General features: G+C 33.4%; 2 protein-coding genes across 4 annotated transcripts; one reads left to right on the top strand and one right to left on the bottom strand.

Moving 5' to 3' along the window:
• Positions 1-147,416: 147,416 nt before the first annotated feature.
• DYNC2H1 (dynein cytoplasmic 2 heavy chain 1) lies at positions 147,417-503,001 on the bottom strand. 2 transcript variants are annotated; one of them, XM_031961078.1, is made up of 90 exons: positions 502,622-503,001; positions 492,006-492,176; positions 490,184-490,319; positions 488,834-488,952; positions 484,728-484,872; positions 484,191-484,423; positions 479,524-479,658; positions 479,292-479,405; positions 479,059-479,170; positions 478,757-478,881; positions 477,446-477,621; positions 474,706-474,901; positions 469,715-469,810; positions 459,975-460,127; positions 459,800-459,898; positions 450,103-450,242; positions 446,655-446,883; positions 443,784-443,911; positions 435,421-435,536; positions 434,579-434,706; positions 432,343-432,492; positions 431,695-431,900; positions 430,940-431,095; positions 430,742-430,856; positions 430,077-430,247; positions 427,889-428,271; positions 427,471-427,603; positions 427,257-427,374; positions 426,657-426,769; positions 425,490-425,609; positions 421,255-421,405; positions 411,505-411,710; positions 409,636-409,818; positions 408,417-408,599; positions 407,933-408,156; positions 406,473-406,588; positions 404,558-404,757; positions 403,045-403,309; positions 401,638-401,845; positions 397,808-397,937; positions 394,761-394,916; positions 393,940-394,199; positions 392,085-392,331; positions 390,791-390,942; positions 386,205-386,349; positions 384,626-384,728; positions 383,635-383,802; positions 381,328-381,458; positions 379,614-379,862; positions 377,729-377,837; positions 374,313-374,426; positions 372,815-372,957; positions 368,614-368,698; positions 362,437-362,591; positions 361,541-361,678; positions 359,506-359,619; positions 355,756-355,916; positions 354,893-355,016; positions 353,378-353,499; positions 352,506-352,592; positions 350,433-350,559; positions 348,103-348,244; positions 340,824-340,933; positions 338,651-338,671; positions 338,100-338,198; positions 335,702-335,825; positions 333,132-333,295; positions 331,702-331,821; positions 330,993-331,127; positions 323,457-323,600; positions 320,453-320,542; positions 296,750-296,815; positions 295,891-295,941; positions 295,002-295,079; positions 293,972-294,103; positions 293,064-293,136; positions 285,114-285,274; positions 283,488-283,613; positions 279,438-279,548; positions 277,072-277,227; positions 272,647-272,722; positions 268,662-268,870; positions 265,878-265,982; positions 236,969-237,085; positions 225,329-225,538; positions 214,617-214,706; positions 183,146-183,255; positions 182,383-182,464; positions 170,357-170,473; positions 147,417-147,640 (listed from the first exon to the last, which is right to left on the bottom strand). In XM_031961078.1, the coding sequence occupies exons 1-90, from the start codon at positions 502,814-502,816 to the stop codon at positions 147,482-147,484; spliced, it is 12,945 nt and encodes a 4,314-aa protein (XP_031816938.1). In that variant the 5' UTR covers positions 502,817-503,001; the 3' UTR covers positions 147,417-147,481. The 2 variants fall into 2 exon arrangements, with proteins under 2 accessions (XP_031816938.1, XP_031816939.1); XM_031961079.1 differs by lacking the exon at positions 338,651-338,671 and having other exon boundaries at positions 502,622-502,816.
• Positions 503,002-548,749: 45,748 nt separating this feature from the next.
• On the top strand, positions 548,750-569,943 carry DCUN1D5 (defective in cullin neddylation 1 domain containing 5). 2 transcript variants are annotated; one of them, XM_003764281.4, is made up of 8 exons: positions 548,750-549,147; positions 551,678-551,769; positions 558,213-558,283; positions 558,753-558,844; positions 563,438-563,546; positions 563,641-563,745; positions 564,937-565,039; positions 567,266-569,943. In XM_003764281.4, the coding sequence occupies exons 1-8, from the start codon at positions 549,062-549,064 to the stop codon at positions 567,319-567,321; spliced, it is 714 nt and encodes a 237-aa protein (XP_003764329.1). In that variant the 5' UTR covers positions 548,750-549,061; the 3' UTR covers positions 567,322-569,943. The 2 variants fall into 2 exon arrangements, with proteins under 2 accessions (XP_003764329.1, XP_023355256.1); XM_023499488.2 differs by lacking the exons at positions 548,750-549,147; positions 551,678-551,769; positions 558,753-558,844.
• The last annotated feature ends 6,773 nt before the right edge of the window (positions 569,944-576,716 follow it).

The following is a 576,716-nucleotide window of genomic DNA, read 5'->3' as shown; positions in this document are numbered from 1 at the left end:
AAAAATTTAGAAATCAAAATGTTCTAAAAATGAATGCCAGAAAATTGTATTTACATGGAATTAGAAAAATACTAAAAAAAAAAAAAAAGAAGAAGAAAGAAAAAAAAAAAAAAGAAAGAAAAAGTCTTGGTTGCTTTTGCTGAAATTTTTTTTATTTCTTTTCATTTTAAAAATTCTTTGTTATGATGGATGACTTCAGAAGAAGAAAGGTAGATATTGTTTTTAAAAAAAGATAGCAATGGATTTGAAAAAACAATACGAATGAAGAAAAGGAAAATATACAAACCTCCCCCACTAAAGCTAGCTCTGTCAATCACAGAATATAACAGTTTAATTTGCTCTAATTAATTTGGCACCACCCGGTAGATGGCACATCCCAACCTGTGATGCTGTGAACAAATTCAGCAGCTGCCTCTGTTTGCATACTGTGTACACATAGTCAGATGGAAAGATTCTAAAAGAGCTGTAAATGGCAATCCACATGGATAATGAACTGGATTAATGTAGCAATTAGAGTTCATTAAGATGAATTATTGCCCTTAGAGGAAACCTGGAGATGACATCAAAGCTGAAAATTCTAGGATATCAATTAAAGTTAGTAAAGTAAGTTTGAGAAATTCCCAGGAGTTTGGAGCTTTCTTGTCCTTTAGAAAATATAAGTGAAGGTAAAGAGAATGTCCTCCATAATTATGACTAGCAATACTGGTCAAAATCCTATTTTTAAAATAATTTCTGGAGAAGGGATATTAGTTTAAAAGTGAGAGTAATTACATATTCCATATCAGTAAGTTTCCATTAGATGAAATGTCAAAAAAATTTTTAAACTAATGAAAGGTCCCTTTGGGCTTCTGCTTTGTCTTATCTATCTTGAAAAGAGGGCATGAGAATTCATGAATGTCTTACCTGAAATGCAAAGACAAAGAAGAAGGAAGAAAGGTGGGATTTGGTATTAAATTATTTAAGGAGAGTTTAAAAAAAATGTGAGAATGCATGATAAATTTAGGCCTGCAGGAAAGAAAACGGGAACATCTCTGTTTAAGCGGTATTTTATATCACTAATACAATCTTTAATTCCTTCTAAAACTTTTGAAACTACATTATGTAGAGTTTTCCTAGTTTCTCCATATTAAAATAGTTCTAGAACCTGTAATTACAGCATGAAGGATGTTATTTGCCATCTGGGTAATGTTGAGTAAATCCCCTCACTTCTCAAGTTTTCTCATCTATGAAATGAGGATGAAATCTTTTCTCCAATACCTACCAGCTTTAACATTGTACCTATAATTCTGTGATTCCTTCCTTTAAATCTTATTTCCTTGGCTTTGCAGGTCTTCTTTTAAAATGCAAATACTTCAGGGAAGAATCATTGACTTTTAGCATAAATGAATTCATCATATAGACTTTCCTCTGGGTAGAAGCAGTTGGGTTGCTAGAAAGGTTGGGATTGGGAGTGGAAAGGTTGGAGAGCTTTTATGAACAGGGACCTACGGTACAGGTGGGAGCAGAGAGGAAAAGATCACAAAAACTAGGGAGACAGGAGCTTCCGGAGACAAATAATATGAATGTCACAATGTACTTCAAGCAACACCCACCTCCAACTATCCTTAGAAATGACCTCTGGAGACTCCAGCTTTTCTTCAGTTATTCAAGATATTGGACTGAAGTCAGTAAATCCAGGATTGCCTCTGTGCCATTCATTTGTTGCATAGTTAATTTACTGTAAGTATTTCAGCTTCCTTCTTTATAAAAGGAAGGGGCTATTCTAGATTTGTTTTCCACTCCACTTTCAGTAATCTATGGCCCAGCTCTCCAAGATCTGGGGTTTTATGTACTTGATTCCATATGAAGAGTAGCTCCAGAAATTCCTTCTCTCTGGCTTGTTTTTCTCTCTACTCAGAATTGCTTCTAGGAAATCTATGGATACTTTTAGTCCCTAAATTGCTATAATCTAATCTTTCATCACATGTATACAAACATTCTAACTCCCATATAAGCACTCCAGGTAGCATTGCTTATTAAGTACAAGACAATGCTTCACTCCAAAGAATACATAAAAGAATTATAGTAACCCATAAATAATATAATTTTTCTCCTTCTCCGTGGGTCCTACTTTTCCAGTTAGCACCCTTACAGTACCCTAGATTCTTAGAATGACTATCAGAGCTACACTATTCCCCATACACACACATACATTTTATATATATATACACACACACACACACACATTCTTTGGGAAAAGGAGACAGTCTGGGATTTCCCTTTCTCTCTCAATAGAAAACTGGATCCCCAAACTGTCAATCTTAGGGCATTCTTAGAGAAGCAACTCTAATGAGAGCTATCCAGAAATATCTGACACATAATAGGGGTTTAATCAATATTGATTAATCATTGATGATAAGATTGTTGTTGTTCAGTTGTGTCTGACTTTTTTGTGACTTCATTTGGAATATTTTTGACAAAAATAGAGGAACAGTTTTCCATTTCCTTCTCCAGCTCATTTTATAGATGAGGAAACTGAGGCAAACAAGACAAAATGATTTGCCCAGGCTCACACAGCTGGTATGTGGCTAGTAAGGCCAAATCTGAACTCAGATCTTCCTGACTCCAGACCCATGTCTCTTATCTACTGGACCAGCTAGCTGTCCCAATCAGTGGGATACAAATTCCAAACAAAGGTTTTGATAAGGATGCTTCTCTATTTCCATCAACTTCCTAGATATTGTATGATTTCAAGATCTAAATGCAAAGGAGAATTTGAGAAATAATTATGCCTTTGTCTGCTTTATAGATTAAAATGTGGCTCCAGAAATATTTTCCAAAGGAATGCAGACGTCTGATCTCCTGGTGCAAAAGTAGGCAATAACTCAGATGGAACTAAATGCAGAAACAAGAGTTGGCTGCTGATGAAATAATGGGTAATGGAAGAAACCAACGAAGGCCTAAGTCCTTTTTGAGATAAGCAGGTGGTATAATGTGCAGTTTTTGTTGAACTTCAATATGCACGATTACTTTTCAAAGATTCACAAAGCGACTACTAAAAAGTATTGTCCCTGAACAGACTCATCAAACTTGTTTTTTTTTTTTTTAGATAAAAGAAAAATTTAGTAAGTAGACATACCAGGCAGTCTTCTGTAACAGGCATTCGCATTTTGAATATTTACTTAATATGAGCCTAGAAAAAAGACTTTTTAGTCATTCCCTTAAGAACTATTACCCTTGGGATCTTGCTGCATAAACTCAGGACTCTGCTCTTCCAAAAGCTTAGAATAACACCCTTCCAAGGGTCAACCAAAATGCCATTCCTTCCATTTGGGCTTTCCCAGTAGCCCTACCTGGGAGTGATTTCTCCCTCCGGGTAAATTCCTTATGTGATTGTATTTTATTTAATTTCATCTCTGTCATGACTCCACTACTGCCAAAAAGCAAACTAGGGAGATGTCAGGAAGCAAAGATTGATCAGCAACTTATAGCCAAGGAAATATTGAATATGCAAAGTGGCCATCTGAGCCTGCATTCTGCATTTTCCACCCCTCTGAAAGTGACTCCCTGGCTTTGGACATTTCTTGGTTCCTCATAGTCTTCAGCTCCTCCCTGGCCCAAATTCAGATTTCTTGCAAGGCCAGATTTCTTTCATCCTTTTTCTGCTTCTGAGCATCCTTGGAATGGGTTCCAAAAACATTTTAGATGAACTGTCCTTTATTGAAATGTCTTCTCACTATTCTATAATTTCAGGAGAGAGATCTCTGCTTGATTCCATGCCTCACTGGACTTTTTTTGTCTAGCAAAGGTTCTACCCCTAGTGAACCATTACAGTAGCTCTGTAGTCTAAGATGAGGCCTACCACACAGTAAGTAGGCTCTTTATAAATACTTGCTGAATTAATAAACAGGTGAATAGATGGATGGCCTATATGAGGACCTAGTTCTGTGAACTAGGAAAGTATCATCTGTGATTTTACTAAAGTGAAGGAAAATATGGAGCTGGTATAATTTTTCCTTTCAAAAAATTTTCTTATTTCCAAATAGCTCCTTTCCATTCCTCTTTCTAGAAAGCAATCCCCTATCAAAAAAAAAAAAAAAAGAATTAAAAAAGGAGGAAAAGACAATCAGTTCAGTAAAATAAGCTATATATTAATTGAGTTTAATAATATATATGATGCTTTGTATCTCCAATCTCTCTCCAATGCAAAATATGGAGGGGGGTAATATTTTTCCCCATTTATTTTATGTGCTAAAACTTGGTTACTTTCTTTACCTAGCAGTGGAGTTTTGTTATTCTTGTTTTTCTTTCCATTAGCATTGTTATAGTCATTGTATATATATATTTTTTTTTCTTTTTCTTTTTCTTTCTTTTTTTTTCCTGAGGCAATTGGGTTTAAGTGATTTATCCAGGGTCATACAGCTAAAAAGTGTTAAGTGTCTGAGGCCAGATTTGAACTCAGGTCCTCCTGACTACAGGGCTACTGGTCTATTCACTGTATCACCTAGCTGCCCCCATTGTATATATTCTTTTCCTTATTCTGAAATAATTACTTAATACAATTCTTTTCACATCATTCTATTCTTTGCAGTCTTTATATCAAGATGTAGTGATATTCTAATACAATCATTTGTTTCATCATCCTTAATAGTGCTTAGACAGTGCTTGTTCATTGATTCAAAAAAAAAAAAAAAAAAAAAAAGAACTGACAGTAATTTGCCAGCTCTTTTAATTTAAGGCAGGCTGTCTTATACTTTTTCTATTTATGACCTTTTTTCACTAAAGAAATTTTTACATGACCCTGAGTATATAGATATATAAAATAAGTGTACATATCAAACATTTACTGATAATAAATCACAATTTCACCTCCATTTTCACTTATGAGACGCCATATGGGGTTGTGACCCACAGTTTAGAAAGATGAGAATTAAGGGACTGTCCCAGGGTCACACAGCTAGTGCCCAAGGCAGGATTTTAAGACAATTTTAAGACAACCTAGATTCCAGAGCCAGTACTCTACATACCATGCTACTTAGCTGTCTACTATCAAGTACAATGAACAGGGGATACAAAGAAGGAAAAAAAGTAAAAGTCAGGCTCTGCTCTTAAAGAAGTCATGATATGATAGGAGAAACAACATATATACAACTCTGTATGAACAAGATAAATTCAGGATAAATTGAAGGAACTCAACAGCGGGAAGATATTCATAGTTAAGAAGAATGAGGAAAGGCTTCTTGTAGAGGTGGGCTTTTAGCTGGAATAGGAAAAATGGAAAAGAAATAATATTAGTAATAGCATTATGTAATACCTACTATGTGCCAAATATTGTGCTGAGAACTTTATGAATATTATCTCATTTGATATAAGGATGGAGAGAATCTAGATATAGGGGATGGTCAGGAGATGGAGAATAAGGTTTAAGGTTTACAAAGTATTTTACAAATATCTTACTTTCTCCTAACATTAATCCTGGAAGGTAAATGCTGTTATTACTCCCAATATACATATGAAACTGAAGCAAACTGATCATGTGACTCACCAAGTAAGTGTAAGAGACAGGATGCGATTTTCTTTTTTCTTTTGTTTTAGTTTTATTTATCTTATTCTGAACTAAAGAAATAAAACAAATATTTTCATAGCAGTGGAATGGGGGAAAAGATTGCATGTGAATTGCTGTTGTTCCTTTTAAAACCATAATAAAATTATTTAATTTTATTTTTAAAAATTTAATTTTCTTTTTCCTTTTACTCATTCCCCGCCCTAGATATGTCTACCATTACATATGTATATGTATATAAAATCATTTTATACATACCTCTGTCAGTTTTTATTCTGGATGCAGATGGCATCTTTCTTCATCTGTCCTTCATAGTTAATCTGGGTACTAATAATAGTAAAAATGACTTAGTCATTCAAAATTGTTCTTAAAACAATATTGTTATTATATACAATATTTTCTTGGTTCAGCTCATTTTGCTCTTCATTATTTTGTGCAAGTCTGTTTATATTTTTCTAATATTATTGAGCTCATCATTTGAATCCATATCTAAGTTCTCCAAATCCAATGCCTTTTCTATGATACCATGTTGGAATTTAGAATTCTCTTTTTAAAAAATTTAACTTTGTCTGCTACCAATAATTCTCCCAGGCCCGAGTACTTAGAAAAACCTTTTTTTTTGTTATCCCAAATGATGTAGAAATTTCATATGCAATATATATTTGACCTAAAGCTGAACCATCCTACATACTGGCAGAGAAAGATACTGCAGATATTTTTCCTTTACCATAAGAAAAGGTGGGAATTAAACAGTTAAACTAGAAAAAGAAGTTACAGAGAGCCTGACTATGCTAAAATATTAGAGCAGAGAGAAAGCTCACAGTTCCTGCCAAAAAGGGATAAGAAGACTTGGAGGTGGGAGGCCACTTTAGTGCTCTAGGGGGATGCAGTTAAAACCACAAAGACCTTGCTAGAAAGAAAATATACATCCTAGTTCCTCAGACTTCTGGGTGCCTGGAGAGCACCCACAGGACAATGATATCATGATATATTCTTTGGGGAAAACACATATCTGTACTTTACTAGGAAATGGAAATAAAAATGTCCAAAGTGGAACATTTTTCTTCCCAGAATGTTATTCTTTCTCTCCCCTCCCATCACCCCACCACCAAAGACAGCATTGTAAACCTGAGAAATCTTCATTCCGGAGAGGAGGTGCTTTTTATAAGATTCTGGTCAAGGAGGTGCTCTTTGCCAATTGTCCCCACCCCAGAACTCACTCTGCTCAGAAAAACTTTTTTTTGTTATCCCAAGGGATGCAGGAACTCCATATACAATATGTATTGGACCCACGGCTGAATCATCCTACATACTGACAGTTCTTGACAAGTAAGAAACCATATGGTGCAACATGATTGGGGACACTGAAAGGAAAAGCCTTCATATTTATGTATAATCCAGCTCACAAGGTCCTGAGATGAATGAATTAGTGATTCTCTATTTGGATACAAGTCGCTCTTCCTTGTGAGAATATTTTCTGTGATTTTGTAATTGAATTGATTAGCAAATCTGTAATGTACAAGAATAGCATCCCTTCCCTTACATTTCAGCTCTGGGTTGAGTTTCTTGCCCATTGCACCCTAGGTCCTTGATTAGACTTGAATCTGTTGTGTGGTCTGTGCATTGCATTCTGGATAAATAGAGCCACATCTAATTCCCAAGGGCACTGAAAATGGCAACAATGATTATGTGGTTTAAATAAACACAGCAACAGTGGTGGCAATGCAATCTATTCCCACAGTGAAAGTAATTTAACATCCCTGCTCAGACATCTCCTGTTATCCATCAATTACTAGATCAGCAAGCAGTACCATATTCCAGCTGTGGCACCTGTATAATTGTAGAAGGTGCCTCTGCTTGTTTTGCCCAGGACCACTTGAGAGGAAAGCTAAAAATGGACATGTTGCCACAGCAGCCCTGCTATTTGGTTTTCTGTTGCTACCTGATGTGGAGGACAGGAGGAATGACCTTTGTGTTTTCGTTAAAATGCCTCCAAATGACAAGAAAATAAGAATCTGAGAATTCCCCCTTAAAGGAGTAAAAGTATAAGATGGTTTCCTTAGTGCCAGTTTGAGAAGGTTACTGTGTGGAACTTCACCGGAGACCTTAACCCTGCCCTCACAAAGCCTCCCCCATTCAGGTGGAAGCTTAGACAAGGTTGGGAAAGAGTCAAGAGTAGAAACCAGCAGTTACAGCAGATGGACCTGGGTCAGGCTTCTTGGGGAAAAATTGGCCTGAAGCCTCAGGATGGAAAAAGGGAAATGCAGGGGAAGAAGATCAAGACATAAAATGCAGAGGAGTGGCAGGAGCATAAAGCCTCAGGGAATTTGATGGCTTAGGACACCAAGAGAAAGAGAGCAGGATTTCTGTAAGGTGGCTGTTTCTACACATCTGGTACCAACTACTTATTTATGGCTACCATGTTTTTTTAAAGCTTTTTATTTTTCAAAACATATGCGTGGACAATTCTTCAACATCAGCCCTTGCAAAACCCTGTGTTCCAATTTCCCCTCTTTCCCCCACTCCCTCTCCTAGATGGCAAGTAGTCCAATATATGTTAAACATGGTAGAAATATAGGTTAAATCCAATATATTTATACAATTATCATGCTGCACAAGAAAAAGAGAAGCAAAACAAAATGCAAGCAAGCAAGCAATAACAAAAAGAGTGAGAACATTATGTTGTGGTCCACTCTCAGTTCCCACAGTCCTTTCTCTTCATCAATGAACAAGTGCAACTGGTTTAAATCATCTCGGTATTGAAGAGAGCCACTTCCATCAGAACTGATCATCATTTAATCTTTTTGCTGCTGTGTATAATGATCTCCTGATTCTGCTCATTTTACTTAGCATCAGTTCATTTAAGTCTCTCCAGGCCTCTCTGAAATCACCCTGCTGGTTGTTTCTTACAGAACAATAATATTCTATAACATTCCTATACCATAACTTATTCAGCCATTCTCCAATTGATGGCCATCCACTCAATGTCCAGTTTCTTCTACTACAAAAAGGGCTGCCACAAACATTTTTGCACATGTGGGTCCCTTTCCCTTCTTTAATATCTCTTTGGGATATAAGCCCACTGGAAACAGTTTGATAACTTTTTGAGCACAGTTCCAAATAGCTCTCCAGAATGACTGGATATATTCACAATTCCACCAACAATGTAACAATGTCCCAGTTTTCCCACATCCCCTCCAACATTTGTCATTCTTTTCCTGTCACCTTAGCCAATCTGAGAGGTGTGTAGTGGTATCTCAGGGTTGTCTTAATTTGCATTTCTCTGCTCAATATTGATTTAGAGCACCTTTTCATGTGACTAGAAATAGTTTCAATTTCTTCATCTGAAAATTGTTCATATCCTTTGACCATTTATCAATTGGAGAATGACTTGATTTCTTATCAATTGGAGTCAATTATATATTTTAGAAATTAGGCCTTTACAATTGTTAATGCTGTAAAGTTACCCATACATATAACCTGTAAATAAAAGGCTATTAAATAAAAAATAAAATAAAATAAAATAAAAAAAGAAAAGAAATTAGGCCTTTATCAGCAAAAATGTTTTCCCAATTTATTGCTTCCCTTCTAATCTTGTCTGCAATAGTTTTGTTTATATAAAAATGTTTAACTTAATATAATCAAAATTATCTATTTGGTATTCAATAATGATCTCCAGTTCTTCTTTGGTTATAAATTCCTTCCTTTTCCACAGCTCTGAGAAGTAAACTCTCCCATGTTCTTTTAATTTGTTTATAATATCATTCTTTATGTCTAGATCATGAACCCATTTTGATCTTATCTTAATATATGATGTTAGATGTGGGTCAATGCCGAGTTTCTGCCATACTAGTTTCCAATTTTCCCATCAGTTTTTGTCAAATAGTGAGTTCTTATCCAAAGCCAGGGTCTTTGAGTTTCTCAAACACTATATTACTATAGTCATCGACTATTTTGTCCTGTGAACCTAACCTATTCCACTGACTGACTATTCTATTTCTTAGCCAGTAGCAAATAGTTTTGATGACAGCTACTTTATAATATAATTTTAGATCTGGTACAGCTGGGCATGTTTTAAGAAGTTGGGTGGAACAAATGAATAAGGCACTAATCTTGGAGTCAATCTAGTTTTGGACACTTCTTAGCTGTGCGACCCTGGACTCTGTCTCATTTCCTCATATGCAAAACAGCAATAATAATAGCACCTATTCCACAGTGTTATTGTGAAGAGAATAGGAGATATTTATAAGCACTTTATAAACCCCAAATCCCCAAATTTCAATTATTATTACTTTTACATTATTATTAGAAAAAAAAGTATCAATAAGATAGAAAACATCCAGTCAGGACCATTGGAATAGCAAAGGCTTTTGAGACCAAGTCATATGAAGATCAGCTGAGGATGTTTAACCTAGAGAAGATAAAACTCAGACAAAACAAGATCCATATGTATTTTAAGAGTCATCATTTGGGAGAGAGCTCATACCTTTTTTGTCTGTTCTGGCAAGTAGTACTAGGAGATGGGTAGCAATTGAAGAAGCAGGTTTATTTTCAATTTTAGTAATTATACTTCCTAGCAATTAGAGCTGTGCAACAGTGGAATGGGTGACTTCTGGAGTCATCAGAGTTCCTTCACAGAGTCCCTTCCAGCAGAGGAAAAGATGGCCATTTGTTGTGGGATATCATGAAGAGACAGTTTTCAATAAGGTATAAGATATAAGGAATAAGAGAGAATTTTCAGTAAGGTATAAGGGTGAACCAGAAGGCTTTTGAAGTCCCTGGGATTCTGTGATTCTGTGACATATTGCATGATATAAGAGAACCAACATGAAAAAAATCAAGAGATGAAACCATGAAGAAGCCCAGAAGGCACAGAGCTAGGTCATGGTGGAAGTGATCTGTCTTTCCTAAGGAGGAAGACCTGCATCTGATGTAGTGTACAGGGAGGGTAGAGAGACTAACCTTGGATCTTTGAGGGGACTCTATGAGGAAAATACAGATACGAGCCAACCAGAAAGCATTTGGGTCAAGTTCAAATGATCACAGATATGTGAATTCTTCAAGAGCAGGGACTATGTCTTTCTTCCAATGCCTGTGTAACTCCCTGTAGTGTCAAGTATGATCTCTTGCATACAGGCTGTACCCAATAAATGTCATCATTTCTCAGAGTTACATTTATTTTCCTGATTTTCTTTCTTTCAGCTGATTCTTCTCATTAGCATGAAGAGTAGAGCCAAGAACATGAAAGGAAAAAGCAAAGATTGTCAAAAGGAATGATCCCATAGGTTCCCTCTCTACTTTTTTGTTGACCCCAAAAATAGATTCTTTTTTTCTCCTTGTTGAAGATAAGGAAAACTAAGGATCTGGAACAAAGCAGAAAAGATAAAATCCTGAAGCCTCTAAATTCTGCATGAGACTGTGGAATTTAATCATTTTATACTAACACAAAAGCCTCATAAATTATTATCTCCATTTTATAGATATGATACTTTGACTCTCATTACCAATGGAAATAGGGATGTATAGTGTAAAGAGTATTAGATTTGGAGTCAGAGAGGACCTGAATTCAAATTCTGTCCTTGTTTTATATTATGTTATGTTGGGCAGGTCCCTTCAGTTTTCATGGCCTCAATTTTTCCATGTATAAAATGGAAGTATCTCTGATTTAAATTCTCAACCACGTGAATAATATAGAGTTGATAGTAGTTATTATCCCTTTATGTACTATTGCCTAAAATAAAAGTGAGAGACGAGAAACCATCACCATTTCCCTTATTAAGGATGTTAAGAGGATCTATAAATGGTAATGAATCTCTTGTTCTTGAATCTTTGGCTTATCCTCAGAGAGCTTTTTTTTTCCCCATCTAGGGGCATTTCATTAACTTTAGGTTATGAATCACTCCTTGTCTAAAATGTCTTTTTCTTATCATGTTGAGAAGGTTTAGGAATACTAATGTCTCTGAAGTGTTTGTCGTTCCCTCAGAGAAAGAACACTATATCTGCCACTAATAGGTACCTAAGAATGAAACAAAATCTGTTTCTGTCTGTCTGTATCTGTCTCTCTGTCTCTGTCTCTGTCTCTGTCTCTGTCTCTGTCTCTGTCCATCTCCATCTGTGTCTGTCTCTATGTCTCTCTCTCTCTTCCTATCTCTCTATGTGTCTCTCTCTCTGTCTCTGTGTCTCTGTCTCTCTGTGTGTCTCTGTCTTTGTGTGTGTCTCTGTCTCTCTCACTGTGTGTCTCTATCTTTCTCTGTGTCTGTCTCTGTCTCTTTGGCTCTCTCCCTGTCTGTTCGCTCTGTCATGTCTCTCTGTCTGTCGCTGTCTCTGTCTGTCTCTGTTTCTATGTCTCTCTCTCTCTCTCTGTGTCTCTCTCTGTCTTTCTCTCTGTGTCTCTGTCTCTCCTTGAGTCTCTGTCTCTGTCTCTCTGTATGTCTGTCTGTCTCTGTATCTGTCTCTCACAGTATGTCTCTATCTCTTTCTGTGTGTTTGTCTCTGTGTGTGTATCTGTCTCTCTGTGTGTCTCTCTGTCTCTTTGGCTCTCTCCCTTTCTGTTCTCTCTGTCATGTCTCGCTGTCTGTCTCTGTCTCTGTTTGCTATTATCATCCATGCAACAAGCCAGCAAATAAACATATATTAAGCACTTCCTATGTGCCAGAAACTATGCTAAGTGCCAGGGAAGCAAATATTTTTAGTGGCTTGCTTTTTTTTTCCTTTTTATAAGGATAAATAAATAGCAAATGTAAGAACAGAAAGCACAAGGGGTGGACTAAATTTCACTGGCTATTTGCAGAAGCAGAACAACTACTTTCTACTTTCAACTTCCTCTCCTTTCTGGAAAAGATAAAGAAACCTTTGTGAAAATGGGGCCATTAATGAGAATTGTTTTTAGGGCTGATGCAGAAGCAGGGGGATTGTGGAAATATTTTACTCACTGACTGTCTCAGTTCAAGGTAGTTTCTTGAGACAGCAATGACTTCGTTTCATGACTTATAATAGCTTCTATACAAGTTGGGAAGCAAAGCACTAGATTTTCTTTCCTGGCATGGTCTGAGATTCTTTGGTCATGAATTCATGAATTATTGACTGGAAATTCCTTCTGGATTCATTTTGGCAGAAATCTTCACTAGGTAGCCCCAGAAGTTCTAATTTCCAATCATCATTTGTTGATAGATTCTAGAATAGCATATCTCATTTCCATGGCAACACAGGGTTCTATTCCTTTTATTTCCCAAATCTTATCATGCAATGATTTTACTTCCTCAAACTTGCCTAGCATTTAGTCCCTTTAGTTTGCACTTTTGTACAATACAATTTCTTGGCAACATATCTACTGTTCTAATCTAATATACTATAAACTCTCAAGATTTCAGGGCAAGGACAATATCTTATTAGTTTTCAATTTCTCTATAAACATCATAGAATCTTAGAGTTAAAGGGGCATCAGAAATTCTAAAGTCCAATCTCTCTAGCTGAAACATAAATCCCTTTGTAAACCATACCTAACAGGCAGAAGTGAGCTGCTAAATACCAGTTCTTTAAGAAGAAAATGTACATGTAAGTACATTTAAGTTTATCTGTATTATCAAAATTTTCTCCATCACTTAAGTCAAAATAGTTTTAAAAAATCAATCAATCCTGATTTGTAATATTTGCTCATTTCTGAGCTACCAATACTTACAATGAAATTTTAAAATTTAACAATAGATTCTTATAAGCTGATTTAAGCTGGTTTCCACACAGTCAGGTATGACTCAGCTGCTATTCCTTTTTTTTTTTTTTTTTTTTTTTTTGTAAAGCCTTTTATTTTCAAAACATATGCATGGATAATTTCTCAACATTAACCCTTGCAAAACCTTGTGTTCCAATTTTCCCCCTTTCCCCTAAATGGCAAGTAATCCAATATATATTAAACATGGTAAAAAAAAATACATGTTAAATCCAATATATGCATACATATTTCCACAATAATCCTGCTTCTGCAGCTATTCCTTGAAACATTCCATTTTTAGGAAACATTCCACATTTCAATTTGGGGCAGTTCTTGTTGTTAGAAGGTTTTACTTTAAAGTGAGCTAAAACTTTTTTGTGATGACAAAGAATTAGAAATTAAGGGAACACCTTCATTCCACATTAATTGGGGAATAGTGGGACAAGTTGTGGTATATAGATATAATAAAATGCTATTATGCTACAAAAAATAATAAGCAGGAAGATTTCTGAAAAAACCTGGAAAGACTTACATGAATTGAAGCTGAATGAAGCAAGGAGAACCAGGAGAAAAATGTACACAATAACAGCAAGATTATATGACGATCAGCTATGATTTTTAGCTCTTTTCAGCATTACAATGATCTTACAAAATTCCAAAAGATTCATGATGGACAATGTTATTCATATCCAGAGAAATAACTCGAGTCTGAATGCAAATCAAAGCACACTATTTTCTTTGTTTTTCCATAGTTTTTCCCTTTGTTCTGTTTCTTCTCTCACATGACCAATATAGAAATGTTTAACATACTTGTACATGTATCACTTTTATCAGATTGCTTGCTGTCTTGGAGAGGGAAGGAGAAAAAAAATTTGGAATTCAAAATCTTAAAGAAAAAATGAATGTTGAAAACTATCTTTACATGTAATTAGGGAAAATAAAATACTATTTAGTTTGGCTTTTTTTTTTTTTTTTTTGAGGCAATTGGAATTAAGTGACTTGCCCAGAGTTAAACAGCTGGGAAGTATGAAGTGTTTGAGATTGGATTTGAACTCAGGTCCTCCTTAATTCAGGGTCAGCATGCCCTCTATTGAACCTTCTAACTGCCCTTAAAATAGTAGTTAGTGAACTAAAATTGGCCTTCCTATAACTTTTACACTTTCTTAATTTTTTCCTTCTGGAATCCAATAGAATAAATCTAATCTCTCTTCCATGTTGTTTTTCAAATATCTGAAGACATTAATCTTGTCTTGCTCTGACTGTCCAAATTTTTCCTTCTGAGTTAAATAGCCCTACTACATTCCTGTAGCTGTATCCTTAATTGTTCTCCCACGACTCTGAAAACCCTACTTTTTCAATTTAAAGGTCTTCAAAGTAATTCCTATCAATTGAACTAAATCATAGTATCAGTCAAAGGAAGGCTTCTTAAACTTTTTCCATTTGTGACCCCTTTTCACCTGAGAAATTTTACATAACTCTTGGTAAAGATATACAATGTATATACAAAGCAAACATTTACTGATAATAACTCATAATTTCATGACTTCCACATCCAATTATTTAACCCCACATTTCCACATCCAATTATATAACCCCACATAAGATTGCAAATACAATTTAAGAAGCTTGGAATTATAGAACCTTTTTAGAAATGTATTTCAGAGAGTTTCTTCAAATGACTAATGATTCCCAATCCTAAGTAATATGGGAAATGAAATCATGAGGATACCTCCTCAGGTAGGGCAGTAGAAGCAAAACAAGATTAGTGTCTTCAGATATTTGAAAAACAATATGGAAGAGAGATTATATTTATTTTATTGGATTCCAGCAGGAAAAATTAGGAAAGCTTAAAAGCTATAGGAAGGCCAATATGGCAGAAACTAGGAATTGATCCATACTTAACACCGTACACCAAGATAAGGTCAAAATGGGTTCATGACCTAGGCATAAAGAATGAAATTATTAATAAATTAGAGGAACATAGGATAGTTTACCTCTCAGACCTGTGGAAGGGGAAGGTCTTTATGACCAAAGCAGAACTAGAGATCATTACTGATCACAAAATAGAAAATTTCCATTATACCAAACTGAAAAGTTTTTGTACAAACAAAACTAATGCAGACAAGATTAGAAGGGAAGCAATAAACTGGGAAAATATTTTTACAGTCAAAGGTTCTGATAAAGGCCTCATTTCCAAAATGTATAGAGAATTAACTCTAATTTATAAAAAATCAAGCCATTCTCCAATTGAAAAATGGTCAAAGGATATGAACAGACAATTCTCAGATGAAGAAATTGAAACTATTTCTAGTCATATGAAAAGATGCTCCAAGTCATTATTAATCAGAGAAATGCAAATTAAGACAACTCTAAGATACCACTACACACCTGTCAGATTGGCTAAGATGACAGGAAAAAATAATGATGATTGTTGGAGGGGATGCGGGAAAACTGGGACATTGATGCATTGTTGGTGGAGTTGTGAACGAATCCAACCATTTTGGAGAGTAGTTTGGAACTATGCTCAAAAAGTTATCAAACTGTGCATACCCTTTGATCCAGCAGTGTTACTACTGGGATTATATCCCAAAGAGATTATAAAGAAGGGAAAGGGACCTGTATGTGCACGAATGTTTGTGGCAGCCCTTTTTGTAGTGGCTAGAAACTGGAAACTGAATGGATGTCCATCAGTTGGAGAATGGCTGAATAAATTGTGGTATATGAAAATTATGGAATATTACTGTTCTGTAAGAAATGACCAACAGGATGATTTCAGAAAGGCCTGGAGAGACTTACACGAACTGATGCTGAGTGAAATGAGCAGGACCAGGAGATCATTATATACTTCAACAACAATACTATATGATGACCAGTTCTGATGGACCAGGCCATCCTCAGCAACGAGATCAACCAAATCATTTCTAGGAGCAGTAATGAACTGAACTAGCTATGCCCAGAAAAAGAACTCTGGGAGATGACTAAAAACCATTACATTAAATTCCCAATCCCTATATTTATGCACACATGCATTTTTGATTTCCTTCACAAGCTAATTGTACAATAATTCAGAGTCTGATTCTTTTTGTACAGCAAAATAATGTTTTGGTCATGTATACTTATTGTGTATCTAAGTTATATCTTAATATATTTAACATCTACTGGTCATCCTGCCATCTAGGGGAGGGGGTGGGGGAGGGGTAAGAGGTGAAAAATTGGAACAAGAGGTTTGGCAATTGTTAATGCTGTAAAGTTACCCATGTATATATCCTGTAAATAAAAGGCTATTAAATAAAATAAAAAAAAATAGAAAAAAAAAGCTATAGGAAGGCCAAGATAATCTTTACTGAATTGTTGGATAATTCCCTTAAGGTCATAAAAGTATTAAATGACAGAATCAGGACATGACTTCAAATTCATACCTTAGAGCCTGCCCATAGTTATAATAGAAAGACAATAGTGCAACAATGTGTGAAACTGATTCTTTAGGGATTTATGAGCATTGTGACCATCATTAATATTTGGCTTTAGAAATCATGTGAAAAGTCTAGAAATGCAGCTTTTTTCCCCATGAATAGAAAGATTGTACATGAATCCCTATAACCATTAGAGAACTTAAGCTGTGTAAATAAGTAGATGATGATTTTTATGTCAATAAACATCTTTTAAATGATTTCCATGTGCTAGATAGTATTAAACACTGCTATAAAACAATATTACTCAAGTCACATTTTAACTTATAATCATTAGTACCATCTTATAATTTGGCAATAGAGGAATGTAATTTTTTTAACAATTAACTTTCATGTTAATCATTAATTTGGCAAAACAGAACCCATAGTAGCCTTATACTACCTCATAGACAAATCAGATTCCTTCCTTTACGTTTCTTGATTGTGTGATCATATGAATTCCATTCCTTCTCTCTAGAACTTATTTTCCTCATTTATACAATGGAGGAATAAAGACTAAAGAAGCCCGAGTTTTAATCTTTCCCAAGAAATAGCTGTGTAACTATAAGCAAGTTCATTATCATATCCATGCCTCAGTTTCCTCAGATAGAAAATATTTATAATACTTTCAGGGTTATTGGGAATATCAAATGAGATAATGCATATTACCTCATATTATCTAATAAAGGTTTACAAACCTTTAGAAGCCATATAAATATTAACTATATTATTATCCATGTTCTCTCTTACTTTCTGGGCATCAATATTGATATGAATTATTGTATAAAACTTCTATTTTTGGTGGGCTGTCCTGCAGGGAACAGGGAGGGTTTGAAACAAAGGTCACAAGGTTCAGGACAAGCCCCTAATCCTGATCTAAGTTAAGACAACAGGAGGTTATCCCATATTCCCAGTCCTGGCCTTTTACAGACTGTAAGATGAATCTTGGGCAGGTACACAGGAATTTTAGATCCTTTGACCAGAGTTTATAAACTTGAAGAGTCCTGTGTCAGGTTGGTACACCTCTGATAGAAAGTAGAACCAGATACTTGGTCATATAATAATCTTACCTAGGTCCTTAAAAAGGAATTGAGGTGATCCATTATTTTCCCAGTCCTTAGTCCAGTGATAAGGCAAGCCCAGGGCTTGTTGCCAAATCAGCCTGACCCAGACATAAGTGGAAGCAGTCACAGAATAAGTAATAATAATAATAATAATAATAATAACAATAATGTTCCTACTTATTATGTGTCAAGGAATGTGCTAAGCACTTTATAATTATATCTGGCTTAATCTTCACAACTGTGAAGATGTGGGAAGGTGGAGGGGAGGAAACGAAGGTGCTATTATTATCCCCATTTTACAGATGAGAAAACCAATTAAGGGAGAATCTGGTCCTCCTGACTCCAGGTTCTGGGCTACCTCCAGGTAGTTTTGTTGTCAATCATTTCAGTCACCTCCAACTCTTGGTGACTTCATTTGGGTTTTGTTTTGCTGTGGTTTAGTAGTTTTTGCAAAGATCCTGGCAGTAGGTTTCCATTTACTTCTCCAGCTTATTTTATAGATGAGGAAACTGAGGCAAATGGGCTTAAAAAACTCCCAGGGCCACATATTTGGTAAGTGTCTCAGGCAGATTTGACCTCAAAAAGATGAGTCTTACTAACTCCAAGTTCATACTTTATTCTCTGGACAACCTAGCCATAGTCTCATATAATAAATCACACTAAAGATCAATAGACTGCTTTTCTTACAAGGAACCTGTGGGGAAAGTTAAAGTAAGCATAATTATTCCCATTTCATAGGGAGAAAAACTGATGTTCAGAGAAGTCAAAATAAGTTGGCCATAGCTGCGCAACTTTAGAGCTTATACTTAGTCTCTTAATTTAAATCTTTTGGCTTTTCTAAATTGAATGCTTACATTTCAATCTAAACCTTTTGGCTCTGGTATAGATCCTTTCAGAGTTTGTGAAGTCTGCTCTATAACTCAGTAGAGTATTTGAAAGTCCCTCATGTACCTTAAGAGGGCATTAGACTGTTAAATGTTCTGGTTGCTTATGAGGTGGTCAGCAAACTTTCAGAGAGAATGAATTTATATCCCAGCCTTTCTCCACCTACTCATTTTCTTGATGTGAAAGTAGAGGACTAGGAGCTTAAAATAAAAGGAACCAAGCCTGCAAAATAATCAAACTGAAGAGTCAGCTTCCTTCAAGATGCCTCTCCCCAAGACATCTCTTGATGAATTCATCCCTAGCCTGGGCTATCATTTCTTGAAGTGCCCCAGCTGTGCTCACTTCACTCCCAGCTGGAGTTGTTCATCTCACTGATTATCTCCTCACCAGTAGACTCCAATCTTCCCACAAATCTTTCAAGACAAAGAAAAATTTTAAAAAAGATGTAATATTTGACATTTAAAACTAAAATTAAATTACAAAATCATGTCTAAAGTAATAATGACTAAGAAAGACCAATAAATCCTCAGGACCATAGCTGAATTATCCCAGTCTGAGGAAAATATATTCCATTAAAATGTAATATTTATTTATATGTATGTATATTTTATTTATTTTTTTCTTCACAAATATATACACACATACACACACACACACACACACACATATATATATATATATATATATATATACACATTATATTTATAATTTATACATGTAATATATATATATAGTATATAATTAATGTAATTATATATATATATATAAATGCTGTATTCCCAGTATTTAACACAATACCTGGCTTGCAGTAAGCTCTCAATACTGCATCCATACAAATATATATGTGTTTATCTACCCATATCTGATCTATAGATTCAGAGATAGAGATCTAAAGATAAAGGTTATTAAAGATAAAGTCATTTATATAAGAGAAATTAATTTAGCACTATAATATGATTAATAAAAATTTTTAATATTCCTCTCTGTCAAAAGACTACCTTAAAGAGAAGCTCCTCCTCAGTTAAAGAACACCATAATCATGTACTCTTCAAGGCTTCTGCTTAAACAATCTGGGCTGACCTCTACACAAGTGAGAATCTGATTTCTGTCCAAGACATAAACAGGATCTAGTTTAAGTTGGGTCCTTCCCCAGGGGAAAAAGCTTCTATCCACTTGTCAGAGTTTAGGGTGACTCAGCTCATGAAAAAGAAATCAAAACAGACAAAAACTTGTACTCACTTGGGGTACCCAGATAGCTGACGGCAGCTCAAATTTCAAGGCCAGGCCTCATTATCAATTGATCTCCTCCACTTCTATGATGAAGTAACTGAGAGGAATTGAAGGCTCTTGTTCTACCTCCTCATTAAATGTTCACCAATCAAAGTTGAGTTTCATTTGTCAGGGGACTTCCTTGTCAGAAGAAATATACCTGATTTGAGGTATTTCAGAGGCTTTCTTGGGAGATCTTTGATTATTGAAACAAATAATTGACTATTAATTTATTATTGGTTGGTCTAGTTAATAAATTAATTTTTATTATCCAAAACTTAGTCTTTTGAAATTTTACATGTGACATATCTATAGATATATATAGAGAAAGATGTGGATAAAAGTTTTATATATATATATGTATTTACTATGTCATCTATATTAATTAAATTATTGTTTGTACTGGTGGATTTACCCTTTAATAGTCAGTTGGTACAATTAATTCAGAGCAAGAGGATTTATTGAAGTGACATAACATGAAAAGTTGCAATAAAACATTCACCCTTGTAAACTCAGGACATATTCTCCCATACATAAACAAAGTTATCAATAGGAAGAATGAATGAACTCAAATAGAGGACACTAATAGAAAATCTAAGTTATAAGAAACATATATGGCTAAGGCAACTCCCAGTGCTGGTATGTCAGGACCCTACTATCTTTTGCAACAAAAGCCCTGTTGCAAACATGTATAGTCAAGCAAAACAAATTCCCCCCAAAATTTCACAATCTGCTCTCTGAGCCTATTGCCTATGTAGAAGGAGGCAACATATTTTATCAGGAGTGTTCTAGAATTGCAGAGTATATCCTTTTTATTTTGTGTCTTCTTTAGAGCCTTTACCCATAGTAAGAACTGAAATCAGATTGACAGAAGGAAGGGGCTATAGGGATCATCCAGGCTGGCCATTTCATTTTTTAGGGAAGGAAACTGAGGCCCTGAGACATTAAATGATTTGACCAGAACACAAAGTAAGCTGAAGAATCAGAATTAAATTTTATGTCCTCGTACCCCATATTTTATTTTCTCCTCATGATCTTACATGCCATTTGTTGAATGTAGAATAAATTGATTAACTTTGGAAGTTAGTTTGCATCTTGCATACTTAATGTTTTTAATCATTAAAGAAGGATTAATTTGATCACTTTAGGACAGGTTGCATGCTGTGTTGTGGGTTTTTTTTTTTTTAAATTCATTATATTTGCAATTCTTGTCCAGGCTCCAGCAAAGGGAAGGCTGATGCTTGTTAGAGAGCTTTCTGGTTCTACCCTTTGTGGTTTGGGTTGCTATAGAAAGTGGGTCAAGAATCTCTAAACTTAAAATCTCAAAGCTTAGGCCTGATTCTCAGACATAGCCTTCACATGACATTTCTAATACATAGAATTCTGCCAGTGATTTAGACATGACTACATCTACTTAGCCTAGTTCTTCCTTCCTCTCAGATCATAAAAGAATCTTGGGGGAAAAATATCCTTTAGTTGATAAGCCTTTGACGATTCTGAAAAGATGAATAAATCAGGAAGTCGAATGACTACTGACCAAATCTCCTTTCTCAAAAGAAAAGAACAGATGAATGCTCTATTGAATAAAGTTCCAAGTCCTCAGTCTGACATTCAGGATCATCCCCAATATAGCCCCTATTTACTTTTTTAACTTTACTTCCACTAGTCTTCTAAATAAATTCTCCACTTATTGTTTTTTAATGTTGAAAGGATCTCAGCAGCCATTAGGCTCCACATTTCGCTTTGGGAAAGTGTTGGGAAGATTTTTCTATATCAGGCCCAAACTTGCTCCTTGGCACCTTCCACCTGTTTGTCCTGGTTCTTTCTTTGAGGGTATAAACAGAAGATGTTCAATTTCTTTTCCTTATGAAAACCTGTCAAATATTCAAAACAAGCAATTCTATTTCCTCCCGAGTTTTCTCAACTACAGAAAAAAGAACACCAATTCTTTCACCCAGTTTTCTTCTTATGTGACCCCAAGGCCCTTCATCTTGATTGCTCTTCGCTGGATACTCTAATTTATCAGTGTTCTCCTTTAAGAATAGCACTCATAATGTAAACTATTTGCATTTGTTTTTCTTTTTGGGTTATTTCTACCTTCTGAATTCAATTCTCCTTGTGCAACAAGAGAACTGTTCGGTTCTGCACACATATATTGTATCTAGGATATACTGCAACATATTTGACATTTATAGGACTGCTTGCCATCTAGGGGAGGGAGTGGAGGAAGGGAGGGGAAAAGTCAGAACAGAAGTGAGTGTAAGGGATAATGTTGTAAAAAATTACCCTGGCATGAGTTCTATTAATAAAAAGTTATTATAATAAAAAAAAGAATAGCACTCATAATACTTCAGTCAAGGTCTGATGAGAGCAGGATATAATGGGATTATCACTTCCTTATTTTGGAAATTATTTGCTTTTCTTCATGAAATACAAGATTGCCTTAGCTTTTTGACTGCCACACTATACTATTAAGTCAAATTGGTCTGTCATTGTCTTCAAACAGCACTGAGCTTTCTGGCTTCCTTACCTTGGTTCACACTATGCCTTTTGCTACAATAATCTGCCCATTTGCTTTACCTAGGCAAACCCTATTCCAACTCAAATCTTCCTCTTTTTTGTGGAAGTTTTCCCTATCCTCCAGTGTCCTATTCCTCCTCCAAACTCCCTAGCAGTGATTAATACCATTCATTTGGTAATTACTCAAGCACAATCTTGTAGCATTTATTATAATTGTATTGGCCATCCTAAGGAATGCTGACTCTATACCCTGGCTGCTTCCAGAAGGCCAGATGTAGTCATTCAGCACTGATGGACTGGATGCTTTAAGAGTTATCCAGCAAACACTGGGGGGAAAGGTCTTTTGGTCCCCATACCTCCCCAGAAGCCATCCACAGGGAGTGAGACACTGACTACTAAATCAAAGTTACATCAGAGAAAACAGGCTATTGAAGCAACAAAAGAGCACGACTCTGAAAGGAGTAACTTCTCCCTTTGGCCCCTTTCTTGTTCAGCTTTCTCCAAAATATGTTCCCAAGTAACTAATTCTTCTTTCCTCAAGATTTTCTTAAAATTTTAAGATTTAAGATTTGGGAGAACATGAGTTGCCTTCCTTTACCCTAGGAGAAATCACCACATGAACACTAAAGCAGGGCTCAATTAAGCAAGAGAAATAGAGCTTAATCCATCTTTCTAAAGGTCTATGTTTCTCCTAAGATTGAACCAGGTCCTTTATATGCAAGGAGGGGTCCACAGTGAGAGGTCTCTTAAGGGGGAAAGGGCTAGTGTTCTAGCCATTCTGGAATCAGCAATTAATTATGTGTTATGGTGAAGTTTTGGACTGCATTGTCCTTCCTGTTGTTCCTCACTTAACATCCTCTCTCCCGATTCTGTGCCTTTACACTGTCCCTGTGCTTCCTTTAAGAATCAGCACAAATTGTATTCTCTATAGGAATTTTTCTCTTTCCTCCATCCAATTCAAGTGTCTTCCTTCTGAGATTATCTTTTATTTATATTGTATATATTTATTTATATATTTTTTTAATTGCATCCTATCTGGACTATTAGAATATGAGTTTCTTGAGGGCAAAGACCATGGTTTCTCTTTTCTTTGTATACCCAGAAGTTAGAAGAACAGAATAAATACTGATTTTGACTCCACAAATTTCTGCCTTAGTTTCTCAACCAGTTTCTTTCATCTTTTTCCTTTCCTGATGCCTTTAGAATAGAGGCTCAAGCTTTGTGTCATTGACCCTCTTAGCAGTCTGATGAATCCTATAGATCCTTATCAAGTCATGTGTTAATGCTTACAATAAAAATGCTTACCAAAGAATGCTTACAAAGGAAACAAAAGGTTATTTTTTTAATGTAATTTCCCCCATCTATGGGGATCCACAGACCCCAGGTTAAGAACCCCAACTCTAGAAGCATGTGACACAGGACTTTGCACAAAGAAAATCCTCAATAACTGCTTGCCTTGCACAAATCAGGTGTTCAATAAATTTTTGTTTAATTGATAGTTAATTGTTTGCATACACAGCTCTTCTTTGGAGGAGGTGGGATTCCTGGCTATGAAATATGGACAAGATTTGATTAAGTAGGAGAGAGAGGGGGATGGAATCCTGAAAAGAACAATCAACAAAAGCACAGAAATATTAATGAGAAAAGACAATAGCCCAGGCGGACTAACTTATAATGGTTAGTGAAAAAAGAGATCATACAGATGACTTTGAACAAATCATTTTTCCTTTCTGGTTCTCTATATAATGAAAAGTGGGATGATCAATTCTGCTCAACATGCTTTTATTAAGTCCCTACTTTTGAGCCAGACATAGTATTATGCCCTGGGAATACAAAGAAAAAGTGAAACAGTCCTTGATCTCAGGAAACTTACATCTCACAAGGGGGAAATAACATGTTCACAGATAAGCAAAGGGAAAAAAATATTTAAAATCAACACAAAATAACCCAACATGGAGAACCCTAAGTTGAGCAGACCAGGATAGCTTTTGTTCAGGACAGCTGCGTCTTGAAAGGACCTATAATTAGACAAGATATCTAGAAGATATTTGCCTGCTCTAGCTTTCCATGATTCCCCAAACTGAGGAAATTTTGCCTAAGAGTGCGTGGCTTTTTGTGGGAACACATAGGCCTTGACACACAGTGAAACCATGGCCACTGTTTCACATTTCTCCCTATATTTTCTTTGCAATCAATCAAGCAAGGGAATTATTAGCTGTTATCTGTCTGCTTCACTTGACTGAAAGACTGAGCTTTCCTTAGATACATAAGACACTGAATTTCGATTTGTTATTCTGTTGTTCAGTTATTTTAGTCATGTCTAACTCTTTGTGACTCTCCTTGGGGTTTTCCTGAAAAGATATTGGAATGGCTTGCCATTTCCTTCTCCAGTTCATTTTGCAAATGAGGAACTGAGGCAATGAGGGTTTACCTAAATTGACCAAGGTCACACAGCTAGTAAGTCTCTGACGACAGGTTTGAATCAGGAAGATGAGTCTTCCTGACTCCAGGTCTGCATTTCTATCCACTGACCCACCTGGCAAGGTCTTTTTGGTGACCTTAAGCTTGTTCCTGACCTTGAAGCTGCATATTCTTTCCCACTGATGCTGTTTTCTTTTTTGCATCTCTGTTACCATGTAATAATTCCCCTCATCTAAGCAATACTGCCCTCTGGTAACAAATAAGCATAAATCACCCAACCCATTGGCATTCTCTGTTACACATATCTCAAACTACCTTTCAAACAGTCCATCTTCTCTCTAAGACAAGAGGGAAGCTTGATCAGCGGTTCTAGGGAATCATTAGTGATTTCTGCATTGATCGGTGTTCTGAAGTTTTTCAATGTTGTTTTGCCTTGGTTCTCTGTTAGGAATGTGCTTGCCACTATCTCCTACCACAGTGCATTTCTTCCTTCTTCCTTCAAGCTATTAAGGTGACAAGGAGTTGTTGTTAGGGCTCCCAATCTGCTGCGCTCTGTGTGCTCAGCTCAAATTCAGCTTTAAGGAGTTGCAAGTCATTACCATGCAGCTCATCACCTGGAGTGCCATTATGCAAATACACATATGGCTCTGCTGCACAGCTCAGACAAATATTTATCATCTTTTAAAGCCTGACTCACAAAGAGATAACAGGCAAAATGGTGTTCTAGCACATTACACTCTGAGTTTTCAACTGGAAAAGAACAGGTCTATGTGGATCTTGGATCCTGGCAGTCTCTCAGTGGGCAGCTAAGTGGTGCAGTGGATATGGCACTGAGCCTGGATTCAGGAAGACTCATCTTCCTGAGTTCAAATCTGCCCTCACACACTTCCTAGCTGTGGGACAAGCCATGTAGATCATGATTCCCTCAAATCTTCAACTATAAAATGAACTGGAGAAGAAAATGGTAAACTGTTCCAGTACCTTTGCCAAGAAAACCCTAAATGGAGTCACAAAGAGACAGACGTGACTAAAAAATTACTCAACAACACTAATCTCTCAAACCAGAGGCAGTATGATACAACAGGGAATGTATAGAATTTGGAGTCAGTGTGATGTCTCCACCTAACTCCACCTAACTCCACCATGCTTCTCAATCCCACTTCTCTTTCTTGCAGCTAACTCTTTTAGGGTGCTAATTCCCTTTCAGGATTTAGCCTGCCAGCTAAGGGCATGCCCCAGCCTCATGAGGAGTTTCCTTCCATTGAGTAATTATGAATTCCAATGAGAAACTTGTCTTTCATAAACTCTTCCACTCTATTTTATATTTACCATTCCTAGTCACAGGGGTCCTCAAAGTACAGCCGGCAAGCCAGATGTGGCAGCTGAGGATGTTTATCCCCTTCACCCAGGGCTATGAAGTTTATTTAAAGACCCACAAAACAAAGTTCTTGTTTTTACTATAGTCCGGCCCTCCAACAGTCTGAGGGACAGTGTACTGGCCCCCTATTTAAAAAGTTTGAGGACCCCTGATATCCCTTCATTTTGTCTGTTATCCTTTCCTCCAAATAAATCTACCTTTTGTCAAAAAAAAAAAAAAAAAAAAAAAAAAAAAAAAAAGGAAAAAATGGAGTCAGAAAGATCTGGCTTCAAAACCTGCCTCAGATATTTATTGATTGGGTAATAATGTACAAATCACTACACTTCTTAAACCTCAATTTCTTCATGCGTAAAATGGAGAAATAACAACTGTAGCACTTGCCTCACTATGTTGGAAACTATATAAATCTAAGTTATTAATATTATTCTTTCTTGATGAAAGAAGGAATTTCATGGTAATTTTGATTACCTTGGAGAAGAGCAGACACAGAGAAGATATGATTGCTCTCTTCTAGTATTTGAAAACTTGTCAAATGGAAGAGACATTAAAAGCATTGTATGGGACCCCCAAAAAATAGAACTAGGAGTGATGTGAAAGATACAAGGAACCAGAAGTGAGGCTTGGCTCAAAAAAAAGCAAAGCTTTTTTTTCTTTTCTTTTCTTTATTTTTTAAATTTTTCAATATCATTTAAGTTCCAAATACAGGCAAAGATAGCCTTCAAGATTCATTTTTGTAAAACTTTGTGTTTCAAATTTTTCTCCTCTTCTCACTTACCTACCTTCTCCCCAAGACAGCAAACAATCTGATATAGGTTAAATATGTGCAATCCTTTTAAACATATTTCCATATCTGTCATGTTATGCAAGGAAAATCAGAACAAAGGGGAAAACATGATAAAAACCAAACAATAATTTAAATTCTAGGTTTCCATCTATATTCAGTCTCCATAATTGTCTCTCTGGATGCATATGGCACTTTTGATCCCAAGGCTATTGGAATTGCTTTGAATCACCCCATTGTTGAAAAGAACCAAGTCCATCAAAATTAAACATCACATATTTTATTGTTACTGTGTACAATGTTCTCCTGGTTCTGCTTGCTTCTCTCAACATCAGTACATGTAACTCATTCCAGACTTTTTTGAAATAAGCCTACTCATCATTTCTTACGGAACAATAATATTACATTATATTCATAAGCCATAACTTATTCGGTCATTCCTCAACTGATGGGCATTCACTCAATTTCCAGTTCCTTGCCACTACAAAAAGGGCTGCTACAAACATTTTGCACATGTAAGTCCTTCTTCCTCTTTTATGATCTCTTTGAGGTATAGGCCCAGTAGAGACACTGCTATATCAAAAGGTATATGTAGTTTTAATAGCCCTTTGGGTATAGTTCCAAATTGTTCTTCAGAAAGACTGGATTATTTCACAACACTATATAATAAACAATAATAAGCAAAGATTTTATGGCAATTAGAGCTATACAACAATGGAAGTAGTTGAGGGGCTAAATTTAATGATTTCCAAGGTCCCTTAGAGCCCTAGAATTCTATTACTCTATTGGCTGTGTACTGCCTATGGAGATTATGTGTATCCACATGGGTTATCTGAATGTAGATTGATGGAAAGTACAAATAGATATCTCTGATAGCAAGATGAGGAGCCATAAGTTGCCTGTTCTGTTCTCTAAGAAATGGGGTACCAGATTATAATTATATCTATATGTCCTTTTAAATATTACTATTCTAGGGGCACTATGTTTTAGACTCAAAAGCAAAAATAGCTATTAGCTTTATTGATTGTTATATCTTAAATAAGGATGGTATTCCAAGCTTATACCTTTAGGGTTGACTCCTTCCCATCAAATATTACATACACAAAAGATCATCAAAATTAGTGAATAGTGAACAAATCCATTTATCCAAGCAAACAGGAATCAGAAAAGTTACATTAATTAGACTATACCAGAAAATACATTATGAATGAGGTCTCCCACTGGGAATGAGATACCTCAGCACAAATAATAGAAACATTTTCTTCCCACCTAAAGGAAAATTTTCCAGAGTTTCTAGGGAGAGACAAGCTAAAAATCAGGGACATGTTGAAGAACTGGTTTCCTCTAATGTTTACCACTTACAACATCTTTTTGTTTTCTCTCTTTCCTGACATCAATCCCAAAGAGAGTCTATTGCCTTAGATATTCTCTATCAAAGAAGCAAGAATCACTCCTCTCCAAAGTTTTCATCCTTATTCTCCTTTCTTGCAATTAAACAGGATTGCATGATCATTCTTTCTACAAATTCAGAATTGCATTTGTAGGCAGCATGCAATACAAGGTTTTTGATCCCCTACCTGGCTTTATTTGGAATCAGATTACAATTCCATAGTTCCTCAAAGAAACCTTTTTGTACTGTGCATATTCTTTGATCCAGCAGTGTCTCTACTGGGTCTGTATCCTAAAGAGATCATAAAAGAGGGGAAAAGACCCATATGTACAAAAAATGTTTGTAGCAACTCTTTATAGTAGAAAAGAATTGGAAATTGAGTGGATACCCATCAGCTGGGGAATGGCTCAATAAAGTATGGTATGTGAATGTAATTTAATATTATTGCAATATAAGAAATGATTAGCAGGCTGATTTCAGAAAAGCCTGGAGAGGCTTACATGAACTGGTGCTGAATGAAGTAAACAATATTCAGACAACATTGTATACAGTAACAATAAGATTGTGTGATGATCATCAGATAATCTTAAATCTTCTCAGCAATGCAGTGATGAAGGACAATTCCAATAAACTTAGAATGGAAAATTCCATCTATATGCAGAGAAAGAACTATGGAGACTAAAAGTGGATCAAAACATAGTATTTTCACCTTTTGTTTTGTTTGTTCTTTCTCATGTTTTTTTTTCCCTTTTGATCTGATTTTTTTTGCATAACATGATAAATATGGAAATATATTTAGAAGGATCACACATTTTTAATTTATATCAAATTGCTTGTTATTTTGGGAAGGGGAAAGGAGGCAAAGAGGGAGAAAAAATTGGAGCACAAAATCCTACAGAAATGAATATTAAAAACTCTATATGTATTTGGAAAAACAAAATGGTATTGATGGAATGAGGGACTTTTGAGGGCTCTGCTTCTTATATTAACCTTTTCTCTGAATTTCTTGTCATCCATAGATGTCATAAGTAGATTGGGAGAGAAGTTACTCCTACTTCATTGGCCCCATTGGCAGTGGACAACAGTTTAGATCTAGGTGCCATAGCCCTATTTATGGGAACAGCAGAATGGCACAAACCCCAACAAGTGGGGGCTTTAACACTGTTTAATATAATATGGAATTGATAAGCCACTCCTCATTGTTGCCCATATAGTTTTTCATCAGCAGAAAATTCCTGTCCAGGGAGAGCTTGAGCTATCCAAAGAATGGAATGTTTGAGATGTTTCTTATTTTTAATGATGGCAAGGGCAGAGGAATGAAACTATCTATCCAGCCCCAGTGAGAAAAGGTCTCCCTCAGAAAAGATCTTTAGAGGGGCAGAGGATTTGGTGTTCCCACCACTGATGGGACTCTGAAAGAGAAGAAGAGCTTAGTTGATGATCAGAGGAAAGAACAGAGAGTTTTAGTATTTATTCTGATATTGGGATTGGCTATAAGTAAGAATATAGAGGTTTCTTTGCTACCTTATCACAAATGATCCTAATCCTTGATGATGATTTTAACCATCATCAACAACACAAAGTATCATCTTTTACATTATGACCAAAGATTTGCTATCATCTATCAATTGGAAGATATTATTAATATCTAGTACTTTATCCTTTGGTGGAAGGGAAGGACCTGGGCCTTTTGATCTTCATATTCCTCCATTCTGTCTTTACTTCCTGGAGTTGTTTAATCATTACCTATTATTTTTTTCTATTATCTTTTTTGCTTTTGCTTCTGTCACAAATCTGTTGGATTTGTCCAATATTGACTAAAAAGTCATTTACTGGGTGGAAAATCCTCTAAAAAATTTTTAGGAATTTTCTACTAAGGTTCACAGTGTGATAGAGATAACATCTACCCCATAAAGGCTAAATTAGTTTTTCTTAACATAAAATGAAACTATCCTTCCAACTTAATTAATCTATCTAAGGTGTTATAACTTGAGCCATTAATATAGTTTCTTCTTGTTTTAAATATAAAAATCAGGATAGGAGGAGCCAGATTTTTCTGGGAATTGACACAATACTTCTTAACAAAGGGCATGGCAAATAGGAAAGCAGGGAAACTGTATCTAACTGAATCAATGCTGTGTACTTCCTGAGTATATTTTTCCATGCTACTGTTAAGTAAATTTATTTGTATTAAATGTTAGTTTATCAGTATCTCATTTCATCCCCAAACCAAATCTAAATCACAATATTAAAAGCAGTAAAGACTGTCCCATGATACAACTTGTTTCTTTCTTCATTAAAGTCTCTGGCAAGATATGGGTCAGAAATAGTCCAATTATAATTTTGTTGATTAGTCATTCAAACTATATAGTGTTCATACATACATGTAGCATGGGTGTGGTCTAGCCATTGCTTGAGGTTTTATTTTTGGACTGGACCTCTGATTTCATTGTTATAGGAAACTCCTTACAACAACATGGAAGTTTCCTCTATCAATGAAGACCGGAACATATTCTGTAACTAATATTTATTGAGTTTCCTGGGTCTGGACAGGTTAATTGACTTGCTGAGGTTCCCACAGTCGAGGGGTGTCAGGGGTAAGATTTGAATTTAGGTCTTTTTTTTTAATAAGAGTTTTGCTCTCTATTTGCTGTCCCACAGCTGATTCTTTTGGCATTTTTAATAGGTTTTTAATAAAGCATGAAATTTCCTTGACAAGGTTAATTCTGTGATAAGGAATGAATTAGTAGACTTGTTCTGGACATTTGTTGCTCCACTGAGATCCCATCAGTGTTGAGTGACTCATGGTCAGTTCATACATATTAACTATATCCTTGATTTTGGTTTTTAGAGAGAGAATAAGAATTTGTAGGGTTGGGAGGGAGGGAAGAATCTAGCAAAGAGAAGCAAGTTAAGACACAGGGAAGCATTTGGTTTCTTGCAAAAAGGCCACATGGTACAATAGGAAGCATATTAAACTTCAGATTCACAAGACCTCAGTTTGAAACCCATTTCTGCAACTTATACTAGTGAGATTTCCAGCAAGTTATTTCACTTATCTGGGTCTCAGTGTCTTCATCTATGAAATAAGGGAGTTGGACTAAATGGCTTCTTAGTTCCCTTTTAGATCTAGAGCTATGAGCCTATGATCAAAGCCTTTGTTGCCTAGTGGAACAATGTGTTTCAAGGAGCCATATATAACTACACTGAATGAAGGGAGAGGAGTGCAATGAGAATTGGTCTATATGAATCTATATTACTGCAAGCAAGAAACCTTTTTCAGTAGAGCAGCAGGTACTCAGAACAAAACCTGGACACATTACATTGATGCATATTTATACATTAAACATGTCTATATTTATGTACTAATATGTACATATTAGACATACATATTTATGTATTTACATGTGTGCTATATACGTGTGTGTATGTTGATTAGATAGATAGATAAATGTTAAACTTATGAATTCAAGTCATCTCGACTTGTTTTATGGAAATTCTCAGGCGAAAATTATTTCCACCAATGCAGGCCAACATTTCTCTTTAATTTAAATTTGTAGTGATTTCTCTAAGCACTGCAAGGAAAGTTAAGTAATCTCATAGCAAATATGTCTCAGAGATGAGACTTGAAATATTGTCTTCCTGGCTCTGCAACTAACTCTTTATTCATTAAGACACACTGCTTCTCATGTGAAAACACATGGCACAAAAGAGCTACCTTGTCATCTGAGTAAAACTCTAAAAAAGGAATAAAAAAACGAACCCATAGAATACATATATATTTGTCCATAAATATGTAAGTACTCATAGATGTTATATGGACATATATAGGTATATACATATATAATAATACAAGTATTTTATATGTAGATATAATATACATGTGTGTATCTAACTACATAATGTTGATGAGACCCACTTTAGTTATGCTGAGTGACATCCCTACAACCCATTTGCTTCTAAGTCTTTTTCCCTTAACAGTATCTATCAGAATTTGTACTAATCTATACAGTCTTTTAAGAGGTAAAGGTCATCTTGGATCTGTCAGAAAAATACTTCAACAGAGAATCACTGTGGATGTGTGTGTGTGTCTACACATGCATATGTACAAATATATATATATATATATATATATATATATATGAAAATCACCCACTCACAAATGAGTAATTTTAACCAAAAAATACTTTGTACCACCAGACACTCCAATAAGCCTGTATATTTTTGGCTTATCCCCAAACACCTAAAGGAAATTATATCCCACATGTACAAATATTTATAACAATACACACCAAGAAAATGCAAAAGTTCTTTCATTTTGTGGGATCTCCAGGGAATATCTTTCATTTTAAATCTGTGTTGCAGAGAGGACACCAGAAAGTTGCTAGTCCCTCAAATCAGAGATTTCATCTGACTAATCTCAACTCCAAAGGTCTGACCACAGTGCAAGAACAGAGATAAAGAATAAAGGATATTTGGTCTCTAGAAGAGAATTTAAAATATAAACTGCCCAGATTGCTGATAAGATTTAAATAACATTCTTTTAATCCAAATAAAGACAGTAAAAGGCATGATGACTCAATTTCAAAAGGAAAAAAAAAAAAAAAAAAACCTCGGGTGTATTTGCTGTAAGAAGCTAGGAACTGTTTTTAAAACAAAAGGTGAGGGAGTTATCACCTGGGAAAAGAAGGAAGAAAGCAAAATGTATTTTCTTGCATTTTAATGCATCCCAACCCCTATTGTCATCTTTGTTTTACAAAATTTATAGTGTCAACTGAATCAGAACATGTTGGTAGGTTGTTAATGAGTTACATAAATCAGGTAAATTAGTCCATTTTTTTAAAATAGCTCTCTTCTCAAGAGATTTTAAAATCAATTCTTTGCTCCCTCCAGTCTGAGGAAACTGGCTTCTGCTCCACCTTCTCTATTCAGAACCAGGACTGATAATGAGCCAAAAGGTCTTGATCTTGTGAGGGGGCTCTGGGTCTTGCTAAGCTTCATAACTCACTCAGGCTTTTGCAGTTTTTGGTGAGATCTATAAATAGCCTAGATAGCATGGAGGCAAATTGTACCCATTGCCTGCATTCTAAGGTGAAACTTTGTACAGATAGTATGACTGCCAGACTTAGGACAGGTCAGAAGAAGCCCAAGAAGAGCATTTCTTGTCTCTGTACCTTGTCTGGGTCTACTGAGGAACCTCACTGATGCTAACCCACAGGGACACAAAGCAGCTACTTGTCACCTAAGCAAAGGTCTCCAAAAACAAGTATTTAGGTATTAAAGTAGTGGGAAGGAGATATTCGTTTTGGAAAATTATAATGGAGACACAGAATAAAATGGGTAATCATACTCTTTCCAGTGCAATGGCAGCATTAATTTAATTGTAGTTTTAGTACTAGAAGAAGGAAGGACATCAAGTATGTTGTCAACATGATTGGCAATAAGGTGACCTGGGAGTAGAATGAAGTAAAGCTAGAGCCAGTCTAGATAGAGAACACCACATAAGCCCCCATTTGTAAAATGGGCATATTAATAACACTTCCCAGGGTTGTTGTAAGGATCAAATAAATCCTTTTATTGTCATTGTTGCTGATCATTTTTAATAATAGCTTTTGATTTTTCAAAATACATGCAAAGATCGTTTTCAACATTTGCCCTTGTAAAACCTTGTATTCCAAATTTTCTTTCATCCTAGACAGCTAGACAGCAAGCAATATAGTTTAAACATGTTCAATTTTTCTAAACATATTTCCACAATAATCATGCTACACAAGAAAAATAAGATCAAGAGGAGGGGAATGAGAAAGAACAAGCAAGCAAATAACAACAAAAAAAGTGAAAATACACATTCAGTCCCCATTGTCCTCTCTCTGCAGCAGATGGCTTCTCCATTACAAATGTTTTGGAATTGGCCTGAATTGCAGAGCTTAGTCCATCACAGTAGATCATCATTTAATCTTGATATTATGTATAAATTTTTCTTGGTTTTACTCACTTTACTTAGCATCAGTTCATGTAAGTTTCTCTAGATTTTTCTGAAATCAGCCTGTTCATCATAGAACAATATTCTATTATATTTATATACCACAACTTATTCAGTCATCCCCAATTGATGGGGATCTGCTCATTTTCCAATTCTTTGCTACCACAAAAAGAGCTGCTACAAATATTTTTGCACATACAGATCTTTTTTTCCCTTTTTTAATAATCTTTTTGGGATACAGGCCCAGGAGAGACACTGCTGGATCAAAGGGTATTCACAGTTTGATAACCCTTTGGGCATAGTTCCACATTGCTCTCCAGAATGGTTGGATCAATTCACAACTCTACCAACAATGCATCAGTGTCCCAGTTTTCCCACATCTCCTCCAAAATTCATATTATCTTTTCCTGTCATCTTAGTCAATCTGAGAGGTGTGAAGTAGTACCTCAGAGTGATCTTAATTTTAATTTCTCTAATCAATAGTGATTTAGAGCATTTTTTCATATGACTAGAAATTGATTCTTCATTCTTGAAGAGAATCAATGACATCATGAAGGTGAAGTCGTAATTTACAATTGAATTGGATTTAAGGGAGGGATAACTGCACAGTTTTTAGCCCTACTCTCTCCTCCAGAGTTATCAAAGTTCAGTGGTAAAACAAAAGTCAAGATGACTGCTGGTGGCCCAGGAGATAGTAGGTGAGGGTGAAATGAAATATTTGCAAATATTACCTAGCACAGTATTTGGAAGATTGTAGATATTCTTTCTATAAATGTTAGCTATCATTATCATTATTAGATACTTGACAATTAAGATAGTAGGATCATATAGTATGTGTTTCAGTACTGAGATTATATTTTTCAGGGTATGGTCTGTGGGCAGGAATAAGGTAGCTGGTGAGAAGACTTGTATCAATAAAAATTTGAAAGATTACAGGCTCTCTGCTAGCATCATAAAAATCCAGGATAGGTCACTTCCAAGTGGAGCATTTTAGAGATTAATAGTTTCTCTCAACATCCCCTCATGTCACCTAGTCTCTACACACTATGTGTTGCCCAGATTCTGATAAATGAAGCCAAAAATCCTCACCTTTACTTTAAAAGTCTCAGAGAAGACAGAGGTATTTCTATGTATATTTAACTGGAGTAGCCTTCTGTGGTTTACGTCTTTTTATCATTTTTTTCAACTTTGTTTTAATATTGATCACCAGAAGATCTTGGGGAATATATGCAAACATCATCCTCGTTATAATCATTATTAATAGTACTTAAAAGTTTATAATATACTTTCCATCATCTCAATCTATCCTCATTACAGAGTAGGTTCTAGTATTCTCCCCATTTTATAGATAAAGAAGTTGAGCATTTGAACTAGGCTATTCCTGACTCCAGGTCTGTAAACCTATAAATAGAGCAACATGAAAAATGGTACATTTTTGAAGATCCTCTCTTGCTTCCCAGGAATTCCAAACAATTCTGATAAGTGACTGGGAGGAGGGGGATTTTGCTATGGAATGGCAGCTATAGCCTTCTCTGAGAGGCTGACTTCAAGTATTTAAACTTGTCTATAGAATCATAGATCTGGAATTAGTGTTAGCTGTAAAAAGAGATCTCTTTAGATACAAGGTCATTTTCATTTTTTTTAAAAACCAAACCTGTGATTCTGTGATTTCATTCATCTGGAGAATTCTTGTTTAAAAAACTCCCACTGCCAGAGACTGCCAACTGTTATGTAACTTCTAGCTTTAGAGAGTTGCCTAGGAAATCAAGAATTGTCCGGAATCACAAAGCCATAATGAATCCAAGGCAGAACCTGAACCCGGCTCTTCTTGGATGCACATATTGCTCCTCTCAGGCTCACATTAAGCAAATTCAAGTCCTGTAATTACTAAAAGTGCAACGAAGCAATTCTCTAGCAGTATGCCCTTGAACTTGCAATCAAACATCCTTGGAGACTAACTGATATGCCACTTGGAATCTGTAAAGGGACTTCCTGCCAATCATCTCCCCCTCCTTTCTTCTCCAGCTAGAAGGTAATAAATATAGCTCCAGTGTAGGAGATCCTGCTGGGGGAGTATCCAACAGGATGTACAATTGATGTATATTAGGAAAGGAAGTGTTGGGCAGGATTTTACAACCAAAAATAATTTGGGAGGCCCTTGCCATCTCTTTGACAGGAGATCTTCCTACTGCCGTGGGAACTGAATACCAACAGCAGGACCATTTCTCTCCAAGGAATGTTAATCAGCTGCATTATCTTATTATTTTTAAACCATTGCACGGATCACTTTGCTGGGCCTGATTTTTCCAGCCTGGATTTGTCAGGCAGGTCCTCTGAAGCCTTGAGTGAGACAGAGATTTTGACTAAAAGTAAGACCTTGGACAGAATTTCACCAGGAGGCCTCCCATAGCTGAAAAGGTCAAAAGTCTCATTTGTCCCTCCAGGGAAGCAAATGAATATGAGACTGAATATGAGATAATAGTCCTAAATTATTAGCACAAATGATGAATGTGTCCACTATAATATTTCTACCCTAGGAGACCTTTTAGAAACCCAGGGAAGCTATGAGAAGCTCTACGGATGAGTTAGCACCAGCTTGAAAACTCTGTTCTCATATGCCCGCATTGAGTGAGACCCACTGTGCTAAGAGCAGAGGTGATCTTATGGATGAGACTTAAAGCCAAGGCCCAAATATTCAGGTTAGGCCAAGTGGTTGTTTTAAAAATACTTTATAAATGACATTTTCCCTACCTTCATTACCCTGGGACTTCAGGTAGGATAGTGGTGAAGCTAAATTAAGGTAACATTCCACTTTTTTCAATATGAACGACTCTGTGGTTCATAATTGCTGTTCATTCACTCTGAAATGGCTATATTTCTGAATTAGTTCATATGGGATCCTATTTGTTGGGAAGAAAGAAGATAGGGAGGGGAAATTGAAGGAAAGGGAAAAGATGGGTAAGGAAAGGAAAAGAGGAAAAAAGGGGAGGGAAAGGGAAGATAGAAGGAAAAGAAGAAGAAAGTAAATGCTTCCTTCCTTCTTCTTCATCCTAAGTGCTATGTACTAAGAACTGTGCTAAGCACTGGAAATACAAATAAAAAAGCTTTCCTCAAGGAGCTTACATTCTTTTTTTATTTTTAATTTCATAGCTTTTTATTTACAGGTTATATGTAGGGGTAATTTTACAACATTGACAATTGCCAAACCTTTTGTTCCAATTTTTTCCCTCCTTCCCCCATCCCCTCCCCTAGATGGCTGGATGACCAGTAGATGTTAAATATATTAGAGTATAAATTAGATACACAATAAGTATACATGACCAAACCGTTATTTTGCTGTACAAAAAGAATCAGACTCTGAAATATTGTACAATTAGCCAGTGAAGGAAATCCAAAATTCAGGTGGGCAAAAATATAGGGAATGGGAATTCAACATAATGATTCTTAGTCATCTCCCAGAGTTCTTTCGCTGGGCATAGCTGGTTCAGTTCATTTGTGCTCCATTGGAACTGATTTGGTTAATCTCATTGCTGAGGATGGCCAAGTCCATTAGAATTGGTCATCATATAATATTGTTGTTGAAGTATATAATGATCTCCTGGTCCTGCTCATTTCACTCAGCATCAGTTCGTGTAAGTCTCTCCAGGCCTTTCTGAAATCATCCTGTTGGTCATTTCTTATCGAACAATAATATTACATAATATTAATATACCACAATTTATTCAGCCATTCTCCAATTGATGGGCATCCATTCAGTTTCTGGAGCTTACATTCTAATAGGGGGACATACTACATTTATTTCTATAATGACAAGAAAAGAATATTTTGCAGTGAGGAATCACAGAAATGACTGACGAATGCAACAACTGGCACTCCCTTTCCAGAGGCAAAAAGAATGCTGAATAGATTACAGTTTTTAAAGGAAGAGATGAAATGTGATCAGGAAAGGAAAAGAAAAAACAACAACAACACATGGAAGTACTCAAGGCTGTGTTGAAAATGAGAACTCAAGGTCCTTGGGAATTCAAAACTGGTTCTCTTAGCTGCTCCTAGGTAGAGCTCTGGAGTTCTGGTTTGGAAAGACATTCTTATCTGTAGAATAAGATACTATTTATATAAGATACTAAAATAAGATATAATAAGATAACACTGGAGATGCATTAACAAATATAAATTGACATTAATAAGCACGAAAATAACTGACATTACTTCTAGTTTTACATTGTCTGTTTGCTCCTCTCCCTTCCCATACCACCCCCACATCCCTCTCCAGAGAAATATATGGGGAATATGGGGGGAGAAATGTATGATGTTTTAAAATCTGCCAATTACATCTCATTTGAACCTAATTACAAGCCTATAAGATAAGATCTCAAGGTACTATAAAACACATCAGGATAAGCATTATGAAGTGGGCCTATATTGGAGGAAAATGAGTTTAGGTTGGCACTGTATAAGAGGGAGATAGAAATCTGAACCACATAAGACTCATACTAAGAAGTCTACCTGAAATGTGAGGAAATCTAGAGTTCAGAAGACCATGAGATTAGGCACTACTGGACTTTGAGTCAGGAAGAACTGAATTAAAATGCTGCCTCAGACACTTACTACCCAGGACAAGACACTTAAGTTTGCCTCTATCAATTTCCTGATCTGCAGAATGAGGATAATAATAGTATTTACCTCCAAAGATGGTAGGATAAAACAAGATACTTGTAAAATGCTTTGCAAACTTTAAAATACCACATAAATGTTAGCTAGTGTTATTACTATTAGAAGGCACTTATCCTACCCTCATGGGTAGCTTTCCATTTAAATTAATCTTGCTAAGCAAATGTTATTATTGTTTCTTCCCTGGTGAAAGTCTACAAGTGATGTCAGGCCCAATCAAGTTTTGCCATTCCATAAAGCTGGTGTCTTGGGGAAAAGAGGAGCTTCCCCTGCTAAGGCTCCAAGTTGTGCAAAAGTCATTACTCTCTACTCCACACCCTACTCCCTCATTTTACAGATGGGTAAACTGAGTTTCAGAAAGGCCAAGTAATTTGCCAATGGCAAAATAGCTAGTAAATATCCTAGGTAGGACTGGAGTCCAGGTGTGCCAAACTCCAAATTCTACACCCAATGCAATATGCCAGGCTACCTCTCAAATACAAATAAGGATTCCAAAAAGAATCCCATTCTCAATCTGTTTTTAGTGATTTTAAGTGATTTTGATGTAAACTTTACAAATTCTTTTCAAAAATAAAGAAACAGCCAAATTCCACTGAACTTACTAATGTGCATTGACCATCTCACTTCTTAGTGTTTCCTCCTCTGACTGTCCAATCCCATTTCCTTTTAGCCAGAGTTGGATTCTGCTCCCACCTCCGTGATAATGGAAAAGCTCTGATGACCATTTAAATCTTATTTGTTGGACAAATTGATCTGAGTAGGTGTCAGAATTGATTGCTGCATGATACAGCAGGGAAAGTATGAGGCTTCCAAACCCAGCTCTGACTTGTACCCATTTTGATTCTGGGCAAATCATTTACCTCTTTGGACCTCAGATTCTTCTTCTGTAAAATGAAGGAATTGTTCTCAGAGGCACCTTTTAACATTAGAACAATGATACTCTGAGGATGGAAACATAGCCTGAATGAAAATAACTATAAGAAGAGTTCATGTGATCCTTTTGAAACAAAAAAGGAATTGAAAGGCCAATTAGTCCAACATCATTATTTAATAATTTAGGAAACTTAGGCCTAGGCAGATTAAGTAACTAACCTAATATCACCCAGGTAGTAAGCAGCAAAGTCAGACCATGAATAATGTGTCCTCTAACTTCCAATCCAGTGATTTTTTTCACTGCACTGCTTAATTCCTGAAATTATTCCATCCTTTCTATGCCCATAGAAATACAGGTTACAGAGCTTCATAACAGGAACATTCATTTTAATAAATGTTTCCATGAAAACCAAAGAAAAGAGAAAAATAAAGGATAAATTAAATTAAAATCCCTCTTACATCTAGTAACTGAGCTTCATTAAATCAGTACTGGTATCTTTCAGGCAACATGGTCTAGTGGATAGAGCACTGGATTTTGGATCCATATCTTTCCTCAGATACATTCACTCATCTCTAAAAGGAGAAGATTGGAATTTAGGATCTTCAAGTTCCTTCTAGTTTTATATCTAAAGTTATTTGAAATCCAGAGCAATTAAATTAGTATAGGAAAGGGGGAAAGGGGAGAGGGAAAGAAGGGGGAAGAGAGTCAATCAACAAGTACTTACTAAACACAAACTATGTACCAGGTATTGTGCTAAGTAATAAGGAACTTTAAATATCATCCTATAAGTCATAAAAAGCTATGTAAGTGGCTGAATGGTGCAGGGAATAGGGAATGACATGTCATACCTGTGCTTTAGGAAGATAAATTTCACTGCTGAAATACTGGAGACGGGAGAACCAACCAAAACGCTGGCATAATAGCCAGGTATGAAGTAATGGATGCCTACATGAGGTAATGAGGTGCTGTCAGTGACAGAAGAAAGGATTGGGCTTATAAGAAAGATATTGCAAAGGTAGCATCAAAACATATTTGTTAATCATCTAATTCATATTTATAAATCATCATTTGTGAATACAAAGAAACAGATGAAATTATCAAATGAAATAGCATAGAGGGAAAAGAGAAGAAATCCAAGGGCAGAGCATTGGAAGATATAAAGGATAGTGTTTGAAACCTAGGTAGCCAAGGAGACTGAAAAGAAATGATCAGACAGATAGCAGTACTAAAAGAGAGAGTCCCATGAAAATCTAGAAAGACAACATCAAGGAGAAGAGTATGAGTGACAATTTCAAAGAATACAAAGAGGTTAGGGAGAATGATGGTTGTGAAAAGGTTATTAGTTTCAACAATGAAGAGATCATTGAGAACTTTGAAAGTAGTTTCAGTTGAATGATGAAGTCAGAGGCCAGACTGCAGAAAGTTGAGAAGAAAATGAAAGAAAGGGAAGTAGAAACATCTATTATAGATGACCTTATGGGAGAATAGCTAACAGGGATGTATGTATAAGGTGAAGGGTTTTGAGGAAGGTGAAGATATATGGGCATATTTGTAAGTAAGCAAACAGTAAGCAGGGAGAAATTAAAGATATGTGAGAAAGTAGAGATGATAGAGGAAACAATCTGCTAAAGAATATTAGAGAGAATTGAATTTTATGCTTCTGAAGAGGTTAATTTTGGCAATGAGAAGGTTTACCTCTTCATGTGAGTCATTTGAGTAACGTGAAGATGAGAAGGTAATAAGGAGTTATTACCAAATTTCTATCGTTGTTTTGTTTTGATTTGGATTTTTTCCCAGGGAAATACATGGTAAGATTCTTCTTAACTAACAGGATAAGGGGAGAAAAAATCATCATGGGAAATTTGAAGAGAAATAAAAAGGTTTGGCAAAATTACTATGAAAAATGAAATAGTGAATCAAATAGGGAAGTATAAAAGAATTGTCTCACCAAAATGAGGGCTCAATTGAGATTTCGTAACAAACTTAGAGTGGTTTGTTCATGAGAATTTCGTGATTTTCTGGTCAAAATATATGAACAGAAAATTTTCAGATGAAAAAATTAAAGCCATTTCTAGTCATATAAAAATGCACTAAATCACTATTGTTTAAAGTAATTCAAATGAAGACAACTCTGAGGTACCACTTCATATCTCTCAGATTGACTGAAATGAGAGAAAAAGAAAATGATAAATGTTGGAGGGAATGTGGGAAAACATGGACGCTAAGTCATTGATGGTGAAGTTATAAAATGAGCCAACCATTGTGGAGAGCATTTTGGAACTTTGCCCAAAGGGCTATCAAACTGTACATACCCTTTGATCCAGCAGTATCCCTCCCAGGTCAGTATCCCAGAGGTCCAAAAAAGAAAGAGGGAAAAGGATCCACATGTATAAAAATCTTTGTAGAAGACCTTTTTGAAGTGGAAACTGGACACTGAGTGGATATCTATCAGCTGAGGAATGATCGAATAAGTTATGGTATGTGAATGTTATGGAATATTATTGTTCTATAAGACTGATCAGCAGAATGATTTCAGAGAGGCCTGGGGAGACTTACATGAACTGATGCTAAGTGAAGTGAGTAGAACCAGGAAAGAATTGTACACAGCAACAACAATATCATATGATGAATAATTCTTATGGATGTGATTCTTTTCAATAAAGAGGTGATTCAGGCCAATTCCAATAGATTTGTGATGGAGGGAGCCAGCTGCATCCACAGAGAGGACTGTAGGACTGAATGTGTCTCACAACATAGTTTTTTCACCTTTTGGTTGTTTACTTTCTTTTTTGTTTTCTCATTTTTTTCCTCTTGGATCTGATTTTTCTTGTGCAGCATGATAAATGTAGAAATATGTACAGAAAAATTGTATATGTTTAATATACATTGGATTACTTGTCTGGGAAAAAAAGTCAGGAAAGGGTGGGAGAAAAATTTGGAACACGAGGTTTTACAAGGGTGAATGTTTAAAACTATCTTTGCATACATTTTGAAAATAAAAAGCTATTATTTAAAAAAAACTGGCGATCTAGTCAGTGTATGGCTGAGATATGTCAATCCAATAAACTTGAAAACACTACCAAAAAAAAGAAATGATGAGAAGACTGAAAAGTCTAGAAAAGGCTCAAATGAACTGATGCTGAGTTAAGCAAGCAAAACTAAGCGAACATTATACACAGTAACAAGAAGATTATGTGATGATTGACTGTGATGGACTTGGCTCTTTTCAACAATGACGTGAGATTCAAAGTAATTCCAATGGACTTATGATGTAAACTGCCAATCTGCATCCAGAGAGAAAACTATGGAGACTGAATATGGATCAAAGCATAGTATTTTCACCTTTTTTGTTGTCTGTTTCTTTGCTTAGTTTTTCTCTCTTGTTTTTTCCCTTTTGATCTGATTTATCTTACATAGCATGATAAATACAGAAATATATTTAGAACTGCATGTGTTTAATTTTTAATGGATTGCTTCGGAGAAAAATTTGGAGCATGAGGTTTTGCAAAGGTGAACATTAAAAACTCTCTCTACATGTATTTGGAAAAATAAAAATCCTGTTGAAAGAATTAAAAAATATTAAAATGGAGAATTTCATGATTTTCTTCTACTTTGTTCAGAAGTATGTTAATAGACATGAAGGAAAGGAATGATGAGAGCAATACAAGGCTAAGGCTTGACATTTTAAGATTCATTACAGGATTAAGACAAGAGAGCTGAGAAAAGAGGACAGGGGAGATTTGACTTGTTCACCAAGAGAACAAGATGAAAAAGGGAAGGAAATAGAGTTGGTGAGAAGAAGATAATCTGGGAAAGAACTATAGAAAAGCACAGTGAGAATGAAGAACAGGCTTTTGATTACAGTGCAGAAGGATAAGTGAAATGATAATTGGTTATGATAAGATAAAGGAATTTCAGAGTTCATGAACATGGAAGTGGAATATTTGTGGGCAATAGCAAGATTTAAGAGTATGACCATCACTATATGTAAAACTGAGGTGAAGAAGTAAGTCATGGGAAATGAGATAGTTGGGGTCCTGGGAAGTTTAGGGAAGCTTCATACATACATATACATACCTACACACACACACACACACACACACACACACACACATATATATATATATATATATAAAAAGAGAGAGAGAGAGAGTGAGAGAGAGAGAGAGAGAGAGAGAGAGAGAGAGAGAGAGCGCTATCTCCTAATATGAAGGTAAGAGTTGGAGAAGAGAAAAAGACTGTGAACCAGTTACATATCTTTTTGAGGAGTCAGTGGACAGGTGATATAGTGGTAAATATGTGATGAGTGAAGCTCAACACAGAAAATATTACTAATAAATAGAGATAGAGAGAAAGCTTCAAAGTATCAATGAGGAACAAAGAGTCCTTCAATTCCCATACCACAAGTGGAGATGTGAGTAAAAGGACAACCCATGCTGGAAATGGTAGTCAAGAAAACTGTATCAAAAGGGAGCCAGCTTGCAAAGTGTACAAAAAGATGAGAGCAATCAAAAAGTAAAATATTTAAGATGAAAGTAGTTACTGTAAGTATTGAAAGTACTTATTGTCACTAATGGAACAGACACTCTAGAGAGCACAGTGGAAAGGGTAAATAGTTTAGAGTTGGAGATTTGGGGTGGATTTTGAATGGAAAACTTTGGGAATAAGAGAATAGTCAGTAGGGAGAATGGCTTAAATAATGATAGCCAGGGGTTCAAAATCATTAGGATTGGGGAAAATATGACCAGGTAGGAATTTGTTTCTCACTGAGGATGGATTGCAGGTATGATCTCATCATCTGTAAGGATATGATTTCAGAGTGGATACTGGAATACTTATAGGGCATTAGGCAATAGTGTGCAGTTGAAAAGTTAGATGATAGAGAAGTACCCAGGTTGAGAGAGATCAGGCAGGTATCTGATGGAGCTAACTTAACAGAATGCATGTTATTCCCAGTCCCAGGCAGGAGATTGGTAGGGACAATCAAATGATGGAATAGTGTGTCCTACTAACAGTGACCCTGAGTTAGTAGATACTACAGATTGCAGATGAAGCATCTGAGGTTCATAGAGTTTAAGTTACTTAAATTAAGTACAACAGGCAAGAATCAAGGCCAAGTCTTTCCCAACTCCAATTCCAGTACTTCTTCCAAGACATCACACTGTCTCTCATTATCATCAGAATAACGTCTTGTGCACTATTTATACCCAGGTTAGTCTTTGCAAGTTGTGATTGCAAGATTCCTCTTGCTTCCCAGAAACCTCTAATAGGAAAGAATGTTTTCATCTTTCCTGCAAAGTTCATGCAAGAAATATTTGTGGGTTTTTTGTCAGTGGTATTTTGATAAAATTCATTTTCAGCAGCTGTCTTAAAACTACAGGCTTCTCCCTAACTTTGAGGTGATTACTGGCCACCATTCCAGCTATTTCTCTGGAATTTGTTTGGACAGTGGTGTCCACAGTTCATAAATATATTCAACATTCTTAGATCAAAGACAATGGGAAGAACTCTGATGAAGTGAAAAGAGAAAACAAATCTCATGAAGATGGCAGGATCTCATGCAAGAATACTAGCTAGCTCATATTGTTCTGATCAACCACAGTAGAACACACTATAGCTTGACTCCAACATAGTGATGTCATTTTGGTCATTTTTGAGAATTAAGGACAATAATACATACACACACACACACACACACACACACACACAGTGAGACTTTCTCTAAGGAGCTTCCTTTGTATTTATCTTCTCCAGTAGAATATAAGCTTCTTGAGAGTGAGGGATGTTCTAGCTTTTTATCTTTTTATACTAGTTTAGTGCCTCGCATATAGCTGCTGTTTAGTAAATGGTAATTGAATGAATGAATGAATGGAAAAAATGGCTTTCCAAGCACCATGCCAGGTCAATAAGTGTGAATTCCTCCTTTCTAATACTGTGTCAACAATTCTCACAGTTCTCAATTGGGACATATACACAAATATGTGAGGCTGGTCATTATACCAATCTGCACTAATGTAAGAATAATTCACTTTTTTTTTTACTTCACTACACTCCTGTGAGTATAAATATTCATATCTCCAAATTAGTATCCCCACTAATATAAGTATTAATTTCAGAGGTGGGACTCCAACCCAGGTTTCTAAAGCAAAAGGTGCTTTTCAGTATATCCTGTAATTTATTATTTTGCTATACTTTGGACCTTGGTCATAATAATAAGAACAGATATCAAGGTTATTCTACTATATTTGACTAATCCACTCTATTGTGGGAGGGAATACTTTGTAATCAAAGTGTTCACTAATAAGTTTGTATAAATGTGTATATACCATCCCCCCCCTCTTTTTTTTTCCCCTCTCTTTCTTCCTGCTCCACAATATTCAACCATGAACAATAAATGAAGATCACAGATATAACCAAGAAGAAGAAAAAACTGGTCTTTGCCTCCTTTGCCTCTGCTGTGGCTTTCCTAATGACCTAGTTCATCTTTCCGGAATGATTGATTACTGCAGTGTTTTTGAGTAGCTTCTCTCTCCCTAGGGCTTTCCTCCAAGATTGCTATAATGACACTGAACATTCCTTGAACATGCTGATTCTAATTTCATTTTTGGTGTTTTCCCAGCAGTGTAGGGGAAAAAATGAATCAATATTGGAAACCATGTGGTCTTCTTCCCCCTCTTTACAAGAAAGTGTTTTACTTATCATTCATTTCTTTCTTTTAAAGCCTTAATCATATGACATTCTTCTATCTAGCCTTCTCAGATAACTAAAGCCAAAAGCAATCCTTCTCTTCCTATAAACCCCTGGCTCTGGAGTCAAGAGGATCTGGGTTCAAATCAGAGGTGTTTCAGTAAAAATGCTCAATAATCAGGTCTACAAGGAAAAAATTGTAAATAAAACATTTAGATTTAGTCTGCATTGGGATTTTCCCCATTGCTTTCTTGAGTCAAGAAAAATCAATAATACTATAAATAAACCTGAATTTGGTTACATTGAAAAATTAATGATTGGTTCTCTGGAATTGGGACGAACCAGCTCTAGCACATAATTGATTCAAATCCCTTCTCTGGAACCTACTTTCTATATGACTTTGGGCAAACCACCAAGCATCCCTGGGCTTTAGTTTCAATTCAGTTCAGTAGGTGATATAGTGGGTGGAGTGTTCAACTTGGATTTAGGAAGACCTGAATTTGAATACTGCTATGACCCTAAACAAATCACTTAAAATCTGCCTGCCTCATTTTCCTCATTTGTAAAATGTAAAATGTAAAATTGTAAAATGTACTATTAGCACCTACTTCTGGGGATTGTTGTGAAGGACAAATGAGATAACTATGAAATGCTCTGCATATCTTAAAATTTTATATAAAATCTAGCTATTATTATTGTTGTTATCTTATTGTATGTATGTTGCATGTAGCACACAATGGATTCCAACCTTTTTAAATACCAAGGTTACTTTGTAAGGTCCAAAAAAAAAGGTACACAGAATAATGGTTATCCTTCATATCATCTGAGATTCAATAGTTCAAACAATTCACTCTATGAAGAGCATTTCTGCAATCAAAAAGGTCATAAGTCTTAAAGGAAAGTGGGAAATGTCCCAAATGCAACATAAAATCACAAACACAAAGCCCCGTTATTCATACCATATATTTTATTGGTATCAAATGAAGATGAAAATGAATTGTTGGATTAATAAACCCTTCACTCTAACACTTTACACTCCATACTACCCTAGGGGTTCAAGATCCAAAGGTTAAGAACCACTGGTTTAGTACTTCTTCTTGTTGCATCCTGCATGCAATTTGGGGGCATGTTTATTGGGTCCTATGCAAGTTGAACTGACCTGGAGAAATTGGAAATAACAATGACTGTTTCATATAAACCTCTCCTTAGTCATGGGATCAAAGAAATAGAACCCAGTAATTCAGGTACTCAGGAAAACAACTGAGAGGATGGAGTAAGAACTCAGACCTCCTCAGTACATCTTGGCAAATGAGGTCTATTTTCCAATAGACCTTAGGCCACAAACTATGGAGGAGATCTAGAAACTTCAGCACAATCCAAGTTTTGGGAGGCTGCTCCCATGGTATGGGAGGGATTGTTCAGGGGATAGCTCTCTTTGGGTACCACAGCCTCTCCTGGAGTATATTGTAACGTGAGAAGTAGCTTTTACATCTTTATCGGATGCAGTTGTCCCTCAGAGAAGTCTTTCCCTTGCTTCCATATTATGAACGAAGACTTTCTCTATTAAGTTACTCCAAGAAAAATGGGGTAATATCCGGGAAATAAACAAAGGCATAGCAGTGGTCGGCTTCCTTAATTCTGAGCTGTGGTTACAATATTACTGGTATATATCAGACTAGCCAGTATCCAGAATACTGACATAATTCCAATATATTGTTATGCCACAATACAGAGAGGAGTTGCAAAATAATAATTTTTAATTGGAGAATTTATTGGAAGTCGACTGACCACGTGGGATTAGCAACCAGAGCGTGTGGTAGTAAATAAAAAGGACATGTAGTTTCAGTGGAAGCAGCATTGACAGAAACCAGACAACAGGTTAACCTGCTCCTTATCTGACATCTTTGAAATATTTCCTTAAGAACAGCTGCAAAGGCAAGGGCAGGGAGACAGGGGTCTTGCATGAGATTTTCATTGCTATTCTTATGCCAAAGAAGGTTCTGACAGAAAAGGAGGCAAGGGTCTTATTAGATATACAAAAGCGGTTTGGGATTGCTGGGTTATTTTAAGTTCTCAAACCCAGTTTTCCTTGGGGGGGAAAGGGGGGGAGAGGATTTGGTCTATAATCCAGGTTTTATCAGTATCATCAGGAATTTAGATGAAAGAGCAAAGCAGGAGTCAGAAAAATAGGACCTTAGTTCAGATCTGGTAGAATACCTCAAATCATAAGAGAACTGAAGAAGAAGAATCATTTTTCTCCATAGCTGGTACCCTTAGGCAAAGCCCTCATTGCCCAGCCTTCTACAAAGAATCAGCATTGCAATGTGTCTAATCATTTGGTCAGAATATGCTGGTTGCTCCCTAACTAGATATCAAGTATCCTCAAATTGTCTACTTCCTTTAATATAGTATGATTTTTGCAATGCACTTTGTTAGCATTTATAATCTCCTTGAACAAGGCATTTGTTCTCACTGATTTCATTGGATCATCCTTCTTTATGTAAGGTAATTGGCTTCTACCAGTAATTTCACTATATGGTTTCACTACTTGGTGAATTAGTTTGTCTTTTGGAAAATTGTGATAAAATTCACTGAGTCATCTATCTTCTCCAGGTGTCTTTCTGCTCTTTGAACCTCTAATAGTTTCCATTATTTTTCCCCTGGTGATACACCTCTCTAATTCTCCTTTATTGCTTTATGGTTACTGGTGCATTGATATTTTAGCAAAAAAAAATTATGAGGATCACTGTCCCTTACAAGTTTTTATTCTGATTTATATTAATTTTTATGAAATGTTGCTAAAATCAAATTAATCTGAAATTGGCCAATTTGAATCCTTTCTCATATCACCTTCTGAAATTGAATTGGCACAGTCATTTTCTCTATTAGAAAAGTTTTACCAGAAATTTCCATAGTTCATTCATGAAAAAATAAAATCAAAGCTTTTCCTAAAATGTAAAATGCAGCTTCTGTGGCTGTTCAGTCTGTGAAACATGAATCACTTATTAGAATCATAAGATGGCTATGCAATTATGTTAGTCTTTGCTCTGATATTACTGAGCCCCTGTGCAATGTACATGTCACAATTCTGTACCAAGGTGGTTGTTTTTTATTTAAATATCAGAATTATCTTTTCTATAGTTTGTAGCTAAAAATAGTTTCTTAATTATAATTACTTGCCTTTACTTTTTTCCTTTTTAAAACTCTGCACTTGGCTTTAGAGAAACACTTTGGTTTCTTTCATTCATCTTAATTGTCTGTCGAAAGTTCCTCCCAGCAACTTGTCACTTAGCCCTCACTATAGGGACTTGTCTAGAAGAGTCATCTCTCTGACAGTTCTGAGAAAGGCGACTTTTCTCCAGTCAGGAGTCTCATCTCTCTAGACTTCTAATCGCTCCTATTTTCTAAGAGATTAAAAAAAAACAAACACACACACACACACTACATTCCAAGTCTCTTTTCTATTACTTTAAGAAGTCAGTGTAGCAAAAGGAAAACAAGTTTCTCTCACTTCCTTTGGCTTAATGTGTCCTGAATGCTGGACACTACTATTTTTGCTGGTTTCTACTTCAGGTCTCTCCCCATTCCAGTTCATTATCATGATACAAAGCTGTTAAACTGATCCCTAAAACACAGGTCTAACCATGTCACTGCTTAATTCTCAAATTAGCCTCCAATTTATCTTCCTTATATCTTCTTTGAATTCAGTCATTTACATGTTGTGACTCCTTGAATGCAGGGACTATTTTTGCCTTTATTTGCACTGTCATTGACACAAAGTAGGTGCTTACCAGGGGCAATTAGGTGGTGCACTGGACAGAACACAAAACCTGGAATCAGGAAGAGGAGTTCAAATCATCCCTGAGACACTACCTCTGTGTCACTTAGCCTTGTCTGTCTCACTTGTAAAATGAGCTGGAGAAAAATGACAAACCATTTCAATATCTTTATCAAGAAAACCCCAGATGGGGTCACCAAGTGTCGGTCTTGCCTGAACAACAACCAAAAGTACTTAATAAATACTTGACTTTGTTTGACTTCCCTTTAGCAAAAAGCATTTTACTTTTGCTTTAATTAGTCAGCTCAAGGAATGAGTAACCCACCAAAAAACAGAACATTTTGTTTTTGTTATATTCTGTCCTGCTAACTTTTGTTTTTATATTACCTTCATTTCCAAAAATATGCCTTCTCCCTCTACTCCTTAGGGAGTCTTTCCTCATTACAAGTAATTTTTAAAAGAAAGAGGGGCAAAAAATGTTCAATAAAAAATCAGATCAATTGAGTGACAGCGTATACAATATTCTATAGTCATGGTCTTCTCCCTCCACAAATAAGGAATGAGATTGTCTCTACTCTTCTACAAGGCTATAATCTTCTTTATTATTAAAATTTTACATAGTTCAGAGTGTTATTTTTGGAAAGGGTTTTGATTATTCATTCCTTTAACTGCTATATATATATATCATATTTTTATTGGTTCATGTGTACCTTTTATTATCTGAATTCTTGATATTCATCATTTCTTATACTATAGTCATAATTTTTTACATTCATTTGGAACAATTTCTTTAGCCATCCCCTAACTGATGAGATACCACCTTTATCTAACCCCAAGTGCAACTTTTAATGATCCCATTGCAATCACACCTTTATTTTGTTGCCTACTTTGTTCTTTGCTACCACAAATTGTGGAGGGTATTTTGAATGGAAAATGAATACAATATAAATTGATTTTACCACATATATTCCTTGTTCTTTCTTCTCATTTTCCCCTCCTTTTCACAGCTTCACATATTTTGGGAATAGAATGAAATAATAAAGAAGAGACTTATCCAATGAATTCCACATCCAGAAACATGAAATATAAAGTTGAGAAGGACCTCAGTGCCCATTTAATTCAACTTCATGCCTCTGGCCATTCCTGATCTCAAACTTGTAGAATTGTAGAAGCTCAAAAATAGAGATAACTTCAGAGGAAATTCAGTCTCTCTTCAGTAAAGTAATCTCTAGCTACTATCCTATATTGGGACACTACCAGTAAAAGGGGGAACTTTGTTGGGGGGGCAAGTCAATTTTATTTGAAATCCATTTTCACAACATTTTCATAATATTCAACAAATATTTTAAAGTATCTACTATATGCAAAGCACAATATTAGGTAATAAAGCCACAAAAGACAAAAAATTTAAAAAAAAAAGGTAGGTCCTGACCTGACCTCAGGGAATTTACATCCAATTCAATTAAATAAACATTTACTAAGTGCTTGCTATATACTAGGCAATATGCTAAGTAATGACAAAATAATTAATAAAAACATCTCCTGCCCTCAAGAAACTTATAGTTTAAAAGGGAAGACACCAGAAAAAAGGAGATAGAAAAGGGAGTGTGGGAGAAAACAAGGAGATACCTGGCTTGGGGACATCATGTTCTGTGAAGTTGAAATTACCCAGAGCAGTAAGTGCAAAATGTAGTGTAGTTTCTGCTCTCTATTGATGAAGGCATTAGGCAGAATTTGGCACTCTTATCTTTGGGTCCTACAATCAGAAGGGAGAGGACGCTGTGAGAGGTGATATTAATCAAGACTTAAATTTGCAGCATTGTGGTGATTTTAAAAATAGTGAACTGATTTTGACAGATATCTGAGATGAAACTAAACAGAGTTGCACATTCATAGTAAAGTTCATTCTTACATTCTACCATAGAGACATATACAGAAAGTAAATACTGAATTTATACAAAATTATACATTATTTTTGTATTGCCTTCCTATACCTAGCATTGGAAAAAAAGTTTTGTGTTAGAGGCATGGAATGGTTTCATGTTAGATTATTTAATTGCTGGAGAGCTCTTTATGTTGAACTGAAATCAGCCTCTCTTTGATTTTTATTATTTTCTTTTAATTTGTAAGTTTTTGGTCTTTAAAGAATAAAATCAATCTCTCTTCTACATGACAGATTTTTGAGTTTTTTGAAGAATGCTATCATGTAGAACTTTTAAATCCTCTCTAGCCTTTCTAGCTTTTGTTCCTTCAGTCATTCCTCACATGACATAGCTTTTATTCAGTTTATCATTGCCCCTCTCAAAACATACCAGATAGGATTTAGTTATTTCAGCTATTGTCTGAATAAAATAGTAATTAGACACTAACCTATTTTCCTTGATCTACACGTTCAATTTCTAATAACAGACCCTAAAATGGAATGTTTTGGTGTTGTCTTGCTTCACATAGCACCACAGTAAATGAAGCCATCTAAATATCCTCTGTTCTTTTTCACAAAAATTGATATAAAGCCAGGTTTTCCCATATTATAATTCACTCTTGATAATTTTTTTTAACCTAAATACAAAGTTTAAATTCATTACATTATGGACTTTAAAGCGACTTAGTTCACATAATTTAAGCCACACCTGAAGCATGGTCATCTATCTTGATGAATATTTATCTGTCTATAATCAATCTTTGTTAAATTTTAGCTCTTTCCAGACTGTTTAGATCATTCTAATCCTAAAGCTGTCATCTAATATATTAGTCACCCTTGACAATTTTGTGTCATATGTAATTTTAGTAAGCATGTGTATTTTTATAGGTTGTTAAACATTTGAACAGGAAATACTGAATGCAGGGTCTTATGGAATGTCACTGGAGACCTTTATCCAAATTGATATTGATTCATTAATCATAATTTTAAGTTCATTTAGCCATGAATTCACCATCAATGAACCCCATGTGGTTTCTTTCTTATCAACAAGGGTGCCATTAGAGATGCTATCAAATACTTTTTTGAAATCAAGACTTGCTGTGTTTGAAGCATTCCATTGATTTAATAACTATCAAAGAAGGAAATGTGGTGAGTGTAGCATGACAAGTTCTTGTCATGGTAGTTCTTGGTGATTTCTACTATAATTTTTAGTACTCACAAACTATCTATTCTTCTAGAAATTGACATAAAACTCAGTGGTCTGTAGTCTGAAATCTATTATTTTTCTATTTTGAAAATTGAAATATTTGCCCATCTTTAATATTCTGTCACTTCCATTCTCTATCATTTATAAAATATTACTCAATACTAACAGCAGTCCCATTATTTAAAAAGATATTATAGCTACTGCTTAAACCTGCTACTTATATATCTTTAATCTAACAAATATATTTAACCAATATTTTTTATCAATTATCACTACATGCAAAGAACTATGCTAAAGACTGAAGATATTTGCTATTTGTGAAGATCATTATAGTAGGCATCCTAAAGTCAGATGCTATTTTGATTTTTATCTTTGTTTATCTGCTGCTTAGTTTGGGTTTTATGTATAGTAGGTACTTTAAAATATTAGTGGAATTGAATAAAAGAGACGACATTCCCAGATCAATTCATTCTTCTGACTTCAACTAATCATCAGCCTTCTAATTCCAGAAAAATCTATATTCTCTTCATCAGTAATTTCCTAATCCTGACCACCATTTCTTGAAAGGATCCAGCCAGTTCATTTCATTCCATCTATTTATTCTCTGGACTTCTATCTCTACCCCTATCCTGATTCCTGCTTTTTAGATTCCCTTTTTGTGTGTGTGTGTGTGTGTGTGTGTGTGTGTGTGTGTGTGTGTGTGTTTGTTCTCTCCCTCTCTCTCCTTCTCTCTCCCGATCCCCCTTGCTCCTTTTCTCTCCTACTCTCTCCCTCTTTCTCTCATGATGTGTGTGTATGTGTATCCATATCTCTTTATTTCCATCTTTGTTTTTGTATTTCTAAGTCATTTTTTATCATCCTCTGACATATCTTGAGCTTAATTACTGTCTTAACTATTTTATCCTACATTTCTTAGTTAGAAATCATTCTTATTGCTGAGTTGTTAAAACAACTCTAGGACATGGAAAGGTAAAGATTAATATTTCCTCTAATTTCTACTATATTGATTTTTACAATGAAATGGATTTTATGCTGTATTGATCTTTATAATGGTTAGCATCTGTCTGAACTCACCCCACTCAAAATTGCAGTCTCTCCCATTTTGAGTTGGTTTACAGGCAGGTTAAAGGAGAATAATCTCTTGTCCCTTCTCCTGACATTAAGGAAGGCTGGATCCCTCCTTTGTGGAGATCAGACTGAGTAGTTCTGGTCTCCTAGCCAAGATTACAAAAGGCAGCTGAGGTCCAAGAAGAAATTAATATTCATTAACTGTCAGAGGTGGATATGATCAGCCACACCTGAAGACCAACCACTTTCCTGAGCTGCAATCAGTCATAAGGCTCCTCATTTACCTCATCCCTCATTTTTCAATTAAAATGGTCTTTTTCTTCTGACAGAGATCACTGGTTTTAGTCTGACCCACTTTGTTAACAGCTATATATGTTACTGTTAATGAAATTATTTTCCTCAGAGAAACAGATCTCAGTTTCCCCTTGTCTCATTTACTCACATTATACTATCTACCCCAAGTAATGATCCTCTTCTTTCCTAATTTTTCTTCTTGTGTAGACCTCAGCTTTTAAAGGCCTTTTTTTGCTCATCATATTTTACAAGTCTTAGCTTCCTCTAGATCTGCATAAAAATTTTTAGAGACTCACACTGTTCTGTACCTGTTATGTAAAACATGCCTCTCTTCTCATAAGTTGCATATTACCTATTCAATATATAGGCTCAGAAGATAGTTCCCTATGTAAGCACATTGATTTCCTCATATATGTTCTTCATTTTTTCTCCATTAGGTTATCTTATGAGCTTATAATCATTATTTAAAGTCTGCCATCTATCCTGAATTATATTAAATGTGAGGTTTCTGGGCATTGGATCATACATGTCTTCCTTGATATTTTTGTGTTCTGATTTCACAAAGTTTAGTATACATGTCTTATGCCAGTTCAGATACAGTCTGAATTCACCTTAAGATCACATTTCCTTTTTGACTAACACATCATATTGCTGCCTCATATTGAGTTTATAATCCCTAGAGACCCCTGACATCTTCTTAATCCTTTATCTGAATGGTTAATTTTTTCAAACCCAAATTCAAGTTTGCATTTATGTCTATTAAATTTCATCTTTTAAACTTCATCTTACTTTTATAGTCTATTGAGATTTCTCTTTTTTACTTTTATTCTGTCATCAAATGTATTAACTGTCTTTCTTCCACCTGTATTGTCTGAATCAGATCAAATTAGATCCAAATTGACCAAAAAGAAAAAAAAAGCCTCTGGATTTCTTTTTTGGGGAGAGGGGTGCAAGGGGTGAGACAGAAGGAAAGGGGAAGCAATAGTTTAGATCATTTAAATAAATAGTAGCTGCTAAGGAAACGTCAGATATTATACAAAAAGGTAGTCTGGATCTCTCAAGGAAGGAGATTAAGACAATTAGTAAGGTAAAGTAAAGCAAAAGGTTTGAATGTCACCAGGACTTTTAAGCTAATGACTAATAAATCAAAAGACCATTTTAATTAAATTTAATTAATTAATTGTGTTAATGAATAAATTATTCCAATATACACATCTAAAGCTTTGAGAATTTTATGGCATAATAAAGTTGTTTTCGGAAATAAAACTTAATTTGAATTTAGATAGGCAAGTTATTTCCCAGAGAAAAAGAAAGCCTATGTCTAAACTACTTTAGAGTGTCAGAACTCAATCCAAATCAACAAATATGCATTAACCATCTACAAAAGGCAAAGGAGTGTTCTAGGTACTGAAGATTCAATGAAAAAAAAATAACATAATCCCTACTCCAAAGAACTTATAGTTGAATAAGAGTGGGGAATGGATATTATCTTTCCACAAATAAGTGTGGTTCCAAGGTAAAATGTGATGCTGGCTAAGGAGAGGTTCAGATAAAGTGGAAAAGTTTAGGAAAAGGAATGATTTATACTGGAGAGAACAGGGAAGGCTTCAAGGAGAAAGCAGAGTCAAGATTTAAATCTAAGTCTTCAGATGTCCACTCTGTATTTTCTAGAACCTGAGTTCTAGACCAATAGTTTAGATTATATTCTCTGACCCAGAGGATTTGTTAAAAAAAAATATTTTCTCCACAAAATGAGATTGACTAGATAACTTCAAAAATTGGCAAAGATGGGGCGTTCCAGGGGTGGGGTCAAGATGATAGAGTAAAGTCAGGAAGCTGCTTGAGCTCTCCCAGTTTCCTTCAAAACCACATGAAACCAAGCCACTAAACAGAGTCTGACAGAATGAAACCAGTCCAGCTCAAGAAAGACTGAAAAAGTTTCAAGAAAGGTCAGTCCCACTGGGGTAAAAAAAAGGTATTCAGCCCTACTCAGATTAGACTCCGGGAAAGCCAGTGAGAGGATTTTAATCACAGCTAATCAGCAACTAAGATCCTCAGTCCTGGCTCAATAGAGTAGCAAATCAGTGGGGCAGCTTCCAGTTCTAGCTCAGAAGGCAAACTCTGGGATACTGGGCTGTTTCCTAAAAACAGCAAGCACAGCCACCCCATGCAAACACAAGAGGCCCCTGAGCACAAAGCCAAGCTAGGCTTGCTTGGAATAGGAATTGCATAGGAAGTCTGGAACAGTGCCCTCTTTACCCTAGGAACAGAGATAAACTATTAAAGTAAAAACAAAGAGGAAACAGAAGAGAAGGAAAGAAGATGAACAAGAAATATAAAAGAACCTTAACATAGAAAGCAACTATGATGACAGGGCAGCCCAAAATGCAAACTAAATCTAGGATAAAATATCCACAGAAGAAATCTCAAAAGAGTGAGATAAATTGGCCTCAGGTCCAAAGAAGCTTCTTGGAAATGCTCAAAAAAGATGTTAAAAGGCAACTAAGAAAGGTAGAAGAAAAAATGAGAAAGGATATGAGAGGTATGCATGAAAGAGTCCTTTGGAAAAGGAAGGAAAAAAATGTCTGAAGAAAACAATTCCTTAAACATATGGAACCAAATGAAAAAGAAATACAAAAGATAACTGAAGAAAATTACACATTAAAAACTACAACAGAGTAAATGGAAGCTAGTGACTTTGTGAGAGAGCAAGAATCTTTCAAACAAACTAAAAAGAATGAAAAAATGGAAGAAAATATGAAACACTTCATTGGCAAAATATCTGACCTAGAAAATAGATCCAGAAGAGACAATTTAAAAATTATTGGCCTACCTGAAGGCCATGATCAAAAAAAGAGCCTGGATAGCATTCTACAAGAGGTCATTAAGGAAAACTGCCCCAGTGTTCTAGAAACAGAAAGGGAAATACTCATTGAAAGAATCCATCAATCATCTCTACAAAGAGATTCCACAAGAAAAACCCTAAGAACATTGTTGTGAAACTACAAAACTATAATCTCAAAGACCATCAAGCTTGGTGTGCCTTCATCAGAGAAGGTGCTATATTCTGTGAGAAATACAGAATTGAATTCGTTCAGAAGAAATACAAGATGCACAAAGTTAGAGAATTCACATCAATTATTCATAGAGATTACTTGTTTCTGACTGTATAAGAGCACTCAAGCTTATATTGGTCTGAAGAGCCACAGTTGGACACACTGTAACTCAGCTCAAACAGTGATGTCATTTTGGTCCTCTGAAAATGAAAGACAACAAGTTATCAACATTTTATAATTTAGTCTGTGTGTATGTGTGGGTGTCTTTCTCCATCTCTCTCTCTCTCTCTCTCTCTCTCTCTCTCTCTCTCTTATATACACACACACACACTCTTTCTCTCTCTCTCTCTCTCTCTCTCACACACACACACACACACTGATACATTGATTCACTAGAAGATGAGGTATCTTGAAATTCTGTCCATTATGCCTCAGGTCCATCTTTCCACTATTACCTTCACCTGGCTTCAGATCTAGTTCTCTTCATAGAATGTTTCTAATGTCTACACTGAAACACTCTAATCATTAAAACAACTTGGTACTGGGTAAGAAATAGAGAAATTAAATAGTGAAACAGATTAATTACACAACAGAGAGAAGCAAAAAAGCATAGTACCTTAGTGTTTAGAAACCCAAAGATCACAAGTACAAGAACAAGAATTCACTATTTGACAAAAATTCTTTGTAAAACAGGAAAGCAATTTGGCAGAAACTAAGCATATACAGATATTTCATCCTGTATAAGTTCCAAAGCCATTCTCCAAATGATAAATGGTCAAAGGATATGAACAATTTTCAGATGAAGAAATTGAAACCATTTCTAGTCATATAAAAAGGTGCTCTAAATCACTATTGATCAGAGAAATGCAAATTAAAACCAATCTGATTGGCTCTCAGATTGGCTAAAATGACAGAAAAAATAACAACGAATGTTGGAGGGGATGTGGGAAAACTGGGACACTAATAGATTGTTGGTGGAATTGTGAATACATCCAGCCATTCTGGAGAACAGTTTGGAACTGTGCCCAAAGAGTTATCAAACTGTGCATACCCTTTGATCCAGCAGTGTCTCTACTGGGTTTATATCCCAAAGAGATCTTAAAAGAGGCAAAGGGATCCACATGTGCAAAGATGTTTGTGGCAGCCCTTTTTGTAGTGGAAAGAAACTGGAAATTGAGTGGATGCCCATCAGCTGGAGAATGGCTGAATTAGTTGTGGTATATGAATGTTATGGAATATTATTGTTCTATAAGAAATGAACAGCAGGATGAATACAGAGAGGCCTGGAGAGACTTACAAGAACTGATGCTAAGTAAAGTGAGCAGAACCAGAAGATGATTATACATGGCAACAACAAGAATATATGAAGATCAATTCTGATGGACGTGGCTCGTTTCAACCATGAGATGATTCAGAGCAGTTCTAATGATCTTGCGATGATGAGAGCCATCTACCCTCAGAGAGAGGTCTATGAGAACTGAGGGTGATCACAACATAGTATTTTCACTCTTTTTGTTGTGGTTTGCTTGAATTTTATTTTCTTACACATTTTTTCTTTGTTGATCTGATTTTTCTTGTGCAGCAAGATAGTTGTATAAATATGTATGTCTATGTTGGATTTAACACATATTTTTATCAATATTGTTGAATTACTTGCTACATGGGGAGATGGAACACAAGGTTTTTCAAGGATCAATATTGAACAATCATCCTTGCATATGTTTTAAAAATAAAAACTTCAATTTTAAAAGTTGATAAGCTTCAAATGGGCACATGATTGTGATATCATAAACATATTAGAGAAGCATGGAAGAAATTACTTATTAGAACTTTGAGTAGCAGAAGAGTTCATAACTAAACAAGATATAGACTCACAGAAATTAAAATGGAAAATTTTGATAGCATAAAATTAAGAAGTTTCTGCCCAAATAAAAACCAGTACAGCCAAAATTAAAAGAGGGTCAGGAAATAGCAAAGATGAAGGGTGGTCAGAATTCTTTACAACAAGTTTCTCTGATAAAGGTTTCATTTACATACATATAAATATACATGCACAAAAATATATTCAACTGAATCAAATTTATTAGAAAAAGAACCATTCCCTAATAGACAAAGTCTAGGATATGAGTAGACAGATTTTAAAGGAAATAAATGTATTTTGAAATATTTTAACCTATCAATAGCCATATAAAAATGTTCTAGATCCCTAATAGAGAAATATAAATTAAAATAACTCTGAGTGATACTTCTACCCATAAAATTGGCAAAGTTGGACCCCAAAAAAAGAAAATAACAAAATTCTGGGGAGCTATGAGAAAACAAGAAGAGTCAATTGATAGAGCAAACTTGATTCTTTTTTTTTAAGAAATTACCTACAGCATAATTGGCTATATCAATAACCAAGTGAACAAAAATTATATGATTATTTCAATAGATGCAGAAAGAACATTTGACAAAATACAACAGCCATTCCTATTAAAATTACTGGAGAGCATAGAAATAAGTGGTGTTTTCCTTAAAATGATAAGTAGCATCTACCTAAAACCATCAGCAATCACTATATGTAATAGGGAAAAGGTAGAAGCATTTCCAATAAAAATGGGAATGAAACAAGATTGCCCATTATTACCACTGTTATTCAAAATTGTACTAGAAATGTTAGCTATAGTAACAAGAGAAGAAAAAGAAATTTAAGGAATTAAAGAAGGTAATGAGGAAACAAGGCTATCACATTTTGCAAATGATATGATGGTATGTTTAAAGAATCCTAGATAATCAATTAAAAAACCAGTAGTAAGAATTAACAACTTTAGCAAAGTTGCAGGATATAAGTAAACACACATAAATCACTGGCATTCCTATGTGTTACCAACAAAACCCAGCAGCAAGAGATAGAAAAAGAAATCCCATTTAAAATAAGAAAAGATAATTAAGTATTTGGGAATCTACCTGTCAAGACCAAGTCAGGAACTATATGAGCATAATTCCAAAAATACTTTTTACACAAATAAAGTTAGATCTAAACAACTGGAAGAATATCAAGGGCTCATGGATAGCTGATCACTATATATATATATATATATATATATATATATATATATATACACACACACACACACATACAATTCTACCTAAATTAATCTACTTATTTAGTGCCATACCAATCAAACTGACAAGGAATTTTTATAGAGCTAAAAAAAAATCATCTGGAAGAACAGAAGATGAAGAACTTCAAAGTAATTCTGAAAAATAAATGCAAAGAAAGGTGGCTGAGCTATACCAAACTGAAAACTATATTAAATGATGGTCATCAAAACCATTTGGTATTGGCTAAGAAACAGAGTAATGGATCAGTAGAATAGATTAGGTTCACAAGATACAATAGTCAATGACTATAGTAACCTACTGTTTGATAAACCCCAAAGATTTTAGCTTGTGATAACAACTCATTATTTGACAAAAATTACTGGAAAATCTGTAAAATAGTATGGCAGAAACCAGGCATTGACCAATATCTAACATCCTATGCCAAGAAAAGGTTGAACTGGGTTCATGATTTAGACATAAAAGTTGATACTATAAGCAAATTAGGAGAATATGGGGTCTGTGGAGAAGGAGGAATTTATGACCAAAGAAAAACTGGAAAACTTTATAAAATATAAAACAGATAATTTTGATTACATTAAAGTTCTTGTACAAACAAAAGCAATGCAGCTAAGATTAGAAGGGAAGCAGAAAGTTGGGGAGAGGGGAATTTTATAATTAATTTTTAAAAAGAACCTGTAGCAGCCCTTTTTGTGATGGCAATTAAAAGTTTGTTAGTAACTTTGGAGAAAGCAGTTTCTGAACAATAAGGAAAGAAGCCAGATTATAAGGGGTTAAGAAAAGAATTACAGAAAAGAGAGTGGAGTAGCCTATTGTAGACAGCCTTTTCAAGGAATTTAGCTACAAACAGAAGAGATGTAAGTTGATGATGAAGACAAAAGAGCTAAGTGAGGGTTGTTTCTGGGTTGTTGTTTTTTTCTGGATGAGGGAGACATGTATATTTGCAGGCAGTAGGAAAAGACCTAATAGAGAGGAAGAGAAGGAAAATAAATGGAAAACAAGAATCTGTTGGAATAGACAAGATGGAATGGAAGATTTGAGGAAGATCAAAAGATTTGGAAGAGCCACTGTGGAAAGTGGTGTAGTGAGATGATGAGAGAAGTAATGTAGGATTACATAATATCAATAAGGACCCAGTTGAGGTTGTATAGCATAAATTATGGTGGACCTAATCATGATTGTATGATTTTCTTCACCTTCATTCTGTAATACAATAAACCAGTATTGAAAGTAATGCAAGACTGAGGTGATGTGATAAAGAGATCAGGACAAATAAAAAAAAAAAAGCAAAAGAAAGACATTGGAGAATTGAATTGCTTCCCCAAGGTATTAAAATGAGGAGAAGAGAGAGTAGCTAGCTAGTGCAGGGGAGATAGTCTGAGAGAGAAATGGTAGGTCACAGGATTAGAGATCATAGTGCAAATGAAGAGTAATGTGAAAGAAGGCAGAGGGAGAGTAAAAAGTCAATAAATTATGGTCAGATAAAGAGGTTTAAGAATTCTGAAGGGCTACATTTATTAGATCAAGGATATGACCATCTCTGTGTGTGGCACTAAGCATCCACATTGTCTCAGAAAAGGGATATGTCCCTATATCATTTGTTTTGTTTTGTGTAAAATGCATTGAGATAACACAAGAGTAATTAGATTTGTAGTACCTGAAGTTCTTATGAAGATCAAGGAAGATCTTCATCTTACAAGGAATTTTTGTAAAAAATGCTTTGCAAATCTTAAAGGTGCCCATTTTGATTAATGCAAAATTAAAGTCAAAAACTTTTTTTGATAATAGGTCATGATTATTAGTGGTTTTGTTACTATTGTATTATTATTGTTTCCCCTTCTCCATAAGAGTTACATTTTTAAAATTTTATATTTAAAAGCTTTATTCCTCTTTCTGCAATTCTCCCCTTTATATACACACACGCACGCACACTCACCTGAAAGGAATTTTAGACATCAACATAAATAAAGGATTTATTAAAGAATTTTCCTCTAGGAAGGGTACTTCCCATTGTCCCTAGAAAATCATAACACAAAGCTGTTCCTTTATCTGCATATTCCTAAGAGCAAGCCAAGCAAGGAAGAAAAGTGTGGTTGTTCAGTCAGCTCAAATACAAATAAGGGAGACTCAAGCACGATATGTTTTGTTGTCTATCTTGTATAATGTTACCCAGTCCCATGTTTGGTCCTATTTCTGCCCACTGTGAGGCTTTAATTGAGTCATATATATCCATTCTGCCTACTGGCTTGGCTTCTTTTAAGCCCCAACTAAAATCCTTTGTTTTACCAGAAGCTTTTCCTAACCATTCTTTATTTCAGTGCTTTTCTTCTGTTAACTATATCCTATTTATCCTGTATTGGGTTTCCTTGAATATATTTATCTGCATGTTATCCCACAAGAAGGTTGTGAGCTTCTTAAGAACAAGACTGTCTTTTCCCTCTTTTTATCCCCAACCCTTAAGACAGTGTTTGGCACACTGTGGACACTTGATAAATGTTTATTGATTGATGATTAAAAACAAAATACTACCTCCCATTCAGCAGCATAGATTTCCTTTCTTTCTCAAAGTTGATACAGAATATTTAGAAACATGTAAAAAATCTTTTTGGTTTTAATTTTTCGTCTTGGAAAATGTGAAATATTATTCTATCCTATGGGAGAAAAAGGATTCTGCTATTATACTATTCAGAATGTTGGTGAGGGAATTATGTTAATTAAGAGTTGACAACTACACTTGCACAGAAGGCAACACTAGATCCAAAGTTCCATTTCTGTAAGCATTGTAGAGATCCCTCTTGACTCAATTAGAACAAGGCAGGCTGTATAATTAGAAGAAAACCTTCAGACAAGGATGTTTTATCTTATTGGAATCTATTTGATGTAAGGAATGGATTCTGAAAATTAACCAAATCTAGTAAAGGGAAAATTAATTCCTATTAGCCTCTACTTTCAATGTTTTATTATAATTAACAGAATATTTCAAGTGACCTTTAAATTTTCCCAAGCAAGAAAAGAATATGAATTTGTTCCTCTGTCTGAAATTATAAAAAGACATTTGCTTTTAAATGAGTAATACCATTAGTATTGGTTTATTCCATTCAGTCAAAAATATTTGTTAATTTCCAAACTATGTGTAAGATTCCATTAACACAAAAATAAAAAAAAGAAATGGTTTGTCCTCACCAAACTTGTTATAATCGAATAGAGAAATAAGGATGCATAGAATACATACATAATATGATCTAGAAAAAAATGATTAATTTTGTTGGTAGTGTCAAAAATAGTGTTCTGAAAGATTCGAGGAGAAAGGTAATAGGTAGAATCTAATTGGTAGAATCACAGAAGGCATCATGAAGAAGGTCAATACCTTTTCCTCTAACCCTTGAAAAAGGTAAAAGTTATTGAGAGGCAGAGGACATAGAGGAGTGCGTCCATATGAAGTGGAAGATAGAGAACAGGAAAATGAATAAGAAACTATGAGTAAGCCAGAATGACTAAAGAAGAAGGCCATGAAATAAAGTTGTAAAAGTAGGTTGCAGAGAGATTGTGGAGGGTCTTAAGTATCAGACTAAAATAGACATATAGTCTTTTCCATGAAGTGGGGAGCCACTGAAACTTTTTGAAGAAGAGAGTATTATAATCAAGTGGATTTTCTAATCTGATTAGATTACTTTATCAGCTATGTGAAGCATGCATGTAAGAGAGGAAAGATTAGAAGCAAAAAGATCCATTAGAAAACCATTGTAATTGTCAGATGATTAGTAGATGTCACTGGTTGTTGTGTGGAGAAGAGGAAAAAGCTGAGAAATATTGCAAAAGTAAAGACAAGAGAACTTGGTAATGGATTATTCAGATGTATGAGGTGCGTGTGTGCGTGTGTGTATGTGTGTGTGTGTGTGTGTGTGAAAATAACAGCTTAAGAATGAGGAAAAGTGAAAAATAAAGGATGACCACGAAGATACAAGCTGAATTGGGGAAGAAGTGGCCAAGAACATAACAGAAATATGATAGCAAACAGGTTTTGAAGAGAATGTACAAAAAAAAATTATAATATATAATCTGAAAAACCTGGATTTACATTAACTGATGCAAAGTGAAATGAATAGAACCAGGAAAAAGTTGTACACAGTAACAATGATATTGTTCAATTAAGAACTGTGAATAACTTAGCCATTCTCAGCAATATGATGATCCAAGAAAATCCCAAAGGACTCATAATAAAGCATACTATCTGTCTCCAAAGAAAGAACTGATAATATTTAAATATAGACTGAAGCATACTATTTTTCACTTTCTTTGTCCTTATATTATTTGAGTTTTCTTGTGCATAATGACTAAATTGGAAAATTTTTACATGATTACACATGTATAACATATCTAATTTCTTACTGTCTTGGGGAGGGAAAGAAAGGGATAAAATTCACAACTCAAAACTTTTTTTAATGTTAAAATTTGTCTTAATGTGTAATTGTGAAAATTTATATATATATAATCTGTTCATATCTTTTTCTTCAACATTTCCAATCTGTAATTTCAAAAAGACTAGGGTTTAGGTAGAGACAAAAACATAATTCAATTAGGGCAGAGAGCTGAACCTCTTTTCAAATTTGGGGGATTTTCCTAATCAGGGCCTCTAAGCTATTATGATTTTGTTAATCACTTTTCTTTTGATAGAAACTCCCAAAAAGCATAAGCAAAAGGAACCCACATGGACCCAGAGGTTCATTATTAACTTCCTCATGAGATAAAAAAAAATGAACTGACTATTAAACAGGATCTGTTGGGGATGACAATCTCCAAAAGCAAAAAAAAGTGTTAGGGAAGATATGGTCATGATTAGTAACAATTTGACAATGGTGTCAATCCACTAAAATTCCTAATCAATAGTGTTATACAATCATAGGGGAAAACTGGGTGAGAAAGAGAAATGAGGAAGGTAAGAAAGAAAGAAAGGAAAAAGAAACTCAAGAATGAGTTGCTCTAGACATTTTAGAAGCTATATAAAACAAACTATGAAACTATTTTAGAAAGTCACAGATTTTTCAAGTTTGGTTTATCTGGAAATAATTTCGTCTTTATCTTTCAAGACATTTTGTCCCAAGAGGATCAATGTGAAGTAAAAATTGTTTTTTTGTTTTTTGTTTTCCTTCTTCATTCCATCTTTTCCTGACCAAGAAAGGCCTGGAGCACAGATAATTATCAACGCAATAATCTCATATGAATAACACACATAATAAAGCTATCAATTGATTCCCTTAGGACCTAGCAGAGTCAGCATAGCTTCCCAGGTATATAACTTTCTCCCAGGGAGGAGCTAATTAATGGGGAGAATATAGCATGTTGGAGTTCCACTTTGTTACATGACTTTGCTTAATGAACTGTTACTAGAATCCTCCCTGCTGCCCTTTCACCCCAAGGACCAAACCAAATTTCATTGCTCATTAAATTATACACTCCTTTACTCCCAGGATGAGTTTGTTAGGCCTGAAACTAGATGGCCTGGGTCTGACTTGGCATAATAATAAGATCTCAACCCATGTCTCCCTCCCTAGGGAGATCAGAAATTTCACCTCTTGGGCTCCAGATGTGCTCTTCTTGCTGTTAAAGTGAAGTTGAGATGCCGATTGCTGACACCATGCCTCTGACACATACGTTTGAAACTCAAATCTCCATAACTGGAAGGGATGATTGGATGCACTGTTTATTTTCAGGCCACGAGTTAAAATTCATCAAAAGAGATGAGAAAAGATTGGGTTGTTCTCAAAGCACAATCACAAGACAAGGTGGCATTTGTCCAGAGAAATTTTGGATGTTCTTCTTGTTTTCCAAAACGTCAAGGATTTTTTTTTTTTTAGCATTCTTTGCTTACCGCAAAGAGTCTCATTAAACATTCTGTGCAGAGAAAGTTATAAATCAAATATAGGGAAATTGGCTGTTTGAAGCCTGGCATGCTGTCCATGACCTCATTAAGGGAAACACTGAGTGGCTTTAACTTTTGCCTCTAAAAGTCCTCAGATTCCATCTTGCTTGGGTGAGACCCTAATTCCCCAGGAAATGAACTTTTCAAAGGTCAGCAATCATACCTTCTTATGTGATGCTCTGTATGAAGACTTGGCTCTTAATTCATCACGAATAATTATGTGAGCAAAATAGAAATCCTTAATGTTTTTTTTAAAAAAAAAAAGAACCTGGCAATTTTTAATCTGCTCCGATTCAGTACTCAAGCTGATGATGTACAGAGAGAAGTGATTTTTAAGAAGTATGTTTACTCGGTTTACAAGTGGAAAGTTTAATAACTAAAATGTGTTTATGAGAATTTTAATATATTGAAGGAACAACAAAGTGACTAAATATAAATTATGTTTTTGAAGTGCAAGGCAGAGCATGTCCTTTGAATTTGGATTGCTACTGTTTTCATTAATGAATATGATTTTAATGAATTCAATAAACTGAAAGACCACTAGTCTTCATAGTAAAGGCTTAAGGTCCAGGAAGTATATTTGTATTAGATCCATGATTCTAACAGGGCTATATGTAGCAGAAATGATCAACATGCCCAAGTTTCCTGAAAAGGAAACTATGACACACTTGGGACAAAGATGATAAGCCCTTGATCTATGTCTATCATCCTGCTTTCACTATGGCTCACACAGCTTTGAAAACTTCTGGTTCCTTCTCTTGCTTTTCTTCTTTTTTGGCTTTATTATTTTATTTTGAGTCTCTTCATATCTCTCTTGTTTTTATCTAGCTGTGCATAAAATCTCTTGCTTCTGGCCACTTCTCATGTTTTCCTCTGCCACTCCTATGGTACAAGCCCTTATTATTATTATGCTAAATGGACTTCCCACTTCCACTTTCTCCCATTTCAATCTATTTTTTGTATTACTATCAAATGTCAATGGCCATGTCATTTCCTTCCCAAAATATTTCTAGTGGTGACCAACTTTCTATGTAGTAAAGTTCAAATTCTTGCTCTGGTCTGCTTTCCCAAAAGCGAAAAAGCTATGTCTCCTTTAAGGTTCTAGGATATCCTGAGTGATTTGAAGGGATCTCTCCTTTTCTGCAATCAGCACAAGCTCCTACTAGCTGTACTTCTCCCATTGTTAGAAGCCAACAAGTAGAACCTCAGTTCCCTTTATGTACTTAACATAAATTAATTTTTATAAAATGATATTTGCAAAGTTATTAAAAGAAAAAAGGAGCAAACATTTTCTCCAATACCTGAAGGGCATTCTTTCTTCCATAATATGTTAGTCTCTAAGGAGCATGGACTCAACTCAGCTCAATTTCAACATAGCATTGATCCTACTAAGTTCATATCCAAAAGCAGCAGGATTGCAGAATGAATATGTATTTTACTTTCCACTGGTCTGGATGCAGAGGGTCACTCCTGAAGGCTACTTTTTAATTCTTGGGACATCAGTTCTGGGCTAGTTACAAACCTGCACTTTAAAACACCAGGATCCTGAGATATATTCTGAACTTTTTTTACCTCAGAGACACTACTCCCTTTAGTTAAAATGGAAAAAGATAAACACAAAGATCAAAGAGTGAAGCCGATTTCTCAGGACTTTAGAGTCCTAAAGGGGAGAAGACCCAAAGGCCTTTCCATTTACCACTTTATATCTCACTCAATATTTGAAGCAAAGGGGGCATACCCCTGTAGTGTAACAGAAGCAAGATGACCAAAAAATCTCGATCAAAGCTGATGGGTTCTTTTAAATATACCTGTTGCCAATCAAAGAGCCTCTTGGTTCATAATCACCATATGGTTAATAAATCAAAAATAGTTACAGAATGTCTATATGTTCCAAATCTCTCTAAGGAATTTCCTATTCACATTAATGCTACCCTACTAGATGCAAAATTTTTCAGATAGAGACTTTATATTAGCCAAGCAAATTAATAGAGTCTGTATGTGTGTCAAAACCCCTTTACATCATCATTTAAAGCTCTTTATAACTTGTCATTATTTTAACTCTCCAGTTTTAGTTCATAGTCCTTATTATTAGCTCAATCTGGAATGGTTCTTCTTTCTGAATACACTCTAAACTACAGAGCCTTGGTGTTTTGGCTTATGCTATTCATCATTTTCTCACTGTCTTTTTACTGAATCCCTATCCATCCTTTAAAGTTCATCTTAAATGCTACTTCTTTTATGAAGTTTTTCTTGATGTCCTAGTCAATAACAATCTGTTGGTTAGAACAAGGTGCTATCATTCAAGTCTTAGATTTGATCCCCCTGGATACCTCTTTTGTATTACCATTAAAAACAGCCCTTTTAGTCAGAACCAACCCTAAAATAAATGTATATTTTGTATCTCTAAGGAGAATGAGCAAAAGAATATAGAAACTTCTCTAAACCCATCACAAGCATTGGGCAAACAACACAAATTATGTCTTATTTATATGTAAAGGGAAAAACATAATGTTAGGATGATTTGTCTTGGGTCTTCTCTTTCTCTTTAAAATATCTCACGTGGTCATCTCATCAACCCCCATTTACTTATCATCTATATTATACCCAGATCTATATATCTAGTCTTTGTCTCTTTCTGAGCTTCTATTCTACATCAGCTGTCTAAAAGGCATTTTGAAGTGGATGTCCAAGAAGCATTTTAAATTCAATTTGGTGAAAACTGAACTCTGCCTTTCCCATTAAACATCTCTCTCTCTCTCATATTTTCTTATTTTTGTCAAGGACACTTTCAATCTTCCAAGTCACTTATGTTTGCTTTGTTGGTATCATCTTTGACTCTTCATTTTTAATCATTCCATCTATCTTATCTTTTCTAACTCTACAATATCTCTTAAATACATTCCCTTCTCTCTACCTACACAGCCACTGACTCATTACCTCTTGTCTCCTAACTAGTCTTCTTTCATCAAGCCACTCCCTATCATTTACATTGGTGATTTTTTTTTCTGAGGCAATTGGGGTTAAGTGACTTGCTCAGGATCATGCAACTGGGAAATGTTAAGTGTCTGAGACCAGATTTGAACTCAGGTCCTCCTGACTTCAGGCCTGGTGCTCTATCCACTGCACCAACTAGCTGCCCCTACACAGGTTATTTTTGGAAAGTGCAAGACTAAATCATCTGTCTCCTACCCCACTCAGTAAAGTCACTCCAGTAGTTTTCCATTACTTCTAAGATCAAATATAAACTTCTCTGTTTGGTTGGCATGTAATGCTCTTTATAACCTGGTCCCATTCATTTTTTTTCCATTTTCTTATACATTACTTCTGAGGGAAATTATTATTAATAGCCACTGATCGGGGTATCCAAAATTATCTCCCCTTTTCCCCCTAAAGTCCTCATTTCAAGGTTCATCCTCTGAAGGACTGAACTGATGATAGCAAATAGGATTAACATTCTCTTCAATCCAGGTGTTGGATTGCCCTACCCAATCTTGCAATGAATTTAAAGTGAAACTCAGTTCCATTGTGTTCTACTCAGACTTGGATAAAATATGGATCTTTTGTTTAGATTTCTTGGATTGGAGTCAGGGATACTCTGGGGGTGAAGTTACATAATCAAAGTCACATCCGCCTATCCCCTCATTAGAATGCCTCTTAGAACTCTAGCTTCAAGAATCAACTCAAATGCTACCTTTTTCGAGAAATGTTTCCCAGTCCCACTCAGCTGCTAGGGTCCTTCTGACTGGGTTATCTTCCATCTCTGAGGCAGCTTTGTGTTGCTAACAGATAGAAATCTTCTTGTCTCAAAACTGATTTATTGCTTAAAATGGAGCCCAATGCCCCTAAGTCAATTTTAGAGGTTGAAATACAAAGTATATAAGTTCACACAATTATCTTTCATACCCAAGTAGATAGTTTTATAAATTGAATATTATACAAATAATTTTGCTTTTAAAATATCCAATACATAGAAAAATCTCAAATTGAATATTATCCATAACAGAAACATTTTCGAAAGGAAAAATACTATTATTCTCAGAGGCCCTTTAAATAATGGGCATAACGTCAGGATAGCTCAATACAATCAATTAAAACTTATATAGAATATGCTATACAGAATATCTCAATTCCACATAAAAGAATCCAAGAAGTTCTTTAAAAAATTAATTAAACCTTTAGAAATAACCCTACCAAATTATAGATCACATTTGTGACCATATTTCTTAACCAAGGAAACCATTACTTATCTAAAGGAACAAATATTCAATCAATTAACTTACTATAGTAGAAGTAGGCTGTCCTTTCAAATCACAATTCAAATCATAAGCTGCCAAGCCACAGCTTAAAGAAACAGCTATACCAGGCTTAATTGGGGGAAAGGGATTTCACATGGCCACCCTTTCCCCAAAAAGGCAGCCACAGGCATCGAGCAGGGAAGAAGGGAAGACCAGCTAAATCTGTATCCCGGAAGACAAAACAAATTTCCTCCCATTCCCCACTCAATTTTTCCCACACAGATATCCTTTTCATGTATGTGCACGAATGTTTGTGACAGCCCTTTTTGTAGTGGCTAGAAACTGGAAACTGAATGGATGTCCATCAGTTGGAGAATGGCTGAATAAATCGTGGTATATGAATATTATGGAATATTACTGTTCTATAAGAAATGACCAACAGGATGATTTCAGAAAGGCCTGGAGAGACTTACACGAACTGATGCTGAGTGAAATGAGCAGGACCAGGAGATCATTATATACTTCAACAATAATACTATATGATGACCACTTCTGATGGACCTGGCCATCCTCAGCAACGAGATCAACCAAATCATTTCCAATGGAGCAGTAATGAACTGAACCAGCTACGCCCAGAGAAAGAACTCTGGGAAATGACTAAAAACCATTACATTGAATTCCCAATCCCTATATTTATGCCCACCTGCATTTTTTATTTCCTTCACAAGCTAATTGTACAATATTTCAGAGGCTGATTCTTTTTGTACAGCAAAATAACGTTTTGGTCATGTATACTTATTGTGTATCTAATTTATATTTTAATGTACTTAACATCTAATGGTCATCTTGCCATCTGGGGGAGGGGGTGGGGGGGTAAGAGGTGAAAAATTGGAACAAGAGGTTTGGCAATTGTTAATGCTGTAAAGTTACCCATGTATATATCCTGTAAATAAAAGGCTATTAAAATGAAAGAAAGAAAGAAAGAAAGAAAGAAAGAAAGAAAGAAAGAAAGAAATCCTTTTCAGGATTTAGCCAGACAGTTTATTTTCTCCCAATGGCAAGTTTCTTCCCAAATCTACCATGCTCCCCAACCTTCTCTGACATACTTTAAACAAACTCCCAAACCAACAACCCTTCTAACTAGATACTCCATAGCTAAAGTAGCAGAAGGCAGTGGGGGAAAGGGAAGAAGGTGAGTTAAATCTTCACCTTTGAAAACAAAAGATCCTTTCCTGTTTCTCCCTCCCCCACCCAACTTCTCTCTCCCCCACCCAACTTCTCTCTCCCCCACCCAACTTCTCTCTCCTCCCTGAAATCATTTAAACCTTCAATTGCTCTTACCAATCAATCTTTCTTATCCAAGTTCCTCAAAATCCCTGTTCTTTACCCTTTCCTTTCCTTTTAAAACTTCTAAGATTCACAATATAGTGAATAGCTAAATAACTCCATAAAATCTACACATGTCCAGCAGAACTGAAAAAATTTAAAGCATAATTTATGTTAACAAATTACTCAATATGTTTCAGAAGGTAACATACATTATGTAATTAGAGGCATGAGATCCTTTTCAGGCAAGTTATCAGAACTTTGCTTTAACAAGTCATTGTTAAAATGAATTCAATCAAATACAGCTTTTAAAAAAGTTTTTCCCTTCATTATCAAATGTTTCAATATTCAAACAAATTCTTAAGATCTTATACTCAAGATAAACAAATCCATCATGTTCAGGCAATAGCAAAATTATTTCCCACAATTTCAGAATCATAGTATTATTTTAAGATGCCCAAAAGGATATTTTTTTTTCTTTTCTCACTTAAGTAAATTTTAAACCAGCTTTCCAAGTTTTCAAGGCAATTAGCATAAACCCCTTTGCCCTCTAGAGGTTTTACCTGCCCAACCCAGACCAAACTTGACTTTGATTCAGGTAAGATTTTATTGGTCATTTCCCTTTACTTTCTAACTACTTACTAACTAACTAGACTTAGTTAGAAAGTTTAACTGCTTTTTCTGCCAGAGTTTTAAAAGTCCTTTTCCTTTTACTTACAAATTAATGCAACAGATTAAGAAATTAGAAATCACCCAGTTCCTAAAACTTAACAGAGCTCTTTAATCAACAAAACAGACAATTCACACAGAACACTAATCACACAAACAATTACAACATTGAACAAGACATTTAACATAACCAGATGGTGCCAGAGCACCCAGAATCTCAGAGTTATGACCCTGGCATACAGAACCAGATAGTGTTCTATAAATACTCTGAACCAGAACCCAGTGGTACCAACAGCCATGTCTGGTGGTACCTCCCAGAGTAAAGGTTTGTCAGCTTTATTTTTCTGGGGACCTGAAGCTCTAGCCACAGACAGACAGACAGAAAACCACTTACCCTGCAGGAATTTTAAAACAGACTCTCCTTTGGCCAGATGGAGGCATTCACAAGGAGTCTTGCTGTGGCTGAAAAACTGTTCTCTTCCCAGAAACTCTGAAGCAATCCAGAGGGCCAGCTTTTCCAAACAAAGAGCCCAGACCTCAGCAGCCCCAAGGCCCAAGGTGGAGACCTAAAGGCTCTAATATCTCACTGGGGCCTCCAAATGTAATGCTGAAGAAACTGAGGCGAGATAGAGATAGAGATAGAGACTTTTTAATACTTTATTTGGATTTTTGAGAGTGGGAGATTTTCTGGGACCAAAGATCCATTTTGGTCCCAGGGCTGATGTCTCAAAGCATTGTCAGCTTCAGCAGCAGCCTCCAATGTGAAGTTCCAGTGAAATATATATGTTTCCATAGATCAGGGTAGACAAAGGCAGGGGTGGAGTCCAAACACTAAGAGTGGGAATTTCCAAGAAGGGCCGTCAATCCGGTTCTGACAGGGTGGGGAGGTAGGACCATAAATTCTTGATAACTTAGGAGCCAGAATGTCTCAACTTAGAGATAGAGGATGCTGATTAAGTATCTGAGGTAGGACCTCTGGAGTTTTATCTTTTGGAATGCCAGATCACTACAATCCTAATTAACTCAGTCCTAATGGTCAGGAAGGGGGGTTGCAATCAGGGGGATTGAGGCAGAACAACTTAGGGAAACTGAGGCAGGACAATTAGGGAAACTGAGACAGGACAATTTAAGGAAACTGAGGCAGGACCATTAGGGAAACTGAGGCAGGATTTACATAAATAACTATTTCTAGTCCCACTACTACTACCTATGTCTTCCTTATAGAGATTAACTAATACAATTTGCTTCCCAATACACGCTTTTTTTCTTCAACATCTCAATAACTTGCTTTGAACATGTCTCACAATAGGTCTGTTATCTTTCTACACAGCTTACATTTCATGGTGGACAGCTCTAACTGTCCTTTATGTTAAAGGAGTTCTTTATATTAAATGAAAAATCTGGCTTTTATCTACACATTTTATTCAGTTGTAAAAATTTAAAATATGGTCTAAAATAGGATATCACTTTTGGCAGTCCAACTACTTACTCTCTTAAGACAATAATGGTTAATTTTATACAATATTTTAAGGTTTGGAGGGGCACTAAATGACATAGTGTATAGAGCATTGGACACATAGTAAGACTCATCACCCAGAGTTCAGATTTGATAACAAAACAATTTATTAGCTGTATTACTCTGAGAAAATTACTTAATTGTATTTGCCTACTTTCCTCACTCATAAAATGAGCTGCAAAAGGAAATGTCAATCTGCTCCAGTATTTTTTCCAAAAAAACAAAACAAACAAAACCCAAATACAGTCATGAAGAGATCAACATGACTGAAAAAAATTGAACAATAACAATATTTGCAAAGTATAATAAATATTCTCTCATATAAAATGTCTCTTTATCCCATTAGGTCATTTGCATATTCTTGAGGTAAACAAGGTTTTCAGCTCTACAATGTTGCCGATTCTGATTCTTCTTTCTTCCCCTCCTTGAGCTCACTCTCATGTTTTTTTCAGGGATGCAACCTTGGGAGAAAGGTGCCATTATTGTTGTCATTTTATAGATGGGGAAACTGAGGCTAAGAGATTCATTAATTTGCCCAGGGTCCAAGAGCTAGAAAGAATGTGAGAGAGGAACTAATCTTCTCAATTTTAGATCCGGTGCCCTATCCACTATACTGTATAGCAGAAGCTGCCAATGCTTTCATCAAGGATGCTTTCAGTGTTTATATGTGATATTTTCATACATACTTAGTAAAAATGGGAAAGTGTTCAAGTTTCTTGATTATTATTGAAATTCTCTTTAATTTTTTTGTTGTTTTGCTATAAAAAGATAATTCATTACAATAAAGTTAACATTGTTCTCTACTCTTGATTTTTCTTCTGCATGGAGAATTAGATATATTCTGTACTGGAGTTCTTAAGATCAAATGTGGCCACTTGGTTTTTAGTTATCATTCTGCAATCAGCAAGCACCATGCAGATCCCTGATAATCATACTTGTCCTCTCTGATATTTGCAGAGAATAGAGTACAGGTTAATATTCCCTTTGCATTCATTTGAATTTATTCTTTCCCACTAGTGTAAGTTGTTCCTTGGTTATTATTCTATGTGATTTTTTTCTGATACCATTAATGATTTCAGCCTCAGCAGAGCTCCTTTGAACAACAGGGCATGGGTGAGAATGAAGATAGACAAATGATCTGATTAGATTCTTAAAAAAAATAAGAAAGAAAGAAAGAAAGAAAAGAAAAGAAAAAGAAATCATTAAAGCTGCTTCAAAATTACTCCCACATTATGAATATAAAATGAATTTTTGAAATTAGCAAGCATTTTTGAATCCCCTATAACTCCCACCAGAAGTTAGCATTATAGTTAAAATACTTCTTCCTCCAGCACGGCAATGCTGGACTTGGTATGAGTTTGTACACTCCATCTGCTTTGTAATCCATCTGCTTTGCTTCCCTTTGCTTCCCATCTCTTAAAGAATGAAAGTTATATAATAATTACCCGGCATCTCCAGAAGCTGAAGGTCACTTTAGTGGGTCTTGCAGATCAAAAGGGAGGATGCTACTTGTCATCTGTCATCAAGTCATCCCACCAAGTGGGAGTGTTCACCTTTCATTCTATAGAGGTACATCTGCATTTCTGCAAGGAAGGGAATGTTCAAACTCGTCATTTCCTGACCTAGAGCATGAAACACACAAAGTTGAGCTGTCCCTTGGGTGCCTTGAACTAGTCATTACAGAATGTCTCTTTATCCCAGTGGGCCAGTTGCACATTTCTGTGGTGAACAGGGTTTTTAATCCCCCTATATTGTTGATTCTGATTCCACTTTCATCTCCATCTTGAGCTCACACTCGTGTTTTCCTCTGAGGTGCAATATCTAATAGGTACTACCATAAATTCTTAACAGGCACTTCTTTTTTATCGTGTCAGCTTTTTGGTGCTGAGGTAAAGAAAGAAGATCTGAAAGGGTGAGGGCTATGATCTTCATATTTGCCCAATGAGTTGAATACTCAGCATTTTTTCTGTTTTGAATAAATCATACTGAATATGAGCAGATCAAACAGCTATTGAAAGATGCTACAGATTAATACTGCTCAGTTTTGCCTTATTTGCGGAATATATGTGCTCAAAGAAACAAGTAGTGTTTAATATAGCTTTACTGCAGCCTAGGCTCAATTATATCGGAAAAGCCAGAATGGAAAGATAGTGCTAGTGTAATCTGTGATGAGCAGAGCTTGAATCCCATTGAGAGGAAAGGTAAGGAAAATGCTAATGTAATTACTTTTTGGAACAATACCATCTAAGTGAAAACTCATATCTTTATTTTCAGCACTGCTTCACTATACAATAACTAAGAATGTGAGAAAAGACCACGTGGAGATGTCTGGAGGAGGCAATTTCCTCCTAGTCAAGTAAGAGAAAACCCTAAATGCTGCTGCTTCCAGCCCGCGTAAATCTGTTTTGATGTTGTAGCTTTGAGTTTATGAGCTGTTCTTTTCAGCTGAAAGAGAATTGCCTTCCAATTGTAGTTTTACTCTTTTCATGGGAACACAATTCTGGGCCTTCTTTTTTCCTGGGAGAAAAGGGATGCAAAACTCCCAGAACTGGAAGACACCTGGTGGAAAGATGCTGCCAGGAAGAGATTTTGAGAAGAGGAAATCCAGAAATAGTGAAGTGATAGCCCTGGGGGTTGTCTTCAAGCTTTTGCAGCAAGCAATGAATTAGAAATTGACTATGAATAGGCATTTCACCTTATCCAGGAAGTCATTTAAGGTTAGGTAGGTTCTAACTGGTCACTATACATATTAAAGACTGCAATGCAACCAGGAACTTCCTTAGGCAGAAAGAAGAAAATGAACTTTCCTCCTAAATTTAGCTTTTTTTTTTTTCCCACAGTTACTTTCCCCTTCAATTTATTTGAGGAGTTTAGAGAAATCCTTAATTCAAGAAAACCCTTGAAAAGTAGCCTTCAAATAGTTGGTAATTAAATGCAATTTAGCAAATAGAAAATAGTCTGGGAGCTCAGGAACTCACTAGCTGCTACATGTCAATGGACCAATCATTTAACAGCTGTCTGCCTCATTTTCCTCATCTATAAAATAAAAATAATAATAGCACCTTCCTTGCAAAAGATTAAATAAAATAATAATTGTAAAGTGCTTAGTGCAACAATTGGCACTTAATAAGCAATATATAAATGTTAGTCATTATCTATATTCTAACCCTAAATCAGAGTGAAGCATCTCATGGGCACATTGTTCTTGGTGACCATAAAGCTGAGATTAAAAAATAGCCTTAATCCAGAAGGTAGTATTTAGCTGAGGTAATTCTGTGTTCTAAAGAACTTGGTATCTGAGTGAAAAAAATCTCTTTTTGGAACATTGGTTGCCAAGACTGTGAGAAAATGCCTTATCCCTCTGTCCCTCAACCTCACTTAGTGGGGAAATGCTATTAAGTATCTCCCCTTCTTGGGGAAGTCATAGCAAAATAGTAATAATAATAAATTTCAGGAATTTTAAGTTAAAGGGCATCTCAGACTCTCCTCTCTCTTCTGAGGAAACAATAACACCTCAGGTCCAAAACCCAGAACTAGGGAGAAGCCCTTCATTCTCATGCCCAGTGCAGAAACTGATGGGGAAAACCCTGAAATTGTTGTCTGACTGTGGGGGGATCTCTTGAGAAACTCTCCTTGAACTCTGAGAAACTCTCCAGTGGGAGAGGCCTGCCTCAGAGAATCAAGATAAAGTGGCTTCATTCTGTTACCTGGTGGGACTAGATACACCCTCTATTGAGTTGAGTCCTGGACCACTCCTACTTAGCCCGAACTTAAGTGGTCTCATTTAGCTGGAGATCTAGAAAAGTTAGACTGGCAAAAAGAAGTTCATTAGAACTGAGAAGTCAGCATTTGCCAGGAGGCTGACTTCCTCAGTGGCAAGGTCCTGACAGAGAAGTAAAGATCTAGCAGAGGAATCCTGGCAGAAAGATATAGTGGGATTAACATGAAAAAGAGAATGTCTTCTCAGTGGGCAGAGGGTCCTCACAGGCAGCTATGCCAAGGAGAGGTCCCTTGGCTGGCATGGTTCTGCTTTTGGGCCTCTGCAAAGAAATGAGCCCCAAATTTTTCGGGTTCGTGAATTCTTTCACGTTGGACCTGTGCTGACCAGAAGGGGTTCCCACAACTCTCTGTCCTGTGCCAAACCTAATCAAAATGAATATCAGTAACATCAGGACCTGCAGAGAAAGGACAAGAAGTGGTCATGAATGGCTAGGAGACACAATGGATAGGAGAGAATACTTTCCCCCTACACACACACACACACACACACACACATACACACACAGTAACATGATCCTTTACTAGAGTTTCCTTAGAGGTTCAAGGCATGAGTTGCCCATTCACACAATCATACAATTCACACATGTTCCCAATATGTGTCTGTTCTATGTGTATTCTAGTCATATATGTTCCCTACATGTGTGCTTTTCTATGTGTACTCTTATGGAAGTTAGATTGTGCAGCAGGTAAAAGTTGGACTTGGAATTTAATCTAAGCTATTTGAGACAGTTTTGTTTGCACTTTGGATCCCTATCCCAGAGCTTGAGAAGAAGCCTGGCAAAGTCCACAGAGCTCTAACTTCAAAGTCAAAAAGACCTGGTCTTCCTCTGAAACATTCTAGAGAGGTGACCTTCCAGAAGTCACAACCACTAAGTGCTCTCAGCAATTCTAATATTACAAGGAGCTGACTTGCTGTGGTAGAATGAATTCCCTTACTTTGATGTTCTGCATACTAATGCAAGCATAAGACTTTGTTCCTACCTCTATTTGGGATCTAATTTATTTAATACTTTAATGATCTCTGATCACCGATTTCATCACCACACTCCAATCCCATTTCAAATTAGGAAGTGGTCTTTGAGAGTTACTAGAGCTGAAAAAATTTATCATTTAGTTGCCAGGCCCACTTTTTCTCACAACACAATGAATTTTAAGTCTAATAGAATAAAAACTTAACAAATACTTTACTTGTGAATTGATTAATGAATGGCAGGATAAATAGTTCATGTGTTGGCAAACCACAGAAGCTATTCATTTTTAAAATGTAAAAACTATATTTGGCTCCTGGCCAACAAAAAAAATCAATGAGTTGCATATGATCCTTGGGCTTTACAAGCCCTGGATTTCCTTCCCTGCTTCTGACTCACTTTGACTGCAGGATGCTGGACTAATCAACAACTTCTCAGTGTTCTAGATAACTCTTTAAGGTTCCAAAGGTGCCAATCTACTTAAGGAGGAGTTTTCCTTACAAGAGAGTTTCCCATGCTAATGAAATGCCAGATCTGGATCCTCTTTCTAATGAATACATCCCCATCATTTTATAGTATAGAAAATTGAGTTGCAGAGAGAAGAGGGAAATTCTTCACTGCTGTTTCTTGGTTCACCTTTTGTCTTACCATTCCTTCTCAGGTTCTTTTACAGGATCATCAATGATATCCTACTCCTTTTCAGTTGTTGTGTATCATTTTGTCCTAAGTTTCACCTTCTCTAGTCTCATTGAACTTATCTGTTTCATGGATTTTTTGTTTTGTTTTGTTTTGTTTTTGTGTTTTTTTTAATTTAATAGCCTTTTATTTACAGGTTATATGTATGGGTAACTTTACAGCATTAACAATTGCCAAACCTCTTGTTCAATTTTTCACCTCTTACCCCCCACCCCCTCCCCCAGATGGCAGGATGACCAGTAGATGTTAAATATATTAAAATATAAATTAGATACACAATAAGTATACACATGGATTTTTTTTAATGACTCCCAAATCTATATATCTAGTCGCTTTCTTAAATTCCAACTTCACATCACCAACTGCCTGAGGGCATTTTAAACTGGATCTCCTATAATCATCTCAGATTCAATATATCCCAAACATAATTTATTATCTTTCCAGTAAAACCCATCTCTGTCTCAACTGAGAGTATTAACATCCTTCTAGTCATGGAGGTTCACAATCTATCAGGATTTGTTCTTAGTTCCTTTGAGGAAAGCTATAAAAACAGCTTAGAGAGAGATACAGCAAGACACATCGTGGCTTGAGGTAAGAAAAATCTTCCAAAAGATTAGAATTATTTCTAAAAGGTCTACAAAAGAAAGTAGTTTGTTCCTTCTTAGTGGAAGTTTTCAAATGAAAATTCAATGGCCTGTTGGTGGGTTTTCAGAAAGGATTGTACATCAAATAAAGTTTGGAGAAAGTAACAAAGAAAGGATGTGATATCTTCATAGAAAAAAAAACAAAACCTGTTTCAGTTCAAGCTAGAAGATAAAAAGCACAAAAAAGAGCACAATTATGAAAAGAAACTTAGTAGATGTTTTAGAGGTACAGTTGAAGCAGATGAAGAGGAACACAGATTAGAGACTGTCACAAAGAAATAATTTTTACCTGAAAAAGAAATGGTGGATGAAAATTTGCTCACCATGGGGTGAGAAGTTGCATGGTAGGGTTGATATTAAAGTTAGGAAAGAAGTGGGACACGTAGGCAGGAGCTCGTAGAAGAAATTATCTCCAGGGCAGCTAGGTAGCACAGAGGATGGAGCCCTAAAGTCAGGAGGATCTGAGTTCAAATTTGGTCTTAGACACTTAACACTTCCTAGCTGTGTGTCCCTGGGCAAATCATTTAACTCCAATTGCCTAAGCAAATATATATATATATATATATATATATATATATATATATATATATTCAATTTGAATTGCATATTGCAAATATATATATATTCAAATTGAATTGCAATTGAATATATATATTCAATTGAATATATATAGATAGATAGATATAGATATATATATATATTCAAAGTTCTAATTAGAATGTTGGAATAATAAGACTGTTGACCTTGCTCAGATATTTGAACTTAAAGGAGGAAAGGGGGTAAAGGGGGAAGGAAAGGGAAGAAAATAAGTATTTATGCAACACCTTCTATAGAGGGGAGGGTCAAAAATGATAGCAATGAAGATCTGAGAACTATTTGCCTTTATATCTCCCTCAACACAGTGCATTACACAAAGAAAATGCATGCTTGTTCAGTGAAGTAATGAACTACATAATCCTAGAGTATAACTGAAGAGTTCTGTCATTTCATTTTTTCCTGTACTTAAAAAAAGCATTTGGAAGATTTTTATTTCTCTAGTGATTTGAATATTAGGACTGTCCTAAGGATATTTTCCATTATCCCATTATTGTGGAAGTCTTTTGTGAGCAATAAAGGATTGTGTCAGAATATTTATAGGAAAAGAGATTGGTTACTGTGATTGTTTTCCCCTTCTCTAACTCTACTGCCCACTTAATATGTATTCAGCTTGCATTTAATTGAAAATAATTAATTTTACCCTTGACAATCAATCACTGCAAAGACACATTAAGAAACTGCGAGGTCATCAAATTCTTAAATATTAGCAATTCTCCTGTCTCTCATAGGACAACATTTCCATAGTCTGGTATTTGAGTTAATTTTCATGAGGGCCAAAACTATGTCATTCTTTTAATTAAAAGTCAGTCAATATTTTTGCATCATCCAAAGAACAAAGAGCTATACAAATAGCCAATTTATGAGTCCTGAAACTTTCTTCAATTTCCTTCATGTCTGATTAGAGTTGGTGAGTGATTGAAGTATAACTGGGCTTCCAACCAAGTCTGGGGCATTTGGGGGGCTCTTTTGATTACAGGACTTCTAATTGGTGAAAATAATGCCAGAGTGACCCTGTACATCTGGATAAGGAGCAAAGTTGAATCCAGAGCCTTTTTGGGGAAAGATACTTGCAGTTCCCCACGATTTCCAGGAGAGATGTATGAAAAAATAGAGAAATATTTTGGAAGTTGAAGACATGTAAAGGAAATAAGTTCTATATCATGTACCTGGTTTCCAGATTGCCTCCCTAGAAATTTCAGTGACTTTCTTTTTGGTAAGATTGGGTCTTTGCTTTTGTTTTGAATTGAGATTTTATTTTGCTCTCCACTAAGGAGCTCATTCACTTGTATATTTTCTAGTATATGAAAACAACTATTTGCAGTTTGTTTAGAAATATGATTTTATTCACTATTTGTGAAAGCCTTTTGTGTAACCAGCTTCTGGAGAGAAACAAGACTCCACAGGATAGGCTAAGGAAGGGTAATCACAGAAATACTTTTGTTCCAAATTATCTGGAAGTATCCTGGGGAAGGAAGACAATCGTTGTCTTTTGAGGGGGGGTGGGAGGTTGGAGATAAGCAAAGGAAAGAGCCAGCACCCATGGTTCTTCTCTTTTTTTCCTCAAATCAAAAATCACAGTCAGTCTCCTTTGAAAAGAGATAGATTAGATTTCAGAAATGTCAATTATGCCTGATTGTCATTTGGACAACAGACATTTGCTATAAGGAAAACTGTGCAGATTATGATAAAATATATTAGCTCCTTTTTGAAGGATTAGATGGTGAGATAAACCAGAAGTCAGGCCTCCACTGCTTGTTACAATCTTTATAGGAATTACTGAAACATTTGATTGTGGCCTTCTTTAGGACAGCAACTGTCTTTTTACCTCTTTTTGTATTTCCAGCACTTAGAGCAGTGTCTGGCACATCATAGGCACAATAAATATATATTGATTGAAACAGATTAGTAAGGAAGATCAGCCTCGCTTGGAAAAATGGAATAATTAATCAGTATCCTTTGGGGGTTGCTGGGATTTGATGCTTATAAAATTAAATTTAAGCAGTTTATAAAACATGAGTCCTTACAGCAAATTATACATAATTGTGCTCTGGTAGAATAAGAAAGGACCTTCAGTTTGTATCAAAAGGTTCATTGCAGCTTCTCATTATTTTATATCAGTAAATGATCCGTTTTTTTATTTTTTTTTTTTTTAGTTTAGCTTAATATAGAGCTAATCAAACCTGAAAAAAAGTCTGTAATTCATCCAGGAGAGCCAATGAGCTCGGGCTATATTATTATGGAACTAGAAACCACACCAGAAAATCTTATTATATTCAAAAAATATTTGGGAAAGAGCAGAATCACCTGCAGCAGCAGCTAGGTAGCTCAATAAGTAGAGAGCTGGACCTGAAGTCAGAAATATTCATCCTCCTTAAGTTAAATATTACCTCAGACAATTTACTGTGTGACCCTGGACTAGTCCCTTCACCTGTTTGTCTTAGTTTCTTTATCTATAAAATGAACTGGAGAAGGAAATGGCAAACTATGCCAGTATGTCTGCTATTAAAAAAAAAAAAAAAAAGCAAAAGAATGAGACACAAATAAACAATAATAAAAGAAATCCTTTTCTTCAAGAAGTTTTCAATTTATTGAGGAGAGAAGACTTAAACACTTGAAATAATCAGAGGATGGGATTGGGCAACATAGATAAAATCAAAAATTTTTCTCTACTCTTTTTCCTTCAGTTAAGGATGCAATATTTTGAGAACAAACCACTCTGCTGTCTTTTAAGATCTAAGGTAAAACTCCCTCTTTTTTTCCCTAATATTCTCAGTTTTGAGACATGTGACAATTTATTTCTTCTCTTAATTAGAATTTTGTTTTTACTTTTTTTTTTTGGCAGAATTTTACCACATGCCTTGAAATAATTATAGCTACCCTGAGGAGATCCTGGGGATGAAAATTATTAATTTAGACACTGTAGCTTGAAGCCTTTTATTCTCATGTGGAAATCACTTTCAAGGTGTGATGAGTCCACATTAGCCAATTTTTGCTCTCACTATGAATAGGCCAGGCACTGCTACTCTTCTGCCAGAGAAAAAGAGCATTTTACAACCCATCCGAAAAAGTCTTAGATTTGTTAGAAGACAATTAAATGATGAATCGTGTTATGAAATCTTAAATTTTCATAATGGCATGCATTTGAGTGTAAGGAGAAACTGAGGACTTCTCAGAATAATCACTTGATAATTCCAGACCCCAATTCCAAAGGTCTGTTAATCCTTACGGCTCTGGGAAGGAGAACAAAAGACTGCTTTTCTAGCAAAATATCTAAGGTAATCTCATATACCTTTACTTAATGGTTTAGAGAAGAATCTAACTATTTAATGGCCTGGAGATATGCTGAGAGGTCTATAAACTGGCTAATCTGTATTTGTTGATTCAGGAGACCTGAGGTAAACTAAATCTCCTTGGTTATTCTAATTTAATGGATTACTTACATCTAAATAAATCTCCTTATTATAAGGGATTATATGGTTTCTCATAAAATTATTAACTAAGGTAGATTGAACCTATAACCTGAATTTGGTTTATGAAGATCCTATGGGTTTGGAAAATGGAATTCTCTGTACAAACCTTATAATAGAATGCTCATACCAGCTCAAGTTAACAGTTGTCAACCTTGTGAAACTGACCACCATAAACCCATAAATTTAGGAAAACACACCTGCAAATAGTAAAACTGGCCACCATAAGTTTAGGTCAACTATATGGACCTGATACTGATGACTATTTTTAAGACAAATGGTGGGAATCAGTGGAAGCAGAATCTGATTGTTTTACTTTAGCAAACTCATGCTGCTTCCATGCGCTAAAGAGAATTGATAACCCTCTTCACCTTCTGTGACTGGTTGAAGGGAGGGGGGTGTCATGGACTCTTGTGCTTTGTGACTATATAACCCTCTTTAACCTCTGTGAAAACTGACCTCCGTTCTCTGTGATTACAGTAAGTGGACTATCCACTTCTCATGAAATTCTAATAAACACTTCTATTCTTCACCTGAGATATCTCTGAGTATTTTTGAATTGGATTTGTGGTTCCACACACACTGATTTTAGGCCTGTCAAAAAATATGGTAGTCAGACTAGACTTCATATTCAACACTAATTTATTAAGTCCTGTCTCCACAACCCCAAATTTAGAACCCCACATCAATGAAAGAGTTAAGAGCAAAGATTTTCATATCTTCTATGCAAATATCTTCATTAATCTCCAAGATTATTTTGGAAAATCCTGACTTCAGTGAAGATTTTATTATACCTGACATTGGGTTGTGTCTGAGATTACTTTCCTGACACTCAGATATTGTGGATCTCAATGTCTGAATGACAAATGGGTGGTGCATCAGACCTAGAGTCAGGAAGACATGATTTCAAATCATTTACTAGCTGTGTGATCCTGGGCAAGTCATTTAACCTCTATATGTCTCAGTTTTCTCTTCTGTAAAATGGACCTATCCTTCAGAGTTTTTGTGAGGATTGAGTGAGATAATAATTTTAAAGCACTTAGCTTTAGCATAGTAAGCACTATATAAATTTTAGTTGTTAATATTCCCTGAATTTTGTAGAATTTCTTGAATCTCTTCCTTGAAATAAGGCCAGTGGCTATTTTTATGACAGAGGTTCTTACCTGGGGGAATCTCTCTCCCTTGGCAGTCTATGGCTAGATTTTAGATGGATAAGGAAAAATACCTCTAATATTCCTTCCTTACTTCCTTAGCTTAAAAAGGCCAAAGTCTCCAACTGCATCAGAGCCATATCCAGTCATCCTGATCTTTATCTTGCCACTGGACCCAGATGGCTGAGGAGGAGAGAGTGAAAGTGGTGACTTTGAATAGCACTGGCTTACTTAAATCTAATTTACTTGCAAGTCATGATATCATCTTGCTTGTCTCACGATACTCTTCTAGGATGAAAGACAAAGAACAAATGAGTGAACAAACCTATAGTTAATAGGATAGTGTCATAAAGAGGCTGACCATTTAATACAATGATAATTTCAGGAAGGTATTCTGCCTTGTCAGGAAAATGAAAGACAACTTTAGAAGGGTATAAAGCCTTCTTAAACAGTTTTAGAAAAGTTTAAATTACAATTTAAATCTCCATCTAATTATGACACAAACTGCCTCCTTCTGAGCTTTTTGCAATGGAAAGTCCACTACTGATCTCTGCAAATATATCAGTTTTCTAGGTGCAGTGACTCTGAGTGGAGTGTCAATAAAACTATTACTTAAGAATAATTACACTTGATTTGTGTGGCAAACATACTATTAACAAAATAGCCAGTGGGGTTGTGTCTTCCCAAGAATATCGTCAGAGTCCTAGTTTGAGTGGCCAGAAGCCAGCCCAGAGGTCCAAAATCCATTTTCCTTTGTTTTATTTAGCCTTTAGCCAACATCAGTGCTTAGCAGGGATTCTCAGGGTCAAGTAAGGCAAGATGAAATTTCTAGTCAATCATTCTAAATTATTAATTAGGAAGGCAATTAGTGTATGTTTCCCTTAAATTTTTCTTGGTTCCTTCTGAATTGAGAGACCATAGTTGTGTCCCAACAATCTCACATTTGAAACTTCCAATTCATTTTAAGAAAATTGTGCCCTAGTTTCCACATTCTGCAATAGCACTAAATTTGCAGCAGGTAGAATTGTTCCCCTAGTTATCCAGTAATCAAAAGGGATGGGAAACTGTGCTGACCTGTCACAGTTCATGTCTTCTTGGTCAAACAACTGGGAAAGGTATGATCCAAAATCACACTTGAACTTTCCATTGTATTTATCATATTTTGACTTAACAAACTTTTGATTCAGTAAAGCAAAACACCACTTCTAAGACTTACCTCAAAAAAATATAGATAGATAGATAGATAGATAGATAGATATCAAATTGTACAAGTTTCCTTGAAAGATTTAACAACAGAGATAACAGATTTGATTATCAAAGTTAAATGAAGTACAACAAAGGGAAATGTAAACTTACTGATGTTATCTGCCACAATCAAGGAAGATTTCCAATTAATAATCAGTCAACAGACATTTACTAAGCACCTGCTATGTGTCATCTACTGTCCAATTCAATCCAAAAATCACAGAGCATTTATTAAGTGTATGTCAGTTGCCTGGCATTGTGGTAAGGAGTAGGGATATGCAAAGGCAAAACCAAAACACAAAACAGTCTCTGATATCAATGAAATAGATGTTTTCTTTAAAATAGTGAGATCCTCAGTCACTGGTTCCTCAGTCAGTAAATAAGTATTTATTAAGTGCCTATTACATTCCAGGTATTCAGCTAAGCTCCTATTCCTAAGGAGCTCCTAAGCTCCTAAAATTCATTGTTGTTCTTCAGTCATTTAATTACATTCAACTCTTCATGACCCCTAGACCATGCTACTTGTGGGGATATTCTTGACTGGAGGATCACATGACTATTAAGTGTCTAAAGCTAGATTTGAACTCAGATTTTTCCTGACAGGAGGCAAATTGCTCTATTCACTGAGTAATTTACCTGCCTCCTAAACAAATAAAGATTAAGTGATTTGCCCAGGGTCACATAGCTATTAAATTGTTTAGTCTCCAAAGACTCCAGTCTTTGGGCTCCTATCTACCTGTTTCTATTATTAGCAGATAAAATTGCAATAATTTCACCTAGCCCCAGGATACTGCAAAGGCTCTTAAATGAAATCAATGATCACTTAGAAGAGCTTTAACTAATTACTAACTAATTAGCCAAACCAGTAAAGCCAAGTGTTTATAAAAAATGCTTACTTATATGTTTGGATAGACAAACCAGAAATTCCGCCCATTAGTACAAATATCTTCAATAAGCAGGGGGGAATGGCCAAGAAACTGGCCCAGAACTGAACGAGGACAGTTTGAACAATTGTTGTTTTTTGAAAACTGTTTTCTGAGAAGTTTCATGGAGCTTTTGTTAGTTTTTGTTTTATTATTTCTCCAAAATAAAAAGCTCACCCTTTTAACATTAATACTCTTCTAGTAATATTGTACACATGACAACAAGGTATGGAACACCTCAATCTCTGAAGAATAAAAGTTGTGCGTCATCCAAAGGGCTATGTATAGACATATGGTAGGCATGAATATGTGGCAACATATTACCGATGAAGAATTACATAAAATTATTGGCAAGAAGATCATTAATAGTTACAAATATGAGCCAAAAAACAGTGTATAGAGTATGTAGCGAGAGCAAGAAAGAGCCAATTTGCCGTGTATGTGAATACCATTGGTAGTTAGTCATATTAGGTCAAGAAATCTAGGGAAAAAACCTTAGCTTGTTAGGTAAAACTTACATGGAGGAAATATGAGAGAATATGGACAAGAAACTCACAAATGAGAGGGCAAGTGTGACTTGATCTGTGACATTGAAAGAATTGTTCATATCAGTGAAATCACAGATCTATTGCAGTTTGCAAATATCCAAAATTCATTTGTAGCCTGGATGCAAATAACACCAGCATTTCTTTAATTTAAATAGTCCATACTAGGTACAGTGTGGCAGGTTTGGATATATGCAAACATGTCATAGAAGACAATATTACATTCTAATATGTCTGTTTATACTTAAATTATCAAAGATATATCCACTATACTATTGATACATATGTTAAATCTCCCTGGCAAAGGCAATAAGCCAATATTTCTTGCCTTTGACAGGGGGATTTAACATATAAATCAACATATGCCAATATTTTTATGCCAAGCATAGTGTTAAACACTGGGGATATGAAGACAAGTAAAAAACAAAAATAGTCTTCTCTCATTATATTGAAGACAAGACATACATGTGTGTGGGTGGGTATGTGGGAGGACATGTGGGAGGATGGGGGTATACAGAAAGAGATCATGTGGCGGCATGGCATTGATATTTGGAGAGTCAGAAATAGTTCTGGGAGAGGAATGAAGTATGACTGATCTGCATCACTTCTCAAAATAGAGACTCCAGGAGGAATTCACAAATATGAGAAGGGAGAACCACGAAGTACTGTCCCTGATGAGGTGAGATAAAATAGTTTAAACACAAACATAATAGACAAAATAGAATAGACCCAGTCTTAATCATATCAAAATCCAGATTCCATCCTCATTTTGACAATCCTCTATAAACATAGCATTTGCATATACAAAAAAAGAGCAGAAAAAATTATTATACATAAATCCATGAATCTCCATCATATGCAGCTTGCATTTTTTTAAAAATACAAAACAAATTTAACAGTTTGAAAAGCTGTCCTTGCTTAAGTAACCATCTGAATTTTTTTTTGTTTTTTTGCTTCCCTTTTATTTATATTTTAATAGTATTTATTTTTCCCCAGTTACATGTCAAGAAAATTTTTACCTTTAATTTTTACAAGTTTGTGAATTTCAAATTTTTCCCCTCCTTCCCTCCATCACCTTCCTTTTGCAGAAGATAGTAGGCAGAATGATATAGTTTATACACATGCTATCATGTAAAACATATTTCCTTACTAATCATAGTTGTAAAAGAAGAAACATCAAAAGGAAAAAATGAGAAAGAATAAAGTAAATGAAAAAAATATGTTTTGATCTATATTCAGACTCTATCAGTTCTTTATCTGGATGTGGATAGCATTTTCCTTATGAGTCCTTTGTATTTGTTTTGTGTTTCCAGGTTTTTCTGAAATCTACCTGTTTGACATTTCTTATAGCACAATAGTATTCTATTACATTCATATACCATGACTCATTCAGCCATTCCTCAATTGATAGGTCTCCCCTCAATTTTCAATATTTTGCCACCATGAAAAGGGATGGTATAAGTATTTTTGCACATGTAGGTCCTTTCCCTTTTTTATGATGTCTTTGGGATACATATCAAGTAGTGCTATTATTGTTGGATCATGCAGAATTTGGGCATAGTTCCAAATTGCTGTCCCGAATGGTTATATCAGTTCACAACTCCATCAACAATGTATTAGTGTCCTAATTTTCCCACATCCTCTCCAAATTTATCACTTTCCTTTTTTGTCATGCTGGCTAATCTGATAGATGTTAGGTGGTCTTCCTTGTCATCATAATAATTTTGCATGGTTAGATTCCTGAGAAATTTGTTAGAGAAGTTTTTTTTGCCCTAGTGAATTTTATTCCTTGTCATTTTAACTATCTTATTTTTGTTTATGCAGATATTTTCATTTTTTTAATTAAAATTATTTTTCTTCTATGATTGATCTTCATGCTTTTTTGCTCACGAACTCTTCTTATGCTTGTAATTGTGAGAGATGTAAATGTTAATTTATTTAAATTGTAATTTTTTATATTTAGATCATGTATCATTTGAAACTTATTATTTTAAGTGTTGTCAGATCTTTGTTTAAATCTGCACCTTGCCAAACTTCTTTCCAGTTTTCCCAGCAATTTTTGCTTAGTATTGAATCCTTACTTTAGTAATTGGGGTTTTGGGGTTTATTGAACACCATGCTATTCTGTTTATTTATTTATGTTGAAAAACCAATCTTTTCTACTTTCCTATTTTTAAAACTAATACCCAATAGTTTTAATGATTACTTATTTTTAGTATAGTTTTAAGTCCTTGAGATATTCAGAGAGAACTAGCACTTTTAGTGTGACAGCTTGCTTTTCAGGGCTGCTCATTTGCCTTTGGTGCCAACCTGTCACCCAACTCTTACCTATGGCTCCAAGAAACTGTAATATGTGCAGCAAACCATCTTGGCAGATGGGCTAAACAAGGATGAGGTTAACCAATGGACCTTAAACCCATCAGTGAGTTATTGGAATGTCTTCCTGAAGCATATGAAGATTTCCCCAGGGAATAGATGACTGAGAACAATTAGTTTCAACAGTCCCGAAAGTGGCTGAAACGGATCCTGTGGAGGGCTTACAGCTTGGTCAGACCTTAAAGATACCAAGGTCATCCAGTGCTTCCCTAGCTATCACTGGTAATCCTGACTTTTGTCTTGCCATTGGACTTGGATGACTTCATGAGCAAGTTAAGGCATCACCTCCCTGATAGCATTAGTCCTCTTTGAAAAGTAAGAGCAAACAAGTTCTCTGTAGCTAGTGGGCACAAAGGATAGAGCACTAAGCCTAGAGTCAGGAAGACTTAAGCTCAAACCTGAACTCAAACACTTACTTGATGTGTGACCCTGGTCAAGTTAATTAATCCTGTTTGTTTCAGTTCCTCATCTATAAAATAAACTGAAAAAGGAAATGGCAAACCACTCTTTGCCAAGAAAATCCCAAATGGAGTCGCAGAAAATCAAGAGACTCCTGAAATTAATGAACAACAACAAGTTCTGGTACTGCTAAATTACCTTTCTTATCAATTTTTTTCTTTTTTTTTAAATTTTGATTGTAATAACACGGAATGAATAGACTACTTTAGATGGCAAAGTCACTTTTAAAATATTGACACAAATCAACTATTATCAATAAATATATTTCCAATATTTGTTTTATTTCTACAAAGAATGTTTTATAATTGTAATCATATAAGTCTGCCTGTGTGCTGGTAAACTCCAAAATATTTTATATAATATGTAATTATTTTGAATGGAATTTTTCTATTTCTTCCTATTGGGTTTTATTGGTAGCATACAGAAAAACAATTTATGTAAGTTTATTTTGTATCCCACGACTGTGCTGAATTTATTGTTACAATTAACTTTGAGTTGAAACTCTAGGGTCTCTACATACATAGCTACATAATGTATAAAAAGCAATAATTTAGTTGCCTCTTCACTTATGCTCTTAATTTCTTTTTCTTGCTTTATTTCTATGCCTCATCTTTTAATAATTTGCAAACCTCCATATTATATTGAATAAAATTTTACCTGATAAAGAATTCAAAATAACAAAATTAAGATGCAAACAAATATCACTTTTATGTAGTTTTAAATCAAAGTTTGTTGGAGGAAAGGGGAATAAAAGCATTTTCTTTAAATGACCCTATCCCCAAAATAGGTTTTATAAATTTTTATTAATATCTTTTGCCTTTATAATCACTTCATTTGCCAAGTCACTCTCAAAACTTTCTCCTTTCAATAGATCAACTACAGGGAATCAATGGATTCCCTTTCTCTCTTCCTCAGCCCCTGTAGCATCCTGAATGTTCTCCCCTAAACAATATTTGTTACTTATTCCTTTGAACCAGAAAAGTCTTAAAATTTTTTAAACTTTTCATAATTATTTAAGATTTTTCATTTGCTACAAGAAAATACAAGGTCTATTTCAAATTAAGTAAACTCTGATTCAACACATTTAATTGGACAGAAACTTATATCTGTACATGAGCACGTTATTTAACATTAAACTAAAAAAAATTTTTTTTAAATAATTGTCTGGGGGACAGTAATAGTTTTAGGAGATGTTACATAGTCTAAGGTGAAAGGTCTTCAAATACAAAGAAAAAGAGATCTGAATAAAACAGGACTATTCTGTACCCACCAGAAACCACTGGAGGGAATGAAATAAAGATGGCTTATCTTAAAAAACTGAGCCTGACCATTAACAACAAGATATATATATTTTTAAGTAGAGGTATATAAAACATCCCTAGAAAGAAAATAAAATTTGAAGAAATTATTTGCTTCTGAAATACCTCGGACAATAGAAATAAAAGATAAATAATTATTAGTTGTTATAATTATATACTTATATAATTATATATATATATATATATAATTATAACAACTAACAATAACAAAATCAAAATAACAAAAGAGAGACTATTAAATATATACAAAAGTGAAAACAGAAGTCAAATAAAAATTATAATAGTGACACAAGTGTGAAATACCATGAACTAACCCTCACATCACATGTGACCTTATAAGTGATTCAGCATTTGCGTTTTTTGTTTTGTTTTGTTTTGCTTTGTTTTTTTGTAAGACTAACTTACAGAATGGGAGAGCAAATAAAAATGGGGAAGGGAAGAAGAAGAGAGAACATGATATATGATATATTTTAATAAAGTCAAAGGCTAATAATGTAGTCTTTAAAAAAAGAGCTGACAGGAGAATTGACAAGGACGCAAAGAAAGAGTTTGAAAAGGGAAGAAATTCCAAGTTATGGGACTTGCCTTTCTTTCTTTCTTTCTTTTTTTCTTTCTTTTTTTTTCTTTCTTTCTTTCTTTCTTTCTCTTTCTTTCTTTCTTTCTTTCTTTCTTTCTTTCTTTCTTTCTTTCTTTCTCTCTCTTTCTTTCTTTCTTTCTTTCTTTCCTTCTTTTTTTCTTTCTTTGCAATTGGAGTTAAATGACTTGCCCAGAGTCATACAGCTAGTAAGTGTTAAGTGTCTAAGGCTGGATTTGAACTCATGAAGATGAGTCATTAATAATAACAGATATTATTCAAATCCAACATATCTTAAAGCAATAAACACCCACACATGCATATGTATACACACACACGTATATATATATACACATATGTGTGTATATATATACGTGTGTGTGTATGCATTTGAATGGGAAGGGGATCAGGACCTGTTCTTTCATCAATACTGAAAACCCCTGGTCAGTAAATATCTAATTTTTTTTTTTTTTTTTTTTTTGCAAGGTAATCGAAGTTAACTGACTTGCCAGGTGTCACACAGCTTATAAGTGTTGAATGTCTTGAGGGTCAAGTCCTCAACATCAGGACTGATGTGCTATTAAATTAATCATCTAGCTGTCCTAAGTAAACATCTTCTAAACAATTGAGATGAGCCAATCCTTCAAGTTCCTCTTAGATAGTTGTCTAGAGCAAGTGATTTAGCCAGGGTAATAGTCAATAAGTCAAGTTGGGGGCAGAACCCAGGTATTCTTAACTTTCCATCCACTACACTAGCATGTCTACACAACATCTATTATCCTTTGTATTTTTCATAATTGTAGTTGGGAAAGAGTTGATCAGTAGACAGAGGAAATCAAACTACAAGGGCCAGATGATAAATACATTGTGGTAGTCACTTTCTGCAGGTAAGTCGATTTTGAGCATTACTTCCTTTTTCTGGGTCTCAATTTGTTCACATGTAAAGTGAGGGAGTTTGACTAGGTAAATCCGTAGATCTCTTTCAGCCCTATGTCCACATGCCCTTAGCACTCTAATATTACCTCAGCCACAAAAACACTGAGCTCCTCCCATCCAGAAAATTAATCTTATTTTTTCCCCACTGAGCAGTATTCTTTCTTCTCTCAGGCGATCTCATCTTAGAAAGTCTCCTTTCCTTTTATCTATCTTATTGGCTAATTCTTTTATCTTGCTGTAATAGTATCCATCTTTAGCTAGTCAATCTCTGTCCTATTTCCCTCTCCTTCACCCCCTGGAGCACACACCATAGAAACATCAAAAAGAGAGCCAGTGCTGCCCATTTCCTCTTTTTCCCCTGGTGACATTTGGACCGGATTTTCATGCCCCATGGGCCCAGCAGCAACATTGCACTGCTTGCTTAGCTGGAGCATAGCCACAGCCACAGACTAGAACAAAAATGGCCCTGACCCTGACCTTGTTATTCTGCACACTTGAGGCTGCATCAGTGAAAACAGATGGTCTGGCTATAAAGCCACAGATGCCAATCAGGTACGCTGTTGGGGGACATGCTCCATAATCAGGGTATTTCCAAATGACATCTGCTTCTCTCTCCCTGTAGGTGTAGAGAATTATTGGAATTTTCTCAGATATACATATCTTCTCTCCAGCCTTTAGAATCTTGAAAATCCCCTCCCTGAAAGGGTTTCCTAATGGGGGATGCTGACTAGCCAAGCTGGTCCTGTAACTCCTTCCTCCATGGTTTACATGTTTTTGTATCAGAGAATTAGAACTGGAGCCAACTAGACTTGTAATTCTAGTACAATCCCCTTATATTATTATTCACTTGTTTTTCAGTCATGTCTGACTCTTTATTATCCCATTTGCATTTGGGGTTTTCTTGGCAAAGATGATGAAATAGTTTTTTCATTTCCTTCTCTGGCTCATTTTACAGATGAGATAAGTAAGAAAAAGTAAGAAAAATCAGATCAAAAATGGAAAAAATGAGAAAAAACAAGCAAGCAAACAACAACAAAAAAGGTGAAAATATTATGTTTTGATCCATATTCAGTAGCCATAGTCCTCTCTCTGGATGTAGATGGCTTCATCATAAAGTTATTGGAATTGGTTTGAATCACCTCATTGTTGAAAAGAACTAACTAGGAGCTTACATTCTAAGAAAGATGAAACTATCATAAGTCCATGAGGTTTTTTTGATAATGTAGTGGTTTAGCATTTCTTTCTCCATTGTGTCCCCATTTTACAGATGAGAAACCCAGGCAAATAGAGTCTTTCTAATTCCTGGCCTTGTATCTTATCCACAGCACTACCATGAGCATACAAAGGGGTAAAGAAAAAGGAAGTTAGGTGAGAGAAATCAGAGTTTAAATACAACTTCAAATAGTTACTAGTTGTGTGACCCCAGGCAATTAATTCCTGTCTACCTCAAGCTTCTCAAAACTGTAAAATGGGAATAATTATATTCACTCAGGGTCACTGTAAGGATCAAATGAGATAATATGTATAACACACTTAGTACAGTACCTACCACACAATTAGAGCACCACCAGGAATAAAGTAATTTCACCAAAAAAAGAGATCATTAATAACTGAGTGGATCAGGAAAACTTTATTAAAGAGTTATCACCATAGATGAGTTTGAAGGAAGGTAGGGATTCCAGCAGGCAGAAAAGAAGAGGGAAGACATTCAAGACACAGGGAATCTTGGGCAAAGAAGCAGATAGAGAAAGAAGGAGATGAAGGAAAGAGAGAGATACTAACCCCTCCCCTTGAACTTCCTGTCTTATGACAGTAGTATCTTTGCTGAAAAAACCCCATAGTGGGTTATGAAGAGTCAGCCACATATACAGAACAAGTCAACAATAATCTCATGAAATATTTATTGAGCCCATTTTACAAATTTAAAAACAAAAAACTGAGACCCAAAGAAGTTAATGGGTCACACAGCTAGTAAATCTCAGGGGTAGGACTTCAGTGTTCCTACCTTAAAACCAATGATCTTTCCATCATCATATATTTTTACTCAAGATAATCAGGTCTGAAGACAACATACTGAACTTAGAATTAGGAAGTTTTTACTCAGCTTTGACACTAGGTGACCATAAGCAAGTTATTTGGTATGCACAGCAATCAGTTTTCTCATTAGTAAAATAGAGACAATAATGGCTAAAGGAACCACCTCAATGGGTTCATGTAAAGCTCAAATAACATATGCAAAATTCTTTGCTACCTTAAAGTTCTCTATAGTAATAGCTGTCTTCATAATGATAATGGGGGGGGGGTGTAAATTAGGCCATAGAGAAAAGGAAATTACAAAAAGCAGAAATGGAGGAGAGGGTGCACAGTGTTCTGGGCTGGGCCTGACTCTAGCCAGTTCCAAATCCTACCCCCCATCTCTGGCCCCTAAGGTTTGATAGTGGAACAAAATGAGAAGTCATTCTACTGTTAGCTGAAAGTGATTTGCTTAGTCAAAGTAGAAGGATATATAACAATAATGGGCTGTGAGTTAATTCAGCTGAGCACACAACTCCAGTCAAGATCCATCACCCAAGAATTAGAGAGCTTTTTGGCATTTGTCATGGATGGATGTACTCAAGTAACTATTGTATGATGTCATTCATTCTAAGTTCTCAGGTCTTTAAACAGTTCAAGACTTGAGGAACTTCTCAATACATTTAAAGGAAAAAATTAGCCTACTACATGGGTCAGGGAAGGGGAAGTGATGAGTGATTATGCTATTGGTGCTATCACTGGAAGATCTTATTCCAGACATGAGGAAAGACAAGCATTAGAACTGATGAGTAATTTTTGCTCTGGAGCAAAGTATGTAGAGATTTGAGAGAATTCTGGAAAATTAAGCTGCAGTCATGCTATGGAGAGCTTTAAATGTCAGTCAGAGGAGTTCATTCTTTATTTTGGTGGACAATGGGGATAAATTGAAGACTTTTTAGTGTAGGTATAACTTAATTAGAATGAAACAATAGGAAAATTGGCAGTGGTGTGAAGGATGGATTGTAAATAGGAGAGTGGTAAAGTGAGGAGAATGGTTGGTATGCAAAATAATCTAGGGAAATGGTGATAACAAGAGTCAAAAAGAGGGGACAGATGTATGAGATACCGTGCAAGTAAAATGAATAGCTTTTGAAAAGGTTTTTTATGGAGAAGTGAAAAATAGAGGAGAGATAGAGGTAAGATAAGATGATAATGAAAATTAAGCAAGAATGGCAAATTTTTATGAAATTCAGTCTGGATTATGTTGAATTGAAAGTGCCAGGACAACATCCAGGCAGACTTATCCAATAAATATCTAGAATTTGAGGACTACAATATCATGGAAAAGTTAGAGTTAGGGAGCATATTGGAAGTCATCTGCCTCCATATGATAAATAAAGCCATAGAAGTGAATAGTTCACCAAAGGAGAAAACAGAGAAAATAAGAAAGGCAGAGGCTTGGGAGAGTCACTAACATTTAAGAAGCTGGGAGAAGGTAAAGAAATAGCAAATGGAATAAAGGAGCAATCAGAAAGGTAGGCAGAGCATGCTGAAGATGGAATCACAGAAGCTGAGGGATGACAAAGTATCAACAAAAGGATGGTTTGGGGGGCAGCTAGATGGCACAGTGGATAGAGGACTGGCCCTGGAATCAGGAGAACTGAGTTCTGTCTTCATAGCGAAGAATTGGGAAAGGGGTGGATGCATATCAATTGAGAAACAGCTGAACAAATTGTGGTACATGAAGGTAATGGAATATTATTGTTCTATAAAAATGATGAACAAACTGATTATAGAAAAGTCTGGAAAGATTTAAATGAACTGATACTGAGCAAAACAAGTAGAACAAGAATACACTTTACACAATAATAGCAAGAATGCTACCTGCATCCAGAAAAAGAACTAAGGAAACTGAATGTAAATCAATACATCTTATGTTCATTTTGTTTTTTCTGTTTTTTTTTTTTTAGCTCTCCCATGGTTTTTCCCTTTTGCTCTGATTTTTCTCTGCTGATTTACTGCTGATTGCTGATTTACAAAGCAATATGTATTAAAAATAAATAAACTTACTACAATAAAAAAGAAAAAAACTGACCCCAGACACTTAACACTTCCCAGTTGTGTGACCCTGGGCAATTCACTTAACCCCAATTGCCCTTCAAAGAAAAAATTAAAATGGTCAAACTGTTACAGAAATAGTTGGATAATATGGAAGATAGAGCAATGAACCTAGAAATCCTACCTCAGACATTTACTATCTCATGTGATACCAGGCAAGTCATTAAACCTCTCACATCTTCAGCTTCTTTATTTTTTCCTTTCAGCTCTAAATCAGTGATGTTATGAACAATATTAAATGTGATCAAAGACAATGAGACCTCTAATGGGAGCAATTCTCCAATCTTAAAACTATTCCATGCAGGCTTGCATAAAGTTGGTTTTTCCTTTAAAAATATTAAAATTGTCCTGGTTTCCTAAGTACAAGGAACTTCAAAGGTTCATACATAAAACTTGGTGCTTGATCAACAAACCATTCTGGGAAACTCAGAAAAAAAGGAATGCTATATGCTTAGCACAGTAAATATCCTTCCTCTGCTATGGCTAAATAAATCTTTCTATAATTGTCAGGTCTCCTAGAATTATTTCATTTCTTTCAGTACTAAACATAAGATACCAGAATCACCTGGTCATCCCTATCTTTAACAAGGATTTCTGAAAAATCATCGGATTTGTTGATAAGGTGATTATCTGTGACCTTGGAAATAAAAATAAGGGTAAAGAAATGAATATGGAAACCAGATTGTAATGAGTAATGAAATTAAAGCACTAAGAAGAGAGGTTTCTTTTTAGCTTAAGAAGGCTGCAGATTCAAGGAATAACATTTTTTTATTTTTTTAATTAAATATTTTTATTTTTAAAACATATGCAAGGATAATTTTTCAACATTGACCCTTGCAAAATCTTGTGTCCCAAATTTTCCCCTCTTTCCCCCAACCCCCTCTCCTAGATGGCAAGTAATTCTATATATGTTATACATGTTAAAATATATGTTAAATCCAATACATATAAACATATCATACAATTATCTTGCTGCACAAGAAAAATCAGGTCAAAAAGGAAAAAAATGAGTAAGAAAACAAAATGTAAGCAAACCACAACAAAAAGAGTGAAAATGCTGTTGTGATCCACACTCAGTTCCCACAGTCTTCTCTCTGGATGTAGATGGCTCTCTTCCTCATAAGACCATTAGAACTGGCCTCAATCATCTCATTATTGGAAAGAATCACATTCATCAGAATTGATCATCATATAATATTGATGTATAATACCTTGTATAATGATCTCATGATTCTGTTCACTTCACTTAGCATCAGTTCATGTAGGTCTCTCCAGGCCTCTCTACAATCATCCTGCTGATTGTTTCTTACAGAACAATAATATTACATAACATTTATAAATACAATACTATGCTCTTCCATAATATACCATAACTTATTCCACCATTCTCCAACTGATGGATATCCAGTGAGTCAAGGAATATTATTTTTAGAACAAAAGAAATCTGAGAATTATTTTTAGGTAGAGGGGTAAAACAAGTATAAAGGAAGAGGTTAAAGATGCATTAAGGAGAAGGGATGATTATTAAAGTATAATCATAAAGGAGGGAAGAGGATCAAAACACTATGGGAAGTTTGGCAAGGTAGGACTACCTCTTCTTTTGAGACAGGAAAGAAAAATAAGATGATGAATGAGGACATACAGACGCTGAAAGAAGTAGAAGGGCAGAGTCAAAGTGTTGTTGATCACATTTGACTAATTATCCATGGAATTTTCTTGGCAAAGACACTGGTATGGCTTGTCATTTCTTTCTCCAGCAGATAAAGATAAATAGAAATTAAATGATTTGCTTGGGGTCATATAGCTAGTAAATAGCTACCCAATTTGAACTCAGGACTTTCTGACTCTAGGACCAGTACGCTATTTGCTGAGCCACTTACCTGCCTCCTAAAGTCAAAGTAGACAACAGTCAAATGTCTCTAATCTTAAACCTTTTGAAAGAAAGATCATTTGCTGAGAATTAGAGGAAAGGAGAAGCTTTGGGGGCTTAAAATCATAACTCCTCTGTCCATCTGCAGGTCACTTGCATTCAAGTCCACTCACCAAGATGCCCCTTAGGAAAACTTATCACTTCTGATGTCATCACTATGCTGTTCAATTGGTCTTGAATGCCCTAATACCTTCCCACATCCCTCAGTCTCCTCTAGCCTCTGATAAGAGTGCTGGAGGATGAACTCTTCCCAAGCCTTCTTTTATAAAGGGAAGAAATTTGGTTTTTAGCTTACTCCACTCTTCATTTGTCTCTCTGCTTGGTTTTCAACCTCACAGAACAAGATACCCCTGTACTGAGCATCCTTTTGTCTCTTCTCCCATACTTTCCAGATTCCTTTTACAGATCGTCCTTCCCTGTTATAGCATGAGCTTCTGGAAAACATGTGTGTGTGTGTGTGTGTGTGTGTGTGTGTGTGTGTAATGAATAACATTAACACTGGATGCTTACTGTTTGACCAACTGATATTTTTGTCAGGAATAAAAATTAAGCCCATGGTCCTATTGTTTGAAACCTCTACTCTTTTTCTTCATTTCAGATTTAGGAAAACGTTTCCATCTTTAGGCCTGTATTATTTCCCCAAGTTTAGAAATTTTTTTCAGAATTCACCCACAGTATTTCAATAATCACATTTGTGAGTTCTTTCAGTTCCCTAGAATGTAGCTTATCTGGACCTGGTGGCTTGGATTCATCAACTGCCACAAGATACTTCCTTTGGAACCTTGTCTGTTGGAATTATGATAGAGAGTAAATAAGAAATGATGATTTTCTTGGGCAAATCCCAATGTTTATTCCATTGTCTTTTTCTAGACTTGGTTTCCTTAAAACATTTCCATCTTCTCTGAATCTTTCTGACTGTCTTACCTTCCTATTAGAAGAAGGCTACAAAGACACTGGATTTGGAGGCTGGACATGCATACAAAACCGCCAGCTTTGCTATTTATTTGTTGCTGTTGCTGTTTTTGTTGTTCAATCATTTCAGTAATGTCTGAGTCTTTGTGACCCCATCTGGGATTTTCTTGGCTAAGATACTGAAATTGTTCTCCATTTATTTCTCCAGATCATTTTACAGATAAGAACAGTTAAGTAACTTGCCCAATTACATGGTCAATAAGTGTCTGAGGCCAGATATAAACTTTGGAAAAGGGATCTTCCTGACTCCAAGCCCAGCACTCTACCCACTTTACCACCCAACTGCCCATATTTGCCATTTGTCCTTGTGTAACTCACTTCATCTCACTGGACCTCAAGTTTCCTCTGCTATAAAGTGGGGTGGGGATTAAATGAACTAGATAACCTATGAGGTTTTAAATTGGATTCTGCAAACTCCTTTCAGTTTTATAGTCCAGATGGCTGATGTGTCACTGAGAAATACATCCCGCAGGTGAAATGATCCTGTAGCCCCCAGATGGTTGAGTTTGTAATACTCAGTGCAATCCTTCAAAAGCACAGCTGGGAAGCCAACAATGGAGCCCAAAGAACAGTAACCACAATATGGATGCAGATAACACCAGCTCTGGGCAAACATTTTAAGCAGAATTTTTTTTAACTTTGTCTTTCACTTTATTGTCTCTGCCAGTACCCAGTGCTCTCTTTCTGCCACCTGCCTTTCCATGAATTCTCCCACTCAAGTTCTTTCCCATTAGCTGAAACCTGCTCTCCTCTAATTGTATCCCATATTTTAGACTTCTTTCTCCCATCCAATCATCAAAACTTATCCATTCTGGGTCTTATTTCCCATGGGACTTTTTTATGTCTAGCTCATCTGATAAACATCTGATAAATATGTGCCAACATATTACTATAGGTTAATAGCTTACTGGTTAAAATAATAGTTATTATAATAATAAACATTTTATAGCACTCTAAGGCCGGCAAAGTGCCTTACAAATAGTTTCTTACTTCATTCGTACAATGGTCCTAGGATGTACTTGCTATTTTTATCCCCATTTTAAAGGTAAAGAAACTGAGGCAGATAAAAATTAAGTGATTTGTTAAGGATCACACATCTAGCAAATATTTAAGGTAGGATTTGAACTGAGATCTTCCTGCCTTCCTCTGGGTTTGGCACTCTATCCACTGTAGCACTCAGCTGCCTTAATTACCCCTAGATATCATTTATTTTAGTCATCTCCTAAAACCAGTAGCATGAACAAAGAGAGTAATGCTAAAGGAGGGAAAGAGAGGCACTGTATCAAGTCCCTGAAGAACATATTTTGGGAAGTACCCCGCAAGTCACACTAGCAAGAGACAGTATGCATTAGCTAGATCCTAAATTCAAGCCTCTGCTCCTGCACCTGTGGGCTGGAAGATGTAGTGCATGCTTAGTCTTAAAAAATAGGAAAAATAAATCCAATTTTCCAAGTAGTCTCATCAGCAATCTCACTTGTGTGCTGCATAATGTGTTTCCTTAGGTAGTGTAATCAATTATTAGCCTTAATGACTTGATTTAATGCTTCAGGAATAACGGTGCAACCACTTCTGCATGGAACTAGTTGCTAAGAATGTGTACATTTTTAATAATGCTGAATTCTAGTTAGAAGCCAAGAAGATTAAAGGGATTTCTAAATGTCTCTAATGATTAAACCCCAAACTATAGTCCCTTTGCTTATCTTAAACCACAAGATAGTGAGTTCAAAGGCAAAGAACTTTCCCAACTCAACATTCTATAAGTAAAGTCTTACCTTTGTTCCTTGCATCCTAAGTCGACTATTCATGCTGAAATCTTGCAAATGTGAAAAAAATAAATATTTGTGTGTGTTTTTGAGCAACAATACATACATGTAATTTGCAATTTTGTACCTGGGACAAGTTTCAGGGGAAGAAATTTGAGAAGGGCTGAGTTCATTTGGGATGTGGATGTTAAAAGGGATGTAGCCAGAAAGGAGCACTCTGGGTCAGTGCCCCTGTCAGTGGCTCAGCTGAGCAAAAAAGAAGCAGAGGAGAGAAAAATGTCTTCCTATCCTATGCATAAATGATTCCATGCAGCAGATCAAACTTAGGACAAATGAATATCTATTGCCTGAAACTTGTTACGTAGGTGATGCTTTGTACTTGGTACCGCCTGTGAATCTTCAGTTTGATCTATTGTATGCAGCTTTGCTATGTGATGTGATATATCATTTAATATCATGTGACCCGACCTGAAATTTTCATTTGTGTATTTGGTACTGTGCACCCACATATCTGAGGTGACTTCCTAAAATCCTACCATATACAAATCAGTGGTTTTCAAATGTGCACCAGGAAACTCATAATCATGGAGATAGCATCAGCTTTGGTACTTATAGCTCAGTACCCTTGGTTGCTTCTGTCTCTCTGAATGAAGGTCTAGAGGGCAGAACAAAAAAAATCTGTTTCCATAGCCTCCTTTCTAGAGAATTCAAATTCCCAGCCAAGTCTTCATTTGCCCCTGGCTATTCTGTTTGGTTTTTAATCCAACGTCAACATACTCACCCTGCCTCTGTTTTGAGTAACCTCTGGCACTCCCCTCTCCTCTCAACACTCTCTCTCTCTCTCTCTCTCTCTCTCTCTCTCTCTCTCTCTCTCTCTTCAACTTCCTTTTCTGTACTATAGTCCCCAAAGATATTGTAAATGTATTTAGGAAAGGGATTGCCTTTTTTATTTGTATCCCTACCACTTACCAAAGTGTCTGGCACATAGTAGGCAATTAATAAATGTATATCCTGCTATATTATATCATGTCTACATATATTAAATAAACTAGATGCCTGTAGTTTCAGGAACTACACATTTTTATGTGGGGGAAGAGAGACAGGACCAAAATGAAACAAAGGCAGAGGCAGACAGCCTACATCACTCCCATGTCTTGGGTCCATTGCCTTCTTTAAAAAATTTTCTTATATGGTTTCTCTTTAGATTCCTTTTGTTGTTATTATTTGGTTGTCTCAGTTGTGTTTGATTCTTCCTGACCCTATTTGAGGTTTTCTTGGCAAATACTAAAATTTGCCATTCTCTTTTCCAGTTCATTTTACAGATGAGAGAACTGAGGCAAACAGGGTTAAACAACTTGTCATGGGTCACACAGCTAGCAAGTGTCTGAGCCAGGGAGGATGAATGTTCCTGACTCCAGTCTATTCAGAGACCTAGCTGCCCCTAGTCTTCTTCAAAACTTTGTGTACTCTCCCCATTTGTCCGCTCTTTACTTCCTTTCCTCAAATTTTTATATACATTGAACAATCTCTTTCAAATAGAATAAAAGCCCCTTGAAGGGAATGGCTATTTTTATTTTACTAGAGCCTAGCATGACTACAGTAGATACTTCAAAATAGTTGTAAAATTAAGTAAAATATAAATCTATGGGAAAGAATTTTTATTATTTGAGAATATTTTCATTTAATAAGTATTATAGCAATTTAAATTTTAAGAGTCAATTAAAATTTTAAAAATCTAGTGAAATATATATCACTGAAATCATTGCCCCACAGGAGAAGAGTTATAGTTATAGTCCAATACCCACTAGTTTGCATTCTTCCCTTCCCAAAGAAGGGAGAAAAGAAAAATACAACTTTCTTTCTAGACTCTCAGGAGAAAGAAGAAATGTTGATTGCTTGCATCAGTAGCCTGACAAAGAAAGAGAAATTAGCTATGGGTCTATCAGGAATCAGAAAAGAGAGAAAGAGGGAGAGGAGGGAGGGAAGAAAAGAGAAAAAAGTAGGAGAGGAAAGGAGAGAGGAAGGGAAAGAAGGAGAGGGAGAACGATAGACTTATCCACATATTACTTACATCTTTCCCTCTACTAGATTAGCTAGGGTACATGTAAGATGCCAATAAAGATTTCCTCTAGAGATCTGAGACTGAGCTAAATCTTCTCCTCTTTTCAAATAGGAATTATTTAATGTATTTGCATTTTCTATTTAGCGTCTGGCACATAGTAAATACTTAATACATTCAATCTTCAACTTCTACAGGTATGATTGTGTATTGTATTAGTGTAAAAGTCAAAATTACGAATGTTCATATACTCATAGTGAATAGGTTCATTATGGGAAATATGGGATAAGTTGCTGTGGCCACCAAATGTAATCTTTTATCAAAGATTGCTAAAAATATACTTTTATACATATAATTCTTTATAACAAAACATTCATCCTATTAATATGCACATTTCCCAACACAGTAAGCTTAAAATAAATCATAAAATGTACTGCACAAAACAAAATTGGTAACATACAAAACATTTTTCTCACTAGTATTTCCCTAGAATCCTGTCATTTTTTGTACTAACATCTCAATTTTAACAATTAATTTAAGACAATATTCACTTTTTAAAATACATGCATCAACAGCAACATAAATACTATGCATCAAATAAAATATCTTAAAAGACCTTTTAATCTGAGTTTAATCTTCCACTGTATCAGATGGTGGTGTGAGGGCAATTTACTATATACTGTTGTAAACCTTTCTATCTTGTCCCTTCTGCAAAACAAGGGAGATGTTGCTGGTTCTTTATTCACTGATGTTGGAACCCACCAAGAATAGTAAAGTCTTGAAATTACCTTGGACACTGTCCTTCAGTACTGGTAGATGGAATTGGAAATCATGAAAGACATGCCAGTTTAAAAATAATCCATCAATGATGTCTGCTTCATTTGCCAATTGAAAGCCTTAAGGGTCTCAGAGTAAGAAAGTGCAGCAGAGGTGAGTTGATGCTTAACCTCGAGGCTAAAATTGATAAAATGGGATCAGCCAGGCTTGATGTCCCTTGCCAACTGGTCAATTATGTCAAATCATCCTAATAGGATTCCAGCAGCTCTGCAAACTTGCATACATAGCACCTCTATTTTTTTCCTCTGCTACAAAGAGCTGTGACTAGATCTGGCTACCAACATGAAGAAAAAAATGAAGTTACTAATAAAAATCACATGAATGTTTGAAGTCTCAAAAGTTACATGGTTGAATGTGGAAAGTTGACTTGTAAGGGCTTATTGATTGATTGATTTCAATCTTTAGGCAGATCTGACAATCATCAATTCTACTTTTGTGTGTGCTGCCTCTTTTGATTAAGGTCCTGTCTGCTATTGAAAGTTGACTCTTTGGTTCAGTCGTGTGGCCCATTGCCACACACTTCCCTGAAATCTATTGTTCTTTGGGGAGCTGAGCAGCTGAGCGAGGCTCATTATTACGTTCTTTTACAACTAGGTGTTGAGATATTGATTTGTAATAATAAAGGAAGCTCCTAAAAACCATCCGGGAAAAGGCAAGAACAGTGGAAAGAGGGATGCCTTTAGAATTAGAATATAATGTACTTTAGAAAAGACACAAACTCAATAAACCTTTTTTCACATGTGTAAAATGAAAGGTTTGGACTAGGAATTTTCAAAGGTTTCTTCCCATTAAAAAAATCTATGATCTAAGATTATATCACTGGAAATTAGTGAACAGGCTACATCAACAAGGGGAACATGAAAAACAGACTGAATGGAGCAAATTTTGTAGAGAAAACTCCATATCATAAAGTTCAAGGGAGAAACTCACACCAGCAGAAAATCTTAATGTGTAAAACACCTTTCACCTAGTAACTAGGACACTGAAAGGTGCTTGTGAATCATTTGGGGATTTTAAATTATCTAATTTTTTCTGACTTTCTGTCTTCTGAGTAAAACCTTCTTTGATGTACTATCACTATCTTTTACCCCATGTTGACAATATAGGCTGAGAAATAATATTTCTCAGTGGATCATAAGCTCAGAATCTGAAAGCAAGCCACTCTCCAAACTATTATCAGTTGTTTAAGAAAATGATTTCAACAGCATCCTAATTGTTATTGTGTTGCTCTGACAACTCAAAAACAGAATAATTTTCAATTTTTTGGTCTACTAACCCCAGTCTATAAACTTACACAATTACAAACTCCATGAAAGTTGAGGCAACATTATATGTTTCTTTTATATTTAGATGATTGATAACAGAATTTTATAATTGGATGACTTCTCATTTAATCCAACCAAAGTCCTCATTTTCAGGGATTACAAAACTAAGGAATAGGAAGGTCGAATTACTTGTTCAAAGTTACACAGAGTTTTAATGGAAAAGCAAGCCTACAAGTGTTTACTTGGCACAAAGTTAAGAGCATAGCAGACTGCCAGTAAATACTTGTAGAATAGAATTAAATTAAAGTCAAAGCAACAAGGTTATTATTCAAGAATTTTCCTGTACTTGCTAATAACCAATTCAATGTAACTACGAAGATGACAGGGCCAAGGCACATCATTTATTATTACCAAATCAGTTTACATATTGAAGCTTCAGTCTTCATAATGAATAGGGGACGGGCAATGGTATGACAGGGAAGTTGAAGCAGCTAATCCTATCTTTTTCTGCTCTGAGAAAGGGAGTGGCCAGAAGGAGAGATGGAAAGTTTTCCTACACACTCTGTTCTACTTATATTATGTCCACTCCCTTGTTCAATTCTAAGTGCAATATCTGAGAGAGGATATTGAAAACTGCAGCATATCTAAAAGTGAGCAATCAGGATGCTAACAGTACTGGAGATTATGTCATTCAAGGATGGAATTAAAGAACTAAGAATGCTTAGAAGAAAAAGAGCCGTGGAGGATATAATGGGTGTCTAATATTGAATGAGATATTGGCTTTAGACCAGAAAGCAGAACTAGGAGAAATGGGTAGAAGTTGCAAATAGGTGAATTTAGGTTTGATATAAGATAAAGGCTCCTAAAAAAATTGTGATCTCCAAAAATAGACTAAGCTCCTTCAAGAATTTATGGATTCTCCCTCACATGAGAGGTGGAATTTGTCAGATATAATGTAGACAGAATTCCCACATTGCCCTAGTTTAGATTAGATGATGTCTAAGATTCTTGCCAACTCTTGGATTCTGAGATAATAAATTGACAATTGTATTCTTCCTTTTGGATTTGTGAAGGTCAGAAATGGTGGAGAACTCAGAGACACACCTTATTTGACCCTAACTCCTGCAAAGTTGTTCAGTTGTTCCCTGAAGCCATCAACTCTGTGAACTGAGACTTACATTTTAGAGTTCTGGTTGGTTGATAGCTATTTTCCTTTGTTGTTCAATCTTCATTTAAAAACTAGAAGCATTTTTTTTTCATGAGTCTTCCCTTGTTCCATGTCTCCTGTTCCTCGATGTATATTTCAAGTGGATCATGGATTATTTTCTAGAAAAACAAAATAGTTCTGAAGTCATTCTTTACCCTTTCTGTAGTCTGATTTTGGTTTTGGTTTTGGATTTTTTAGGTTACACATGTACATTCATTTTTTAAATATATTTCTACATGAGTATTATTGGGAAAGAAAAATCATAACAAAAGAGAAAAACCATGGGGAAAAAAAACAGAAGAAAAGAAAAGGTGAAAATAGAATGAGTTAATCCATATTCAGTCTCTACAATTCTCTCTGGATATGAATGGAATTTTCTATTTTAAGTTTACTGGGATTGCCTTGAATCACTAACTACTAAAAAGAACCAAGTCTATCATAGTTGATCATTGTACAGTCTTCTTGTTTCTTTGTACAATGTTTTCCTGGTTCTGCTTGCTTCATTAAGCATCAGTTCATGTAAATCTTTCCAGACTTTTCTGACATCAACCTGTTCATTTTTATAGAAAAATAATATTACATTACTTTCGTATACAATAACTTATTCAGACATTTCTCAATTGAAAGGTATATGCTCATTCTCTAATTCTTTGCCACTAAAAAAGGAGTTGCTGCAAATATTTTTGCACGAGTCCTTATCCATCTTTTAGATTTGTTTGGGGGTACAGACCCAGTAGTGACCCTGCTGGATCAAAGGATATGCACAGTTTATAGCCTTGGTTTTTGATGTGTTTTTATTTTCATGTAGCAGAGAATGTTGTGGTGAAGGGTAGGCAAGAACTAGCCTGAAGTTACACCTGTGCAGTCTATCATCTCCTCCTTCCCATTTGAAAACCAGCAAAATCTACTTAGAAACAACAAAGCTTGATACAACCCTTCTGGAGGGCAATCTAGAACTATGCCTAAAGGTCTATAAAACTGTGCATATCCTTTGATCCAGCAGTGCTGTTACTGGGTCTGTAGCTCAAGGAAATTATAAAGGAGGGAAAAGCACCCACATGTGCAAAAATGTTTGCAGCAGCTCTTTTTGTGGGAGCAAAGAATTGCAAAGTGAGTATACACCTATCATTTGGGGAATGGCTGAACAAGTTATGGTATATGAAGATAATGGAATATTATTCTTCCATAAAAAATGATGAACCAGATGATTTTAGAAAGGCCTGAAAAAATTTACATGAATGGATGCTGAGTGAAACAAGCAGAACCAGGAATACAATGTACACAGTAACAGCAAGATTGTGCAATGCTCAACTATGAAAGATTTGGTTCTTCTCAGTGTGATCTAAAGCAATCCCAAAAGATTTTGGATAAAAAATGCCCTCTGCATCCAGAAACAGAACTGAAAAGATTGAATGTAAATCAACATATGCTACGTTTACTTCTTTTTTTTCTGTTTTTTTTTTTTAATTTCTCCCTTGGTTTTTCCCTTTTGCTCTGATTTTTCTCTCCCAACATGATTTCATAAAGCAATGTATATTAAAAAATAAATAACAAATAAAATAAAGATAAAAGTGTTTAAAAACAACAACAACAAAGCTAAAAGTAGATGACAAAGTTCTCACTATATTTTTATAATAATAGCTTTTTTATTTTTCAAAATACAAGCAAACATAGTTTTCAACAATTACCTTTGCAAGATCTTGTGTTGCAATTTTTTTCTCCCTTCCTCTCCCCCCCCCCCAGACAGCAAATAATTTGATATAGGTTAAACATGGGCATTTCTTCTAAACATATTTTCACATTTATCATGTTGCATAAGAAAAATCAGAGCAAAAGGGGAAAAAGGAGAAACAACAAGCAAACAAACAATAAAATAAGTGAAAATACCATATTGTGATCCACATTCAATCCCCATAGTCCTCTCTTTGGATGCCGATATCTTTCTCCAAGGGATAGTTTTTAAAAGTAAGTTTTGAACAATTGGAATTAGACTATTATGTGTAATATTTAAATTTTGTTACAACCTATTATAAGTGGGGTGGTGGTAGGGCTCTGTACTTGAAGTAAGAAAGATCTGAATCAGCTGTGTGGCCCTAAGCAAGTCACTCTATTGATGGTATTCAAATCTACTTATCCATTCTTAATCTCCTTATTGAACTCCATTCTCACTTCCCAAATACCATTGTACATCTGGAGCTGGGTGCCCTAATAGAGAACTTACACAAAATTGTTTTATTTCCAAAACAGAACTTGTTTTTTCTCCAAAACTTTCCCTGTTGCTACGAAGATGACACCTCTCAGATACCTGGATCAAAACCTAGGTGTCTCCTTTTATTCTCTCTCCTTCTACTCTCTCTAACCTCTCCCATCATAACATTCAGTATGTTGCCAAAGCCCATCGTTTTATCTTTATAGCATGTCATGTCTTCCCCCTTCTCTGCTTTAACATTTCTACTACTTTAGTGTAATCATAAGTCCCTCCCCACTTCAATATATCCTCTATTAAAGTTTAATAGAGCTTATGGTCTACCTGAAGCATAAGTGTGACCACATCCCCTTCCCCCTCAACAATTGTCATTCAATAAATCTTATGGCTCCCTGTTATCTTCAGGATCTAATATAAAATCTTATGTCTGCCGTTCTAGTCTTCTTATGTGCCTTACTCTCTCTCTCTCTCTCTCTCTCTCTCTCTCTCTCTCTGTGTGTGTGTGTGTGTGTCTCTCTTTTTTTCTTTCTGTCTCTGTCTCTCTTTTTCTCTGTGTCTGTTTCTCTGTGTCTCTGTCCTCTCTCTCTCTCTGACTGTCTCTGTATTTCTGTCTCTCTGTCTCTCTCTGTCTCCTCTCCTCTCCTCTCTCTTCTCCTCTCTTCTCCTCTCCTCTCCTCATTCCTTTTCTCCTCTCCTCTCCTCTCCTTTCTTCCTCTCCTCTCCTCTCCTCTCCTCATTCCTTTTCTCCTCTCCTCTTCTCTCCTCTCCTCTTCTCTCCTCTCCTCTCCTCTCCTCTCCTCTCCTCTCTTCTCTTCTCCTCTCCTCTCTCTCTCATCCAGCAAAACTAGCTTTCTTTCTGTTCCTCACACAATGACTGTTCCTGATACCTACAGTGCGAATGAAATCCTCCATTCTTTAAGTTTTTCCTGATCCTCCTTAATATTAATGCGTTCTTTCCACTGATTATTTCAAATTAATATGTTATAAAACCGATTTGTTTACATGTTGTCTCTGTTCTATTTAGAATATGTCTACAACCATGTTCATTTCTAAATACAAAATGCCAGTTCTAACCACAAGACTGTGGACTCTTTGAGAGTGGTAATTGTCTTTTTAGGAAGAAGCTGTGGTTGCACTTTGTAAACTCTTCACTTAGCACAGTGCCTGGCACATTATCAGGGCTTAATAAATGTTTATTGACTGGCTGACTTTCAGCTCAAATGATTCATTCCAATGGAATTGTTAACATTTATGGCATCTTATGGACTTTCTCTAAGGGTTTAGAGTGGAATATTTTCTCTCTTTGAACATAAAAAATTTAAGTGAGGATTTAGAATGGATTTTAAGGGATAGACTTCTAACAATATGCCTATAACTTAAACCATTAGCTTGCCATCTGCTATGGTAAAATTATTCTTCATCAGAATTATCTGTTTAATGCTCTTCATGTCACTGTGTGAAAATGGCAAATGCTCCTTGTTTTAGCCACATAAAATCCTCCCACCATGCCTTCTGTGCTTCACTCTCAATGACTTCTTAGGGCTCAGTGAAACATTGGTTTGGGGGAGCTTAACAAAGGGGTTGCTTCGATGTATGGCTTTCCTTCTGATCCTTTTTTGCATCATCTCTTTCATGTTTTATAAGTATTTTATCTTGAATATTCCTTATGAAATATGCCTGTCACTATCTAAAGTCTTGTGTGAAGATGCTTTTTTTTCTGACTTTAGTTCTTGTAAAGAGAGAAGTATTCCTTTTAAACTTTCTTTTTTCTTGCTTCTCTTGGGTCCTGCTTTGCAAGATTTCAGGCACTGTGTAATACCTAAAATAGTTATTTTTAAGTGTTTGGAAAAATGTTTCAGATTTGTGATCCATAGCTTGAATCCAATACTACTCAACCTTTGGACTGTGGACTCTTAAGGAGCTGCAGATTTATTTCAAGGAGGCTGTCAATCCATCTTCACACTAGCTATGGCCTTAAATGGCTCAATATAATGAATAGTCAAAGATGCCTTCTTTAGACTGACTAAACAGATCTAGCATATACTATTTTTCAGATGTATACAGATGTTACTTTAATGAATAAAAAATAGACTCATTTAAAATAGTGATCAAGTTCATAATAGCTTGTGGTCATTGTATGGTTTTTCAATCAGTAGATACCAATAGAATGATTAACATCAGATAAGAGCCCAAGGATGTTATAATGTGGTCCTCATAATTAAAAAAAAATGTATAGAAACAATGCTTCAGGATTAAAGATTTAGAACTGGAAATGCTAGAGCTAGCTTATGGAGAAAGTAGAATGTGAAATCAGTGAATTACAAGTCAAGGTTTGATTTATTGTCTAGACAATAAGGTGCTTGAAAAATTAATAATGCAAATTAAGCTTAAAAATGTGTCAGGCACACCCCTTTGAAAAGCTAATTATTTTTAAGTATTTATTATTACCCTTGGCTTGAAGTAACCCTAGAACTCATTTAGTCTAGGCCCCTCAACTTATATATATATATAAGCAAACATATATATATATATATATGTATAAAAAAGTAAAATATATAAGTATATATACATATACATATATATGTGTGTGGATGATGAAGTGAATGTTCCTGGTAAAGGCAGATATAAACTCAGGCCTGCAAATTCAGGCTTCTTTCTATTGTATCACCCTACCTCTATTTGGCATTTTAAGTGAAACATAAATATAAACATATAAAGGATTTACCTATTTTGTACATCTTCCGATAGAAAGTAAGCTATTTGAGGGTACTTCATTTGTGTTTTTGCAAACCCTATGTTTGTCACATAATAGGCATTTAATAAATGGTCATTATACTGAATAATATGAAATACTTTCCTGTCCTGCTAACACAATATATATATTGAATATTTCTAAATTTTTTTTCAAGCTTAAAGTAAAATATTTCAGTTTAGTACATTTAAACTAACACTGAATTAAGGGACTGAATTAATTAACACTGAATTAATTACCTGCTGATTTGTATTCCTGATGCTTCTTTCACAGACAAGATTTTGTTGTAGGTTGCACAGCAACAACAAAAATGTTAGATTGAAATAAAAATCCAATCAATAACTATTTATTGATTTCCTGTTGTGTATATTGTCTTAGATACATACAGAATAATATCTGACCATGATGAAATTTCCATCATTAGGGAAAAAATTTGGTTCATTAGAAGTTGAAAAATATAAGACTCAAGTAACTATACATGTAACAACACAATTGGCATCACAAAGCGATTTTTGAGTCATAAGTAGATGAATGCTATGAGTTCTGAGACAAGCAGAAGAGAGGACACTGTTGCCACAGACTAAAGAATTTATCCAGGAGCAGGAACCCAACAGGGGATACAAAGACATGATAAAGAGTTTGGAAAGAGGCCACAGAAAAAGTCCACGTGTCAGTCCTAAGAATTTAACTGCAGAGAATTATCTAGTCCAAGATGTCAAGGAGACATACTCTACAAGGTTAACTTAGAAGAAGCCTCCCCAATGCCTCAAAGTATGTCCACCTATGACTGGTTATTCCTGCTCACAAGAGAGCACCCTCACATCATTGGGAGACCCACAGTTTGTTCCTTTGCCTTTGAGGGCTGCTTCTGCTTAGAAATTCTTCTTTCTTAAATGTCTAATTTCAAGATCCAACTTCTATATGAAATTGTCATAGACACTTGTCTATGGACAGTGTCATGCTTTTCACCCCTCTCCCTGTTTCTCACAAGAATAGCAAGAAGGACTTTTAGTAACTCTATTGCCAAAAATAGATTAAATCATGTCAACAGCATGCTCCTAATCTGCCAGAGACAGGTAACCTACCTAATAAGAAATGAAATTATCCAAAATGAGCCATTGGGAATGAAGCCATGCTGACTCTTTGCAAACACAATTTTCCTTTCTAGATGATCACTATTGTTCCCTGTGTAAATCATTTTAGAATTCTGACAGAAATCAAAATCCAATTTTAGTTTGTACATTCCATTCTCTTCCCTTTTTTGAGAATACTGACAACATTTTCAATGACCTGTCAAATATCACTGATAATGACTCAACAATTACATCTACTAGTTCTTTCAATAGCTAAGAATTTGGTTTAGATTGTCCTAATGGCATGAACTCATCAATGAAAACTGAGTTGAAAGGGGTTTGTTTGTTTGTTTATTTGTTTGTAATTTAACATCTTAATATTTTAGGCAACATTGTGAAGATGCAAAACTCTATATTGGTAGAGGGAGTTTCCTCATCAAAAAATTCCCTACATATCTGAAATTATAAATCCAGTCCTTATCCTTATTTATCTTGGTTATCAACACCCCATTAGTAATTTTTGTTCTGCCCTTTCTGGTTCAGAAAAATGGTGAAAAAATAGAAATGAATAATGATGGTCTTTCTCCATCATCCATAACTAACATTTCATCTACTTCAAGAAGTAGCCCTATTTCTTCTTTGATTCCTTTTTTCCCAATATAGTTTTTAAACATCTTTCTAGATCAGAGATAGATAGAAAGAGCTAGATATCTATCTATATAATATAGAAAAATATAGATATGTAGATATATATGGAGGGAAAGGGAAAGGAAAAGGAAAAAGGAGAGGGAGGAAGGGAGAGAGAGAGAGAGAGAGAAAAAGAGAGAGAGAGAGAGAGAGAGAGAGAGAGAGATCGATCATGCACATTTCTCACAATAAATCCTTCAGAATAGTCATGGATGTTCTACTGAGGTTAGCAGTCATTTATAGCTGATCATCCCAGATCATGGCTGTTAGTTTGTATATAATACATTTCACTTTGCTTGAGTTCATGAAGGACTTTCTAGTTTTGTTTGTTTGTTTTCTGAGAGCATCTTGTTCATCATTTCTTACAGAACAATAATATTCCAACATAAACACATAGCACAGTTTATTGAGCCATTCCTCAATTGATAGGCACCATCTCAATTTCCATTTTTTTGCCCTGAGAAGATAGCTGCTATGAATATTTTTGTACATATAAATAATTTTTCTTTTTTCTCCTGAATCTCTTTTGGTATTCATCCTTAGTAGCGAAGTTGTTAGGTCAAAGAATATGCATGAATTTATAGTTCGTAGGACACAGATCATAAAATTTGATCATTTGTCAATTGGGGCATGGCTCATTTTTTTTATATAAATTTAATTCAGTTCCTTCTATGTTTGAGAACTGAGACCTTATCAGAGAAACTTGATTTGAAATTTTTAAAAAAAAATTACTATTGCTAACTGTATTTCCTCCATTTATTCTCTCTCTCCTTTTACCCTGTCCCTCCTCAAAAGTGTTTTGTCTCCCTTCCCCAATATGCCCTCTCTTTTATTACCCTCTCCATTCCAATATCCCATTCCTCTCCTATTTTTTATAGTTCTTCTAACTGCCACAATAATGAGAAAGTTCTAATGAGTTACAAAAGTCATTCTCCCATGTAGAAATGTAAACAGATAAACATTATTAAGTCTCATATAAATCACTTTCCTGATTACTTCCTTATGCTTCTCCAAAGTCCTGTATTTGAAAATCAAATTTTTCATTCAGCTCTGGTTTTTTCATCACAAATTCGTGAAAATCCTCTATTTCATTGAATGACCATCTTTTCTTCTGAAGGAAACCCAGTTTTGCTGGGTAGGTGATTCTTGATTGTAATCCTAGTTCCATTGCTCTCCAGAATATCATATTCCAAGTCTTCCAGTCTTTAATGTGGAAATTGCTAAATCTTACATTACTATGACTGTGGCTCCACTATATTTGAAATTTTTGGTTTCTGGATGCTTGCAATATTTTCTCCTTGACCTGGGAGTTTCAGAATTTGGCTATAATATCCCTCGGAGTTTTCATTTTGTGATCTCTTTTAGGAGGTGATTAGTGGATTCTTTCAATTTCCATTTTACCTTCTGTAAATTAAGGATATCAAGAATATCAAGACAGTTTTCCTTGATAATTTCTTGAAAAATGATGTCCAGGCTCATTTTTTGATCATGGCTCTCAGGTAGACCAATAATCTTTAAATTATCTCTCCTGGATCTTTTTTTTCCAGGTCAGTTGTTTTTTCCAATGAGATACTTCACTTTTCCCCTTATTTTTTCATTTTGCTTTATTGTGTCTTGATTTTTCATAAAGTCATTAGCTTCCATTTGCTCAATTTTATTTTTTAAGGAATTATTTTCCTCAGTGAGCTTCTGTATCTCCTTTCCCAATTGGCCAATTTTGCTTTTTTCCTCATAGCTTTTTAGATTTCCTTTTGTGCTACTCTCTTCCTAATTTTTCCTCTCTCTCTCTTAGTTGATTTTCAAAATTCCTTTTGAGCTCTTCTGTGGTCTCAGCACAATTCTTAATTTTCTTGGAGACTTTGGATGTAGGAACTTTGACTTTGTTACCATCTTCTGAATGTTTTGATCCTCCTTGTCACCATAATAACTTTCAGTGGTCAGAAACCTATCTTGCTCATATTTCTAGCCTATAAATATTCAATTAATTATATTTTCTAGCCTACTCTGTTTTTAACTCTTTGTTAAAGTAGGGCTCTGTTTCCAGGGCAGAAGGTGCATTGTCCCAAGCTTCATGGTTTTGTGCAGTTGTTTTCAGAAATCCTTCTAGGAATCTGATCAAAAGCACTGTTTTCTGCTCTAGAATTGTTAGGAGTATCCCTGCTCCACTGTAGTTGTAAGAACTAATGTGCTAAAGGTCCTTTTTGGTTTCTCTGGGCTGAGAGATCTAGAAGCCACCAGCACTGCTGCTGATTCAGAAGTCAGACTGGGTTTATGGTTGCGCCAGTGTGATCTGCACCTACCCTGCATGCTGGACTCCCACTCTAGTGTCATGGACCTTTTCTGCTTAGTTTCTAAACTGGTTTTGGCTGGAAAATGTTCTACCCCTTCTTTTTGCATGTTCTGATGCTCTAAAAGGCGTTTAAGTCATTATTTAAATAAATTTGGATCGGTTTTGGAGAAAGGTCAGGGTGAGTTCCTGCCTTTACTCTGCTAACTTGGCCCCACCTCCCCTTTCCTAAGACCATTGGTACAGAACCATTCCATGTTTTTGTAATCATCTTTTGTAACTATCCATTGATTATAGTTCTTGTAAATGTGCTTTGAAAATTTAAGCTTTTGCATGAATTCCTTGTGCATCCACATCGGTTCTTCTGGTAATTCCCACTTTTTATTCTCATTAGAATTTTTTCTCTGTGTCTTTAGAATTTAATTTTTGGGAGCTTCCCAAGCACAATAAGCCAACTGAACTTAAAGAATTTTTGGACATAAGACCCTCTATCTGCTTTCTCTATGCCCTTTGAAATCTGCCCTCCTTAAACTTAGGTTACATGACAGACAATTCTTGATCTTCTATCTAAAATTCTAAGTTGGAACAGCCAATTCCTGGCTAAGTTTCCCATCTTTGTCATTTTAGGAATAGCCTTTTCCTTTTTTCAGATACAGAATAGAATTTCTCCCATTGGTTTGTCCAGCTTTTGAAGGATAAAATAACCATCAAAACAAATGAAGAAATTATTAGTTATTCCTTTTTTGTCACAGACTCCAATATATGTCTAGATATTAGAAACTCTCCCTCCACTCCTCTTTGGTATAGATCTGTTAGAGATGAGTTGGTTTCCATGCATGCCTCTTTTTCTTTATTTAGGTGACTCACAGCACTTTCAAATGAAAATATTCTTTGTTTCTTCCTCCATAGGTTTTCACCCACAAGATGTCTACCATGATTCTTCCATCTCCAGGGTTTTCTCACACAAGTATATTTTCTTCTTTATATAAAATACTATTCTCCCATGTCTTGAAGGCAGTCCCTTCTCCCTTCTGCCTCCTAGAATTCCTCCCCTTCTTCAGAGCGGATCTCAAGCAACAGTATCTACATGAAATCCCTCTTGTTAGTCTCAAATGTTTCTGTCCTTCTTCCCAAACTACCTTATATGAAATTACTTTGTATTTCTCTACTTTTAAAAATTCTGTATTTATTTATACCTGTCTTTGTAGTCTTCCTAATTAGAATGTAAGAAAGACCCTTATTTGCTGAGTTCATTGCATTCATGCCCCTAGCATCTAATTTTATGCTTGCCACATAGCGGCAGCTTAGTTATTGTTTAGAAATTAAAATGATCAAATCAGGGTGAAGGTCAATGATTACTTGTGATCAAAGGCAATAGATAGAATGTGACATTCAAGTATTCTGGTTTGTCTGGAATGTAGAATTTGTGAAAGAGGATAACATGAAATAAAGATGAAAAGCATGTTGCAGTGGCACTTACTGATTATATAATTCATTGAATACTTTGCCTAGATTGATATTATCAGTTATTTTTTATGTACTCACACACAAACACCCCTTTGCACATACAAACATTAACATGTATATGTATATCTCTTAGGAATGGAGAATCATAAACAATGCAGGAATGCATCTTGGAGGCTGAATCTAACCCCATTTTTTCTATAGATGTGGTTCAGAGAACGATGTAGTAGAGACTGTATTGTTTGATCTTCATTTTTTGAAGAGGACCAATGATTTCATGGATGATGCCTTGACTAGTGCATGAATTAGATTAAAGTGAAGCAGTTATACAAAGTCATCAGCTTAACTCTCTCTCTCCAAGAATCATCAAAGTCTGGTGGCAAAGCAACAGTCAAGGTGACTGACAATGGCCCCAAATGCAGTAGATGACCTTGGCATCTTTAATATCTAACTGAAAGGCAATCCCAGTGAATAGTGGAACAAACTGTTCTCAACTGCTCATCCTGTTGTGCCCATAGTCAGATAGAGCTGGGCTTGAATCTTGACTCAGCTGTATCATCCTAGCCAAGTCACTTAGCTTCTTGGACTTCAGTTTCTTTATCAATAAAATGAGGGGGACGCATTCAGTAATCTTTATGGCTCCCTCTAGTTCTGAACCTATGATGCTAAGTGGCCTACCAAAGACCACCAGGCTAACAAGTGTCAGAGGCAGAACTGGAATCCAGGTATTCCTGTCTCCAGGTCTTTCACAATATCTATTAATGTTTTATCAAGCTGACTACCTGTTCCTTGTAAGCATAGGGCTTTTTGATTCATATCTGCCCTTCTTTTTGTTTCTTGGGATAATATCTTGCACCTACAAAGTGCTTACAAGGACTCAAGAACTCTAAAGAACTTGGGTGTTGATTATGAGATTTGGGAAACAAAGGCGTAGGACCTCCCAGTATAACATGCTCTCTCATCAAAGAAGGTTCTGTGCTCTGTGAATAAAGCAGAATTGCAGTAGCTAAAAAGAAATATTAAACGTTCAAATTTAGAGCCATCTTCACTCCAAATGTTCATATGAACTATTTGAGCCCAACCTGTGATAGACCCTTCTAAGCTATTCATCCAATCAGCCATAGTCAGACACACTGTCCTCGATCTCAACATAGTAATGTCATTTAGTCTTTGAGGACAAAGGAAACAACCAACAAACAACCATGAGTGCTTAGCTAGTATTTTTAATTGATTAATCTTGTTCTCCATTGCACCATCCATTCATTTCAACCAATAAGTATCGTGGAGCTCACTTGATAAGAAATCTGTCAAAATTGAATATAAAAACATTTTTCAACAATTTTATTCAAGATAGTGTAAAGAGGAATAGGCAGCTGCAATGGGAGGACTTATGACTACCTTGTATGTATAAAGGAAAAAGATCATTTCTTATTTGTTTGAATATGTGTGTGTATGTATATGTATCTATAGCTATGTCTTTATAGATGTAGATATATACATATGCAGGCACAGATATATAGACACACACACAAACATACACTCTAAGAAGACTGCTTTTTGATGTTAAGATCTATAAGCAACGTCCTGAATTAGATAGAAAAAGCATTCATTTCAATTCAGATATCATTTCTTGATCACCTATTATGTGCAAAATACTGCTCTTGATATAATAGAAAATACAAAGTTTAGATTAAAATGCTCCTCACCTTATGGGACTTAAACTGTAATAGGAATATATGGCAGGTATGCATGTAGCTATAATCTGAATTAGTGTATGATAAATGCAAGTTAAGATCCATATGGGGTTGGAGGGAGAAGGTCATTATTGATTGGAGAACAACATTATCATCCAGGGCCAGGCGGTATCTCTTACCAGCACTAGTCATTTTTCATCCAGGGTTTTGCTATTTTTCCTTTTTAAAATACTGTCACTCATCTCCCTGGAGACAGACTAGATGTAAAAATTAAACATCCATTTATTAAAAGGCTTACACTGCTGCTTGGTATATAGAAACTTGCCCTTAATAAATCATTCTAACTCAGTCCTTTTTTAAACAGTTGCTGAGTTCCTACAATGATATAAGGGTAAGTTTCTTGACCTCCTTAATCCCATGGTCAAAGTTATTCTAAGTCAAAGCATAAAGCATTAGACTATCATACCCCACATGGTGGTAATAGGAATGGTGATTTAATTATGAATCCCTGACTGAGAAGTAGAAAGTGAGTTAGGGGTAAATATGCAGGAGCAGGAAAACTGGTGAATCTTTGAATTTGCCTGATGGTCAAAAATGGCATGCTAGGATGAAGAATATTTGGGGTAATCAACATCCAATTCTCAAATAAGTCAGTTCTGGCCCAGGACTAATTCCAATATTGAATAAATTATCTCTTCCAGGTTGAAGGGAGTGGGGAAAAGATGTGATTCAGCAAAGTCTTTCTCTAAGTTTTCTGAAGGCGCTATCTACAAAGATGATGTCATTTATTAAATTATGGGGTGAACAGGTATTATAGAACAAGGGTACTGGCTTTGTAATTAAAAAAAGACAATAAAACTGGTTTTAAGTCTCAGGTCTGTCACTTCCTTTGAAACTTTCAACATAGTACATTGAGCTTAATCAACTTTTATAAATTGTTTATGTATTTTATTCTGTAACACCTATGCTGCCTTTCTATCTCACATGTGAGATTTTCAAAATACTCACCTTAGATTTCAGGTTTTCTCTGGATCCACATTCGCTCAAAATGATAGTCTCTCAACCTCTACAGATAAGTCTCCCTTTTCCTCTGATCAGCCAAGAGACACAGACCCAAGTGAAATGAAATTTAAGGAAATTATTTGTCAAGAAGATTTACAATAGAGCCTTTCATCTACAAAAATTAGATAAGACTTACAGCAAACACAAAATCATGAGTTAGAGTGAGGATAGATAGAACTTCTGAATGAGGTGTCCCATATACCTCCAACATGGCCAAATGATCACATTGTTCTTAACTCACTTGCTTTTCACTAGTCATATGGCCTCTTCCATTTCAGAGATTTTAGTAAGTTAGAGCATAATATTTTGAAGATGGTTTGAAACTGACAGGCTGACAATTCTTTAGTCATAGCCATCTTATCCAGCTTATAAAATCATTGAGCCCTTGAGGGTAAGATTTGGTCTTTCCTTTAAATCCTATATCTGTAATGAAGGGGAAAAATTTCTCTTTCAGTTAACTACCTAACCTAGGGTTAGAAGCAACTTTAACATAGCCCCAAGATCCTCTCTGGCTTAGCTGTGAATGGATTTTAACAAGGACAAAAAGCAAGATAAAGGGACAAGGTCAGAGTTCCCCACGAACCCAGTTTTGGGTTTTTTTTTAATAAATCTGTCAATAGAAAAATCTGCTTGGCTTAGTATATTATTTTGGCCAGCAAACCTCCCTCTCTCTCTAGATGTTTCTGTTGAATACCGCAAATATAAAACCTCATTAGTCTAATAGTGCCTAGAAAAAAAGAGAATGTAACCTCATACAAGTTTTCCCAATACCTAGATTACCTAATTTATTTTGGAAAACTAGTGATTTTAGGAAAATTCTGGAAGGCCCTAATCCTGAAGTAGCTGCATGGACATTATAGGCACATAATACCCATCTCAAGTTCTAATCACTCCCAAAAATATACTGATATATATGTATATGTGTATATACATACACATATACACACACACACATGTATGTATATAAATCAATGACAAAATCCCTAATTAGAGTCCTGTGGAAACTGATATTTTTCTCTTCAGCCTTCTTTTGAGGTGTAAGAAGGAAAGGTCATTTGATTCTAGTTCATTTTTCCAAACGACACTGAACCCCCCCTAAGCTGTTTCAAATCGCTGTATATAATAACATGAGAAGAATCAGGGGAGTGAAATGACTCTGGTGCTGATCCTGGCAGAAGTTTGGTGCAGGGTAAACACTCCTGTATTTAGAGTCAGAGAATCTGCTTTTGAACCTTAATTCAATCTCTTCTTGTATCACCTTGGATAACTTGTCCCTTCTCTGGGTCTCAATTTCCTCATGTGTAAGATTACAGATCTGGCTTTGTGAATTTTCTGGATCTATTGGGAGGCACTGACTGGCAATCAGGAGAGCTCCTGTACTGGAAATAAGAGCACCAGCAGGTTGTGGAAGAGGTACTAACTCTGGCCTGACTGCCCAGATGACCACGACTTGGGGAGACAGTACAGAGATGAGGTGTAATGTAACAATGCCTAACTGGTAAACTGGTCAAATTCCCCCATGCTTAGACCGAACATCAACTACACAGTAATTAGTACTGGTATTTCTTTGGTTAAGTCCTTCTGTCAAGAAGGGCTTATTAGTGTTTTGTATTAAGCATTTCATTAGTGTATGAGAAATCAATACTTTTTCCATACTCGCAAATAAAATTAAGGATGTGTACTAGACGGCATCTAAGAGCCTTTCCAGCTCTAAACCACTAAATATATTCTAATCCTTAGTATATTTTCAGTGTAAATATCTCAAGTAGTCACCCATTACATTTCTAGATTAGATATGAAGACTAATGTGGCCAAATTAGCATCCTATCTCAGGGCAAAGTAATCTCTCAGGACTACAAGGCTCTTAAAATGTTTAAATGAACAAGTAGCTAAGGGATTTGATCTAAAGAAGCATGAAGATGTAATGGGAAGAGCACTGAACCAAGAGACAGGAAACTCCACTTCTAGTCCCTACTTATGGGACTTTGAGTCAATCACTTCTTTCTGATTCAGAGATCTACAGAAGGAGGGGGTTCCATTAGATGATGTTTGTGGTTCTTTCTGGTTCTGATTGTTCATGGTTTTCTTATTTGTTAATCACAACCTAACAGGTTCTGAACAGGAATTTCCATTTTTTAAGAGAACTTAAATTTTAGAGAAATGACATTGGGAATCTGCTGGTTTTTGAAAATTATTTTTAGTTCTTTCATCAAATATTTCCCAATTACACATAAAAAAACTTAATCACTTTAAAAAATTTAAGTTCCAAATTACATCTCTCTGTCTCACCCTTTGTCCTGAGAAGGCAAACAATTTCATTTCAATTATAAACCTTAGGGCATACAAATAAATTTCTATATTAGCCATGTTGCAAAAGAAAACAAACAAAATAAAACAGTAAAAAATGTCAGTTCTCTCTCTGGAAGCAGACAGCATTTTTCATCAGGCTAGTTTCATGGCATTCTGTGTTGATAGACTTTATTCACATGCTCACAAAAAGCAAAGCAAATCCAGGAGTTTGGACTGGTCTTTTAAGAGGATTAGAGCTGGAGAAGCCTCATTTTCTTCATATAACTTGTGGAAAATTTTAAATATTGATTGACTTGTGTCTAAACCAGTGAAAACTCCATTTATAAAGATGAATAACTCATACTCCTCATTTGTCTTTCTGCTGAAGTAATAAAAATACCTGAGTTTTAAGTGCAGTCAGAAACATTTATTCTAAAGGCATCATGTATATCTGAGAGAAAACAAATGAGGATAGAGTTTTAATGGTTCTTTCTTTATAGTGAAATTTTCCCCTGGGTAAGTTTCAGGTTTAATTGGCCAGGCAAAAAAAAAAGTTTTCCTGAGCTATGTGAGACTGCCACTCTACGAACAGAGGATTCCGAGAAGCGGTAGGTATTTCTTAGTTTTTAAGGTTTGTAAGCTAGCCTGCTGTGTGTGTCAATGAGGAATGGGTTCATTCTTCTCTCCTGTCATATTGTCTAAATCTAAACATTTCTCCCCCAAACTGTGTGACTCGAGTAACCTTTGTGGCAGCCTGGCAGGCTGTGATGGAACAAGAGGGCATGACATGAGATGCCAGGGATTTGCTTGTCAACTCCGCTGTCGATGCAAGTTGGTCCAGTTACTGGGCTACGGAAACCTGTCATCAACTAATCTGCTTGGAATGTCAAGGAAACCTGAGACTGGAGACTTGATGTATGAATCCTCCATCCTGATAAGTCTCTGTTGAGCTCTGATGAATGCATAAAGAGCTGGCAGATGAGTGTAGTTTTTGATTAACTGTGCTGGTCCGTGCCCACTCAAGCTTCAGTGAGATTGTATATTGTCAGTCAGCTGTCTCCTGGGTGCAGAATTCTCATTTAAGCATTTTGTGTTTAAAGGGAATTTTTGAGACCTTTCTCACTCTGGAGCTTAAAATGAAGTTCAAACCCAACATAATTTACAATGTTATAAAGGCTATGTAATATTTTCTGTCTGTGTAAGGAGTTCTGAAATAGAATTACCTTTAATGGTTATAACTTGTATTCAAATTTGCATTAATGTGTGCTCCCTAACAAGATAAAAAACATTTCTACAGCAAGAACATCCATATGGGGACTATGTTCACACACATTTGTGTTCCCAGGTACTGAGTGGCTTCATTTGAGCATCTATAAGTTAACTTCTGTTGTTACAAGGGCAATTTGAATGCATAGGAATCACTTGAACACAGATGTGCTTTCCCCATTCTTCAAAATAATCAGCCTTTAGATCCCAACTGGCTGTGATTAATGTGAGGCTCCCTTGGAAATGTAAACTAACATGTGTCTAATTGTTTAGAAGCAAATAGAGATCCCATCTAATTCCCTGTGAGTTAGCATTCTAGGCGAGATCCAAATCAAACATTGTATTCTTATAGGCTAGTAATGAGGTATTTAAATAGCTAACATCCCGCATTGCTTTCCAATAGAATAGACACATTGCTTTCAGTGTTTCAGTATGAAGTGATATGATGTGATGTGAAATTACGTGGCATGATATGGTATAGTTATGGCCATTGTGATGGCCAAGTGTGCATTAGCACATTCAATGAGATCTATAATATATAGCGTAATATTCTTAGTTTTAGAAAATTCAGCAATTCTTCAATTCATGAAGTTCTGCCAAACAGACTTAAATGAACACTCAAACAGAGTAATTTTCTCTGAGAAGATATATTAACGTCATGTTAAAACATATTCAGAAAAAAATATACCTTCTCTTGATGCAGGACAACTGAGGACACTTAACATTGTCTCCATACCTTGCTTCACAGCCAAGCTATGAGAGTTGACTTAGCTACAAATGTCATATCTGCCATTGTGAATGATTTCACCAGCATCAGCTATGTGCAACACTTGAAATCAAAGTAGCAGAACAAGGTTCCCCAAGACAAGGCTCTGTAATGCAGCCATTTTCCCAGATCTTCAAGTAGTGATACCTGCTACAAAACCCCTCCAAAAGCCTACATGAAGGGGTAGTACACAAAAAAAGTACCCAAAATAAGAATATATAAGAGAATCCCCAACAGAGTCTGGTTATTCTTCTGTGTTGTTCTTTCATGTAGCCCCAAACTTTTGAAGGTTTTTTTTTTTTAGCAAATACTACCATTTGTAGGTAATTTCCCCATAAAGAGGAGAATAAGGATGCACAGGAAAATCCCCCAAAATCCCAATAGTGCTTGGTTGTTCTTCTGTGCTGTCCTTTCATGTAGCCCCAGACTTTTGAATGGATTTTATAGCAAGTCTTGCTCTTTGTAGGTGATCCCCCATAAAGAGGAGAATAAGGATGCATAAGTGAATCCCCCCAAATCCTAATGATGCCTTATTGTTCTTCTTGCTGTCCTTCCACAAGACTTTTGAATGGATTTTGTAGCAACTCTTGCTCTTTGTAGGTGACTTCCCTCATAGAACGAGGAATAAGGATGCACAGGAGAATCCTTAAACATCCCAGAGAAACACAATTTCTAGAAATGGCCCTGCAGTTAAAATTCAGTAAAATATTCAAGTCAGGAACACAACATGTTGCAAATACCTACAGGGTAGTTCAGTTTCAGCAAAGGGACTGTTAGGCAAAGGCGCAGAACTTTAAAATAGATGGTAGAATTGTGAAATTGACAAAATTAGTATTAATTTTCCTTGAGTTCCTTTGGTATTTCCTCTTTCATTGCAAAATAAAACAAAAACAGAACAAAAAACTAAAAACAAACTGGATATCCCTTGATTGGAGGGTATAGGAATGCAGTGAGATATTATTAAACCACATGAAATGAAAGAAGGAGTACAGAGAAATTCAGGGACATTTTTATGAACTGACATAGAGTGAAGAAAGCAGACTTAAGAGAACAGTGTATAATGTGACTAATAATATGAGTTTAGCATCTCTTGGATATATTTGATGTAGGGGAACTAAAGAGCACTAAGCTTGGAATCAGGGAAACTCACCTTCAGGAATTCAAATCTGGGCTCAGATAATTATTAGCTATGTGACCCTGGTCAAGGCACTTGACCTATTTGCCTTAGTTCCTCATTTGTTAAATAAAAATCTGAACTGGATCAGAAAATGGCAAACTATTCCAGTATCTTTGCCAGGAAAACCTCAAATAGGGTCACAAAGAGTTGGACACAACTGAAAAACAACTTAACAACCACAAGCATCTTCTTGAGTGTATGTGATGAAGGGTTCATCTCCACCACATCCCTCTGTCATAACATGGACAGATATCCTATTTCTTCTTGGTCAGTTTTGAGGATTCTTAATTGGTTGCAGAGCCAGAACTGCTATGGACATTCTAAGGGAGCAATCCCTTTAATAGACCTAGTAATGGATACTATTCAATTAATAATAGATCTGTTCAGGCTTTCTCTTCTGCCAGTTGGCCTGGAGGCATAAGGGCCCTCTCAAAAAGTCAGGAAGAGAGTACTCTTATCCTCATCAGATTCAGTCCCCATGAGTGCATGGCCTCCAAGGCAAGCCTGTGTCTGGGATGTGGCCATGTCCTATTTGCCTCTTGTTGCCTTTGTTACAAATCTTTGTGAGATTTCAATAAGCATCTGATCTTTTTTTCCCACCCATCCTCCTAACTGCTCCTTCCTCCAGATCTCCTGAGCACCTGAATAAAAAGTATCAGATCTCCTTGCCTCAAGTCTTTCCCCACTTGAACTCAATCAAAATAAAAATGCCAAAGTGATTTTCATAAAATACAGGTCTGGCTGTGTTACCTTCTTCTCAATAAACTCCATTAGTATCCTTTTTCCTTTAGGATTCAAAAGAAACTTTCGTTGGGTATCCTCTTTCTATCTTTTCACCCTTCTAAAAAACCTTTCTTATATCCACACATTAACTGTCTAGCCATATTGGCTTCTTTACTGTTCCTCACACCTGAAGCCCCACCTCTCATCTCTATGTTTTTTCAGAATCCTGCATGCTCAGATGCTCTTGCTCCTAATCTCCACTGGCTTCCTTCACGACTCAGCTCAGATGACACCTCCAGCTGCCAATGCCTTCCCTTTTCAGTTTATGTTTAGGCCTAAATCTCTGGTCTGACATTCACTGACGTTCTCTTATTCCTTCTTTTCTGTAGAATGAGCCAGCACATCAATATGCAGAATTGGTTCCATGTCCTGAGTGAGTTACAAATTGTCCACTACATTTTGTGAGCTGATGATATTTGAGAGTCCTAACATAATAGCTCCTAAATAGATATGCACACTACTTTGGGCTGATTCAGTTCACCAGTTCTGTTTTGGCTCCTTCTGGTTTTGGATGGATGATAGTTTTGCCTGCCTATCTCGCTTTCTGTCCTTAACAAAGGAGCCATGAGTTTGAGTTCAGATAATTAAGTCCCACAGCTTTGTTTTGCTCCCTTTGAGTGACTTGTCTATCCTCATTTAATCTGCCTGTGATCCTCATTCATTTTCCTTCTTTTCCATTTCAAAGGACTGAAACTTGGCAGTTCCAGCACATGAAACATTGAGTTGCAACAAAAATGAAACATTTTCTTGAATTTAGGGCAAGCTATTTGTAAAATGCTATGCCTAAGAGCTAATTCTAATGTGGTTTATGTCTAATCAAACTACAGCAATTAAAACATTCAATTATGTCGTTATTTTGATTCACATTTCACTAGATCATTCCTCAGAGCTAGATCTAAAAAAACCTGATTCTCATTCAGGAAATCATTTAGAAACTTTGTAAAGATACCAAAGGTTTTCATTTTGACCCAGACAAGTTAATCTTTCTTCTGTAGGCAATTTTGAGGGACTGATAGGTTGAATTCCTTTTCTTTGAATTAAAGTAAGAATTTGTTGTTAAAAAAAAACCACTTCCTATTTTTGTGCATGTGTGTATGTGATATTTTCACATTCCATTTGAGTATCATAGCCCTTGTGTTAGCACACTGCTAAAATGAAAAATCCAAGTTCACTTTGCTCTTAGATGCCATCCAGATAATGTGTGTCTACCCTCCTTACCTACTTCACTCTTAAGTTCTCCAAAGTCATTTTCTCCTTATAAACATACTGTTCAAAAGTTTGACAAGGGGAAGTTTTATCAAAAGAAAATAAAATTGAGGGGGCACCATCTGGTGCAGTGGATAGTGGATGCTGGCCCTGAAGTCAGGAGGACCTGAGTTCAAATCTAGCCTCAGACACTTCCTTGCTGGTCACTTAACCTTAATTGCCTCAGGAGAGAGAGAGAGAGAGAGAGAGAGAGAGAGAGAGAGAGAGAGAGAGAGAGAGAGAGAAAAGAAAAATGAACCCACTAAAGTTTTTGGGAAATGACTACAAACTGTAATGAAAAACCTTCCACATACACTTTCAGTCCCTACTATTAAGAGCAATCAAATCTTCCAGGATAGCACAGATTCCAGTGGGTATCATCTGGCATGGCTCCTGGGCATGGCTCCTGCTGCAGTGCTCTACAATCTCCCTTTGATGATATTGCAGTTCTCATCAGTGCTAGTTAGGTATTGTTCTTCAGGTCTTATTTATTAAGTATCATCTTTATAATAAGACTTCTTATTAACATTCTTTTTGATCACATTATTGTCATTTATCAATGAATCTCCCTTACAGCAAGAAAATTCCCACTACAATGATGTGCGATTAATTAAAATAAATCAACTAGTTGTCCTTGTCTGACAATGTATACCTCATTCCCAGGTATGGTCCACCACCTTTCTGCTAAAAATTGGGAGGTACACACTGTTAACTATATTAAACACAGTTCTAGAGTTTTTCTTTTTCTTCCTCTTTTAAGGTCTAGAGTTTTTCAATGTTGTTTTCTCTTATATTATGGTGTTATGAGACATGTCTGTTACCAAGGTAAGTTATGTGTGTTTAGATGTGACATAAGGGGTATTAATAGAGCTCTAGAGGCTCTTCTTTTCTTCTTCAAGGGAGACTTTGATTCCTGCCTCAGGGGGAGGGAAGGAACAGGAGATGGGGGGCCATCCATCAAGCACTTTGTGTTTTCCTCAAAAAGTAGGTACCATCCTAGAATAAGATTTCTCTGACCCACTGAAATATTGTTAGTGTAGGGTAAATAAGTTTTTGGCCAAATCTATCCTCCTAACCACTATCTCCTAATGAGGAAGGAATGTGCCAAGCCATATCAAAAGCCATATTCCTTACTATCAAATGTTAATTGTGCAAAGATCAACCCACATTTACACAGAATGAATAGCAAATATAACTATTTACCCAAAGCACACAGAAATTGGACAAGTTATATGGATTAGAATATACAGACAATTCACAGAATGAATGAGCCTCACAAAATCCAGTTTGGGTAACAAGAATCCTTGAATATGTCCAAGACAGTCTCTATAATGTCTTCAACACCAGGTTCAAGTACAAAAACTATAAACCTCATTGTCCTTTTTCTCTTAAAGAGGTGAATTTGCTCCATCTCAATGGTACTCCACTTATTTACATAGAGACAAAGCATCCTAAAAAATCACTCAAATTATCTCATAAATCCCAAAAATTCTCTCTATGGTAACTGGGAAAGAATATTTTCATCACTCTAAACTTTTTCTTTAATCACCTAAGATAGAAGTAAAAATTCATAGTGATTGTTTATCTCTTTATCTCCAATCTCTCCTTCTCTCCCACCCCAGCCCAAACCCTCCTTTACAGAGTTTTCAGATGAACATTTCTAAGACACAGTTTAAACCATTTCATCCAACTGTTCAAGAAGTTTCCATGGTTCCCTATTGGTTCTAAGATAAAATATAGACTTCTGTTTTCATTTAATGTCCCACATAATTTGGCTTCAACCAATATTTCTAGACTGATTTTATATTACTCCCACACATTATATATTCAAGCCAAACTGTCATTTTACTATTCCCTATCTCGATTTTCCATTTTCTGTTTCTATGACTTCGCACCTGTGCACAAGCTGTCTTGGATGCCTAGAATATTCTACTTCATCTCTTAGAAGATGTAACTTTCTGTAGGGCTCAAGTGTCACTCACCTTCTACAAGAGGGTTTTCCCTGACTCTCCCAATCTCTGCCCAAATTAATTTAATTAAATTAATCCAAGGAGTATTTATGGTGCATTTGCTATGTGACAAACACAATTTCTTGCACTGGGCTTTACTTCACTTTACTTTACACTTTACTTAAAGCAGCTTGCAGCAATATGTTGGAAGAAAAACACAACAGGGATGTCTTAAATAAAAATATACAAATTTCCAAGGGAAGGACATTTACACTTCCTATATGAAGGAGTACTTGACTTAAGTTTTAAATAAAATTAGGGATTCTGCAATATGAGGGTAAGTAAGAATAGTTTCCAGAGGAAGAGAATTAATCTACTTTAAAGGCACAGAGAATAAAGATATGAGATATTGGGCTACCTGTCTGATCAGTCTCAATTATATGGAAAAAAATGGAAATAATTTAGCCTAGCCTGGGTACATGCAAAGGTCAGAACTAATATAATGAGACCCCAAACTTTCCCTCTCACTATTCCTAAGTTGAGCCTAAAACTGTGTCCCATCCGGCTTTTTAGCTCCACAACTCATTTGCCCAATTGTTGTTGTTGTTGCTTTTTCAAAGCTTGATTTATTCATTCTATGATTCTTACTTCTACCAATCAATGTCTATATCATAACAGATCATACTCTTTATTGCAACTCTTTTTGACTGATCAGACCTTCAAGCCAAGGTTTGAGAGAATAGCTCAGACAAACTGAAAACACATTATTATTTGGATTATGAATTTTAAATCTACTAAAGCTTCTGATTAAGGCCTTTATTTTTAATGATAATACTACTACTAACTGCCATTGTTGTTCTTTGTTTGTTCTTTATTTTCAAAGAGCACCATTGATATCAAAGGATGATGTCTTGATCTGTACATGAAAAGGATTAAAGTGCGTCGGAATTGTGTAAAGTCATTGACTTCATTCTCTCCTCCAGAGATACTTAAATACATTGTCAGGACAACAGTCAAGATGACTGGCGATGGCTTGGGATGCAGTGGACGGCTTGGCAGCTTCAATGTCTGGCTAAGCCCTAGGGTCTCCACAGCCCCTGTTCCGGCTGCCTTCATGGTCACAGGAACAGCTCCTTCTCATCCACCCATTCCAGCTGGGAAGTCTTCACACGCTTGGGCTAGACATCCCTCTAACTCTCTGAGGCGTTTGAAACCTGTAAGTTTCTCCCAACATGGCTTAACTTTCCCCCTGAGATAGTTTTACCTGAGTGTGACAAGTAATAAAATAACCCCTTCAAACTCTAATTTATCATCCATATTACAAGAAGGGGGAAGAGAGGAGACAAAGTGGGGGATTTCTAGCTAGAGTCAGGTATAACAGGGACTTTTATGTATAACAGGAACTTCAGTGTTCTGAGATCATTAGGGTAGCTGTGAAGGTCTCAAAAGAATCCTGAAACATCGATGAAATGGACTCTATGGGAGGCACTCATTGAATTAGTGCTCAATAGGTGCTGTACAACTGTTCTTAAGAATCAAAGAAATGATCATGATGATGCTGGGTTACAGTTTAACACTACTCAGGACTATCAGGATGATCTCCTTATCATGGAAGATAAAAAAGATAGCTTTATTGTGTTAGGACATTCTAAGGAGATTGGACATATTAATATGAAGGAGAGATACCAATGGTTCACCTGCTGGAAATGCTTCATTGCAGATGACACTGACCACTAGAGCAGATAACCACAAGTGAATGTGATCTGTTCTGGAGGTACCAATGCATACATAATATAATATAACATAACAACATAAAATTGGAAACAAGTAAGTAGCTCTAGGTAATGATTTCAAGCACTTAAGAATATTTATTAAATTGTAAGCTCTTTAAGAGTAGGAAATTGTCTTTTGCCTCCTTTTCCATCTCCAGTAATTATCAAAGTGCCTGGCAATAGTAGGTACTTAATAAATATTATTGATTTATTACTCTCACCTCATCCTCATGAAAGATGAAACAAATTCCATCATTTAAGAAGAGGAACAGGATAGATATCTTCTCCATTTCCCACCTGGTTACACTCATTTTGGACTTCTTTGGCTTCTCCATCATGTCTTCACCAGGTACCTCCTTATCCCATTCATTTTTCAGCTTTCATTTGAGAACTGTCTTCTTCTAAATTGTAAGTTGGTAATTACTTACATTGTAAGATTGTAAGTTCTTTGAGGACAAGCACTGTATTTCTCTTTTGTACTTGTATACTTTCAAACATTTAGCACAGTACCTGGCACATAGTAGGTACTTAATAAATGTTTATTGACTATACAGCAAGATACTGAATATCAATTCAGGGCATTCATAGGAAGTAACATCATCTTTAAACCTAGACTAGATGAAATAAGAGTGGAACATGAGAAATTACTCAGATCTGAAGAGGTAAAAGCAACTCCCCAAATTCTAAATAATAATGATATAGATAACAAAAAAAAATCATGCTGATGTTGTCGTTGTTCAGTTATGTCCCACTCTCCACAATCCTATTATTAAGTTTTCTTGGCAAAGATATTGGAGTGGTTCATCATATTCTTCTCTAGCCCATTTTATAAATGAGGAAACTGAGGGTTACAGAGTTACATAATCTTCCCAAGCTCATATAGCTAGTAAATGTCTGAGTAAATGTCAGATCTATTATCCTGATTCCAAGTCTAGCACTTTATCCACTGCACATCCAGCTGCCATATTATGCTGATAACTTCTGTTCAATATGGCTACCTGAATAGGAGTCAGACTGTTTTGCTCCTACTGAACTATAACAACAAAATCCTTAAGTTTTCACTAGACTGAATAATAGTCAAGAAATCCAGTGAGAAACTACTCTGACATCTTCTATTCTAGAATTGTACAAAAAGTCAGCTAGAAATCCATGAACAAGGGGAAAGATGGGGATCAGTCTAAGTTTGTTTGTCTAGGAGCACCAAAGACAAGAAGCTCTCCTAGAAATGCCTGAGGATGGCTAGAAATCTCCAGGGTCAGACTCTGAGAAGTGTAGAGAGTAGCATGGTCAGTGACCAATAAGTTTCCATAGCAATCAAGTCAAGACTGCCTAGGATCTTTATGAGGACCTGCTCTGAATTCCCCAACATTCTATCCTAAGATATCAAAAAAGGCCCTGATGATCCAGCACCTTCAATTTCAAAGATCTATAGGGACCTGAACTAAGGAGGTTGAATCCAAAAGTGTAGCCAGGGACAAGACTTGATTCTGACTCAAAGGCCCAGTTCAGAAATCATAGGTAGAGAAATGAATAAATCAAAGAAAACCTTGATCACTATCAAAAATGATTTAAAATTAAATTCACAATAGATGGTGTAGCAGGCCTGGAGTCAGGAAGACTCATTCAAATCCAGCCTCAGATATTTACTATCTTTGTGAGCCTGGGCAAGTCATTTAACCTTGTTTGCTTCAGTTCTTCATCTGTAAAATGAGTTGAAGAAGAAATAGCAAACCACTCCAATATTTTTTGCCAAGAAAACCCCAAATGGTATCACAAAGGGTCAGACACAAGTAAAAAAAAAACTGCAAACAAAACAAAAATTTCTTAACCCAGAGAAAAAAATGGGAATTTCTAAAAGATTGCATGAATACCTTGAGACATATATGAAACAAGAAATAAAAAAATTAAAGCGCTTAATAAAATTAGGAGAAAAAATAAAAAAGAAAATGGTTAACTTTCCCAAAGAAATGAAATATATGAAAACCAGAATAGATCAAACAGAAATCAATGACTACATGTTAGAAAAATAAGTATTTGAACAAGACAGGGGATAATATGAGACAGGAAATAGAAAAAAGTAAAACAAATCTCTTGATGCTGAAAGAAATTAATGGTGGTGGGCACAGGCTTTTGAACAAGTAGGAGGGGACTTTAGCAATAATGATGTCTAAAAAATGAGGGCTATTGTCATGTTTTTCAAAAATTGACAAAAGAAAACAGGGATTCAGAAGGAATTCTACTAAACAGTAAACAGAATAGCTTTGAAAGTAATGTGTGGAATTTATTATACATACTTCTTTCAAATAACATGAGAGCTAGATGGCACAGTGTATAAAGCACCCACCCTTGAGTCAGCAGGACTTGAATTCTAAGTCAACCTCAAACCTTTAATGCTTATTAGCTGTGTGACCACAGGTAAGTCACTTAAACCCAGTTGTCTCTCAAAAAATTATCCATCCATCAACAAATAAGTGGTGTAAAACATTGCTTCATAGTTTTATGTAGAATCTTCTTTATGTTCTATACTTATAGAAATGCTCTTTTTGATCATTTTATAAAACTTTTTTGAGTTTTATGATTTGAACCATTTGCTATAACTAACTACATGACCAATTATATTCTTCCACAGTATTCAATAAAATACATAGTATATGTATATATCATGTAAGCATACTCACACATAGGCAGCTAGATGGCTCAGTGGATAGAGTATTGAGTTTGGAATCAGGAAGCACTGAGTTCAAATCCAGTCTCAAACACTTCATTAGCTGTATGATCCTAGGCAAGTCACTTAACCCTCAGCTTCCCATGTGTAAAATGATCTGGAGAAAGAAATGGCTAATCACTCTAGGATCTTGGCCAAGAAAACCCCATATGGAATCATGAAGAGTTGGAAATGACTGAACAACAACACAAACATAAGTAAATAAACACATGTGTATGTGTGTATGTATGCATGTATAGAAAACCTTTTGGGATCTGTATACAACAGTGTTCTCTACATCCATTGCCACAATAAGATCATAAAAAGAAAGCTGGCACCTTCAGGGGAATACTCTAATAACAGGTATCAAACACTGATATGGAAGAGGTGTCTTCAGAACAGTACTGAAGAAACACAAAAAGATTTTAGAAGACTGAATTAACATCAAGAAAACACTCATTATTAAATTAATTAAGAAGACTAAAAATAACATTCAGAATATGAGAAAACAAAAGTTTAACAGAAATTCCAGACACCCTTAATCAAAAATTGACAGTGAAAACCAAAAGGTTGAAGCAACACAAAGACAAAATAAATAATTCAGCATCACTCAATAACTTTGCTTATGATATTAAAAATAAATCAAAAAGAAGAATTCCTAAAAATATATAAGATGCAAAGTTTTCACATCTGGTATGATACACATACACAAACATACAAATGTATATATAAAGAAATGACATATCCGCTGACGATCAAGAGTGATGTGTAAAAAAATTGTTCCAGAGGATATAAAGAACAACTCATTATTGATTTGATAAATATTGAATAAGCTACCTGAAAGTATTATAACATTTATAATACCTTTATTGATTACTGCAGAGCTTTTAATTCTGTTATGTACTCATGACTTATTCATGTATTGCTAATATAAAATAGAATGAAATGTAGTGAGGATGTTACACACTTAATGTCTACAAGGAAAGTCATTCTTTGCTAAAGAGACACCACCAGAACAATAATAGCAAACAATTTAAAATTTAAAAAATGATATTTTCAGAGAACCAGTTAAAACTTATTATGATTCTATCTAACCCTAAGCTAAGCAGAGCGTACAAGTACTTTAGTATGACTTCTGAGTTAAAAAGGAAATTGCACAAAAACCTTGTACAAATTACTTGATATAAATGAATGATATCAAATTATTGGCTTGTGCTGAAAAATACATTAAACAGCTTCTTCATCTCACTGTCCTTTGAAATTGATAAGCAAAATTCTAAATGTATGCTAAGGAAAACCAGAAATTGAAGTGTTCAATTTTGAATCCTGAAGTCAAATAGAACCAACAGTTATAGGCAGTACTTAGAAATGCCTTGGTCTTCTCGAGACAAGGCAATTCAAGTATAAAATTAGCAAAGAGAAAGGTACGACTGTGTATGTCAAAATATTGGCATCTTAATGTCTTTGTAATGGTAGCCTAACGAATACTTTTAGAAATGTAATATGGATAATAATATATTTTGAAGTATTCCCCAAATCACAACCCGTGTAATAATAATGAAACCCAGGACCTGCTGTTACAGAAAGAGTAAAACTTCCTTAAGTAAAAAGGGGAAGACTTATTGATGTTTTCAGATTTTAAGATACATTGGGTAATTATTTAAAGATCATTTTCTCATTGTCAACATAGTATTTAAAGAAATATTTCTGGTTATCAAAAGACATCACTTATACAGTCAGAGAACAATGTAAAGTCTGATTTAGGAATATCCACTGGACTTTTGTCAAATATAAATAATATTGGTTTCCCTCTAGGTAATACATTGAAACAGTTAATATCCAAGAGTTGAATAAAAAGGTCTTCCATGAGTGGCATGTTCATGAATTCAGCTAACAAACACTAAGTTGACAATGAGAAAATTATTAGGAATAGCCAATATTTTGGGGAGATCCACGGTTTTCCCCTTCTTCCCAAGTCAAGATTTTAAAAATTCAGTCTTTTGAAGAGCATTGCTGATAATGAGGCTAGACTAGGACTCCACCCTACTGAGACAGCTATTGTGTTCTACTCAGGCCTGGGTGGGGCACACATTTTTTGGATAGTCCAAGGCTTAAAGTGGTCTGATATAGAGATAATTTCTTTGTCCAAGGTGACAAGATGTCACTCTCAGCACACTTCAATATATTATTGCTCATCTTCCACTGATAGCTGTTTGAGGGATTAACTCTTGTTCAAAGGCAAAAAAAACCAAAAGTAGCCATGAAGTGTCTTTTTGATATACAAGAGGATACAAAGCTATTTTGTCAATCTCTTGTTGGCCATGATCAAAAAAACTGATTATAATTTATCCAAAACTTTGTCTATCAAGATTATTCTGATCGCCATAATATAAAAGCATCGAACTATGGCTTAGTTATGTGGATTTGTTTATAAAAACAGATAAGTTTACTATACTCTGTCATTGCTAACAGAAATTATAGAAAGGCTACCCTTAAGGAATTTGGACTTATTGATTAATGCAAATTTTACCAGGAAATGGTAGAAATTGTATCATCTACTATTGCAAGTTACAAAAATGTACTTTCTGAATACCTAGAAATACACAACAATTTGGCCAGAATTATATATAGCAAACTCACCATCCTTCACATGCTAATAGTGCTTCTAATATGGAAAAGGTTCCCCAAATACAGAGATTAGCAAAAGGAATCAAAACTCTGGGAGAACAGAATGAAGTATACATTGTTTTTTGCCATTCGATTTACTACTGAATACTGTTAGTTAACCTACACAAGATGAATTTACAGCCCAAAACTTGTATTCAATAATTAAGAAACAAAACTCCAATTATTAAAAAGCAATCTATCCACCTATAGAACAGTATATTAACAGTTAAACCTTAAATATAAAAGAATAATAGGACAGTGACTTATTCCAACACTGTTTCTCTCTGAACTTCACTTAATATAAAATGAAGAGAATAGTAAGAATGATAATAAGAGGCAGTGTGGTCTGTGTGGATGGAGAGATGTCCTTAGAACCAGGACCACTTAGGTGCAAGACTAGCCTCTAACATATCCTGACAACATAATCTTCCATAAATCATTACCTCTCAGTACTCAAGGTAACCCTGTGTCACAGAAAAGTAGTGTTCTGAATTGGCAGAATAAATTTCTTCATCACAGAGCTAATAGCTTAAGCTGATGAAATCCCAGAATGTACCAAAAGTCTTGGTGCAGTTCTAAGCTTTAATAGCTTAAAATATAATAAAATAAGCTTCTTAAGATTTATTTTAAGCTTGTATAACTTAAAATTATACTGATTGCTATGTATACACAGCATATTGAGCTATATGAAGCCCTTTGCACACATTATTTAATATGATCTTCATAACAACCTCATGATATAAGTGCTATATGATAATATTCTTTGTACCTTACAAGTGATAAAACTGAGGCTCAGATAGGTACACAGGTCATCTAAACAGTGACAATTACCAGCAGGGATCTAGCCAGGTCCAAGTATCAGGTGACAATGATTGTTCCTTTCTGTTACTTCTCTCAAAATGATTACAAGTTTCCTTCACCTACTCATCTCTCTTGAATCACCTGGTGATGTAAAGATCAATTCCATCAATCTGTAGTTTTGAACCAACTATCCTCAATTCATTTAACTGCTTCAAGAACCACTTCAAGTAATTTGATTTTTTTTATCTTCTCCCCCTGGCACCCTGAAAATCCAGACAAATAGGATTCTAATTCCTGTTAATGGGCATTAGAGTTCGTCAAATTTTAAATGAAAATGCACATAAGACTGTAAAGAAAAGCAATACACAGGTAATATATTTAGGTCTTTGAGGGTGAAAGCTTCATGTCAAAACAATGCTCTGTGTATTATAGTCAGCGATGGAAAATGTCTGAGCCTCTGAATCTCAGGCACGGCAGCTATGAAGAAGGAATATCACAGCAGTAAAGAAGTTGCTGGAAGTAAAGCTATGTGGCTCCAGCAGAAATAAAAATAAAAAAAAAAACTTTAGTCCCAGAGGAGACAGCTACTGGAGCAGCATTGGAAACATGGAAGTTCCTGTATCCAGACTCTACTTGAATCTCCTCAACAAGGAGGACCTTTTGGACAATGAATGCTTCTGGATGGCTGTCCTACACTTGATCCAGATAGAGAGAGAGAGAGATGAGACAGCCTGAATGCATGATTGGACCTGAGACCTCTTCAGCTGCACTGGTGGAGATCTTGTTTGTCATGACCAAATTCTATTTTTCCATGGAAGATTGTGGGTTTTGGTATGAACCAAAGAATAATTTCTAAAAACTCCTCTGTTCCATATAAACCCAGAACGTTGGGTTCTAGGACACTGGTTTTTATAAAGATACAGCTCATACCTTCAGAGATTTAATAATCTTTAGAAATCCCCCCATTATCTTCACTTTACCCTTTTCTCTTCTACGCTGTTGGAAATCTCTAAATCAATTATTATATTCTTTCTTGCTTAGTGTCTTCTCACTCTCACATTTAAGCCAGAAGACAGGTTATCCTTCAAAGAACATTATAACTAGAAAAGATTTAGGAGACCATCTATTCAGCTCTTCATTGTATGTAAGAGCAAACTGATACCCAGAGAGATTTAGTGATTTGTCCAAAGTCCCCCAACAAGTCACTGAGAGAGCTGGGACCTGAACCCAAGTCCTCTGACCTACATCAAGTGTTGCTGTTCTGCCAGGAATTATGTTACTTCTTAACCTCTTTGTCTCTCCTTTTTCATATGAAAAAATGAAGACAGAGGTATTTTACTCCCTGTTTCATTAGGCTATTGTAAAAATGCCTTGAAAAATGACAAAGGAGGATATAAAAAAAATAAATTGTTACTAATATTACTGATCTGGCTGCCAATAGTCATCTCTGCCTAATGATACTACCACAATCTAACTGCCTCTCCTGTGTCCATATGTCTATAATAATGTATGTGACCTTTTCCATATGTTCCTAGGTTGCTACACACTAGTTTATTTTCTTTGCCTCTTTGTCTCTTCAATTTAATTCAGTCAACATTTATTAAGTCCTTACTTATGTGCAGGGCACCATTGCTAAGCATGGGAGATAAACGGCAAAAATGAAACTATCCCTGTCCTCAAAGAACTTATATTCTACTAGGGACGTAGAGCATACAATATATGTAGATAAATAAATACATAACATATACAAAGTAATTTCATGAAATATACAATACTAATAACTAAAGGGACCAGCAGATATCTCTTGGAAATGGCACCCAAATTGAATCTTAAAAAAAAAAAATTCGACATTTCAAAACACAAAAAACAAAATTCAATTCTGCTTCGCTCACAGAGCACAGCACCTTCTCTGATGAAGGTACGCCATGCTGGGTAGTCCTGCGCCAGTCTCCCATGTTGCAAATCAATTCTAAAGTTTGTGGTTGTTGTTTTGTGTGAGACAGTTGGGGTTAAGTGGCTTGCTTGCCCAGGATCAAATAGCTAGGAAGTAGTATGTGAGGCTGGATTTGAACTCCTGACTTCAGGACCAGTGCTCTATCCATTGTGCCATCTAGCTGTCCCATTTTTAACATTATTAAGAGAGACCTGGAAAGTGACATCACATTTTTTTCTGACCACCACATGAGCACTTGCCCTGTGTGAGCTCTCCATAAAATAGTGTTTTTGGCAAGCGTACATTTGGCATTTGGACAATGTGCCCATCCCAGTGCAGTTTAGTTTGAGAAAGAACCTCAGTATCTGGTATCTTAACCTGCCAGGTGATTTTCAGAATCTTCCTCAGATTATTCAAATGGAAGCAATTCTGTTTCTTGGTGTGGCGCGGATATTCTGTCCAATAATGGACAATGAGATTAGCACAAAGGCTCTGTAGATCTTCAGTTGGAATCAATCCAATATCTCTTCTTTCCCACACTTTCCTTTGGAGCTAGCCCCGGCAATGCTGATGTCAACTTCATCATCCATGGGGACATCCCTGGAAAATACCTTGCCAAGGTAAGCGAATTTACCCACCAGCATTCAGAACTCCATTTGGTGTAACAGATGGCTTTGCACATGGATGCTGTGGCGCTGGCTGATGAGGATGTGCACAAGCAGCAGAGAATCAATCCCTACTTTGTTGCATCTCAGCTTCAGAGGCTGCAAACAAAAACCATGCATCATTACTCCTTGCACTTTAGTTTGGGCTTGTAGCCTTTTCAAGTGCAAGAGTTTACATCAGTGATGACATGGGGAATCAGAGTGATCATGTAGTATAATGGAAGGAGCACTGGCTTTTGAGTTAAATGACTTGAATGTGAATCCTGCCTCTGTCACTTACTAGCCATTTGACTTTAGAGAAATCATTCTTTGGGCTGTGGTTTCCTCATCTGTAAAACAGGATGAGAAGCTATACTTGCTGGATCTAAATCTATGATCTTTTAAATGGTTGATTCATAGAAAAAGGAGGAAGTGGGCAGACTTTCTTCTGTGACCAGCTCATTATCATCAGAACAGGAGAAAATTAAATTCAAGAAATACATATGAAACTGAGTTAGGTTTCCGGACAAAGAATAAATTAAATGTGAGAGGGGACTACTAAGAATAGATGAACAGGTTCTCTCTGTATTGCAAATATGGAAAAGACTTGGATGAAGTAGGGTAGAAAGATGAACTCTGATAGCATGCTTGACAATTTTTACACAACTTCTTTGTAAATTTATTTTTCTTTGGTCTTTCCTCTTCTTTGCCCTTGAAAAGCAAACTTTCTGTACATAAATAATAGCGCTTTATCATTCCTTCTACATTAGCCATTTCTTAAATGATTATAATCCAACTCTTGAAGCATCATGAGTTCTTAAAGCTGCAGACATAATTATAATTTTTGGCCATCAGTGCTATGCTTTAGGGTGTTATCTCCTGTATCATTCTATGTTCTTCATCTCAACGTAAACTATAATATACAGAGATGTTATGGGAACTTCCTAACATTACTTAGAAAGGCCAACTTTATGACATTATGAGAAATTGCTAGAGAAATATAGAGGGAAAATTTTACTGTTTTTTTTCTTAGTTTTCTCTTCTAAGATACATTACAATAGTTCTTTTACTTTATAATCTTATTACTTCCATGAAATTCTCTCACATTATTTCCCTTCTGTTTGCAAATGTCTCTTAATTGCTCTTTGTGACTCATCTCTTCCTTCTAGAATCCAACTTCCACACTGCTACAAAAATTTTATTTCTCAACTACAGATTTAACCATATCAGTCTTCTATTCAAAAGTTTCTAATGATTTTCTTTTGTGTCTAGAATACAAAACTCCCATTTTGGTTATTTAAAGCTCTTAAGGGATTTTGTTGCCACTTACCTTAATCAGATTTTGGATTATTCCTCTTCATTCACTTTCCATTTCTGTCAATCTGGTCAATATTCTACTTCTGTGCCTTTTTTGGTGTTCTCCACTCTCCCACCCCCATGTCTGATATGGTCCCCTTTCAAGTGTAATTATACCCATAGAATCACCTTCAGTGCCCATGCCCAGCAATAACTTCCATAACTTGTTTTTTTGCTCTAGGGGAAAATTTTTCTAGTTATGTTGTAAATCTATGCCTTCCCTTTTTAAAAAAAAAAAAAAGTGTAAGTGAGCCTTTTAGACTCAGGGCATAAATCTGATTATTTAGAGTGGGAGGTCCAGAAAATCCATTTCTTCTCAATACCAAAGGCATTGTTGTGTTAAATAAATGATATTGCCTCTAGTATAATAAGACTTTAGACTATTTGGACTATTTCAATAGCCTTCTAATTGGTTTTGCTACTTGAGATCTTTTCAGTCTCCAATCCTTTCTCCAGACAGCTGTCCAATTTATTTTTAAAGCACAAGTCAGACCACTCGCTCAACCCATTCAATCTGTTCCCATTTGGTCTCTAGGATAAAATACAAATGGCAGTTGAAGTCCTTCACAACCTTGCTGCAACAACATACTTTCTTAGGCATTTTACACATTACTCCCCTTCATTTAGGGTAGCTAGGGGGCAATAGGGAGAGAGCACTGGAGAGTCAGGAAGAATCTTCCATTTAAATCTGGCATTGGACATATAAGTAGCTGTGTAACTCTGTTTGCCTCAATTTTCTCATCTGTAAAATGAGCTGGGGGAGGTAACAGCAAACCATTTCAATATCTTTCCCAAGAAAACCCCAAGAGTTGGCCATGACTGAAACAAATGGACAACAACCCTTCTTCACTCTATCTTTTAAGGAAATATGCTTATTTACTATATTCTCTAAATGATGGCATATCTCCTCATGTCTGAACCTTTGTATAGTATGTCCAAAAGATCTGCAAAGCATTCATTCAAAAAAGCATATTAAGTGCCTATTATATGCCAAGCACTAGAAATGCAAAAAGAGGCAAAAGATAGTGTCCATCCTCAAGATGGGACACATATGCAAACAAATATATGCAAAGAAAGGTTATGTACAGGATAAATAGGAAATAATTAAGAAAGGGAAGTCAACTGGAATTAACCTTTTAGCACTGTCAGCTTCCTTTAAAGTTCAGATTAGTTTCTAGCTCCTATCAGAAGAGTTTCTCCATCCCCTCAATTGCTAATGCCTCCTCCAAAAAATCTTGTGTTTACAGGTATATGCCTCCATCAATAGAACTTTTTCCAAATAGTTTCATTTATGTTTTTGTACCCCAAATACTTAGCACAGCATTTGACATATAGCAGTAGATACCTAATGTTTGTCCACTCATGGAACTAAAAGTGACCTTAATGATTATGTAGTAGTTCAAACCCCTCACGTTTATGGTTGAGTAAGGACCAAAGAATAAAAGTTCAGAATCACAGTAGCTGAGCTGGTATTTAAATTCTAGACCTAGTCCACAATTACTCTATACTGTAGTTGCGCAGATATCTGAACAACCTAATAATTAATTCAGGTAAACAAGTTGTCAAGCCAGTGAAAGATGGGGTTGTATGGCCTCCATTCATTTACTTTGGGCTGGTTCCTGGCAGCTTTTGACACAAGGCTAGAAGGGATGATTCCAGAATGTGGAGATAATCTGCTTTGAATTCTTTTTCAGTCTCAGGATATTTTATTCTCTCAATTCATTTCTAAGCAACCAAAGCCAAGACCACTGTAGCATCCCTTTTATCTTCACCCCCTGCCTTTGTCTCATTCCTCTTCACAATATATCTTCCAAGCTGAATGTTCTCCCTCACTCTAGCTCATTTATTCTCTTATGTTTACCAGAGTCTTCCAAGGAAGTATATGGTTGTCAGGGAGGATTAGAGAGCCAGAATCTCCTGGGAGAAGGGAAACTGGTAGCTGCACCAGTAGTCATCCAGCATCCTGAACCTCTATCTTCAAGGGCACTAAAGAAACAAAACAGTGATCATGCTCTCTGAAGGCCTTTAGTTTTAAGTTTAATTCAGATCCACAATTATTGAGTCTATGAAAAAAAGTGACTGACTTGCCATCAAGTTGTTACTGAGTCAAAAGGGAAGGGAAAGAAAAGAGGAAAAGAAACGGAGGGGTGGGGAAAGGAAATGATGTGAAAGAGAAGGAAGGGAAGAATAAAGAGAAGAGGAGGAAAGAAGAGGGGGAAAAAAGAGAAAGAAGAGAGGAAAGAAAAGAGAAAAAAGAAGAAAAGAGAAGGAAAAGGGGCTATAATATAGTAAACAAGTAGCAGAGAATTAAAAGGAATCAAAATCCCAGTTGGAAGGAAAAGTATTAACTCCTATACACTGAGAACCTTCCTCAGGAATAATAATACAATTCTGAAATTTCCAGAATGACAGTTCAGCCAATGTGGTAGAGTAGGAAGGAAGAAGCAGTAACCTCTAGCTCTCCCTCTCTTTTCCTCTACAGCTACTCTACAAAAACCCAGAAAATGCTTAACATAAGTCTTATACTCTAAGGAAAAATCATGAGTCATTGTTTCAAACCAGTTTTTCAAACCAGTGAAGACAAAGAAGTCTTCAAATGGTAGGGATTGGTTCTAGCCAGAAAGGTTCTAGGTGGAACCTTCCAGCCTAGGGACCAAACACAGGCCTGTGCATGTGCACTACAGCAAGAGGTACTAGACTCTCCTTAAGAGCGGAACCCCAACAGAGAGAAGGGATACTGTGTAGACAAGAGCAGTAGCTATTAACTATAGCTCTGTTGTTTAAACTACAGATAGGCTAAAAATCTAGTGTAGAACCTTTTTGGGGTTTTTTATTTTTATTTTTTTTAAACATCAGTTTCTTTTCTTTCTTTTTTTTTTTTTTTTTGCTGAGGCAATTGGGGTTAAGTGACTTGCCCAAGTCACCCAGCCAGGAAGTGTTAAGTGTCTGAGACCAAATTTGAACTCATTGAACTCCTGACTTCAGGGCCAGCACTCTATCTCCTGCGCCATCTAGCTGCCCCAACATCAGTTTCTTTATAAGCTTTTTCTTAGGATGAATTTCCTCCATCATTTATTTGCTATTTTTGTCCTGTTGATTTGTTATATTTTTAAAAAAATATTCTTAGGTGACAGAAGGGATTTAGATTCCAACATATCTCTTGGCTAGCTTGCTGGAAGTATATACATTATTTGATTTGATTCTAGCAACCACCAATTGAAGTTTATAGACAATCTAATATTTCCATTTTACAGATGATAAAATGGAAGATCAGTTAGGCTATATATTTAAGATGACTCAGCTAATAATTAAGACAGAACTTGAACTACTCCTTTGACTAAGATCAGAATACTTTATATAATTGTAACTATAGTATTGTTTTACCTTGAAATAGACAATTCTCTAGCTTTTGATACATTGGTGATTATGTTGATTTTAATCATGATTTATTTAAGCATTGTTTGCATTTCTCTTTTCTTGATTTAAGAATCTCTCTGCTTGCCTCTAATTATTTTCTTCATCATTTCCTCCCATTTCCCTCCCACACTATTCCTTTATCTTCTTGTTTCAAATATGCTTCATTTGTTAAAAATGTTTATCAATCAAGGAGAACTGAATTCTTTCATAAGGTAAAATTGGTTGAAAGGGGACATCTGGAAATAGCTCTGCAACCATACTGAACTCTCCATTGGTTCAACTGTTCTTTGTCAGCTATAGCATTCTGTAGCATTCTGAAAAGTCATGCTTGAAGTCTCTCTTGGTTCTGCCGATAGCTAGAGAGATTTCAGACCATATGTTACCTGATGAAATATACTAAGGCAGCTCCTCCTCTGATTCATTTACCTCTAAATTCTAATGCTAATGGTCATGAATGATCAATTCTAGCTTAATATAGAGATATTTCCAGCTAAGTGTTTATTGTAAGAGTATTTATATATTGAATTTCAAAATTTTGAAAAATAAATTAAAAATCTCATTTTTATTAAGCTATAATATAATTTTTTGAAGAATATATATAGCAATGAATTTAAAATTCTTTTCTTTTTTTAAAAACTATTTTCAGTCCCATAAAAGAAAATATGAAACATTTAACAAATAGGAACATCTAATAGTAACTATACCACTGTTTTCAATCCTTTTCATTTTAACATTAACTGCATTGTTACTTTTGCACAAGGTACAGCGTGCTGTGGCTTCCTATGAAAAGCCCATTAGATAAAAAATACTGTTAGTTATGTACTAATATTTAAAATTAACATTCCCAAAGTAGACAAGTCATATTTTTAAAAGCTTAAATATTTAATGTTGATCATTGCTAAGATGGTATTTATTACAATTTCATGCTATTGATTTTTTAAAAATAAAGCCGCTCCACACTGAATCCACTGGTCTTGATTGCCCCCACATGGTACATCGATATTTGTCACCACACGATCCCTCTCTGAACTGGAATAGACCGGCAAGGAGATGCACTCATCAGAAGAATATGGCCCATATGCATCCTGTAAGAAAACATTCATTTTATTGATAAAATATATCAATTTTAGGTTTACCATTCTGAAATAAAACCTTAACCATGATAGGAACAAATAACCCTCAACTCATAGATTTTCATTTGCTATTCAGCTATAAAGAAATATGAATGAGCTACAAGGGGACTTAAGTCTCTTAATACACAGAATGAGTCAGAACTCACACAGTTCACATAGAAAGAGTTTTTCTCTTTTTGGACAATTGGTTAAAGAAGACTTGCCATCAAAACAATTTAAAAAGGAATAAATACCTCCAAATATACTCAGCTATGATATGATGATTTCTGCAATAGAAACTGACAGCACATATTCTCCCATGGAAAATAAACCTGGGGGAATCTACTAATTAGTATATGGCAGTTGCACATCTATATTGTATATATCTCTAAGTCTTGTTATAGCATATTCAATAATAATCTTGAGATATTATGGTTCAAATTAATCACTAAATTACCAAAACACTATTATGGACATTTTATGTAAAAAATCATTTTTAGTGTAAATTATTATAAACATTTCATTTAAGAAATAATTTAACAATAAAATAAATTAGTCATTAGGTAACTTTTAGCATCACCATTGCTCACCCACCATTTGCCTGCAATAAGTGATAAAGATCTAGATTGGGCCTGGGATTTCATTGATATATAGTAATATTTAAGAGGATTTTCTAAATTGCAGAAAGTAATCCTAATGGTTGCATTTTAATACACTGTGGTCAAAATGTATTTCAGGAAAAGCAAGCCTTTTTTACTATGTTGAAACTGAATGAAAAAAGTGGCTGGCAGCTGAATATCGGTAAGGCTGGGCTTTCCACAAATCTGTGGGTATTCCACAGAGTGGAATGTGCTGCTCTGGGATTTAAAAGGCTTAAGAGGTTTTTGAACAAAGGTTTAACAATCTCTTCTTGGGAATTAGAAATTTCACTTTTATCTTTACTTGGATTCTTTCACTCAGTCATTCAAGAACCATATATATTATATTATTATGTTATATATCTCCCAGAAGATACAAGGAAGTGTGAACTTCATTAAGGAGGAAATAGTCACTGAGGATTTTTTGGGCAGAACAGTAACAAACTAACTTTGACACATAGTGAGTGGTATACTAAAAGAATAAGAAGAGTCAAAGAAATTTGACTTTAAGGAAGGGACTGCTGTAATAATTCACAAAGGTGATACTAAGGGTTGATACCTTAACCAGTAGATTAAAAATCTCATTTTTAACCAGTAGAAATAGAGTAGGTATGGATGGGAGAGAGAACTATTTGGCATTTGGAAATTGTCTATGAGACTTGAGTTTGGACTTTGTTGTCACAGGTTTGGGTTTGTAGGGCTAAAGCCTAAAAACCTCTATTTTCAAAAACCTTTGCTTGAAGAAGGTATCTCTTTTAACTTATGCCCATCTCTCTAATCTCAGACAACTTGCTGGAAAAAGTCACCACTCAGTCACTGTCTCACTCTGCAGCCTCTCACAATCATACTTAAAACCCTATCATTCTAATTGCTTTCCAACAACTTGGGTCCCAATAACCCCCCACTCCCAAAGTTACAAAATCTCAATGTAAGAACCTTTCTCCCTATCTTTTTTCCTATGTTACTTGATCTCCCTGCAGCCTTTGACACAGTTAACCACATATGGAAGGCAAAGATGATAATTCTGGTTAAAATTCTAGGCATGAGGGCATCCAATGAAAACACGCTGAGTTGGGAAAATAGAGTATATTGTGGAGGGAATGGTAAAGAAAGCAGTATCACTGGATCAGAAAGTATTAGAGGATAGGAATAAGATGGAAGAAAACAGAAAAGGTAAAAGGGAGACTAATTATGGAGACAAAAAGAAGCTGAAATTTTATGTAGATCACAGAACAGTTAGCTGTGAGATGAATTTCTATTCATTTACATTTTTGTTATGAGAAATGCAAAATAATAATCAAGCATAGCCATTAAGTCTTTATTTTATATTGACAGCACAAAATTCACAGCACTACATACAAAAAATCCTAGGTAAAAATTTCATAATTAACCACTAATCTTTTAATTATTGTCAATCAGTACTTTACTGCTTATTCTTTACTCATTTGTTCTAAAGAGAAAAACCTTCATGCCTTCTTTTGGAGTTAAAAGGCTTTTATAGATCTACCCAATGGTGTTTTAATTTAATCAAACTGCAGGCTCTACCTAATCTATTTTTGTTATCATAGATAAAAGTCTTATCTACGATTGCTTTTTTGACTAATCCTAAGAAAATGTTTTAAATAGTCTTTTCTCCTGGGTCAGTTCATGGCTTTCATTCTCTTCCCTATTTAGAAACAAAAAGAAAGCTACAACTGTTTACATATGTCAAGATCCATTTTTAACTTAACACTTTTCCTTCATCTAAGCTGCTCCTGCCCTGACCCCTATCTAAAACATGAGATTTGCTGAACATTCATTCTCCCAAACATTTCTGATATTGTCCACATTTGCTTCCAGTTTTTTTTTTCTTTTAAAGAATACAATCAATTTTAAATTAGACTTTCAATCCCCTAAATGTCGAATATTAGAATTTATTATTCTTAATTATCATCTAATATCTGAAGAAACTGGAAGCAGCACTCTGCTTAACTACTAATCATGGAAACTTTTATTTTCTGTACATTATTTAAGTGAACAAATTATGTTTATACAGAACTTGATGTTCTATAAGATACTTTATATTTTTTTCACTTTACTTAATGTTTTCATTAATTTTGATTATGGCATAACATTCCCTACATTAATTGGCAAATCTTAATATATGTCATAAAAGGTACTGTGATATATTGTTATATTAAAATAGTTGGAAAAATCTAACACTTAATGAAGAACTGTTAACAAATATAGTTAGGTGGCCCAGTAGATAGGGCATGGAGCTTAAGAATCAGGAAAACTTGAATTCTAATCCTGCCTTATTTATTATATATAACCCAATGCCTCAGTTTCCTCATCTATAAAATGAGGATAATAGTAGCACTTATCTCAGAGGGTTTTTGTGGGGAATCAAATAAAGTAAGACATAGGTAAAGTGTGCTGTAAATTTTCAAATGTTAGCTATAATTAAGGGAATAATTAGAAAACAATCCTTAATGTTGCACTTCAACTTAAAGTGGTTAATTTAAACATATCCTACATCTATGTAACAGTTGACAGTGGTAGAAATCACACTAGACTCAGTCAAATCCTGGCTTTATGATTTAGAACCACAAGATTATAGATTTAGAGTTGAAAGTAGATTTAGAGATCTAACTCTTTTCATTTTATAGATGAGAAACAGAGATCAGACAGGTTAAGTGGATTATCTAAAGTCATTTAGGTAGTAAATAAATAACCTACATAAATATGAGGAAGCTCCTTAATCTCTGTGAGGCTCAGGTCTCTCTTATGTAAAATGGACTTAAAATGTAAAATTATGTAATAATTCCATTATTCTATGATACTACAGTATGGCATTAATGAGGTCAAAAAATTAACAAATATTTATTAAGCTCTTGTTAAAAGAAAGGAATTATGTTAAGTTCTGGGGATTCAATAGACAAAATGAAATGGTTTTTGCACAGAGGTCCTCAAGCTTTTTAAATAGGGGCCCAGTTCACTGTCCCTCAACTGTTGGAGGGCCGGATTGTAGTAAAAACAAAAACTTTGTTTTGTGGGCCTTTAAATAAAGAAACTTCATAGCCCTGGGTGAGGGGGATAAACATCCTCAGCTGCCGCATCTGGGCCGTGGCTGTAGTTTGAGGACCCCTACAAGAAATCTAAAAGTGAATAGAGGAAGGACAAACACATCCATGTATGCATGAACACATAGACATGTGTATACACACATATATCAGGTGTGCATCTCTCTATGCACATGCATGTAACACACATGTATACACGTGCACAGCCTTTGAAAGGAAGAAGAGGAGCGAAGTGGGCCCCCCACCTGAAAAGAATGTCTATCTACTTTCACCTTCATGATTCTCTGCTCCCCCAGCCTGTTCTCCAGCCTCCTCTGGGACCGTGAGTGGTGCCTTCCACTCAATGAACATGTTCACATTTGGACCTAACCTACACATCCCAGTGATTCTGAAGCCCTAGAGGTCATCATCCAAATGCTATCATCCCATCATCTACACCAATTCCTTATTCCCATCCCTCTCAACCCTCTCAGCCCTCCCATTGAGTCCTCTGAATTGGCTGTTCTGTAGGCAACAAACTTTGTTTCATCCTAAATCTTTCCTCTCCCACTCCTTCCAGCTTCTACCTATCTCTGAAGCCTTGCTCTCAGGGCTTCTGGCCATTCTAGCCCTCAGGAAAGGGCTAGAATGGGGGCGATAATAAATATTGAAATGGAAGAAGTTAGTGGATGCAGGGGTTCTTTTGTAAATAGTTTTACTGCATCAGCGAATGGTTGTAGGAGGCCATAGGGACCTACAATGTTTGGTCCTTTTCGGAATTGTATGTAGCCTAACACTTTGAGTTCAATAAGTGTCAGGAAGGCTATTGCTAGGAGGATGGGGATAATATAGTGTAGAAGATTTATTGTGAACATTTATTAAGAAGAGGGTTTGAACCTCTGGGAGTAAAGGCTTAAACTTTATGCAATTACCAACTCTGCTATCTTAACAGCCCTGTTCTTGGGGAGAGGTATAAATTGATTTAGTATATTTAGATTGATTCATATGTTGGTTCTAGGGTTTATTGGGGACGTTGGCCCTATTTCTCTTGCCCTTTCATACTGGGAGAAATGAATTTACAGATAGAAACCGACCTGAATTTCTCCGGTCTGAACTCAGATCACATAGGACTTTAATCGTTGAACAAATGAACCTTTAATAGCAGTTGCAACATTTGGGTGTCCTGATCCAATATCAAGGTCGTAAACCCTAATTTTCGATATGGGCTCTCAAATAGGATTGTGCTGTTATCCCTGGGGTAACTTGTTCCGTTGATCAAGAGATGGGTCAATTACTGGTATTGTTACACGTCTCCTGGCTAGCTTTTCTAGTGGTGGCTGCATCTTCCTTCATTCCCCTCAGCTGACTGTTCGAGGTAGAGGAGTTAGAACTCAGTAACCTTTCTTCCCCTGAGGTCTATACTAGACATATCTGTTAGAATCTTTACAGACTGATAAGCCATTAGAGTTGATAGAAACAATAATTATCTAATTTGGCATGGTTCAATATGATTGATTTGATCTTAGAAAGAGATATTTTGGGCCAGAACTTGAAACAAGGTACTAAGTATAACTGATAGAAATGATGCTTGTGTTCATACCCTTAGAGAGCTCATAAGTATGTAAGTACTCAATGGAGTTCACATGTTTGGGAGATTTCAGGGCTTAGTATGGCTTAGTATGAGATATCCGAATTCACACCTCCCTTAGGGTCAGAGAGCACTCTGGGAGATAACCCAGAATCCCTCTCTCTCCAGAAGGAGGAGTTAACCTTTGGGAGATCATATATATACAAGAAGCTCTTAGAGCTTGAGAGAGTTTCTTGGGAACATTGGGGTTGGAGAGGAGCACCCTGGGAGGAAGCCCACAAGCCATATCTTTGATGCAAGAGAGATTCCACTGGATCTTCTACCTTGGTGCTGACTGGAGTTGAAAGGACAAACCTTTGGATTTGGAGCATTCGGGCGGAGCTCTTGGAACCAAGTGGAGAGATAGGCCTCTGAGCTAACCCGGCTATATAGAAGGACACAATAAAAGATCTGAACTTTTATCACCTGGCTGTGTTTTAGAAAAGAAACAACAACACATATCTACCACCCAATCAAAATTCTGGCCTCTATTATCTACAGACCTCCAGCTGAGAACCTTCTCTCACAAGTTACAGGAAAAAAAGCTATTTACCATGAATTCCCTCTTCTTTCCCTTCCTTATCTTATGTAACTCAAATGCCTTCCACCATTATCTCTTCCACCCCTATTTCACACTAGATCTTATTCCTTAGGAAATCTAACTCCCCCTTCTATACAAGAAATCTCATTCCATCTGTCTCCTCTATTATTACAGATACCCCTCTTATTATCCCAATCTCCCTTTTATCCTAATCTTCTCATTTATCTTTATTATCTATCAATTTATCTATCCTGGCTCATTTTTTACTACATAAAACTCAATTGTTCTGTCCATTCCCAGTATCATTATATTTTTTTCTACCATTTGTGGTTCAACTGCTTGAAAGAGCCTTTTACAATATTTGTCTCCACTTTCTCTCTTTCTAATTTCTTCTTAATCATTTAATAATCTGGCTTTTGGTATCATTAACCTACTGAAACTACTCTAATATTACTAATGAACACAATGACCAAATCCAGTAATCTTTTCTAAATCATTATTCTCCTTGACTTCTCTGTAGCTCTTGACACTATTGATTATCCTCCTTTCTGATACTCTATTCTCTCTAATTTTTCAAGACACATCTTTCTCCTAATTCTCCTCCTACTTATTAGACCACTCTTCTGTCTTCTTTGCTCAATCCCTATTCAGATCACTCTTTAACTGTGCCTCACATGGCTCATAATTTGTCGTCTCCATTACTTTACTTGGTAATCTCATTAGCTTTCATGAATCAATTATCTTCTCTACACCGATGATTCTCAAATCTGCCAATCTTGCCCGAAATTCTCTGCTGATTTTTAATCTTCAATTGTCTCTCACATATTTTAAGCTGTTTATTGAGTAGACTATCTTAAATTCAACATGTCTAAAACCAAACTCATTAGCTTTCCCCTTCCTCCTCTTGTTATTCTAAAGAGCATCCCTAGCCTTCCAGTCCATCAGGCTCATCACTCAGGAATCATCCTACACTCCTCACTCTTTTTCTCTCTCATCCCCCATATCTAATCTTTTGGCACACAGCAGAACCAGAGAAAATGTTTATTGACTAACATATAAAATTTAAGTCTGTATTTATGAAAATAAAGGTATATTTACACATGAATGTATTTATGTATATGTACATGCATGATATATATGTTTATAATATATACATATGTCATAAACATATATATACATATTAAAAATAAATGAGTTATGAAATATGTAAGGAGGGAGAGCCCTAGAATTTGGTAAATCAGCTAATGTTCATGTAGAATGTAATATATGAAATGTATCTTGAAGGAAAATGAGGAATTCTATGATATGTCCATAAAGAAGAAGAATAACAAAATTGGACAGAAAATGTAGGTAGGGATCAAATTATAAAAGGCATTAAAAATCAAGTGAAAAGTGGGTTCAGTGGATAGAGCACCAGCTCTGAAGTCAGGAGGACCTGGGTTCAAATCTGGCCTCAAACACTTACTAATTTTTAGCTGTGTGATCCTGGGCAAGTCATTTAAGCCCAAATGCCTCAACACCAATAACAAAAAAAAAAAAAAAAAAAAAAACCTAAATAGAGGACTTTATATTTTATCATAGAGGCCTTGAACAATAGGGTGAGTGACAATTAAATTTACACCTAAAACAAACTATTTTTTTTCTGGCTAGGTGAAGGATGGAATGGAATGGAAAGAGAGAGAAATGAGACAGAGACACAAACTGAAAGGCAGTTAGAATTTGAGGCAAGAGATAGGGAGGTCTGTGCTAGGGAAGTGGCTGTGTGAGCAATGAGAAGGCATCAGATGAAAAAAGATGTTATGAGTGCAAAAAAATAGGATTTGGTAACTGAAGAATATGTAGAATTAGGGAGAGTGAGGAATCAAGGATGACATCAAGATTACAAACCTGAGAGACTAGAATAATCATGGTGCTCTCAACAGAAATAGAAAAACTCAACTGAAAGGAAAAAACTGTTTAAACAGGTATTTTAAAAGTTTGAATCAAGCTTACAAAAATAGGAAAGAAAAAGTGGATACTTTTCATAAGCTACCACTATAAGAAAAAATAACTCGAAACAATAATCCTACTGAAGGTAATTCAGTAGTGATATGTTCTTGAGAGTTAATATATATTATAGTGAGGAACAAAAATACTCTTAAAGTCTTGATATCTAGGAAATAGTGATCATTTATCTTATCATTAAAAATGAATTTTGTACCTCAAAAGACAGAATATAGTTGATAGGGACCAGAATCCAAGATAAGTGGAAAGCTAGTAATAATGTACTTAGTGTATAGCTTGTGGGCAGTGGTATAGGAGATACAGAGCTGGGTCTGGATTCAGGAAGATCTGAGTTAAAATCTGACCTCAAAAACTTATTAGCTGTATGGCACTGATCAAGTCACTTAACCTATGTCTGCTTTAGTTTCCTCACTTTAAAAAAAAAAAGTAAATAATTGCACCTACCTCCTAGGACTGTTGAGAGCATCAAAAGAGATAAAAATTATAAAATGCTTGGCAAGTGCCTGGTACATAGTAGGCACTATATAAATGTTACCTGCTATTCTTGTTCTTGTTAGTGTTTTTTGACGAATTCAAATCACCAGACTTAAATGACTTTACATCTTAAAGTACTAAAGTACTCTTCATCTTAAGATATTGGAAAAATGTACAGCTGTGGCTGCTGAGCCAATCACTGATCATTGAAAGATCCTTGGGAACAGAAAAGGGACAGCAGGATTAAAGAAGGGCAAATATTCACAAAGGAAAGGAACTGAAGTCTGCAAGCACAAAGTTAGCATGCTTGACTGGGAAAATTCTAGAACATAATATTAAAAGGTAATGTGTGAACACCCAGGAAAGAGAATGATGATTATAAAGTTAGCAAGAAAGCACAACATGTTGGAAATAACAGTGACTATGGAATGAAAAGAATGTTAAGCTCTACATTTGATGATTAGTACCTGTGAGCTCATGGGAAAAGTTCTCCTGTCTCATTTTTCTCATCAATAAAATGAAAGAGTCCACTAAATGATTTTGAGCTCACTTCTAATGTAGAGGGTTGGAACTTTGGAGAATTATACTTGAAAGAAGTAACTTGAATCAAGGTGTTAACAATGGAATTGATGAGATTATGGTTCTCTAGTTCACATATGTCTAGTATGACATAATGATATAATCACATTTAGTCTGATATAATGATATAATCATTCTAGATTGGCTTATACTCAATATACTGTAATGATGTAATTGTAATAGGGGCTTTAAGGACTGAGAGAACTGGGGACAAAGGGAGATTTAGATTGAAACTGGTTGAGACTGGCAGACTGGCAGACTGCTAGAGGAGACTGGGTCAGACTGAGACTGGGTCAGACTGTGCCAGACACAGACTGTGAAGGAGACAATAAAGACTTTGGACTCTATTCTTGTCCATTCTCATGGAGTCTATCCTGCTGAGACCAAGGACCTTCCAGAGGACCTCCAGAAAGCTAGCCCGGGCATTACATTCTAGCTTTCAATCTATGATCCCAGGATCTTATATTATTCCAAACTAACCTTATATCTTTCTTTGACAATATTCCTAGACATATGAATCAAAAAATTGTTGTAAATTCATCTAGATTTTAGTAAGACAGTCTCTAATGCTAATCTATAATGGACAGTCTAGAGAGAGGAATGGTAATCAATAAAAGAATAATATAAATTTGACTGAACTCACAAAGTAGTCATTATTTGTTTGATGTCATCTGGGGAGACTCTAATGGATTAAGCCAAGCTCTTTAACATTTTTTAATAGTGACTTGAAAACATAAGTGACATGCTCATTCCAATTTCAGCTAACATAAAGCTAAAGAAGACAATCAACATATTAGATGATATAATAAACACTGAAATAGGACTTGACAGGCTAAAGTTTGGGGCTATAAATAAATGAAACATCATACACGTGGGATCAAAAAACCAATTGTATGAATACACAATTGAAGAATCATAATGAAACAGTTTATGGACAAATTATTTCACTGTATTACATGGTCTGAGATGATTGATAAGAAAATTAAAAAAATATTTGGCTGTATTTAAAATGGCAAGATATAAATGGCTAATCTTCACTCTGGTCAGACTACCCTTGGAGGGTTATATTCAGTTCCAAGCACCAAATTTTGGAAAAGACAATGATAAGCTAACAAGTATCCAAAGTATAGTGAGCATGATGGCAAAAGGTTCTAAAATCCTATGATAATGATATTTATTGGGGATCTTTGGAATGGAGAAGGCAAAACTTAGGAAAAGTGTGTTAGCTATCTTTAGCCCTTTGAATAATTATCATGTAACAAAATGTTAGATTTGTTTTGCTTAAAACCAAGAAGGAAGAAGTGTAAGAAATATGAGTTTCTGAGAGACAGATATACCAATGATGCAAAGAAATATTTTCCAATCATTAAAGATACTCCATTGGGAATAGCTAGGTGACACAGTGGATAGAGCACTGGATCTGGAAGACCTGAATTCAAATCCAAGCTCAGACACTTCCTGTGTAATTCTGGGCAAATCACTTACTTTGTTTGCCTCAGTTTCCTCATTTGTAAAATGAGCTGGAGAAAATGATAAACAATTCCAGTATCTTTGTCAAGAAAATCCAAAGTAGACTCAAGAAGAGTCAGATATAATTAAAATAACAACTTCAGGTATCCAAAAGTAGAGTGCCTGATAAGTTGTAGAGATAATGGCCATCTAAATTTGTAGAAAGAGTTTTCTCATCTGGAAGATGAGAAATACGTAATAAAGTCACAAGTTCAGTTTCTATTCCTATCCCATAATATGATTACCTAAACTATAACTTACTTTGCTTGTTTCTAGTCAGTTCTGAGTTTTGTGTCTATTAGAGATGATAAAATATCTGTCTTGCTTAATAGACAAACCACTCATCAGTCTTTGGAAAGTATATACTTTTTCCAACTATTTGATATTTCCTCTGTGGACAGTTAGGCTGAATTGTTTTGAGAGATTAGAAATTTCATTGAAAAGGTCAAAATTTTAAATCACTGAAGCAAAGTAATTTTATTATGTAAATCTAGGAATCCAGAGTGGTGCAGTGGAAGGAGAACTGAATCATTCGTCAGAGCATTGTGGTCCAAATCCTGGTTTTGGTATTCAATTAAATTCAGCAAAAATTAGTAAAGTGCTACTTTGTACAAGGCGCTGTTAAGTAAAGACATAAAGGACATAGTCCCTGTCCTCTAAGAATCCACATTTTATGAGTGAGGGGAACAGATTTCTTATAGGAGATAGCACCTGACTTTTATTTTTAGAAGAAATAATAATTTCAAATGGCAGAATCAAATGGAAGAAATCCAATGAATGCGGAACAAATATGAGGTTAGTTTGACCTGGAAAGGACTAGAAAGTGGAGAGATTTGAATCAAGGAGGCCAATTAAAAGGCTACTACAATAGTCCAGGCTAGAAATGACAGATTTTGCCTGAACTAGGATGGTGGCTATATAAAGGGAAAAAACACACTTGAGAGATGTTATAGAGGAAGAATTACTCAGACAAAAATTGTCAAGTGTATGGGAACAATGAAGAGAAACAATAAGAGTGACTCTTAAGTTGTGAACTTTGGTGTACTTGAAGGAATGAATTGCCCTCAATATAAATAGGGAAATTTGGAAGAGGTATTATTTGGGGAAAAATAATAAGTTTTGTTTACAAGGCTGAATTTGCAAAGTTTACAGGAAATCTAAGAGATACCCAATAGGCATTTTGTGATGTAGGACTTTTTAAGTGTAACAGAGAGAGGAAGGTTGGCAATGGGGATTTGAAAGTCATCTCTATAAAGATATTTGAACTCAGGGAGTTGATAAGATCAATAATAAAGAATAGAAAAAAAGGGTCTATAGATGCTTAGATCCTTAGGTGCTCATACTTAGTATGTGTTAGCAGAAGCTGAAAAAGAGATAAAAAATAAATAGGATACAAATCAAGGAATTAAAGACATGGAAGCCAAGGTAGGGCAGATTACCTGAGAAAAAGGGGAATGGTCAATAATGTTGAAAGTTCCAATAAAGATGAGGAAAGAGGATATTTGAGAAGAAGCCATTGGATTTAGCAGCTAACAGAGCAAGGTGAGCTTGAAAAGGGTAGTTTTAGCTAAGTAGGGTTGGATCACAGATTGCACTTGTAAAGATGATGATTTCAGTCTTGGACATAATAAACTGGAACTGTGTATGGGACACACAGGTAGAAATGCTTAATGAACAACAGACAAAGCCACATTGGACTTCAGGACCTAGGACTGGATCAGTAAATCATCTACGTAGAGATGATAAGTAAAGAGGTCACTGTTAAAGGACAGGTCAATTTTCTGAGAGCTTCCACAGCTGTGAATCATAACATCTCAAGGAGTTGCAGGGCAGCCTTTACTGACACAGGTGTTGTGGGATGGGAATGAGAAAAATTGGAGGCAGAGCAAAGAGAAGAGAGGTCAGATAATGCAGTGGTCTCTTAGAGAGGTCAGAGAATAGCAACTGCTTCTCAGTCTCCTTGCTTCATCTTCTCACAAGAGGAGATCCATTCTGCAGGTCTGGGTTGGATCTCCAGCAACCACTGTCAGGTGGCTCCTGTGTTTTCCAACAGGTCTAGTAAGAAGAGAGATCAGAGAGAACAAATGAGATTTAAAAGAATACTGAGATCAGTTAGGTAAGGGGAATAAAGAAAGAATAGGGTAAAAAAAAAATCCAGAGAGGACCGAATATCCAGAAGGAGAAAGGGTGTCAAATATTGCAGAGAGTTAAGAAGGATGAGAACTGAGAAGAGGACATTAGATTTGGCAATTAAAAGAACATTTAGTATACTAAAAATTAAATTGCATCAACCAGAAAATTAATTGAAACTATAATTGAGTTCATTCAAGGCCACAACACACAAGATTAACGTATGAGAATAATTATTAGCAATAAAGATGAAAAAAACACCATAAAAGACATTTAATTTGCAATAACAAAAAACCCATCAATTAATCTACAAATAACCTATATAAGGAAAATTATAAAACAATAACACAAAATAAAGATGTAGGAGGGACAATTAATGAATGGATCAGACTAATAAAAATGATAGCTAACATTTATATAGTGCTTCAAGATTTATAAAGCACTTTACTTGTGTTATTTGATTATCACAACTTCAAAATAGCAGAAATAATAATACTCTAGATATTGTTATATATTTAATGAATACAATACAATAATGAAACCAAATACTAAATACTAAATATGAATACTAACGAGTTTCTTCTTTTCTGATGGTAAAAATGGGGTAACTGGATCTGTGATACAATTGTGGAGGAAATTTCTATCAAAGTATGTCAGTCATTATTCTCCACTTCCCTTAACTCCCAAGACAATCTTCCCCTTACTTCTGTGCCATGCATGGTCCCATTCTCAATACAGATCAGTACAGAAACTTAAACTTTTGTTCTGTTTTTCCAAATCAGGTCCTTTAACCCCTTTATTTGGCATCCTAGTAGCTCTGTGCTGTTAAGGGATTCATCCCTTAGACCCAATGAAGCTTAGAATCCAAAGGATCCACCATCAACCTCAATCTTTCAAGTAGTATAGAATATAGGCATGTGTTTACTATGCTCAGCAGCAATTTATAATGTTAGACACTTACCTGGGGTACTGACTTGCCCAAGATCATCTCCTGGGTATATATTAGAAATGGGACTTGAAACAATGTTTTTCTAACTCTGAGGCCATCTTTTTATCCCCTACATCATGCTGCCTCTCATAGGAACAATTCTTCCTGGACGAACCAGATAAAATTGTAACAAAATTTACATGAAAAAACCTCAGCAGGAATATCAAAGGGTATGCCAAAAAACAAAGTTAACTGATAAAGGTAGAATTATACTTTTTCCAGACTTTAAAATGTATTTGACTGGTTATCAAAAAACTATATGGCTCAAGGCCAAAAAGAGATGAATCTTCTAGTAGCTCATAGGATCATAGATTTAGAACTGGAAGGGACCTTAAAGGTCAGTGAACCCAACCTCCTCTTGTTGTAGTTGAGGTAACTGAAGCACCAAGAAGTAACTTGTCCAGGGTCACATAGCTCACTTAATATTTGAAACAGGATGCCAGACTTCCTGATTCCAAGTTCACTACTCTATCCTTTATACTGAAAACTATCAAACTAAAATCATACAAGACTGATATTTGATGAACGTAAAGAAAACATAAACAAGGGGAAAGAATTCATTATGTAACAAATGGATTTGAGAAAATTAGTTACCAATTTGGTAAAAAATGAATTGAATATCCAGAACTCATAATACATTGTAGTGTATTATAGCTAGATGAAGGTCAATTAATCAATCTATCAATAAGTATGCATTAATACCTGTTATGAGGTAGGTACTAGAGATAAAAGGGCAAAAATTAAATAGCCCTTGCTTTCAAGAGTTTATATTCTATATGGATGGACAATATATATCTTTGTAAGACCATACAAAAACATGGAAAAAAGCAAATATAAAATAATATTTTGGTATCTAGAAGGTGTCAACTGAATAGAATTTTGAATTAAACAATGGATTCTAAGAAATAAAGGTGAGGTAATGTAGACATTTAGGCATGGGATACAGGCAAGATGAAGAAAGGAAATAGATGTGTGAATATTGTGAAGACCACCAGTTTGGCTGGACTTCAGAATGTGGGAAGGAGAACATATAAAATAATTGACCAGGGCTGGGAGTCAAGATAGCAGGGTAAGGCAGGAAGCTAACTGAATTCTTCCAAATTATCCTCCAACAACTGTAAAATGATTCTTCAAAACAAAATTGGGAGTGGTAGAATCAAGAAAAGGAAAGGGTGAAAAAATTTTCTAGCCTGAGATAACTGAATTGGTAAGTTTTCTCTCACTGAGGTGACAGGGGACCAGCTCAGGTGGTCTGGACAATCCAACAGCCACCAACCTAAGAACAAGACTGCTCACCCTGGTGTAAGCCAAAAGTGAGGCTTGAGCCCCTGAAGTACAAAGCACCAGCAAGCTGCTGCCCCAACAGACCACTGCAGATTTTGGAGGCAACTGAATCAACAGCGGTAGCTCCTGAAGGCTAGAAAACTAACTGTTCAGGAGGAGATTATAGAAGAAATTTTGCTGGTCCTAGGTGCAAGAATCTGTTGAATTGCCCAAAATGGGGTTCCAGGGCACAGTTCCAGGGTGAGAAGGAGTACTAATACACTAGAAAATGCAGATGTAGGGGAGTGGGGATCTTGGTCACAGGTCCTAGGCAGAAAAGAATGCTTGGAGTTGCTCATAAACCAGAGTACAGGTCAGGAGAGCAGTGATCATATCTCTCATCAGATATCACCACTTCAGAAGAATCAAAAATCTACAGGTCCCCCAGAATTAGCTCTGAAAATAGCAATACAAAAAGCCTGAAGCTTGGGATAGTGCCTCTTCAATTCAAGGAGCAAAGCCCAACTTTAATATAAAATTAAGTCAAGAAATTTCGAATTTAACATAAAATTCAATCAAGGCTGGAAAATGAGCAAAAAACACAGAATGTGATCACAGAAAATTGCCATGGTGATAGGAAAAATCAAAATACAAACTCAAAAGAAGATAATAATGTCTGAATGGCTATATAATGGCTCAAAGAAAATGGCAAATTAGTCACAGGTCCAGAAAAGAACTCTTGGTAGAGCTGGAAAAGAATTTTTAATCAGAAAAGTAGAAGAAAAATTGGGAAAAGAAATGAGAGCAATGCAAGAAAAATATAAAAATAATCAACAACTGGGTAAAGAAAATAAAAACATGTACAAAAATTCACTGTAGAAAATCACCCCTTAAAAAGTAGAACTTGGTAAATGGAAAGGAGGTACAAAAACTCACTGAAAAAAATATTCCTTAAAAGTCAAGTAGAAACTAATTACTTCACAAGACATCAAGGAAAAAAATCAAAAGAATGAAAAAATAGAAGAAAATATGAAATAACTCATTGGAAAAACAACTTACCTGGAATATCTCTTCAGGAGAAATAATTTAAGAAATAAATATTGGACTTCTCGATAGATATGATCAAAAATAGAGCCTGGATGTTATCTTTCAAGAAATTATAAAGGAAAATGGCCCTTCTCTCTTAGAACCAGAGGATAAAATAGAAATTTTTAAAAATCCCTTGTTTACCTCCTGAAAAAGATCCCCAAATGAAAATCCCAGGAATAGCCAAATTCAAGACTCCTAGGTCAAAGAAGAAACACTATGAGCAGCCAGAAAGAAAGAGTTAATACAGTGGTGCCAAAGTCAGGATTACACAGGATTTAGTAGTTTCTACAATATAAGATTTTAAAAAAAGGCAAAAATTAAATAGCCCTTGCTCTCAAAGACTTTATAGTCTATATAGATGCATAAAATGGAATAAGATATTCTGGAAGACAAAAGAATTAGGATTACAATCAAGAATCACCAACTCAATAAAACTGAGCATAATTCTTTTGGGGCAAGGGGGAAGAATGGATATTTAATGAAAGAGAGGACTTTAAGCATTCCTGTAGATCAGAGCTCTATAGAAATTCTGATTTTTCAGATGCAAGACTCAAGGGTAAACTAGAAAGATTCAGTAAAGTTGACATTCCTACATTGGAAGATGATAGTTATGACTTTTCAAAAAACTTCATTTATTTATTTCAAACTTGCATAGAAAATTGGAAAAGAAAAATAATAACATTGCCATATATACAGCAGAACATTACAGAGGATTCAGAATATAAAGAAATAAATTTCTATTTTTAAGAAAGCCTATATAATAAATACTATACATTGTGTTCATAGCTATTTTTGATTTTTTGTAGGTTTTTGCTGTCTCTCTGCTGTGCACTCTTTACATTATTCTTTTTTTTTCTCCTTCCTTCCTCCTTCCCCCAAGAAGGATATAATCAGGTGTGGAGATATATGTGTGTGTGTGAGTATACATACACAATATATATATATATATATAGTTGGAATCTTTACAAAGTGTTAAGCCATTAGAGTTGATAGAGACAATAATTATCTAATTTAGCATGGTTCAATATGATTGATTTGATCTTAGAAGGAGATATTTTGGGCCAGAACTTGAAACAAGGTACTAAGTACAACTGATAGAACCGATGCTTGTGTTCACACCTTTAGAGAGCTCATATAAGCAAGAAGTATTTAAATACTCATTGGAGTTCACATGTTTGGGAGATTTCAGGGTTTAGTAGGAGATATTCGAATTCACATCTCCCTTGAAGCTCTTAGGGCCAGAGATTATCCTGGGAGATATCCCACAATCCCATTCTCTTAGAGGAGGAGTTAACCTTTGGGAGATCATATATATAGAGGAAGCTCTTAGAGCTTGAAAGAGTTACTTGGGAACATTGACTGGGGTAGGAGAGGAGCACTCTGCGAGGAAGCCCACAAGCCCTCTCTCTGAGGCAAGAGAGATTCATTGCATTTTCCACCTTGGTGCTGGCTGGAGGCTGAAGAAAGCAGAGGCAGAAGCAAAGGACAAAGCTGCAAGAGCTCTTAGAACCAAGCAGAGAGATAGGCCTCTAAGAAAATTAACCGGGCTATACTGAAGAACACATTAAAAGATCTGAACTTTTAGCACCTGGCTGTATTTGGAGTGATTAACTGATACTAAGGCTGCCTCCAGAAAACCTCCCCAAGAAATCTCTCTCCCAGAGAGAACTCTTATTATATTTTAAAGAAAAAAAACCCACCAACAATATATAATTATATATGATATATACCTATATATTTATTTGTATATATACACACATATATCCATATACTTATATAGATGTCTATATAAACATGTACATTCATATGCATCTATGTAAAACTATACTTTTCTGATTTGTCCTTTCTCTGAAAGTGGATTTTCTCTGATACATCCAATCTGGTCATATTTTTCTAATTGCACCAGAGCAATATTCCACCCTTATGCTGTCTAATTATTTTAAATAGGCTAAAATAATACTGATCAATATGGCTGACATACAGTGTAGTTTCTTAATTTTTCTCTTTAGGTTAAATCTATTTTAGCTTTAACTTTGTCTGAGATCATGCTTACTATCCTTGTATGATTAAATCAATTATACTGAGCCCTAAGTATATTTATTTCTCCAGAGTTCCTGCCCTTTACAACAGAATAGGTAGAAGGAGAAAGATTAAAGTTGTTTTAAAAGAATTATTAAAACAAAGAGAAAAACTGAATAACAGATTTCAATTCTGGATGGAAAATGACTAGGCAAGTCATTAGATTTTAGAGATTTATTTGACTACATTAAAATTAACATATCTGTATAAAATAATAAAAAAAGAAAAAGAATGGATTGGGGGAAATATTGAAAGCAGATATGATGGATAAAGAATTGGTAGAATAGTTTGGTGAATAGAAAGCTGGGCTTGGAGTCAAAAAGACCTGGGTTCTAATCCCACCTCAGACACATCCTGGCTGTGGGATTCTATAAAAGTAACAACCTCCTTGTTTTCCAGGAAATTTTCTTAATACCCTTAAATTATAGTAGTGAAGACTCTACTGAAAACAGGGAACCATGAGTACCAAGGAGAAAACTAAAAAATCTTCAAAGAAGGCCCTCGATTCTAGACTAAAAATTTAATTAAGAGTAAACATAATTTAGTGGCCATTTGGAAAAAATGCTCAAGCTTATTTAAAGATATGTAAATTAAAACAATTTGGGGGCACAACTGGCAAAAGTAACTAAATCGGAAAAATAATTCAACAGTAATAAAACACAATGCTTGCAGGGTTATATAGAAATAGTTATGCCCCTTTCTGGGTGGTATAATTTTAAAAAGGCAGACTCTTCTTAGACCGTTCATTACAAAAATTGTCATGATCGTCTAAGACAATAATTTCACTTTTAGAAAAATATCTTTTTATAGTCTTATCTAGAAGGGGAAAATAAGCTTTTCTTTCCCATATTTTTATAGCAAACAAAACAAAATTAAAAAAAACTGGAAACATTTTAAATGTCCAACAGTATGGGCCCATTCAAATAAATTGTAATACATTAATGTAACTGAATTTCTAACAGTTAAGCTAGATACATTTGAAGAATTCAAAGAAATATGAGAGGGCAAAACTTTACGAAATAATGCAAGCTTTTAAAAAAGGCAGAAAAACATAATGTTAGCAATGATCATAGAAAAGGAAAAAATGAAGAGTAGAAAAAGAAATCTGACAGAAATTTGGAGCAACAGAAAAGTTAAAACATAATGTATTTATTTATTTAAACATGTAAATTGCAAACCAATTTTAATTGGCTATTGTGATACAGATGTTATGCATTGTTTTTAAAGAGAAATTGTCCTTTTAAAGTATCTTTTAAAATGTAAACAATTTTCAGGTAGTAGCAAGTAAGTAATCAATAAGTAAGACAACAAGATGGCACAGTGGATGGAACACAGACCTAGAATTGGGGAGACTCCTCTATGAATTCAAATCTGCCTTCAGACACTTACTAACTATACGATCCTGGGCTAGTCACATAACCCTATTTGCCTCAGTTTCTCAATCTGTAAAATGAGCTGGAGAAGGAAATGGCAAACCACTCTAATATCTCTGGCAAGAAAAGCCCAAATGGAGTCATGAAGAATCAGGCTTGAGTGAAAAGCAATTTAACAACAGCCAAGTTAATGTGAATAGATTTATCAGATTTTTTCTTTCCAAAATGAATAGATGGACAATCTAAAAAGTACTGAGAAGCAGTATGAAATTGATGAGGTTCAGCAAAGGCAAAGAGTTGTGGGAATATCCTCTGGTTGGCCTGCTGGTTTTTCATAAAAGAATTTACGAACCCCGAAAAGTTAGGCTGGCAAAAAGAAGTTTATTGGCACCGGGAAGTCAGCTTTTGCTAGGAGGCTGACTTCCTTAATGGCAAGGACAGAGAAGTAAAGATCTAGCAGAGAAGTCCTGGCAGAAGATAAAGTTCCTAGCAGAAAAGTGTGGTTCTGTTAGGGAAATAGGTGAGAAAGATAAAGAGGGGCTGGGTTGAAATCTTTGAATTGAATAGAAAATTTCCATATGAATGAGTGTCCTTGGACTAATCTCCACTCAATAGAAATCTTGATCTCCAGCTCCAGCTAAGTAGGAGTGGTCCCAGACTCGACCACCAAGAGAAACATAATGAAAGCACTTTACCTTGATTCCCTAGGGCAGATCTCTCAGGGGAGAGCTTCTCTAAGGGTTCAAGGAGTTTCTCAAGCATTCTCTCTTCCCCCCTTCCCCAAAGTCAGAGAGAGAGACAGTTTCAGTGTTCCTCACATCAAAATCACTGGGTTCTTAAGAGGAAAATCATAGCAAGTTAAAAAAAAAAATTCAGAAAGTACTGAGACTTTAATATAAAATTTAATTTAAAATATAAAATTCTGCTTAGGGACAGCCCTGATAAAAATCCTTCTTACTTTTAGAAAGTTCCTTTTAGCTTTTTATGCTCCAGGTCAAACAATTTAAAATCCCTTTATATTCACAGAATTTCTTTTTTTTACCCTTCAATAAATTATTTTAGTTTTCTGAACTATCTTCCATTTATTGAAGTTTAAAATTTAGTGACAACATTGGACAAAGTAGTGGAAGGATTATTTCCCAGAACTTTTATGTTGTATTTAAGATAATCCAAATAAAACAAAAGCTTTATTCATAACCATACTACTGTATATGTGGCATTACACATGTACTGAATATGGTTAATTAGTATTCACTTTATAGGAAATGGTTTGTTCCATGTATTTTTTTTTTAATCTAGTGAGTAATTCTTAGTCTCATATTTTTGTGGATTTTGTCCCACAATTTTGTCCCAAATGTCCCAAAATATACCAACCTACATTTACCCTCATTAATGTTTAATCTTCACAGATATAGCATTTCATTTAATTAAGATCATTATAAATTTTATGTTTGTTTCCCAAGTTGTCATTCAAGTCTGAAATCATATGCAAAACTGATGAAAAAAATCTTGATTCTTCATATAGGTCATTAATAATGATACTGAACATAACAAGGTTCAGAACAAATTCCTGAAGGACATGTCATTATGTAACAAGGCTCTTTTATTGATAATTAACCTTTGTACGTGGTTTGCAAGTCACTACAGTCACAATATGGCTAAAATGTCATATGAAATGTAATAAAAGGACAGAATAAAACCAAGATGATACTTTGAGCTTGCAATGTGGTCTTTTATGTTATAAAAATGGAAATAAATTTGGTTTGGCACAAAGTCATGGTGCTAAAATTTTAGCATTTTATGCTTCTTTAAGGTGATTAGAAATGCATCTGTGTTAATAATTTCTCAAGTGATACTCACAAGTTGATTTTGCCTTTTTTTTTTTAAACACTGAGTATTCCAGATATATTTTTTAAATTAAAAATTCCCAAAGTTGATCAGTTTGGTTTCAATTATAATTACAGAAATGGGTTTTTTGTGTACTAAACAATGTTAAAATAATCAACACATTAAATATTTTTATGCTGAAATAGTACTGTAGACTTGAGATTAGGAAATAAAAGATACCATTCTGCTCCTTTGGATTTTTATGTGACAAAAATAATTATAATTAGAAAAATTCTATGAAAGTTTTCTCTCTTGATAGAGAGACTCCTTTTATATCTATTGTTACGATATATGAAAAGGTAGCATAGTATGTCAGCTAGTGAGCTTGCCTTGGAGTCATGGGCTATCTCTGACAACTGTATAATCATAGGCTAGTCATTCAACATCTTTATGCTCCAGTAAATTCTCGTAAGACTATAAGCCAGGGGTCCTCAAACTTTTTAAATAAGGGGCCAGTTCACTGTCCCTCAGACTGTTGGAGGGCCGGACTATAGTAAAAACAAAAACTTTCTTTTGTGGACCTTTAAATATAAACTTCATAGCCCTGGGTGAGGGGGATAAACGTCCTCAGCTGCTGCATCTGGCCCAGCCGTAGTTTAAGGACCCCTGCATAAGCTATAAATGAGTTGCTGGTTTGTGTTCAATGAGGAAATTTTCTCATTTGGAATTTCTAATACCTATGAAAGCATAGATTTGGAACAATAATTGGGCAGAACATTAAACACTGAGATTTGTTTGTAATTTGATCTAATGACATTTGAAACTTTTAGTTACTTTGCACATCTTTTTAAATTAATTTTCCATTTCATTTTACATGATAAACTAGATATGATGACATTGATTTCTATAACCTGTTTTATTTTAAAAAGACTCATCGGACATTCCCCATATTCTATTTCTTAAAATTCTGCTTATTATTAGGTTTTTCAAAGGAAGGGGAAACATAACTAATATTTTCATAGCATTTAATTCTAGGAAAAAAATGGAAGACCATATAATAAAATCATCTTTATTTACAGAAGAAGGAATTCAGGCCTCAAGGACTTAAATATTTTGCCCACGGTCAGAGATATTATATAACAAAGTCATCCTATGAACTCAGATCTCTTTTGATTCCAAATCTAGAGTTCTTTTCTATTCTATCTCTGTTAATCATTTTCATGCTAAAGCCTTAGAAAATGACATTAAATTTATGTCTTTCCATAATAAATAAATTTTTTATAAAAACTAATTTAAAAACAAAACTTTACATTTAAAAACAAATTGGTCAAATGTAGAAAATTGAATATATTACCACCTAAAAACAAAAGAGGAAGGGAAGGAGGGGAAAGGGAAGGAGAAAAAAAAGAAGAAAAGAAAGAAAGAAAGAGAAAGGAAGAAACAGCAATAGAAACAACAACAGCAGCAGCAACAATAACAACAGTTCATCATAGGATGTAACAGAGATAACTCTGAAAAAGCTTGTACCTGTGGAATCCAGGACATATAACAAGGGAGAACCGCAGATACACTGGGAGAGTCATGCTGGTTTTCAGAGAGTCGATTTCCATCAAAACTGCATCCTTCCAATAGTAAGCCACTGATCTGTATTAAAAAGATATAAAATATTCACTTTAAGTCATGCTATAAGTAATTATAATACATCTTAATAAGGTCAAATCATAAGCAAGGATCCAAAGAGTGGCAAACCAAAAATTCTTATATGTGAGAAAAGTGCTACTTTATGAAAAGGCATCAATTTTCATGGTAAATTTTCTTTGAGCTCAATGTTCATTTTAAATAAATGCTTCAGCATTTACTGTAAAGATGAATCAAGAATGATTTAACTATAGGTGGCACAGATTGATAAGAACATACTGATCTTCACAAAATACACAGTCAATAAGAGAAAAGCAAATCAAAACTTTGGGATGGCATTTTTCTCTTCAGACATTTGCCATCATTCTCAAACAAAATAAAATGCAATTGAGTTACGCGTTGTATTATTTCAATTACTCAAATTTGTACTATATATTTCTATTTGTCTAAAACCATTTACCATATTTTACATTATTATAATTTCAAACAGTGCAGATTTTACTATAGGTGATCACTTCATGGTACTCCTTAGTTGTACTAATTGGGCTGTAGCTGCAGAAGCAATAGCAAAATAAGAGACAGACCCATAGTCCTGATGAGGAAGTTATAGACATGGCCATAACAACTAGAAACTTCTTAATCCCAAAGTCCTTAGCATCTTTGAAAGGTTCTATCAGTGGAAATGGCATTAAAGTCAAAACAACATCAGCATCTATTTGGTTTCTGCAGCCTTGGGACCTTGGGACCTTTCTATATGATTTACAGTTAAAACCTTCCATACATGTTGTCCTCAGTAAAACATGATCTCCTCTAAAACAGGGACTGTTTCTCTTTTCCATTTGTATCCCTAGGGCTTTGCACATAAAAATACTTAATGTTTTTTCTTTACTTCATTCAAATTCATCTTAGCCATTCTTGATCCTTTAGCTGCGAGTACTCATTTTCCCAAAAATTTAGCTTGTAAGTACAGTATTTGAATGTACTTATTTATATGCATGTTGCCTCCTTGATAGTTGAAAAACATTTATTAATTGTATACTATGTAATAGACACTGTGCCAAGAACTGGAGACAGAACTTAAAACCCCTTGAGGGCAGAAAAATAATTTTTATCTTTGTTTCCATAGCATCATAAAACAGTAACTGGAAAGATTAGACACTCAATACATCTTGCTGATTAATTAATTGATTATGTATTTGCTGATAGTTTGAATGGCATTTTTAAAAATTAAAAGTCTATTTTAGTGGGTATCCTATAGAGTAGGCACACTTTTATTAAAGTGCAAAAGCACAGTTTTTATTTCCTATCCTGAAATGCAAGTCCCTCCCAATTGATTGAGTACTGCAAAGGTTACTGGCTACCATTACATCCTTTCCTCATCTGAGTGTAAGTCCTTAATTACATCTTCCATTCTGCTTGTGAGTGTCCACTTCTAAATATATTTTATAATTTCTTATTCTAACTCTGCTTAATTAACAGTATATTTTACTGATTTTTTTCAAGTAGTTAACTGAGTGCTCTACATCTGTTCATTTATTCATTCAAGTTTGACTTTTTGTGACCCCATGAACCATACTGTCTATGAGTTTTATACTGGCAAAGATGCTGAAGTGGTTTACCATTTCCTTCTCCATTAGTTTAAGGCAAACACACATTCAATGACTTACCTAGCTAATACATAGCTAATAAGAATCTGAAGCTAGATTTGAACTCGGTCTTCCTGACTCCAGACCTAGTACTATATCTACTGAGCCACCTCGTTGCCTCCTGCTCTCTGTACCTAGTAAGTGATTAATAATTGTTAGACTGATCTGAACTATAAAATATCTTCATGAAGGACAATGTCAATTTATCTATGGCAATAACTATATTGTAGTAATTACTTATGGAGGACATTCTGAGAAGACTTAGAAGGTCACAAAACCACAATCTCTCCAGATTTTCACTACAAATAAAATAAAATTTCACCTCAGAATAAATGGAGAATAGTAAAAACAAATAAAAATTGGGGCAGAATTGTGGGATAACCAGAGCAGGACCAAAGCAAGAGTCCAGGATGGAAGTTTAACTAGTGTGAAGTGTAAACACCTCTAGGCCAATTCCACTGAAAGAACAAACAGCAGGCCCTGTTACCAGTTGGGTTGGGCAGGGGGAGGCCTCAGTCCCAGCCACAGGAATTTTCATCACCCCAACAGTGAGGGAAATCTGGCATCTGAGTCTAGGGAGCTTGAGGGAACCTCAAGAATGCTGCTGTCAGAACATGCCCAGTGAATGCAGCAGCAGTAGGACAGGGACTTTGCCCATTATGGGTACTTAACTGGAGAGTAGAGTTCTAGGTTTGGGGTTCCAGGCTAGAGGAAAGAATTGAAGGAAGAACTGAGGCCAGAGGTACCATCCCCCACACCCCAGGATTAGAGGTGATTACATTTATAAGAGAACAAAACAAACAGCAAACAAAAATGAACAGGCAAAGGAGAAAGAGCTCTACCACAAAAAGTTATTACAAGATTAGGAAAAACTGGGGTTCACCTTCAAAGGAAGATACTGAAATAAAAAAGCTTCTCCTACCCTAAAGAGTAATATCAAAGGATCATTCTCCTGTTCAAAAAGAATTCATAGAAGAATTTTTTTAAAGACTTTAAAAATCAAATGAGAGAGATTGAGGCAAAACAAAAGCAAAAATAAGAACAATTCACAAAAAACAAGATGTTTATTGGATTCTTCTGGCTTTACTAAAACCACATTCCATACCCATATATACTAGAATATACTGGCTCACTTGCAAATCCATCTCTGACACTATTACAGGCTACAGTTCTCTTAAACCTAAAATAAAGTAGTCCACAGGACTTCTGAATTCTAGTTCAATATATAGATTATGGGTGTGACGGATAAAAAGGACAAAAGTATCTGAAAAGAGTTGGTAGGACATATACAAGAAAGAAATGAAAATGAACATTATCATGAAAATCTAGAGAGAAGAGAACATTCAGGAAAGGAGTATGATCAGTATTGTCAAATAGTAACAGAAAAATAAAGAAGAATTAGGATTAAGCCTATTAGATTTGGCAACTGAATGAGAAACAATTAGATAACTAAAGAAATGGAAGTTTCAATTGATAATGAAATCAGAATTCAGATTGTTGAAGAGAAAGGAGCCATTATTGAATGCTCCTACTCTTGGGGATGCAATATGGCTGGCATAGGCAGTACTGAAAAAGAAACACCAAAACAAAGGAAGAAGAGGGGAACAAGAAAATCTTAAAAAAGTAAAGAAAGAAGTAGCAAAAAAAGAAAACATATTAACTTCCCTGTGTTCCCCGGAAAGAGGGAACAAATGTAAAAGAGAAGTAAGCTCAGAAATTCCTGGCTTTGCATCTGTCTTTTGGAAGTACAGAGTTCCAGATTTCAATGACTTGATATGCTAAGCTAATGATGAGGAGCAGGAGCATCACAGGCATACCAAAGCCATAGAACAGGCGATGACACAGTCTCTGACATGGCCACTGATTTTGTAAGACAAGTCAAAGTTATCTGTAGTACAGTACCTAAGTAAAGATCACTGCCATCTTTCATGCAGCCTATCTTAGTGCTAGTGTTGATACCAAGACTTGTTCTGCAAAACCATTTCCTATCAGCCAGAATACAAACTATTTTGGACCCCTATTGAAAGAATAATAGCAAATTTCTGACTCCCTAGAGGCCTTTGCAGAGAAATTGTTCTCTTCTTTCACAAAGTTTAGACAAGGACTCTCCCAGCATCCATAAATTCAATAGTACCACAAAATAAACAAGAGAATTCCTTTCTTCTAGGTAAATGTTCATTCATCATAATTATGTCGTGATAGATAATCTATCTTATCCATGCTATTAAAAAAAAACACCTCCAAACAATATCATTTTTTGTTCCCCAGATAAGGAAAACATTTTTGTATTATTCCTTTCCTAAGGATTCAAGCTCTAAATCTGTGATCTAGTGGTTATGGAATCTTAAAAGCAATAGATTATGCTTCTATAGCTTAGAAAAAAAGTATAAATCACTTTAATATGGGTAAAATGCAACTGACAGCATAGCAGTCTGCTATATAAGCAAGAAAATGTGTTCTGTTATGTGAAAATATGTTGTCTATGTACTAAATATCCTTATTTGGTTTCTTCAGGGGGTTATGTTTATATATTCATATTTTCAATACAAAGGATTAAGAAGCAAATTATTAAGTAATAAAAAAACCCTTAGCAATTCTTTCAGTTCTAGTACCATGGAAGATGTATAATTCATGCACTATGAATGGGAGGAAAAAAATTGGAACAAGTGTGATTTCATTACTATCTTCATGAAATGAAAACATGGACTTTGATTTACATAGCATCAAAGCATAGTGGATATCATTTGAATTTTAAATGAGAAATAAAACATCCTCCAAGAGCACATACACTAGGAATATTTTATTTAGAAAAGCTGTCAAGATATTCAAATAAATTAATCTCCTCATTTTCTCTCAAATTCAACAATACAACTTTAAAATGACAAAGATGACACCTTTAAATAATTTATCATCAGAACTTGTATAAAGGTGTTACATTTATCTCAAAATATTCCTCATTTTTAGGTGAAGTATTTCGATAGTTCAAGAATTTGTCAATTCATCACTGTGGATACAGAATTGCTATATATAAAACATATAAAAAAGTATATAGCCTTTAAGAACTGCTGTGGCCAGGCTGGAGCCTCTTCAAACTGTGCTGGGTTTCTACTTAAACCACAATTAATAGTCCTATCACCAAACTCATACTTGAAGCATGTTTGATAGGATCTGCTAGAGCTTATACTCCCCTGTCCCAGACCTTGAAAATTCAGACTCTTCTCCATACCACTACTAGGCACTGGAAAAGGAATTTAGTAATTGAGTACCTGAATTAACTATAATAAATCTAACAGAATGAATATAGAACTGCAACTTATTACTGGGCTAAATAGTATACACTAAAAGAAGGATTAAGGAGACATAGATTGTTTAATAGGAAACAAGAGAAGAAGTAACAAAACATTTCTAAGGCCATATCTATTTTCAATGTATCAATTCAGTTTGTCAATCTGTGCTAGCTCTTCAGGCACATATCAGAACATTCAGTGGCCTATTATCAAAGGATCACAGCTGAGAACCAGGAATAGAAATATAAAATGAGATTGGACTCCCCTGAGTTAAATTATTGTCAAAATCCAACAGATTAAGATTGTTAATATGTGAAACTAGGAGGAGGATGTATCACTTGCTAATCATGCCTAATATGGGCATGTTGTTTAGAAGTATTGTCTTGGGTCACTCAGATTAATGTAGCCAGAGCCACAGTGTGTTGTAGTTGAGAAATTGCTAGCCTCTAATCCAGGAAGATCTAGGTTCAATTTATACCTTTTTAAATATATTCATGGTGTGACCTGAGAAAGTTTCATCATCCATCATCATCATTATCATTATCATCATCACAGTCGTCATCTTCGTCACTATCATCATCACAACTACCACAAAATAATAGTGTTTATGTAGTATTTTAAGTTTTGCATAGCACTTTACACATATTATTGTAATTGATCCTCAAATAACCCCATAAGGTAAATACTCTTAGTATGTCCATTTTAGAGAGGAGGAAACTGAAACACAGAAAAGTTAAGTGACATGCCCAAGATCATACAACTATGTGTCTGGGGACAATATTCAAACAAATCTTCCTGACTTGTAGTCCAACAATCTATCCACTGAACTAACTACCTTACTGCATGTGACAATTCTTTAAAGCATTAAATTGCAAAGAAGCTGGCAAACAGCACTGGTAGAAGTTTCTTATTTGGAGTTATACCAACGAAATTACAGGTCAAATTCCAGATCAATATATCTGAATCTAGAAAAATATATATTATATGTAAAAATTTTATACTAAAATATTTACATTACATATCAAAATATTCCTATTTATAAATCCAAATATATTCTATCCATTCTTCTTTTAAAAAAATAAGTTTAGAAATCTTATCTGGAATTAAATGAAAATAAACTCCCCCCCTAAATACTTAGTATAAAGCAATAAATACATTTGTATAAATTATCTATATATGTATAGAAAAGATACTGTGAATAGTGCTATAAATAAGTTCATACTTTATACTAACATCTGTCACATTTTACATTTAGGATATATATGAAGATAAACTGAGGTATAAAGAGTATATATATCATATATATATATATATCGTATCGTATCTGATATATATATCCTACACTCATATGTATATAACAAGTTATTTGTTACATTAAAGATTTAGAGAAAATCTGTTCTAATCATTAATTCCTTTATATACATGGCACTAGTCCTTCCATAAGGGAACAATTACAGGAAATAGATCTCAGAAAAATTTTATTGAAAGGATTACTTATTGAGGCTGCCTCCTAACATCTATGATAATGTACTACTTGAATTAAACTTAAATAATTATTGGATCAGAGAGCTCAATGTGCATACCTACAATATCACACTTCTAACTATTCTTTAATTCTTCCACTTATAAGATGCACTTATTTCAATTTAACAAAATAATTACAGAATAATATCATTATAAAAAAAAGCTGTGTGCCCCAAATTGTCCTTTATCTATGAATTTTAAGTCAAAATGAATTACACTTTTATGTGAAATTTAGATTTAATGAGACTATCGGGACAGCTCATAGAATTATAAAATCTCAGCGATCAGCCAATATAGCGTATACCTAACACCTGATATTATCTAAAAGATTAGCAAATCTTTCCTTGAATATCACCAGTAATGTAATCACAAAACTTCCTCTTTTCCCTCCACTTTTTTTTTCTGAGCACCTGGAACTTTTGTCTATCTTTGCCCATACAACCAAAAAAAAAAAAAAAAAAAAAAATGGGCTTGGGTTCTTCTATTTGCAGACATAAAATAACAAAATCAGACATGGATTTGGTGAGGAATATAGGTTCTGGTCAGTGATTATGTCTTTATTCTAAAACTAGTCAAATATATTAAACATGCTAATAGTTCCTTTTTCAAATTTCATAATGACTAAATGGTTCTCTATATTAGGAAATGAATGCATGTTTTAAAAAATATTGATAATTTTAAAAGATTGAATTTTTCTTATAATCATAGAAAAACTACTCCATCCAACTATGACTGCCATACCTGTGACATACCTGTGAATCATTTCAATTTTTAAGGAACCATATGTACTAACAAAAACACTTGTTTTTAATTAGAAATCTGTTAGTGCCAGCAACACCAGCCTTCTTATTCACTAAAAATTGGCTGCAAATCATCCATTCATTTCACAGTTGACGTTAAATAACTTGACAACTTGGTCTCTACTAACTTAAATGTGAACATTTTTGTTTTATTCTACACTTGGAATGCACATAAGTGTTGAACCAAGAGTTTGGAAAAACTTGAGTTTCAATCAGCTCTGATATTTAGTTAGGGTACAACTCTGAATAGATCACTTAACATCCCTGACTCTTAGTTTCCTTATCTGTAAAATGGTGATTTATAAATAAAAGATATGATTTGATCTTAGTAAACTTAGTTGTAGATATTATATTTTAGGAACCAAAAAAGTAATCTAGAAGTTTTAAATATCTAGAAGTTTTTGACCAGGATGATGAGGGGGCTTGAAGACATGACATACAAGATTCAATTAAAAGAATCTAGAGACATTTGGAATAAAGAAAATAGGAAGGGACATGATCACTGACATCAAATATCTGAAGGGCTCATAGAAAACCATAATGAGTTGTTCTTGGCCCTGGAAAGCAAAAACAGGAATAATAAGTAAAATATTAAAAACGAAACAAAACAAAACAGAAGCTTGATTTAAGGAAAGGGAAAAAAAAATTTATAACAGTTTTTACCCCCAAGTAGAAAAGGCTACATTGGGAGACTATGAATAACTGTACTACTATTTCTTCACTACTTCAGTTAATTTTTTTCTTTTATATTTATATGTCATATTTAGAGCATATACATTTAAAATTGCTATCATGTGCTGTTTATAGTTTAGTTTAACATAATATAATTTATCTGTTTATATGATGAATGTTCATTTTTGCTTTGTCTGATAGAATGAGAGCAAATTCTGCTTTTGAAGATTTAGTTAAAACATAATAAATTCTGTTCCAATTTTTCATTTTTATTCCATACATGTTTGCTTTTTAAATATATTGCTATTTAAAGAGTTAGCTATTTAACCTAATCATATTTAGAATTATGAGTTAGGTTTTTATGTTCCTCATTGTGTGTCTCTAGTATTCTTTTTGTCTGAATTGAGATTTTTTTATTCCTTCTTCTTTGAATTCTGTACTTTGTTTCTACTATTAACTTTGCTTGTACTACATAAAAGTAATATTCTTTCTTCAGACATTCTTCTCCTCACCTCACTTCATACTTCTTGCATTTAATAATGATGATAGAAGTATTATACTATAGTAGAAATTTTCCTGTGGTCCAATTTTAATCCCTTGCCCTCTATATGATCATTTTCTTTCTTATTTTCCATTCATTCCTTTCACAATCCATGTTCTCCCACTGTTCTGAATGCCAATTGTCCCTAGGATCTCTTATTTCCCATTTCCTAAGGCTGGATATTGTTCATAAAGGAACAATACTTGTTCAGAGAAAGTGTTCTTGTGGAGACATTTTATTTCTTGTGGAAACATTTTATTTTTTGTATTTTTCTTGTAACATGGTGATATTTTTCTTGTTGTTTGTTGTTGTTGTTGTTGTTGTTGTTGTTTATCAAGGTCATCTTGGAAGTCTACAATCCTTAAGTTATATTTGCATCTTTTCTTCAAGATCAATGTGTTTTGCTTCATTAAAGATCAAATATCCTTTTTATTTTATCACTCTTGTTTCACTTCTTCCAGATTTTCCTCCATTATATTTGCATTTCCAATCCGTTTTTCTCTCCAAAGTTTTTGCAGTCACTTGCCATTATAGATTCAAATTCTTCTGTTCTACTCATTATTTCTGTTCTTCAAGTCACAAATTCTGTTATTTGTTCCTTTTTATCTACTCTCAAGATTCTAATTTTTCTCTTAAATTAATGTGAAACATTCTCCTACAATTTCATGCTTTCTTGGAACTTCAGTTAAATGTCTCATCAGGTATAGTTTAATTTTATTTTGGGGGAGGGGCAATATTTATTGGAAGGCTAATAATTTAAATTATCTTTCTATTCATTTTTTCCTTCTAATTTTTGTATCACATAAGTTGATTTAACTCCAAGTTTTTAAATAAATTCTCCTTTCCCCTTTGAGATTTTCAATGATTCTAGTCTTTAGTCAGGCAGCTAGGTGACACATTAGATAGAACATTGGAACTGGAATCAGGAAGATTCCCTGAGTTCAAATTTGACTTCAAATATTTTTCTAGCTGTTTGATTCTGGGCAAGGTATTTAATCTGTCTTAATCATTTATAAAATAACCTGGAGAAGAAAATGGTAAACAACTCCAGTAACCTTGCCAAAAAAGATCCCAAAGAGGGTCATGAAAAGTCAGACACAACTGAAATGACTCAATTACAAAAAATTTTCAATCAAACTGTGGAGATGAGCAGACTGGGAAGTTCAATGAACTGCTCATCTGCCACATGGAACATTAGGTAGAAATAAGGACAGCATCTTGGGGCATTGTGGGATCAGTAAATACGAGATGCTTTGATAACATGTTTAATATAAGAATATTCACTACCAGTATACTCTCCTTTACAATTTTTTTTTTGAGATACGAATACTATTTTCATCATTTTCTTCTTAGATACAATTTTTGAAGTCTGAATTAAAGTAAAGATTTTCAATGATGTCAAGTTCTTTATTTCCCCTTTTTCATATTATAATATTCCTCAATATCATATCTTATCAAATAAGGATGAGAATTAAATTAAAAATTTATAAAAAATATTTAGCATATCTGGAACCTTGTTAGTTGCTTACTAAATACTTATTCTCTTACCATTCCTTTCCCTTATTTTGTCCAATCTAGATTCAGGATATTTACCTTTTTTTTTTCTTTTTGATTGCCTTGTTTGGTTGGCAATCCTGCTGTATGACTGAATAATAGATGAACAATTAATAACATTAACAAAGAACAGGATAAATCCCTTACCAATAGGCTTTACCTACAGGTAACTCATGAGACTTATTTTCAAATTTATTTTCATATAGTATTGCCACAAAAATGAAAGTATTCACTTGCTCAGTCATTTTCATATTTACTCATGGTGATCAATATCATTTGCACTAAAGCATTTCTACTAGATGGAGGTGCTAAAATATATGATTTGGTCTGATATATTTTGTCTTGCTCTGGTACTAGAACATGAAGAAACACTGATTTTTCATTGCCCTCTGTGTCAAGCTGATCATCATAATAATTATAAATAGGGCCACCAGACATCCTTGTACTGCCCTCCCTTTTTCCAAGATTTGTTGGAACAGTTTCATCACATTGGCCAGGCTGCTAACCCAAGTGGTGTCTCATCCAGAGCCCAATTGATCAGCATTTCAGGGTTCTTGTTAGGTCTCTATGGTTACCTTAAGAGGTCTCAGAAAACAAAGGCTCCCTATTCCACATGACCTGGTTGCCACTGTTTTTCTTTGCCATTGCCCTTAACCCTCATCATACAGAAGCTAGGTTTAGTAGCAACAGCAGCAAAAGTAATAGTAGTAGTCTTTGTTGGGTACTAAAAGAATATGTGGAGAAAATGTGTCCGAAGACTATAGAAAAGCAAATATCACAATATTTAAATAAAGAACAATGAACTCTGCAATATATAGGCTCATGATTTGATTTAAATAACATGCAAATTTTTACAAGCTATAATTAAATGAACTGTTCATGAGGACATAGAAAGGGAAGCAAGTTTAAGTGCACTGACACAAAAGGTAAAGGGAGTTTCCTGAGGTTAAGAAAGTAATAGGATTTGAAGGGGGGACGACTTCTGAAGTCTCTTCTGACATGCATTTGAATCCCAGCTTAAACATCAGCTATCTATCACTTTTTGAACTCCCTTTCCTCGTTAATAAGGGAGATCTTAGGTTATTTTCTTGTATTAAATCCTATCATTCTATGATTCTAAACCATTTGCTTCTCCTACTATATCATGTTGCCTATTATGATGAAAGAATTGTATCATATGAGGACTATAGGGAGTAACTAGGGACGGTTAATCTGAAGAATAGGACTCTTAAGAGAGACTTATGTCTTTAAATATTTGAAAGAACTATCTAGTGAAGCAGCAACTAGATTTGTTTGTTTGATTTGCTAATTTGACTGAAGCTATGTAGAAAAGTGGTAGAAAGGTAGAGTTACAGCTCAAAACAAGAAAATTTTAAATAATTTGAGCTGTTTGAAATTATTATATATAGTGATTTTCCTGTAAGTAAATTTATTTAAGCATTAGACTGCCATTTGATAGGATAGAATACCATTTATTATAAATGGTATTTAATAAGGGCTGACATTTGATGAATATAGGATCTTTCTTTCCTTTGGAATTTGAGGCTTAAAAAATAACCCATCAGTTATTCAAGTCCAAATTCATGCTGTTACATGGTCAAAAAATTTTAAAGTGTACAAACAAACAAATGCTTAGGTTGTTTAACATTCCTTCTCAAGAAGCTAATTTTTCATGTTCAATGTGAATAATTTCTGTACTTTTGCTAGAAAAGAATAGCATTTTATGATAGATCTTGAATTGTTTTTATAAAGATTTAGCAAAGACAGAATAATTTATCTGATAGTAAGCAATTAACTCAACATATTAAAATTTATACTTCCCTAATGATTTTGTTATAATCTTGCAATATAAGTTTAAAATACAGTACAAAACATATAATCTGTCTAGTACCTTAACTTGAAGTTTTGCTTCTGGTAGTCGACCTTTCCATGATGCTACAAATTTAAGGCTATCCACCGAACAGCTCATTGCCCTATAAAAATATTGTCAAATGTTATGTATGAAACTATTAGAAATATGTATTCCAATAAAAAAAGACATGGAAAAATAGATAAATTTGTTTGGATCTAGGATCACAACTAGAAAGCTCAAGTAATTAAAATTCTCAATAATATTCTAAAACTCTTTTTACTATTCATAATGTTAAACGTCAGATATTTCAAGTTTATAAGTACTTTCTGCAAGTACCACAGGAAGAATAAAATAAATTAAGTATGGTTCCAGTTATAAATCTACTTCATTATATTACAATTTTTTGAAAATTGGCACTATATTTATGATATATGGCAACTCTAATGACATATTGTAATTCAATTAAAACTAGTAATTCCAATTAGAACATTCCATTTACTAATGCTTCTTGTTAAATGGGACATATCATAGTGGTTACAAATTCTTTATCAAACTATTAATATTAATTAATAATTGGGAAGTCTCATATACCATTTGTTTAAAAGAAAATTCATTTTAAATTTATTTTTGTATTCAAATACTTAATAACCAGTATTCTCATTGTAAGGTATTAGGAAACAAAATAAGAATTAAAACCCACTTAAATTTTATTTTTGGCAATAAAGGGAAATAATTAATAATGAATAAAATCAATATAATTGGCCTTAGGTATATGAGGTAGTTAAGATAACCTTTAATTTACCTTGCAGTTTCTTGACGTAGAGCATTAAGAAATGTGTCTGGATGGAAGAGTTCTGAAAGGTCAAGGGTATCTGACAGCAGCGCCTGCTTTTCTGCTTTATCTACCCAGTGCTGAGGAAGTACAGAAGAGAAAAAAAGTTAATTCTATAAAATCATAATTTCTGGATACTTTTAAGTTTTTTAATCACGGGGACCAATGTAGAGATTATTTTAAAAATATAATAATGGTTTTTTATATGTTAGTAAGAAATTCTCCATTTTATATTTTGAAGTTTGTCATAATTGTTTGGTATGATATATTACTAATATCAAAATATACTGTATGTAATCCTCTACTCATTTAAATCTATTGAAAATATGGAGCTTATAGAATACTTTTAGGAAGCATCTCTCAGGGACAATGCAAAGGGTGTTAACTCCAAAAAAGTCAGAGCCTAAATTATAAAACCAGTGTAGTTGTGACTAGTAGAATATCAGGGGAAAGCTGGATGTGAATGTAAGACACTATCAGCTACTAGAGCTGATCTTTAGACATTTTTTAAAATCAGTAATTATATTAATGGAGAATAGGAACAATTAGGGGGAAGGGAACAACCATTTATTAAATGTCTACAGTGTGCTAGGCACTATGCTAAACACTTTACAATGACTATCTCTTGATCCTCACAATAACCCCCAAGAGGAGATGGTATTATTATTCCCATTTTAGATTTGAAGAAACTGAGGCAGACAAGATCAAGTGACTTGTGTAACATTTCACACAGCTAGTAATTATCTGAGGCTGAATTTGAACTCAGGTTTTCCTGACTTCAGGTCCAGTGTGCTATATACTGCACTGTTAGAACCCTTACAAAGTGATAAGTCAGTTGCCTAATTTAGCATGGTACTTAGCAAATTCTCTAGCTCACCAATGTATTTAAGTACTCATTGGAGTTCACAAGTTTGGGAGATTCACAAGTCAGAAACCCACAATCCCATTCTCTCAGAGGAGGAGTCAACCTTTGTGTTCACACCTCTAAAAGAGCATAAAAGGGAGCTGAGTTAGTGAAGTGAGTCAGTTCAGAAGATTGACAAGCTAGAGACTGCAGTCAGGCAGAACAAAGAATTTGGAGGAGCAGAACCAAGATTGAGATTGAGAACTGGAGATTCAGAGAGAGCTGCAAGAGCTCTTGGAACTAAGGAGGAAGAGAGGCCTCTAAGAAAGCTAACCAGGTCCAAGGAAAAAGACAAGACTTCGAAGGAGAAAATAAATGTTTGGATTTTATCAGGTGGCTGTGTTTGAGATGATTATTACTCTGAACCGAAACTAAGGCTGCCTCCAGAAAACCTCCCCAAGAAACCTGCTCACAGAGAACCATCATATATTATAAAAAAGAAGAGAACACCACACTATACTACCTGTCTGCTTCACTTATTCTTTTCCAGTCATCATTTTTCACTGAATGTGTTGCATTTTAGGATTCTTGTTTATTGCAAGAGGTAAAGAGAAAGCTACCTCTAAGCCATCTCGTTCTGCCATTTACTAAGGAATCTTCAAAACGCATATATCTCTCTTTTATCTCAAGTAATTATAAGATTGCTTTCTATTTTTATTACTATATATATATATTTAATTCTTTGTTCACATGTCCCTTTCTGTTTTATATCTGTTGCTTTATAATATTTAATTAAAACTAATTCTTTTATAATAATCCAATTTACATTACTTTTAATTAATGCTTTGAAATCTACTTAAACACTCTCAAACTGTGTCATGGCTAGAAACATACAGTACATAGGTTCAAACTCATTAAAAGGGCCAATATAGCTAATAATTAGATTTTCACTTCATTACATTCTGAAGTAGTATAGTTAGTTAAGGATGAAAAGTTTCTTTTAATAAAATGTTTTTATTGCTTTATACTAATGAAGAACTTGCTAGTCTATTAAGCTTATAGGCAGAGTATAAGAAAAATATAGCCTTCAATAAAATAACAAAAAACTTCTAAATATAAATAATACTTAACCAAGGCACCACATTAAAAAAAACAATTAAATATAACTAGCTTATAAATATATAAATTGAAACAAATAATTCAGTTTGTGGCAAATAAATATGTAAATATTTTTGTTGGTGTTGCTTAGTTTTGCCCATATATCCCTGATGCTTAATTTGCACACAGTGGGCAATTAATAGATGTGAGTTTGAGTATTCTGCATAGAAGCTCTAGCTCTACCCTACCATATGTATTAGTTATGAGATTTTAAATTTGCTTCCCCTTTCCCATACAAAAAAGTAAAAACAAACAAAAACCAAACTAATAAACAAACAAAAAAAACCCCCCAAAATTGAATTATTCTTTTCAGACTACTCTCACCCAACACTTTTCTTTATTCTCCAAGGCAGTGAGCTGAAAAGACTCAATTTATACTTCCTATTCTCTAGCCCAGGGGCTACGTGACAGCCCACAGTCCCCTCCCCCCCCCCCCCCACCCCATATAAATGCAAGAAGAGGCAAAGGCTTCCACAATCCTTTTATACTTTCAAAATAAACTCATACCCCACAGGGGCTGTAGTTACAAACCTTCTCCTATTAAGCCTCCTACATCATCCCCTCATTTCACCTTCTCTGCAAAGAACCTTTCCTGAAATCCTGCTGAGAAAAAATAGGCCATTTCAAGTGAATTTCCTTGTCAAAATCCTTTATATCATTCTTCATTCTTCCCTCTTTTACTTCAGTCTCTGAATGAGAGGTCATTTCTAACTGTCAAGACTAAGAAATCTACTTGTAACCTTAATCCCGTGTCTTCTCACTTTTTGTAGAATGTTCCCATAATTATTATCTCACACACCCCACCCCATCCCCACCTAATATTCAATCTATTTCTTCTAGTTATTGCTCTTTTCCTAGTGTCTACAAACTTCTCTCTTCTATTTCAAAAACAAATTCCTCAAAAAAAAAAAAAAAAAAGACAACTAACTACTCTCCTAACCTCTAAGTTCCTCTCTTTTATGTCCGTCAATGAACAATTATTAAACACCTGTTATGTACCAAGCACTATGCTAAACTCTGGGGAAACAGAGGCAAAAAAAAAAAAAAAAAAACAACCAATAACAAAACAATAACCACAACAAAAAATCGGTCTCTATTCTCAAGAAGTACCAAGACTAAAGGAGAAGATAAGTAAACAATTATGTACAAAGGAGATATGTACAGCATTATCTGGGGGCAATCTGAAAGAGAAGGTGTTATGATTAAGGAGGAGTCAGAAAAGCTTCTTGTAGAAGATGAGATTTTATTTGGGACTTCAAAGTATTCAGAAAAAAAAAAAACTAGGAGACAGAGATTCTAGGAATAAAGGACAATGAATGAAATTATTTGCTGTTAGGAAATGGAGAGTCTGGGGAAAAAAAAAACAAGGAGCCTAGTGTTACTGGATATATTATCCATGAAAGCCAAATTGGAAAAGTAGGAAGGGCCAGTTATAAAAGCCTTTAATAGGGGAGATGATAGGAACCCATTTGCATTTTACAATTTACACTTGCATTTTACCAGTTGAGAATCCATTGGATTAGGGAGAAATTTGATGTAGGGAGACCAATAGCAGGCTAATGCAAAGCCCAAAATGAGGTAAGAACCTATACAAAGGAAGATCAAATAATAAAGATAGATATGCACACATGCACACATATATGCATGTATAATACTTATGCATATATGTTTATATGCAAATACGTATGTATGTAAGATGATATTGATTGGATACTAGCATCCAATAAGAGTGAGGAGTCCAAGATGACATCTAGGTCACAAGTCTGGGGAACTAAAAGGATGTCAGTATTGTCCAAGAGCAATAGGGAAGTTTGGAATGGAAAAGGGTTTGGGGTGGGGTTCAGTTTAGGACATGTAGAGTCCAAGATGTCTAAAGGACATTCAAGCCAAGATATCAAAAAGGCAGATGGAGTTGTGAGCTTGGAGAGAGATTACTATTAGACAAACAGATCAGAGAGTCATCTACACAGAGAAGATAATCAAAACCAAGGGAGCTGCTAAGACTGCCAAGGGAAATGGTATAGAGGTAGAAAAGAAGGGGGGAATTGAATAGAGTCTTGGGGACACCCATTGTTATAAAAGGGTGATGTAGATGAAAGTCCAGTAAAAGAGAGAGAGAGGAGCAATCAGATAGCCATGAGGAAAAACCAGGAAAGAATACTGTCCCAAAAACTTAGAAAGAAGAAAAAAATGTTGACCAACAATCCCAAATCTGCAGAGAGGTCAAGAAGGTTGAGCATTAAGAAGAGGCAATTAGGGCAGTTAAAAGACCAGTAGTAACTGTGAAAAAACAGTTTTGGTTGACAGGTGAGTCCAGAAGCCAGAATACAAAGAGTTAAGAAGAAAGTGAGAGAAGAGAATCTGTAGGCTTCAGCAGTTAACCTACTCAAGTTGTTGTCATTTCTTCTCAAAGAGAAGCAATGACCTCATGACATTGAGGTCAAGGTAGTGTGTGCTTATGGCAGAGCTCAGGAAGCTCCATCACAGATCAGTTACAAAGAGCCCCTTTGGACATTTGTGGGTGAGAGGCCTCCAAATGGGCACATCTCCTGCTTTCTTTGGGCTATCACAATTCTGTTTTTCCCACTTGTGACCTAGATGCCATCTTGGACTCCTCCCTTTTACTGGATGCTAGTATCCAATCAATATCATAGTACCATGCTAAGCAGTCCTATGCCTATGTCTCCCATGTCTCACAATAAATACTTAAGTCCTTATATTTAACCATAAAAGGGAGGATGGACGAGATATGGGTATGCTCATGGGAAACATGGGAAGGGAAAAGGAGCAAGCATTTATATTTTGTGTCTATTATATACCAGGTACTGTAGTATAGCCAGTACACAAAAAGTGATTGAATATCAGCAAGAGAATATAGGTGAGAGAGAAATCTGCTGAACCAAATAGCATGGAATGAGATCATTTGGGTGTGTAGAAAGGGTTTCCTCATCCCAAGCAATACCTCCTGATCCCCACAGCTACCAGTGTCTGCTTCCCTCCAATTAATCTGAATTTGTGTTTTGTACATATTTCTACTTGTGATATGTGAGGGTGTATATATGTACCTCTGGTAGAAAAAAAATTCTTGAGAAAAGCAATAATTTCTTTTCTTTGTATCTACAGGATCAAATACAGTGCTTTGTACACAATACGTATCTAATAATAGTTGACATTTATACATTGCTTTAAGGTTTGCAAAACACTGTATATGTTATCTCATTTGATCCTTACAATAACTTAGTGATTTAAGTGTTATTATTATCCCCAATTCATAGATGAGGAAACTGAGACTAAGAAACATAAAGTGACTTGCCTAGGGTCCCACAGGTAGTCTGAGGCAGGATTTAAGGCAAGAGTCTTCCTGAGTCCAATTGATCCTCCAGTCACAATAGTTACTCTGTCAACCATCTGTCCTTAAAAAATGTTTGCTCATTTACTTATCATGTTCAATTTTAGAATGTTAAATTGGAGACTATATATACAAATCATATTGTAATAAAAATAATTTTTCAAAGTGATATAAAGTAAATGAGTACTTGAAAGTACTTCAGATGTATTCTTGTTTTTCAGCAAAACTAGATTGCATTTAAAAATTGTTCCTCCACTAAATGAGAGATTTTGAAAAGTAGAGTGTGGTACTAAATTATATGGTGGTAGTTAGATCATATATTCAAATGACCAAAAGGATATAATTTCAATATCTGATCACATTTTTTTAAAAAATTTATTTTTCCCAGTTACATGTTAAAAACATTTTTTTGGTTATGCATGTACTTTTTATATATTTCCTTATGAATCACATTGGGAGAGAAAAATCAGGACAAAAGGGAAAAACCAGGAGAGAAAAAAAATATATAAGAAAAAGGAAAAAAAGTGAACATAGCATGTGTTGATTTACATTTAGTTTCCATAGTTCTCTTCATGGATGTGAATGGCATTTTCCATCCAAAATTTATTGGAATGCCCTTGATTGATCACATTTTTGTAACCTTTAATTCCAAAGTGTTGGAAAAGCAATTGTATCATAAGCCCACCCCAGACTACCACCCGTGTTCCCAGTTAATTGCCAATTGCCAGCAAGCCAGACAAACAACCTAAGAGAGAGACAGAAGATGAGATATTCTGGGAACATTAAAATACCATTTTAAGTATCACTTGCCTTCAAACTCTGATGGAGATAGCTCAGGACCAGAACTCAAGATCCTCATGCCCCTTACTGGTATTGTTTCCAGCCCAGCCCTGATGCTATCACCAAATATCCACTGCCTAAAGGTAGGAAGGTAGTGCAATAGACAAATCGCTGGGCCTGGGATCAGGAATCTGAGTTCAAACAAGTTGGGAAACACACTAGATGTGTGATCTTGGATAAGTCATTTAACTTCTCTCTGCCTTAGTTTACTTATCTGCAAAATGGAGGTATTAATAGCACCTACTTCTAAGGGTAGCTTTGAGAATTAAATAAGATTTTTGGGAAGCACCTGGCACAATAGATAACATATAGTAACAGCTTCAATAAGTCACTATTCTCTAATCTTGAATCCTTTAGTCCCTTTCATTTCTACTATTCACTACTCCCTATTCTTTAACTCTTTTCTGGGCCAATCCTAGTTTAGGTTTGTCTAGGACAAACCAATGATTCACTGCAATGATATACTTGTGAATTGTAAAATTCACTAAAAATAAATTTACTTATAGCAATGATGAAAGAATACAATTCATTAGTTCAAATTTATGCTTTTTCCTCTGGTTTCTGCATTCAGTAGTATGGTAACGGTGGATCAGAGGTAAAAAAAAAAAAAAAAAGTCCTTCAGAGTAGCAGGAAATCCCACTAAATCTCAGCAACACCAACTTTCCACAGTCATGGCTTTTTATGTTTCAGGAAATGTGGAAGACTATTTAATAGTCCTGATCCACAAGACCAACCACATCTAAAGAATGGCCTATTTGCCTTTCCGTGGGGAAATTACATTGTTCTACATTATTTAATGTTGCTCCTATCACAACCTCACCTACACTGCTCAAACACCTGAGCTTCTGGACACTATTGAAGGAAGTAATGAAACCATTTTTACTTGGTCCATTATAAGTTCATGTCACTAACATCAATTGGACCCTCACTACAACACAGAATCCTTTATCTCTTAAGCACATTTCCCTCAATGACAGCTTTGAAACTTTTCTTTTAAGACCCACACTCCTTTTAGAAGATTATTTCTCATTTAACTTAACTGAGAAAATAATGGCCACCGTTATGAACTCTTTCATCTCCTCTTTCTCCTTTGCTCCAGAAAATGAGTTTGAGATTGTCCTTCTTATAAAGGTTACCCCCTCCACTTGTGCTTTTGATCCCATCCCTTCATGTCTCCTTTTCTAGTTTGCCTCCCTGGATAATTCCTCTCCTTTCATCTTTGATATCACCATATCTATTTTATTTCTTCGCACCTGCTCCCAAATATGTTTTTATCTTCCCAAATCCTTAAAAAAAAGCATAAGCCTGCTGGTTCTTCAAGCCACTACTTTACAGCTGCCTTGTTTTAAACTGAGAAGATGATATGGAGACTCTCCTTCCATTTTGTCAGATACTATTCAAGTTTCAACCCACTGAAATCTGGATTCTGACCCTCCAGTCTAATGAAATGGCTCTCTCAAAAGTTATAGCAACTTCTTAATTGGTTAATGTAATGGTTTTCCTAATGATTTCTCTCCTTTATGATTTTCTGCAGCATTTCTATACATTTTGATTCTTTATTTTTTTTTCCTGGTTTGTATGACACTGTTCTCAGCTGCTTCATGCATGCACACACACACACACACACACACATAGTGGAGAGAGGGGGAGAGGGAGGGAGGAAAGGAGGAAGGGGAAAAGAAAAGAGAGAGAGAGGGGGAGAGAGAGAGAGAGAGAGAGAGAGAGAGAGAGAGAGATCTATATCAATATATAATATATACACACCCTTACCTCCCTTTTCAGCTTCCTTTTAGGCCTTATCTTCCCCTGATTAAGATGTAAGCTCTTTCAGGAGCCTGTCCCTTTTTCTGCTTTATATTTGCTTAGCCCATGCTTGTCACATAGTAAGAACTTAAATGCTTGTTCAATGACATACTGATTTGGATGCTTCTTATACATATGGTATGCATCTCACTCTCTATATGGTTTCCAGGAAAACCTGTCTTTAGTTCAACTGATATTTTATTAAGTGCCTGATATACACAAAACACTATTAGGCTCTAAGGGAGATACAAAGTAAAAATAAGGCAATGTTCCATTTCCAAGGAATTTAGGTTAGAGGAAGAGAGATAAAACATGTTATATAGATTACTCACAATAAAATATAAAGTATAATACTATGAAGGTTCTGGGAAGACATAAATTGAAAAAAACATAAATACAAAAAAGAGAAATATAAAAAAGGGTCATTAATTACAGATGGTAGTAAACTATAAAGAGCAAGTAAAGGGAGTCATCATTACGGTTTGGAATAGTAAGGCAAAAATTAGAATTGAGCTGGAGTTTAAAAATGAACAGGACAAGAAAATAAATGGGGGGTGGGGTGGGGGAGGAAGAGTTCTAGAAGAGAATGACTTGAACAAAGAGATATTTGTAATTTGTTAAGCAATGAAGAGTCAAAGTAAAGGATTTTTGTATAAAATATAGCAAGTGGAAAAGATGGAAGCCCTTGATATAAGAACAAAGAGTTTGAATTTTATTTTGAAGGTAATAAGAAAGAAATCTAGTTCTGAGACTTAATTGCTATGATATGACTTAGGGTAAGTCACATGCTTTCACTAAGCTTCAGGGTTGATACTTTCATTGTCTATCTTAGGGGTTTGCTGTGAAAAAAATAATTTGCAAACTTTAAAGTGTTCAAAAATATGAGACATTATTATCGAGTGGAAGTGAGATGTGACACAATGAGAGTGGTATTTTATCAATTTTTGAGCTGTCATTGCTGAGCTGGACAAGCTGAAGAGGACAGGAGCTAATGAGGAGATTACTGCGGCAGTCATTCATCTAGTTTAGTATTTTATTTTTATATATGCTTTATTGGTTACAAAGTGATTTTAATATATACTTACACTTTTAAGCTCCATTATTACATTGGAAATAGGTGATACACATATTATTTCTATTTTATAGGTGAAGAAATCACAGTGTAGAGACAACAAATGGGTGAAACTCTCAAAGAAATTCCTGGACTTCTTCTACAATATCAGGTACAAACATGTACCAAGCACTAGTGATATTTAACGCATAATGTATGGAGTGTTGGGCACATGGTGACAGAGAAAAGAAGGATGCAAAGTTATATAAAACATTTCTGTCCCTCAGGAAGTTTATTTGGGTAAAGACAAGAGATTGACACAAATACAAATAATACAAGGTTATCTATCTTATAAAAGGAACATCTCTTTTAAACTACTGTATTTCAGAAGAGGGAGATTTTATTTCTTACTAGAAGTATAGATTAGGAACGTCACATGTAGAAAGTAGCATTTTCTGGTGCCTCTCAATATATCTATCCTCATTATTCAGTGACTTTGCTTACACTGGCCCTCATATTTACAAATTTTCTTTCCCTTAGCATTACCTGTTGAGTTCTAGTATTTCTTTCCAGGCTTAATTTAGGTAACTAGATCTTTCATGAACTTTCTCTATCTTTTCTCAAACCCTTTCTGAAAAGTGCCTGTTCTTTCTTCAAATTTCTCATAGTACTTCTTAGGCCTCTTATTTACATTCAATAAATCTGTGTAGGCATTTTAAAAAATTTCTTATTAGATTTTAAGTTTCCCGGGAGGAAGGGCATATCTATATTTAAATCCCTAGTGCCTAGGATAATATCTTGCATATTATAACTGGGAGTGAATATTTACAGAATTAAATGAAATTCCTACCTATCCTAGTAAGACAGCATAGTCCCAAAGAGGTATTGCTGCCTTCCCAGAATTAGATGGCAAAAATCTAACAGATTCTAATTCATGTGAGACATTCTCCCTTAAATTTTTTTGATTTAGTGAAAATGCTCCAAAGAACTATAAAATAATTTACTGTTAGAAAAAATGAAAGTGAAGGAGGTATTTCTTAATTTTTTCCCCTCTATAAACTAACCTATAAAGAATTTCTTTTAATTAAAAAATGTCTTTGTATAGTCAAACTAAAGGGTCAATTCTAATACAATCAATTTTGTTCAATGCCATTATTTGGAAAAGCTTTTCATATAATATTTTAAAGTACATACAGTGTGATTACATAGGACAAGTGTTTTATATTTAAAGTACTAATATTCAAATTAAAATTATTGGTGGGTTAAATACTGTGATTATTAACACCCTTTCTATCCTTTTTCATAACTCTATCACACTGTTTATGTAGAATTCAAGTGGACCACACCAGACTGAAAGACATTTGTTTGATATCCATCATACTTTGCATAAAAGTTTGGTGGTAAGAAATGCTTTTCCCTCTAATTATAAATACTAAATTTGCAATACATGTTGCTCATGTATTTTACTGCTAGGCTGATTAATATACTATTAATCCATAGAATGGGGAAAAGATATACTCAGGAATTAGTATGCTAAGCATTTAATGTTTCTTTTACTTCAGTTTAACCAACAACTAGGGAAACATTTTTTTTTAATTAAAAAATTTAAAAAAATATGATTTCAGTTCTGGATAAATCTATTCTCAGTTGACATAATCTTAAGGCTTCCAGAAGAAGGCTTCAATATGTTAGATTCCCCAAAGGGGATTTATGGGACAATATGGACACGAGTTACCAGGGATCAGACAGTATATAGTGTTTGTGATCTGTGATCTAAGATGCATTGGAGGAGCTACCTATTCTGATGAAATCAAAGATTCATGAAAGTATATGCACAACACTTTGGTTTAAATGGTAAGGGAGATAACAAACATAATTAAGATATAATCTGTGACCTTGCTGAGGTTAAATTTAGTTAGAGTGATGGTATACAACATAAAATTTAAACTATTTTAGTTTTTTTACATAAATTCTGCATATACTCATGTAGAGATGTTTTCTTCTTCTGTTCCTACTGCTCTGCTTATGAAGTAAGAGGAAAACTTCAAGAGAAATTCAAATAAAGTGCTTAGAAAGCAACAAAAACTGTGGAAGACTTAGTAAGTAAAGAAAGCTGGTCTATTTAGCATATATATATATGCAGGAACAGAAACCATTTAGGAGAGAAAGGGATTTCACAGTGAAGACTCATTCTCAGATGAAGGATGGCGCCAGAGATTGGTCTTATAAAAGAATTTACAGAGAAGAGTAAGACACACCGTAGGGATCCTCAAACTTTTTAAATAGGGGGCCAGTCCCTCAGACGGTTGGAGGGCCAGAGTATAGTAAAAACAAAAACTTTGTTTTGTGAGCCTTTAAATAAAGGAACTTCATAGCCCTGGGTGAGGGGGATACTCGACCTCAGCTGCCGTATCTGGCCCGCAGGCCGTAGTTTGAGGACCTCTGGATGGTTCCCTCTTCTTTAGCCCTTAATCAAAGCGGTTAGGCATTGTCAGCACCTGATACCAAATAAATTTTATTAAGATATAGGTAAAAGGGGTTTGGCTAGTTAATGATAAGAGAGTATAGGACTAAGAGTCCTTATATCATTACAAACTGAATACTTCTTGATTATTATTAATCCATATCAATTTATGATCAAGAGAAAACTTAGACAATATGATGTTACTGGACTTGTACTTGGAAGTTTTTTATTTTTTTGGAACCTACAGAAGTTTTGCAGAATTTTTTATGCTCTAGATGAACAGCTCCACATCATGGTGAAGTATCAACACAGGACTTTCTGGAGTTATCCTCCCTCTCCAAAAAAAGGTTACAAATAATATGAATAATCACTGACCCATAGATTTACTTTCTTATTCTTATAAAATATAAAATGTGAAATAAGGCATATGCTTCTCCCTACCTTTATAAACAAAACAAAAACAAACATCTATATTAAAATGTTGGATTTAATGTTACATAATCCCATAGTTAGTTACGTCCTATATTGCAATATGCCAAAATACTTAAGATTCTAGTTGCATTCAGGGCAACCTTGATGAGGGTATTAAAAGAGAACTGGCAGACTTTCATAAGCAATATTCCATAGCAGATCACATCCTTACCATTATAAGATTGAAAGGCATAAGGAATATAAGATTTCACTGTGCTTTATGTTTGTTGAATATAAAACAGTATTTTTACATTACAGCAAAGCATTAAAAGTTGTCCTCTAATTTGTCTCCCCTACTTATGTCAAATCATAAAGTATAAAGATGTAGCAACAATTTACTCTATCTCTGATTGTTATTATTATTTAGGGGAATAAAAGGACAAACACATTTACTAAAGATGTTTAAGATTATGTTAGACAACATTTAGCACAGAATTCAAGTAGGGGCTTGTATGTAGGGGCTATGGTATGACTTTCTGTGACTGTATAAAATCCCAAAATATGGCAGATTCTCTTAAATGCAATCCACAATTAATTAACAGATTTTGACTTTATGTACACAGAAAAACCAAATGTATGAAAAATGGCTAATTCTTATATGCAATTGGATGGACAATCTATAGAGCTTAATCATATATATGTGAGATACACAGTTCAAGCAGACAAAGATCTAGGCCCAGAATTAAGAATGAAGAGGAGGAGAATAGGCTGGTTGTTTTGAGAAATCACAAAATAATTTGCTACTTTCAAGCTTCTCCCTAAACCAAAGACTTATGTTTTTAACATCCTATAATGATGTAGTCACAGAACTCTATAGTGTTTGAATAAATGAAATTAAAAATCACTGAAAAGTCAATGAAGAGGTACATAATGAATATAAGTAGGAGGCAAGACAGTGATATATTATGAATAAATTATGAAGAAGAGTAGTATATGAGATGTCATTCAGAGAAATGTCTAACAATAAATAAATATAGGTTGGTCATATTGCAATATCAAGAACTATCAGAGAGCTGTCCCATCTGTTCCATTATTATCCTCTGGGTAGATTCCCTATGTTGACTTTCTTAAGGGAGGTAGACAAGAGACACACCTGAGAAGGGGGAACAAATGTCATCTCTATCACTGAAATAACAACATCATCAAAGAGATTATGGAATCAATGAATATTGGAATATTAAGTAGGATGTAAGAACCAGATAGAAGTCATCCAGTATAATGCATAGACAACCAAAATACAAAGAAATCATCCAATTATATATCTTGGTCATATCCTTAACATGTTGGCAGTATTATCTTTTAAGGACAACAACAGTTCAGTATGATGTTATGTGGGTGGAAATCATTGTATTCTTAATTGATGCAGTTTATGGAGGCTGTGAGTCACAATACAAAATGTGTTGTGGAGGTTTGTGGATATTTCAATTCTTTTTAAATTTGTATCACTCTTATAAAATTTTCATTACAGAGGTAGCTAAATCAGTTAACAATTATATTAACTTTAATTTTGTCCTTTTATTTTCATTGCTCAGCTTCTTTATCACTTTAGAAAGAGGAAAATTACTCTTAATATTTGCTTTCTTTTTGAATGAAAAAAGTCTACAAGGGATTAGAAAGAAGCTAATTACCTAATTTGTGATGGAATAGTTTGTTTTTTTTTTTTTGTTTACTTGCCTCTTAAAAACTGCAATGTCAAGCTGTTTGTGCATATTTTAGAGCATAAGTCTAAGGGAATAAAGTTCATAGAACAATGAAATTTTCCTTGTTTATAGAAAAAGACAGATGCCATTAAATACCCCTGGAAAGAGCTAGTTTTCATAGGGCCTCAAAAATTCTGATAAGCAAATGAGTAAAGAAGTTGAATAGCTGTCAATCTGCCTTGGTTCTGCTCATATTGTCCAAATGCTTTATTTTTAAAAAAAATATATAGTTTAATTTAAAGTCTATAATGAAACCTAAGTGAAAAATTTGATTTTTAAAAATAGAGATGTAAGAGAATAAGGTATCATGAAATATTGTATATAGTTTATGCTGAAAAAATAATTCCACTTTTTGGTTTTCTGTAAGCACATTTTTAAAGAAAATAAGTACACATGGATTTGATTCACTTAATTTAGGACTTTTTTCAGCATCTTTTTTATGCTCTTATTTATCCTTGCTAAGTACTTGAGAGAATTTCCTAAAAAGAATACATAAGCTTCATGAATCTTTTTAAAAATTCCTATTTGAGAAAATGGAGTTTTTAATTATTTATTTTTTTAACAATAGCATTTTATTATCATAATACATGCAAATATAGATTTCAACATTTACCCTTGCAAAACCTTGTGATCCCAATTTTTCTCCCTTCCTTCCCTTCTCCATTCCCCTTCCCTAGACAGCAAGAATTCCAATATATGTTAAACACATACAATTCTTCTATACATATTTCCACATTTATCATGCTACACAAAAAAATCAGATCAAAAAGAAGAAAAAATAACAGAAAAAAAGCAAGCAAACAACAACAAAACAGGTGAAAATACTATGTTGTAATCTACCTTCAATCCCTATAGTCCTTCTTCTGGATGCAGATGGCTTGCTCTATGACAGATCTATTAGAAGTGTCTGGAATCACGTCATTGTTGAAAAGAACCACATCCACCAGAATTGTTCATCACATAATCTTGTTGCCGGGTTCAATGTTCTCTTGGTTCAACTCACTTCATTTAGTATCAATTCATGTAAGTCTCTCCAGGCCTCTCTGAAATCATCCCGCTGATGATATAATAATACTTCATAACATTTATACACCATAACGTGTTCAGCCATTCCCCAACTGATGGGTATCCACTCAGCAAGAATATTTTTAATACATTATTGTAATTCAGAAGAATTAGAGTCATCTTAGATTCACAATTGAATTTAGAACTGATCCTAAATGCCAGATCTTACTCTGTCCCATCCTAGAGCAACTCTGAGAAAATTTCTATGATAAAGCTTAGCTGTGGATCCTATCTAGGGTCTCCTCCCAAAGCAGGTAATAAGATCCTTTCTAAAAGAAGTATTCATCGTACACTATGAATAATAGCTATGAGTCAGTTTAAAACACAAAAGATCTCATAAACATACATTAACAAATACCAAAAAAACCCAGTAATTATATTCTCTTGAGAGGCAAACCAGCATCATGGAATTGCTGAAAGAGATGAAACTACCATATGAAAAAAAATACCCTAAATCATTATTGATCAGAGAAATGCAAATTAAGACAACTCTGAGGTACCACTTCACACCTCTCAGATTAACTAAAATGACAAGAAAAAATAACGATAAATATTGGAGGTAATGTGGGAAAACTGGGACACTAATGCATTGCTGGTGGAGTTGTGAAATGATCCAACTATTCTGGAGAGCAATCTGTAACTATGCCTAAAGGTTCAAACTGTGCATACCTTTGATCCAGCAGTGTCCCTACTATGTCTGTATTCTAAAGAGATCATAAAAGAGGGAAAAGGACCAACATGTGCAAAAATGTTTGTAGCAGCTCTTTTTGTAGTGACTAGGAGCTGCAAACTGAGTGGATGCCCATCAATTGGAGCATGGTTGAATAAATTATGGTATATGAATTTAATTGAATATTATTGCCCTGTAAGAAATGATGAGCAGGCTGATTTCAGAAAAATTTGGAAAGAGTTGCATGAATTGATGCTGAATGAAGTGAGCAGAACAAAGAGAATATTGTACCCAATAACAAGATTATGTGATGATCAACTGTAACGGACTTGACTCTTTTCAATAATGTGATGATTCAAGACAATTTGAATAGATGTGATGGAAAGTGCTATCTATATCCATAGAGAGAACTATGGAGACTGAATGTGGATCAAATAATAGTATTTTCATCTTTGTTGCTGTTGCTGTTGTTGTTTGCTAGCTTGTTTTTTTCCTTTCTGGTGGTTTTTTTCTCGTTTGATCTGATTTTTCTTGTACAACATGACAAATATGGAAATATACTTAAAAGAATTGCACATATTTAACCTACATCAGATTGAAGATTTTGGGGGAAGGGTAAGGTAAGAGATGGAGGGAGAAAATTTTGGAACACAAAGTTTTACAAAAATTAATGTTGAACACTATCTTTATATGTATTTGGAAAAATAAAATACTATTTACAAAAAAGAACTGAAACTGTTATTTCATTAAGTTACTTGAATCTTCAGGATTTCAGCAGCTTTTAAGGTCAAAACACTTAACGAAGAGTCAAATACGGCCCTTTGGTCCTCCAAGTTTCAGGATGATTTTATTGATATCTCCCCCCCCCCCCCAAGAAGTATGCTGTTACAGGAATCACCTCCTATTGGGCAGTTTATACATAACTCTGGAACTCCCCAATTCTAATCATTCAGGAGGGTAGTTACCAAAATAGTTTCTATTCTGATCACTGACCTATGTTTATAAAAGGAGGTAGGGAGAAGCAGCAAGCAGCCAGGAATTCGTGCTCTCCTAAACAAGCAAATATACTTGTACATAGCCATCTCTGTAACCTAAGAAAAAAGCTAAGAAATCCCCTTTTTCCTTTGCTTCTAGTTCAAGGGAAAACAATCACTGAATACATATGAAAAGAGGCTGACACATTTTGTTTTGGTTTGTGAGCAAGTTCTCCTGACAATCTCTGCTAATCATTTCTGACACAATTCCTCAGTCACTGGGGTTGTTCCATTATTTCAGCAAAGTGCATGCCCTAGACAGTGGCCAGAGAACATATCTCATAGAGAAAGGACAGAACATGTCAAGTTCATGAGACCATGTCCTAGACAATAAGATCTTCACCCCACAAGATCATTCCGCTCATCACTCCTATGCAATATGTTGTAGATTAAAAAGTCTCTGAGGTCTCTTTAAGTTCTACATCAATGTTGTGATTGATCCATATACATTAATTCTTCTATTAGTTTATACATTTTATAGACTTTAATAATATAAACTTACCTTTAACAAAGAACATTTCATCCCTCTCTCAACTATGAACAGAAAAAAGTGTCTGCCTTCTCTATTAACTATAATAATGGAGCAATAAATATTAATGTGAAAAAAAAACTTTCTCTAGCCATGGATCATTTCTACATTCATCTTTGTAAGATTTTGTATTCTATATTTTCCTCCCTCCCTCCCTTCCTTACATCCTCCCTCCCTCAAGGCAACAAGCAATATGATATAGGTTATAAATATACAATCCTAATCATGGATCATTTCCAAGATATGTTGGATGATATGATAAATGTTGTCTTTAAAAGAAGTGATTTTATAATTCTGTTTACAAAATAATATAAAAAGAATATTAAACCAAAATATAGAAGTAATAGCATAATTATATTTGCATTTGTTTTTCCTTCACAGCAACCTAACTAAAATTAAGGGAGGAATTTTTAAAGAATCCACTTGAGAACAACTACAGATTATCTAAGAGATCTTTTCCCTCTTACTTTACAAGACTAAAACAGTAATTCTCTTGAGATTGTTAGTGAAACTTTTTAGATAAATTTCTGGGTTGATAAATCTTTTTCATAGTTGAAATTCTTGCATTTTTGTTAGGCATGTCAGTTTTAGGGACTTTAGCTCACTTGCATTATGATATAAATAACAAATCCAAACATTAGATTAACATGTTTTCAATGATTTTCTAAGAACACATACACACATGTGTGTATATACATACACATAAACATATATGCTTATAGTTGCCTTGGTAGCTATCAAGGCAACTTTGTAGCTTAAAAAAATTATACTTTATGAATACAAAGTTTCAATTTTACTTTGAGAACCTTTCTGTCCCCACTGTCATCCTACTTCTTCTGTTTTATAGTTATACTCCTTGAAAAGGAGTTTTCAGTAGGTACTTTTATTTTCTCCCCTCTTACTCTCTTAACTCTTGACAATTCAGTTTCTATCATTCCACCAGAACTACTCTCTCCAAAGTTACTAATATTCCCTTAGTTGTCAAATGCAATATTTTTTCTTTCCTCCAATGTTCCTTTACCCTCTGTATCTTTTAACATTTTTATCATTTTTATACAGATATTCTCTTCTCTCAAGTTTTCAGGACACCTTTCTCTTTTGGTTCTCCTGTTACCTATCTGACCACTTCTCCTCCTTTTCCTTTAATCATAAATGTACCTTAGTATTCTGTCCTAAGCCCTCTTTTTTTCCCCTATATTGTACTTCACTTGGTGATCTCATCCGTTCACATGGATTTAATTACCATCTCTGAGGTGAGGATTCTCAAATCTACTCTATCCTGTCCCAAACTTTCTGCTGACTTTCAGTCTTGCATCTCCAATTGCTTTTCAGGTATCTCAAACTGGATTCCCCTAGACATCTTAAACTCACTATGTCCAAAATAAAATTAATTTTATTTTTTCCTAAACCCTTTTCTCCTACTTTCTTCCCAAATACTGTAAAGAACACCACTATCCCAAGGAAGATAGAGGTCTCAATACTGTTTCATCTATTGACCTAAGTACTTTTAAGTCTTAACTAAAATTCCATCCATCCAATACTTCCTAATTCTAATGCCTTCCTTCCATTCTTTTCCTATATATGGCTTGTATAGTTTTGCTTGAATATTGACTACTTCATTAGATTGTAAGCTCTTTGAGGACAGATTGTGTTTTTTCTTTTTTTGTGTGTGTGTCAGTACTCAGCAAAGTGCCCAGAAAACAGTAGGTGCTTAATGTGTATTGACTGATTTTCTCTTTATCTTAATCACTACCAGAAAGTGCAGATGCTTACCATTTTGCTCTATAGTTTGAGATGAAACTATACTAAACTCCCTTCCTGTCCTTTTATTTTCATAAAGATAAAAAGAGTTTGATGGAAATGACATATGAAAAGTAAATTAATTAGATAATATTGTCATTTTTATTATATTGATATTGCCAAACCTTGAAAAAATATAAATCAAATTATGTAGGTCTTTATATAAGATTATTTTTACAATTGTATCATACAATTGTCTGTCTTGATAGACAGACTCCCCTATATTTTATATATTCTTTAGTTATTTTGAGTGGAATTTGTCTTTCTATCTCTCCTATTATCAACAGCAGATAATTTATTTGAGTTTATATCTTGCTATTTTGCCAAAGTTTAAATTAATTTTAGTTGAATCTAGATTTCTCTAAAGAAACTGTCGCATCATCTACAAAAAGCAGTAATTCTGTTTTTTTTTTTTCCTGTGTTCTCTTTCTTAATTTCCTTTTCAACATATTATTGTGGTTAGTATCTGTAAAATTAATTGTGACACATTTTTTCATCCCTGATCTTATTAAGAAAGATATCCAAAATTTCTCCATTATAGATAAAGTAATCTCTTGGTTTTAGAGAATGTTCAAAATGTTAGAGAAATGCCTTTTGTCTCTATGGTTTATATATATATATATATATATATATATATATATATATATATATATATATACAGAAATGATTCCATTTTATTAAAACTTTTTTTCATGATTTTATATAATCCTGTGATTTAAAATTTTTCCTTTATTTCTTGTTTGTTACAACTTTTCCTATTTTCACTTTTGATATTGATTTTGCATTTTATATTTAAAAGCAAATTTGTTATTTTTTTGTTGTTGTTTCTAAAAAGCTTCTAGTTTTACTTACAAATTCAATGCTTTTGATACTAGTTTTCTTAATCTATTCTTTTGTTTTTTAGGATTTCTATTTTTGTTGTCAGTTTGGGTTTTTGATTTGTGGAGAAGGATTTGTTTGCTCATTTCATTGATTCCTCTTTCTCTTTTGCTGATGCAAGTGTTTGTAATTCAAATATTCCCTTAGGAGCTGCTTTAGCTTCATCTCAAAATTTTGAGATGTTGTCAAATTGTCATATTTTCATACAATTACTCATTGTTTTTATGGCATTCTGTGACCCACAAAGTCGTTAGGCTTAAGATTCACTCTTGTCTTCGAAGACTTATCAATTATTGTATTTATTGTTTTGTATTTATATTTTGTGAAATGTTTGTGTTTTGTTAAATGTTTAACTCTGCTTTTCTGCATTTGTTTATGAGGTTTCTGTGATTAGCTTTTAAAAAGGGGACAATTATCAGAACGATTTATATTTATATTTCCCTTTAAAATCTACCAGAGAGCAAACATTTTTAGCTCTTTTAATAGTCTATTCAGAATTTAAATTAAAAAAATTATATTAATATTTGTTATTTGTTGAGGCGTTGTAGTATAAAAAGAGTTAGGTTTGGAGACAGAAGCCCTCAGTTATGACATCTATATGATCTTAGGCAAATTCCTTAATCTATCTGGGCCTCATCATCTCAACTGTGAAATGAAGAGATTCAACTAATTGCTTATTAAGATCCATTCAAGTTCAAATTCTATTATGTTATGATCCTAAATTTTTCTTATATTTTTTTTTTAGATCTGAAAGACCTATGCTATCTCTAATTTTTTTTCTATTTCTCTAATTTGGTTAACTTTTCCTTAACTAACTTAAATGCTATCTCTTATGCATCCCTAGTCTCATAATTGCTATTAATCTTTTTGTTTGTTTAGTCATTCCTCCATGCTCTGAGAAAACAGGTCACTTGTCAACTTAATTTTTGTAGTTGACCCTGTGGGCCTGAGACCTCTGGAAGATGCCCCATGTACTCTTTTCCTGGGTGAGGAAATAAATATAAGATCTGCTCTGGGCAAACCCTTGTTGAGCTTTGAGCATCAAATTATGATGAATCTATATTCTATGCTCAGAATAGCTGGCCTAGGTTAGATTGGAGTCTAAGATAGTTCTAAGGGTCCATGTACTTACAGGCCTAGCTTGGGGCTTTGGACATTGAATCATGACTTTTGGCCCCTCTAGTAAAACCAGTAACTATTGGTCTCAGAAAGGGGCTAAGTCCATGACTGGCTCAAAGCTGACCCATCTTGGGACTCAGGATGCCCTCATTCCGGAATCTACAGCTTTTGGCATGGGCCCAGACATTTCTATGATTAGCTCTGGATATACCCGTGCTGTTGTCTTAGCTCTGAGCTCTGTCCATGCATATACTAATTTTCCTGGCCACATTCACCTAAACTAAATTTTCAATGTGTAATTTTAGAATAGAAAGATGAGCCATTGTAGTTTCTCATTTAACTTTTTCATAATTATTCAGTCCAGTATTCTCACTAGATTGTTGCTGAAGTAACGATGGAAAGACCTCCCATCTTGGAGATCTCCTTAAATATTAAGGTTTCAAATAAATTTCTTGTATTGGGGAGCGTGGGGGGGGGAACAGAACCAAGATGGCGAAGAAGACATACGCAACATTCTAAGCTCCTCTCATACCCTCACTACTAATTACCAAATTCAGCCTCAAAAATAGTGCTTGACTGGTAAAATCTATGAATATTGGAAGCACAACAACTTACCAGCAGAAGATAATCTGGAAGATCACCAGAAAAGGTTTACCCTGATTAGCAGGAGCAAGCTAGTGCAGACAGGGAAATAGAACCAGAGGCTAGCATAGTGAGCAGACCAGTGCAGGGATGATCTCTGTGCAGGTGAAGATTTTATAAGGAGGACTCTACCACAGGTTGGCTGCTCTGCTTTGGTTGCAAAGCAAAGAAGTTACAAAAAGGCCAAAGGTAGAGTGTACTCCAAAAAATGCCAGTCTAACAGGATCTGGCTACACCCACATAGCACCTCAGTGAGTGACTCAGCACAGACCACAGCATAGCGATTCAGCCAAATTCTGTACCATGGGGCTTTAACCTGAGGCAGCCACACAACGCAGGGGGCCTAAGCAGGGAGCAGCCTCTAATCTGCAGGGGGAGGAGGGCGTTGGCCAGGGCAGCTGCAAATCTTCATAGCAAGAGGGTTCTGCCCGGGGCAATAGAACTTCTGCAACACTGTTGTGCTTCCCAAGGCAGAAATACTTCAGGTTAGGGGCTCTTCCCAGGGCAGTTGCTAATCTGCACACAGTGGGGATTCTCCCCAGGGCAACAATACTTTCACTGCTCAGCTGCTAGCCCCAGGGCAGCTGCTGATCTGTGACACTATTCCCAGGGCAGAAACACTTCCAGTGCAGGGCTCTTCTCAGAGCACTCCCACAACTCAGCTACTCTTAGCAGCTCGTCTGCAGGACAGCTACTGTCCATCTATCTATGCTTGTTCTGTAGAAGAAGCTGGTAACCTCCTTACCCTGAAGGCATACCCCAAGGGCTTTTGAAAAAATGAGTAAAAAAGCCAAGAGAACTCTAACCATCAACAACTTCTATACGGAAAGAGAACAGGTTTTCAACCCCAAGAAGACTATTAGCAGACAGTCTCCAGACAAAACCCCAAAGAGGGATGGATGTAATTTGCTCCCCATCACACAAAGCTCTTATAGAAAAAAATGATAAAAAAATCTTTAAAAAGAGCTAGAAGAAAAATGGGGAAAGGAAAAGAGAAGCTCTGCAAGAGAGTACAGAAAAGGCATATAACTCAATTAAAGAAAAATTTGATGAGTGGAAAAAGAAAACAACTTCCTGAAATGTGAATTGGAAAAGATAAAGAATCCCAAGGAAACATAATTTGTGCACTGAAAAAGATAAAAAACTCCTAGGAAAGTAGGACTGGTGAATTGAAAAAGATAAAGAACTCCCAGGAAAGTAGGATTTGTGAATTGGAAGAAGAAAATAACTCAGTTAAAAAAAATAGTGAAATGGAAAAAAATTCCATAGAGGAAAACAACTCACTTAAAATCTCAATTGGACATATACAAAAAGAAATTTAAAAAGCTAATGAAGAAATAACTCATTAAAAATCAGAATTGAAAAAATAGAAATGAATGATTCATTGAGACATCAAGAATCAGTCAAGCAAAACCAAAAAAAAAAATGCAAAAATAGAAAAAAAATGTTAAATATCTACTTGGAAAAAAATAGACCTGGAAAATAGATTTAGGAGAGATAATCTGAGGATTATTGGACTTCCTGAAAATTATGATGAAAAAAGGTACTGGACACTATTTTACAATAAATCATCAAAGAGAACTGCCTAGAGATAATATAATTAGAAGGCAAAATAGGCATCAAAAGAATTCATCAAACACCTTCTAAAATGACTCTAAAATAAAAATCCCAAGGAATATTGTGCCTAAATTTCAGAACTACCAGACTAAGGAAAAAATACTACAAGAAACCAGAAAAAAACAATTTAAATACTGAGGAGCCACAATAATGATCACTCAAGATCTAGCTGCTTCCACATTAAAAGATCAAAGAGCCTGAAATCTGATATTCTGAAAGGCAAAAGAACATCGAATGCAGCCAAGAATAAACTACCCAGTTAAACTGAGCATTTTCTTCCAGGGAAGAAGATGGACATTTAACAAAACAGGTGAATTCCACTTGTTTCTAATGAAAAAACCAGAACTAAACAAAAAAATCTGATTCCCAAATATAGGTCTCAAGAGAAGTAGAAAAAAGGTAAAAAGAACTCTCGAGAACTGTATTTCTGTTATGGACATACATAAAGAGTGCATGTATAATTTGATTTTACTGATATATAAAAAAGGGGAAGTAGAAATGGAAAGGGGATAGTATCAGAAAATGGGAAAAGGGGAGATAAAACGAGGGAAACTACATCCCACGAAGAGGCAAAGGAAATCTATCATATCTGAGGGAATTTAGGGAGGGGAAGGAACATGGTGTGAATTTTATTTTCATCAGATTTGGCTTAAAGAGAAAATAATAGATATATTTAGTTTACAGAGAAACTTCTCTCATCTCATTAAAAAGTGGGAGAGAAAAAGGGAAAAGGAAAAGAGTAATAAGGGAAAGGTATAAGAAAGGGGAAGGGACTCAAAGTGTGTGGGAGGTATTCTAAAGAGGGAGAGTTACGTGAGGCAAGTGGTGCCCATAAGTTTAATACTGGAGAGGGGGGTAAGAGGGAAAGAAAAATAAAAGCATAATCTGGGGATAATAAGATGGCAGGAAATTAAAAGCATAATCTGGGGATAATAAGATGGCAGGAAATACAGAATTAGTAATTTTAACCATAAATGTGAATGGGATGAACTTTCCCATAAAGTAAAGGCAGATAGCAGACTGGATCAAAAGCCAGAACCCTACACTATGTTACATTTAAAGCAGGGTGATACATACAGAGTAAAAGGTAAAAGGCTGGAGCAGAATCTATTATGCTTCAGGTGAAGTAAAAAAAAGCAGGAGTAGCCATCCTTGTCTCAGATCAAGCAAAAGCAAAAATTGATCTAATTAAAAGAGATAAGGAAGAAAACTATATCTTGCTAAAGGGTAGCATAGACAATGAAACAATACCAATACTAAACATATATGCACCAAGTGCATATATATGCATCTAACTCCTAAAGGAGAAGTTAAGAGAGTTGCAAGAAGAAATAGACAGCAAAACTATAATAGTGGGAGATCTCAACCTTGCACTCTCAGAATTAGATAAATTAAACCACAAAATCAATAATAAAGAAGTTAAAGAGGTAAGTAGAATGTTAGAAAAATTAGGTATGATAGATCTTATAGGTATGATAGAGAAAATTTAATGAAAACAGAAAGGAGTACACTTTCTTCTCAGCAGTTCATGGAACCTATACAAAATTGACCATATATTAGGACAAAGACCTCAAAATTAAATGCAGGAAGGCAGAAATAGTACATGCATTCTTTTCAGATCATGATGCAATAAAAACTACTTTCAACAAAAAGCTAGAGGTAAATAGACCAAAAAGTAATTGGAAACTAAATAATCTCATCCTAAAGAATGAATGGGTGAAACAGCAAATCATAGACACAATTAATAATTTCACCTAAGAGAATGACAACAATGAGACAACATACCAACATTTGTGGGATGCAGCCAGAGCAGTAATAAGGGGAAATTTTATATCTTTAGAGGCTTACTTGAATAAAATAGAGAAAGATAAGAGCAATGAATTAGGCTTGCAACTTAAAAAGCTAGAAAAAGAGCAAATTAAAAATCCCCAATCAAATACTAAACTTGAAATTCTAAAATTAAAAGGAGAAATTGATAAAAATTGAAAATAAAAAACTATTAAATTAATAAATAAAACTAAGAGTTGATTTTATGAAAAAACCAATAAGACAGATAAACCTTTGTAAATCTGATTAGAAAAAGAAAAGAGGAAAAACAAATTGTTAGTGTTAAAAATGAAAAGGGAGAACTTTCCACCAATGAAGAGGAAATTAGAGCAATAATTAAGAGTTACTTTGCTCAACTTTATGCCAATAAATTTGACAACCTAAGTGAAATGTATGACTACCTTCAAAAATATAGGCTTCCCAGATTAACAGAGGAGGAAGTAAATTGCTTAAATAGTTCCATTTTAGAAAAAGAAATAAAACAATTAATCAACTCCCTAAGAAAAAATCCCTAGGACCAGATGGTTTTACATGTGAATTTTATCAAACATTTAAAGAACAATTAACTACAATGTTATATAAACTATTTGAAAAAATAGGGAATGAAGGAGTCCTACCAAATTCGTTTTATGACACAGACATGGTACTGATACCTAAACCAGGTAGGTTGAAAATAGAGAAAGAAAATTATAGACCAATCTCCCTAATGAATATTGATGCTAAAATTTTAAATAAGATATTAGCAAAAAGATTACAGAAAATCATCCTCAGGATAATATACTATGACTAGGTAGGATTTATACCAGGAATGCAGGGCTGGTTCAATATTAGGAAAACTATTAGCATAATTGACTATATCAATAACAAATTAACAAAAACTATATTATCATCTCAATAGATGCAGAAAAAGCATTTGATAAAATCCAATGTCCATTCCTAATGAAAACACTTGACAGTATAGGAATAAATGGACTTTTCCTTAAAATAATCAGTAGCATCTATTTAAAACCATTAGTAAGCATCATATGTAAAGGGGATAAACTGGAACTATTCCCAATAAATGATCCCAATAACATCAGGAGTGAAACAACATTGCCCACTATCACCATTACTATTCAATATTGTATTAGAAACGCTAGCTTTGGCAGTAGGAGTTGAGAAAGAGATTAAAGGAATTAAAGTGGGTAATGAGGAAACCAAAGTATCACTCTTTGCAGATGATATGATGGTATACTTAGAGAACCCCAGAGATTCTACTAAAAAGCTATTAGAAATAATCCACACCTTTTGCAAAGTTGCAGGAAACAAAATAAACCAACATAAGTCATCAGCCTTCTTATATATCACTAACAAAATTCAACAGTTACAAAGAGAAATTCCATTTAAAGTAACTGCCGATGATATAAAATATTTGGGAATCTATCAGCCATGGGAAAGTCAGGAACTATACGAACAAAACTACAAAAACTTTTCACACAAATTAAGTCAGATCTAACCAACTGGAAAAATATTAAGTGCTTTTGCAAAGGTCAAGCAAATATAATAAACATGACAATACTACCTAAACTAATCTATTTATTTAGTGCTATACCAGACTCCCAAAAAACTATTAATGACCTAGAAAAAATAACAACAAAATTCATCTCAAAGAACAAAAAAAGTCAAGACTTTCAAGGGAACTAATGAAAAAAATCGAATAAAGGGGGCCTAGCTGTACCAAATCTAAAACAATATTGTAAAGTTGCAGACACCAAAACCATTTGGTTTTGGCTAAGAAACAGACTAGTTGATCAGTGGAATAGATTATATTCAAAGTACAAAATAGTCAATAACCTTAATAGTCTAGTGTTTGACAAACCCAAAGACTCCAGCTTTTGGGATAAGAATTCACTGTTTGACAAAAACTGTTGGGAAAATTGGAAATCAGTATGGCAGAAACTAGGCATTGACCCACACTTAACACTGTACACCAAGATAAGCTCAAAATGGGTTCATGATCTAGGCATAAAGAATGAAATTATAAATAAACTAAAAAAACATAGGATAGTTTACCTCTCAGACCTGTGGCGGAGGAAGGAATTTGTGACAAAAGAAGAATTAGAGATCATTATTGATCATAAAATAGAAAATTTTGATTATATTCAATTGAAAAGCTTTTGTACAAATAAAATTAATGCAGACAAGATTAGAAGGGAAACAAACTGGGAAAACATTTTCACAGTCAAAGGTTCTAATAAAGGCCTCATTTCCAAAATATATAGAGAATTGAATGTAATTTATAAGAAATCAAGCCCTTCTCCAATTGATAAATGGTAAAAGGATATGAACAGACAATTTTCAGATGAAGAAATTGAAATTATTTCTAGCCATATGAAAAAATGCTCCAAGTCATTATTAATCAGAGAAATGCAAATTAAGACAACTCTGAGATACCACTACACACCTGTCAGAATGGTTAAGATGACAGGTAAAGATAATTCTGAATGCTGGAGGGGATGTGGGAAAACTGTGACAATGATACACTGTTGGTGGAATTGTGAATATATCTAGCCATTCTGGAGAGCAATTTGGAGCTATGCTCAAAAAGTTATCAAGCTGTGCATACCTTTTGATCCAGCAGTGTTACTACTGACCTTATATCCCAAAGAGATCTTAAAGAAGGGAAAGGGACTCACATGTGCAAAAATGTTTGTGGCAGCACTCTTTGTAGTGACCAAAAACTGGAAACTGAGTGGATGCCCGTCAATTGGAGAATGGCTGAATAAATTGTGGTATATGAATATTATGGAATATTATTGTTCTATACGAAATGACCAGCAGGAGGATTTCAGAAAGGCCTGGATAGATTTACATGAACTGATGATGAGTGATGAGCAAGACCAGGAGATCATTATATACCTCAACAACAATACTATATGATAATCAATTCTGATGGACCTGGCACTCTTCAACAATAAGATGAACAAAATCAGTTTCATTTGTTCAATAATGAATAGCTATACCCAGCAAAAAAACTCTGGGAAATGAGTGTGAACTACTACATAGCATTTCCAATCCCTCTGTTTTTGTCCGCTTGCATTTTTGATTTCCTTCACAGGTTAATTATACACCATTTCAAAGTCTGATTCTTCTTGTGCAACAAAATAACTGTATGGATATGTACACATATGTTATATTTAACATATACTTTAACATATTTAACATATATTGGTCTACCTGCCACCTGGGGCAGGTGGGGAAAAATTGGAACCAAAGGTTTGGCAATTGTCAATACTGAAAAAAATTACCCATGCATATATCTTGTAAATCAAAAGCTATATAAATTAACATACTTACATGCTTAAATATACCACTCATGTTTAATAGATATATATTACCTATAAACATGTCTCTCTGTATATGTCCACCTGTGCATGCATATGTATGTATATGTATAGTACACACACACACACACACACACACACACACTCACATTGTATTGGATGAGAAAACATGCAGTTATGTACTGCCAGGAAAAGACATGAAAATGGAAGGTAAATTAAATGCAAAGGCACTGGAGATCCTGTGGAGAAAGATTCTCTTTTTCTTGTCTAGTATCGTGTACATTTCAGTTTGAAAGTCAATGTAAAATATCTGAGCAAAAAAAAAAAAATCTAATGTGTCTGAATTTACTGACACTATCAAATTATCAATGATTTTCACATATAGGAAAATGTGTGGATCTATAGATCTGAAAAGAATGCAGGAAAAATGAGACATCCTTCCCTAATTTGGTTACCTCTAAAGAAATCAGGGTCAAATGAAGGGGGAAAAAAGGAATGATAGACCAAATGCCTTATAAATTGTATAATGAAAGATTGATGGTGGGGACAGATTTCATGTGAGAAAGTTGGAGATATAGACTTATCTGGATAAAAGAAAAGATGGCTACATCCCATCTTGAAGCATTTTCTATTGACAGGCAATCAAAATAATGCCAAGAGGCCTGAAAAAACTGTCATCAGTGATGACCATATTGGTTGCCTAATTAATTTAGGATCCACTTCTGAATCTCTGCTAATCTTACATAAACCAGTGTAGGAATGTGTAAAGCCAAGTCTTGTCGCTCTGAAGCAAAATGAAGGCCGGTACATTAATTAGGAGGCTATTGAAGCAGTTTGGATGAGAGGTAATGAGGGCTTGATCTAAGGTAAAAGTTTTATAATTAGAAAGAAATAGTCAGACACTAGAAATGTTATGGAGATAGAATTGATAAGATTTGACAAGTGACTGAGAAATGTGAGATTCAGTATGGCACAGCCGAAAGGTTCATTGTTAGAATAAATCCAACATGAACTATTCAGTGTGGTTTCATATTTAGGGGTATTTCTCTTTAAGTAACTCTCCAGGGAAGATAGATGGCAGGCAGACATCTGACCACCAAGTAGAAGCTTTCCATGATAGGCTATAAAGCTTATCTTGTACAATTGCTTCAAGACATTTGGGAGAGTTCCCTTGCAATGGAGGTGGCTGTCTACAACCTCAATGACTATACTGGAGGTGGGACATCAAGTTATTTCCATTGCTAAATAGAATCTACTAGTGAATGTGAGAGCCCTCAATTGCTATGGATGACAATTTTTGTGTTAGCTGAGGTTGAGGAAGATTGAGGCTGGGTAATAGATCAGAATAACATTTGAGAAAGGTTCATCTAAGTTGCAGAATCAGCTTTGTGAAGAGGTTTATAAAGGAGTTTTAAACGTTTTGAAACATTTTTTCCCTATTGGAGAAAACAAAAATTCAACAAAGAACTTGTGTTGCATCCCCACCCTCCCAACCATGTTATCAGGTTTACTTTATGTATTTATTCTTGGTTTTGCTGTTTCCACAAATTTCTCCTTTTAATGAACCAGCCTCAAGCAGAAAATGAGTAAGTTGGAGTATATATCTAAACCCTTTCAAACATTTGTATCCTAAATTGTATGAGTACCAAATGAGCATATATGACGTGTTACCAAGCAACAACTTTTTGAAGAATTACATAATTTAAATTCTTTTGATTCCACTTTGCTAATTTTAATTATCAGTAATAAAATGTGACTGTACAAGTGTAAGTTTAACTGTGCAAGAGGATTCTTATTGGGCATTTAAGACTGGATTGGCTGTTTATGTTAGGACAGTAGGAGGAAATATATTCCTTGGCTGTGGACAAGCCTGCTTGGATGTTATTTGGCATCCTCCTGCTTCCAGTTGACATGAGACAAGGAAGCTGTCACTGTGCTGACATGGCCAGAAATCATCTGACCTCTGTTACTTGGGGCAGGAGAAAGGTTATTCATCCTGCAAAGTGTCTCTTTTTAGAAATCTTCAATTGTGATTAACAAAAGTAACACAACCCATTAACACCAACAGATCCATTCCTCCACTCTATTCACAACATTCAAAAAAGAACACTCTCTCCTATGTGTTTTCACTTTGTGAGAGGAGTCTCAAAACTAAATTCTCAGACAACACTCTAGTAGTCCCAGTGTGCAGGCGTCGTCTTATCTGAAGCTCTTAGCAAATCAATCCCACCAGTTCTATCCTAGCTCCTTGCTTTCTTTTTGCGGCCCATATGGAAATAGACCACCGTCTCTCCTATTCTTGCCATTATGATTACCATTTTTCAAGGAGCATAAGGATATAATTTGTCTCCTCTGAGAATCACAGATAGATACAAAGGGTCAATTGAGAAAAAAACTTCAAGTAATGTAGGAAAAAAGAATATCTATGAGCATCCTGAGTATGAAATCACAGAGTTCTTACTTAATAGAAAACTTCTAGCAAGTTGTAAATTCAGTGAACAATCTAGTTCCTTCAAATACCAACTGATGAAAATACGGTTCCAGGTACACAAACAGTGCACCTATTCTCTACCTACTGAGTGTCTATGTTTTCACTATATCTCAGTTTCTCTGCTGCAGAAATGATAATACTGATTATAACTGCAACCTCTTGCTCTGTGTGAGATTTTGGCTGAGCTCAACCTGAGTTGATTTCATGCCAGCTGGTTTCTTCTGAATATCTAGTGATTTCTGTTGCTAAACTTTTATTAGTTTGAAACACTGGACTTCCTAACCTTCTGTTTAACAACTGTTTTTTACTACCTAACTCATTTACTTTTTATATTGGATAAGAGGATTTTATTTTTTCCTCCTCCAAATCTGACCATCCTACCACCTTTACTACCCTAAATTTGTTTATTCAGGAAATGAGGTAGACAAATCAGTCACTCATACCAAGCCTCCTGATACTATAGTCTTTCTATCTACTCAAATACAAGTCCAAGGAGGAAGTTGGTCTTTTCTATCGAAGAAAAAGTATCTCTGTTGAATTATAATGTAGGGTTGTGCTGTCAACAGGTGGTGGTAGCTTTCCTAAGACCCTGAGCTCAGAGTATGCATTTTTAAAATGCTGAAAATGTGTGTGACTATATAAAAACATTTTAAAACAGTGGTTATTTAATAAATTCATCTAAACCTGTGGTGAGGTTGATTCTTAAATACTAGTAGGCCTAATTCACATTCACAGGATGACAATCCCTAAAGAATATATTTTACCTGTATTGCAAGTGCACGAGCTACAAGACCTCTAAGATATTGTAAGGGATCTTCTGGGCCTTCCCATTTGCTCTGCCATATTAGAGGACACTGCAAATAAAAAAGTCACAATTAATTTAATAATAATCTTTTGATTTCAATATTACAGATGTAAAAACTACTTAAGATATACTATTATGGACATGCTTCACTAAAAACATAGTAGGTTTTACCTTCACAATCTCTCTCATTTGACAACTTCTCTCCATTCATGCCTTCATCACCCTTCATCCATACTGCATTATTCTCTTGATTTGTCTCCTTGACTCAAATATTTTCCTATTTCAGTAGATCATACATACCTGTTGCCAAAGTTATTTTCTTTAAATCCCAATATGACCACATAATTCAACTCAAATAACTCCAGTGGCTTCCTATTTCCTCCAGGATATTTAGCTTTTAAAGCCCTATACAATCTGCTGTTCACCTATATCTTTACAGCTTCAATGGATATATATCTTCTTTCCCCATGATGCAAAAATCATCAAAAATAGCCTTTTTGTTTTATACAGGAAAATTCACTTTCCATATTCTTGCCTTTGCCTTAGCTTTTTTTTATGTATGGAATATACTCCCTCCTTACCACCAACTTATAGAGTCACCTTCTTCTTTTAAACTGTAGTTCAAAAACTTTTAAAAAAAAAAAGGCCAAATGGTTAAATGATTTAGGCATTTAGGATGATAGCAAATTATGAGAGCAAGGGATGGTTTAGCTATCAGATCTTTGGAGAAGGTAGGGATTTATGGCCAAAAATGAACTATAGAACATTATGTCATGCAAAACAGACGACTTTGATCACATTAAACAAAACTAACAAAAGCAAGACTAGAAGGGAAGTAGAAAGCTGGGAAAAAAATTTTACACTCAGGGTTTCTGATAAAGACCTCAGTTCTAAAATATATAAAGAACTGAATCAAATTTTGGAGTAATTCTCCAACTGATAAAGAGTCAAAGGATATGGGCAATTTGCAGATGAAGAAATTATTGTCATTAACAGTCATATGGAAAAAGGATGTAAATCACTACTAATGTAAATTAAAACAACTCTGAGATACCACCTCACATCTCTCAGATTGACTAAGATGACTGGAAAAGATAATAATGAAACTGGGACATTGCTGATGGAGTTGTGAAATGATCCAACCATTCTGTAGGTTAATTTGGAACTATGCTGGAAGGACTATCACATTGTTTATACCCTTTGACTCAGCAGTGACATTACTAGTGCCATTACTGGGTCTGTACCCCAAGAAAATCATAAAGGAGGGGAAAGGACCCCCATGTGCAAAAATGTAGCAGTTCTTTTTGTGGTAGCACAGAACTGAAAAATGAGTAGATTTCCATCAATTAGGGAATGGCTGAATAAGTTGTATTATATGAATATAATGGAATATGGCTATTCCATAAAAGAAATGAACAGGTTAACTTTAGAAAGCTCTGGAAAGATTTACATGAACTAAACAAAACAAGTAAACCCAGAGATACATTGCATACAATAACAGTAAGAATGTGTAATGATCAACTATGAAAAAGTTGATCTTCTCAGTGGTTCAGTGATCCAAAGCAAACCCAATAAACTTAGGATGGAAAATGCCATCCACATCCAGAGAGAGAACTACAGAGATTGAATGTAAATCAAAACATGCTCTGTTGACTTTTTTTTCTCTCTCATGGTTTTTCCCTTTTGTTTGGATTTTTCTCTTCCAACATAATTCATAAGGAAATATGTAAAAATATGTAATATATATATATATATAAAACCAACAAATTAAGAACTACAGAACATTATGAAATTCAAAATATACAACTTTGACTATATTAAATTTAAAAAGAATACCTTATAAAGGAAAATTTTTCTGACCTCATCAACTGTTAAAGTCCAAATTTTCTTGTATTTTATATACATTTGTATTTATTTATTTCGTATTTATGCTGTATACATTTATGTATACATATGTATACATATGTATACAGACTGATAAACTCCTTATGAGTAGGAAATGTTTTATTCTGTGTACTTGTACAAACAATACCTAGCCCAATGTCTAGCAAATAGTGAGAAGCACTTAATATTTACTGGTTGATACTACTACAAAAGCTATTGCTTTAACTTTACCACTTTGACATCTATATTCTCTCCATAATACTAAAATTATGTTTGCAATTCATGGAATAAATACATTGATCTAAGAGAAATGCTAATTATTGGTAGCCCAAAGAGCAATAGAAAGATACACTGTAGATATAAGTATGGAACATTATATGTGGGAGGAAAGACCTCATAAATGACACATATTAACCAGAAAGTAAGGTAACCTGGTCATGTTATCAGAATGAGGGGCAATGGTTACACTGTTTAAGTATTACAGTAGTATTCTCAAGACATTAAAATACTCAGTGGAAGGTCATCAGATCAAAAGGAGTCTCTGAAAACATGGACATCATATAAGATGAAAAAACAGATAAGCAATACACTATGGTGTTTTCAGTTTAACATACTATGTCATATTTTTCTGAGGCAGAAAATTCATGAACGCAGGAACTGTATTCTTATTTTCACATGTCCTTTAGTATGTGAACAGACAGCTCTGAAAACAGTAAGCACTCTCGCTTTCCTTCAAAATACATTTCAATTTAAGGTTTTTAGATTATAAACTGTGATGAACTTGGCTCTTCTTAGTAATGTGATAATTCAAAATAACTCTAATAGAATTGGGATGGAAAATGCTATCCATGTCCAGAGAGAGAACTATGGAGATTGAATACGGATTGAAGCACAATATACTCACCTTTTTTGTTTTGTTTGTTTCTTTGCTTTTTCTTTTCTTGTGTTTTTTTTCTCGTTTGGTTTTATTTTTCTTGTACAACATGACAAATATGATAAATATATTTAAAAGGATTGTACAGGTTTAACCCCTATCAAATTGCTTGCTTTCTTGGGAAGGGAAATAAAGGAGGGAGGAAGAGAAATTTGGAACACAAAGTTTTACAAAAATGAATGTTGGAAATTATATATATATACTTGGAAAAATAAAATATTATTGAGGAAAAAGATTTAAACTATTGTTAATGTAGAAGTAATTAATTCTACAATTAATCTACTATCTACAAAGATAGTAAATCATTTTTATTACTTTATAGTCATAGTCACAAATTACAAACATCACACATTGTATGAGAATTACAAGCAATCCTCCAAATCTGACTAACATTTTATTGAAACAATTGTCATTTAGTTTTTAAAACAGTAATAAAGAAAAGCCAAAATATGATTTACATTTTAAGTTATTGCTGAAAAATTTTCAAATACCAAGCATATTTTTATTATTATTCTTTAAGAAAAATTTATATGGGGAGGATTCTGGAAGACAGTAGGTCAGAAAATTTCAAGCTCTCCAGATTTCCCCCACAAACAAAACAAAATTGTACCTCAGGGCAAAAACAGACTGGTGAAAAACAAATAGGACTTTGGGCAGAACAGAAGTTTCCTGGGACAACCCAAGAAAAACTTAACAAAGATCCCAGGATGGGATTCAAGCAACATAAAGTGTAAACAATTCCAGGGTAGCTGGGAGTCCTGGGGCTAATAGGTTCTGAAGAAGCCTTAGCCCAAACCCTAGGAATTTTAACCTCTGGGCAGTGGGGAATGGGGAAAGATAAGTACTGAGGGAACTGAGGGAACATTTGCTGATTAAAAATGCTAATTAAGACCAGCTGTGCTACAGAGACATAGGATGGGTGAGAAGGAACCAAAACACCTGCTGGGATTCAGAGGCAGTGGGACAGAGATGCTGCTGGCTGTCTTCAAGTACTTTCAGGAGGGTGGAGTTTTAGGTTTGGAGTTCCAGGTCAGAATGGAGAACTGAAGGTAAGCTAGAAGCATCATCCCCCTCCCCAACTCTCCAGGATTATTAGTGCTTACAGGAATAGTACACATTAAAAAAAAAAAAAAAAAAAAAAAAAAAAAAAAAAAAAAAAAAAAAAAAAAAAAAAAAAAAACAGGCAAAGAAGAAAAAGCCCAATCATATAAACTTACTATGGGAATAGGGAATACTGGGGTTCACTTTTAGAAGAGGACAGTGGGGAAAAAACCCTTAAGTGGCTACCTGCCCAGAAAAAAGGCTTCAAAAATCCAATGAGAAACAGAAGAAAAACAGAAAAAAAGGAAGAAAAAAAGGAAGGAAAAAAGGAAGAAAGGAAGAAACATTCAAGAAAAACATTATGAAAAAAAGTTAACCAATCAGAAAAGGAGACACTGAATCTTAAAGAAGAAAATAATTTTTGAAATCTAGAATTGAGCAAGGGGAAGCTAGTGAAGCTATAAGAGAATAACAAATAACAAAATAAAATATAAAGAATTTAAAATATTATAGAATGTTAAACATAAGAAAAATGACAGATCTGCAGAGCAGATCAAGAAAACTTAAGAATAATTGGATAACCTAAAAGCTGACTAAAAAAAAAAAAGAACCTTGACATAATAATGAAAGAAATAAATAAATTGTCCTGAATTGATAGAAGATGAGAAAAAAGTAGAAACAGAAAAAATCCACATATCACCTCCTCAAAGAGATCTTATAAGGAAAATACATAAGAATATTATTGCTAAATTTTGAAACTCCCAGATCAAAGAGAAAATTTTACAGGGGAAAAAAATTCAAATATGCTGGAGCTTCAATTACAATTGGACAGGATTTGTCAACAGATAAAATAAAAGACTATAGGTCCTGTTATAATACATATTGACCGTCTAAAGAACTAGACCTGTGGCCAAAAATAACATATCCAGCAAAACTAACCATAATATTAAACAAAAAAAATGGATATCTAACCAACTTGCAGATTTTCAGGACTTTGTCTCAACCAAACCGGAACTCAATAAAAAATTGAACATATAAGAGCCAGCATCAAAGATTAACTTTAAGGAACTCAACAAGGACAAAATGTTTATGTTTTTACATGGAAATGTATGCTATATGTTTAAGATTGATATTAGCAATTGGGTAACTCAAAAGATAGTAGAGCAGAGCTAAGTATGATCTCATCCTAAAAACCAAAATTGTCTAGGAAAAGGTAAAAATAATAATTATGCTAAACAAATGAGGTAAGGAGGAAGAACCAACACAGAGGCACTATAGGAAGGCTGGTAGTTCTTAGAACCTATTCACAATAGGAATGGGTTTGAGAAATATATATATATATATATATATATATATATATATACACATATATGTATGTGTATAATATCAAGGGTACAAACATCTTCCAAAATCTATAAAGAAATAAGAGGGAAGGGAATAGAATAAGATGAAGTATAGAAAGGTGTAGATTTATGTCAGGGGAATGGTATAAAGAGTTGACAAATGCAGCACATATCCATTAGGTTATGCCCCTTGTGAATTGGCTCGAGCTTTACCTAGTTTGGATTAGCAAAATCTTGTATATCCTAAACAATGCATGGAAATACCAAGTCTTTCTAAGGGTATTTAAAAAGACTGAACTTTAGAAAATAGCAGAAAAATACTCTCAGAGTTTCTGAACTAGAGGGAATCTCAGCAGGATGGCCACTTGAACTTGAATCCTCTCTAAAGATACCCACATAAGTAGTCAAATTATGTTTGAAGACTTCCAATGAGGAAGAAATTATTATCTCCAAAATGAAGAACAACCTATTTTGGAATCATTTTGGTGATAATGAAGTTTCTTTTTACTTCAAGCCTCAATTTTCTCCTTTGTAACTCCTCTCCTGCCCCCCCCCCCTTTTATCTCATTCTGCCCTCAGAGAGCAAGCAAAAGAAGACTAACCAGTTTTCCATATGAAACCTTGAAAATAATTCTCTTGTTTCCCCTAAATCTTCTCTCTTCTACCCTAAACATCTCAAGTGCTTTCATGCATGATGACCATCCTGGATGTCTTCCTTTGAACACTTCAGTTATAAAATATGATGTCTACATTGTAATACAATGTTCCAAATGGGATCTGACTAAAGAAGAACACAATGATAAAACTGTCACATTCCTAAATGTAGATATTATGCTGTTCTATGGGCAGACTAAGATTATTGGTCATATATTAAATTCAGTTTACAGCATACTAAAATTCACATCTTTTTAAGACAACTCACAATCTAGTCATGCTTTTCCAAACCTTGAACTTAATGTAATTTTTGGAACTCATATAAAACTGTAATTTATTAAAATTCATCTTATTAGATATAGCTTGTCAAAAAACTTTCAGATCTTCCTGCCATTCATCATGTTAGCAATCCATCTTTAGCCTGTATCATTTACAAATCTGATAAGTATTTATATAGTGTCCAATTCACTGACAAAAATATTTTGTCAGTCCAGTATAAACTTAATTTTAAGTACTTATACATCATGTCTTCCTTATTTATGCATTTTATTCCCAAAGTAGAAAGACTTTCCCAAAAGCTTATATAGGCAAACTGTCTATACCCCAGCATTTCTTTGATCTACAAGTCAAAGGTTATGGGTTTTTTCTCCAAATAGTCAAAACTAAATCTTCATGACCATATATGGTATTTTCTTGACAAAGATACTGGAATGGTTATCCATTTCCTTTTCTAACTCATTTAAAGATGAGGAAACTGAGATAAACACATTTAAGTGACTTGCTCAGGATCATACAACTAGTAAGTATTTGAGGTCAGATTTTAATTCAAGAAGAGGAACCTTCTGCAGATGGCAGTATGCATTCATATACACTCTTATACATGTATGTATGTATGTATGTATGTATTTATAAATGTGTGCATGTTATATATAACATCAGGATATTAAACATATATATATATATATCTTATTATGTATTAAAGATGAGACTTCCTGACTTTAGGCTCTGCACACATTGTGCCAATTAGCAATTACGGTAAAAAAAAATGAAATTAAGAAGTGAAATCTAGATCTGGATGGTGATGGTTAGAGTACTTGATCAGCTGACTTGAAGTAAGAAAAAATGAGTTCGGATTTTACCTTTAACATTTATTAGTTTTATGATTCGATTTCTGTCAGTGTCATAATCCGCATATCTAAAATGAGCATAACAATTGTTCCTATGCCTCATAAGATTGTTGTATGGCTTAAAAAACATATGTAAAATGCTTTCCTGTAAAGGGCAGGAACTCTGGAGAAATACACTTAAGACTCAGTATGATTTAATCCTAAAACAAAGTTTAATTCAGTGGAATTAAGATAATGATTCTCTAGTTTACATGTACTTAGTATAGTTTTACAAGTTGACACCTATTCTACAAGATTGACACCTATGATGATGTAATTGTAATAAGAGTATTTAAACTGAGGACAAAGTCAGCCACAGAGATTCCATCTTTGATCAGCCTTGTGGTGACTCTCCTTGGTTTCGGTGGAGGAATCAAACCATATTTGAACTTAGGCCCTGACTTCAGGGCTTGTGCTCTATCCACTGTGCTACCTAGCTGCCTTGTGTTGTTGTTGTTGTTGTTTTAAGGCATGATTGAAATACTTGTTGAGGGCTGGAACTCTGAAAAGGTGTACTTAAGATTCAGTATAGTTGATGAGATAACAATTCTCTAGCTATAGATGCATTCTATAGATGTATACTTGAGGTAATATGGTGATGTGATGGCTCTTCTGACAAGTTGGTACATGATCAAGTGTGATTGGGCATCCTCTGTGTGAAGTAGTGACGTGACTGTACTGGAGTATTTAAAAGAGTCACAGAGGACTCTCGCTCTCTTGGCCAAAACAATTTCAGTCACAGAGAAGACTTCAGGCTCCAGAGTCCAGACTCCATCTTTGTCTGGTGTCTGCTCTCCTGCTTCCTTCACTTCACTCCCCCTCTAAGCCCAGGGCTGATCCCCACCGAGAGCTAGCCCAGACATTACAAATAGTCACCAGGTACTTATTAAGTATTTATTATGTCAGGTTCTATGCTAAATTATAAGGACACAAAGAAAGGCAAACCAATCCCTACTTTCAAAAACTCACATGTTAATGAGGGAGACAGCACACAAATAACTATTTATAGTGAAGATATTCTTAATGTAAATAGCAGGCATGTCAGAGGAAAGATCTTTCTTTCTTCTCTTTCTTAAGTCTTTTCTTGTGTTGTCTTCCCCTTTAGATTGTAAACTCATTGTGGGTAAGCAATGTCTCTCTTTTTATTTGTAGTCTCCCCAAAAATTTACACAGTACCTGGCATATTGTATGTGCTTAATAAATATTTATTAGATTGGAAATTATTATTAAGGTAGGCCAAGAAATTATTAGCTATTCTGATTTTAGCAGGGAAAGAATTCCAAATAATTAATTTCCCATTACTATTATACTTGTGACATTTCCCAGAACTTTAACTTTTTCTACTTTTTTCCGTCAGGTAGTGCACAACACTGATGTTAAAGTCAAACACAAATAAAGACCACTAAGCTATTCAAAAGGATACTTGTGTGTCATATATTGACTTACAAAATCACATATTAACATTATCTATTTTCTATGCTTTTTATTTACCTTATACTCACAGAGATGGATATGGTAGGCTTCAATGTAGCCTACAGGTTCTATCTTTGAAACCTTTTGTCTATACTTTAACCTTAAAAATCACATTGCTGCTATGATGATCACCTATACTATGCCTCTTCTGATCATTACCCAAATACTGCTCATCATGGTTTACCATCCACAAGTTCATCAATTTTTTCATGAGTAATCTTTTTTTAATACAAATTCTTTATATACAATTGTATTCTACTTCCTCCCTTTGGGTGGTAAAGTGAATAGAGCTTAAAGTTTGGAATTAGGAAAACTTGAGTTTAAGGCTGACCTCAGATGCCAATTTAAAAAAAAAAACTTTAAAAAGGGCTAGTTTCTTGGTAAGATATTGACTCACTAGCTGTGTGATTCTGGGGAAATCATGTCTCCTTTTTTCACCTCAGTTTCCTCATGTGTAAAATGTAGACTGCAAAGTGTCTAATACATAGTACATATACATATACTATGTATATGTAAATCAATATCTGATCAACAACTGATGCCATGAGTTTTATTGCTGGCTCCCTTCTTAGATTTCACAAAATAAAATACATTTTTCTCATTAATTTTAAGCATAAAGTTTTTTCGTATGGAAAACAATTAAAACTCTTTTCAGTCTAAGACTTACACTGAGACAATAATGATTTTTATTTTAAAAAATACACTAAGCCTTCCCAATATGCTATGGCTCTACCCTAAGGTCTGAGTTTTTGTTGTTGAGGTTTTTTGTTTTTTTGTTTTGCCAAATTTATTTAAAATAGTGATACACAACACTCTCACTGAAGAATTCATTGTGCTAATAAGATTTCATGACTGACAGCACATCTCTTCATAATTGGAGACAATTGAAGATTCTAAAATGCATTCTTGTAGCATTTTGATAACTATTGCTATTACAAATATTGTAGAAAATATAGGGAAATAAAAGCCAATTAAAATAAAACATCAAGAGCAAGAAAAGATCCTCTAAAAGAGGAGTTCTGTTTGCTTTTTTTTTTAATCTTCTTTGTATTATGTATGAGCCCTCCAATTTACTGAAGTTTATATACACTTTTCCTGAAAACCGTTTTAAAATATATAACCTAAAATACAGAGGATTGTAAAGGAAGCCAAATATATCAAAATATAATTATAAGTTTGTTTTTTTAAACAAGTTCACAGATCTCAAGTTAAAAACCCTTAATCTAAACTGAATTTTTCCTCAGGATATTTGGGAAAAAGGACAAAATGTCCAATAGGTATTTTTCCAAGACAGTGGGAAGGAATGATATTTTATAAATTGTGATAAAAAAGCATATGATATATTTGTGTTCTAAGATAAAACTTTCATTAACTCATTGTGATTCCATGAAATATTAATAAAGTATTAACAAGGGCACAGCCATTGTTGATCTTGCCACAGTCATCACTCAAGTTTTTGGTGTATATTGTTCATAGATATTATGTTTGCTCAAAATAAAATCTAATGCATATCTTTTCCAGGGACACATACAGTATATGATTATAAATAAAATCATCCAAGAAAAAAAACTGAATTTTGTTACCACAATATGATCTAATCTGACTCTGTTGTTCTTTTCTTGTCAGTATACTTGTACAGGAATCCATGGTGTGATCATATCATAAGAGCACCAGTGAGTGCAATCCTACCTACTTTTATATGCTGTCTCCAGGCAGCCAGATGGTATAGTTGAAAGAGTGCCAGACTTAGAATCATGAAGATTGACTTCAAATGCCATCTCAAACACTATATGACCTGTACAAGTTAAGTTACTAACATTTCATTCTCAGTTTCCTCATCTGTAAAGTGAGGATAATAATAGTATCTAGTTCACAGTTTCTGAGATGATCAAGTTTAAATACATTATGTAATATACAAACCTCAGAGAAATATTAATAACTATTACTATTGTTATTAGACAATATTTACAAAAGTACTTAGTACAATACCTGGCAAAAAGTTGAGTTTAATAAATGTATTCCCTTTCCTCTTCATTTTTATTACATTGTTTAATTCTTTAGAAAGAGAAATGATATGAATCATGACTTTTCCTTTTATACACTTAATAAGATGGTATAAAAATCAGATATGGTCAGACACAGTGGCATCTCTATTCCACAAAAACAAGGAGCTTACCTTTTGGTTTAACAAGGCACTTGCCAATTTTTGTACTTCGGAACTCAACAGTGTTGTGCCTCTGATCACTTTGCTAAGAGCTGCAAGTGACTGATGGACACTCTGAACTAAGCGAATGGCATTGAACTGTTCAAGAACAATGAATGATAATATGGGAGATCCTTGTCGTTCATTAGGCGAAGTCACTTTCTGGTGAATCAGGTTTGAATTCTAAAAGAAGAACACATGTCATTTCATTAATAGATGCCTAAGAATATATTAATTATTAATTAATCAAAAATGCAATATGATTTTTTAAAGTCACTCTTGGCTGTTCTCCTGCAGTATTTTCCACATGGAGTAAGTTTGTACTTTTATTGGAGTTAGTAGTTTGTAATGTAGTTTTGCTTTATCCTCCTTAATTCACCATGGGCCTGTATATTGTTGGGAAGATAGCCACTTCATAGGATAATAAGGTCATGGGATTTCAATGAAAGTTTTAAGAGACCTTAAAAATTTCTGAAGTTTATCCCCTTTATTTTCCAATAACTAGGCAGAGGTCTTAACAAGTGAAGTAGCCTGTTCAAAGATATATATTCCCACTGAGCCTCTCCTAATTCCAGAGCCATAGCTTGGTTCACTGTCCCACTGCAGAGTGGAACCACATTAAAGTTCAAGACAAAGGTACACTGTGCTTTTTTGTATAAGTCCTCAACAAATTTTATGATTCTCCTCTCTGTCCTCTGTGGGGGAAATACTCATATGATTATCAAAAATATACAACAAGTAGAGAAATACTCTACAAGCACCAAAAGTCATCAAAAAAAATCAAACAAATATAAATACACTCACATTTATGTTATTTTTTAAACTCTATGAGTCATCACAATCTATTTTTTTCAGAAAAAAATGGAATAAAAATTGGATAGAAATCGAAATGAGCAGAACCAGCAGAACATTGTACATAATAACAGCAATATTATATGATGATCAGCTATAAATGACTCATATGGAAAATGCTGTCCACATCCAAAAAAAAAAACTGATGGAGTGTGAATGTTGATCAAAGTATACTATTTTCACTTTCTTTATATTCTGTGCTTCATTCCTTTGGATCTGTTTCTTCTTTCACAATTATGACTAATATGGAAGTATATTTTACATGATTGCACATAATCTATATCAAATTGCTTACTTAGGAAGAGGAAGGAAGAGAAACTTACTTAGGGAGGGAGGGAGAAAAATTTGGAATTAAAAATTTTATAAAACATATAATTTAAAAATAAAATACTATTTTAAAAAACAATTGAACAATAAGAAGAAATTAAATAAAGGCCATTGCTCATATCTCCCAAGAAACAAACAAAAAATTGACTTCTCCCTCTGAAAATAACTTCTTATGATTCCATTTCCCCCCATGTTTTATTATTCCTAAAATCATTCTTGGTCTTTATTGTAATCTCTATGGAGTATAAGCAAGTTCCTTAAGAAAGAGATTATTTCATTTTTCTCTTTACTTCTTTCCTGCCTACCAGAGTACATGCATGTTGACTGATTAATTGATCTTGGACTCTTTCTTCTCCCTTGTCTCTGATTTCCAATTATTTAGCTCATCCTCCTGATTCTCTCCTAGCACATGTTCTTTATATTTTTATCATCACAATCCTATTAGAAACTCACTACTACATACCTGGAAAGACTAAAATAGAATCCCCCCCAAAATATCCCAATTCTACTTCTGACTTTATCTTCAATGCCAAATTATTCTTCCTCAAACATTAATCTTGCTTTATCATTCTTTTTGCTCTAAAACCTTCAAAGTTTTATTTTGTTTTGTCACCTACTAAATAAAGTTCATACTTTGTCTCATTCACAGCTTCCAAAATCTAATAAAACTTTGCATCTTATTATTCTCTCAAATTAGTCTATATCACCTATCTAAGAATAATCACTGGATTATTCTCTATATTCATTCAAATCTGTTTTACATCATCCCTATATCTTTATTCACACTGGTCTCTATTCAATGTCCTTCCTCCAACTTTTTCCTGCTCAACTTACATTCATCCTTTAAATATCACATTAGACAGCCTCTTCCATCAAGTCTACCCTGCTCAATATTCTATTAATATTTCCTTATATAGGTTTGTTATAGATGCCCTTACCAAGTGTTATATTATTTTGTATAAGATATCAATGTATGTGTTTTATTAATAAGTTCCAAAAAGGTAATGACTACGGCTTATCTTAACTTCATACTCTACCAAACACTGGAAACAGTATTGTTTACAAAACAAGTGTTAATCACTATTTTTAACTGAACAGAAATTAACTGAAGAAAAGATAGAATGAGGTAATTAAGAATAGAAAGTACAGATTCAATATGTAAGGAAGAAGAGTCAGTTTTGTCAAGGAGAGGAGTCATATTTCAAAAACTAGAAAGAGGAAAAATATTCAGTAAGCTTTGAAGAAGAAGAGGTGAATTGAAGCATGCATTTTATCTGGTCTCAGTCTTCTCAATAATGCAAAAGACAAGGTCTAAAGACTTTATTCAGATTTCTATCTAGGTATAAATAATTAATAAGTACACAGTTGGATTTATTAGAGAAGAGCTAAGGTGTGAGATCAAGGCAGATAAATAAATAAGAGTTTTAAAAGTTATTTGCATGGAGTTCATAAATAAAAAATTGTTAAAACAGAAATGTTCTGGGGAAGAGAACTTGGAGAGAAAGAACGTTAAAGATCAAGATAAGGTATTTCACCATTAAAGGATGAGAGGAGGTAGAACAATGAAAATATGAAAGAATACCAGAATAACAAGAAAAGTTTATCTAGCACACAAGGACAAGAAAGAAAAAAAAAATGCATTATCAATGGTGGCAAATACAACAAAGTAGTCAAGTGAGAATATGAGAAAATTAGCCGGTGATACCAATTTAGAGTCAAATTTCAATAGAATGCTGGGAAAGAAATTTGATTGAAAGTTGACTACTATTTAACTAAGAAGTGAATGTAGCATAATTCTTTAAATCAATCGTGTCCTGATTGTAGGGGATAAAATTGACAAATATGTTATTTCAAAAGCTATGAAGCTCTTGTTAACAGGAAAAATGAGCCCATTGCAATGGATCTTATGATCAAGCAAGAAAACTGGTTAATATATTCAAGCTCAAGTAAATTCATTGCTCTTCATTGCTGATCTAGCTGTCTATCTGATTGAGATTGTTGCAAAATATATTTCATAATCTCTGTTTACTAAAAAAAAGAATGAAATAACAATAGCATACTTAATATGGTAATGCAAAATTATGTGCTATATAAAATAACAGCAGCATAAACTAATTTTGCTATATTCAAGGACTTATAGTCAATACTCAGTTGTTTCATATGATCACTCAGTTGCTACTTTGTTCTGCAGAGGCAAACCTGCATTTCAAGTCCTAAGATTCAAAAGAAATAGTAGCTTTTATTTTGGCAAAGTTCCTTAAGAAAGGAAAGTCAAGGACAAAGCAAATACTGCAAGAAAGTGGTGGTGGTGGCGTTTTTTGCTTGTTTTTGTTAGCAATATTTCTCCTGAAAGTAATACATTACTATTAGAAGAATAATAGAGGGATCTTCAAGGTGGAAAAAAATGATGTAGAAAAATTTGTTGTCTGAATAGAGAATATTCCTATTCTTTAAATGTCAGCAATTACTCATCTTCGTAGACTCAAAGGAACCAAACAAAACCTTAAAATAATATGCAAAATATGTGGTGGAAAATAACAGCAATATGAATAACTAATCAAATGAACAAAAATGTTTTAAAATCATTAAACCTTTAATTTATACCATTACATTTTACTTTGAATTAGTGATATGAACAATAACAAAGTATTCAGAATTCTGAAGTGCTTGAAGTTTCAGTTTTAAATAGTGAAAAAATATCTCCAGACCTCTTTCTTTGGGAAATGTTATCTAACCATATCTCATATATTATGTATTTGACACAAAAGTAAAGACTATATACTCATCTATGTTTATCCCTTTCAAATGTCATCTTATTAGTTTCAGCACTTCAGTTTATCCTCTTGAGATGTTTTTAGATATCATACAACATACTAACTATTCCTCCCAGCTTTATGTTACCTGCAAATTTAATGAGCCTGCATCTGAGTTTTCATCTGAAACACAGATAATGTTGAATGACACAGTGTTCAAAACAGACCTCTGGGACAGTTCATAGATACCTCCCTCCAAATTAACATTTAAAAAATAATAATAAACTAATTAATTTTTAATACTCATTGCTTTATGAATCATTTTGGGAGAGAAATATCAGAAGAAAATGGAAAAAAAAGCATGGAAGAGAAAACAGGAAAAAAGTGAATATAGCATGTATTGATTTACATTCAATCTCCATAGTTCTTTTTCTGGATGCAGATGGCATTTTCTATACAAAGTTTATTGGAATTACCTTACGTTACTGGACCACTGAGAAGAATGAAGTCTTTCATAGTTGATTATCACAATTCTTGCTGTTACTGTATACAATTATTCCTGGTTCTGCTTATTTTTCTCAGTTTCAGTTTGTGCTATACTTTTCAGACCTTTCCAGTCAGCTTGTTCATCATTTTTATAGAAAAACAATATTCCATTATCTTCATATACCACAACTTGTTCAGCCATTCCCCAATTGATGGGCATTTACTCAGTTTCCAATTCTTTGCCACTACAAAAAGAGCTTCTATAAGTATGTACATGTGTGTCCTTTTCCCTCCTTTATGATTTCCTTGGGATACAGATTCAGAATGGCACTGCTGGTTCAAAGTAAATTAATATTTACTCATTATTGAGTATTAGGAAGCAAGGCAGTACAGTAAATTGAGTGATGGACCAGGAGTGAAGAAAATCTGAGTTCAGATCTGGCCTCAGAGATTTGCTACCCCTGTGATGCTGGGCGAGTTGATTAACCTTCATTTGCCCCAGCTTCATCATCTATAAAATGGGATAATAATAGTGCCACCCTTCCAGGACTGTTGTGAAGACCAAATGAGCTAATATTTGTTGTGTGTGTATTACAGTGGTTGGCACAAAATAGATAGCATGTAAGTGTTTATTATTAATATTTACTTGGTCTATTTGTTAAGCTTCAAATCCTTCTAATTTTATATGCTTAGCTTATACCTTATCTTTCCATCATATTCAGAAGAAGAATGAAATACTTTGTTATGTCTTGTTGAAAAATAGGAATATTATGTTGATAGCATATTCCCTGCATTTACTAGTAAGATAATCTTATAAAAATAGGAAATGAAGGAAGTTCATCTGTTAAGACCTGTTCTTAATAAAGAAATTCCGCTCACCCTTTGCTTTTTTATTAGAATATTTACCCTTTTCTAGATCTATAACATCTCACTCATTTTCCAAGATTTTTCAACAAGCAGTGAAGGTGGAGCAATAGTTCACGACATGAACTCACTGTGAGCTTCTGTATCACCCCACTTATAATTCATCTCACAAAGATTAAGCTTCAATGTTTAGATTTATATTTTCTATACAAAATATCCATAACCAAGAAAATAAGCAAAATAGGAACTTCTCTCCATTATCTATAATCATCTTTCAATCCTCTCTGAGCAGTGATTCCACCCTATTTGATCATAAGGATAATAATTCAAGTCCACATTCACATTGCAAGAGTTTTCCATACCATGGTACATGGCATTATTTGCTGAAGGACATTTTAACAAGAGGCACATGGAATAATTACTAAGCTTATTAGAAATGATCTGGTTCAAAGCCAGCATGAATATACCCATTTTTTCAATAAAAATGTTCAAATTTAAAAAAAAAACAAAAGGGAGACAAACAATGGTAGTTAAATAAAAAATTATAATTTTTCTTAATAAGAATAATAATAAAGATGAAGCAAACACTTTATACAACAAAAATTCCTCCTAAAACTTAAAAAATTGCTGCAAGTTTTTGAAAAATTGAATATTCTAAATATATTATTATAAAATTTTCAAATTTATACCTTAGTCCTAAAAATAAAGTGATCATTTAAAAAAAAAGATAGACCTATGGATGATAAATTTATAAAAGAATATTTTACATTTTCCAATTTAAAACAAATACTAGTTTTGCAAATTAAATTTTAAAAAGCAATGCCACACTTGTTTATTACTTGAATGGTTTACCAAAGAAATTTTAAAGACTGAACTGAAATATTTCTAAATATGAAGGCATAAGAAATCCATTGACAACAGACAAATGCTATCTCTATCTAAACAAGAGCAGCTGACTGACTAGTGTTATTGGACTAGTACATCAGAACAAGAAACTAAACTTAAAAGTTCTTGCATTGTTTTAGATATAGGGAAATAAAGAGTCCTCTAGTTTATCAAAACCATGATATGAATTTTAGTAAATTTTACTCCTATGAGATGGATTTTCTGGTGTGAAGACAAAATGTCGATCTTGATTAGTGGTTGACAATTGAAGGAATGACCATCAATTGGGAATGGTTGAACAAGCTGTGGTACATGACTGTGATGGAATGTTATTATACTATAAGAAATGACTATCATTTCTGAGAAAAACTTTATAAGACATACAAATTGATGCAAAGTAAAATGAGTAGAGCCAGGAGAAAAATGTACATTGTAACAATATTGTTTGATAATCAACTGTGAATGACTTAGGTATTCTCAGAAATACAATGATTAAAGACAATCCTGAAGAACTTAGATGAAAATTTCTATCTCCAGAAAAAGAACTAATTTAATCTAAATGCAGATGAAAGCACACTTTAAAAAATATGGAAATGTATGTATAATCTATAACTGCTTATTTTCTTGATGTAATTCCCAAAATAAATGGAGAAAAACAATATTAAATAAATACAAAAGATTAAAGCAAATGTAAAGAGTATAAAAACTGTACTAATTTGCTATCTGACACAAAGATATGAACTACCCCCCAAAATCTAACATTTTACATTTTGCTACTTGTACATAATTTTGAATATTTCTTCTAGTAATAACATCACATTTATTTTTATTGTAGGTTTTAACAAATAGGAAGAGACTGCTTACCTGACTTTGCAAAACTTCAAATAAAGAATATAAATTTGGAAGACTTAATTTTTCTTATTTTCATTTTCATGCTTCAATGCAATTTTCTTCCAATAAAAATGACTCTTAAAGACCATGGAATAGGAAAATATCAAGTGTAAATGTAGCTAATAATGGAACTGGCTATTATTCATTGTTGAGTAAAGGAAGAATTCAAGGTTAAGAATCTAGGTGACCAAAAGGATGGTACTATCCCTGAAACAATTTTGTTTATTGTAAAGAAGGCCTTCATAGAATCATTCAATCAAAATCAAAGTGAAATTTGATTGAATATGCTGAAATGCCAAATGTTAAAGCTTTTTATTAGTATAAGTTGTTATTGAGAGATTGATGTTCAAATGAAGTAATCAAAATCAAAAGCTACAAAACATCTTAAAATTTATCTAAAGAAATATCCTGCCCTTATAGTATTCTTATGCTTTTTATGTTTTTAATAAAGGAAAACTTTAGATGATAATAGAAACTGTAATTACCTTATAATTATTGATTGATTGAGGTTCCATTCTTGTAGAAAGAAGATTTAGGCAAAAAGGATGGAGTCAGTGAATAGTTGCAGGGAAGTGCCCATGACAACAAAAATTTTAAGTTAACTTATACCCAACTGTTTATTTGTATCTGTAGCATAAATCATTTAATGTAATTACTTTTAATCTGCTACTTATATTATACAGATCCTATTCCCTTTGTCAATAATCTTATAAATTGCAAACATTATTTACAAACTTAATTTAGAAAGCTATATACTACATATATATTCTAAAATAATTTAATCCTTGGATCTGTGGCTTGTTGAATAATGCTGCTTTCTGTTTTCAGCAGAATAAGTAAGAAAAATGAATAAGGTTGGATCAGGAAGCTGATCTTATCCAACTTGTCCCAAGTCAGTTCTTCGCACTATAACTTCATTTTCTGATTTAAAGTGTTCTATTCTAAAATTATATATGGCATATTTAAGTGTGAATACACAAAGGTATTCCAAAAGTTATACAATTTGTCAATTATCTAGTTTTTTCTGTTTACCTCAGTCATATCTTTCACTGAAAGAAAGACAGTATGTGTATGTGCGCTAGTATACATGAGTGTATGTTGTAGTGGTATTAGCAGCAGTAGCTAACAGCAGCTTTTTATTTACATATTCTCCTCCATAGTAGAATGTAATCTTTGAAGGCAGATGATGTTTTTGTCTTTGTGTTCCAGAATTTGAGCACAATGTCTATTATAGAAAGTATTTTAAAAAATATGATTGTGGGATATATAATCTTTAATAACTGAATTGATTATAAAGACATTTTGTTCAATATTTTAATCACTAATTGATTAGGCTCATAATATGGAAATATATATTAATAAATTAAAATTCTCTGCCTTTATATTTTAAGAGGCATCTTCAATTAACATATAACAATAAAATCTCAAGCTGACATAAGCAGAAGAGAAACAATAAAGCTAGAGGGAATTATTTTATTAATATATCATTTAAGAACTATAACGAAAAATTTCAAACAGGATCCTCTATGTCAAAAAAAGTTGTAAGTAAGGAAATCTGACAGTCTTTGGCAAGTTCCAGTGATAGGAGAGGGAGACCGTTTGTTTTTCTAAATGAGAAAATTATAACCATAAAGTTTATGATAACAAAGGGATTCAAAAATACAGATTACTAAAATGACTTTTCACTGGGCATGTTTTAATTTGAAAAGGCTACCCAGGGAAAATATATTCTAATTACCATGTGAATCCAAAAACATTATCTGAAGTAAATGATTATGCAGAATATTTTGGGAGCAAATGTCAACACTAGTACAATCTGAGATTGCTGCTGGAGTATTTCACATTGCATGCAATTATAAAGATCTAGTGTGGATGGTATCTGAAAAACAAACAACCACATTATAACACCTGTGGATTTAATATAGTGCACAAATTACATCTCTAGCCAAATAAGGTATAGTTCTTTTAAAAGCCTATAGATTTAAAATAACAGGAGAAATAACATTTGAGATTGTTTATAAAATAATTTTGCTTCTTATACTACTATTTTTGCTTCCTCTCAACAGAGGACCTCACACTTCACTAGCTTGAAAATGGGAGGCCATTCTGAGCACCAATTAGTCCATTTTTACATCAAGTTTTTTAATCATTACTTCTTTTTCTCTTCCTTATAGCTAATTTCTGATAAAGAGGTGATACTTCTCAGACAGTTGAATATTTCTACTACTTATCTCCTCTAATATCCTCCCGAGTTTCTCCTTCAATTATTTCCCCTTTCTCTAGCTGGTAATCTCTATCTACATATTTTTTGCTTGTAAATATTTCCAGGTTTCTCTTAAAAAATTAAAAAAAAAACTATACAATGATAACAAACAGAAATCATTCACTTGACTATCAATTACATGAGATATTTTACTATATCCTTCCTTCCTTCCTTTCATATGCCTTTACAAAAACAATCTATATTCATTTCCTCCCCTTCCTTTCCTTACTCACATTTTTCAACCCTTTGCAAACAAACATCACACCTGACCACTCAAATGAAATTCTTCCTTCCAAGATTTTTAAAGTTCTTTTGATTGCAAAAGCCAATGAAACATATTTATTCTTTACCTTGATCTCTTAAAATAAATAGTTTTCTTCCTATTTAAGTTCATTTCCATCTACTACAATAAGTTTTATTGGGTTACTCCCAGTTCTTAGTGACCTTTCCCTGTCCTGAAATTATATTATTATATTATTATCAATTTATGTCACATCCCATAATAAAAAGGTTAAACTCCTTGAGAATAGGTTTTTTTTTTAAAGTTTAATTTGTGTTTTTAGTTCAATACCTTGTACATGATAGCTGCTTAATAAATGTTTGCTGCATTATTGGATTGGATAGCCTTGGGAGAAAATTCTTTATTGTAAAAAATTAGTTGGTGATAAGGTACTACAAGGCCATAGGAAGAGATGGTTTATTATTCAAGATGCCAGAGGGAGTCATTTTTTAAGGTCCATATTCAGTAAAACTGCTTTATTGATTGGATTAAATGAATAAAAAGAAAAACTGAACTAAAAGAAAAAATATTTCCAATCTCAGTCTGTTACTAAATTGTTATATAATCTTAGGTAAATTACTCTATTTAATTCTATTAGAAATTAAATTGAGATTTCCATATCTGCTCAAGTAGGAATGTATAGTGATCTCTTCTATATGAGAAATTCTTGATGTGAAAAATTCACTCTACCATTGTGGATCTGCAATTCCTTTGTAATTTAAAAAAGGCTCAAAAATTACCCTGGAAATGGCAAGAGGTTTTGTAACAAAGCTAATATCTATTTGAGACACAAATTGCACTCAGATCTTTCAGATGCTAAAGTCAGACCTCTACAATTTGTGCCATACTGTTTCTAATTGGTAAAGTAAAAATTATTAAATAATATGAGCCATTAAATAGCCTACAAAAAGTTGTGATATCCATCCCACCAGTTCATGGAAAATCAATCAGTCAATCAAGATTTATTAAGAATCTCCTATGTGTTAAGCACTATGCTAAGTTCTGGGGATACAATTAATTAAAATAATTATTTTCTTTTTATTTATTATTATATGCCCTCAAGGAGCTTATAATCTAATAGCGGAGACAACATGTAAACAAATATACATAAAGCAAGCCATATACAGGACAGATAGCAAATAGTTAAAACAGGGAAAGCAAAAGAATTAAGAGGAGTTAGGGAAGGCTTCATGTAGGTGGTATTTTAATTGAAAATTCAAGGATGCCAGGGTGTTCAGTAGTCAAGGGGGAGAAATGTTAGCATTTTAGGCAGCTTTAGGATAGCATTTAGAGAAAATGTCAAGAGCAAAGAAATGGAAGGTCTTGTTTGTGGAACAGCCAGAAGGCCACAGTATCAGAGAGCAAGTGTAAGAAAACTGGAAATATGGGAAGGGGATAGGATATAAACTTTGAAAGCCAAACAGTTCATTTTGTATTTGTTCCTAAAGGTAATAAGAAGTCACTGGAGTTTTTCAGTAGAAGGATAACATGATCAGATATGGCATTTTAGTAAAGTCGCTTTCATGGCTTAATGGAGGATGTGCTGAAATGGAAGACCCATCTGCAGACTATTGCAATAACACAGACTGACATAATGAGTGCCTGCACTGGAGTGGTGCTACTATCAGAAAAGAGTAGAGCATATTCAAGAGATGCTGCAAAGATCAAAGCAACAGGCCTTGGCAAGGGCTAGCTGTGGGGGAATGGCTCCTAGGTTGTAAGCCTGAGGGACTGGGCAAATAGTATTGGCGTTTACATTAATAGGGAAGTAACATTGAGGGGACAAAACTTCATCCTGTAGTAAGATGGTGGTCATGTGAGAAGACAAACATGTGACTAATATAGAGGCAGGCAAAAAAATAAATATAAAGACAGAGAGATGGACATGTTCAAAGCTAAATAGTGATTCATTTCAGAGATATGGACAGTTTCTAATCTTTTATTTAAAAATACTGATGGAAGAAGGATAAAAGAGACTTTACAGTTTTTTAATGTGAAACCATAGAACCTACCTGGTTAAGTTTCTTCCATAGATTGAGTACAGGAGACAATTCATTGGACCAGATTTCTCTATCAAACTTGGAGTCAGATGTTACTAATCTACCCAGGATTCTTAATTGTGAAATAACCTAAATGGAAAAAAAAATAAACAATAATAAATAAAAATAAAACATACATATGTGTGTATCTATATACATAAAATAAGGTCAAAATAGAAATGAATGTCTACAAAGTATTCAATAATTTATTATTTAAAAATAAAACATCATAATCATGTTTTAATCCTACTCTCAATTTTTATTCTCTCCTTTTGGGATGTTTAATAAAAATCTTACTAGGGTTAACTACCATGGGGAGAAAAAAGGACAAATGAGAAGTGAATTAAGTTATTTTGACATCTTAGTTCTAACAAGGACTGCTACAATTATTCATTCTATGATCCTAAGAAAATCACAAAGTCTATTTCTATCTTTTCTTATAAGAAAAATGCAAACATAGATATAAACCAAGGAATTGGTAATCTGATTTATTAAAATCACTTTAATATATCAAAGAGCCATTATTTCATTAGTATGGGCACTCATACAAATGAAGGTCAAAATACCATTATGGTTTACTAAGTAGATGGTCTTCAGGAGTTACAGTTACCAAAAATGATTGTCACTAGGTATCAATATCCCAATGATAACCTTCACAGTGGATCAAAGATAATTATATAGTCCACTGCTAAACTCATTGCCAATATCTTCCCAGATTAGAAGGACCAACAAAACTTACATAATGCTACTATAAGCTTCATCTATGCCACAGTGAAGCATCAGAATAGGATAATTCCTACTCTAGTGGAAGATTCCATGAGTTTAATTATGTCTAAAATTTTAAAAGACAATAGATTATACCCTTTACTAATGTCTTACTCTGATGATTTATCATAGTATAAAGGTGACACTGCCTCCTTAAAGGTTATAGATACCAAGTTCTAGAAAAGTAGAAAGGCTTTAGACATGGACTGAAAGATAGACCCTATATCTTTTGCTGAAGAACTTGTCTGTATGACCTCCCTGACTTCTCAAGGAGGTGAGAACTCCAAAAAAAGGTTATCACGCCTTCCCTGACTGCTCAAAAAAGAAGTGAAAACACCATAAAAAGAAGGTGGTCACACCCTCTCTGACATCTCAGGAAGGGAGATGAAAACACCACCAAAAAAAGGCTTTCACGCCTTCCCTGACTACTCAAAAAAGAAGTGAAAACACCATAAAAAGAAAGTGGTCACACCCTCTCTGACATCTCAGGAAGGGAGATGAAAACACCAAAGGAAATGGGAAATCAAATCAGATTAGCGGGTTTCTGAAGGGGCTCACTTGAAACAAGTATACATAAATTCATCAATATGGGAGGTATTATACATAATTACATAAATTACATAAGCACATAGCAATATAACACAGGCTAGTAGTGATGTAACAAATAACATAAATCAACATGAGAATTTATACATGTCCATAAATTCTAGAAATAGTCCAAAAGAAATTCATTGTCCATTAGTTCATGTACCAGGAATCCAATAATTCCTGCAAGCTTTGAAGTACTGCAATAGTCTCATCAACAATTTTTCATCTCAAGGAATCCAATGATTCTTGTTGGTTTTCAAAAACTAAAACAGTCTCATCGTATGTTAGGGAATCCAATGATTCCTGAAAATTTTAAAGTTCTTTTAACAATCTCATTGTCAGCCATGTTCTTTCAGTGTCAGATGTTTCTTAAATCTTCTCCTTTGTTTTGAGGTTTTTCTCTTTTTCTGTTTCTCTCTGATGGACAAGGCGAATATGGCTCATTGGCACCCATCTGATTCCTTTTCCATCTGTAGAAATACAAGCAAACCCTCTCTCCCAGGGAGTTAACCTATCTAGTTCCCTTCTATTTACCACTTTTGGGATTTTCTCCTCATCATCTGGCAATTACATTGGAGCTGTTTGCACTGGATACTGTCCTGTTGGGTTAAAAGGTCTGTATTCTCTCCAACTGTAATCTCTTTGTGCCATGTGATTACTTTTAGGCTGATTGATCACATCAGAGTCCTGACCTTCTAAAGACTTTCTGGGTGTAACCTCAGCTGCCATAATGCCCCACCTATCTTTTGATTGATATCTTGGAGCTAGGCCCTGCCTCTCATTTCCCTGGGTCAGTTTACATTCCGAGGCCCAGTGGAAGCCTCAGTTGCATTTTGGACATGGGGTTTTAGGTCTTCTCTCAGCTTGTCCTCTCACTCTATTTCTATATCTACACTGAGCTCTCAAATGTCCAACTTTTCCACACTGAAAACATCTACAAGTTTCTCTAGAAGTCCTTTGTCAAGAGGGACCCTGTCTTTCCAGGTTTATCACAGTTTGGGTATAATAAGCATTTGTGCCCACTGTGGTGCAGTGCCTTATGATCTCCTCTAAAGGAGCATCTTTGTCTAGTCCTTATATAATTCTTTTACAAATCTCATTGGCATTTTCCTTAGCCAGATGTCTGGTCATTATTTCTGTTGCTGCATTATCTCCAATGGTTTTTATTACAGCTGTTTGCAAACATCCCACAAAATCCACAAAAGGTTCATTGGGACCTTGCTCTCTTTTTGTGAAGGCTTCCCCTCGATCTTTTTGTCCTGGGAGGGAATCCCTGTTCAGGTGCCAAAATATGGTGTTCTCTTTTTTTCTATAATATAATCATTCTCTCTGGGAGCAGGTTTCTTGGGGAGGTTTTCTGGAGACAGCCTTAGTTTCGGTTCAGAGTAATAATCACCCACTCCAAATACAGCCAGGTGTTAAAAGTAGTTCTTTATTGTTTCTTCCAAAATAGCCCGGTTAGCTTTCTTTGGTTCTGGGAGCTCTTGTTGCTAGCTTCAGCCTCTCTCTGAATCTTGGTTCTGCCTAACTGCAGATTAGCTTCTCAATCTCCCGAACTGAACTCTCACTCTGTTAATCTTCTGAAGTGACTTCTGGCTCTAGCTCAACTCCAAGTTGTGGCTTCTTCTGAACTGAACTGACTTCACTAACTCAGCTCTTTTTTATGCTCTTTTAGAGGTGTGAACTCAAAGGCTGACTCCTCCGAGAAAGTGGGATTGTGGGTTTCTGACTTGTGAATCTCATACTGAATACTGACTTGTGAATCTCCCAAAAGTGTGAACTCCAATGAGTACTTACATTAGTGAGTTAGAGAATTTGTTAAGTACCATGCAATTAGGCAACTGACTTATCACTTTGTAAGGATTCTAATTGGCCACTACCTAAAGAATATTTAGGATCATAGCAACTGCAGGCCTTCTACCACCACATGAGTCTGTATCAGTGTACTGATATTCACATAAGTTAAAGTATGGAACCTAAAAGAATTTCAGTAATTTAAAAATAACAGGAAAAGAGGAAGATGACAAAAAAGATAATGTGTTAGAAAAGTCCCTCATGATTATGAAAATCTGTAGGCATTATTTGAAACAAACATTTGAAGTTTTACTACTAAAAACATATTGATTTAAAACTGCCTATCTAATGTTTACCATCAAATGCCTCACATGTAAAACATTCAAAAATAAAAAGGACTAGTCACTTACTTAATATATGTTTCTTAAATGATAGTATCAAGGCCTACATGGCTTTTAGATGAACCATTTCCATGGTTATTTATGACAGCTGTCATATATATATATATATATATATATGTATATATATATATATATATATATAGATGTGTAGGATGTTGGGACAATGCATTGGGAAGATGGGTTTGAAGACTCATGAGCTTGGGGTTCATGTTATGCCTTTCAATCAGTATTAGAATGGGCAAATCACTTCTCTGGAACTCAGTTTCACCGTTCATCAAATGAGTGGACTACATGACCTTTAAGATCACTTCTGGTGTTAAATTTATTTCACATGATCCCATGAGTTAGAACATAAATAAGGCTTTCAAGTGTAAAGTTCAGACATTTAACTAATATTTCTTTTTTTAAAAAGAGAAAATAGAAATATTTACTTCTTAATTCATCTGTCATTTTAATATTGTGTCTAAGAATTATCCTTAATTTTATTATCATTAAATTAATATGAGCTTGAAGACAGTGGTCATAGTATTTACATGGAAATTGACACAACTCAGTGATTATTATCTAAAAAATATTCTTATTTGTAATTCTATGACTATAATTGAGATCTACTTGAAATAATGTAGATGCAAAGAAAAAGACATTTTCATAGTCAATACATCAATGACCAACATTTATTGAATGCAACATGCTTATTAGTTTTCTGTTTTAACTTCATGAAAGATATCAGTTGTTAATTTATTCTTGTAACACATTGTACATCATTTCATGTTTTTCTAGATTTTTCAGAGCAGCAAAATTTATAATAAAAATGAGCCCCATTAATCTTTAGGAATGAATGCACTACTTAATTGTTAAAACATCCACAATCATACAGTTATAGTCAAGTTACTCCTGAAGTTTTTGATTGATTTTCTAATCTTAAAAATTGTGATGATGCAGTGTTTCATTTTCTTGTGTTTCTCTGATAAATTATTTTCATTTGCTCTAGCTGAACCCTATAACAACAACTAATTTATCAGACTTACTAGACCACAAAGCATCACTAGTTGGTAGGTGGAGGAAGTGCTATTTTAACTTTTGCAACATTGCTATCACTTATTCTTGTTTTAAATTTGTCAAACATGACAGAAAACAAGTAAGAATTTGAGTGAAACATTTCTCCAGAAACTGGAGCTTCATTTTTTTAATGAAAGTAAAATTATAACGTTCAGTAAAATATTTGCCACTAAAAATAATTTATCATTTATATCATCAGAAATCATTTGAGGTACTCCACATAAATATCTTAAGTTATTAAAAGGGAACTTATTTTAGGACTTATACTACCTATCATTTAAAATATGAAATATTTCTAATTGATTCAATTCACAAATTTATTGCAATAAATCATTTTATTACTAACATCTTTTAAATGTAATCTTTTAAAATTTTAAGTTTGTACACCATTTGTGTTTAAAAATTCAAATTTGCAACTTCTATCAACTTCAATGTTTTATCTGTTGTTTATAGAGACAAGATTCTCATTAAAGTTATATATATATAAATATGTATATATATTTATAAACACATAGTATCCTAAGATTTATAAAACTATGTCTTCAGAAAATCCTGTGGGGTACATCTGAGTTAAGACTGGAAAACCTGTTTGGTATGGTACAGTAGAAGAAGTTGACAGTTGAGGCAAAGGATGCTGAATTTTGGTAGATGATTTGATGTACCTGTGATTTATTGCATATGAATACTGCTACTCATATTGAAGATTCCAACCTATCTATGCACCCATTCTGGTCATAATATTTGTCTATCTGCTCTCATCAATCCATCAAGAGAGGTCTATTCAACACATTTCAAAAATTCCAGATCTTTTGACGTTGCAAAGCTACCACTAATTAATCTTTTCTTTTCATTAATCGAACAGTCTGTTTTTTTCCCAGTAACACATGTTCTTTAATGACACCCTTATATGATACTTGTTCATACTAATCATGTGACTTCTAGGTGACTTAAACTTAAAATCTTCAGAGATTGGTAGAGCCACAATCACAGTCATAAGGAATCAAAAATAAAATACTGAGGTTGAAGAGATGAGATTTTATTTCAGAGAGCAGTTGGTAAAGCATTAAAACCTATAAATAATTTTCTTATCTATACATAGTGTCTGTCCTAAAGACAGCCATATGGGCACACATGTGCATGAGGTATATGCATGTGAACACACACACACACACAAATGGATTGGCTCTATTTGTTATTCATCTAATCAGAATATCACATTCTGAATAGTAAATGTTCATGATCTGCTTGTTTTTCTTTGTTTTCAAATGATAATTTATGGGGCTCTGCAATATTCCAGCATTTTAGGCAATCACACTAATGACATCCACAATGAAGACAATTTGAAAGATTCCAACATCTATGAATCTTTTTGCAATTTGAATTGTTCTGGAAATTCTCTACCACAATGATGCATACTTTTAGTGGGCATGCATCTATTTACTGTCTTACTTGATATTAATAATTAGTAATTATAAAACAAAGTAATCTCTGTGATTACATCTTTTAAAGAATCTCATATTGACATAGAGCTTTCATTCTTCTTACCCTACATTCAGAATGATGAGGTTAAAAAAGTGAGAGCTATGGGAGATGGAATGGACAGTATAGTACAAACCTTGTCTAAGCAACAAATTCCCAGAAACTAAAAATTTCTTATGACTGTGATTGTGGCTCTACCAATCTCTGAAGATTTTAAGTTTAAGTCACCTAGAAGTCACATGATTAGTGTGAACAAGTATCATAGAAGGATGTCATTAAAGAACATGTATTACTGGGAAAAAACAGACTGTTCGATTAATGAAAAGAAAAGATTAATTAGTGGGTAGCTTTGCAATGTCAAAAGATCTGGAATTTTTGGAACATGTTGAATAAACCTCTCTTGATAAACTGATGAGAGCAGGTAGCAAAAATATTATGGCAAAGTCAAAAAATTAGAAAATATACCATAGCAAATGAACTGACCTAGACAACAGGTCTAAGAGAAAAACAAATTAAAAATCATTGGAATATCTGGAACACCAGGACCAAAAAAAAGAAGAAGAATCTAGATATCACATTTCAAGAAATCTTAAAAGAAACGACACAGCTCTCTTAGAATCAGAGGAGAAAGTGTAAATAGAAAGAATCTGGTGAGGATTTGGGGACAATGGTGGAGCAGGACAGAAAATTCCAAGCTCTCCAGATCTCTCCTACAAACAAGACAAAATTGCACCTCAGGCTGAACATACAGGCATAAAAACAAATAAGAGTAGGGGCAGAATATTAGTCTTCCTGGGATAATTAGAGAAGATTCAAAGAAAATTCCAGGACAGAGCTTTGGCCCCTGTGAAATGCAAATCCCTCCAGACTAGTTCCCCTGAAAGAGTAAGCAGTAAGCCCTGGGACTAGCTGTGTTGGGAGGGAGACTCAGCCCTGGCCACAGGAACTTCCCAGCCAGTCTGGGCAGGTGAAAGTCTGACTCAGGGAAGACTGAGGGAACCTTTGTAGGCCCAGCTGTGCTGTTGAGATGCAGTACTAGAGAAGAAGGAACCAGCACATGCCTGGTGAGTGTGGGCAGGGATGCTACTGGCTGCAGGCACTTAGAGAAGGGTGCAGTGCTTGGCTTGGGCTGAAGGCCAAAAGCACCATTCCCCATATCTCAGGATTAAAAGTGATTACACCAACAATCTGCTACCAAAAATAAGAAGTAAAATGAGCAGGCAAACAAAAAAGAACCCAATTACAGAATTTACTTTGGGAATAGACAAGACTGGGATTCATCTTCAGTAGCATACTGAAGAATAATTTTTAAAAAAGGCTCTTCTACTCCAAAGAGTAACATTAAATGGACATCTGCCCTAGAAGAATTCATAAAAGAATTCAAAAAAGATTTTAAAAGTCAAGTAAAAAAATATTGAGGAAAAAAAATGAAAAATAAAAGACCAAACCAAGAAAAACAGGAAGATTATGAAAAGAGAGTCAATCAACTAGAAAAAGAGATCCAGAGTCTTAAGGAACAAAATAACTTCTTGAGAACTAGAACTGAGGAAGGGGAAGCCAGCAAACTTATAAGAGACCAAGACATAATAAAACAAAATATAAACAAGGAAAATCAAAGAGAATGTGATTCACTATATAAGAAAAACATCAGATCTGGAGAACAGATCAAGAAAAGGAGACATAAGAATAACTGTTCTACCTGAAAACTACAATTAAAAAAAATCTTGATACAATAACATAAGAAATAATTCAAGAAAATTATCCTGGAATGTTAGAACAAGAGGGGAAAATAGAATAGAAAAAATCCGCCAACCACCACCTGAAATCCTATGAGGAAAACCTACAGGAACGTCTTTGCCAAATTCTGACATCCTCAAACCAATGAGAAAATTTTATGAGCAGCAACAACAGCAACAACAACAAAAAAACCCCACAAAAAATGTATGGCATAGCCACAGCTAGATTCATGCAACACTTAGTAGCTGTGGCTATATTAAAAGATGGCAGGAAAGAAGAACTAAAGAACATTATGAAATGAAAAATGGATAATTGTGGTTATATTAAATTTAAAAGTTTTTGTACAAACAAAACCAATGCAGCCAAGATTAGAAAAGAAGCAGAAAACTGGGGGAAATTGTTTACATTCAAGGGCTCTGATAAAGACCTCATTTCTAAAATACATAGAGAATTGACTCAAATTTATAAGAATATAAACCATTCTGTAAATGATAAATGGTCAGTCATCAGGGTGATTTCAGAAAGCCCTGGAGAGATTAACTTGAACTGAGTAAAATCAAGAGAACTGAGTAAAATCAAGAATACACAGCAATGAGATTGTGTGATGATCAACTGTGACAGACATGGCACTTTTCAACAATGAGGTGTTTGAGACTAATTTAAATAAATTTGTGATAGAGAGTCATCTACATCCAGAAAGAGAACTATGAGGTTTAATGTAGATTACAACATATGTTTACCTTTGCTGTTTTTGCTTATTTGTTTTTTTTCTCATTTTTCCCTTTTTAATTTGCTTTTTTTCTCCTTTTTTTTTCCCTTTTTGATTTTCTTGTGCAGCATGACAAATGTGGAAATATGTTTGGAAGAACTGCACATGTTTAACCTATGTTGGATTACTTGACATCTGGGGCAGGGGTAGAGAGAATAGAGGGATCAAATTTTGAAACACAAAGTTTTCCAGGAGTGAGTGTGAAAAGCTATCTTTGCATGTATTTTGAAAATAAAAAAAAACAATTATTACAATTTTTCAAATAAAATAATATGCTGTAAAAATAAGACAGGTTTTTAGAAAACTATATTTTAAAGAACAAAATAGTGAGGGTTGTGGCAAAAAAAGTAATGCCCAACAAAGTTAAGCATAATCCTGAACAAATTGGACATTCAAAGAATTGCCACACTTTCAAGACTTTTTTTTTGCAAAACAAAAACAAAAACAAAACCTGAACTTAACAGAAAAGTCAACATATAAAATCCAAGAGAAATATAAGGTAAACACCAAGGACTAATTTGAAGGGACTCATTAAGGACAAACTATGTTTTATCAGTGGAAATATAAATCATATGCTTAAGATTGTCATTAATAATTGAGTAGTTCCAAAGAAAGACAGGTAGAGTTGAGTATGATCTGATTCTAAAAAGCAAAACTATATACGAAAAGGTAAAAAAAAAAAAAAAAAAAAGTAAGTTATGCAAATGAGGTTACAGAAAAGGAACTGACACATAGGAATTAGATGGGGGAGAAGGGTTGATAGTTTGGGAATTCTATTTATATTGGGAATGGGTTAAAATGGAAAAATACATACATACATATATATTCTATATAATACACATCAAGATGGTACCCTCAAAATCTATAAAGAAATAAGAGGGAAGGGTGTAAGTTAAGGGAGATTTACAAGGGTGTGTAGATTAACAGGAGTAAGATAAGGTATGTAGATTAATGGAAAAGGGATAAAGAGGGAAGGAAAGGGAAGCACAGGTTAAGGTAGAATACAGAAGGATGTTTAGATTAACAGCAGTGGGATATGCCAGTCATATTAATCAAGACTGTTTTAGAGTATTTCAAATAACTAGATAGTACAAGGTTCTCTAATGAAAGGGGGGGAAATGCAATTCCATAGTATTATATTTTAAAGGCATTAAAATAATTATTTCAACCCTAAATGGCTAAAGTATATGATGAAAATAATGCTCCTTAATGCTTTTACACTTGCAGTAAGCAATTCTGCTAACTTCCTTATCTGCCTTTTCTTAGAGAACTTGGGAGCCAGCTTTGCATTTAGCTGGAACCTCCTTTTGCCTTCTGGTTTGATTTATGGCAAGAACATAAAAATTAAGCTTCAGTTCCTCCATTAGTATGTCTACTCAGTCATGGAACAAAGACTCCACATTTAGAGTTGTAAGTTAATTTAAAGTTTGTAGATGGTCCAAAAACATGTAATTTGAATTTTGCCCTCTTGTTTTTGTTACTACATACTCAGAAAAGGACTACACAAGACTCAGTAACATTTTTAAGGAAGTGAATGTTAATCTATACCCAAAAGAGGAGCAATAGTTCCTCCTCAGCTGGACATGTCTTTTGCCTGGAAAAAAGGTGATTTAATTGTCTTCAATTATTTAAAGTATTGATCTATATAAGAAGAATTCAATTTATTCTGCTTTGACTCCACTGTAATTCTTGGAGTAGAGATTTTGGGTTTATTATAAAGTGAGTTTGGAATCTGTTATCTAGGAAAAATCTTTCTAACAATTAATGCTATCCAAAACTGAAAAAGATTGACTTGGTAGAGAAAAAGTTCTCCATCAATAAAAGTCTTCACTCAGAGACTGAATGACACTTGGTAAAGAGGGGAGTTCCTGTTAACATATGTTCATATATGTTCAACTTTTGAGAGTTCATAACAAATTTAAGATTCTATGAATAACTCCATTATCTGGGTTCCATATGCCCTCTCTGATAGGAACAATGTCTTAACTCTTTTCACTATGCAATTTAGGATAATTTTTCAGTCTTTAAGACTTGGTTAGCTCAAAGTACTAAACACTCAGGCTAATGACATTAATTCCTGGTTTCTTGAGTTCAAAGCTGTCATGAAGGGTTCCAGAAGGCTCTAATGAACTGCTGATGGAAAATAATGGTCAACTCAAATAAGGAAGCGTTGAACGCAGAAGAATCTTCTTAAGATATCATTATATATATATATATATATATTTTTTTTTTTCTTATTGAATATACTTCTAAGTAAATCTTTATCTAAGTAAATAATTTTTTTCAAAGTGATGTATTTGAGTGTCTCATTCTGTTCCAATTTCAAATATAAACTACTAGGATACTAGTCTAAGGCAGGTCCAACTTAAAACATCCTTCCAATATTCTTTGCCACTATTCCCTATTCTAGTGTAAAAATCTAAAATCAAATCCCAGTTGTTTATTGATGTAGAAAATCACAAATTAGCATGATCTATGTTTTATTACATCTTAAAAATTTGTTAAAATTTGTTAAATTTTGTTAAAATTAAAATCTGATTCACATCAGAGCTTTGAAACATATAATCTTCTGGATAGTATGTTTGATACCTCTACCCTGTTACATGATATGCTTAGGCCAAATTATTTTAAATTACTGGACTTGCTTTTCTTTTTCCACATATTTGCTCTGAATATTGCCCTAAAGGCAATGAATAAGTATGTATGTATGTATGTGTTTAAGTGTGTGTGTATACATACACACATATGCAATAGATATATGTGTGTAGATACATACACACCAAAGATATGACTACCTTCCTTACTAATTTTTTTGAAGTCAAATTAGATCTACAAGTGGCTTGGAGACATATTATGCTCCATTACATGCATTATGACATTTAAATGAGAGGCTAATTAGGTGCTGAAGTTGTGGAAATGATGCTAAATAGAGTTTGCTTCTAAAAACACTTTAAGTGGATGTGGATGAGTACAATGTCTACAATAAGAGTAACATTATTAGTTTAATCTTCAAACAAATCAGGAATGGGTTTCACAATAGGTTCAGAATTAAAGAAAGGAGTGACGTTTTGCCATTTCGTTTGTGCTCTGAAGCAGAAAATAAGCACTCCGTGGAAACAGATTAGTCAAGGTAATATAAGGAGCCACTTTAGAGTCAGAAAGTCCCGGATTTGAATTGTGCTTTCACTTGCCAGAAGTATAACCTCGGACAAGTTCAGCTTCTATGAGCTCCACTTCCTTCTTTTTGAAAAATGGGGACAAAATCATGTATAACCTACAAGTTTATTGAAAGTATCAGAATGCTTTGTAATAGTTAAAGATTTTTGAAAACGTGAGTTATTATGGTCATCACCATCCAAAAGAACAGATAAATTGGAAAATATGCAATGATAATTTTTTCTCCTTAGATTTAGAAGTAAAATAAATTCATTAGTCTATATCTAACTACTAATGTAATGATATTAAAGTAGTTATTTTAGGAAATTTTTGGAGATAAAATGTTTATTGCAATATAGATACATGGAGGTACACTGCTAACAGTTTTATATGGTAGTGAAACAGGAATTAAAGAATCGTTTGGAAAAAATCTGAAGGAACAAAAGTTCACAGAATCTTATAGATGGAAAAAATTTCAAAGACCAATTAGTCCAACCCCTGTTTAAAGATGAGACTCTTCTACCATGTCTCAATCCCTTCTTACCCTCACATAGATACTACCTCAACTCCCAAACTTACTACCTCTTGACTGGATTATTACAATCAGCCAACCTCCTACTTGGTTCCTCTACTTTTAGATTTTTCTTATTCTAGTCTATTCTCCACAAAGTTGCCAAAGCCATTTTCCTTCAGCACATATCTGGAATGACTCCAATAGTCAATAAATTCCAGTAGTTGTTTTAAGATCAAATATAACATCTTTGTTTAGCTTGTAAAGCCATTCACAACTCAGCCCTCCCTTGCCATTCCAGTCTCTATATATTTTCCTATTTCCTACAGTCTAACAGAACTGGCTTTCATTCTATATGTCATTCTCTCAATGCCCTTCTAAATACCCATGACAGGGTAGGAAAACTGAACAGATTGGAAAGCAGTGAGGGATATTGTTAGCTGTTGTTGAATGAGCCTGCTAGCTATTAAGTTCACCTAGGGGTGGCTACCATACAGACAAAGAAGAAGGCAGCAACCAGAGATAAAGAAATGCCAACAGTGGACATTCCTCACCTCGGGTGTGGTATCAAGCAGCTCAACTGAAGGGTGTCTTCTTTCTCTTCCCAGTTTTCCTTTTTTACATCCTTCTAAAGATTCAACCCTTAGTATCTTCAACTCCCTTTCTATTGATTGTTCATGGTGGCAGGGATCCTTCTGTTAAGTGTCATTTATTTGAATTTTAAAAGTTAATTCTCCACTGTATTGTTTAATATAGGAGTGGAATGCGACACAGTGAATATAAAACCAGATATGAAATCATGAACATCTGATTAAAATCCAACCTCAGATATTTATTAACTGTATGACCCTGGGCAAGTCAGTTAACTGTTTGCCCTAGTTTTCTCATCTGTAAAATTAGCAGGAGAAGGAATTGGTAAATCACTTTTTTCTTTGCCAAGAAACCCCTAAATGGAATCACAAATAGTCAGACATGGTTGAAATGACTCAAACAACAACAATAACAAATTTTTCAATATGCCTTCAGTTGCCATTCAAGTATATAAAGAAGTGGTTATAAGACTTTTTTTGCATTTTATGGAATACATATGTACTTCCATTTTGTATTGGTGGGGAAAAAACTAGGTGTAGGTGTTTCATAAGCCACTTATCCTATATTAATATTATATACTCTAAACTCCTCAACAGCAAAAAGATTTCCAAGAATCTGGGACCATTTTGCTTCTTTTATAACGAAAGTAACTTAACTCAATTAGGCAGAAAGCAGTTGCAGGCCCTCAGTTCTAAAATACTGTCCACTTCTCTAGTACAGAGGATATGGTAGAAATGGGAATCAAATAAAAGAAGAAACCAAGTCCAGGTGGTGTGATAAGGAACTCTAAGCTCTACTTGAGGAGAGTACTAAAAGCTTTTCATAGTGACCTTTAGAAATTAAAATTGGCAATTCTTCCTGAGAAAGGAAAAATAGTATCTGTCAGTCAGTCTGTCTATCTATCTATCTATCTTTTCTTCAGGTTTTAAATTTGTATTAAGACCAATTTTGCAGATTTTTAATCTTTACAAACAACCTGAGCTTAAGATACTAGTTAGCTGGAAACTGTTCTGAAGACTACATCGGCAAAGGGCTACATCAGATGGTGCCTGAGAAACATGAAATTAGACTACTGAGCTGTATATGGGCCCCTTTTAGTTTTGTCATTGCATCACTTTGTTAGCCATCATAAGCCCCATAGTTATAAAATGCTTGTAATACCAGTTAGGGATTCATTGAAAAGATTCTCAATAGAATCAAATAAGAGAATGTGAGAAATTATTTCTCTCATATTTAATAATTAATTATTGAATCATGAACAAAACTTTTCCCCTTTTCTATTTCATACAGAAGCCAACAAGTCTGGGAAATCTATTTTAAAAATTTATCCAGGTCAAGATCTAAAAAAGAAAGTAAAAGAAATTCGAAGTTTGGGCTAGCGGATATATTCCTACTTATTATGTGTGCTTAGACAGATCTAGGAAAATGTGGATTCTTCTTTTAGGTAGGTGGTATGAAAATAAAGTCCAGACTTAGGTCATTTTAATATCATCTGCCTCCCATTATAATATTTATTCCCCTTTGACCAATCGGAATTGATGTTCAGCCTCAGATGCTTTTTCAGAAGATTTCATAAAAAGTGAAGGCTCAAGAGGTTCAGTTTCTTTGCTGATCTATAGTTCTTCCTACTGCATTATATTAGGTTTTGATCTTTATTATGCATTTCTTAAAACACTTGTAAAAGCTGCTGTGGATTATTAAAGGATACAGAAACAAAAAATCAGACCAGTGAAATTTCAGAGTTGGAAAGAATCTCTGCAACAATCTAGTCTGGCCACTTGGCTTTAAAAAGAAATTATGATACCATATCTAGCAAATGGTCATCAAGGAGACATTTTCCTCCCTCTGTAGGCAATCATTCATTGCATTTTGGGACAACTCTAAGCTCTTTACAATTAATTCTAAATTCTTTTTTGCAACTTCTACTATACTATACTACTTTTAATTCTTCTCCCTTGGGGCATTCAACAAGTGTGTCCTTTAAAATGTTAATCAAATGTTAAGATATGCCAGATACTGCACTATATATTAGTATATAAAGACAACTTTTAAAGAATTTTTCTGTGGGTTAGTCAAGTCAATATAATAAATATGACAGTTAACCCTAATTAAATTCACAAAGGAATATATCACCAAATTAAATTTGGTGCCATAATAAAAGTATTAGAAAATTATCTGATAGAACTAGAAAAAAACAACAATAAATTCATCTGGAACAACTAAAGGTGGATAATATCAGGGGAATTAACAAAAACAAATATAAAGGAAGGTGGCCTAGTAACAACAGATTTCAAACTATATAAAGTAATACATCATCAAAACTATCTGGTACTGGCTAAAACAGAGTGGCAAATTAGTGGAACAGATTTGGTACACAAGACAGTAGTGAATGATCACAGTTACCTTGTATTTGATAAGCTCAAATACCCCAGTTTAGGGGATAAAAACTTATCATTTGACAAAAACTGCTAGGAAAAATGAAAAATAACAGGATACAAACTAAGTATAGACTAATACATCCTATCAGTAACAAGAAGAGTGAATGATTTAGACATAAAAGGTGCTACCATAATTAAATTTAGAAGAGCAAGGACTAAAGGTAGCCAGATGGTGCAGTGGATAGAGCACTAACTCTGAAATCGGGAGAACCTGAGTTCAAATCTGAACTCAGACACTTAACACTTCCTGCCTCTATGACCCTGGGCAAGTCATTTAACCCCAATTGCCTTAGCAAAAAAAAAAAAAAAAAAAAAAAAAGAGAGAGAGAGAGAGAGGAATAATTTACCTGTCAGATCTATGGGAAGTGGAAGAATTCATGACCAAAGAGGAGATAGCATTTTAAAATGCAAAATAGCTAATGTTGATTATATTAAATTTAAAAAATAACTTTTGTAGAAAGAAAAACAATGCACCAAGACTAGAAGAAAAGCAGACAACTGGGAAACAATCTTTACATTAAGTGTCTCTTAATAAAGACCTAATTTCTCAAATACATGGAGAACTGAGAGAAATTCATAAGAATATAAGCCATTCCCTAATTGACAAAAAAAGTTAAAGGATATTAAGAGGACATTTTCAAATTAAGAAATCAAAGCTATCTTTAGACATATGGAGAAATGTTCTAAATCACTTGTGATTTGAGAAATACAAATTAAAACAAATTTGAGATACCACTTCACACATCAGATTGGCTAAAATAACAAAAAAGTGATAAATATTGGAGAAGATATGGGAAAATTGGGATACTACTGACTGCTGGTGGAGATGTGAACCGATCTAAGCATTCTAAAAAAACAATTTGGAACTGTGCCAAAAGGGCAACTAAGCTAAACACACCCTTTTTTATCCAATAAATACCATTACTAGGTTTGTATCCCCAAGAGATTTTAAAAAAAGGAAAAAGGACCTACTTGTGCAAAAATATTTATAGTATTCCTTTTCATGATGGCAAATAATTGAAAACTGAAAAGATGGCCATCAATTGGAGCATGACTGAACAAGCCAGGTTATATGAATGTAATGGAATACTATTGTGTCATAAGAAATGTTGAACAAACAGATTTCAACAAAACCTGGAAAGATTTGTACAAAATGATGCAAAGTGAAATGAGCAGAACCAGGAAAGCATTGTAAACAGTATCAGCAACAGTGTATGATGATCAACTATGAATGACCCAATACTTCTCAGTAACACAATGATGAAAGATAAGTGCAAAGGACTCATGAAGTAAATGCTACACCATATCCCGCTAAAGAACTATTGGACTCTGAATGCAGAAGGAAGCATATTTTTTTCACTTACTTTATTCTTTCTTATGGTTTCTTTTCCTCCTGTGACTCATTTTTTATTTCACAACTGTGACTAATACATGATGGCACCTGTATAAAACTGCATCAAACTGTATATCAAACTATCATCTTCAGAAGAGAAGAGGGGAGGGAGGGAAAAAAGTTTGAAACTCAAAATCTTGTAAATATGAATGCTAAAATTTTCTTGACATGTAACTGGGAAAAAATAAAATGCTATTTTTAAAAATTCTTTTTTCTCAAGGAGTTTATATATTACTGGGGCCAGAGTAGAGTGGGATGGGAGTGGGAACACAACATGCATAGACATAAGTAGAAATAAATTATGTGTAAATTAATTGCAAGATATTTGGGGAGTGTGGAGGATCTAGCAGCTGGAGGTATATAAGGAGAGACCTTATATAAGTAGAAGGTAGCACTTAAGCTGAAGTTGAAGGAAGCCAGAAGCATAAGATTGTAGTTTTGGAACTAGAACAGTCCTTAAAAGCCATCTAGCCTAACTTCTTCATTTTGCAGGTGAATATTTTAAGAGGTGGTGGTGAGAAGAGAGTATAGCCCTTGGGGGTAGGGCGAGTGGTGAAGGTTTAAAAGAAAGGAGACAGAATATGGGTGGAAAACCACAATATTAACTTGCTTGGATTGAAGTATGAATAAAAATAAGTAATGAGAAGGCGGCCTGGTTGTAGCCCAGCTGTGTGGAACTTTAAATAACACAGCAGGGATGAAGGGAGAAGGGAGGTTGATATTCGATCTTGGAGACAAAGGAGAGCCCATGGTAGGGAGAGGTGCGATTAGACCTTTGCTGCAGAAAGGACATTGTTGTATATCACGTTAGGAGATAACACACAGAAGATGATTTGAGAATAGAACTTGAGTAGACAGACAGGTAAAATGACTCCACTGCATCTTCTACACCACAGTCCTTCAAGGAACTGTCTACAGAGAACAAAGTGCTCCCACTGCCTTTTTTCAGGCTAAGCATATCAAATTCCTTTGGATAATTTCTACAGAGCATGAACTCAAGTCCTTTCACCATATTGTTTGCTCTCTTCCAAACATTCTTAAGCCTAACAGTGTCCTTTCAAAAATGTGATGCCCATCATTAATATGCTGTTGGTGACAGTGTAAATTGGTTAAACCATTCTAGAAAACAATATGAGATTTTGTGAAACAAAACACTAAACTCCTTATATCTTCTATTTCAGAGATCTCACTAAGGCATATAAACTAACCTTAGGTAGCCCTTTTTGGAATAGCAGAAAAATTATATTGAAAACTTTGAGATAAATATAAAGATTAGACTAATCCAGACTTTCCTGAATCACGCAACTATAAGACTAGGTAATTCTCCCCAAAGTTCACATTATTTCTACCCAGCCACATGTTCCTCCCCACTAATGCTAATCAGCTTCAGAATATAATTCCTCTTCAATGCTTCCTTTACCTTTTGAAAGATGAAGTTGTCATTCAGGCAAATTAAACAACAACAAAAACAAAATCAACTATTTTGTTTTGAGCAGATGTTGTGACTTGAACAGATGTTAAGATAATCAAAGTCTTCCATCCCAACTATACCACATTTCTTTTCTAGGTTCATAATGTACTTCCCCTAACTCCCCATCTAGTTTCTCTTTCTGTTCATGCTTATGACAAAATTGCTTTTACTATATCTATTTCTAGCTCTACTGAGCTCTAGTGAAAGGATATGCACACTGCTTCCTAAACCACATAGCTGAGATCACTCCTATTTCTAGATTTTGTTATATGAAGTATCTTTCTTCAAAAATACATGAATATACTCTCATTTGAGATAAAGGAACATAAAACCAAAGTGAGATCAAGGCTCTGTAGCTCATTTGCTGAATTTTCTGATTCTGAACCTTCATCTTCCAACTGAACATTTTACTGTCTCCTATCCCTAGAATGCTCTCCCTTATCTCCATCTCCTGTCTTCCTCCATGTCTCAATTAAGGTCCCACTTCTGCAAGATTCTTTTCCCAGTTTTCCTTAATCCTAGGTCCTTCCCTCTAAGGCACTCCATCATCTCTCTATTACACTGGAGCTCTGTGAGAGCATGGGTTATATTTTTGTATATTTCGTTGTTGTTGTTCTTGTTGTTTTGGTAAATTCAATGCTTGGTATGGCATCTGGCATGTAGTAAGCCTATAATAAATGCTACTTGAGTGATAGATTAATTGAAATATTCAGAAGTAACAGAGAAGATATAGGGTTAAGGAAATGAGTATTTAGAAAAGTGAATTTTAAGATACCGAATACATTATTTCATTGATCTTTCTTACTTGTCAAAATTAGTAAGGGCTCTGAAGACTTGAAAAGAGCAGGTGCAATGGTTCAAAGGACTTTTGTTGAATATTAAAAAGAGAGTTTTCAAGTAGAAGTATATAGATATAAACTGAAGTTACCAGATTAGAAATACATTTTATATTATTGACTTCAGTGACTTTGGTTTTATCCTTCACCTTCCTAGCAGCAGCAATATGGCCATAAGTAACTGTCACATAATTCTCAGCTTAATTTCTTCCCATTTTAATTGGTAGAGAATTATAAAAATGAGTGAGCAAATTACTTGACATGAATAACATTTAAAAAATTCAGCACAACTGTTTTACTCTAAGTGTTTTCATTGAAACAAAAGTTTTGAAAATTCAATTCAATTCAACAAATATCTAGTAAGGACCTGGTAAGTAAAAGGCACTGAAGATACAAGAAAATACAAGAAAATAGGGCACAGATATCCCTTAACCTGGGCTTATATTAACCTAGGAAATATGTATAAAGTGTTGTATATGTACAAAAATAAGTGGATATAATTAATTCAAAAGATACACAAACAACTGAATAAATCAGGATAAACTTCATGTAGGAAGTGTCACCTTAAGTTATCCTTTGAAAGAAGGTATATTACTGGGTGAATATGAGGAGAAAATGCTTTTCACATATGGAGTTATCAACAACTTTTGCAAACGCGTGAAGGTGAGAGATGGAATGTCAAATGCAAAGAACACTCTGTAAGCCAGTTTGATTGAAAAGGAGTAAAAAAAAAAACAAAACATAAAACCAAAGTGAGGTCAAAGCACTGTAGTTCATTTGATGAATTTTCTGACTCTGAACCTCCATCTCCCAAATGAACATTTTTACTAGCTGTCACCTATCCCTAGAATACTCTCTCTCATCTCCATCTCCTGACTTGCTCTAAGTCTCAACAAGGGTCCCACCTTCTGCAAGAAGCTTTTTTCAGTTTTCCTTAATCTTAGATCCTTTCCTCTGAGACATTCCCAATTATTATGCAATATAAATACAATTATTATACAATATAAAAAATCAAAGCAACAAGAAATAAGTTGCAAAAGTATGTAAAGGGCCAGATTGTAGAGAATGTTATATTAGACTGATGGTGTTATAGTTTATTATAAAGAAAACAGAGAACAAAAAAAAATTTTAATTGATGAAAGGAGAATATTGTTTTAGTACTATCACAATTGGATAAAAAAGGGACTGGAGAGGAAACCTACTAGAAACAAACAGAAAAATAATTGGGATATTACAGAATATTAAGATGAGAGGTTAAACCAGTGTAGAAACTGTATGAGTACTGAGAAGAGAATATACGTGAGATTCTTTGGGAGTGTATTTTTAAGGATTCTATATAATTATAAATCAGTCAATTGATATTGTTCCAAAGAAGTTGCTGATCACCGAAAAGGCAAGAAGTTCATCGAGTGTGAACAGCTTGTAAATATATTATCGATAAAAAACTGCAGAAAATAATTGAGAACACTCTTGGGAAAATCTATAACCAGAAAAAAGGGTAGAAAGAGACATGGAAAAAACAATAAAAGATCTACAGGCTTCCTTAGTATCTACATAATGTCATCAGATAGTGGCCTCAGTCCTTTATCTTTGGATGGACTGCCCCCCTGAGAAGAAGTTAAAGGGTATTAATGAAAGACATAGGCAAGAGTCTTACAGAAAATAATGTACGAATGTATTATAATCTGTACCACCACAGGGAAAACTTTTATTAATGAGATCATAGATATATCAAGGTAGTCACAGTTTGTTTTAAACTTTGCTATACCAAAGTTGATCCTATGATGTTTAATAGTTTAACTGACTTAAAGTGATTCTCTTTAATCTCTAACATTTTGTGAATGTCCTCTAAGTAATTGACATTTAACAAGTAGTGAGGCATTGTGACAACAACAATTAAATTAATATATTATATGAAGATGAAAGAAACACTAAAAATTAAAGTGAATCATATTCCCAATCTCTGAACAAAATAAATGATATTTTCTTTTCTACATCAAGTTATTATACTTGCATTATAAGTATTTTTTTTTTACTTTTGTTATATCTTTTGGTACAAATATATATTCTAGGCACATACCTGCGCCAATTTTAATTTATGTTGGTGATTTATAAGTTGAAATTTTACTCAAGATCAAAAGTAAATTGTACAGGTGGTACACACTATGTCAACCACATGAATCAGCATATTTTTCAAGGGAATATGATTTTAAGAGATTGAAATTCAAACTGCAACTACTGAATATATTAATTTTTAAATTCATGAAGTATTCTATTATGTTCATTCATTATAAAATCTACTACGTCTTACAGTTAATGGTAGCTAAGCACTAAATAACTCACACCTGGTATTAATCACTAAATTTTATGAATTTTTTTGAGCTGTCTTGCCTCATGGAGATTCAATTTAAGGTTTAATAAAATAAGAACCTTTGGTTGTATTTTGCATAATTAATGCAACTAACTTTCTATAGTTTCATTTGCTACAGATGCTAATAAAAGAGAAAATAAGATTATACTTTTGGGGGTTCTATGCAAATTTATGTTAAATCGCCAAAAAAACAGAAGCAAAAGAAAAAAGCTCTCTCATCTTTCTGTCTTCCATTCTCTAACTTAAGCAGCTATCCATTCTCTCTTCTTTTTAGATGAGGATATGAAGATAATTGCTCAAGGTCACAAAGTACAAAGCCATTTTATAAATGAGGAAATGGAGCTAAATCGAGCTTGAGTGACTTGTCCAAAGTCACACACAACTAATATTTGAGACAACATCTGAACTCAGGTTTTCCTGACTTCAGGCCCAGCATTCTAGCCATCACTCTGCTAACATAGCAAAATTGTGTATTGCTTCAGCAATTACAGGAAGCAATTTGGAATTATGTTTTTTTTAAATGACTAAAATATTTAACTGTTCTGATAGTGTGTTCCATTGCTATTCTAGAGAAAGATATCAGCTATACCCAGCGAAAGAACTGTGGGAAATGAGTATGGCCCACAACATAGCATTTCCACTCCTTCTGTTATTGTTTGCTTGCATTTTTGTTTTCCTTCTCAGGTTATTTACTAAACCCAATTTTTCTTGTGCAGCAAGGTAACTGTATAAATATGTATTCATATGTTGCATTTAACATATACTTTAGCATATTTAACATGGATTGGACTACCTGCCATCTATGGGAAGAGGGAAGGAGGGGAAAAGTTGGAACAGAAGGTTTTGCAAGGGTCAGTGTTGAAAAATTACCCATGCATATGTTTTGTAAATAAAAAGCTATAATAATAAAAAAGAATTGAGGCAAAAAAAGGGAAAAAAAGAAATGAAGTTCATGTAAAAACAGAAAGAAATTAACTTTTTAAAAAAAGAAGTGAATTAGTTTTATTGTATGTGATTATCAATCTGAATAATTCTGTTAATGCTCTAAATATTCTTTTTTTTAAAAGAAGGTAAATAATATATAGAACATGATAATATCCCCTCACATTTCTTTGCTATCCTTTGTGTCCAACTTCAAAATCCTCTTGGAAAATAACAAGGGTGCCTAGATATGTGATAACTAATTAACTTAAAGATGAGGAGGAGGATCGAGCCAAGATGGTCAAGAGTGAACCAGCTTCCCTCAGAATCAATACCGCATTAACCCTCTGAATGGATTTTGAAGTGACAAAATCTACAAACATCTGGAGCATATAATATACCAACAAAAGATCTTGGAAGGACTTCAGGAAGAGTGTATCAATAGAGAAGAGGGGAAAGGAGGTCAGGTAGTGGAAAGTCCACTCCTGGGCAGGGAGGCCCAGAGCAGGGAATCTAGTGGGAGCCCTTAGCCCAAATACAGCAGCATTAATTAAAGCTTTTTATTTTTCAAAACAATTCTTTAACATTACCCCTTGAAAAACCTTGCATTCCAATTTCTTCCTCTTTCCCCAAATGCCTCCCCCTAAATGGCAAGTAGCCCAATATATGCTAAAATAGAAATATAAATTAAATCCACTATATGCATACATATTTATACAATCATTGTGCTGCACAAGAAAAATCAAATTAAACCAGTAAAAAAAAGAAAAAGTAAACAAAACAAAATGCAAGCAAACAGCAACAGAAAAAAGTGAGAATGCTATGTTGTGAACCACATTCAGTTCCCACAGTCCTCTCTCTAAGTATAGATAGCTCTTTTCATCATTGAACAACTGGAATTGGTTTGAATCATCTCATTGTTTTAAAGAGCCATGTCTTGATGCAAAATTCTTAAATAAAATATTAGCAAAGATATTACAGCAAGTTATCACCAGGATAATATGCCATGACCACATAGGATTTATACCAGGAATGTAGAGCTGGTTCAATATTAGGAAAATTATTAGTATAACTGGCTTTATCAATAACCAAAACAAAAGAAATATGATTATCTCAATAGACACAGAAAAAGCATCTGACAAAATGCAACATCCATTCCTATTTAAAACACTAGAGAGCATAGAAATAAATGGAGTTTTCCTTAAAATGATCAGTAGCATTTATTTAAAACGACCAGAAAGCATTATAGGTATGGGGATAAACTAAAAACATTCTCAATAAGATCAGGGTGAAATAAGGTTGCCTACTATCACCACTACTATTCAATATGGTCATAGCAATGTTAGCTTTAGCAATAAGAGAAGAAAAATATATTGAAGGAATTAAGAGTAGGTAATGAGGAAACAAAATCACTCTTTGCAGATGATATGACGATATTCTAAGAGAATCCTACAGAAACAACTAAAAAACTATTAGAAACAATAACTTTAGCAAAGTCGCAGGATATAAAATAAATGCACATTAATCATCAGTATTTTTATATGTTACCAACAAAGTCCAGGAGCAAGAGACAGAAAGGAAAATCTCATTTAAAATAACTATGAATAATATAAAATATTTAGGAGACTACCTGCGCCAAGACAAAGCCAAGAATAATATGAACACAATTACAAAACACTTTCCACACAAATAAAGTTAGATCTAATCAATTGGAAAAATATCAAGTGCTCATGAGTAGGTCAAGCTAATATAATAAAAGTGACAACTCTATCTACATTAATCTACTTATTTAGTGCCATACCAATCAAACTTTACAGAACTAGAAAAAATAATTTTTAAAAAGTTCAATTGGAAGAACAAAAGGCCAAGAATTTCAAGGGAATAAATGGAGGAAAATGTAAAGAAAAGTGGATTACTAGTACCAGATTTAAAATTGTTACAGAGCAGCTGTCATCAAAACCATTTGATACTGGCTAAGAAATAGAGTAGTGGATCAGTGGAATAACTTAGGTTCACAAGACATAATAGTCAATCACTATAGTAATCTAGTATTTGATAAACTCAAAGATTCTAGCTTTTGGGATAAGAATTCACTATTTTACAAAAATTGTTGGAAAAACTGAAAAATAGTATGGCAGAAACTAGGCACTGACCAATATCCAACATCCTAACTCAAGATAAATTGGAAATAGATTCATGATTTACACATAAAGAATGATATTATAAGCAAATTAGGAGAACAAGATATGGCCAAAAGAATTAGAGAACCTTATGAAATGCAAAAATGTATTGTACAAACAAAAGCAATGCAACCAAGATTAGAAAGTAAACAGAAAACTTAGAAAAAAATTTTAGATCCACTATTTCTGATAAAGGTCTCATGTCTAAAATATATAGAGAATTGACTCAAATTTCTAAGTATAAAAGTCATTTCCCCATTGACAGTCAAAGGATATGAACAATTTTAAGATGAAGAAATCAGTTAATTCTAATAATATGAAAAATACTCTAATAAACGACTATTGATTAGAGAAATGCAAATTAAGACAATTCTGAGATACCACTTCACATTTCTCAGATTGGTTAAGATGGCAGGAAAACATGACAATAATGGGGTTGTGAATTAATCCAACCATACTGGAGAGCAATTTGGAACTATGCCCAAAGGGCTATCAAACTGTGCACAGTCTTTGATCTAGTAACATATTTATTGGCCCTTTAAGCCAAAGAGATCATAAAAAAGGGAAAAGGACCAATATGTGGAAAAATGTTTTTAGTAGTCCTTTTTATAGTGGCAAGGAACTGGAAGCTGAATGGGTATACATCAGTTGGGGAATGACTGAATAGTTATGGCACATGAATATTATTGTTCTTTAAGAAATAATTGGCATGATAATTTCCAAAAAGCATGGAAAGAACTTCATGAACTGATGTTAAGTGGAGTAGAACCAAGAGAACATTGTACACAGTAACAACAAGATTATGTGACTATCAACTATGATGGACTTGGCTCTTTTCAACAATGAAGTGATTCAAGGCATTTCTAATAGATGTGGAATGAAGAAAGCCAAATGCATCCAGAGAGAGAACTATGAAGACAAAGTGAATCAGAGCATAGTATTTTCACATTTTTTTTGTTTTTTCCTCATTTTTTAATCTTTTGATCTGATTTTTCTTTTGCATCATGACAAATATGGACATATTTTAAAAGAAGTGCATCTGTTTAACCTATATTGGATTGTTTGCTGTCTATGGGAGGGGAAGGATAGAAGAGAGAAAGAAAAATATGGAACAGAGGGTTTTTTAATAGCCTTTTATTTACAGGTTATATGTATGGTTAACTTTACAGCATTAACAATTGCCAAACCTCTTGTTCCAATTTTTCCCCTCCTTCCCCCCAACCCCTCCCCCAGATGGCAGGATGACCAGTAAATGTTAAATATATTAAAATATAAATTAGATACACAATAAGTATACATGACCAAACCGTTATTTTGCTGTATAAAAAGAATCGGACTCTGAAATACTGTACAATTAGCCTGTGAAGGAAATCAAAAATGCAAGTGGACAAAAATATAGGGATTGGGAATTCAATGTAATGGTTCTTAGTCATCTCCCGGAGTTCTTTCCCTGGGCGTAGCTGGTTCAGTTCATTACTGCTCCATTGGAAATGATTTGGTTGATCTCATTGCTGAGGATGGCCTGGTCCATCAGAATTGGTCATCATATAGTATTGTTGTTGAAGTATACAATGATCTCCTGGCCCTGCTTGTTTCACTCAGCATCAGTTCATGTAAGTCTCGCCAGACTTTTCTGAAATCATCCTGTTGGTCATTTCTTACCGAACAATAATATTCCATAATATTCATATACCACAATTTATTCAACCATTCTCCAATTGATGGGTATCCACTCAGTTTCTAGTTTCTGGCCACTACAAAGAGGGCTTCCACAAACATTCTTGCATATACAGGTCCCTTTCCCTTCTTTAAGATCTCTTTGGGATATAAACCCAGTAGTAACATTGCTGGATCAAAGAGTATGCATAGTTTGATAACTTTTTGAGCATAGTTCCAAATTGCTCTCCAGAATGGTTGGATGTGTTCACAATTCCACCAACAATGTATCAGTGACCCAGTTTTCCCACATCCCCTCCAATATTCCGCGTTATCTTTCCCTGTCATTCTAGCCAGTCTGACAGGTATGTAGTGGTATCTCAGAATTGTCTTAATTTGCATTTCTCTGATTAATTATGACTTGGAGCATCTTTTCATATGGCTAGAAACAGTTTCAATTTCTTCATCTGAGAATTGTCAGAACAGAGGGTTTTGAAAAAGAGAATGTTGAAAACTATCTTTACATGTATTTGGAAAAATAAAGTTATTACTAAACAAAAACAAAACAAAAAAAGTAGAAGTGCTCCCACAAAGGTTGTATGAATATACATGTTTGCCTTTGCCTAAGAATAAGAAAGTATGTTGCCAATGATTAAATATTTCATATCAAGCAATCAACTAGTCTTTATTAAGTACCTACCCATTTCCAGGCACTATGCTAAGTAATAGGGATGCAAAGAAGGGCAAAAAAATAAAAAAAAAGTCTTGTATTCAAGGAGTTTACAGTCATTGGGGAGGGATATGTAAACAAAAACAAATGAAGAAAAATATATACAAAATAAATTGGGCATATAATATAATATTTTCTCATGTTGTTCTGAACTCTGAATTTCACTTAGTTTTCCTCTCACTGTTGATATATTTGCTTATAAACTTGTGATGGGGATGGCTTTAGCCCTTGCTTTGAACCCTGCCCTGCAGAAAACATTCTCAGAAACAATGGAACCTTCTACCTAGCAACAAAGGCTATTGAGGCATATATATAAATAACCTGGTTTACAACCACTATAACGTGTAGCATGTACTCAAGTTTCCTGAACATAACTGGATAGACAACCACATCTTGTTTCTTTGTTCCTTGAAGTTAAAGGCTCACATAAGAACTAACTTACTTGTAATACCTGGCCCAGAAATGGGTATAAATATAGGACCTTTCATCTAAGTTGATGTTGGTCCCTTAAAGACTAAACCCTCTCTTCTTTTCACATTAAAATCTTTCTTGACTGAGAAGTGATTTGCTCTCTGAAATTCTTTTCCCAAGCAACCCTGACTGATTAGGATCAATCCTCTATTCAGATTTTCTAATATATTTCAATTCACTTATTTCTGGTTTCATTCTACATTTTTTAGACCCTTCTCCTTTCTTTTTCTGTACCCTGATCTGAGACTACTGGATTTCCTTTCACATGTTAACAATATTTGGATCAGTCCAGCAAGTCTACCTTCCAGAGTTCACTTTCAAAATCTACCTTTCACTTCTAAAATTCTTGCCTTCAAGGGAAAGCAAAAATGAAATCAATACTTAGGTACCTAAATAAAGTCTTCATTTTTCTATTTAGAATTTCATAATCTCTCGAGATATTTTTCAGTGCCTCCTGGTAACAATCATACTCCTACATTCCTTCTGGTAATATATCAATTAATTTAAAAAAAGCTTGTCAATATTTTCCACTGTTTAGTAATGAGAGAAAAGCAGGAAACATTTTAGATTTGATTCCTACTAATTAGAATGCATTAGATTCTATAATTGTAATTCTGTAGAAACATAAGTCTACCAGAAATACCTCTCAGTTGCAGGAATATTGTCAAGAAGAGGAAGAATCTTTCATACGCAGAATCATAAAATTCGTAGAGTAGCTCTTCATTGAAAACAGGGGAATGAATACTATTATTTAGTACACTAATGACTTGGCACTAATGACACAGACTTTCTAGGTAATGCAACTTTTTAAGAGAAATATTTTTCTTCAGAGTGTGAAAACTCTTTTCCCCCTGGAATGTAATAGGTAAATTCGCTGAGAATTTTTAAAAAGTAGGTTCTTTTATCCACATGCTATTATGCAAATAAAATATTTACATAAGGTATTTAAAGTGTGATATATACTTAGATAATGTTAAAATGTTTTGCTACTGAGTGCATATGAGTCAACATTTAATGACAGGTGAAAAAAGATAAATGCAATGTCAGGTTATATTAAAAATTGCATATTTCCCAGGAATAAGGAAGTTATGGTCTTTCTATATTTTGCCTTGGTCAGATTACGTTGTGAGCATCATGTTCTGGATGGCATATTTTTGGAAGGATACTCATAATCTGGAAAAAATCAGAGGAATGCAACCATGACAGTGAATTGCTTTTAGTTCATGCCAAATGAGGATTCACTGAAGGATACAGAGAAGGATTTGTATCAGTCTAATAGCATAACTGCAATTTACTCAATGGATATAACCCAAATGGTACACATTAAGCACTCTGGAGAAAGGGGATAAACACATTAGTAGAAAACCTTGTGAAAGATTTCTGGGAAAACATGGCCAAAAGTTGTACAGGATGAAGATTTGAAAGGGTTTAATCTGTACTATTGAAATGACCCATCTTTATGAGATTACAAATCCATAAAGTATTAATGAAGTTATTAGCTGTGCCTGGGTTCTCATGCCAGTGATAACCATTTTAAAAAAACAAGGAAAATTTTAAAGGCTTACCTGAGAACTAATCATACGTTGTGATGAACGAGCAATATTTGCAGGAAGACCAAAAAAACTAGGTTTATCATCTTCTGGTAGCTTTTCAATAACTGCACGAAAGTCCTAAGCATAAAAATGGATAAGTACATCTTCAATAAAATCCATTCTTAAATCTAATCAGTGAAAAAAATAATAAAGGGAAATCCTGCATATTTTGTAGAGCTATGAACTCATACAGCTTTTTTGAATAGCAATTTAAAATTATGCCCCAAAAGTTACTAACCTGTACATAATTATTAAAACAACACAACCACTACTAATTCTGTAGCACAAGAAATCAAAGGAAGAGAAAAGGAATCTATGAAAAAGACACACAGCAGTACTTTTTATAGTAATGAAAGATGGAAGACTGTAAAGGTGCTCATCAATTGAGGACTAGCTGAACAAATTATGGTATTTGAATATAATGGAATATTATTATGCAGTAATAAATGATGTAAGAAAAGGTTTCAGAAAAATCTTGGGAAAACTATATGAATTGATAAAGACTGGAGCAAATACAACTAGGAAAATAATTCATACCATAATACCACCACTGTAAAGATAAACTATTTTTAAAACTTAATGTTTTTCTACACCTGTTCTATACAATGTTCAAATGTGATTCCAGAGGTCCAATGATGAGGTATACTACCAAGCTCTTGAAAGAGGTGATGGATTCAAGATGCAAATAAAACATTTATTTTTTGCACATGGTCAACATGGGAATTTGTTTTGCTTGATTACAATTAACTGTAGTAATAGAGCTTTGCCCTTTTTTAAACTGGAGTAGGAGAAATTGGAAGGAAAAGGAGGGTTTAGTTCAACCTTATCAACTTGTTTTAGATAATAATAAAACAAATGTTAAAATTAACAAAATAATCAAGAAGTAAAATCTTAATCTTAAAAAATGATAATAATAATAAATGATAAATAATTATTGACATTTATAGAGCATTTACTCTATACCAGGAAATATTATTTTTATGTCAGTTGATTTTCACAATACCCCTGGGAGTTAGATCCTATTGTTATCCCCATTTTCCAGTTGAGGAAACTAAAGTAAATAGAGGTTTCATGATATTCCCAGGGTCACACAGCCAACAAATTTCTGAGACTATGTTTTAACTTCAGTTTTTCTAATTCCAGGCCCAGTGTCTTATCCTGTCTAAGATCTAGCTGTCCTGTTCCCCTTCACACACACACACACACACACACACACACACACACACACACACACACACCTGAGTGCCAAGGAAAACCAAAATAGAATCTTGCTCTTGCCGGGACAGAAGCAAAAGCTCAGAGAACTGAGGAACAGAGAGAACTGGGTCAGGACACAAGTATGGCTATGTTTAACTCCATCAAGTTTGAGGAAAAGAGGCCATTATCCAGCTGGAGCCAATGCTAGTCCCCAGAAGTCACTTGTAATAGAGACTGAGGATGGTGAAATGCCAATTGATTAGCAGGGGAGAAGGTTGAAATAGTTTTGTCATTCAGCCACTAGGGAAATAACAATCAAAGTAGAAGGAGCTAGACAGTGAGAAATGAGGGTAAGGAGGGACATAAAGGGAAAGAACTGAAAATATCAAAGATCTCAGGAGGAAGAACATTTAAAGACAGAGCATAATCAGATAAATCAACTGGAAAGATATTAATAACAGAAAGGAATATGAATTCCAAATCAGTTCAAATAGTATAGACATCTTTTGAATAAGCATTTCAAGTAAGCAAAAAATAAACTAGTACCCAATGAGAGAAAGCACTTTGTAGATTCCCAAGAGATTATGGAACCACAACAGAATGTTCCTGACGGATCTAAAAAACAAATGAGAACTGTGATAGAAGAATCTATGGTCTATAGAGCAGAAATAATTGGCAGAAAAGAAAAAAAATTAAATTCAGAATGTCAATTCTCGTCAATGAAACAAAATAGAGGACAACTGATTGGGAATGCAATGGTAGCAGGTGAATGCTAAAAGATAAGAAGCAGGAAGCAACAATGTTAAAAGAAAATATCTCCATGCAAGCAGAACATATTAGTTTCAAAGACAGAATTCACAAGAAAACAAAAATTAAAGATTATAGGTCTCCCAGAAGAACATGACAAGTCCAAAAAGAAAAAGAAAAAGAAAAAGAAAAGAAAACAAGCCCAATCAATATAATGTAAGAAATAATACAAGAAAATTCCTAAGAACTTCTGAACATAAGGAGTTTGAGCATCTTTACATGGAGATAGTAATAGCACACCCAGTGAAAAGAACACTGGAATCAAAGGATTGGGCTCAAATCCCACTTCTGTTGCTTACTACTTGGAGCAATTATGATAAAGCATTTATTAAATAGATAATATCTGCAAAGTACTATGCTGGACCCTGGAGATGTAAATATAAAAAATGAAGAAAGTCCATACACTTCTAACAAGTAAACATTTCATTCTTCCAAGGATTTAGGTGCCTATTCTCGTAACTGTTGTCATCAGCACTATCATCATTAGCAACAAAAAATGTTAAATATCAGGAAATTGTAGGAGTATTTAGGAAAACTAGCTGTTTTTTCCAGTAAAAAAAAATAAGTGATATAACAGAGTAATGTTAGTTTTGCTCTTGAAGGGAATGAGCATTTTAAAATGTAAATAAAATTCATGTATATATATATATATATATATATATATATGTCTGTCTGTATATATTATAATTATAGACTATATATGTGTATATATAAAATATATAATTAGAATTATAAAGAACTATTTTTACTTACCAAAATGCTGCAAGAATTAGGTAAAGAAATGGAATATGGAAAAATGCTTTTCTTATGTCTCTGATCTGATCCATTAATCACTGTAGAATTAAAAAACTGTTCCAAATAGGATCGGAGAACTCTGAGATCAAAAAAATTATCTATACGGCCTCCATAAATAGCATTTTCAAGCAAACCATGTACAAATTCCCACTGAACATCTTTGGTACCTGTTAATTTGAAATACATACAACATATATTTTAATTACTATTTGTAGAGGGCCGTAGATAGTGAGAGAACTCTGGGTAAGGTATAAGGCCCAGAGGGACCCTGCTGACAATGTCTGGTGCTCTCACTCTTCCTGAGAAGTCAAGGAGGGCATGACTAACTGTGTTCTACTTGAAGCAAGGGATACTTACAGTAAGAAGCACTTATATATTAATAAGTGTGATGTAATACTACCATAATTAGCACTTGTGCAATGTGACGTGGTGATGTGATGGTTCTATAGTTGGCACATGCTTAGTGTGATGCAGTGATGTAATAATACTAAGGTATTTAAGATCTGAGAGGACTTGAAATAAATGGACTCCGTCTTTGACCATCCTCGTGGGTCTCCTGCCTTCTTTACTCCTCCACTAAGACCAAAGATTCGGGCTGGTCCCAATATCCTTCAGAGAGCTAGTCCAGACAGTATATATTAGAACCCCAGCTTGGGGGCTCTAGAAAGCATAGTACATTTTGGCACCCCAATTTGGGGCTCCAGAAAGCACACTACAAGTATTATTCCTAAAAACATTGTTACTGCTATGGGCATTCGGGTACATTTAAAAATAGAATAATTAATTCATAATTATATCAAGAAATCTTTCCTTAAAATGAAAGTCTAAGAATAAGCAATTTCTATGAACTACCTCCTGGAAATAAAAGCAGTATGCTGAGGATGTTGGAAAACAAGGTGAACAAGATATGAAGAACCCTCTATTGGAAAAAAAATGGTCTCATCATTTTACCAAAATTCATATTTCTACATATCAGTATGTCTATTACTTATGGAAATAAAAGAAGGAAGGCTACAACATAGTGGGTATGTTTAAAAGTTCACTTGGCCTTGCAATATGTTATATGACTACACCTTATAGTTAGTTTTAAAATTTTAATATAGTGAATAATAAAATTATTTATGTTCTCTCAACAGATACCACCCTGCTACCTTGACAATGAGAAAACCTATAATTGCGCTGTGAAGTAGTTAGAAGCTAAAAAATGATGAAGCAAATAATGTTCATAAGAATAATCCAGAATTGATTTTACTCTTTTTAACATTTCCACTGTAGCTTCTGATTACAAGAAGACCAAGAAAGTACATTGTGGTTACTTCCCGAATAAAGGAAAGTGCTTCCTGTAATCTCATTCTCAGAACAAATATAAATAGGCCTCAAGGGAATTAAAAAGGTGTACAGCAAAGTTCTCACTAGTCACTTGCTTTTTGTAGAAATGATAACAGAGGCTTCAAAGAGGATTAAATTCCAAAGTGGGATTTGTCAATGACTCTTCTAAATCAATACTCATATTTCTAAATCTACTTTGAAGTTTGCCAAATGATAAATCACTATTTGTTACCTTAGTTGAACAGAAAAGAATCAATGCAGCCTTAAAACTTATAATATACTCCTAGAAAGACTAGATATAAGACATTCCTTGAAAATCTGACTTCAGAATAATTGTCTTTTACTCTTGTGCCTTTATCCCCTTTTCTAAAGATAGGGTTTTATTTTATTCATGAATGCAGAAACTCAAATATGACAATTTGGTTTTTATTCTACTTTGTTTTTATTTAAGCATTTTATTCAATAATTATACATTTCCTTGACACAAAGAAACATTTCCTGAATAAATGAACATTCAGTGGGGTTTCACTATTTGATTCGCAGCATTATTGTTATATCTGGTTTCTTATTTATTTTGATTCAATGATATGGTTCAGGGGTAATGTATAGCCTAGTAAGGACTCATGCCTATATTACTAATTCTTTGGATTATCTTGGGTAGGTTAATATTCCTATGCTTTGGATTCCTCAACTGGTAAATAGATATGTTAATACTCACCCAAATAACTTCCCCATAACTATTTTGGGCATCAAATTAGGTGGCAATAATAGGAATATCTTTAAAAGTTACTATTAATCAAGTCATTATTATAAATCCTCACAGAATTCATAGCTGAATTGTTTTTAAATTTATTATAAAACTGCAATAGGTAAACCCTCAAGAAATGTCCTAATCTCTCCCTTGAATGTCAAATCTTGACCTCTTGCTCATTTGAAGTAAAAGTGTAGCTCTTCATATAGTCAAGTAATAATTGCTTTAGAGCAGCTATGAAGCTGACTTTTAGCATGAATGTTTGCTTGCACCTGGTGGAGTGACTCTTGCTATGCTAGTTGACAGTCTATAAAGGTATCTCTACAATTTTCACTAAAGAACCCCTAGTTGTGTGTGAAAGCCCAGATAAGATAATATGGTCTTGTGAACTCTCTTCATCTTAGGAGTTGGCACACTTAGAACCCAGATTTCATGAAGGAGGCTAAGTCAGAGACCAACATAGTGATGGGTCAGAGTCCAGGATGATCCTTTTATCCATTTTTGTAAACATTATTCAGCTAAATACTCATTTATTGTTTAAACCCAGAACAATAAAATACCCTATCTGTTGAGAGTTCCTTGCTAAAATCCTAGTTGTTAGCAGGACCTTGCTAAAACTCCATCCTGGCTCCTTATGTGATTGACAATACTTTGCTAAAAGTACAACCTGGATCTTGCACATAGGCCCCTGTTCCTCATCCTGAATACCCATTAATTAGCCTGCTGACAGTAGGTCAGAATTTTAATATATAAGCTTTCCCAAACTTTTATTAATTACCTGACTCTTCCCAGAGAGTTTGGTTCATTCATTTTTGCATTAATATAGTCTTTTGTGACTACAAGAGAATGTCTTTGAATTCTTTCAAACCAACTATGAATCAAGACTCTCAAGACCCAACAGCCTAGGAAGTCTGATTAAAGGGTCAGAGACCAAGAAGGTCTCACAATTTAGAGTTAGAGAGACTTCAGATATCATCTATTTTTACCACTTTTTTCTTAAGGACAAGGACACTTGAATCTTAAGAGAGATCAAATGACTTGTCCAAAGTCATATTAAGTAATTCAGGTTCTCCAGTTCCAAAGCTAGTAGTCTTCCATGTCATATAATCAATTCTAAAAAATTTAAGAGATATTTTGAGAATGTCCCTGTATTGCTTTTTCTGACCACCTTGTGTGAGTTCTCCATAAAATATTTTTTTTGGCAACTGTACATTTGGCATTCGAATAATGTGGTCAGAGTTGTGCTTTCTGCAGTAGAGTTGGAATGCTCAGCAGGTTAGTTCTAGAAAACATCTCAGTGTCTGGTATTTTATACTTCCAGGTATCTTCATAATCTTCCTAAGACAATTCAAATGGAAGCAATTCAAATGGAAGTTTTCTGGCATGGCACTGTTACACTATCCAGATCAGCACAACAGCTCTATAGACCTTCAGTCTGATAGCCTTATTTCATGTCTTCTACACTTTTTTTGCAGTTTCTCAAACACTGAGCTATGACATGGGAGACATTGGCATAGAACCACCCAGTATGGCATGTCCTCAGAAATGTGAGATGTGCAAAGTTAGAGAAACCATCCTAAATGTTCATAGGGACTATTTGTATCCAAACTGTGGCAGAGGATTTTGAGCTCATGTTGTTTTGATCAGCCATAGCTGGACACAGAGTAACTCTACTCTAACATAGTAACATTATTTTGGCCTTCTTCAAAAACAAAAGACAACTAGCCAACTAGTAGTCTTTCTGTCATACAGAGTTATTTCCCTATAAAATATCTGGAAAAACAGTTTAAGGACAGATATTTTTTGGAAGGGAATAAAGACATTTAATGTAGCCTTTTAAACAGATATGTATTCAGTACTCACCATCAAAAAGTCTGTCAATAATATTGTATCCCGCTCGAAGATCCGATAAAGAAAACTCATAAAATTTGGTCCAACCCTGTTACATCATAAAAGGAAAATAAAAATAATTAAATAGTTTAGGCACTGGGAACACAATAGTCCACACCTTTAAGAAACTTGAATGCTACATACATATAAGGAGAAACTACATAGCTTGTCTGGAAAAAACGATTACATAAAAGAGAACAACAATGTACATACAATATTCCAAAAAAACCAACTAAAGACATTTTAGTGCCACTAACAGGAATTTGCATAATCCTAAAGGTAAGACATCAGAGTTTCCAAAAAAAGGAGTGATATGGTAAAACTGATGCTTTGGGGATATTAATTTGGCAGCTTTGGAGGACAAACTGAAGGTAACAGGGGCTAGAGACAAGGAAATCATACTTATAATTTTAAAGTTGAAACAGTATTCAACATTTCCAACAAAAAAGAAACTAGTGACTAAACAAATCTGTACCCTAATCTTTCTTAAATCACTTAACACTATTACAGATCTCTTCTCACTACCTCCTCAACAAACAGAAGTTTTGTTCTGCAAACAGAATCATTGCCTTTCACAAGAAATCACTCTTGCTTTCAATTATAAGGGCACCCTCTAGTTCAGGCCTTCTTTACCAAACAGTCTTCTACCTGGATTCCAAAGTTTTAGTCTCTCAATCTACCTTGTTCCCAAGCAACTTATCCTCTACACAGTTGCCAAAATAATCATCTTAAAACAAAAGTTCTAACATGTCACTCAAGAAACTTCAATGTTTCATTATTCTTTGTAGAATTAAAAAAACGGACAAACAAAAAACTACAAAATCACTGATCTGAAGACTTAAAATCTTTCCAAAACTAACCCTAACCTATCTCTTGACATTTATTTCATATTTTCTGTTATGAGTCGAATGCCAACAATATGTTATTCTCTAAACTTGATCCATCCCCATTATAAAGTTAAGCCTGAAATCACAAAGCTATACCGGCTCTGGCAGGCTCTGTTATTGTTGAAAGAATTTGAATAAAATTCTAGCAGCAGGCTTGAGTCTGCCTTCTGAGTTCTTACTTTGTCTGAGACCTCACAGATATGTAAGACTGGACACTTAGCAGTAAATTCTTGAGCCACAGCAACTTATGAGACAGAGTAAAATAGAAAATGGCCCTCAGCCCTATGTGGTACCTTCCTGCTTCTACAATGAGAGTAACAGATGGCATGGAGTATTAAGAATCATAGTTTTTAAACTTTAACTTAGCTGACGAAACTCAAAATATGAGATTCTTGTCCAATGACCAACCACTGAGAAACTACACTTGAGAAACTGAATTTTCGCTATTAAAAAAAGAGATTGAAGACAGAATACTGTTGCAACTAAATGGAAGGATGGCTAATATTTTCTCTTTATATAAGCAATTGAAAAAGTTGTCAGAATTGATTTCATCACACATCGCAAGGTTACAAGCAACATCATTTCACGGAATATTTGGTCACCTTATGTTGCAGTGTTCATAACAACCTTTTTACAAAAAGACTACCATCAACATAATTACAGTCTATAAACCAACATTACACAAGATAAAGTCAGAAATATTCTACAAAGAACAGAATAAAAGTAAATTAAATCAACATCAGCATATATTTTGCGAGGCAATACAGTGATCCTCAAAGTTAAAAAGAGTTGTATTAAGTTCTGTTTCTAATGACATATTTTGTAATGTTGGACAAGTAATATAAATTCTCAAACTCTGAGATTTTTCATTGCAAAACCATTGCCAAACAGTATGGGCAAAAGACTGCCTACCACAGAGAGCTCCCTAGACTAATGAACTAAACCAAATACAAAATATTTTAATATTCAGAGATTTAAATGTAAATGGTGATAAAGGTTTGAAGAGAAGATGGACAAAAAGGTTGGAAAAACAGATCAGGAACAAGAAGTGACTACACAGAAATCTTATGCCCTTATACTATGAATACTTATTTTGAGATAAGAATCAACCTGGATTACATACATATTCACTGGACATGGTGAGTTCAGATTAATAACAATAAAAAGATAATAAAAAATGAAATCATACAGATCATGGCTCGTCATTGTATAGTTTCACCATTAAATGAGCAAATATCAAAAGCTAGAAGACTGATGAAAAGCTATGGCATGCAATTAAAACAATTCTAAGCAGTTACTGATAATGAAAAATGAGATACAAGTAGAAAATAAGACAGAACCCAAACTAAATAATTTCATGTAGTTTACCTGACAGAAATCTTCATAATGAAGAGACCAAAAGAATCTGAAAAGTATCTAAGTCAGTTTACTTGACAAGTTAAGAGATAAGGAAGCCAATGATAATAACAATTTACAGCATAAACTCTTTGGTAAAGACTTCAATGGACAGTATTTCAAATGTTTCAATGCATCTATTTTAAACTCAGAAATTTTCCCACAAAAATATTATTCTAGCTTGTTTAAGTTTCTAATCTATGAAATCTATGAATCTAGGTACTAAATTTACACTGTGTTAACAACAAGAGTGTTGCTTTAATCTAGGATCAGAATTAAATTGTAAAAAGATAATAGATAAAAAATACATGTGAATAATGATAGCGACAGGTGGTTGTATATAAATCAACAATGGAATAAAAAGAACGGGTAAGAAAGTTTATGTTAATTCCATCTCCTAGTCATATAAAATGGCAGGAATGAAGAGTGGCCTCCAGGAAGATTACAGCAGATGTGGTATCAGTATGCTCCTCTTTTTCAAAATCAATATGATCCACATATTTCTTCCTCTTCACAGCACCTCCTCTGCTGATACATAAGTTCTCTGGCTATGGCCCTGGATCAGAGTCTCACTTTCCACCACATGCTCTATGATTTTCTATCACTTTCACTTTCCTACGTGATGAGGTAGATAGAGATCTGAGTGGGGAGTTGAGAAAGCCTGAGCTCCAGTCTAGCTTCAGATTCTGAGTTAATAAGTAAAACTGAGCTAATAATTACCCCTCCCTCACAGAACTATTATAGTCAAACAAGATTGTATTTCCTTTCTTCCTAACTCAAGCCACTATTCAATTTGCTATATTCTGATTCCTAATTATTCTGTCAGTAGAGAAAGATTAAAAAAACAACAAATGAACTGATTTCACCTCTTAAAATTCTGTAGTGCCTTAATTTTTGCTGGACCCCCACTATTCTCCAATTAATTTTTTTTGCTCATTTCTCATTGAAACTGTTAAAAATATCCTCATACTGAAATTGTTCCAATTACTGGAGCCTCCTTAATCTCCTAACTATGTTGTAATCTTTCACATTTACAAAGCAGATGACATGGTATCTTTGACAAAACCAACAGTAGCCATCCAATATTAGTTCCCTCCTTTTCATCACATTTATAGCTCTCTAAAATCACACACAAATATATCTCTCCTATCGCCAAACAATTCCTCTAATTCACTCTATGTTCTAGCCACCTTGTATTCTTCTTTATCTACTTTGCCTTCCTACTTCCATACCTTTTCCACCTGAATATCAAATACCTTCCCTTTCCTCTTTAGCCTAATGACCTACTACCCATGCTTTAAATGCCAACTCAGGTACCATTTCTTCCATAAAACTTTATTTTTCTTTTAGGGGTGATCACACCTTCTAAGACTACACATAGTACTTGATTTGTACCTCTCTAATAGACTTAAAGTATATTTTTTGGGTATCACAGGTACATGCTACATGTAGCTCATTAACTAAGCTCCACAATGGTAAATATAGTTTTTATCTTCACTCTATATGTTCTTCACCATTTAACAGTGCAGGCAGCACTTAATAAATGTTGAACATTTTAACTTCTGTGACAATGTATCCTGAACAAAGAAGATTGGATTAGGAACACTGTCATAAAGTGATCTCCCAAGGTAGAATCAATGAAGATTACATCTTGTTCAATGCACAAGATAATTTTGCATATACATTATAAATTACATTTTGTCTCATACAATATAATAGAAACTTTTGGGCCTGCTTAAGTGCCTGGCACATAATTGGCACTTAATACTTGTGTGTTATTTTACAATCCAAATTAGTTTTCCTCAAACAACAACCAAAAAAAAAAAAAATACTATAAGGCAGGAGTGAGTTCCTAGCCATTTTTTGATATCATGGGCCACCCTAGAAATCAAATGAAGCCTATGAAGCCCTACTCAGATTAAATAAATAAAAGAAAACACATGAAAGAAATCAGTTAATACTGAAATGTAATTTTCAAAATTAAAATTTTGAAAAAGCAAAAAAAAAACAAAATTAAAAGAAACAAGTTCACAGACCCAAGATTAAGAAGAATATCTGACTTTAAGAAAACAAAATGCTAAAATTAACATTTTTACAAAAAAATGGTGTTTCTCACTTGAGGAATATAATTTCTTCTTTCTTGGCATGCAGCATGGAACCAGGCCAGGCTGAAGAGGGCATGTGCCCGTTCCACAATGTCTTTTTTGCTAATTTGCTCTGGAGTCCAGGATTCATATGTACGCATTAAGTTCTTCTTTAAACCTGGAGGAGCCTTAAGAAAAAAAAAAAAGATTATTTTATAATAACATAATTATATTTCATAAGATAAATGTTTACTTTAAACAGATTGAAAAGAGGTTTTCTGAACAAATATATATTTTGGTTACTATATATAGATTACAATATATTGATTACAATTACATTGAACTGTATATATATCGATATATATTTATATATCGATATGTATATGTATATGTGTAATTACTATGTATTAAAGAACTGCTGCAATCACCAGACTTTTTTTAGGGTCTAGGGGAGTAAACAAAAAAAAACCCCAGACATTTTTTGGATTTTACAATCCATTTTTTTAATAATTAATTCAAAACATTTTATATGTGTAAGAAATACTTAAACACATAAACATAATTCTCAGCAGATATTTACATTTTCTCAGTGAAAGTTTCCAAAATGAGATACACATTGTCTAAAATGAGATAGCATAAAAATGTTCTAACATCTTTAAAACAAAACATAATAGCTAATGCAATTCTTTTAAGAGATAAAATTCAGACAATCATTGCTGGAAATTTGTGAGAAAATTAAGTAAAATCAAGAAAGCTCTAAATTTTGTTCTACTCTAAAGAGCCCTCCAGATGTGGCCTAGAGAAAGAGGAACTCATTTTCGAGATCTGAATTTTGAGGATTTCTTTATAAATTATGGGATTAATTACAGGAATTTTGAAAATCAACCTATGGAATTACATCAATTTCTTGGTGAAATAATAAAAATTATAAAAGGCTCTCCCAGATTTTGTCCTAGAGCACAAGTATCAAATACACCAAGCATTGGCTGCACGTAGTCCACAATACTCTAGGTGCAGCTAAACCAGATTAAAATGTAATTAAAATATTTAACAAAATTATTAAAATACAATAGTCAAAAAGATTACATTTTAAAACTATTTTAATGTGTGACTGTAGGATTCCTAATGTATAAAATTAGCATTAGAGACCCCCATTTCTAATTGATACCATTGTCATAGAATATTAGGAAAAAGATGAAATATAAAAATAGTGAATTATAAGAAATACAAATTCTATTCCAAACTTTGGAACTAATTTTTTAACCTTATGAAAATCTAAAATATATTCAAATAATCCCTTATGTGAAACTTTAAATTTTTGTATATTATAGTTAGGGAAATACTGAACTGGTCCAATCCCCATGTGCTTTAGAAATCCCTTCTCTGACAGCACTGTCATCTGCAAAATACAGCATCTATTCTGAATTCAACTGATAAAGTGTTCATTATCTCTCTCAGTCTCATTTTCTAATGTATAAAGAACTACTTCAACTATACAATTTGTACATCCCCTTCCAGATGTAAAATTCTGTTTCTAAAATGATAGGAATTATTTTCCTTCCTATTAAGGACCATAGGAAAAAATGGAAAAATCGGTGAAAAATATTTTAAACAATTACTCTTTATTTGCTAGAAATATATATATGTGTGTGTATATATATATATATATATATATATATATATATGTAATTTTAACCACTTACTAGAAAAATTAATAAATGTAAAAAAGAACAAGTAAGTTGAAAATATATACATTTTCATTCTCTATCATGGTTAAATGAATGAGATAAAATGGTTACTCAAGTATCCTCAAAATCTGAAACACTGCAAATGCCAACATCACTACTGCTATTATTAAATTACTATAACAATGCTTTGTATTTGTATTGTATATAGTTTATGAAGCACATGCCCGCCCATATATTATCTCATTTGATCCGCTCAATAACCCTGAAAAATAGGCAAGGCAGGTATTTTTAATCTCTATTTTTACAGATAAAAATACTCAGATTACATGACAGAACTAAAAGTGGTAGGTACAAGAATTGAATTACATCTTCTTGCTTTTTGCACTTTATCTAGTTGACTCTCAATATATTGACTCTCAAGATTTTTTCCCAACGTCAGAAATTTTGATATGGACCTTAGAAATCTTCAAGTCTAATTCTATCATTTTATAAAGAAACAAACTAAGGGAGTTGGTTGAAGAACTATGATTTGAACTCAGGTCTTCTGCTTCTAATTTTTTTATTTTAAATTTTTTTCATTTTCATATAGAGCATGTAAGTATAATACGCATTCATTCTCAGTCAAGTCACTTATTACAATATTATATGTAACCACACATATATTAGTAACATATCATTAAAGAACGATTCAAGCTTATAATGCCTTTTACCTCATATGTTATCTTCAGGCTGGACTGAAGCAAAATAGGAGTAAAGTTGGGATGAACTTCAGCTGTGAGCCAAAGACGAAAAGTCTCTTTGGGTTGGAGGGAATTTAATTCCTGGAAGAAAGAAAGAAAATAACAGATTTATTTAAATAAGTACTACAAGTGGACCTATTTTGTATTGTTAAAACCTTAAATATCTATATGTATCATATATTTCCTATTAAATCCTTATGAAAGTTTTTTTTAATGAGATTAAGTTAATGATATTGAAAAAATATGGTTTACAAGTGTGATTATAATCTAAGCATTATGTTTCAATTATAAAAACTGTGAAGTGGAAAGAGAAGGGGTGAGAATGGATAGGGTGGCAAAATGTTATGTTTAAATATAAGTGTGATATGTAAATGAAAAAATGCAATCATAGCCATGTAATGTAAAAATGCAAAGCTTATATCTTGGGAATTGTCCTCAGGTTAGTACTTCAAAAAAAAAAAAGAAACAAAAAGGTAAATTAACATTATAGAAAGATTTATGGAACACATACTCATACAAATCAGCTTCTTTATAAAGTAAACCCAACAGACTTTAAGAAAAGGCAAATTGAAGTGACTGAGTTTCGGATTTTATATTCTGAACCTACAATTAGGACTATTGCCAACATCTAAACTCTTCTTTGTGGCTTTCAGGTCCTCTAAAATCTGGTACCACAGTATCAATCTCTCATTGTTCCCAATATCCTATGTGTGGTTCCTTATATATTCTGTACTAGAATGTCTTCTCTTCCAACTCAATCTAACTCTATTCATCATTCAACACTTATATACCATTTCTATTAAACTTCCTTCTAATATTTCTACCCACAATGACTCCTCTCCTATCTCCAAACTCCTATTGCCAACTACATAAATTGTTCTCAATTGCCTGCAACGGATTGATTTTGTTCCTTATTAGATTACAGTTTTTAAGATGGGAATGGGATATTTCTCTTGAATCTCAGCATCAATTAGCACAGAAGTGAGTAAATAATAGGTACTTAATAAATGGTCTATTGAGGATGAGTACACCAATCATAATTATCTAATTACATGACACTCAATAGTTATATTCTACTTATGTAATATAATTATTCACATGTTCCTATGAAATAAGTATTGTGATAAAATTCATGAAAATTAATAATATATGCTTATTATTTCCTATGATATAAAAATAGAAAGAAAAGGAATTGAATCCCTAATAGATATAGTAATCAATCAAAAGAAAAGAATAACTTATTTACAACAAATGTGTATTGTATTGAATAAAACATATATACACTATAGACATGCAATTAGGTGGCACAATAAATAAGGTGCTGAAGGTGAGTCAGAAAAATCTAATTTAAAATGATGTGTTAGATACTAGGCAATTCATATTAACTCTCTCAGTCTTAGTTTTTGCATCGGTAAAGTGGGAATATAATTGCATCTTGCCTAAAAGGGTTGTTAAAAGGTTAAAATCAGGTAATATGTGTAAAACACTGCAAAACTTTTAAGGTCTATAGAAAAGTTAGTTATGATGATTGTGACAGATGACACTATTTAAAAAGTTGAATGCAACTAATATTATAAAAACTAAGAATTTATGATATATAAGCAAACTTTTAAAGAAATAATGTTTTTTATGTATAAAACATATGCATGGGTAATTTTTCAACATTGACCCTTGCAAAAACTTGTTTCAACTTTTCCCCTCCTTCCCTCTATCCCTTCCCCTAGATGGCAGGTAGTTCCATACATGTTTAATATGTTTAAGTATATGTTAAATACAGTATATGTATACATATTTATACAATTATCTTACTACGCAAGAACAATCGGATTTAGAAAGAAGGTAAAAATAACCTGAGAAGAAAATCAAAAATGTAAGCAAACAATAACAGAAAGAGTGGAAATGCTATGTTGTGATCCATACTCATTTCCCAGTATTTTTTCACTGGATGTAGCTGGTTCTGTTCATTACTGATCAATTGGAAATGATTTGGATCCTCTCATTGTTAAGGATACCCACATGCATGAAGTGTATAATGATCTTCTGGTTCTGCTCATTTCACTCAGCATCAGTTCATATAAGTCTCTCCAGGCCTTTCTGAAATCTTGCTGCTGGTCATTTCTTATAGAACAATAATATTCCATAACATTCATATACCACAACTTATTCAGCCATTCTCCAATTGATGGGTATTCCTTCAATTTCCAGTTTCTAGCTACTATGAAAAGAGCTGCCACAAACATTTTTCACATACAGATCCCTTTCCCTTCTTCAATATCTCTTTGGGATATAAGCCCAGTAGTAACATTGCTGGGTCAAAGGGTATGAACAGTTTGATGACATTTTGAGTATAGTTCTAAATTGCTCTCCAGAATGATTTGGATCCATTCACAACTCCACCAATGCATCAGTGTCCCAGTTTTCCTGAATTCCCTCCAACATTCATCTTTTATCTTTTCCTGTCATCTTAGCCAAACTGAGAGGTGTGTACTGGTATCTCAGAGTTGTCTTAATTTGCATTTCTCTGATCAACAATGATTTGGAACACTTTTTCATATGACTAGAAATAGTTTCAATTTCTTTATTTTCCCAGTTTATTGCTTCCCTTCTAATTTTGTCTACATTAGTTTTGTTTGTATAAAAGCTTTTTAACTTAATATAGTTGGAATTTTCTATTTTGTGATCAATAATGATCTCTAGTTATTCTGTGGTCACAAATTCCTTCCTCCTCCACAAGTCTGGGAGGTAAACTATCCTATGTTCTTCTAATTTATTTATAATCTCATTCTTTAGGCCTAGATCACGAACCCATATTGATCTTATCTTGGTATACGGTGTTAGGTGTGGGTCAATGCCTAGTTTCTGCCATATTAATTTTTAATTTTCCCAGCACTTTTTGTCAAATAATAAATTCTTATCCCAAAAGCTGGTGTCTTTGAGTTTGTCAAACACTAGATTTCTATAGTTATTGACTATTTCGTCCTGTGAACCTAACCTACTCCACTGATGAGCTAGTCTATTTCTTAGCCAATACCAAATGGTTTTGGTGAGTGCTGCTTTGTAATACAGCTTTAGATTAGGTACAGCTCTGCCACCTTCATTTGATTTTTTTTTTTCATTAGTTCCCTTGAAATTCTTGACCTTTTGTTCTTCCAGATGAATTTTGTTGTTATTTTTCCTAGGTCATTAAAACTGTTTCTTGGGAGTTTGATTGGTATAGCACTAAATAAATAGATTAGTTTAGGTAGTATTGTCATTTATTATATTCGCTCAACCAATACAAGAGCACTTAATATTTTTCTAATTGTTTAAATCTGACTTTATTTGTGTGGAAACTGTTTTGGCTCATATTGTTCCTGACTGTCCCTTAGCAGATAGATTCCCAAATGAAAATAACATTTATGGTAGAATACAACCCCTTTTTCAGTAATCCTTAAGTATAATCATTAACAAATTAATAAAAACAAATGTGATATTTTTTTCATTTTACTTTCAAGATGACCTGAAAACACCATCCAGAATCATCTTATTTAAGCTGAACAAAAAATCTCTCTCTGTTATGAAAATATAAAACACCACAAATAGACTTCCCAAATTTACAGTTTTCTCTACTCTGTTATCTTGATCTATATATCTATATACAAGATATAATATCTTGTTCTTCTCTTTTAAAGCAATATAAGTTTGCCTTTTTCTTCCTAAACAACATGCTGTTTTGTGACAAAATTTAAAAACAAAACAAAACAACCTTCCCTTGAGTCTAAAATGCTGTGTAACATATAAAATAAAAAAGTTAAAAGGATATCTTTCCAGGAAAAAGAATCTCTTTCTGAATTAGCATTTAAAAGTAAACTTAACTAAGTTTTAAAGACATTTAAAGTGATTTCATCATATTCTGATTTCTCAGATTTCATAAGTACTACCTACGTGTTACAATTTCATACAAAAATGATGTCATGTAAGGGTTCTTTTAGGGAATAAATTGAACAGTATACTTATTATGTCCCACTTATCCAAGCCTACCTTTTCCAGAACTGGAAGCCATGAAACCACAAGATGCAAGTTCTTCAAGCACAACCAGTCTCCATTTTGAGCACATTCTTTCAGCATCTGAATTGCTAAATCAGCTTGACCTTGGCCCATAGCAACCTAGAAGAAAATAGATAACATTTATATTTCAGAATATGTCATCACACATTTAAAATAAGAAATTTTAATAATGCGTTATGAATTAATGCTTGGAGCTTTTATGATAAGATTTCTGAGCTTTTTTATACTTTACATATATTCTAAAACCTAGCAAGTAATATTAAAATTCCATGACTTTTCCTTCTTTCTCTTTCCTTTTGTTGCCAGAATTGATGATTGTAGTGACATCTTCTCTTGACTCACCATGAAACCCATTATCCAAATTCCCCTTAAATGATCTCCCAAAGATTTACTATCATCATCTTGACAATTTTTCCTTTTTAAACCCTCAATTAGTATTTCTTTTCACCTCTATAGTATTTGGCAGTACCTTTCTTTCAAAGCTCTTTTCCATTCAAAATAGCTACAGAATAAAAAAAAAGGACATCTATTAAGACATATACAAAAGGGCACAAATACAAAATGTTTTTTTATAAAAATAAAGACAAATCTAAATAAATGGAGAGATCTTAATTATTTATGCTTGGAGCATGATAATATAATAAAAATTAATATGTAATTTTAAAATTACTTAATCAGTGCCATATCAAGCAATCTACCAAAGTATTATTAAAAAGCCTAGAAAAAATTATAACAAAATTCATCTGAAGTACAAAAAAAGGTTGACCTTTTCAAAAGAAAATTTCAATATTCCAAACCCTTCATAATTTGTAAGAAAAATTGTATCGAATTATATCTTTCTATCTCATTCTCATGGACATGATTTTCTGAATCAAATTTTCACCTTCCTTAATCTCCCTGTAATAGTTTACACTGGCCTTTTTATTTTTACTCTTATATTTACTTTTTTTATTTTTGATATTTTCTCCTCCTTTTGCTTCTAAAATACCACTCCCCTACCTTGGTTGTCCTCTTATCTATTTCCCTATTTCTGTCCTTGTTTTTACTTTGCCCCCTTAATACCGAGTTTACTTGAAGTCCTATTGTTTCTCTGCCAAAGGCAGTTTTGACTTCAATCTTTATGAAGATGATTCCCAAACCCCAGTTTCTAACTCTGACCTCTCTCCTGAGCTTCAGATACACGTTTTGAAAGTCAGAGTAGTCTATCCAGAGGCCCTTTGAGGCTTAGTTCATTTAGGCCTAGGGTTCTTTTAGAATCTGCATAATGAAAGAGGAAACTGATGGAATTATTACCTAGATAATAAAAATAATTTCTCAACTAATCTCAATTATCAAGGTACATTAGATAAACACATCTTCATTAGATAGCTTCCTTCATTTTTTTCCACAGAAAATGATCATAATATTCCAGTTTAAATCTTATCCAAAAGCATAACCCTATGACACAGTAAATTACATACTAGTGAGTTGAAAAAGAATATATTTTTAAAGGAAAAACAATAAATTCTTTTCTCATCAACAAATAAAGTATTCTAATAATACTAACTTCAGTAGAAACAATAGTAACAATGGAAGAATTAATAAAAACCCAGGACTAACCTGATGATAACAGTCTCCACTTCTTTCGGTATTAGCAAGTTCCTGTAGTTCTTGGGAAGGATCAGCTCCGGGAGAAATAATGATCAAAACAGGTTCAATTTCTAATGTCTCTTTGTATAGACGTTTCAGATTTAAAGGTGCTGGGGACAACTCTTTCATTCCTAAATCACATATTGGGCAAATAAAAAGAAAATGAATATATGTATATGTATATGTATATATATATATATACATATATATACACACACACACACGCACACACACACATATATATATATGTGCACACAGACATATATTATACATACACACATTCCTTAAATCTCCTAATTAAAACTGCATATTGATAAAAGGAGATAAACAAAATACTTGTCAATTGTTTTTCATCTAAAAATGATGGGTATGAGTCATTAAGTATATTTCTCTCCCAAGAAGACATGAATGCAAATCATCTGGCATATATCCAAGTACATAAAAACACATATGAAACAGATGCAAGGTAATCTTGAGAGTTATCTTGGAAGAGAAGACACTAGCACCTGAGGGAACAGGAGGTCAAGAAAGTTCTCATGCAAAAAAATGGTATTTAAAACAAATCTGGAAAGACCACAGAGTCCAAGAACACAGAGCAGAAGAGGAGTAATATTATAGGATGGGAAACAGTTTTACAATGACATATAGAGACATGATATACTGTATCATGTACACCAGTTACAACAAGTATACTTTGGCTAGCCTACAGAATGTGAGAAGCAGAGTAATGCGCAATAAAGCAAAAAAAGGTGAGATAGGGTAAAATTACATATTACCAAATGAAATGGAAATGTCTCTTGTCGGGGCTTAAAGCATGTCCAACTTAGAAATCACAAACAGAAGAACTTTTTTGTGAGCCCATTGCCTTTGAGAAACTACTAATTTATTTGGAAAATGTGCAAGGCAGTTCTATATTTGGGGGAACTGAATGAAAATGGATTCACAAAACACAAGAGTACCATTTCAATTACATGGAAAATTTTATCAGCCCAAAAGCCCAGGAAATTACAAAACAGAAGGAAGAAACACTCAATTTCATAGAAAATTAGAGCAACAAGGAAAACCTAAAGATCATCCAATATAACCTTTCATTAAATGCAATAACAATACACTTGACAAGTGGTTATCATAATTCAAAGTATATGCTTTTGGGTGTTCACTCAAACACCCATGAATACTATATGTATCTTCCTATGAACACTATATGTATTTGTGGGACAATGTGCCCCAGGTTGATATAGAAAAGGTTTTTAGCTGTGTTTTTACAACTCAACTCAATATACTTTTTATCTTAATTACGTGTGTTAACTACTACCAGGATCAGCAACAGCAGGTGGCTCATGAATTACAATGACCCATACAATACATAGAAGAAAGCTACCTCACCAGCAAGACTGATGAATGCTATATTATAGAGGCAAAATTAATAACCAATAAACATTAAGTGCCTCCTATTTGCCATACACTGTGCTAAGCACTGCATTAATTAATTAAACTACAATGGATTAGATGTGGAAGTTCTAAAGAATATTGGAAAAGACTAAAGGGAACAAAAGTTAAGTAGAAAGGCCAAATAAACAATCTACAAACAAATAAAGGAAGGAGGTAAAGGGCTTTTAATTATAAGGATGGACTTATCTGAAAGATACATAAGTTTTACTTATACGGCATACAATTAGAATTTAACATGAGAGCTATAAAGATTATTGTTAATTCTGATGTTCAATCTTAAATTCTATGAGATGTATGATACCCTGGCTAAGACTACAGTTTTCCAGTTTAAGAGGGGAATATAAATTGTATTCAAGGGTTGCTCCTGTTTGTGGGACTCATTTCTATCCTGCTGAGATATTAATGAGTCGAAGGTGCAATAAACAAATTGGTTCCCTGCAACCTATATACCTTAGGGAATTTAAGCAAGTAATGGGTGAAAACAACTGTTAAGAGAAAGATACAAATACTAAATATTTTTAAGGACTTCTAAACTATGCATTTTTAACAAGTTTCAGAAAACTTGAATTCAAACAGCAAAAAGTAGCAACTCAGTATGGACAGATGTCACACAAGAAAATTTATTTTTTATTTGTAAATTATAAGGGTTTTTTTTATAGAAATGTGATCTGAGATAGAGTCATCTATATCCAGAGAGAAGATTGTGGGTACCAAGTATGGATCACAACATAGTGTTTTCATTCTTTTTATTGTTGTTTGCTTGCATTTTGTTTTCTTTCTAATTTTTATCTGATTTTTCTTCTGCTACATGATAAATGAGGAAATATGTATAGAAGAATTTCACATGTTTAACATATATTGGATTATTTTCTGTCTAGGAAAGGGGGTGGGGAAAAGAAAGGGAAAAAATCTGGAACACAAGGGTTTGCGAGGGTGAATGTTGAAAATTATATATGCATATATTTTGAAAAAAAACTTTAATAATAAGACAAAAAAAGAAATGTGATCTGAGCCAATACCCTTCAGACAATCAGAAAAAACCCCAAAACATTTATTAAGTGACTACTTATTACCAGGCACTGTTCTAAGTGCTAGGGGAAAGGTAAAAGAAGACTGGTTTTCTAAGAGTTCATAATCTAATTGGGGGGGAGCAATTTGTAAACGACTATGTACAAAAAATCAACAGAAGGAACACTCTGTAGAAGAAAAGATTTTAGTGGACCACAGAAACAGGGAATGGGGGGACAGCCAGTGAAAATGCCCAGAGTAGAAAGATAAGAGTATCTTTATCTTGTTCAAAGAACAAGAATTCAAAGGATTGCAGAGAACATGGGGCAGGGGAGTCAGTTACAAGAAGACTAGAAAGGGGTGGGATGGTATAGATTATAAAGGACCATTATAAATTATAAATTATAATTATAAATTATTATTATAAATTATATATATTATATATATATATATATTATAAATTATAAATGCCAAATGAGGATTTTGTATTTGATCTTAGAGGTGATAGAGAGCCAGGAGTACATGAGGCTGGGGCTGTATCTGAGGACATATGATCAACCTGCACTTTCGAACAATGGAATAGAGAGAGTTTTGGAAAGGGCAGAAGCTTGCAGAAGGGAGACCAATCACCAGGCTATTACAATAGTCCAGTCAGAAGGGGGTGAGAGCCTGCACAGAGCTGATGGCAGAATGTTACGAAGATAAAGTTGACAAGTCTTAGGAACAAATTAGAAGATGACACATATTGTAAGACTGGGAGGAATTCGATCAGCAAATATTTATTGAGGATTTATGGAAAGATGTTAGAAAAAAATCTAAGCAATGAGAAGACATTGAGAAATTTTCATAGAACATTGAGAGACTGTCATTTCTGTAGATGAAGTACCAACACTGATGAGATCATGGATACAAAATATTAAAGCATGTTTGGAGAATCTCATTGTGGATCTTGAAATAAAATAATAACTTCTATTAAAATAATTGTTTAGAATGACAAGCCTCATATTAAAAACATAGTTTTCTGAAATAACTTCCTACAAAGCTTAGCAGAAGTATCACTTCTTATTCCTGATTCCCCCAATACTTGTTATTGCTTCATACTTCTTGAAATTACTACATATTACTTTTCATATACTTTATAATTTATTTATCTGTGTTCATGTTTAATCCACTAAAGAGAATGTAAGCTCTTTCCATCAAAGAAATTGTACATTGAGAGCCTAGCATAGTACCACGCATGTAACAGACACTTAAAAATCAATTAACAAAAAGCACCAACTTCCTGTGAGGTATTGTGCAAAGCACTAGAGACATAAAAACAAGACTTTGGTCAGATCTAAGCTTAAGGAAGAAGCGTGCAGGATGTCCTGGAGTAGGAAGAGATTTGAAGTACGGAAACCAAGTAGGAGATCACTGTGATAATCAAGATGAGAAGAGAGGAATATTGCAGAGGAAGACATGAAAAGATCTAGCAACTGACTGGATAATGCAGAGTGAAGAATCAAAGATAACGCCAAGGTTAAGAATCTGCTGATGAGGTGAATGGTGGTGTCTGTAACAGAAATAAGGAAGTTTCAAGGAGGGGTGGGTTTGAGAGAAAAAATAATGAATTCTGTTTTAGACATTCTGATTCTGAATTGTCTCAAAGAAAATAAATATCTTTGAGCTGAACTGAACTGAAATAAAAGGCTTATTTGGAGAATGGCTGCTAATAAAGTCAAACATCCAGATTTAGCATTTCAATATTAATATAAAAATTAATTTTATATGTTAAGAACAGTAAAATATTTTAGTTTAGAGAAAGGGCAAACACTGAAAAGTTATACTATTAAGGAAAATATAGAAACTATTAATCTCAATTAATCTTGCTTCAAATACTCAAATGCAATTTCCAAAACACTTCTAAGTTAATGATTCTACTTAAAATGTGATTAAATATAGGAAAATAAGTGGTCAAATCTCTGGACAAATATCAAAATTGTCAACATAAATCAATACCATCTTAAGAAGTTAGAAAGGATGAAATGCCAATGGCATTGTGCATTACAATATGTTAAACTACTGGAATTGTGTGTTTTGAAGAAATGTTAATGATCAATTTGAAGTCAGAACTGGATGAAAAGAATGATAGATTTGAAGTCAGAAGCCATGAGTTCAAATACCAGTTCCAGCACTAATAAACTGAATAACATTGGGATTCAGTTCTTTCATCCGAAAAATGACTTAGGAGACTACATGTAAATATCTGATAAAATTTACAGCTCCATTCTCAGAACAGTCTTTTAAATAAAAATCACAAGGAAAAATCACAAATTTCAATTAAAATTTATTTTCAGTAAATCTATATGTAGTCTCCTCTTAAGAACAATTAATAAAAGCCTTGGGGCAGAGGCAGATAGAACTGAGATATACTTTTCTATAAATTTCTCACTCACACACATAACCCAAGAGGAAACTGGATTTTTCTAGCCCAGGAGACAATAGTAGAGAGGGCACTATGGTGGTACATATAGTGCCTTGAGTAGGCTTTGAAATAAGTCAAACTATTTCCATAAATTATATTTAAAAATCAGGATGTTATATCTGACCAAACATTATATTGACATAGTATGAAGAGTTCTAACACTAACAAATAACAGAGCAAGGCTTGCATATATCCATTAGATCCAAAAAGAGAATTCAGGGTTAATGTTGCTTATTTCTATCAATATTCTGATTTCTTAGATAACATAATACTAAAATTACCTTGTTTGAAATCTCTATTATAAGTTGGGTTTGGGGAAGCCTGATATATAGTATTTTTTTTCTAGCTCTTCAAATTCATTGATCTATCTACTCAAGAATACATACTATATATTATTAAAAATGATGGTGATTAATGTGTGCTTTCTTAATTTAGCAATATATTTGGAATTTTATTCAAATTTCTGTTGATTTTTGGCAATCTGTTTGATTCATCTTAGAGAAAATTTAGATCAGAGAAATACATTCCAGTAACCTTACTAAGATTATAAATTCTCTATTAATTAAATTCTATAAATTCCTTTATATTCTTTGCATAATATGTAGAACACTCAAGAAATACTAATTCAATAGAATATGAACAAAAAGTGATACCTTTCAAAAAATATTTAAAAGAAAATAAATTTTCTTTTAAAAAATTCAAAAATCACTTACTTTATAACACAGTATAGATCTATCATTCTTGCATTAGTAACTGCTTAAAGTTAAAAAATCCATTTCTTGGCCTTTCCCAACACAGTTTCTTGAAATTTTTCTCACACAAAAGGGACTATGGGCCAATTATATAAAGTGTAAATAACTAAAAGATTTATTTTAGTGGAGAAAGAACTAACCTTAAGAGCTAATAAGAGCTGAGTTCAAGTTCTGCCTCTGACACATTCTGTCTAGGTACCCCGGACAAGTCTCTTAATGATCTAGCTAACTCTTTAAGACTTGTAAAGAAAGTAAAGAATTGATAGAGGAAGTTTTCACACCAGAATTCCTTACCTCAATGAATATTGACTATACTATTACTATACCAGGTAAATTATTATCATTATTATTATTTTAAGAATTATTTTTATACATCACAAGACAGATAAGCCCTAGTGAGAAGTTTAGCTTCAACACATTGTGCAATGCTTGTTTATAAGTTAAAAGTGTCAACATGTCATAAATTCTAGGTTTTTTCTAGGTTTTTTTACAAGTATATATTATTTGTATTTATTATCATATAATATTATGTACCATTAAACATATTGTATATATTTATAACTTTTAATTTGAAAGATAATCCAATTCAACAAGCAATTAAGGCCACATTATGTACAGGGATCCATGATAAGCACCAGAAGTTCAAAAGAAAAATAATTTTCTGACTTAAGGACTCTTATGACTACTAGTCTCAAGTAGCCAAGACTTCAGAAAGAGCCACTGAATCAAACCCCAGCTTCTTCCTTCCTATCTATTCCTAGAAATACAGAATTTCAGAATTTGGAGACATTTTGGCAGCTATAACTCTAAATCAATTTTTAAAAAGAAATTCCTTCTTCAATAAGCCAAAGAATTTTCTAACTCTGCTTAGAGATCTCTAAGGAAGGAGAGCCCTTTATCTCCTGTATCAGCCTACTTTTGAATACCTCTGATTATTAGGAAGGTTCTTTTTTTCCCACCTAAAAAGCCTAAATTTGTCTCTTTGAAGCTTCCATGTATTATTCCTCAATCTGCCCTTTGGGTTCAGTCTAATCATATTTCTATATGTCAGCTTTTCACACATTGAAAGGGAGTTATCATCATGTCTTCATTGAGTCTTCTCTTCTGTAAGAAAAACATTCACAATTCCTTCTACAGATCCCCATGTAAAATAAACTCAAGGTCTTTCACCCTGTTAATTGTTTTCCTCTGGACACTCTTCAGATAATTTATGTCTTGCCTAAAATTATGGTGTACTTCAGATGTCATCTAATCAAAAGACAATACAATAAGACTATCACTTTCAAAAACCTAGATGCTATGTTTGTTTTCATGTAGTCCAAGAATGCTTAGGATTTTTTGGCAATCATATCAACCCTCTTTATTCATAATGAGCTTTCAGCGCAGCAAAACACTTAGATTTTTTTCCAGACAAAATGCTTTTTGTTAATGTCTCCTCACTTTAGCTTTATGCCTATTAAATTTCATTGTGTTGGAATCAATCCAGTGGTCTAGTCTGTCAAATTTTTTTTAGTCTTAGATAAAAATGACTATAACCCACTGTTAGCAATCTCTATTACCTTTGTGTTGCTTGCAAATCAGAAAATATGATATTTAGTATTTTATAAATTACTGATAAAATATTTTACATAAAACAAAATTTTATAAATATTTGTAAAATATATAAATTATTTTATATAAAAATACAACCCTTAGACACTATCTTGGAGATTTGCTTCTAATCTGACATGATCATCTGACAAAAATATTTGGTATCCTTCTATTATACAATATTAATTCCTAATCATGACAAAAAAACCTCAAAATTGTCATTTCTTTCATAAACTATTATATCAAATAGAGAAAGAAAAAATCAATATATATAGATAGATAGTTAAAGGTAAACAAGTAATGAGAAATTAGTATATAATGCCAAGAAAAATTTCAATGAGAACTTGACATTTAAACATCACTTGAAGACTATTACTTCAATATAAATGTATTTCCTTGATTTTTACCATTAAACTTAATATTTTAAAAATTATTTAAACTTATAAAGACTAGTGTGTTCAAATGCAATTCAACATTACAATAATATATAACATGTTAAAAAGAAATCTATATTTTTGAAAACCAAATATTTAACAACTAAAAGTACATAAAGACTTTAAATTATTATAGTTATTAAGATCCCAAAGAAAACAAGCACATATTAAAAATGAATGATCCATACCATGCTAGTAATCATTTTAAGATTGTACTTACCCAGAGTTTTACATGCAAAAAGGGCCATAGCACTTTGAAGTCTATCTGGTCTAAGAGCCTGTACAACTAGGACCTTGGAATAAAAGACAGTAAAGGGCAACACCATAATAATGTTAAAAACCATGACAACTAGAAAAATGGTATATTCATTTAAGAAAAGAGATATTATAAGGAAGAGTAAGATTTATACATGATATTTTTCCTTAATTATTCTAACAACTATCCATAAATTCTATATTTCAAGATATAACTAAATAGCATCAAATGCATCAAATTAAAGCTGATGAAATATCTTTTTGTTTCAGTCACAATCCTCAAAATGTTTAAGGGAATTATGAAATGAAATCAATCACTCAGGCAGACAATAAGTCTAAATTTGGATCTGCAATGCCAAGCATATTAATGTCTAAATTGTTGCCCTTGTGATAAAACTAAGTGATCAAGGTCACAAGAATAGAAATTTTAAAAAGCTTTCTGACTAAATTCATAGTGCATTCCACTATTCTTCATGGCTGAGTCATTTACTTTCTATCACTGCTTATCATAAAAATATGGCATGTAACTCTGGCTAGTTGTCACTGTGTGGTTTTTGTATTGGAAGAGAATCTGGAACAAAGGGGCAGGCCATATGAAGCTAGAAGAGAAGTTCTCTGTTTCTCTGTCAAAGTTTTCTTATATGGCTACCCGTATAGTAAATATGGAGTTATTAGGAGAACAGAGAACTGGCAGTAATATGTTAAGATAGACCACAAACATTAATTGTTACCATTTTTTGTTTTGGTCAGGGTGTTAGGTCAAAGCCAAAACTTGAATGTCATTCAACGACAAATATATTAAAGGTAGCATAACTACCAAAGACTAATTCAAAAAGCAGAAACATTTTCCATTTAGATAAAGTTAAATTTTACCTGCTGAAATAAAGAAACCTTCTTTGAGAGAATGGATGGAAATTCCTGCTCACACATTGAATTATGGTAATAGGGTCTCCATAGACTTACATCATCAAAGCATAATGTCTGATAGAGACTTGGAAGTGTTATCTATAAAGGAAATACATATAAATACACAACAATAATATAAAAATATTATTAATTATTAATAATCATTATATTTATATATAATATTGATTAATTATATTAATAACACATAAATAATAAATACATATAATTTTAAAAATAAAACAGCAAGTGACTCTCATCTGTCCATAAGTGTTTCAGCCTAGTAGTATATTCCTTCTCTGTGACTATTTTCCATCAACTCTGTGGCCGTGTGTGTGTGTGTGTATAAAACATGATTATTTACATGTTATCTCTCCAATTAAAATGTCAGTTTTTTGATATCAGGACTAGTTTTGCCTTTTGTTTGTAACTTCCAGGATTTATCATAATGTCTAGCAAATAGTAAATGCTAATTAAATTTTGTTGAATAACTGATTGACTGGACAATTATAATAAATGCCTTATTAGAAAAATACTATTACCTAGATATCTCCCTTAATAATATATCTATTACAAGGTTGCCCAAATAGTCCAAAGGCTTATAGCTAGCCATTTTGTAACATAAATGTTGGCAACTAAGTTTTTTTTAATCTACTAATTAATAAAATATGTTTATTATTATTACTGTTCTTCACAATCTCCAAAAAATCCTGTATATGTGGAACAATTTATATTTATAAAGAATTTTAAACCCCAATCTCAAAGCACATCATACTGTATCACCTGAATTATTCTTTGCTTTTTTTTTTGCCTCTTTATAATTTCAGAGACAGTAACTCTTCTTAAAGGGATATTATTTCAAATTCACAGAAATATCATGACTGCAAATGGACAAAGGACCCACAAGTTACTGCACTCCCAGCTAAGTCAAAAATAACTGAAATATACATGTGTTATCACATATGTCTCCAGAGTATAAAAGTCATCACATTATCATTACCTTTAATGTTGCCACTGCCCAGCTCCGTTCTTGATCTATCCAAGATGGAAGTTGATCACGAATTCTTTGCTGAGTGTCCTTCAGAAATCAGACAAATTATAAAATGTGTGCAATTTGAAAAAAAAATTGACTTTGAAAAAATCTATAACAACTAAATAGCTGTTTTTAATTTTAAAAATGGTTTGAAAAATGGCAAAAGTGTTCATTGGTTTTTACATTTTAGTGTTTTCTCCAGGCATTTCAAAAAAATTACATGTCCATGTGACATAATACCAATGAAACTATATTTTAGTTGCACTCATATTTAATGAAACTTTTAAAATAATCTGACTGTGGCTAACAGAAGGAAATAGCCAACAAACATACTTTAAGGGAATCTTCACTTATATACATTATGAGGATAACCTGCTATCTAGGCAGCTTGTAGCCACAGAAAACCCCTACTCCATTTTGTCCTTCAAAGAGGAACTTTCCCATTTCTCCTCATTCTCTCTCTGGTTGCTGCCAGGTGGGGAAGCATTGATCAAGAGAATTCTGATGCTGAATCCTGAATCCTTCCTTTTTCCTGAACCTTTATAATGCAAGCCTGCTGGTAATATGATTAATAAAAGAAAATAAAGGTTTTATTTTTGTTTCTGGAATTTGTAAAAATTTTATTTTATTAATTTAAATATATACAAAGTCTCTATTAGTAATTAAATATGATTTTATCCTTAGAAAAATGGGCTGAGATCCTCTAGATTAAAAGATAAACAGAAAATTTATTCATAATAACTTACTAATTACTTTTTTTTAGCATCAGCTTAATTTGTATACTAATGTTATTTTGTGAAGAAGACAGGTAGGTTTTTTTCTTCCTTTAAAGGTATAAAACTGCTATTTAACTTACTGCTTTCCGTAGCATGTCTCCAACAATTACTCCAGTAAAAGTATCCCATTCCTGGTGAAGCAAAATTTGCATATTTTATGAGAAACACATAAGACACATTAAAAGACTGACAGCAGTCTGATTCCCTGCTTTCCATATATAAGTTTTCTACCTATGGAAGTTTTGTGGGGGCAGAAGAAAAGTAGTCTCCTAATAAATACAACAATCGCATATTTTCTGCTATAAAAGGGTTTACTACCTTGCATTAGAAACAAAACTTCCTATTGAACAACATGTGGTAAATACATCAGATTACACAACATTCTAGAAGGATATATATGGATCTCTGGTCATTTTGCACATATTACTAAAGTTAGATACTTCTAATTTGAACTACGTTGGCTAAACTTTGAGTCTATATGGCCATAAGGAAATTATATTGGGCAAGAAAACTGGTTTAACCAGTGTTCCTAGTACTACTAGTGAACCAAAGAATATCTTTTTCTACTTTTGCATTATAACTCAGACTTTAAGAGACATATTTTTTTACTTTTCCAAGTAATTCCAATGATACCTTTTAATACTTCATTTAGGAATTATGATTCCTACTTTGGAATACTTTGAAAACAAACTAAAATACTATTTTTATCCAACAGTCATTATTTTAGAAAAGAACAAACACAGACAAATTTTAAGGATGCAAATACACATTTCATCATATTTCTTTTTCTGAATTATAAAATAGTAATTACATTTTAAGTCAGGGGTATTTAGTACAGAACTATGAACTAATATTCAATCCTGAACTAAAACCACATATTTAAACACATTAAAACTCTTATTTGTAATACTGAAGCTTTCCCTTTGTGACTTTACTTACATTTTCTTGGAAAAGTTCAGGATGCATTCCTCGAACAAAATGTAAAGCAAACATCAGCTGATCAGCCTGAAATAATCACAAAATAATCAAGCTTTTTCATAAATCTGTGACATTTAGAGGACTGTTCTTTAAACATACAATTCGCATACTAAGTACTTTGACTTCAAAGCATAATCTATAGTCAATGTAAATATTGTATATTTAGCTAGGTCTACACAGAGGAAAACAAATGTTTCCAAAATCTGGCCATTACATATGTCTTTAGCTAAAAGCAAAACAAGAAATTTTACTCAGTGGCACTGGATAAGAAGACTTAGCCCTACAAAAGTCTCTTCAAATGCATAGAAACTTAGTAATTTGTCCAGTAGTTGGCTCATTACTAGTTTAACTTTCTAACTGCCATCATATAGACACTTTCATAGAATTACACAATCTAAGATATGGAAGGGGTGTTATAAGTTATCTAATGTTACCAAGAAATAATCCTCTTCCAAATTCTGTTTTAAGACTTCCAGTTAAATGCAACCATTATTTCTCAGAGTATGCCATTTTCTTTTGGATAGTTCTAATTGGGAGGAAGTTTTTTCTTTGAATTAAGCCTAATCTCCTGCTCTATAAATTCTACTCACTGCTCCAAATCTACTCTCTGGGAACCAAGCAGAACAATTCTAATTATGTTCTGTTGATATTTCAAAACTTTGATTTCCCCAAGTCTTTTCCTTTTGAAAATATCTATTCTCTAATTCCTTCAAAAGATTCGCATACAATATATTTTGCATTTTTAAAAACATTTTTATTGCCTTTCAATTTTTAAGATAAAAGACTAAATATTAAAAATCATAGGTATCTAAATTAGAGAACATAACAGCAAAATAACGGTTTGGTCATGTATACTTATTGTGTATCTAATTTATACTTTAATATATTTAACATCTACTGGTCATCCTGCCATCTAGGGGAGGGGGTGGGGGGGAAGGAGGGGAAAAATTGGAACAAAAGGTTTGGCAATTGTCAATGCTGTAAAATTACCCATATATATAACTTGTAAATAAAAAGCTATTAAAAAATAATAAATTAGAGAACATAGTGGAACTATTTATCTTCACCACAAGAAGTTATGAGATTTCTGCCATATTCTAAAAAACAAAATAAATATTATTAAAGAAAATGAAAACTCTGTCAAGTATTCTGCTTTTATCAAAGGGAATTGTGGCAAATATTTAGATAGGTGTAGTTTCTCATCATTAACATGTTTTTATATATAATTTGAGTTCTATTTTCAAAATGGCCCCATAACTTTTCAAATTAATATAGAGCTTCTGATTAAAGAATATGTCCTATCCTTCTCTAACTGTGAAGGTTTCTAATTTTCCTGTAATTAAAAATAATTAGGCACTTTGGTTTAAAATTGTTGTATTGGGATAGAAGAAACAGACCTTATTTTTTGTCTCATGGAACTTAACCAAAATTAATAAATATATCAATAAGAACTAGAAAACAAAAGTTTGAAGTTTTATATTTCTAAGGTTACATCTGAGAGCTATAAATAATCCAAACCAATGACATAAAAATCCCAATAGCATTGTTCAAAAGTTCAAAAATTATGAAAGGCATAGTAAGAAAGTAGAGTCAAGGCAGAAACTTGCCAATCTCTCCCTCAAAGGGTTCCAAATTCCTTTAAATGACTCTAAACACATTTTAGAGCATCAGGACACCCAAAAAGAAGGAGCAGAACACTTTCCTGCCAAAGACTAAAGCTCAGCAGAAAAAGTCAGTAATACAAGGGTAGGAATCCAGCATGTAGTCAGGGTGCAGGGCATTACCGGCCAGCCCAGGACCCAGCCCCAGCCTCACTCCCTCCCCAGGCTTGATCTCTCAATCAGCAGCAGTGCTGATGGCTTCCAGCTCTCAGCCCAGAGACACCAAAAAGGACCTGGAAGGTAAGCAGAAAAGGTCTATGGGACCAAAGTAGAAGCCCAGCTCCATCCCAGACCCAGGGTCAGAGAGATGGGACCTCTGAATTAGCAGCAGTGTTGGGACCTTCTGGACCTCTCAGCCCAGAGACACTAGGGAAGACTCAGAAGGTCAGTGGAGAGGGTCTATGGTAATGGGATGGGAGTCTAGGGTTCAATCCCAGCCAGGGTCAGTGCCCAGACAGCACACTAGATTTTACAGTTACAGTGAGGGTAGGAGGTGGGGAGGGAGTTATGTTTAATGGTTCCAGGGCAGTACAACTTTTAAAGAGTACTTGGAGTAAGATTCTTAAAAGGATTACTGAAAACAGCTGCACAAAACTCTGAAGCTTGGGACAAGCTTTTCTGCCATCCTCTGCCCTGGAAACAGAGCCCTATTTTAATGAAGAGTTAAAAACAAAGTAATAGGCTAGGAAAATGAGCAGAAAACAAAAAAAGGTTTCTGACCATTGAAAGTTACTAAGATGACAAGAAAAATCAAAATGAACACTTAAAAGATAACAAAACCAAAGCTTCTATATTCAAAGCCTCAAAGAAAATTAAGAATTGGGTTCAGGCCATGGAAGAGCTCAAGAGGGACTTTGAAAATCAAGTAAGAGAGAGAAAGAGGAAAAAAATTAGGGAAAGAATTGAGAGTGGTGCAAAAGAAAATACAAAAAAAGCAAACGAGGAGAAGCATGGCTTAAAAAGCAAAATTGGTCAGTCGGGAAAGGAGATACAAAAGCCCACTGAGGAAAATAATTCCTTAAAAATAGAACTGAGCAAATGGAAGCTAATGAGAAGACAGTGAATGAAAGACAGTAGAATAAGAAAGCAAAATTGTTTACAAGAAACACATTTGAAACAAAGATTCACACTGAGATTTTAAAAGGGACTAGATCAAAATCTATCCTATGTTTCAAATAAACTCAAAATGTAGGGGTAGCAATCATGACCTCAAAAAGAGCAACAACAAAAATGTATTTAAAAGAAAAATGGGGAAACTTCGCTGAAATGAACCACAGACAATAAATTAAGCTCAATACTTTAGATTTATGTAACAAATAGCAGGCATCCAAACATTTAAAGGAAAAGCTGAATGAATTACAGGGTGAAATAAACAGTAAGTCTATAAGATTCTTTAATTCATTTCCAAATAGTCTTCAAAACCCATTCCCAAATTAATTACTTCCACTTCTAAATAGATACCTAAATAGATTATTATTTTATTGATTAATAAATAAGCAAATAGATTCAAAATAAAACAAATAAAATAATAAATTCTCTGTGTTGGTGAAGTGGGGACAGCTTAGGAACTTACTTCTTTACAAGAAAATGCTACTGAAAAACGTACTTTAGAGATTCCAAATCATTTTCATAGCCATGAACTCATTTGATATTTACCACCTGAGTTTACTGCCAATAGGAGGTACATATCATCAATGAGGAAGTAGAATCTAAGAGAGGGCACCAACTAGTAGTAGTGAAAATAAGTCTTCTGCATAAGAGCTTAGGTTTTCTGATTCTTCATTATTTTACATTATTTAACTTTCTCAGTGATGTTGTTATGTTATTTTATGTGCATGTTTCAAGGGAACTTTTCTGCAGCATTTTTAAATTTTTCTTTGTAGCTTCAGAACCTATAATAGAGCCTAGCACACAGTAAGTACTTTATAAATGGTTGCTGATTGATTGTCAGAAGGAAGGTGTTAACTTAATATCATTAATAAGCCATTTTGGCAAAAACAGGTTTTGCCTTCTAAAGCAATAAGCAATGAACAGGAAAATACTCTACCACTTCTAAAATTGTCAACAATTAAGTTAAAAACTGTTTAGCATTCTCCTGAACTGAATAAAGATTACACAGAGAGATGTTGGGGGGTTTCCCCCCACAAACTCATTCACACAGCAAATATTTCTCTCCCAAGTTCCAATGCCAGGTTTGGAGCCTTCTTGCTTACTTTTGTTCTCTTGAATTTGACAAGTTTCTTTGTTTTGTACTATTTTTAATTCTTCCTTTCCTTACTGGAAAGTCTTACTGTTAAGTAGTTGAAGAAAATTTTCTTATTTTGGGTGACCATTCATTCTTAGTTACCTCTAAAGGATTAAAAGTAGCTTATCAATTTTAAGAAGAGCTCAATTTATTCTTTGTATCCAACAATTTGCAGCTTTTTATTTGTTGTATGAGTTTTACAGTTCTTATTCAACTATTCAGTTTTATATATAAAAGTTTATACATATAATGAAATTTCCACTGGAAGTAACTGAAGGTTACTAAAACACAGAAATAATGAGGTTCCAGAACTTCCTGCCACCCCACCAATTTTCTAATAAAAACTCTAAGTAGTGTGACTTGCCAGGCAGTGCATGGTTTTTATTCCACAATAATTATTGAAAGTTTCGCCAGATCTCTAACACTCAATGGCTTTTTGCTCTTTATTATTTGCTTTCTCATCTTCACTCAATTATTTCCTTTCTTAGTCTCTTCTTTCTGGAGGCAATGAAATGTTTTAAAAACAAAATTTTAAAAGTTCTGAAGTGGGGACTTGGCAAGAAGAGGATCTGTGTTTCTGAGAAACATTTTTGAGGTACAAAAATCATTTTTTCTTCAGATAATTAATTGTTCCTTCTGGGTAAAATATATTTTAGGATATAATTAAAAAGTAATCAGTTAAGACATCTAGATGAGAATAAAAAAACTAAACTCAATAATCAAGTACCCATATTTGACAAAACTTCTGAAAAAACTGGAAAGCAGTTTGGTAGAAATTAGGACAAGATCACAATCTCATGCTAACTACCATAATTAATTCAAAGTCAATAAGTAATCAAATATTAATGCTGATAAACAAAATACAGAAAAAAAACCCACCAGATTAAATGCCTTTCATAGCTTTAACCAAGAGAGAATTCATAGACAAGGAGAGAATAAAATAGCTAAATGAATAAAAGACATAATTTCAGTTCTATGAAAATGAAAGACTTCACACAAACAAAATAATACATTGAGGATAAAATAAAAAACTGCTGACTGGGGAAAATCATTGCATCAAAAATCTATGAGACAGTTATTATTCATAGGAAAAGAAAACACACATATAAAATTAAAAAGAACGTTTCCCAATTGGTAAATAGTCAAATAACATAAAGAAATAGTTCTCTATAATAAAGAACAGGAATACTGCCCAAAGAAGTTAATATTTTTTTTAAAAGATCCACACATAGAAACAAATCTTTTATATTAGGAAAGAACTGAAACAAAATAGAAATATATAGATAAGTAAATATCTAAATTGAAATACAAGTAAAATGCAGTATTAGCATGCCACATTTAAGAAACTATGAGTAAACTTGAAACTGAGAAACTCGGGAGTATCTACATGAAGCTTTTTTGCAAAGTGAACAAAGCACAACCAAAAAACAATACACATGATAATAATAATAGTGAGATTACTTCAACAATGTTTAAGGATAAATCTATACTACCAATAAGTCAAAATGAATGCTGTTAAATTATAATGAACAGTAGAATTGACATAATAGTCAACGGCTATAGTAATCAAAAGTGACAAACCCAAACACTATAGTTTCGGGAATAACAACTCAATATTTGACAAAAATTGCTGAAAAAATCAGAAAATAATATGGCAGAAACTAGACATAGACCAAGATCTCACACCCTAAACCAAGAGAAGGTCAAAATGGATTTATGATCATAAAGGATAATATTATAAGCACATTATAAAAGCAAGATCTGTCAGATCTGTGAAGGGAGGAATTTATATCCAAAGAGGAACTACAGAACATTATGAAATGCAAAATGGATAATTTTGATTATATTAAATTAAAAGGGTTTTTGCACACACAAAACCAATGTAGCCAAGATAAGGAAAACAGAAAAAATTCAGACACTGAATAAAGCATGATATGGGTTAAGTGATAATAAATAAATTATTCTTAAAAGGTTGGGGAAAACTATAAGAATTAAGAAGTAACTGATTTACACCTTTACAGTTGGTGTTTTTTATAAAGGCCTCATTTCTAAAATATATAGAGAACTGAGTTGTTGTTGTACTTTATTCTCAAAGAGGGCTATGACATCAGGGAGGTAATATTGTGATATGCAAATGAGTTAGGGCTGGGCAAGGTCATCTGCCTTACTTTCCCTTCCAAAGCCATCTGGGTCCAATGACAGGATGACTGGAGATGGCCCTGGATGTAATGGGAGATCATGGTCTTTTTGAGATAAGGTCTTCAACAGGTCTCAGTTTGACTGAGGCCGCATAAATTCAATGATTAAGGCCAGGGAGCAACTGAGGCAAGACTCATCTTTTTAGCTTAATCCAAAAAATCTAAATAAATACAAAAGTGAATGAATATATCTGGGAGAAGAACCTCAATATTTCTGGCCAAAGCAGAAATGACTGGTATTCATATTCAATCTGAATTAATGAGGCCTCAATGGCCAAATGGAGCATGGCCTAGGTCAAATTTATAATAATACAAGTCATTCTCCAATTTCAATGATGAAAGGATATGAACAATTTTCAGATGAAGAAATCAAAACCACTTATAGTCATATGAAAATATGCTTTAAATCACTATTGATTAAAGAAATGAAAATTAAGACAATTCCAAGGTACTACTTCACACCTATCCAATTGGCTAAGATGGCAGGAAAAGATAATAAATGTTGGAGGGAATGTAGGAAACTGTGACACTAATGCATTGTTGGTGAAGTTGTGAAATGATCCAACTATTCTGGAAAGCAATTTGAAACTAAATCCAAAGAACTGGGAAACTTTGTATACCATTTGATCCAATGACATCTCTACTAGGCCTGTTTCCCAAAGAGGTCATAAAAGAGGAAAAAAGGACTCACATGTGCAAAATGTTTGTAGCAGCTATTTTTGTAGCAGCAATGAATTGGAAATTGAGTGGATCCCCACCAATTGGGGAATAGATGAATAAGTCATGGTATATAAATGTAATGGAATATTATTGTTCTATAAGTGATAAACAGGTTGATTTTTAAAAAGCCTGGAAAGACTTACATGAACTGATGCCGAGTAAAGTAAGCAGAACCAGGAGAACATTTTACACAATAAACAGCAAGATTATGTAATGATCAACTATGGTAGATTTAGTTCTTCTCAACAATCTGGTGATCCAAGACAATCCCAACAGACGTGGGATGGAAAATGCCAGAAAGAGAACTACAGAGACTGAATGTGGATCAAAGCATAATATTTTCATTTTTTGTTTGCTTTTTCTTTCTCATGGTGTTTTCAAGTCTGACAACTTGACAACATGACAAATAGGGAAACATGTTTAAAATTGTGTGTATGTATACACACACACACACACACACACACACATATATATATATATATATAATCATCTATATCAGATTAAATCCTGTCTTGGGGAGAGGGGAAAAGAAGGAGGGAAAGAGAAAACATAAGGAAAAAAACATATAAACAAACATATAAAATGATCAAGCTTTACAGAGAAAAAATACTGTATATAACACTAAACAATTGTTTTTAACAGTTTTAAGAGGGACAAACTGAAATGAACCTAGAAGAGGATGACTAGAGTAGATCAGAGTCCATGCCAATGGGAAATCAACAGAAACAATAGAAGACATTTAGCCTACACAAAAAAAACATACAAAGGAATATGATACTTTTAAGTAATTGAAGGTTTATATGTTTAAGAAATGTTCTCCTTGACCTCAAAGGACAAAAGTTGGAGACAAAATAAAAGAGGTTAAATAGAGATGGACACATTCAATCTATTCTTAAAAAAAAAAAAAAAAAAAAAAAAAAAAAAACTTCCTAACAATCTGAGTAGTCTAGAAATAGAATGAGTTGCCCCACAAAGCTGTGGGCTCTATCTCTCCTTTGCTCCTCTACCTATTGAAGATCCTGTCCCTCCAAATCTGACACCTCCATTCCTACTCACATGCTGCTGAATGAAACTAGAGAAAATGAAAAAAAAAACCCATCATGACTGAATCTATTATAAATTTTTGTTTCATAATCTCAACAGGGCCCCCCATAATTGATTGCATTCTCCACAGTAGCTCTTCCAAATCACTTTATTCCTTCTCAAACTCCCACACCACTTCCCATATTCTTCTTAGTAGAGAATTGGCCTCATACTTAACAACAACAACAACAACAAAAAAAACCCTTTGCCCTCATTCTCCTATTCATTAACAGCACTCAGAAGCTTTCTGTCTCTATCTTCTACAAAATGCATAGCTACCTCATATGAAGTGGCCCTTCTCCTTGCCAAAGCAAGTCCCTCTACATTCACAAGTGATTTCATTCTATCCTGTCTTCTTCAGATTTCTCCCACTATCATTCCTTCTCTCTTACTTATTGTCCATCTCTCCCTGTCTACTGGTTCACTATTATATAAAACAATGTTCATATTTCTCCTATCCTCAAAAAAAATTACTTGATCCATCATTCCCACAAACTATCATCTCATATATTTTCTCCCTTTGTGACTACATTCCTTGAGAGGGTCATCTACTATATATGTATATATAAATACACATTTCATCATAAACCAATATTGTCCTCTTCAAAGTTACTAATGATCTCTTAACTGACTAATGTGATCTTTTCTCAATTTCATCTTTCTTGATCTTTTTGCAACATTTGACAGTGTAGATCACCTTCTCTGATATTCTCTTCTGAGTTTTCATGACATTGCTCTTTGTCTCACTGCTTCCAATCTGTTTCCTTTGCTAGATCACACTCACTAAGTTTGGATGTCCCAAGGATTCTATCTGGACCCTCTTCTCTTTCTTAAGTTGTTGTTGTCAGTTATGTCTGCCTTTTCATGTCCCTGCATGGAGTTTTCTTACAAAGATACTGGAGTGGTTTGTCATTTCCTTCTCTGGTGATTTGGCAAACAGAGGCTAAGTTTTGAATAGAAGATTAACATTTGAATTGAGGTCTTCCTGACTTAGAGACAGTTAGATAGAGCAGTGGACAGAGTAAAATGTGTGGAGTCAGGAATGTACCAGCTGTATGACCATGGGCAAGTCACTTTGTTCAGTTTCCTTGTCTGTAAAATGAGCTAGAGAAGGAAATGGCAGTATTTTTGTCAAGAAAAAAACCCAAATAGGGCCTTGAAGAATTGGAAACAACTGAAAAGACTGAAAATGCTGCTGATGCATAGTTCTTGACTCTCTTCTGACCTCCAGTCTTGCATCTCTCATTGCCTATTATCTCAAACCAGATGTACTGTAAACTTCTTAAATTCAATCTGTTCAAAACTGAATTATGTTTTCCTCAAACACTCCCCACCTATCTTCCTAACTTTCAAATCATTGTGAAGAAGTCCACTATCCTCCTAGTCATCCAGGCTTACATCTTTAGGTGTCATTCTTGACTCTTCATTCTCTTTCTCACTTATCCCCCATATCAAATGAGTTCTCAAGTCCTGTAAATTCTACCTTCAGAACATGTGTTGTATAAATTTCCTTAATCTGACCTTTCTAACCATCCTAGTACAGGTTTTCAACATCTCACACTTAAAATATTTCAATAATTTATTAGTACATCTGTCTGCCAAAAATATCTCTCTATTCCCATCTATCCCAACTGTCAAAATGATCTTCCTAAAATGCCAGTTTGACCATATTACTCCCCTATTCAATAAACTCAAGAAGGTTCTTTATTTCCTATAGATTCAAACCTTTCATAATCTGCCCCCTCTTATTACACATTAATCCCTTCCATGTACTTTTCCAATGGCATTGGATTCTTGTAATTCCTTGATCACACCATTCATCCCCTACCATCATTTTATTGGCTCATTCCATGCCTAGAATGTCCTGCCTTTTCATCTCTGACTTCCCCTTTTTCCAGCTTCTTTCAAAACTCAATTAAATCTCTACCTTCTGCAAGATGACTTTCCTAATCATCCTTAATCTGTGCCTTCTCCATGAGGTTTCCTTCAATTTATTCTTAATATGTCTTGTTTGTACATGCATGTTTACATATTGTTTCTCAATGCAAAGATTGGTGTTCTGGAGTTTGGGGGCCTTTCTTTGAAGTCTTAGGAATTAGCACTGTACCTTGCACAAAGTAGGTTCTTAATATATACTAGTTAACTGACTGACCTCACACAAATTCCCTAGACTATTTGGCCATTTGTTAAGGATGATAAACAAGTGACTCTTTTCTGGGTATAACTTAGGTCAGTTAAAGTACTTCACATCACTGAATTTCTCCATTAACAAACTTATGAGATTTGGTTTCTTAATCTGTGAAAGAAAAATAATAGCATTTGTACTTTCAACCACACAAGGTTAATGTAGGGGTCAAAGTAAGCTGATGGTTATAAAGCTCTTTATAACCTGTAAAGATCTACATTAACACAAATGATTATTATTTCCTTTGAAAGCAAGATTATAAGATTGATAGATGCCCCACATATAGTATTGCTTGATTTCAGTTAACAAGCCAAGCATTTCTAAACAATTATTATTTGCTAGGCACTGTGCTAAATGCTGGAGATACAAAGAAAGACAAAAATATAATCCCTTACACTTCTAGGAGCGAAGAGATTCTAGGGAGAAGAAATAATATGCAAATGATTACATACTTACAAGGTGTATGCAGTATACATTGAGAATTAATATCAAAGGGAAAGAACTAGCATTGACTCCAGCAAGGCATTTTGCCAAGTCATTCAAGATAAGATGATGAGATATGGCTTGGATAATAACACAAAAGATTAGAAAGTATTCTAATAAGTAGACTCAAAGAGTGCTAATAATGTATCATTGTCAGATTTGATAGATATCCTTAGCTGAATGCTACAGCATGCTTTCCTTGATTTTATTCCATTCAGTTGTTTAATCAATAATTTGCATGAATACATGATCTATTTATCAAAGCAAAGCTCTGGGAGTCTAAAAAACAAAATGGCTTGGTATTACTGGGAACGGAGAACTACCAAGGAGGAGAGTCAAATACATGATCCTTTTACTAATCATTTTCCATAAAAGTTCCTGAATATTGAGTCATAATGTATTAACTCACTCAATTACCTCTCTTCTTTAATGTTTGAGAAAACAAGTTCATGCTACTCTTTATCATAATGAAACACTTGAGGACAGGAGCCATAACTGTTTAGTACTTTCTTATCTCAGGTCTGACATAGGACACTTGCCTAACTCATGATACAATCACCAATTGTTTAGGGCTTGCTCTTTCTGTTAGATTGTGAGCTCCCAGAGAACAGAGACTTTTCTTTTGCCTCTTTGAATCCCCAGCACTTAGCACAGTGCCTGGTATACAGAGGGTACTTAACAAATGTTTACTGATTGACTGACCTAACACCACTCCACAATCTCTCATCTCTACCTGCTTTAATCTTATCCCTCTCAAATTCCTCTCCTTGTCAGCCTTTCCCTTATATTGCTCTTTGCAACCTCATCTGTATTATAAACTAACTTTACTTTACCTTTACTACAAGAAGCTATCTTTACAATCCATTATTCTAAATTTCATCTCTTCTTTCCACCTCATACTTTCTAATCCTAATTCTAATTCTCAATGCCATTTCCACTTAAGACCACTGCTCTAGTTTTAAGTCCATGGTTAACCAATTACACACTGTGCTCTATCTTGAATTCTTCCATAATGGCCTTATTGACACTAATGATCTGAACCTTAAATTATTCTCATTATTCTTTTCTCTTCCTATATGGATTGCTGAATGTTCCTTGAGAAAGTTATTTCTGACTAGATCTCCTATTAGTTGGTTATCTTTTCTCAAATGAGACTCTACATCTAGATGAAAATCATTTGTTTCTTCTAATTTTCCATTGTAGCTGTTCCAAAGCTTTTCTTCTTAAGCTTCCTCTATCCACCCGACTCCCTGTTGTCCCATGAGCACAGAATCCTACCTACTTTTTACTAAGGAAATAAAAGCTATATATCCTGAGTTCCCCTTATCCCTTATCCTATACCTCAAAACCCATCGTTATCATGAATATTTCATTATTTCATTTGCTCTAATCACTAAAAAACAGGCCATTTTTTTTGCCCACACACTCTTCCATTTGTGCCCTTCCTCTTCTTAGCTGCTAAAGAGCCTGTCCCTTTGATAAGTCTCTCTTTCTCTAATACTGACTCCTTTCCTGCTATATACACATTTGCCCAGGTCTTCTCAATCCTTAAAGTAACAATGCAACTTGAGAGAGGAATAGGAGGCAGCGTATGCCAAGTGAATCTAACAATTGCTACTCATTCAGATCTCAAAAGACAAACCAAGTCCTTTGCCCAAGAGCCCTGAGAATAGCACTGTCTCCCACATGATCAGCTTCTAACCACTCCACTATGGCTATAATCAAGGGGAGTAATCAGTGTGGACAAGGAACCTTATGCACCCCACCACCATCTACACTCTGGACTGACACAAATAGGCAGGTAAAATTGGCAATCCTTCAGTTAGCAATACCCCCACCATATCATTGCATCTGCTTCTAGTGCAGTTCCTACACTGTAGAAGCGACCTTTATGAGCATGACTCAAGTACTTTCTCTGCAACTGTTGTGGCCTCTGGCACCTCAGAAACCACAGCTACTAAAGACTCAGAAAAGAAAAATTTTGATCCCCAAATTCACAATACTCTCAAATGTTTCAACATCCTAAAGCAGTATGGTTTTATCAATGAAAATAACATTAAGGAAGATTGTTACCATCTGCTTTGCTACTGTGCCATAAGGACCACTGGGCCTTTCCATCTGCACTACAAAAAAACTGAATGTGACCATAATTGTTGGCACTGTCTGGCTTTTCTATTTGAACTTCTAACTCTTAACATCATACTATGCACATAGTAAGGGCTTAGCAAATCCCCTTTCATTCATTTATTCATTAAAAATCTTTCACTTGAGCCTGTCATCTCCTTTACCTATCATCCAATGTCTCTCCTTCCTTCAAATGGTTACTTTTAGAAAATGCTACTTAAATCAATCAACTCCACTTATTCTCCTCTCTTTTCTCAAGTTGTTAAAATAAGGCTTAAAACTATTCCATTCAATTGAAACTGTTTTCCAGAGTTACTAACAATTTGACAGTTACTAAATCTTACGGTTCATTTTAAGTATTCATCCTTCTTTACAAAAACATTGTTTTTGATAATATTAACAATTTTTCTTTTATTAGATACTCTCTCTGATTTTCAGGATACATTTATTTCTAGCTCTCATTTTACCTGTTTTTTCACTCCTTCCCATTCATACTTATTGGATCCTCATTTATCTCTCAACCCCTAAACATGTATTCTCCTGAAAATTCACCTGGGTCTTCTTTTCTTCTCTTTTTGCTTTTTTAAATTAATCTCATCAATTCCAACAAATTTTAAATATCTTCTCTATGATTCCCAAATTAAATAATTTGAGGTTAAATAAATAAGGGTTAGATAAATACCTAACCTTTACTTCACTCACTGAATACCAATTTCACTACACCAATTACCTTATATATATATTTTTTTTTTCCATATAAACATCATACTGGAATTAAAATTTTAAAATAGGCAAAATGGAAGTATCTTCCTCACAAACCTCATATTTTTTTACATAAGGCATAACTATCTTTCTAATCATCAAGGTAGACAACCACAGAGTTATATTCAATTCTCCACTGTCCCTTAACTCTAATACCTAATCAGTGTCCAAATATTGTTGATTCCACTTCAGCAATATATCTCACACCAATCTCCTCTTGATTGACATAGTCATAATTCCACTTAATGTCCCCATGACCCTTTATCTAGACCAGTGGCTTCAAAGTATGATCTGGATGAGATGGTGGGGCAGAATCCTTTCAGGCGTAAGTGAATTTAAAACTATTTTCTAACAATACTATGATATTTTTATTTCTAATATGATAAATATCAATAGTTATGACCCACTTAAGCAAAAGTTTTTTGGGAGGGAGTAACTCAATTTTTAATGTCAATTATTTAAAAACTGCTAACAATTACTAACTTAAAGCTTTTTAAATTTTCCTTATTGTCTCTCATCCCAGTCTCTTATTTCTTCATTATATCTTCCATAGCATTGCCAAAGTAATGCTACAAAAGTGAGACTGAGTGATCCTCTATCATTTTCTTATTGATCCTATTTGCAATTCACTGATTTTGTCCTGTAATTGCTTTTGTCCTTAATTAAATCACTTCTTTGTCTCTGAACTTACATGTTCAGCTGACCTGTAATTTGTCAAGTTTAAAAATTCAGCTCTCATGTCTTAAGGAATGTAACTAACTTTGGAAAATGCATGTGAGCACAAGGGAAGTTTGAGAATAATATCCTTATTCCACCAAGCTATCCTTTAAAAATGTCTGGTTTGCTGTTCAGAAATCTGAGTCACTATCTTGCACTTTCATTGACACAACAAGCACTTCTTAGTCTAATTAGAAAAGAATGGGACTCAGGAAGAGGGGTGTTCCTGGTTCCTTACTAAATTTCCAATCACATTGCTTCATAACCTCAGCTTTGTACGTTCTATACTCCCCCAAACCTAAGTCTGTTTTTCTAGTGGTTTTTGGCAGAAGTGGAGGCAACCCATTGATCCATTTATTGACAGGTATCTTGCTCCAGTGATGAATATTATCTTGCTCAGAGATCTGCCTCAGTATACCATTTTGTTAAAATATCAAATGCAACAGAAGCAAAGGCTGACCAAGTTGTTTCTCTGTAAGAAATGTTTGTCAGATCTCTGTTATCTCAAGGATACATAAACTTGGCATTTAAAATCCTTCAAATTTGACTTTAACCCACCTTTTCATTTTTATTGACCTAAATTACTCTTCTTCATGACTTTACATTCTGGCCAAACTAATCCAAACCTAGCCAACTTGACATTTCATAAACCATTTCCATCTCTGTACCTCCTTATCTCTATATCTAATAATTCTTAAGTTCTTTCAAGATTGAAGTGACACTTTCTCTATTCCTAACCTTTATTAGTGCTCACAATTTGGGTAAAGACTTGACACAAGAAGACCAATAAGTAGGCTATGTCACTTCCAGGTGTGAGATAACAAGGGTCTGCACCAGGGTTGTATCTGGGAACAGATGGGGACAGAAATGAAAGATACTTCAGTTAGAATTAGTAAGACTTAGCAACTGATTGGATTTGGGAGGTGAGAGTGAAAATGAAAAATCAATAATTGAAAGCCTGGGTAACTGAAACTATGATGGTTTCCTTGAGTAATAGAGATGTTCAGAGGTAGGAGTTTAATTTTGGACATGATGCATTTAACATATCTACTAATACTCCTGGAAGTCATGAGAAAGATGAGTTGGACAAATAATCATTATGTAGAAAGATAATTGAATCCATGGGAGCTGTAGAAATCATTAATCAAAATAGTATAAAGGATGGAGAGAAGAGGGCTCAGGACAAAACCTTGGGGATTATTCTTAGTTAGCAAATGAGTATTAAGTCATTACACTTGGCAATTAAAAAGGTCATTGGCTATTTTGGAGAAAAAAGTTTGAATTGAATGATGAGGTTGGATATCAGATTGAAGAAAGAAAATGGGAAGAGAGGAAGTAGAAACCAAACAAAGATATTCTTCTCAATGAACGTAATCATGAAAGAGAAGAGCAATATAGGACTATAATAACTAGAATTAATGGTTAAGTGTTTTGTTGCTTTTTAAAAAAAAATAGGGGAGAATAGGTTTGTTTTTTAAAGCAGTAAAGGAATAGCCAAGTGAAAGGGAAAGATTAAAGATTAGTAGGAATAGGAATGATAGGGAAGAGAAGATGAGATGGAATAAAATCATTTCTTTATGTAGAGGGAAAGGAGATGGGATGTTACTTTCATGAGAGACGAGGCTAAAGAAGATATAGTAGCAGAAGGCATATGGAAAATGTGAAATGAGAAAAGAAAAAAGAGTTCTTGCAAACTGCTTCATTTTTTTTTCACTGAAACATGAAGAAAAGTTCTTAGCAATATTCCATTCCTTAAATTACACTGGGTGAGCCACTAAATTATGATTAAGTTTCACTTTTGCAAAGGATCTCAAAAAGTTTAAGGTATTATTGAGGTTAAAAAAAAAGATAAATTTATGTCTACACTGGTAAAATTCTCTTCACGAATTAGACTATTGCCTAACCTCATTTTATGTTCAGGTTTTCCTCATAATTACTCCAATAAGACCTAGAAACATACCACATAAGGTCCTAACTAGGAAATCCAAAGAAAAATCTTCAGATAAGCATCTAGGAAAATGACAAGGCAAACTCTTTGAGTACAGAAACTGCTGCTATGCATTAACATCCCAGATCTAGCAGAGTAGGTCCTGCTGTCATGAGGAGGGCAAAAATAGTTGGCTTAGTAGCCAACACTGTAATTCTTATCCCAAAACTGAGACACAGATAGCACACAGATTGAGGAGGGGACCGATCCTTAGGAGTAGTAGGCCAGGACAAGGTAAAGACTTGGGATTCAGACTGTGTACTGGAGCAAGGAGTAGGAATAGAAGTATGGAGAAGCTATGTAACTTTGACCCCAGGAATGGAAGACAATCTCACATACAGTCTCTACTTCAATTTAAAGCCTCCAAATGAAGGATAGTAGGTATCTTAAGACTAAGGAAAAGCCTGAAGCTGTATCACTCCAAACCCAGAGAGCCCGCCAGCTAGTAGACAGTAGATAGGCAAGAAGCAATAGACTTGAGCTTCAACAAGGAAAAAGCCTAGGGTTGTGCTATTCAACAATGAATAAATGGACTATTTGCTAAGGCACTTTGGATATTTCTTTATATATACATACATATATATATATATATATATATATATATATATATGATGAATAATTGAATGCTAAAATTAAGAGAATATCAGCTTTTCCCTATGGTAGAGAAAAAACAAGAATAAAGCAGGCATGTTAAATATAATTAACTACTTAATGCATTAAATACCTTATTATAAACTTCTGTGTTACTCTTATATGTTTCAACTTAACTTTGCCAGTAAGTTTAAAAGGGATAATTATATGGCCTAGAAGGCAGCGAAAACTTCCCTACCACTTGGTGCCTGAGATAATCCACTATGATGATAGAAATTTTCCCTGTATGAACAAGAGGTTTGGCAATTGTCAATGCTGTAAAGTTATCCATATGTATAACCTGTAAATAAAAGGCTATTAAATAAAAAATAAAATAAAATAAAATATCATCAGCCAAAAAAATAAAATAAATAAATAAATAAATTTTCCCTGTATGAAAAAATTAGAAAAATCATTTGATAACATCTGAAGTTACATTCTGTTTTGTAGAGAAACTAGTTATTTTAAATATTTCAAGAAGATATTATTTGTTATCAAAGTGACACAATGTAATATAACGAAAAGAATAACACATCTGGAGTCAAAGGATCTAGCTTTAAAATCTTATCTCTATTACTTATTAGTTACATGGCCATGGACCTAAATATTTTTGTCCACAATAAGCCTAAGTTTCAATATTTGTAAAGTAAAAGTAAATGGTATCTAAAATCCTTTACATACTATTATCTTATTTTTATTTATAATCAGTAGCCACCACCATCTTAACAATAAAAATTTATTTATGCCCCCTGTGCTTTCCTTGATATTCTACATAATCTTTATTTAATAAACTAAAATCATCTTTCTTCTCATCAATATTTTATTCTCCTGGTATCTAATCTTGTAGTGAAGAAAAATAGAATAATCAATAAATTCATTAAAAATCCAGTACATCAAAAGCAATGTTCAATTAATTTTATAAAATTTAAAATGTACATATTAACTTTTTTCTTTACATATATTTTAAAATGAATAAATGGCATTCAAAGATAGATGTTTAGATATATTAATTCTTAATTTTGCTTTTATTGCTTTTAAAGATGTTCAAATCTAGACACTGAATGATTATTCAGCATATTATCCTTTGATTCACACTGCAATATTACAGTCTCCACTATTTATAGGAGGAATATATACACAGAATTCATGTGTTTTTTTAGTGTTAATTTTATTATATTTAAATACTAAAACATACTGATAAATCTGATTGGATAAAATCATTTCAGAGTGAGCTGTACTACTTTACAACAGATTTAATTTAAAGATGATCATTATAGAATGAAAGAACATCAGGACACTGAAACTTGTTCAATATAAGAGAGTAGAGAAAAAAAATTCAATCCCTCACTTCCATTAAACCAACTACTATATTCTATAAGTTAAGAACTTTAAAAGTGTGAAACCACAAAATAGAGTTCAGGGGGCAGGACCGTATTTAGCAAGATTACCTATTATCTAGAGTCCCTAGTTTCCATGTTTTGCAAAACCAAGATACCTCAAATTACCAAGACTGTTACACTGAGGTTCCATGACATAAATGTCAAAAAAAAGGAAATTTAAGAACCTAATAAATACACTTCTATCACAAAAATGTACCTTACTGTGTTGTCTTGAAGATTTTTGTAAGCAAAATTTACTTGTTAAAGCATTATACAAAACTGTAATTTAATCTCATATTTATTACTATGAAAAAGGAATTAAATTTACTCATTTGTTCTGTTAGCTACCTAATTTACAATTTTTTAAATCTTTATTCTAAATAGTAACTTCCAGATGCTTTAATAAGTAAGATTTAGTAATAGAGGTTTTAGAGTTGTCATAACTCCAAAATGAATATTAATATTATAATATTATACTTCCAACCTGTAAGGCATTTTATGCAGAACTTATGGGCTTTTTCTAATAAATGTAAAAATAAACATTTTGAAAAGAAAAATCTATAATCTAGATTAACAAAGGTTAAGTGTATTATAGTCTATATTAGAATCTCTTTTGTACTTAGGATTCTTGAGTACTGGGTTTTCCATTTCCCTTCCCTAGGGGGTATAATGAATTCCCACATTATCACTCATTGCAAAAAAGAAGAAAAAACAATCAAATCTACACATTGATAACTCCTAGAACCCACGCAAATGTCACCATTTAAAGTGCTATAGTATGTGATCCTTACTCATACAAGTGAGAATTTAAATGGGGAAGGAAAACCAATCAAATCTACTCATTGATGACTCCATGAAACCCACAAAATGTCATTATTCAAGCTGTTATAGTGTATGAAACACCTTTAGAATTTTGAACAGTTTTTCTAACAGAATTCTTTCAAATTTAATTCAATAGTAAGCAAAGTGGAAGGTATGGAGGACTGAAACTCTGAAAAAGGTATGCTTGAATCAGCACTTGAATGGAGCACTTAAGGCTAATTAGCTATTCCATGTGAGACAATGACTATTAGTATATGTTTGGATAAATGGCTCTTCTCACTGCTTGGTGCTATCTCAATGTTTGGTGTTAAGATAATTGTAGACAAGGATTTGAGAGTGGAGTGAGAGAGAGGCCAGAGAGGGACTTTGCTTAGAATGAGGAGGAGAGAGACTGGTGACTCTGGACTCAAGAATCCAGGATTCTGCTTGGCTGCCTCTTTCACTTCTCCCCCTAAAGACCAAGGACTTTAATTCATCCTGACTCTGGCTGACCTTGAAGCTCTCCAGGGAGCTAGCCAATACTCTACAGGAAGGTATTCTGACAATCTGTTCCAAGTTGTTAATCCACTGTTTACCTCTGTCTTAATACTTCAGCTCCTTTGCTAAAATTCTGTACACTTTACTACTTAGATCACACTATAACTGGCCAACATTATCATACTGCATTCTGGTCATTTTTTACCGTACTATTCCTTCCTTCCATCCTTCACCCTGCATTCCACAAGCTACAGCAGTTTGAATGAAGACATTTGTGTAGGTTCCAAGAATTATCAATAAGGAGATATGATTAGTTTCCATCTGCCATTTCAATTCTTACACACTTTAAGAACAGTAATCAAATCAATACTAATAAGGCTGGAAAAAATGTGTCAACGAAGGACCCTAAGACTCCATTTTCTACACCTACATGACTTTTCAAACCTAAAAAACCTTCTTAGAACCGTCTCTCCTAAATATATAGCATTCCTCTATTATAATTTAAGCTCCTTAAGGGCAGAAACTAACTTGTTTTTGTAATTATAACATTAGAGATTTTTCATGATTCCCAGATATTCTTCCTTTTCTACTTTTAGATACTGTAAGGTAATGAGCTATTCTTCCTTCAGATTCTGTGGGGAATAGAGTGTCATTTTAAAGTCATTCTAGAAGGTATTTCCTATTGAAACTATTTTCAATAAACTAATTCCTATCCCAGACCCTCTCATTGTCATTGTTGGAAATTAAGATTGTTTCATCACTTACTATTAATTTGTCTGAACATTAAACTAGAGAAGTGTTATGCAAAATATAACAATATAGTTTTGTTTTTGTTTTGGGTAAAACTAAATCTGCCTACTATCTGATAAATGTCTAAAATATTTAGGTTGTCATTTGAATGAAAGGAAATAACATAAGCTAATGATTTTTTTTATAAAGAAAAGCTGTTAGACAGCTTGCTCTATTTTGTTTACTTTATTAAAAAGCCCAAATTTCCTGTTACAAAACAAGTCAATCATTTTCTCTGTGCCAGGTCATCTCACTTGCTATTCAATGTGACATGCATACTAATATGCAAAAATCCCAGTTTCTCTCTATTTTCAGATAGTCTATTGTCGTCATATTGCCTTCAGTAACACAACAGAAAATGCTGCAGCATGAAACAAATCTTGGCATGCAGTTTAATATTATGCTGATTGCTGAAAGCCCAGAAAGCTTTCACCAGAATATGGGATTGGTTTCATTGTAGCTGAGGTCAGTGTGCCAAATCTTGAGCAATGTAGCTTGTTATTCTATGATTAATGTACTTTCTGATTTTCTATTGAGAGAAGAACTATTGGTTACTGAATGCATGAATGTATACATACTTTAATGTTGGTAACACTTAAATATGAATTTTGCAATTATACACATGACTTGGGTGCCCTAAGTTGCAACATTTCCTTAACAATCCTTAACTTTAAATTTTATTTATTTAACACTATTTATTTAATTAATATTTAACATCTATTTAAGTTTTAAATAGAAGAAAAATTTTTAAATAAAAGAAAAATTTAAATAGAAGAAAAAATGTCAAGTTAGACAAAAACAAAAAATAACCAAACTATTTCAGAAATTAAAAAGCAAATGATAAAATGATCAAGCCTCTCCCATTATCTTCTAAAACAAAAAGTCCACTTTAATGTAACCCTCTCCAGCTACCCAGATATTAGATATTTACCCTTCTGAAATTTTGATACTGGGCAAAAATGGATAACCAGTGAGTACTTATTATACTTCTTCCTAAGTACAAATCATGCTATTACATTGTAAAGGATATAAACTCTCACATTAAAAGACTGATAAGAAAACATGTGAGCTTAAACTAAGATACAAATATTTAGGCTAAATATTAGCAAGAAACTCATAATTGTAAGGACTATGAATCATTTAAATCAGTAATAAAGATGTTTGTGTTAATCTCCTTTAATCAAGGCTATCAAGGTAGTTGAGGAAGGTGGATGAAATGAATCTTTCATAACATTTTGAATGCAATTATTTTTATTACTTTTCCTCATAAGGGGATATCCTTTATCTGTGATGAAGATACTGCTCTATGAGAGATTTATATAATACTAGTGTGGTACAGAATACTAGTATAGTATACTAAGGTAGTGAGCAATAACAATTTGCTGAATGAATGAATAGGTCTGAAGTTTTTTGCCTTTATCTGTTCTTTGCCTCACTATTCACAGTATTGTTAATATCCTCTTTCAAAATTTTCAGGTCACTTAAAGGAAGAATTTCTCATTTTGCTCAAAGTGAATGATTAATTCTTTCAGTGCTTTTGTCAGGTCACTCATTGTTGATGTTGCTCTATCACAATGTCCTCAGGGAGCTGCAGAATTTACTATTTATATTGGTCTTTATATCTGCATTTCATGGTGTATAATGGACCACTATAGTAACATGAAAAAGTATTTTAGAATAGTTTCTTTTTAAAGGAGCTAATATTCTATTACCCTATTAGCCTCTCTTCTTGTAAGGAGATATACCATTTTTGCCAGCTGGAAAAATTAAGTGAGAAAGTATCAAAGGTTCAAATCTGTTTTATGAAAGTTTGTTTCTCTTTACTTGCAATTCCTTTTAAAGATAAATATTTCTTCTTTAAGGGGCATTGACTGGGAAAACTATCTCAAAAACAGCAAAATAAAAACAATTTCTAGACTGTGTGAAAAAAATTAAAATTCAACATTATAGAATAAAGAATTACTAATATAATTTCAGTATGAATGATATTGTATTGTCATTTGATAATTTACTCTTTCCCATCATCTCTAAAAAATCAGTTTTTCTAAACATTATATATAAAGTAGAAAAATGATCTAGAATGCAAATTTCTTCTCATGGGAGCTTTAATTTTGTGTTTTTCTCTCAATATTTTCTACAATTATCTGAGCTGAAGGCCTTTGTAGGAAGTTTTCATATCTCTGGTCAGGTTTTTTGTGACAGAAGCACACAATATTTTCTTTTTCTTTTTTTAAATAGCTTTTTATTTACAGGTTATATGCATGGGTAATTTTACAGCATTGACAATTGCCAAACCTTTTGTTCCAGTTTTTCACCTCTTACCCCCCCACCCCCTCCCCTAGATGGCAGGATGACCAGTAGATGTTAAATATATTAAAGTATAAATTAAATACAAAATAAGTATATATGACCAAATCGTTATTTTGCTGTATAAAAAGAATCAAACTCTGAAATATTGTACAATTAGCCTGTGTAGGAAATCCAAAATGCCAGCAGGCAAAAATATTGGGATTGGGAATTCAATGTAATGGTTCTTAGTCATCTCCCAGAGTTCTTTTGCTGGGTGTAGCTGGTTCAGTTCATTACTGCTCCATTGGAACTGATTTGGTTCATCTCATTGCTGAGAATGGCCAGGTCCATCAGAATTGATCATCATATAGTATTGTTGTTGAAGTATATAATGATCTCCTGGCCCTGCTCGTTTCACTCAGCATCAGTTTGGCAGACAATATTTTCAATTGTTTCATAATAAACTATATTTTTTAGTCTGGACTTAGGAATTCCTTCCAAGAGCACAGATCAACAAATAATCTATGATTTATCATTGCAAATTGTACAGAGGGGTTAAGTGACTTTATCATGGTTACTGAATTACTATATGTCAGAGTGATGATCATTTGAACCCCTATCTTGCTTACTTCTAAGGACAGTCATCTATCCAAAACTGAAATCAGTCTTAATAAATTTCATAAAAATGATAATACAAGTATTCATGGCAAAAATATCCATTATCTGCTAGGCTGGAGACATGAAGGCATCATCAAAATTTCAAATAAAAATTAAGAATAGCTTTTCTAAGACTAATATAAGTGGAAAAAACAGTGATTTACAAGCATACAAGTATCTGTCAAAGCCCTGTGAGCTTAACAATGTCCTGCACAGAGTAGGTACTTAATGTATATGTATTTATTTAATTTTCCCTCCAAAAATGGAGGAACAGTAAATGCTTATCACCAGAGTGAATCTTTGTTTGGAGAGATGCCAAATATGTCCTTATCTATTTTCTGAAATTCTAAAAAACTAGTTAATTTCTGCTAAATAAAAACAAAAATATATAATATTTTTAAACAAAATAGTTCTATCTGTGAGGTAATTACAAATTGTGATTGCCACTATTCTTACCTTAAACAGACAACGGCACACATATTCATATACCATATGTTTTAATGAGCTGATAAGAGACTGGATTCTCTGTTCAGTAGTTTGAGATTCCTGTGTATAGCAAATGGAAAAGTTGAAAGCGTCATAAAAAACGGCATTCCAATATAAAACTTTCTAGAATTTGTTTCCTCTGTCTCTACCCATCAAAATAATTTGTTACCTTCGATTGTGGTCTGTCAAAAGAAGTAACTCTGGTGGAAGGAACTGTATTCAAACTGAGAGAACTGCATTTATGTTTAAATTTTCTGGAAAGTAAATCTGGACAGTAATGCATATAGTTTCCTGCAAATAGTTGTTTTTATCCTTGAAAATGATATTTTAATTTTGTTATGATAGTAAAATGCTATATAATTGTAGCATTCTTATTATTATTATATCATGCTCTTTTTCAAGAATTTCAAATTTGTCACAAAGAGTTTTCATTTAAATAAAAGAATATATAAGTGCTTGAAAGTTGCATAACAGTAACACAGTTCACACCAAAGCATTTCCATTCCAACTGGTGCTAAAAAAAAATAATAAATCTGTATAGTTTGAGGTCTGAAGATCACTTTAATCAGACACACTGTAAAAATGTTAGTGTCTTCAGTAGCCCTCAAAGTAAGTCCAAGAATGGAGACACTGTTCAAAGATAGTTGTAATAGTATTCATACCTTAGATGTGATGTTTTGATTGCTTTAGATTAAAATTTCTAGCCTCATCTAACATGTTAAAATGAATACATTCTATAAATTTTACAAATATCCTATTACATGTTATAAACTACAGGATAAGCCCAGTATTTTACAAGTTCTTTGCTTTCATAAAACTTCTAAAACACCTAAATAGCTTATGCAGACCAAAGAATTTCATCAGGTAAAGGAACAAAAAGTATGCTGCTTAGCACATCATGACTATCCTTCATCCTATATAATATCACTTTCTACTACTTATAATACAAAAACAGATGAAAAATTGATGTTTCAGATGGGATCTCTACTGTAGTTTTGAGGTAAATGGGCATTCTCATTTACTAATAATACAAAATGACCTTGATTAATAGTATTTGAACACTAGTGAAAGAGAGGCAAAAATGGGTAAATAAATGCTTTAAGCTTAGAATTTTTTAGTAATGGTACTGTAAGACCTCACTCTCAAAGACTAACATAAAAAAACATAAACTTGATATTATTTCAATGTAACTTTTAACAGGCTGTAACAAATTCAGAGGGAAAATAGACCTTGGAGAAATCAGAATTGGATCCACAATGGGGATAGTTACCTGTGATCATAATATTAAAATTCTGAGCTACTTAGCTACAATTCAAATGTCAACTCTTCTTCATTTTTCTTAATTTTGACTACAACTATACTCGCAAATAAAATTGTTTACAATAACTAAATAAAGCTAGGACAGAGTCCAATGTCTATGTGACCCAGTGTTGATTTTGAAAAAAGAAAAATGTAATTTTTTTTATTCTTGTTGATTTTAGTAATAAACTACATAAAAACCCAAGAAAATAGTATATTTAAAGGTATCTAAGAATTTATCTAATGAGCATGCAAGAATTTTTATTTAATTTTGTTACAAATATAAAATTTATTTCCTTACTTACATTTCCTTACTAAGCTATTGCAGACACCATTAAGCAATTTTCACAGAAATCATATTTGTTCAACATCAACAAAATAGGATTATAGTAAGAGGGCATATTGCTAAATTTTAATAAAAAGTAACTCACATTTATATAGCACTGCAAGATTTACAAAAAGCTAGATATATCATGTTATTTGGTCCCCAGGACTTCCCTGTGAATTAATTGACATCATTATTATCCCTATTTTATAGATGAGGTAGCTGAAGCTAATAGATATAAGTGACTTGCCAAGGTTTAAACAATTTGAATGATTGATATAGGATTCAAATTTGGGTCTTCTTATGAACTAAATCTTCATGATTTACTTTGTAATATATTTTTAAATTATCTGTAAATCAAAATGGAAAAAGGAAAAAATGAATCATATTTCACAAAAATGAATCATATTTCACTTTTGCATGTTCTCCTACAGGACATAAGATTCTTAGAAAAAGGAAATAGAGTAGGAAACTGTCAGAAATGCCCACTTTGCCATCAAGAGTTTTTAAAAATTATTTCTGAAAATCTTAAAAGTATAATTCTATATTTGTAAAAGAATTTCAGTTTTTTTTAAAGCAGAAAACTATATTATTTATTTAATTATATAAACTTTAATTTACTGTAAAAAACAAAGCAATAAGTTCAAATGGTTTTAAGTCTCCAAGAGAAAAGAAACACTAGGAATGGAAATGTCACATAACTGAAAGAAACTGCTGCTGAGATGACCATGAGGCATTACACAGGCCAGTAATCATGTCAATCAAACATGTCAGTTTAATCTGAAGGGCATCAGAACCATAAAGCTTAAAAGTCTGGAAATATCATGGCAGGCTAGATTTCTCTACTAGAGAATCTAGTACACTTGGTTTCTTATGGATTTATTTTTAATTCTATTTTAGAAAACAACTTCAATATAAAGCATTGGTGGGCAAACAATGATAATTACACTGTTACTGCTTCCTTTAAAAAACATTTAAAAATGACTTTTTGAAGAAAACATTAAGTATTCTATCTTCAGACAAACAAAAAGATAAGGGACTTGCTTCACTAGAAAATTATTATAATTGTTCACAATACCTGGAAATATAGAACATTTAAAAAATATTAATACCATATGGTGTTATTTTAGCATGAGCTTTATTTAGTTGATCTGTACTATATGATAGGATTATATACTGTATGGAAAAGTAATTTTATTCATTGTTTTGATTTGTTATGTATTCTAATATGGCAACGTGTATTGATTTTACATTTTTCTATGAAAGTTTTCAGAGCAGTTTAATATTGGTAAATATCACAAGTAAAGTGATTTCATCACTGTACCCTTGGATTCAGGTTAAGGTACATACCTGTTTGTTCTGCAGAGCTCGTTGGAAAAGTCGAAGGAATGAGGCCAAACTAAAACGGTACATGTTATTAATTTTAGACAAGTCTGAAATAATAAAAAACATCTTGCTGGCATTTTCAGCAAGAGGGAGATAGGCATCCCTTTCCTGTGTATAAAAAAAAAGAAAAAAGCTCAAGATCAGTACTTTACTGCCATCTAAAGACCACTGTGTAAATAGCTACTCAATATTTTACCAGTTAGCATAATTATAGAATGCTGAAGATGAGAAGGGTTGCATATGATCAATTCTAACTCTTTTATTTTATAGGTAAGGAAACCAAAAACTACTAAAGGTTATGTAATAAATTAGTGGCCGAGATGTAACTGGCGTTTCAATTACAGTTGAGGCAACATACTCTTCCTACATCTATCATATACCTCACATTACATCTCAGCTAAAATCAGTAGCACAGCATTTTTCAGATTATATGGAACTTCAGAGATCAACTAGTAAAAACCCTTTCTTTAAAAAAAATAAGGAAACAAAAGCTTAAAAAATTATCAAAGAGATAGTTGAGAATAAAGACAAATATTAGATAGGTCTCCTGATTCAATGTTCAATGAAATACAACACATAGTTATATGAAGATGCAATTTGAATTATACTTTATCTGGTAGGCTGATGCCTGCAACATGGGAAAAAAAAATCACCAAAAGATTGGTGTTGGAAAACCTGAATGCACATTATTCCAACATCTACCTAAAGAGACATCCATTCTTCAGCCTCACTTAAAAAGTTCTCACCCAACTTTTTCAGCTTTCAAACCCCCAGTGAAGGAGAACCCACTGTATTTACTGTTGCATTCTTCCACACATTAGGACAGATACAATTGTTTCTAGTTGTTTTGGGGGGAGAAAGGTTGTGCGATTTAATAGTATTTTTTTTTTACCAATTATATGTTTTTCAATATTCATTTTTGTAAGATTATGAATTCCCAATTCCCTCATCCAAACTTTCCTCTCCCCTCCCCTCCCCAAGAAAGCAATCAGATACAGGTTATACACGTACAATCACATTAAACATATATCTGCATTAGTTGTGTTATGAAAGAAGAATCAGGACAAAGGGAAAAGCCATGCACGGGAAAGAAAAAGCAAAAAACAAATTTTTTAAAAAGTGAAAATAGTATGCTTCGATCTGAATTCATAAACATACTTCTCTTTCTAGACGTAGAAGGTATCTTCTATCACAAGGGGCAGATACAACTGCTGATATATCTTTACTTACATAAGAAAAGATCTCTAGTCAATTAATGTGGTAGGCACATACTAAGTTCTAGGACTACAAAGAAAAGCAAAAAAAAAAAAAAAAAAAAAAAGCCCTAGTCCTCAAGGGAACTTACATTCTAATGGAGGAAACAATGCAAAGTACATACAAAATATATTAGGAGATACTTACAGAGAGAAGAGACTAGCAACAAAGTAGACCAAGAAAGGCTTCTTAAGGAGTTTGGAATTTGTGTTGAGGATTGAAGGAAGGCAGGTAGGAGACAGAGATGAAGAGGGGAGAGCATTCCAAAAATGAGGATAGACAGTGCAGATAAAATAAGGGAAAAAAAAAGAAGTGCCATGGAAGGAACAGTACACAGACCAGTCTATCTGGATCCCAGCATATATGGAGAATACTGAAGCATAAAACAACTTGAAAGGCAAGAAAAAACTACATTGCAAAGATTTTTAAACGCTAAAAGGGCCACCAGACCAAGATGACCTGAATCTTCAATTACTAGATGTGATTACTGAGTCATTATAAGTGATCATTGAAAAATCCTGGGAAACAAAAAAGCACGTTGGACTAAAAAAGGGAAAATGATGCAGTTTTTTTTGGGAGAGAAAGCAAAAGATGGGATGGGATGGAACCAAAATAGCAAAGAAAAAGGAGAGACTCATTTGAGCTATTCCAAATTCCAGATTCCAGAGCTTCAGTTCAAGGAGAAAATACCACAATGCAGCCAAAATGAAAGAACTCAAATATTGTGAAGCCTCAGTCAGGATAACCCAAGATTTAGTACCTTCTATATTGAAGGATCAGAGGGCTCAGAATATGATATTCCAAACAGCAAAGGAACTAAATTAAAAAACAAGAATCACCCACTTAGCAAAACTGAGTATAATGCTTCAGGAGAAAAAAATGGACATTCAATGGGGGAGAGTACTTGAATCTATTTCTTACTGGAACTGACTAAAAAAGGGAATAACATACACATTTAGTTGAATACAGAAATCTATCTTACCCTACAAGAAAACAGAAGGAGAAGGTGATAGGAGAGAGAGGAGGCTGATAGAAGGGAAGGAAGCCTGGGAGAGTAGTCAGAAGCAAAACATTTTTGAGGATGGACAGGATAATAAAGGTCAGAGAGTACAATAAACAGAAGTAGAAATAAGATGGAGGGAAATATACATTAATTCTAATTGAAAAAAATTATTTCTCTAATAAAAGTTTCATTTCTCCAATATATAGAGAAATGAATGAAATTTATAAAATTTTCCCAATTCATAAATAAAGATTATAAATGTGTAGTTTCCAGATGAAGTAATCAAACATATTTATAATAGTGTGAAAATGCTCTAAATTACTATTGCTTAAAGAAATCCAAATTAAAACAACTCTAAAGTACCACTCCATGCCTATGAGATTGACTAATATAACAGAAAAGGAAATGACAAATGCTAAAGGGGATTTTGGAAAACTGACACACTCTCTGGTTACCAGCTCTGCTGGTGGAGCTGTGAACTGACTTAGCCATTCTGGAGTGTAACTGGTAACTAACTATGTCCAAAGGGCTATAAAACCATGTACACTTTTTGACCCAGAATCATCACCACTGTTAGGTCATATCCCAAAAAGATTTTTTTTTAAAAGGAAAAGGATCTATCTAAAAATATTTATAGCCATTCATTTTATGGTGGCAAAGAATTGGAAGTCAAAGGGATGCTCATCAATTGTAGTATATGACTATAATGGAATATATTAATATAAGAAATGATGAACTGAGTGCTTTCAGAAAAACCTAGACTTACATTAACTACTGCAAAGTATGTATACAAAAAAAGTTACAGCAGTTCTTTTTGTCAAGGCAAAGAATTGGAAACTAAAGAGATACTCATCATTTGAGAAATGGATGAACAAGTTGTGGTATATGATTGTAATGGAATATTAATGTTCCATAAGAAATGATGAGCTGGATTCTTTTGGAAAAATCTGTAAAGATTTACATTAACTTAGGCAAAGTGAAATGAGAATCAGAAGAACATTGTACATAATTACAGCAATATTGTGATCACTATGAATGACTTAGCTTTTCTTAGTAATACAATGAAATAATACAATTCCAAAGGACTTTTGGTGAAAAATGCCTTCCATCTCTAAAGAAAGAACTGAGGGAATCACAATACACATCAAAGCATACTTTTTTTAAACTTTAGGTTCTATAGTTGTTGTTGTTGTTTTGGTTTGTGCTCTTTCACAATGTGACTGATATGGAAATATGCTTTTCCTGACTAGACATGTATAATCTTAAATCGATTTGCTTGTCTTCTCAAGTTGGAGAGGAAAGGAGGGAGAGAATTTGCATATTGAAATTTTAAAAAATGAATGTTGAAAATTGATTTTGCATTTAATTGGGGAAAAATAAAATATTCTTCTTTTAAAAGGAAAGCCAAAGAGTTTATAAACTATATAATAGAAAAACAAGCCACACTTCTTTTCCTGGCAAAAGAATGTTAGGAAATATTATTAAAGAAAAATAGGGGGCAGATGGTTGGCTCAGAGGATAGAGCACCAATCCTGAAGTCGGGGAGACCTAAGTTAAAATCTGGTCTCAAGAAACTTAACACTTCCTAGCTGTGTGATCCTGAGCAAGTCACTTAACCCCAATTAACGCAAAAGGAAAAAAAAAAAGGTAGTAAACCTCTGGAAAAGTAAAGAGTAATCACAAAAGACCAGTATAGATTCTTAAAGAATAACTATGCCAAACTAATTCTATTTCCTTTTTTCAATAAAATGATTAAAATGGGAAACCATGAAAATGCATTAAATTTGGATTCTTTTTTTTTTAGCAAAGCATATGATAAATTATCTCATGCTATACCTATAGGAAAGAAAACTAAATAACAGCTAAATAAGAATGTTTAAACAGCTTTGAAATGGCCTTAAATGAACTCACTGAAATAACAAACCACACACAATCCAAATCAAGCCAATCCAACCCTAAATAAATTTGGTTATAGTGATTATGCGGTTGGTCTTCCTACCAGAAAGACTTAGGCTGAAGTCTGGATATTAATACATAACCGTTATGTGACTTTTTCCTTTGTAAAATAAAGAATTTGATGTTCAGACAACTTCCTAAAATTATAGATAACAGAAGAATTCTTTTGCATTTGTGAAACAGTCTCAGACTAATAGTTTCCCAGAGAGATGAAATTACAGGTCCATAATCTCCCTCCTCCTCACAGAAAAAAGTACAAGATACTATTCTAGGCACTGGACAAAAAAAAAAAAAAAAAAAAAAAGATAACATCTTTAAAAAAAAAAAAAAAACACCACTTTACTTGCTACTACCAACAATGCCAGGCATAAACATATACATATGTACCTGACAATAAGGGGGGAAAAAAGCACCAAAGGAATCAGGAAAAATTGACTAAAGAGAATCCTAAGGCATAAACCTCAAATAACCTGAGGACAAACTAAGGGACAAAGGAGAGAAGAATATACATTACAGACAAGGGGTAAAGCCCTGTCTGAAGGAACATAAACATGAGGAAGAAGGAAGCCCAAGAAGCCAATTCTGGAGAGATATAAAGACTGTGATCCAGGCACTGACTCTTTGATAAAGGAGAAAAGGAAACAAGTATAGATCATATGAAAAGAATGATACAGAATCATCCTAGAAATGATGGCATAATCATGAAGAGCACAAAATATCAAGTTGAGGAATGTGGATCTTATCCAAAATGTAGCCTACTATTAATTTCCTTGAGAAAAAAGGGAGAATGGCCTGGAAGAGGAACATATAATTTCCACCATGAGGAGGAAGGCATAACACATCTATTGATAATAGTCTCTGATTAGATTTCAGGGAGATCAAGAACTTGGATAAGAAAAAAAATTTTCAACTTTATTTTCATTAAACTCTAACTGAAATTATTTCCTTTAATTATAGCCCTTACTAAATAGCTTGAAAGTTGTCTCTCTCTCTCTGTCTCTCTCTCTGTCTCTCTCTCTCTCTCTCTCTCTCTCTCTCTCTCAACACACACACATACACACAGACAGATTTAAAAAAAAAAACTTTTTAAATGAAGTAAATCTCATGGGAAGAGAGGATGCTAAATGAGTAACAAAAAAAAGTCTGAAAGTGGCTATGAGGAAGGAAGAACCAAACATATTTGCCTTCACTTGATTAATTAGAGGACATGAGAGAAGACATATCTAGTACTAAAGAGATTTTTTTCTATGAGTGCAAGAATATAGAAGAAATATGAGAGGCCAAAGAAAAGTTTATTAATGGTAGAATGAGGGTTCTGGAAAACAGAATTAGATTTGGGAGAATAGAGTTGAGACAAAAAAAAAGGCAAGGAATGATTCTTATAATTCCTTATCATATCTTATCATCAGAAAGTGTTAAGTCCTAGGGAGTCAACAACATAGATTTACAGAGGTTAATAAAGAAAGACCCCTGAGTAGTTATTATTCAATCGCTGTCATCTGGCATCCAGTTGAATGCCTCAGAAATATGTTCTTGCTTCAGTATTAACATATTTTTAAAAATCATGACTTTGATAGTAACAAAGATTTGATAAGGATCAAATTTTCAGATGATACAACACAAAAGGAGAACTGATATAAAGTGGGACAAATCTTGTAAAACAGTTTAAACATATAAAGTCTTTTACAACTTAAAGAAAACTGGCTTCATAAGTATAATATCAAGAAGGTCTCATTTAACAATAGTTGGTCTAAAAAAGATTTAGGGGTTTGAGTAAATTGCAATGTCTCTGATGTTTTACTCAAAGGGAGCAATTTATGAAAAATATAGAATTTTTAAGTTAGAAATTGTTATGTCTACCTGTACTAGTATATTTTGAAAACTAAAACAATAATGGAACTTCACTTGACCAGTTGTCAGACTTCTGGGAATATTAGTATTTACAATAGTCAATAAGGAAGAAAGTATGGGGAATAAAGTTTGAGAAGCATGGAAATCAATTTCTATCAAAGGTCATACAGTTTATTGTGTAGAAAATGAATGGAATGACCTTTAGATATTCACATCTAAAGAGTGACATTGTGCATAAAGTTAAAGTTTCTAATATGAAAATTCAGTGAATCTCAATTCCATTGACAACTCTTGGGTTTATAATAAATAATAAATTTAAAGTGAAGAAAGAGGTGCAAGTTTCTGGCAGAAACACTGAGTAACAGCAAAAGTGGAAGCATAAACATCACAGAAAATAAGTTGTGTCTGATGCCAATTAGTATAGAAGGTAAATGACACCGAATGTGTCAAAAATCCCTCAGGTATTAATTAAATTAAATTATTGCTAAATAAGAGGAATCTGTAATAATGGGCATGAGTCATCAAGGAAAAGCTAAACTTTTTGCTATGTAATCAGGAAAATATCTAATGCTTAAAGTATAATCTGAAAATAATTCTTCATACATATAATCTCATTCTTTCACCATTCTACATTAATGCTGTATAGTATATTCAATTGCACAATAATTTATAAAATACCTATTCCTATAAGCAAAGTATTTGATAAATACAAAGGAAGCAAAGCTGAAATAAAATGGAATCTGAAAAAAAAATAAAACCTCTGTCTTCAAGAGGCCTATAATCTAGTGGGAGAGATTAAAGTTGTATTAAAGAGAACTATGTAACAAATTCAAAAATAATTTCAAAAAGGAGGTCTATTCCCAGCATTATTGTAATTGTGATTGAATTTTGTAGATTACTTCCAACTGTGGAAATCCAAGAAGATCAAGATAAATTAAACTAGGTCTTAAAAAAAATTAGGATCCCATTAGGTTGCAAAATAATTTCACCACTAAAGGATACTGTCATTTTTGACTGTTTAAGCAGTTATATATTGTTAATATCACCATGGCTGATAAATGAATGAGGAAAAATTTATCTTTTTCTGCAAATTTGCACATATTTCCTTTAGTCACTACTAAATTACCAAAACATTCAGGTAACTTGAGGGAAAATATCTATGCTGATACATAATCTTTAATTAAAGCAGAGGCTGCCTAAGTCTGCAGTGGTCTATGAAATATACAACCAACTAGTATGTAAATGAAGCTGTTTGGTATAAAAGCAGAGCTAGCATATTTAGGAAAGAAGGGCTAAATTTCCCAAAGTTTATTAACAACATTTCACTATATTACAACTTTCAGACATAGCCCTTAAGTTATGAGGCTAAAATAATTGCATGAGTCAATTAAATATTCAGAAATACTGCATAAAACAAAATGGAAAGAATGACTTACTTGATCAAGGGAAAGTTGAAGTTTGTAAGATTCTTTAAGTGAGTCTTGAATAAGTGCACTGCTTGCTTTGGTCTGATTCAAGGATTCAATTAAATCTTTATTTTCCAATATATTGCCTTGTGATGTAGCAAGTGTCTATGTTAAAAGCCAAAGTGAAATATCATGAATATAGATTTCACATATAAATGACAAAATAAATTTTAATCTGATTTTGTAAACCAGGCTCATTTTATTTTTTCGGTAGCTTCCTCTATCTTGCATTTCATGAAGGGATCTGTGTATTGATTAAACTCTAAAAACCACCAAATTAGCACTTGAACAAATTGATTTTACATAATTAGCAAACTGTGTCATGGATTATTTTGTCTTTCCAATAATAACATATGTTCCTTAATGTCAAGGACCAAGTCTTAAATTCTTTGAATACTGCCCAATATATTATTGTGTAATCTGGAAAATTAATTCATACATATAATCTCATTCTTTCACAAGTCTAATATGAAGTAGTGGGAGTAGGGGAGTGTTAATAAGTATATATAATATATATATTAAAATACTAATTATTAACTTTTAACTTGACTGAAAAAATCAAAAATTTATCAAGAGAATTTAGAGAAAGCAAAAACCACCTTTACTGCTAACATAGAAAAAGTAAAATCCACAAAAGGAAAAACTACTTAAATTTTCAAATCAAATATTTAAATTTTACCTCTAAAAGTGATTCCTCAAGTTTAGCTAGTTGGATTTTTTTATCTTCTTCCTGCTGCAATAGTTTTGTTTTTTGCTCTTCCAGATCTGGTTTTTCATGCTGAATGGTTAAAGCCAATAGCTTTAAATTAAAAAAAAAAAAAGTTTATTAAAAAAGTGTTTTCCTCTAAAAAAAAAAACTGCATTCTATTTACCAAATATTAAAAACTATTTCTGAAAATTAGCTATTTTGTTTCTCATACTACACAAAGTGATTATTTAAAGGGAGAGAGAAAATTGAATGCTTGAAATATTTTAAGCTCTACAGAAAAGATATCAAAATATTAATTCATTGTCAATATGGTGTTAGTTCTTCAGAAACTGTCCTCAACATATTAAAATGAAGTAAAACAGCATCATAAAAGGGTGGGCATTTGTTTTCTTAAATTGGTAACAAAAATTGAGATGATTTCATAGAAAATAATAAATAAAAAAACAATTTAGTTTTTGATACACGAATACTAAATAATAATACCCCTATAGCAATTTAGTAAATTCATTTTGTAAAACTTGTAAAATTTCCTATTTATATGCATTCATGCATATTTGTATATACAAATTATGATGTTTATGCAAAGATCACTAATAAAATATAAATATTTATTTTAGAAATATGTTCACAGTCATACATGATTAAAGAAAACATTTAATTTTTAAAGTGAAAATGTAAAGCTCAATAAAACAGACATAAGTCAGACAAAATAAAGTTTTGGGGAAAAGGAATGTTGTAAATGGAATTAAGTAAACAGGATAAAGATTTATATTAACTGAAATGTCTCCAATATTTAAAAAAAGAAGAAAAAGAAGATGATAAGCAGAGGAACATTTAAGATGAAAAGTTTAGCCTGGAAAACATTTTAGCATTCAAAAATATTAAAATTAGAATTATGTTATTATTACTTATAGTAAACTATCAATTGACAGTCTCTTTGTGAGGCAGACAGTCATGGAACATCAAAGTGAATAAGACATTTTTAAATCTAGAGTTCCTCCCACTGTAATGCCTTTTCCAATGGCATAACCAATAAACCTAATTAATGGCTTACTATAATAAATATAATGAAATGCAGTTGGTCTAAAAAAAAGAAATTAAGAGATTTTAACATTACTAAAATTGCCTTTTAAGCCTTGTCACAGATGGAAACTGAAAAAGAAATGAAAGTTTTTCTTTTCACGAACAAGTGTAATTTGAATTTAAAACTGCAGGGCATAAATTGGCAAAGAATTAGCAAACTATAAAACCTATAATCTAAATATATATATATATATATATATATATATATATATATATATGTAAATATATGTATGTATATGCGTATGTGTATATAACATCTAAAGTTACCTTTGCAGAGTTCCCTAAATATCCTAAAGTAGATGACCAAACACTCATACCTGTCCTCTTAATCCACTTCTTGTTGTTGTAAAGTTAACCTCTGTAACAATGGAAGCTGCATCAGGTGGAATAAAAGGATTTGGGTTTCGTGTTGAAAGAAACAAGCGGAATTCTTCATTATAATCGATAATTTTATCACCTATTTGTACAACATAACGTGGACCTATTTGTTTAAGAAAACACAAAAGGTTATTCCTTGTCTTATATTTTGCTACAACACATTAAAATTATTACATAAACATTAACAATAAATATAAGTATATATATATACGTACATAGTTTACTTCTATAGGCATTTATTGGTACTGTCTAATAAAGAATAAACTGAGAATTAAACAGAACTCGGTATTACCTTGTACTAATGTATATAATAAAAACTTATGTTCAGTCAAAATACTGTTATTGATTGTGAGATCTTGAAGTCACATTTGGCATTAAATGGTAGCACATTTATATAATTTTTACAAAATACTTTTTCATTTGAAAATGGTGAGGTTAATGATGAATTTTTTTTAACAGAGGAAATGGAGACTTAAAAATGTTATGCAATTTGTACTCAGTCAAGGATGGAGAGAAAACCTCAGTTGGAATGTGACCTTCTTGAGGGAAATTTGCCTTTCTTTGTATCCCCTAGGCTCAGCACATTGCCTCATCCAGGGTAAGCCCTAAAAATATACTTATTGACTGGGACGCTATGGGGGTACTGTAGGAAGCTTATGGAGACAAGATATGGTTTTGAATAGGCATTGTGGCAGGAATACTGCAGGAGGAGTGTCTTGCTGCTGCAGTGTCCCAGTTAAATAAATAAACTTTTAGTTGACCTAGTAGGAATGATTTCATAAATTCTTCAAGTAGGATTGGACGAGAATAATAGATAGAGATATCTATGACCAGAAATAGAATTGGTTACAGTGATTGGTAAGAGGTCAATAGTACAGAAGATTCAAGACTAGAAGACAGAAAAACTGGTTCATCTAAGCATCAAAACTGAGTTGCGATGAGGTCAGAGAAGTAATAAATTGGAAACATTCTAGTTTAAAGGGATTAAAGCTCACAATGAGGAAGAATAGGAGGCTTAGAAAGAGAAAGTAATTGTATAGACCTTGGATGTCTAAATACAGTACTTTCAGTTGATGGCAAAAATCAAGGAAATAATCATTGCTGTATGTAGCTGTGATGATAGGGAAGCGTACATCACAGGATGAGAAACTAGAAATTAGGAGTGTCTTAGACTAGAATGGTCACTGGGATCAGAATTGGGGGACAAACTGTAACTGCATTAGCATCAAAGAAGAGTATGTCTTGAGTGATGAAGCTAGAAGAAGAATCGAGAAGCAGCAGTAAGGAACAAGGAGTATTCTAAGTGGATTACCAGATCCAGTGAGTCAGGAAGTCAGGCAAAGAAATGCATCAGTATGGGAAAATTAATAAGACTCATAGCATGTTAAAAGATGGAAGGAGAAAGAGAGGAAGTAGTTTAAAATAAAATTTTTGTTAATTCTAGAGAGCACAAATAAAGGGATGTGTATGTCTAAAATGGGACAATGATGGGGCTGGGTTGAGATATATGGGAATAAGGGAAAACACAGCTGAAATAAGAAAGTTTTCTTATTGGGTAATCAGGAGTTTAATATCACTCAGATGGGAGGGATATGAATAATGAGAGTATGTTATCTACTGGAGAATGAGTGCAGACAGGGAATCACTGGATGGGGAGAAGTCCACGGATAAAGATAGGTAAATGGAAGACTCAAGACTAGCCTTCAAGTCTATCTATCAACATTCTATCTAGAGGCAAGTCCATCAAAATATTACATTCCAAAGAAAAAATAATTTAAATATTAAATTTTAATTTAATTTAATTTAATATTAAATATTAAAGCTCAAATGTATTCCTTATTCATTTTCCAAGTTAAAATTTTATTGTAATTTTAATTTTTTACCATGTATATGAATTTCTTTCTAAATCTGTCTTGTAAAGTTACTAAATCTGAAATCAAATAGAAACCAATCATATTACACTATCATTCTGATCATTTTGTTATGAGACAGGGCATTTACATCTATTATTAACGTTAGAGACAAAGAAAAATTGGACTGATATTTTCTTTATAGAATGATCTTGGCTTCCTATAAATAACAGATCAAAAAAGCAATAAAAGTTTTCCATATTCCCTGAAATAAACAGATTAAAAAGAAGCAAACAAAAAAGAATACGTTTTTATACATAATTTACAGCTCAAATAAATATAACTTTTCTCATGTTCAAAACTACTAACTTCCCAAGTCTTAAAGAAAATGTTATGTAATTGCCAACATGAAAAATTCCCACAATTTATAATAAAATTTATATTTTAAGACTAAGTATTGTTATTCTTTACAATAATTAAATGAAAAAGGAAGAAGAAAGCATCCTTCTACTTCACATACTTCTTTTATTACTAAAATGTGAAACTTATTCCAAAGTGCTAAGATTCTGAGACAAGAAGCAAAAGAAGGATAAAGTATTGAGTTAATTATTTCTGAAATTCCTAGAGGAATAATCTCAATAAAATTGTCAGGAATTTACCTTGTGCAACAAGATCTTTTCTCAACAGTGGATATAGAACAGGTTCTACTCCATCCATTTCCTGTATAATAAGTGTTTTCCCAAATCTTACTGCCAACTCAAGAGCAGTGATAAAGTTGCTGTCCTGGGTGAGTAAAATATAATGTTATTTCATTGTTACATCGAAATTTTCAATAGGTTGTATCATTCTTAGCAGTTTAAATGTATTTATATGTGCATTTATAGAATAACAACACAATTTTTTCTATAATTAGATTCATACAACAATGAAATTACTGTAGTTGGATAAATTATCAAATGAATTGCCATTATCAATCATTTATTTAAACAAAGCTATTAAAGAAACTCAAGGGAATTTAAGTTAAGTACTCAAAAATTACATCAAAACTGACTACCAATGTTAAGATTTTACATTATTATTAGATTATTAAATCAATTTTCTTTTCATATTGTATAGATAAATTATTCAGTTATTTTGCTTCCTTCAAAAATCGAATATTGGGGGTAAAGGAAAGATCAATTTTGATGATCTTTTCTGTGTAATAATATGTTTATCTCCTCAAAAAGAATGGAATACATTTTATTCTACTCTGAAAATAGGAAATGAGAATCCCTAAACCTAATCATTTGATCAGGATTCACTATAATTCTGAAATAGAAAATATCATGGAGAGAAACTTTTAGACCCTGAGCTCTAATTCCAGTCACTTAGGGTCATTCTTCTACATCTCTTGGCAATTTATGCGTACCAAGGGGCATTTAAGCCATTTATTCTCCAGTGAGAATCCTGGTATGCAGGGTCTAAAAATCTCTCTCCATGATATTTCCTATTTCAGAATTATAGTGAATCCTGATAAAATAATTAGGTTTAGGGATTCTCATTTCCTATTTTCATAGCAGAAGAAAATGTATCACATTCTTTTTGAAGAGATAAACATATTATTACATAGAAAAGATCATCAAAATTGATCTTTCCTTTACCCCCAATATTTGATTCATATATGTATGGCAATATCTAAAGAATGGTATTATTTTAAAAAAGATGAAACACTAGTGTAATAAGAGGGAGATCTTTAAAGACAGACATGAATAAAAGCTGCACAAAAGGAATGCATAATTATGATCTGCACCATTAGAAAGATCCACAGTGATGAACTTATCAAAGATCAATTATTCAATCAACTAGATAATTCATTAATTCTGGTATTTTTGTGCATCTCTAGCTAAAAGTAAGAATAAGAGATGTCATGAAAATCAAAGAAAGATGAAGTTATATTAAATGAAATGTCTATGGTAGGTATAGTATATATATATATATTTATGTTAGGGAACATATTGCAGCATAGCATTGTCTTATTCAATTGTAATTATAATTATAATGGTGTTTTGTTCTATTTGAATTCAATTTTAGTCCCTAGCATGCTACAGTGATTTTTACTATAAAGTACAAATAACACAGAACAGTTTTGTAGCAATAACAGTCTGTCATGTTGAGGGCCTCCTTATTTTTTTTCAAATTTTAATGATATTACACTAAAAGTATATTTAATTACTCATTTTTGATGAATTGAATAAAGACTCTGAAACAAAAATATTTTATTAATAACAATGAAAAAATCGACATAGCAATAAATGCCAGACCCATAGTCAGAAAGATCTGGGTTCAATGATACTTTTTATACATATTGTGTGACTATGAAAAATTTATTGTATGAGTCTTTGAGACTCATTCAACTTCTAAAGTTTATCCATCTTAAGTAGGGATTGATCTGCAACACTAATAGGAATTTCCAAATCCTTGATGTCACAGAAATTTGATATATAGATGTGTTTGGTTAATATATAGACTAGATAACACAGAATAATCTATGACGATCTGCCTAATGTTTACCATATTGCTACAATGAAGTAATATGGAGCAATGTGTGATAAGACTGAATGATAATCAAGAAATCTTAGATTTTTATCACCCCAACTTTGCCACAAAATAATTTTGTGAGCTATTCAAGTCCCCTAATCATACTATGTTTTAGTTTTCTTACTTGAAAAATTCAAATATTTAACAATGGGAAGTGAATGAAAAAGGAATGAAGGAAAGCATTTACACAGTTCCTACTGTATACTGGGACCAGGCATGTACTTAAGCACCATTACAAATATTATGTCATTTAAGGCTAACAGCAATCCTGTGAAGTGGGTGCCATTATTATCTCCAATTCATACCTGAGAACCTTGAGGCAGAGAGAAGTTAAAGTGCCTTGCCCTGTGTCAAACAGTAAGTATATGAGACTAGATTTCAATTTGGATCTTCCTAAATTCGCGCCCAGTGTTCTGTCCACTGTACCACAAACTTGTCTCTAAAGGAATCAATTGTATTAAGTGATTAAAAAATACTTGCCTGTTGGTTAATAATTTCTAAACGTGATTCTTTTAAATGTATCTTCAACCATTCAGTCGCTTGGGAAGAAGGATCTATTAGAAATGGGCAAACTCGACTCTGATTAACAAACAAAAAGAATGAAAAATATGTAAACAATACTTATTTTGTAAAAATTTAAAAATAAACAACTTGAAAGTTATAAATAGGAAACTCGGGTGTCTATCAAGTTTCAGAGTTCCTCAAAATATCATAGATATTTTAATAGAAAACACAAAGAAAAATCAATTAGTCATTCAAAATTTGTCAAAAACAGTGATGCTCCTTGAATGTGGCTCCTTTTTAATGTCAACAATAATTCATTCAAACTTCATTCCCGAAGGGTTAACTTGTTATTACTCCAATATAAATGTTGGTTCTTTTCATATAAGCATAATAACTTTGTGGCTCCATGATGCTACAGTATATTTTAACTAGTTTCATACTAGTATTAAATAGCATGCTATCTAATCTACTACACCTTTGGTTAAACACTAAAGTAACTAGAGTTTAAAAAAAAAAATCATTCTTACCCATGATTTCAAAGCAATGATCTGATGCAGTAAAACAAAAATAGGTAAAGATTATTTATATAAAATATTTTAATATTTCACATAGTACTTGCAAGTTTATGGCAAAATATATATATTTCATTTAAAAGATATTTATTTCTGATCTTTTGATCCTTTTGATCCTCTTTTCTTTCTACTTCATTAAAACCATTCTTATGTGTCATTCTTCCAAACTTATGTTCTGCTCTTTTAACATCTGCATTTTTTAAATTGTAGAATGTTTTTTAAATCTTGTCCTGCTATGTGTTCTCAGTCAAAATTCCCTTTTATTACCATAGGTATATGGCATAGTTGGTCTATTATTAAAGACCAAATTTATAATATGTATTTTGGTGATAGTAACAACCGAATTTATGGTATTTGTTATTGAACTATTAAACTACTACAGTTTTGCATTCTGAACAAAATAAAACCATTCTAGAACAGAGTTTAGGACTAGATAATTGGCATTAAAATGAAACTTATTTCAATGAAATTCCTCTTATTTCATTTGCAAACTTGCTTTGAAAAAATGCTGATCACCTTAACAATTCTCAAGGATGGTTAAGTTGAATAACTGTAAACAAATGGTGTGAAATCACTTATGGTAATAAATACAAAATAAATATTAGATATAATATTAGATCAATATAATTATAATGATAAAAATACATCTTTAAAAAGTTATCTTTGTCCTAATCAAGAAATTTAAGGTAAAAGGCTATATGTTCCCAGCAATTAAATAACAAAAAACAAATAATAAAATTTAGTAAATAAATACCATTTTCTACAGGCTAATTTCATGTATTTTGTTATGAGAATATATAAAATATTTCTATTTTTTAAAAAAACTCCAAGTGAATATCTTAAAAAACTGCTGAAAAGGAAAAAAAAAACTCATCATATTTTAAGAACAGTATAGAAACAAATAACATGTATCAAAAAGTATACAATTCCGTAATATGCAATGAATTTATCTTTCTAATCTACATGCTGAAGAGATATTTTTCTTGAATGCAAGGTGAAGAGGATTCAAAGGAGAATGTAAGTAAAATTCTTTACTTATAGGAAATTATAATCTGCAGGTCATTTATAATACATAAAAGTATGGCCAATTAAACTAATAATGATAAGAATGAAAAACAAGAATCTGTGGAAAGGCTAGTCTTTCAAAACTTCCAAGATTTAGATGTTATCAAGTAGAAAGCATTTAACTGGCTAAAAGCTACATTTTTAAACTTAGATGGCAAAGATGGACAGAAAAGAAGAAATCAGAATGAGGAAAAGAAATCACAGATTGACAGTGGGGAATGGAACAGTGCATTCAGAAGAAGAAAAATCCAATAAATTGTTTCCAAGGATAAAGTCTCACATATATAGCATGCCTATCCTAGAAAAAGGTGAGTAGTCAATGATAAAATCTTTACGACTGCTTCATCTTGATGTTGCACCTGGCATTTTAAAATGCCATGTGAATTTTAGTATTTTTTCAACAAAGTGAATAAATTTTCATTTTGCAAAAAATGACTTTTTAAAAATATATACTATGTGAAAAATCATCACTATAAATATCATTTCCCAGGACTTTCACAGCCCTTTTTGGTCAACATTTCAGAATTTTATTCCTCTCATCTGTCTGCTTATAGAAAAGCAACTGCATAAAAAGTATAACTGCACTTAAGGAAAAAAAAATCACTGTGTGTCACAAAAAGAGGACATGATAGAAGAAATATGAGATCTATGGTGCCACAAAATGATTTAGCTTCCAAATAGAAAATTCAACTTTTAATTTTTTATTGTCAAGATGACAAAATCATTAAATTTAAAAATATTAATATAAGGATAATGAACATACACAAAATTGTACAGCATTTTAGCACTGTTCATTTCATAATTTAAAACATTATTTAAAAAAATAACTGGTTAGAAAAAAAGTTGGTTTTAAAATAAAATCTACTTGCAAGTTTGTTTTCTTCATCTGTTCCCCCTTTACTCCTAGGGGTGGTCAGGGAGATTACTTTACGTACTAAGATGTTAATGATAAAAACATAAGCTCTGAAGAAAATTGGTGGTATCAGCTGTAGAAGGGGGGAAAGACCTATAATAACAGGTTACTAAGAAGATATGTTTAAAGAAAACAAAATGAATTACTTACCTGCAAGATAACAAGAGCATTTTCTATTGAAAGATCATCTGAAGGTAGGCCTTCACTTTTCCAAATTAACTGCTCACTCTCAGTACAAAGAAACCTTCTCAAATCAAATTCTGGAAAGTTAAAAATAGCAATTAAAATTCATGAAAATTACCTCATTTCAGTTAAGAACATAATAAAGCAATCTTAAATACAGGAATGCAAAAGGTTCTAATAATGCAACTATTTACTGAGTGAATAATTAGGTAAAATATGAATGATATGAAATATTTTTTGAATTTGCATTTCAGAAGAGCAAAAAAGTAATGATCTAAATTAAGTTTGTAAATCCATATCTACAAAACATTTCAGTTCTCAAAAAATGTCTAAGCACAGTCATCAACTATTTCTTGAAATACAATTCCAATCTAGATAGTGGGAGGCTTACATTTGCTAGTAGTTCTAAATGTCACATAAAAATATGTAAAATCTGAATTGCTGGGAGTCCTCTTAAAGAAAGTGACCACATCAGTTATGCTTTATGTGAAAAAAAAACAAGGATTGCAGAGTATATGGGTGGATACAGACAATAGGTTAGGAAGGCTTTAAAAAATTTATATTTTACTCTGGAAGTGGTAAGAAGATAATAGAGTTTATTGAATAGTGGAGTTGTGGTCAGACTGATACTTTTTAAGAAAACCAACCTAACAAACAATAGAACAATGGACTGGAAGGGGTAGAAGACCAACCAGCAAGTTTTTGTAATTGTAGAGGTGTGAGATGGCTAGGGTTTTGTTTTTTTTTTAAACCAAGATAGTGACATCAGCAGTGAGAAGAGAACCTAGGTGAAATGTTACAAAGGCAAAACTGAAGGTTTGTATCAACAGGTGATATAGAAAGAGTGAAAGAATGAGAAGTCAAAATGGCACAGATTCTGAGCCTAGGTGACTAAAAGAATGGTGACATCCTTAAAATTAATTTTTGTGGTTGAGTAATTTTTAGTCATGTCCAACCATTTGTGACCCCACTTGGAATTTTCTTGGCAAAGACACCAGCATAGTTTGCCATATCATTCTCCCAGGTTATTTTTACAGATGAGCAAACTAGGGCAAAAAAAGGTAAGTGACTTGTCCAGGGTCACACTGCTAGTGTGTACTAACAGGGAAGTCAGAAAGGAGGAAGGGTTTAGGGGATAATTATAATTTAAGTTTTGGACAACTTGAATCATTGGTTCTAAATAGCCAATTGACAATTGAAGATGCAAGACTGGAAGTTGGCAGAAAGGTTAAGACAAAACTGAAAATCATAATCATATCTATGATCATGACCTAAGCATAAAGAATGAGATTATAAATAAATTAGAGGAACACAGGATAGTTTACCTCTCAGACCTGCGGAAGAGGAAAGAATTTATGACCAAAGAAGAACTAGAGATCATTACTGATCACAAAATAGAAAATTTTGATTATATCAAATTGAAAAGTTTTTGTACAAACAAAACTAATGCAAACAAGATTAGAAGGGAAGCAATAAACTGAGAAAATATTTTTACAGTCAAAGGTTCTGATAAAGGACTCATTTCCAAAATATATAGAGAATTGACTCTAATTTACAAGAAATCAAGCCATTCTCCAATTGATAAATGGTCAAAGGATATGAACAGACAATTTTCAGATGATGAAATTGAAACTATTGCAACTCATATGAAAGAGTGTTCCAAATCACTATTGATCAGAGAAATGCAAATTAAGACAACTCTGAGATACCACTACACACCTGTCAGATTGGCTAGAATGACAGGGAAAGATAATGCGGAATGTTGGAGGGAATGTGGGAAAACAGGGACACTAATACATTGTTGGTGGAATTGTGAATACATCCAACCATTCTGGAGAGCAATTTGGAACTATGCTCAAAAAGTTATCAAACTGTGCATACCCTTTGATCCAGCAGTGTTTCTACTGGGTTTATATCCCAAAGAGATTATAAAGAAGGGAAAGGTGCACATTCATGTGCATGAATGTTTGTGGTAGCCCTCTTTGTAGTGGCCAGAAACTGGAAATTGAGTGGATGCCCATCAATTGGAGAATGGCTGAATAAATTGTGGTATATGAATATTAGGGAATAATTGTTCTGTAAGAAATGACCAGCAGGATGATTTCAGAAAGGCCTGGAGAAACTTACACGAACTGATGCTGAGTGACAAGAGCAGGACCAGGAGATCATGATATACTTCAACAATAATACTATATGATGATCAGTTCTGATGGACCTGGACATCTTCAGCAATGAGATGAACCAAATCAGTTCCAATGGAGCAGTAATGAACTGAACCACCTACACCCAGTGAAGGAACTCTGAGAGATGACTAAGAACCATTAAACTGAATTCCCAATCCCTATATTTTTGTCTGCCTGCATTTTTGATTTCCTTCACAGACTAATTGTACAATATTTCAGAATCCGATTCTTTTTGTACAGCAAAATAACGGTTTGGTCATATATACTTATTTTGTATTTAATTTATATATTTAACATGTATTGGTCATCCTGCCATCGGGGGAAGAAGGGGAAAAATTGGAACAAAAGGTTTGGCAGTTGTCAATGCTGTAAAATTACCCATGCATATAACTTGTAAATAAAAAGCTATTAAAAAAAGAAAAATAATAATCATATCTATGAGTATTGATTTCACAGGAGCCAATGAGACCATCAAATGAAACAGTATAAACTGAAAAAAGAAGAGAGCCCAGGATACACCTCTGTGTGGGAAGCACAGTTAATTAGTGAGATCTGGATGAAGATCAAGAAAAGCAGCCTGAGGAGAAGTCAGACAGAGGTGAGGAGAACCAAGAGAGAGTTATGTCAAAAAAAACCTAGAGAAAAGAAAAATTCAACAAGAGGGTGATCAATAGGGTCAAAGGCTCAAGAAAGGTTGAGAAGGAAGAAGAAAATACAATTAGATTGGGCAATCCAGAGATCAGTGGTAACTTTGGAGAGAACAACATTGTTTTTATGAGGTAATGAGTCAGAGCACAAGAGTCAAGGGAAAAAAGAGAGTAAAGACATCTCTTGTAGATGGCCTTCTCAAAGAGTTTGGCCACAAAGGGAGAAGAAATATGGACAAGGAAGGGAAGAGAAAAATCAAGTAAGGCATTTTTGAGGATGGGGAAACAAGAATGATCACAGCAGCAGGGAAGAAAGTTGGAGACAGGGAGAGATTGAAGAGAAGTAAGAGAATGAGGCTGATAGAGAGGGAAATCTGGAGAAAGCAGGGTGGAATGGTACATGTACAGCAGTTTACCTTGGCAGAGATAAGAGCCAACTCTTATACCATACAGTGATAAAGGAGAAAATGGCAGGAGGCATCTGAGGAATGTGAGAGGAAGAGGAAGGAGACAAAGTAAGCTCTTGATGAATAGCCTTAATTTTCCAGCATGACATAAAGCACTCTTCTCTGCTGAAGATGGGGCAAGGGAAAGAATGGGGGACTTGAGGAAGGAGGCAAGGGTTTATTAAGAGTGAGATAGTGAAAATGTTTTGCAACAGTGAGGACCCATCTAATTATATAACAGTGCAACAGACAGTTTTGTTTAGCAGCATGTGAGTAGGAAAAAAGGCAGTAGATGGTAGGAATCTTCTAATGTTTGAGGGTAGTCAGGAAAAATTTTTCCATAGTATAGAAGAAAGTTTTTGGAAGAAGACAATATAGAGTTGAAATGATTCTCGAAAGAGTCAAGATGGAAAAGAGGGAACAATATAGCTAGTACAGGTATGATAGCCTGGGAAAGAACTAAAGGGTTGAGAGACTGGAAATCTCAGGATGGATGAAAAACAAGATTTGGGATTGCAAGGCATACGTACAAGTGGAAAGACAGTAGATTGCAATCAGATAAGGATATTATAGAGTTCATGAATACAGAAATAGTGTATTTGAAAATAATAGCAAGATCTTTGTATTTGGTTGAAGTAGGGTAAAGAAGTGGATCACGTGAAATAAACAAATAAATTAAGGGACTGTGAGATTAATAATGCCTGAGAAATTAGATATGGATTGAGTGAAATCTCAAAGGAGAAAAAGTTACTGAGAATTGGTATAGAGGTAGAATCAGGAAGTAGTTTGGGGAATAAGGAGTATTCTAATACCCCTACCTCAGTCAGTGAGTTGAAGTCAAAGAGGCTATGCTATTAAGAGAGAAGCACAAAATGGAAGGAACGGGAAAAGAAAAGGTTTAACATGACAGTAAGTGTGTGGCCCACAGAAGAGTTATTCTGGAGAGCACAGTGGAAGAGATGATTAACTTTATATAGAGAGGAACATGAGGTAAGAGGTAAGGTTGGATTGGGTTAAGGGGAATAGTTATAAGGATAATAATAGGCAGTGGAGAACAGAGGATGGGATTTGAATGATGACCATCAGGAATCCAAAATCACTGGGGTGGGAAAGTTATGAACAAGGAGGAATTTGTTGATAACTGAGAAATAAGTTTAGATTTGGAATAAGAATAGAGTCTTCTTAAGACCTTGCCTAATTCAGAGAAGATGATAGGTCTTTGGATCAATCGAACATTTATTAAGCACTTTCTATGTGCTAGGCACTATGCTAGGAGGTAAAGATACAAAAGAGGCAAAAGACAGTCAGAGACTTAAGGAACTTTCAATCTAATAGGGAGAGATAACCTGCAAACAAAAATATACAAAATTGTTGTTTGCTTGCTTAGTTTTTTTTCTTTCTTTTTTCCCTTTTGATCTGATTTTTCTTGTGATAAACAATAAATGTAGAAATATGTTTAGAAAAATCACACATGTTTAATTTATACTGAATTATTTGCTGTCCAGGAGAAAGAGAAAATACAGAGGGAGGGAAAAAATTTAGAACACAAGATTTTGCAAAGGTAAATGTTGAAAACTCTTTTCATGTATTTTGAAAAATAAAAAGTTATTATTATTATTTTTAATCATGTTAGCTTTAATACAGGATTAACATAATAAAAGCTATGACTGAGGAAGATATTGCCAACGTCAACTGTCAATGGGCATGTCATTTATCTCTGTTTACCTCAGGCCCTTCGTCCACAAAGTGAGTTGGAGAAGGAAAATGGCAAACCACATCAATTTTGAGAAAACCTCAAATGGGGTCATGAAGATTCAGATTTCACTGAACAAGAACAACACAAACAACAAATCCTATTCCTTGAAAGAATGGCTTCAGGCAGGGTTTAAAATTCTTTTTGGTGCTTTGTTTATAAAAAGACGACAATAAAATTGTCACCCTTAAAAAATAAAAGTCTTAAATATTCACAAAATATATATGGAAGCAAATTACATACATACTAGATAAATAGGAAATAATTAACAAAAGAAAGGTACTAGAATTAAGAGGGGTTGGGGGAAGCTAATATATGATGGAAGGAATAAAAATTGAGAATTAAAGGAAGGTCAGGAGGCAGAAGGAGAGCATTCTAGGAATGGGGAACAGTCAGAGAAAATGTCTGGAGCACAGAACTGGAGTCTTATTCAAGGAAAATCCAGAACAGCATCCATGGACCAAAGAGTATATACTGGGGAGTACAGAATAAGAAGACTGGAAAGATATAAGAGGACTGAAGGACTGTGAATGCCAAAGAGAGAATTCTGTATTGGTCTTTAAGGCAATAGATATCTATTGGAGTTTGTTGAGTAGAGGGAGGAAATGATCAAACGTGTTTTAGGAAAATCACTTGAATGGTTGAATGAAGGATAGAATGAAGTGGGGATAAACCTGAGGCAGGCAGAATTAGCAGCAGGCTGTCGCAATTATCAGAGTATAAGGTGATGAAGGCCTGCCTTGAAACAGTGTAAGAAAAGAGAATGAGGTATTTTCAAGAGATGTTGCAAAGGTGAACTTAGCAAGATTTGGCAATAAATTGGATATGGAAGTTAATATGGAGAAGTCCAAAATAACTCCTAGTTTGCAAGCCTGAGGAACTAGTGTAACCTTCTGCTATAATAGGGAAGCAAAGAAAGCAAGTGACTAGTTAGGAGGAAAGTTAATGAGAGATACTAAGCTCAGAGTTCAAGGAATGCTGTTATTCCGTTATCCTCAAGACTGGAGAGTAGGCAAATGGCTTAATGAAATGGTTTTTCTCCTTTACCCTAAAAGGAAGGAGTTTGGTGCTCATTGGAGTAGTGTTTTTCTCCTTCCAGAAGGAGGCAGGAGACCAGGCAGGAGTAAGAACTGACAGCATTCAATGACAATTTCTCTCCTTACTCAAAAGCAGGAAACTAGTTTCTATTAGAATGGTATCTCTCCTCTTTGTCCAGGAAGCTCAGGCAGAATACTTAAAATACTACAAGAGAATGGAGCCGGGGAGTGACATCATCATTTTCTTTAAGAATACTACTTTGGATTGCACATATTTAATCAATTTCAGATTGCCTGCTGTCTTGGAGAAGAGGTAAATAAGGCAGGGAAGGAGAAAAATTTGGAACACAATGATTACAAAAATGAATGTTGAAAACTATTTTTACATGTATTTGGAAAAAGAACGTTATTGAGAAATTTAAATAAAGACTTTTGACAGTTGTTTAGAGCACATGTTAAAGAGCCATAGATTTGAGGTAGAGAAAACAACTCAGAAGAGGCTGCAAAAATTCAGGCAAGAACGGAGAAGGCTTTGAACTAATATGAGGACCATATAAATAGAAAGAAGGGAAGAAATGTGAGATGCTATGGAAAAAGAATTGGCAAGATTTAGGAACTTATTGGACACATGGGAAGACAATTCCCATGATGTAAATCTGTGAAACCTATAATAGAAATATGGAAGTTTGGAAGAATGGGTTTTTGTGGAAAGCTAATGTGTTATGTTTTGGGTATTGTTGAGTTTACCTACAGAACATCTTGGCCTGAAAAATCAAATATGTATCTGAAGATATAAGACTAAAATTCAATAGAGACTAAGGCTGGACATACAGAGTTGGAAATCATCTCTATAGAGATGATGAGATGCATGATTTATTAAGAAAAGGACATCAGAAGAGGACTTGGGATAGTTTCTTTTAATTCACTCACAGTTGGGAGCAGATATGGATGATTAAACAGCAAAAAGAGATTGAGAAGGAAGGATTAGATAGGGGATGATGAAAATAATTAAATGATATCAATTCGATGTTATGGGATCCCATGACAATGATACACAATACAATGTAAATTCAGATATATAATAGAAAGTGAACAAAAATGTAATAATTTTTTTAACGTAAAAAGGTATCAAAAGACCATTTTTACACAATTTTTTTCATCCTTAAAGATAACAGCTCACTTTCAAGACCAGCTGCCTTTGTCCATTCCTCCAAACTTGCTTTTCTTTGACCTTCAGGAGCTGCAGAAAGATATGTAATAAAAGCAGCAGCCAGTTGTGCCCTTTTGGGAAGTGTAGCTAATTCTTCTGTTATCTCTGCAACCTGAAAAAATTATGCATTATGGATAAAAAACAAAATTAGGCTAATATTCATAGGGAAAGAAAAACTATTTTAGTTAATTTTTCATGTCACCATGGTTAGAGTTTATTACCTAGCCTGCTATAGTAACGTATTTGCAGTTTTGTTTGTAGTCCTTTTAAAAAAAAGTTACTCATTAAATTAATATACTCTATCTTGTTAAGAAGTATTATATAAAATTGATTAATATGTGATTAGATGCTGAAAAAAGTTAATGAATATAATTCAGTCATGGTCATATGTCTATATGAAGTTCAGATATATACTGTCTATATGCTGTTCATTTAAAAATGTGTGTACTTATTATATAGTTTATAGGAGAGATGCTTGTTCAAAATGAAATTTTCCTAGATTATTATGGTCATTTTTAAATGCCAGGGCAAGAGGAAGAAAGAGGGAAGATAGGACTATTTAGTGTTTCTAAGATTCCTTAATCTCATAAACCTGGTCAATCCCTCTAAAAAAGTAAATCAAAATCAACCTGTACTATCTCATTCAGAACAACTAATCACCACATCCTCCTGTAAACCCTCCACAAGGGGCCCATGAAATGTGTTGGGGCTCTTGCCATTATGTAGATCATAGGTGCAGTTTTCAATGAGCGTGGTCAAGGTAGCTAGATGATGAAATAAATGGATAGAGCACTGGGCCTGAAATCAGGAAGACATGAATAGGTCTTACAACGTGGTAGAGAAGAGTAAAGGGTAAAAAGACTAGAGAGAAGAAAGGGCCAGGTTTGAACATCTTTAAATGCCAAACAGAAGTTATATTATCTCTCTAGAAATAATAGAAAGAGAAAGGTTAATTAAGGGTGCTGATGGGGATAGGGGATGAGGCAGGTTAGGGGAAGTGACAAAGGAATGTTGATGTCTTCTCTTATGCATTCCTCATGGCATTTTTAATAGGTTAGGTGAGAACTCAATTCATTACACATGATCTGGCTTTGTTTGGTGTTAATTTTCATCTTTGCTTTAGGAAGTGAATATTCTGTCTACCCAATAGCTATTTCACAGCCACCCATTAGCAACAAGTCACCTTCACCCTTTCTTGTTCCTTACTCTCTTATCCAGGAAATTTCCAATCCTTTTTTACTGTAGTCCTACATACAGCCTCTCTCATATCATGCCATTCCCCATGCTCATCACTACTGCCACATTTCAGGCCCCTATCACTTGTAGTTCAACTTCTTGGTCATCTTGCCTGCCAGCCTCTCATCAATCTAGATCCCAAAGTAACCTACCCTAAGCTCACATATGACTATTTTGCTTCCCTTCTCAAGAACTTTCTGTGGATCCCTATTACCTCTAAGATGACATATAAACCACTCAGATTGGAATTTAAATCTCTATACAATCTACTCACATAACCTATACTTTCAAGTCTTATTTCATCTTTACTGATCTTCACACATGTTCTATTCCAGCAAAATTAGCTACATACCCACACATATACTGTTCTCTGAAATGCACATCCTGTGGCCACTTCTCTGCATGTGCATGCTCTGTCCCTAGTCTTGGGTTCTCTGATGGCCTCTGCCTTAGCAATTTCTTCAAGATGAAAAGAGCTTCCATTTTCTCCACAAAGCTTTTCTTTCCCCAGCCCCCACACCCAAACTAGGGTTTGTACTAGTGTGTGTGTGTGTGTGTGTGTGTGTGTGTGTGTGTGTGTGTGTGTATTCTCAATCCACACAGTACTGACAGTATAAGCTCTTTGAGAAAACAGAGTATTGTGTTTGTCTTTGTATACCCAGGGGCTAGTGGCGTACTTTAAGTGGAGTAAGTATTGAATAAACATTTGATAAAAATGCATCACTTAACTGAATCTGAATGTTCTAAACACTAGTTTTCTAATGTTTTGACTGTACATTTCTATAAACAGACAATGTACAACTATTAAGAAATTGGTAAAAGTTTGGAAAGGTTATGAACAGAGCAGAAGGACAACAGCAGAGAGAGGATCAAAGCATCAGTTTCAGGGCCACTGTGAGGAAAACAGATTCAGAAGAATTTCTGGGAAAAAACTTTTTTTTTTTTTACCTTTACTATGTGTTGTTATCATATAAACGAGTAGATTTATATTCCCCCCATCTTTTATATCTATTATAATGCTTATCTTTAAAAAGAAATTTCATGAAATTTTATTTCAAACAAACCTGTGAATTCCATCTCTTGTGTTCTCTATCAAGTTGATTAATTAAGACCTCAGCAGCTTTAATTGTTTCCTGTGCTTTGCTTACTTCTGATTCAAGTTTAGCTGCTTCTGAAGTTCTGCTCTGAAATCTTCAGAATGAGTAGACTTTAATTAAAAACTGAATTGTTAATGGGTTATTTCACTGATAAATATGCGTAAGTAAATATATTAGTATACTGAGCTATATTTTAAGATATATTTTTAGATATAATTTATGATCAGAAATTACAGTAAATGTACTTTGAATAATGCTGAAGAAAATGAATGACAATATCAACCTTAAAACCTGTAGAATTCAGAAACTGTCTTTCCCACAATATCACCTAGCTTTCTTCTATTTTTCTAGGGGTATAAGAAAACTAGAATGTCAAACAATCGAATTGAATTAATTTCAACTTGAATCTTAACTCAAGATTGTGATAAGAAACTTATAGTACTTGACTAAATATTGTCAAATGTCTGTTATTATCTCTTGTTTCTGAGATTTATAAAATTTTCCTCTGAAAATACAAGTGCAATTATTTTTCTGAAAGGCATCCAAAATCATAGAAACAAATGTGTGCATATCCCAATAGGGGGAAATATAGGGCATTATCAGAACTGATATATAATACAGTACATTTCCCCCATTGTGGTATTTCATAATACTGTATTGTGGTAATTCAATAATATATAATGATATATCAATATATATATATATATATACTGATATATATTTAGTGCAAAATGATGTGAATATTTTTCCATATTCATAAAAGGAAATACCTCAGAATAATAAAAAAATTAAATTTTTTTTTGTTTCTTATACCCAATGTTACTTTACTGGAAATTTTTTGAATAAAGTCATTGTAATATAAAGAAGTGTATAGCTTTGAATTTAACAGATTTCTTTCATATACCTAATGCATTTTTTCTTTCTTCCCTTAAAAAAAAAAAAAAAAACTAGTTAGCAGCTTATAACAAAACTTTTCTAGGCTTTCACAAAAGAGATCTCTAACCTTGAAAGGAATTTTGTACTTGTATATCAGGATTTATTTTGTAACATATTCTAGATTACTATCCTTTTATAGACCACCCTCTCCTATATTTTAGAAATAAAATATTTTCTACACTTCTCAGAGTTCCCAATGAATTTTTTTCTCTTTTTTTTAATAGTAATCACAGCTCTTGATAGATATACATGTTGAACTTCAAGAGGAACAATCATTTATTCTTCCATTAGGAAAATTGCTGACAAACACAAAGTACTTTTTTTTCTTCCATGCTAGGACGAACAAAGTTAGATAAAATGAGTATCAAATAGAGAAATGAATATCATCTGGCCATTTTCTTTAAGGATTCGAGATATTTAGAATCCTTTGGGGAGATAATGAAGCAGGTGCAGGTACAGTAATAGTATTGTTATGCCACAGTTCTCTTTTGTCCTGCCTCAGTTTCCCTAATTGTTCTGCTTCAGTTTATAATTGTCTGCTCAATCTGTGGAAACCACCCCTTCCTCTTAATCAGAATATTTGATAAGGATAAAAGATCTTATGTTTTAGAATATCAGAATGCCTCTCCCCATCCTAGGCTATCAGAATATCAGATACCATCCGAGTTCCTCCCCCTATTATGTAATCCCCATCTCTGGTGGCTCACCCCACCCTGTCAGAGTCCCCAGCACCCTGACTCTGCCCCTACCTCAGTCTACCCCCTGAGTCTGAGCCACGTGTATATATATATATATATATATATATATATATATATATATATTTTTTTTTTATTTTATATTGAATTCTTTCCCTCCCACTTTCAGAATATACAGATTTATAAAATGAAAGCTAAATAATATAATCATTTGCTCTTAATAAAGAATTATGCTAAAACTAAAGAGAAACCAGATGCTTATGGAATTCTCCATACCAACCTCAGTTTTTGAGTGAAAAGTCATGGGAAAAAACTTACAACTGGAAGCTTTTGTGTTATTTTACTTAAACAATAAAAAGCATATGTTAGTTAACAATATTCAAAAGAGTGTTTCTAAATATTGACTTACTTATCTTTCAACTCAGACACTTTCTGGCCAACGGAGTTAAGTAAGTCTTCCAGTTTCTTTTTCCTGTCTTCAGTTTTCTTCAGATTCCTAAAACACAGCTTAATTTTACACAAGTATTCCTGCTTAAAATACTATTGACAAGACATGAGTAGCTTGAAAAGTGAACTTATGTAGTCTACACTAAAAAACAAAATGATCTAACAATTATGATTTACTATATTATCAATTTTCTTCTAGTACAAAAAACTTCCAGATATATCCTAGACCAAACATTTTATAAACTTTCACTGTGATATAATTTCATTTTGTAAAATAAAATTGAAATTCCAAAATTGTAACTAATTGTAAGAAGATTCCTTTATTTTTACATGTATCTCCTCAACTTGTTTACTTAGACAATATTAGAAGACATTCATTAATATCCCTTAATAGATATGGAAAGGAAAAAGGAAATTACTAATTAAGCGGAAAAACTGTGATTTAATATATGTCCAAGGACCGTTTTCCTGATGTACCAAATTTCTATCCATAAATTTAGGGTTACCCAAAAATGTAACATGTTTCTCAAAGACACAAAATCACAAAGAAAAGTCCTATCCTGACAGTTTCATGATGAAATGAAATCCCATCACCATGGCCAATGAGGGAGGAAAAGGAGAAAAACTATAATACAGTATATATGGAATTTGAGGTGTATATTTTATATATGTAACAAAACACCTTAGTTGATTTCTATGTCTTTAGCATACTGAAAATGCATATGGCCTATTGCTATGCACGAGTAAGCAGAAGACATACTGCTGACTCATTATACTGGAAAAAAAGCAAAGGTTGCAATATCTAAAAAGTTATCTTTTATTTTTCAGACTTACGCTTCTAATCCTGCTTGTTCTGTTTCCAAAGGCTGAATTCGTTCTAACACATGTGAATACTGGACATTGGCTTTGACCCAAGCAGCCAGAGGAGCAGCAGCAGTACTGGCACGTTTAGCATTCTGAAATATCCATTATATTCTCATTTGAGTCAATATCATTTTCTTATGTATTTAAACAATGTCAATGAATTCTTTTGGTCTCTGTCTAGAATTGAACTAAATAGATTTCTAAAAGAGGAGAATATAAACTATGCTTGTGTTTACATCATTTTCAATCTTAAATACACATATACATTCATTAGTAAAAAGATTTACACAACTACAAATTCAACTACAACTAATCTCTTAACTGCCTTAGTTTCAAGTATGTCTTTTGCATTTTTGCTTATTCATGTAATGTATGTATGAGTCCATTAACTAATTTCCCACTCCAATAAGTTAGTTTAATACAATTGAACTAAATTCAGTTAGAAAGCCAGATGGATACACAGAAAATAAATGGCCCTATCTTCTTGCACAATGGCCTAGTTCTCCCCTACTACTGTCACTCTTTATTCTCGCATCTTATCTCTAGATTCATTCTTCTCCTCCGACCAACTGCTTGTAGACATGCCCCAAAGCATTAAATTGTGATTCACAACTTTATTTATTTAGATTTTTTGGATCAGATGAAAGAGGAGATTTAATGAGTCCAGCCTCAGTCAAATAGAGACCTGCTGAAGACTTTAATTTATAAAAAGGCCAAGGTCTCTCATTGTATCCAAGACCATCTCTAGTCATCCTGATCTACATCTGGCCACTGGATGCAGATGGCTCTGGAGGAGAAAGGGAGGCAGGTTACCTTGCACAGCCTCCTCCTTAAGTCCAATTCACTTGCATGCCATGGCATCCCCTCCCTGATGTCATGATTCTCTTCCAGAATGAAAGACAGACAACCACCACCTCTAGGACCACATAACTGAATATGGGGGTTACAAAATTATGATTATCAGTAAATGTCAGATTTATATACCTACTTTATTTCCCCATGTACCTAAGGTCCTGTAAAAATTTCTCAGGCAAAAAGGAGTCACAAGAGAAAAAGATTTAAGAAACCCTGCCCTTTTCCTACAATTTTCTGGATTTTTTAAAAACCAGGCAACAAAGGCTAGGAGTTGAATTGCTCAGGACTTTTTAATGTAAAAGCAAGTGCTTAAAACAGTTTGATGTCATGCTTCATCAGAACATTTAAAAAAAAACAGGGTTGACTGTCTTATGGAAAACATAACCCTTTGGAAACACAGCAAGGCAAACAAGCCTGTGGCACAAATTTTAGGAATGATATAGGATCCAGTAGGCCTGCCAGCAATACAGAATATAACGGAGAAACTATTTGGTGATCATCCTACTGGGACTATTAAGAGAGGTCTTTAATTTGAATGCTCAGATTTAGGGGTAACCTTCTAAAATAATCAAATAATAATAATACTTAATAATATAGAAAAAATCTCAGAATAATGTTTTTTTAAATTACCTTTGGGTCAAATGATGCTTTATTTTTAAAGAGAAGATCTTCAACACTTTCTCTTATTTCCCTTGGAATGTTTCGAGCATCAAAAGTTGCAATATCTTCTCTCACACCTCTTTTAGCAAGGAAACTATAAAAATGATTATAAATGGAAAGCAATTAATTTAATTAATTTATATTTTGATTTAATTGCATACAAGATATAAAGGAAAGTTAAATAATAGTACCATTTTTCTGACAAAAAGGTCAACTTAATAGTTCCTAAATTACTAGCCTAGTATAAACGTAAATCTAAGAAGTTTCCTGACCTTCCTGTTATCATTTTCCATTCCAGTAAGACTAAAGGTAGAAAATACTATTCAAAAACACAGGCAACCTTCACAGTATCTATACAGGTAATAGGAGAACAAAAATAATTATGCCCACTATACTACCATATGACCCATGTGACCATAGCATACTTAATGCTTCTAATAACCAGACAGCCTAATATAGAGAGTACTGGATTAGGAAGATCTGAATTCATAGCCAGCCTCAGATACCTAAGTAACCTTGAACAAGTCACTTAATCTCTTCCTCCCTCAGTTAACTCATCTGCTATATGAGGAAAATAACAGCATCTATGTTTCAGGGTTGTTATGAGGAAAAAAGTATTTTAAAGCACTTTGCAAACATTACAGAGCTCTGTAAATGCTAAGGAGGAAGTGAAACAAGAGGAAGAGGAGGAGAAGGAAGAAGAGGAGGAGGAAAATAATGGCGATGGTAATAGTGATGAAGAATAGATGCTTCATTTTATAAATAAGGACACTATCTCAAAGTTCCTATCCAATACAGAATTTTATAATGCTTACATTAAATCCTAAAATTACCTTTTCATGCTCACCCAAGATGTATCAAAGATACCCATCAACCTTAAGACTCCTTCAAGAATGTCTCTGATGACATCAGGTGGCATTCTTAATGAGCGGATCTCTGAAAGGGATTCTGGTTTTATATTTCCAACTGCTAATTTAGCTTCATTAACCAGGGGCTAAAAGAATTAGGATAAAAAAAGGACATTTTTCATTTTAAACAATGTTTTCATTTATATTTTTTTTTTTGCTAAGATAGTATAAAATAGTTTCTCAGACTCAACAAATTTTTTCCTTCTTCCTCTAAACTCTATTTTGTTTATATTTAGCCTGTGAATCTATCACACTCTACTCTATATAATATTCATTTCTGTACTTATTTTGCCCCTCCTCCTAAATTGTAAACTACCTGAGGGAAGGTAATAAATTACACTTCCTTCAGCATTTAGCATAATTTCTTGCATATAACATGTGCACAATAAATGCTTTGTGAACAAAATAATAAAATCAAAATGAAAATTTTTTATATAAACATAACACAAAATGATCAAATTGATATTATAAAAATCATCATCACAATAACTGCAATACTCAGGAAAAGTTAATTTGGCTTAAAGCCTATAATATTCAGTGAAGTTCATACTAAATAATAAAAATTACATTCGGGGACCATCTTAATAATTTATAATTCCATAATATAATTATATAACCTATGGGAAAAGTCATTTTTGACTCTCATACATTTCTTAAGGCAATCTATATTCAAATAATGAACCAACTTAATCCCATATAAAGCAATTTAAGATCTTTTCCTTTAATTGTCTCCCATTCTCCCAAGTTTATAATTAACTTTGTCATTATTCTCAACTCTTCATTTTCCCTTCACCTCGTGTATCCAATCAACTGCCAAATCTTGCCATTTCTATCTCCTACCTATATCTCTTACATATCCCTTCTCTATAGGTCCTCATTGTCTCTTGCCTGGATTGCTACAATTGCCTATTTATTGGGCCTCTCAGCTTTAAGACTCTTCCTGTTGCAGTTAATCCTACATACTGATGTCAAAGTAATTTTCCATAAGTGTAATCTGATACTGTAACACCCCTACTTAAAATTCTAATGGCTTTCTATTATTTCAAGAAATTTTTTAAAAGTTCCTATGTTTAACTTTGAAATGCCTTCACAAACTGGTCCCAAAATTCATCTTGATAGTCTCAATGGTTATCTCATCCCCTTGTGATGCAGCCACTGGTTTTCTCTCCACTCCTAACACATAAGATTCATTCTCCCATCTCAACACATTTGCATTTGTCATCCCACATTCCTGGAATATACCTTCCTTACCTCCAACTCACAGAATTATTCAAGAAAATACTCAAAAATACTACCTTCTTCATGAAACCTTTCTTCATCTCCCCCAAGTAGTAGCATCCTGCACTCCACCCACCCACTACCTTCTTAACTTATTTTTATTATTTGTATTTATTATTTTCATACTTATTCTGCATGTACTTATATACTTTTTCTCTCCCTCATTAGAATGTAAGCTCATTGTGAATAGTGATAGTTACATTTTATTCTCAGCATAGAGCACAGTGATTGGTACATATTTATAAATATACTAGTAAATAACTCATATTTGCATATACTATTTATAGTATATATGACAAATATACATCTAGTATATAGTATAGTATACAGCTATTATTGTTGTTTGCCTTTCATTCCTGAAGAGGGCCATAACATCAAGAAGATATATGCCGTATTAAGTTAGTGGGGGCTGTGTAAAATCATTTGCCTCATATTCCCCTCCAGAGCCATCTAGGTCCAGTGGCCAAATATAGATTAGGATGGTTGGAAATGGCTGGATGCAGTGGGAGACCTCAGCCTTTCTAAGGTCTTTCACAGGTCTCAGTTTGACTGAGGCTACACCCATTCAGTGAATAAGGTTATGTAAGAAATGAAGCAAGACAATGGCCTCTTTTACTTAGTTTAAAAAATAGAGAGAGGGGGGAGGCAGCTAGGTGGCGGAGTGAGCACCAGCCCTGAAGTCGAGGACCTGAGTTCAAATATGGTCTCAGACACTTAACACTTCCTAGCTGTGTGACCCTGGGCAAGTCACTTAATGCCAATTGCCTCAGGAAAGGAAGGAAGGAAGGAAGAAAAAGAAAAGAAAAAAAATATATATATATAGGTGTGTGTGTGTGTGTGTGTGTGTGTGTGTGTGTGCATGTGTGTGCATATGTGTGACTGTTAGCCTTCATTATCAAAGAGGAGAAAAATGACATCACCATGTGTCCCATTGTGTCTGATGAGGCCAAAGTGAGCTCAGAATGCTTTGCCCCAGGCCGAACAAAGTCTCTGTGAACACCTGCCGTGGACTCTTAACTCTGCACATCTCGTGTTTTTTCTAAGCTAATCCAATTCTGCTCTCCTCATGGAGCACAGCACCGTCTTTGGAGAGGGCCGGCCATACTGTGGGCGCTCCCGTGCTGGTTTCTTCCAAGTTCCTAAGAGATATCTTCAGAGTGTCCTTGTATCATTTTTTCTGACCACCTTGTAAGCACTTATCCCATGTGAGTTCTCAGTAAAATAATTTGTTTGGCAAGCATGAATTAGGTAATAGAACAATGTGGCCAGCTCAATGGAGTTCTGCTCTCTGCAGCAGAGCTGGAATCTTTGGCTATTTAGTTAGAGAGAAAGGACCTCAGTTCTGCAAGTATTGTTACATGAGGTTTTGTTTTCAGATGTTTGTGCACTCAAAGCAGTTTCTAGGCTAAGACACAACAAAGAAGTATGGATGTGTGTGTGTGTGTGTATGTATGTGTGTGTGGTGTTGGGGGGTGGAGGGGGAGGGTGTTCAAATATTTGGGAGGGAAAAATCCTCAGGATTTCAGGCCTAAACAGAAACAACTGTTATTTTTATTTACTCTGAGCCAATCAGGGTCCCAAAAAGGAACCAACTGAGGTGTAGGCTGGGACCTGTTACTGATTAATCAATGAAAGCCAAAAGTAATTTGGGTTTCTTTCTTAAGGACCAAAGATGTGTAGTATATGTACATGTACTCTATATATATACTATATATATACATATGAATATATATATATATACATATGTATATACAAAGATGTGGAATATATATACATATAGAAAGAGTATGTACTAGTATTGATACATATATAGACACATGTTATATGTACTATTATATATATTATTTTTGTATATATTAATAGCTAATATGTAAATATTAGCTATTAAATTTTTCTTGTCCATATTCCTTCATAGTTCTTTCACATAAAATTTTTTGTGAACTTGAAGATAGTCACTTTGATAATGATAAACCTTTGATAAATCTTGAGACATTAAAATAATGTCATATATATATATATATATAGTATGTATATTAAGGCATTTTGTTTAACAGATGTTGGCAATATTGAATTGCAAATGGTTATCTAATACCTTTACTGAAGAGAATCAGTGTGGCAAAATAAAGGGCTGGCCTTAGGATCAAGAAAACCCATGTTCAAGTCTTGTTTCTGATACAGCCTCACTGTGTGATCCTAGTGAATAAGTTATTTCACTTTTTTATGCCCCAGAAAAATCCCTGAAAACTACAAAATGCAAAATAGGTTCCCAACTGCAAAAATAAAGTCTCTTCAGTATGAGTTACTTATGCCAATCAAGTAAATGGTTAGGTCAAAAAAAAAAAATATTAAAAAAGTTGTGAGAAAATACAGTGAAATCTTTTTAGAAAAGCTTCTTACCTGTACTTCTTTTAGTTCATCATCAATTTTACTTTTTCTTTCTTCAATCTTAATAACTTCTTCTGCAATTTTATGTTTAAGTCTTTCTAGTTCTGTCTTCTGCTCACTGGCATCCTACAGGAAAAATCATTCTGAATTAATAATAAGATTTTTAAATTTGCATTAATTTTATGTGTTTAGTAAATCTTCAAGACAAATTTGCCTTTAAACAGCTATAGTTTACTATTAGCAATTCATGAAGAGTTAAAATTAAACCAACCCCCAAAGATTCTTACTGCATAAGTTACAAATGTATCCACAAAATATGTATTAGCAACACACTATATTTTATATCCTATGTTGAGAAGCTGGAGATTCTATTTTTAAGAAAATTATTAGCTAAAATAAAAAATAACAATATGCTGTCATTCTAAATAAAAATAAATAATAAAATCTCTAATAAAATGTACATTTAGAGATTATATATTAAGGAATTTGTTGAGTAACTGCATGTTCTATGTCTTTACAGATGAATAAGAAATGGAGATATAAAAAGCACTAGCAAGCATCCCTAAAGAATTAATGCGTGATAGCTAGATAGCACAGTAGATACAGCACTGGCCCTGGAGTCAGGAGGACCTGAGTTCAAATCTGAACTTAACACTTCCTAGCTGTGTGACACAGGACAAGTCACTTAACCCCAAATGCCTCAAAAAGTATTTTTAAAAAAATAAATAATTTATATTTTATTCCATACTAAATCAAAGAATCAATGAAAATATTTTTTTAAATTAACTCCTGAAAAAGTCTGTAGTGTGCCACTTAAATCCTTCTACATTCTGGCTCCAACTTCTGCTTCTCACTGTTGAAGCTAACAAAGCTTGTGTTTCAGTCATACTTCTTTGTAAATATGCTCTAGTTTCTGGCTTCTTACATGTGTTTTCTTTACATGGAATTTACCTCCTTTTGCCTACTGAAATTTTAACCATCTATCCAGGTCTAGTTCAAATGCACTTTCCTCCATAAAGAAAACTCCAACTCCCCAACTAAAATTAATTATTACCTCCTAAAAACTTCCATAATGACTTTTTGAATCCCATATGACATTATATCATATCTATATTTCAATTAATTTTTATATCATTGAATAAGGTTTTACAAGGGATATCTCATTCAAAAGAAAGAAGAGAGGTAAATGGGGATAGTATTAAATATTAAGAAGAAATCCTAAAAGTGACTTTTCTATGCCACTTTTTCCATGTCATTTTTCTTCACAATAAAATCGAATAACTCTGTATTGTCTCTAAACTCAAATATAAGCTACCAAGTTTAGATTTTAAAGAGCTTCACAACCTGGTAAACCAATCAAAATACCTTTCCAATCTTATCATATGTTATTTTCTTTCCTCCTATGTACAGTTTCATTGTTTTCACTTGTAAAGGGCCTGGCATACAGTAAACATTTAATGATTATTGACTATTTACCAATAAGTATATGCCTAAGTCAATCAACAAAAAGCCACATACATAAGTGTGTATGTTTTTAATCTCTACTCATATAAGCTCGTTGATCATGCTTTCATAAAATAAAAATGGAAGTGGTAATCTCAAAGAATCAGAATGGCTTAGGTTAACTAGGAGAAGACATTTATCTTCATTCATTCATTCATTCATTTCATACATGCATGCATTCATTCATTCATTAAGTACAAACCATACCAGACTAATTGTATTTTCCTTTCTTGACATAGTTCCTAAATTGATAGATCAGGAGAATGCTTTGAATATATAAACAATTTTAGCAAAGCATTTAATAAAGGTCTTTCTTATGATATGCTTACAAGAAAAGATGGAAAGATATGAACCAGATAATTAGCCAATTTCAGAACTGGTTATGTGAGAATACAAAGAGAAGTCAGTGAGGACTATTTTCCATTAGATGGCCCAAGAAGGGCTTTTTTTTAGAGGGGGGTAATATCCTATAATGAATGATTCATTAAAAATCACATGGTGAACATATGTTCTTTGACTTTTTGTTATTCATACAAGGTAGTACCTGCATTGACACTGTGATTTCTTGGAGGGCAGCATCTGCCTCATCTTGTTTTGTTTTAAGTAATATGCTTTGCTCTCCAGCTTTCCTATTCAGTTCATCCACAAGAGCTTTGGCTTCATTAAGTTTAGACACACCAGCCTATAAAAACAAAATTAAGTATTAGTTTGGGAATACCAAGAAATAAAGGAATTTTGTCAAAACACAAATAAAACAATTAAAATGTTTCATTTTAAAAGCTATCTTTATATAGTATCAGCTCTTGTTCTGAAGAAAAGTTATTATTTCATTTCTATTCATAATCATCAATATCAAACTATGGTAATTGTTTTCAAAAGATAGTGATGATGTCTGATGCCATAGAAGAATCCAATCCTAAGCTAGATCATAAGAAAGTAGATACACAATTTGAGAAGTTTATTATTAAACATTACCCAAAACACTGTTTGCTAATAAACAGGTGATAATTAATCAAGAAGTAAACATTTCCTAGCTGTGTAACCCTGGGCAAGTCACTTAACCCAACTGCCTCAGCAAAAAAAAAAAAAAAAAAAAAAAAAAAAAAAAAAAGTAAACATTTGAATTCCTCAGAAACTTCTTTCTTAGAGGCCCAAGATCACTACATTGTAGCCAAATAGAGTAAATGTTCTTTCATTGTGAAAAGTAAAAAAGGAGTTTGAATTAACTAGCAGCAACAAGAACAACAAAAATTAATTCAGGACATCAGTAATGCAAAAAAAAATAATTTATTCCATGCAATATTATGCTTACTGTGAAAATTCTAAAGAAAGACTCAACTGTCAAAACAGTTTATTTGATCTTTCTGTTTTATTTATAGATACAAATTTCAAAAGTCATGTATCTAAAATAAGTGTAATAAGGTATTAATAATTTTTCACCTGCAAATGACTTTGTCTTTTTAACAACTCAGTTTTCTTGCTACTGTTAATGGCAGAGTATACACGTAAAAAGGTCATATATCGACTCGGTGTAGCTCCATATGCTTTACAAGTCTCATGAATAGCCAAAAAAGATTTTAAAAAATCAGGATCCCCTAAATTAAAAAAAGAAATATTTTTTTAGTCAACATCACATCACACATTTGTTGCATTTCACAACTAGCTTAACATATCATTGAAACATGTTTACCAAGAATTAATTGCACATTGGCTTTTATGATTGTTTCTACTTTAAAGCTAAAACCAAGAATTTCCTCTTATACCTAAATGAATTTATATATATATATATATATATTCTCTTTCCCATATATTTCTTATATCTTTCTTGTTATGTTTTTTAGTCACTATATAACTCTATCAACGAATAAATACAAATCACAAGACATTTTGAATTCAATAATGCAACTACAATGTTTACATTTTAGATTGGTTCTATACTATATTAATAAATACTAATGGATCACTTTTCTAATACTTTGTGGCTTGCCTTTTCTACTCATTCCTGTGTGCTGTGTTCACTTTAGATGTCACATTTTTAACAATCAGTATAATTGTCCATATTAATAACCAAATTAACAAAAACCATATGATCATCTCAATAGATGCAGAAAAATCATTTGATAAAATCGTTGGATCCATTCCTATTAAAAACACTTGAGAGTATAGGAATAAATAGACTTTTCCTTAACATAATCAGTAGCATCTATTTAAAACCATCAGTAAGCATCATATGTAATGGGGACAAACTGCAACCATTCCCAATAAGATCTGGAGTGAAACAAGGTTGCCCACTATCACCATACTATTTAATATTGTATTAGAAATGCTAGCTTTGGCAATAAGAGTTGAGAAAGAAATTAAAGGAATAAGAATAGGTAATGAGGAAACCAAATTATCACTCTTTCCTGATGATATGATGGTATACTTAGAGAACCCCAGAGATTCTACTAAAAAGTTATTAGAAACAATCCACACCTTTAGCAAAGTTGCAAGATACAAAATAAACCCACAAAAGTCATCAGCATTCTTATATATCACTAACAAAATCCAACAGTCAGAGTTACAAAGAGAAATTCTATTTAAAGTAACTACTGATAATATAAAATATTTAGGAATCTATTTGCCAAGGGAAAATCAGAAACTTTATGAGCAAAACTACAAAACACTTTCCACACAAATTAAGTGTGATCTAACCAATTAGAAAAATATCAAATGCTCTTGGACTGGGCAGGCAAATAATATAAAGATGGCAATACTACCTAAACTAATCTATTTATTTAGTGCTATACCAATCATACTCCCAAAAAACTATTTTGATGACCTAGAAAAAATAACAACAAAGTTCATATTGAAAAACAAAAGGTCAAGAATTTCAAGGGAATTAATGAAAAAAAAAATCAAAGAAGGTGGCCTAGCTGTACCAGATCTAAAATTATATTATAAAGCAGTGGTTACTAAAACCATCTGGTATTGGCTAATAAATAGACTAGTTGATCAATGGAAAATATTAGGGTCAAAAGACAAAACAGCCAATAACTTTAATAATCTAGTGTTTGACAAACCCAAAGACCCCCAGTTTTTGGGTTAAGAACGCATTAAAAATTGCCGGGAAAATTGGAAATTAGTATGGCAGAAACTAGGCGTTGACCCACACTTAACACCATACACCAAGATAAGGTCAAAATGGGTTCGTGACCTAGGCATAAAGAATGAGATTATAAATAAATTGGAAGAGCATAGGATAGTTTACCTCTCAGACCTGTGGAAGAGGAAGGAATTTATGACCAAAGAAGAACCAGAGATCACTATTGACTACAAAATAGAAAATTTTGATTATATCAAATTGAAAAGCTTTTGTACAAACAAAACTAATGCAGACAAGATTAGAAGGGAAACAATAAACTGGGAAAATATTTTACAGTCAAAGGTTCTGATAAAGGCCTCATTTCCAAAATATATAGAGAATTTACTCTAATTTATAAGAAATCAAGCCATTATCCAATTGATAAATGGTCAAAGGATAAGAACAGACAATTCTCAGACGAAGAAATTCAAACTATTTCTAGTCATATGAAAATATGCTCCAAATCATTATTAATGAGAGAAATGCAAATTAAGACAACTCTGAGATACCACTACACACCTGTCAGATTGGCTAGAATGACAGGGAAAGATAATGTGGAATATTGGAGGGGATGTGGGAAAACTGGGACACTGATACATTGTTGGTGAAATTGTGAACACATCCAGCCATTCTGGAGAGCAATTTGGAATTATGCCCAAAAAGTTATCAAACTGTGCATACCTTTTGATCCAGCAGTGTTACTACTGGGCTTATATCCCAAAAAGATACTAAAGAAGGGATAGGCACCTGTATTTGCCAAAATGTTTGTGGCAGCTCTGTTTGTAGTGGCTAGAAACTGGAAAATGAATGGATGCCCATCAATTGGAGAATGGTTGGGTAAATTGTGGTATCTGAATGTTATGGAATATTATTGTTCTGTAAGAAATGACCAGCAGGATGAATACAGAGAGGATTGAAGAGACTTACATGAACTGATGCTAAGTGAAATTAGCAGAACCAGGAGATCATTATATACCTCAACAACGATACTGTATGAGGATGTATTCTGATGGAAGTGGATTTCTTCGACAAAGAGATCTAACTCAGTTTCAATTGATCAAGAATGAACAGAAGCAGCTACACCCAAAGAAAGAACACTGGGAAATAATGTAAACTGCTTGCATTTTTGTTTTTCTTCCCGGGTTATTTTTACCTTCTGAATCCAATTCTTCCTGTGCAACAAGAGAACTGTTCAGTTCTGCACACATATATTGTATCTAGGATATACTATAACCTCTTTAACATGTATAGGACTGCTTGCCATCTGGGGGAGGGGGTGGAGGGAGGGATGGGAAAAATCGGAACAGAAGTGAGTGCAAGGGATAATGTTGTAAAAAATTACCCTGGCATGGGTTCTGTCAATAAAAAGTTATTTAAAAAAAAATAGATGTCACATTTTAGAAAATAAAGGGATAAATTAGAACTTTCCAAGAGAAGGGCAATCAGAATATTAAGCCTGGATTCTATCTCAGTGAAAATCGATTGAAGGAGTTGGACAATTAATCCAGAAGAGAATACTTGGGTGGTTTCTTGGAAATATGATGATTTATGTTAAAGTATTTTAAGGGCAATCATCCAGAAAACTTGCTCTTGTTTTCTTAAACCCTGCAAGGCAAAAATAGGAGCAAGAAGTGGATTATTAGATCGGAATTAATCTAGACATAAGAATTAAGGTATCCATATCAGAACTACTTAAGCACCTCAAGTCTTCAAACAAAGCATGGATGGCCACTTGCTCCACAAAAGTTAAAAGGATTTTTGTTAGCTAGGGATTGGATTATGTGCTGCTGAGTTTCCTACCAAGTTTGAGCATTTATGAATCCTTGTACAAACTCCATGCCACTTTGAACATATCATATCCTTCTCATCTTCCTTTAAGGAGAAATATCCAGACAGGTGAAACTACATACATTTTTTCCTGGTTTTGATGTGCTTTTACTCCTATAATAAATTTACATATCTGCACTTGTAGACAAAGCTGAATGAAACATTTCATTAAATTTTGATTGTCATCTTCATTATATAGAAACTGTGTATTCATGCATTTTGTTTGGTGTCATACATGGCATTAGGACACAACTTTAAATAACACATGATCAATGCCTTTGAACAATACAGTTTAGTAACTACCTTTCTTTTGGCTTCCTTGAAGGCTTCTGGTTTAAAATAATGTTTTAGAATACAAATTTTAAAAATACATGTATTTCATGATAATAAATTTACATTGAAAGGAAATGTCATATTAAAAATTCTTTGTAGTTTGCAAAGTATTTTCTTCACAAAAATCCCAAACTATTTGGGTAAGAATACTATGTAATACACCATCATGAATGAAAATGGAGGGAAAAAAAAAAAAAACTTAAAAATGTTTTCCCAGCTCCTAATGTAGGATTGTAAAATTACATGATCTAAATCTGGAAGAGAAAAAAAATCTAGCTTAAACCCATAATTTATAGATTTAAAAAATGAGGCAGTTATGTCCTCAAGATCTTTCCAGTAGTAAGCAGCAAAGATTTGACTTGAACCTAAATTTCCTGATTAAAATGCCAGTGTTCTTTCAACTAAGATCATTAACTAAACATAAATTAGTTCAAAATGTTCAATATTATACAAAGATAATTTTGTTCTTTTCTCTAAAGTATAAGACAGTATTTTCAGTAGAGAAGAACACTATTAAAATATCTAAATAGCAATATAATTCATTAAGTATTAAATAAATGAATTTATAATCATTTACCAGGAGCCAGATTCTCATATTAACTTACACAGATTTACAATGGATTCAATAGATAAAGGCAAATAAATAATGATAGATAGAGAAAGAGACATATTTGGCTTTTATTTTCTCATCTCAAAATTTCAAATTAATTTATTATAAGTGGTCTTTATTCTATCTTCTTTATGAAGTTTCATTTCTATACAAGAAAAAGGAGGAAATGACAGCTTTTCAGATATGCAGTACCAAAAAGGAACACATACTCCCTTACTCCACAATATGTAATTAATTGCTAAATCTTTTCAATTTTTTTCTGTATCTCTATCTGTTCTCTTTTTATTAACATACACTATAAATAGTGGATGTGTATCACTTCTGGCTTGAGTTATTTCAAAAGTCTTCTAATTTCTCTCTTAATCTATTCTCTCACCCATCTATTCTCTACATAACTACCAAAAATGACAATGCTAAAATACAACACTGACCATGTCACTCCCCTGCTCAATGAATTCCTGAGACTGCTTATTACTTTGAGTATCCACAATCTGCCTCCACCCTAGCTTTTCAGACTTATTTTACTCCATCCTTTAATAGAGCAATTTGGCCTCCTTGCTATGCCTCAAACTTGGCTTTCCATTTCCTATCTTCATGCATGCAACCTTAACTCTTAAAACCCATTGTTCTCTTCAATATTTAAACAATACATCCTCCATGAAACCTTTTATGATTTGTCCAAATGAGAGCACTTACCTCCCATATTACCTTTCATTTATTTTGTATAGACTTATGTGCGTGATAATACAATCTCCTCGAGGTCAGGTTACTGTTATTTTTGTCTTTTTGTATCCATGGTAAGGACACAGGCATAGCTGCCTGCGATGTGAGAGACAACTAATAAATAGTTTTAATTAATTATTCTACACTGTGCCTCCTTGGGCAATCATACCTGCTTAGTTTGCAGGAGTCCAGGTCATTCTGACCTGGCACTGAACCCTCCTAAGAGCCAGCCAGCAGACTGGTGAAGGCAGAGAAGGATTGGGAACAGACATGCTAGAATGGAGTGGTAAACAGGTTGGATAGGGGGAGAGACCATTTGTCTGAGAATGTTAAAGTTTCTCCTTGAATCCTGAATTCACACAGTCCCTTCGTATTCTGACTGATTTATCGACTTTAGAGCTTAAAAGAGAAGTCTTAGCAAAAATAAAATGTCTTGACCAAAATCACCAGTGTTTCTCCTTCTTTTCTTGCTTCCATGGTCTCTGTGAGAGTCAATACAGCTAGTCTGTCATTGGCATTTCACACTACACAGTCAAAAGTGAGAATTTAAAAGAAATGTAGGAAAAAGTAATCATTCTCTGATTAAAGACAGTAATCACTGACTTTGAAATCTTCCTCAGGGATTATACCTAGATTTTCCATCTCTAGTCTTCCTCATGAGAGCAGGATGATCAAAGAGCTGTTCTGGAAAAAGTAGCTAAGTTATTCTACAGGAAATCTGCAACTTGTAGTTCAGAATACACCAAAATTAAGAAATACTGCAGAAACCCCTAATACTAAACTAATTTGGAGATTTTAGATTTTTTTTTTTGTTTCTCTGTCCTACATATAACTGAAATAATTTAGTTTTCAAATGAATGTTTGTAAAATGTAGTTGAAGAAGCACATTTTATTTATACATTTAAGATGTACTTAAGTTTGTGATAATTTATTGTGTTTTAATTTTGCACTTATTCTGGTATTCAAATCAGAAGTATGATAATTTTCTCTGAAATATTACCATTATTTTTTTTCTTTTCTTCTCTTCTTTTCCTTTCACTGTACTTTTCTTCACCAGATATTTCAGTGAATAACATTTCAGGTATCTAAAATTGAAAAGATGATTTTAAAAATGCAAAATCAATATAAACAATATTTAGGCAAAGAATAAAATTAAATCATAAACGTAATGGCATCTTAATTACAGTTTTCTTCTACAACTCACAGATTGACAGGAACAAAATGAATACTTTTTCTTTTTCTTTCTTTCTTTTTTTTAAAGATTGTGTCCCCCTATAACATCTAACCTAGAAGGTTAAAATATAGTAGCTGGCACTAGGATCAGCAAAGAAGTTTTAACATTCTCCACCTCTGACCTAGGAAAATGTGCCTCACCTTAAAAAGGGTTCACAGTGCTAGTCTTGAATTTAGTGAAGACATCCAATCCAATGTCTTTTAGCCCTGTTGCTAAAAACTGAACTTATCCATCATAAGTTAACTGATCCACCAACTTATCCAGAACTTAAATGAACTACCAGTATCATTCAGGCAGAGCACCTGGTCCCATAAATTTTTAAAAGGAAAAATTTCCTTGGCAAGATATGTAACAAATACTGTATGAAGAAAAGGCAACTAGGAAACCAATTCCAATAAAGGGACAGAATCAGATCTGTGATTTCACTGATATAGAGAACTATTATATGATGAAGCTCCCTCTTCCAATGTAATTTAGCATCTCCATAAAATTTATAATCTTAAGAGAATTGTCTAAAACTCTGAAATTTGAAGTGACTTGACTAGGGTCATATAACTAGCATATTTTAAAGGGAAGACTTAAGTTGAGATCTTCCTTAAGGCAGGCTCTCTATCCAACACAGTATATTTTAATATACAATATAGCATACAGTATGATTAATCTGTAAAAATAAAACCCAAGAAATTAAAGTGATTTAGACCAAATTAGAAAATTATCAGTAAAAAATTAATTGTTGCAAATAAGTCAAACTATAATATTATTAGAGTATTTCATACAGCATTCAGCCAAAGAAATTCCTTTCTGATATGCAGACAGAATACAAAAGGAAAAATACAGCAGAATTTTAAAATTTCAATACATAAAAATAATTACAATATAAAAGTAATTGGGTATAATCATTTTTTAAAATGTCTAAGTGTAAAATAACTTGTTGATTTTGGAGTGGGCATGTGTGAGAAGATATTATTAATATCAATGTTTATAACATATTTTTATTTTTAAACAATAACACCAATATTGTAGGTCCTTTAAAAATTTAAAAAGTTTTTAAAGAAAATTAAAGAAACTGAGATTTATCTTCTATCTTAGAACATAAAAAAACTTGTCTCCTTTAAGTTAAAAATAATAGTGGTTTGCCATGGTAATCAATAATTTGACAAGTTCTACAACTTCAAATGATTTATTTGATCAGATGCCTTCAATTTATTTTACCTTAACAACAACAAAGAAATGTGACATAATACCATTTTGTAGTATTGAATGTGTTTTGAAAACAAGTGTGCTAGTTCTTGAGTAAAGTATGCAATGTAGTAGATCTCTAGGTATACCCTAAATCAAAATCAGTGTAAATAGTTAATTAAAGTTTCAGTGTGGCATTTTGGAATTATATACCAGATCTTGTTCCTTTAATTTCTGTGCAAAACAATTCTGGGGATTTATCTTATATGATAAAACGGATCTCTAAAGAAAACTATTAACTAGGAAATAATTACCACTCCTTCCTCTTATTGAAATATGAAGTATTCAGACATTATCATCTTTCTGAAATCAGCCACAATCGGTCATAGGACATTTTAGAATATTTTCTAAATATACTTTTCTCTCCTCAAACTTCCCACACTTCCTAATTCCTGTTTCAGCTGAGAAGCATGTTTCTTATTCTACTGAGAAATCCAAGGCCATTAGATTTGAGCTTTCTCTTCTATATTCTTTATCTCAATTTGACACTATCCCCCACTTTACTTTTTGTAATCTAGTTTCCAATTTTATCATTCAACTAAAATCAATAATGACTTTTAATTGCAAAATCTGGTTCACTTTTCTCAGATTTTATCCTTCTCAATCTACTACTATCTTCAACATTGTTGACCTCTTGTTCTTCCTCCTTCTGCATTCTCTTTCATTTCTAGATATCTGGATGTACATGATACTGCCCCATTCTGGTGCTTCACCTACCTATCTACCCATATGTGGGGAATAATAACAATAAAATAGCTATGAAAACATTTATATAATTTTACTATGTGCCAAGCATTGTACAGAGTCCTTTATTATCTCATTTAATTATTATCTCATTTAATTCTCAAAACAACATTTTCTGAAATAGGTGCTGTAATCACCCCCATTTTATGGATAAGGAAACTGAAATAGAGGTTGACTTGCTTGAGGTCACACAATTAACTTAGTGTCTGAGTCCAAATTTGAACTCCTTGAATGAGTAGACTCCACTATGATACAGATGCTTCAAGACATGTGTGCAGAATAGCAGAAGGACCAGTCTGGCTGGCCTCAGGTATTTTAAATCTCCTGTACAAGTTCATCAGTCATATTATGCCCCTTAACTATGATGTTCCCTAGGTTCTATCCTATGCCCTCTTATCTTCCACTTACACTCTCTCTCCTGATGATTTCATTAGTTCTTATGGGTTTATCTCTGCCAATGATGCACAGAGAAACCAGATGTTCCAACAGTCTTGGAGCAGTTTTAAAATTCTGCTCTAGACAGACACTGTCTATATCCAACCCCAGTCTCTCCCAATAACTTCAATCTCCCATCACAAATTCACTATTAGACACATCAAACTGATATCTGAAGAAACATCTCAAACTCAAAATATCCAAAATAGAACTCTCCCCTAAAACCACTTCTCTTTAAACATCCCTATTTGTGTCAAATAAGGAATTTTGCTTTGTTAACTAAAAGAGGTCAACAGTGCTGTAGTAGGTAAATGGATAAAGAATGAGATCTGAGACAAGACCATCAGATTTAGCAATTAAGATTTCCAATCTCCCAGCTTCCAAACCTTAAAATTACCCTGCCTTCTTCTCTGCTCATACCCCATTGGTCAACAAATCTTGCTGTTTCTACTTTCCTAACACTATTTTCATCCAACCCTTTTCCTTTATTCACATTTCACTTCAGGCCCTCATTGACTCTCACAGATAATTCATCCAAACTCCAAAAGTCTGTTTAACACTCCAGTCTACCCTACACCCTGCTGCTAAAATAGTTCTTCTTAAGCCCAGAGAAGATCACGTATTGTCTCCTATTACTGTTACCTACTGTGGTAACATAAAATGTAAAAATCCTTCTTTTAGTTTTGAAAGCCTTTCACAACCTGGCTCACTTATCTTTTGGCTTCATTTGGCAGTATTTTCTCTCCCTCATGGGTCAAACTGGCCCTCTCTCTGTTCCTCATATGAAACACTCCATCTCCCATGTCCATACCCTTGCACTGTGTGTCCCCCATCACTGGAACACACTCCCTCCTCACATCTGTCTCAGAGAAGTCCCCCCATTTCTTCAAAATATATTCAAGCATCTCCTCAAAACTTTTCCTGATCCCCCCTAACACAAAGTTCTTATTCTCATTCAATCTTGAACTTAGCTATCATATCTTTATTCCTATTCTCTTTTTATTCACTCTGTATGTAAGGATATATTTCCTTATGTCATAAGGAGTTATGTCAACTCCTTATGAGTTTGTATTATTCACTCATTTTATATTTATCTCCAGTATCTACTGTCTGGCACATAACATGTACATATTTTTTGTTGTTTGATTGATTTTGAAAAAAATCTAAAGGTTGAGTGATTATTCTGGCATAGTTTATTCTAATTTTTCTATTATATTTATTCATCATTATCTGTAACCACCACAGATAAAGAATCTATTGAGCAATTACTACATGTCAAGCACTATAATAGATGTTTAAGATACATGTACAAGGAAGATATTTCTTTAAAGACAGTCTCATTTATTATTGAAAGAGAAAATATACAAAACTGTTATCTACATGAGTATCTATATGTTATCTATGTTATGGTTAAATTAACATAAACAGAACTAACCAACATTTTCAAACTGTCTCCCCTTCCTTAAAGAATGTATATTATACAAGAATGTACATTTTTACAAAGAATATACTCACTACTTTTCACAATTTTATTAAATAGCAAACTTACCTTTTTCATGCTGTTGTCTGACCAACTCTCCATCCATAGTACCTGGCATTTCTTATGTAAGGCTGGATTACTCTCACAATTAATTGTAAAACTTATACTGGCAGAATCCATTATCAAAACTATATGCAAATTCTGCTGGATCTCTAATGAATATAAAATTTAAAAATTTAAATGATAGAAAAATTTCCAAACAAATATCTAAACATTTTTAATATAATGAAATTACTTTCATAAACTACAATAATAATCAAAACTTTCAATAACATACATTACAATCTAAGCATTCAAATAATTTTCAAATGCAGCAAATATTTTATTACATGAAAGTAAGTGGGAAAAACTATTTCTATCCATATGAAAAGGTGTTTCAAATCATTATTGATCAGAGAAATGCAAATTAAGACTGAGATACCACTACACACCTCTCAGATTGGCTAAGATGACAGGAAAAGATGTTTGAGGAACATCGAATTTGAGGAACAAGCGAATGTTTGAGGAGATGTGGGGAAACTGGGACACTGATGGAGTTGGTGGAGTCGTGAATACATACAACCATTCTGGAGAGCAATTTAGAACTATGCTCAAAAAGTTGTCAAACTGTGTATACCCTTTGATCCAGCAGTATTACTATTGGCTTTATATCCCAAAGAGAATATTAAAGAAGGGAAAGGGACCTGTATGTGAAAAAATATTTGTGGCAGCTCTTTTTGTAATGGCTAGAAACTGGAAATTGAATGGATGCCCATCAATTAGAGAATGGCTGAATAAATTGTGGTATATGAATATTATGGAATATTATTGTTTTATAAGAAATGACCAGTAGGTGATAAATATTGTATTTAACATACACTTTAACATATTTAACATGTATGGGACTACCTGTCATCTAGGAAAGAGAGTAGAGGGAATGAGGGGAAAAGTTGGAAGAGAAGTTTTTGCAAGGGTCAGTGTTGAAAAATTACCCACGCATATGTTTTGTCAATAAAAAGCTGTAATAAAAAAAAAGAACCCAGGTTTATCCTGCCTGATCTTCAGACAATAGAGAGGATTGTAGTGGAAGGAAATAATCTTTTTTCTTCCAGCAGGGTAATTATGAAATTTGATACTTATAATCATTTGATTAGAGACAACAAAATAAAGCTTTGAAAGCTCTCAATGAATCAACATGTATTCATTAAGAACCTACTTTTTAAAATTTGCCTACTATGTAACATTCAGTTGATACATTAAAGACATTTATCATTAAAAAAGTAAGTGGGAAGGTCAAGGGTCAATAGAGATTATATTTATTTTGTTCTTATTTAATTCAACCACTCTTGTATATTCCCTGACATTTTATGTTAGAAAAAAAAAAAGAGCAAGATGTGTAAATAATTAAAATAATTAAATTTGCATAAGCTTTATGATACTTAGGAAAAGTAATGTTTAACTAAAATGCACTTATTTTACATAATATATATTTTTAACTATTCTATGAACATTAATTCGTTTTTCTTACTATAGGTAAAATAATTGAAGACTGGTCCAGTAAAGCCATCCTGTGAAGCCTGATCTTTTAAAGGAGACAGCAAAGGTTCTAACTCTTCAAGAGAATATAGTCCGGGAACTTCACCTACAAAAAGAATGGTACATTGTATTTTAATTAAGTCTAAGTGAATCATTTAATCAACAGTGTTGATTTTTGAAAGTCATTAATGGGAACCCTATCTTCTCATTACCACTATTATCATGGTTGAGAACTTTTATCATCTCACATATTATGGTAGCCTTCTAAATGGTTTCTCTGTCTCTAATCTCTCATCACTATTATGTCCTGAAACTACTTCCAGATTATTCAAGACTTCACGAGTTAGGTGATTTTGTCAATGTGAACAGTCCTAACCCAATATAGATCACAACTCCTCCCTTCTTTGGCAGACTGTCTTTGGAAGGTATCGTGACTAAAAAATTTACATTCTGCAGACTTGCTCAAAATGAACCTCTAAATTTACTCAGTTACTCAAGCAATAGATTTGTGATAAATAAACACAATCCACAGCTTCAAGTCTTTCTAGATTGGTAGGGAATAAATAAAATGAATGAATGAAAAGGTATTTGTTAAGCACCTCCTCAACACAAGGCATTCTGTTAAATGCCAGATATATAAATATAAAACATAGTAATTGTTCTCAAGGAGCTCACATACGAAGGGGGCAGAAAATACAAGTTTCAGCATCATTAGATGAAAATGTCTAGTGGTCCTTGAGGTACAGTAGTAAAGTAGATGCCTTTTCAATATCACCAAATAATCAAATCATACCAGATTCTGCACTCTAACAACTAGTCTTTGGGGGAGGGAATCATTTATATGCCACAATGAGGCAACAAAGTAAAACTTAGGTAAGAGGATTTTAGCAGAATTTTGCTCTCAGATTAATTTACCTAAAAGACTGACTTTCGTCACTTTTAAAACAATAACAATAACAATTTAAAAGGCTTCAGTGGTTCCCTATTATTTCCAAAGTAAAACAATATGGCATTTAAGGCCTTCCATAAGTGGACCCCAATCTCTCTTTTAAAATTTTGTATCTTGTGAGTTTCTTACATGAGATATTTGCTGCTGGATCATTAATTACACTTATTGCATTACCTAGAATGTTCTTCCACCAATCAAACTATACTATCTTTCAAAGGCTAGATAGAGGCGTAGATCTTCTGTGAAGCCTTGGCTTCTATCCTCTAGCTCAAATGATATCTCCTTCCTTGGAACTCCTGTAGCACTTACTGCTATCATTTATTCACTTAGCATTTATATGGTGCTAAAACATTAATTACTCAGAATATATTTTTAGGTTTTTGTTTGGTCATTAAAAATCAATGTGAACAATGTGAATCAATTCAGGATATGTTAATAAAAATTTGCTTGATTTGAATGAAAAGGAACTCAACCTGGGACTATACTAGTATTTTTTAAATGATTTTTTTTTTAATCAACAACAATTCATCTTCTAACCTGCCCCCGACTTCAATTGAAAAAGAAAGAAACCCAAAAGAGAAAGAAACCCAAACTTCTATTGGCCATGTCCACTGTTTATACACACACACACACACACACACACACACACACACACATCATCATCATCATCATCATCAGTTCATAGAAGTCTTCCCAAGTTTCTCTGACACAATTCCCTTCATTATTTCTTATATCACAAAGGTATTTTGTCATATCTATAAACTCCTTTGCAAATTTTAAAAATAACAGATAATATTTTAAAACATTTCTAACATGTCTTCTGTAATTGCCTACCTTTTTAAATGTAGTATATTGAGTAATAATTTGCCCTTTTCTGGATAAGTCAGTTTCATTATTGTAAAAATATTTTGGAAAAATATGTTGTGGTAACTAGAATGAATGCTTCCCAACAATGCTGAATTCTAGTATTTGGTATACTGATTACATACAGGAAAACTGAAGCACAGGTAGCTCTCAACACACATGCATACCCACGCATTACAGGGAGACTATTGCTCCAACCTCTACAACAGTGATGAGTTTGCTACTCACTTTTGTGTTGATCTTTTCCTGCTTAGTCAGAATAGCTCCCCAGTTAGTGATAATATTATCACTTCAAATAACTCCTTTCTTCCCTCTTTTCCTTATTATCTATTCTACATATCATTTTTCTTCAAAATATCTCAGTCTTTCTACAAACTGCCCTGCTGTCTACACAGTATAATTACAAAACCAGTACGCTAGGTATACATTTGTTGTTGGATATTTAGAGACTACTTTTATGGGCCAAAAAGGTATTTTTTGATGGAGAGAAAGAATGATTACTTTCGGATCCAGAGCTAATCTGGAAACCTTAAGTCCTAATGTTTAGATTCCATATATTACAACTTCTAATACAGTAAATGCAAATTATATTTTGAAAATTATTGGATAGATCTGAGTTGACTAGTGTAGATAAACAATCTATACCAGTGTGGACTGGTGTCTCTTTTCTGTCCTAATCTTCATAACTCCAGAGAGGTGAGGTGATTTTCTGAAAGCCACATTTCCAGGACTGGTCAGAGGAAGGCTCAAAACTGAGGTCTTCTTGATCCTAAGGCTGGCATCTATACACTGCACTATGACACTTCTTTGTTATCATAAAAAAAATGCTATATGTTTACACTATGGCTTAAAGCTTACATCAATATATTGTCTAAAACTCATTCTACATAAAAAATAGGCTTTTCCTCCATTTCCAAGAAGACCAGAAAATATCTCAAAAGGAGAAAAACGAACTTTTGGCATGTGATTCTCTGGAATATCACAGCACAACAGATCTGGAAGGAGACATTTTAGTGTTGAAGAAATTAAAGCCAGAGAGATTTAATGATTTGTCCCAAAGCCACACAAACTATTTACTCTTTCTCATTCCTTTCCTCGATTCCACCTTCATTACTTAGCATGTATAAACATATATACTATATGAGGCAATACAAATTACAGTGCTTATTTCATAAGTAAAAATACTTTATTTCTGTTTATTTCCCACAGCATTAAGCCCAGTGTTTTGTATACAGTACAGATACACTGAAACATTTCCTAAAAGATAAAAGCGAAATAATTAAGAAAAGTTGATGAAAATCATCAACATAATTCTATTTTTCTTGGTCCTGACATTTCTCAAAATATAGAGATATATTTAATGTACACAAATCAGTTTTTTCCTTAAATACATTCCAAATTTATGTCTCAACTATATTTCACCATACTAATAATAAAGAATTATATGCAAAGGGATTTAAGAATCACATGTAAGGGATGGGGTGGGGGGGAAGGAGAGAAAAGGGGAAAAAAAGAATCACATCCAGAACACTTACCACAATGTACTTTTATTTGTGAAATTATACCTTCTTGAACAACAAATATTCCTTACCTACCTGAAGATAAAAGACTGTTGATCATCTCCAAAAATGTAGGATGGACAAACTGGTAATCCTCAAGAAGCAAAACTACTTGTTGAGCTTCAATGCCTGCAAGATGTAGTACCTGCCAAAAACCAAAATTTTAGTAACCAATAAATATTTATTAAGCATTCAGTACTTGCTAGACCCTCTATTAAACGCTGGTGGCAACCATTCTGGAGAGCGATTTGGAACCATGCTCAAAAAGTTATCAAACTGTGTATACCCTTTTATCCAGCAATGTTACTACTGGGCTTATATCCCAAAGAGATTTTAAAGAAGGAAAGGGTCCTATATGTGCAAGAATGTTTGTGGCAGCCCTATTTGTAGTGGCCAGAAACTAGAAAGTGAGTGGATGCCCATCAATTGGAGAATGGCTGAATAAATTGTGGTATATGAATATTATGGAATATTATTGTTCTGTAAGAAATGACCAACAGGATGATTTCAGAAAGGCCTGGAATGACTTACATGAACTGATGCTCAGTGAAATGAGCAAGACCAGGAGATCATTATATATTCCAACAACAATACTGTATGATGATCAATTCTGATGGACATGGCCCTCTTCAACAATGAGATTAACCAAATCAGTTGCAATAGAGCAGTAATGAATTGAACCAACTACACCCAGAGAAAGAACTCTGGGAGATGAGTATGAACTACTACATACAATTCCCAATCCCTCTATTTTTGTCTGCCTTCATTTTTGATTTCCTTCACAGGCTAATTGTACACTATTTCAAAGTCCAATTCTTCTTATACAGCAAAATAACTGTATGGACATGTATACATATATTGTATTTGACTTATACTTTAACATATTTAGCATGTATTGGTCAACCTGCCATCTGGGGGAAGGGATAGGGGGAAGGAGGGGAAAAGATGGAACAAAAGGGTTTTGCAATTGTCAATGCTGAAAAATTACCTATGCATATATCTTGTAAATTAAAAACTATGTAATAATAAAAAAAGAAATATATTGAATTGTTCAGCAACAACAACAACAAAAGCTGGTGGCATACTCTGGGTTTAAATAACAGAATACAGAAATTTAAAATTCTTAAAAGTCAAACTTTACTGTTTTTTAGTTTAGATTTGAGATTTCATAAGCAGAACTTATGAACTCCAAGAAAGGATACTTTCACCAATGACAATCCTATATTGTTCTTCAAACATTTATCCTGGATACAGAAAGGTTAAGTGACCAGTCTAACTCACCCAGTCAGTACATCAAAGGTGACATTAGAACCCAGACTCAGAAGTCATCTCTTTGTCTATTATGCCAACTTTCCCATCAACTGATATTACACTTAAGAATTATAAGCATATTAATTCATATGTTTATATATTTTGATATTTTTATTTCTTATTTTGATTAATAAAGTTAAAAACCACATGCTGGCAAGGACTAATTTTACAGCAAATCCAACCTATGGGAAAATTTCATGAATATGGAAAACATGTCATATTATATTTGAGATATTAAAGTACCACCTAAAATTTTAGTCCTATTCAAATTGTATTGACATAACGATCATCTTATTTATTTCACATGCCTACTTGATAGCCCATCACTTCTCTGCACTTCTGGTTTACACAGCAAAGGAAATACAGGGTATTTTTCATATTTTAAACATCATAGCTAAGAAAATCAAAATCAAAATCAAAATGAAAATAAAAATTCTTTTTTGCAAGAGATTTCCAAATGTTCTCCAAAGAACATTTTCATATATATATATATATATATATATATATATATATATATATATATAAATTTACATATTTCCATATATAAATTACATAATTTCAATTAACACTAAAAATAAAATTTTTAAAAGCAAAAAAATAAGTTACTCACATGTTTGAGATCATTCTTAAATTGCTTCAGCTCATAGCCTCGAGAAATCTTGGGAGAAATTAGAATAGCTCCATGCATGTGGCTGACTAATGAAGTGATAGTCCGACGCCCCACACCACTGCGCCCAGCTAAGAGAAGGGATCCTCCAGGGAAACTCAGCACCCTGTCTATTCTTGACATATACTCCAGAACTTCTTGGAAAAGCAAAATATCTAAATCTTGGTTCTCTCGTCCATAATGAATAATACCCTTCAAAGAATCATAAGAGAATATTTACATTATTATGTCCAAGTACAAAGCACTTTCTAATTTTCTACAACCAGAAGGAATAGTGATAGTTTGCCATCTCAAAATACTAGTTCTACTGTTTTACATGCTTAATACAGAAATGTGCCCAAGATTAAAATTCCTGATGCCTCCTTCAAACATCTAGAGATATGGTGCACTCTCTGAACAACTACTTAAAATAGTACAGATAACACAAGTTACTCAGTTTAAAAAAAGAGAAAGAAAAAATGTATTTCATACCAGTTATATGCAATGCACCATCCTCGGAAATGATGCAAACCTAAGGATACATTCCCTGCACTCAAGGCATTTACAGTCTTAATAGAGGATAATGAGAGATAATTTATTTACATGAGTAATCACAATACAAACTACAACATGAGTACATGAAAGAACATGAATTGTTATGAAAATATTAAGGAGAGAGAGGGATATCAGTGTGATAAATCAGGATAGTCTTCTTCAAAGAAGTGGCATTTAGGCTGAATCCTGAAGAATGAATCGCATTAATCCCTCTCAAATTACCTTTAGCTTTTAGAAATCTAAATCATATACCTGTATATTTAATGAAATAACACCAATTCTCTGGAAAACCATCTAAAGACTTGAAAATCCTGTGCAAAATCTTGTCTATGCCAGTGTTTCCAAAATTCCAATATTCTATTAAATCTGAACAGGAAAACAGTGTTCTTAAGAGCCAAACTAAAGTTGAATAGGACTTTCACAGGGCTATAGTTGATAGTGTAAGAGACCTCAGAGACTATTTTTTCAGTGCCTTCATTTTATAAATATGCAAACTGAGGCAAAGGAAGGCTAATAACATGCTCAAGATCATAAATGTCAAAGTTGTGTTTTGAACCCAGGACCTTTGACCCCAGAGCTAATTTTTCCCACTGTACTAGGTTGCTTACCTAACTTGTCCTAGGCTTAATGTACAAACAATGAAGAACAAGGAAAGAAAAAAAACAAATCAATAGTTACAGAAGAGGGTTAGCCTTATTGAATTATTCCACCATTACAGAACTTGTAATTTCTATTCTAGTCCATTTTTATAGCTTTTCCCAACATAAACTGCAGGTCTCTTTTTTTTAACTTGACCTTCATTGATATAAAAAAAAAGTTTGCCATTTTCACTCATCTCCTTTAAAATTAAATTGAAAAAGGAAAAAAGAACTGAAAGAAGTACTCCTATGTCTTATTCAACACTCATCTTCAATGAAATAATATAACTAAATGCTTTTGCTCACTCTACTTGAATCTAAATGGTTTATTCTTCTTCAATGGACAAAGTGTGAAAAATGATGGGCTGTGCTTAATTTGTATCTTTATTCCTAAGCACATCATATTATTGAATGGATGCTCAATAATTATTTCTAAATGCTGTTGATTATTATATTCCAACTCAAATTAACAATTCTTGCCATACCTTTTTAATAACATCTCTGAGATCTGTAGAATTCAATTTTCCAAGTGGTTTTCCATGAGGAGGTAGTGGCTGTCCAGGTGCTGTCCTTGCTCCTGCCTCATGTCGTGCTCCCCAGGTTACATAAAAGCTATCTATAAAAATATAGATGTCCAAAGTAAAATGAAAAAAATAGCTAAATTATCGCTGGCTATTGTTTTCTCAGTGGTATAATATGTTTATTGCTAATAACATAATCATGCTCCAAGTCATTTCAGTAGTTTTCAATCAAGCCCAACTCTTCAAAGTCCTATTTGGGATTTTCTAGTAAAGATACTGAAATGGTTTGCTATTCTGTCCCCAGCTCATTTTACAGATGAGGAAACAAGGTTAGTGACTTGGCCAGGGTCATACACCTAATAAGTATCTGAGACTGGTTTTTAACTCAAGAAAACTAGCCTTTCTGACTTCAGGTCCAGTACTCTATCCAGTGAGCCATCCAAAAGCTACATTATTTAAAAAAAAAAAAAAAAAACAAGTTTAAAAGTATCCCAAATTATCTTTAAAATGTCAAGAAGTAAAATCCAAGCAATACATTTATTTTCAATATTCTAAACAATACAACTCAATGGTATTTTAAATGCCTATGGATACAAAACATGCTCCACATTTAAGGCACAGGTAGGAGAAAGAGACATGACCTCTGATAAGTTCTTAAGTTCTATTTAAAAGCTTTGATTATTCAATGAATCCTTCAAAATAAAGAAAAGAATTCCTGAAATCATTTGAAAAACAATGTTCATTATAGTCACTAATGGCTACCAAATTAAAGGAAATTTCATACCATATCAGAAAGCATTTAGAGGATGAACAATCTTGAATTTAATTTCCATGCTAAAAGAAAAGTAGGAAACTATTTTGAAGCCAGCTAGGAGAAATTCAGTTTTCACTTAACTAAAATCTGCTCTCAAGAGAACCAAGAAAACATTGGATTTTGAAAAGATAACACTTAAACAAACGGAAACCATACCAATAGAATTTGGGGGAAAAGATAAAACTTTGATTTGCCTAATTAATGAATGTTGTTATTGAAAGGAAACAAAAGCCATGTTCAACATATAAATTATTTACTAACTAGTACTACTTAAATCCCCCCAAAAGGAAATTCTCTAAATTTAAGAAAAAAAAAAACATGAGATAAACATTTTAATTATGGACCCTTTTGAGGATCTCAAAAGATACCAAATATTAGGGGATTTTCTTATCAGAGCACATAAAACTTCACTCTAATTACATACTTAAAGAGACCCCATTGCCACAAGCAAAACAGAAGCTTAGTTATGAACTGAGAATTAATGATGCCAATCATTTAAGATCCAAAAAATCTAGTAACACACAGAGTACAATAGAAATCGTCAATAAACTCCAAACTAGTGCTAAACGATACCAGGTCTTTCACAGCTCTAACTTTCTCAATCGTAAATTCCAACTGGATAATTCCTAATCCATAAATGTAAAAAGTTCTAAAGTTTACCTAGACTTGACTCCCTCAACTCCAAATCTTGGATTGAAGCTGGACAACCCGTATTGTACAGTCCTGTTAGTTTTTTCATCTTGTTTAGTTAAAGCCCAGAGAAAGGCATAGAGCCAAGATTAGAACAGGTAAATATATTTCTCATTTAGTGTTATAGAAGAAAAATTCTATCTAGTTATTATAAACCAGATATAATCATGAAATCTTATTTTTTACTTCATGTCAAATTAACAAATTTATTTCTTGCAGAGAAAAAAGATACAGGAACTTATCTTTCAGTGAAAATGAAGCCAACAAACATTTATTGAGTGCCAGCTGTGAAAGTAGTTTCATGGTAAAATAATTCCATCCTTTGGATTTTATAGACATTACTACTAATGATAACTTTTGCTAATTTTTTGCATAATTATAGGCAAAAATGGTTACTCAGTAAACAAGAAAATAAAATATTGATTCTGAAAGTTAAAATTATATAAAGTTTTATTATATGTAGAAAATTAAGGAATTTATTAGAAATATGGAGATATGGGGCAGCTAGATGGTGCAGTAGATAAGAGCATCAGCCCTGGTCAGGAGGACTTGAGTTCAAATCTGGCCTCGGACATTTAACATTTCCTAGCTGTATGACCCTGGGCAAGTCCCTTAAACCCAAATGCCTCAGCCAAAAAAAAAAAAAAAAAAAAAAAAAACGGACATATAAGAACTGATACATCCATAACTGAAAAAAGAATAAGATATCATACTTAACTGATAATTTTTCAATAGTAATTATGCGTTGTATGTATTTTAGTATATACCTGCCATATTATCCAATATATCTGAACCCCAATCTCCTTGGAAGACAGATGTTAAAATACCATCAAATAAATGGAGTTCTTTTGCACCAACAATTTTGTCACGAAATAAACGACGAGCTTCATATGCCACAATTTCCAGCACATGATCTAGAGGATGATTTGATGATCCTAAGAAGTGAAAAATAATTTTTCACCTGGATTTTAATACATTCTTTTAAAACCCATAATCTCAAAATAATGTTAGAAATAATCAGACAAATAAAGTCTACATACCAGAATTGTAGCATCAGACAGATACAATAAAAGGAAAAAAATCATTATTTTCCATTTTCTTTAAAGGGAAGTGTGTGGACATTTATTTATAATATATCAGCTGTAATATTATTATTCACTTAATCATTCCCATAGGGTCAGCTAAGTAATCATGACGAAACAGAACAGAAAAATATGACCTTTGTAAAGTCACCAAAAATACTAAAAAACTATTCTATGGAGATAATAGCCAATAATATATCCTATCTCCTTTATCTCCAATTTTCATCATGATTTTTCATTATATTCCCGAACACTTCCCAGAAACCAGCATGCACTAAAAAAATTTGAAAACCAGTAAATTTGGCATAATCATTTTACCACATTATATATATATATATATATATATATATATATATATATATATATATATACATACATAGAGAGAGAAACACATATATATTATTTTAAATATGTTCAAAATAAATAATAATTAATTTAAGTAATTTTTTATGCAAAAAAAAAAAAAAACCTTAGCTAAAGGGGACACATGCAAAACAATAACTTCATGGTTTTCAATCATATGTTTAATCATTGCAGAAAATACCTTGAAAAACAAAATTCAATTAAACATAAACTTGTCAACAACCTATTTTAACAGGTTTTCATGAAAACAAATTATAAACATTTTAATATCTTAAAGAAAAATATGATTTCATAGTAGGAAATGAAAACTTACCTCCTGCTAAATCATATCTGAATAATCCAAGAACCCACTGGGTAAGAATGCAAGGAGTAAACAAGTAATGGCTATAATCATCAACTGTAAATTTGGCTCGTACCTGAAAAAATAATGTATTCTTTTGAATATATAATAAAAGTACCATGAAATTTGACAGAGATGCCAGACCTGTGACTAACAAAAGAATCTTTGTTAAGTTTTACAAAAGTTATTTATTAGGTTACATCTCTAATGGATTCAAAAGCCTAAACTGGTATCAATTTTTTGAGATATTAAGTTTGAAGTATTCCATATTCTTTAAGATATCATGAAAATTTGGTGTAATCAAACTTCTCTGATTATGTAAAAACACATATGTCTGCCTATCTGTTCAAGAGTTTCTTATTTTAGTTCTGAACACTCAATAATTGAATTAATACAAAAATCCCACTGTGGGACTTGTTCTCCAGTTTTTCCTCCCTCCACTCAATTTAACAAAATATGACAGGAGCCATTTATCATCAATATCATCTTACTCATGTTCCTGTTTTGCTCAACAACCTCGAGTGCTTTCTTTCTGTGCTGTCAGCCTGAGTAATTAGGAAGTTGATGGTACCCCTCACAGTGACACGGAAGTTAAGAAGTTAAGAAAACAATGGAAAAATATGAAAGGCTATTAGGAGAAATTCGGAGGTAATAGGAGAATGACAAATAATTTAAGAACATTAGTGGTCTGCAGATAAAAGACATACTAGAAAGTAAAACCCAACTCTATTTTAGCTTACTGAAGGAGAGCTTCATCTCCCTGTATATGCTTTGCCCTTTATCACTGACATGATTAGGAAAATTGTCTGATAAAAGACAGCATGAAAAAGAAAATTAGGTTTACAGATCTGCTGTATCACAGGAATTTAAATTTATTTACAGCAATGTTTTAAAATTAGCTAATGTTTACTAGGTTGTATTTTTTGACTTTTAATTTGTTCCCTCATCCATTATACCATTTCTTGTTTTGGTTTAGTTGTTTTAGTGTGTCCAACTTTCTGTGACTCCATTTGGGTTTTCTTGGCAAAGATATTGCAGTGGTTGGCCATTTCCTTGTCTAGCTCATTTTACAGAAACTGAAGCAAAGAGAATTAAAGAACTGGTCCAGGGTCACACAGCTAGTAAGTGTCTGAGGTCAGATTTGAAAACAAGAAAATGAATATTCCTGCCTCCCATTCCAGTTTTAACTATATATAAAATGTGACAAAAACTCCTAGAAAGTTTAAAAGTGTGATCAGAACCAAAAAAATTAATTAAAAAAGAATAGCTTTTACTAAATAACAAAGAAAATATGGTTAATGACAATTTGTAAATTCTATTTATAACATTATTAGACACAGATATATGTTAATGGATTATCCCTTTTATTAATGAGAAACTTCTTCAACAGCCCTTCAATACTAAAACCAGACCCATACAAGATAAATCAGAATTTACTACAAAACACACCAATTAAAATAATTTAAATATATAATTATTTTCATATATACTGCTCATATAAAGGAAACAAAGCTATGAAAACAATTCAGATAAAAGAATAAAATGCTTATACCTGTTCATATACTTGTACCATGGATCCTGCTAAGAGATAAATCTTTGATGAAGAACCCCAGACAGAATGGTTCTTTAGATTTTTGTGTAGAACTGGTTCTAGATATGCTCCATAAATTGTTTGTAACTGATCTCTGTCCGGGTAACTAAAAAAAAAAACAAAACAAAACAAAAAAAAACACATACAATGAAAAAAAACCTAGACGAATATTACAAATTTCAGATTTTCTTTATATAAAACCAAAGGAAAAGTCAGATTAAGGAACTTTAAAATATACTAATATTTTAATATATGATGGCCATTCCATGCTTTAAGAAAAACAAAAATCATACCACAGAAAAATTAAGAATATATTTAATATTACTATGAGAAAATTTTGAAATATTTTGAAATTTCAAAATATAAAGTAAAATATCATTTGAAATATGAGTTTAATTTTCAGAACACAGCTATTATACAAGGAACATCTGTAATGAAATGAGGTATTATCAATAATACCTTAAAAGTTATAATACCTTAAAAAATAACTCATCTTCATTCATCTCCACATGGCTCTACTTTACCTAAAATGTAATGCCACAGCACCTCTTGCCTGAAGAGAAGCTCATACCACAGCACCTCCTGGGCTTCTTCACACTAGAAGTTCTCTCAGTCCCTGCCACCTCTCCTTCTAATTGCCTACATTGCCCCCAGAACATGCTTTATAATGAGAACACCCAAGCACTCCTCTCCAGCCTGTTTTCTTGGCTGTAGACTTTGTCTACCTCATTCCTTCCACCTCCCTCTCTTCTCTTCCAACCATTTTTCAGCTTCCTTCTATATGTATTCTCCAATAAGAATGTACGTAACCTTGGGAAATAGAATAATCTTTCTGCTTGTTTTTGCATTTTATAGTGTCTGATACAGAAGGAGCACTTAATACTTGGTGACCAACTCACAGAATGACTAAAGCCTGGACCAAATAACCCAAGAAATAAAAGTAATAGATGTCAGGCAGATAGATGGCATAAATGCAGTACTAGACCTGGAATTGGAAAGTCCTGAGTTCAAATACGGCCTTAGATACTTAACAAATGTGTGACCTCCAGTACATCACTTAATCTCTATTTGCCCTGGATTCCATATATATATATATATATATATATATATATATATATATATATATATATATAATGAGGATAATGATAGCACCTAAGTGTTAGGGTTTGGCACAGGGTCCTGGTACAAAGTGAGCACTTTAATATTTGCTTGTTCCCTCCTCTCCTCTTCCAATTTTCTCCAATTTTCTGGGTGCAATTTACCTTTGAATCATTCTTTTCAATTTTTATCTTGCTTAAAGAAAAGTTTATTAAAGCCAGAATTTTATTCTGCACATAAGATACCAAAGTTGCCCTTAGAATACATTGCATAATATAATTGATCATACTAATTTACATATATTGCATACATATATCTACACATAAATGAACAAAGAGAGAAAAATAGATAGGGGAAAGAGAAAGGAGAGAAAAAGAGAGAGAGAGAGACAGAGAGAGACAGAGAGACAGAGAAGGAGAGACAGAGAGAGAGAAAGAAAGAGAGAGGGAGGGAGGGAGGAAGAGAGAGAGAGAGAAGAAAAAAGAGAGAGAGAGAGAGAGAGAGAGAGAGAGAGAGAGAGAGAGAGAAGGAGGTAGAATGCCTTCTTTTCTAAACCTTCTTTTCTAAATGTCTGTTTCTGTTAAAGGAATTATCATCCTTCAAGTCTCCCAAGTAAGCTCAGCATAATTTTGTATCCCTAATACTGCCTCAATTACATATTTAATCAAGTAGCCAAATCTTTCTACTTCTATTTAGATTCAGGCCTCTTATCTAAAGTATTTTATCAGCCTCCTAATTAGTCTCCCTGCTTCAAGTCTTTTCCCCTTCCTTCCCAACCTAAACAATGCTGGCAAGTCAAAGCATGTGACTTTCTGACTCCATTAGCTCCAATAAATTCCCATTGTCTCTGGGATAAAATATCAACTACTCTGTTACTCCTTCATGATCTAGTCCAAACTTATCTTTCCCACCTCAACTACTGAACATCACACACACACACACACACACACACACACACACACACAGCTATCTCTTCCTCAAAGGACCCTCCATTTCTCATTGCCATGCCTTTTCATTGTCCATCTTCCATGTATGACTTCTATGTTCTCCTTACCTCAATCACTAAAACCCCTCTTCCTTTCAGATATAACTTAAGCACTATCTGCTGCACAAATCTTCCTGATTTCCCCATCCTCTGGTACCTTTCCTCATAAACTAATTTGTATTTAACAGATTTATGTGTATGTATATACACATAGGTCTAATTTATTCAATTTACATTTAAACTGTCTACATATTATATATACTTCTTGTGCTTTTCCTTATAATATAAGCTTCTTGTGAGTAAAGATGTTTCATTCTTTAAATTTAAAATCCTAATGCTTTGCAAAATGCCTGAAACATAGTAAGTATTTAATAAGCTTGTTGTTTAATTCATTATTAAGATGAATAATATATAAACAAATATAAAATACAGAAATATGTTCTTTACTGAAAAGATACAATGGATCTCTATTCTATCAAAATTGCTAAAAATGAACAAACTAATAAGTTTAACAAAATTTTAAGATGACTAACATTTTGTTTAAGCTTATATAGACGTTCAGAAAAAAAAAAAAAAAAAAAACTTTATAGCACGGTTAAGTGGAGAAAAAAACTGCTGGACTTTTATTATGAAGAAATAGCTTCCAATCCCAGATCTGTTACTTATTAATTAATGACCAAAAACAAATTACTAAATCTCTCTGAGTTTCAGTCTTCTTTCTGTAAAAGGAGGCTTAATAATCTGTACTACCTATGTCACAGAGCTGTAGGAAGAATGCAATCTACAAATTGTAAAAGCTTTATACACAAACCAATTATCACCATTTATCTCAACAAAATCCCAAAAGATAAAAAGGTTCTTAAGGAAAACCACTTGCTATTTAATGATGAATTTCTTAATCTTTAATCAAGGTTATAAAAGTCTATAATTTTATCATTACTGCATAAAATGGCAAGAATAGTATAATCATTGATGATAATAAGTACTTGTATTCACATATCATGTAGAGTTTACAAAGCCCTAGCCTCACAATAAACCTATTAAGAAACTGATATGAGGATTATTATTCTTCATTATTCATATGAGGAAACTGAGGCACTGAGAAGCAAAGTGACTTTCACAAGTCACTCCAGCTGGTGTCGGAGATCATTTTTCTATCCTGTTATCTTCTGATTTCAAGTCTAAAGGTCTTTACAACATAGTAGTAAAATCTATGAATTTGTATCCAGAGTGCCGAGCACAAACCTGACACAAAGCAGATGCTTAAAAAAGATCACTGGTTCACCAACTGATGAAATTCAGAAACTACCAACCTGGCATCTGTCACACACAGACCTGTTACTGGAGCAACCTGCTAGTGACTGCTGGGTATTACAAGAACCACCTTCTAGTGGCTGCTGGGGAGCTACTTCTGACCAGCAGAATGGATCCCTTCATGTGAAAGGATGATAATGATACAAGAAGACTGAGAGGTAGGTGCATTCTCTGACCTCCCTCCTTTTACTTCTTGCCTCCAATTTATTTCATTCCCAATCCACAAGCAACATCTGCTTCAGTAAAGGCTGATTTTCAACTCCTTCAGCAATGTTATGATTCACAGCTATGGGGCTTTCAGAGAACTGACCTGCCTCTTAATGGTACAGTCCCCTTTAACCCTTTCCAAGCTTTCTGGGTTTCACATTTAGGTGTGATCCTTAATACAAACTAAGTGGGGAAGAGTCTTTGTTAATTATTTAAGTGCTTCTGATAAATAAATACCAGTTTCAATTAAAAAAAAAAATTTGTTCTAATTTGTTCTAGATTCCTACTTGTAAGTGGTTTCTGAAACAAAAGAAGAAATCAAAAGAACAAGATAATTCCGAACCATAATACACAGTATCTAGATTATAGTAGAGACTTAATAAATGTATATTGATTGACTTATTTTATATTATACTTTTTCATATTTTTGGTCAATGGTTTCTATCATAACATTATCTCAAAAGATTCTCCAAGCAGTAATGAACTGAACCAGCTACACCAGGGAAAAAACTCTGGGAGATGACTATGAACCACTACATAGAATTCCCAATCCCTCTATTTTTGTCTGCCTGCATGTTTGATTTCCTTCACAGGCTAATTGTACACTATTTCAAAGTCCAACTCTCTTTATATAGCAAAATAACTGGATGGACATGTATACATATATTGTATTTAACTTATACTTTAACATATTTAACATGTATTGGTCAACCTGCCATCTGGGAGAAGGTGTGAGGGGAAGGATGGAAAAAGTTGAAACAAAAGGATTTGCAACTGTCAAAGCTGAAAAATCACCTATGCATATATTTGTAAATAAAAAGCTATTAAAACACATACAGCATAAATAAAAAATTAATAAATATAAAATGTAAAAGAAAAGATACTCCATTTTGAAAACCTTTCCAAAAATTCAAATATACTGAAAAAATAAACAGAAACTTACTCAATTGCACAAAGACGAACAATGGAAGTAAATCTGGTGGTGAGCTTATGCCTTCCTAATCTTCCTCCTGCTGACATAGAAGCCACCACTTGGATGTTTTCCAAACCAACCCATTCTAGATTTTCATCATAAAATCCTTGATATGTCAGCACCTTTCTCAAAATAAAGAAATGTATTTTTAAATGTTTTCTTAAATAATACAAAAGTGTTCTAAAGTATAGCTAATTGTAATTGTCTATGTACTCCACAATCCAAATTATTAATTTAAGTTTTAAATATTCTTACTCCACTTGAAAAGGATATTTTTAAATCAGTACACCAATAACATATAAGTTTGAAAAACCTTTTCTGCCAGAATATGAAAAAATTTAATACATAGGAAATTTCTTTGAAGCTAAGAGCTGTTTCAATTTATGTACTGCAATATGAATATTAACGTGCAAAGGCAGAGACACAAAGGCTTAAGTTTAATCTCATCAGTACAGATTATTAATAGTAGAGACATGTCCCTTGGTGTGCAGGAGGAAGCAAGAGGAAACACAGTGTGCTGCATGTAGACAGAAAAGGAGAAGAGGAAAGAGAGGGGACTTAATCCCTCTGTCAGTTTAAAAAGGTCTCAACTGATCTTAACATCTATGCTCTTACACTCTTTCTGTGGTACTCATCATCTGAAGTCGATCACAAAACAATTATTCAGTGGTGGGCAACAAGGGTGAGCAATGTAGTAGAGAAGAGGGTAAAGAATATAACTAATTTCATATTATTGGTTGAGCAGAAAGAGAAAAGTAGGGGTTAGAGATAACATAAGAAGCAACAAGGAAGAGATAGGATTGAATAGAAATACCACCAACTTTACAAAAGGATTTAATACCTAAGGATTTAAGTGAATTCTGTTTCAGAATTAAATAAAGAATTCTTCTTGTTCTAGCAAACCAAGATATTAGATTCAATTATTTTTTTCTTTCGTTTTCTGGAGAGTAGAGAACTGGGTAAGGGGAAGGAACAGCATTATTATATCTAAGATGTGTCTTGAAAACTGAAACATTTTGTTGGATGGGTCTTAAGAGAGAGCTAACTACTTTCTAAAAAATGTTATTAATAGTGACAACAGGATTAACATGCATCTTTTTTGTGATAATAGTCTATCCCTCGAACTCCCTATTTTTATTGTAATAATTAGTAACCAAAGATCCTATAACAGATCCTGGAAGTTAAAGAAAACAAGATATTTCCAGAATAGTAAAAAAAAAAAAAAAATGTTTTTCTATTATTAAAATATAACAAATGAACATACCTGCTGTAGAAAAGCTACAAGAGTGCTGGTTCCCCATTTATCAAGTTTAGGAAGGTTGATATCTTTTAAATATAGGACTAGCCTTTCACAATCTTTTGGCCTGTACACTCTACCAGTATTGGTACTGATTACCATGCAAGTTTGACTCAGTTTCTGCAAGAGATGTCGAGAAGTAGTCTGTGCACTGCAATGAACTGTAGCAATTTGAGTGGAACGGAGTTGAGAAAAGGCGTATCGAAGCAGCATTCTAAAAAACAATGATATGAATGACATTTTGAAAACAATGAAAATACAATGTCATTTAAATAAAATGAGAAATACCCATTCTTTGTCCAGTCCTATTCCAATACCAAATCCTAGAAAGGAGGTTGTATTTTATAAACCTTTTCAAAGAGTTTTAAAGGTTATGCCAATGAATGTGATCAGCAGAAGGGATGGGGGAGGGAGTTTGAAATATGGTCCTAGCAACATAATGAGTCTGACCTCTGAAAGACAACTTAGCCTATACTTTATGTTGTATATACCAAATAATATTTTTAAACTTAATTAATTAAATTCTAACAGGTAAGAAGCAAAGGAATCATTTCTGCATTAGCTTTACATAGTCTAACTAGTGATTTGTTGGGGCATTGATCAAGATCAAATTGAAAGAAGAAAAATGGGTACAATATAAAGAGTGATTTCTGAACTGACTTATTTATGTAAGTTGTTGATACTAAAAATAAGACAAGCATAAAAGAATTCATAATGATGTTTAGTCAAAGTAGAAAAGATTTAAACCTTTAAAGAAAGGCCTGGTTTAAAGTAAAATCTTTTTAAAAAAAAATCTTACAGAAGAAAATGGCAAGAAAAATGTGAAGTATTTCACTTTACAAAATAGTTGGCAAGTGACAGAAAAACTTAAGTTTACAGAAAACATGTAAACAGATACAATTAAAGGCAAATCATCTCAAGAACACTTAAGGATAACCTGGATAGAACAGAAAGTGTAACATGAAAAGATCTGTCAAAACACGGAGGCACCCATATATATACATATATATAAACACATAGGTGTGTATATAAAAGTATGTATATATATATATATGCATATATCTATGTAATATAAATGATATACATACATATACAGGATAGCTAGATAGAATAGCAGATAGAGTGCCAGGCCTGGAGTCAGGAAGACACCTTCCTGAGTTCAAATCTGACCTCATTAGCTGTGTGACTCTAGGCAAGTCACTTAACCTTGTGGCCTCAGTTTTTTTCATCTGTAAAATGAGCTGGAGAAGGAAATGACAAACCACTACAATAGCTTTGTCAAAAAAACCTCAAATAGCATCACACAGAGTCAGACACAACTGAACAACAATAATATAAGGAAACTAAATATACATTTGAATAAACAGACATGTAAAAATAGCTATCAATTTTAAGGCCTATAATCCCATTTCAAATGTCTATTATAATTTATAACTCCATTATTTTACAAACTAATCAGTACCCAGAGATTCACTGAAAGATTTTCATTTCATAAGCATGTCACATAATAATTTGAAAGTTAATGTGAATCATCCATGATTTCATAAATGCATTAGTGAGAGTAAAATCTTCCCATAAATCAAAAAATTAATCACCAGCGAGATTCTGTCATTTAGCAAAAAAGGAAACTAAGCAAGAGAAGAATTTATTCTCCATGTCATATTCTTTTCTGAGTGGCTAAAATATCAAAGGACTTTTACCAGAACACAGTAATTTATTCAAATGAAACATAACAGAAATGCTTAAATATATAAATAAAAATTATAAACTATTGCTATAAGCCCATAAAAATATAGCTCAGTCCACCTTATTCAATTCTTACCCTTTTCCACATCCTTCTGGTCCCACAAGAATAAAAGGCTGCTTGGTATCAGAACCTAGCCATGGTTTGAAATAGTCTAGACCTCTCTGCATGTCTGGAGTCTGAATGACTGGGAGTATTTGACTATTACTAAAATCATCAGCAGTCAAATTTTCAGGTTTCTTCAATGAATAAGATGATAAACGTTCTCTAGTTATGTCATAATATGTGTCCATTGGTTTATGAGGATCTGGTGGTGACTCTCGTGCCCAATTGAAAATCTTAAGAAATGGAAGAAAAAGTTGACATTTACCATATAGAAAGCATTAAATTCTAGGGAATTATCGTAAATACTAACAAAAGATATTACTAATTCTAACAGAGAATATTTATTTAGCAAAAAATACTAAATGAGTTTTCTAATTAAAATGTCAAATATATAATCTAAATAGTAACTTTATAATTTATGTGAATTTTATCACTTTCCTTCCCTCCATAAGTAATAAGTAATCAAGTATCAATTCTACTTCTGAAATGTTTCTATTTGTTTTCTGCTTTCAACTAAAATTATAATGATGGTAACCCATGCTTTTATTACCTGGAGATAATATGAATTATTATAAAAGCCTACTAACTATCTTCTTTCTTCCAGTTTGTCCCCTCTATAAACCATCATTTAGACTACTACCTTCCCATTACATGCTTGATCATATTACTTTATAACTCAATAACTTTCAGAGATTCTTTGCAAACTCTTTTTCCTAATATGAGGGAGGCTTAAAGTGGATGATGAATAACAAGAAAAATGGTTTTTGGGATTAATACCAAATAGCCGTCATTACCTCTTTGGTGAGTTCTAGTCTCGATTTCATGTTAAGATTTCCACCAAGTCCCCTTATCAAGCCAATAATAAATTCTTCTCTATTTTTGCACCCATGTAGATGAGACAAACCATTCATCACAGTTCCAACCAAACTTGTTTCCACTACATAGTCATTCTGTATAAGAAATTTGTAGCAGCAAAGAGAAAAAAAGTCAACAAACATCAGAAGTAAAAGCTTCCAAATATTTCCACAAGTCACTTTTAAATATAGAATTTTATCTATTAAAAAATAAGGTTGAGAAGCCAAGCTTACTTTGCATTTCAATAATCTAACATATAAGTTAAAATCAGAAATACTAATAATAATAATATATAATAGTCTACCATCTTGGTTACATGATTTCTATTTATTTGTACTGTAGAGACCTAATAAGTATATGGTTGAAAAAGATTGAGATACATTCTAAGAACTCAAGAATCTACAAATATGGGCAAACTATTGAATATTAAGTTCCTTCCATAACAGAAGACCTAAAAACAGTATTTATATTGTTATAGAAAAGAAAGATGAACAGATGGCTAGACAAACAGACAAGACAGATAGATAGATGGTTAGAAAGAAAGAAAGAAAGAAAGAAAGAAAGAAAGAAAGAAAGAAAGAAAGAAAGAAAGAGAAAGAAAGAAAGAACAAGAAAGATGATAGATAGATAGATAAATAAAATAAATAGATTATTGGGTGAAACTTGTCAGTAGTTTCAAATCTGTATTCTGCCAATTATTTCTGCTGTAAAGATCTAAAGTCTTTCATACAAGCCATTCAGGAATATCGTGCTATGGTCCCAGCTCTTTGGGGGATCTATAGGGCCCTCTGTTTCATCATGTATTATTCTTTTATTTTGGCTCTGCAATATTTATTCATAAATGTCTGGACTCTTTTAGTTCATGTGGAGGTCATAATCTTTTAAATTAAGAATCATTGTTGTAGATTTATCTGCTCCAGGTCTTAACCACCAGAAACCAGGGTGCTCAGAAAATTAGTCAAGAATGACAAGCAACTAAAACTAGAACACGCTTCAGATTCTTCCACACTATCCAAAATGTCCAAAGCATTCTACATGTCTCTGATTCATTATCAACAGTCAACAGAACTAAATAACAAATCCACCTTTCTAAAGGATCATTTACCAAAAACTTTCTTACTACTGTGATTAATTCCCAAAAGAACCATCCTGGTTTAAAGAAAGCCATTTGAAGAAATATGAAGAATAAAGATTTCTTCAGCAATCCAGCCCTTACAGTGGGGTCAAAGACACCACCTTTGCCCAACAAGGATCCATGGAATAGATCTCTTTTACTCTCTTTTATTCTCTACTTTCTAAGTTCAACCAAAAAGGAACAGTCAGATATGCAGAAAGAGAACAAAGAGAAAGTAGTATTCCAAAAACCATGATCAAAAGTGTAGTGTCCTGGTTGGTTTTCTAGAGGTCTCTGGACCAGCCTTTGTTTCAGTAATCACCACAAGAATAGCCAGGTATTAAAGTCCAAAAGTCTTTTATTATCTCCTTCACAATCTAATTTCTTTGCCTAGGGCCCTGGGGCAGCTTTCTTGAGGTCCTCTAGAGTATGTCTTGGTTTCTGTGGGGGAAGCAGGAGGACCACCACCAAGGTCTCTGTCTTGAAATCTGTCTTAGTCCAAGAGCTTGTGCTCCAGCCTCCAGCCACCACAAAGGTGGGAGATGAATCTGTCTGGCTGAGTTTGACCCAGCTTATATGCTCTATTCTAATTACATTATCATAAGTGTCAATCTTGTAGAACTTATATTAAGTACTAAGTACATGTACTGAACTGGAGAACTATTAAGCACCATGCTAAACTAGATCACCACTGTCTTATCAATTCCACTGAGTTAGCACCTTGTAAGAATCCTTGTTTCAAGTACAGACCCATAACACAAAAGTGTCAAAGATTAGATAACAATCAAGAAGAATTAAGACTACTGGTAACTTTGGAAAGACCAAGTTCAGTTATATCATGAGATCACAAGTCAGACTGCAAAGTTAAGAAGTTGAGGAGGAAAGAAAGACTGTGATCCAGACACTGAATCCATTGAGGAAAGATGAGAAGGTTCTGCAGGAAGATACACATGCTTGAAAGTGAAGCCAGTGCTAGGAAAGGAAATGCTGTGTCAAACAGAAGGGATGGCACAGTGAGATGGAAGAGGAGTGTGTAAAAGGAGAGAGGGGAGATTTGAAAAGCATGGTAATAAGAGAAAGAGTCATGGAGAGTGGAGAATAGAATTTGAAAAACGGTCAGGCGTTCAGAATCACTGGGATGGGGATGATAAGAGTAATGAATTCAGGCTTGAGCTTTTATTTTTTCAAGGAGATTTGGGTTCCACTCTTAGAGTCTTACTTAAAGACTTAAATTACTATTGTTCTCTTTAAGTCAATTAAAAAGCCTAAAATTGAACTTAATATCTTTAGTTTATTACTCTGTGGAATTTTGTTTTTGCTTCATGGTTAGTATAAAAGTAAATGTTCAAAAAACAGTGGGAAACTCTACTCCTGAATCTCTGTTTCTTAAAGGGCACTACTTTTAGAAAATTGTAGTTTCTGACACTGATTTAAAAAGCAGAGATTTAAATAAAATAAAGGAGGAGTAAGTACTGTTTAGCATATTCTTTGAACCTTGCTATTAAATGTAATCAATATTTTTATGAACTATCTATATACTGTTATGTAAGCAGTAATGCAAAACTATCCAGGCTCCAAACTCATCAGATTTTAAGATCCTTGAGGGAAGGAACTTTCTTATGTTTTTTTTTTTTCCCCAAGTGCTTCCACAGTACCTGATATACAGTAGATTAAGAAATATTTATTAACTTTGACTTGATACATTTCAAAACTGTATGTGAATTGCAAAATAAATATAAGATGGCAAAGTATAGCAACTCTCTCAGCGAGCTAGTAGGCTGTATTTTATCACCCCCAGAGTCCTAAGGGAAAAATCAAGATAAATAAGTATCTAAGTAACTGTCAGCAAAGTGAATAACATGATTAACAGACCTGTTTAAGAACCCACTGTAAAGCCTTTTCAAAATAGTCTCCAATCCAGTTTTCAAGATTGGTTCTATATTTATCAGGCTGATTCCTCAACCAAGATTTTATCAGAGAATCAAGATCTGTCTCTTCATCACTAGAAAAAAAAAATCATTAAAATGACCACAAAATCAGCAACTATATACATTTTTAAAACAAAATCATTTTTCTTCTCATTAAATTCTTATTTTTTTCTTTGCTTACTTCTATTTACATATTACATTAATTACTAAAGAACTAAAAGCAAAAATTATCTTTGTTCAAAGACCCCTAATGCTGAATAGTTCCCTGACTCCTGAGACTATAATTTGAATGAATGAAAAATGTGAATTTAATATTATATGTTTTCTCAATGAATGTACTATACTCTCAGCTAAAATATCCTAAGATTTTCTCTGTTTCTATTTCCTTCTGTTTCCCCACTACTTCTAAACTTGTGGTATGGAAGCTGGTTATCTATTCTAAAGTAATGGCTTTTCTATTCATAAAAATTTTAATTATACAATTCTATATAAAGAGAGTATTGGAGTATTTATATTTTAGTAAAACCTCAAAGTAGATAATTTTGGTAACTGTTCATGCTAAATCTGGGAATTATATCTTTTAAATCTATTTTAAAATGTATGCTATGCCCTTATCATTCAAATATTTTTTTAATATTCAAATATCTTAATCATGAAAGATAATATTGAAATAGAAATCATTAATAAGGGGTCACTGTACAAAATGCTTCAAGATAATAGAAAGTGATTATAGTACCCATCTGAATAGGAATACTGTAGATTCTGTCTCTATAATAAGATGGGGAGGAGAAAGGAAAAACACTAAAATTTTATTTTTGTTTATACAGCAGTTTATGTCAAAAAGGCCATGTAATCATTGAAATGAACTAGGACTTTAATTAGAATTCATTACTATGATAAGATTTAGGACAAGTTTTAAATGTCATTATAAAGCTACAATGAATCTGGAGGTCTGAGCCCTCCCAAATGGTTTTGGTCCCCTATGAGTTTTGCATAACCTTGTTAAGCAAATCATTTTAGCCCAAGATTTTTCTAAGTTTTAGTTTTCACAAGTGTAAAATGATAATAAAACACAAGAGAGCAGGGGAGGAAGTTGAAGCAACACTAAACTGGGATTCAGCAGAAATAGGGCTGAGTCCTAACTCTGACACTTAAGAACTGAACAACTGTTGACCTATCATCCCACTTGTATGAACCTAAAATACTTAGCAGTAAATAGGGATAACAACATTTGTAAAGAAATTGTTTTAACTTTAAAGCGTCATCTAAATATGATCCATTACTATTGTTAAGTCCAGAGATCAGTGCATCAGTTATCTCTTCAGTACAGTTATTCCTTCCATTGTTACAAAACAAAATGCAGTCAGGTCTTTTATTTCTTTCTGCAAATCCCCCATTAGGAATTTAGCTTATCCTTTGCAGGAATGGTTATGTCTCTTCTAAAATTTGATGGAAAGCAGTGCTATTGAAAAGATGGGCTTATATTAACTCATGATGCCACATGCTATTTCTTGACAGAAAGATGCTGGACTGAAGATGCAGAAAAATACACAGTTCTAGATATGGCCAAAGTAAGAATCTTTTGATTACGCACATTTGTTAGGAGGATTTTGGTTGTTCCCCTCTCACTCCTCACCATATTTTGAGGGCTGGAGTATGAAGTCAGAGGTAGGTGAAATATATGCTTTTAATTGAAAAAATATTGAAAAATTGGAAAAATGAAAAAACTTTGAAAAATTGAAAAATATTTAAAAATGGAAAAAAGGAAAAAATTTAAAATGTCAAATAAAAAATGAGTTTAGTGCCCTTTGAACATATAACAATAATATGTGAATGTAACAGGAATAGAACTATGACACAAGAAAGAAGGAATATGACAAAAAAAATTAGGCACACTTGGGTTTCGGAAACCCATATAAAGTGAAGTCATTAGAACTAGAACTATATATGATGAGAATAAAAACATTAATGAAAACAAGCTTAAAAATTAAAATTTTAAAAATTTAACAAATTATGACTAGTTGTAAAGACTAATCTTGGCTAAAAAGAACTGGTAATGAATGAATCACACACCCCCTCCCTCCTCTAGCTAAACAGTCAAATGTAATGTTATATATGCTGTCTGAAGGGTCATAATGTCAGTGGGCTTTTCGTAGCTGTTTTTCCTTATTGTGGAATATGAGAAGATTTAACTGGCAAGAACAATCAACAAATAAAATTAAAAATATATTTCAAAGCATCAATAATACTTTTAAATAAATAAATAGAGGCTTCTGTGTAGCAAGCAAGCCATTTGGAATCACTGTTAGCAAAATAAATATTATTCAAACTCTTCTTCCTAATCAAATGTGAGTACATAGTTCATTACTTAGAGGGCCCATCTAAAATGCACATGATACAATACTTAATGGATAGCATAAATTTTTCATCCACTTTTTTTGTAATATGGATGCTGGTACCTATTTGTTTTAAGTGACTACGAATTCATTTAGAAGGTCCTACCGTACTCTCAAGGCTGGATACAATAAGTACAATACCATTATGTACATCTGAAGAACTTCAAAATGAATAGAAAATCCTTCTTCTATTTGAACTCTTCAAAAAACACAGACATGATACTATGCTGAGCATCTCTCCCTATCTTGTTCATTTAATAATGTTATACAATGGACCTTATTTCATCTAATGTGGAATCTTTTATGATCTTAACCTATATGAGATAGTTCTGACTATTTAAAGTTGTATTTTGTTCCACTGAGTCAAATGTTTCCCTGTTTCTGTAAAAAGGGCACAATGAAATCTTCAAACTTGAATTGTCTTGCCTATCCTATCTCTTGACTTAGTATTCACTGGCTCAGGAAGAGTTTATGCTTTTTTAGAGAGGAAATGGCAAAATTCTGAGTAAGGTTCCATAAATTGTCCATAATCATTAATTATCTTTCCAGCTTACTGTTGCCCTTTTCATATTTTTCTAGGTGAAGTTTTTTTTTGTTAAGTTGAGTTACACCTACTGCAATCACATGCAAGGTTTTCTTCACATCTTTTTCACCCTTTCTTCTATTCTGGCACTATTTCTTATTTTTGTTTTAACAAATTAGTGATGTGACAGGACAAAAACAGGCAATACTGAGAAAACTGTTTCTGAATATTAAAATATTGTCAAATTAATTTTTGTTTTAGGCTTTTTGTTATCATCTTCCAAATCTTTTCTTTCAGAAAGTATTCATGTTATATAACATACTAATCACTGGCGTTATTTCTTAATATCTTTTTCATTGTCCATCTTGCACTCATCTTCTCAATGAATTCACAAAATAGACAAGACATATGCTCCTTTTCCTTTTGCCAATGTTATTTTACTATTGTTATGAAGAGATATTCGAGTTCAACACCCTCATTTGAAAATGAATAAATCATGAAACAAATTTTTAAAATAGCATTTTTAGCAGAGAGGAAAAAATAAACATTCTTGCAAGAAGGAAAAATGAAGAATTGTAGATATCTTCTTCTGATTATGAAAGTTTTTGTTTTTCTTTTTCTAAATACCATAAAATGAACTTCTAAAATTATAGAAATCACTAAGTATTACAAGAAAGTTCTTATACCACAAACCAACAGGAAACAAAATAATAAACTATTTCTCATTTAAAATGAAACTATGAAAATGATTATTCATTTAATTTATTCAATGCCACATTTTTTTCTTGCATGTCTAAAAAAGAAGACTGAAGAATTATTTATACAACATACTTTCAAAATATTCCCATGTCTTACCTGAGAAATATCATTCCCATTCTAGATATTGTGGCTGGAGAGGCACAACTTAAATCATGAGTTTCAAATACAAAGTTAACATTGGGGCCAAACTGAATCCTCTCCCCACTGGGCATAGTGAGTAGTCGGTTATCATCTAGTACAGAATTCAATGATTCTATCCATTCAGGATCAATGTCACCATCACAGATTATCCATGAATTGACATCTATTTTCAAATCAAAGAAATAGATCCAAAACCAAAGTTAACAGAAGAATCCATTACAGGAAAGTCATCCTCTTTGTCCTTTATAATGATTGAGTTATATTTGGAGGAAAACTATTTAACATCACTAAGACCGACAGTACAGCAAAATTTGATAAGGGAGAGTTGTCACTTATGCTAATTTACATTTTATAAATGGAATACTTCAGAATTCTAAAAAATCCACTTATGTGAAAGAATATACAGTAGTATAAATTTAATAAATCAATCCTCCTCTCAAGTTTGTTCTGTGAAGACACAGAAAAAATAAGTTTCATCCTTTAAAATACTGTTTTTAAAATTATGATTCAGAAATTACAAAATAAGGTTATAATTTCAAATATTAGAGTTAGCATCATCCTTTAATTTTAATTACAAATATGACTTTGTTATCTGCCTATTCATGAAATCACCAGGATATCAACAAAATAGTCAAAATCCAACACTCATTAGCAAGTTATTCTGGGTGCAGAGAACAACTCACCTAATTTATATATACATATATCAATATATATAAGAATATATATATATGAGAATTATATATATAATGTTTCCACACACATGCACACACACATACACATGCATGTACATATACATATAAACATACAAGCTCACAGACACACACATATGGAATTGAGTAGTGGAAGTTATTGTAGGAAATGTGTGCTATTTTACACATTTTAAGTCCCCAAAACAAAGAGAAAGAAAAAGATCTCATAGAGAAGTCAAAAGAGAGAGAGTCTGAATGTAAACATATTTAGTGACAAGGAGAAAGAGTTAAATGGGAGAAGAGAAAGTGCTAAGATCCTTTTCATCAGCTCTATAACTTTCCGTATTAGGACTAAGTACTACTTGGCCTTTCAATCTACATATACATGAATAAACATAAACAGTATTATAGCTTTAGATACTACTTCCCCCCAAATATACATTAACTCCTGGAAAGCAGGGACTATCTTGATTTTCTATTTATTGAAGTGTACTACTTCCAGAGCTTAATAAATAACAGACATTTAATGAATGCTTTTCCTTTCCAAGGTAGTTTCATTGACAAGGTATACATAAGGTAGTTTCATTGACAAATCTATGAAAAACTTCTCATTAGAAGATAATGTCTTTTCCAGAAGTATAAGAAAATTATAATCAGCCAGTTCGAGACACACCTTGAGGTTCCCGTACTACTTGCCGAGCACTGTTTGTGAGAACACCATCAGACCATTCCCTTGTATCCATGTCAATATGGCCTAGCAACTGATGTCGAGGCATAGCTTTGGGATTCATGGTGTACTGTTTTACTACTTTGCCAACTTTACACAGTGCTGCCCTTAACATCCTCCACAGGGTAGATTTTCCAGCACCACTTGGACCAACTATAACTACTCCCATCCTTTGGCGTAACTGTTCATATAATTCCAAAGCTTTCTTGATCTGTTTTTAAAAATATATATAAATACATACATATATATGTGAATATAATATATACACACATATATTTCCATTAGTAAAGTACAGATACATTTTGTTGTTAGATTATTTGAATTAATCCATTCTCATGTCTTAGTAATGTTTTGTCATCTTTGTAGAAAAGTAAAGGACAGAAATAACACAACAATCCAATATATATCTATGATATAATGTAATATAAAAATTCAAATAATTTACATAAAAACATAATTTGCTGCAAATCATTAGCAAAATTAATAAGGAAATATATAACAGGCACTCTATAAATTTTTTGCCACAGGAAAGCATTAAAACAGAATTTATTTTAGGAATATTTCATGAGAACATGTCAGAGGGCACATGCACTATGCATGCAATATAAATAAATTTTAAGAGATGGATTAAAATAAATCATTTCACATTTTAAAAACAGAATTCCTTTTAAGAAATCCTCAAAATCAAAATAATTGCTAAAAATTAGCATTTATTACTCAAAATATGTTAGATATTTAGTTACTGAATTCCATTTTCTACTAATGTAAATTTATATAACCGAAAAACACATTGCTAAAAAATTTTTTAAATATATGCTGAAATTGAAAAATATTGGGAATTGAACTAAATTAGAAAATGTGGCAATACTTGAATGACTAAAATGTAACCACTTTAAATATTTATCAAATTCATCCAGTCTTATTACCTTATAACTGACTCTAAGTGACAAGGGATGTAGCTAGCATATTACCTCATTAAAAGAACATAATCTCATCTTTGAGTAAATTTTAAGTAAACAAGCTGTCATTTATCAACACTTGTTGAACTCCTTCCATAGTGTTACCTGACTTATTCTATGCCAGGCTCTCCCCATCATGTTCCAATCTTAACCACTTAAACTTTTATCTTTTCATTCTTGTCAAACAACCTGATCATATCTACATTGGGAAAATCTTTATAATGTATGACATTCTAGCTGACCTCATAACTTAAGACTATACACTTTTTTCCTTGGGTGTACTGCCTCTCCTAGAACTATGAATTCCCCTTATTTATTGATGTAGTCTGTCTCATTTGTATACAGGATTCTATGATAGCAAGAAAATTGTCTTCTAAATTTACCAGAATATTTTCTAAAATACTATATAAGAAGTAATCATTAATCTCTGTGTTTTTGATTACTGGTTTAGCAATTTTAAATGGTTGCTTTTATATAATAAGACAGAGTTGGAGAATTACCTGATTAGGTATAATTTCAAAGTTTGCTTCCTCAAAGACTTGCTTTAAAGCTGCACTTAGTTCATCATATTCTACATCCTTAAAATCAATTCCAGGGAAGACATCTTTAATCAGTGCATCAAACCTTGTACAATCCACAAATGTAAATTTTGACATGGTATTGAGCCGCAAAGCTTGAACCACTATATGGCTTTCATTCACTGAGGAAAAAGTGTAATTTACAAGTAAATTAAGATAAAAATCATTGCTATAATTATCCATTTAAAAGATTCTATTGATTTTTTTTATTTAAGTGTGATTTAATTGGCAGTTAAAAGTTCTGTGAGGAAACTCTCCACCAATAAAGATCAATAACAGATTTGAAACTTAGAGTTTTAGAGAATTTTGAGGGATGCTTAAAGGTTATATGACTTGTGCACAATAACACAATCAGTTGTGTGTCAAAGCCAGTGATTTGAAAAAAGTTTTTTTTTAAACTCCAAAGCTAGCTTTCTATATACTACACCACACTGTCTTATGATGACTGTTTTGTTCACTTTTAATTATTTAATTATTCATTACTATATATTTGTATATACATATATATATATATATATATCTCATGGTATATCTATATGAAAATTTTAGATGAATAATAACTAAGATACATTAATAATTATTAAGTTGTTCACCTACAATCTGTATTACTCATTATTAGGAATATTGATATAGATCAACTTGTTTCCATTTTCTTGATAAAAAATCATCCCTTCTCAATATTTTTGTCTCATTTCTGTAGAGATTACCAAAAATAACATGAAAATTATCAATCCCGAAAGAAATGTTTGACAAAATTTATAAGAATGATAAAAAAAATTTTTGATATACCTTGTCCATATTTTGCTTACAAGACCATTTAAAGAAAGATGGAAAATGCTGGTGAAATCATTATAATCACTGTTATACTACTTACTTTAAATTATGTTTAAAAACTAATTTTTGGCTTTTAGAAATTAAAAGATAGGCATATTTTCTTAGTTTGGTTTTTCCCATGTTTTTCTTCAAGACATGCTTTTGTAACTTGAATTTTCTAGCTTTTATTAAAATCCTATAGTGAGATTTCATCATAGTATAGATTTTTTGAAGGGTATGGTAGAAGAACTAAATTTCTGGCAAGCCTTACAAGTTCAAAGCAGGAAAGGCTTTAAACAGAAGTCCAAAGGTAAAATATATGTCAATAGTTAAATAAAAGGTTTAAATAAATCTGAAGAGCTGTCACTAGGTTAACCATAAAATTATTTTTTCCCTAACTTATGGAAGAATATCTATTAGGTGATAGAAAAGTTGAAATCAGTATAGTAATAGAGCAACTACCCATACCAATAAAATCACAGGTTCTTGAAGTACTGAAATACCCTTAGAACCCTGGAAACATTTTAAATGTAATGCAAAAAAATTTTTTAACATAAACTCTACACTAAAGAAATCTTTTAATTGACACCAAATAAAATACTGAAAAACTTCCAATGTACAAAATAATCAAATCCATTTCACAGTAATGTTAAAGTAATTGTTTTTCAATATATAGATATTAATCATTTAAATGAGTCATTCACAGAAATACTTATTTTACCCACTGGAACATAAAAGGGGCAAAGAAGACATGTGCACAAATAAATGTGATATAAAATATGACATAAGACATGGGTTTGAGTTATCTACAGAAACTATAAAATCCATGTAAACTAATAATAAATTTTAAATGAATGGAAAAGGATATAGATTTATCTTATACATTGCTACTATGGAGAATAAAAACTTATAAAATTCCATGATTTCTTTTTTGTATTTAAAAGACCTGAATAGTCACCTGTGTATTTCAACTATTAAGAAGAAAAAATGCATAAAGTTACAAATTTGAAATAATCAATCATACCTTTTTCCTTTATGTCATTTTTCTTCAACTGACGAAGAAGATTTCCACTTCCTCTCAAGACTGTCTTCAAAGCTCTTAAACCCCAATCATAGTGCTGCTGAGGTGTCAAAAGTTCTCTGGAATTTAAAAACATTGAAATTTAACTTTCAGCTTTAAATTCAATAATTAAGTACAACTGAAAAATACTTATTTTTTGTCACACTTAAAGAAATGCAGAATGCAATCACTTAAGATAAAGAGACTATAAGTGATTATAATTATTTTCCAAAAATTTCTGAATTAAAACATCACTCAGAAAGACTACTCTTTATGAACTGACATTTCATTGAATTGGGAAACCCTAAATGAAATAGAAATTTAGTTAAGACAGTATTTGACAAATCTGTTTTCTTTTTTTCTAAATTCTCTCATCAGCTAATTAGGCTCCCAATATCTGCAATTTTCTGATGGATTCTCACCACTTTTTAGTGTTATGGACCAAGATTACTAAAATACAAAAACAAAAGTGAGGGAGAGTACTATCAATTACTAGAAACTAAGCATAAGAAAAGAGAACAATTCTCATCCAGAAAATAACAATAATAATAATGCAATAGTAATATTAATATAGTGTTTTAAGATTTGCAAAGTGTTTTACAAATGTAAAGGGAAATAAGGAATAAGCATTTATATAGTGCCTTCTACATTGCTGGCAATGTTAATTATTGCACAAATATTATCTTATTTGATCCTCACATCAAGTCTGTGAGATGGATGTTATTATCTCCATTTTGCAGTCAAGGAAACTGAAGTAAAACGAAGGTTAAATGATTTGCCTATGCCAGATATAAACCCATAATAGCTTGACCAAAATTTGGGCCCAGTGTTCTATCTACTATACCACTTAGCTACTTCAAAAAAAAAATAGTAGCTATAGAATGTCAATTATCAAATTCACTTTAAATTATGATTCACTAGATAGTCTAGAGATAAATATATCACTGAAGATTAAGCAAGACCAGTGATACCCTCTTAAGATGGGTATTTTCATCATCTCCCCTAAACAGACACCTGAATTTCCCATTCCTGTTGAAGCTAAACTCTCCTACATAGAGATCTCCACTATATGAATATGAAATCATTGAAAGCAGGAATTGCTTTATTTTTCCATTTCTATCCTCAGTGCATAAGCCTGAGACTTACTACATAGTACCTAATAAATGTTTTGTCATTCATTCACACATTCACATAGTCAAGTCGAATATACAAAACCAAGCTAAATAACTTTGGTCCAATTTTACTTTTCCATTTTATATTAATAACACATTACCAAATATTAAATATCAATAAATAAATAATAAATATTAACTAATACAACCATGAGACTTCATTCAGCAAATCTCAAGTGAATATTATCAAATTTTCACTTGGTGATAAAAATTCATGGAACATGTACAATATTTTTATAACATGACACTTACCGAGAAAGATTAAAAATTGATACTAATTTTCTGCCTAATACTCGAGCATCTTTAAAGCCTTCAGAATATAGAATCACTTCGGCAATGAGCTCGTTGTCAGGACGAGACATAGCTACTGGTCTGAAGAGTTGTTTTAGGTTGTCTGGCAGCTTTTGTCTTCCTCCATAACCTTTCCCAGCAGGATTCATTGTGATGAAAATTCCAGAATTTGGATCCATTTGAACCTGAAATTAACCATTTAAAATCAACGTATAAAGTCATGAGAACTTAAATTGGGATTGTGACCATGAAAATGGGAAAGAAAATGAAAATTAAGAAAAATGTTGTAAGATAAAGCTTAAGATTTGGTTAACAGATCAGAGTCGGAGAATTAAGTGACCTTCAAATAGTATGTCATCAAAGAGCCAGTAGTGTTAAGGCTTCCAAAATATTTCAATTCATCAAATTATCTGCTTTTTAATTTTAATTTAATTTAATGCTATACCTCTTTGCCAAGAAGTTCACATACAGTTCTATGATTCTTCAAAGCATCCTGGATTGTCTGGATCTGCATAGACACAGCAGACAACACTGCTTCTTCCAGTCTGTTGAATTCATCAAAGCATCCCCAAGCCCCACATTTTACCAGACCAACAAATATGCGGCCCATTGATTTCACATCAATACCCTGAAAAACAAACACATTTGATCTGATTTTTTAAAACTACATTTTTTCAATGATCATTTCACATTCTGTATCACTATATATGCTTTTGGGAAAGATATTTCAATATCTAATATTTCTATTTTCTCACCTAAAATCTTTATGTCATAAGCATTTTGTGAGAATCAAAATAAATAGTATAAATTGTATATGGGAAGTCATTGAAGAATAAAAAGTACCAATACAAAGCACAATGTAGAGATGTTAAACTACTAAAAATTGCTTTTACTATTATTAAAAAAAAACATTCTTTTTATTTATTTCCAATTTGATAATCTAAATGTATAGTAAGATACCATAGTTATTAAAGCTTTCTCTTTCACTACTGATAAGATTTTAAATGAACTTAACCCTGGAAAGTTCCAATTATTCATTTAAATACATATTTTCCTATGCTCAAATAAATTATATCCTTCTAAAAAGACAGTCAGGTTATTTTCTTCAAGCTTTTCAAATTGGGAAAATTCTGCAACATATAAACTTCTTTCTATGTAAATTAAACCAGAAAATAATATACCATTGATTCATCTAAAATATCAGATTTCACTTTTAGAGAGATGTTCTAAAAGTAATTATCAACTGAATTCATAAAATTAACATCTTACTTTGAATATTTAAAAATTTGTAATTTTGGTGATATGACTTCTTTCTTCTAATGCATTTTCCAACTGCTCTATGATAGTTTTCAAGAGTTGCTGTGGTCAAATAATTCATTACCTTGCTGTCAACTTAATTGAGTCTGTCCATATTCAATTAAACTGTACATCAGAAAATAAACTTAAGGTTTTTGTCACTAGCTTTTCCATCTTGACACAACTTTCAAGTTTGGGCTTTGCTAGCATAAGATTCAAGAATCCTAGATTACTTTCACGATACATAGGCATCAAAGGAAGAGTTCAGAAGAGGATGAAAAATCTTCTATTTCATTATATCTAAAATAGAATGTTATATAGTAAAGACAAAATCTGATTAACAATTGACACTAAATATTTTACACTACCTCATCACAGTTGAAAACTAAAACTTGTCTTCCAAGAAGTCCACCCAAAGCCTTTACAGATTCAGTTTTGCCAGTTCCAGCTGGTCCATAAGGATTTCCTCCAAGACCCATCTTCATGGCTTGTGTGAGAGTTAAATAGCACTTGTCTGTGAGTGGTGTATAAACAAGCTTGGGAGCATTACCCTGTTGAATGTGAGGTATTAAGTTAAAAAGCTGCTGGTTCCATTCAATATCTATGATTATTTATAAACTATGGTTTTCTATATAAGAAACTATAAAAAAAGATATTTCTAGGCAGAAAAAGAAATTAGAATTCTGATTAAGGCACTGTGAAGTAACAGATGAAATTAAATTTGAATTTTATTTTTTCAAGTTATATTTTTCTAATATTAAATTCACCAGATAAAACCTTATTAACAGCAATTCCATGATATATTAGAAGTTTTTATAAATACATCAACCAAACTCATTGCAAGGACACAAGAGAGACTTGAAAGTTAGAAATAGTATTTAAAGTAAGGAAAATCACATTTCACATTTCAAATCCACATACTTTTTTAACAAAAAGTATATTAAAATTAAGAATTCTTTTAGCATAATTAGAGATAAGGAAGTACAGTTATAAAATTGGTCATTGTATACTATCATTTTGACATATATGCTGATTTCAATGGAAAATTCTATTCAGAATCTAAATTCTATTCAGAGTTTGTAAAGATTTCCCTTTACTAGAAAAAGAAGATTTGAGTCTTAAAATTCACTTTCTCTCTCGCTAAAGCTATATTAACAACATACTCTTAAAAGAGCCCATCTGGCTTCTATTTCTCATAAGTAGCTTTATTATAGAGAATGATATAAAATATAGAAAAGACACACCTTTTTAAATGAACTCAACAAATAGTTAAATGGAAAATTCTGATTTTGACATATCCTAAATGAAAAAGCCATATGCTAATATAATTAAATAATTTTAAAGCATCATATTTGACCATAATATTAGGATTCTTCTTACCTTGGTCTTCCTTAAAGAAATAAACATTATGTTCTTTATTTACATATAGCCTCCTGTCAACTATATTTGAGTACAAGAGTTTAAAGTCTAACAATAATCAAGTGGATTTGAAATATTTATCAAATAAGACCTAGGCACTATGTTAAGCATTAAAGGAAAATCCCTAAACAAAAAGGGAACAAACTCTGCTATTCTCAAATAACTCATAGGCCAGTCTGAACAAGTAAAGCAGGGGTCGTCAAACTATGACCCGCGGCCAGATGCAGCAGCTGAGGACGTTTATCCCCCTCACCCAGGACTATGAAGTTTCTTTATTTGAAGACCCACAAAACAAAGTTTTTGTTTTTACTATAGTCCGGCCCTCCAACAGTCTGAAGGACAGTGAACTGGACCCCTATTTAAAAAGTTTGAGGACCCCTAAAGTAAAGTGTTGTTGCCATTAAGCTTTAATTCTGGTCTGCATAACGATTTCTCTAAAAAAATTTTTATAAATGAAGATGAACTATTGATATAATATTTAAAATATTTTAAATTGCTATTAAATGATAAGAAAAAAGTTTTTTCCTTCATGGCAAACAAGTTCTGAGATAAATGCCATCAAATAAAGTCATTTTCATGCAAATACTAGGAGAGAAAGAATTATTTAAACAGCATACCAAACTTCAGATTCAGATTTCTCTCTACCATCCCCTTTAGAGGTAAGTGCTAGGGAACTTTCAGCAGCATGTCAGCATTCAAGAATTTTATGCTCAGACATAGTTAGGGGATCTTAACCCAAGTCTTCGAACTACTTTTACATCACTCTATGGCACAACCGCCTTGACAAAAACATCTTTAAAGGTTCCAAATGTTCCTACCTGATACTCATAGGTATACTGGAGCTCAGAATCTACCATCTGAACATAGCACGTTTGTCCATTTTTCATATAGAATCTGACTTGTTTTTTCCAAACCCAGTCTTCTGTGGTGTGAATCTGAACTTGATTTAATTGCTTCACTATATCAATATTATGGATAATGTCCAGAATAAGTGCTTTAAGTTTGAGTTCAAGAATTCCTGATTCTGTATACAAATAAAATATTCAAAGAAGAAAAATGTTTAGTTCATGGATTTTGTTGAACTTTTATAAACTTAAAAGCTATGCAATCAATCTGGTAATTTTTGCAAGTAGCTGGATATATTGGGTGAGGAACAGTTAAAGATAATGCCAAGATGACAAACCAGAGATATCAGAAGGATGATTGTGCCCTTGACCAAAAAAAAGTAAAGGTTAGAAAAGAGGAGAGTAAGGGGAAACAAAATGAGTTCATTTGTAGATCTGCTGATTTTAAGATCTCTTGGCAAGTAGTAATGAGACTACTTACCAGACTTACCAGAGTAAGCAGTTAAGGCTTCATAGGTCTCCTCTACACAAAGATAATAATAATCAGATTCATTGGAGCTGATGGGCTTACCCAGAAGAGAAGAGAAATCAAAACAGAATCACTGGCTACATCCACATGAGAAGGCAGCAAAGATGATAGGAATGGAACAATCATAAAGGTAGGAAGTGAACCAGGAAAGAGAAGTGTCATCAGAAAAAAGAGTTATCATGGAGTAGTCAATAATGCTAAGGGAAAAAAACCACTATACTTAGCAATTAAAGCATCACTGGTAACTTTGGAGAGCGAGGTTTCACTTTGGTGATTAAGGTCAAATACAAACTACAAATGCTTATAGAGTAACAAGAAGAGAAGCTAAAGCAGTCTGACTTGAAAAAAGAAAAGAGATATAGGACAGTGCTTAAAGGACTCGCTGAATCTGTTTAAATTTGTGTTTGAGTTTTTTAAATAGTATTGGGAAAACCTGGAAATATCTGAGGGAGGGAGGTAAAGAACTAGTTGATAGGGAGATTGAATATAGACAAAGGATAAGAGGATTGGAGAATTTGACTGCCTCCTGTGAGAGGAAACCCACCATCTCCGAAATTTTTGGACTCTATAGTTGGAAATTTTTCATTAAATGAAGATGAAATTTGTCTCTGCAATTTCCACACAGTGATGTTAGCTTCAATCTCCAGAGGAAAATGTAGTAAGTCTAATACCTCTTCTGCATGACATCCCTTCAAGTACTTGAAGTTACCAGTCCTCCCAAATCTTTTCTTCTTTCTGAATTCCTCAGTCTAGATGCTTGCAATATATGCATCTTGAATATCTTGACAGACTAAATTCAGTATGTCCAAAACTACAACATTTATAATCTACTGAAAGCTTCCTCCTAACTATAAATTAAGAAAAGTTCTACTTGTATGCCTGAACATGGCATAGATGTGACCTTGAATTTTCAAATGATGGGGAAATATAAGGGGAATGTTTTACCATTCCATGCAATAGAGTGAGTCACTTGTCCAAGGATCAACTTTATTTTTTATTAGTGATTTTATTTTTGTAATTAAATATGTATAAACATATTTATATAATTCTTTTGCTACACAAAAAAAAATCAGATCAAAAAGAGAAAGTAAATGATTAAGAAAACAAAATGCAAGTGAACAACAACAAAGAGTGAGAATGTTATGTTGTGATCCACATTAAGTTCCTATAGTCCTCTCTCTGAGTGTAGATGGCTCTCTTCATCACAAGATCATTGGAACGGGCATCAATCATCTCATTGTTGGAAAGAGACACATTCATCAGAATTTATTGTCATATAACATTGATGTTGCCGTGCACAATGACTTCTTGGTTCTGCTCATTTCACGTAGCATCAGTTCATGTAGGTTTCTCCAGACCTCTCTAAAATCATCCTGCTGCTCATTTCTTACAGAACAATAACATTCCATAACATTCATAGACCACAATTTATTCAGCCATTCTCCAACTTATGGGCATCCATTCAGTTTCCAGTTTCTAGCCACTACAAAAAGGGCTGCCACAAACATTTTTGCACATGTGGGTCCCTTTCCTTCCTTTAAGATCTCCTAGGGATAAAAGCCCAGTAGTAACACTGCTGGATGAAAGGGTATACACAAAGTTTGATAACTTTTTGAGCATAATTCCAAACTGTTCTCCAGAATGACTGGATCCGTTCACAGTTCCACCAACAATGTGTTAGTGTCCTAGTTTTCACACATTCCCTCTAACATTCGTCCTTGTCTTTTCCTGTCATTTTAGCCAATCTGCGAGGTTGTAGTGGTATCTCAGAATTGTCTTAATTTGCATTTCTCTGATCAATAGTAATTTAGAGCACCTTCTCATATGATTAAAAATAGTTTTAATTTCTTCATCTGAAAATTGTCTGTTTATATCAAGGATCAACTTTATTAAGAATGGAAAGGAACATAATGAGAATGTTAGCCAATAGGTAATAAATTCTTGGGCCCTGATAAATGATGCAAACATTTTAAATGACTTTCAATTTTGTGATTTTTCTCTTCTTGATTTAGGGTGACAAGAAAAAGGAGTACAGGGTGCAAATATTTTTTGTGATGGATTTTTTAAAAAATTGATCATTCTTCCAGGTAACTTCTGGATGATTCTGCAAGTGCATGGTGACTTTTGTTCGAAGGTTTCCCTTTTGTTTGGGACACTGGATTTGTTTATTCAACTATAGGCTTCCACCTTGGCTAAGGAGTATAACTGAGACTCTGTTCTGCTGTGGAATTAGATCCACCCAGCTACCAATTGCTTCCAGACGTGTTCTTTGCAGGGCTCACAGACTTTTTTCTCTGTCTTCCTAATCTACCCTATTTCTTAGCTGCCTTGAAAGGAATTCAATCTGGTGTATTTTCTAAATATTTGTGGATGAGGCGTGGTGGGAGAATTAGACTATACTTCTCCATCCTACTGGAGTCATCTTGACTGCCTTTAGTAAATGAAATCCCTACACCTCTTACAGAACATCTATGACTTCTCAAAATCATATTATCAAGTCAGCTGGCTGACCAAGATGATCTTGAGGAACCTGCAGAATTTGACTGACTGATGAATGACGATGCATATGAGATAAAGAAATACAAAAAATCTAGTGAGGAGGGAGCATTGCCTTTCCAAATAAATTAGCATAAGAAGTTAGCTCAATATAGTTTATTTCCTAAATTAGTGGCATATGGAAGATCAGCACCTTTAACCATTTTGAAAATAATACAATGACATGGGAAAAATAACAATCCTTTCAAAATCCCAGAAAGGGCTGGATAAAAATGCTACTGCTTCCATCGTTTGTACAACTTCTTCCAAGTGATTTTATTAAATTAGCATCTTTCTAATTGTGAATTCATTGTTTCATTTTGTGGTTCTTTAACCATGTATTTCAAAGATAGCATTGTTAGGTATAACATAATTTTGATCAAAAGAAAACTTTTTTCTGTTTATAGGAATAATTACATGAGTAGTAAGACATGAGTAGTAAGAAGATAACAAACCTTATTGGGTTGTTTTTGGATAAAAGTAGTATCATTCTAATTTCTGGATATCTACTTTGCTCAAACAATTTTATGCATATAAGATTTCAACTCTGCAGAAGAGATAATAGAATTTAATCAACATTTTTAAACGACTTCATTTGGTTTTGCCTGCTTTTGTTTCTTCCAAATGCACCTGGTTGTAGTGTTTTCTTCTTTCGTATAATATATGATCATTCACTCTGGGAGCAGGTTTCTTGGGGAGGTTCTCTGAAGGCAGTCTTAGTTTCAGTTCCAAGTAATAATCACCTCAAATACAGCCAGCTGATAAAATCCAGACATTTATTTTCTCCTTCCAAGTCTTGTCTCTTTCCTTGGGCCCAGTTAGCTTTCTTAGGGGTCTCTTTCCTTCCTTGGTTCCAAGAGCTCTTGCAGCTTGTCTTTTGCCTCTGCCAGCTTCTGCCTCTAGCTCAACTCCAACTCCTGGCAATCTTCCAAACTGACTAAAGCTCTTTTTATGCTCTTCTAGAGGTGCAAACTCAAAGGTCAACTCCTTCTCCAAGAGTGGGACTATGGGAGGTGTGAATTTGCAAATCTCACACTGAACACTGAAATCTCCCAACTTGTGAACTCCAATGTGTGAGCCAATGTGTGAATTCTCAAAGGTGTAAACTCAAGCACTGTTTTGATCAATTCCATCGAGTTATCACCTTGTTTCAAGTTTTGGCTCATAACATCTCCTCCTTTCTTTTGATTTAGAACATAAGGTGGTCATGACCTCCCTAACTCTTCAAGAAGATGAGAATCCCAAAAAGAAGGTGATCATGCTTTCCCTGACTGCTCAAAAAAGAAGTGAAAACACCATAAAAAGAAGGTGGCCATACCCTCTCTGACATCTCAGGAAGGGAGATGAAAACACTAAAGGAAATGGGACATCAAATCAGATTAGTGAGTTTCTAAAGGGGCTCACTCTTAAAATAGGTATACATAAATCCATCAATATGGGAGGTATCACACGTAATTACATAAGCACATAGCAATATAACACAAGCTAGTAGTGATGAAACAAAAAAACATAAATCAACATGAGAATTTATACATGTCCATAAGTCCTAGAAATAGTCCAAAACGAATCCATTGTCCATTAGTTCATGTGCCAAGAATCCAATAATTCCTGCAAGCTTTGAAATACTTTAATAGTCTCATCAACAATTTTTCACCTCAAACAGTCTCATCTTGTGTTAGGGAATCCAAGCCAATATGTGAATTCTCAAAGGTGTAAACTCAAGCATTGTTTCAATTCCATCGAGTTATCACCTTGTTTCATGTTCTGGCTCATAACACCCAGTGATATTTTAAGCAAGACATGCAGTCTCCTTAAATATAGAATGACAAAAAAAAATTTCTTTGTTATGTCTCCAGCAAGAGGTCCATTTTGGAGGCAGTTTGGTATAGTGGATGAAGCATTAGACATGGAACCAAGATCTGAATCTGACCTGTTTGGCTACTGACCAAGAACAATTTGACTTATGGTTTCCTCACCTATAAAAATGAATGTGATAATATCTGTTCTCTACTTCACAGAATCATGCAAAAGGCACACAATGTTATAGAAATATGAGCTACAACTTGATGACCAGAAGGACAGGATCTACAGTTTAAAGTTTCAGAATGGAAAAACTTGGGTTTGAGCTAAAGTAGGTATATAGTAGTATTAAAAAGTTTCAGTATATAGTGGAATGGAATTTATAGCTGGAAGAGATTATCAAATTCAAATCTCATTTTAGAGATATGGAAAACTGAGCACATTCTAAGTCTATAAAATAATTTTTTGATGATTTTATTGTTAGGATACTGAATAAGTAATTTAGCTTAAGTAGAATTATCATTTTTGTTATATTGGCTTGGCCCACCTACAAGCAAATGATACTTTTTCAATAGTTTTGATCTATGTGTGAAAAGTGTTTCATAACTGTGTTCAGAAAGATCCTGAAATATGCTTGGAATGTGAACTCCAAATCTTTTATATTGTCTGCAGCTATTTTAAAAAGAATTTCTCTATCTCTTCCTCCTGTGCTTCACTGATAATATAAATATGCTGGTAATTTATGTGGATTTATTTTATATCCTGCAACTCTGCTAAGGTTTTGCCATCATGCTGAAAAAAGTTTTGTTTCCTCACTGCCTATTTGAATTCCTTCAATTCCTTTTTCTTCTCTTATAGCCACAGCAAACATTTCTTGTACAACACTGAATAATAGTTGTGATAACTGACATCCTTATTTTATTTCTGTTCTTACCAGGGAATTCCAAGTTTATCCCCTTTAAAGATAATACTTCCTTTTGATTTTAGATAAATACTACTTATCATTTTGAAATTCCTATGTTTTCTGGTGTTCTTAATAGGAATGTGTGTTATCTTTTTGTCACTATTGATATGGTCAATTATGCCGAGAGCTTTCTTAATACTGATTCAGTCCTATATCATGGTGTATGATTTTTGTGATATATTTCTGTAATCTACTTGATAATATTTTATTTAAAAATTTTGTAATGATAATCATTAAGGATATTGGTCTATAGTTTTCTTTCTCTGTTTTTCCTCTTCCTGGTTTTATTAACAAAATCATTTTGTGACATAAAAGAAATTTAGTAGTATTCCTTTACATATTTTTCAAATAATTTCTATAGTACTGTGATTATAAATGTTTGGTAGAATTTATAATGGATTCTCTGGAATTGTCTTGGGTCATTTTTGTGATGAGAATAGCTAAGTCTTTCATTGTTGATCATCCTTATTATACATTATCCAAATTAACAAAATATTTAAATAAACCTACTTTAGAAAAAGAAATTGAATAGGCCGTAAATGAACTTCCTAGAACCAGATGTATTTATAAGAGAAACAAACAAGTCTGAAAGTGAAGAAAAAATCCAAAACAAGACAGATTTATGAGAAAATTCTACCAAGCATTTAAACAACTATTAATTCCCATATAACAGAAGCTATTTGAAAAAAATATGAAAAGAAGGGGCCTTGCCAAATTCCTTCTATGACATAAATATGATTTTAATACCCAAGCCAGGGGGAGTCAAAATATAAATAGAAATCTATTGACCAATATTCCTAATGATAAGAAACTATGGTGACATATCACAAAAATCACACATTGTGACCGGATTACATTTGTAACAGGAGAATAGGGCTAGTTCAATATTAAGAAATTGTAAATATAATTGTATTGTATTTAAATTTAAGATGGAAAAAATTAATATATGAATATAATTGATCATATTAATAACGAAACAAAAATCATATAATTATTGCAATAGATGCAAAAAAAGTTTTGGCAAAATTCTAACAGTTTCTTCTTAAAAACATTAGAATGTATTGGAGGAATAAATTGGAGAAATAGCTTTCTTTAAGATGACAAATAATATCTATTTAAAATCAAGAACCAACATTATCTGTAATAGAGATAAGTTAAAAGACTTTCCAATGAGACCCAGGTTAAAGCAAGAATGTCCATTATCACCATTACTTTTAAATTTGAACCATTAATGCTAGCTATATCAAAAATTAGAAAAAATGAAGAAATAAAAATAGTCAATAAGGATACAAAATTATTACTTTCTGTGGATAATTGCTTTACTTCCAAAAAGATAATGAATCAAAAAAACTAAGTAGAATAAGAAATTAATTAATTTTAGTCATATCTAACTTTTCATGACCTCATTCATTTAGGGTTTACTGGCAAAAATACTAGAGTGATTTGTCATTTCCTTGTCCAGCTCATTTTACAGATGAGGAAACTGAGGCAAACAGGGTTAAATGACTTGCTCAGGGTGACACAGCTAGTAAATATCTAAGGCCATATTTGAACTCGGGTCTTCCTAACCCAGGCTCAGAACTGTACCGACTATTCTACAGAGATGCCCCAAGACATGCAAAGGAACTATACAAACACAAATAGTTATGGCAAAAATGTTTGTGGCAGCCCTTTTTGTAGTGGCTAGAAACTGGAAATTAAATGCATGCCCATCAACTGGAGAATGGCTGAATAAATTATGGCATATTAATGTTATGGAATATTATTGCACTGTAAGAAGCAACCAACAGGATGATTTCAGAGAGGCCTGGAGAGACTTAGATGAACTCATGCTAAGTGAAATGATCAGAACTAGGAGATCATTATATATGACAAAAAGATTACACAATGATCAATTCTGATGGATGTGACTCTCTTCAACAATGAGATAATTCAAACCAATTCCAATTATTCAGTGATGAAGAGAGTCATCTACATCAAGAGAGAGGACTATGGGAAATGAGTATGGACCACAACATACATAGCATTTTCACTCTTTCTGTTGTTGTTTGCTTGCATTTTATTTTTTCCCAGTTTTTTTTCTTCTTGATCCAATTTCTCTCATGCAACAAGATAACTGTACAAACATATATACATATATTTGATATAACATATATTTTTACATATTTAACATGTATTGGACTACCTGCCATCTAGTGGAGGGGGTGGGGAGAAGGAAGGAAAAATCTAGAACAGAAGGCTTTGCAAGAGTTAATGTTGAAAAATTATCTATGCATATGTTTTGTAAATAAAAAGTTTTAATAAAAAATAATAATAAAATGTAAGCTTTTTGAGAAGTACAATTTTGTTTTTGTCATTTATCCAGAGTGCCTTGTATGTCATGGGTTTTAATAAATTATTACTAAATGGCTCTTTTCTTGTACCATAAATTAAATGATCAATAAATGAGAAATAAATAAAAAACTGTATTTAAACAATAAATCCAGATCCAAATAATTCCTGAAATACTATTTGCTTGTGGGTAAGCAAAATAAAATTAATAAGCATGAAAATATTAGCTAAATAGATTTACTTATTCAGTACCTTGACAATCAAACTACCAAAGTATCGCTTTGAATAAAGAAGAATAGAGAATAAAAGGTCAAGAACGTAAAGGAATTAATGAAAAGTTAAGGAAGTGAGAAAATCAGTACTAGATCTCAACCACACTACAAAACTGTTATTGTCAAAATAGTTTGGTTCTGAATAAGAAATAGAGTAACTGATCAGTGTAATCGATTATGTATACAGTATATAGAAAGCAGTGAACAGTCACTTAATAAACTGCGAAAAAAATAGCTATTGGGACAAGAACTCATTATTCAGAAAAAACAGATAGGAAAATTGCAAAGTATTAAGACATAAAATAGGTATAAACCAATACCTCATATCATATACCAAGACAAACTCCAAATGGGTACTTGCTTTAGGCATTGGGGATTACATAATAAATTAAAGTAGCATAGAAAAAACTACCTCTCAGATTCTTGGATAGCAAAGAAAAATCAAACAAGATAGAGAGATTCACAGGAGATAAAATGAATAATCTTGATAACAAAATTTAAAGTTTATGCACAAACAAAAAAAAGTTTGAGGGAGATTTCTTAAGATATAACTTAATTGATGCAGAATATTGATATTTATTCAGCAGCTTAATTTAATACATTTAAGCTATGATGTTTACTTGGGCAATTGGTATTAACTATTATGACAATGTCATAATCCATATAGAAAAAACTAGAGATGAAAATGTCATGTCTGTTTATATATGTAGGTATATTGTATATATGTTATATATTTATATAAATCTGTGTGTGTGTATATACACACACACACACACACACACACACACACTAGCTGGACAATTGCTCCACTGAATTAGCACATTAGTAAATATAATTGAAATGAGGCATTCATATGTACATTGAATTAAGCCCAGAATTGAAGAGGAAGAGTAACACAAGCTAGATTACGTTTAGAAAAATAAACATTTTTTTAATGATTCCAAGCTTTTCCCACACTTCAAAGACCAATATTTTCAACAAGGCAGAACAAGTAATTATGTTGAAAAAATTATAAATCCACTCACTGACATGTCAATGAAATATTCAGAAATATATCCTTCTCTATTGTTAAATCAAATTAGAATGGCAAGGAAGGTATCCTTGCTTTGTCTTTGCACTTTCTAAAAATGTGTCTACTGTTTCCCCAAAATAACTAATGTTACATATTGGATTTGGATATATTCTTTTCATCACAATAAAGGACAATTCTATATCATGTTTTAAAGGACTTTTAATATAAATGTATTTTTAAGTTTTATGGGTATATTTTCAGTATGAAACAAAGCAAATACCTGTATTTGAAGGATCTTCAGAACTGGTATCTATGTTGGTATAATGCTCTAGCTTAGCCATAAGTTCTAATTCAATCTGATGAAGACTATGGTCTTGTATGGCATTTTCCACATCTTCAGTGAACTGAATCTGTTCTGCCAAGCACAGAATCTATTAAATAAAGACAAAAAACATACAAACAAACAATAAATATGAGCTAAAATCTGATCCTACAAATCATTGCTAATTGTTAGGAAAAATTAAGAACAAAAAACCCTGATTGTCACAATTAATAACAATCATCACCAAGTTTGGCATTTTTAAGATTTGTAAATTCTCTAATAATATCTAATTTTTTCTTCACAACAAACCTGGAATGTATATGCAATTATTATCTCCATTTACACAAGAGGAAACTGAAGTACTATGAGGTTAAGTGACCAGCTTTACAGCTAATAAAACTTTGAAGAAGGATTTGCACTCAGGTCTTCATAACACTAAGTTAAAAGCTCTATCCACTATGTTAACTAACTGCCTTCACTTTCCTTAAACAAAATTAAAATGTGATATTTGCAAAAAGGAGAAAAGCTTGAGGAATTTTTCTTAAATATAATTAAATTAATGCAAAACATTAATATTCATTCACCAGCTTAATTTAATACTTACCAAAATATTTATTACTACATTTGATAATAAAATTTAATCTATCAGTTTTATTTGACCCAATTCAATTTAATTCGACAAATATTTTTAGCAAGTATTAAGTACTAAAAGAGTGAAGTATGTAAATAATTACCATATAGACAAAACCTTTATCTATCAAATAATAATGTTCTCCTATAGTTAGGTAAAGTTTTATTATCTATTATAATGGTTGAGCATACTGGAGCCAGATGGCTTAAATAAATAAGATTTACATATTTTTTGAAACATGTTGTTCCTCATTTCATTATTTTTTCTCTCCAAAACCTCAAAGGACAATGATGTACATAGGTAAATTACAACATCATATTAATCTAAAATAAGATTAATGCTTTGACTCCAGCTTATCAACAAAAAAGCAGCAAAAAAAGAACAAACTTCTAGCTACCAGAGTTAATCCTAGGTATAATCATACCATTCTTTACTAGCACAGTATCATATACGTAACAGATTCTCAATATTTGTTGAGTTAAATTAGTTTTTATTTTAATGTAATTTACTAGATAAAAGATGATTGAATAATATCATGTTTCCATAGTTTTCTACTTTACAAAAAATAAGAAATCACAGCATTTAATATACATATATGTGTGTGTATATATATATACACACATATATATGACACTCAAAATCATTAATTGACATATATATGTCACTATGCTAATAAGCATTTAAGGAAGTAAAAAGACAAGACAGTTATAAACTACAGAAGATTATAATATAGTAATGGAGGTTAAGATATAGGCACAAGTAATTATGATAAAATGTATGGAAAGATAAGTACCTTAAGAATGACACAAAGTGCTAAGGGGATGGAGGTAAGACAAAGATTACTCTCTGGTGGAGATGAGGGAAAACTTCATAGAAGAGATGCCATTTTAGCTGGATTTTACAAGATGGGAATAATTTCAACAGGCGGAGAGGTAAGGGAAAGGAAATTATCCACAGAGGAAATTCAATGAACAAAGGCAGAAAGAAAACTAGGAAACAGAAATAGTTAAGGAAATAGAAGGAATAGCAACAATATGTGTGATTTTTTTTTTTGTAGGGATTTTGGACCAGACCTATGATTTTACTGTTAAAGGGAACTCCTATGGAGAAAATTCTCCTAACCAATGTAGATAAAACACCTGATCTATAACATAGTATAAGAGAGTTTCCTGGGACAATTAGAATTTAAGTGACCAAGAGTCACACAACCAGTATATGTCAGAAGTGAGCTGAATTTAGATTCTTCCTGATTCAAAAGCCAGCTCTCTAGCTACTGTCATGCTGTCTCCTATGCAGGATTTATAAAACAAAGTAATAGGAAAGAAATCTAGACATAAACTAAAACTAGATGGTCCAAATCTTTGCATTCCATATAAAGAGTTGGGATTTTATTCTGTAATAAAGCAATGAAAGAAGTTTAAGTAGAATTCAATATCATCAAAGCTAAAGTTATGGAGATGTTTAAAAAGAGTTAAAAAGTCAATGAAATATCCAATTGAAAAGTTATCAGATGTAGAATTATAGTGATGGCAGCAGAAATGGAAAGTAGAAGAAAGATGGGAGGTATACTATATACATCACATTTACTACAGAACTTGGTAATTGATTCAATCTAAGGGATAAAGAAGAAAAAAGTCAGTGAAGATTATTTCAAAGTTCTGACCTTAGGTGACTAAGGATATTAACAAACCATAAGCAAGTCAGGAAGAGGGGAGAATGGGAAAAATTAGTTTTGAAGTGAAGCTTGAATTGTCTATCAAATATCCAGGAAGACTTATGAGCAACTGCCAAAAATGCAATCTCACAAAAGAACAAGAGAGGCATTCTTGTTGAAATCATAGAAGCAGAACTATAACAAACATATTTTGAGAGTCCAGTAATAAGAAAAGGACCTAACAGCTGAAAACAGAAAAGGAGAGGTACAAAGAGAAAAATAAGAAAGTACAGAATCCTAGGAAAAGAGAGTTTGACACTCAAGAGAGTGTCCAAATGTCCAAAGATGTAAAAGATTACAGGATGGATTAAAGAGAATGAATACTGAGAAAAAAGTTATTGGATAGGGTCATTGAGAGGTCTCTAGTGAGATCCCACTGATAAAGCAGATGATAATCAAAAAATTCTAAACTCCCTATTTATAATTATACATTATGAGTGACAATTGTCTAAAGTACCTTCAAATAGGAATTGAATTTTTCATTCTGAAACTAGTTCTGGAAAAACAGGGAATTAGGCAGTTATATACACTGGCCATGTTCTTGGGTGAAAAAAAATTCAGAAAATGAAAGCTTCAAACAACAGGTATATATGAAAGAGCCCCAGGAGTTGGAAAAGACTTCTCCATAACTAAATGAGAGCCAAATTGCTCAGAAATATCCAGAGGGAACTAATAAAAGAATTTAGGCACCAGTAAGTAGCACCTTGAAAGACTGAATTAAGGCAATTAATGGGATGGGGACGTCAATCTTCCAGAATTTGGACTAACCCCAAGATGAAGAGCTATAGATTAATTTTATTTAAAGGTTTTTCTCCTCTTTTTCCTCCCATTATAGAAGCAACTAAGTCATCTTACCTTGAATTTTGTATGGATTTGGCTAAGACTTTATTAGTGAAGACTGTAAAAGCTTAAAAATAACTACGATTTTTCACAACTCTAGTGGGTGCCTTTAGGTCTCTAAAGACCTTCAACCTCTGTGAGAGGAACATTCATTTTTTAAATCTGTAGCAGCTTTCAAAAGAAATAAGCAACAACTGTCACTGACAGCAAAATCAAGTTTCAAATCTCACAGTGGAAAATAACCCCAAGGTTTTCCACTGGCAAATTCAGTAAATAGCTAATATCACAGTACATAGCATAATATCATAGTACTTTAGATCATCATGACAGCATTGTGAAATAAGGAATTTTATTCCCATTTGACAAATAAGGAAACTGAGGGTGAGAGAAGTTAAGACCATGACCAGGTAAGCCAAAGAAGTTGAATGCTTCTAATTGAAGGTTTTGTTATGTTATGTTTGTTTTTTTTTTTTTTTAAAGATTTGAGTCTGGTAATCAATAACTGGAATTATTAATTTTAATAAATTAATTAAATTTGGCACAACTGTCTCAGGAAACTGGCCAATGATATTTGCAATGTAGTTTCACAATATGAGGGGGAGTTTGTCTAAAGTAAATTACTAACATTAATACAAAACTACATTGATTGAGACAATTATATTTGAAGTACACCCACCATAAATGGACTTCAAGAATTGTTGATTAGATTTTATAAATGAGAAGCATGAAATTTTAAATTTGTAGGAGAAATTGGACATCATGTGCTGTAACCTTTATTCTCAACAGATGGTGAAACTAAGATTCAGAAGCATCTAGTAACTTAATATTATAGAATTTTAAAGTGGGAAGGAATCTTATAGATCATCTAATACTACTCTCTCAGAGACAAGGACAACTAAAACCTAGTTAAGGTTAAGTTAGAGGTATTTATATGACTACAACTTCAGCCTCTGGACTTTCAATCAATCATCACAATAGCTCCTTACACTACTTCAAAATCAACCTTACCTGGGAAGGAAAAAGAGATGGGTCAATTGCACCTTGAGAACTTCGTCCAGTAGTAACACATTCAATTAATAACTGCTTCAGTGTCTCCTTCATTTCCATGGCCAAACCATTCAGCCAAATCTCATTAAAAAAAATAATAAAACAAATCACCAAAAAAATATGATTCATTTATTAAATACTTTAATAAAAGAATTTAAACTTATTTTGCCACATGATTTTATTTTGTAACAAATCTAACATTTCACAAATGTGTATTATAACATATATATTTTTGCAGTACAGACTTGTGATTTTTATTAATATTTTTATTTATATTGAGCCCTGTTAGAGTAACTCATTCCTGATGAAAAAAAAAAAGAGATAAATAGAAAATCTGACATTCCAACATAAGATTCAAGGTGAATGTGAAAGAGTAATCATAAATCAATAGTTAAACTGTTTATATTCCTATTAGAAAAAATGATACATGTAACTCCTAAGACTGTTATCTTTAGTAAGGCAATTAGAAGTCCACAAAAGGACACAGATATGAGCTGTTTATGCTGAAATGATCCAAAAAAAATTAAAGCATGAGAAAGTAGAAGAAGAAGAGAGGCAGAATTGAGAAATTTTTTCTTATAAAAGAAGCATGCAAGGAAGAGCTTTGGAGTAAAGAGGGAAATGGGACATTGGGATATTGGCTAGGACAGGTGACAATCACCTGCAAAAGCCCATTTGCTCCCTTTGAGGTTTTTATGAAGAATGTTCTTCAAATATACAAAGACTATTTGCAAAAATTTTATGGGATCTGAAGAAATGGAACTGACACTTAAGATGATCATATCAAAAAAGAGTCTAGATCTGAAAAAAACATTTAAAAAATAAAATCATGCTGACAATTTAGAGCCAGTCAGGGATTGAGTCTCAAGATAGCTTAATGAAGAAATAACAAGAAAATATACATTCAATTTCTTATATCTATAATTATTTTTCTTCTAAAGTTAAAAATTTTTAACTTAAAAGTAGCATAGCAAATGAAGAAAAATTTTCTCATTGGTATAAATTATCTGTTCTGACAGTCCAAACTGGTAAAATTCAATAGATAATTGCCAAATCTACACTTTGTTAAACGTGGGAAAATTTACTTAAATATCAATTTCTGATTGCACACTTATAAAAGTTCCTTACCTCAACATCATTAGAGAGAAGAATTCTGTTTTTAAAAGGTACCACTTCTCCCTCTAAAGATTTCATTGCAGTTATATATTTACATTCCTCATCAAAACACACACTGTTAATACCTAAAATATGAAGACAATAAATAAACTTAACATGATATTGAAGACATCCCTATGAACCAGTCTTATGTAATACCATATAGACACAAATAATGTTCTAATAAGCAAAGTAATTTCACTTTTAAGGGATATCATCATCTATTTTATTACATGTTGGCCTGTCAACTAACCAAAAAGTACTTATCAATAAATATTCCCTTAGATACAATAAATTTAATTACACAAATAATTTTCCTATTCTATAAAATTTAAAACTCATTACAAAAGGTTGCTGCTACTCAAATTATTTTTAAGATTAAAAAAAATTATTTCAACTTTAATACTTGTGTATGTATGTGTGTATTTACCAAAAGTATACATTTTGGAAAAGTAAATTGTCTATCATGAATCTTTTTTTTTATTAAAACATATCCCTTATAAATAAGTTACACAATTAAATTGACTTAAGAGTATTAATTGAACACATGCAACACTGCCCGCATTATCCTACCAGCAAACAGTTTCTTTAGATGAGACTGAATAACAGCAGGGTTAGTAGACTGGCCCAAGATTTCTAACAAGTCATCATCTCCAATAAAATAAAATCTTGGAAATGCTGAACGTTTTTCCTAATAAAAATAAATAAGTAAATGGACTTTTAAGATATATTCACAACATATATATATCACATAAAATAGTTATTCCAAATGTTTAATAAGTCTTGCCTCCAAAAATTCATTCAGCGATTTCTGGCACCTCTGCAGCTGATCAAGTATAGTAATCAGAGCATTCCTGATTCCTGCACGAGTAGTCAATGATGTAACTCTATTATCTTTCTTGATGTCTGTCATTATTGTCCTGTTGGAAAAAAAATGTAAGATATATGTATCATTGCTACTTTGTATTTAACCTGGGTGTAAATTGCTTATTCCAAATAACTTGAGGTTATGTTTCTTTAAAAGAAAAATAATAAAATTAGAAACATGCTACAATTATAATAACTATTACTATAAAATAACTTCATAAAATATTTATAATTTATATTTTATAGCATACTCCATATTATTTACTTTTGTAACATACTTCAAAAACCAACTGATTAAAAATCTATAAAACATTAAGGTCTTGTTTCATTATACTAACCTGAAATCTTCATCAACTCTGTTGAAACGTGCCTGTTCTTTGGGTAAAGCTCCACGACCAAAAATGGGTTCCAAATACACCCACTTTCTTTGAATTTGATTTAAATTTTGCAGATACTCATCTAATTCTGCAAGCTTTCTTTCCCAAATTGATACTTTATCTTCAAATCCTTTGTAATATGGAGAATCCTTTAGAGACTGAAGAAGACATCGATTATCTCCAACCTGGTTCACTATATCTTTCCAATCTTTAATTAGTTTGAGATTTCGGCCTTGGCTGTCTTCATAATCTATTAAGGTAAACACTGCTCCAACTCCCCAGAGATCAAGCTCACGTAAAGCTTCTCTTATTGTAACTTCACCTTGTGCTCGGCTATTCAAATCCTGTTTAAACAAAACAAATATAAACATGAAATAACATTTAATTATAGACAATAAAATAAGTGTGTTTCAAAATTTTTCATTAAAACTTATGCTTCAATGCTTGTGCCATGGAGATAACTCTCAGCTAGGCCAGTGAAAGCCTAGTAGCACTTATCACTCTAGAAAGCCTTCAAATATGAACCCAGGGGAGGACTACATGTTTGCCATTCAATAGTAGTTGAGAGATTATCTCTAAAAGGATGGTAATAAAATGAGATTTTTTTTTTTTAACAATTGGCTCATTAAAAGTTTCTTCAATGTAACTTGTACCAGCAGAGAGAGTAATTACATTAATCAAAGTATATTTTAAGAAAAATGCATTTGAATCACCTGCAATGCAACAAAACTTTCACCTAAGGGATGTTATATCCCTTTCCTTCCAGTACAGCTGACAAAAGAACTGTCCTAAAGCATAGGTCTAAGCATGTTAGTCTCCCTCAATAAACTCCAGTGGGTTTTTCTATTACTTCTAGAATCAAATACAGATTTCTTCATTTGTCAATGTAAGTCCTTCACAGCTTGGCACCCAAGTAGCTTTCCATTATTATGGTTTACTCTTCCTCATACATGTTTGGTCCAGAGAAACCAGTCTTTTTAGGATTCTTAATGAATGAATGTTGCATTTTATTTAGTGGCCCTTCTGCAATCTATGCTGAGATTGTACTCCCTTTTCATCTTCCACATCATACAATCCCTAGTTTCCAAGCTCAAAGAAAGTATTATTAAAAGAAGACTCTTCTCATCCCTTCAATTGCTTGCACCTTTCCCTCAAAAACTTACCTTATGTATATTGTAAATATTTATCCTTTACAGTCTCCCCTGATATAATGTAAGGTCACCTGGCACAGTGCACAAAGTAGATGCTTTATACACATTTATTAAATGACTGAGTGCATTAAATTATCAATTAAGGTAATCTTAGCCATGTGATTATTTCTATCATGGACATACATAACATGTATGTAAATATTTAAATTTATTAAAGTTTAAAATGTGTTTAAGAATATTCTCTGTAAAGTAACTTGAAAAAATAAGAATAAAATTTTAAAATGGGAAAAACTAAAACTTACTTTAGTTCAATAACTATATTCAATAATAATATGGACACAGATTCAAATACAGATATGGACCCAAATAAAGATATATCAGAGACAATATAATATAGTGGAAAGAACACTAGTTCAATAGTCATAGGACCTTAGTTTAGATCTCAGTTCTAATTTTTAGAAATGATATGAAGTCACTTAACCTCAGTTATCTTTGTATGTAAAATAAAGAAATTTGATTGAATAATCTGATTTCTCTTCCAGCTCCAGATTCATCATCTTTCTCTCCCTCCTTACCTATAATTTATAAATTTATATTCATACATACATACATATGTATATGTCCACATATATAGACTGGGTGTGTGTATATATGTGTACGTCTATATGTATATGTGTATATATATATATATATATACACACATATACTTGTCTTTAAAGTTAACTGGGGGCACTGAGAGATTAAGGGATTTCCTTAGATTCACAGAGAAGCATAAGTCAGAAGTAGAATTTGAATCTAAGTATTCCTGACCCTAAAGCCAGTTCTCTATCCAACTACAGCAAAATGCATTTCAACTGTACATACCAACATGCAGATATATATATATATATATATACATTACATACAAATATATACATGTATGTTTGTGTTACGTACATACACACATATTTATGAAATAAAAATATACAATCACTGAATATTTTAAAAGTTATTCATACTTTAAGATCTGAAGCTTTGGCTACAATTGTTTCAGCTACTCTGAGAAGATCTCCAAATAATAATTTCTCTAAACTAGTGCCTCTAGGAAGGCCAAGTAGACGAAAAAGGTCAAGCCAGTGATCTGGAGAAAGATGCTCTCCTCTGACATATTTCAGAACAGGAACTACCATCTGCAAAAAAGCAATATATACGAGGAAAAGTAATTATTTTTCATTTTTATTGTTATTAGCCATCAAAATTTTATTTTTCTTAATAAGCATGAAATAAAAAACTTTACATTGAAACATATAGTCTTTATATAATTATTATAGTGAGAAATTAATTTTCTTTACCATACAATTTTTCATACAGGATATAAATCTCAATTTCATTACACAATATGATCTCAGGTAGAAAAGCCTGATATAGTGAACATTTTATTTGTAAGTTTACTGATACTGACAATGACCTAACAGTTACTATTTTCATCTAAATTGCTAACAAGGAAAATAAGATTGCACTATTATTAATTTTCTATAATTATTTATTGACCAAAGAACCAAAGAAATATGTACTTACTTAAAAAAAAGAAATCTAATTTACACCAGAGGACTTAATGCCATTTTAATACAAAAAAATAAAAATTTTTCAAATAAAAATGAAAAAACCTTACAAAATAACTTACTTTATATTTGTCAACTTCTGATTGTAATTTGACTGTCATTACTGAATGTTCTTCCACTTTTCTCAGTCTGTCATGCCAAGTCATCAAAAATTCTTCAAAAACATAGATCTTGCTCCTATTAAAAATTACATATTTAATAGACATCGCAAAAATTATAACCATAGCAGTTAACATTTTAAATATTCACAAAAATCAAACCTAAAAGTAATCCAGTCCTCTTTAGCTTTTTCCTGAAATCCCTGATGAAATTCTTCATAAAGTTCCCAGACTTGTGCACAAGTCTCAATGTCTTTGGAGATGCTGTATGCCATGGAAAAGTTGGGCTCATCTATCCCAAAATGATGACAGTCATCACTAGAGAAAACAAACACAAATATTATTAGAATAAAAAAACAAGACTATAATCATACAAAATTATTAGACTGTTTCCTTTTCTGAGAAAGAAACAATTGCTCAAAATCATATCTCTGAATATTTCATATAAGTGCTCCTAACAAAAACTTGTATTTCATTAATATAAATATTTTTCAGCAAGAAAGCAATTGAAAGAAATTTTGTTACTAATGATTTCGAAGTAGATACAAGATATCAAAATATTTAGGTATATGAAAATATCAGCAGACTGTTTTATGAATTCAAAGGGCTATCTCATGGAATACAGAATACTCCTAGTTATAATAAGATTGAATGCTATTTAAGAAACAAAATACTATGGAGCTAAAACTTCCATTCTGTCTCAAACATAATAATTTTGTGCTGCTTTATGTGCCTGTATAGCTGCAATTTCAAAATTCAAACTATTTCTGGAATATAAGTGGAACTTGCACATTATGCTTTGAAGTTTTTTTTTGGATCTTAATTTAAATCTCCTAATTTTATACAAGGAAATAATATATTAGTTTTTCAATATTCAAAATAAACTTATTAGCTTTAAAGTGAAGAAATCAACATACACCAGTTTTTTCCTTATATTTTCAAGGTCATCAAATTCCACCTTTTTCTCTTTTATTGACTTTGCACTTCTCTCAAGAGCACCTTGTTGGCCTGTTTCAATAACATCATCACTGGGTTTCAGCTGATCCCAACGAGCTTTAAATTTTTCCAGTTCTTGAAGATAGACCTGAAGACGAGACTTCACATTTCCTTTCATCACTTCAATCTACAAAGATAATGTAGTTAAAAGGAATTTAGAAAGCTAACTCCTGATTTAGAATTATCGAAGAAAACATAACTCTCTATAGTGAATATTTACAAATATATGAATATGTGTGTGAACCTAAATAACATTCTTAAGACACCCAATCAGAAGACATTCAAATAGAGGATTTGCAATCTCTCATCAACTGTACAAGGCTAAACAAGTCTACCCAGAATTTAGGAAAGCTGCTCTAAAGATACAGGGAACATTATATTAAACTTAAAAGATATGAATATGTCAGTAAAGAAATTCAAAATCTCTGACATATGTTCATCGGTTAGTCAGTCAGCCCAGATCAGAATAGCAATCCAACTGAACTGAAATTAAGAGAAAAAACTGAGATCAAATACATTTTCATATTAAATGAGAAAAATCCAAATTTCACTTTAATAAAATTCCTTACTTGATCTTTAATCATGAGTTGATGACTTTCCATCATTAATTCAAACTTATCCCACTTAGCTCTCAGGTTACTAATGGTTTCTAAACCTCCACCAGCCACGGTTCGTAAAAGTCTGTTTTTATCTTCAGCTTTTTGAAATAAAGGCAAAATCTAAATGTTGAAAAAATATGTAAAATAAAATTAATGAGCTATACTTATAAAAACTGATTTATTTAATACTTTATTAGTTTCAAAGTAATCAAGTATCTACATTTTTTTGATGTAAGTTATCATTTTAAGAGGAAAAAACTTTTAAAATTCTTAAAACTTTCATTCTTCACTTTTGTTTTAAGAGTTATTATTATATTTAAATGTAAAATCAAACTCTTAAGTACCCTCCAGTATTAAAGTGGGCATTATTCCTGCTCTTCACACACACTCAATGCTCCATTTTTTGTCTCTGCTCCTTACAACAGTGCACAGAATGTACTTTCTGCTTAGTTCTCTCTCTGACATCCCCTAGTTTTCTTGAAAATCATCTCCTACTTACAACTTTTCTAATTCAACCAGTAGCTATTGTTTGCTTCCCCAAAAAGGTACTTGAATTTACTGTTTATACTCATACATGTCTATGTTGTCTCTTTCTTTAGAATATTAGTTTGCTGACAGCAAGAACTATTTCTCTCATGTCTGTTTCTAACACACTGTCAGGTACACAGCATGCACTCAATACATGTTTTCTGACTGTCTTAAATAGTAATACACTATTTTAGATACATGTGTATATGAGTTATAATTTTTATTTGCTAAAATAAATTAAGCATTACACATGCTTCTTTGAACTGAAAGTGATTATATTTGCCTAATTGTGAATCTGCTTTTTTTGTCCTGTAGTCCTTGTTAGGGAATGTTTTCATTAGAATATATATATAATTTTTTTTAACTTCTGAAGCAACAGTTTCAACTATTGATAGATGTAGAGGACTGGAACTCTGGAAAAGTATACTTGAAGCAAAGATACTTACAGCAGGGTGTTTACTCAGTATGACTGATGAGATAATGGTTCTCTAGTTCACATATACTTAGTGTGATGTAATGGTTCTACATTTGGCATATGCTCAGTGTGCTGTAGAGTGATGTGATTGTACTAAGGTATTTAAGGGTTGAGAAGACTTCAAATAAGCAGACTTCAGTGTGTGTGAGCTCGAGCTCAGACTCCAGACTACAGAGAGATCCTCCAGAAAGCTAGCCTGGACACTACAGATAGGCATATGAATATGACCCTTATTCTAGAACTTTACCAGAACTAGAGTTTAAAATAGCTCCTTAAAGAATTTTGTCAATTATCTTCCCAAAATTTACATGCTAAGATATAAAGTAATGAAAACAAAGGCATGTTGTTCAAATAATGATAGAGGGAAAGAAAAGACTATAATTAAGATCTCTCATCAGTCCTTACTTCATTTAATAGACCAACAACAGACAATAGCTTACATCCATTTTTCTCTTCTATGATAATATTGGTTTGGAGGCTATCTCGTCCAATGCCCTTGTTTGAAATATGAAGATAGTAAGCATCAGAGGGAGAAGTGATTTGTCCAAGGTAAAAGGGTTGCTATTGCCAGAGCTTGGATTCAACCCTAAGATTCTGACTCCAAAATAAAGTCACTTTTCTAGTGCTCTAAGATGCCATAGTAAACTATACTGACCCTAGTAAGCTGTTTCCACAAAAAGCAGATGGCCATTAAAAGCTACATGCACTTTCCTCTCTGGTTCAGAAAACAGGAGAAAGGCTGGGATCTTCATGGAAAAGGAATTAATATCCCCAACTGAGACTGGCTCTGTCCATAACTTTTCTAGTATCAGTGATCTGAGTGTTAAAATCTTGTTTAACAATGGACTGAAGAGAGACAGAAATGGAAAAAATCCAAATGGCCTTAATTTTATTAAATTTATAACCCAGGAAGCCATCTACTAATAGGAATACAGTGTGAAGATAATAAACAATGAGATTACATAACATCAGTAACAGTACTAGTGAGCCCTGATTTTAATATCTTTTACAAATTTTAGAAATTTATAAAAAATTTATTAAAAAATAATTTTATTATAAAATTTTATAATACACTTCAAGATTAACATAGGGCATTAAAACAGTATTATTTGTCATTTTCTTCTATAATAAATAAAAATAATCTCTCTATTTCTAATAAATAATTTCACATTTTAATAAGAAATCTCCTTGAAAGGTACTTACCTCTGGCTTCCTTTCTTGCAGCTTACTATATTCCAAGTTTGCATCACCTATTTCATCCACAGTTTGAGGCATAACTGTTAATACTTCCATAGCATCAGTGACAAATGAATCAATTTCATTTAAATGAGCTGAGTGACAAAGAAATACAAGAAAAATGCTAGCATCTTAAGAAGTCCAAATTCATTTAATCATGGTAACTTTCTGACAAATTAATCTATCTGAGATGTATTACTTTAAAAATTATCATATCCTTGTCATGTAATCATGTATATAACTGTCATGTATCAAAATTTCAAAAAGAGGCATAATTTAGGAAATTACTTTCTATAGATAACATAACATTTTGGTGGCTTAATAATTTAATTATTGAAAGGAAAATATAATAAATGTCTGTTGAATTTTAACTGAATTAAATAAAAATCAAGATATAACTTCAAATAAAGAATTTTAAATAATTCAAAAATATGCTGAAAATTTCAATAAAATTTAATAAAACAGATTTTGGTATCAAGAGGCAAGAGCAATTCTACCATACCTCTGTATTATATCAATCTTACCTAAAATCTTGAGTAAAAATTAGGAATTAAACCATGGAATATCACTATGACTGTACTGAAAACTATAATAAAAAATAGGTCTTACTCTCAGAAACATATGTATAATAACATGTTAATATTTTCTCTTTCAAATTTAAAATTAATTTTTTAATGAATTAATGAATAATTTTAAATAAACTATATTACTCCAGTCAAACCTTGATTTTTAATTTTATCTCAGCATATTTTCATAAATAGCACACACATATGTCTACATTTAAAAAATTAAAATGAAAAAGATTTTACCTTGTATAGACTTTCTCAAAGATATAACAAGAGCATCAAATAACTTCTGGATAAGATCATCAATCACAGTCTTCACAGGGTTGCAATTAATATTCAAACAATCTACTTTGACAGTGCTGAAAAATTCAAAATGACAGACTGTAAGTTTAAGACTGGTGAAAGGAAACAATTATATTATAAAAAATAAAATTTAAAAATAAATCAGAAGGGGGCAGTCAAATAGTACAGTGTATAGAAGACCAGCCCTGAAGTCAGGAAGATCTGAGTTCAAATGTGTGCTTAGATACTTAACATTTATTAACTGCGTGACTCTAGACAAATCACTTAATCTCAATTGTCTCTGGGAAAAAAACAACGGAAAACATTAAAATGAATAAATGAATGAATGAATGAATCAGAACCTTTGCACAGCTTTTAAGTAGCATGAGAATTAAATGGAAGAAACAATGGATGGAAAAATATGAATTTTTGAAGGAGTTAAAGTAATCAGAATATACATAACCAGGAAATAATAAAAACAATTACTACATTAATTGTAAAAAGAAATAACCAAACAAATGAAACTTAAATGCTGCCGAATTATAATAACTTTGGTCCTAAAGAAGAAATGATAAAATGTATTTTTCTCCCTTCACTAGAGTGGCAGAAGACTATAAATGTGGAATGTTACATATAAATATACATGAACACAATTGTTTTCATTAGCCTATATAAACCCTTTTTTTAAAAAATCTGTTTAATTGTTACAAGAGATGGTTTGTAGAAGAAAAGAATAAATTCAAAAATAAATGTGACAAAAAAATGGGTATCAATAAAAATAAAATAAACTTTTAAGAAGTGATTTATGTTTGTCTCATAATTTGTATTACTTCCTAAAGAAATATCACCTTATTTCCTCCAGCAAAGAGTGATCTCTGCAAGGGAAAAGTACTTTATATTATATGCACATATATCTGAAATGTGAAATGCATATACATTTTACTAAAGTAAATGTATTATATATTCAATATCATATATTTAAATTATAAACATGTGTATATATATAGCATATATATACTCCTATATATAAAACTATGTATACATTTATATATGCATATCTAACCTCATATTTAACCACTTCAACCATACTCTATCCATTGCCTTTGAAATGCTTTCCTTAAAAGTCATACCTTGCCAAACTCCAAACTTTTGTAGATAAATGACATTGATGAAAGTCAATATTACTATATTAACTGATTCACTAAAAATTGGTGTTATCTAACTTCAAGAGAGACTTCAAAATTATCCAAATTTTTTTATATCTTCCAAGATTGTTTTCCACCTTTTCAGGAGTTTTTTTTCTATCTAAATTATCCAGTTTCAAGTCCTTTTCACCGTTCTATCTCAGTAGAGTTAATCTGCTACTTTATTGAAAAAAATCAAAGCTGTCATTTTTCTCTTCTCTTCTTTCACCTCTCAAAACCACTCTGCATTGTCTTATCTTTCTTTGCTCTAGTCTTTGATGAAGAAGCATCCCTTCTCTTTGCCAAGAACAATCTCCTTTATACTTGTGTCCCTGAATGAATTCCTTTCTGTATCTCAGTACTGTCTCTGTGTATGAGTGTGTGTCTGTCTCTCTTTCTCTGTCTCTCTCTGTCTTTGTTTCTGTTTGTCTGTCTGTCTCTCTCTCATTCCAACCTCTCCATAATTCCCCTACAAACAAACCAAAATTGCTTCTCAGGGTGAACATTAGACCAAATGAAAAAACAAAACAAACAAAGAAACAAAAAACAACAAATAAGACTTGAGGCAGAACTATGGTCCTCCTGGGACCACGGAGAAGATGAGAAGAAAACCTCAGGTTTGACCAGTGTGAAATATAAACATCTCAAGGTGAGCTCCAATAAAACAGCTAAATGGGAGCCTATGGTTCAGAGGAGCATCACCCCAACCACAGGAACATTCACTTCTCAGACAGTGTGGGTAAGAAAGAACCAGCACACTCTGGCTGAATGCAGAAGCAGTAGGGCAAGGAAGATGCTGGCTGCAGGCACTTACAGGTGGGTAGAGTTCTTGGTTTCGGGTAACAGACCAGAAGGGAGAAAAGAAGTGAGGTCAGAGGTACCATCCACCTCACCCCAAGACTAGAGGTGAATACACTAACAAACTCTTATTTCCCCCCCCTCAAAAAGAACAGACAAAGGAGAAAAAAACAACTATAGAAAGAAAGGAAACAAACACACAGAAATATTGTTAAATTTCAAAACCCTCAGAGCAAAGAGAAAATTTTATAAGTAATAACAACAAAATTCAAATATACTAGAGCTACAACTAGAATTGCAAGACTTAGCAGCAGCTCCAATAAAAGAACCCATGTCCTAGAATATTATAAATCCACAATCAAAAGAACTAGGGGTTACAGTCATTATAACCATCAAAATCAAGCATAATATTGAATTTTTTAAATGGACTTTCAGATTTCCAGGAATTTGTTGCAAACAAACCTGAACTCAATAGAAAAATTGATAAATAAGAGCCTTTGTCCCACATTCATCTTTACAATAAATTCATTGTTAGTATGACACAATTCTTTCACATTTTCATATTAACTATAACTATATGAAAAGAAAGTCACAACTCCCTAGAACTTCAATTCCACCATCTAAAATGGAAATAATCACTATTGGATTATTTATAGTGTTATTGTGAAAAAAGCACTTTGCCAACCTTAAAAGTTCTATGTAAATAGGATCGTAATCATTATTATTTGATAATGATAGACCCAGTATGTTTGGGATGCAGGAAGGCAGCTAATAAAACTTCTCATGGTATCCATTTGGAGATGTGAGCTAGACCGTAATAGTATTAGGTAGATAGAACTAAATGAATAAAGGTAAAAACCAAGCCAAAAAACATTAATGGATGGATAACAATAACAATATAGATGAAGATCTACTGTAGAATGTCCTAAGTTTTTGGTCTTGCTTTTTGTTAAATTTCATCAATTTAAAAGCTATCTCTATAGCATGCTGTTATGCAGTCAAACCAATAAATATTATATCCATGATACTTCTCAAATTTGTAGTTAACATGAAAAATAATATATTAAATTAGAATCAGGAGGAAAACTTTCAATGGCCTCAAAAAAAGAACTCATAGACTAATAAGATGAAAATGGTATTGTTAAATCCATTTAGGTTCACAAAAAATTTAACTTTACTGTTAAAAGTTTGAAAGAAATATGACATAACTAAACAGTAGCTCATGTGAAAATAAAAAAAAATTTGTACGTTTAAGTAGATAATGCTAATATGTATCATTAGTATAATACTGCTGTTAAAAATGTTATTGCAATCTTGGACAGTAATAATAGAAGCATATTATCCAGAATGGGAGAAGTAATCATTTCACTACCCTGGTAAGAAAGTATATGCAATTTTAGGTGTAAAAATCAGACTCAACCACAGGAATGCAACCATAATTGTGAAAGAAAAGAAACATGTTATATGAGAACCACATGCTATTATTATCCCCATTTTAAAGATCAGAAATTGAGGCAGGCAGAGGTTATACGACTTTTCCAGAGTCACAAAGCTACTAAATGTCTAAAGCTGTATTATGAATTAAGGTCATTTTGACTCCAGAACAAAGGTTTTATCCTTTAGGCTAATAATTAGAGCTATTCAGAATAGAATGGTGTTTCTATTCAAATGATAGGTTCTAGTCCGAGTTCCTCTAGTAAAAAATAGAGAACTTCTCAGGTAGAGAGAATGTAGTGAGGATTCTTTTTAAGGTAATGATCAGAACTATAAATGATGTCAGATATCCACTCCAAATGTGAAATTCTATGATTCTATGAACATGGTAACGATGTGCAAATATCTAAAAATTAACAGCATCACAGATGAGAGTGATTAGATAGTTTTATGTGGCTCCAAAGGACAAACCTGTAATGGGTTGAAGCTCGAGTTGATACACTGAGGTCCCAAGCACATGAGGCTAAATAGTAATTGAACCATACTCTATTAATATATATGCTTGGAGAAAGAATAGCCCCGTCCACTCTCTGTGCAAGTCCTGATGTGTTGTATAGGAAATGACGATTTTGGTGGATGGAAGCAGAGGGGCAGGAAGAGAGGCAGGGAGAGATTGCTGGCTGGGTTCTGCTCTGGTGGCTTCTGGTCTGGCTGGCTTCTTGACACAGCTGCTGACATTGCTAATCTCCCTTTACCTCCAATCCCCCTTTACCTCCGATCCTTCTTCACCTCTGCTGAGAATAAAGATTGAAGAGTTTCCCTTAACCTGAATTCCTGACTCAGGCTGATTTTAAAATACGTGGTCATCACACAAACCTAAGATCAAATGATAGAAGTTTCAGGAAAATAAGTATGTACTCAAAGTCATCTCCAAATAATCAGAATTAAGAAAATAAAATGGAATAGTCTGTCTTGTTCATGAGTAAGATTCTTATAAGAAGAAATGTTCAATAAAGCTAAATTGAACACTGCTTTCTAATGTTAGAAAAGATTTATTTCAGATAAGGTTAGAGTAGAAATGATCACTAAGGTCCTTTCATAGTTTTAACATTATATGATTGGATAGTGGTATAAGGAAAATTCACTATTTTACCACTAAAAATACATTTAACATTTTTGTTTATAAGAAATAAGGAAAATCTTTATATGAAGAGAATGTCTATTTAGAAAATAAGTCATCAAAATGTATCCTGACAACTTCAGTAAAAGCAAAGATCAATAATTTAACTTTCCCATAGTTTATATAAAAGTAACTAGGTCCAAAAGTTGAAAATTTAAAGCAGAAGTATAGAGAGTGATGGAAAGTAGCCAATATTTCCATTTCTTGCATGAAAGAAGTGAAGCTATCTACTTGCTTTCTTTAGTTTTTAGGATACAACTAGTTGCTGAATGGACAGTCTGTTTGGATAAACTAAATTACAAATTAGTTAATTTTGAAGACAGGCATTCCAAAAATGGCCAGATTTTATGAAAATTCAGATGCTCAGCAGAACTGAAGTAAAAGATACACCCAAAAAAGGCTCGCTAAAATCTCTTAATCAGAACGAGAAATAATAACTGAAGTTGCTCAATTATTTTTAAGGAATACTAATGAATTAGTTTGGAGAGCATAATTAGAATAATTCCTCCTGTTCTAAAATAGAATTTTGTGTTTTTTTCAAATATTTACTCCAGATAATAGTTTTAGGAACTGATTATTTAAGTTGTACAGATGTATTCTAAGAACAAATTTATTTTCTTAGAAAACAGTATCACACTCTCAATTAAGCAGACTAACAAAAAAAATTGGAAAAAGCATGGATTTGGAAACAGAGGTATTAACTTCAAATTGCAGATCTTCCACTTATACTAAAGCATAAATCTTGGCAATACTTTTATGTAATGTTCTCTTTTGTTTCTGTTTCCATGGGTTCTCTGGGAACAGCCTTCATTTCAGTTCAGTAATCAGCACAAGTGCAGCCAGGTGTTAAAAGTCCAAACCCTTTATTGTCTCTTTCAAAGTCTTGTCTCCTTTCCTGGGGCCAGGTTAGCTTTCTTAGAAGCCTCTCCTTGGTTTCGTGAGCTTGAGTTCCTGCCACCTTCTCTGATCTCTGAATCTCTCCGAATGTATCCTGGCTAAGGCTCCTAGCTTATATGCGCTACACGGAGTATAAACCAATCATTATATCACTAGGAAACCATTATTTGTTGTAGGATTAAATCAATGCTAAATTAGATTTAACCATTGCCTCCTCAATTCCACTTAGTACCTTGTTTCAAGTTCTGGCCCATAACACTTTTAACTATAAAAAACAAAACCAATCTCTTTCTTCAGGGGATTCACATTTTAATGGAAGAGACAAATTATAAGCGTGTGTGTGTGTGTGTGTGTGTGTGTGTGTGTGTGTGTATCAAGAAGACATAGTTTCCATTTCAAGGAACCATGAATAGGGCAAAGCAGCAGAGTTATGTGTATAAAGTATTTGAAAATTAAAAACTTGAAGAGGTCAGCTTATCAAGCACTTCAAAATGCCAAATGAAAGATTTTTAATTTAATTCTAAATGTAATAGAGTTGCTAGAATAGAAACGGACAAGTTAGGGAAGCCAATCCAAAGGTTTTTACACAATAGTTCAGGTGGAAGCTAGAGCTGAATTCCTAGAGTTTACCAAATAGGGTGCTAACATGGTCAAACCTAATGCACTTGGCAGTTGGGTAAAGGTTGGACTAGAGTGGAAAATTCTTATTCTATCAGTATATAGCTCTGTGAATTTGAACAAGAACAAGTAGCCAAAGAATATGTGCAAATGGTTTTCTAAAGAATGGTAAACTGTTGGTAATTATATGACAATATGCTTAAAATTATTAATAACTGGAAAATACAAATTTTAACACCTAAAATTTCATTTCAGACTCAGGAAATTGGCAAATGTGTTTTTAAAAAGATCCAATATTGGGGGAGATGGTAAATACACTATGAATGGAGTTGTAAATTGGTCCAATTATGCAAGAAATGTGCAAAGTGACTATAACAGTCATACTTGTTGACTCAGTAATTCCACTACTAGGCACATGGATGTTAAAGATTCAATAAATATTAGAATAGCAAGATCAGAAAAAATTTGATAGCAAGGAACCAGAAAGGAACCAAAAACAAAACAAGTCACTTCCATTTAAGAATGGCTAAAAAAAAAAGATAGATTAATAATATAATATTATCGTTCAATTAAAAATAAGAGATGTAAAATTCAAAGGAATATAGGGAATGTTTTTGCATAATTTTGCTTTTGTAAAATAAAAGTTAAAAGGCACATTGTCAGTTTTTCTTTGCTATAACTATCAATCACATGGTATAAAGTCTACTGGAATTCTCTCTAAAAAGTCCTGAAGATTTAACTCTTCATTTATAAAATAGTTTATATCTAAATAGTATCACTTTCATACAGTTTTTTTTTTATTTGTGGAAAATACTAAAGAGAGTCTCTGTCAAAGTGGAGCCCAAAAGATATCAAGGAAAGAGGAGATTCTTTGTACCTGCTTTAAGTAAGCTTTTATCTTCTCCCTTTCTCAGATTTCCAAGCCCAGCAATAGTTTTATTGGAGCTTTAGCATCTTGGGCTGAACCAATTCTTTACCAACAGCTGAGGAACAAGAAGTTTCTCTCTTCCTGCCATCCCACTTAATATACTTCAGCAGGGAGGTGAGGCAGGAGAAGCAGCTCAGTTCTATCACCCCATTCCCAAAGAAAAGAAATTACAATATAAAGAGGATGTCCATTAACTGGAGAATGATTCAACAAATTGTGATACAAGAATGCAATGGAATATTACTGTACTATAAGAAGTGATGAATATGCAGAATACAGAGAAGCTTGGAAAGACTTACATAAACTGATGATGAAAAGTGAAGAAAGTAGAACTCAGAAAACAATACAAGACTACTACAATGTACATAAAAAAGTGAAAGAATGTTACAAAGCAGCAGCACAGTCTGAAAGAGATATGAGAAGACACCTTTCCAAACACCTCTGTATAGGTTGATGGACCAGAACTATGGACTAAGACACGTATTTTGAGACTTATCTGATGCATTGATTGATTTTGCTGATTTTTTAAACTTTTAGGATTCTCTATTTTAAAAATATATGAGGAAAAGGATGAAAATATTTATAGCACTTCTTTTCTTAGGGTAAAGAATTGGAAATTGAGGAGATGTCCATCAACTGGAGAATGTTTGAATAAATTGTGGTATATGATTATAAGGAAACACTACTATTCTGTAAGAAATGATGAGAAGAAAAACCTGAAAAATCCTCCATGAAGTCATGCAAAAAGGAAATGAACTATGTACAAAATAATAGCAATATTGTAGGATGATCAGCTGCTAATGACTTTGCTATTGTCAGCAATCCAATGATCCAAAACTATTCTGAAGAACTTATGATGAAAAATGCTAACCATACCCAGAGAAAGATTATGTCTCAATACAAATTGAAGCATGCTTTTTTTTGACCTTTATTTTTCTTGAGGTTTTTTTTGGAGGGGGGTGGGAGCAGGGAGAGAATCTATGTTTTCTTCCATAATGACTTTTATGAAAATGTTTTGCATAATGCCTCAGTTCTCAAAGGGAGTGAGATGGGAAGGAAGGAAGGGAGAGAATCTGGAACTCAAAATTTTAAAGACAAATGTAAAAAATTGTATTAGATGTAGCTGAGAAAATGAAATATTTTTGAAAAATATTTGTTATATGTGATAGCTCTCTGGTAGGAGAGAAATACAAGGAAAAATTTAAGCAGTGTAAAAATGAAAGATAAAACTAAAAGTTTATTTTTAAAAGAATATAAAATCAATTTGTTATACAAATTCCAATACCTTGGAAGTCGTTCCACTTCTTTCCCTTTCACTTTGAGGGCTTTAAAATTTTTCTCCCAGTCTTGTACAGTAGAGAGATGCTTTTCCACAAGAGTCTCCATATCTAGTTGTCCAATGACAACCCATTGCTTTTCAAAAATATAGAGATAATTATGATTTCAGAATAGGAAAAACTGTTAGTTTTTAAAAGTCAGAATAAATATACTTAATGTAAAATTTGCAATTGTGAAATGACATAATCATAGTCCGGTTACCAACTATATAAGCACTACATTAAAGCCACATATGGCTTTAGGAAATTCACTTTTAATTTCTTAGAATTCAAGTTCTTTCATCTATAGATGATATTAAACTGACAATTCTGTTATTTAGCCCTTTATTTGAACCATGATTCTTGGAACTTTTACTAGTTTCTGCTGATCCAATCTCCTGAATTCTAATAATTTCTCAATAAAGTAATCATTGGCATTAGCCACATAGTTTCTATATATTTCTTATAACATGAAAAATATCTAGGACAAAAATAAGTCTTAAGATGAAACCCTATTATCAAAACTTCTGGAAAATACTAACTAAAACATCATGACAAAGGGATAGATAGGATTAGCCTATTCCTATTAGTTCATTTAGTCAAAAAGCAAAAGACTCATAAAGGCTCAGATTGGTGACCAAATTATTCTGTACAAAAATATTTTCTGATGTATTGATTTGATCTGCTGAGTTTTTTAATCTCTCATGTTTTTCTCTTTTAAAAAATATTATATAAGGAAAAGGACAAAAATATTTGTAGTAGTTCTTTTCTCAGGGTGATGAATTAGAAATTGAGGAGATGTTCATTAACGAGAATGTCTGAATAAATTGTGGCATGTGATTATAAGGAAATATTATTGATCTGTAATAGCATCCTATGTAGATTTGCCAACTTAAGCCTACACATTTTATATTTTTATTTATTTAAATTATAAAGAATCTTCTTTTCTCTTAAAGAAGAACAAAAATACATTTATATGAAAAATCTAGAAAATTTTAAACTCAACTTCTCATCATGTCCTTGGATGAATATATCATCTTGCCTAGAAGAACAAGTAGCCCTAGTCATACCTAGAACTTCATTAATATGTTAGCTGACTTGTAAAAATATATATTAGAAATATATATTATTGTTTTTCAATTCAATCAAAATTAATTGACCTTCTCAGATGACCTGTGTTAGCAGTGATATAAAATGGAGAGGCCATGAGAATACAAAAATTAAACAACAAAATCGAACTCAAAAATCTTCTAGGAAGTTTAGAACAAACTTAGTTTAGAATTAAACTTAGTTCTTTAAAAAAAATGTCACTAATTTTTTAAACAACTAACACATGTTAAAATTAGAAAATAGCAGTAATTTTCCTGCCTCCTCCAAAAATAAGACTTATTATTGTGGTAAAGCACATGACCAATAATGTTTTGTTATAACTTTAAGTTGGAAGATGTTTTATACTTGATGATGGTATAGAAAAAATAAAGAGCAGATAAAATTCAAAACTATAAATATTCAATATCAAAAATCAGCTAGTCCCAATCTTTTTGTTTCTAAGACTTGAGATGGGATGACATGTAAACCACTTTTAAGCTTTAGATGTCATTGACATTTTAAAGTGACCTATTAGACATTGGTGAAATAGACATGAAAGACAAACTTTCAAAATGTATAAAAAAAATTTTATACTTTTAGCAAATATGAAAATTTGTGCTGCATCCTGGTACAGTGCTATTTACATAGGATATTTTTAAATTACCAGAGTTTGGTTTCTTTCTAAAATAATGAAAATTACCTGAAAAATCAATCACATGAATGTTCAAACGAATTTAGTTATCATATATTTGTATATTTCTCAGATGCCATAATATTGAAAAAATAATTCAAACAAAAATGGTCTACTTGGTAAACATAATTTTTTCCCATAAACTCATCAGGGAGCAATGGTTGCCATAGCTATAGAGTTAGACTGAAGACAAATGAAATAGGAAAGAACATTCATTCGAATTTCTAACCAGTCAGAAAGCTACTTAAGAATATAACTAATATATCTAATTAGATTAAAAAGTCATATGGAAATACAGAGAAAGATATAGACATATGTTTATGACAGTGTCATAAAATATTACCTGTGGATTACATATAAGATTGTAAATTATTATATAGAACTATATGAAAAATTCTGTAACAGGAGCACCGCACTCAAGCAGAGGTGGATATTACATTACCTCCACCTTAACATATGCTTAAACCTTTGACATATTTGTTAGATGCTAAGCAGGTTACAGAATCTGAAGGTCTATATATTTCAAATCAAAATCAAAATACTATAAAAATATTTAGGAATACCTCCCCTATTGATATTTCTTTTTAAACTTGTAATAAAAAATTATAAACATAAGAATCCCCAAATATGGTTCATGATTTCCAAACTCCCTCAAAGTTAATAAAATCTGGCAATTATGTAGAACTTTTTAAATGTGCAACACATTTTTATATATTCTATCCTTTGAGCTTCATAACAAATTTGTGGATACTACAGGTATGCTCATTTTAGAGACGAAGAAATTGAGGCTTAGAGAAGGGAAGGGATTTGTTTATGCACACATAACAAAGAGATTCAGAAGCAGGATTCAAACCTATATTGTTTATGTTACTAATCTTGCAATCTATGCAGTACACTATGTGAATTTTGAAATTACATGCCAATTTACACAAAGGAAAATATAAATTTGTACATTTACTGTTACCAATAAAAATTAATATACATTTATTATACAATCATTCAAATGAAATACATCTCAAAAACAACAGAAATATACAGTGAAAAACTGCATAATTATTACCTTAAGTTGTTCTGAAACAGCAGCCAGTCTTCTAAACAGATCTTCTGCTTTGCTGAAAATAGTGAGAAATCCACTTGCATTTCTTTCAATCATAACAGTAAAGATACCTTCATCTCCTACATCACTCACTCCTCTAAACTGGTTTGGGATACTGATGAATCTCTTCATTTCTCTGTAATATTTAGCCCGGATTTCTTCAAAGGGAGGTTTGAATTGTAATCTTCCTTGTCTAAAAGTTGAACAAATTATTTTTAATAAATATTATAAAGAAATTTAGAGGGGAGTAAACAAGATGGCAGAAAAGAGGGAGAATTACATCTGAGTTATTTCAACAGTCCTCTCCAAGCCACTTTAAAATAATGCCTTGAATCTATTTCTGAAGTGGCAGAACCAATAAAAGATTAGAATAAGACATTATTTCCAGAACAGGACAGCTTCTAAGATCAGAAGGAAAGGTCATTAACACTGAGATAGGGACGGACCTGGAGCCTATATAGTGGCAATATCAGCTGTAGGCCTTGTAAACTACATCAACAGAAGCAGTAGTATCAAGTGCTCTCAGGCCAGAGACAGTAAAGTAACTGGACAGTTATTCAGAAAATGGTTAAAGAAAATCCCTGTGCTGGCACTGGGAGCAGAGATGTACACTATATGGCAAATCTACTGCCCATATGCAGTTCCACAGTAGAGAGGAATGCTTATGGTCACAAGGGAGCAGGAGGCCTGAGGAGCAGAGTAATCACTTGGGGTTTCATAAAAAGGCTCTTCCTGGGTAACAACCAGAGCATGAACCAAAAATGTAGGGAACACACCTCTCCAAAAATCATTCCCCTTTAGAAGAAACAAAAACTTACAGACCCCCAGAACCAGCTATGAAAATAGCAGTGCAAAAAAAGCCTCAAGCTTTGGACAGCATTTCTTTGTCCCCACTCCAGGGGAGCAGAGCTCAATTTTATTAAAAATCAAGGATGGAAAATTAACAAACAAACAAACAAAAAAGAACTTGACTTTAAAAAGCTACTATGGTGACAGGGAAAATCAAAAGAAAAATGCAAAAGATCATGATGTAAAATGGATATAAGCAAAGCCTCAAAGAAAAATGCAGATTGGACACAAGCTCAACAAGATTCCTAAAAGAACTGAATTAAGAGCAAAAATATAATTATTAAAATAAATAAAAGTGACAGAAGAAAATAAGGGAAAGGTATAAAAGCAATGGAAGAAAATCATAAAAAAGGAATTACCAGTTTGATAAGATAAAATATAGAATATTTTAAAATATTAAAAATAGAATTGGTCAAATATAAAAAGAGGTACAAAAACTCATTGGAAAGAAGAAAATAATTCCTGAAAAATTATAATTTGGCAAGTAAAAATTAATTATTCCATGAGACATCAATAAACAATAATATAAAGTCAAAAGAATGAAAAATAAAATAGCAAAATATGTCAGCAGAAAAATAACTAGTCAGAAAAACAGACCAAGAATAGATAATTTAAGAATTACTAGAGTACCAAATATCTATCATCAAAGAAAGCATTTCAAGAAACTGTAAAGGAAAGCTGTATAATACCCTAAAACGAGAGAATAAGATGGAAAATGAAAGAATTCACAAATCACCTCCTGAAAGAGATCCCTAAATGAAAACTCCCAGAAAAGTATAGTCAAATTCCAGAGCTCCCAGGTTTAAGAGTTAATATATCCAAGCAGCCAAAAATAAATCATTCAAATACCATGAAGTCCCAGTCAGGATCACACAAGATTTAATAATTACACTAAAGAAATGGAGAGCTTGAAATGTATTTTGGAAGGCAAAGGAGGTAAGATTACAATCAAGAATAACTTATCTAACAAAACAGTGTAATCCTTCAGGGTAAAAAATGTGGATTTTTTTAAAAAATAGAAGACTTTAAAACATTTCTGATGAAAAGATCAGAACTTGAATATGAAATATGACATTCAAATGTAAGACTCAAGAGAAGCATGAAAAAGTTAATGTAAAAGAGAAACCATTTATAAATGGTTTCCTATAAAGGAAGATGAAACATGTAACTTCCAAGAAATTTATCATTATTAGGGCAATTAAAAGGATTCTATATAAACAGAGAGCACACTAATTATGTTGGGATGAGCTCAAAAAATGGAGGGATGAGAAAGAGGGATGAATTGGGAGAAGAGAGAAGGAAAATTCAGAATAATAACTATCTCAACTAAAAAAGTCTCACAAGGAAAATTTTTATAGTGAAGGGGAAAAGGGGAAAGATGCCTGAACCTTACACTCATTGAACTAATTTGAAGAGACAAGATTATATATACACATCCAGTTAGGTATAAAAACCTATTTTACTCAAAAGTGATATAAGAATAGAAGAAGTTAAAAGAAAAGAGGGACGGCAATAATAAGGAGGGAAGATAAAGAGAGGCAGTAGTCAGAAACAAAGAGGTCAGAAGCAAAATAGACTTTTAAGGAGAACTAGGTAAAAAATAAGAGAAGGATAAACAAACAAAAAAATAGAACTGAGGAAAAAGAACACCACAATCTTATAAGTATGAATGTTAATGAAGTGAATTGAACAATAAAATAGAAGAGGTTTGCAAAATAGTTTAGAAACCAGAATGCAACAACATGTTGCTTGCAACAACTACACCTGAAATAAAAAGACATAGAATTAAATTAATGAGCTAGAGAAGACACTTTAGTTGAAGTAAAAATAGTAGGAGCAGCAATCATGATCTCAGACAAAGCAAAGGCAAAAAATAGACGTAATTAAAGGAGATATTTTGGCATTATTCACAATGAAGTAATGTTGATACTAAACATATACGTACTAAATAGCAGAGCATCCAAATGTTTTAAAGGAAAAGTTAAATGAGTCACAAAAGAAAAGAGAGACAGCAAAACTAAACTGTTGGGGGACCTCAACTTTCCCTTCTCATCACTAGATAAGATTTCTATAAAATAAGCAAGAAAGAAGTTGTAGAGATGATTTAGAAGAGTTAAATAAGGTAAACCTCTAGAGAAAATTGAATGATAAAATATAGGAGTATATCTTTTTCTCAATTCTATATAATGCAATTACAAAAACTGGCCATGTATTGTAACCTTAAAAAACTCACAAGAAAATGTAAGAAAAGCAAAAATATTAAATGCAGTACTTTCAAACCATAATGCAACAAAATTACATTTAATCAAAGATTTATACGCATACATTGAAAATCAGCCAGAAAATAATCTAGTCCTAAATAATGAATGGGCCAAAGAAAAAAAATTATAGAAATATTCAATAATTTTAATAAAGTTCATGACAATGAGACAATATTTATTTCTCTAAAAAAACAACAAATGAATGAAAAGGGAATGCATACAACTAAAAATTTAGAAAAAGAATTAAAAACCCCAGTTTACAAAATAAACTCTATTTTAAACAGTGATGAAAATTTTCTTACTTATAAGTTAAATCTATGTTTATTTCTGGAAGATTCTCATTAAGTGCCTCTAAGCCCATTTGGTACTGATGCTCCAGGGCTTTGTAGAGCTGATGATTCCAGTGCTGCTTCCATGCGTGCATGTCACTTGCTTGGAATCCCTTAAATATAACATTATTTAATTAGAATTAGGTTATAACATATTTCTTTTAATATTCTTGTGTTACTATATTAAATACCATTTAAAGAAATTTCAATCTTTAGATGAAATAATTACCTCAATTCAAATATTTTAATAACAATTTTTCAATATAAAGAGCTTTCTTTTGTAGCACTTTTTTGGTTTTAAAGCACTTGCCTCATAACAATCCTTTGAAATAACTACAACAATTATTACTAAACTCACTTTATAGATAATAGAACTAAATCTCTAAATGGTAAATTGTCTTGCTTTGGGATGTACACCAAAGATCAGAGACATAATTTCAATGAAGGGCTTCCAGACCAGGAACATCTGCATCAGTGGTCTCAAATATGCTGTGACATTTGGCCTCAAAACTCCTAAGTTCTGCCCCAAACAAATCAAAATTAGTTCCTATCTGATTTTAATGCGATGACATATTAATAAAAAAAGAAATATATAAATATGTATGACTTTCTAAGTAATATTTGCTCCACAAGGATCCTCATGCACAGTTTATTGACACCTATGTGGAGTTAAAATCCAATAGAAATGGATCCCTGGGGGGGTCACATATTTACCTTAGAAAAGCATAAATTAATATTATGTACATTGTATTGTATTTTTATTTATTTTGTTAAACCTTTCAAAATTACATTTTGATCTCGTTCTACAGGCTGTTTTGTAGGCCTATGGCCCATGAGCATGATGTCTCTAATGTACAGGACCTCACCATCTATGGGGAATTTATCATTTGTACTCTACAAGAGGCATCTTCCATAAAAGAAGCAAATAATGCTGGAGAGTATATAGCTCCACATTTATCAATACAATTTAATACCTAAAGAGGATCACTTAACAATTGTATCTCTGTGACTACAAGGAATCTTATACAATCTCAACATAGTGACAATATCCTTTATGGGTGGGAAAGATACAATAAATTTACCTTTAATTTCCAAATTAATTGAACCAAAATCATATGTATTCTAGGAAGTGGGCTAGGCTTTGGTCATATATTCCTAAAAGCAAAATTGTCCTTGACTTCAAGAAGCTTCCATTCTACTGTAATAAATATGATAGAAGTAAGGAAATTTGAGTAAAATAACATCCAATTGAACTTACTAATTTACTAAAAATCTAATTTTATGAAAATATCCTCTTATAGGAGATTGTTTTCTTCTGCCTCACAAATACAGCAAGATCTGTCCTCAAATCAGGGGTCCTCAAACTTTTTAAATAGGAGGCCAGTTCACTATCCCTCAGACTGTTGGAGGGCTGGACTATAGTAAAAACAAAAACTTTGTTTTGTGGGCCTTAAAATAAAGAAACTTCATAGCCCTGGGTGAGGGGGATAATCATCCTTAGCTGCTACATCTGGCCTGCAGGCCATAGTTTGAAGACCCCTGTACCTTTGCGTCAGTTGTATGAATGAAAATGAAGCCAATTACCAAAAGCCATTTGCAAAAGTTATATCTGCTCATCAGTATTTTCATCAAGGATATCCTAAATAATTTAGCTCATTTTTATAAGGATTTTACTAAGACAAGAAAGTCTATGCAGTAGTTCTAATGACTTATTTAATGACTTATGAAATGTATTTGTATAGTGATATTGTTTGTAATTTTTTACAGTTATTTGGATTTTTTTCTTATTCTCTCCTATATCTTGAAATTTTATTCCTTAATGTTTTCAAAATTGTTTTGCTTACAGAAAAAAAAATTAAAAATATTTGAGCTGGCACAGCTGGTTTTCCCAACTTCATTTTCGTAAATGCCATTTGTATTTCCTCATACAGTATACTAGAGACTGAAGTAAACATTCATATTGGATTCTTCTAATGTCATAGATCAAGGGTGGGGAACCTCTGCATAATCAATCACAGGCTGAAAGCTAGGTAGAACAACCTCTCACTGCTTGAGTTCTGTAAATTGATAATACAGTATGGCCCATGAATGATTTTGTAAATATCCAAATGGCCTTTGGCAGAAAACAGGTTCCCCATCCTTATCATAAATAATGAGAGCATTATAGGAATGTTTGTAGATACCCCACTTTTACATACTTGCTGTTCTCCTTGGAAGGCAATACTACTCTAATCCTCCTATCAATTTCCTCTGCAAATTTCTACAAATGAATTTATATTATATAATCACTATTACTCTTGATTTCCTTGTCTCTAGTCTTGGTAAGAATCATAGGATGATTTGGGACAGAAAGGAACCTTAGATGTCTTTGAGTCCCATCTCCATATTTTACAAGAAAGGAAACCTTGCCCAGAGTCACATAGGTAGTACCTGAGATAGTACTCATACTGGTACTTCTGTCTCCTCTAAACAAAAATCTTACCATAGTATCATGCTGCGTTGCAGTTCAAATACTGCCCACAAGTAGTTTATAAGTATGCTTTCCTTGCACACAAGGAGTGATCCATAAATATTTAACTGATTAATAGCTGGATAAGGAGACATTCTCCCATAAAAACAAAAAATTAATACTCTTTGATTAGAGAGAACTAGAAATTATTCAACTGACTATTCAAAGGAAGAAGCGAGAAGTGATAGACTATTAGGATAAGGCAGATTTTTCCAATGACAAAAATCATGAAAAAGGTTAAAGTTACTTCAGTCAGTGGAAAAGTTTTGAACATTCAGGTACCACAGAATAGAACATTCTACATCTAGTATTCATTGGTATTTCCTTGGCCATCTTAACTTCTGCAACGTAATAATTATTTCTCATAGATTAAAGTGACATAAGAAAAGAGGAAAAAATGAATCAATGTCTTTTTCTTTATCCATTACCTAATTTTTTCATTAGTTAGTAACTGGTCAGAATAGGTCAAATTGGAAATTTTGTAACTACAGTGTCATCTTCTCTTTTTATCCATTCTTTAGGTGTACTATTGATGCACAAAGAAAAAGTGCCTTAGATAAGATTTCTGCCATTGGTAATCAGTTGTTTCTTTTCTATTAAGACAGTCAATTTCATGTTAATACCATCCATCTTATTTTCATCATGCTCAAATGCAGCATAATGCATTTACTGTGTGACTCCAGGCAAGTCATTTAATCTATTTGCCTCAATTTCCTCAACTGCAAAACAAGGCAATAATAGCACCTGCTTCCCACAGTTGTGAAGGAAAAAAAGAGACAGTATTTGTAAGTGCTTAGTACACAAACAAAATATTAGGTAGGGGATTACAATAATATATCACAAAGACTATACATTCTGAATGTATATGTATATGTATGTGACAGTTATACAAGGAATTCAGGGATGGTTTGATATAAGGAAAACTATTAACATAATGTATTATAGCAATAACAAAAGGAACAAAAATCATGTGATTGTATCCACAGATGCAATAAAAGCTTTTGACAAAACACAATCACTCATTCCTATTAAAAACAGTTAAAAGCAAGGATATAAATGTATTTTTCCTACATAAGTAGCTACCTAAAATCATAATCAAACATTATTTGTAATGATATAAGCTAGAAGCCTTCCCTATAAGATCAGGAGTAAAACAAGAGTTCTCATTATCCCAAATATTATTCAGTATTGTGTCAGAAATGCTAGTAATAGCAGCAAGAGAAGAAAATGAAACTAAAGGAATCAAAATGGGCAATGAAGCAATAAAATTATCTCTTTCTATGAACAATATAAGAGACTTAAAAATCTTAGAGATTCAACTAAACTATTTGAAATAATTTTAACAAAATAACAAGTTATAAAGTGAATCCAATAAATCCTCATATTTTCTATAAACCACCACCAAAATACTCCAAGAAGAAATAGTAAAAGATATCCTATTTAAAATAATCATATGCAACATAAAATACCTAGGAGAATACCTGACAAGTCAAAGACAGGAAATAAATAAACATAATTATAAATCACTTTTTATACAAATAAATTCAGATTTAAATAAATGAAGAAGCAATAATTGTGGTAAAGGGCTGAAACTCTTGAGTTAATTCACTGAGGTCGCACAACAGAGCACTTAAGGCTAATTACTAATTGGACAATATTCTATAAGCATATGCTTGGAAAATGGCCCTTCCCACTATCCTGTGCTGGCTTGATAACTGGCATATATAGAGAATTGTAGGAGGGACTAGGGGGTGGTGTAAGACCAGCCAGGGCCACTTCTGGGCGGGAGACAAAGAGGAGAGGTTGTGGAGATTCTGTGTCAATCCAATTCACTACTACCTGTAAAGAATAAGACCAAGGATTTTTGCTTACACTGACTTTGGCTGATTCTAAGGTGTCCAGGATGCTAATTTGGTCTTCATAATGAGTGACTAGAAGTAATATATAATAAAAATGAGAATTCTATCTAATCCACCTATTCAATATCATCCCAATTAAATTATCACAAATTATCTTATTGAGCTAGAATAAAAATAAAAACAAAATTCATTTGGAAGAACAAAAGTTAAATTAATGGAAAAAATTTAAAGGAGTTCCAGAAGTACCAGATTTTATACTATATAATAAGTTAATGATTATCAAAGTTATTTGGTGCTGGCCAAGAAATAGAAAAGTGGATCAGTGGAACAAAGTAGACATACAATACCCAGTAGAAATGATTAAAGTAACTTTGTATTTGACAAATATAAATATTTAGGCTTTGAGCTTAAGAATTCACCATTTGCTTTAAAAAACATTGGTAGGAAAACCGGAGAGCAGCCTGGCAGAAACTGGGTACAGACCTAGATCTTACATCATTTACTAGGATAAAGTTCAAAATGGATACATGAGCTAGGTTTAAAGGGAGATATCATAAACAGAATAATATTTAATATATCACCTATCAAACTTATGAATAAGAATTTGTGAATAAACAAAACATAGAAAGCATTATGAGTTGTAGACTGGATAATTTTGATTACATTAAATTAAAAAAGGATTATGTACAAATAAACCAATGTAGTCAAAATTAGAAAGATGGAACGCAGAAAATTGGGGGGGGGGAGGGATATTTTATATACAGTTTCTCAGTCCCATATCTGAAATATAATATAATATAAACTGTGTCAAAAGATATGAATGGGCAATTTTTTGATGAATAAATCAAAACTATACTTAGTTATGTGAAAAATGCTCTAAATTATTACAGATTAGGGAAATGCAAATTAAAACAACTTAGTGATATCATGTCATACCTATCAGACTGGCTGAAGTGATATAAAGAAAAAATGACAAATGTTGAATAGGATGAGAAAAAATTGGAACACTGATTCATTGTTGGTAGAAACCATGAATTGATCCAACTATTCTGGAGAACAATCTGAAATTATATCCATAGAGTTATAAAACTGTACAGTCTGACCCAGAAATACCACTACTAGATTTGTTTTCCAAGGCAACCAGGGAAAAAGGAAAAGAACTTATATGTTGTAAAATATTTATAGCAGCTCTCTTTGTGAAGGCAAAGACCTGGAAATTGAGGGAAGGTCCATCAATTGGGGAATGGCTGAACAAGTTGTGGTATATAATCATGATGGAATAATACTGCACTGTAAGAAATGATGACCTGGTTGATTTTAGAAAAACAAGGAAGGATTTGAAGAGAATAATGAAGAGTAACATGAGCAGAACCAAGAAAACAGTGTATTGTTCAAAGAACAACTATGAATGACTAAGTCAGTTTGAGTATTACAAATATTCAAATCAACCATAAAGGACCTTTGAAGAAGATTCTATCCAACCCCCAAAGAAAGAACAGATAAAGAGAAGTATGAATAGGATAGTTTTCTCTATCTTATATATCTGTGTGAAATGATGACATTCTTTAGTGTGAAGGAGAGACAGAGAAAGCTCAAAGTCTAATATGAAATAAAATAAAATTGTTAGGAGTGGGGGAGAAAGCACTTACTATTTGACAGGCTCTTTGCTAATGGCTGGGAATAAAAAATAATAAAAAATAAGATCATCTTTTTTTAAGGACTTAGCACAATGCTTGGCATATATTAGGCACTATGTAAATGCTAGCTAGTAATACTTTTCAGTCATATTTTATCAGTTTGCCATGTTCTTAATCTTAAGATTCTCTTCCTGAAGAAAGTATTCAGAGACAGAGTATTATCATAGAAAGAGAACAGGCCTTATAGTCTGGAAAGACCATCCAACCTCTGATACAGCCTGATTGCCAATCCTCGGTAAGTGACAACCTTTCAGTCTCCCCAAATATGGAAATACACTTAAACATATTATACATGTATAACTATATCAGATTGCTTGCTGTCTTTGGGGAGAGGGGAGATAAGGAAAAAAAGGGGAAAATTTTGGAACACAAACTCTTATAAAAATGAATGTTGAAAACTATTTTTACATGTATTTGGAAAAAGAAAATAGTATTGAGAGAAATAAAAGAACTAGGAAAAAATAAAATAAAATTTGACTTTAAAATGTCAATTTAAAAAAACCCTTTTACCTGTATGTGCACAAATGTTTGTGGCAGCCCTCTTTGTAGTGGCTAGAAACTGGAAACTGAATGGATGCCTATCAATTGGACAATGGCTGAATAAATTGTAGTATAGGAATATTATGGAATATTATTGTTCGGTAAGAAATGACCAACAGGATGATTTCAGAAAGGCCTGGAGAGACTTACACGAACTGATGCTGAGTCAAACGAGCAGGGCCAAGAGATCATTATATACTTCAACAATACTATATGATGACCAATTCTGATGGACTTGGCCATCCTCAGCAATTAGATCAAGCAAATCAGTTCCAATGGAGCAGTAATGAACTAAACCAGCTATGCCCATCGAAAGAACTCTGGGAGATGACTAAAAACCATTACATTGTATTCCCAATCCCTATATTTTTGCCCACCTGCATTTTGGATTTACTTCACAGGCTAATTGTACAATATCTCAGAGTCCGATTCTTTTTGTACAGCAAAATAATGGTTTGGTCATGTATACTTATTGTGTATCTAATTTATATTTTAATATATTTAACATCTACTGGTCATCCTGCCATCTGGGGGAAGGAGTGGAGGGAAAGAGGGGAAAAATTGGAACAAGAGGTTTGGCAATTGTCAATGCTGTAAAATTACCCACACAAGTAACCTGTAAATAAAAGGCTATTTAAAAAAATTGAAAAAAAATTTAAAAACCCTCTCAGTCTTCCAAGCAATTTTCTAAGACTGTAAGTTGACAGTTTGCTTTAGTAGAAGGTGTTTTCTTACTGTAATGCCGGAGAAACTGAGGCAGGAGAGAGATTAGAGAACTTTTAATATTTTATTAATTGGAGATCATAATTGACTGGACAGGACTCTCATCTCAAATTATCCAGTCAGAAAGAGATAAAGATATACTGGGACCAAGAGATCCATGTTGGATCTGGAGCTGGAGGAGACTGTCATCTCAAAGAATCCAGCGTCCAGCATCCAGTGATGAATGGGAGAATCTCAAACCCTTAAATACGTCTTAGAAACAAAGAAAAGGGAAAAGGGCATGAAAACTTCTATCAGGATAGGGGAGACCATAAATCCTAAAAACCAGAGACAGGACATCTGAATACACAGAAATAAAGATGTCAGTGAGGTATCTTGGAATATTTTAAAGGAATAGTGTAAATTCTTGAGGACAGAAAAGAGTCAGGAGGTCTACTCTCTTGTTTATCTTGCTTGTATTAACAATTTATAACCTTAGAATAAATGATCCTCACTCTTAATGGACCAGAGGTTTACAACTAAGGGGAATAGTTAGGGAGACTGAGACAAGAGAAACTCGTATAGGGAAACTGAGTCAGGACAGTTAAAGAGAGCTGTGGCATAACACTTACCTCTTGATCAGAAGTTTTCAAACTATGGTCTGAGGTCCTTAAGGGGGAATGCCCTTTCAGGAAGGCTAAAAGTTCAAAACTATTTCCATAATAATAGTAAAATGTTTTCATTTTCAATATGGCAAATATTGGTATCTATATAAACAGAAGCCCTTGTCAAAAGTCCTCAAAAACTGTTAAATGTCCAAAACCTTTGAGAACCACCATCCTATACTGATAAAACAGAGAACCCCCCCCCTAGAAAAAAAAAGACTTATCCTAATCAGGCAAGAGAATTTGTGTAATCTACAAGACTTTGGGCTCTTTCTTGTTTTCATATACAACCACATTTTCTGACATTTTCTACTATTCTCCCTTATGTTCACCTTCTTAATGGCAATGTCAAGTATAAGCACTTATATTTTGGTTTTATTTTAAAGATTTTCTTAATCATAATAGTAAAATACAATAAAATGATGAAGCATGAAACATAGATATTGAGGCATAAGCTACAGTACTGATCTTTTTGCTTATGTTCATCTTAAGCACCAAAAAGTAAGATAACAAACTGTCCCACGAAATGAAATTTCTTGTTTCTTTGGATGATTTGGCCTTTGTATTTGCTTCTCCAAGAACTGTTGAAAACATAGCAAAAATGTTGATACTGATACAGTTCAATTACTCCAATAAAGTCACATTATTGGTTTTTTTTAAGTAATTAGCATTTAGAGTAGCAATAATTTAATCAATGTTTATAGACAATCTAAAAGTGGTTATTCTTAATAGCATCCTGACATTATCGGGCAAGAAAAGAGGCCATTTAATATTTTGCTTTGTTTCAGATTGCTAAATAAGTAATAATAACTTAATGGACAATCTCCTGATGATAAGTTGCTTCTTTCTCTTATACTCTTTAGCTAAGTAGACTGCACAACAGTATATATAACCACAAGAGCATTGGAAGCCTTTCAATTTGGAAGAACCAGTTTGAGTGTACTTGACTCATCATCATGCTATGAGAAATCAACAGAAGGAAGCTTAAATCTTAAAACACCAGACAAATGAGTTTTAACTATAAGCAGTGAAGAAGCTAATGAAAGAGTCATTACAATAAAGAAAACTTGAATTCAAATCCTGCCTTAGACACTTCTCTTTTTTCAGCCCAGTAATAGCATCTATAAAATAGCAAAAATAATAACAGAGTTGTTATAACACTCAGTGAGAATACTGTGCATGTAAAATGATTTGCAAATTTTAAAGTGCTATTTAAATATTGGCTCTTACTAAATAATTATCATTACTACTGTCTTCATCATTATCATCATATGTCTCAAAATGGTTTTTTTTGGGGGGGAAATATCTCAACAATCTAAAAATTAATATCCAATAAATGGAAATTGTTTGCTTCAATATCAGCATGTTGACAGCACACAGCAAAAGATAAGGGCTAAAAACTGGCTGATTACATAGCCAAATATTTCAAAATAACAAAGGACAATATTTTCATACTTTTGAAATATAAGTATAATATTTATTTATAAGTATACTATTTATTTATTATATCATATTTATTTCTACTAAGATCTTTTAAATAGTTTTATGTTATAAGATCACAGAATTTGAAATCTGAAAGGAACATTGGTGTCCCAACATGAAAGTATTATATTTATAAAAGAATATGGTATTATTTCTTTACTTCATTAGTAATTTGAAAATTTCAAGTTTCACAGCTGATAGTAGTCTAAGTCATACCTGTGCTTCTACACTGGCTAAACCTGTTCTCAGTTCCTGAAGCCCATCTTTCCAGCGTTGCTGTTGCCGAAGCAGGTCAATATTCATGAGCACTACAACCTGTTAAAAAGCAGAGGCTGGTTAATAAAACGGAAGGGCTCTATACAACCTCCTCAATTTTCTAAATAAAACATACCTTTTCACAAAATGTGACATGCCATTTTCTTAGTTTTCTGTTTTCTGTAGCAAGTCGTTCAGCAGCACTTTGTAGTTTTTGGATATAGCCTTCTAATTCTTTAGGATTATCCCAGGTAATCTGTGACTTTTCTCCAGCACCAGGTTTTGAATTCTATGTAAACACAGACAATATAATTAGTTATGTATCTTTCTCTCAAAGGGCTCAAAATATTATAAATCCTATTGTCATTCATACCTACAACATGCCATGCAATTTGAGAACTCAGTATGCCCAAGTTAAATAATAATGGAATAAGAAAATATATACGTCTCTATTGCCCTATTTTTAAAAGGTAATTCTTTCTTTGTCTTCTCAGGGAAGTCTCCATAATTATCTAGAGTTTTGAACTTGAAATCAGACAGGGTTTAATTGCTGACTCTAAAACTTTCCAGTTGTGTGGCTAGGGCAAGTCATAATTCTAGAAAGCAATAGTATCATGGAACAGACTACGTCTGCATTCAGAAGACCAGCCTTTCTAAGAGCAAAAAGGCTCCTTCACCAAAGAGCAGAGATATAATAGCAAGATTTAAAAAAATAAATAAAAATTACACATTAACCCAAAGTAATTAGCTTCTGCATTGGTTTTTGGCAGTCATGGAAAAATGCCAGGACAAAAAAATTATATTCTAACAAATAAAAATTATCTGCTTGTCAACAAAGGTGTCCTTTGTGAATTAGATATTTGTGTAAAGAATTGATTTAAAGTAAGTCAAAAGAACAAAAGTTAGAGTATGAGATTGAGAAAACTTAAATCTAACATTTTAAACAAATTACTGATAATGAAAAATTGAAAGAATAGATACATATACAAACTATCACTATTTCCTAAGAAAACTTTCTTAGGATAAACTTATCCAGTATAAATCAACCACTACAACGAAGAAGCCATAGAAGTCTAGAAACTGCATAGATGCCTCTCAAAATCTTTGTAAAGTACTGGTCAGCAAACAAAACTTTCTCCATGTCAGTATTTATTCCTCACATTATGACATTTATCCTATCACAGTTCATCTCATTTGAAAATATGCCCTCACCTGATCATTATGCTAAGGGTAGTTTTCCTCTAGTTTTTATCCAGCCTTCTATCTCATCTTTACCTTCTAAACGTTTTAAAGAGCTAACTTAAACTATCTCTTCCATAAACTCTTCCCTGATCTCAATTAAATATCTTCTTTCAATTCTGCATGGTATTTTGTGCCTACTTGTGCATTTATCATATACTATTTTATATAGGTTTTTTTTTTTTACATTTTATTCACTCCAAAAGAAAATAAAGTCCATGAGATAGGGAATTTTTTTTTAATTTGTACATCCCAAGCATCTCAAGAACTTAACAACATTCTGTAAACATAATAGATGCTTAACTAATGTTGTTAATTGAATTTTAAGATTGTGAGCCTTCACTCATTTCAAGAGGATAATTTTAAAGAAACTACAGAACCTGCACAAGGGATATAAACACACCAAAGATTCAATATGCCCCTCAGAAATACATGAGTCAGAGAAGAAAATTTAATGGTGGGACTAAAAGTTAACAATGTCAAATCCCAAAAGCATACAGAAGCTACAGGTCAAAGAAAATCAATGTATTGAAGAATGATAGAACACCTACATACTAGAGGGGAAGAAAAATAGATCTTATCAAATAATCAGAACAGTAAATATGAGACATTACAAACAATAAAACCTTAAAATTGAAGCAATTCCTATTTTAAACATGAACCTTCCCATTAACTTTCTGTTGGCACAAGAGCTAATCCTAAAAAAGTGCCAGCCCCAGACCCTGAAATATCACCAGATAAACTACCCATTCATTCAAATTCATTCAAAAACTTAGCATCTCCATGGGAATAATAAAAAAGAGAATACAAAGCATGACCCCAAAATCAAAGATTATATAACTTAATTATAATAAGAAATGCATTTTGATAAATAAAAATCCAAACAAGAATACATAAATAAGAGAAATATAATGTAGTATGAAGTTAGGTGACAATGATAATTTATAGCTAGAGGACTTAAGCAAAGCTTCATAAAAAAAAAAATAATAATAACACCTGAGTGGGTCTTCAAGGTTTGATAAGAACTGGACAAGCAAAATTTGTCCTGATTTCCTAAACATTAAAACAGTGCATTACACATAACAGACACTTAATAAAAATGTGTTTAATTGAATAAAACTGAATATTTACATGAAAAAATTTTTTCTAGCACTTTATTGAATAGAATTGAATTTAAAGATATAAAATATGTCTATATTATAACAACCTTTTAGGTTTTTAAAGAACATATGCTATACCCAATGTACCTAAATATAGACTACTTCAAAGAGAAAATTTAGACATCAAACTTCCAAACCAAAAATATCTGTCTTTGTATTATTCTTTCAAATTAGTCAAAAATATTTGTTAAGCTCCTACTTTGTGCCAATTACTATCTGGCACTAGGGATATAATCTGAAAATGAAAGTCTATGCCATTAATGCATGCCTTTATATTCTTTTGAGGAATGTGTACACATATATTATATATGTGTACATATTCTGGAAAACCACGATGAAAAAAAGAGCCTAGACATTTCAGGAAATCATCAAAGAGAACTACCCTGATGTCATAGAATCAGAAAGTAATACATACACACAGACAGTATATGTATTACATAAGTGAAAAGTAGGAGAGGAAGCAGCAATTAAAGCAAGGACTCCCACGGGATTCATGGATAGATTTCAGAGACTATAAACTTAAATGGGAAAAAAATTACATCTTTATTTTCACTAACATTTAGCATTTTCCTCAATTATTTAAAAACATTATACTGAGAAGGGTCCATAAGCTTCACAGGACTGCCAGAAGTGTCTGTGACACAAAAAAAGAATGGGAAAAGACTTCATGTAGGAGACAGTACTTGAGCTGAACTGTGAAGAAAAGCAGATTTTGTAAGGAACAGAGGTGAGGAAAAGAATAATTTTCAAAGATGGTGCCAGATGGTACCAAAGCACAGAGTTAAGACAGCATGTCACAGAGCAAGAAATACAGTCAATCAATTTGGATTGTCCATAAAGAGTGAAAGTGGAAAAAAAGATGTGATAAGCCTGAAAAAGTAGCCCACAGCCAGACTGGGAAGGATATTAAGAGTCAAAGAAATGACAATGAATGTTGTATAATTTTAGTAATATACATGATGGCTTTAACCTCAGTAATTAAAGACAAAATAAGAAACAATTCATCTTGAACAATAGTGCTTGAGGGGAAAAAAAGAGAATTGTTTAGATGGAGATAGATATGAACACTTGCAGAATATCTGAAGGGAAATTTCTGAACATTTCCAAGAGTCCTAGTGCTCATTTAGATCCAAGCCAGAGGATAGAGAAAAGTCCTATTTCATTTTTTAAAAAGTTATAAGGTAGGGAAAAAAAAAGAGCAAGAGAAAATTGAGCTGCAGAGATTTGTGTTAAAAGGGTTCCCACAGAAGACCAAATGGAATTGTATTGAGAGAATAAGTGAGTGTTTTAGGAATGAAGGAAAAAAAGTTATTTCTATGAGATTTCAGGTGAGGAAGATCCACAGAAACACAATGATAGGGAGAGGAGCCAAGACAATGGAGAGGAAATGTGGTTTTTTCTAACCTTCTCCCATAACATTTAGACTTAAATAGCAAATCCTGTCTCTGAATTAGTTCTGGAGTGGCAGAATCCATGAATATCGAGAGTTTAACAAATTAACAGCAGAAGATAATTTCAAAGATCTCCAGAAAAGGTCTGTATTAATCTGGGGAAGGAAGACCATGTGCAAACAGGTCCAAGAACAGACACTAGAGCAAGCAGCACAGATGGGGGATGTAAATTCATTACAAAATAGACTTAGTGAAATGGAAAAAGCATATAACTCCTTAAAAAATACATGTGACAAAATGGAAAAAATACAACTCCCTAAAAAAACAGAATTTGTGAAATGGAAAAAGAAAAATAATGCCCTAAAAAACAGAATTTGTGAAATGGAAAAAAGAAAATAACTCCTTAAAAAACAGAATTTGTGAAATGGGGGAAAAAAATCCTTAGAACAAAACAATTCATTTAAAAATTCAATTGGGCAAATACAAAAAGAACTTTAAAAAAGTAAATTAAGAAAATAATGTGCTAAAAATCAGAACTGAACAAATGGAAATGACTCAATGAGACATCAAGAATCAGTCAAGCAAAACTAAAAAAAAAAAAAAAAAATGAAAAAAAAACAGAAGAAAATGTAAAATACCTACTTCGGAAAACAATTGACCTGGAAAATAGATCTAAGAGAGACAATCTAAGGATTATTGGGCTTCTGGAAAACCACAATGAAAAAAAGACCCCAGACATTATTTTTCAGGAAATCATCAAAAAAAAAACTGCCCTGATGTCATAGAATCAGAAGGTAAAATAGCCACTGAAAGAATTCACTGAATATCTCCTGAAAGAGACCCCAAAATTAAAACTCCAAGGAATATCATGCATAATTTCAGAACTATGAGACAAAAGAAAACTTATTGCAAGCAGACAGAAATAAACAATTAAAATACTGAGGAACCACAATAACAATTACCCAGGACTTAGCAGTTTCCACCTTAAAGGATCAAAAGGGCCTGGAATCTGATATTCTGAAAGCCAAAAATAACCTGGAATGTAGCCAAGAATAAATTACCCTGCTAAACTGAGCATTTCTTTCAGGAAGGAAGGTGGACATTCAATGAAACAGGTGAATGCCATCCATTTCTGATGAAAAGACCAGAGCTAAACAAAAAATTTGACCTCCAAGTATAGAACTCGAGAAAAGCATAAAAAGGTAAATAGAAAAGAACTCTTGAGAATTGTATCTCTGTTATGGATATACATAGATAGTTCAGGTACAATTTGATATTACTGGTATAATATAAAAAAGAAATTGTTACAAAAAAAGGTGGAAAGGAAATTATACTAGAAAAAGGGGAAAGTGGAGGTAAAATGAGGGAAATTACATCTCACAAAGAGGCAAAGAAAATCTATTATAATTGAGGGAAAGAGAGGGGGATGAACATTATATGAATCTTACTCTCATCAGATTTGGCTCAAAGAGAAAATATTAGACATATCTGGTTTCACAGAGAAACTTCTCACCTTACAGGAAAGTGGAAGGCGGAAGAGGAAAAGGGAAAGAGTAGGCTAATAGGGAAAACAGAAATAGTATGAGAAAGATATAAGAAAAGGGGAGGGCTGATTAAGGCAAGTAGTGCTCATAAGTAAAATATTGGGAAGAAGGGGAAGGGAAAAGGAAAGAGAAAAGTATAATTTAGGGCTAATAAGATGGCAGGAAATACAGAATTAATTTTAATCATAAATGTGAATGGGGTAAACTCTCCCATAAAACATAAGCACATAGCAGACTGAATTAAAAGCCAGAACCTTACAATGTGTTATTTACAAGAAACACATTTAAAGCAGGGTAATATATACAGAGTAAAAGTAAAAGGCTGGAGCAGAATCTAGTATGCTTCAGGTGAAGTAAAAAAAAAAAAAAAAAAAAAAAAAAAAAAAAAAAAAAGCAGGGGCAGCAATCCCAATCTCAGATCAAGCAAAAGCAAAAATTGATCTAATTAAAAGAGATAAGGAAAGAAACTATATCTTGCTAAAGGGTAGCATAGCTAATGAAGCAATATCATATGCATCAAGTGATATAGCACAGAAATTCCTAAAGAAATTAAGAGAGAGTTGCAAGAAGATATAGACAACAAAATTATGATAGTGGGAAATCTCAACCTTGCTCTCAGAACTAGATAAATAGAACCACAAAATAAATAAAAAGTTAAAGAGGTAAATAGAACACTAGAAAAGTTAGATATAATAGATCTTTGGAGAAAATTGGAGGCAAAAAGGAGTACACTTTCTTCTCAGCAGGTCAAGGAACTTATACAAAAACTGACCATATATTAGGGCATAAAAATCTCAAAATCAAATACAGAAAGGCAGAAATAGTAAATAAATTCCTTTCAGATCACTATGCAATAAAAATTACATTCAATAAAAGGCCAGGGGAAAATAGACCAAAAAGTAATTAGAAACTAAATAATCTCATCCTAAAGAATGAATGGGTGAAGTAGCAAATCATAGACACAATTTCATCCAAGAGAGATACAAAATTTGTGAGATGTAGCCAAAGTGGTAATTAGGGGAAATTTTGTATCCCTGGATGCTTACTTGCATAAAATAAAAAAAGAGATTTTCAATAAATTAGGCTTTCAACTAAAAAAGCTAAAAAAAGAACAAATTAAAAACCCCCAATCAAATACCAAACTTAAAATTCTAATAATAAGAGGAGAGAATAAAATTGAAAGTAAAAAAAAACTATTGAATTAATAAAACTAAGAGTTGGTTTTATGAAAAAAACAAAAAATAGATAAACCTTTACTTAATTTGATTAGAAAAAAGAAAGAGGAAAATCAAATTGTTGTCTCAAAAAGGAAAAGGGAGAACTTTCCACTAATTAAGAGGAAATTAGAGCAATAATTAGGAGTTATTTTGCCCAATTTTTATGCCAATACATTTGATAACCTACGTGAAATGAAGGAATACCTACAAAAATATAGACTGCCCAGATTAACAGAAGAGGAAATAAATTACTTAAATAGAAAAAAGAGAATTAAAATTAAAAAGAGAAATAAAACAAGCTATTAATCAACTCCCTAAGAAAAAATAAACAATTAACTCCAAAACTATATAAGCTATTTGAAAAAATAGGGAAAGAAGGACTCCTACCAAATTCCTTTTATTACACAGATATGGTACTGATACCTAAACCAGGTAGGATGAAAACAGAGAAAGAAAATCATAGGCCAATTTTCCTAATGAATATTGATGCAAAAATCTTAAATAAAATATTAGCAAAGAGATTACAGAAAGTCATTCCCAGGATAATATACCTTGACCAAATAGGATTTATACCAGGAATGCAGGGCTGGGTCAATATTAGGAAATTATTAGCACAATTGATTATGTCAATAACCAAACTAACAAAAATCACATGATTATCTCAATAGATGCAGAAAAAGCATTTGATAAAATCCAACACCCATTCCTATTAAAAGCACTAGAGAATATAGGAATAAATGGATTTTTCCTTAAAATAGTCAGTAGCATCTATTTAAAAGAATCAGTAAGTATCATATGTAATGGGGACAAAGTGGAACCATTCCCAATGAGATCATGGGTGAAACAAAGCTTGTCCACTATCACCATACTATTCAATATTTCATTAGAAATGCTAGCTTTGGCAATAAAAGAAGAAAAAGAGATTAAAGGAAGTAAATTAGTTAATGAGGAAACCAAATTATCACTCTTTGTAGATGATATGATGGTATATCTAGAGAATCCTAGAGCATCAACTAAAATAATCCACAACTTTAGCAAAGTTGGAGGATACAAAATAAATCCACATAAATCATCAGCATTTTTATATATCACTCACAAAATCCAACAGCAAGAGATAGAAAGATAAATTCCCTTTAAAATAACTATTGATAGTTTAAAATATTTGGGAATCTATCTGCCAAGGAAAAGTCAGGAACTATATAAGCAAAACTACAAAAACTTTCCACACAAATAAAACAATTGGAAAAATATCAGTTGCTCTTGGATAGGGTAAATATATATAATAAAGATGACAATACTACTTAATCTATTTATTTAGTGCTATACCAATCAAACTCCCAAGAAATTATTTTACTGACCTAGAAAAAAATAACAAAAAAATTCATTTGGAAGAATACAAGGTCAAGAATTTCAAGGGAATTAATGAAAGAAAATGCCAATGAAGGTGGCCTAGCTATGCCAGACCTAAAACTATATTATAAAGCAGTGATCATTAAAACCATTGGTACTAGCTAAAAAATAGAATAGTCGATTAGTGAAATAGGTTAGGTTCACAGGACAAAATAGTCAATAACTATAGCAATCTAGTGTTTGACAAACCCAAAGACCCCAGCTTTGGGATAAGAATTCATTATTTGATAATAACTGCTAGGAAAAGTAGAAATTAATATGACAGAAACTAGGTATTGACCCACATATAACACCATATACCAAGATAAAGTCAAAATGGGTTCATGATCTAGGCATAAATAATGAGATTATAAACAAATTAGAAGAACATAGGATAGTTTACTTCTCAGATCTGTAGAGGAGGAAGGAATTTGTGACCAAAGAACTGGAAATCATTACTGATCACAAAATAGATAATTTTGTTAATATTAAGTTAAAAAGTTTTTGCACAAACAAAATTAATGCACACAATATTAGAAGGGAAGCAACAAACTGGGAAAATATTTACATTCAAAGGTTCTGATAAAGGCCTCATTTCTAAAATATATAGAGAATTAACTCAAATTTATAAGATTTCAAGTCTTTCTCCAATTGATAAATGGTCAAAGGATATGAAGAGACAATTTTCAGATGAAGAAATTGAAACTATTTCTAATCATATGAAAAGGTGCTCTAAATCACTATTGATCAAGAAATGCAAATTAAGACAATTCTGAGATACTACTACACACCTGTCAGATTGGCTAAAATGATTGGAAAAGGCAACGACAAATGTTGGAGGGGATGTGGGAAAACTGAGACATTAATATATTATTGGTGGAGATGTGAACGGATGCAATCATTCTGGAGAGTGATTTGGAACTGTGCTTAAAAAGTTATCAAATTGTGCATACCCTCTGATCCAGTAGTGTTTCTACTGGGCTTATATCCCAAGGAGATCATAAAGGAGGGAAAGAGATCCACATATGCAAAAATGTTTATGACAGCCCTTTTTGTAATGGCTAGAAACTGAAAATTGAGTGGATGCTCATCAGTTGGAGAATGGCTGAATAAATTGTGGTATATAAACATTATGGAATATTATTGTTCTATAAGAAACAACCATCAGAATGATTTAAGAGAGGCCTGGAGACAGCTACATGAACTGATGCTAAGTGAAATGAGCAGAACCAGGAGATCATTATACATGGCAACAACAGTACTAGATGAGGATCAATTCTGATGGACGTGGCTCTCTTCAGCAATGAGATGATCCAAACCAGTTCCAATTGTTCAGTGACAAAAAGAGCCATCTACACCCAGAGAGAGGACCATGGGAGCTGAGTGTGGACCAACACAGCATTTTCACTCTTTTCGATGTTGCTTGCTTGCATTTTATTCTGCTTCTTTTTTTACTGATTTGATTTGATTTTTTTGTGCAGCATGATAATTATATAAATATGTATGAATATATTGGATGTAACATACATTTCTATCATATTTAACATATATTGGACTACTTGCCAGGAGGGCAAAGGGATGGGGAGTGGAAATTGGTACACAAGATTTTACAAGGGCTAATGTTGAAGAATTATCCACACACGTTTTAAAAAATAAAAAGCTTTAATAAAACAAATTTTAAAAATAAAGATAAAAGATGTCTGAGCAAGGGGAAAAAAAGAAACACAATGATAGGTAAAGAAAAGGGAATTCACAATAAGTGGTTATAAACTTCTCTTTAAAAATATGGCAAGATGATCATAGGGAGGGAATGAATGAAAGAAGAATAGATCTGAAATAACCTGACAGACCATGTTAGAGAAGCAAAGAAATAATGAAAATAGTTGATAAACAGTATATAAAAAACAGCACATTTCAAAATATAAAATCCTTTTACCTTAATTATCTGTTCAAATGCTAAAGCAGACTGTAACATCATTGGTCTCTGGCTTTGAATCATTTGCTGATCAATAGAATTGTAAAAATGTGCCACCTACAAAATAGCAAATAGTCAGCAAAATAAATGATAAATATTTTTTCATTTATTGTACAAAGATTTAACTGGTACCCTAAATTCAAGCAGATATTTTCATCTATCACAGCTTTCAAAATACAGAAACATTCTATTTTAACACCTTTTATGTAAAAACAAATTCATTTCCTCAAATATCACATCAAAAATACCTAACCAAATTATGTGCATTTTTCAGTCACACATATTTTCGTTTCCAAGAATTGCCTTCACCTAATAAAGGATTTTTAATGCTTTTAAGCATAAATTAACCATTTTATTCAATATAAAAAGCCAATCACATTTCTGGTCATGACAGTGAGTTCCTGTATGAAAGCAAATTTCCTTTTCCAAATTTAACATTGGATTTTACCCCAAAAGTAGAATGGTTGCTTTAATGCATACATACTCCCATCATAAGTTTTTCAGGATTTTTTAAGCTTTTTTTATTTTCAAAATATATACATAGTTTTCAACATTCACCCTCACAAAACCCTCCCTTCATGATTCTGCACCCACAATATCTTTGGTAGGAAAACATAAAGCAATTAATTGTTTTTTCATCTGCACTACATGTAGGCACTTAAATATCTGGTGGTAATAATGAAATTGCTCACTTATCGATTCAGCCAACACTGAAGTCCTTTGTTAATGGTTGTGGGATATAAAGAAGAACAAAGACATAATCTTTACCCTTAGGGAAGTTATATTCTAATGAGGGGAAAACCTGCATATAAGTAGAATACAGAAGCATAATGTCACACAGTTGTCAGTTTTGCTTACATGTATTTCCTTATTAAAAGGGAAAAGTCTCCAGGCAGCTCACTTAACTTCTAAGTGCCTCAGTTTTCTCTTCTATAACATGAGAATAATAATAGCACCTACTTCCAGGATTAGTATGAGAATTAAATTAAATATTTTAAAAGCATATTGCAAACTTTATATGCTATGTAAACATCATCATCATTACTATTGTTAATTATTATTTAATGGAAATACAAAGATGAATGATAATAAAAAGTATATTGTGATAGATAAAAAAAGAGAGGGGTTCAAAAAACACTAAGAAAACTGAATGAGGAAGGAGTATTTTTCACTTAGATAAGGAAAGATTTTACAAAGTGAGTGGCAAACTGTCTGGATTCCAATGGAAGACCTCTTGGAAATCTGATAGGAACGAACAAATAAAGATGATAAAGGCATCATCTTTACCTAATTCAATTAATTATACATAAAGTGTCTCTTATCTTGTCAGGAAAGGTGGATAAGTGTATCTAAGTAGGTCCTGGGCTAATTCTCAGTATAAGAAACTAAAAAAAAAAAAAAAAAAAAATCATTTTCTATCTGAGTTTAAGCTGCGAAAAATGAGGGAAGAAAGTAAGTGAGTCTACTGAGTCTACTCTTCCTCCATATCTCCACCAAAGTCCAAGAGAAGATAAAGACATGTCATTTTATGACAAAAATCATCATTCCCCAAAATGCTAGACCTATATGGGAATTTCTTCTGGGAGATAAAAGCTATGGAGTTATATATACTATTAAACAAATAAGTCAATGCCCATGGACAAACAGGCACAAGCAGAGACATAGAAATATATATATATATATGCATATATATTATATATATGTATATATATGTAATATACATATAAATATATAATGATATATTATATATATGTATGTATACACATATGTATATGTGAGTCTCTATATATATACAAATAAATGGTTTTCCCCAGTGCTTTGCAGAAGGAAAAAATAGTTTGCTCCAAGCAAGTGTTTTAAAAAAAGAAACCAAGAATGAATTTTTTTTTATTTTTTCCTCAGAAATATTGGTAATGATCTCCAAGTATAAAGAGGATAGGGTTAATATTAACCAAAAAAAGTGAATGGCTATTTTTCTGAAAAAAAAAAAAAATAGAAGCAGTCAAAGTAATTAACTTCGGATTTATAGACTACCAAATTCACAGTTAAAAGAAACCAGTATAGGAATCTATACAGCATAGATAATCAAAGGCAAAAATTCCACTTTCGCTAATACATCTCTAAAGGAGAAAAAGTGTAGTGTAATAAATAGATGATCAAAACCTGGTTTCAATTCCCACTTCTGTTATTTTGCTGTGTGGATTACTGTCTTTCATTCTCAAATAGGACCAAAATGGCATTACTAGGTTACAGTGGAATTATGATGAGTATGACTGTGTCTGATGAGACCAAAGTGAGCTCAGAATGCTCTGCCTTAGGCCAGACACACACTGTCTCTGTGAACATCTGTGGTGGACTCTTAACTCTGCGCACCTCGTGTTTCTTCTGAGCTAATTCAATTCTGCTCTCCTCACGGAGCACAGCACCATCTCTGGTGATGTAATCAATTTTAAAGTTTTTAAGAAAGAGATTGTGTCCCTGTATTGCTTTTTCTGACTACTTTCCCTGTGTGAGTTTTCCATAAAATAGTCTTTTGGGGAAACATATATTTGGCATTGGAACACTGTGGTCAGTTACTTTAATTCTGAAGGTCCTAAGATCCTTAGACCTTGGGTCTCCAAGCATATAAATTGCAGAAGTTTGCAATTGTTGGAGGGGATACGGGAAAACTGGGACATTGATGCATTGTTGGTGGAGTTGTGAACGAATCCAACCATTTTGGAGAGTAGTTTGGAACTATGCTCAAAAAGTTATCAAACTGTGCATACCCTTTGATCCAGCAGTGTTACTACTGGGATTATATCCCAAAGAGATTATAAAGAAGGGAAAGGGACCTGTATGTGCACGAATGTTTGTGGCAGCCCTTTTTGTAGTGGCTAAAAACTGGAAACTGCATGGATGTCCATCAGTTGGAGAATGGCTGAATAAATTGTGGTATATGAATATTATGGAATATTACTGTTCTGTAAGAAATGACCAACAGGATGATTTCAGAAAGGCCTGGAGAGACTTACACGAACTGATGCTGAGTGAAATGAGCAGGACCAGGAGATCATTATATACTTCAACAACAATACTATATGATGACCAGTTCTGATGGACCTGGCCATCCTCAGCAACGAGATCAAACAAATCATTTCTAATGGAGCAGTAATGAACTGAACCAGCTATGCGCAGAAAAAGAACTCTGGGAGATGACTAAAAACCATTACATTGAATTCCCAATCCCTATATTTATGCACACCTGCATTTTTGATTTCCTTCACAAGCTAATTGCACAATATTTCAGAGTCTGATTCTTTTTGTACAGCAAAATAACGTTTTGGTCAGGTATACTTATTGTGTATCTAATTTATATTTTAATATATTTAACATCTACTGGTCATCCTGCCATTTACGGGAGGGGGTGGGGGGTAAGAGGTGAAAAATTGGAACAAGAGATTTGGCAATTGTTAATGCTGTAAAGTTACCCATGTATATATCCTGTAAATAAAAGGCTATTAAATAAATAAATTTTAAAAAAAAAAAGGAAATGGACATTTCTTGGATAAAGTTTTTTATTCCAATAAAATCACAGGCCAGGACAAAATGTCTCCAAACTTTCTTGTATTAAAAAAAAATTCACGCAACTTTGTTTCAAGAAATTATTTAGGAACAACATGATCACTATACAAAGATAAAGATGAGCCATACCAAATGCCCAAAACCCTGTTATTACATGTATATAAATTAGAGATTCTTAGAACAAAAATAATTATTCAAAAATTTAACAAATATATTATTTCACATTGCACTTAACTGCTCTGACAACCTTACTGTGTATTTATTCCTACATGGGAATAAGGGAACCAAAACAACCATTTTCAATAAACCTGGGTGCATTAAGGTTTGAGCTATAGGATCTCTAAAGTTTCTTGCAGAGATGGAATGCCATGAACTTGCCAAGCAGAAATACTTTGATTATTTCAGGGCACAAAATTGTTGAAAGAAATGTTGAATGTTGAATGAATTGTTGAAATGTTGAAAGAAAATTCATCATAAACAAAACAAAGTCTTATTAAAAACATGCAAAACACTACCCCAAAAAAATCAAAGACAAAAAGAAAGGTGCTTTATGTAAGACAAAAAAAAAATATTAGGGAAGCATTTTCTTATGGTAGAACAAACTGTAAATTTATTGGATAATGGTTTATCAAATTATAGTATATAAATATTAATCAATATTATTGTGCTGTACGAAATGATGAATATTAAAAAAATTCAGAGAAATGTGAGAAGACCTATGAAGACCTTACTCTGAGAAAAGTAGACAGAATCAAGGAATAAAAAAAAATTCACAATGACAACAAAAATTTAAACTGAAAAAACAACAATAAAGAAAATCTGAACCCTATAAATATAATGATGGAAGATTAGTCCCTAGTTGAGAAGAGAAAATATATTTCACTCCTTTCATTGTAGAAGTGGAAGACCATATATTTGAAATATTACATATACTATTAGACAAGGTACAAGATCTTTATATTAGTTAATCCTGTAAAATTGGTTTTTATCCATTTTTCATCATTATTTCCAGAAAGGTGAATCTGAGTAGGAAGGAGAGGAAAATATATTGATTAAGACATCATTGTGATGAAAAGACAAAATAATAGTCTTAAAATTTAAATTTTAAAATAGTAAAAAATGAAAGCAAAACATGCAACAAAAACTAAACATATATAAAACTCCCAAAGGGCAAGGGAGAACTTTTTCAACAAATGTTTTGTTGAAACTAAGCAATACCACTTGAAGATAATGAAAAGGAATCATACTAGGTAAATGAAATTTGCTTTTCCAACTTTAAAATGAATAATGTTTCACCAAAGATTTATTAGTTCTGGTCAATACTGACCAAAAAATACAAATATAAAAATTCACAAAGCTGATATAATCTAAAATCCATATAGACTTACTTGTTTAAGAATAATCGCTTGCTTGCAGAATTTTTGTGCAATGTTTGCAACCTGCTGTATTTTAGCAGGTATAACAAAGCCAAGTGCAGAGAGCTGACGTACTTCTCTCAAAAGAATCACCAACCGATCTGAGTAGTGTACTTTTAGTGCTCCATCATTAGGATCCAATTCCATAATACGACTATTAGCCTCAATGCTAAAATTAAAAGATTAATATTTTAAGTTTCACAGAAACAAAGTACCAGTTCTAAAATATGCTATCAACTTTACAATTCTGCAAATTCTTCAAATATCACTTCATTAACCATTAACTTAGACTCAGAACAATTTCACATTTCTAAAAAGAAAATTTTCATATCTCCTTTTCTTTTTAAATACTATATATTTCAATTTATTTTGATGCCTTTCCCTTTAATTACTTTGATTATTGATTATTTTCCTCCAAACCCATCCTTCTTTTCTATTTCTATTGAGCATACTACCATCCTTCCAGGCACACAAGTTCACAACTTCAATCTTCCTCAACTTCTCACTCTTCCATACCTCATATATCCAATCAGTTCCCAAGTCATATCCATTTACCTCCATATCTCTAGGATCTTTCCCTTCTACTTACATCACCACCACCCCTAGTTTAGACCCTCATTACCACTTGCCTCAATTCCTGGAACAGCCTCCCTCTAGATCTCCCTATTTCCAATCTCTCCACCCTATGTAATCCATTCTCCATACGCCTACAAAAATAGGATTCTTCAAACTTCAAATAGTCTTCAAATAGGACAGTTGTAAATGTCACTATCCTAAATGAAAACTCCAATGGTTCCCTATTATTTAGGATCATATACAAATGTAAGACTTTCACAATCTGATTTCAACCAAATTTTAGATTTATTGCACATTACTGCCTTTCACATACTATAAGTTTATCCAAGATTACTTTTTTGTTACTCTTCATATAGTACACATTCTATCTGCAGTTTCTTCATCTTTTGCACAGGTGGACCACCTTTCATGCCCAAAATGCAGTACCTTCAAAGCTTCTTTCAAAGATCAATCAAGCACTATCTGCTATAGAAGATCTTTTGACTTTTCCTGATATTGCTGCTTAGTGCATCACTAGCACTAGTTCTAGCAAAATTAAGTTATATTTTTTCATCTATTTTATATATACTTATATGTGCACATGTTGTGCACTGACAAAAATGTAAACTGCATAAGAGCAGGAGACATTGCATTTTTATCTTTAAATACCCAGAACTTAGCACAATTTCCAGCACAATAAAATAAGCACTCTCCAGACCCTTGAATACTGCCATCTGACCTGTTGATACACCCTGAGGACCCCAAGACATGTTATTCACCCTGAAACTAACTTCTCACATATAAGTTCTCTCTCAATTAAGAATGTGAGATCCTTAAGAGTAAGGGACCTTGTTCTGTTTGTATTCTCAGTGCTAAGTACAGTACTGAGAAGATAGTAAGCACCTAATACTTTTTTATTCATTCACTTAAAAAAAAAAAACATTTATTAAAGTGGTTCATTTAGCCCATGAAGGAGATACAACCTTCAAGCCATGCCCTCTCAAGTATTCTGATCCATCCTCTATAAACTTCTACTCCTATATTCTGGTCAAAAGATTGTCTTCCATATCTCAGTCATACTAATAAGATCATGGCCATGATTATGGATCAATCCTTTTATTTCCTCCTAATTTCCTATTCTGAATTTATATACAAGATGGTAAGCTGCTAAAAAAAAATAATAATACAAGGATCATGTGTTTTTAGTTTATTTTGTTCTGGATCATGCCCATGACTTCCTCAATGTAAAAAGATTGTAGTGATAGAGATCACTATCTTATCTGCAAATTAACAGTTTCAGGGATAGCCTTGGGCACTGGGAGGTTAAATGACTAAATCAGCTCATCCTAACAGTACATGTCAGACTGGGGGCCCGGTACTAGGTTTTCCTAAATGTGAGGTCAGCTCTATAATGCAATACAACCTCTCTATCATTTACTCAGTACAATCAAAACACAGAGTAAAAACATGCTTTAAAATGTTCTTAAGAGGATGATCCAAACTATTTTTACACACTGAGGACAGACTGTTAATAAACTACAAAGTTGTTCCTCAGTGTCTATTCCCAGGAAGTTGGTTTCTCCTCTAACCTCACATTCTCAGTCAGTCAGCTAGCAACTTATGAAGTACCTACTGTGCACAAGGCACGGTGAGGTTACAAAGAAAGTAAAAACAGAAAGTTTTGCTTTCTAAGAGCTCACCGTCTAATGGAAAAGCTCACATTCTCAAGGGTATCATCTTCATTTGAGGCTGAAAGTCGGAGAAAAGAGTCAAGAGAACTAGTGAACACATCCCCATTGTAATTCTCCCAAATATTCTCTTAACCCTTCATTTTCCCATAGTCCAAATTTCTATGAATTAAGAGGACAGTTTTAAAACTATTTTCCTCCCTCTTCACTTAAGGTTGCTATCTTTGGACTGAGATGGACAATGATGCTTGTTAACTCTTATTCTACAAATCTCCACAATCATTGCAAGAGAACCTGAAAAAAAGTTATTTCATAACATCAGTCATATCTCTCTATGGAAAAATATACTGTCCAGATAAAATTACTCATTATTGCAGATAATATCTTAAGACTAAAAATGGATCTAAGATTAATGGCATAAGAAGTTAATCTCCAAAATTTTTTTTATAATTTCAAATTTTTATACTTACCATAATCCTGATCTGGAATCTGATAAACCTGACTGAATATCCCTTGACCAGTCATCAAATTGTTCCTGCTCATATAATTTAAACTGCTCTAAAAGATCATCAGCATTCCGATGAAAAGACCGAAACCCTGACAAGTCGAATAAAAGAGCTTCTGCAATCTTGATTGTATCATCCACCTTAAAAGCCAAGTTAAAAAGAATTACAAAAATGAATCCGAATTCCAACAAAATTCTAATCAACTATGAGTCTGATTCTCTGACTTATGAATCAAAGATTGGTTTCTCATACAAATATAAAAGAAAAAGTTTCCTGAAAGAATGCATAAAAGTAGAAAAATATCAGGCACTTTTTTGCTCCTAAAGAGTTAATACTTCCTAATTTCAAGGACAGAGTCAAGGTCAAAATAAGATCAGATCCAAATATGTATGTGTTCTCATTAATTTCCATAGCATGTCCCCTATGTTAAATCTATATCTCACTTCAATTGTGCACCAAGTACTTTAATCCTTCATCATATAAACTTCTGGTAAAATCAGAAAAAAAAAAAAAAAAAAACAGAAGGAAAGTTCTCCCTCAGCTTTCTTGCAGAGTATTGACACATTCTGTAGAGCCATAAGGTCACAATCAGACTTTTTGCACAAAAATCCAGAAAAGAAAAACCACAATAATTACATTTATTTAGCTTTTTTGGAGGCCTTAATCAGAGGACTTCATCACCAATTATTAGACACTAAATATGCAATACACTTATATTACATTCTGACAGGTCTCTATGTTTTTAGAGAAGTCTGGAAGTAATCAGAGGATCTTTTAAAATAGAAAATTGCTGCTAATGCCCTAAATGATTGCTAATTATGTTTCACCCTTCCATTATTAACTTTTAATCTAACATGAAACTGTTGCTTGAATATGACATTAAGCTTATTTACAGTAAGTATAAAAATATGTCTAAAAATAGTCAGACAAGAGAAGTTAAAAGACACTGATCAAGGACAACTGCAACAGAAATAAGATTCTTTTACATTTAAAATGTCCTTAACCTACATAATTTCTTCTAAATGAGGAAAAATCGAAGTTCATATAACAATTCTTTCTGCACATATCTCAAATTTCTGAATACAACTGATCCCTCTTTCAAACTCAGAAAGAATTCTAAGAGGGAAAATAATCAGTTATTTGGCTAAGTAAATTGTATCGCATTAATTATTTAACATAATAATGAAATATTGTAATATTTAATTGTCTATTTTACATTCTTAAAATTATCAACATTTTTAGTACATATGCTTCAAAATATGTTAAAATTAATACCTTTAATTCCAGCTGACGGACCCAAACTATATTATTAACGACTTCTGAAAGATTTTTGCCTGATAATGGCCCAGTTAATTCACCAGGAATGCCATGACATCGATTATCAAAGTCTGTTCGAAAATCTAGAAATAAAGCAATATGATCATTTCATAGTTTGCCACAATTCAAAATAATGTTAATGATAGACATTTAAATGTTAAAATACACTGCTCTTCCTAAACACAACCAGTCAGGCAAAAAAAGAAATACAGAAATATACTTCTAAAAGGAAAGAAAAATAATCTCTTTTAAGTTTTCACCTTTGACTGAGTCCATAAGTCTTGCCAATAAAGTTTCTCTTTCCAAAATCAATTCCTTGCTTATAGTTGGACGTTTTACCAGCTCTTTATATTTCAAAAATGCTTGTAGAAGCTAAAAATTTTTAAAAAAGAATTTATTTTATAATACCTACTTATGATTATTTAAATGACACAAATTAACATTTATAAAACAGCAAAAAGAAAATTCCACATGAAAAGTAGAAAAACATAACCTGTTGTGGACTGTCTTGGATTTCTGAGATATAATTTTTCAATTTGCCTGCTATCTTTTGTTCCGCGGGTCCAATAATCTTCTCATATTGTGAGACTGCTGCTTTCCACAAAGGCTAAAAAAGAATGAATTTGTTAGATTACAGTACATAATGATTCACCATTAAAAAAAAGAAAAAGTGAACTAAAGAGTGTGCAACACACACAAAGACATGAAAAAATATATATGCATACCTCTGTGTAGGGGTTATACTGTAAGGGATTCAGACCAGTAAAAGGTTCAAATACTCTAGTAAGGCATATAATTTTTTCCTCACTAGCAGGTAAAAAATAGATAAGTTTTTCATGGATTGTCCTAATTGCCAGGACCTAAAACAAAAAAGCAAATATCAAAACCATTTTAGTTCATTTACTTTAATGACTAATTTAACCAGTAGCACAAATCTTCTATTCTATATTGCAGGCAAAGTCACTGTTCTTTCCCACTAGCTAACATCTGTAAATGCTATAGCCCTCACCTAAAATATCCTCCTCCTCCCAACTTTCTCTGAACAAATGCTACCCATTTTTGAGCAATTCAAAGTCTACCTCTCCCATGAAGTTTTTCCTAGTAATACCTACCAAATAGTTCATTTATAGCATATTTTAACTATATAGTACTTTTCTTGTAACAACCCTATAAGATATACGTATTATATCCATCTTCACACTAAGACTGAGATCTAAGAAGTTAAATTGGTAATGGTGAAGGATGGATTCAAATCCAAATTTCTAATTTAGTTCTATCTCCAATCATAAATAACTTGACTAAGAAAAATAAAATCTGGCTGCCCTTAATGTGTTCAAATTATCAGACTCACAACTATATCCTGGGTTACACAAATAACCAGTATTTGTATTTTCTGTCTTTCTTGCGACTAGAGAATCGCAAATTTTGTTTTAATTTAAAAAAAAAAACAGAAAATGGAATATGAAAACAATAGATCTGGGCCTATATGAATCTTTGACTCATGGAAAATTCAGGAATGTATTAATAGAGATATGATTAGTAAACTAGAAAAGAAAGCAGAGATCCCAAAGAATGCTATGGCTTCATTACCTGTCAAGACAAACTAAGCTTGTTTTCTTTTGCGTTAGGATAATTAAATTAGTAGGTAAGAGAAATGGCTATAAATATAATAGTAATAATGATACTCGGCATTCTAATGGATTGATGTGAGTATTCCATTCAGTAAGGCAGATCCACATTTATCCAATTGAGAAGACTATTGTACATATCCCACAGTTCATATTGGGCTTCACCCTCCTGGAAATTTCTAACACTCCTGAGAATTAACTTGAGTTTTACATAAAAATAATACCATGGAGTATAAAGAATACCCAATAGTCTTATTTTCTCTTTCAAATATATAATTATTTTTTTTCTGACAATCTTTATACAACTTTCCCTTCTTATTCCTTGTTTACAAGTTGCTTTCTGAAAGGACTTCATGATGTCTCTCATGTATATGTCAAAAGTATAAAAAACAATCCAGAATAGGCCATGACCAGTATTATTCATATCAAAGATTTTCAATCATCCTAATGAAGGGCCACCAGGAACATCTAGTGATTGGCTGAACACTGATCAAATTATTAGAGGAACTCAGCTCTTCGGGACTTGCTCTTCAGAGGCAAGATTTATTTGCTATTGTTGATGATAGTTTTTGCTTTTTCCTCTCTTGTTCCTCCAACCAGAAGCAGCAATGGTGTCTTGAATCAAAAACAAAGAGCCATAGGAGATCTATGCTCACCTGAGAGAATTCAAAGACATTAGAATCCTAATTAACCTTCTTCCAAAAGATGGGAGGAATCTGAATCACCTAGGCTGTATGATCTTGGAATCTAAACTCCAAGAAGAAAAAGGAGATATGGAACAACATAAATTTTGAGAGTTGCCTCATGGGCAAATCCAACTGCAAGTTGAGAGACTTACTCAAGATCAAATAGCTTGAAAGCCTCAAGCATTAGATCTCTTAAAAAGAAATTTTCTGATGCATCTAGCTCTTTGGAAAAGGGGAAAAGACAATCTACCTAGTTCCTATATAGCAGGGCTTCTTAAATTTTTTTCCACTCATAACCCCTCTTCACCCAAGAAATTTTTATGTGACCCCAGATATATAGGTTTATAAAACAGGTATACAAACATTTACTGATAATCATGATTTCAAGACCCCCACATTCAGTTATGAGATCCCACATGGGTTATAAACCACATTTTTAAAAGATGGACTATATAGAATCAGATCCTAATACAAAGCTAAAGCTACCCAAGAATTCACTTACAAAACATTAGAAGGGAGACTTCTGCTGATACTAGATAAGAGTGAATGTTCTTTCTAAATGAGCACCTAGGTGGTACAGTGGATAAAGAGATGAGCCTGATATCAGGAAGATTCATTTTTGTGAAGACCGAGTTAGCACCCTGGATACTTTAAAATCAGTTGGAGTCAGGATAAGCAAAAGTCCTTGGTCTATAGGGGTAGAAGTGAAGGGAATGAACACAGGGTCTCTGCGACCTTTCTTTTTCATCTCCACTGCCAAAGTGTCCTTCGCTTGTCTTACTCCACCCCTTAATCCTTCCCACAATTCTCTGTATACACCATAAGATTGAACCAGCACAGAATTGTGGGAAGGGCCATTTTCCAAGCATATGCTAATAGAGTATTGTCCAATCAATAGGTAGCCTTAAGTGCTTGTTTGTCTGTCCTCAGTGCATCAACTCAGTTTCAACCCTTTACACATTTTCCTTAGTTCAAATCTGGCCTTAGACCCTTACTAGCTGAGTGCCCTTGAGCAAGTCACTTAACCCTGTTTGCCTCAGTTTCCTCATCTGCAAAATGATCTGGAGAAGGAAATGGCCAACCATTCCAGTATCTTTGCCAAGAAAACCCCAAATGGAGTCATGAAGATATGGACAGGACAGAAACAATTGAACAATGCCATCTCCAAAAAACTTGGCTGTAGAGAAGTGTGGGATGATAGAAATAAAAAACCACTATCACACTATGCTTTTAGGTTTAGATGAAATGCACATATATTATCCCAATAGAGCCTGACAACAATGCTGAGAGAGAGTCACTAAAACTATTACTATCACCACTTTGAGGAAACAGGCTCAGAAGGGCAACTTGACTTTCTGCCCTCTCTGATATGACTGAACTAGCTTTCACTATGTTTCTCACAGACGATATGGCTGAACTAGCTTTCACTATGTTTCTCACAGACGACTCTCCATCTCCCATCTCTGGGCTTTTTCACTGGCTTTCCCCAAGCCTGCCCGATTTGGTGCTCCTTTCTCACCTGTCTTATAGGGTCCCTTACTTTCTTTAAATTCAGCTCAAATACCACCTTTTATGGAAGCCTTTCCTGATCCCCCTTTAAGTGCTAAAGCCCTTCCTCACTAAATTACCTATTACTTTTTATTTGTTCTGAACATATATGTGTGTATGTATGTTGTTTGTATATATATATATATATATATATATATATATATATATATATACACACATATATATTACTCTTCCAGAAGAAAATGTGTTTCCTGAGAGCAGAGACTACATTATTTTTGTCTATGTGCTTAGAACCTAGTTTAGCACACTGCCTGGTGCTTGGTGTTTAAGAAATGATTGCGGACTAATTGATTCAAGTAACCATGGTCAAAGCCAGTAAGCTTTGGATGTGGAATCATTACTCATGTCTTCTTAACCGCAAGATAACCACACTATCCATCAATACATGTTGCTTGTAGATTTTAACAAAACATTTCAAAAAGTCTCTCATGTTATTCTTATGGAAGATATCACCTAAAGGCCAGTTAGTAGACTCCAAACTAACTAAATAGCTCTTCCAAAGAACTATATTTTCCATTTGGTAGGTTTCTTGTAAGAATACCCAATCTATTCTTGGCACTGGGATGTTTAATAATTTTTATTAAGGATATGCATAATGGCATTCTTAATAAATAGGCAAATAACAAAACTGGAAGAATAATCTGTAAATGTCAATAATGAACAAAAAGATTAAAACACTGGGCCAAATTCATAACTTCATTTTAATATGGATTTTACACCTTCACAAATACAATAAGGTAAAGTCAAAGGGAGATAAGGTTCATATGAAAAAGATCTGAGCATTTTAATAGGCTGAATGTCTATAATATGAAATGGCTATCAAAAAGCTAAAGTTGCATTTGAAGAACTAAGAAAGGATCTTACTGTGCTCGAAATTGACCTAAAGTACTTTGTTCAACTCTGGATGCAATACTTTAGGGATAGCCCAAAAAAAAGGCCCTAAAACTAGAAATAGAGGGACATAGAAAAGGAATAATGAGGCAAAGATGGCTGGACCACAGAATACAGTAAAGGGAGTAATATTCAATGAGACTGGAAAAAAATTGGATGAAACCAAGTTGTGTGGAGTTTTCAAAACCAAAAAGAGGAGTTTATATTTTTACCCTAGAAGCAACAATGAGCCCTTGGAACTTATTACATAAAAGAGTAACATATTAGACTAGATGTGCACTTTAAGGAAAATTGCTTTGGCAGCTAAATCAAAAATAACTGGAAAGCAAGGAGACAAAGCCTGCTTTCCATAAACAGATTTCAAGCAAACCTAACAATTAAGGAATAATTTGAAGATGTTAGAGATTACTTTCATTTATACCTAAAATGCTAACAAAATAAGTAAGGTCATTGAATCTATGTAGCACTTGAAATAGTAGATGGGAAAACTCACCCAAATCACTAAAAGCCTGCTCAATAGTCAATGAAAAATATGCATGCATCTACAGCTCGCAAAGAAATTACTAAAAACTTTAATGATTCAGCTTCATCATCATTAAGATTTGTAGACATTGATACCTCTTTAAGACGTTTGCCAAGTTTGTCAAGAGATTCAGGGAAATATTTCTCATTTTTCCAAGGATGTGGTACATAACGCTGCCACATTTGTCCAGTTAGATGATTGCAGGCTACTACCCATTGTTCACAAATAGTAATCCCAGCTTTTAGGTTATCTTTCACAAGATGAAAAGCATCTTCCCAGATGTTCAGAGTACCCAACTTTTTCTGAACAAACCTTCCAAAAGAACCACCTGAAAACAACATAAAACATTGTATTTTTAAAGAGTATTCTAAATAGTTTTCTTAAACACTTCAATACCATAAAAATTTTAAATAGGACATTTTGATATCAGATATTAAAATCTACTTAAATTTAATTATCACTAAAACTTATAAAAATACTTTTATTTAGAAACTAAAATTAACAGAATATATAAATGGCTTAACTTTTAAATAATTCATGTAAGATTCATTTTAATCAAAATAACTTAGAATAAAAATTTAGATTACAATAGGTTTCTAGCAAGAACTTAATTAAGTCTTCTTCAACAGTACCTATTATATCTAAGAGATGTAGCATTCGAGCTTCAGGGTAATGTTCATGCTCTGTTTGTCTCCATACATCATCAACAGCATCACGAGTGGTTTCCACTAAGTCTACAACTTCCAATAAAGAAAGACTGTCCAAATTATAAAACTCCTTTAAAAAAAGAATTTTAAACAATTAACATAATTAGAGATAGAATGTGATTAAAAAGATATAAAGAATATTTGAAAGGAGAAGTCAATATTTTAGGCCTTCTGTCTATTTAAGCCAAAATAAAAAACAATTTTTTTTAATTACATTAGTCAAGACTTTACTACTCAAGTAGATCACACCTTTTATATAAAGATGCATCAATACCACTATTGTGTAAACATGTACTGTTTTTAAGAAAAAAGGTTAAAGAAAAGAAAATATTTCAAAATCTCAATGTAAATCTACCAAAATGAGAGAGAGATATTTTTAAAAATAAAATTAAGTAGATGATTCAGTGTCTGAAGCATTGGGCCTAGACTTAAGATATGAGTACAAATCTGTCCTCAGATACTTGCAAGTTATGTGACTCTGGGCAAATCACTTAACCAGTTGCTTCAGTTTCTTCATCTGTAAGATGTGATATTATTAATATTAATAGTACCTACCTCTCAAGGTTTTTATGAGGATCAAATGAGATAACATTTGTAAAATACTTAGTTTACTGGCTGATATATATCAAGCACTATATAAATGCTAGTTATTGTTATCATTAAAATTTTATTATCATACTTAAAGAAAATTTTTATGGCTCAAGTGAAAGATTTCTTAACTGGAAAAAAAAAGAACCTGATGGCTCAGTAAAGAATCTTGATCTTTAAAGATATACTTCCAACATCATTTTATGTTACACTACTTCCATTGATTCTGATAGTGGTAGATACTCTGGAATACATCTCTAAAAAATTGTTAAGAGGCTGAACTCTTTAAAATTAAACAGGTCCCATCTCAAGAAAAATATTGGCATTTTACTACCTATAGTAAAAATGGATTCATTTTCCAAGTTTGGTGGCAGAGCAACATAGTTCTCAGGAACTGCCATTTTCTGACCTCAGCTGTTAGGATTACTGAGAAAAGATACCTACCTTTCTGAGAATGTACTGTATCCTGAGTTCTCCCTGGAGATTTAAAATTCATTGTGTCTTTATTCTTTGGTTATTGTTGTTGTTCAGTTAAAAATGAGCCCTTGTTTAGAGTTCTCTTGGCAAAGATACTGAAATACTTTGTCATTTCCTTAGCTTAGCTTATAGATGAGGAAACTGAGGAAAGCTGGGCAAATGACTTGCCTGAGGTCACATACTAGTGTCTGAGGCCTATTTGAATTCAAGAATATGAGACTTACTGATTTCAGACCCAGGGCTCTATTCACTGTACAATCTACTTGTCCCATCTTTAACCTTTAAACTCTGAAATATAGACCCTTCTCTCCACTTTTTATATGTGATCTTGTTAACAATCCCTTATCCTCCTGAATTCTGATCAGCCACATCTCTTATATTACTTTTCTTCCCTTTCCATATCCTTAAATAGCTTACCAATGCCTGATGACAATTCTATTTCAATCATAAACAATGCAAAAATCTTATTTTACCATTTTGGACAATGTAATACAGAAACCAGGACAAAATTTGCTTATTAAGCATCAAGATAAAAAAGATTAGTTCTCTGCTTTGGAAATGCTTGCAAGATGAAAACTAGAATACACTATGGATATTCCTTCTCATGCTTCCTGACAATGTGCTTTAGATAGAAAGAACTTTTAAGATATTTACTTTTGCTTTTTGCAAAGTAACATGACATGAGAAAAACAATTTGAGTTATTTTCACAGTTTTATAACTTTGAATTAAGCAATTATTTGGTTTCAGTATGGAGTCAGAAAAAGAAAAGTTAAGGTTTGAATCTCAATGGACATTTCTTAGCCAAAAAACTATGGGAAAATTTCTTGAATCCACCAAGCCTTGATTTCTTTACCTACAAAATAGCAATCATACTATTTGTCCTATCTCCTTCAATGTGTAAACCATAAAGATCTATATAAATGTTAATCATTATTCTTGGTCCCTTTGGAAAAATTTATACTAAGTAATGCCAAAACAAAAGCTCAAGTCTACAACAGTTGCTAATTACTATCACATAAAAGTTATATCATTATACGTTTGGGTTATGGTCATAGATGACAATAGGAGAAAAAAGTTTTTATGTCATCAGGAATTTTAGTAGCTATATAATTATCACTGGCATTTATATAGTGCTTTAAGTTTTATAAAGCACTTTATAAATATTACCTCATTTTATCCTTATAACAATCCTACAACAGAGGTGCTATTATTATCCCCATTTCACAAATGAGGTAACTGAAGCCTACAGGTTAAATGATTTGTCCAGGGTAACACAAGTATTGGCCTAAGGCCAAATTTGAATTCAAGATTCCTGACTTCAGGTTCTCTGTCTCTGCCTTGTTTATGTCTCTCTAACTCTATCTCTGCCTCTTAGTCTCTTCTGTCTCTTTTCTCTTTCTCTTCCCCCTACTGTCTCTGTCTGTCTGTCTCTCTCTTTCTTTCTCTGTGTGTATATATGTGTGTGTGTGTGTGTGTGTGTGTGTGTGTGTGTGTGTTTTTGTGCGTGTATATGTCTAGGTGTGTATATACATATATAATATAAGTAATATAATTCTAATTTTATATACACATATGTATATAGGTACATATGTGTAAAATTATAATGAAATCCCTCCTTTTCTTAAAAATTCAGTTCAAATACCACCTATTACATAAAATCTGTGCTAATATTCACCAACTACTGGTACCTTCCCTCCCAAAATAGTCATATACTAATTTTTACACATTCTGCACATTGTCTTCCTCATTATAATGTAAGCTTCTTTAGAACACAGAATGTTTATATTTTGTATTTGTACCCTAGCTCTTAGTGTGATACTAGCATATAATAGGTAACATACAAATTCTTGCTGATTACTTGATTTGACTTGTATCTAATTCACATAAATAATTGTATTATCTCCAGAATATAAGGATTGTTTAGTACATGCTAAAGGCTCATAGGCTTATAATTTTAGACTAAAAAAGTCTTTAAAGAACATCTATACCAATGATTGGCCAGAGCCCACAAGAAAAATCTAGCTCCATATTATATGGCTCACAGTTAAGAATGATTTTTACTCAAAGTATATCTATTTTTAATTATTTTATACAAAATAAATAAAATTCATTCTTATCTCATGAGTTGTAAATGGGTTCTAGTCTTCTGATCTTTTAATAATCAACCCCCTTAATTTTACAGATGGGGAAACTGAGATCCAAAGGGTTTACCCAAGGTCACACAAGCAGTAAGTTAGAGAGACAGGATTCTTTGGTGCTAAATTCAATACTCTCATATTATCTAATGTGATTTTATTTTATATTTTAAAGTATAGGCACTCACTTTTTGCCTTTCTTATAGCACTATATTATCACATTTCTGAGAAAATAATATGAATATAACCAAAAGATTAATTTATATAACAACATCAATATTGTAAAGACAAACAGCTTTAAAAAACTAAAGCAAAGACTAAGAAAAACATTTTCAGAAGAGCACTGATATAAAATGTCACATACTCTCTGACAGAGAGGTAAATTATTAAATTCACAGAATAATATATTTTTGGTCATGGCCAATATGGAATTATTTTTTGCTTGATTGCATATTTGTTACAATGTGTTGCAAGCATATTTATTCTTGCTTTTGTTTTCTCCAATGGAGAAGAATAAGGTGGGAGGGAGAGAAAAAAACGCTTGTTAATTGGGGAAAAAAATTTTTTTAAATATAGTAGTTGCTAGGATTTAAACTTCAACTGTAAATCTAACTATACCTGAGGATTTGCTTGAAGCAGTCTGGAGATGATTTTCAAAACTGAGGAAGACAAGTTTCTATTACATTCTAATTTATTTCTAACAAGTCTCTCAAGTAAATTTATTTTCCCAATAAATTTACACATTGTCATGTATTACCCAGCTTATATCTGTTCAGTTACTTTCCTGAAGTATTTGAATGAAACTCGAAAAACAACTTAAGTAAACATACTCTTGCAACTGCTTCAAAAAGTTCTTTAAAATAAGTGGCCCTTTCTTTGTTCATCTGTTTACTTCCACGATGTGCTTGCTCTATCCAGAACTGGAATTCATCACTTGGTGTAAGAATACCTAAAGAAAAGGGGGGAAAAAAGAAATTAAAAAATGAAAGAATTTTTTTAAATCATCAAGAGAAAAAAAGACCACCAGAAAACAGCTAGTTAGTTCTCTGACTTTGGTTAAATATGGAACTAAACCAATCTTTTAGGCATGCAGAATTACTACAACCAAAAAGAGTTTTCACAATCTTCTTCACTAACAACATGGGAAAAACTGTTGTTGGACACAGCCAATGTAAAATCTCAGCAAGCTCTGTTTTGATTTATAGTGAAAGAGGCAGGTAGAGGGCATAGCTTAAAGAGCACTAGAAGATTTGAGCTTAAAGTAAGTCTCAAATACATATTAGCTATGTGACCCTGGGCAAGTCACTCAAGCCTGACTGCCACCAAGTAAAAAAAAAATCTTAGTAAAATATTATATATGATTTTAACAATGCTATATGGCTCACATATCAATTTCACACATTTGCTATGGACGTTAGATGCTTTTAATTCTGATAAATTCTTAAATGGCCAAATTTGTTATTTCCAATATAAATATGTTCCAACATAAATATATCCCAAACCTTTTCTTCTGAAATTTAATTCTATTTGATTCTAATCTGTTTTTCCTACCTGAAATTTTTTTAAGTATCATTCAAATAAATTTCAATTAACAGTGTTAAATTTACTTAAAATAACTATAGGTAATCATGAATAAACTTAATTTTAAATTGTCTCCAGAACCTAGTAAATTAAATTGCTAGTTAACTAAGTGCATTCATTCTTTCAGGCCTATCAAGTTTTAAAAAGCATCTACTTTTTTACCAAGGAGTATCTTAAGCACAAGGGAGAATAGCACTCAATAATGATTCTTCCTTCAGAAAAAAAATTATAAATCAAAACTTAAAACACCTTAAATTCAAATATTAATTGCTCAGATGAAGAGTAATCATCTCTAATATAACTGGAGTTGAAATAGTTTAACTAAAATGCATTATAAGACAAAGGTTTTTGACTTATAATTCTACAAAATTCACATAACATTTCAATTTTCATGAATTACATTAACATAGATATTGAAAATTAAATTCACATTTTATTCCAAATCCACATAGAGACACTTTAAATACAGCTAAATTTAACAATAAGGAGACTGAAATCAGTGGAGTTTCATCAGTCTAAAAAGAGTTCTACAGAGAAAAATAAGAATGGATTAATTAGATCATCACTGAGATATGCCTAAATTAAATGTCAATATGAACCTCGTATATCATCTTCCTTGAATTTCATTTTTGATAAATTAGTATCTGATCTTCGTAGCACAATGCCCAATCCAGCTTCTAATTCACTCAAAAGATTCTGGAGTTTGGGATCAAAGTTTTTGCTCCATTCTTGATCCTAAATAAAAAAGAAATGATGGGAATTATGAGATATGATATTGTTAAAACATCACTCTCTTAAAACCAACAAAGAAATGTATTTAGTTTTTCCTAGTTGCATATTATTGTCATCTTATTTTTTTTAATTTTTTAATTAAGCAAAATTTAATTTTCTCTATCCAAACTTTCTTCTCCTATTGGCAAAAAAAAGAAAGATAAGACCTGCATAATAAGTATATGTAATCAAGCAAAGTAAGTTTCCACACTTTCCATATATAAAATATATATGTCTAGATCTTGATTCCATTCTAGCAAATACTTTACAAGCACTTAATGACACCTCCCCTTTCTTAGGAGGAAGGTGGCGTGAAGATTTTGTCAGCAAATACAATCCCTTCATTACCTGGCATTGCTTAAATGTTTTTATGTAAAGGTTCAGGGATATGGGAGAGGTAGGGTTAAGAGCAAATGACTAGAGTATAATAACCAAAGGCAAGAATAAAATTTTAAAATAATTTTAAAAGCTGGTCAAATTGATTTGAACATAGGATCATATATTTGTTTAATGTTGGAAGGAGGATCAGAGGCCATCAAAGCCAAACCCTTCATTTTACAAATGAGAAAAAAGGTACAGAGGGTGATAAGGGATTTGCCCAGGATCATATAATTAGTATATACAGTGAAATCGAACCCAAGTTATCCTATACCTTGTACTATACATAGCAAATCAACTCCAAGTTTTAAATTTTCCTCAGATATTTACCATGTAACAATGAAAAAATTCTCTTAAACTCACAGTATCTTATTTTCCTCATTTGCAAAATTTGAATAATAATAATAATAATATTTTAACTATCTACTTCAAAAGAGCCTTATTAGGAAAGTGTTTTAAAAAGCTTAAACTGCTAGTCTATAAATATGGGCTCTTAGATGTGTATATATTTATATGTATGAATACAAAGATATATGCACTCATGTACAAGCACATGTATGGATATATGTTGAAAAGATATCTTCACCTGCATGTGTCTTATATACATGCATGTGTGATACATATATTGCACATGTGTATATGTGCTGTGCATGTCAAGATCTGTACCTTCCATTTGGAGACCTTTTTTTATATACGTTTTATATATATATATGTGTGTGTCTGTGTATGTACTTATATATACAAACATCTATACACACACACACACACACACACACATACACACAGAGATCCCTAAAACACTTCTACTAAAAGGAAATTCTCATACATGATTCAGTCTTTTGGATAATATTTATATGCAGAGGGAAATTTTCATTTGAAGTTTCCCCCTTTTCTCTATTTGGCAATGTAATTAATTATGACAGAGGTAAAAAATTCTAATAAAAAAAATAACAATTATCAAAATGTTTAAATAGCTATGCTGTTCCAAAAGTGTGTTTCTTAAATTAACCAGTGAATAATGGAGATTTATAAAGAAGATTATTATTGTTGTTATGTTGTTGTTTTGGGGAAAAGGAATTCAGACTATAGTCTTGGAGAATTGCCTGGAGAACTCAGAATAAACACTTTACTCTTGGTCACAGAGTCCATATGTCCAAGGCAGCACTTAAATCCAGGTTTTCCTGGCTTCATTCTCACCACTCTCTCCACCATATCACACTGCTACTCAAGGGGAAAATGGCAATTCTATAACCATCAAAGTATATTGCTCACCTTTAGCAACATTGGTGCAAATACTTGCCGTACTGCTTGATAAAGGGAATTAATAGGTGAATCTAACATAGATGACACAAGAATATTATTATGCATATTATCTTCTGTAATGACTTCAGGTCGTAGTTTAAAAAACACCAACACTTTGTCTTTTGTGTCTCCAACATCAATCTAAGGGGATCAAAGAGAAGAGTTTAAATATTTTATTTGCATGGCTCTTGCATTTTGAAGAAACATTTTCTAATCTTTATGTAATCATTATATCCCTTAAAGAAAAGTAAGAATTATGTTTAAAATAAAATTCGAGTCAATCTATTTCTGCTCCTACCAAATCTATGTATTTATGTATTAAATCCATCACTTTTTATTTAATAATTATGATCTATAATTTCATCTACATATGGAATTCTTGGTATGGAAACATCTATTAAAGCATATCAGCAAATCCTTTCTAATTTTTCCTGACAATATTAGAAAGTTTCCTTGAATTACAGATTCCTACAATTAAAGCTAAGAGTCTGTTAAGCCATTTAGGCCAACCCCCTCATTTGAAAGAAAAAGAAATTGGAAGGTAATGAGATAGGCCCAAAGTCATACGGTTATTGAGCATTAAGAATCAGGACTCAGAACTAGGTATTTCTGAATGGAAAATCGGTGCACTTTACCTTGGTCATATAGCTAGCATCTCTATGCCAATGCTACCTCTCTATCCCAGTATATGGTAGACATTATGAAACCAGAATAAATGTTATACATGTTCTCTATTGCTTTCAATCAATTGTATAATCTGAAAATGTAGTCTACCTTAGAGAATCGCCTGGTTAAAAGAAAAATTGTGCCCTTCTCAAATTTTCAAAAAAAGATATCTTCAATTTTATACATACACTATTCTTAAATATTTTATAGAGGTAAAAAAATCCAGCACAGATCACAACAGCAAATATCCTCTAAGGTGTCTTTTTAAAGTCTAACCTTTTACATTCTTTTGGAATCTTTCCCTTGAAAGTTGTTCCTTACCTTTTTTAATTTTTGTCATCTCTAACAAATTTCTTCTGGATATATTTAAGACATATCTGACCACTCCTCCCAACTTCATTTTCCAAAATGTCACATCAGATATTTAAGTAGTGGAGCCAAGATATGATGAGCCGATCAATCATTTGTTATATATCTATTGTGGACTAGGCACTGGGACTGCATATACATAGATGAAATAGTCGTTGCCCTCAAGGAGCTTACATTCTATGGGGGTGAGGGAGGGAAGGGTAATACAGGCATACAAGTATATGCAAGAGCCATTCAAAATAGACATCAGATAATCTTGGATAAGAAGACACTAATAGCCCAGAAGTCCAGGAAAGGACTTCTGAAAAAGAAGGTGACAGTTGATTTTAGTCTTGAATAAACCCAGAGTTGAAAAAGATAGAAATGAAGGAGAGGCATGGGGATGGGAAAGCAACATGTATCAGAAACAGAAAGAAGGTCAGTATAGATGAACCAGAGTGGACAGTGGGAAGTAATGTAAAAGGAGAGCAGACAGGTAGGAAGAAATCATATTATGATGAACTTCAAGTGTCAAATGGAAGAGTGTGACAAGAGGTAACTTTTTCAATAAAGTTTATAAAAGTCCAGGAGAGCTTCTATAGTAAGATCTTCACTTTAAGAAAGCTTTAGCAGCTGTATAAAAGATAGATTGAAGTGGGGAGAGGCTTAAGGAAGGAACATCATTTAGGAATCTACTGAAATAGTTAGGTAAGGAGTAATGGGACCTTCAACTAGGAGGTTGGTTGTGTGAGTAATAAATTCCAGAGATATTGTGGAGGGAAGAAAAATGACAAAACCTGGATATATGGGATGAGTGAGAAAAGTGAAGGATGGCATGAAGAATGTTGGGACCCTCAATAGTAATGGGAAAATGCAGGAGGAGGGGGATCAGGGAAACAATAACAAGGTCTGTTCTAAACATGTTAAATCTGAGATGGTCACAAGGACGACAGTTGAAGGTATGAGACTAAAAGGACAGGTAAATATACAGATGTGAGAGTTATCTATATAGAGATAAGAAATGAACTCATGGTAGCTAATGAGATAACCATGACCGGGAAAGTATAAAAGAAAACAGGACCCAGGACAGTGCCTTAGGATACAACCCTAGTTAAAGATAACAGAAAACTGAGGAATGCCTAGATCAGAAGGAAAGCAAATAAGAGCAATGTCAAGAAAACCTAGGAGGAGAGATCACCTAGGAAAAGGTGATCAAGCAAGAAGGAAGCAAGATGTTCAAACAAGAAGCACTGACTCAGAACCTACTATGTGCCAGATGCTGTGCATTTTTCAAATATTGCCTCATCTGATCTTAACATCAACCCTGGAAGGTAGATGCTATTATATCCTCATTTTACCATGAGAAAACTGAGGCAAACAGAGGGTAAGCTACTTCCAGGATCACAGGCTATGAAGCGTGTTCTCACATGTTCCTGAGCCCAGGTCTAGGGCTCCAAAATACTCTATTGCCTAGCTGCTGTCTCTAGGTCAGCAGTATTAAATGCTACGGAGAGATCCAGAAAGATGAAAATAGAGAAAATACTAACATATTAGCAATTATTTCAGTGGTAGTTTTCGAAGGAGACATTTCAGTTAGATGGTTAATACAAACAGTTAAGTAAAACAAGAAGCAGAGATAGCAAGAGTAAATGGTTATTTGAAAAAAAAAAAACCCAAAACCCAAAAAAAAACCCAAAACCCAACTAACCAAAGAGCTTAACTAAGAAAGGAGAAAAGAGACACAGGACAAGAGCTGTCAGGGATGTTCAGACCCAAAGTTTTTAAGGATTAGGAAAATTCTGGCATGTGTGTAGTCACCACAGAAAGAATCAGCTGACTAGGAGAAATTTAAAATGAAAGGAAAAAAAAAGAAAGAAAAAGAATGATAGTGGAGACAATACTCCAGAAAAGAAGAGAGGAATTGAGATCAATGGTACACACAGAGGGGCAGTCTCGGAAGAGAAGGTATACCTCCTCAGCAGGACCTCAAGTATAAAGATGAAATAGTAGAAGGTCATGAAGGGCTTTATATTTCCCAGTAAGAATGATGCAAAGTCTTCATGTGAAAGGAATGAGAGAGCCCTTGGGAAAGCTAAAGAGAGGGAAGAAAACAGAATAGTCATTGTAATAAATAAAGTAGCAAATAAATCAGAAAGGAGCTTTTAAAAAATATTCTCAATGTTTAAAAGGGAGAATGTGGAAGTAACAAGGGGAGCAAGACATCTTCCAATTTTCTCTTTGGGACCAGTACCAGTGAGGAGAAGGTATGAGAGAAGATAAAACCAACACTAGAAAGATGGGGGCCTGGGAGGTCATCTAGGGGGATCCACGTCTTAGAGAGTGGCAGAAGATGGAAGAAGCAGAGAAGAAAAGTCTAAACTGAAGAGAAAGTTTGCTAATTATAGAGCAGCAAATTCCAAAAAGCCAAGGTTAAGGGGCTAGTAAATTTGGAATGTGATATTAAGGATTGGGGAGAGGGGACAAAGGGCATAGAAGGGAATACAAGAGCAGCCATAAGTGTTTGGCTACTGAGATCTCTGACAGATTCAGTGACACAGGGACAAACTAAAAGGACATAAGAATTTGCTACTCATCAGGGAAGGCAGTAAATGCAGAGTACATGTAAATTGGAGGAGCTCTACACGTTACTTCAAGTGAGGAGGATGTTAAAGGTCTGGACTCAGACCCTTGAAGCTCCACGGGTAGCATGATGACCCACTTGGAACCTGAGCATCCCAAACAATGGCCTGACCTTATATTATAAGTTCTAGGGCATTCCCTGAAAGGCCTGTCTGAGGCATCACCACCACCTGCCTAGTTGAACTGGATATGGAGCTGTTGATAAGAAAAGTCACCACAGAAACATCCACCTCATTTTCCTTCCAGGACTGAGAATGATTTTATTCAACTGCTTCTTATACTAGATCTCTCAAATGATCATTTTTCTCATTTTGCAATGCTTTAGCCTCCTCTGAAATAACTTCAATTAAACTACAGTTCAAAACAAATCTCCTATATAATTGTGATATAGACTCTCTCCAACACAAAGGAGATTTTAACTGAATATAAAAGTGATCTAAGCATAAATAGCTTATGTTTTCTACCAAATGTAAATTCATTTCCATAGATCCCACTTCCAAAATGTCCTTAAAAAAGTATTCTATGCATCACACTTTTTAATCAAGGTGACACATGAATTAAACTAGATTTCTTTAAATTAGGCCTATTTTAAGTAGGACAATTAATAGTACTTTTTTTTTTCAGTATCTGAAAAATATACAAATTCAAAGGAAAAGTTTTTGTAGTTCAGTTCCCAATATCAATTTGGCTTCCTTTTCTCCAAAAAGAAATTCTAAGCTTCTAAAAGCTTTAAAACAAAATGACAATTGTAAGGAGAGCAGACAACTTGTAATAAATGATTATAAAAACTTTTCTTGTTTTTCTTGATTAGTGGTTTTGCTTTTCTTGGTATCTCCAGTGCTTAGCAGAGAATTTGGCATATAGTAAACACTAATAAAAGCCTATGTTCCTACTAACTTTATAACCATCTTTATAACAAAAATTTTCATATTTTTGAGTCCTGTCTCTGGAATAAATATTTGCTGCCAACCACTGGCCATAGGTATTCATATTTTAAAACTGAATCTATAATATTTACTTTAAAAGATATGTTTAACTATCTAATTATAGAATTCAATGTTCTTTTCTCCATTCTCATCCTTCTTGATTTTCCTTGATAAAGTTTGTCTGAATACCACCAACCAATTCCTCCTAGACTTCTTGTTTCCATAATTATGAGTTTTCCTCTTTAGTCTCCTTTGCTTTATCAGCTTTCTCCTGCCTCTTATTCTCCTCAGGTTTCCCAAGCTATCTCTTCTACTATCTTTCCACATAATGTCTTGGATGTTTTCTTACTACCTCTCATGGGTTTTAGTTTTATTTTTATACAGATGATTCACAAATTTACACACACACACACACACAGAGAGAGAGAGAGAAAGAGAGAGAGAGAGAGAGAGAGAGAGAGAGAGGACTTACCTCTGTCCTGAATTTCAGACATGTACTGATAACCCATGGAATGGCTCCCCGTGGATATCCCACAGATATCTCAATTCAACATCTCTAAAACCAAACTCAATATATATACCTTACCATACCTGAATTTCTACTGCATGTTCCTAAGTTGACAGGAGGCCACACTTCTTTCTACTACTTAACTTTGTAACTTACAGTTTGCTCTTTCTCTCAAACCCCAAAATTCAAGAAACTGCCAAATTTTTCTGATCCTATCTCTGCCACATCTCTCAAAAATATTCCATTCTCTACACATACATAGCCACCACTCCTCAATTTGGTCTGCATCACTTAAACTACTTTAGTGATCTCCTAATTGTTTCCCATTTCCTTCCCCTCTCTGATACACAGAGGCATCAAAATGATCTGGCCCCAGATCTGATAATGTCGCTCTTATGCTCAAGTGCACTTGCTTCAATTCCTGGAAAATTCTTCAAAGGATCACTAAAAGATGTCTGGCAAATATTTAGAAAGTGAAACACCAGTAACAAAGAATCCAAATTTACTATTCATTCCAATTCATGCCAGACCAATCTCATTTCTTTTTTTTGACAGGATAACTAAAATAGTAGTTGAGGGGAATGTTGTGGATATAATTGTTAGCAAAACTGTCAATAAACAATTTTATATCTGTGTGAAGAAAATGGAAGGATAGAGATTGTACAAATAACACAATCAGATGGATTCTTAACTGGTCAGGTGGCCAGACTCTAAAAATAGCTGTCAACGTGGCAGACAGTCCCTGGCTTAATATTCCACAAAACTTTGCTCAGCCCTGTTCTGTTTAACATTTATCAGTGACCTACATTCATCATGTGGAGATGACACAAAACTGAAAGGGATAGCTAACACTAAGGGATAGATGACAGAATAAAAGAAAAATCTGGACAGACTAGAATACTGGATTGAACATTAAATGAAATTTGATAAGGAAGAGTATTAAAATTTTGCATGTGGGACAAAAAAAGTCAATTCCACAAATGAAATAAGGAAGAGGCCGGGATAGAGTTGATGCTTCTGAAAAGGATCTAGGGATTTCAGTGGATGACAAGCACAGCCTATGTCAGCAGTGTGAGGGGGAGTCCAGAATGCGAATGCAATCTTGGGCTGCAACAGGGATGGCACAGAATGCAGGAACCCTGCTCCCACTGTACTCTGCCCTTATCAAACTCATGTGATATTGCGCTAACTTCTGGGCAGCACAGTTAGAAGACATGAATAAGTTGGAGAACGTCCAAAAGAGGGCAATGAGAGTGATAAACAGTCACTAATCCATGACAGGAAAATCAGTGCACAGAACTTGGCATGATTAACTTCGGGAACATGATAAGTGTGTTCATGTTAATTTGAAGTATGCCATAAGGATGTGAGCTTAAACTAGTTCTATTTGACCCAAAGGGTAACACCATGAGTAGAAGTGGCAAAGAAACTGATTCTGGATACTAATCAGAAAAAAAACTTACTAATAATTCAAAAAACAGAATGAAGGTTTTCCAATGAAAACTGGCCAACCACATACTGGAAATGTGATAGCAGGTATTCACTTGGGTCTGGGCTTCCAGGGTTCCTTCCAACTCTCAAATTCGGTAATTCTCAAGATCTTTCAATGGTTCCCTAGTCAGGCAGTTTGAGGCCTTCCACAGTCTGCTTCCAAGAAGCTTCATACAACTAGCCTTCACACAGGCTACACACAAGAGGCAAAATGGATCACTGGGTCTTCTCAGAATTCAACACATCTATCTCTATATCTATACATTCACATAAGCTAGTACCTGGGCTCAAAACGCAGTCCTCTTTTCTCTACCTCTCTGTAGCTTTATTTTCCTTCAAAGGCTCAGATAAGTTACCTTCTTCTCTGTGAAGTCTTCCCATAGCAGTTAGTGATCTATCCCTTCTCAATTTTCCTTGTACTATTATGTACACATTGTGACCTTCCAATTGACTATAAGATCCTTGAGGACAGAAGCTATTTTGTTTTTATATTCCTATTTCCAACACCTATCACCATGGATGTCTTGCACACATTTTAATAAATTTTTCACTTTATTTTAATAAAAAGATATTTAATAAAAAGTGGTTGAATTGCACTCTTTTCTCTCACCCATTTAAAAAAAAAAAACCAAGAACACTTTTTCCTCATATAAATTATTGGGTGCACTTAAGTCTTCTGTTTTGAACAACTTTTATAACATCAAAGCAATGAATTTCAGAAGCACAGCATCTTTGATTCCAAAGGGACCTTGAAAGACATTAAGCTCAATCTGGCTTTATCCCATGGAGACAGGAAACAAGTTAAATATTCATTCACTAACTAAACTAAAGAAAGCATTAGCACATATATGTTCCTAGTTCTATTGTGCTCTTATTCCTGGAGAGGTTGGCTACTTATGATTTATGGTAACCACTCGTCCAGCAGAAAAAGTCAAAACATAAAAGTATCAAGCAATCATCGTTCTTCTTTGCAATCTTCCCCAAAATTCTTAAACTTCCAAACTAAAGTTTAAAAACAAATAAAATCCTAATTGCAAACACTTCCTTTTAATACTTTTCAAGTAATTTCTGCCTTGTATATGCTGCCATACACATTTTTACCCCTGAATCTCATTGTAAAATTCTGCTTGAAGGCTTTTTTTTCAATCTAAGGGACATTTTTCTGAATGCTGGCTTCTGCATAAATTTGTATAATTAACTGTTAGGAACTGAAAATCACAAAAATCACTAACAATGCCACAGGTGTAGCAGAATATGGCAATTATTGAAATCATTGCTTGCCTAATCCTTTCCAGAAATTTTGTAGTAGAAAGAGGATTGAACTTCCAAATAAGCTTGCTTTCAAACCTCGGCTCTCCAAATTAATGGCTGTAAATGTCAATTTCTTCATGTATAAAACATAATAAAAATATTACCCATCTCATAGAACCACTCTAGTAAAGAAATAAAATACTATAAATAGTTTTTAACATTAAAAGCTATATATACAAGTTATTAACTTGTCTATCTCTCTCCTCCTCTGAAAAAGAATTACATTAATATCTCCACTTTGTCATAGGGCTAAAGTCAGTCATCAACAAGCATTTATTAAGCCCTTATTACTATTATTACTGTGTGCCAGGTTCCTAGGATACAAAGATCCCTTGACCTCAAAGTCAAAGGAGGGAGACAACATGCAAATATATTATATACATATCTTTAAGACATATGAAATATAAATGGAAACAAACTCAGTGGAAAAGCACTAACAATAAAGGGGGCCCAGAAAATGCTTCTTGTCCACCTAAGAGTACTCTGTGATAGATTATTGGGGCCTAGAGTCAGGAAGACCTGAATTCAGAGCCAGATCAGATACTTGCTAGCTATATTGTATTTATTTCCATAAGTTTTTTCATCTGTAAAATGGGATAATAGCACCTACCTCTCAGGGTTATTGACAGGATCAAATAAAATAACATTTGAAAAGCACTTAGCACGATGCCTTGCAATAGTAGGTGCTATATAAATGTCTATTATTTTCCCTTTCCCTTCCTGTAGAAGCTGAATCTTGAAAGAGGCCAGAGAAGCCAGGAGGTGGAGTTGATGATAGAGCATTCCAGGCATAGAGTGCATCCAATGAAAAAAAGTATGAAAAGATGGAGTGTCCTGTGCCAGATACAGCAAGACAACTGTAGCTGAATCACAGAGGAAGAAAAAAAAATATAAGAGAAAAAATAGTAGGAATGGGACAGGTTGTAAAAGGCTTTAAATGTCACACAAAACATTTTATATTTGATTCTGGAGGAAAGAATAAAATGCTCTGTAAACCTTATGGCCATGTATAAATATGTTAGTATTTTATAGCAATTTAAAGAATAGAGCCTACAGTCAGGATGATCTGAGTTCAAATTTTGCATCAGGTATTTATTAGGTAAATGTGTGACCTAGCGTAAACCCCTTAACTTTTCTGTCTCAGTTTCCTCATCTGTAAAATGTGGATAACAATACTTTTCAGCATGTGTGTAAGGATAAAATCTGCTAATATTTTTTTTATTTATTCTGCCAACCTTAAAGAGGTACATATATTCTAATTATTAATTTAACTACAAAAGGAAATGAAGGAAATAATAAAAGCAGTTTCTTAAAAAAAAATTGTAGAATGGCATGAAATTAACGATGTAATTAATTAATTAATTAATGTATTCACTAGAGTGAATAATTTAGGCCAGCCTTGGAGTCAAGTCCAGTCTGAATATTTTGACTAAGGTAGATCAGATGACTTCTTAGTAGCAGTTAAATTGTAAATTCAGTCAGGATTCATAGCCCAATTCTGTTATCACCCCTACTGGGAGAGGCAAAGGCCAGTGTACAGCCAGAGTTCTAAATTGCAGTAGGGCTAATGCCAATCAAGTGGGTGTCCACCCTAAATCTGGCACCAAAACTCCTAGGAAATCACCAGGGGCCACCAGGCTGCCTTAAGAGAGGCTCACATATCAAAAACAGGGTTAATTAAAGCTTTCCTGCTGCTCCGGTCATGGATGGCCCCTCCATTTTCTACTCTTGTTGGGAGATTCAGTCTCAAAAAATAAAAAACAAACAAAAACAAAAACGCCTTTGTAAATTTCAAAGGAGATGTCAATTTCTTGTTGGAGGTAATTTCCACACAGGTATTCTGACTGGAAATGTGGAGGGGTGGCAATTTGCGCACGGAATCTTGTGGGTTGCAAACAGGTCTTAAATTCCGAAATGCTTTTTATAACTTACTAGAAAATCTTACTTCTAGAGTAGTTAAATGACTCAGTGGATAGATAGATAGATAGATAGATAGATAGATAGATAGATAGATAGATAGATAGCACAAGGCCTGGAGTCAAGAAGATCTGAACTCAAATGTGACCTCAGTCTGTTACTAGCTGTGTGATCCCGGGCAAATAATTTAATCTCTGCGGGAGTTAATCCACTTTAGTAGGAAATGGCAAGCAACTCAGGTATCTCTGCCAAGAAAGGATCCACCTCATCACAAACAGTGGACACGAGGGAACCACAACAAAGCAAATCTTAATTCTTAATCCACCGTGATCGTGAGCAATCGTCCCAAATAAACAACGCAGCCGAGGTACTAGTATCGCAAAAAGTCCGTTAACTAATCTAAACTTTCCTACACTTCGAACAGTGTTCAAGCACAAGGGACTTGAGCAGCCAAAATCCCAAACACGCTCTCATTAAGATGTGTGTCAATACAGACACGGAAAAGCTCTGCGGCTTTACCTCTGAGGCCCATACCTGGCCCCGAGGGAGAGAGAGAGTTGGGCACTACACATCCAATGGCCTGCCTTAACTTTTACTCTAGAGGCCAGGGGCCAAATCCCCGGCCCGGCCCCGTTAGATGCACCGACACGCGCAGCGCCACGGCAGGGAAGGAGAGGCGGCTGCACCCGCGGCCCGGGAGCCCGTCCCCTCGGAGCTCCCCAGGCCGCGGCGCAGTGAGCTCCGCAGCAGCATCCCAGGCGCGCCCGGCGGCTGCGTACCGTGTTGGACAAGGAGATCCCCGTCTCCATCCGCTGCGCCCGCAGCAGCTGCTGATTCCCGTCGTCCAGGAAGTTATTGACTTCGGCGCAGCTGAGCTGGTGAGGGAGCTCGTAGGGCTCCGACAGCATCCCGAAGTAGTTCTGGATAGTGGTGAAAAGGAAACGCTTCCGAGCGTCTCCCGCTCCGGTCGCCATGATCCCGACGGGGAGGGAGGGAAAGAAGGAAGGAAGAAGCAGCAAGTTCGGAGGGAAGTTCAGGGGACGGATCCGAGCCTAGGCCGAAACTCGGCATCTGCAGTGGGGGCCTGAGAGCTTTACGGTTGCCTAGAGCCGTTGCTATGGCGACCGATCACTACGGCTGCGCAGAAAGCGCCTCTGGCGCGCGCGCGTGTACGAGCGCGCCCGCCAAAAGGAGTCAATCGACTAAATCGGAGTTCCTCTGCAGAGCACCGCAGCTATCGATTCTTGGAAATTTTCCTCCTCCCTATATGTTACCCTTCCTTCTAAACCCGACTGTCCTCAAGTCAGCCGCTTTCTTTTTGAGATGCGTAGGAATTTCTAAGCCTCATATTACGTTTTTGCGTTTAATTTATCCTTGCCCTGCTGTATAATGGAAGGCCTGGAAAACAGGAACTGCGCAGAGTAGATGATTAGTTAATATTTATTAGATACATACTTACGGTTCCTTTTTTTTTTTTTTCATCCCTTTGCAGTACCAGCTTTTAAAAAATATTTATATAGTTTTATCATTTTTAAACACCTAAATTTTCCCTTGTATACTTTTTTCCTCCTTATTTTCAAAGAGCCATCCTTTATGACAAAGAATATTGTAAGAAAAAAAAAAAAAAGGAGGGGACTGGGGAATGAACAAAACATCAATACATGGGGAAAAAATGTGCAACGTTACACACCAGTAGATCCCCACTCTGCAAAAAAAATGAAAAGAGGTGGGGAGATGTCTTCTCATGGCTTTTGAAGAGGCTATACTTGCTCTTTTTAAGTTTCCAATGTGTACTTCAATTGTTTGTGTTTGTTCTTCCCATCTCTGGTTATTGAATATATTTTTATTTAATTTTTAATTTATAGAATAAAATAATCATTTCTATAACAATAACATTTTTAATTATTGCACTTGTATATTGTTTTCCTGGCTCTGCATCAGTTTATGCAAATACGTCCATACTTCTTTATTAATTTTATTACTAGTTTGTTACAGCACAGTAATAGTCCATTATATACATGTACCATGTTTTTTAGCCACTTCCCCAATCAATGGACCCCTATTTCTTTTTCTGACTCTTTGCTACCACCACAAAAAAAAAAAAAAAAAAAACTATTGCCGATTTTGAACCTGAATCTGGTACCCTTTGTTTCTCTAGTTCTCATATTTATGTAATAAAAAAAAATCATTTCCAAAGTCACTTAAATCCAATTCAATCGGACATATCATTTTTTACATATATCACTTCATCCATGTCATGGCATCACCTCTCTGAAGGCACGGTCCTCTTCCAGAACAAAAGACAAACAAGAATTGTACCATTTATTCCTACTCACACTGATTTTCATTCACAATTTACGGTGTAATCAGACACAATCACTCCTTGTCTTCTTCCTCAGACACGAAACACACACACATACACACATTTCAGAAGCAACAACACCTATAAAACTATATAAGTACAGCCTAATGCTGAAACTAGAAATACCAGAATAGCTACATTCATTAAATCAATAAGAGAGATTTGAGGAAACTATTAGATACAATCCCTATTGCCTCTAGGTTTACTTTTCTGCCTTTTTAAAACAACCTTGACTCCAACTTACCTTTCAAGGCTTACACATTATTCCCTATCCACACATTAAGGTCCAGCCTCCAAATATTTAAATATGATAACCAACCTGACCTCATACAGTCTTTCCCTTCCCAACCCAGTGATTCTGAACTATAAGATGCCATTGTTTAAATCTCACTTTCATCACTAACCACTCCCTTATTCCCTTCCCTCAAACCATCTCCATTAATATTCCATTCTAAAGCAGCTCATCCTTTCCCTCCTCTAAAAATGGACTGCTTTCATGAACTCTGAAATTTTTTTATCTGATTATAACTTAGTCATTCTACCTCTTTCCCTGCCTTACAGCCTCAAAATCTATTCTCCATTCTCATTCTAACCTCCAATTCTTCCACCCCTCGGGTTTCTTTTTTAATTAGCACTAACTATACTGCCTTCCTTTCTCCATTTTGACCTCTTGGTAAACCAGTTCAATTCTAAATTTACTCTCTTATTGAATAACTTATTGTTCTCTACCAAGCCTCAATCTGGGATTATTACCACTATTTGGTGATTTGCTTTTACTCATATATTACCAAATGAAATGGGGGAAAATCACAAAATCATTTAATTTAAACTAGGTTCACTACAAGTTTATGTTACATTATCTCAATTGGGCTCTCACTACTGCTAAGAAATTCTTTTATACCTTCCTAATTGACTTACTATTCTAATCACACATTGGCTTTTCTAAACTTTTTCATCTCTCCTAAAACCTTCCATATATAATTTCCATTTTCCCTACCATATCAGCTGAAAACTTTATCTTCTATTCCACTGAAAAAATTTAGGCCGTTCACCAAGAACTCTCTTCTACCTTCCTTCACAACTACATTACCTCGGTACCTTCTGCCATTAACTACACCTTCATACCTGTCTCATATGAAGAGGTGACCCTTGTCTGTCAAAACTTTCTACATGCACGAGTGATTCCATTCCATTCCCTCTTCTCCAGTGCATTTCTTTCTCTTATCACCCCGACCATCTTACTTAATTTCAAACTCTCTCTCTACTGGACATTTCCTTAATGCTTACAAATATGTCCATGTCATCCCATCCTCAGAAAACTATCACTTGCTCAATTCATCACTGTTTGCTATCATCTTATATCTCCTACCTTTTCTGGCTAAAGTCCTTGAAAAGGCTATCTATAATTAATTGTTTTCATTTGCTTTCCCTACCTTCTCATTTAACTCCCTGCAGTCTGGTTTTTCATCTTATCATTCTACTGAAAGTGCTTTCTCCAAAGTTATCAGTGAATAGTAAATGCATCTTTTTCAGATCATGATGCAATGAAAATTAAATGGAATAAAAAATCAGAGAAAAACAGACCAAAAATTAAATGGAAACTAAATAATCTAATCCTAAAGAATGAGTGGATGAAGCAACAAATCTTAGACACAATTGCTAATTTCATCTAAGAAAATGACAATGAGATAACATACCAAAATTTATATGATGAAGTCAAAGAAGTTCTTAGCGGAAATTTTATATCTCTAGATGCTTGCTTGCATAAAATAAAATGAAGATCAACAAATTGGGCATGCAACTAAAAAAGCTAAAAAAAGAAATTAAAAAGCCACAAATACCACATTTGAAATTCCAAAAATAAAAGGGGAGATTAAATTGAAAATAAGAAAACTGTTGAATTAATAAATAAAACTAAGATTTGTTTTTATGAAAAAACCAACAAAATAGATAAACCTTTAGTTAATTTGAATAGAAAAAGGAAAGAAGAAAATCAAATTACTAGTATCAAAAATGAAAAAGGTGAACTTTCCATCAACGAAGAGGAAATTAGAACAATAATTAGGAGCTATTTTGCCCAACTAAATGTCAATAAATCTGACAATCTAAATAAAATGGATGAATACTTACATAAACATAGATTGCCCAGATTAACAGAGGAGGAAATAAATTATTTAAATAGTCCTATTTTAGAAAAAGAAATTGAACAGATTATTAATCAACTCCCTAAAAAAAATCTCCAGGACCAAATGGATTTACAAGTGAATTCTACCAAACACTGAAAGAACAATTAATTCCAATACTATGCACACTATTTGGAAAAATGGGGAAAGAAGGAATACTACCAAATTCTTTTTATGACACAGATATGGTACTGATACCTAAACCAGGTAGAGTCAAAACAGGGGGAAAAAATATAGACCAATTTCCCTAATGAATATTGATGCAAAATTCTTAAATAAAATGTTAGCAGGGAGATTACAGCAAGTCATCACCAGGATAATACACCATGATCAGTTAGGATTTATATTAGGAATACAGAGCTAATTAAATATTAGAAAAACTATTAGCATAATTGACTTTATTAATAACCAAACTAACAGAAATTATATGATTATCTCAATAGATGCAGAAAAAGCTTTTGACAAATTCAACATCCATCCTATTAAAAACACTAGAGAGTATAGAATAAATGGAGTTTCACTTAAAATGATCAGTAGCATCTATTTAAAACCATCAGCAAGCATTATATGTGTTGGGGATAAATTAGAACTAATTTCAATAAGATCAGAGGGGAAACAAGTTTACCCAGTATAACCATTAGTATTCAATATTGCATTAGAAATATTAGTTTTAGCAATAATAGAAGGAAAAAAGTAAAATAGAGTAGGCATTAAGGACACAGAATTATTACTGTTTGCAGATAATGTGATAGTATAGTATAGTATACTATAGTGTATATATACTATATATATATATATATATATATATATATATATATATATATATATATAATATAGTAACAGAGTCCTAGTGAATTGATCAAAAACTGCTGGAAACAGTTAAGGACTTTAGCAAAGTTGAAGGATACAAATAAAGTCCACATAAGTCATTAGTATTTCTATATGTTATCAACAAAGTCCAGCAGCAAGAGATACAAAGAGAAATTCCATTTAAAATATCCATAAATAATATAAAATATTTGGGAATTTATTTGCCAACACAGAGTCAGGAACTTTATGAACATAATTATGAAACATTTTTCCACACAAATAAAGTCAGATATAAATAATTGGAAGAATATCAAGTGCTCATGGGTAAGCCAAGCTTAACAATAATAAAAATGATAATTCTACCTAAATTAATCAGTGTCATACTAACAATCAATCAAACTGCGTACTTTTATAGAGCTAGTATAACCCTAAATAATAACAAAATTCTTCTGAAAGAACAAAAGATCAAGAATTTCAAGGAAATTAATGAAAAAAATGCCATTGAAAGTGGCATAGCTGTGCCAGACATAAAACTATATTACAAAGCAGCTTGGAGAAAGAATGGCCTTGCCCACTACTCTGTGTAGTCTTAATCTGTTGGTGTATAGAGAGATTGGGTGAAGGATTTAGAGGGTGGAGTGAGAAAGCCAGAGTCACTCCTGGCCAATTTGTGTTGCAATTCCTCTCACTTCATATTGCCATTCTGTTCATGTCCAAAAAGAATAAAGATCAAGGACTTTTGCTGATCCTGACTCCAGCTGATTCTAAAGTATCCAGGGTGCTAACACGGTCATCACAGACTACAGTAATCTAGTGTTTGATAAAGCCAAAGACTCATTATTTAACAAAAATTGCTGGGAAAAGTAGAAAGTAGCATGGCAAAAACCAGGCATTGACCAACACCTAACACTGCAACGAAGATAAGGTTAAAATGGGTTCAAGATTTAGACATAAAAGGAGATACTATAAGCAAATTAGAAGATCAAAGGATAGTCTACCTCTTAAAGCTATGGAAAAGAAAGGAATTTGTGGCCAAAGAAGAACTAGAGTACATTATGGAATGCAAAATGGATAATTTTGATTATATTAAGTGAAAAAGTTTTTATACAAACAATACCAATGCAGACAAGATTAGAAGGGAAACAATAAACTGAGAAAAAAATATTTCCATCCAAGAGTTCTGACAAAGGCCTCATTTTTTAAAAATATATAGATAATTGACTGAAATTGCTAGGAATTCAAGCCATTCTCCAGTTGATAAATGGTTAAAGGTTATGAACAGACAATTTTCAGAGGAAGAAATTAAAATCGTTTCTAGTCATATGAAAAAAATGTTCTAAATCTCTATTGATCAGAGAAATACAAATTAAGACAACTCTGAGGTACCATTACACACTTTTCAGACTGGCTAAGATGACAGGAAAAGATAATGATAAATGTTGATGGGGATGTGGAAAAACTGGAACAACAATACAATATTGGTGGAGTTGTGAACTAATTTAACCATTCTGGAGAGCAATATGGAACTATGCCCAAAGGACTAACAAATTGCGTAGACCCTTTGATCCGTCTGTGTCTCTATTATGTCTGTTTCCCATAGAGATCATAAAAAAGGGAAAAGGAGTCACGTGTGCAAAACTGTTTGTGGCAGCTCTTTTTGTAGTGACAAGGAACTGGAAACTGAGTGGATACCCATCATTTGGAGAATGGATGAATAAATTATTTCATATAAATGTAAAGTAATATTACAAGAAATGATCAGCATGGTGATTTCAGAGAGGCCTGGACAGACTTATGTGAACTGATGCTAACTAAAGTGAGTAGAACCAAGAGAAAATTGTACAAGGAAACAACAAGATTAAACAATGATCAATTCTGATGGATGTGGCTCTTTTCAACAAAGAGGTGATTCAGGCCAATTCCAATAGACCTGTGATGGAGAGAGTCAACTGCACCCAAAGAGAGAATTATGGGAACTAAGTGTGGATCACAATATAGTATTTTTATCTTTTTTGTTGTTGTTTGCTTGTTTTTTGTTTTCTTTCTCATTTTTTTCCCTTTTTGATCTGACTTTTCTTGTTCAGCAAGATAATTGTGGGAGAAAGGGAGGGAGAAGAATTTTGAAACACAAGGGTTTTGCTAAAGTGAATGTTGAAAATTATGTAAATATTTTGAAAATAAAAAGCTAAAAAAAGAATTTTAGAGTCAGAAGAAATTTTGGGCAGAGGACTGGTTCAAATCTGGCTCTGACACTACCTGCATAAACTTGGCAAGTCACTTATTCTTGACCTCAGTTTCCTTACTTGGAAAATGAGAGGTGTCCTTTATATGGGCTTTGAAGTATATATTACGCTGAATTGCAAATTCAAAGAAGTAGCTTAAATCCTGCTGATTGGCCTCCAATATTACAACTGTAAATCCATAATGTAACCCAGATGAAGAAACTGAGGACTAACCAGTGAAAGGAAAGCAACTCAGCTAAAAACAGATAGATAATGAAACAGCTTCAACCAACCAAGGTGTCCCAAAACCAAAACTTGTACCATGCTACACTGTTGAAAGGAACCCATTTTAGCTAACTTCATAACTGAAAAAAAAATGCTACGTATGTTCAAAACTGAAGTAAATATTAAAAAGTCTATGTTACTAAGATGTCAGGAAAAAAATTTCAGATGATGAAATTGAAACTATTACCACTCATATGAAAGTGTTCCAAATCACTATTGATCAGAGAAATGCAAATTAAGACAACTCTGAGATACCACTCCACACCTGTCAGATTGGCTAAGATGACAGGAAAAAATAATGATGAATGTTGGAGGGGATGCGGGAAAACTGGGACACTGATGCATTGTTGGTGGAGTTGTGAACGAATCCAACCATTCTGGAGAGCAATCTGGAATTATGCCCAAAAAGTTATCAAACTGTGCATACCTTTTGATCCAGAGCAGTGCTTCTACTGGGCTGACATCCCAAAGAGATACTAAAGAAGGGAAAGGGACCTGTATGTGCCAAAATGTTTGTGGCGACCCTGTTTGTAATGGCTAGAAACTGGAAAATGAATGGATGCCCATCAACTGGAGAATGGTTGGGTAAATTGTGGTATATGAATGTTATGGAATATTATTGTTCTGTAAGAAACGACCAACAGGATGAATACAGAGAGGCTTGGAAAGACTTACATGAAGTGATGCTAAGTGAAATGAGCAGAACCAGGAGATCATTATATACCTCAACAACGATACTGTATGAGGATGTATTCTGATGGAAGTGGATTCTTTGACAAAGAGAAGATTTCACTCAGTTTCAATTGATCAATGATGAACAGAAGCAGCTACACCCAAAGAAAGAACACTGGGAAATGAATGTAAACTGTTTGCATTTTTGTTTTTCTTCCCAGGTTATTTTTACCTTCTAAATCCAATTCTTCCTGTGCAACAAGAGAACTGTTCGGTTCTGCACACATATATTGTATCTAGGATATACTGTGACATATTTAACATGTATAAAACTGCTTGCCATCTGGGGGAGGGGGTGGAGAGAGGGAGGGGAAAAATCGGAACAGAAGTGAGTGCAAGGGATAATGTTGTAAAAAATTACCCTGGCATGGGTTCTGTCAATAAAAAGTTATAATTATGTAAAAAAAAGTCTATGTTACTTCAAAAAAGAGACTACAAAGTCAAATACCATATGCAAAAGTTATATAGATTTAAAGCTAACAGGTACCTTATGGGATATTTATTCTCACCCCTTCATTTTCCAAATGAGGAATTTGGAAAGCAGAAAAGTTGTGACTTGCTAAATGTCACAATTGTCAGAGTCAAGCTTTACATCCTGCACTTTTGACTGGAGAATTTGACTGCTATGATACCACATTGCCTCAGACTATGTTTAATAACAAGAACTATCTAGGGACATAAAACAAATTAATCTGTATTGAAATCTAGGAACTATACAGTTCTAACAATGTTTGTTTAACAAATTATATTAAATCCTATTAAAATGAATACTGAATACTAATATTTGTGTTCAAATATAATTTTTAGTTTGTGTATGGCTTCATTCCATGAATAGAATTATAAATGTATTGCATACAGAATTTGTTATATTTATTACTGTATAATGATATATGATCTGTGTTCTTTTCTTTGACTTTATTCAATATTAGAGTCAATATGGTTTGAGTCCACAAATAGCACCAACATTGCAAAGCCTATAGCATAGAATTATAAAGAATGCTAGCATAGAACTATCTCCTTACAGAAGTAGAATGACTGATTTTCAAAGTTAAATCGTCTGGCTAGAAAATCAAATGGGTACCTGTCCAGCATCTTAAGAGCTTAGTTCAACTCTTATCAGTTGAGCATATGTGCCCTAAAAGAAGCTAGGTTGTAAATCCTAACCCAGAACTACATTAAGATTTTGGTTTGATTTTTTTGATTTTTGGTTTGGTTTGGTTTTGAATTTGGATCATTACTTACAAGAACACAGTAGTTCTAGGAGAAATTCAAACTTTATTCATCCAAGGAAGACTTGAGAAGGTTCAATCCTGAAACTGACCTCCATGGAGGCATTTGAGAAGCATTGTCCTTCCTTCTGATTTTCTATCCTTCTCTTATCATAGAAGAAAACATGACTTTTTTGAGATAATAGCAGATCAGTCTTCCTAGGGAGGAAGCAAGTAGAGAAAATTCTTCCAGCCAAGGCTACCACAAACCGATATTCCTTGGTTAGGCTGTAACCTAGACAAGATCCAAGAAAGAATAGCCTGATTCCAGGTCAACATCAAACTTGGAATTCACATAACAATATCACTTTCTTTTTTTAAAAAAGGGAAATAGGATTGCAGTCTGGGATCTAATGCATTCTTTTTCCAGGATCATTATTAACTCAAAAGAAATTACATGAAAGTTCTTTTAAAATTAAATGAAGGTCAGGAGATTATTATACATTTCAACAACAATACTATATGAGCATCAATTCTGATGGAAGTGACTGTCTTCAACAATGAGAGGATTCAACTCAGTTCCAATTGATCAGTAATGAATATTACCAGCTACACCCAATGAAAGAGCACTGGGAAATGAGTATGAACCACAGCATATCTGTTATTGTTTGCTTGCATTTTTATTTTTCTTCCCAGGTTATTTTTACCTTCTTTCTAAATCTGATTTTTCTTGTGTAGCAAGACAACTATGTAAATATGGATACATATATTGTATTTAACATATACTTTAACATATTTAACATGTATGGGATTGCCTGCCATCTAGGAGAGAGAATGGAGGGAAAGAGGGGAAAGTTGGAACAGAAGTTTTTGCAAGGGTCAAGGGTGAAAAATTACCCATGCATATGTTTTGTCAATAAAAAGCTATAATAAAAAAATTAAATGAAGGTGCAACACAAATAAAAAGTTTCCAGATTTTTTGAATGATTAAATTAACATAATATGGTTTAATAAAGATAATATTAAAAGCCTACTTACAGGATAGAAATAAACTTAAGTATGGGATGGGGGAAACCTAATTTGTGAAAAATACTTGGCGATTTTAGTTAACCACAACATCTATTTAAGCATGAAATGTGGCACAAATGCTTTAAAAAAAAAAAAGCCCAAACTAATCTTAGGTTATAATTATTGAAATGCTGACAATCTGGTAAACTGAATTTACTCAGGGATCTATTGACTTAAAAATCAACTGCTAAGTATAGAACATGTGTCATCACTAGATCAAAATTCAGGGAATCTTAGTAAATTTCAACAAGAGTATAATGATTCATGTTCCATTTGTTGCAAAGTTCATGGAATCACAGAACCCTAAGATCTCAGAACTGCAGAAATCTCAGATTTGAAAAGCACTCCAAAGGTAATCTAGTCTAATCCCATACCTAAATAAGAATCCCTTTTGCAACAAACCAGACAAATAGTCATCTATTCTTTGCTGGAAAATCTCATTGTGGGAGATGAACCAACCACTTTTTCCGTTTTTGGACAAATCTAATTGTTTCAAAGTTATTCCTCATATATGGGATAATAATTGTGAAGCATTTAGCACAGTGCCTATCATACAAGTAAGTGCTATATAAATGTTAAATGCTATGTTGTTATAGTCTTAGGACTGGACCATTATTTTCCAGAATGCCTGGATTGAGAAAGAAATCATTTACTGGGAAAAGTTCTCAAGACTCTTATTTCTCTATTAAGGGCTTAAGTCAGATTAGATAAATTATAATTATTGTCAAAGAAGACCCTATATATAAAATACTTAGTCAATGAAAATAGAGGTGAATGGCATATAAGTTACACATCATGCCAAAAATCTGCCTCTTTGCAATTTTTACACAATGATTCTAATTCTAACCCCCTTGGATTGGGTAGAACAATTGTCACCCCCTGACCCACTATATCTCTTCATTCAAACACAAGATATATGTCATTTCCCCCCTCCTCCATGTGTTCTCATCCAACATAAAAGTTTCTAAGTTTTTAAATGATCCTCATCTGGCATGATATCAGAGGGAAGAGGTATAAAAAAGTCTTTAAAAGAAATACAAAGACTTTAGAAAATTATAGAAAGACTTATATGAGCTACTGAAAGTAAAGTAAGCAGAACCAGGAACAATATACACAAAAAACTACAATAATGAAAATGGAAGGAAAGAAAAACCAATTGAATGAAACCAAATGCTGTATAATTATTATGGCCAAGCTTGGCTTCAGAAAGCAATTGAGAAATTTCACCTCTCTTCTTTCATTTTCAATTTCTGTATGAATCTCAAGAAAAGTGCTGTTTTAATCTTGTGAAATAAGAGGGGAAAAAATCTCTTAGATAATCAAATGGATTTTTTTTAAAAATTCCTAAATTTTTGTTAGCTTATTGTAAAGAAAAAACAAATGCAAATATAATTATACATATTACTTCTATATTTTGATTTAATATTCTTTTTATATTTGTGTTTACCAATAGAATTATAAAATCATTTCTTCTAAAAACAACATTTACTATGTCATTTAACTTATCTTGGAAATAATCCAAGACTAGGATTGTACATTTGTATATTGTACTTGCCTATATTAGATTGCTTGTATTCTTGAAAAGTAAGGGAGGGAGGGAGAAAACTCTAGAACACTGTCTTACAAAAATGAATTACTAGAAATGATCCATGAGTGGGAAAAGTTCTCTCAGATTAATATTTATTACTCCATTATTATAGTTAATAAAAAAGACAGACACTTTTTTCTGTTCATAGTTGAGAGATGGATAAAATGTTCATTGTTAAAGGCAAGTGTATATAATTAGAATCCATAAAATGTATAAAGTAATAGAAGAATTAGTGTATATGGATCAGAGGATCATTGATATAGAACTCAAAGAGACCTCAAAGACTTTCTAATCTACAACACATTGAATGGAAATGAAGAGGAAAATGACCTCATGAGCTCATGGTCTCATAGAACTTGACATGTTCTTTCCTTTCTCTGTAAAATATGTTCTCTGGTCTCTGTCTAGGGGATATACTTTGCTGAAATGATGGGGCAATATCTTATAATCCCAATGACTGAGGGGTTGTGTCAAAAATGATTAAAAGAGATTGAATCAGGAGAAGCTGCTCACAAACCATAACAAAATATGGCAACCTTTTTTGGGATTTATTCAGTGCTTTTTTTCCCTTCATGGACTAGAAGCAAAGGAGAAGGGGGATTTATTAGCCTTTTCCCTAGGTTACAGAGATGGCCATGCACATGTGTATTTAGTTGTTTAGGAAAGCATGAATTCCTGCCTGTTTGCTTCTTTTGCCTACCTCCTTTTATTAGCATATGTCAGTGAATAGCAAATGTCAGAAGAAGATCCTGAAAAACTATCTTGGTAACTAACTGCCCTCCTGAATGTCTAGAATTGAGGAGTTCCAGAGTTAGATACCAACTGCCCAATAGGAAATGATTTCTATAACACCATACTTCTGGAAGAAGAAGGTTTTGAAAGGGAGTATGAATGCCAACAAAATCATGCTGAAACCTGAAGGGCCAAAGGGCCATATCTGACTGACTGTAAGTCCCTGGACCTTGTAAGCTGCTGACATCCTGAATGAAACTGCTTGTGAAATAGCAATCTCACCTCTTTTATTTTCAATAGTATTTTATTTTTCTAAATACACATAAAGATAGTGTTCAACATCATTTTTGTAAAACTTTATATTCCAAATTTTTATTTCTCCCTCCTCTCCTTACTTATCCTCTCCTCAAGACAGCAAGCAATCTGATATAGGTTAAATATGTGCAGTTCTTTCAAACATATTTCCATATTTGTCATGTTGTACCAGAAAAATCAGATCAAAAGGGAAAAAAAACATGAGAAAGAAAAAAAAAAAACAAGCTAACAAATAAGAAACAACAAAAAGGTAAAAATATTATGCTTCAATCCATATTCAGTTTCTATAGTTCTCTCTCTGGATGTGGATGGCACTTTATATCACAAGTCTATTGGAATAACTTTGGATTACCTCATCATTGAAAAGAGCTAAGTCCATCTCTGTTGATCATCATATAATATTGTTGTCTATATATAATGTTCTCTTGGTTCTACTCACTTTACTTAGCACCAGTTCATGCAAGTCTTCCCAGGCTTTTCTGAAACCAGCCTGCCCATTATTTCTTAGAGAATAATTTTATTCCATTACATTCATATATCATAACTTATTCAACCATTCTCCAACATATGGGCATCCACTCTGAATTTTTTTTAACCTCTTAAAAAAAATCTTTGTTTCAAGAAATAGCTTATTAGTTCAAGGAATCATGTGTTTGGAACGCATATGATAGAATAACAAAAAGTAACAATACAAAAATTAAAGACCTTTAATAGAATGTGAAGCTGAGGGAACCTTACAATACAGTCCACAGGACATCTTTCAACTTTCCACTTCTCTGAGAATAAATCATCTGCATCAGAAGTGCTTATGCAATAACCACCTGCATTTCCTCCATCAGCAACTAGATGGCAGGTGGATTCTTCAGCTAAGGGCTCTGCTTGGGCTCCCCAACCTAAATAAAGGCTGCCTACATATTTATTGATTTGCTTACCAATCAAGGCAGCTCAGTCTCTAGGAAAGTATTAGAAAACTAAAGGGATTAACTCCTTTAAATTCCTCCAGAGCCTCTAGAGGTGTAGTCCTGACTAAAACAACAACAGCAGCAATAATAATATTTAACATATTTATAATACTTAGGAATTTGCAGAGTAATTAATGTAGATTTTAATCTACATGAAAGAGAAAAGCAAAACTCTATAAACAAACAATTGATTGCTTTACCAAAGAAAGATATGGAAACCAAGAGCAATACCAATTCAAAGAAAAAGCTCATTTTTAAAATGTTATTTAGGAAAATGACAGAAAATTTCAAAAGGTATCACCTTTCAAAAAAGGGAAAACCAGTAGAGAGGTTAATAATGCAACCCAACTAGATTATCATACCAAGAGTATTTATACATGAAATTAGGAGAGAAGCAATAAAAAAAAGTACAAGAATATTTCCCAGTTTATCTCTAATGATCTATCCAATGGAAGTTCCAAATCAGGAAGGCATATGCTGAGTAAAGGTATTCACTACTGTCATTAGATTGCCATCTTAATAAGTGAACTCTATTCTACTCTTGGCACTTACTATCTGTGTGAGAATGGGCAAGTCACCTCTCTCATCCTTAATTTCCTCAGCTATAAAATTAGGATAGCAACAATAGTTGTACCTAATAGGGTTACTTTTGAGCTGAAATTATATAATCAATCAATAAATATTTGTAAGTGCCTACTATGCTCCAAGCACTATACCGGGCACTGAATTTATAGAAAGTACTTTGCAAACTATAAGACATCATATTAACATATACTATTCAGTCATTTTCACTTGTGTCAGACTCTGTAACTCTTTTCAGAGATTTCTTGACAAAGATACTGGAGTGGTTTGCCATTTCTCCAGCTCATTTTACAGATGAGAAAACTGAACTACACATGATTAAATGACTTGCCCAGGGTCACACAGCTACAAATTTATCTTTTTATGCTCTTTATTGAGAACAATCTGCTTTATCTTTTTGTTTTCCAGAATCAATCTTGCTTAGACTTTAAAATGAACATCTTTTCATTGTGCTTTTAAAAATACATTTTCAGTGATGTTAAATTCAGAAAGGAAATCTTTTCACATCACAGTAAATGTCAATATAAAGAATGTTCATATAAGCAATTTTCTCAGTGAGTCATTTTTTTCTGCTAGTTTTCTATTTTTATTTATATACTGAAATAGCTGAGTGCTATTGTTGTTTAAACAATAGCTTCCTTCTTCACAATCTTCTTTGCTTGAATTCAATAATAAAATGATAATGCTTTGACATCACAGCCTGTTGCTATGGAAATTAATAGAACATCAGAAAATTGACAACATCTATTTCCCCACCAGAGTTGCTTGATAACAATCTAAAGCATATATAGTTAAAAAGCAATTCCTAATTTATGTGCACTTTTTTGACCCAATCCACTTACAATTTTAATTACTATATATTATAATTAATTATGAAGTTACTTATTTAACATGAATGAAATTATGCTCAAAGAAATTGGAGGGAAATATTTATTTATATATTTCCTATTCTTGATCTGATAGTTCTGAAATTTAGTTACAATTTCTTGGAATTTTCATTTTAGGGTCTCTTTCAGAAGATGATCAGTGGATCCTTTCAATGACTATTTTACCCTGTGATTTTAAGATATGAAGCAGTTTTCCTTGATGATTTCTTAAAAGATATTGTCCAGGCTCTTTTCTTTCATTGTAGTTTTCAGGCAGTCCAATAATTCTCATATTGTCTCTCCTGGATCTATTTTCCAGGTCACTAGTTTTTCTAGTGAGGTATTTTACATTTTCTTCTATTTTTTTTCTTTTTGTTTCTGGTTTTGTTTGACTGATTCTTGATACCTCATTGAGTCATTCCCTTGCATTTATCCAATACCAACTTTTAGTGAATTATTTTCTTCAGTTAGCTTTTTTTTAACCTTCTTTTGCATTTGGTCAATCATACTTGTAAAGGAATTGTTCTGTTCATTGTATTTTTCTAGGTCAGTTGTTTTTCCAGGGAGATATTTTACATTTTCTTCTATTTTTTTTCTTTTTTTTTTTTTTGGTTTTGTTTGATTCTTGATACCTCACTGAGTCATTCCCTTCCATATACTTTTAAAGGAATTGCTTTGTTCATTAGATTTTTTTTCCCATTTCATCAATTCTTTTTTTAAAGGAATTGTTCCCTTTTTCCATTTCAGCAATTCTATTTTTCAGAGTTGTTTTCTTTTTCCATTTCATTAAATCTATTTTAAGTGGTTTTCTTCACTACATTTTTCCCTTTTTTTTTTTTTTTTGAAGAGTTGTTTTCTTCAGTCATTTTCTGTTTCCATTTCCATACTCTCCTGCAAAGCTCTTGTTTCTTTTCCCCATTATTCTTCTAATTCTCTTTTAGGATCCTTTTTCAATTCTTCCAAAAGAGCCTTTTAAATTGGCAACCAGTTCATAACCCCCTTGAGGCTTCATCTGGAGGTATTTTGTCTTTAGTGTCCTCAGGGTTTGAGTTGTGGGTTTTTTACTCATTTTTAAAGGTTGAAATTTGCTCCTAGGGCACAGAGGAGATTGTCCTGAGCTTTCTCTATAAGGCGACTGGAATTTTATGCTGCCCTGGGGCCAGTGGTATTGCAGGCTTCCTCCCTGAATTGAATGGCCTGGCCAAATCCCACCTGTTATACCGTGGTTCAGGGACTCACTGTTTGCCTTCTGTAGTTGCATTGGAAGTCTCCCAGCTGATCTGCTAACCCACTGGCTTCTGAACCAGGACAGAGTGGTCGATGGTGCTATATTTTGACTAAGAGCATCCCACTAGATTCCCTAACCAGAGATAGACCTTTCCTGAAGTCCTTCCAAGATATCTTCTGATGAAAAGTCTGCTCTAAATATTTGTAGGTTTTGTCACTCCAAAATCTGTTCAGAGGCTTGAGCTGACATTGATTCTGAGGGAAGACAAGAAGAGCTCAGGCAAAATCCTGAGAAAAAATTCTCTGCTATCTTGGCTCTGCCTCTTTACTTTCTATTCTTTCCAAATTTAAGGACATAGAATAAAGGTAAAAATACTAAGAATGGAAAAGCCTCAGTAAACCTGAGTTTATTCCTTGGTCTGCCACTAAATTTATGTGTGACCTTGGGCAAGTCACCTTTTTGGAATTCATTCATCCTATCTGTAAAATGATGTTTGAAAAAAATTATTCTAAAGCTCCCACTAATTCTAGCATTCTATAAATTTGCTGTATAATTTCTTTAAAACTATAGAAAGTACTTTCCAGTAAATTAGAAGTAAATCTGGAGAAATTTTAAAGTATAATAAATATTTTTAGCACCCTTCACAGATATACAGACAAGTAGACAGTGTACTCAGATATTCTTCTGGGTCCTTACTAATCTCATTCTCCTCCAATGAATAATGAATTTCAGTTAAACATATGTTTCTAGACTTAATGAAGAACAACAAGAGAGAAAGCCACATTGTAGAGCAATAGTTTCAGCCTTTACCCTTTGTTAAAAGTGAACTGTTCAAGTCTCAAGGAAAGGAGCCAATTCTCTTACAATCAAGTGCCTTCCCCTTATTGAGGAAGAAACTACCATAGATGAACACTTTAAATCTGGTGGTTCCTGGGGAATATAAATTTCATCATATAGTTGGGTTCTTTCACCATCTACTAAAGTGTCTTAAGATGTTAAAGTACATTTCCTTTGTAGGATGGGGTGAGTAAACAACCTAGAGTAATACTATACACATGGAGAACTGTATAGGACCTTGAGAATATAGGACTTACCAGTTTCAAAAGGAATTAGCTTAACTTTTTAAGGGTTCAAGTATAAATTTTCAGTATTAAAAAAAAGAGTGTCCCTTTTTTATTTTATATCTTATATTAAATGTGTTTTAAAATTGTATCTTCACTCAAGTTTGGACTTATTGCTGAAAGAGCTATGATTCTAGATAGAGGAAAGTATGTTAAGTGCACTGTGACACTTGGTACTGCTGAGGGGAAGAGATGGTTTTAAGATTTCCTTGAAGTGACATCTGGAGAGAGAGAGAAAGAAATACTTTGGAAACTCTAAAGTAAGAGAAACCTACATTTAGTAGAAGTAGAAGCAATGACTAGAAACATAGGCTTCAGGTGGGGAAAAACAGAGTTGTCCAAAAGGTGATTTGGGCTGCCTAAGGAAGAATTGAGTTTCCCTATTTTGCCAGTCTTTAAGCAAAGCAGGCCCTGGAGTCAGGAGAACCTGAGTTCAAATATTACCTCAGATATTTGCTATCTGACTGCTGGCAAGTCACTTAGCCCTGTTTTCCTCAGTTTCTTCACCTATCAAATATCAGAGAGAAGGAAATGGAATAGCATTCCAGTATCTTTGTCAAGAAAACCCCAAATGGGATCACAAAAAGTCAGACCAAGCACACAACAACAAATGACCATTTCTCCAGTACATTATGAAATACTCAAGGTAGTCACTAAGGTCTCTTCCAAACATGACAAATATGTGATTGATGACTCTAAAGATACAATAATGAAAAGTTAAGAAAAGAAAATAAAGGAGGAAAAATAATGAAACCCATGATCTTAAATGTTTTATATAAATTGCATATGAATCATAGTGATCCTAATTTAACACAAAAATTTATCTTGTAGTTATTTACCTTGTAAAGTTATAATATTAATCACACATTTGGTGTGATTGGATTTATTACTAGATTAGAGCTCTAGAAAGGTCTACTTTCAAAAGTAAAATAAAAATAATAACTAGAAGTGATTAAAAAAATAGTATTGTATGTTAAGAAAACATTCTCAGATTGGGAAATTCAGGAAATTAAATTGGTAAATGATAATGGAGATTTAAGTGAGAATCATTAGAGAAACAGAAAATTTTTTAATAAGAGACATACTACAAACTATGAGGAAGAAGGTGATAAAGCAACAAGAATTTATTAAGCACTTACTATGTGCAAAAGGAAAAGTTTGGAAAATATATAAAGAAACTTGAAATATATATTTTAGTGATGTGAGACTTCAACCATTAAGACACCTGCTGAGGTTTTCTCTCTGTCAAAAGCAAAGAAATTTATTTGACTTGATCATTTCATCTTTTGCATGAAGGAAATGGTAAGGGGAACTGTTTTTCCTGACTTGACTTTGAACAGCGATGAGAAACTTTAGTGCCAAGTGAAATTCATCATAGAGTTCATAATAGATAAAAGAAGAGCTAGATAGTAAACATTGATAATGTATCCTCTATAAGTCTCTGACCATTCTCTTGGATATATTCTAGCCTAGAAGATGACTCAATCTTTAATTTTTTTGGAGGGGGAGGGAAGTATATGATGGTTTTTGACATCAGCTTCCTATTCCATGCTTTCATTAGACAACAAGACTTTGTAGCAAAACCTCTCTGGTTGATTTTCCTGACCACAAAACAGATCATGACACCATTTCTTGTTTCTCTAATGGCCCTTCTGAGGTAAGCCTATATTAGGCAACATGCCTTATGCAACCAATCTCCCAGTGAAGGAAGTCCTGTTTTTAATTCTATATATCATCTATATCTTCTAAATTTACAAAGCACATATCATTAAGTAAGTCTGGCTCTCATCCAAAGATTGGCCAGTAAGGAAGCATTATTTCTAATAGCATTCTATGTTCAGTAGAAAAGGCACATGCTAACTTCAATTTGCTTTCTGTTTGGCTTTTGTAGCTCTAAGTTGTGACAAATTGTTGAAGTATTATCTTGGAGACATATGGAGCATCCCTCTGTCTGTCCTTTTTTTTCTCTCTCTCTCCCACTCTCTGTCTCTATCTCTCTCGGTCTGTCTGTCTCTGTCTCTCTGTTTCTGTCTCTTTGCCTCTCTGGCTCTATCTTTCTATCTGTCTTTCTGTCTCTCTGTCTCTGTCTCTGTCTCTATCTTTCTTTCTCTGTCTTTCTCTCTGTCTGTCTCTATATCTGTTTTTCTCTCTCTGTCTCTCTCTCTCTCTCTCTCTCTCTCTCTCTCTCTCTCTCTCTCTCTGTCTACTCTATACTTCTGAGGGTACTGATTGTCCTTGATATATATAAACATACTATTTCAAAAAGTTCATAACAGTGCTTTGGTCATTCAACTAGCATATATTAAGAGCCTATTCTATATCAGGCCCTGCATTAAGAAGTTAATTCAGTCACTCTAAATGGCCCATATTTTCCACAGGCCCTGCCCCTTAAATAACTAATCTCTAAAACAGTCCCTTTTATTATAATGGCAACCCAGAGACCTATATTTCTCTAAATCAGGTCACCCACATTCTCTAAATCAATATATTATGTGTCTAAACCAGTCCTACTTCTACTAGTAGAAACATTCCACTAAAAAAAATACCAAAACTTTCAATTTTGAGTCCTTTGTAAGTACTGGTTAACTTGCTCACACTAATAATCCCAGAATTAGCTTTTGCTAACTATTGGCCCAGTCATTTCCAAGGAAACATTCTGTCCTTAAATTGGCTCTTTAAATCATCCTCAATCTACCTTAAATTTACCAAGAGGGCCTCAAATTCATCCACCAACTACTGTTCATCAGTGGAGGGAATGGTGGTATCAATGGAGTCCACAAGTCCTGGGGAAGCTCAAGTAGAGATAATAGAATGAGAGAGACATAGAATGTGATAGTCTAGCTAATTATTTCCCATCTTAAGTGGCATTGAAATCTGTGTTATCTCTTTGATGCAGTCCTTCCTCTCACTGACTCCAAGATGGTAGAATTCTGCCAGGAGTTCAGGGATGCCATTGCATATTTAATCACGCTGAAACTCTTCCTTATCCTTACTTCAGTCAAAGACTTTCTTTGTTCTTCCTCTGGCCAAAGGCTCTCTTCCTTCTCAAAATGCCTTCTATGGTTGGACAAGGTTATGTGTCACAGTTATGCTCTTCCTTCCTGCTCCTTTCCTATTCCACTTAATTTGTACTTTCTGATGCAAGTACTTAATCCAGACACAGGGCTCATAGAATTCTAATCTTCTGGGCCTTCCCCCAATAATGGAGCCCCAGGGATATTTGTAGAGTCTCTGCCTCTCTTGCTTCCATCACTATGAGGAATAAATCAGATGGTTGTCTATTATTAACAATGAACAAGGTCTTCATATTACATCAGAGATCAAGCTGCAAACCAGATTCCTCCATTTTGCCCTAGAAAACTTTTCACCCCAGAAAATCTCTTCAGTCCTGGACTTGAAAGCACTCTCAGACCCTGTGACCCATTCTTCTGATTGGATGTTTTTCTAAGTACCTCCATTTTTTATTTACATTTATGTTATGGGCCAGAACTCTGAACTTGAAACAAAGGATTCTTACAAGGTGCTAAGTCAGTGGAATTGATACGAGACAATGGTTGTTTAGCATAGTGTTTAACAGTTCTCTAGTTCAGTAGAGGTACTTAGTACTTAATATAGTTCCACAAGATTCACCCCTATGATGAGAGAGCATATAAGCTCAGATAAACTTAGGGAGAGACAGAACTGGAAGACGGAGAATGTGGTGGTCCTCCTGCCTCCCCCACAGAAATCAAGACACATTCAGGAGGACCTCAAGAAGCTGGCAGAGGCAAAGAACACAAAAGACTGGTGGCAGAGGCTCAAGCTCTCGGAACCAAGGAGAGAGATAGTCCTCTAAGAAAGCTAACTGGACCCCAGGAAAGAAGACGAGTCTTTGAAAGAGACAATAAAGGGTTTGGACTTTAACAACTGGCTGTATTTGTGGTGATTACTCTGAACTGAATGGAAGGCTACTCACAGAGACCCCAAGAAAACTGAACAAGAGAACATTACATTTTGGCAAGAACAACACACATTTGTTTATTTGCATTTAAATGTACCAAGTCCAACTATCACTTCATTTCTCCTCAGGCTACAATCATCCTTCATGCCCAAATGAAGACTGATCCCCTATTTTCATCTTTCTGTTATGTATTTTCATTCCCCTTTAGAATGGAAATTCCTTAATATGTTGTCCTTTTTTTTTCTTTTATTTGTACTCAGTGCTTATCACATTCCAGCACAGAGTAAGCATTAACGTGTTTAATAAATGTTTGTTGAAAGCCATTCTCCAATTGATAAATGGTCAAAGAATATGAACAATTTTCAGAGGAAGAAATTAAAGCCATTTCTAGCTATATGAAAAAAATTCTCTAAATCACTATTGATCAGGGAAATGCAAATTAAGACAATTCTGAGATACTATTACATACCTCTCAGATTGGCTAAGATGAGAAGAAAAGATAATGTTAAACGTTGGAGGGGAAGTAGGAAGACTGGGACACTAATGCATTGTTAGTGGAATTGTGAACTGATCTAACTATTCTGGAGAGCAACTTAGAACTATGTCCAAAGGGCTATCAAAATGTGCAAATCCTTTGATCCAGCAGTGTCTCTACTAGGCGTGTATCCCAAAGAGATCATAAAAAAGGGAAAAGAACTACCATATGAAAAATGTTTATAGCAGCTTTTTTATAATGGCAAGAAGCTGGAAACAGAGTGGATGCCCATCAGTTGGAGAATGGCTGAATAAGTTATGGTATATGAATGTAATGGAATATTATTGTTCTTTAAGAAATGATCAACAGGATGATTTCAGAGAGAGCTGGAGAGATTACATGAACTGATGCTAGGTAAAAAGAGCAGAACCAGGAGGACATGGTACACAGTAATAATGTGTGATGATCAACTATGATGGAAGAGACTGTTTTCAACAATGAGGTGATTCAGGGCAATCCCAAAAGATTGGGACTTGTGATGAAGAGAGCCATGTGCACCCAGAGAGAGAATTATGGCAACTGAATGTGGATCAACATCGTATTTACACCTTTGTTCTTGATGTTGTTTGTTTACTTGTTTTTTTTCTCATTTTTGTCCTTTTTGATCTGATTTTTCTTGTACAGCATGATAAATGTGGAAATATATTTACAAGAATTGTACCTGCTTAATCTATATTGAATGATTTGCTGTTTAAGAGAGAGGGAAGATAGGGAGAGAAAAAGGAAAATTTGGAACACAAGGTTTTGAAAGGGTGGAAGTAGAAAATTATCTTTGCATGTATTTTGAAAAAAGAAAGCTACTGTTAAAAAAATAACAAATAACAAGTAAAATAAATGCTTGTTGACTGACTGAATGACTGTTATGTCTATAGAATTCCTCTACTTGATCAGTCTTATTTTGAGGGTTTTTTTTTTTAATCTAGATCTATGATTTCATAGATTTAGGGAATTCTCAACAAGAAAACTTCCCTTTACTAATTTAGACAGCAAATATACTACAAATTATAGACTATATTTACTTATTATTTGTATATTATATCCCACAGTAGATTGTAACCCACTTGATGGAAAAGATTCCTTTTTTACCTATGTATAATATCTTGAATCTAATATGTACTTAAAATATTTGTTTAGCATAGTTATTTGGTTTGACTTCAGAGAGCAAACTGGGGCTAATGGGTAGAGATTTCAGAGAGAGAGAGATTAGTTCCCTGTAAGAAAATAAAAGTTTCCTAATATTAATAGCTGTATAAAAATAGAATCCTTCCTGAGGAGGTAAAAGGCTCCCCATCATTGAAAATGTTCAAGTGTGGGCTGGTTGGCCACTTGTCAAGGATAAATAAAATTGTCAAAGGGATTCTAATTTAAGCATATAGATTTGCCAGAAGACCTCTTAGGTTTCTTCTAACTGTAACATTCTTTTCTTCTGGTTCTTACATCTTTCCTTTTAACTGATAAATAAGGGCTTTTATGACTAATTTATATGATCTGTTTTCAAAGACTCCTGAAGGTAACTGGTATTTATTTTATATATCAAGATTTTAAGTAGCTACAAGAGCTAATTTGATTTGAATCTAATATTGAATTAATCTTTTCAATTATCTTTGTGAAGAAAATATTTTAATTTTGACTTTGTATCCTCAAAGCTGAGCATAATGCATGAAGAAATTAAATTAAATATTCTACCTTCTGTATTTTTATTTGGATGATGTCATTTAAGGCCTTCCATAGTAAAGAGCTCATTTTATCATCAAACTTTTTTTTCCCGTATTAACAGTTAACCAGACATAATTTGGCTAAAAGCAATTTGTTATGGAAATTCTGCTTGTAAAGTAATCTGTACAAATATTAAAAGTTTAAAAAATAGTAATAAGTAAAATGTGGCAGAGAAATGTTTTGGTTTCTGTAAAAATGATGGAGGTCTTTGAGGTTATTTCCAACTCTAAATTAATGGTATTTGACCTCTGAACACACTGGCAAAATCCTGATTGTGACTAGATTGCCTTGATTGTGGCCTATTGGCCACAATATTCTGTAGATCTGAGCACAATCATCCAAAATAAACTTAATTTGTAAGTTATGCATAGTTAACCAATACTTTTTAAATTTCCTCCTAATGCACCATCACCAGGACTGAAAAAGAACTGCTCAGAAACCAGGTAAGAATTTACTTGATGGTTGCCTACTTATACTTGTTATAGATAAGTCTCTTATATAACTAAGTCTGAGTGGAGGAGTTCAATTCACATAAGGGGCTAGAAAATTTGCAAGAAGTTTCTGAGCTCACCAATGTCTACATACAGAGGATAAATAACTATGGACTTTAAATTTCATTGGTAAGTATAGAGGTTTGATTAACTTAGAAGGAATGAGGGCAAAGGAGATGGTCCTATCATTATGACCCCTATCTTTTTCTCCCCACTTGTGACCTCCTATACTCCAAAGTAAGGCTGGTGGCATAGTAGTAGTTCTTTTAGGGGAAGACCTGAAGACCACTTTCAATCAGAACAGGCAGAGAGGCAGATGATTCTCCCTTCACAAGCTTATCCAACCCATTAGTCCTTTAACAAATTGAAATATTAGTGTAACATGTTCAAGGAAGGAACCTAAATCACGGCTGAGAGAGCATCAGAATAGTCAAACACTGTGATTTCTCCTTCACAGTAAATCTGGCTGCATGCATTTGTGATTTTCAGTTGAGTGAAGACTTCAGAAGCTTGCCTGATTTGAAATGAATCCCTCTAAGTCGTCCAACAAAATGTTAGTCATAAATGGAGTAACCCATTGCAATGTGGTCTCAGAGTTTGAGGAAGTTTTCTGGTTCAGGAAACCAAACAACTTCCATGTTCAGTCAGAAAATCTTTCTGGAGGTCAGATCCAATTAAACTCATTCCAGTTATAACTAGAACCAATCCCTTTTTCTTTGTCCTACAACCATGAAATTACAAGCCAATTTTTTTTTTTCCATTTAGGAATTTGCCTTTGCTACTTCAGAGTAATAGGGAAGAACCTGTGTTCTCTTGTAGAGGCAATCAAGTGAAAGAAGTTGGCATCATTATATTCTGGAGGATCGTATAAGATATTGCTTGCCAAAGGAGGTGGGGAACTGTCACTAATGGGATTCTGGGATGATGGGTTATAAACAAAAAGGTTAGAGAAATGGTTAGGGATTTGAAAGAAAGAAAAAAGGCTTTGAATGGTTGCTATAAGAAAAGAGATAGGGAGTCAATAAAAATAAAAATTTTGCAATATGGAGTGCTCAGATGATTTAAGGTACCAAAGATTTATAGTAAATAAAAATAAAAGTTAAATAAAATTTTTGTGACTTTTTCCAAAACATACAGCAACTTAGAAGCAGGAATGGAAGACTCAAATTATCCCTAGAACTGATGACTTCTAGGAGAGGTACAGAGGACAATTAGGGGCTAAAGGAAATATAATTTTTGGGATTTTGGCCCAGATCTAGGGTGTAGGTAACTCTGGTATGAAAATTCACTCCATTAATACGGATCAGCAACTTATATATAACTTAAAGTCTCAGGGAGTTGCTAAGAGCAGTGATCTCTGAAGTAAAGACTAGGGTCAGTAGCAGGTTATGGCTTGACTCCATTAAGCATCTCGATCTTCCTGAGAGTGAATTCTGGGACTTATGTATAGAATAACCAGCTTAAACCCTTATCTCCCAACACTCTCCACTGTTTCTGCTCTAATATGTTAGTCTTCCAGGATCATCCCTTCTGAATCCAGCTCATAGTAGTTATAACACAACTCCAGTTCTAGTATCAACTACAGCAGTTGTGTGAGAATCAAAGGGAAAACTCAGTATACCTTTGTGGCTAGAGCAAGTGCCCATTAAACAGTGGGATCCTTTCCCCTTTTCATTTTGAGTATAAGCCAGACATGGATCCAAGGGAACACTTTGCATATCTCATTACATTTTCCTTTTGTTCAAATCCATTCCTTTTCCAAATCCCAATTAACATTGATACACCACCCATTTCCAATTATAGTTAGCCTTAGGGTCATCTACAATTCATCACTTAGTCTCTACACATTTTCTGTCAGCTGATTATTTTGTTCTGTCTCCATATTCTCCTCCAAAAGATACTTTATCTTTATTAACAGTTACTACCCTAATCCAATCCCCCATCACCTCTCAACTGGACTACTTCAATGGTCTCCTAATTGGTCTTCTATCTCTAAGTCTCTCTCTACTCCAACTCACACAAATGCCAAAGGGATTTTACTTAAATTCTAATTTGACCACGTGATTCTTCTACTCAATAAACTCCAGTGGCTCCTTACTGACTCTAGCATCCTATATTACTTCATTCCTTTCAAGATTCTATTTTTAGTGTAAGTTTTATAAGGTATTAATTCAAAATTACATATATATAGTTAGTAAATAGATATATATTGGGGTGCCGTGTTCAAAATTTTTTAATGAAAGGGATAGATGATCAAAAATCACTGGACTAGGAAATAAGAAATTAAATGATTTATACAACATTCTATATCTAGTTGTGTCTGCAGGAGGATATGAATGTGGGTCTTTGTGACTTCAAAATCAGCTTTTATCCATTACAGGACAATGCCTCAAAGTTATTTATTTTTCTTTTACTTTTATATCCTGCGTGTTTAATTGGAAGTTCTGTTTTGTTTTGTTTCTTTAATGTGGCTAAGGTCACCATCCAAAAAGATCTTGGTGACACCATCACAGCAAACAGGTTCTGGCAGGAAGTAAACTGGGACATATACCCATGGGTGGTCACATCCTCATATAGAGACCAATGAGACCCTGCTTTACCTTTATTTCCATTTTTGTTCAACACATTTGTTTCTGCTACATTGAAGGAAGTTTTCTTAATAATGGCTATCAATGAATCATTCTTAGCAGGTTCGGGGACAAAAGCCAGCTTAATAACTGGCAATGAATCATTTCTACTCTACATCCTTCAAAACACTTTCTCTAGCTCAGTGGAAACCAATGTGTTCATTAATTTGTGTTTTATACATCAGAGCAATAACAAATTTCATAAATATATAAGGTAAAAATATTTGTACATTTATTTTAAAACCTAAAATTGTGTTCTATTTTTGTACTTTACAAAATTTTTAACCAGTTTGGTTACTTTATATTAGATGTTTATATTATATCAATACAAGATCAATAAATATTACTTTACATTTTTATTGTACTTTTTCAATAAATATTTATTTATTTACTTGTTGGTTATTAAGCCTCATGTTTGATAATTGGTAAGTGAGTCTTCAATATAAATTAGTCATAACAAACACTCAAATTTCAAAATACAAAGGAAAAAAGGGATGAAGCTAGGGATGATTACCCTCTGACTAAAAAAGGACCATCAGATAGCATTTTCACAAAATCAAAACAGACATGTTAATTCAGAGATTTTTATTTTGGTTTGTTTTCTTTTTACAGGTTTGTGAGGATGGATAGGCTAAGAAAGCCAGGATGACAGAAGGAAAATTAGGAAAAAAACAAACTAAGGGCTTTAAGGAATTTTTAGGCCATATGGAGCAGTAACAGAAAAGAAATTATCATGACCCAACAGGAGAAGGATCCTGTAACTACACCAGAATGCTGAAAGGAGAAGTAATTCCATATAATCAGTTGGTTGGAGGAACTGGGGATATTTAGCCTAAGGAAGAAAAGAAAAAAGATTATTCCCTTGAAGCATTTAAATAACTTTATAGAAAAGGGAGGTAAGAAACTTATTTCTGCTTGACCCTAGAGGGAGAAATAGTGCTAATTTATGGAAATTACAAACAAAAACAAAACAGATTTCAGTTTGATGCTAGAATAATTTTCGTAATTAGAGTTGTCTTAAAGTGGAATTATTGTCCTAAGATGGTACCTCTTAAAGCAGAAACTGAATGATAACTTTCAAAGAATGGTGTAGCAAGGATTTTTGTTCAAGTAGACAATAGAATGTAGAGGGAGAAAGCACTTCAGTTTTTTAGATTGGAGTATAAATATGAGGACCTTGCATTTGTTTATTTGTAGTGTTCAAGTTTTTAAAATATCCACTAACTACTCAACTTTTGGTAGAAAATTTATAAACTCATTTCTTTCATTTACTTTTTTATTATAGTTTTTTTTTTTTTTATTTACAAGATATATGCAGGGGTAATTTTTCAGCATTGACCCTTGCAAAACCTTCTGTTCCAACTTTTCCCCTCCTTCTCCCTACCCCCTCCCCTAGATGCAGGTAGACCAATACATGTTAAATATTACATTTTTATTATTAAGAAAAGTGTCAATTTCTTTGTTTAGTTCAACCACCCTTCACAGTATTTTGGAATGGAAAAGCCAGCAAGTTTTCACAATAATACAGACATGTCTTATCCCTATTTTGTCAGAATTTTGTGTAAAAAAAAAAAAAAAAAAAAAAAAAGTTCCTTAAATGAGCTTTTCTTGGTAAAGTTGATTGCCACTAAAACAACTTGAAAAAATGTATAAAACTCATTTTTTTGTATTTTTAATATAATAATGTCTATGAAATATACAATGGATCTGACTTGCTTGAGCAGTCATTTTTTAAAACAGTTTATAGATCTGCATTTTATCCTGTCATCAAACTCCTCCAGGTTACTGTCCAATCTAATTCTGCTGTGTTATATAAATTTCATTTTTGTAAAAATAAAAATTTCTCTTACTGTAGAATTGCCATCAATAGGTTTTAAGAAGATAAACTTCCTCCAACATCAATTTCAATGATATATTGTACATATGTAATCAGAAAGGCATTTTTAACTAAATATGTTTCTTTTTTCTTCTTCAATACAATGTAGAAAAATGCCAGTTTCTTAAATGGTGACAAAAGTCTTCAGATATATAGATAAATCCCAACATATCATCAGTGGAACTCATTCCAAGATGATTTATATATAATCAAGCATTGTTTTAACTATATCTATTAGGAAATACCAATATTTCTCCTATTGAATAAGGATTTTGACTTCTAGTAGTTCTGTAAGCAATTTTATATAAAACATCCAATATTTTTATAAGGCACAAATGATTTTTACAAGTTTTTTTTTTTTTTTTTGCTTATTAAAAGCATTTATTTTTTAATTACTGAATCTCCTTATCTTCCCCAGGTTGGAAATGCTGTGGTCATTAACAATCTGCATAGAAGCTTTGATTTGCTATTTTTAATCTGGGATAGTTTGCCCCTCCTTAGGCAGTCTGGTGGTCCCCCACTCCTGGACCTTTACTATCTTTGTGCATGAAGTGAAGATACTGTGTAAGGGGCACATGGAAGATTGGTAAACATGGAAAACCTCCAGCCTCTTTCAGTTCTCGAGACAGTCTTTGAGTTCTCTTTAAACTTCCAGTTGCATCAGGTTCTAAAGTTACTCCAGTCACTTTGGGCTTCCATCCTTCAGAGGAAGATGGATAAGACTAACTTCATTTCAGGAAGCTGAAGAAAAAGCTCTAGGAAGAAGCTGTCAGGAGGAGCTGGTAGTCACTGTCATATCCCTAACTGTAGCTTATTACAGTAAGGATTTTGGGAAATTTCCTTGTGAGTAAGATTGAGGACATTCTTTCTCTTGGTTGGGCTGATTTATTTTGTTCCCAGTAGGAGAGCTCCTTCACTCTATATTGTCTGGTATATATATATATATATGTTTTTCTATGTATACCTTCTCTGATTTGTTATGCTAAGATTTTGATAAATGGGTTTCTTGGCTGATTGCTATGTGTTTTCATTGTAGAGCTGGTTAATTAATGTGAAAAGAGTCAAGCATTAAATATAAAGGTTCCTTTCACTATCATTCTATGTTAAAAGAGGGATCAGAAGTTAGATTGAACCTGATCACATTCGCTAAACTAATAATATTTATGGGAATAAATATATATAATTCTAATCAAATACTCCCTATCTCTTAGAGAAAGGAGGAACTGGAGGTTGGGGGGATGGGGAAGGAGAAACTAGATAGGTCTCTATTCTGCCCCTCTTCCAGCCACAGATACCCTCATGCTACATGTAGCAGGCCTTACAACATGTGGACCTTGCTACACATGAACTTTGCCATATTATTGTGTCTAGCAAGAATATAATTTTGGGGGAAATTCCCACTTTCCAATTACATTCTCTAAATACATTTCCAAAGTTTAATTTATTGGATTTCATTATCTTTTCATCATATGTATATACATAGAAAACAAATTTTTCCATCAATAAAAATACTTGTGATTCTAAATTATGACTGTAGTATATTGTATTTTTAAATTTTTAATATTTTTCCATTTTGTCTTCTTTGTCTTAGTTTGTACTAAATAACTTGTTCAGCTGCTACAATAGATTTTTTTCCCTTCAGATTGGATTGTAGTTATTAATTATAAAAGATCTATTGACACTCATTGACTCAAATTTGATTTCTTTTGTGCATCCATCTTAAATTATTCACTGTGCTGCATTTGTTCTCAATTGAAACAAATTTTCCATGGTGTTAGTCTTGCTTTCTACTTTGATCTAAACTTGTTTTTATTGAAGGAAATGTTTTTAAAATTTGTTTTATTTATGCAAAAAGTCCATTAGAAAATATACAATAATTTTGACCATTGCTATGTGTTCCTTCCCTCAAAGAGTCTTATGGGAGGAGGTATTTAGGGATTTCCCTGAAGTATGAAAAACTCTGGAGTAGAATAAAAGAATTACAGAGATTAGTGACTCTCTCATAAGAACTATAGAGGTAACTATTATACAAATAATAGGAAGGGCTACTATTCCTGGGGCATATATCTGGGATTTGAAGCTTTGAAGGATTTTTCAAACATGTTGATAATTATCTATGAAACAATCTAAGGACTATGAAGTGCTCCTTTCAAAAACTGAAGACTTCAGAAATATAGGTAGTATTTTTCCTTCTGATGATTAAATTCTGATGGTTAAAGGTTGAGACTTTAGAAAAGAAAATCAGATTTAGGAAGTAAAGGACTATGAAGATGGTCTCTAAGAATAGATATGGGATTCGAACCATGGCTTAGAATATAGGCTCAATCCTAGAAATAGAATGTTACCTAAAATTCATTGGGAAAAAGTTAACTTGGACAAATTCTTATAAATCTGATCAAGAGGCCTTTAACTAGAAAAGAGAGGGTAAGAAAGATTGGGAGGAGACAGCAATTGCCAATATAGATCAACAAAGAAGATATTAAATATACCCTGTTAAAATAATTTGCTCTGTTATGGCTCAGAAACAATATAATGGCCCCTAAGTCTTTTCACCCTTATAGGATTTATTTTAGACAAAAAGTTTAAGTTCAGTCATAACTGCTTTGGGTCTTCAGTTAGGAAAATAACTAATGGTTAGAGAGATTGAACTCTCTGTCTAACTTTATATTTATGTAGTTACCCCTGGGTTCTTAATAGATGAGACAAAATTAAGTTTCCTAGAAACATTTAGATACTGAAATATCTGAAAATGTTATAGTATCTGTGGCCAAATAGGCACTGGGAAGGTAACCTGGAAAAGGGGTGACAATTTGTTGCAATCTCCTGTAATCTGGGTCATCTGCTCCAGATGTCTACAGATTCAATGACCCTATTTTTTGTTTCCCTTTTCTGACACAACTCAGACCTACTTAAATTAAGTGCTCCTTAAAGTTGTGCTAGAAAACCACATACTCCATTTTCTGGAATTCCTTCCCCTTTTCAACTCTCTTAATAATTAATAGACAAAACCTAGAGATCAACCCTACCGGAATAGGTTTCTCATTTGGCATCATTTCACTTCATTCAATGGCTTTCAAAGATTTTTTGCACTTAGTCTAAGGATTTTGATTGATTGGTAGATTGACATGTTTCCACTTAAAGAATAAGAACTAAAATTAAGTAAAATAGTTTCCATCTCATCTTTATGCTTTCCTTCCCAATTTGAACATTTGCTATTATCAGCAAATTTGTTGGAATTTTGGCAAATGTCAAAACTTGGGATAACTCTTTTGTCACTTGAAGAAGTTCTGTTTTAAATGCCTTTCCTCTCAGTGCTTTATATTGAAAAATGTTAGGAGAATAGTTCATAATCAAATGCTTTAATTTAATATTCTTCAGTATCTTTAAGAATTAAGCTGTGATAAAAAAAAAAATCCATCCTCCAACTCTGATTCAGAAATGGTTTTCTTCCTGAGATGGGCAGAAATGGAAAAGAACATGAATCTAAGAGTCTTTAGAAAAGTAGGTCCTCCCTTTCAAGGCAATCAATTCCCATCTTGCTAGTATGACTATTACATTCAAATCAACAAAAACATTAACAGGCTGGGCAAAATAATGAAATTAACTTGTGAACAACAAATTAAGCTTAATTTTTTAATGTCATGTGAAACCAGAGGGTTGTTTTGATTTTCATTTCTCTTATTATTGGTGATTTGGAGCATTGTCTGATGCTATTAATTACAATTGCTCTGAGGATTGTTCATTCATATTTTTTGATCATTTAAAAATTGAAAAATGTTTTGGTTTTCTATTTATCTGTGAATTGTCTATATGCATTGGATAATAAAGACTTCTCAAAGATAAAGTTTTTTTTTCCTATTCAATTATTTCCCTTCTGTTCTAAAAGCATCAAGATTGTTTTCCAGAATTAATAGTTTTCACTTTCATGTAATCAAAATTATATATTTTACCTTTTTATAATTTCTTATATCCCTTGTTTCATTAAGAATATTTCTTCTAAAGCAATAAATTGGAAAAAAAATACATTCAAGGATTTTGATAAGGGCCTTATTTCTAAAATATATAGAGAACTGACTCAAATTTATAAGAATTCAAGTCATTCTCCAATTGATAAATGGTCAACAGATATGAACAGATAATTTTCAGATGAAGAAATTGGAACCATTTCTAGCCATATAAAAAGGTGCTCTAAATCACTATTGATTAGAGAAATGCAAATTAAGACAACTCTGAGATACCACTACACACCTGTCAGATTGGCTAAAATGACCAGAAAAGATAATGACTTATGTAGGAGGGGATGCAGGAAAACTGGGACACTGATGCATTGTTGGTGGAACTGTGAACTGATCCAAACATTCTGGAGAGCAATTTGGAACTATGCTCAAACAATTATCAAATTGTGCATGTCTTTTCACCCAGCAGTGTTTCTACTGTGCCTATATCCCAAAGAGATCTTAAAGGAGGGAAAGGGACCTGTATGTGCAAAAATGTTTGGAAACTGAAAACTGAATGGATGCTCATCAGTTGGAGAATTGCTGAATAAATTATGGTAAATGAATGTTATGGAATATTATTGTTCTATAAGAAATGATTAGCAAGATGATTTTAGAGAGGTTTGGAGAGACTTACATGAACTGATGCTAAGTGAAACGAGCAGAATCAGGAGATCATTGTAAATGGGAACAACAAGACTATATGATGATCAATTCTACTGGACATGGCTCTTTTTAACAATGAGATGATTCAGGCCACTTCCAATGATCTTGTGATGAAAAGAGCCATCTACACCTAGAGGGAGGACTGTGGGAATTGAGTGTGGAACAAAACATAGCATTTCCACTCTTTTTATTGTTGTTTTCTTGCATTTTGTTTTCTTTCTCATTTTTTTCCTTTTTGATCTGATTTTCTTGTGCAGCAAGATAAGTGTATAAATATGTATACATATATTGAATTTAACATGTATTTTAACATGTTTAGCATTTATTGGATTACTTGCCATCTAGGGAAGGGGACCCAGGAAAGAAAGGGAAATTTTGGAACATAAGCTTTTGCAACGGTCAATATTGAAAAATTATGCAGGCATAATATTTTGAAAATAAAAAGCTTTAATAAAAAATTAATTAAAAAGGAATATTTTTTCTATCTCTACTATTGAAAACATATGATCTATTTCTTTCTAATTTTGTGTATTATATTTTTAAATATTATTACATTTCCATTTTAAATTATTGTAGGATACAGTACAAGATGTTGATCTAAGCCCAATTTTTATAAGATTACTTTCCAGTTGATGATTTTTTTAGGAGATCTTATCAATTACTATTTATTTTCTAATTTATTTTCAGGATTTTTTGAATATTGAATTATTGAGCAATTTTTCTGATTCTTCCTAGTTTAATGTGTAACCTTTATCTAGTTCTTTATTTTTTAACCAGTACCAAATAACATTGATTGGGCAGCTAGCTGATGTAGTAGATAAGAGTGCCAGATCTGGAGTCAGGAAGATCTGAATTCAAATCCATCTTCAAATATTTACTATCTGTGTGATCCTAAGCAAGTCATTTAACCTTGTTTGCCTCAGTTTCCTCATCTGTAAAATGAGCTGGAGAAAGAAATGGCAAACCAGTATTTTTGCCAAGAAAACTCAAAGGGATCACAAAAAACCAGACATAATTGAAATAACTGAACAACAACAAAATTACTTTTATTACTGTTGCTTTATAATATAGTTTGAGTTCTAAAAGTATTATTCTATCATCATTTGTAACTTTTTTGCATTATTTATTATATTATTATAGTTTTTTTTTGTTTTTCCAAAGAAATATTCTAATTATTTTACCAAGTTCTATAAAGTATACCTTTGATAGTTAAGTAGTATAGCATCAAAACTATAACTCTGGAAGTATTATAATTTTTACTATGTTTGCATGGCTTGGTAAAACACTGGATATTACCCCCAGCTATTTAAATTGCTTTCTATTTCTTTATGAATCACTGTGAAATTAAATATATCAAATGTATTTTGGTAGATTGATTCTTGAATATTTTATGTAGTTTGTATATATTTTCAATATCATTTCCCTTTCCAGCATTGTCTGTAGGATTTCATTATTCAGAAAAGCTGTTGGGTTTTGTGGGTTTATTTTTTAGCCTGGAATTTTGCTGAAGATATTGATTATCTCAATTTTCATCTTTACTCTTTCACTAGGATTTTCAAAGTGAACCACCATATTATCAGCAAATAGAGACAGAATTATCTTCTCCTTAACATCTTTTCCCCTTTATTTCCTTTGTCATTTTGTTACTAATAAAATTTTGTGAATTATATAAAACACTTGCAAGAAGAATGAGGATCATTGCCTTATCCCTGTGTTTATTACAAAAGTTTCTAGTGTGTTCTCCTTGCATATGTTTTTTAGTTTTGTTTTGTTTTAGAGATGGTTTGAATTTTAAAAGAATTCTTCACTTATATTTTCTAGTGTTTTAAGGGAAAATGACTATTGTCAAAGATTTATTTTGCATCCTTTAAAATAATCAGGTGGATTTGGTTGTTTTTGTTTTTAATGTGATTATGTCCATTGTTTTCTTAATGTTGAATCAATCTTGGAACACAATTTGGTCACAATGAATGATTTATTGGCCGAGTTGTTAGTCTATCAGAATTTTATTTTAAATTTTGGAGTAATATTCATTAATGATATTTGTCTGTAGTTTTTTTTTGTTTGTTTGTTTGTTTTTCTATGCATTATTCTTCCCTGGTATAGGTTTTGGAAGTATACTTGCCTCATAAAAGGAGCCTAGTAAAGTGCTTCTTTGCTCAATTTTTGCAAATAATCTATGTAATATTCTATTGGTACAAATTGTTCTTTAAAAGTTTAATAAAATTCTTCTGTGAATCCACTAGGACCAGAAGTATTTTTCTTGGGTAGTTCCTTTTCAGCTAGTTCTATATCTTTTTCTGAGATTGCATTATTTAAAATTTCTATTCAGTCTTCTGTTTAGGTATTTTATGTTCTTCTGTTTATGTTTATTTTAGGTATTTCTTTTATATTCTTAACTTTATTAGCTAGTAAATTCCAAGCATCCTTTTTATCTCTTCTGGCATTGTTGTGATTTTTCTCTGTTTAAATGCTATTGTATTGGTTTGATTTTTGTTCTTTTTTAATCAGATTGGCTAACTGGATGTTACTGATATTTTCAAAGAACTTAATTCTTAATTTTGTTTATTATTTCTTTACTATTTTCTAATTCCATTATATCTAGTTCTCTAATTTTCAAAATCTCCTCTTTTATGCTTATTTCAAGTTTATTTGTTGACTTTTGAATATTTTAAAATGTATTTCATTTCCTGATCCTCTCCTTTTCTGGATTGTTTTTTTCCCTCGCTAATGTAAATATGTAGAGATATAATTTCCCTTCCTTCCTCCCAAGGACTGCTTGAGCTATTTCCAAAGAATTATTTCATTTTATAATTTTTTTCACATAATTATTCAATGTTTCTATGATTTTTCTTTGACCCATTCAGTGATTTCATTTTCAAGTTTCCATTTGGGTTTGTGCCTTTTCTTTACACCATTTGAACTGTTACTCTTTTTGTTGCCATATAGTTCTCAAAGCATGTGTTTATCATTTCTGCTTTTTTAAAAACATGTATTTTGAAACATAACTTTGCTCTAGTATTTTGTCACTTTTTGTAAAAGTTTCATGTGGTGCTGAGAAAAATGTATATTCCTTAGTAGTCCCATTTAGAAGATATCTAAAACTTTATGCCGTAGTTTTTTCCAGCAATTCTATATTTGCTGGAAATTTTGTTCAATTCTACATTTTCCTTTTTATTTATTTTTTTTGGTTATACTTCACCCAATCTGAAAAAGAGACATTAAAATCTCCAGCTATTGTGTTACTGTCTATATCTCTTTGTAATTAATTTAATTTTTCTTTTTATGAATTAAGGCATTATGGCATTTGGCATATGCAAATTTTATATTGATATTTGTTGTCTATGATTCCTTTCAGTATAATGTAGTTTTCCCATTTATCTCTATTTATTTTGTGAATCTTTGTTTTTTGCCTTGTTTAACAGCAAAATTTCAATTTTTGAAAAACAAATTACTCTGGGGATAGTACATTTTGTTCCAATCCTTCATATTAATTTTGTACTATCTTCGCTTTTTACTTATTTACTTTACTTTATTTACTTATTTATTGCTTTACTAAGCAATGAAATGTGGAATTTTGTTTTCTTATGCAATCTTTCATTCTTATTAATCTTTTTGGATTGTTTGATAGATTTGCATATACAATTGTGAGAATTAGCTTTGTATTTTTTTCCATTTAACTCTAATATTACTTTTTTTTTTGACTTAGAATTTTTTTTGTTCTTCCATAAATAAAATACTTTGCAACTTCACCTGTTATTTCTTGATTTAGATTAAGGCAACCCTATTATCATAGTCTTTCTTCCATGAAACTCAAGTCTCCATTTTTCTGGTTTATTATTTATCTTTCCTTAATTTTAGAATTTTCTTAATATTAATTCTTTTCTCTTTCTTTTTATCTAATTATATAATTCTCTTATTTCTATTTATTTTTCTTTATTACTTTCATTTAATTATTAATCCCCTCTATCATTTTTTCTTTATATAACTTTTTCTTCCTTTTAAACTTGTTTTGTTAGTTTTTTACTTTGCCTGTTTCTGAAAAAAATTTCTTTGTCATTCTCTTAATTAATTCTTTTTCCTTTTCTTTCCAAAGTTGTATTCTTTGTTTTAATCTTTATATTTGCTTATTTCATCTTTAAGTTTTATGTTCCTTATGGAATTAAAACTTCTAAAGTAATAGTTTTGATTTCCCTCTTTTAAATAATTTTTATTATGGTTTTGTAGATCTTGTATCCATCTCCTTTATCTTTTCTGTAACACTCTTACAAATATCAATTCTTATTGAATACAGAAAAAAAAAAAAAAAGAAAGGAAAGATATGTATTAACAGCCAATCATATATCGTCAGGCATTGTAGTTTCCACTGGCAATACTAATACATGTCCAAAAAAAAAAAAAAGAAAAAGAAAAAAAGATGATTCTGGCCCTTAAGGAGTTTATATTGTAATGGAATAAAATAACACATAAAATGGATCTGAAAGGCGGGGAGGAAGGAATTAAAGTAGTTGGAGTTGGGGTATGACTTTGAAGTCCAGAGAAAGCCAGGAACAGAGCCAGGAGGAGAAATGAAACCACCAAATGGAAGTTCCAGGAGGAATTCACCATTAGAAGAAGGATGGGCCTGGTGGAAGGATATTTCATGGTGAGTGGGCCACAGAGGTGATAGTTGTTTCAGGACGAGGAGGCTCAAGGTAAAATAAATGGAATATAGATGTTTTACCTCTTGCTAGAAATTAGCCTGTGTTTTTCATTGTGCAGTACATTCTCTCCACTGGTTGTTTCCCCTTGATCATTTTCTTTCCCATTTGCCATGAAATTTCTTTGCTGGGTCCATTGTTTCCTACCTTTCTTGATAATTGTTGGCTATATAGGAATTTAGATTCTCCTACCCTCTGAGCACCAAATACTTGCAAATTATATCTATTGTAAGACCCTCATTTACCATGTGTATATGTGTATGTATATATTCCCTATTCCCCACTATGGGAATGGACCCTTTCCACCTCTGAATTGAAATTTCCCCTCATTTTAATCCCCACTTTTGCCATCAGACCTATCTTTCTGTAGTGCTTCTTACTGAATACTTAACTTCTGTAAGACAATAACTGTTGGAGTTATTTCCTTTTATTGTTTATCATTCATTTGATTAGGTTATATCAAACATTCCCTGTTATTTTCAACTTCCCTTTGTCCCTTTTGTATATCCTCTTATTTTAGAGTTTACTCTTACAAGAAACATTGATTTTCCTATAAGTTGGGTAGAAGAGAGCAAGTTTATGAGGTTTGGGGACGTGGTGTTTCAGTTCTGTTCTTCAATCATCAACCCTTTTTCTTTAAGTTGTGCTTTCATATTAATCCTCTTATGTCCTTTTAGGAATAAAAGGTGGTGATGGTTGTTGTTTATGACTCCATGAGTGACTTTTCTAATTTTTCTCTTTTAATAGTTTCTATTAATCAATACTTTCTAGTAATTATTTCATTGTATATATTTTCCTACTTAGATATATGTATATATGTGTTTCCATTTTCTGAGGCATTTGAATATTACCTGCTCATGTCTCCTTTGTGTAGGAATATTTCAAATGACTTTCTTTTAATAAATATCTATCACTAATTATTCAGTTCAAGCTTGCATAGCTTGGCATTTGTTATTCTATTCCTTTCTGTGGTTTCTGGTGGGTGCAGAATTGTCTGTTATTTGAACTTTCTTTCCATTATATATTTATGGGATTTATTTATTTATTTATGAAAGTTCTGGAGAGTTTTCTTACATTAATTCTTAAATTTTGGTGTTCAAGTTTTTTGACTTGCCATATTCTCATCAGATGCCTATAATTTTTTAAATTGTTTTTAAATATCCTATCTCTAAGATCAATGTTCTTTTAACATTTTATTTTGCTTCTCTTCTTCCCAATTGTTCTATATATTCTATATATTATTTATATATTAGTGTTCATAAGCATATTGTTGTCTCATTTCTCCATAGAGATGCCACCATAGATTATTTTTTTTTTATGTTCTGCTAATTATTTCTATAGTCAGAAAATCAATCTGCCATCTGTTAAGTTTCACATCATTTGTCTTTTGAGGTATTCAATTTCTTTTGTCTTGCAAAATGACTCTTTTTGATGTCTTGATGGCCATCTACCTTTCTGTTTCTTCATCTCCCCAGCTGATTTGCTGCTAATCTTATTTTTAATATATTCTCTTTCATTTATTCATTCCTTTTTCCTTTGATCCCTTGGAGACTTCCCCTCAGAACTGTCTAGGCATTCTCAGTTCCTGCCTCAAAAAATATGACCCGGGAAGAATAGAACAGGCCCCCACCTTGATGTCAGTTCCCTTTCCTTCAGCTTTAGTACCTACTTTCCCTGCTCAGCCTCCCCTCACAGGCCTATGTCCTGAGTGATTCTATGGCACACTGTCTCTCCACCAAGACAAAATTCTCTCTGCTTCCTTTGCCTCTTCTTCTTTCCCAAAGTGGTGGAGGAGAGTTAAAGACTGTTGCTGGTCACACAAAAATGGAGTAAGATCCAGGGCTGGGCCTGATTGCAGAGACTGCATTGACTGTTATCAATAGCAAGAAAGTTCTGAATGATTTCAAAGAACATCAGTGGGGTGGGTTATGTCAGGTCCTGAGGACTAGGAAGGGAGAGGATGAAGGGTGAGTGTAGTAGAAATTAGCTTTCTTTATTGTTAATTGATCATTTTTTCCCCTTGTTAGGATTCTTGGTATTTGGGGCTGTGGCAATAGTTACAATTGTTTTTTCTCTTGTGAATATTTTTAGGGAGTTTTAGAGAGTTCATGAGGACCGGAGAAAATGTTTGATCCTTCATCTTATTAGTTATACCACCTTCAAAATGCTATGTTCTAGATGTTTTTTTAATGCCAGTCAAACATTTCTTTGAGAAGAGTACTTTCAAAGTCTCCTCTTTAATGTGATCTCAAAGGTTCCTGGAAAGATGTCCATATATTGTATTTAGAAATACTTGTCTCACAATATTTTAGCAATTATAGAAGTTTTATAGTTTTTGTTTGAGTATACTTCTGCCTACTTGTGGAGTGTGGTCTGTTATCAACAATACATGACATAGTTTTCCTATTTCTTTCCAGAAATAAGTCTGTGAAAAGAAATTCTAAAGATTTGCTATTGCTTATATTCTCCAAGCATCATACAGTACAGTTTAGAAATATTTTTCTTTACATATATATGTGAAGAAAAATAAAGAAAAAAACATATATATACCTGTGTGTGTGTGTGTGTGTGTGTCTTGGTGATATCCGTGGCCATCATGAGCTAATAAAATCTATTTTTTACTAGCTCTAGGGTTCTTTCTTCATCCAGTGGCTAAAGTAAATAATTAAAGTTCTTATGAGTATAGAGTGATATGTTCTGAATATTACCAATTGCTTTGTGGCACCATTTATGGGATAAGCGACAGGTGTGTATAGCACTCAATTGCACATCTCCAACTTCTCTTGTGGTAACAATAAAGTGTCTTTGGGGACTGACATCTGTGCCCATTATTATCTCCTTCTTAGTTTGTTTTACTTCAAGCACTCCTTGAGTATCAATCCATGTTAATATTCAGCAGCACTAAGTAGCTGAGACTCACTATGTCTTTGGCCTATAGATAACCTTCCAGTTTATCATAAAATGCTTTGGATTGTTCCTTTCAATATAAAACTGAATTTCATCTAAGCCAGGAATCCTGCATTTCTCTAAGTTTCAATTGTACTTTACATTTGATGCTATTGAAAGCTACCTTCTTAGAGATGGATGAATTATTCTGCTGGTACATATAGCCTGTAGAATTCTCATTTTTCATTTAATAGTTTCTGAATTTTTCCATCACTTCTGTCAAACCAGTCTTGATGTTTGTGAATGTTTTGACTCAGAGGAGCAATTGTAGTGCAGTACACCAAACCTCTGAAAGCTGCCTAGACAGGGCAGAAAAAATGATACAAGGACACTCTCAAGGTCTCTCTTAAGAACTTTAGAAATGATTGTATGACATTGGAGACACTGGCCCAAGAACACACATAATCAGAGAAGGGCTGTGCCCCATGAGCAAAGCAGAACTTGAAATAGCTCAGAAGAAACATGTGATATGCAAAGTTAAGAGAGTCTACCCCCAAATAAGAATTATTTATGTCTGATCTGTGGCACTACACTAGGGCACACTAACTTGACTTTAAAATAGTGATGCCATTTTGGTCTTCTTTGAGAACCATGGGCAATAATGGACCATGTTAATATTGCTTTCAGTAAAGACTTAACAGGTTGCCAGGAAAGACAGTGAATTCATTCATTTTTATTGTCTCTCTTTTGCTGTGGAAAGTGAAGTTTAAGAGAAAAAGTATGAAAACAGAAGTGATGAGACAGGGCAGTAAATCAGAATGGTGTGTGATTTATGAAGTCAGGGATATAAAGACCTGAATGGGATGGGATATACCAGTTATCAGAAACTTAAACTGAAGTTCATGGCAGGGGACAAAAGAAGCAAAATAAGCAAATGAAAGGGAGAATCTCCATATCTGGCCTTCTTTTGCCTATATCTGATAAGATTGCTAAACTGAAAAGCATTCCTTGATAGCAATAGAACTCTGAATGGAAGCAGCAGCATTCATCAGAAGCCCCAGTCTCAATAGCTCTCAGGTCTATGTTTCAAGCTTGATCTAGAGGTCCTTAGGTGACCAACTCTATTAGAGGCACAAATGAAATATCATTTAGAGGCTATTTTGATTCCTATATTTTGCTTACTTGTAGAGGAAGCAAACTTGCAGAACTGAACCAGGATTCCTGGATTCAGAATGGTCTATATACTGTTTGGTATTATCTGGTTCTGGATTGTGATTAAGGCATACTATTTTGCAGTAAATGTGTTTTTAAAAATTACTTTTATTATTTCAATACAAAGAGCAAAAAGGTATACACAATAATCAAGCATGTTTATGCTAAGGTCACCATGACCAGTACTCAGCAAAAATTTACCAAGGAGGTGGGAGGAAGTGGTGTTTCTAAGTAAAATGGTGCTTACGAACAGATTCCAATTGGGTAAATCTATGATACCACACTTCATAAATGAACAGGGATATTAGAGAGAAGAGCTAAAAGATTGTCATTCTTTTAGGACTATAGAAAATTTGGCACTTATCCAGCATTTTGGAACGATGGGGGAAAGTATCACAACTGTAAGATGAGCCTGCTACTTCTAGTGCCTGAACATTTTTGTGAAATAGGTTCAGTTTAGTATCTAGAAGCATTCCCAGGTGGTTAAACAACATAGTGCACCTTCTGAGACCACTTTGCAAAATTCTAATTACCATGGGAGCTAGGTTCAAAATAAAGAGAGAATGAAACCTTTTTTTTTCCTCCCCTTTTGCATTTTAACTAAAGAGAATTGCTTAAGTATAATATTTCATATAAAATTTAAAAAAAAATAACTTGCTTTAGGATTCCTTCATATTTTTACCCCATGTTTATATGTATGCTTCATCAACAGGATTTTATAGATTTTTTTTAAACATTAATTTTCCTGCAGGACCCACACGCTGAAAAGAACATTTGATTGGGATGCAGGACTCATATGCTCTAGAATCTATTTTACAATAAACTAATTATATCAAGCTTTCATTAATCACTTGACATTTGTTTCTTTTCTATTCAGTGAAGATCCTCTATCTCTTAGAGGTGTAAAGAAAAACTAAATAAAGATACTTAAATTAGCACATTTTAGGTTATTATTTTTGGTTGCTCTAGGACTGATACAAAATAATTTTAAAAGATCTACTCCTGCAGATACTCTCCTCCTGTTCCCAAAGGCTAAAAGTTCTGTCAATGATCGATCACATGCCAAGTGGTTTACAGATTCAAATCCAGTCTTTTTGCCCACTACCCTGTCCTGTATTTTGTATCCAGTGCTTTAAAAAAAGCTTTTTGTTTAGGTTTTTTTTTTTCTCAAAATTTTTTTTAATAATTTGCTACAGAACATAGAATATATGTAGAATGTAGAATATGTAGAACATTCTACAGAATAGAGTATGCAGAAAGAACAATGGAATAACAGTAAGCTTTTATCTTTTATGCACATGTGATAATTATATGATATTTACATTTTTGAATGAGACTGAAGAAACGATAGCATTCTAAGCAATGAAAGCGGTAGCATTATAGTAGACAATATCATTGAAAGTCACAGGAATGTACTGTGACCTGAATGCCAAAAGACATTATTCTGTGTCATCTTTTCCATTGATCCCATACACAGTTTAGAGATTCCTATTACCTATCTACATTACAAGGAAATGCTAAATAGTGCTTTAAAGTGTGTCTTCAACAACATAAGTGTAACCCCTTTGGGAACCTTTTGAGGTTCATTTAGCACAACCAATGAGTTAAAGAACATTTATTATGCTCAAGAAAAAGACTGAAGCAAAAGATCATGCCATTTATAACTGAAATAAACTTTAGAGATAATCTAATAGTATAGAATAAGACAGGGTATTGAAGAGTGTTTAGATGAATGAGAGTGGGATAAGATATGTAGATTATTGGGAATGGGACAGTTGGAGAGGGAAAAGATAAGGTAAGGATCCATGGGTGGAAAGGAAGTTAAGAAACAGAAAACCAAGTTAACAAGTAGAAGAAGAGTTAGCAGGGATAGAAAATAAAAGATAACACCAAACACAACAATGATGATCAATAGTAGAATTTATTAGGAAAAAAAAAGTAGGAGTATTAATTATTAATATCAAAGTCAACTTAAAACCAATCAAGAGAGAAATCTGTTGTCATCCATATTAATATTGTTTTAGGTATATGTACATATGTGTGTATATGCACATATATGTATGTATATGTGCATGCAGGTATGTATATATATATATATATATATACAAACACATACATACATATATCTACACACTACTATATACACACACACATACACAGATATACATAAATATCTGTGCTTAACTGTAGCCTGCTTGGGGAAATGGGGAAAGGAGGGGGGTTAAAAAGTGCACAGCAAAGAACAAAAAAAAGCTATCAGAAAGCAAAGATGAACAATTATAAATACAATGTTTACTGTTTTCTTGAAATGAAAATTTAGTGGTACATATTTTAAATCTTTCCTGATGTCCTGCTATACACATGGCAATATCTTTTTCTCTTTTGTTTTTTCTTATTTTTCATTTAAGTTTAATAAAAAAAAATACAATATATTTTTAAAAAGGGAGATAAATCTAAAACCCAGGCCTGGGAAGCAAACTCGGGTCTTGATTCCAAACACAATGCTTTTCTCACTGAGACCTTTAATGTAGTCAACAAGAGCAGTAATATAAAAATCTATAACCGTGCACATAATGTATACAAAGTGGAAATGACGGTTAGAAACACAGAGATGGACAAAAAAAAAAAAAAAAAAAAAAAAATGCCTAATTTAAAGACCTCATTGCCTGACCAAATTGACCCAAATATTTTCTCCCCTTTATTGCCCAATGTTTGAAATTCCAATGATTAGCAATCATGTCTTAAGTATATAACCTGGAACATAGTACTATTTATCAGAGAAAAATCATACAAATTAATTTATCTGGTTAGATCCATTGTCACTCATCTTTTGCTAAGAAGAAGATAATAAATTTTAATATGAAGGAAACGTCTAATAAAATATCTGAGAATGGAGTGTTCACAGTCCAGACTTTCTAAGGAGGAATCTTGGATAGTCAGAGACAATTTGTATGATATTAGGAGGGGGATGTAGATAAGGGGTTCTTAAAAGGAGGTAAATAAACAGAGAAGGGAAGGATGAAAGTGTTTCTTGCAATCCCTATCTTTTCAAATCGTTTATGTAGCATTGAAGTTAATTGCTCTTTAAATGTTTGGTAGAAATCACATGTAAATCCATCTGGTCCTGGGGATTTTTTCTTAGGGAGTTGGTTAACAGCTGGTTCTATTTCTTTTTCTAAGATGGGACTGTTTAGGATATTTACTTCTTCCTCTGTTAATCTGGGCAAGCTATATTTTTGAAGGTATTCTTCCATTTCATTTAAGTTGTCCCATTTATTGCCATAAAGCTGGGCAAAGTAATTCCCAATTATTGCTCTAATTTCCTCTTCGTTAGTGGCGAGTTCTCCCTTTTCATTTTTACGACTAACAATTTGATTTTCCTCTTTCCTTTTTTAATCAGATTTACTAAGGGTTTGTCTATTTTGTTGGTTTTTTCATAGAACCAACTCTTAGTTTTATTAATTCAATAGTTTTTTTACTTTCAACTTTATTGATCTCTCCTTTTATTTTTAGAATTTCGAGTTTAGTGTTTGACTGGGGGTTTTTGATTGTTCCTTTTCTAGCATTTTTAGTTGCAAGAACAATTCTTTGACCGATGAAAGTGCTTCTTACCAAGGTGTCCAGTTAGCACCGTACCTGGCATATACTAAGCTCTTAATAAGTGCTCATTGACTGATTAACGTGGCGGAAACAAGCCTTTCATTCATTTTGCCCTGATTCTCGAGGCTCCCCATAACCTTCAATGTGTGGCAACTAGGGCCAGTCCTGGATTATAAGCACTGTGGCCTTCAGTGACGCTAGTTTGAGCAGAGCATTGGAAAGGATGGCTGCAGAAACCCTCAGGGGTCAGAAAGTCAACACTTCTCCTCGTGTAGAACTCATAGAGAGAACACGTGCACGTAAACCCCGCCCACCTTCGCAAAGCCCACTCCGATCACGCCCCCGGAGGCGGAGCCCAGTACTTGACCCCGCCCTCTCCGAATGACCCGTTCCGCTGCTGCTGTCACTTCCTCCTCCGTAGATTAGTGTCCGGGTCGTATTGAGCCTCCTGCTCCTGGAGTCTGTGGCCAGAGCAGCCGCCGCCGAGGCTGAGCCGCAGGGGCCGCCGCCGTGCCAAGAGGAGGGAGCGGAGAAGAATCAGGAAGGGAGGCAGCGGCGGCATCGGGCCGGACCGGGCTGGCGTCTCTGCGCCTCCTCCTTTTCCTCCGCTCTTGGGGGACCGGGGACCAGCGCTGAGGGGCCGCCCGCGCACGGCTTCCCCTCTCTCCACCGGCTCCGCTCCCCTGCCCGTCCCGCGGGGGAGGGCGGAAGATGCCGGTGAAGAAGAAGAGAAAATCCTCCGGGGCGGCTGCGGCGGTAGCGGAAGACGGAGGCCTCAAGAAGTGTAAAATCTCCAGGTAGCGCCTCCCTGGCCCGGGCCTTGGCCCCGGCCCCTGCCCCTGCGTAGCCTGGTCTCCGGAGGGCGGGAACTGGGGGGAGGCGGCGAAGGCGCAGCCTAACCCTGCCCGAGCCTCACTCGCTGCCTGAGGGGGGCCTGGGCTCGGAGGGGGAGGAAGGCCCTCGGCCTCAGACCCACGGGGGAAACGTGAGTGTGAGTGCGCGCGCGCGCGCAAAGCTCGCGGAACCCCTGCCCGAGACCTCCCCTACTTATGGGGGCGGGGAAGAGCCTCCCCGCCCTGGGGTCCGTCTGCTGCGGGGGGCGGGGTCGGGTCTAGCGCCCGAGGAGGGATGTGGGGGATGCTCTCCGACCTTCTCCAGCCTTCCCTGCGCTCCCTACGCCGCCCTCGTGAAGTGCTCCCGGGGAAGGGGTGCAGATCTGCACGGGTCACCTCCTGGAATTTCTTTACAGAGTATGAAGGGAGGAGCAGAGCTTGAGAAGTCTTGACTTGACAACTGCCTTGGGTGTGGTACAAAGGAAAGGAAAACTGCCCCTGCCATCCTCGACCTCCCAGCTTGACATCTCTGTGAAGGATATGTTTTAACCTAGGAGATCTCTGAGGGAGGGTTTTTAAATCAAGGAGCACTACCAACTGGGGTTTTCAGTGCTTTGCCTTAAGGGGACCGACGCGTCACCTGTGCCCAAACCCCCTCATCAGTACAGAATATGGAAAGGCTGGCCTCCCCACCGTGTCATGATTAGGATTCTTATAAAGAGTAGCAATTTACTTGATAGACGTCTTGTGTAACCTCTTTGAAAAGGAAAGGACAAAGCTTGGCCAAAGGAGTACATCTCTGAGGACTTGGATGCCATTGCAATATCGTGGGGGGTAGGGTAGCTCATTGAAAGCGGGGACATAGCATGATGGGCATAGCAGTTTAGGCTTAGGGAAACTGTTGGGTCCCTTTGGTTAGATGAGCTTGCTTGAGCCTAGTGAATGGGAGGTTTTAGAAAGCGGTGTAAAAATTCAGATAGACTTCTCTTTCTTAGCCTTTTAATAGCAATACTGGAAGTGGTGAGAACCACTGTTTTTAGGCCTTTTCCCTAGACAGCCCACATGTCTTTCTTCTACTGTCACTTCAATAAAAGAAACTAAAAGAAGAATATTTCTTTGCTCATTAAGGTGATCAGTGATGCTTTAGTTTCTGTGTTGCTGTCTTAATGAGGTGATTATTGCTACCTCATTCTGGAATTTGACTGCTATTCCTCTACTCCGTGTTTAATGAACATGCATTAAAAAATACTTCCTGTGCTTTACTAAGTCTGGCATGTGACTGACATTAAGGTGACTTATCTACCATCAGAAATATTTAGAATTTTTTAAGAACTTATATTTTTAAATGCCTTCTAACAAAAAGGCATTTCTACAAGTACCATAATACTGTGTTAACATTAACTTAGCTATTTATCCAGTGTAATGAATATCAGGATCACCTCATTATTGATCATTTGTTTTTCTACATTTTTGCTTTTTCTGCAATTTCTATGCTCTTTCTATATTTAAATTTATCCTTAATTCAGGATAAGTATGCATGGAAAGCTGAGTAAGTTTTGAGTTCCTCAAACTAACCTTTTTTTTTACTAGTTCTGCAAGTCTTGATTGAGTCCTCAGCGATAAACAGAGATGACTACTGGTCTATTAAAAACTGAATCCTTTGTTTGAAAGTTCTGTGACTATCTTAAGTCATTGTGTTTTCAGCTTTATTATTTTCAGAGTAATTTGAGATATAAAAGTTATTTGAACTATATTAAGGCAGGATCTGGAAAGGAGCCGTGTATGTTATTGATGAGGTGGTTTATATGAACAAAACACATTTTATAAGTGGATGATTAGAACAAAAAACCCTTGACTTAAAGCTGGTTCCAGATTATGTTATTATTATTATTATTATTATTATTATTTTAAATCAAGGTAGAGAATTTGTAATCCTTTAGGGTTTTTTAAGTGTGATGGGGTGGGATTTGGAAGACATTTTGGTACATTATTTATGTAAGTATGTAGAATTGTGTTTTTAAAATGTGTGGAACATTTATTAATTTTTTTCATTAAATAGAAAGTTTGATGAATATAATGATTCTTGTAAATAAAACAAGTAATAATCATGATACATCAGTAACAGTACTGGGATTCAGAAATTCCCAGCTTTCAATCTTATATTCAGACCACTAGATTACCTTGCTTCTCATCTGTGGTATTTTGAAATATGGGTAAATGATGTTAAAGTCTTTTTTTTTTTTTTTTTTTTTTGAAATAATGACAATTGAAGAGATTTTTTTTTTTTTTTTTTTTGTTAGCCAAAAATTATATGATTTAGGCTATTTGAAATCACTAGTGGTAACATTCAGTTTTTCTCTATTATGACAAATTTTTATTGATAATTATAACAGTTTAAATTGAATTAAACTTGAATGGAAATTATCCATTTTTATAAAGGATTCAGAAAAAATAACATTTTAGGCTTCTTTGTGTGTGCATTTTTTTTTTTAAGCTATTGCAGATCACAAGTCCCTGCTAAACTAATAAGTGGAGAGGAGCATTTTTCAAGCAAGAAGTGCCTGGCTTGGTTTTATGAATATGCAGGTAATAAAATTGTTGTTACAATATTTCTTTCACATGACTTTTTAACATTTAAATTAATGTGACAAACATAGAAGAATTAATGTGCTTTTATTATTTTAATATTAACATTTTTCCTATTAGGTTATTAATAATAAAAAAAAACAATATTTTTTCTACTGGAGGCACATTATTTCTTGAAAATCAAATCCCAGTTTTCCTCAATTCCTCCTACCTGCCTCCCTATCACTTCTGAAACTGAATTATTTACAGTAGCTTTATTTAAAATAAGGCAACTGGAATCTTTGCTTATACACTGCTGGCAAAAGATATATATGGGGGGCTACCTCAGGTAGCCTTGTATGTGTGAATATATAGAGAATTATAAATTTGACATAAAGTTTTGTCTTAAAAAGTGATGTTTTTTTTAGTTGAATGGTGCCAAGAGTATCTGAATGGAAACTGAAAGCGATTTAGTATCATGAAAAAAATTATTTTGGGCTAGGGGAAAAAATATTATCATCTCACATTTCTAGACAACCCCAAACTCCCAATTGAAGAGAATGAACTTATTATTTACATGCATTCTACAGATTGTTGACTTGCTGTGCAAATTGTACAATTGGTAGAGACAAGTAAAATCATTCTTTATTTTAATTAAGGACACCAAATATTGTAAGAGTATTTTTATTAAATCCTTTTTGTATTGCTTTTGTACCTCATAAATTACTTTCTAGAGTAGTGAATGTGAACATTTAATTAACGTAACTTTTCCTTTTGTGTATTTACATTGTTCATATTGATGATTTTGTTTTTGTGACTATTTAAAATTTTTGGCCTTACTCTGTAATTATAATTTCTTATTTATATAAGATATAAAGTTACTTATTCAATTGGCTTATTCTTAGAGAATATAGAATAAGAGAACCAATTTTAAGTTTGAGTAAGATATTCGTTTTTCTACTGAATGAAAATATCTTAAGTCTAAATTATGTTCTAATAAGTAGCTCTAATTCTTACAGTACATTGTTCTTTAAAGAGTTGTAATTATTTTATCATTAAGCTTTATTGAAACGTGTTCTTGTATTCTTGATAGGCATACTCTATACTGCAGAAGCCCTATAGTCTATAAATAACACTTAAATTGCTTAGTATGTTTTTGAACATGAGTAAATAAAAGCACCCAATTTGGGCAAGTCACTTCATTTCCCTGGGTTTCAATGTCTTATCTATAAAATGAGGATATTGGATAAGATGGCTTCTGAGCTCTTGTCTAGTTTTAGATATTTGATTCTATGATGTATCTTTCTTTAAAGAGTTAATTTTGGAGGTCACTTAGAGAAATTGAGAATAAGAATAGAATTCTAGTGTCCTAATATAGAAATATCTAGTAGAGCAAGCTAAATTAGTATGATTCTCCTAGTTCTTAAAAGTATACCCTGAGGAGTAAATTGAAGATTGAGTTCATTTCTTTAAACTTAGGTTAACTGTTAGTGCATTGAAATATTTAATGAATGATTATTGAGTTAACTAGAATTTTGTCTCCAAAGGTAATCAGATCATACTACTTCGATGGAGCAGCTTTATTAGCATGATATGGTTTAGGAAGAACCAAAAAACCCACACTCACTGAAATGAATAAATTTAATTTCTGGGAAATTGTTATTCAAATGGAAACTTATTGTTAATTTCCCACATTTACTTTTTGAGTGCAGGTAGATGAATGTAATCTTTAATGCAAAATATTAAAGCATTAAACACATTTTTAATTGACTTTTATTAGTCTTCTTGAAAAGAAGATTCTTTCCCTTAAGTAACTAATAAAATTAAATATTAATACATTATTTAAACTTACTGTTATTTATCATTTTATATGAAAAAAGAGGAACCAAAGGGTATAATTAAAATGTGCCAGTTAGGATTAGATTGTATTTTAGATTGCATGTAGATCTTTACAAAATTGATGTCAGCCAAATAGTATGCTTCGGAAATTATAGGATAATCAGTACCATACTAGACAAGATAATCAGAAAGTGGTTTGACCATATTGTTCTCTTTTAAACTTAAGGAAACTTGGACCTTATTTTACTTGTAGTGCTTGGTGATATTGAGCCATGTACTTGGTATTAGTTATGATTTGCAAAACAGCACTTTCAATACATGTTTTGTTTCAAGACTTGCACAGCAAATCTTCAAGTCTTGCTTTGTTTTTGGATACCTTTTCTGCTATTTGCAGTATAATGTTTAAACTTGGAAAATTTTCTCATTTTAAAAAGGAAAGAAGAATTGTGATTAAGTGAACTTGAACCCATTTCTGTCTTGTTCACAAGAGACATGGCATAATTAAATTTTTTTATAAGATTGGTGGCACCAAAAAAGTGTGGTGGCTTTCTGAACTGATCTACATGTACTACATGTAGTACTTCAAGAGAGTAAAAATGAGAGGGTAGGGAATCCAGCAGGAATATTTTGGTATTAAAGTAGAAGTTTGGTCAATATACTTCAGACTGTTTTCAAGTACATTTTTGTTATGCTATCCTAATGTTAGCACTAGAACTGCTATACGAAGCAATTTATAAAAACAAAAAGAATAATCAATTTATTATAGGATATTGGTAAAATATACCCTAACACCAATATTTTAATTTTCTAAAATTAGAATCATGGAATTGAAGAGTTTGAAGGAACCTCAGGGATAATTCAATCCAAACTTTATTAAAAACATGAATTCCACATACATTATCTCCATCATATGGTTATCTAGCCTCAGTTTGACGACCTGCAGTGAATGAGGAATTCACTATACTGCATGTTTCATCTCCAAGCAACCCATTTCATTTCTTTAAGAGTTGTGATGATGTGGCAATCTTTACTTCTTCAAGTTATGTCCCCCAACTCCTGCAAACTAATGCTTCTATGGAGTTACCTTACTTTGAACTAATAATCAATAAACTTCAGCTTTTCAATGTTCCTTTTAAAATAGGGTGCATAGAATTGAACACCATATTCTACATGGGGTGTCCTATAAGGACAGACTATAGTAGTACTATCATCTTTCTTAATCTCTCCAGTATACTGCTATTAATGTAACATGAGATTGTATTTAGCATTTTAGGGTTCTATGTTGTACTGCTACTACTGTTGACCTTACAATCCACTAAGAGATGTGGAATTGATTTGTTTTTTTTTTTCATAAGGGCTGCCTTTTGGCCAAGTCTCTCCTATGTTGTACTTATTTGAACCAAGTACAGCGTTTTATATTTATTTTCATTTTATTAGACAAGCTGATAGGCAGTGAGTCTTTTAGTTTTTGAACCTGTCATGTAATATATTAGAAATCTCTTATAATTTTGCATCATCTGCATATTTAATGTCTATACCTTCCATGAACGTATTTAATAAAGATGCCAAGGAGTGAACCCTCTTGTATTTCACTAGACTCTTGTTCACAATCACTATTCTTTGGGTTTGACTGGGACAGTTAACCAATTTTGAATCTTACTTAAATGTGTTCTCATCTAGTCTAATGTTTTTCTTCCCTACAAAGATATGTGGCACTGTTATTAAATGCTTTGGTGAAGTAAAACTATGCTATTTATCTAATAATTCAAAAAAAGGAAATGAAGATTGTAAGACATAACTTGCTATTAGTGAATTCATATTAATTTCTGGGCATGATTTCACCTCTTTGTTTTTTATAAATTCACTTCAAAGTTTTGTAAAAAAGCAGATTACAGTGCCTTTCTATTCCTTTTGTTTTTCATTCTGCTTTGGAGTTATCTATGTAATCTTAAACTCACTATAGAAAACTTTTCTTAGTTGTGTGCACTGATTATTTTCCTTTTTACATCAGTGTCGCCTATTAGTAATAAATCTTACACATTTTATCAGTATTGTCTATTAGCAATAAATCTTACACATAGAACTATAACTCTCCTAACAGAAAAAGAAAAAAATTTGCATTTGATTAGAGTTCATATATCATCCTAAGGAGGATATATATTTTTTCTGTCTAAGCTAATGTCTATCAGTGGACAATTTCAATGAATTTAATAAATATTTCTCTTTTAAATATATTGGTTTATATTTAGCTATTGAGCCTTTTGTCATTAGACATTCTTAAACTATCAAAAGAATATTAGAGAAACCAGTAATTAACTTTGTGAACAAAAGAATATGTTCATTCTTTACTAGAATTAAAATTATTTATATGCTAACAGTCTACAAAGGTGTTTAGCCTTCAACTAAATTAGGACTGTTACGATGAGAATGAAATTCTCAGCTAGATTTAGCCTGCTTATTTATATATTGGACCATTGATAGGCATCAGCAACTTAAGTAATTAAACTTTTGTACTAAAGTAAGATAACCCTGCTCATCAGAAAAACAGCAGTGAAAGGGACCGCAATGATCTTTTTTTTCCAAATTCGTACATTCTATAACAGAGGTATCAAATTCAGAACTCTCATGCTTCAGATTTTTGCAAAACTCCCAAAAGAATGGGACAATTTAAAGTGTATTTGGGAAATAGTTAACAAAATAAATAAAATAAAATATAATATAATGTTAATTTGTGTTTTTCTAAGTCAGTATGTAGCTTGCAGGGATCTGTTTATGCTTGGACTTTATACCATTGTTCAACAACAGTATCAAAGGAGTGATTATCCTGCCATTTCTTAAAAGTCCTCTAAATGAATGGTGATTCTATTACCTCCAAAGGTTTTCAATATATACTTTGGGCTATCTATGTCTGGATAGTTCTGATAATTAGGAAACTTTTCCTTATATGCTAAATTTGTCTCTTCAGTTTCTACCTTTATTTTGAATTTTGCCTTTTGGAGCCATGCAGAACAATCCTAGTTCTTTTTCATCTTAATAGTCTTTTCATATACTTGAAGATAGCTGAGACTTCTCTGAAGATATCTCTGAGAATTCTCCAGGCTAAATAATTCCTGATTGTTTAACTGATCTTCATATTATGTCCTAGAGACCCTTTATCCTGATGTCCTTTTAACATTTTCCTTTCAGAATGGACCCAGAATATTGTTACAGATTTGGTCTGGCCAAAACAGTATAAGCAGAACTAGCATATCTTTATTCCTCTTAGCTTTACCTCTTATTTGAGCTCTGGCATCTCTTTAGCCATATCAGATTTGACTCACATTGAGCTTGTAGTCCTATTAAAATACTTAGATCTTTTTAGAAAAACTTCTGTATAAATATGCCTTCCCCATTTCCTTCTTGGAAAATAGATTTTTATTTATTTATTTTTTTTTTGGAACCCAAGTGTAGAGCTTTCACATTTTTTTTATTTGACTTCATGTTTAGTATTGTCAGATTATCTTTGAATCTGACTCATATCATTCAAAGTATTCGGTATCCTTTCCAGATTTGTATCATGCAATTCTGTTAAGCATCTCTAAATGGTATTCAGCAGAGGACCAAATGCAAGTCCTACAAGTATTCCCCTCAAGACTACTTTCCAATTTGATAATGAAACTTTAATATGTAATTTATAAAAATTCACTTTTGGTGATGCTATTCTTTCAAATTGTGAGAACGAAGATGTTTTTTGTAACTTTAAAAGTCAAGAAGTGAAATTCCTAATTAAGGCCAATTTGTCATAACATAGGGAAGCCTGTCAAATTTAGTATTGATGAATGAGAGGCAGTATGGTAGAGTGCAGAGACAGTCAACCTTGAAGCCAGGAAGTCCTGGGTTCAAGTCCTTCCTCAAATGATCTGGTCAAATCATTGAACTTCTCTGGGCTGCAGATCACTTAAAAGTTGTAGGAAGATGCCTGCTTTCATCAATAAAGGAAATATCCTTATACCAGTAAAATTATAGTTCTAGTTCTAACTCATCTTTCAAAAAAAATTAATATAACTTTTGAAAATAACTCCATAAATCACACTTAATATTGTGGTGTCATAGCAGGAAGCCTTTATTTTGATTTTTACCAGTGACCCTGGTAGTTAAGAGATCTTAGAAGCAAATCAAATTTCCAGGAATCTCAGGTTCCTTCATCTGTAAAATTATGGGATTAGAAATGTTCTTTCTAAAGTTCTTTCCAGATCTTAATTCTAGACTGACGTTTACTCTGGTCTATACTTTGAGGGACAGATATTAAATATACTTCCTTGAGTACCCCACTGCCTTAATACATAGTAGATACTCAGCAAATATTTGATTGGTACATGTGCTGAATTAGTATCCAAGAACCAGAATCCAAGTATCTAAGACATTTAACTTAATGTCTTCTTTATTTTTGTATTACTTTAGTTTCATATTGTAAAGTTATTTACTATTTAAAAGTTATATTATTCCTGAATTTTGAATGGTTTGTAAGTTCAAAATTTTCAATTTTTATCATAAATTTGTATAATTGCTAGTAATTTTTATTGATGTTAATCTCTATATGACAATAGAGACTTAATAGATTTTTTTTTCATTTTTTGTTTTTGAAGGTCCTGATGAAGTTGTAGGGCCAGAAGGAATGGAAAAGTTTTGTGAAGATATTGGTGTTGAGCCTGAAAATGTATGTTTTATTTTTGAGTATGGTGGGAGTAACTTGTCAACTTGATTTATTTTTAAGTAGAATTATTGTGAGAGGATTGGACTAGATAATCTGTAAGGCTCCTAACTCACCTGCCCTAAATTTTATATGATTTCTTCTACTTGTTTTACCATGGATTTACTTGGTTATTTTCTGGTTTCTTATTTAATTTGGTTTCATGTTTTCCTTTCCCATCAGAAAATACTTGTGTAAACAGAGAGAGATTATGCCTTCAGTAAATGGTGATGGAATGTTTTAGCCTCAAGAATTTAGTTCATCTAAAATTCCTTAAAATTTGGAATTTTTGATAATTCCAAAGGCTATGTTAATAGTTAAAAATTGAAATATTTATGTAATTGTTCTCCATGATAAACTACAGAAATTATTATCTCTGTGCTGACTCTCTTCCCCTTCCCTCCCCCCCCCATCCTTTATGTTCTGTTCTTTCCAGATTATTATGTTAGTTTTAGCCTGGAAATTGGAGGCTGAAAGCATGGGATTTTTTACCAAGGAAGAATGGTTAAAGGGGATGACTTCATTACAGTAAGAGCCTTTTAAAAACAAACAAACAATAATAAAACCCAACAAAAACAACTCATTTAATAGCTTATTTGAAAATTTTACCGATGTTTTATGCTCTATAATTTTCTCAGAATCACTGATAGATATTTGTAAATCTTTGAGTGAATATCTATAAAGGTTTTTCTTTTCCAACTTTGATTGTGGTTTATTTTAATCCATGTGCATTAACTGTGTACTTGAAAGGATAAAAAAAAGCTTTCCACCAAAATGCATGATTGTTAAAATTCATTGGTCCTTTTGATTAGGGAACTATGGGCTCATAGGTTAATAGGATGTCTGCTTATTTTTCTGCATATAGGAATCTAGTTTGTTAGGAAGGTTATTCTCTGAGTATCTTTATGTCCAGGCCTCCTTTTTCTGAAGTCCAGTTCTGTCCTTAAGGATGGTCAGAATTTTAGAGCTGGAAAACTATATCATCTAGTCCAATCCCCTCCTTTTTGCAAATGAAGACACTGAATCTTCGGTTCTGACTTGCCCAGGGTCATGCAAGTATTGTGTGTCTAAGGCCCAGAATTTGAATTTAGGTCTTTCTGACTCTACATCTAGCCCTCTTTACTATGCCACTCTTTTCCTTGGATAATAAATAGCACAGCCGGATTTAAATTTTTTTTTTCTATCTTTAACTTTCATGTAGTTAAATTATTAATTTTTTTTCACTTTATTAATCTTACATTTGCCACTGAGATAATATGGGTATTTTCTAGATTTCCAGAGTGTAAATGTATATGAGTTTACATTTATTTCTGTAAAAATCCTTACTGGTTTGAGCTATATATTTCACTTGTTATATTTTATAATTGTCTCTGGTAGTGTATGTCTTTATAGAATTGTTAATTGGTTATACTAATGTTTTTGTCTCTTTTAATTTAGAGTAGATTTTTTGTTTTTGTTTTAATCAAAATTGTCATGACAGTACCTTGTTTTAATTATGCAGAAGTAAGACTATATAAAAATCTTGTTAAAGGTAATTTGTTATGCTAAAAATAAAGCATTTTGAATACTTCTAAATATTTAGCAATTTGTGCTATAATAGACTTATTAAAAAGAGCAGTAATTAGCCAGCCCATAAACATTGCATAGAATTTATTCAATCTTCTTAGACATCTTACCAAGCAGAATAAAATAAAGTAATAGTCCAGAGAATAGACATGGTTGAATAATCCTAATATTTGGTCCTATGATCTAGGATTTATTTGTATTAGAACAGAATAAAATTTCACTGCCCTAGTTGATCTGAAATTATTCAGTTACCATTTGCAAAGCAGTCTTTTTTTAAAAAATTCACCAAATCTTTGTTGTGTACTTTGTGCTAGCCACAGTGGTTATAAGTAATACAAACATGTTCAGATTAATTTTCTTAATCATTTTCTGGAACATAAAAAATTATTTGAAACATCTTAAGTTTATACCTCAGGAAACTGCAATAGAGTGCAGCTGAGAGTGTACAGAAGATAATAGCAAATTTTGTGTGTGTGCCTAAACTTGTAATTTCATCACTTTTGGGAAGTTCTGGTACAGCAGCTCCCTCCCTAATGCCCTTGGGCAACTTGTTTATAACTTTGCGTTTTAGAGAATTATTTAGGATATTGAGATATAAGATATATTAAATGATAATGCCCATGATCACGCAATACATGTAACAGGCAGGGTTTGGATCTAAGTCTTGCTGTCTCCAAAGACAACTTTGACCTCTACTTCTGACTGCCTCATGTATGAGATGTAAGAAGAATGTACTATATGTTACTATACTATATGTTAATCTGGTACTTCAAAAGTTTTCAAGTAACTCTTATGGGTAAATGGGCAGTTTCAGTTAGAATTAGTAAATCCACATATTTAACTCAAGCCATCCAGCTTTTCTAGATTAAAGAAAGCAGAATTACCTTGTTCTTTCCTCATATTTTGATAACTTATTTTATTAAATCTTTATTCATATTCCTTTTAAGATTGCGATATAGAAAGGCATTCATTCTAACTTTGTTTTTAACTTCTCCATGAAATTATAATTTTTGTATATTATATAATTTTCAATAATCATAATCATAGTTTTCAAGTTTTTTATTTTATGTTACAAAGATAAATTAAGAAATTTGTTTTGGTATAACATTGGAGAAGAGAGGGTTTTCTATTCATTTACTAAGGAAAAAAATTAGTTCTGAGGAAAAGATGGATGTTATGCTGGTGAGAATGTCTTTGAAAAGATTTTACTTGACTCTTATGCTGAAAAGAGACAAGTGAAAGATAGAACTTAACAATATTAGCTAATTGTTATATTAGCTAAAATACCATCAGGAGAAGGGTGAGAAAGAAGATTTAGATTAGGAAATTCAAACCTACATACCAAAGATGAACCAAAATATGGTCATTATTGTGGAGAATGAAGGGAAACATGGATTTATTTACTTTGGGGAAGAGGATTCAGAGAAAGAAACAGGAATATAGATAAAGACCAGGGATCAAAGTTTAGATTAAAGTCCGTATTGAACTTGAGGTATCTCAGTACATTACAAAATATTTGTTGAAAAATACTAATCTAGTCAGTGTCCATGACTTTTGGGAGAGAACTTTATTTAAACCATTTTAGGCACTAACTTCTTTTTTGATTTTTAAGATCTTGAAGGACAGAAGAAAAGATTATATAGCCTTTCTTCATAATCTTCATCCATAAATCCTTCATGTTACAGCTTAAACCTATAATCTCTTGAAGATATGAAGAACCAGCTGGTCTTTTCTGTACTTACATTCTTTAAACATATATACATATATTTGTGTGTATCAGTGTAATTTACGTATGTGCATGTATAATTTTTTAAAAGTGTTGGCCTACTTTTTAAGTGTAGTTTACAAGATTTTTGTTTTGTTTTAATGTATTATCTCTAGGATAATGAGTTTGTCTTGAGTCAAAGCTACTTTTAATATAAATGTATATACCAGGGAATTAATTTCAGTGAATAAGGGATGCCATATTGACTTTCCTAGATCTTTCATTTGTCTTCATGACAATGGATATACATTTTTGAAAGTTATTTGTATATTCCATAGTAATTTTTTTTTTGTTCTTTGAAAAGCTAATGGCAGTTGCCATTTGTTAGTAAACCATCTCTCAGAACATTTTGAAAATATAATGCCCTGAATATTGCTCGCTGGCATTTTTTACTTTGACTTGTTCATATATACATGACTTGTTCATTTTTATGTATTGTTTTCACATTTGTCTTTCTTGATGGCCTAGTGCTTTATTGTATCAATATATCAGTCTGCCCAATCATTTGCCAACTCTTGGTCATTTGATTTTTTTTCCAGTTTTTCACATTGGTCTTGGAGTCAGATGACCAGAGTTCATTTCTTAGCTCTGAAAAATATGCTTACTACATGAAACTTTTACCCCGATTGCTAGTGTTATTCTTCCCAAACATTTATATTTCACTGCTTTGTATGTGTATATATATTTACTAACTTTATATAGGTGCTGTATATATTTTTATATGTATTTGTTATCTCCTACATTAGAATGTAAGCTCCTTGTGAGAAGGGATTGATACATTGTTAGTGCTTTTCTTCTAGTTCCTAGGGGTAGTGCTTGGCCCATACTATATGCTTATTAAATAATTTTCTAATTGATATGACATACGGAGAGAGAGAAATGAAAATAAGCTGCCCACAAAAGGCTTTACATTTTGGGGATAATGATGTCATTGGATATATATAACTTGCTTTACGGTTTGCAGATCACTTTACACCAACTTATTAGGAATATTATTAGCTTTGACTTTTGTTCATCAGAAGTAAATGTTTTAAATTAAGACTGGAATACTAATATGATTTCTTCTCTTTCTGCCTCTTAAAACCTCCAGACTTATTTTTTAATTTTTTAAACAGTTTATGGATTACCTCTTATGACAAGTATTTTTCTGAAAGGATTTTCAGAGCAATTGGCAGGTAGAGACCAGATTAGTTAAGTTCCTTTGTATTGGCATTAGTTATAACTATTCACTAGGATAATGTTGTACTCAGGAATACTGTTCTGTTATTTCATATTTTAAAATATTTGTGAGATGTTCCATAGTAGTGGAGTTCTGTGCTTAAAATCAGGAAAGCCTAAGTTCAAATTTCACTTCTGTCACTAATGCTTGTATGACCCTGGGCAGTTCACCTGTATGTGTCTCAGGTGATTCTGAGGACTTAAAGACCTAGTCATGGACATTTCCTTTTCCCTGGTTGGAGGCAGCTCCTTCTTTGATTCCCAACACTTACATAAGACCTTTTTGCTGCTTTTTGGACTGGGGAAGTGGGTAGAGAATGGGTGATTTTTGTATCAAGGGTTTTTTTTCCCCCTAGAAAGTAATCAAAAGAATGGATTCTTATTTTTTTTTTAAGTGCCATGTATAGTACTTAGCATAAAGCATACTATGTGTATTTTGTTGTTATAGATTTGTAAACATTGGCATTTTCAATCTCATTTTAATTATTTAAATATTAAACATTACAGTCCTGTTTGTACCCTAACTATGGTTTTATTAACCTCTTGATTATAAAATTTGGTTTTTATTTAAGGTGTGACTGCACAGAAAAGTTACAGAGCAAATTTGATTTTTTGCGCTCACAGTTGAATGATATTTCATCTTTTAAGAATATCTACAGATATGCCTTTGATTTTGCAAGGGTAGGTGCAATTTTTATATTTAGTGGTTTTTAAGGAAAATCCTATATACTGAGACAGTACTTTTTTCAAATTATTTTTTTCCCCCAAATTTTAGGATAAGGACCAGAGAAGCCTTGATATTGATACTGCTAAATCTATGTTAGCTCTTTTGCTTGGAAGGACATGGCCACTGTTTTCAGTATTCTACCAGTACTTGGAGGTATCTTATTTATTATTTTAAAAATGTCCAGTTTTCCATTAGCATGATACTTCATGAATCAACCCAATTAAGACATACAGAGATTTCAAGCTTTATACTTTTCTTCCAATCTGCTTCATTGACAGTATAAAAATTTGTAGTAAATATAGATATCATTGATTAATAATCTGTAAAACAGCAATTCATTTCTAAAATTAGGTTTGTGTTTCATTGCTGAATCATTACAAAAAACATCTTGCCACGCCAAAAATTCTATGTATTTATTGTGGCAAAACAGATTCTTGGGCTTTTTGACATATAAGAATAAGAATGTTTTTCTTTACTCTTTCTTGGTATAAATCAAATAATAAAGTTTGTGGTACTCTCTAAGCTATTCCAAAGTAAAATCCAGAGACTTGCATTTATGTATCTTAAAATTATTAATGATCCATAGATACAAGGACCCCAAGACTTCTACTTTCATCTAATAAGTCCAGATTTGAAATATACATAAATACTTATGTCATAATTTTCTACTTACTCTCAATCAGAACACAGTTCTTCTAAAAAACTATATACTTATATATTTGGGTATTGACTATATATTTGGGCATATGCAGAAAACTGTTTGGATTATAGTTGCTGCCCTTGGAAGGGGAGAGTATCTTATCAATCAGTATGCTTTATCTATATGATACTATTTTTTAAAAATTAACTGTAGTCTTCCTCTATTTGATTTGCATCCTGTAATTTTGTTGGCTCTTTTTTCCTGTTTCTCATGCTTTCTTCCAAATATCTTGCAGCATGTTTAAAAAAAAGTTTTCTTTAAATTATGCTATGGTGAATGTAGTAATGTAAAAATTCATATGTTGTATGGGTTTGTAGATCCAGAACTTTTAAAAACTAAGAGCAAACTTCTCTGCAAGGAAGTCAAATGCCTTCTTCTCATTATTAGTTTGGAAAAAAAGAAATTGCAGTGAATTTAAAAGATGTTTAGTAATTAAAAGCAGATTTCATAATATAAGGAAATAATCATCTTTTAAATGCATATGCACATATACACATATTATATAGTCAGTCTTTATTTGGAACAAAAGAACAAAATGCTTAGGTTGACCCTAAGAAAAATGAAAAATAATTTGTTAAGGGTGTGTCCGCCAATCAATAAATGCATGCATAGTATTCCAAGTATCTATATTCCATTTTTCCTAGCAATCGAAATATCGAGTTATGAACAAAGATCAGTGGTACAATGTATTAGAATTCAGCAGAACTGTCCATGCAGATCTTAGTAACTATGATGAAGATGGTGCATGTAAGTATAATGTTTTAATCTGAAAATAGATTGTTCTTAGACCTGATACCGTAAGATGACCTATTTAAATATTTATCATTTGCATAATCCTAGCTTAAGTTTAATAACAACTTATTTCCCTTAAATTAAAATAATTTAACAATGTTTAAAGAATGCTGTTGTGATAATTCATTTAAAATCCTTGGATGTCCAGTTATTTTCTATGTTCTTCACTTACCTTCTGGTTCAGCACTTAGCTTCCTTTAAAGAATAGTCAATTATTTTTCTACAAGCTTCTGTAAAAAAGAAAATATCCTTATAAAAATAATCTGAAATCATAGTCATATTTCTGTCTTTCTGAAGGAAAAAAAAATACCAGAAAGGCAAAGCTTTAAAAAAAAAAAAAAAAATCTTACCAGCATGATTCCCTCTACTTTAAAGTGGTGATCAAATTTGAACAACTTTGTTGGTGGGTTTTTTTTTGTTTGTTTTTTTTGTTTTTTTTTAATTAATGAGTGCTCAGCTTTGTATTAGGGAAGATACATTAGTTCATTTAACTATCTTTTAGCATTGTGGGCACACTTTTCAAACAGTATAATTCATGGCACTCCTTTATAGTTATAAATATTGAGTTTCCTTGGCTAGAAAAATTACCCAGTAGTCAACTTTCTCTCCAAACTAATCTGGCCTCTTGATAATTTTTTGATATTTTGTTATTAGGCTGGTATAGCTGGTATCCTTTCCCAAACTAGAAAAGCTCTCAGCCACAAATTACCTCCATATTGTGATGTATCATAGTTGTACTTAATTTTAGAAATGGTGATGATTAATATTTATGTAGTGCCTCCTATGTGCTATGCACTATAATGACAAGAACATGATCTAGTATTTAGATAGTGCTTTAAGATTTACAGGAAGCTTTAAAAATATCTCGATTTGATCCTTTCAGTCTGAGGGTATAGGTGCTAGTATTATCCTTCCATTTTACAAATGAAGTAACTGAGACAAATCGAGTTAAGTGATTTGTCCAGTGTTATGCAGCTAGCTAGAAAGTATATAAAGCAGGATTTTATTTCAAGTTTTCCTGATTTCTAGGTCTACTGCTTTATCTATTATGCTACCTGGCTTGCTTATTTTAGGTACTATAGACTATATACTTTGACAACCCCTTCATTTTAACGTATATCTTGAGACTAAAAAAAAAAAAAAGACTGAAACAATTAATTAAATATTCTGTTCTTGTCTTAGTCATGCAAACCATTTTAAGAAATGATTTGAGTTAATGGACAATGCACACAAATTCATTTGACATACTTCAAGGAGTGATATGTTTAATGATAAAATGTAATTCAAAAATAAATGAACCACAGTGATGGGGGAGCATAATCTTATGATAACATTTAATGGAAATAGAATTTCTGCACTTAAACTAAAAAGAAATCAGCTGAAGAATTACCAGATAAAAAGAGAGCATGGAAGGAGTTTTAGTTGACTGTAGGATATGGCTTCTAAAAAATTGTGAAAATCTGAAACAGCATTAATGGAAGCAACTCTAAATCAGGAGAAATAGTAGTTGGTTTCCTTTTCCTTTAGTCAGTACATGGTGTAGTATATTGTTGAGTTCTGGGGATAGCATGCTAAGACTTAAAACTAGGTTTCATGGGGAATAACTACAAGATTTTTAATCTGAAGAAGAGAAATCTTAGGGTAAGAGAATATAATCGTTACTTTCACCATTTTTCTGATCTCTCACTTTGAAAGCTAGTTTATAGTAGTTAGTTAGGTGTAGAGGGCAGACCGAAGATCAGTATATAAAGAGACTCTGACTTTTATGTAAATATAACTTGCTAACAATGAAAATAGACTGCATTTTGAAGTAGTTGCTTGTCAGTGGAAGTGTTCACACAGAGGATAGCCCATTTGCTGGGGATTTTATAGAGGTATTTCTATAGGTAGGACTTGGGTGAGTGGAATAATTAATTTGCTTTAAAATCAAATGCCCTAATGCCCTGTGATCCTCACATTCTACCTCTTAGAGGTTTTATTATTAGTCTCATTTTATAATGCTGAAATATGGAGTATAGACAACATAATTTGAGTTTTTAGGAAGGGGGCTGGAAAGTTTTACTGAACAAAGGTTTTGTGGATGAGGGTGGGTTTTGGAATAGTCCTGGAAGGATTTGGGTAATTAGGAAAGTAAACTATTTAATTTTCACTAATAAAAGTTTTTTTCCCCCATATTTTTAGGGCCTGTTCTTCTTGATGAATTTGTTGAATGGCAAAAAGTCCGTCAAGTGTCATAGCAAGAACTATACTGAGGAAAATGCAGACCTTTTGATGCCCACCTGTATACAAACTAAAATGAGATGAGGAAAAAAAACCAAGGGGCGCATTTTCATTCTTATGAAAGACTTCTTATAGTACTTTTTTTTCCTTTTTTTTAAGGAAGTTTTCTTGTTACATGTGATATGGGCATTGAACCACACCTTCTGAGACTGAAAAAATTGAAGTTTATGTTTTGAGTTATGTTTATAACTTTTATTTCAGAACAATAAAGATTCAGATTTGTGACAAAGGCTTTTAAGTGAAGATGTCCCTTGAGTACAAGTGTAGTATTTATTTGAAAAAATCAAAAATTTGACATTCTAATTATCTAAAATCTACTTTGCTATGAATTTTTGAATTTGCAAGACTTTTTTCACCCCTTAACAGAAATAATTTAAATTTTTATAATTATTCTAATTGTATTAGAATAATTAGAAAACTATGGTCTTCTAACAATAAGGCTAATTATACCTCCCTGTGCACAATTAGGATGAATAATTGTTGACTTTGGATCTTTGATGCTTGTTTTTCTGTTACAACTATTAAATTATTCTGCATATGGAGAATCCTATAACTTTTTAAAGACTTATCAAGGTCTGTTTAATCTCACATGCACACATCTTAAGAATTTTTGAATTGGGAAAGCCTATGATAAGTTATTTTCTGACCACTGATTTGCATCCTAATTAGCACTCAACATTGCATATATGAGCAACACATATAAAAACACATTTCCTTTTTGAGCATTTGCATTTATGAATACACTTGATATTTTTGTAAGTTAAAGTTCCATTTGCATCTGAAAAACCAGGATTAGACATATTCAGTTCCTTGATGAATCTTACTACCTTATTAAGGATCCAGGGTCATGGCTAGCTAAACTTGGATAGCTTTATGTTGTTCACACTTTCCCTGTTTTTTTCCACAATCTCCTTCAAATCATTCTTTTGACAGTTTAAAGCACTGAATGCTCATTATTGGAGATATTTTTTGTTGTAAGAATTAAACTAGTTTAAAATTTTCACTGTTGATGAAAACGGAGTATTGCCAATATTCTCATTGCCATTTTAAGGAATTAGTTTGGAAAACTTTATGTCAGTGATCACTTTGTGAGGCTAAGGAGTAAAGGGATAATTTATGAAAAATATTAAGTTTTTTTTAATAGTCTTATTTCTAGTAGCTGACATTTCAAAATTTATAAAGCACTTTACAGATATCATTTTTGATCTTTATAATATGTCTCTATAAGTTAGATGTTATAGGAGTTATAATTTTTAAAGGTTAGGTAACTGGAATTCATAGAGGTTACATCACTTCCAGAGGTCACACAATAAATGGTAGATTACAGACTCCTCCAATAAAGGATTTTTCACTTAAGTCTAGTGTTTGTTCCAGGATACCACAGCTAAATAATGAAATTATGGTTCGAATACTTACCAGATTTTATAGTAAGAGCTAATATAGAGGTTAAAATATATACATCTTTTGATAACAAATACTTAATAGTTGAAAAAGTTTAGATTTTTATTTAAATGACCTTTGGAGAGTTTTATATGTAATTGATTATTTGTTTGAATGAGACAAGAGCCTTACTTTAAGAGAAACATTTAAATATTTAAAATGAACATTTAAAAGATACTTTGTTTAAAAAAATAATTTGGGACTTATTCACATTTGTGCATTTAAAGTGTATCTTTAAAAAAGGAAAACTGCTTATTGGGTTTCACACAGTAGGAGTTTGACAGAAAATAATTTTAAATATCCCATTTGAAATTGATAGATGTGAAAATATTTCATTTCTCAAAGAAGTCTGTAAGAATTTTGGAAGTCAGTAGAATATGCTAAAATAGAAAATTGAACAATTAAAAAATAACAGACCTGTTTATTATTCTCTACCTTCTCTGTCCATTTCTTTTATATATTTATAGAGATTCACAAATAACTCCTTAGAGTCAATAGAAAAATAATTGTTCCTGTGAGTCTTTCTAATGCCTTCATCTTATTGGCGCAGTATTGGCTGTGTTTTTTCTTATCCTTCCCCATAGTTTGGTGGTAATTAATGCTTGAACAATTTAAGTCAGGAGATCAGATAGTAAAATAAAGTGTTTTAATTGTTAAAAAAAAAAAAAAAAAAAAGCATTGCAGTGTACCTATAAATCTAAGAAAGAAGATACTTGTCACTCTTTGCACTTGTTGATCACCTAGGATATTAGAGCTAATAAGCTTCAAATGCCTCATTCATATTTATCATAAGAACTAAGATTTTTTTGTAGCATTTTTCATGCATGGAATGAAATGCTAGCGATTCAAGAAAGTATGATCCTGCCCTTTTCTCATATTTTAAATTGGAGATGATGAGTGATTCTATTTTATAGATGGTCTCAATAGACTCCTAGTTTTCTTTTTCTCCAGGTCAGTAGTTTATACTTGAGCTTTATGGATTCAAAAGTAAATTGCTAGGAATGCTGACAATAAAGTTTGATAGAAGCTATTTTTATTGTATGTGCTACCTTGCCATATGTGTTGTGACTTTGGGGAGGAAGGGTAAAAGAGGGAGATAACAGTGTTTTTATGTAAAGTAAATCATCTTTGATGCCTCATTGTGTCTTGTTGATGCTTGGTTTTTGAAGATTATGCCAGCAGAGCACAAGCCCTGGCAGGTTCTGCCCCGATGGAAAGACAACATAGAATTGTCATTAGCCTGTGTGAGCTTCAGAGGAGCAACCTCACCAAATGGAATATTTCCTTGGTCTTGGTCATGCGAAAAAGAAAACCATAATATCTGATCTTGTTTCTTCTGTGATGGTGCCAAAGTGTTAGCAAATTGGTCAAAATGTTCTAAGAAATGCATTTTTACTTCTCTGGAAACATTAGATTAACTCTCTTAATACTTGAAATACAGTATCTTTGTTCACTCACTAACAAGTAGAAATACCCAGTGGGGAGACTAAATCATCTAAATCTTAACATTCTTTTTTTTTTTTATCAATGGAAAATAAAAGAGGAAGTCCCAACTAAATAGAAAAATGATTCACATGTTCTTGTTGGAGAAATAAAGAAATTAGCAGAATTGACTTTGTTATCTGTCCAAAGTCAAGAAACATCAATTTGTGGAACATATGGTCATTTCATGTTGCAGTCCTCATAATCATTTGCAAAGAGGGCAGCAAAGATATTTTCTGTGCCAAAAACTCTTGGACTGCATGAGGAGGAGACTATGAGAAGAACGAGAAGCCCAGGAAGAGCCTCCAAATTAAATTTGATGCTTAGTGAAAAGATGGCCATAATGGAGTTAAAACCTTTTTTTTTTTTTTTTTTTTTTTAAAAAAAAAGGGAAAACAGTTAACAGGTACAGACCTCTCATGCCTAACATTTCAAGGCAAAAGTTTGAAAGTAGGGGATAGGTAAGCATGAAATAACATCAAAAGAAGAAAAGTCGAGTCTATTTTGACAGGCTGTGACTGATTAGTGAAATTTGAGTCATTTCTGAATTATCTGTGTCCGGTGGAACAACTGACTTGTTAAATCAAAATGTGTGTTACATAGTAAAAGTGAGAAAATGCTTGGGGCAATTCTCATTTTTTATTTAAAAGGTATCAATACAGATTAGCAATTCCTAAGGAAAGTTAACATGTAAATTGATTGCCAAAATAAGACCTTTAGGACAAACTATTTTATCTTTGTAATTTCTATTGCTTAGTGAATGTTTTCTTAATTGCTAAGAGATGGGACTCTGAATTTTATCCTTTGAATACCATGTTAGTGATTTTCTAAAAACTTATTTTAAAGATATATACACATACACACACATACATATATTCATATATTTTAAGTAGAAGGTGGGAAATGGATTATATGTAAAACTTAGAAAATAAGTGTAAGGAAATAATTCATTATGAGCATAGTATTCAGGAAGTGTGCTCATAAAAGTGCATATAAGTTGATTCCTTCCTTTCACCTCTTTGGCTGTTAATGTTAAGAAATAATATGTGATTAAGGATTTCCTATATCTAGTATATGAGGAAGATGTAAGAATGCTAACTTAATTTTACTGCTTGTGTATTTCCCAAGACATTTTAAAACCCGGTACAATGACATTTTATGGATTGGTAATTTTTTTTTATTTTCAAGACTCCTGTAACCTCAATTTTGTGGTACAAATATGTGGACAGGTTGATTGATTTTTTTTTTTTTTCCCTGTAATACTATCAGTTGAAAAGGTGTAAAAAGCTTAAATGCTTTCTGAGTGGGAAAACCTTAAGGAACTTAGAAATTGTTTGTAGCTTAAAACAAGTAAAACTAAAATGTATCTCTATCTTTTCCCTTAAAACAATGGCAACAATAAAAACAATTTTCTTGAAAGGGCCTAACATAAAATTGTAATTATCTTATGCTTTCCATAGCACCAGGCCAGAAAAAGGGAGTAAATTCTTGATTTCTCACTCCTACATTTTGATTATCCTTTTGTTATCATTTAACATTCTCTCCTTTGAGATTCATTTCATTCATATTTACCATCTAGTACTAATTTTTGTTGCAGTGTCTGTCTACACTTTTTTCCAAGTTTTTTTTTAGGTTCTTCCTCTTAATTCCCAAGTTCTGTCTTTATACTTAGGGACTTGAGTATTGCATGTCAATGACCCCTTTGAACTATCACTCATTACTTCTTTGCTCATGATGCTAATCTTTAAAATTATCTTCTCTGATTATCATGATCTCCTGTGCTTTTGTTTTTCCCCTAGCCTTGTAAATTTGTTCTTTTCCCCTCTGAGTTCTATCTTTCCACCTTTCCATGTTCTAATCCATTATATGACCTTACTTCTGACCTTCAGTCTTGTGACTCATGCCTGACTAGTCCATTTCTATGCTTTATCTCTTGTTCTGCCCTATTGCTAGTAATACCTTGCCAGGATCCTACCTCTTTTACTTGTATCATTTGTTTACTCAGTGCTTATATATTGTCAGCTGTTTCAGGAGAAAATCATATCCCTCAAGTTTAACAAATATTAAGTTGGTTTATTTGCTTTTTTCTTAGTAGTATTGAAGATAGGTTATCTCTTAAATATCCTAAATTCATTCTTAGTACATTGCTAATTCCACATTTTTTTTTTTTTTGCTGCTTTTACTATTATGCCCTATATCCAAAATGATTTGTTATTTTTTCTACCTTTAAAAATTTGATGCCTTTTGTATTTCTGTTGAATTAAATTTTCAGATATATCCTGGTCCCTTTAGAACTCTTCTTTTTAATAAGGGTTTTAAAAAAATACAGCAAACTAGCCAACGTATTAACCACATTTGATAGCATATACGATATTGTACACCATTGTCATCTGTTTTGTAATGAATGAAGGTTAATTTTATCTTACATACATTTGATGTTTTTTCTTTGTACTTTTTGTGTTTTCAATTCTGTTTACTTCCTTAATAATTTGTATAAGAAGTATCATATTTCAGAATTCTAAATGTCCATTATTTTTTAAAGCTCAGTAATTATATATGTATTTGTACTACAGATTTATTTAACCATTCCTCAGTTGATGAGCACCTACTTTGTTTTGAGTTCTTTGCAACCACAAAAAAATGTGAATACAGCAAAACTTACATTCTTCTGTTTCTTTGTGTGCTCTGGAGTAGTTATAACAAATCCTTTCCTTTTTTAAAACTTTGTAGATTACCTCTTTATATGTCAACAGGAAGCCTGTTACTTTACTGAGAAAATGGAGGTTATTTCTTTCCAATCCTATCTTCCATATTTCACACTTCCTCATATTTTGTAAGGATCAAATCAAATGTTAAGTAATTTGCTCAGGGTTCCCCAGCTGCTAAGTAGTTTAGGGTAGGATTTGAATTCAGCTCTTTGAAGTCCATATTCTACTGCCTTATTATCCAGATCCCTCCCAAATACCCTTTTACACATTCTATTTTCCTTTTCTCTTTGCTAATGCTAACCCCGTCTCTGCTTTTGATTCATCTCCTGTCTCTGTCAGGAACCTTTATCACTTCCTCTATTTAACTTCAGCTTTTCCTTAAGCACTGGTTCCTTCCTTGTTATTTCTTTTATAGTCAAGCTTCTAGAAAGAATTCTCTATATTAATTTTTCTTCTCTCGTTTTTTGACCAATTGCTGGGAATGTTTTAAAATTTACTCTTCACCAGAACTGCACTCTCCAAGCTTAACATCTCTTAACTGTTTAGTTTTTCTCCTTCATTCTGCTTCATGTCTTATATTTGACATTGTTAATAACTGCCTCTGAGTTAACCCTTCTTGTCACTTGTCACAAATTTTTATTTGTTCTACTTTCTCAAAATCTCAACATCCCATGTCTTCTTTTACTTAGCAACTATAGTCAGGTTCTTATCTGTTGCCTGAGTTTACCTGGTTCCTCCCTTCCTCAATATGCTCTACAGAGCTACCAAATAAAAGTATGAAATATCATTCCCTTACTCAAAAATCATTTGTATCTCCCTCAGGGGAAAGTAAAAATGTCTGCCATCTGACATGTAAAGCCCACATTTAGAGGTGACCCCCATTAGTCTTGTATTGTCCTCCTTCATGTACTAGTTTTAGTCTTGCTAACCAGATAGTTATAAATAACAACCACTTTTGCCTCAGTGCCTTTGCAGGGGCTGAAACCCCTATATCTGGAATGCATTTATACATCTCTTTTACAATACTTATCTTCAAAGCACAGCTTAGTTTATCCTACACAGACCTTTCTTGGTCCCTCTTATAAATTATTTCATATATTTTTGTATGCATTTTGTACTTATATGTCTGTGTACACATTGTAGCCCTTTAGTAAAATATCAGCTCTTTGAGAGTAAAGACCTTTTTTATATTCTCATTCAGTGATTCCTCTGTAATAGATTGTTAATAAATATCTATTTGTGGTTAGAATTTATTACCTACAAAATGCATTTTGTCAAATGAAACTTGAGTCTTGTAATCTTATTTATACAATAGACTGAATATGATTAGTTAACATTTTTCTTCATAACTGATAGCATAAATATAAATTTTGTTTCATATTTATTATAAATCTTGAATTGGTGAAGCTAATTAGCTATTGTTGTTCATGAGTATTATATATTGTGCATTTATTTGTGCAGATTGTACTCAAACTTTGAGTGATGATTAATATGTCTATAGTGATTTATCCATACCCATAAATGTAATGTGATACTGTCCTTTTGTTTCCCAGAATGTGTTGTTGTTTTTTTCACAGACTGATAGTTCAGTTAAATAGGTTTGAAATTTGTTGACCTACCCAAAGAGTGGTGATTAGTAGATTAATATCACCTGAATAGAAATCTCCAATGGTGTGCTAGTGAAAGAAAGTTGATGAAAATTAATAAGGAAAAATATAAAATGCTGTACATAGATTCAGAATTTCACCGCAAAGCGCAATAAATATTAATTAAGCATTAACTCTGCTTAAGATAACTATACTAGTCTCTAGGACTACATATTGAAATTAACTCCCTGGCCTTTAGAGCTTGCATTCTGATAGACTGGAATATAGGTGAACTACAGAAATAATAAAAATTGAGTAGCATGGAAAAGCCTACAACACCTTTTTTTTTGGGGGGGGGTTGTTTTTTCTTGGTGGATTGCAAACTTAATATGAATAAGCAGTGTAGTGAGGTAACAAAAAGTAATAAAATTTTATTAATAAAATTCTAAAATAAGGAAGGTGGTAGTTTTACATTTTTTTTTTTTTTTTTTTTGGTACAGAGCATGACTGAGAAGTGTCCTCAGTCATGTTCTGTACCAAAAAAAAAAAAAAAATTAGATAAGATTTAAGAAGGAGAAATACATACAAGAATACATCCAGAAAAGGTTACCAACTAAGGTGAAAAGACTGAAATAGTTATATATCAAGATAGGAAAAGGTAGAAATATTTAGCTGGGGAAAAGAAGGGAGCTATAAAATAGTATTCAAATATTTGAAGGGTTGTAGTAAAGGCAGCCTTATTTCCTTGCCATTAAAAAGAGGGTAGATTTGGGATCAACATAAAGAAAAGTTTCCTAAAAATTAAAAACTTCATGAATAAAATGAATTGCATGTTATTAAAAATCTTGGAGCAAAAACTAGAGGAGCACTTATTAGGGATGTTATAGGATTCGTATCTCCTTTCTAAGTCTAGTATTTTAAGATTCTTTGGTTTCACCTACTTGTTACTGTTTTATGAATACTACTAATACTTAATACTAATATTTAGTAAGAATCCCTTTGTCCTGTGGTTAGTATTTTATGGAACCTGATAAGTGAAAGAGAAATTAGTAATCTATTTTCAACCCAACCAGGTATAAAAATATTCACTAATATTTATAGTTAGCCTTTGTCATGGTGGTTTGTTCCATGGTTTTTTTGCATTATGTATCACTAATGGATTTTCTTAATTTGCAACAAAATGATTTTTTCTACTTCTGGCTTCCTGAAATGGTACTATATTATGTAAATTCTTTAATTCTTTTTTTTTTTTTAAACTTTTATAGCTTTAAATTTTGGATAAATGTTTGGATAAATTCACAGATTTTTTTTTTTTTAGTATGAAAATTCCAAATAATGTAAGGCATCCAGATGTCAAACACTCAGTTCACAAAATCTAGTGAGAAATCAGTGATGCTTTTGTACATTAGCCAGCTTTTATAAATAATATTGTGTTTTAACCAAGAAGCTGAACTCTATCATAGCTGGTTTTTGCAAGAATAGGTAAGTGTTTGAAAGAGATAAGATACATAGAAAATGTGGGAAAGCCAAGAGTAAGAAGGCTAGATAGGTTGTTCCCGTTTTATTTTTTTCACTTTTTAAAAATGTATGAAAAATAGGTTATGTATTAGGTGGTTTTTTTTTTTTTTTTTTTTTTGTCTTTTATGGTGTAAAAGGAAATAGATGTTAACTTTTTAAATTAGAAAAAAGGGTTAAAAGACATTTTCTTATTTTATTTCTTTGGAACCTCCTATTGTGAAAATTTATTCTATTAGTGCAAATCAACACATTTATCATCTGTCATGTCTTAAATGATATATATGATCACATAGAAATCTAATACATTTTGACATTGGAAGCATAAATACTACAAACCTTTAAGCTTTGCTGGCCAAGAAGTTTAAAACATTTTAAAGGTTTAGAAGTAAAAGTGAATTTTTAGGAAAAACAAATCTACCAAAGATCTTTCAAACTGCTTAGCAAAGATGAAGGAGTATATCTCACAGGGACATTGGTTTCTCCCCAGAGAAAAGGAAGGTGAAAAAGAAAATTTTTTTAAAAATCTCCTTAAAGCAGCTTGATCAGCAATTTAGGTTTTGATTAGTACATGGTTTATGTTCTGGATATTTCTTTCAATCTCAGAACTTCTCTCTGTTC

The sequence above is a fragment of the Sarcophilus harrisii genome, chromosome 3, assembly GCF_902635505.1.
Source record: "Sarcophilus harrisii chromosome 3, mSarHar1.11, whole genome shotgun sequence".
Classification (NCBI taxonomy): Eukaryota; Metazoa; Chordata; class Mammalia; order Dasyuromorphia; family Dasyuridae; genus Sarcophilus; species Sarcophilus harrisii.
The sequence above is the reverse complement of the archived record's forward strand: the minus strand, read 5'-3'. Positions and strand labels throughout refer to the sequence as shown.

Excerpts from the sequence above, each read along its gene's own strand:
- DYNC2H1 (XM_031961078.1), bottom strand. The coding sequence starts at position 502,816 with ATGGCGACCGGAGCGGGAGACGCTCGGAAGCGTTTCCTTTTCACCACT. Across the intron at positions 484,873-488,833 it reads TTTTTGAAGCAGTTGCAAGA|GAGTTTTATAATTTGGACAG; the intron begins GTATGTTTACTT and ends CTTTTTTTAAAG. Across the intron at positions 265,983-268,661 it reads CTAATTCTTGCAGCATTTTG|GACTTTCGTGCAGTTATTGA; the intron begins GTAAGTAAAAAT and ends TTTTATGCTTAG.
- DCUN1D5 (XM_003764281.4), top strand. The coding sequence starts at position 549,062 with ATGCCGGTGAAGAAGAAGAGAAAATCCTCCGGGGCGGCTGCGGCGGTA. Across the intron at positions 551,770-558,212 it reads TTGGTTTTATGAATATGCAG|GTCCTGATGAAGTTGTAGGG; the intron begins GTAATAAAATTG and ends TTGTTTTTGAAG. Across the intron at positions 563,547-563,640 it reads ATGCCTTTGATTTTGCAAGG|GATAAGGACCAGAGAAGCCT; the intron begins GTAGGTGCAATT and ends CCCAAATTTTAG.